We start from the raw sequence: 480,020 nt of genomic DNA on the forward strand, positions 1-480,020 counted from the left end.
TGATGAGATCTGCTGTGAGCAGTCAATCAGTTGAAAGGGAGTTTTCTTGGGGGTATAGCCTACATCCAATATAGGTGGACTTTCTGGCAAGGCCCATGGGCTTTTGCTTGCCCTAGATCCTACAGCTGGGTCCTGTTTGTCTGACCTTTGGTTCTTGGGACTTGAGCTAGCAACTTACCTACTGTCTTGCCTGGTAATCTTGGAATCTGTTGATCTCCATAGCCTGTGAGCCAGGAGCCTACTGTCTGACCTGCCAGTCTTGGATTTGCCAGCCCCTGCAGCTATCTGAGAGTCAGGAGAAGCCTCCAGACTGACCCAGAGACTTGGGATTTTCCATCTTCTACAATCATGTGAGCCATTTCCTTGATATAAATCTTTATATATATTTATACACTTAACTGGTTTTGCTTCTCTAGAGAACCCAGCCTAAGACATTTTTTGTACATTTCTTTCTTACTGCTGTTCCTGCCCACATACAGAAATGTAAATATGCATTTTCAAATGATCTGTTAAATCTGTCTGATGCTTTGGGCTAATATTTTAGTGGACTAGCAAACAGTCCATCTTTTGGGGAGAAGGTAGACAAACAGATTGTCAGATTGGTTGTCTAAGTCAAAACCAAGTAGTTAAAGGTTCATTTTTTTACTCTGCTGACTCAAATAAGATGTTAACTATTAATTACTAAACAAGCTTCTTTCAAAGTGTGTTGAGACTTATCAGTTTGGGATGGTTCTAAATTATTTCCTATCTGGCCATTTGCAAATGGATAGGATTCTGAAAGCCTTAATTATTTCATAAACCAAAAACCAAACCCACTGCTGTTGAGTCGATTCCAACTCAGTGACCTCATAGGGTTTCCAAGGCTGTAAATCTCTATAGAAGCAGGCTGCCACATCTTTCTCCTGAGAGTTGCTGGTGGTTTTGAACTGCCAACCTTTCAGTTAGCAGTTGATGACTTTAACCACTGCACCACCAGGGCTCAATTATTTCATAACCCCCATTTAACTTGCAAATTGTAAAATAAGTCCCTGTCAGGTTACACAGCCAGCTGTCAAACTTAACAAAAAGGCTACCCAGCTTTGGCAGAGTTCCCCTGGCAGCTGGATGGTATAATAAAAGAGTTTAATCTACTTAACATGAACTTCCATCAACCCTTCCACATTACAACATGTTGCTTCTACCAGATTCACCTCACCCCAAATCTAATAATTGTCTCTGGAGAAGTGAAGTATATTTCTCAAAGATCCCTTATTGGTTTCTTTTTTAAAAGGAAGAATTCCAAGAGGCATCATTCAAAAAAGAATTTTCTTCTTTAGAAACAAATAGTGGATAATCATATAGAACCATATGGAAAACATAGCTTCTCTAACCCATCATATCACACTTGGGTTAACTGTCATATATAATATTTACCTGTTGTATGATATTTAAGTTTTTATTGACCAGTATAACTCTCCATCTATATTCTACTCCAATAAAGATGCTTTATATAAAATCGCAAAAGCCCAGATGAGAACCTGTTCTATCCGTTGGGTCAACTATCATCATTCTTATAAATGAAAAAATAAATACATTGTATTTAAAGGTGAATCTAGAGTTTAAAATTTTATCACATTAAACATATTTTCTCTAAGATTTTTAAATGGAAAATTATTAGTATTTATAGACTCTAGGTTTAACTTTGCTTCATATGACATAATTCTAAAAAAGAAGGTCCAGCCAGCAATATTTTAAATGTAAAATACAAATTGACATTTATATTTACTCCCATCTCTCTCCCTTCCTCAATGGATATTTTATTAAGTAGGTGAGAGGGAAGGAGGAGAAATTCCTTATTAAAGAAAGACAAAGAGGAACTAGGGGACCAGCTCTGTGATTTAATTCTAAAACAGAAAGCCTCTGAAGAATAAGAGCCTAGTTGCATTCAGCATGCCAGCAATTTATCCCTCTTTCTCTGATTTTACTTCTAAGAGATGCGGCTGTATTGGGGGTTAATTCCATGAGGAAAAATGCTGTTGTCTTTAAAATATGGGGATAAGTCTGGTAGTTTACCACAAACAAATTGGTATCATTCAAACTCTTCAATTTTACCTTTCAGTATTTCCTTTTCTCCTGATGTTTTATACCATTAGCTTTAACAGAACATCATGTAATATTTCACACAATTTGACTTCAGAGAACACGTTATATAAATGCTTAAACAATACCACTGTTGAACTACTACTACATTAAGGCTCCTGGGCACTGTAATGACTATAGAGATGGCTCAGCTAAGTTTCAGCAACCAGTCTCTATAATTTAGTCATTAGTCTTCAAGAAATTGCTTTTACTGAAAAAAAAAAAAAAACCTTAATTTTTAAAAATGTGTTTATATGACCAAAGCTCCAGGGTGTGGATTTTCTTACTGATTATAATATTTAAAAGAAATAATAACGATGAGGATAGGAGCCCTGAATTACCATATTTTTACGCAAATAACGTGTGCCTTCTACATTTGTTTGTCAGTCACAACCTCCTCCTGCAAGGTATTTTTGTAAGTGCACTATGCTAATTTTTTACAGCAACATGTTATAAAAAATTGGCATAGCAGCACTTAGGAAAATACCTCCAGGTGGAAGACACGGCTGGCAAAAAAACATGGAAGGCATGTGCTGTTTGTGTAAAAATATGGTATATTTCTCTATAATATAAAAGATTTCAAATTAGAAGCAGCATCACTGAAATTCAGACATCTTTTTTTCTGGGGATAGAAATGCGAGAATATTTGTCTTGCTAAATATGGATCACAAAAAATTAGTTTTCAAATTTTCATTTATCAATCATGGTAAGAAAAACATTTACAAGAACACAAAAAGCACAGATACAAAAACTTTAAACCACTACATTAAAAACAAGGGTGAATAAAACAATACAGAATAAGAAACATCATCAATAAACATGAAAATTAACATTAAGTATCTATATTTACAAATCGAAGTGGACTCTTAGCATAATAAAGCTAACATAACATATAGTCACACAAAAAGAAAAAGCATCAACTATCAAAATACTATTTTGCCTGAATACTCCCTTATTTGGGCCCAAGAAATCACCAGGCCCCAACCAGCTGGCTTATTTTTTTCTCCCTTGCCTCATGCTTCCATCCTTTTCATACTGGGGTACCAGTGTAAGAAGCTCCTTGATGTGGCCAGCCGTGCGGCAGCTCCTAAGGCAGCAGTGGCTGTACTCCGTGGAATGTAGAACTTCTGAGAAATCTGGTGCTCAGGAGACAAAATCAAAGAGATCTGTTCCATGGCTCCTTGACTATTGTCTTTGAAAAGTGTAATAGCACGGCTACTAGAAAAATCTTCATTCTCTAGGCTCCCTGGAGAGCTTTCTACTGAAAAAGAGAAAAAAAAAATCTTTTCAAGGGATTCTCATACTGCCTTCCATCTCCCATTCCTAGATCTTTATTAACATGTGTTATAATCCTCTTCTGTTAGGTGATGACATTACCAATGGCAAATCAGAGAGGATAAGCATTTGTGGGGAAAGAGTATCAGAAAGGAGGTAGCTGCAGAAAACAAGGGAGCTGGAGGTCTGCAAAGACCCTTGAGTCTTTGGCTGAGCAAGGATCTGTTCATGTGTGTGAGGAAATTACCGAGGCCAGGAAAAAACCAATTTTACAGGAGTGGACAGAGTAATCATTGGGGCTCACGCTGGGACAGTTAGTGTTCTGTCATGGATTGAATTTTGTCCACCAAAAATATCTGTCAACTTGGCTAGGTCATGATTCCCTTGTATGACTGTCTACCATTTTATCATCCGATATGATTTCCCTATGTGTTGTAAATCCCACCACAATGATTAGCAGCAGTTATACTGATGAGGTCTACAAGATTAGATGGTGTCTTAAGCCAATCTCTTCGAGATATAAAAGACAGAAGGGAGCAGAGAGACAGGGGAACCTCACACCACTAAGAAAGCAGCACCAGGAGCAGAGCGTGTCCTTTGGACCTGAGGTTCCTGTGCTGAGATGTTCCCAGACCAAGAGAAGACTGACGATAAGGACCTTCCTCCAGAGCCGACAGAGAAAGAAAGCCCTTCCCTGGAGCTGGCACTCTGAATTAGGACGTCTAGCCTGAGAGAATAAACTTCTCTTTGTTAAAGCCATCCACTTGTGGTATTTCTGTCATAGCAGCACTGGATGACTAAGACACGCTTCCACCAGCTATCGTGTAAAGACCTAACACATGGGGCATCAAATTCCATCGATATCCTCAGAAGGGTATTGCCTAAAGTAGCAGAGCCAAATTAGACCTAGCTAAAGTTGTTGGGACTTGCCTAATGAAACCTAAAGGAAACTCTGAAAGAATCAAACCAGTTTCAGGTTATTTAATTTCCCTACCTCCCTAGAAAAAAAGAAGGGAGGGAGGAAGGAAAAAAAAAGAAACAACCAACAATGTAAAATTTACAGTGTCTGACATCCAATAAAAATTACCAGGTATGCAAAGAAGCAGAAAAATATGAGAGGACAAAAATCAATCAATAGAAACAGACTCGGTTATGATACAGATGATAAAATAAAACCCTATGCCGTCAAGTTGATTTTGACTCACAGCAATGCTATGGGACAGAGTAGAACTGCCCCATAGGGTTTCCACGGAGCAGCTAGTGGATTTGAACTGCCAACCTTTTGGTTAGCAGCCAAGCTCTTAACCATGGCACCACCAAATTAAAAAATACTACATATAATAGAATCACAAGACAAGGGTGTTAAAATAGCTATTATATAAGAATACTCCATATATTCACAAAGGTAAAGGAAAACGTGACTCTGACAAGAAGAAAAAGGGAAGATTTTTAAAAAGACTCCAATCAAACATCTACAGATCAAAAACACAATACTTGAGATGAAAATTACACTGGATAGAAAAGATTAGTGAACTTAGAGAATTAGTAATTGAAACTATCCAAACTATCCAAAATGAAACACAGACAGCAAAGACTTGTAAAACATAAGTGAACAGAGTATCAGCGAGCTGTGGAACAATATCAAGTGGCCTACCATATATGTAATTGAAGTAAAAGAAGAGAGGATAATAGAAAAAAATATTTAAAGATATAAATAATAAATAATATTAAAGAAAAAATCCAAATTTAATGAATACTACAAATTCAGACCCTGGAAGCTTAACGAACCCCAGGCAGAGGAAATATGAAGAGAACTACACCAAGACACCTTATAATTGAATTGTTGAAAAGCAATGATGGAGAGAAAAATCTTAAAAGCAGACAGAAAAAAAAGACATACAATGACAAGAATGGCAACAGACTTCTTGTCAGAAACAATGAAAGCCAGAGTGACATCTTTTAATGCACTGAAAAATCTGTCAACCTATAATTTTATATCCAGCAAAATAATCTTAAAGAAATGAAGGCAAAATAAAGGCTTTTCCTGATGTACGAAAGCTGAGAGAAAACAGCAGCAAATCAGCACTATGAGAAACGTTAAAATTCTTCAGGCAGAAAGAAAATATTACCAGATGGAAACTTGGATCTACCATGTGATGGCTACTATGGTCTGTGGCCCAGATCTGATCCACCACCTGTTCTTGTAAATAAAGTTTTATTGGAACACAACCATGCTCATTCATTTATGTATTGTCTATGGCTGTTTTCATGCTATGAGGACTGAGATTGAATAGCTGTAACGTAGGCTGCATGGTCTGCAAACCTGAAAATGTTTATTTTTTTAGCTCTGTACAGAAAAATTTTGCCAAACCCTAATTTACACAATGGAATGAAAAACACCATGGTAAACATGTTGAGTAAACAAAAAAAGACTTTTTCTCACTTTTAATTGCTTTAAAAGGTAACTATTTAAAGCATTTGTATACATATATATGTATGTATGTGTATACATATATATACTAGCATTTACAACATATGAAGATGTAAATGTATAAAAATAATAGCTTAAAAGCTGGGATGAGGGAAATATAAGTATACTATTTTAAGATTTTCATACTCTATGTGAAATGAAGTAGTATTATTTTAAGATGATAATTTGAAGATATAGACTATACACCTGATAGCAACCACTAAAAAGTAAAACAGAGAGGTATAACTACTAAGCAAATGAAGGAGATAAAAATAGGATCCAAAAAAATTATTAAAAAGAAGGTGGAAAAGAGGGAAAAGGGACAAGAACAAATGGAACAAATTGAAAACAAATAGCAAAATGGTAGATTTAAACTCATGCATATTGATTATCACATTAAGATCTAAACACCCCAGTTAAAAGAAGAGAATGTCAGATTGGATACAAAAGCAAGACCACATGATGTGCTATCTATAAGAAATCCCTAGATAGGCTAAAAGTAAGAGGATAAAAAATGATATGCCATGCTAATACAAGTCAAAAGCAGCCTGGAGTGGCTATATTAATATCAACAAAGTAGATTTCAAAGTAAGAATATTACCATGGATAAAGAGTGTAATTTAATAATGATAAATGAGTCAATGTATCAAGGACACATTATAATTCTAATAACAGAGCTTCAAAGTACTTTAAGCAAAAACTAATAGAACCGAAAGAAAAAGACAAATCAACAATTATAATTGGAAATCTCAATAATTCTCTCTCAATAATTTATTGAGGACGTACCGTATATAGAAAATTAGTGAGGATACAGAAGATCCAAATAACACTACTTATCAAATTGGGTTAATTGATATTTACGAATACTTTACCTATCATCCAACTACACATTCTAAAGTGTACATGAAACATTCACAAAAACAGACCATAGGCTAGGCTATAAAACAAGTGTCATAAATTTAAAAGGACTGAAAGTATGTTCTTTGATCACAGTGAAACTAAATTAGAAATCAATAATAGAAAGATCTGAAAAATATCCAAATATGTGAAAATTAAACAACATACTTTTAGATGACCCATGGGCCAAAGAGAAAACTCACAAGGAAATTATAAAATATTTTGAACTGAATGAAAATAAAAGCACAACATATCAAAATTCATGGGATGCAGCTAAAGAGGTACTTAGAGGGAAATTTATAGCATTAAACACATATTAGAAAAAAAATATTAGAAAAGAAAAACTCTATAAAATGAATGACCTAAGTTTTGACTTGAAAAATTAGGAAGAGAAAATTAAGCCCAAAATAAACAGAAGGAAGGAAGTAATAATAATAATAGAGCAAAAATCAATGAAATAGAAAACAAAAACAATAGAGAAAAATCAACGGAACCAAAAGTTGGTCCTCAGATCAATAAAATGGTAAGCATCCATCTAGTCGATGGATCAGGGGAAAAAAAGATGACACAAATTACAAATAACAGGAAGGAAAGAGTAGACATCACTACAGAATCTAAAATGATGAGAGTATTACGAGAGAAACGAAGATTTTCTGTACCATGGCGAAGCATTGTATTTGTCAACCGTGAGCATTCACATGTATACCTAAACCTACCTGAGCCAGAGTGTTTTCCTGGGGAATCAACCACTATAGGAGATGAATTGGGTGCTGCTGTGGATAGATGAATTTGCTTTGGGTGAGTCTGAATGCTGTTAGGCTCAAACTGGCTCTCTTCTGTTGACTGCTGTGAGTGGATCAGAGAGATGTAGAACTCTTCCAATGAATTGGGTAGTGTGGAAGAATCCAAAGAACCCTTTAAGTTTGGTTGCTGAAGAATGGGAAAAATGAGGCAAAAGCATGAAAAGTAACTGTTAGTATCATAAGGATAAGTATCATAAGTATCATAAAGCTCTCTGTTTCCTTACTTATATATGAAAGATAAATATTTCCCATATCACGATTAATAAATAAAACTCTTCTAACGACCTAGACACGCTCTAGAAAAACAAGTCCTTCTCTAATTAATGATAATTCATGAAACATTTACTGACTATATACTTTGAGTAGCTATGGTCCTGAGTGCTGCCATACAAAGCTAAGAAAGAACGGCAGGAAATGAGAGAAATGACATTCATTGAGCACTCACTGTTAGGCATAATGCTAGGTTATTTGCATGTGTTTCTTCATTTAAACATGAAAAACACCGTTCTAGGTAGGTGCTGTTAGGTATTCTTCATTATGACTTCTTTTGCTTAGCATAATGTTCTTTACAAAGTGGGTAATTTATCCAAGGTCAGTCAGTAAAGGGCAGGGCAGAGATGTGAATTCAGGTCAGGGTACATTTTCTGTGCTCCACCACACCACCTTCCAATAAGATCCAATCCCTATCCTTAAGGAGCTCACATCCTCAGTCAGGAAAAAGGCAAAATGCAGCTAGCCATGAAAGAAGGCATTAACTGCATTCTGCAGCATGAGTGACCCTGTAAGACACAGAACTGCCCCACAGGATTTTCAAGGAGTGGCTGGTGAATTTGAACTGCCAATCTTTTGGTTAGCAGCTGAATGCTTAACCACTGCACCACCAGGGGTCCTGAAAAAATGCTAGTAGAACACAAATGAGTTAAAGGAAAGGTTCTTGGGTGACAAAATGGAGTATTAAGAACGAGTTTGAGAGAAAAAGATGAACTTCCTGGCTTATAGTTTCTTAGTGCTGCTATAACAAACATACCACAAGTGGGTAGCTTTAACAAACAGTAATTTATTTTCTCACAGTTTATGAGGCTAGAAGTCTGAATTCAGCTCTAGGGAAGGCTTTCTCTGTCCACTCTGGTGGAAAACTCTTGCCTCTTTCAGCTTCTCTTTCTTGGTTCCCTGGTGATCTCCACGTGACATCAGTCTTTCTGCATTTTGTGCTTCCTTACTTCTGTGCTTAATTGGCTCTTTTTATATATCTAAGAAGTGACTGACTTAAGACACACCCTACACTGATATGGCCTCATTAACATAACAAACAAAACCATATTCCTAAATAGGCTTACCTACACAAGAATAAACCAAAAGCCAAACCCACTGCTGCTGAATTTATTATGACTCATAGCAACCGTACAGGACACAGTAGAACTGCCCCAAAGGAGTTCCAATGCTGTAAATCTTTACAGAAGCAGACTGCCACATCTTTCTCCCTTTGAGCAGCTGGGGAGTTTGAAACACCGATCTTTAGGTTAGCAGCCAAGCGCTTTAACCACTGTGCCACCAGGGCTCCTCATACAGAAGATTGGGTTTAGAATTTATAACACATATTCTTGGGGGACACAATTCATTCCAAAATACTTCCCAAACAGAGATTTAATTTGGGCTAAGGTGACTAGAAACCCTGGTGGTGTAGTGGTTTAGTGCTATGGCTGCTAACCAAAAGGTCAGCAGTTTGAATCCACCAGGTGCCCCTTAGAAACTCTACGGGGCAGTTCTACGGTCCTATAGGGTTGCTATGAGTTGACTCGACGGCAAGGGGTTTGGTTGTTTTTTTTTTTAAGGTGACTGGAGTACCAAATTTAACTATTAGAAGTCAGATCCTACATTTTATCCTACCACAGAGTCATTGCTAAAGTAAGTATGTTGTTGTTGTTAGTGCCATTGAGTCAATTCCAACTCATGCTGACTCTATGTGTGCATAGTAGAACTGCTCCATAGGGTTTTCAAGGTTGTGAAAGTAGGTATCTTATCAGTGTTTATCTTCTGTGATATTAAAAGGTATTAATATGACTAAAGCGGGGCCCATTAGGACCAGACTATAACACACTGACTTAAGTGGCTCACAGTCTGGAATCTGCCTAGAGCAAGCTGAAATAATAATTACATAAACAGAAAATTTGGGTTTGTGTGTCTTTCAGGCTCATGTGTAGTAGGCATTTAATATCATTTGATTTTCTTTCTGTGGCAAAAATCTACAGTGACCCATTTTAAAAATCACTGGCATGACTGTGGCTTGTGTAATTACATAATATACAAATGGCTGTGTGGATACTCTTTTTTTTTTTTTTTTGGCAACAAAGACAAAACTCTAAAACTCCAGATAGCTATACAATATTATATGCTATTTAAGGAAACCAAAAACCTGATTTCAAATTTTCCCTTAGTCAATACAACTTCCATGTTATGCTTTAGTTACCCTTTAAGTTTATTCTCACTTAAAGTGAGACCAAGCATCAGTGAGCTCTTTCAATAAAGCTGTGATGGCAATTAAGTAAATATTAATATCACAAATTTTTAGAGCCAAGAAAGATCACTAGTCCAAAACAGTATTCAAAGATGGACAAACTGAGGTACCCAAAAGGTAACTTGCTCAAACTGCAAATTTAGTCAGTGGTAAAGGAACAGTTCCCCCCAGATTATGGAACTCCCAGACCAGTGTCTTTTACACTATGCCTTGCTGCCTATTTTCAGCTGTTTAATAACAATCAAAATTAGAAACAATTTAAAAACTATCATTTTTCTGTCAGGATAAATATTTTAAAGAAAGATACATTGTTAAAACATATACTTAAGATGTATTCTGATAACTTTTCACCCTGAATGCCTTCTAAATTGGTATGACATTTTGAAAGGACATACTTGTGGTCAATTTAAGGAGCCCTGGTGGCACAGTTAAGAGCTTAGCTGCTAACCTAACCAAAAGGTCAGTAGTTAAAATCCACCAGCCACTCCATGGGAGAAAGATTTGGCAGTCTGCTTTCATAAAGATTAAATCAAAACCCAAAACAAACAAACAAACAAACAGGAATTTCCATAAAGATTACAGCCTGGGAAATCCTATGCAGCAGTTTTACTCTGTCCTATAGGGTCACTATGACTTGGGATCGACTTGATAGCAAGCTGTACCAAAAAAATCCATTGCCATCAAGTCAATTCCGATTCATAGTGACCTTACTGGACAGAGTAGAATTGTTCCACAGGGTTTCCAAGAAGCAGCTGGTGGATTTGAACTGCCGACCTTTTGGTTAGTAGCCAAGCTCTTACAGCAACCGGTAGTCAATTTAAGCCCTTAATTAAAAAACAGGAGTCTCTTCCTCTAGACCCTTGCTTCTCAAACAAGTATGGTTTCCAGACTAGCAGCATTGGCATCACCTGGGAGCTTGTTAGACATGGAGAACTTTGGTCCCCATTCCAGATATGCTGAATCAAAATCTGTATTTTAATAGGATTCTCAGGTGATTTATATGCACATTGTAATTTGAGTAGCAATATTCTATCAGGTTTACTCCTCTGTAGTTATCAACAGGGGGTAGTGGTGGTTCAGTGGTAGAATTCTTGCCTTCCTTGAGGCAGATCTGGGATCTTTACCTGGCGAGTGCACCTTATGCATAGCCTCCATCTGTCTCACAGTGAAGGCTTGTGTGTTGCTATGATGCTGAACAGGTTTCAGTGGAGCTTCAGACTAAGATGGACTAGGAAGAGACGCCTGGCGATCTACTTCTGGATAAAATCAGCCAGTGAAAACCCTATGGAACACAATGATCCAATCTACAACTGATCACGGGGATGGCACAGGCCTGGGCAGTATTTTGTTCCACTGTGCATGGGGTCACCATGAGTTGGAGGCCAACTTGGCAGCAGCTAACAACACAAAACAGTTATCAATGACTGACCCCCTCATAACTGTTTGGAAGTATACCTTGATGGAACTAGAGGTTAGTGTCAGACCTTTAAGAAAAATGTTCATGATTTCTTGAAATATGAACATATGCTATAAAAAGGATTGCCTGAAAGTATAATAAGATACTACTTCACATACAGTAGGATGGCTATAGTAATAATAACAACAGTAATAATAAACAGATAATAACAAGTGTTTACAAGGATGTAGACAAATTGGAACCCTCACACATTACTGGTGGGAATATAAATGTTGCAACTGCTTTGGAAAACAGACTGGCAGTTCTTCAAAAGATTAAAACACAGAATAAGCACATGACCCAGGAATTCCATTCCTAGGTACACACCTAATAGAATTGAAAACATAAGTTCACACAAAAACTTGAGTATGAATATTAACAGCAGCGTTATTCACAGTAGCCAAAAGGTGGAAACAACACAAATGTCCATCAACTGACACATGTCTGATGGACATAAAGAGCAGGACTAGCAAGCTCCTCGTTTACTGAACTCTAAGGTTAACTGGCAGCACAATGGTTAAGTGCTCAGCTGCCATCCAAAAGATTGGTGGTTTAAACCCACCCAGCCTCTCCATGAGAGTGAAAAACCTGGTGATCTGCTCTCTTAAAGATTATAGCCTACAAAACCCTATATAAGCTCTACTCTGTCAAATGGGGTTGCTATGAGTCAAAATCGACTCAGTGCACACAACGAGATTGCATTAACTTTAAGAGGCATGAACAACATGTTTTTCTTTTTCTGAGCTTACTATTTACTTAAACTTTTCACACACGTTGCTGTTAAATTATGTTGGTTCCTTCTCATACTTTTTCTGGTGGCTTTTATTTATGTAAACTCAGGTGCGAGACCTCAGTTAACCAAACTGAAAAATAGGTTAAGGCAATGAAATGAATAAATATGGTGAAATTTAACATGTTTTATATATGTTGTTAGGTTTCCAACTTAGAGCAACCCTATGTATAACAGAAGTAAACACTGACCCGTCCTGCGACATCCTCACAATGGCTAGCTGTTTGAGCCCATTGTTGCAGCCACTGTGTCAACCCATCTTGTTGAGGGTCTTCCTCTATTTTGCAGACCATCTACTTCACCAAGCATGATGTCCTTCTCTAGGGACTAGCCCCTCCTGGTAACTTGTCCTAAGTATATGAGATGAAGTCTCGCTTCCTTGCTTGCAAGAAGCACTCCAGCTGTACTTCTTCCAAGACAGGCTTGTTCTTCTTCTAGTATATTCAATATTCTTGCCAACACCGTAATTCAAAGGCATCCATTCTTCTTCGGTCTTCGTTATTGTCCAACTTTCCATGCATATGAGGTAACAGAAAATACCTTTTTTTTTTCCCTTGGGTCAGGTGCACCTGTCCTCAAAGTGACATCTTTGCTTTTCAACACTTTAAAGAAGTCTTTTGCAGCAGATCTGCCCAATGCAATACAGTGTTTTATTTTTTATTTTTCTTCTTTTAATTTTATTGTGCTTTAGGTGAAAGTTTACAGTGCAAATTAGTTTCTCAAAAATTTATACACAAATTTTGTGACATTGCTTGCAATCTCTGCATTGTGTCAGCACTCTCCCCCCTTCTCTTTCCAGCCCAGGTTCTCTGTGTCCATATGTCCAGTATTCCTGTCCCTTCCTGCCTTCTCATCTTTGTTTTTGGGCAGTAGTAGCCCATTTGGTCTTGTATACTTGACTGAACTAAAAGGCATGTTCCTCAAGTGTGTTGTTTCATAGGCCTCTCTAATCTTTGGCTAAAAGATGGACTTTGAGAATGGTTTCAGTTCTGAGTTAGCACGATGTCCGGGGACCATAGTCTTGGGGCTTCCTCCATCTCTGTCAGATCAGTAAGTCTGGTCTTTTTTTGTGTGTGTGTGAATTTGAATTTTGTTCTACATTCTTCTCCTGCTCTGTCTGGGATGCTCCTCTATGTTCCCTGTCAGAGATATTGGTGGTGGTAGCTGGGCACCATCTAGTTCCTCTGGGCTCACGCTGGTGGAGGCTGTGGTTTACGTGGCCCATTAGTCCTTTGGACTAATATATTCCTTGTGTCTTTGGTTTTCTTCATTCTTCTTTGCTCCAGATGGGAATGGGACCTATGGATGTACCTTAAACGGCTGCTGGCAAGCTTTTAAGACCCCAGACAATACTCACCAAAAGTAGGATGTAGAACATTTTATATGCCCATTGACCTAGATGTCCCCCAAGACAATGGTCCCCAGCACTCAGCTCCAGTAACTAGGTACTTCAAGGTGTTTGGATGTGTCCAGGAAGCTTCTATGACTTTGCCTTGGTCATAAGTTGTGCTGACTTCCCCTATATTGTGTGTTGTCTTTCCCTTCACACTTGTCTACTATTTAGTGCTTTCCCTCCCTCCCCCCACCTTAACTATCAAAGATTTTTTTGTGTGTAAACATTTTCTTGGGTTTTTATAATAGTGGTCTTATACAGTATTTGTCCTTTTGTGATTAACTTGGCATAATGCCCTCCAGATTCATCCATGTTGTGAGATATTTCGCAGATTCAACATTGTTTTTTATCTTTGCATAGTATTCGATTGTGTATATGCACCATAATTTGTTTATTCACTCATCTATTGATGGGCATTTAGATTGTTTCCATCTTTTGCTATTGTGAATAATGTTGCAGTGAACATGAATGTGCATATGTCTATTCGTGTGACAGCTTATTTCTCTAGGATATATTCCTAGGAATGGGATTGCTGGATTGTATGGTATTTCTATTTCTAGCTTTTTAAGGAAGCACCATGTCATTTTCCATAGTGGTTGCACCATTTTACATTCCCATGAGCAGTGCATAAGAATCCCAATCTTCCCACAACTTCTACAACTTTTTTTTTTTTTTTTATTAGTGTCAGTAATGTCAGGGTGAGTTGGTATCTCACTGTAGTTTTGGTTTGCATTTCTCTAATGGCTAATGATTGCGAGCATTTCCTCATGTGTCTGTTAGCCACCTGAATGTCTTCTTTGGTGAAGTGTCTGTTCATATTCTTTGCCCGTTTTTTAAATGCATTGTCTTTTTGTTGTTGAAGTGTTGGAATAGTCTACAGATTTTAGAGATTAGACCCTTGTCAGATATGTCGTGGCTGAATTTTTTCCCCAGTCTGTAAGTTCTCTTTTTACTTTTTTGGTGACGTCTTTTTATAAGCGTGTTTCGTTTTTAGGAGTTCCCAGTTATCTTCTGGTGTTTATGCATTGTTAGTTATGGTTTATATTCTATTTATGCTATGTATTAGGGCCCCTACCATTGTTCCTATTTTTTTATTCCATGATTTTCATCGTTTAGGTCTTTGATCCATTTTGAGTTAGTTTCTGTGTGTGGCGTGGGTATGGGTCCTGTTTTTTTTTTTTTTTACAGATGGACATACAGTTTTGCCAGCTCCATTTGTTAAAAAGACTGCCTTTCCCCCATTTAATGGACTTTTGTCAAAATCAGCTGACCATAAGTGGATGGATTTACAACTGAGTTCTTAATTCTGTTCCATTGGTCTATGTGTCTTCGTTGTACCAGTACCTTGGGCTATACAGTAGGTTCTGAGATGATGTAATATGAGGCTTCCTACTTTATTCTTTTTCTTCAATAATGCTTTGCTTATCTGGGACCTCTTTCCTTTCCATATAAAGTTGGTGATTAGTTTTGTCATCTCATTAAAGAATGCTGTTGGTATTTGGACTGGGATTTTACTATATCGATAGATGGCTTTAGGTGGAATTAACATTTTCACAATGTTGAGTCTTCCTATACATGAGCATGGTACGTTTTTCCATTTATGTAGGTCTCTTTTGGTTTCTTGCAATAGTGTTTTGTAGGTCTTTTACTTCCCTGCTTAGATTTATTCCTAAGTGTTTTATCTTTTTACTGGCTATTATAAATGGTATTGTTTTCCTGATTCCCTTTTCAGAGTACTCTTTGTTGCTGTAGAGGAATCCAAGTGATTTTTGTGTCAATCTTGTACCCTTCCACTCTGCTGCATTCTTTTATTAGTTCCAGTAGCTTTCTTGTGAAGTCCCTGGGATTTTCTTTGTATAAGATCATATCATCTGCAAATAGGGATAGTTTTACTTCTTCCTTTCCAATTTGGATGTACTTTATTTCTTTTTCTTGCCTTATTGCTCTAGCTAGGACTTCTAGCACAATATTAAATAGGAATGGTGAGAAAGGGCATCCTTGTTTTGTTCCTGTTCTCAGGAGGAATGCTTTCAGCCTCTCTCCATTGACAATGATGTTGGCTATTGGTTTTGTACAGATATCCTTTATACATTGAGGAATTTCCCATCTATTCCTATTTTATTGAGAGTTTTTTATCAGGAATGGGTGTTGGATTTTATCAAATGGTTTTTCTGCATTGATTGAGATGATCATGTGATTCTTTTGTTCTATTTATGTGGTAGATTAGGTTGACTGGCTGTCTAATGTTGAACCATCCTTGCATACCTGGTATGAATCCCACTTGGTTATGGTGTATTATTTTTTTGATATGATGCTGAATTTATTGGCTAGAATTTTGTTGAGAATTTTTGCATCTATATTCATGAGAAATATTGATCTGTAATTTTATTTTTTTGTGGTGTCTTTGTCTGGCTTTGGTATTAGGGTTATGCTGCCTTCACAGAATGAATTCAAGGGTATTCCTCCTTTTCTATGCTCTGAAATAGTTTGAGTACTACTGGTGTGAGCTCTTCTCTGATGATTGGTAGAATTCTTCAGTGAAACCGTCCAGGCCAGGGTTTTTTTTTGTTGTTGTTGGGAGGTTATTTATTTATTTATATCACCTCTTCATTCTCTTCTCGTTATGGATCTGTTCAGATTTTGTATTTCAGTTCATGTTAGTTTAGGTAGGTAGAAATTTGTCTATTTCCTTTTGGTTCTCAACTTTATTGGAGTACAATTTTTCACAGTACTGTAATGATACTTCTTGTTTCTGTTGGTTCTGTTGTAATGTCCCTCATCTCCATTTCTTATGTGGGTTATTTGTTTCTTCTCCTGTTTTACTTTTGTCAGTTTGGCCAATGGCTTGTTAATTTTGTTAAAAGTTTCAAAGAATCAACTTTTGGTATTGTTGGTTCTGTTGTTTTTCTGTTCTCTATTTATTTCTGCTCTAATCTTTATTATTTCCTATCTTCTGGTGCCTGTGGGCTTCTTTAGCTGCTCCCTATTTAAGAATTGTAGGGCTAAAGTTTTGATTTTGGCCTGTTCTTTTTTGATGGCTGCATTTATTGCTATAAATTGACCTCTGAGCACTGCTTTTGCTGTGTCCCAAAGGTTTTGGTATGATGTGTTTTCATTCTCCTTTTTGACTCCCTCTTTCATTTCTTCTAATACTCAGTGGTTTTTACACAAAGTGTCTGTTATTCAGTTTCCATGTATTTGTTTTTTTTTTTTTTTTGGTTTATGTTTGCTTGAAATTTTTTTCCATCCTTTGAATTTTAATATATTTATCTTTTTGTATAAAAGGTGTGTCTTTTGTAGATAACATATTGATGGCTCGTGTTTTTTTTTTTTATCCATTCTGCCACTCTCTGTCTCTTTACTGGTGCCTTTAAACCATTTACATTCAGTGTGATTAGCGAATGGTATGAGTTTATTTGTCATATTGTTGAGCTATTTTTGTGGTGCTGATGTTTTCTTTGTTCTTCCCACTTTCCTGTGCTGCTTTCCTTTTGTTTGTGGATTATCTTTTCTTTCATTATTATATATTTCGTGTTGACTGAGTCTTTACGTTTTTCTCCATGTTAATTTTGATGAATAGGTTAACTTTCTTTGTAGTTACCTTGAAATTTATCCTTATCTTCCTAAGTTTGAACCAGTCTTTCATTACTTGATATCACTTTGACTTCCTCTCCATTTGCGAGTTCTCTACTTATACTCTTTATTCCCCCTTTTATTGTTTTGACATTTTCATCATTTATAGATTGTTGTCTCTGTTTCCCTGGTTTAAGTCTTTTAGCTTTGTTTTATTATTGAGAGTTCTTTACCTAGGTTGGTGTCTGGCTGATGCTATCCTGTGTCCTGGAATCAGGTTGTTGTCCAATGTTGTTGGTTCTCTAATCAAAAGACTCCCTTTAATATTTCTTATTAATTTGGTTTGGTTTTCAAGAATTCCCTTAGTTTCTGTTTATCTGGAAATGTCCTAATTTTGCCATCGTATTTGAGGGAGAATTTTGCAGGATATATTATTCTTGGCTGGCAGCTTTTTTCTTTCAGCCCACTGCCATTGAGTCAATCCTAACTCTTAGCAACCCCCTAGGGTGTAAACCTCTACAGAAGTAGATTGCCACATCTTCTCCCGTGGAGCCTCTGGTGGTTTCAAGCCACTAACATTTTGTTTGCCAATCACTTTAGGTTTTATATATGTCATCCCATTGCCTTCTTGCCTGCATAGTTTCTGCTGAGTAATCATAGTCTTATTGTTTCCCCTTTATATGTGACTTTTTGTTTTTCTCAAGCGGTTCTCAGCATTCTTGTTTTGTCTTTGGTTTTGGCAAATGTGATTATGATATGTCTTGGTGACTTTCTTTTCGGGTCTATCCTGTATGGAGTTCATTGAGCTTCTTGGATGGTCAGCTTTTCATCTATTATGATATTTGGGAAGTTTTCTGCAAAAAAATCTTCAACAATCTTCTCTGTGTTTTCCATTTTCTCCCGTTCTGAAACTCTGATCGCGCACAAATTTGCTCTTGATTGTGTCCCACATAATTCTTAGATTTTCTTCATTCTTTTCTGATTTTTCCTCAAACATGTATTTGTTTTCAATCTGATTCTGTCTTCCATTGTTTCAAATTTGCTCCTAAAACCTTCTATTGAGTTGTCCATTTCTGAAATTTTGCTGTTTATCTTTTGGATTTCTACTTGCTGATCTGTATGATTTCTAATAGTTTATTTTGACATTTTGTTTTTGTATCATTTTCTCGAATTCTATTGCTTTGTCCCTGTTTTCCTTGACTTTGGCCATTTTTTCCTTGGTTTTGTCTGTGTTTTCCTTTATCTCTTTCCTAATCTCTTGGAGAGCCCTAAATATTACTCTTATGAATTCCATCTCAGGTAGTTTCACTGCCTTCTTTTCTACTGGAAGGTTATGAGATTATTTTGTTCATTGCTGGAGCAATCTTGTCCTGCTTTTTTTATGTTTTGGTATTGTCTGGTGCCTCTGAGATATTGACATTATTTTATTTATTGATTGTATGTTTGTTTTTTCATCCTGCTTTTTGTTTTGATATGTCAGGGTGGGTGGGCTGGGCATGCTTTGCTGCTTGCTCGTCTGTTTGCACAATAGCTGTTGCCATTTTGTCTGGGATGCAGGGCAGCAGCAGGCAGGGAGAGCCTTCTTTGCTGTACACTGGTTTGGTGAGGTGGCTGAAGATGCACTGGGTGGGTGCTGTCTGCCTCCTGATGTTGGTCCAGTGGTGTGGGAATATGCACAGCCCCTCGCCAGATGGGTGGGGGTGTAGGACTGGGAGTGCTATGGGTTCACCACTCAGCAGTTGGTAAAGGGGCGGGAGGGGAGGTGCAATGGAGGCCCGGTGCAGTGGTGGGCCTAAGCTCCAGAGTGCTTTAGCCACGATGGTGTGGTGGGGGCTGGTGGGAAGGGGTGCAGGTACCATACGGGGCTAGGGGGAAGAAAGGAGAGAAAAAAGGAGGTGATGTGGCAGTAGCCAGGGTTTAGGGACTGGGGTGGATCCCGGCCAGCAGGAAGGGGAGTGAGGTGGCATATGAGGCAGAAGGGTGAGGGGTGGGAAAGCATGTTTCTCTGGTTACCAGGTGCTGTCTCCTGTTGGGAGCTCTGTGAAGTTGCCTTCCCATACTCCCTGTCCGGGGTTGTTGTTGGCTGTGCTCCAGGATAGCATCATTATGCCATGTTAGTTGGCAGGGGAGTTTGACTTCATATCTCTCCTTGTTCTCTGTTCTCCTTCAGTTTCTTCCATTCAATGTCTGATCTAGTTCTTTATCCCTTCTTTTGATGGTTAGGGTTCCAGGACTGATATTTGTATCTGTTTTAATTAGTTTTCCAGGTCTTTGCTGCAGAGAGATGGCATGGTGCATCTGTCTAGGGTGCCATTTTGGCTCTGCCCTTCCCCCGGCATTTTATTTCTTAACTGGTGTTTCCAAGGGTGTTGACTGGAACCAAGTAAAATGAAATCCTTCACAACGTCAATATTTTCTCCGTTTATCATGATGTTGTTTACTGGTCCAGTTGTAAGGAAAAGTGGTAAAAGTTGTAATCTGAAAAGGCACTAAAACCAAAAAAAACAAACCCACTGCCGTTGAGTCAATTCCAACTCACAGCAACCCTACAGGGCAGAGTAGAACTGCCCCATAGAGTTTCCAAGGAACGGCTGACCTTTTTGTTAGCAGCGGTAGCACTTAACCACTACACCACCAGAGTTTCCGAAGAGGCATTAAGGACCTGAAAATTTTAGGAAACAAAAAGATGGTACATTCCTTAGCATCTCAAATGCTTCTCCTACCAACGGACTTCTGCGTTCAGTCTTAGGAATATTCTGGCTGACTCACAGTTTGGAAATTAGTTTTTAAACTAAGATTGAGACTATAGCGTATAAGCAATCAGCCTTAGCTGACATTTCATATGTTTAATTTAGCAATGTCTATCTTTGTTTATCAATTTGCTGTGTAATCCATACTGAAGGCTGCAGTTTTTGATCTTCATCAGTAAGTGCTTCAAGTCCTCTTCACTTTCAGAAAACAAAGGTTATATTGTCTCCATATTGTAGGTTGTTAATGAGTCTTTGACTCTTGATGCTGCATTCATTCTATATATGCATATATTGTCATGGATTGAACTGTGTCCCTAAAAAATATATGTCAACTTGAATGATTCCCAGTATTGTGTGATTGTCCACCATTTTGTCATCTGATGTAATTTTCCTATGTGTTGTACATCCTACCTCTATGATGTTAATGAGGCATGATTAGAGGCAGTTATGTTAATGAGGTAGAACTCAATCTACAAAATTAGGTTATGTCTTAAGTCAATCTCTTTTGAGATATAAAAGAGAGAAGCAAGCAGAGAGATATGGGGACCTCATACCATCAAGAAAGTAGTGCCAGGAGTACAGCATGTTCTTTGGACCTGGGGTCCCTGCGTTGAGAAGCTCCTACACCAGAGGAAGATTGATGACAAGGACTTTCCCACAGAACAGACAGAGACAGTCTTCCCCTGGAGTTGGTACCATGAATTTGGACTCCTAGCCTCCTAAACTGTGAGAGAATACATTTCTCTTTGTTAAAGCCACCCACTTGTTGAAGGGTGACTGAAGAGCTTCCATCCAATAGATTCATGTGTTTTTTCCCAACTTCACATCACCTATAATTTTTGTTATAAGTGGACACCTTCTGTAACTTTAAACCAGTAAATGTCAAAACACTGGAAGGATATGGTTGAGAACATAGTACTGTTCCTTCTACTAGAGGTCAAACAGCTCCTCCTCTAAACTGTAACTGTCCACAAAGAAATAATGGGTGACATTCTCAAATGCCCGTTGAAGTCCAGCTATATAGGGTATATTATACATTTCCCTAACACCTGAACCCAGAAATTATTAAAGTAATGATATTAATGTTTATTCTTAGTGAATTCCCTCCAAGATCAGAAATGATGACCGCTGCTTCCTCTTCTAGATTTTCATAAATGATCTCTATAATAATCAATTATAGAACCTCAAGCCTGATGTTACATAAGCCAACTTATTCCCAATTTTTGAAAAATTACAGAAATTTCCCATATTTAATATCTAGGCCTTTCTCCAAATTGTTGCAACACCTCAAAAACAAAGAAAAAACATCGTGAATTCTTTTGAACACCTAGATGAATAATTTTTCAAGCTAGCACTAACCATATTAATAATACTGCCATTACTACCGTTGTTACTATTACTACTTTTATCAGCTGCTGAGTACTTACTATAAGCAAGGCACTACACTAGAGCTTCATCTCACTTAATACACCCAAAAACTCCAAAGGAAGTACATTATTATTACCCATATCACATGAAGTGGTACGACAAAGTTGTAAGACCTCATACTCTGGGACTACTTGAATTCAAATCCTGGCTCTACCACTTACTGTATGACCTGGGGCAAGTTACTTAATCTGTTTGTCTCATTTTTTTCATCTATAATGGTGAGTACAGCACCTTTTGGATTGTGAGGGTTAAATGATCTTACAGATACACATATGTAAAGTGCTCAGAACAGGGGCAGACAAATAATAAGTGCTTAATGTCAGAAATTATTAATATTATCTTATTGACTTGTCAAGATCACAGAGATAACTACTGGAAGCCACGATCTAAACCCAGAAATTTAACTCTAGAGATGTGACTCTTAATTGCTACAAACTTCACAACTTCTTATGGGTTAGCAATTGGAAAATTAGCTTTATTAGTTGAAAAGGCCAGAATATATTTATTTAATAGGAATTCAATTACTGAGGATACAGAGAATCAGAGATGGATGTTCTACAAACATTATGATTCCTGGACTTAAACCTATAAGTTGCTATCAAAAAAATAATGTATACTGAGACTTCCAGTTCCAGTCACGATGCAATAACTTAATCAGACTAACCTTCTCCCCTCAAAAATTATAACACTGGAGAAAAAGTATTTTGAAATGGTTGAAGGCACTGGAGAACAACCAACTCAGGGAGGACTTCGAAACATGAGGTGAGTTCCATAATGACCTCAGCTTTTTAACTGAAGGCATTTTCCAAATCACGGTATGGGGTACAGTCCAAGCAGAAAGCGGCAGTCTTACCAACTGAGGAAACAGAGATCAGAGTTTGAGACTGACAAAACAGCTGGGCCTTAAAGAGTACGATCCCAGAGAAAAGGGAATAGTGGAAGAATCTAAAAACCTGCTTACAAATCCTCTTCAAGTTTTTGACCAACTCCTAAACTGCATATACACAGAGTGAAATTATAAGAAATCCAACAAAACAAGGCAGCTGGGAGGCTAAAAGATATGAGTAGAAATTTCATCAGCTGTGGTACGGAGGAGACAGGGTGGAGTTTGAGTCCCACCAAGGTGGAGGACCTTTGGCAAACTCTCCAGACTTTCAGCTAAGATCCCAAGAAGGACCATGCTTTAGGAGTAAGAGTCACACCTAAAAGGTAAGAACAAAAGTAACATAGAGCAGTCCTAACAAAGCCTAAAACCAAGTGTGAGATATATGTCAAGTTATTTGCTGGTATCTGTTAGCTAAAAGACAATTTAACCCTCTTTGGAGGAATATAACTCATCCAAGCTTCTATAATTTCCAACATTCAATTTAAAAAACCATGAAGCATGACCCTCCTCCCAAAATAACAGGATCAAATAAAGACAGAGTCAGAGAAGAGACAATAGGTGCAGACCCCAAAATGATTCAAATATTGGCATTATCTGAAAGGGACTTTAAAATAACTATGATTAACATGTTCAAGAAGGTAGGGGAAAATGATGGAAAAAATAGATGAAAATACGGAGAATTTAAACAGAGAATCGGAATCTGTAAAAAAGAATCAAATGGACATTCCAGAACTGAAAAATGGTATGTCTGAAGTCAAGAATTCAATGGATATGTTTAACAGCTGAATGGATCCCAAAGACGACAGAATTAAGGCACTTAGTACAATGGAAGAAGAATCCATGGAAAATCTCCAAACTGAAGCACTTGGTGGGGGGGAGTGGGAATATAAACAAAAGAACACAATCCAATAGGCATTTGGGAATCAACCATAAGTTTTGGCATATGTATAACTGAAATGACAGCAGTTAAGTAGAAAGATGAGGCAGAAGCACTATCTGATGAGATAATGGGGCAGAATTTTCCAAAAATGATGAAGCTTATTAACTTTCTAATTCAATGAGCTTAATGAACCACAACAGGATAAATCCAAATAAAATCACATCTAGATATATTATAATCAAATAGCTGAACACCAAAGCCAAAGAGAAAAATATTAAAAGAAGCTGGGGGCGGGCGAGGGGGGGGAGACATTATCTTCAAAGGAGCAGTAACAACACTGATAGCTAATATTTCAGAAGAAGCCAGAAGGCAATGGAATGACATCTTCAAAGGGTTGAAAGAAAAAAGTGCCAGTCTAAAATTCCATACCCATGGAAACACACCCATCAAAAAATAAGATTGTTTTAGTCATCTAGTGCTGCTACAACGGAAGTATCACAAGTGGATGGCTTTAACAAACAGAATTTTATTCTCTCACAGTCTAGTAGGCTAGAAGTCTTAACTCAGGGCGTCAGCTCCAGGGGAAGGCTTTCTTTCTGTGTTGGCTCTGGAGGAAGGTCCTTGTCATCAATCTTCCCTTGGTCTAGGAGCTTTTCTGCGCAGGACCCCCAGGTCCGAAGGCTGCGCTCTGCTCCCGTTGCTGCTTTCTTTGTGGTATGAGGTCCCCATGTCTCTCTGCTATCTTCTCTCTTTTATATCTCAAAAGAGATTGGCTTAAGACAAAACCTAATCTTGTAGATTGAGTCCTGCCTCATTAACACAACTGCCTCTAAGCTCGCCTCATTAACATCATAGAGGTAGGATTTATGACACATGGGAAAATTACACCAGATGACAAAATGATGGACAATCACACAATATTAGGAATCATGGCCTCACCAAGTTTTTTGGGGTACACGATTTAATCCATGACCAAGATTAAATAAAGTTGAGCAAAATCTTGTCATCAAGGAGGCCTGCACTATAAGAAACACTAAAGGGAGTCCATCAGGCTGAAAGAAAATGATCCCAGATAGAAGTATGGAACCACAGGAAGGAATGATAAGCACCAGAACAAGTAAATATGTGGTTAAATATAAATGACTACTTACTCTTTAAAACATATGCCATACGTTAGAACACATTACAAATATAAAAAGGGGACATGAATACAGATTCCTCAGAAATTAATACATGATAAGCAACTTCATGCTAATATTATTGTTTTTGCTTTAAAAAATTAATATTGTTAAGTGATTTTTCAGTTATATTAATTCTCATTAATAATTAAATAATCTTTATCAGTTAGAATTGGAATTGATTCAACGGCAACTGGTTTTGTTATTTTTGGTTTTATCTCTCATGGACATCTACACAAAAATGTTAAAGTTTTAACAAATTGAATCCAGTGATATATAAAAAGCATAACATATAATGATCAAATGGGATTTACTCCAGTAATATAAAGTTGGCCTAACCTTCGAAAGTAAATAAATGCACTTTAGCAGAATAAGGGAGGAAAACTGTATGATCACTGAATAGATTCAGATAAAATTATTCATAATAACCTCTCAGCAATCAAGAAACAAAGGAACAAATACATACAATAACCTATAAGCTAATATTATACTTAACATTAAAATATTAAACTCTCTGCCTTGAATGTCAGGAATAAGACAAGGAGTTCACTATCACCATTTCTAGTCAACATTGTCCTACAAGTTCTAGTAACTGCCATAATGCAAGAAAGAGAGAAACAGATATATAAAGATTAGAAGGGAAGACAAAACACTCATTATTTTCAAAACACATGACTGAATACATAGAACAAAAATCCAAAAGAATTCATATGTATCTACAATAAGAATTAATTAATAAGTAGCAAGGTTGTTAAATACAAGCTAAATATTAAAAACTCAACTGAATTTCTGTATATTAGCAAAAAAAAAGAAAATGAAAATTTAAAATATCATTTATGGTAACAATAAAAATATTAAATATCTTGGAATATATCTAACAAAAGGTATGCAAAAGCCCAAAACTGACAACCACAAAACACTGCTGAAAGAAAACTTTTTTAAAGATTCAAATAAATGTAGGAGATAATATTATGTTCATGAATTGTAGGAATGAATGTTGTTAGGGCATTAGTTCTCCCCAAATTGGTGTACAGATTCGATCTAATCACTTTTAAACCCCAGCAGAATTATTTGAGGAAACTGACAAGATTCTTCTATATCCTAAAATTTACACGGATATGCAAAGTCCCTAAAACATCCAATGCAATTTGAAGAAGTTGAAACTCTCATACACTGCTGGTAGGAATAGGAAATGGTGCAGCTACTCTGGAAAATAGTCTGGCAGTTTCTCAAAACGTTAAACATAGAGTTACCACATGAGCTAGCAATGCCACTCCTAAGTATATACCTCAGAGAAATGAAAATGTACATTCAAACAAAAACTTGTATTTGAATATTCTTAGCAGCATTATTTATAATTGCCAGAAAGTAGAAACTGGCCAAATACCCATCAACTGATGAATAAATAAAATGTGGTATATCCTTACAATGAAATATTATTCAGCAATAGAAAGGAATGAAGTACTGGTACTACAATATGAGTGAACCTTGAAAACATTATGCAAAGTAAAAGAAGCCAATCACAAAAGACCACATATCGTATGACATTTATATGAAATACCTAAAATAGGAAAATATTCCATAAAGACAGAAAGCAGATTAGTGGTTGTCTAGGGCTGGGGGTCGCTATGAGTTGGAATCAACTGGACAACAACAGGTTTGGTTTGGTTTAGGACTGGGGGAGGATACGGAAGGGGAGTAACTGCTAATGGGTATAGGGGTATAGGGGTTTTGGAGGGAGATGATGGAAGTGTTCCAAAATTGTAATGATGGTTGAACAATTCGGTGACTATACTAAAAAATGTTTACTTGTACACTTTAAGTAGGTGAATGGTATGGTATGTAAATTATATCTCAATAAAGCTCTTATTAGAAAAAAACTACACAAGAAACAAAACATAAAAGTCTATTTTATAATAAAACTAAATCCATGCTCTTAAATGACCTACACTTCTGGAACAGGCTATTCTATGTCATACAGTATGACTTTATCATTGTTACTATACAAAGTAACTGTATTCTATATGGAATATTTCACTCAGGATTCATCTTCCCCAAAGTTGCTTTTTCAACCTATCTCCTACACTTGAGCCCATTATTGAATGTAACACACAAAAGTAAAGAAGCCTGGTAGCCCAGTTTCACAATTCACACAAATTGTCCTGCTGTCTTCAGGATGATCATAATGTGTATTTCAGCAAAACAGATGTACTCTGTGTCAGTTAGTTCTTCTGTCAAAGCAATGTAAGAGAAGTAAACTGGGCTAGATGATACAGCAGATATACAGCTTAAAAATTATGGCTAAATTACAGAAAAATGTTTTCTAATCCTAATACTGAGGTTAAATGAACTTTAATTCTAGGCCCTGGATTTTCTTCTCAAGAGATAACTATATTAATTTAAATTAACTGAAAAATCAACTTACATTTATGTACATGTATTCTACCAAGTGCCAAGAGAAGGATCATTAATCAGAATTTTACTTTCTAAAAATGAAAGTACTTCTCTATGCAAATCTGTCACAATAACATTCATTAAACATTGACCTTTTGAATCCTGGTTGTGCCAGTATTTTTTTCCTGAGCACCCAATCCTTCTTGTTTTTGAACGTCTACTTTCATTCCATTCACAAGGCCTGAAGGCTGCCATGAATCATCCCATATATCATGGGGTGTAGAAAAACACCAATCCTATAGAGGGAAAAAATGCAACAATAGACCAAGACACAGTGCCACATGATCCAAATGGAGGAAAACTTGGGCAAAGTAAAGGCAAAGAGGCAAAGTACATTATATAAGAAAAGATATTTGTTAACTTTTTATATCAGTGCAACTTTTCCCCCTTGCTTTATTGGTCCATGCCCAATCATGAATTCCTTTGAACACCTGGATCTGAAAAACACAAATACAACTCTGTTGGTGGTATTTTCTTTAATATCGTTTTAATGGCCAGATGATTTTTCATTATTATCTAGTATTTAAAGGACACAAATACTAAGGAGCAACTTAACTGCAGGTATTTCTTTGTATTTATAACCAATGGAAAATAAATTAAATTTTAAATATATACTTAGGCCCCATATTAGCAAACATTCTCACTGCAGAGGCCCAGAGGTTATATTACAAGGTTAATTCAACAAAAAGTAAAATTAGTGAAAACAGTTCTTTAGATTATTTATAAATACCTGAAGCTGTGACTAGGGGGTCAAAGATAAAACAAAAATCACAATGACTGATAGGGTAGACAGATACATGGTCAATAAGTCCACGATCTATTCCCTCCTGCTCCATCCAGTCCCCCTCCCTACCATTACTATCTTCCATTAAAAAAAAAAATTCAAGTATTCTGAATTTTAGTCTGATAAATGATTTTGAATTCCAGGATATATAGCTTTCTTGAAGGTTAGTCAATTAAATTTACATTTCCTTCTTTCAGCAATGATTTGTTTTCTGTTTTTCCAAAGAGCTAACCTTCTGTGGTATTTCTTTACATGACGGATATTGTTTCTTTCCACCAAGGCTTGAGGTAAATAGATGTGAGGCAGCATTACCTCCTTTTCCCATTTTAGCCTGCAGAGGTAACCAGTTCTCATCCCAAATATCATCACCTATGGTCACCGACTCCAGGCATGGCATTCCAGTGGGAATCTCATCCTAGAATGTATCAGAAGATAAAAAACTACAATATACAGTTCCTGTAAGGACAAATTTTAAAATTCAGGTTTACAAATTTTTTCTCTTGCCTTCCAGGTAAAGATTGCAGTTTGAATACACAGATTGGGAGAAAATATTTGCCAACCATGTATCCAAAAAAGGACTAGGATCTAGAATATATAAAGAACCCTCAAAACTCAATAGTAAAAAACCAAACAATCCAATTACAAAATGGGCAAAAGACATGAAGAGACATTTAACCAAACAGGATATACAGATGGCACATAAGCTATGAAAAATAGTACAGCCACTCTGAAAAACAGTTTGGCAGTGTCTTACAAAACCAAATATGCAATTCCTATACAACCCAGCAACTGCACTCTTGAGCACTTATCCCTGAAAACTTATGTTCACACAACAACCAGTACACAAATGTTTATAGCATTTTTATTCATAATAGTTAAAAACTGGAAACAGCCTAGATGTCTTTCAGTGGGTAAATGGTTAAACAAACTTGGTACATACATGCCATGGAATACTACTCAGCAATAAAAAGGAACAAACTATTGATACATGCAACAACTTGGATGAATCTCCAGGGAATTACATTGAATGAAAAAAGCCAATCTTAGAAGGTTACATACTGTATGATTCCACTTATGTAACATTTTTGAAGTGATAAAATTTTAGAAATGGAGAGGAGATTAGTGGTTGCTAGGGGTTAGTGATGGTAGAGTTGGAAGTGGTAGGAGGGAGATAGGTGTGGTTATAAAAGAGCAACACGAGGGATCCTTGTTCAGTTATCTTGACTATGGTGCTATATGCATAAACCTATTAAAATTGCATAGAACTAAACACACCCACAATTAGTACAAGTAAAACCAGGAAAATCTCAATCAACATCAATATCTTGGTTGTGATATTGTACTATAACTTTGAAAAATGTTCCATCAAGGGAAACAAAGATTGTATGGCATCTCTCTGTATTTCAATTATCTCAATTAAAATTTCAATTATAAAATAAAAAAGAAAGAATACCAATTCTATATAAACTGTTCCAGAAAACAGAAAAGTAGGGAATACTTCTCAACTCATTTTATGAGGCTAGCATTATCCTGGTACTAAAACTAGGCAAAGACCAATATCCTTCATGAAAATAGATGCAAAGATCTTCAACAAAATATTATCAAATGGAATTCAGCAACACATAAAAAGAATATGTGGGACTTATCATAGGAGTGACAGACTAGTTTATATTTGAAAATCTATCAGTGTAATATACCATCTTCAAGTACTAAAGGAGAAAAGCCACTTGATCATATAAATATCTGCAGAAAAAGCATTTAACAAAATTCAACATCCATTCATTATAAAACCTCTCAACACAATAGGAATAGATGGTAACTTTCTTTACATGATTTAAAAAAAAAACCCAAACCTGTTGCCGTCAAGTCGATTCCGACTCATGGCGACCCTATGAGACAGAGTAGAACTGCTCCATAGTGTTTCCATGGAGCAGCTGGTAGATTTCAGCTGCCGACCTTTTAGTTAGCAGCTGACCTCTTAACCACTAGGCCACGAGGGCTCCTACATGATAAAGGGCATCTATATGAAAACTTTCAGCTAACATCATACTTAATGGGAAAAGAATGTTTTTCCTCTAAGATTAGGAACAGGACAAGGATGTCCTCTCACACAATTCCTGTTAAACATCATACTTGAAATTCTTGCCTGTGCAATAAGGCAGGGAAAAATAGAAAAGACAGATTGGAAAGAAAGAACTAAAGCTGTCCCAATTCTCACAACATTATTACCTATGTAGAAAATCTCAAAGGAATTGACAAAAAACCTTCAAGAACTATTAAGTGAATGTAGTTAGTTCACAAGATACAAAGAGAAAACACAAAAATCAGTTGTATTTCTGTATTCTAGCGATGAAAACTGGAAATAAATTTTTAAGTACCATTTACAATAGCTCCCAAATTAAATGAAATACTTATGTTAACCCTAATAAAACATGCACAGTTTCTGTATACTCAAAATTATAAAAGAAATAAAAGAAACCCAAAGTATATTGAGAGAGATACTGTGTTCACAGACTGTAAGACTCAACATAGTATGTGTGTCAGTTTTCTCAAATTTGTCTATGGATTTAATGCAATTCCAATTAAATCCCAGCAGGATTTTTTTTAGATATAGACAAGCTGATTCTAAAATTTACATGGGAAGTAAAAGGAACTGGAATATCAAATATTGTTTCTCAATACTAGTTTCTAATCACCGCATAATTCTTTAAGACTGCCCAAAGCTATGGGATAGTAACTAATACATCAAATCAGACAATGCCTTTTATTTTTTGAGATCAAGGCTATATTACCAACTTCAGTCTTTGTGGTTACTGAAGAAAGAATCTGTAATTCATCTGTGAGAAATGCTCTGGTTACAATGAACGCTGTAGAATTTAAAGAGCTATTTTAATTAAATGTAATTAATAATATTGCATTAAAAAAACAAACAAACTTTTCCTTCTCCTACCTCATTTTCTTCCTTCAGATCCTTTGGCACTGAGTTGGGCCACTCTGGATCTTCTTCACAGTTTTTATCTTTGGTTTTCAAAGAACTGAATTCGGAATCCTTTAATGGCTTCTCTGACCCAGATTTAAGGTGACTTAAAGCCTTTTCATCATTAATACCCTGCTAATAGTTATGAAAGAGAAATTATTATTATTATTATTTGTACTAATGCTGTTTCTAAAATCTACATTCCTTTAAATTTTGGGAGGAATTTTTTACTACGGTTCATACAAATTCTACATTATTTTCTAACTTTATGACCCTGTCTTGCCACTCTGCTAGACTAGTTCAGGCAAACAAACATTTATTGAGTACATATTATGAAATGTCTAAAAAGTAGCTCTTTGGATACAAAGACGAATGTAACAGGTCCTAGCTCTAAAGGAATTCCAACTATAGTGGGAAGACATACAATCAGATAATCAGAATACAATATTCAACGTAGAGCCATCAGAGAGATATGACCAAAATATAATTTGGGGAAGAGATATAGTACCTAAGAAGATGTAATGAAGGAGATAACACAACTAACTATTAGGATACTTAAAGGATGAATACGAATTAACAGGTGACTGGGTATATAGAGCCCTGGTGGCACAGTGATTGAGAACTTGGTTGCTAACCAAAAGGTCAGCAGTTTGAATCCATCAGCTGCTCCATGGAAACCCTATAAGGCAGTTCTACTCTGTCCAGTAGGGTTGCTGTGAGTCAAAATCAATTCGACAGCAAAGGTTTGGGGGTATACAGAAGCAGGTGTATGTGTGTGTCTGTGTGTCTGTGTCTGTGTCTGTGTGTTTAGTATATAGACTGATGTGTTAAAATACAGACCGGGGTGGGATAAAGGGGTTTTAAGCCTTATCTCTTTGGCAGAAAAGGTGGCTTTATTTCATTTCCAGGACTGAATTTTGACTATTTGAAGACACTAACAGTGATGTAGAATTTTCTACAAAATTTTAAGACTGAATTAAATTCACTATTTAAGAACTAGGAAATACAATTCTTCTAATTCAGTAATAAAAACTAAAAAAAAAAAAATCAAGTTTTAAAATTGCTATGGACCAAACAAGGCCAATTAGTTTTAACGTAAACCAGAAATCTGAAATTCATATATTGTTTGAACATGCAGCAGTAAATATTCATACAGGTTAATCTTCAAGTAGTCAAAATAGCCTTTCTTTTCCATTCTTTCTAATAATCAGTAAATGCCCACTAAAAATTAAAATCATCTCTATAGATTGTACTTTAAAAGCCAGATATAAAAAACATTTTTAATTTTTAATATTTTATTCAAAGAAAATAAAAGACCTCAGGATATCCAAAAATATTTTTGTCTATTTGTTAAAATTAAATACAGTTGATCCTCATTATTCATGGATTCTGTATTTGTGTATTTGCTTACTCACTAAAATTTATTTGTAACCCTAGAATCAGTACTTACAGCACTTTGACATTATTTGTAGACAAGCAAGATGGCAAAAAATCTGAGATGCCCGATGCACACATTTCAGCTGAGGTCCAATGAGGCTGGTTCAGTATTGGCTAATTCAATATTTGTGGGAACTTTATAGAACATAACTACTGCGAATAATAAGAATCAACTGTACATCCTATATTCTTAAGCCCAATACTTGCTGTCATGAGGAATATAAGATTCAGAGGATATGTTCATTTACTTAAAAAATATTTAAGCTCTTACTATGTACTTCACTTTCCACATCTCTAAAATGGGAATATGAAAGCACTAACCTGGCGAGGCTGTTGTGAAGATTTAAATTAGCTAAATATATGTGAGTACTTAGAACAGTGCTTGACGCACAATACAAGTTCGATAAATATTATTATCATTAATACTACTGTGGATTAGAGTAATATACAGTAACATTATTATTACTGTGAACTAGAGTTGCCAAAAGGTTTATAGAGAGAGTAGGAAATGACAATACTTGAAGAAGAACTTGAGTAGTATAGAGGGAAGAAGAATAGCATTTGGATTAGTGTAGGGGAAGTCACAACTGCACAAAGGCAGCAAAAGATTTTACAGTATGAGAGAAGTCACACAGGAGAAATCATATAAGCATGACTGAAGCAAAGGGTTAAACCAGCTAATAATGAGAGACAAGGTAGCTGTTAAGATCACTCTGCAAAATTTCTGAACTTTCCTAAGACTCAGTTTCCTCATCTATAAAATGAAGATAATTATGATAACCATCTCACAGGGATTTTATGAGGATCAAATATCATACTTAAAATTCTTTTTATAGTGCTTGGCAAATAGTGAGTGTTCAATAAATATTAATAATATTGGCAAAAACCTCTTACCAGGTTGTGTGGTTCACTCTCTTTTGATGGTGGACTTATCTCTCGGTCTTCATTAAAATAGTGCTGCTGGGAAGGATAACTCAGTTCTGTCAAGGCAACATCCTCTGGCCCTGGATTGGATTTAGTGTATAAAGCTAAAGGGTTGAGTTCTCTGAAACCCTAAGATTTAAAAAAAAAAAAAAAGGAGGAAGGATTTGATTACATGACAGAGAGAAAAACAAAGTGAAATAGCACTTCATAATTTTCAATTGCTGTGGAATGTATTATCTTCTAAAATTTAATGGTTAGAAAGTTTCTACATATTCATTTTTAATTTTTAATATTTTATTAAAAGAATATAAAAAATCTCAGGGTATCCAAAAATATTTTTGTCTATTTGTTCATATTAAATAGTTGATTCTAGTTACAAAAATTATCAACATCCATATTAATGGTCATACAGACATCACTATAAAATAATTGCAAAAGAATATTTATTCTTCTCTAGTTAGACCTCAGAGAATTAAATACCTTGGTGTAATATAGAATGCTCAACCAATTACTTAAAATAAAAATATTCATATTCTAAAGGACAGTAAGTCGAATGTAGTTTTCTTCTGGTCATCTGAAAATTAAGAGAGTGTCCTACATTTGGAAGGCAGGAATCTCATGGGTATCTTTTAGGATTAAAGAAAAATCAAGTAACTTTCTTCATTAAATTCTCTTATACCCTGAAGTGTTGAGATTGAATAAAATATATTACAAAATACAGACAGCTCCACCTTAGAAGGGACATTTTCTTGGCATACAATTGCATGGCCCTCTGTTCTCAAAATATGATGGAAGTAGACATCTTCATTTGAGGATGTATCACACAGAAAAATGTTAAGGATTCCATCTATGTATTCATCCACTACTCCCACTAATGGTTTCAAACCACACAACTTCTGGAACTGCAGAATAGCTCTGGATGTCCAATGTTCCTGAAATATAATCGAGATATTAGATTTGGGTGACAGATTTAAACATGAATTATAATAACCACATAAAAAATGAATTCATGATGAACTAGAGATTTAAGATGAAAAATGAAACCACAAAAGTATAAGACTAATGCATAGGAGAGTATTCATGATTTGGGGGTGGGGAAAGTAGAATAATGGAAAAATGAGATTATGGGAAAAATTTAAATATCTATGTGGTAGGAAACTTCCATTTTCAGAACTGGTGAGCTAGACCATTGGATCAGCCCTCCCACAGAAAACAACTAAAAATTCTAGATAAAATATGTTTAAAAAAAAGTCCAAAAAAGGATGAAAGAACTGGAAAGATAGTAACAAATTATCAGGCCAAAATTGAAGGGAAAGTAGGAACTAGTTTTGCCTTGTGGTTTTCTGTTAATCCGGGTAAATCTGAATCTTGGTTTTGATGGTCTCAAAGGTCAAAGGGGACAAAAATCAAAGCCAGACTCCACTCAAGGTACAGATTCTAGAGGAGAACTTTCTTTCCTTAGGCTAGGTCCCTATATGGGTACATATTCAGGGTAAGAAAGAAATAAACCACCCTCCCAGGGATTTTCAGCTCAATTTTCACATTACATGGGTAGTTCACATATCCTTAAGTTGTTCATTTAAATTGATACACTAGTAGGACTCCTAGGCACCTGGCAGAAGCAAATACAAATCCTCTCTAAATGAAGGCAACCTCAGCCTATATTATTCAACCATTCTTACAAGTATTTCTCAAAGACAAAGAACAGTACATAGACAAAGATAAAAAGGATTAAAAAAAAAACCACAATGCATCATGAGTGAGAACAAGCAGAAATGACAGATAACTGAAACAAGCTCTCAAAGACTTTAGATATTTGAATTTTGAGATAAATTATAAAACAAATAAGGTTACTATGCTTAAAGGAAAAAAAAAGATTAGCTTGAAGACTTCTGTAGAGATCAAGAATTTATGAAAATTGATCAGGCAAGATTAAGAAAGAATAAAAATAGAACTGTAAAAATATAATAACCAAAATTAAAAACCTAGTAGGTTGATTTGATAGTGAATTAGATAGAAATCAAGAGTAAATTGGTGAAGTGGAAGATAATTCAGAAAAAAATTACCCAGAATGCAGCATGGAAACAGTGAAAGATGTAAAATACAGAAGAATGGTTAAAAGACATGGCAGATAAACTGAGGAGGTTTAATATACTTTTAATTATGGTCTCAGAAAAAGAGAGAGCTAATATAAATAGGAATATGGGAAAAAGGCAATAATTGAAGAGATAATGGCTGGAAATTTGCCAGATCTAGTGAAAACCAGAAAACTATGGACATAAACATTCCAATGAATAAATCCACACATAAACATACTATACCAAAATTGCAGAACACTAGTGACAAATCTTAAAAACAGCTAGAGACAAAAAGGACTTTGCCTTCAAAGGAATATGCAGGTGACTTCTCAAAAGCAGTAAGGAAAACCAGAAGCCAGTGTAATGACATCCTCAATGTGCCGAAGATATCACTGCCAACCTAAAATTCTACCCCTAGTGAATATATCTTTCAAGAATAAGGGCAAAATAACGGTATTTTCAGATAAGCATAACTAATTTGGCTGTTAGCAAACCCTAAGGAAACTGTCTTACTTATCTAGTGCTGCTATAACAGAAATACCACAAGTGGATGGTTTTAATAAACAGAAATTTATTCTCTCACAGTTAAGAAGGAAAGAAGTTCAAATTCAGGGTGCCAACTCTAGGGGAAGCGTTTCTCTCTGTGTTGGCTCTTGCGGAAGGTCCTTGTCTCCTTTCAAAATCTGTGGGCCTGGCTTTCATTGGAAATCTCCATGTGTTTTGGTATCAGTCTTCCCCTGGGTATAGGAGGTTCTTAGTGCTGGGACCTCAGGTCCAAAGGACACACTCCATTCCTGGGTCCTCTTTCTTGGTGGTAGTAGGTCCTGCTCTCTCTGCTCGCTTGTCTCTCCTTTTATCTCTTGCAGGCCACGTGCCAGGGAAACTTCCTTTATATCAGATCAGGGCTGTGACGTGAGTAAGGGTCCTGCCTCCCATCCTAATTCTCATTAACATAACCTAATCCTGCCTCATTTACATAACAGACAGCTTGCTCCCAAATGGAACCATACCCACAGGCATTGAGGCTAGGATTTACAACACATCACAAAATGGAGGATAATCAGATCACAAAATGGAGGACAACTACACAATACTGGGTATCATGGCCTAGCCAAGTTGACACATATTTTGGAGGGATACAATTCAATCCATGACACAAATTCTAAATAATACAGTTCAAATAGAAGGAAAATGATCACAGATAAACGGTTTGAGCAGTGAGAAGGGATGAAAAACTAAGAAACTAAGAAATATGTAATTAAAATTAAACGGACATTATTATCTTTGCAGTCAATTTCTTAAGGGGCTAAAAACTATAACATTAATTACACAACAAAAATAAGTCAAATAAAGAGGTTAAAGAAGCTAGAGTGCTCTAATGTCAATTTGCATTGTTATACATATACATGTTGTAATTCCTCAGGTGATCACTAAAATAATATAGTGTATTATTTCTAAACTGATAAAAATGGAAAGATAAAAAAATCTTTTCAAAAGAAGGCATTCAAGATGAGAAGAATATGCATGCCAGATAGTATGCACACAAAAAAAGACATATTTAAACCCAAATATATCAGTTATTATAATAAATATAATTGGACTAAATGTTCCAGTTGAAAGACAAAAGGTATCAGCTTGGATTTTTTTTTTTTAAATAATTTTTATTGTGTTTTATTTCTTTGTATCACCGTATTTTCGTCTCCATATGGAAGGTGTATGACTACATTTCTTAGTCCCTCTTTATTATTTTAATGTTGTCTTCTTTTATATAATAACATCATTGTTACCCTGTTTTGGGCTTTTTTTTTTTTTTAAACAATCTTGCTTTGTTTTTTGGATTTCCCTGTTTGGGTTGTCTTCTGGTTGTTCTGCCCAGTGTTCTGGTATTGGGTTGATTGATATTATTGATTTTCTAACCAAAGAACTCCCTTCAGTATTTCTTGTAGTTTTGGTTTGGTTTTTACGAATTCCCTCAACTTGTGTTTATCTGAAAATGTCTTAATTTCACCTTCATATTTAAGAGATGGTTTTGATGGCTATATGATTCTTGGCAGGCAATTTTTTTCCTTCAATTTTTTAAATATATCATCCCATTGCCTTCTTGCCTGCATGGTTTCTGCCGAGTAGTCCGAGCTTATTCTTATTGGCTGTCCTTTGTAGGTGACTTTTCGTTTATCCCTCGCTGTTCTTATGATTGTCTCTTTATCTCTGGTTTTGGCAAGCTTAATTATGATATGTCTTGGTGACTTTCTTTTAAGATCTACCTTACGTGGAGTTTGACGAGCATCTTGGATAGATATCTTCTCATCTTTCACAATATCAGGGAAGTTTTCTGCCAACAAATCTTCAACAATTTTCTCTGTATTTTCTGTTATCCCTCCCTGTTCTGGTACTCCAGTCACTCGTAGGTTATTTCTCTTGATAGAGTCCCACATGATTCTTAAGGTTTCTTCATTTTTAAAAATTCTTTTATCTGATTTTTCTTCAAATATATCGTTTGTTGTTGTTGTTAGGTGCCATCGAGTCGGTTCCGACTCATAACGACCCTATGCACAACAGAACGAAACACTGCCTGGTCCTGCACCATCCTTACAATCATTATGCTTGAGCTCATTGTTGCAGCCACTGTGTCAATCCACCTTGTGGAGGATCTTCCTCTTTTCCGCTGACCCTGTACTCTGCCAAGCATGATGTCCTTCTCCAGGGACTGATCCCTCCTGACAACATGTCCAAAGTATGTAAGACGCAGTCTCACCATCCTTGCCTCTAAGGAGCATTCTGGCTGCACTTCTTCCAAAACAGATTTGTTCGTTCTTTTGGCAGTCCATGGTATATTCAATATTCTTTGCCAGCACCACAATTCAAAGGCGTCAACTCTTCTTCGGTCTTCCTTATTCATCATCCAGCTTTCACATGCATATGATGCAATTGAAAATACCATGGCTTGCGTCAGGCGCACCTTAGTCTTCAGAGTGACATCTTTGCTCTTCAACACTTTGAAGAGGTCCTTTGCAGCAGATTTGCCCAATGCAATGCGTCTTTTGATTTCTTGACTGCTGCTTCCATGGCTGTTGATTGTGGATCCAAGTAAAATGAAATCCTTGACAACTTCAATGTTTTCTCCATTTATCAGGATGTTGCTCACTGGTCCAGTTGTGAGGATTTTTGTTTTCTTCATGTTGAGGTGCAATCCATACTGAAGGCTGTGGTCTTTGATCTTCATTAGTAAGTGCTTCAAGTCCTCTTCACTTTCAGCAAGCAAGGTTGTGTCATCTGCATAATGCAGGTTGTTAGTCTTCCTCCAATCCTGACGCCCCATTCTTCTTCATATAGTCCAGCTTCTTGGATTATTTGTTCAGCATACAGACTGAATAGGTATGGTGAAAGAATACAACCCTGACGCATACCTTTCCTGACTTTAAACCAATCAGTATCCCCTTGTTCTGTCCGAACAACTGCCTCTTGATCCATGTAAAGGTTCCTCATGAGCACAATTAAGTGTTCTGGAATTCCCATTCTTCGCAGTGTTATCCATAGTTTGTTATGATCCACACAGTCGAATGCCTTTGCATAGTCAATAAAAGCACTTTTTTTTTTTTTTTAAACATCCTTCTGGTATTCTCTGCTTTCAGCCAGGATCCATTTGACATCAGCAATGATATCCCTGGTTATATGTCCTCTTCTGAAACCAGCCTGGATTTCTGGCAGTTACCTGTTGATATACTGCTACAGCCATTTTTGAATGATCTTCAGCAAAATTTTGCTTGCGTGTGATATTAATGATATTGTTCTATAATTTCCACATTCAGGTGGATCACCGTTCTTGGGGATAGGCATAAATATGGATCTCTTCCAGTCAGTTGGTCAGGGAGCTGTCTTCCATATTTCTTGGCATAGACGAGTGAGCGCCTCCAGCGCTGCATCTGTTGAAACATCCCAACTGATATTCCATCAATTCCTGGAGCCCTGTTTTTCACCAGTGCCTTCAGAGCAGCTTGGACTTCATCCTTCGGTACCATCAGTTCCTGAACATATGCCACCTCTGGAAATGTTTGAATATCGACTAATTCTTTTTGGTATAACGACTCTGTGTATTCCTTCCATCTTCTTTTGATGCTTCCTGCGTCGTTTAATATTTTCCACGTGGAATCCTTCACTATTGCAACTTGAGTCTTGAGTGTTTTCTTCAGTTCTTTCAGCTTGAGAAAAGCCAAGCGTGTTCTTCCCTTTTGGTTTTCAATCTCCAGCTCTTTGCACATGTCATTATAATACTTTACTTTGTCTTCTCAAGAGGCCCTTTGAAATCTTCTGTTCAATTGTTTTACTTCATTAATTCTTCCTTTTGCTTTAGCTGCTCGACACTCAAGATCAAGTTTCAGAGTCTCCTCTGACATTCACCTTGGTCTTTTTTTTCTTTCCTGTCTTTTCAGTGACCTCTTGCTTTCCTCATGGATGATGTCCTTGATGTCATTGCACAACTCGTCTGGTCTGTGATCACTAGTGCTCAATGCATCAAAACTATTCTTGAGATGGTCTCTAAATTCAGGTGGGATATACTGAAGGTCATATTTTGGCTCTCGTGGACTTGCTCTGATTTTCTTCAGTTTCAGTTTGAACTTGCATATGAGCAATTGATGGTCTGTTCCACAGTCGGCCCCTGGCCTTGTTCTGACTGATGATATTGAGCTTTTCCATCATCTCTCTCCACAGATGTAGTCAATTTGATTTCTGTGTGTTCCATCTGGTGAGGTCCATGTGTATAGTCGCCGTTTATGTTGGTCAAAGAAGGTATGTGCAATGAAGGAGTCATTTGTCTTGCAAAATTCTATCATTCGATCTCTAGCATTGTTTCTATCATCAAGGCCATATTTTCCAGCTACTGATCCTTCTTCTGTTTCCAACTTTTGCATTCCAATCACCAGTAATTATCAACGCACCTTGATTGCATATTCGATCAATTTCAGACTGTAGCAGCTGATAAAAATCTTCTATTTCTTAATCTTTGGCCCTAGTGGTTGGTGCGTAAATTTGAATAATAGTCGTATTAACTGGTCTTCCTTGTAGGCATATGGATAGTAACCTATCAGTGATTGCGTTGTACTTCAGGACAGATCTTGAAATGTTCTTTTTGATGATAAATGCAACACTATTCCTCTTCGAGCTGTCATTCCCAGCACAGTAGACTATATGATTGTCCGATTCAAAATGGCCAATACCAGTCCATTTCAGCTCACCAATGCCTAGTATATCGATGTTTATATGTTCCATTTCATTTTTGACGATTTCCAGTTTTCCTAGGTTCATACTTCGTACATTCCAGGTTCCGATTATTAATGGATGTTTGCAGCTGTTTCTTCTCATTTTGAGTCATGCCACATCGGCAAATGAAGGTCCTGAAAGCTTTACTCGAACCACGTCATTAAGGTCAACTCTACTTTGAGGAGGCAGCTCTTCCCCAGTCATCTTTGGAGTGCCTTCGAACCTGGGGGGCTCATCTTCCAGGACTATATCAGACAATGTTCCGCTGCTATTCATGTTTTCACTGGCTAATACTTTTCAGAAGTAGACTGCTGGGTCCTTCTTCCTAGTCTGTCTTAATCTGGAAGCTCAGCTGAAACCTGTCCTCCATGGGTGACCCTGCTAGTATCTGAATACCGGTGGCATAGCTTTCAGCATCACAGCAACACACAAGCCCCCACAGTACGACAAACTGACAGACACGTGGGGGTCGAATATATTAGTGCCCAGTGATTTATCTTCGAGTTCAGAAGGTCTAGCTTCTACTTCCTCAATTCTGTTCCTCTGAAATTCTATTGAGTTGTCTAATTCTGTCATTTTACTGTTAGTCTTTGGAATTTCTGATTGCTGTCTGTCTATGGATTTTTCCAGCTTATTAAACTTTTCATTATGTTCCTGACTAATCTTCCTAATTTCTTCAGTTGCTTTATCTGTGTGTTCCTTGGCTTTTTCTGCATATTGCCTCATTTCTTTCCTGAAGGGTTCTGTATATTAAACTTTTGTATTCTGTATCTGGTAATTCCAGGAATGCGCTTTCATGTAGAAGATCCCTGGATTCTTTGTTTTGAGAGCTTATTGAGGTGATCATGGTCTGTTTCTTTATGTGACTTGATATTGACTGTTGTCTCTGAGCCATCTATAAGTTATTGTATTAGTTTATGCTTGCTTACTATGTCATAGCTGGTTGCTTTGTTTTGTTTTGGTATACCCCTATGGGTTGGTTGAGTGAGCTAGCTTGATTATTTTCACCTTTGGAGCTCTGGTGTCCTGCCCCCAGCTGGCTAGAGCTGCTATCAGGTATATCAGTCTAGGAGTCCATTCAGTTTTCTTGTGTGAATTTAGCTCAGGTTTCCAGGTAGCTGGTCATCAAGTGTGTGGTACAGGCTCTGTCCTACAGTCTTAGAGGGGCGGTGATTGGCGTATATACCAGTATCTGACTGCAGCAGGGAGTCATTCTGTGAACAATGCAGGGGGCTGAGAACTGACCCCGAAGTGTCTCTGAGGGAAACACGTATCTGTTCCCTAGAGCATGCTGGTGGGTGGATTCTGCAGAGGGACCACGGGCACCCAAACTTTTGGGTTGTAAGGACTGGGAGGTACCAGTTATCTTTGGACCCCTGTCGGGGGTGGCTAGGTGACCTGAGTGGAGCTACCAGTCCTTAGGTCCCTGATGAGGGTAGGTAAGGACCTCGTTTAATAGGCAAAGCAATGTCAAACGTCAAACACCAACCTCTCCACCGCACTGCTGAAATGGTCGGAGTCTGCCAGCAAGGGCCTATTCTCCCGAAATAGGCCCACACAGGTCCATGCAGAAGGAAAAGGTGCTCAAGGTCCATGGACGGTTTATGCCTGGACAGGAGCCGCTTCTGTCCTGAGCTCCCCCAGTTAATGGAGCTAGCAAATTATCTTTTCCCCCCAATTGCATTTCTTTTTCCTTCCCCAAGGCTGGGAGGATGGCTCTAGGTGCTCACCAGGGTCTATCTCAGGCCCAGGGACTCAGCCACTGAAGCCTGCTTAGGGGTGGGGGGGGGCATGGTAAAATATATGCAAGCACTTAGCTTTTGCTGAGAGTGCCGTTCTCCTCAGGTTCCGGAGGTGTGAATGGGCTGTGTGGCTGGCTTCTTCTCCCTAAGGAAACTGCGGCCGAACGCTAGTACCAGCCCACCGCCACCGCTGCTGCTGCCGCTCCGGGAATGGTGCTGAGGACTCCCTGCGATTCAGGTCCAGTAATTTTTTCTCCACTTCTGAACGGTCCCTTCCTCTCCCTGCCCCTCAGTTTGTTGTCTAAGCTTGCTTTGATGCTCGGGGCTCCCAGCTTGTCACAAACATACTCATTTCACTTGTTTTTTCAGGTCTTTGTTGTAAAGAGGGCTCGCCAGAAGCGTCGGTCTATTCCGTCATCTTGGCTCCCTCAGCTTGGATGTTTAGAGATACAACTTTGTGCAATTCATAAAAGATACATTTAAAACATAAGGATATGGAAAAGTTGAAAGTAGAATGATGAGAAAACATGTTCCAGGAAAATATTAACTAAATGGAGGGTGATGGAGTTTTAAAATCAAACCAGGTTTTAAGGCAAAAAATTACTAGAGATAAAGAGGGTAAATTTGTAATAATAAAATACTCAGTTTGCCAGGAAGCTATAACACTTTTTATATTGTATGCACCTAAATAACATAGCCTCAATGTAAACAAATAAAAAACTGACTGAACTATAGGAAGAAATAGGAAAAAATCACACTTCTCTCAATAATTGACAGAAAAGCAACACAGAAAAATCAGTACGGATAAAAAGTTTCACACCATCAACTTGACCAATGGATATATATAGAATACTGCACACAACAGCTACAGAATATACACTTATCAAGCACACATGATCATATACAAAAAATGACTATATACTAGTCCATAAAGGAAATCGCATATATCAGATGGGTGATATTATCTACAGTATGAGCTCAGGTCACAGTGCATTTAAACTAGAAATCAAAAGCAAAAATGTTAATTAGAAAAACCCATATTTTTAAATTAATAAACTTATATATGAGTCAAAAAAGAAAGGAAAACAAATTAGAAAATATCATGAGTTTGGAGAAAGAATAACAAATAACAAAATAAGCCCAAAAAAAGTAGAAATAAGGAAATAATTAAAACAAGATGGAAACTAAAATATAAAACACGCTTATAGTAGACAGGATCAAGAAAGCCAAAATCGGTTCTTTGAAAAAGCTAATCAAAATGGCAAATTTTGATCATGCAAAAAGAGAGAGAGTACAAATAACATTAGGAGTGTAAAAGGACCCATCACTACGGATGCTGACAGTAAAAAGACAAGAGAATATTATGCACAATTTTATGTCAATAAAATAGTTTAAATAAACTAATTTCTTGAAAAATACAATACCAAAAGAGTTTCAAGAAAAAACAGAAAATGATAATACTATAAATATTGTATTTTAATTTTTGTTTCAGTATTTTTGATCCAAAAGAGCCCCAGTGGCACAGTGGTTAAAGTATTAGGCTGCTAACCAAAAGGCTGGCATTTTGAACCCATCAGCCAAGCTGTGGGAGAAAGGTGTGGCAGTCTGCTTCCATAAAGATTTACAGCCTTGGAAACTCTACGGGGCAGTTCTACTCTGTCCTGTAGGGCCGCTATGAGTTGAAATCAACTCTGATGGCAACGGGTTTGGTTTTTTGGTTTATTTTTGATACAACTGGCAAATGTTGACTGAAACAAAATTTAAAATTGTTCCTCTAAATTCACAAGACTAAACAAGTATATATTGAACTAAAAAACTAAACTTTCAAATGATGTTCTTTGAAGTTTGTAGCCTTTATACTTCTGAAGTTATTAAAACTTTAATCTACACTAAGACTTTTGGGATACCTCTATATTACAACTACACATTATACACTTCAAAATACAGTATCGTGATTTTACTGTTAAAAGTTCTATGCCTTTTAAAGATGTTTGGAGAATAAACATAGTCTTTTATACTGACCCATCTATTAACCATTTTGCTTAATGTTCATTCTTTCCTGTAGATTTGAGTACTACCTGGTTTCATTTCCCCTCAGACCTGGAAGGAATTCTTGTAGCATTTTTTGTATTTCAAGATTGCTAAGATTGCTAGTGACACATTATCTTGTTTGTTTTTTTTTTTTTGGTATATTTTTGTTTATCGTGATCAAGTATGTATGTATGTATATATATAAAATGAGGCACCTGCCATTTCAACATTTTTCACATGTACAATTCAGTGATATTAATCATGTTCATGCTGTGCAACCATCACCACTATTTGTTTCAGACTTTTCCTTCACCCTTAACGGAAATTCATTGCCGCATAAGAAATGACTCCTTCTTCCTCCCTCCTTCCTTCCTCTGGTAACCACTAATAAATTCCCTCCCTCTCCATTTTTTCCCAATCTGTAGGTTGTCTCTTTACTTTGTCTATGATAAAGTCCTTTGATGTACAAAAGTTTTTAACTTTTTTTTCTTTTTTAATTTTACTGTGCTTCAGGTGAAAGTTTACAGCACAAAATTCTCATTAAAAATTTATACACAAATTGTTTTGTGACATTCGTTGCAATCCCTGCATTGTGTTAGCACTCTCCCCCTTTCTACCCCAGGTTCCCTGAGACCATTCGTCCAGTTTTCCTGCCCCTTGCTGCCTTCTCATCTTTGCTTTTGGGCAGGTGTTGCCCATTTGGTCTTGTATACTTGATGGAACTAAGAAGCACTTTCCTCACTTCTGTTATTGTTTGTTTTATAGGCCTACCTAATTTTTGCCTAAAAGGTGGACTTCAGGAGTGGCTTCAGTTCTGAGTTAGCAGGGTGTCTGGAGGCCACAGTCTCCAGGGTTCTTCCAGTCTCTGTTGGATAAGTAAATGTGACTTTTTTGTGTGTGTGAATTTAAATTTTGTTCTACATTTTTCTCTTGCTCTGTCAGGTACTGTCTATTGTGATCCCTATCAGAGTGGTTGGTGGTAGTAGCTAGGCACCATCTGGTTCTTCTGGGCAAAAGATTTTAATTTTGATGAAGTCCCATTTGTGTATTTTATCTTTTGTTGCTTGTGCTTTTGTTGTCAGATCTAAGAAACCACTGTTAAATACTAGGTCTCAAAGGAGTACTGCTACATTTTTCTCTAAGAGTTTTATGGCTTTAGTTCTTATATTTAGGTACCTGATCCATTTGGGGCTGATTTTTGTATATGGTGTACGTTATGGGTCCAAAACCAAAAAACCGATTGCCATTGAGTTGATTCCAACTCATAGGGACCCTATAGGACAGAGCAGAACTGCCCCATAGGGTTTTCAAGCAATGCTTGGTAGATGAGAACTGCCCTTTTGGTTAGCAGCTGAGCTCTTAACCACTGTGCCACCAGGGCCCCAACATATGGGTTTAAATTCACTTTTTTGCATGTGGAAATCCAGTTGTCTCATCAGCATTTATTAAAGAGGCTACTCTTCACCCATTGAATGGATTTAGCATCCTTGTCAAAAATGAATTAACCATAAATGTACGTTTGTTAAAACAAAACAAACCCATTGCCATCGAGTCGATTCCATTCACAGTGACCCTACTGGACAGAGCAGAACTGTCCCATAGGGTTTCCAAGGAGTGCCTGATGGATTCGAACTGCTGACCTTTTGATTAGTAGCTGAATCTTAACCACTATGCCACCAGGGTTTTGGACTCCAAATTCTATCCATTGGCGAATGTATCTGTCATTATACCAGTACCAGACTGTTTTGATTACTGTAGTTTTATAGTACATTTTGAGGTAGATGATCTCAACAAATGAATTAGTAATCAGTAATCAGAAACCTCCTCCCCCTCCAAAAAAAAAAGTCATTGACCAGATGGCTTCACCAGGGAATTCTACCAAGCATTTATAGAACCCCAATCATTCTTAAATCTTCCAAAAAATAGAAGAGGAGGGAACCCTTCCTAACTCAATTTGTGAGGCTAGCATAACCTTGATACCAAAGCCAGTCAAAGACACCACAAGAAAACTATGGATCAATAATATCCTTTGTGAATATAAATGCAAAAATCCTCAACAAAATACTAGTGAACCAAATCTAAAAGCATATTAAGAGGATAATACATTATGATCAAGTGGGATTTATCTCAGGAATTTAAGGGTGGTTCAACATTAGAAAATCAATCAATGTAATATACCATATTAATAGTACACATGGAAAAGAACCACTTGATCATGTCAATCAATGCGAGGAAGCATTTGACAAAATCCAATACCCTTTCATGATAAAAAAAAAAAACTCAGCAAGCTATAAAACAGAAGGGAAATTCCTTAATATGATAAAGGACATTTTTGGAAAAACCACACCTAACATCATACTTAATGGAGAAAAAACACTGAGAGCTTTCTTCTTATGATCTGGAAGCAATAAAAATGCCCACTCTTATCACTGCTAATCAAAATTGTACTGGAAGTCCTAGTCTGAGCAATTAGGCAAGAAAAAGAAATAAAAGGTATCCAAATGGGGAAGGAAGACGTAAAACTATCTCTGTTTGCAGATAACGTGATCTTTTACACAGAAAACCCCCGAGAATCCACAAGGAAGCTACCAGAGTTAACACATGAATTCAGCCAAGTGGCAGTATACAAAGTCAATACAAAAATCAGTCAGCTTCTATACATTAGCAATGAGCGTTCTGAAAGGAAATTAAGGAAAAAAATTCCATTTACAATAGCATCTAAAAGAATAAAATGCCTAGGAATAAATCTAACCAAGGAAGTGAAAGACTTGTATACTGAAAACTATAAATCACTACTGAAAGAAATCAAAGAAGACCTAAATAAGTAGAACACTTTGTGTTTATTGATTAGAAGACTTTATATTGTTCAGATGTCAATACTACCCAAAGCAATCTGCAGATAAGATGCAGTCCCCATTAAAATTCCATCAGCCTTCTTTGCAGAAATGGAAAAGCTAATTCTCAAATTTATATGCAACTGCAAGGAGCCCCAAATACCCAAAGCAATCTTGAAAAAGAAGAACAAAGTAGGAGGACTTGCATGATCTCAGTTTTTATTTCAAAATGTCATTCCATTTAATGGGAAGATAGCCATCGTTTATATCATTGTTCCTCTTTATTTTCTCCCCCTATGGTGGTTTCAAAATTTTCTCTTTGGATTTTGGCAGTTTGTTTATGATGTGCCTAGGTATGGTTTTCTTTGTATTTATCCTGTTTGGAGTTTGTTGAGCTTCTTGGATGAATGTTGACATCATTCACCAAATTTTGAAGATTTTCAGCCTTTATGTTTTCTGTCCTAGTCTCTTTTTAGGACCCCAATTATACACGTATTGAAATGTGTAATATTTACCCACAATTTACTAAGTCTCTGTTGATTTTCTTTTCAATCTTTATTTTTACGCTCTTCTTTGGCTTGGATAATTTCTTTTGATCTATCTTTGAGTTCACAGGCTTTTTCTTCTGTCATATCCAAATCTGTTACTAAGGCTATCTAGCACATTTTCATTTGCTTTTTCATTTTACAACTCTACAATTTCAACTTATTTTTTACATTGCCTGTCTTTCCGCTGAAATTCCCTATATGATCATTAATTATAAGTACATCTTCCTTCCAGCCTTTGAACATATTCATTATAGCTGCTTTAAAAGTCTTTGTCTGGTAACTGCAACATCTGGGTCATCTCAATGTCAGTTTTTATCAACTACCGTAATTTTACACAAATAACGTGTTTTATATACATATATACGTATTTTTTACCAACTGTGCCCCCCTTGCGAGGTACTTTTGTAAGTGTGTTATGCTTATATTTTACATGTTGCTGTAAAAGATACCTTGTGGGGGGAGAGCACAGCTGGCAAAGAAAAGTATAACACGAGCATTATTTGTGTAAAAATACGGTACTTTTTTCCTTGAGTATGTTAAAATTTCCTGTTTCTTTGCATGTCTAGCGACTTTTAATAGGATAGTAGACATTATCAATATATTGTGGAGATTTTGTATTCTGTTATGCTCTTCTGAAGAGTGACATTTTTCTTTAAGAGTTAGTTAAATTGTCTGGACTCAAATTTCAAACTTTGTCTTTCCTGCAGTCAGTAGCAACTGAAATCTTTGTCCAGTTCCTTCGAATTCTAGCTGTTGATTCTTCACTAGAGCCACTGGGCTCTTCCCAGTGCCTGTGGAAGTTAGTAGTCAGTAAAGCAATTAGACAGATTGTATCCACTGATTTTGGAATTCATTCACTGTGTGACTCCCTGCTCAAGTATTTTCTCCTTCACTTCTAGCTATTCCACCAGCCCCAATCTGTCCTCTAAATTCAAGCCAGCAAGGCTGTAGATTAGGGAGTACTCTCTGAAAAGAAGCTGGAAAATTCCCAGTATACTCACTACCATTTGACTTTCAAGGATAAACAAAAAACTGAACCAGATTCCATCATGAGTTGTCATGATGACCCCATATGTGTTAGAGCAGGACTTTGCTCCATGGGTATTGTAATGGCTGTAGCCTTTGTAAGCAAAGCACCAGGCCTGTCTTCCAGGTTTCTGCTTTTTCAGCAGCTTTTGATTTTGTCTATGTAAATATTAGTCCCACCATGTTACTTTGCCATTATCAAATGCATTAGTTATTTTTGAAATCATAAAAAAGAAACATAAATAAGGTGAGACACATTCATTTAATTAAAAAAAAATTATTGAGCACCTACTATGGGTCAAATATTGATCTGGGTAAAGAAGACAATGTCCCTGATCTCAGGGGCTTAAATCTTGTGTGGAAAGAAATAAATGTGTAAACAAATAAATAATATCAGATAGTGATAAGCATTATAAAGATTAAACAAACAAACAAAAAAAGGTGACAAAGAATGACTAAAGTGGAAGAGTATACTTAAATTGGATGGTCAAGGCCATTTTTTCGGAAATAACATTTGGGCTTAGAATTGAATGAGAAGGAGTCAACCACAAGAATACTTTGACAAGCTATTCCAGCTATGAGAATGGGCAAAGGCCCTAATACCAGGAGGAGTTTAAGAAGTAAAGAAGAAAATAAAACAAAGATAGGAACAAAATATGGAAGCCATATGGCTGATATGAGAGTAATGAATATTGGATACAAGTGGGTCACAAATTTAGCCCTAAGCATCCTGATGGTCAAAGTAGTAAAAAGAAACCTAGTCAAGGATAAAATTCACCCTAAAAAACAATCTTGAATGCAGATTTGCACACAAAAAGCATACACTGCATACATTATTATACTATTAAAAATTAGAAGCAAATTCAATGTTCAACAATAAAGGAATTGTTAAACTATCATGCACGTTTACTCAGTAAGTTACACTGAATCCATTAAAATTTTGAACTGTTATAACTTATCAATGTATTTATGCTACAATGCTATGTGAAAAAAGCAGAATGTAAAATACTATGATTACTATTATGTAACTCTGAAAACCCAACACAACTCTCACCTGCAATATCCAATAGAATAAACTGGAAGAACACACAGACCAAATTTCTAAATGGAATGTTTTGGAGTTTGAACTCTTTAATTATGCACACCATACATATTATGCAATTTTTTTGTCTGTTTAACCTAAATTATTCATCAATTGCTTATATGTAAATGGATTATTCTTTTTAAAAATGTGTTTTTCATCCTAAAATGAGTATCTATTCCTTAAAATATCTGAAAAATACAGTAAAGAGAAAAGGGAAAAGAATATATAATTCTAATTAAGTGCATATGATAATTATAATTATAATTACATAAACAAATGTACCTATATGGATGAAAATGTTTTCTGCTCCATTCTTCTCCAATCAGCTCCCACAATACTAGAGAATTCTTTTATGAAACATACATCTAACTGTAGCAGTTCCCTATGTATACCCTTTGATTGTGTCCCAGCATCTAGAGGACAACGTTCAGACTCTTCAACATAGATCTCCACATTAGGTTCCTTTCCACTTCTCTGATGTCATTTACCACGTGCACAATCCAACCCATCCTATATTCTGTAGCCAGACAGAACTACTTAAATTTGAGATGTTTTATGTTACTCTGCCTTTGCCTGCAATGTCTTTCTTCACTTTTTTGTCCAGTTACATTGCTACTCTTCCACTTAAATGTACTTCTATTATGAGATCTTTCCCAATTACCATGGACAGAGATGAGCATGCCTCCTTTTTGTACCTCTACCATTAACTATAAAATCTCTATTATAGCAAATTAACATGGTATAGGAATTTTTGTCTATATGTCTATCTTTCAAATATCTACAATGATTTCTTTTGAGGACTAGTTCCATGTTTTATTTTTATATCTGAGAACCCAGAATTATTCCTGGAACATAGAAAGCAGCACTGAAATGCTTGCTAATTGAATGGGAGACAAGCAAACATACCTCTACTGGTCTCACCCAAGCCAAAGAACAAGGGATGGCCTGCGCTGGAAGCTTTGTGTAGCAGCATCTGAAACAGATAATCAAATATACAAACATTAAATCATATTTTTAAAACTGCATTTTACAGAATATCTAATCCATTTCTTTATTTCAGTTATTCCATTTTCTTAAAAGAGATGGACATTTAGTCTCATGGTCCATTCAAATTCAGTCATGTGAAAGAAGACAAAGAGGTTATAATCATTTATGAAACTAAGTGACCATTTGCCAAGTCTGTGCTAAGAAGGAAGATGGATGGATAGGAGTGAAAGATGGAGGGAGGGAAGGGAAGAGAAAAGAGAGATCCCAATGCCATAAATTTAAGGATTATGATTCAAAATTTAAATTGTCCATTGTGATTATTAAAATTTTTAACTCACTTGAGAAACCTCAGGGAGGACTTCTGAACGGTTCCAATATTTCCAAAGTCTGGATAGAACACTTCAACTTCCTGTTTCCCAAGGACTTGATGGATAATGACCCGATACCACCACTTATCCTCAGAAATCCTTACACAACAGAGATGTCCTGGTTGGATGAAATATTCTGGCATGACATATCGATCAGAAACCAGCTGATTAGAATAACAGCGCCTGTGGAATTTCAAAAAAACCCATACAAGAAGCAAAAATTAAAGATCATTTTTATTGGTGTCTCAAAAGGAAGAAAATCTTGGCAAACAACAAAGAAAAAGTCCTGACTTTTCCTGATTTGATTTGTTAGTGCTTATTAATTCCAATTAATTTTCTTTTCTTTTTTCTTATGCAAATCTCTTCAACAACAAACTTCTTCAAAGAGAAATTTATACACTCATTTTCTTATCTAACATTCTCTGCTGAACATAGTGTAACTCAACTTTATTCCTAGCACTCCCTGAGATGAACTTTTCTAAGACATCAATGGCCTGTTAATTCCCAAATCCAATAGCCTTTCTTCTCAGCTTTCAATATACTTGATCTCTCTGCAGCATCACCCTGATTCTGTCCTCTTTTAACCTCTATTCTACATTAGTTTCCAAGACACAATTCTCTCCTTCTTCCTTCTCAATAATTATTCCTTTATTGGATCTGTAATACCCTTAGAAGTGTGGGTTCTCTGGGGTCTTATTTTTAGGAAGTATAACACAAGAGCTCAGCCTTTGGAACCAGTAACCTTGGGTTCAAATATTGACTCCATCATTGGGGCCGACTGTGGAACAGATCATCAATTGCTCATATGCAAGTTCAAGTTGAAACTGAGGAAAATCAGAGCAAGTCCACAAGAGCCAAAGTACAACCTTGAGTATATCCCACCTGAATTTAAAGACCATCTCAAGAATAGATCTGACGCATTGAACACTGATGACCGAAGACCAGATGAGTTGTGCAATGACATCAAGGACATTATACATGAAGAAAACAAGAGGTCATTGAAAAGACAGGAAAGAAAGAAAAGACCAAGATGGATGTCAGAGGAGACTCTGAACTTTGCTCTCGAATGTCAAGCAGCTTAAGCAAAAGGAAGAAATGGTGAAGTAAAAGAACCGAACAGAAGATTTCAAAGGGTGGCTTGAGAAGACAAAGTATTATAATGACGTGCAAAGAGCTGGAGATAGAAAACCAAAAGAGAAGAACGCACTTGGCATTTCTCAAGCTGAAAGAACTGAAGAAAAAATTCAAGCCTCAAGTTGCAATACTGAGGGATTCTATGGGGAAAATATTAAATGACACAGAAAGCATCAAAAGAAGATGGAAGGAATACACAAAGTCATTATACCAAAAAGAATTAGTCGACGTTCAACCATTTCGAGAGGTAGCATATGATCAGGAACTGATTGTACTGAAGGAAGAAGTCCAAGCTGCACTGAAGGCACTGGTGAAAAACAAGGCTTCAGGAATTGATGGAGTATCAATTGAGATGTTTCAACAAACGGATGCACTGCTGGCAGTATTCACTCGTCTATGCCAAGAAATTTGGAAGACAGCTACCTGGCCAACCAACTGGAAGAGATCCATATTTATGCCTATTCCTAAGACAGGTGATTCAACCGAACGCAGAAATTATCGAACAATATCATTAATATCTGATGGAGAAGCAAAATTTTGCTGAAGATCAACAGCTGCAGCAGTATATCGAGAGGGAACTGCCAGAAATGCAGGCCGGATTCAGAAGAGAACGTGGAACAAGGGATATTACTGCTCATGTCAGATGAATCCTGGCTGAAAGCAGAGAATACCAGAAGGATGTTTACCTGTGTTTTACTGACTATGCAAAGGCATTCAACCGTGTAGATCATAACAAATTATGGATCACATTGCGATGAATGGGAATTCCAGAACACTTAATTGTGCTCATGAGGAACCTGTCAATAGAGCAAAAGGCAGCTGTTGGGACAGAACAAGGGGATAATGAGTGGTTTAAAGTCAGGAAAGGTGTGCATCAGGGTCGTATCCTTTCACCATACCTATTCAATCTGTATGCTGAGCAAATAACCTGAGAAGCTGGGCTATATGAAGAAGAATGGGGCATCAGGATGACACAATTGTGTCATGCAGATGACACAATCTTGCTTGCTGAAAGTGAAGAGGACTTGAAGCACTTACTGGAGAAGATCAAAGACCACAGCCTTCAGTATGGATTACATCTCGACATAAACAAAAAATCCTCACAACTGGACCAATAAGCAACATGATGATAAACGGAGAAAGGACTGAAGTTGTCAAGGATTTCATTTTGCTTGCATCTACAATCAACACCTATAGAGGCAGTAGTCAAGAAATCAAAAGACGCATTGCATTGGGCAAATATGCGACAAAGGACCTCTTTACAGTGTTGAAAAGCAAAGATGTCACCTTGAAGACTAAGGTGCGCCTGACCCAAGCCATGGTATTTTCAATCACATCATACGCATGTGAAAGCTGGACATTGAATAAGGAAGCCCAAAGAAGAATTGACACCTTTGAATTGTGGCGTTGGCAAAGAATACTGAATATACGATGGATTGTGAAAAGAACAAACAAATCTGTCTTGGATAAGGACAACCAGAATACTTCTTAGAAGCAAGGATGGTGAGACTACATCTTACATACTTCGGACATATTGTCAGGAGGGATCAGTCCCTGGAGAAGAACATCATGCTTAGTAAAGTACAGGGTCAGCAGAAAGCAAGAAGACCCTCAACAAGATGGACTGACACAGTGGGTGCAACAATGGACTCAAGCATAAAAACTACTGTAAGGATGGCACAGGACCGCGCAGTGTTTCGTTCTGTGGTACGTAGGGTCGCTATTAGTCAGAAGTGGCTCCATGGCACCTAACAACAACAACATGACTTTAGGCAGGATACTTTATCTTTCTGTGCCCCAGTTTCTTTGTCAGTAAAACAGAGATAATAAAATCTACCTTTTATGGTTTCTGTAAAGGCGACATTAGTTAAAATATATGAAAGTTTAGGACAGTGTCAAAACACAGTAAACACTCAAATACTAGCTATTTATTCCTATGCTTCCTGTATATCTTGTCTCATCCATTTTCATCACCTATGCTACTACTGATAAATTGATGACTCCCAATCTCTCTCTCTAGACTCTCCATCTTTTGAGCTTCCAAACTTTATTTCCAACTGTATAAAAGAGATGCTAGTTGTCCTCCAGTATCCATTCTCTCTTTTTTCCCTAGTAATAAATAGAGTCCCCAAATTTTAACTGGGCATATGGCCATCCAGATTGCCTAGTCTCCTTTGCATCTAAGTGTGGCTATGTAAATACTAAGTTCTGACCAATGGGCTGTGAAAAACAAGTATGCAACTTGAGGTTGTATCTTTCAAAGAAAAGAGCATGTCCTCCTCCCTTCCTTCTTTTTCCCCTTCCCAATGGCTAGAATGTGGATGTGGTGGTGAGCCATCCTTAACAATGTGGATGGGGCAACGCATTATTTGGAGCAGCAAGACAGAAAACACCTTGGTCCCTAGGACCATAGAGCTACTGTATCAGCACTGGACTGCTTATACTTCAACTATTATGAGAAGAAAAAGAAAAAAACGTTTATCTTCTTTATGCTTCTACAGTTAAATTAGGTCTTTGTAACAGTAGCTAAACCTAATCCTAACCAACACTCTCTACTTAACATTGCCAATTGACTATTTCATGGTCACTTTGTCTAAGAGGCACTATATGTCTGCATAACTCAAGGAATTCCAAATGACAAATGCATGATGTTATAAAACCATACATGGGTAAAAGATCCATTCAGGGCTGGCCTTGTTTGAGTCCATGCTTGGAAAAACCCTATTCTTGGTTTAGTACTCCGTTATTGCTGTCTTAAAATTCTTAATAATTTTTAAACAAAGGGTCCCACATATTCATTTTGCAATTATGTAGCCAGTCCTGGACCCATTCAAAGTACAAAAGCAATGCATGAAAAGGTCAAATTCCACATTGCAACTAATCTTTAAGAACAACCACTTGTCAAGTTTTGGTATACTATCAAAGAAGAAAATTCATAAATTCCTATAAATGCTACTAAAATACTCCCTTCTCCAACTACACAGCTGTGTGAGGCTAGACTTTTTCATATACTTCAACCAAAACAACTACCTCCATAAATTAAACACAGAAGCAGATATTAAAATCCAGCTGTTTTCTATTAAGCCAGACATTAAAAAAAAATTGCAAAAAATGTTAATGCAATTTTTAAGGCATTAAGTTTTCTAAATATTTTTGGGAAAAAGTTATTTTTCCCAAAAATATGTTATTTATACTAATACACAATGGATTTATTGTTATCCTTAAACAATAAATATTTTTTAAATTTCTATACAATAAATATTGACAAACAAAAGCTCTCTTGGGTCCTTAATTTTTAAGAGTCCTGAGACCAAAATGTTTGAGAACTGCCAGTTTAGAGTAAGATACATGACATATACACTGAAAAAAACAGGCTCCTACCGCATTTCAATCATCATGTCTTCGAGTAACTCTGATGAATCCCTGCTATAGATTCGGATGTAGAATTGACTAGGAGAGATGATATACTCCACAAAGACCCCCACAAGGGTACTGGTATCTAATGGTGGAAGTCTGTGTAATTTCTTGTCTCGTACAGCATCTGGTGGGACATCATGATTTGCCATTGCCAGGTTCAGCTGTGATTTATTTATTCCTACTTGCTACAAGTTAAAAAAAAAAAAAATCAAAGAAACCACTATAAATCTTTGGGTGACATTTCAGACCCTATGACAATATTTCTCAAACTATATTCCATTAATCAACTTTATCAGAATCACCTGGGAAAGTGTAACAATGCAGACCTTGAGCTCTAACACAGACTTACTGTATCAGAATACCTTCGAGGAAAACTCCCCATGTGAGTCTTACCTATGTTAAAATATGAAAACTACTGACTTAAAATATGAAAACTATTGAAGCAAAGAGTTAAAAAAGTATATTACACAACTGCCCTATACAAAATTCAAAACATGATACTTCAAATATTCAGGTTGAACTAAGATGGATTCCTACCAAACCCTACCAACAATCAAAGGTATCTTTAAGGAATGGATTTAAGTTCAGACTATACTTCAAATAAAAAATAGGGTTTCTTAAATACTGTTACTCTAAAATATATTACTTTCCTCTTTGCCATTTTATTGTCTTCTAGGAAATTTTTTTTTTTACAGGGTCTCCAAACAAAAAATTTTCCCCCATGAAAGAAGCCACGTACAGAAGGTAGAAGGAAAGATGCGTAAGCAATTAATTACTTAATAACACAAAGTAAGTGACGGGAAATAAGAACACAGAGGGAAGAGTGTGTGGAGATGTAATGAAGGAGAAAAAAATAAAAGACCCTGAGATAACTGAGGATAGGTGTAAAAGCCATTTACAAAAGTTGAGCCATACGGCCAAAACAGAGCTCCTCAATTCTTCCCTTTGAAGCCCTCAAGGTTTTTCCCTCAAACCTACACATCGAAACACAATGATACAGAATCAGCAATGTCATCATGAGAGAGCTGTCAAATCTTCTAAACCATCTGAAAACTTGAAGATGAGACTTGAGGGAAAGTTACTTATATAAAAGATGGAAATCTAGAAGAAATGCGCAGAAGGTGACTTCAGACCAAAGATCTGGATCTCTTCCAAGAAATGGTATATCTAGAAATAAGATTTTTCCTAAAAAGAATCTTGGTTTAAAGACACATTCATCCTGTTACTTTCCATGATGTCAAATCTCCAGGGCACAGTTTGTAAACATCACTCACCAGCTGTAAAGGTTTTACCACAAGATTAGGTTTTTTGTAAATCTTCTGTTCTGGCTCCATAAGGTTCTTCAAAGGACTGTTCCATGTAGACTCCTTGATAGCAGTGGTAGACAGTGAATTTCTAGGGGGACTGGTTTTGGCTTCCGTTTTCTTGTCTGATAGAGCTAAACGCAAACTCCCAACTGATGAAAGAGCTCCGTCTGAAATAGCCAATAGAGTAGCCTATGCATATTTGTTAAAATAATTTGTACAACTGTTACTAAGCACCTTTTATGTGCCAGGCACTGGGGAGACAATGATAAATAAGAGATATGATCCTGTCCTCACAGACCTTTCAGTGTGGAGAGATATAATGGAAGCTCTACACGGGGACAAATTTTAAATTATTTGAGTGGGGAGGTGATGTTATGGTCTGGTAAGGCTTCTGAAACTTTGTGCAAGTCTTTATTTTTCAATACCCTGATTTAATTTATTTCTTGTTCAGCTTAAGCAGTGAACATTCAGTGCTACAGTATATCTCTTCTCTTAATTTGACTACTTAATATTCCATAATATGATACTTTAATTCTTAGGGGATTTCCAAATCAATCACAAATTATGTTCAAATTTAAATGTGTATTTACCAGCACATTAAAACAGACTCCAAACAGACCTAAAACCATAGTCGCTCCTCCAGAAATAAACTACTAAGTGTACAAAGATGTAGGTACAAGAATATTTTTCACAATAGTGAAAAGTAGAAACAATCTAAATATCCATCAATAGCAGCCTGGTTACATGAATTATAATATAGCCACATAAAAGAATTCTATGTATTTGAAAAGGATGAAATAAACCTATGCATATTGACATGTAAAAACACCACAATATATGAAGAATAAAAATCAATGGCTTACACAATATTTATATAATACTGTTTTGTGTTACAAAATTTATACATGATTAATAACTGTATTATATAGAAAAGTTCCAAAAAGACACACTCTTAAAACTATTAACACCAGTGTACCTCTGTATTACTGGAATTTTTTAAATGAGTATATATGTATTTTTTATACTGCTTTTCTAATTAAAAAAAATTCCAGATATGTTTATATATACATTGAAAAAAGTCTGGAAGGCTACATATCAAAACTCTAACAGCAATATTTCTTGTGGGTAAAATGATGGGAAATGTCCACTTTCTACTTTTCTACTCATCTATGCTGTTTGAATATTTTTAGAATGAGCATGAGTTACCTTTAATAATCAGAAAAATCAACAAAACATTTACATTTTTAAAAAATACCTATCATAATTGCTTGTATAACCCACCCACTGCCATCAAGTCGATTCCAACTCATAGCGACTCTACAGGACAGAGTAGAACTGCCCCGTAGAGTTTCCAAGGAGCACCTGGCGGGTTCAAACTGCCGACCTTTTCGTTAGCAGCCGTAGTACTTAACCACTAAGCCACCAGGGTTTCCAATTGCTTGTATAGGCTTATAAAAATATAAGTACCATATTATACTATAGTTTTGTGGGAGTTGGATAAAGTTCTCTCTATTATTTATTATAAAACCTGTTGCCGTTGAGTAAATTCCAATTCATAGCAACCCTATAGGACAGGGTAGAACTGCACCATAGCATTTCCAAGGAGCAGCTGGTGGATTCGAACTGCCGACCTTTTGGCTAGTAGCCATAGCTCTTAACCACTGTGCCACCAGGGTTTCCCTTTATTTCTGACAACTGCATGTGAATCTACAATTATCTCAATAAAAATTTCAAAAGAAAATGTTCTACATCCACTTTGATGGGTGGTGTATAGGGTCTTAAGAGCTAGCAAGCAGCCATCTAAGATACATCAATTGGTCCCAACCCACCTGGAGCAAAGGCAAATGAAGAACACCAAAGACACAAGGAAAATATGAGCCCAAGAGACAGAAAGGGCCACATAATCCAGAGTTTCCATCTGCCTGAGATCAGAAGAACTAGATGACTGCCCTGACAGGGAACGTAACATAGAATCCCTGATGGAGCGAGAGAAAGGTGGGATGCAGACCTCAAATTCTAGTGGTCTGACTGAGACTGGAGGGGCCCCAAAGGACAGGACTCTCTGTTACCCCAAAGCTGAAATCATTCCTGAAGCCAACTCTTCAGACAAAGATTAGACTGGACTATAAAAATGATACTGGTGAGGAGTGTGCTTCTTCGCTCAAGGAGACACATGAGACTAGGTCCGCAGCTCCTGTATAGAGGTGAGAGGAGAAGGCAGAGGAGGACAGGAGCTGGTTGAATGGACATGGGAAATACAGGGTGGAGAGGAAGAGTGTGCTGTCACATTACAGGGAAAGCAACTAGGGTCACATAACAATGTATGTATCGGTTTTTGTAGGAGAAACTGACTTGAATTGTAAACTTTCCCTTAAAGCACAATAAAAAAAAAAATTTTTTTTTTTCCCGAAAGAAAAAATAAACTAAGCCAAAAAACAAAAACCAAGTGCCCTAAATACAATACGGTATCCTGGAGTGGATCCAGAAACAGAATAAGGATATTAGTGGGAAAAGTGGCGAAATCTGAATAAACTCTAGTGCTTAGTTAATAGTAGTGCACCAATGTTAATTTCTTAGTTTCGACAAATGTATCAAGGTAATATAAGATGTTAATATTAGGGAAACTGGGTAAAAAAATATATGGGAATTCTGCACTACTTTTGTAACTTGTCTGTAAACCTAAAATTACCCCAAAATAAAAAGTTTATTAGAAAAAAAGTGCTGAGTCTCAACTCACACACATTTATTCTGAATTTCCAGGTATTTCTAAAAATCTTCTGATGCACAGCCAGGATTAAGAACCATTAAACTATTTAGTGCTTCCCCCTCAGATTACCATTTCAGAAAGCTGGTTTCCTTCAGAATTATCTAAAAATCTGGACAATGAAGAAAGTAAATTTAAAAAGTTCAGATAGTCTTTACTAATAATACAAGTTAACCTTATTACAACTAATATCACAAGAAGGTCATTATATACAAAACATTTTCATAGCTAATGCATGATCTGTTTGGTTGATGTGGTTATAATAAAAAACCCTATGTAACCCATGCTTTCTTTTTCCCTGTCCTTACAAGGGCACATTAAAAATCGGGTTTGCATCATATTGTGGTTCAACTCACCAGGTGGTGGAGACTTCATATCAGCATCAAACACTAGTAAATCTTGTTCTCCTTCCCTGAACTCAACACAGAGAATATCACTAAGAGCTCCAACAAGTTCTGTCACATTTAAGAAGCCCATTTTTTTTGGTGAAAGTTGCTCTTTAAAAGTTTCCTGTCACAAAAATAGAAATAACATTTTTAAAAAGTTAGATAACAGAAATACAACATATATGGGTACCCTCAGACAATGCTTTAATTTGGACTTAGCCAGACTAAATCTGTAATGGTCAGTGAACACAAGTATTATAGTAAAGGCTTTCTTCCATGCAAGTATAATACAAACTAAGAGGCCTATAAGGAACCCTGGTGGCATAGTATTAAGCGCCTGGCTGCTAACAGAAAAGTCGTTGGTTCGAACCCACCAACTGCTCCATGGGAGAAACACGTGGCAGTCTGCACCTATAAACATTACAGCCTTGGAAACCCTATGGGGCAGTTCTACTCTGTCCTATAGGATCACTATGAGTCAGAACCTACTTGCTGGCAATGGGTAAGAGACCTATAATCCCTTATCATGAAAGTGCACGGCCAACTTCACTTCAAGTTACTTTTAGAGCACGTGGTACATTGAAATGAAAATTAGGAAGCCTTTTTACCTCTCATTTTTAACAATGTATGGTTATAAAGCAAAAGACTAGGAAAAAAGGAGAACCTACAAAATATAAAAATCATAATAAAACGATTGATATTTCTCTAATTTCAGAGAATGAGAATATCCACTGCCATTTCTAACATGCAAAAAGGTATTCCTGTTTAAAAATTTCCTTAAATTTTTTTTATTATTTCACCCTAGAAGTTGGCATAAATAAACAGGTGTCTATCAGTGTATTCCCTACAGAATACTGTTGGGTTTTCTTGCTTTGGAAAAGAAAAGTCATAGATAAGACAGAATATATATCAGAGGTACTAAGTATGTTTTGGTTTAAATTGTACAGTGGATTGGTAAGTCTGTCCTTAATTATTAAGACCTAACATTAAAATGTAACCTTTTATCTCCTTAGTCGAGATAAAACAGTTGAGCTAATTATAATTATGGTTCCCTTCCTCTGACCAGGTTTCCTTAGGAAGAAGATGGAAGGAATATACAGAGTCACTGTACCAAAAATAATCAGTTGACAATCAAACATTTCAAGAGGTAGCATATGACCAGAAACTGCTGGTACTGAAGCAGAAGTTCAAGCTGCTCTGAAGGCACTGACGAAAAACAAGGCTTGAGGAATTGATAGAATATCAATTGAGATGCTTTTACAAAGGTATGTAACCCTGGAAGTGCTTTCTCATCTATGTCAAGAAATTTGGAAGACAGCTACCTGGCCAACTGACTATGTGTACCCATTTCAAAGAAAGGTAATCACAAGGAATGTGGAAATTATTGAACATCATTAGTATCACATGCTAGCAAAATTTTGCTGCAAATAATTCAAACACAACTGTAGTTGTACATTGACAGAGAATTGCCAGATGTTCGAGTTCAGAAGAGGGCATGGAACAAGGGATATCATTACCGATGTCAGGTGGATATTGGCCTAAAGCAGAGAATACCAGAAAGATGTTTGCCTGTGTTTTATTGACTACACAAAGGCATTCAAATGTACAGATCATAACAAATTACAGATATCATTACAAAGAATGGGAACTATAGAACACTTCATTGTGCTCATGTAGAACCTATACATGTATGAAGAAGGAGTCATTCCAACAGAACAGGGGGATACTGCATAGTTCAAAATTGGAAAAAGTGTGCTGCAGGGTTGTATCCTTTAATCTTCCTTATTAAATCTGTATGGCAAACAAAAAATCACAGAAGCTGAACTGTGAAGGACATAGCGTCAGGATTGGAGGAAGACTCACTAACAACCTACGATATGCAGATGACACAACCTTGAATGCGGACAATGAAGAGGACTTGGAGTACTTACTGATGAAAGTCAGAGACTACAGCCTTCAGTATGGGTTATGCCACAATATGAAGAAAATGAACATCCTCAAAATTTGATCTATAAACAATATCATGATAAATGGAGAAAAAAATTGAAGTTGTCCACGATTTGATTCTACTTGGATTGACAATCAATGCCCATGGCAGTAGCAATCAAGGAATCAAATGACATATTTCATTGGGCAAATCTGTTGCAAAAAGACCTCTTCAAAGTTTTAAAAAGCAAAGATGTTACTGTTTCATGATTTGCATGTTTATTCAAATTACGGACAGATATATGCATATACTATTCAAACAAAGATATGGGTAAAATTCACTTTTTTTATTAAACATCTAACATCAACTGTTTGTTTGGTTTTTTGATGAAATTATTGAAACAAATTTCTAAGTCTGTAGCCTTATCAAAAAACTCTTGGTCTCCTTTAACTTTTCCAAATTCCTTCAAAGCCTTCATAGATGAAAACTTGTGTTTGACTTAAAAGCTCAGGCTCCTCTAATGATAGGTCTTTATCATCCACATCATTGTCATCTCTAGATTGTAAGTCTACAATTTCTTGCAGGTTTGTATCATCCATTTCTGTGGCAATTTCTTTGTCAATGTCAATGTAAGATTTTGTGAAACACCACTATAAACGTCACTTACGCTTCCTGAATTAGCATGATGTTACCAGGCACAATAACTTTCGTTTTGCATAGTATCGCCACCAACAAATAAGAAACTGCTTAAGTTTGATGACTAAAGCGTGCCTAACCTAAGCCATGGTCCTTTTGATTGCCTCATTTGCATGTGAAAGCTAGACAATGAAAAAGAAAGAAGAATTGATGCATTCAAACTGTGGTGTTGGCAAAGAATATTGCAGACTGCCAAAAACACAAGCATATCAGTCTTAGAAAAAATACAACCAGAATTCTGCTTAAAAGTTAGGATGGCAAAACTTTGGCTCACTTACTTTAGACATGTCATCAGGAAAGACCAATTGCTAGAAAAGGGTATCCTGTTTGGTAAAGTAGTAGAGAGCAAAAACAGGGGAAACCCTAAATGGACATGGATTAAAACAACTGCCAAAACAATGGACTAAGACATACCAACTATCATGAAGATGGCATAGGACCAGGCAATGTTTTGTTCTGTTATACATAAGGTCACCATAAATTGGAGCTGACTGGATGGCGACTAACAACAACAAAGACTGCTTCTGACTTAATTTGCTTGGGAAGACTGACAAGAAGAGAAGTCTAACATACAAAAGGACTGACCTACTGATAGTGGGTGGTACAACTGCAGGGCACACCTTTTTGATCATGTGAGGCTCTGAGATCCAACTCAACTCCTTATGACTTCTCCCATGGAACACTTGTAAAAATGGGGACCCAACGTTAGTCCAGTTATGGCCCAAAAGGGATATTAATATTGTTTCTATAGTCAATCATGAGTATCTCAAGAGAGAAAGACTTGTCAGAGGACAGGGCAGGGGAGGTAGTGAATTGAAATTGGTATCTCTACTTCTTTGTACATTACATATTAAAGCTTCTTTTCTCTTTATCTTCATTAGTCTCTTTCATGGTCTCCTTACCTTCTCTGTAAATAAATGCATGGTACTATGAAAATGCAATTCAATTGAACCTAAGGCTAAGTTGGGTAGAAATTTTTAAGAATATAAATTACCAATTTTTTAATAGTTAATGGTATTTAAAAGGTTCAAAAAGGTATACAGCAAAAAGAAAATCTCCAGTGCAAATCACCATTACTACAATTTCTTGTGCAACTTCCCAGAATTTGTAAAAACTTGAACATGCACCATGAACATTATAAATGATATCTACTATACCTATCTTGCTTATTTTCAGTTCATATAGAAATAATTTCCTATCATGACATCAAACAGTCGAGTTTTGCTTTGTGATCCTGAGAATCAGGTTCATTTAACAGAGTAGTTTAGTCCATTCATTGATATGTCAATATATTCTATCCTGATTCCTTGTTATGCTTTCTGCTTTATTGACTCCAAGCATGAGCAATGAAGAAACTGGTGTATTTCTCCTCCCATCCTTCCTTACTTCCCTTTCATCCCCAACTCAATTACAGTTATATATTTTTCCTTAGAGTTTGGATTTATACCTTCATTTTATATGTATGATATATATGTATATATCATATATTTATATATGTATATATAAACATATATATGAATGCATATATATAGCCCTGGTGGCACAGTGGTTAAGAGCTTGGCTGCCAACCAAAAGGTTGGCAGTTTCAATCCACCAGCTATTCCTTGGAAACCCAACAGGGCAGTTCTACTCTGTCCTATAGGGTCACTATGAGTTGCAATGGACTTGACGGCAATGAGTTTTTAGTATATATGTATATATTCTATTACATGATTTATCAGTTTTAAATAACTTTTGACTCACTCATACCCCAGGAAGTCAGCAGACTTTTACTATCTTTCTCTCTTTTTTTCTCCTGGCTTCTATTATTTAAACCACTTCCACGTTGGCAGAACTTGTACATTTATATTTGGTTCTGCAAATATAATACCTACATTTATTTTAGTCTCTTTCTAATTCAATGCTTAATATCTACTCTTATCACAAGTTTCTCCATCCACTTCTTGGTTGACTGGAAGTGTTTCTGTAAGATTGGCTCAGGGTGAGATTGGACACATTTGCTTTGTTCCTAATTTTAGGGGGAAAGTTCAGTGCTTTACCATTAAGTATGATGTCAGGTATAGGTTTTTCTTAGATGTCCTTTAAATTGAGGAAATTCTCTTCTATATCTAATATCTGAGGAGCCCTGGTGGCACAGTGGTTAAGAGCTCAGCTTTTGATTGCGAATGGGTATTGAATTTTGTAAATTCTTCTTTTTACATGTTTTTAAAATGATCACATGCTTTTTCTTCCTTATTCTGATAACATGGTTAAATTACACTAATTTCTTTTCAAATGTTACACCAAACTTGAATTCCTGGAATAAACCCCTCTTGCTTAAAAAAATACCAAACCTGTCGCTGTGGAGCCAATTCCAACTCATAGTGATCCTACAGGACAGAGCAGGACTGCCCCGTAGTATTTTCAAGGCTGTAAATCTTTACGGAAGTAGGTTGCCACATCTTCCTCCCACGGAGCGGCTGGTGGGTTCGAACATAACCTTTCCATTAGCAGCCGAACCCTTTAACCATTGCACCACCAGGGCTCCTTCCTCTCTTGCTTAAGGTATTACTAAATTCAATTTACTAATACTTTGTAATAGTTTTTTGTGTCTATGTTATAAGAAATATTATCTAATTGTTTTTTTGTAATATTTATGTCAAGTTTTAGTGTCAGGATACTTTACACATAGAATGAGTTGGAAAGTGTTCTCTCTGCTATTTTCTGGAAGAATTCGTGCATGGTTGTATTATTTCTTCCTTAATTGTTTAATAAAATTCACCAGGGAAATCACCTGAGCAGGAGTTTCTTCCCCCTTCTTTGTGGAAGTTTTTTTTTCCCCCTAAAAATAACAAAATCTATTTCTTTGATACCTATAAGGATATTCAGATTTTCTACTTCAGCTTGCCTCAATCTGGCAATTTGTGTCTCTCAAGAAAGTTGTCCATTTCATCTAATTTGTCAAATAACAGGCATAAAGTTGTTCATGATGTTTCCTTATTGCCATTTTATTAACTGCAGGATCTATAATATAACCTCTCTTTCCTGGTAATTTGTATCCTCTCCTTTTCTTGATTTGACTAGCTAGTAGTTTATGAATTTTATTGATCTTTCAAAGAATCAACATCTGGCTTTGTTGATTTTCTCTTGATAATTGTATATTTTATTGATTTCTTTCTTATTTTTATCATTTTCTTTCTTCTACTTGTATTTACTTTGCTCCTCTTTTTTTTTAGCTTCTTTAGGTGGAACCTTAGGTCAATTATGATTTTATACCTTTCTTCTTTTCCAGTGTAAGCATTTAAAGCTATAAATACCCCTCTGAACTTTAGCTGCAGTGCTAACATCTCACACATTTTTCATTTGCTGTATTTTCACTATCATTCAGTTAGAAATATTTTCTAATCCCTTGTGATTTCTTCTCTGACCAATAAGTTATTTAGAAGAGTATTGCTTAATTTCCAAATATTTGGTGGATTAGTTTTCAGGTATCTCATTGTGATTCATTTGTAATTTAATTCCATCTTTATCAGAGAACATATTCAGTAAGAGTTTAATATTTTGAAATTTATTGAGACTTATTTTATGGCTAAATACATGGTCTGTCTCCAGGAATTTTCCTTGTGTGTTTAAGTAGAATGTGTTCTCTGCAGTTGTTGGGTATAGTGTTCCATAAATGCAAAATCGGTCAAGATGGTAGAGAGTGTTGTTTAGGTTTTTTATGTCCTTATTTTTCTGACCAGTTATTCTATCAGTTGCTGAAAAGGGGGTGTTAAATTATCTAATTCCATATTTAGTTCTCTCCATTTTTAGATAATTTATTTTAAAGCTTTGTCATCAGGTAAGTGTACATTTATGACTGTTATGTCTTCCTGAAGAAATATCCTTTATGAAATATCCCTCTCTTTTTCTGATAATATTCTTTGTTTTGAAGTCTGCTTTATCTGATATTATTTCAGCTAATTCTAATTCAGCTCTTTTATCTTACTGTTTATATAAACCAAAATCCATCGGTATTGAATCGATTCCAACTCAGCAATCCTATAGGACAGAGTTAGAACTGCCCGTAGGGTTTCTATGAGTCAGAATTGACTTGATGGCAGTGGGTTTGGTTTGGTTTTCATAGGGTTTCCAAGGCTGCAATATTTACAGAAGCAGACTACCACATCTTTCTCCAGCAGAGCCGCTAGTGGGTCTGAATTGCTGACCTTTCGGTTAGCAGCGAAGCACTTAACCTCTGCATCACCAGGGCTCTTACTGCTTATACAGTATATCTCTTTTATCTTTTACTCTGAATCAATCTTTATATTGTGTCTTTATAGTGTGCATCTTGTGGACAGCATATAGTTTTATCTTGTGGGTAATTTCTATCTTTTAATTGCAGTATTTAGTCCATTTACATTTATGTAATTATTGATACAATTGGATTTACAACTACCATTTTGCTATTTAATTTCTGTTAGTCTCTATATTTTGCTCTTTATTCTTCCCTTCCTATTTCCCTTTGGGTTTACTGAATATTTTGTACAATTTCATTTTATCTATTGGCTTATTAGCTATAACATTGCCTTTTTTTCCAGGTATTGCAATATATATCCTTAACTTTTCACAGTCTTCATGACTTCACATAAAATATAAGAACCTTGCAATCCAATAGTTCCATTTACTGCCTTACTTATGCTATGCTTTTCATACGTATTACATCTACGTGTTATAAACCCAACTACACAGTGTTATAAATTTTGCTTTTAAACAGTCACATATTTTCACTGATGAAACAAAAGTCTTTTATACCTATCCACATATTTAACATTTTCCATGCCCTTCAATTTTTCCTGATGACTCATATTTCTACCTGGTATCATCTTCTTCAGCCTAAAGAACATTCTTAAACATTTCCTGCAATGCAGATCTGCTTATAAATAACTCTCCATTTTTTATTATCTGATGATGTCTTTATTTTACCTTCATTCTTTTTTTAAATTGTGCTTTAAGTAAAAGTTTATAAATCAAGTCAGTCTCACATACACAAATTTATATACACCTTGCTATGATGTACTCCTAGTTGCTCTCCCCCTAATGAGGAAGCACACTCCTCTCTCCACCCTGTATTCCCCGTGTCTATTCAGTCAGCTCCTGTCCCCCTCTGGCTTCTCATCTCCCCTCCAGACAGGAGCTGCCCACATAGTCTCATGTGTCTACTTGAGCCAAGAAGCTCACTCCTCACCAGTATCATTTTCTGTTTTATAGCCCAGTCCAATCCCTGTCTGAAAGGTTGGCTTTGGAAATGGTTCCAGCCTTGGGCTAACAGAAGGTCTGAACACCATGACCTCCAGGGTCCTTCTAGTCTCAGTCAGGCCACTAAGTCTGGTCTTTTTATGAGAATTTGAGTTCTGCATCCCACTGTTCTCCTGCTCAATCAGGGATTCTCTGTTGTGTGTTCCCTGTCGGGGCCGCCGTTGGGTTATACCCGGGCACCATCTAGTTCTGGTCTCAGGACAATGTAGTCTCTGATTTATGTGGCCCTTTCTGTCTCTAGTTTACCTTCATTCTTGAAAGATAATACATATCACTGGATATAGAAAACTGGGTTAACTGTTTTTCCTTTGAGAACTTTAAAAATGTCATTCAACTATCTTCTGGCCATCATTTTTTTCTGATGAGAACTCAGCTATCATTGTGTGATTGTTCCCCTGTATGCAATGTGCCATTTTTCTTTGGCTGCTTTCATGATTTTCTAATTATCATTGGTTTTCTACAGTTTTGACTATAATATGCCTATATGAAGATTTTCTTCATATTCATTCTGTTTGCAGTTTTCTGAGCTTTTAAAATCTGTAAACCTATTTCTTTCTCAAAATTTGAGAAATTTACATCCATTACTACTTCAAAAAAAATTTTTTTTTCATCTTTGATTCTCTTCTCCTTCTTGGACTTCAATTAGACATACGGTAGATCACTTGAAATTGTCTCTCAGATCTCTCAGGCTCTATTTTTTTCTTTTTTTCAATTTTTTTCTCTCTGTTCTTCAGACTGGGTAATTTCTATTGACCTGTCTTAAAATTTACTAATGTTTTTCTGCCATTTCCAATCTGTGGTTGACCTTCCAGTGAATTTTTTATTTCATATAGCTTATTTTCAGTTCTAGAAAGTCCCTTAGTTTTTAGTTTTTGTTCCTCTACTGAGACATCCTATCTGTTCGTTATTAATATTCTTTTATCTTTTAACATAGTCATAAGAGTTCTTTAAAACCCTCATTTGCTAACATTGACGGTTTTTTCTCTTCACCAGCAGTAACATTTTCTTGTTTCTTAACGTATCTAGGAATTTTTGTTTGTATCCTGGACATCATTGTAGATTAAAAAAGCCTCATTGCCATCAAGTTGATCCTGACTCGTAACAACCCTAAAGGACAGAGTTTTAGAACTACCCCATAGGGTTTCCAAGGAGTGGCTGGTGGGTTCAAACTGCCAACCTTTTGGTTAGCAGCCGTAGCTCTTAACCACTGTACCACCAGGTCTCCATCATGGTAGATGTGTCATAGAAACTCTGGAATCTTTTATGCTTCTTTGAAGAGTATTGCTTTTTTTCTTTATATTAGCAAGGAATCAATCTGGATGAATTTTAAACTCAAAATCTGTCTCCCTTGTGGTAGGCAGCAGCTGAAATCCCTTCAGTTCTTTTAGCCTTGGCTGGGCTGCTTTGAGTCTGCCTCAAGCATGCGTAGTACAAGGGTCAGCCAGAGATTTGGGTAATGTTCAGAAATTAGTGTAACTCTATACACTCCAAGATTTATCCTTTCAATTTTCAGCTGCTGTGATAGCCTCAAACTCTATCCTCTGGTTCTTTGAGTCAGTAAACTACTACTGATTGCAATCCAAGTACCAAATGCCCAGCACTGCACAGGGCCTACCCTCAGGCCAAAATCCATGTACATGAGAAAGGGAAATTTACCCAGTGTCATTCTATTCTCCAGTTGCTGACTCCACTTCAGTTTCTGCCTGCTTTTGGTCAATTTCCAGTACCTCCAGATAGTAGTTTTTTATATTTCATCCAGAGTTTGTAACAGTTATCTGCAGGATTCCATTATAGGCTACTCAATAACAATACATCTTAATAATTTATATGCACATCTGAGTCTCTCACTAGACCTCACTAGATCTTTTACCCTTGAATTCACAATGCCTCCATCTCTTCTTGATTTTGAAAATGTTCCTCCTTTTTACCTACTATTTCTCTTTAGGCATTATCTGTTGTATTTTTTTGCTCCTCTCATGGTCTTTGTATTTAGTCTTCATTTCTGAAAATATATTTTTCCTTTATTTCAAATCCCTTCCTGAGTTCTGTCACCTCATTTCCAGATTCTCCTATTTCAGATTTATGTTGTTCTTTAACGTATGTTATCATATTACTAATGTTCTGTCTTTTTGAAATAGTAGGTTTTCAATTTGATCTGTATTGGGGACATGTATTTCTGGCATGCTTTCATTGTCTATAGATAAATTATTCTGCTTCTTATTCTCTTTTTTCTTTTAATTACGTATAAGACTTGACCCTGATCCTCTTTTGTTGCTCACTTTATGAGAAATTAGTTTTCCTGGTTAAGGAATATATGGTATCTTTAAGAACTTTTCTGCTTTAGAGTTCCTTCTGTTGTTCAAAAATATAATAGCTTGTTACTGAGATTTTCTGGTTCTTTTCTCTTAACTCCACATATGGACTTCCTCTTTTCAATGTTTCTATCGAGCATCAGGGAGTCTCTGATGCTCTATTTCTCCTTAGTCTGTCTGGAAGGGAGCGCTGGATGGTCAGTCAAGGATTCACAGGGGCCACAGCATTTCCCTATATTTGTGTTCTGGTGGCAGAGTGGTTAAAGCATTTGGCTGCCAACCAAAACTTCAGTAGTTTGAACCCACCAGCAGCTCCATGGCAGAAAGTTGTGGCAGTCTGCTTCCAGAAAGTTTCACAGCCTTGGAAGCCCTATGGGGCAGTTCTATTCCATCCTATAGGGTCACTATGAGTCAGAATCAACTCGGTAGCAATGAGTTATAGTGCTCCCGTTCCTCCAAGTCTTAATATGTACTTTCTGCAAAGGCGGGCCAACATGGTGCTATAGACGGAAGCACCACACCATCCCTAGACAGCAAAGACCTGAAAAACTGAGTAAAACAGAGACAAACGTCAATCCTGGAACCCTAAGCATCAAACAAAGAGATAAACAACTCAACCAAGCACCAAATGAGATAAGAAACTGAAAGAGAACAGAGAGCGAGGAAAGATACATGTGGAGGTCCCCTATCAGCTAACACAGCACATATTTACCATCTTGTACTCCTGTCAGAGATTGGTGGGCAGGAGTAGAAGAAAGTAGCTTCATGGAGCTCCTACCAGGAGACGGAGCACCCAGAACCCAGCAATACATGTTTTCCCATCCCTCACCCTTCTCCCTGGTTGGCCTTTGCTGCTTTCCCAGTGGCCGAGTGACCATGGCTAGGAAGTTACTGGCTCTGTGCTGCTTGGATTCACCTCACCTATACTTTTTTTTTTTTATACCAGCCAGCTCCTTCAGTACCATTTCGTTGCTGCTAGTATTGCTCTTGTTGGCTTCTTTTGGTTTCTCCCCTGCCTCTCACCTCCTTGCCCCCCCTCCTTTCTCTTGAACACCTAGCACCATGCACCATCTTTGCTTCTTTTCTTAATTTTTTTAATTTATTGTGCTTTAAGTGAAAGTTTACAAATCAAGTCAGCCTCTCATACAAAAACTCATACACACCTTGCTATGCTCTCCTAGCTGCCCTCCCCCTGATGAGACAGCACACTTCTCCTCTCCACCCTGTATTTGCCGTACCCACTCAACCAGCTCCTATCCCCCTCTGCCCTCTCATCTCCCCTCCAGACAGCAGTTGCCCGCACAGTCTCATGTGTCTACTTGAGCCAAGAAGCTCACTCCTCGCAAGTATCATTTTCTGTCCTATGGTCCAGTCCAAGCCCTGTCTAAAGAGTTGGCTTTGGGAATGGTTCCAATCTTGAGTTAACAGAGGGTCTGGGGACCATGACCTCCAGGGTCCCTCTAGTCTCAGTCAGACAATCAACTCTGGTCTTTTTATGAGAATTTGAGGTCTGCATCCCACTGTTTTCCTGCTCCATCAGGGATTCTCCATTGTGTTCCCTGTCAGGGCAATCATCAGTGGTAGCCAGGCACCATCTAGTTCTTCCAGTCTCAGGCTGATGTAGTTTCTGGTTTATGTGGCTCTTTCTGTCTCCTGGGCTCATATTTACCTTGTGTCTTTGATGTTCTTCATTCTCCTTTCCTCCAGGTGGATTCAGACCAATTGATGCATCTTATATGGCCGGACCCCGGACACCAGTCACCGAAGTGTGATGCAGGACATTTTCTTAATACATTTTGTTATGCCACTTGACCTAGATGGCCCCTGAAACCATGGTACCCAAACTCCCTTCCCTGCTACTCTGGCCATTGAAGTGTTCCCTTGTATTCAGGAAACTTCTTTGCTTTTGGTTTAGTCCAGTTGTGTTGACCTTTCCTCTACTGTGTATTGTCTTTCCCTTCACCTAAAATAGTTCTTGTCTACTATCTAATTAGTGAATATCCCTCTCCTTCCCTCCCTACCCTCGTAACCATCAAAGAATATTTTCTTCTGTGTTTAAACTTTTTCTTGAGTTCTTGTAATAGTGGTCTCATACAATATTTGTCCTTTTGCAACTGACTAATTTCACTCAGCCTAATGCCCTCCGGACTCCTCCATGTTAGGAGATGTTTCACAGATTCATCGTTGTCCTGAATAGTTGTGTAGTATTCCATTATGTGAATACACCAAAATTTATTCATCCATTCATCCACTGATGGGCACCTTCGTTACTTCCGTCTTTTTGTTATACTGTAAACAGTGCTGCAGTGAACATGGGTGCGCATATATCTGTGCCTATGAAGGCTCTTATTTCTCTTGGATATATTCCAAGGAGTGAAATTGCTGGAGAGTAACGTAATTCTATTTCTAGCTTTTTAAGGAAGCGCCAAATTGATTTCCAAAAGTGGCTGTACCATTTTACATTCCCACCAGCAGTGTGTAAGCGTTCCAGTCTCTCCATAGCCTCTCCAACATTTATTCTTTTGTGTTTTTTGGATTAACGCCAGCCTTGTTGGGGTGAGATGCTATCTCATTGTAGATGGGATTTGCACTTCTCTAATTTTTAATGGCTAATGATCATGAGCATTTTCTCATGTATCTGTTAGCCGTGTCAATGTCTTCTTTGGTGAAGTGCCTGTTCATATCCTTTGCCCATTTTTTAACTGGGTTGTCTTTTTGTTGTTGAGTTTTTACAGTATCATGTAGATTTTAGAGATCGGATGCTGACCAGATTTGTCGTAGCCAAAAACTTTTTTCCAGTCTGTAGGTAACCTTTTTACTCTTTTGGTGAAGTCTTTGGATGAGAATAAGTGTTTGATTTTTAGTAGCTCCCAGTTACCTAGTTTCTCTTCTGGTGTTTGTGCATTGTTAGTAATGTTTTATATACTCTTTATGCCATGTATTAGGGCTCCTAGCATTGTCCCTGTTTTTTCTTCCATGATCTTTATTGTTTTAGATTTTATATTTAAGTGTTTGATCCATTTTCAGTTAGTTTTTGTGCATGGAGTGAGGTATGGGTCTTGTTTCATCTTTTTGCAAATGGATATCCAGTTATGCCAGCACCATTTGTTAAAGACTGTCTTTTCCCCATTTAACAGACTTCAGGCCTTTGTCAAATATCAGCTGCTCATATGTGAATGGATTTATGTCTGGATTCTCAGTTCTGTTCCATTGGTCTATGTATCTGTTGTTGTACCAGTACCAGGATATTCTAAGTACTGTGGTGGTATAATAGGTTCTAAAAATCAGGTAGTGTGAGGCCTCCCACTTTGTTCTTCTTTTTCAGTAATGCTTTACTTATCTGGGGCCTCTTTCCCATCCATAAGAAGTTGGTGATTTGTTTCTCCATCTCTTTAAAAAATCATTGGTATTTGGGTTGGGATTGCATTGTATCTATAGATTGCTTTGGGTAGAATAGACATTTTTACAATGTTGAGTCTTTTGCTTCTTGACAGGCTGTGAAGCACTTTTTGGCTGGCAACTTGTTCCCCGGTCCGTGCCACCATGCTGGTGGGATTCCCCAGGGCCTTTTTTGTTGTTGTTGTTTTGTTTTCTTTTTCTTTTCGGAGCTTAGGAGCCCCTTCTAGCCAGACTGCATTCTGTGGCTTGGGAGCCAATTCACCAGTCTGCACAGCGACACCAGTGAGATACCTGGAGGTGTTTTTTTTCTCCTTTCATGTTTCTTCATTTCTCAGTTTCTTGTCTCTCTCTACCTACCTTCTTTTCCTATCTCCTGAATATCTGGCGCTCTGTGCCATCTCTGCCCCTTCTAGCCAGGCCATACCACGTGGCATGGGAGCCACTTTCCTAGTCTGTGCGGCTGTGCCAGTGGGATCACCAGGGGCCTTTTTTTTAAAAAAAAATTTAGTTATTTTTTCTTTTTTCCTTTTTGTCTTTCTTCATTTCTCCATTTTTCATCTCTACTTGTCTTCTTTTCCTGTCTCCTGAATATCCAGCACTGTGTGCATCTCTGCCCCTGCTACCCAGGCTGTACTGTGCAACTTCAGAGCCACTTCCCCAATCTGTGCATCTGCACTGGTGGGATCCCGGGGGGCATTTCTTTCTTTTTCTTTTATATTATTTTTTCTCTTTTTCAGTTTTTGTTTTTCTTCGTTTTTCAGTTTCCTGTGTCTCTCTACTTACCTTCTTTTCCTGTCTCCTGAAGACCTGAAGCTGTGTGCCATCTCTGCCTCTTATAGTCGAGCTGTACTGTGCAGCTTGGGAGCCACTTGCCTGGTCTATGTAGCTGCACCAGTGGAATCACTGGGGCCCTCTCTTTTTTTTTTCCTTTTTGTTCTTCTTCATTTCTCAGTTTCTCTGCTTTCCTTCTTTCCCTGTCTCCTGAATAGCTGGTGCTGTGTGCCATCTCTGCCCCTTCTAGACAGGCAGTGTCCCAAAGCCTGGGAGCCACTTCCCCAGTTGGCAGTGGGATCCCTGATGGCATTTCTGTTTTGTTTTTTTTTTTAATTATTTATTTATTTTTTTTCTCTTTCCCTTTTTTATTTTTTGGTTTCTCATCCCTCCACTCCAAAAACAAGATGCCTCAGCACTTTTTTTGTTTCTGTTTTTTTGGCTCCTGTTTCCCTCTCCTCTCTCTCTTCTTTCCCTTACCCATCTTAGCTCCACACATCACAACCTCCCCCTTCCCTTCTGACTACCTGCACCGTGCACTGAACATCACACCCTCGAGCAGCACAAGCATGGCCTACAGGAACCTGCCGTGTACTGACCCCCAGCCACCCTGTCAGCCCCAGTACATGACCAAAACAACCCATCCCAGCCCCTCCCTTCAGCTGGGCATGCCCTGATGTACCATAGCTGAGCAACTGGCCCTGCCCATTGGACAAGGAGGTGAAAAGTACTGTGACCACAGAAGAGCAAACAAAAAACACACAGCCAACCTGCTCAGACATAACCCAATAAAACAAAAAAGCAGAATGAAACAAATGTATAATCAGTAAGTGAAGAAAATAACTACTGAATGTCCCAAAGACAGCAGAGAGTATCAAAATATATATATAAAAAAAAAAACACAGGAAAATACAGTTGCAGTAGGCATCCAAAATAAAACACCAGATGATTTTCCAGTAGAAGAAAAGGCACTAGAAGTACCTGATGGGGAATTCAAGTCTCTAATATTCAGAGATATCCAAGAACTGAAGCAGAAGGTAGACAAAAATGAGGAAAAAACGGTCAAATTCATGGAAAATATAGACGAAAAATGAAAGAATTCAGGAAAATAATAGAGGAACAAAATGTCAAAATAAATTCACAACTAGAAATTATACAAAAACAACAATTAGAAATCCAAAAGATAAACAAGATTTCAGAAACGGTCATGTCATAGAAGAACTGAGGAACAGGTGTGAAACAATGGAAGACAGGATCAGCAAACTGAAGACAAATCCCTGGATACAACTTTGTCTTAGGAAAATCAGAAAAAAGAATGAAAAATGAAGAAACCCTGAGAATGACGTGGGATATAATAAAAGCAAAATTTACGAGTGATCAGAGTTCCAGAACAGGGGGAGAAAACAGAAAACACAGACAGGATCATTGAAAAATTGCTGACAGAAAACTTCCATAATATCATGAACGATGAAAAGCTGACCATCCAAGAAGCTCAATGAACCCCATATAGGATAGACGCCAAAAGAAAATCACCAAGGTATATCATAATCACACTCGCTAAAACCAAAGACGATGAAAGAATCCTGAGAGCACCTTGAGAAAAACGAAGTCACATACAGAGGGGAAACAATAAGACTAAGTTCTCATTACTTGGCACAAACCATGCAGGCAAGAAGGCAAAATGGGATGACGTATATATAAAACTTTGAAAGAAAAAACTGCCAACCAAGAATAATATATCCTGCAATACTCTCATTCAAATATGATGGTGAAATTAGGTCATTTTCAGATAAACAGAAAGTGAAGGAATATGTAAAAATCAAACAAAACTTACAATTATTATTAAAGGGAGTCCTTTGGTTTCAGAACAAACATCAGACCACAGCCTGAATCTAGGATGCAAGATTGCACCAGCCAGATACCAATCTAGGAAATGAACTCTCAAGGACCATTCAGTACCAAAAGATTTACAACACGGAACCAGGGAGATTAATCTAAGTGACAACAACATCAAAACAATAAAAGCAGGAATAAACGGTGTAGGTATAGAACTTTCTAATGGAGAGGAAGGCAAGGCAATATCCAGTAATAATAGACCGGTTCAAACCTAGGAAGATAAGGGTAAATTTCAAAGTAACCACAAAGAAAGTTAATTAACCTACTCATCAAAATAAAGAAGAAAAACATAAAGTCTCAGTAAAAACAAAATCTACAAAAACAAAAGAAATGAAAAAAAAATTAACAAACAAAAGGAATTCAGCACAGGAGAATAAGAGGAACAAGGAGAATGTCAACACCACAAAGAAAAGCATTACAAAATTACAGCAATAAACTCACACCTGTCAATAATTACACTGAACATAAATGCCCTACGTGCACCCATAAAGACAGAGTGACAGAATGGATAAAAAAACAGGATCCATCAATATGCTGTTTTTTTTAGAGACTCACCTTAGAAACAAAGACATAAATCTATTAAAAATCAAAGGATGGAAAAAAAAGTATCAAGCAAACAGCTACCAAAAAAGAGCAAGAGTGGCAATACTAGTCTCAGATAAAACAGACTTTAAAACAAAACCCAACATAAAAGACAAAGAAGGGAGCTATATAATGATTAAAGGGACACTCCATCATGAAGACATAACCATAATAAATACCTAACTCCCCAATGACAGGGCTCCAAAATACATAAAACAAACTCTAAGAGCACTGAAATGAGAAATTGACAGTTCCACAGTAATAGTAGGAGACTTCAACACTTCACTTTCGATAAAAGGCAGAACATCTAGAAAGAAACTCAGCAAAGATACAGAAGATCTAAAGGACACAATCAGCCAACTTGAACTCATAGAAATATATAGAACAGCCCATCCAACAGCTGCAAAGTACGTATTCTTTTCCAACATACATGGAACATTCTTCAGAACAGACCACATCTTAGGCCACAGAGCAACCCTCAACAAAATCCAAAGCACTGAGATAATTCAAAGTATCTTCTCTGATCACAACACCATCTAAGTAGAAATTAACAACAGGAAGGGCAAGGAAAAAAATCAATTACATGGAAACCGAGTAACACCCTGCTTAAAAACCACTGAGTAATAGAAGTCAGAGATGGAATACAAAAAATTCCTAGAATCAAACGAGAATGAAAACACATCATACCCAAACCTTTGGGACACAGCAAAAGCAGTGCTCAGAGGCAAATTTATAGCAAAAGATGCACACATCAAAAAAGAACGGTCAAAATCAAAACATTAGCTACACAACTTGAGCAAACAGCCCAATCCAGTGCCGTCGAGTCGATCCCAACTCATAGTGACCCTATAGGACAGAGTAGAACTGCCCCGTAGAGTTTCCAAGGAGTGCCTGGCGGATTTGAACTGCCAACCCTTTGGTTAGCAGCTGGAGCACTTAACCACTACGCCACCAGGGTTTCCTTGAACAAATAGAGAACAGCAAAAGAAGCCCACAGCCACCAGAAGAAGGATATAATAAAGATCAGAGCAAAAATAAATGAAATAAACAAAAACTCAAAAAAACAGAAAATAACAAATGTTGCAGAGGCTGTGGGTAGATTGGAACTCTTATGCACTGCTGGTGTGAATGCAAAATGATACAACCATTTTGGAAAATGATATGGTGCTTCCTTAGAAAGCTAGAAATAGAAATACCATATGATCCAGCAATCTCACTCCTAGGAATATACCCTAGAGAAATAAGAGTCGAATTGACATATGCATACCCATGTTCATTGCAGCATTGTTCACAATAGCAAAAAGATGGAAACAACCTAGATGACCATCAACAGAAGAACGGATAAACAACCTATGGTGCATACACACAATGGAGTATTACACAACTATAAAGAACAATGATGAATCTGCAAAGCATCTCACAACATGGATGAATCTGGAGGGCACTATGCTGAGTGAAATAAGTCAATCACAAAAGGACAAATATTGTATGAGACCACTACTATAAAAACTCATGAAAAGTTTTACGCACAAAAAGAAACAATCTTTGATGGTTATGAAGGAGGGGGTGGGGTGGGGATGGAAAAACACTAAACAGACAATAGATAAGTGGTAACTTTGATGAAGGGTAAGACGGTATACAATATTGGGGAAGCCAGCACAACTTTTCCAAGACAAGGTCATAGAAGCTCCATAGATACATCCAGGCTCCCTGAGGGACTGAATTGCTGCTCTGAGGGCTGTGGACCATGGTCTCAGGGGACATCTAGCTCAATTGGCATAACATAGTTTATAAAGAAAATGTTCTACATTCTACTTGGGTGAGTAGTGTCTGGGGTCTTAAATGCCTATGAGCAGCCATCTAAGATACTCCATTGTTCTCACCCCTTTGGGAGCAAGGGAGAATGAAGAAAACTAAAGACACAAGGGAAAGGTTAGTCCAAAGGACTAACAGACCTCCACCAGACCGAGTCCACTACAACTAGATGGTGCCCAGCTACTACCACTGACTGCTCTGACAGGGATCACAATAGAGGATCCTGGACAGAGCTGGAGAAAAATGTAGGACAAAATTCTAACCCACAAAAAAGACCACATGTACTGGCCTAGTAGAGACTAGGGAAACCCTGAGAATATCGCTCTGGACACCCTTTTAGCTCAGTAATAAAGTCACTCCTGAGGTTCACCCTTCATCCAAAGATTAGACAGGCCCATAAAACAAAATGAGATTGAAGGGGCACATCGGCCCAGGGGAAAGGACTAGAAGGCAGGGGGGAACAGAAAAGCTGGTAATAGGGCACCCAAGGTCGAAAAGGGAGAGTACTGACATGTAGTGGGGTTGTTAACCAATGTCATAAATCAATACGTGTATTAACTGTTTAATGAGAAGCTGGTTTGTTCTGTAAGCCTTCATCTGAAGTATAATTAAAAAAAATACGTACTCTCTGCTATTAGATATGTCAAAATGCTATCCAGTTTTAGCTGCTGTTCTCAAAATGGCTTGCTGTACTTTTTATTGAATACATTGGTTATTTTGAATTTCTTTTGTTCCCAGGCCCAATTACTATGTATTAGACACTGTTCTAAGTGCTTTATTTTTAATTCATGTAAACCTTGCAAAATCTACAAGGTAGGTATTATCCCCATTTTATATTATCATCTATAAAAACAGCACAGAGATGTGACATATCTTAACTGCTGTGCTACTCTATCTCACAATATATATGTTTTTATCTGCTATATACCACAGTGAAAGCTGGGAGAGCTGGAAATTGACGGGACTGCCTTGTTTTTCAGGGTCTCACGAGTTTTTTGCCTTTGACAGGGTGCAGTCTTACTGCTTTCCTATGGCTTGTTTTAGTGGAAAATATTTGAGTTTTCCTTCTCTGACAGGTTTCTGCCTTACACATGCTCTGGATTTCGCAGGTTTACTGTATATGCTTCCATGGCACAGCAGTAGAGACTTCTGAAGTCAGACTGCCTAGGTTCAAATCAGGGCCCTATTCATTATTAGCTGTCTGGTCCTTAGGCAAGTTACTTCTCTGTGTCTGTTTGTTAAAATAAAATTAATTGCTTTATGAAAGGCCCTCAGAATAGAGCTTGGCACACAGATAACATACGTATAGGTCTTATGAGTGGGACCTGACTCGATGGCAATGGGTTTTGTTTTTTGGTTCACCATTATATTTAAGGAGCTCTGGTGGCACAATGGTTAAAGTGCTCAGCTGCTAACCAAAAAGTTGGTTTGAATCTACCAGCCACTCCGTGGGAGAAAGATGTGGCAATCTGCTTCATAAAGATTATAGCCTTGGAAACACCATGGTGCAGTTCTACTCTGTCCTATAGGCTCGCTATGAGTCGGAATCGACTCCACGGCAATGGGTTTAGTTTGGTACTCTTATTTTTTTAATTGGATATCTGGCCTTATTTGAATTATCCTTCTGCAGCTGGATTTTTTCACTCAAGATTATGGTTTTGAAACTTATCCATGCTGAAATCTAATTAATTTATTTTATCTACTATGTACTATTCCATTATATATCAATCTCAACTTATTTACCCATTCTCCCACTGATGACCATTTATTTTTTTTTCCAGGTTTTTACTATGCTACAGTGAACATCCTTCTGCATGTGCACACATGCTAGAGTTTCTCTAGGGTGCCTCTACAGAGGTGGAACTGCTAGATCACTGGGGATGCAAACCTCCAAGTTTGATACCTGATACTGCCAAAATGCTCTCCAAAGTGGTTTCATCCCATAAGCAGTATATGAAGTATTGCTTTTTCACATCCTCACTGATATGTGGTATTGTCAGACTTTAAAAATAAATTACTGTATTTTTACACAAATAACACACACATTGTATGTTTTCCAACAGCAAAAACCCCGTGGGTTATTTCAGTAAGCATGCTATGCCAAGTTTTTTTTTACATGTTGCTAACTTCAATTTTGATTTCCAATCATACAGAAACTTTACCTAAGGTAGGTATTGATTTTATATTACCCGAAATTTAAGCCAAAAGTCTTTACCAATAGATCAACTATTGAGCTAATGTGCTGTAATTATCAACTTAAATTAACAGAAACAAATGCACAGTTTCAATTGTTCAATTTCCAGTTACTGGGGGACTACTAAACTCGATCCATGACTTCCTGACCATGGCTTATACCTTTATTTATACAATTATGATCAAAAATAACATTTTTGGACTACTTTTATACAAAGAGGCAGGAAATTAAAGAAAATGAGCAGAAGGAAAGGAAAGGAACAGAATGATACGATTTACCTGTAATATGGCGGTACAGGTAATGAGGCTGAAATTCACTTCTGGAAATGTCACAAGACACGTGTGGTATATGCATGGGTGCGGTATGCTTAAATGGTTTCTACTTAGTTTCATCATTTCTGTGAATTGTATGTGTGGGTTTGTTATTCATGTGGGCATGTCGTCTGTGAAAAAATGTGGTAATCTTTATTCTAATGATATTATGTGAATAAGTTGTAAAAGTATCCTTCCCGTGCATATTCAAGTATTTTTTAAGGACCATAATTCATAACTTTTAGATTGCAGATTTTAATGTTAAAGAAAAAGAAACTGAAATGCAAAGTAAGATGTTTAAGTAGTGTTAGATCACCGACTTTGAGGATCAATGGAGTACCAACAAAATTTCTGTCTATCACTATAAACATAAGCCACAAAAAGCTACACTTGGTGAAAAAGAATACACTTACCTCAAACTCTCCAAGCAGTTTAGAAATAAGCAAACCCTCTGGAAACTTGGATACAACCTAATAAATACAAAGTTAAATACAATATATACAATTGGAATTCTGAGTGACAAAATATCAACATACAGACAATATAACCTTAAACAGTAACAAGGGCAAAAAATAAACATTATTATAACAAGTGAATTATCATCACAGGATATTTCTTTAAAAAATCAGTTCCCAGTTTTTTAGGTTATAACAACATTAACAAAGAGACAGTGATTTTCAACATTGCCAGAGTTAAGAAATCTAGATTATTATACTTAAAATTTGTATTATTGTAAAATACTGCAATGCCCAACTCTCTAGAAATTCTTACTTTTTTTTTTTAGCTCAGCCCACACATAAAATTAATAAATACTCTATAGCATAATTACAAGCTGTTTCAATGTTAGAGAGAAATACAATGGACATTACAGGAATTCTGGAAAATATAGATAAGCAAAGACAAAACCACTCATAGATGACTATGTGCACATAAAAATATTTACATTTAGTAGAAAAATAAGATCTTTTTTTATAATCAGTTTTTTAATATATCATACCATAGGCATTTTCCAAGTTAGCAAATATGGATCAACTTATCTACTGGCTACATATTTTTAAAAATATTCAATATACCTAAATTTATTTATTCATTCCTCTTTTTTTTTTTCTATTTATGGCTGCTTCCTATTTTCTACCATTATAAATTATTTAACAAATATGCTCATACTTGTATTTTTGAACATTTATCCAATGATTTTTTTTAATGAACTCCTGGAACTGGACTTCCTCTATGCCAATAAAGTATAAAAATCTTTGTGTTTTCTTATATTTTTCTAGGTATTAAACATTTTATAAAAATTATAATCCAAGATTCAGAAAAATATAAAGTAATAATTATTCTAAAATCCCATGACCCAGAGACAATCATTGCTGCATTTCAAAAGATATCCTTTTAGAATCTCTTTATGCATAGACACACTCACATTGTTGAAGGTTTCATATGAAAGGATAATACTAAACATACTAGTCTATAACCTGCTTTTAAAGCCCAGCAAGATATCAAGGAGTTACTTCCCTATGAATTAATGTAGATATATATAAATCCTCTTACCAGCTGCATGATATTCCCTAGTTTGAGTGGATAATTTAACCAATCCTTTATCGATGAATGCTTAATTTTTTCTGATTTTTTTGTTACATTAAAAAAGGGCATATTGAACATCCTCATACAAATAATCCTGTGTATCTGCTAAATTATTTCCTTGGGATAAATTTTGTATAACATTATTGGCAGGTAAAAAATATATGCAATCTCAATTTTAAAAAATATTTCCAAATAGCTCCCCAGAAAGCCATCTCCCCACTTCCTAATATCTATCTCACCAAAGAGGGGAAGGTAACTGTCAGCAGTTCTACTCTTTGCTATGTGCCAGCTCTACTCTGTCCTATAGGGTCACTGTGAGTCAGAATCGACTCGACAGCAAAGGGTTTGATTATTAAAGTATCAGCAGTCTACTAACACGGCAACAGAGAGAAGAAATTTCAACTTCATGCCAAGCAACAAGAGAATAATTTAAAAGTTAAATTTTTCTTACAATATTCCTTTTACCAGAAATTTACTTAGTGCTAAGTCAACAATTCTATACATTTGCTTATTAATTTATTCAAGGCTGAGGAGAATCCTTTCCACAATAATTTAAATAGATTATTTTTTTAAAAAACCTAGGTTAAGAAAGCTGGTAGAAAGGTCATAGGTAAATGCCACAGATCACTAACCTAGGTAGTTATATTGAGGATGAGCATTAATTTATAAAGCAACAATTAAGGAGTGATTCCCAATTGCTGATGTTAAAAATATGTATCATTGCTAATGAAAATAAAAGGCCCATATGAAAAGTTTCCTAATAATCAACATTTTAAAACAAGTAGTCCTACTTTGATAAATATTAGAGTTCAAAATACCTGCAAATCTGATTTAGCAAGGCACCAATATTTATAAGTAAGTCATAGAAAAATCCACTGTTATCGATCTTTCATAAACTTTACCATCAGTAATAGTCAACAACAACAAAAAACCTAGAAGCCATTTAAGAAACAGAACTAATACTACCTCTTCCTTGGAAAGAAGAGCTAACGTTTTAGTTTAAAGGATTAAAAACAAAAAACAGGGCCTGGATGCAGCAAGAATTTTGCATTTTACCCACAGAACTGTGGCAGTTGTAATGGCGCCCTAATTACTTCAATCAGAATTAACTGCTTCCACCAAAATTGTTAGTGTATGTACCATCTGACCTAATACATAATAGCCCCCAACTCTCAGAAATTAGTGAGGCAAAGAGTAAACTCGGCCAAGGACAAGCAATTCAAAGATGAAATATAAATGGCTACTACATATGGCATATTACATATGGTTACTAAACATATGAAAACATGCTTAATGTAATAATGAAGAGGTATAAATGAAAATGATTAGACAGTAACACTGCTTAATACTTGGATGGGGTAGAGATACTTCAGTCTCATTCACTGTCACGGGGAGTATAAATTTGTTTAAACCTGTTAGAGAGCAATTTAGCAATACTCATCATCAGAACTTAAAATATATAATACCTCTGACTGGCAATTCCACTTCTAGGTAAATGTACAAGGACACTGACTGAAGCATTTTTTTTAAATACCCAAAGCTAGAAACCAAACGTTAATGATGGGTCCCATAAATGAAATACGGTACATCAACACAAGCAACTGTTGAGAATAACCTCTGACATACATGTATATAAAATTGCTACTGGAAATATCCTGAACTGCTTATTAACAGTGATTTATTGAGGTGAGGCAAAGAAAAGAGAGAAGAGCACTTATGAAGGAATTTACAATTTCTAAATAATTTTGACACTGTTTAAAAATTATAGGAGTGTGTATTTTATTTATTTTTCTAATCCTAAAAGAATAGCCATTTATTTGCTGTATATTTGAAATGATCAGGTACAAATATAAAGTAAAAAATACTAATAGGCAAATTGAACTTAGCCATAAGTGATAGCTAAATGTATAATCAATTATTCTTATCTGTTTTCTAGAAACAAAATACTTACATATTTTATCTTTTGTTTTATCTCTGGATTAATAGTCCCTCCAGGTCCAAGTTGGGCAATAACTGATTTGAATGTGTTCTCCAACTACAAAAAGAAAAACAAGTTCAAATCATAGTCCCCCTCCTAAATAAAAAGTCAAAGGTAAATATAAACAGTACACAAAAGAAACATCTATCAGAGGAAATGTATTTTAATTAAATGCATAAAATACCATTCTTCAGAGAAATAAAAAAGAAGCACTGCGGCATTTCATACCATATAAAATACATTTAGGGTAGACAGAATCTTTATGAAACTAAATAATCTGAAATTTTCCAGAAGAATTAACATTCTCTAGAACAATTAAATTCTAGTCTTCAATTACTCAATTCCAAGCTCTTATCCAGAGAGGATTATTATTTTCTTCCTTTTTATTAAATGCATATTTAATAAACTGCGGCACTCTTCTTCTGTAAAGATTACAGCCTTGGGAACCCTATGGGGCAGTTATACTCTGTCCCATACGGTCGCTATGAGTTGGAATTGACTTGTTGGCAACAGGTTTTTAAGCAGGGAAGAGATAAGACAGTGGAAGGGTCCCTGGGAGGTGGGAATGACTGTGACCCAGGGTGCTGGTGGAAATACTGGTCTTGGGAAGAAAGGAAGGAAAAGCTCTTCTGTTATAATAGGAGCAAAAGAGAAAAGAACCAGTAGGGATACAGAAAGGCTTTGTGAATATGGAAGCAGGAGCGGGGAGAGTTACTATGTGACGGCTTCAATATTCTCTGTGAGTTAAGAAGCAATATTCCCTGTGAGTTACAAGTAGAAGCAAGGAAGAGTGAGGCCGCACATTTGAAAAGGCAGAATAAAGTAGAAAAACAAAGTAGAGGAAATAATGGTTGATAATCTAAGATCAAGAGGTAAGAAGGGAAGATGGGAGTGACCTGCTTTAAGACAGCAGGGGTCTGGGGATTTCAGTAGAGAGAAGCCAGAGACATAGAGATCCCAATAAGGTAAAATGATGATTACATCACTAGCTTTCACAGGCCTCAGCCCTGTGTATGTCACTAGACAATTCCCTAAAGCTCTCCCAGTGAATGACAGAAGAATCTAAAGATACAGGCAGTTCGCAGGTTACAAAAGTCTGACCTACATACAACCCGTAGTTACGAACCAACCCATGCAAAGCCTATTATATTATGCATCTGAGGTATATACAATGGTTCATGATAACGAATGAGAGCTAATTTGCGACACACATCAAAACATTATTATTATTACTACTGTATTATGTTAAAGATATTTTAGTGTATCTGGAAGTGCTTCTTGAATGTTTTTTATAAGAGAAAGGTACACCATATGCTACATACCAACACAAACATTTGACTGACTGATGCTAGATACAAAGTGTACCTAACTGTTCCAATTTACGTACAAATATGAATTAAGACAAACTTTGGAACGGAACTCATTCGTAATCCGGGGACTGCCTGTAACCGATTTTTCATATCCCAATGTACTCCCACCATTCGAAGATCCAATAGGACAACTTATTAAATTCTCATTGTGCTAAGTGTTTTGAGGATTAAAAAGGGTCATTTGTCAGTTTTCTCAAGGCACTTACAATTAAGTAGGGAAATGAGATAAATGCATAAATAGCTATAACCTAAGGCTGACTGTAAGAGTCATTAAAGAGGTACAAAACTACAGAAGGATAAATCACATTAAGTTGTAAATATACAGCAGGCTTCCTCTTAAAAGGACTCGAAGGATGAGGAAAATTTTGCATAAGAGATGGTAGAAGAAACTTCATGAACAAAGGGAAAAAAAATAGTTTGCCTGATGTCATTTAGGGAAGCAGTGGAAAACTGGAAAGATAGATTAAACTAATATTATAACCATTTGCCATCAAGTAGATTCTGACCCATAGCAACCCCATGTGTGTCAGAGTAGAACTGTGCTCCACAGGGTTTTCAGTGGCTAATTTTTTGGAAACAGGTTGGCAGGACTTTCTTCTGAGGTGCTTCTAGGTGGACTAAAATCTCCAGTCTTTCAGGGAGCAGCCAAACGCATTAACCGTGGATACCACGCAGGGTTCCAAACTCATATTACAGAACACCTTAAATGCCAGACTAAGGAGTGCTTATTAGTTGTGTAGACAAAAATGGATACTGATTTTTAGCAAGGGAGAGTACATTACGAGAACTGTAATCTGGCAGCAGAAAATTCGACTGGAAGGGTGGGGTAGCCAGACAACCAGTTAGGAGACCACTGTAACACTCTGGGAAAGAGGTTTTAACTAGAGAGCTGACAGAGTAAAAATAAAAAGGGGACATAACAAAGGTAGAATCTATAGAACTTAGCAAGGGAGGGCAATGGAGAGGAAGGAACTGCTGATTCTACAGGGATGAACAAGAGACCAGGGAAACTGCCTCAAGGACCTCAAGTCTTAGTCAGGAAACCATTCTGGAGCACAGAAGTAGGTTGTTGATAGTTTTTAATCAATTTCAAGAGTTTGGGGAAACTGGGACGTAAAGGGCAAGATGGTAGAAGAGGTAGAGAAGAGCTCTGAGCCAAAAAGATACACTCCTCAAGGAAATGGAATGTGTGACTAACTGCCTCCATGAACAATTGCCTCCTTTCCAATGAGACCAGAAGAACTAGATAGTGCCCAGCTACCATTACTTAACATTTTGATCAAAGATTCTATAGAAGAATCCTGATCAAAAGGGGGACAATGCAGAACAGAATCTAAAAGTCTTATGGAATCCAGATTTTCTGGAGCCATGGAGGCTGGATGAACCCCAAAACTACTGCCCTGAGATAATCTTATAAACTTAAACCAAAAATATCCCCCTGAAGTCTTCTTAAAACCAAACTTTAGCTTAACAAGTAAAGAATTTCTGCCTTGAGCATCGTACGTTTTTAAAATCTATCTATGAGATCAAATTGACAACAGCAACTCAAAAGATTAGATAGGAAACTTAAACTGCTATGTATATTCTCAACAACAAAAATAATTTAAAAAACAAACAAAAAAGAGATATGCTCAGAAAAATGGACAAAGACCTGAATAGGCAACTCATAAAAACTAATCCTAAATAGCAAATAAAAGCATAAAGCTCAACTTCTAATAAACACACATTAACAGTCAGATATAGTTGTCTACCAAATTGAAAAAAATTTTTGAAAATATTTTATTTATTCATTCAACAAATAGGTACCGAGAACATACTCTGTGCTTTGTACCATATTAAGTGCATATTGTTGTTCCTATTGTACGCTGTCAAGTCAATTCTGACTTATACTGACCCTACAGGACAGAGTGGAAACCCTGGTAGCATAGTGGTTAAGTGTGATGGCTGCTAACCAAAAGGTCTGCAGTTCGAATCCACCAGGCGCTCCCTGGAAGCTCTATGGGGTAATTCTACTCTGTCTTATAGGGTCGCTAGGAGTCGGAATTGACTCGATGGCAATGGGTACAAAACAGAGTAAAACCACCCCATAGGGTTTCCTAGGCTGTAATCTTTACAGGAGCAGATTGCCAAGTCTTTTCTCACATGGAGGGGCTGGTGGGTTAAACCCTCAATGCAGCCAAGTGTTTAACCACTGCACCACCAGAGCTCCTTTAAGGGCATAACCCACTGCTGTCGAGTTGATTCTGACCCACAGCAACCCTGTAAGACATAGAAGAACTGCCCCATAGAGTTTCCAAGGAGCGCCTGGCGGATTAGAACTGCCGAACTTTTGGTTAGCAGCCGTAGCACTTAACCACTATGCCACCAGGGTTTATGCAGGGCTAAATAAATAAGATATGATCCCTCCCTTCGTGGAACTTGCAGTTTAGTGTAGGGAGACACATGAAACAATCCTACAAATAAACACGTAATTACAATTATGCGGTTATGAAAAACCACAGAATGACATGAACAGATAATATGCCTGAAGGCCGTTAAGAACACAGTGGTAGACCTAACTTAGATTAGGGACTGGGGAGACAGAGAGGTCAGGGAGTGGGACTCTGAAGAATGGTCCATTTATACTGAGCATTAGCAAAGGTGCAATGGACGAAACACACTCATATATATCTTAACATGCAAACTAAAACAACTTTTACAGGGGACCTAATTACGTATATGAAAAGCCATAAAAGTTCCCATTCCTTTCCAGGCAACAATTTTTTCTAGAAATTTACCCTGAGTATTAGTAGAGATTTGTGCAAATTTGAGCGAGGGTTTTCATCACAAGGTTATTTTTAACAGCAAAAATTGGCAACAGTCTAAATGCCTAGCCTAGGATACAAAGTAATTAAGATGCATCCATACTACTATTAAAAAATATGTTCAGAAGAATATTTTAAAGGGTGGAATGTTCGTAATGCATAGTTGTGCATGAAAAAAAGCAGGTCACAAACTGAGGACCAAAATAATTCCATTTCTATAAAAAAAGAAAAAAACTATTTTTCTGGGTGATTAAAAGCATAGGTGATTTTTATTTTCCTCTTCAGGCTTTTCTGTATTTCACATTTTTACTAATCAATCTGTATTACTTTTGTAAGAAGAAAAAGCTATTTTTAAAAACACAGATACCTGGTTGATAGTTTAGAAATGCGAGGGTGAAAGCGTTTTGGAAAGAAGATGCATGAGGCTAAAAGCAGAAAGGAACAGAAGTTCCATCTCAGAAAATCCTACTACAGAACTTTTGGCCATATGGAAAAACATTAATACATTCCTGATAAAGATCACAAAACTGCAGAGAGACGTGTGGTAGTGATATTTTCAATTACTTAAATATTTGCTAGGTATCTCAATTGACTAAAAAAGCTAGGCAGTATGGAATCTGACTTGCCATCCTAAAACTTTATCTGAACTTTTTTACTGGGAAAATAACTAGAAAAGCAGCTACTCTTAAGTTGGCCAGAGTACGCAGCTTCCAGAGAATTGCATTAATTAACCCACTGAATTGTTCCTTCTGACTGTCATTGTTTAACATATGCAGTTGCTTATTCAGGATACTTTTGGAAAGATAGTTGAGTCAGGTCATCTGGTGAAATAAAAATGCTTCTCTTCCTATTTGTTCTTAAGCATAGCAATTACTTCATGTAAAAATACTCAGTTGTTTGGGTGCAAATTAAAAGAACGGTGCAAACTAAGACTCAGCCCTGATTTAAGCATTTACGATTGAAGATATTCTTTAAAAAGCTCAAGTTTATCTACTTTAAATCTCATGGTAAATGTTACAATAAAACTTTTCTAATGTGTAATACAGGGGGTGGGGAGTGGGTGAGAACAGAATACTTTTAGATGGTAGTAAGGCTAGAAAAGTTGAGAAATACCAGATTTATCTTTCTTGACCAACCGCTCCTCTTAAAAACAAAAAATCTGTAAATCAGAAGCAAAGTTAACACCATTCTTAGCTGTGGTCTAAGCCTTCTGAATTTGGAGAATTCTGATGAACTGGGCTAGAAACAGCACCTGAGGCTTCATCTACTAGAAAATATAGTTAATCCATATCCTGGACTTGCCCATTCAAATTTTTACTCCTCCTCTGAACTTCCTCTTGAGAGATCAAAATAAAAGAAATTGAATAGAATTTAGATAAAAAGATTATTCATGTCTTATCAAAAAAGTCTTAGATTATTCCAACTATTTGCTTTGTGAAAGAAAACATGGCAATGGACAGGGGAAGGATATTAATAACCAAATCTACCTGTTCCCTCTTGCAGGTGAAAAATGAAGAAACTAGACCCTCATTTTACAATGGAAAAACTGATTTTTTTTTTAGTAACATATTTTGCTTATGACAAAAATCATGTATTTTTACTGTGGAAAGACTTACAAAATATAGATGGATCAAAAAGAAAATAAGAGTTATAAACAATTAACAATTTAAATTTAATAGTGTTAAACAGTTTTCTAGTCTTTCTCTAGGCATATAAACAAACATACTTGTGGAGTTTTGAGGGAACATCTAGCAAACTGATAAACAATTTTGAAAAAAAATGGAAAGTTGCACTTTTTTATTTGCATTTCGTACTTTTTGTAAATAGAATTGTTGATTATTTAGGGTCTGTACTATTAGAGAATTACACAATTTAACAATCAGCCCACCCCTCAGAATAAGATACAAATAATTCTGGTGGCAAAAGACTTCAACTGGAAATGAAACGTGGTTACTAGTTTCCATCTATGAGGAACTCTTGGAGCTGCAAAACGTAGGACAAAACTCAAAGGAAAATAAACTTAGAAGACGGTGTGTCTGTATCCCTCCCATTCTTCTACCTGGAACTACGCCGTGAGCAAAGGCCCTAAACTTTTGAGTTTGTTATTGCCTGGCTCTGGCAGTTAAAAGGCAGTGTCCTCCTACTGAATACTATAGAGTTTTAAGTCTTTGAAAGAGAAATATGCAGTATTGTTATTTAATATTTTTCTGGAAGTTTTAGTCAGTTCAATAAATTTAGAAAATGAAAATGAGAATTCTAAAAACACTGGGAAGAATGAAGCAAAATTATGAATCATCAATGACAGGGCAGTCTACTTGGAAAATCTATGGGAAAATTATTAGAACAAACCAATTCAGCAAGTTAGCCAGTTTCAAAATGATATTTAAAAAAGTTTCTTTCCTTGTGAGCCATAAGCAGTTAGCATCCCATTCTCAATAGCAAGTAACGTCTTATACTATAAAATACCTAAGCATACATTTACAAGAAATGTGCCACACACTAATGAAGAAAACTACACATTTACAATGAAGGACACAAAATAATACCTGAAGAAATTGAGAGCTGCAACGTTACTGAGGGAAGGCATTTAATGTAATGTGTGAAGTCTCTTCAAATTTTTTTTAAACACCTTAATTCTAAGAGAAACCTCATTGTGATTTTGGAACTTAAAAAATAATTCTAAACTTCCAGGAAAAATATATTAGAAAAGAAAAATATGTCAAAAGAAACGAATTAGGGGAGACTTACCTGAACAAACTTTAAGGTGAATATAAACGTAACAAAAATTAAAAAACACTATAGAACTGGCACAGAAACAAGCACATACCCAGAATTATAATCCAGACAGATTAAAATTTTAAGTTTTCTTTTAAATCATAACATTATTTTTTTTTTTTTTTACCTGAACAAACTTTAAGGTGAATATAAACGTAACAAAAATTAAAAAACACTATAGAACTGGCACAGAAACAAGCACATACCCAGAATTATAATCCAGACAGATTAAAATTTTAAGTTTTCTTTTAAATCATAACATTAGTAGAAACATTTTAAACCTCGAAGTGGGGAAGGACTTGTAGGTATGAGATCAGAGACAGAAGTAAAAGGTAAAGACTAATAGATTTGATGGTTTGAGCTTCTGAGTCAAAAAACAAAGAAAAATGACAAACTAGAAAAATATATTTTAACACATGACAGCCAAAATTTCTTCAATTCATTAAGTGAATGTTAACTAAGCAAAGTTTCTTCAATTCATTAAGTAAAGTTCAGCATCTCAAGAGAAAAACAGGCAAAGGAAGAGAATGGATAATCTGAAATGTAAAAATGGCTAGTAAGTATAAAAAAAAATTCAACCTTGTTGGTAACAAAAAATGGATATAAAATGATTAGATTCTATGTGTAGCTTTTTGATCAGAGAAAATATTTTTGTACTTATGTTTTCAAGAATTGACAATTTTTAATAGCCACATAAATGCATAAGGGTTAAATAACTAAAAGCTATGGGAAACAGACACTAATACAATATTAGCTGAAGAGTATATTGATACATTCTGGAGATCAGTTTGGAGGAAACCATTTTAAAAATTTAGATTTTCTTTGATGAAATTAATGAAAAAAGAGACAGTTCATGATGAGCTTCCTGATAAAGATAGGATGTGACAAGTAGGCGGTCAATTAGCTAACCTACAGAAGACGACAAAAAGGCTGGCCTCATGCCTTTCAGGTTCAAGAGAAATCAAAATAACCTAAACTAATGGGGAAATCACTGACAAGAATAGGAGTAAACTCTATCTGGTAGTAGGACTATGAATAATTTTTTTTTTAGGCTGAGTTTTGATTAACCTTCACCATTCAGAGCAAAGTATGGTTCCCAACTGCCTTTCTTCTGCTATGTCTAATCTGTTAATCCTATTCAGACTACTTTTCATTTTAGACATTGTATTTTTCATCTATAGATGTTTCATTTGGGTTGCCATAAACTAGAAAATCAGAAAAAAGCCAAAAACAAAAAACCAATGATTTCCAGATAAGCAACAGATGGTATACAGCACACTCTCTTCCAGCCTGGGAAGTGTTTTCAGGCCATGGTGCAGAAAGAGGTAACAGAAACAGAGCCTGGTGGTCCAGATGAATGCAGGAGACAGATCAGAGTTTAGGAAGGAGGGGGAGGCTAAAATTTGCAGGACTGAGTATGAAAAAGAGCAAGTGACACAGACAGCAAGCAATGCTCTCGAGTTTCTAGATGAGTATTGAGCTTTGCGTGTATGGGCGAAGTTCTTTGGGGCTGCGGAAACAAACAACAAGAAACAACACACCTAATGATACCCAGAGTTTATATAGGGCTGGCAATAGTTAGTATTCCAAACAGCTAGAGTAGAAGGACCTCTTAACACATGGAGTAGAATCCTCAGAAAGGTAATGCTCAATGGGGGGCCAAATTAGGACTAGATTAAAGGCTGTTCTAGAGCTACCCTAACAAAGATTAAAAGCAAGGATCACAATGATCAAACTGATTCCAGTAACTTAACTGTGTAAAGCTCAACAATAAAAAATTCACAACGCCTAACATCCGATCAAAATTTACTGGACATGCAAAGAGGTAGGGAAATATGATTACAACAAAGCTGAAAAATAAATCAGTAGAAATAAATCCAGAAATGACAGCAATTAGAAAAGTAGCAGACGGTCATTAAAGTTTCTTAAAACACTTACAAATATGTTTACATATGTAAGGAAATCACAACCATAACTGTCTTAGTTATCTAGTGCTGCTATAACAGCAATACCATAAATGGATGGCTTTCACAAACAGAAACTTATTTTCTCACAGTTTAGGAGGCTAGACATCTAAATTCAGGGTGCCGGCTCCAGGGGAATGCTTTCTCTATCAACTCTGGTGGAAGATCCCTGTCTCTTTGAGCTTCTGCTCCTGGGCGAACTTCATGTGGCTTGGCGTATCTCTTCCTCCATCTCTGTTTCTTTAATGCTCCTCCTTTTATATTCTGTAAGAGATTGACTTGAGACACACTCTACACTAATCCTGTCTCACTAACAAAAACAACCCATTCCCAAATGGGATTATAACCACAGGCATAGAGGTTAGGATTTAGAACACATATTTTTGGGGGGTCACAATTCAATCCATAACAATAATGAAGAGAGAAATGGAGGCTATAAAAAAGACATACATGGAACATCTAGAGATGAAAAATACAATGCCTAAAATGAAAAATAATCTGGATGGGATTAATAGACTAGACGCTGTAGAAGAAACGACTAGTGAACTTGAAGACAGCAATAGAAACTACCAAAAATGAAGCACACAGTAAAGAAAAAAAAAAAAAAGAGCAGAGCCTCAGTGACCTACAAGAAAATAACAGTAGTCTAACAGATGTAATTGTAATCCTAGAAGGAGAGGAAAAGCGTGAAACATATTTGAAGAAAAAATTTTCCAGATTTATGAAAATTATAAACCCACAGATACAAGAAGCTCAATGAATCCTAACCAGAATAAAGAAAACTACCAAGGAAATCATAATCAAATTTGGAAAACCAATGATAGAGAAACTTTGAAAGAGTGATAAAAATATATATATTATGTATAGAAGAACAAAGATTAAGAATTATTATACATTTAATGTCAGAAACTATGCTGACCAGAAGACGAAGGAACAGTATCTCTGAAGTGCTAAAAAGAAAAAAATACAAACAAAAATTTATCGACCTAGAAATTTATACCTAGCAAAATTATCTTCCAGAGGTGAAGACAAAATGAAGACTTCTTAAGACAAACAAATGCACACAATATTCATCATCAACAGTTAATGTTACAGGAAATGTCAACATTATCAAGGCAGAAGGAAAATAATACCAGAGGGAAATATGGACATAACATAAAGGATGGGGGAAACGATAAATGTGGGTAAACATAAAACATTTTTTTTCATTTAGTCTTTTTAAAAGACTGAATGCTTAAAGCAAAAATAACAATCATTAAGCAGTATGTAACATCGGCAGAATTAAAAAGTATCACAAGAATAGCAGAAATGATGGGAGAAGGGAAATGTAAATCTATGGTTCTAATGTTCTTACATCATACGTGAGAGGGTATAATATTATATGACAGTCAATTGGGATACATTAAAGATGTATGTTGAGAACCCTAAGTCATCGAAAAAACATAAAAGAAGCATAACCATGAAACAAACAGCAGAGACAAATGAAATAAAAAACGCTTAATCCAAAAGAAGACAGGAAAGAATTTAAAAAAACAAAAAAAACCCAGAAGACATAGCAAAATCATACATTTAAATACAATCATATCAGTAACTACATTTAATGTAAATAGTCTAAACCCAGAACAAATATTAAGATGAAAGATTTAAATACAATCATATCAGAAATTAATTTGAAATGAGTAACAGACTAAATATAAAAACTAAAGCGCTAAAATTTCTAAAAGAAAACATAGGTAAAAATTTCATAATATTGGGTTAAGTAAATCTTTCTGAAGCAAGAACCATAAAAGAAAAATATGAATAAACTGTTGTTATTAAAAAAGAAAAAAAAAGAAAAAAAAATTTTTTTTTTAGGTGCTGTCAAATCAGTTCCAACTTACAGCAACCCTATGTAGAACAGAACGAAACACTACCCAGTCCTGCGCCATCCTCAAAATCGTTGCTATGTCTGAGCCCATCGTTGCAGCCACTGTGTCAAGCCATCTGCTTGAGGGTCTTCCTCTTCTTTGCTGATTCTTTACCAAGCATGATGTCCTTCTCCAGGGACTGGTCCCCCCCTGATAACATGTCCAAAGTACCTAAGACAAAGTCTCACCATCCTTGCTTCTAAGTACATTCTGACTGTACTTATTCCAAGACAGATTTATTCGTTCTTCTGGCAGTCCATGGTATATTCAATATACTTCGCCGACACCATAACTCGAAGGCATCAATTCTTCTTTGGTCTTCCTTATTCATTATCCAGCTTTCATGTGCACGAGGTGATTCAAAATACCATGGCTTGGGTCAGGCGAACCCTAGTCCTTAAAGTGACATCTTTGATTTTTAACACTTTAAAGCAGTCTTTTGCAGCAGATTTGCCCAATGCAATGCACCATTTGATTTCTTGACTGCTGCTTCTATAGGTGATGATTGTGGATCCAAATAAAATGAAATCCTTGACAACTTCAATATTTTCATTCTGTTCTACATAAGGTTGCTATGAATCGGAACTGACTCGACAGCACCTAAAGACATTTTCTTTGTTTATCATGATGTTGCTTTCTGGTCCAGTTGTGAAGATTTTTGTTTTCTTTATGTTGAGGTGTAATCCATACTGAAGGCTACAGTCTTTGCTCTTCATCAGTAAGTGCTTCAAGTCCTCTTTGCTTTCAGCAACCAAGGTTGTATCATCTGCATATCACAGGTTGTTCATAAGTCTTCCTCCAATCCTTATGCCATGTTCTTCTTCATACAATCTGGCTTCTTGGATTATTTGCAGACTGAGAAAGTATGGTGAAAGGATGAATCTTTCCTGACTTTAAACCACATAGTATCCCCTTGTTCTGTTCAAATAGCTCCCTCTTGGTCCATGTACAGGTTCCATATGAGCACATGAATAAATCAGACTTCATCAAAATTAAATAGCTTTGCTCCTCAAAAGCCAGGGTCAAGAAAATGTAGAGGCAAGCAGAAGCCCAGGAGTAAATATTTGCAAAACACATCTCTGATAAAGAACTTTTATCTAAAATATATAAATAATTCTTCCAACTCAATATGAAGACAAACAACTCAATTTTTTTAATTAACAAAATATTTGAAAAGACGCTTCAAAGAAGAAATATATAAGTGACAAATATGCACATGAAGATACCCAACATTATTAATCACTAGAGAAATGTAAATCAAAATCACAATGATATAACACTACATATTCATTCAAATGGCTAATATTAAAAAACTACCAATACCAAATGTTAACAATGATGGATCTCTCATACATAGCTGATGGGAAAGTAAAATAGTACAGCAACTCTGGGAACCAGTTTGGCCATTTCTTATAAAATTCAACATGCACCAGCCATCTAAATCCCAGATATTCACCCAAGAGAAATGAAGTCTACGTCCACACAAAGTTTACACAAATGTTCATAGAAGCTTTATTCACAGTAAGCCCAAACAGGAAACAATCCAAATACCATCTAATGGGAAATGGATGACAAATGTGTTAAGTCAGTACAATGGAATACTACTCAATAAGAAAAAGGAACAAACTAATGCAAAAAAGTACAAACTACTGATACACATAACTACATGGATGAATTTCAAAAGCACTGTGTGAAGTGAAAGAAGCCAGATATAAAAGATTAGATACTGATTGATAACATTTATATGAAATTATTTAGAAGTCAAAATTATAGGAAGCAGTGGTTGTCTGTGGCTGCAGTTGAGGGGAGGAGACTGACTACAAAGTCACTTGAGGAGCTTTCTTCGGGTGATGGAAATCTTCTACGTCTTGAGTTTAGTGGTAACTGCATGACTAGATACGTTTGCCAAAAGCCAAACTGTATGCTCAAAATGGACAAATTTTACTATGTGTAAATTAACTTACTAAAGGCACTATTTTGTCTTGAATTTAATTTCCACGTGCTTATTCTGAGCTCTGCTTGTTATATTGTTAACAAGGTTTGTTCGTTATATCCTAATTTTTATTCAAAGTCCTTCAGCATTATAGCCACAGAAAAATATCAGGATTGTGACGCTCAGGGCCAGCAATTCAGGGGAAGATATTTATGAGGTAGTTGCAAATATGCTTCAATAACTTGGGTGAGAAAGTGGAACGAGATACAGATTGGGAAATCATTTGCAGAAAAGAGCAGAAATCACGCAGTTGATAAAACTGTATTTTTTTCTCACTGCTACCTCTCGCTTCGTACTAATCCACAGAATGTAGGAAATGCTTAGTCAAAAATGAAACAAGTGAAAAACTTCAATTTTTAAAAGATCAACTTTCCCATTAGATCTACGTAATAACCACTAAATTTAATAGCACATTTTACCTCGGGACTCATATATCTCACCTGGTTTAATTTTTCAGTGTGATTCAGCCTTGACGTCTCCACTGCATTTGATTTGGAAGTCTTTTCCATGTTCAATATTTGCTTTGGTGGTTCCATGTTTGAAGTGGGTTGTGAAAAGCGCACCCTTGATATAGGAGAGCCTGCAGAGAATGGCCCTTGTTGTTTCATTCTAAATGGCTGGGTAAAAATTTTACCTTTTATGAATAAAAGGAGAGAGAAAAATTGTCATTATCAACTTCTAATTTACTCTCTGGTAGTTAATATTTAGAGGTTACTGTGAGCTACTTGCCCTCAACTTAGAACTTAAAATTAAGAGAAGTTTACATTTCCATATTATGCCAGTAAAATTTACATACAATGTAAGTGATTAGACATGTATAGAAGAAAACCAAGAGATCTTAAGCGTGTTACTGAAGAGGCTGACATTATCAAAAACTCCACTTAAGGTCACCTGAATATAATTACAGAGAGGCAAGATTTAATTGTAAGCTCTAATTTTTTTGTGTTTTGAATTTTTTGATGATGGCATGTGTTTTCAGTAGTGGAAGCCATGCTTACTAATTGAGTGTGTTCAAATTTTGGGTTGACAATCTGGATTTAAAAAAATTCATGTGATACATTTTCCCACAAAACATTGGCAGTACCACCAAAGACCACCCTGACACAGAACACAACAGAGAGTCCGTGATGGAGCAGGAGAAAAGTGGGATGCAAAACTCAAATTCTAGTAAAAAGACCAGACTTACCTAAAAATCAAACACCTATGCTTATCCAAAGGCTTCACCTTTGTGAAGTAAAAAGATTACCTACAGACTGGGAAAAAGTTTTTAGCTGTGACATTTCTGATCAGCACCTGATCTCTAAAATCTGTATGATACTGCAAAAATCCAATTACAAAAAGACAAATAACCCATTAAAAAATGGGCAAAAGATGTGAACAGGCACTTCACTAAAGAAGACATTCAGGTAGCTGACAGATACATGAAGAAATGCTCACAATCATTAGCCATTAGAGAAATGGAAATCAAAACGACAATGAGATTTCATCTCACTCCAACAAGGCTGGCATTAATCCCCAAAACACAAAACAATAAATGTTGGGGAGGCTGTGGAGAGATTGGAACACTTATACACTGCTGGTGGGAATGTCAAATGGTACAACCACTTTGGAAATTGATTTGGCACTTCCTTAAAAAGCTAGAAACAGAACTACCATAAAATCCAGCAATCCCACTCCTTGGAATATATTCTAGAGAAATAAGAGCCTTTACGTGAACAGATATATGCACACCCATGTTCATTGAAGCACTGTTTACAATAGCAAAAAGATAGAAGCAACCAAGGTGCCCACCAACGGGTGAGTGGATAAATAAATTATGGTATATTCACACAATGGAATACTACGCATCGATAAAGAACAGTGATCAATCTGTGAAACATTTCATAACATGGATGAATCTGGAAGGCATTACGCTGAGTGAAATTAGTCAGTTGCAAAAGGACAAATATTGTATACGACCACTATTATAAGAACTCAAGAAATAGTTTAAACTGAGAAGAAAACGTTCTTTGACGGTTACGAGAGGAGGGGTGGGAGAAGGTATTCACTAATTAGATAGTAGATAAGAACTACTTTAGGATGGGAAAGACAATACACAATACAGGAGAGGTCAGCACAACTGGACTAAACCAAAAGCAAAGAAGTTTCCTGAATAAACAATGCTTCGAAGACCAGTGTAGCAGGGGCAGGGGTTTGAGGACCATGGTTTCAGGGGATATTTAAGTCAATTGGCATAATAAAATCCATTAAGAAAACATTCTGCATCCCACTTTGGAGAGTGGTGTCTGGGGTCTTAAATGCTAGCAAGCGGCCATCTAAGATGCATCAATTGGTCTCAACCCACTTGGAGCAAAGGAGAATGAAGAACACCAAGGACACAAGGTAATTACAAGCCCAAGAGACAGAAAGGGCCACATAAACCAGAGACTACATCAGCCTGAGACTAGAAGAACTAGATGGTGCCCAGCTACAATTGATGACTGCCCTGACAGGGAACACAACAGAGAACCCCTGAGGAAGCACGAGAGCAGTGGGATGGAGACTCCAAATTCTCGTAAAAAGACTAGACTTAATGGTCTGACTGAGACTGGAAGGACCCCGGTGGTCATGGCCCTCAGACCTTCTGTTGGCCCGGGACAGGAACCATTCCTGAAGCCAACTCTTCACACAGGGACTGGACTGGACAACAGGTTGGAGAGGGATGCTGGTGAGGAGTGAGCTTCTTGGATCAGGTGGACACTTGAGACTATGTTGGCATCTCCTGCCTGGAGGGGAGATGAGAGGGTAGAGGGGGTTAGAAGCTGGTGAAATGGACACGAAAAGAGAGTGGGGAGGGAGGGAGCGGGCTGTCTCATTAGTGGGAGAGTAATTGGGAGTATGCAGCAAGGTGTATATAAGTTTTTGTGTGAGAAACTGACTTGATTTGTAAACTTTCACTTAAAGCACAATAAAAATTAAAAAAAAAAAAGACCAGACTTAATGGTTTGAGACTGGAGGGACTCCGGAAGACCTGACTCCTGAACTCTGTTAGCCCAGAACTAAAACCATTCCCAAAGCCAACTCTTCAAAAGATTAGACTGGAGTATAAGACATGAAATGATACTTGTGAAGAGTATACTTCTTAGCTCAAGTAGATACATGAGACTAAATGGGCAGCTCTTGTCCGGAGGTGAGATGAGAAGGCTGAAAGGGACAGGAACTAGTTGAACAGACATGGGAAATCCGGGATGAAGAGGAGGAGTGTGCTGTCACATTATAGGAACAGCAACTAGGGTCACATAACAACGTGTGTATAAATTTTCGTATGAGAAACTAACTTTAACCGTGAACTTTTACTTAAAGCCAAAAAATAAATAAAACCTTGGCAGTAGTCTGACATAATGTTTAGTGGGCTCTATCTGTCCCAAAGATCTTTGGAGGGTGGTGCCTTCCATTTTGTTTCATTGATTTTCCAAATATGACACACATACACACACAAAACTAAACCCACCAGAGCTCCCTAACTATCACATACGAAGCCATTAACATGCTTACAAGGATTATCTAGTTGGACAAAAGCCAAAAGAGACAAAAATTTGGACAATCACACTTCTGGATGTACTGCTGCACACCTAAGCCTTCTAAGTGAATTTTTGTCAAAAAATGTTTCTTTCATTTTTCATCATTCCACAAGCCCCCACTTGAGGGCAGCATATACTTTTAGTGACACAAGCAGCCTCCCAAGAAACCTGAGAACCCGAAAATGTTTGTGGGCGCATTCTGTCCCAAGAAGCATAAAAAGGTTAATAGGTAAAAACCTAAAAAGCTGTATCCTATCTAGAACACCAAAAAGTCTCCAAGTAGAGAGTCTGCTTAGAACTACACTTCTCAAACTGGATAACCACTGAGTAGTATGTAGGGAGTGAGAGCAAAGGAAGACCATCAGTGAGATGGACTGGCACAAGAATAGCAATGATGGACTCTAACATGCTGGAGATCCTAAGGATGACACTGGATCAGGTAACATTTTATTCTGTTGCACATAAGGTCACCATGAGTCAAAGTCAACTCAAGGGTAGCTTTCTATCTATCTATCTATCAAGTATCTGGGGGAATCACAAAGCTATAAAGAATATTATTTTACAGTATAAATTTTTTCTTCAAATTTGTAGGGAGGGAAAATACCAGTGGAGAGGTATATTTTGTTTTGTACATTATGAAAGATATATCACTGGGCCTCACCATGGCCTAGCTCTTTAAGATCATGCTCACACACAAAAAAATTACTTCTAAGCTATCCTGATGACAGAAAGAAGGGGCCATGAATGAGGTATTTGAACAACCCAATCACTGGGAAAGAGTATTCACCCCCATTACTTAATAAGCTGGCAAGGTGCCTTATGCAACTCAACCTCTTATGAGTTTGATAGCATGAGTTGGCTTCCCTAAGTTTGACCACTGATACAACTAAAGGCTAGACTCTGAACCCTGAGTAGACCCAGAGTGTGCGAATCCCTATCATATCCTCATCAAAGTACACTAGCCACCACACTTTAAATATTGGTTTGTAAACTCCTGACACAGAATTATGATCCACTTACATTAATCTAAATGTGGGTTCTGGAGGAAAAGAATCACTGAAATAGGCATAAGAATTCTCCCAAATAGGCTCTTACTCTGCTCAGGGTACAGACTACTGTACAGGTGCTAGAAAGATACTATACAATGATCATATGGGTCTTCTGAGCCATTAAAAAAGAAAACAAATGGGTTGAAAATCACTGGATGATCAGTCATTAAGAACGGTGTACCTAACTCTGCTGTAGCACTTTCCAGCCATGTGACTGGAAAAGTCATATAACTTGCTAGAGCTTTGCTTTCCTTATCTGTAAGATGGGGTTACTCACTCAGCCTGTCTAGTATGGTAATGAGAATCCAAGGTAAAACGCTAAACAAGATGATTATCATTACCGTATGTGATTACTGCAGTGACTCTTGGAATATTGCCAGTGACGCTACAAAGATCAGATAGGCTAATGTTACTAGCTAGAATTATTCTTTAAAATTTTTCACTTTCCATGTTATGTCTTCTTTACATGAACACATACAACTAACGTTCATTTACTGTGTTCTAGACAGAGCTGGCGTTGTGTTTTCATAACAGTAAACACTTATTATGAGCTTATTAAATGCCAGGCACCAGACCAGGCACTTTACAGATATGATATTATTTAATCCTCAATACAACTCCAAGAAGCAAGTATTATTATTCCCATTTTAGAGATGAGGACACTAAGGCTTAGTCAGGCTAAGTAGCTTGCAAATAGTAGAGCCAGGATTCAACTTCAGACTGCTGTCGACTCCAAACTTGTGCAGCTTAGCCACCACATACTTCTCTATGTGTGCCACAGAAGAAACCACCACTGCTCCCAAATTCACTGATCCACAATACAGTTACTCATCCTAACATGCTTACCTGCTGGCCATCCTCTTTGTTTTTCCTCTGATATGTTCTTCTTCAGCGTCAACAAAGAACCTGCCCTGGTCTGCTCTACAGAAACGATATCTGAAGCTGCATTTAGCACTTCAAACATAGAAAGGAATCCATATTGCACGTACTGGAATGATCGTCCAAATCGCTTGGCAAAAGCCTTTTCAAAATCAGAAAGAAGAACTGGAGAAAACGCCAAGAGATCTTTCAACTCACTCTTTACAACAGCTGGAAGAATAGGGGGTACTCTCCCTCGGTAAGGTACTCTTCCACGAGAGCTTGGTCCAGGGCAAACACTGGCCCTTCCCTTTGGCATGGAGTTTCGAACTTTATGATTGCTCCTCTGTTTTGCAACTAAACTTGCTATTCCTTTGGTAGACTCATCTGGAATAGCTAAAGAGATAGTGAAAAAAGAAATCATATTTGGGTGAAAGACTTACTTCCTTCTTTGTTCTTTGTATCTGTGTTTATACAGACAATTTTTAACTTTCCAAGGAACTGTTTCTCTAAAACCAAACCAAACCCAGTGCCATGGAGTCGATTCTGACTCATAGCGACCCTATAGGACAGGGTAGAACTGCCCCACAGAGTTTCCAAGGAGTGCCTGGCAGATTCGAACTGCTGACCCTTTGGTTAGCAGCTGTAGCACTTAACCACTACACCACCAGGGTTTCTCTAGGCAGCACATAAACATAAAGCCTTGGTTCCTCCATTTCTTGCATTTTAGACAATGGCTGTTACCTCCTCTGCCAGAGGATGAAAAGAAAAAAAAAAAACCAGGGTTTCTCTAGGCAGCACATAAACATAAAGCCTTGGTTCCTCCATTTCTTGCATTTTAGACAATGGCTGTTACCTCCTCCGCCAAAGGATGAAAAGAGAAAGGTAAAACCCACTGTATCATCATTACTGCTAATTGACTCCTGAAAAATTCCAAACACTTTTCAAAGTCTGAATGAACAACAAACTTCCCTCTAGTGTCATCTTGTGGTTCATGGAATTTAAAACATTATTTTATAATTAGAAATTTCCATTGTTATGTTTCTCTCAACTTAAAGTGCGATAACCTGAAATCATACGGAAAACATAGTTTTTGTGAATGCATATTTTCTGGGAAAAAAATTCTTAATTTTGCTGAGGCTCTAACTTTGCTCACAACCTCAAAGGGGCCAATACTCCCTCCCCCTGCAAAAACCCAAAAATTTTAGAATCCACTGCCTGGAGCACAAGATAATTGCAAAGCTAGAACAATTCTTCACAAAGTATTTTTATTACAAAGTTTGTAGACCTTCAAAGTTTTAAACCTACCTTTCAGCGTAACAGTACCATCCCCAGAGGGGCAGACACTAACAACATCAGGCATGTCCAAAACCAGCTCCATAGTGGACCGATACCCAAGGGTTCGGAGCGGTAGATGGTTGCCAACCATTAAAAGGTACTCCTTTTCCAATTGTTGTGGGGTCAAACCATCTTTGGTGGAAATGAGAAGTGACCTTATTTCTTTCCTCAGGCATTCCTGTATTCTCTCTTGTTCAGACATTGTGCCCTGCAGGGTTTAGGTCAAAAACATTGCTCATGAGGAAAAACGGACAAACTCAAGATGAAAAAAAAATGTTTACAACGATCAATGGTGTGATACAAGCAACTCAACTGCGAATTTTAAAGGCGATGAGGCAGACTCTGGGATTTGAGGACCACAAAGCCTGCACACAATTTAAACTCAATCTCAACCTGGGTTTATTAAGCTGTGTCTGAAGAGACCTCTGCCACTGGCTAGTGTGTGTGAAGTCCGAGTTCCTGTCTCATTTTATCATTTGCCGAACGTTAACTCGGGTTTGTTGGGGATCTCATTCTACATTGCAAACTTCTTAACAGAATCTCTGTAGATTCTGTGGGAACCAGGAGTGGAAAATGAGGCAAATGCCTTCCCCAACGCTAAGGAGAAGACCCTAAGTAAAGCCTCTTTCCACCTGTACACACTTTCTCCATCCCAAGCCGACGGCCACGGTCCTGGCTTCCTCTGACCTGAAGTCAACGACCTCATCTTCGCCCGCCCAGACCCCGCTTTACCTGGCGGGACCCCCTTCCCACCCTCGCTGCCAACGTTTAGACCTCACAGCCCCATGCGGGAATGGGGTGTTTTTCTTCACCTAACCTGGGGGGTTCCCTCGACCCGGGGTGAAGAAGGCAGGCAGAAGGAGGCGGTGGAGCGCACCCTCTGCGGCCCAGCACCCTGGCTGCTCCTCACAGGTCTCGGCGTCCGGCGTCGGCGCGGCCGTTGCGCTCCCGGGGGAGTTGAGGGCGCTCTCCCGCTAAGCGGCAAAGAAACAGCGGCTGCGACGGCGGCCCCGCGCGCCTGCGCACCGCTGCCCGAGGCCCTCAGCCTCTCCAGGCGCCGCGTTCCGGCCCGGAGCCACGCGGCCGGAGGGACCGTTGGCCTCGCCAGCCGCCCGGTGCTCCGGTCTGGCGTCTGCCCAGGCTCTGGGCTGCTCGGCCCGGCTCGCAGGCGGCTTGGACCACCTTCCGGGACCGCCCGCTTCTGTCTCTGCTGATTAGGCTTGAAGACGCGAGGCGGGGCCGCGGCACGAGTTTCTAGCCAACCACCGCTGGGATGGCGGCCGGGACCAGGGATTATCCCGTTCCTGGAGGGCTGCGTTAGGGAAGAAAAGAAACCTGCGTGCTTCTTAACCTGGTGTACATCAGAGTCACCTGTGGAGCTTAAGAGAGAGGGGAGAAAAAAAAAAGATGCCCAGGTCCGATCAGCAGAGGTTGTGACTCAGTAGGTCCTAGTTTATTTGGGGGAAATTACAGGCAAGTCTGATCCTAGGTTGAGAATAACTGCAGAGCCATGTGCAGTTCAGGCGCCTAGAAGAGAGGAAGGGGTGGGCCGAGGAGGGCTTTTTGGATGAGTGAAGAACGTTGCAGGTGAGACTAAAACTGAGTTGGGAGACTAAAGAAGGCGATGTTATTTGTTTGATAGTTGGAATGAGCCAGATTTAGAGACTAAAGAAGACGATGTTATTTGTTTGATAGTTGGAATGAGCCAGATTTATACAGTCACTGAAAACTAGAAAACAGTTTTCTGGTTTAGAATAAAGGGGCATAAAGACATTTACATTTAAATATACCATCTAATTAATGAAACAAGATAACCCAAAAGATAGCCAAAATATTTTAATCAAGTTGGAGACCCGACCAGACCTTCTGTTAGCCCAAGACAGGAACCATTCCCAAAACCAACTCTTTAGACAGGGATTGGACTGGACTATGGGATAGAAAATAATACTGGTGATGAATGAGCTTCTTAGATCAGGTAGACACACGAGACTATGTTGGCATCTCCTGTCTAGATGGGAGATGGGAGGGTGGAGGGGGTCAGGGGCTGGCCCAATGGACACGAAAATAGAGACTGGAGGGAAGGAGTGTGCTGTCTCAGGGGGAGAGGAATTAGGAGTATATAGCAAGGTATATATAAATTTTTGTATGAGAGGCTGACTTGATTTGTAAACTTTCACTTAAAGCACAATAAAAATTAAAAAAAAAAAGATGGAGACCTAAGCATACACATCTACTGTATCTTCCATCTAAAAATCCCATAATGTTATATATTAAAAAAAAAAAAAAAAGCCCCAGGGAACACAAAATGCCATCAATGAGCCTAGAATATTGAAGAACCACTGAAAGACAAAAAATAGACAAGATTTATGGCTGAATAGCAAAATGGACAGGGCTGAATAGCAAATTAACAAAAAGGAAAACTGAGACAAGGAGAATGTATCCAGGCATTCCAACATTTCAATGACAGAAGTTATAGAAAGAAAGGACAAAGAACGGTAGTGGAGCATTCAGTTTATCACCTAATCCATGTTGTTGTTGGGTGCCATCATAAGTGGGTTCTGACTCATCGCAACCCTTCATACAACAGAACAAAACACTGCCGGGTCCTGCACCATCCTCACAATCTTCACTCTATTTGAGCCCATTTTGCAGCCACTGTGTCAATCCATCTCATTGAGGATCCTCCTTTTTCGATGACCCTCTATCAAGCATGATATCCTTCTCCAGGGACTGATCCCTCCTGATAACATGTCCCAAGTACCTGAGAAAAGGCCCTCCATCCTTCTAAGGAGCATACTGGCTGCTCTTCTTCCAAGACAGATTTGTTTGTTCTTCAGGCAGTCCATGGTATATTCAATATACTTTGTCAATGCCATAATTCAAAGGCATCAATTCCTCAGTCTTCAGTCCAGCTTTTACATGCATATAAGGTGATTGAAAATACCATGGCTCTGGTCAGGCACACCTTAGTCCTCAAAGTGACATGTTGCTTTTTAACACTTTAAAGCTTTTTTGCCACAGATTTGCCCAATGCAATACGTTGTTTGATTTCTCAACTGCTGCTTCCACAGGCGTTGATTGTGTATCCAAGTCAAATGAAATCGTTGATAATGTTAATATTTTATTATGATGTTGATTATAGGTCCAGTTGTGAGAATTTTTTGTTTATGTTGAGGTATAATCCATACTGAAGGCTGTGGTCTTTGATCGTCATCAGTAAATGCTTCAAGTCCTTTTCACTTTTCTGCAAGCAAGGATGTGTCATCTGTACATTGCAGGTTGTTAGTGAGTCTTCCTCCAACCCTGATGCCCTGCTCTTCTTCATATAGTCCAGATTCTTGGATTATTTGTTCAGAACACAGATTGAATAAGTATGGTGAAAGGATACAATCCTGACACACAGCCTTCCTGATTTTAAACCATGCAGTATCCTCTTGTTCTGTTTGAATGACTGCCTCTTGGTCTATGTACAGGTTCCTCATGAGCACAATTAAAAAAAAAAAAAAAACCCAAAACCCATTGCTGTTGAGTCAATTCTGACTCATAGCAACCCTACAGGACAGAGGAGAACTGTCCCACAGAGTTTCCACGGAGCGCCTGGTGGATTTGAACTGCCAACCTTTTGGTTAGCTGCCATAGCACTTAACCACTATGCCACCAGGGTTTCCATGCACAATTTAGTGTTCTGGAATTCCCATTTTTCACAATGTTATACATAATTTGTTATGATCCAAACAGTCAAATGCCTTTGCATAGTCAATAAACACAAGTAAACATCTTTCTGGTATGCTCTGCTTTCAGCCACAATCCAGCTGACGTCAGCAATTGATATCCCTGGTTCCACATCCTCTTCTGAATCCGGCTTGAATTTCTGGCAGTACCCTGTCGATGTACTACTGCAACCACTTCTGAATTGTCTTCAGCAAAATTTTACTTCAATGTGTTATTAATGATATTGTTCAATAATTTCTGCATTCTGTTGAATCACCTTTCTTTGGAAAGGGCACAAATATGGATTTCTTCCAGATGGTTGGCCAGGTAGCTGTCTTCCAAATTTCTTGGCATAGACAAGTGAGTGTTTCCAGCATTGCATCTGATGCAAGAAACATCTTAATTGGTATTCCATCAATTCCTGGAGCCTTGTTTTTCGCCAATGCCTTCACTACAGCTTGGACTTCTTCCTTCAATACCATTGATTTTTGATCATATGCTTCCTTCCGAAATGGCTGAATGTCAACCAATTCTTTTTGGTACAATGACTCTAAGTATTCCTTCCATCTTTTTATGCTTCTTGCATTGTTCAATATTTTGCCCATAGAATCCTTCAATATTGCAACTCGAGACTTGAATTTTTTCTTCAGTTCTTTCAGCTTGAGAAATGCTGAGCATGTTCTTCCCTTTTGGTTTTCCAACTCCAGGTCTTCGCACAGTTTCATTGTTATACTTTACTTTGTCTTCTCAAACAGCCCTTTGAAATCTGTTCAGCTCTTTTACTTCATCATTTCTTCCATTCGCTTTAGCTACTGTACATTCAACAGCAAGTTTTGGAGTCTCTTCTGACATCCATTTTGGTCTTTTCCACTAGTCTGTCAGTTTGTCGTACTGTGGTGACCTGCTTGTTGCTGTGATGCTGGAAGTTATGCCACTGGTATTTCAAGTACCAGTAAGGTCACCTGTGGTGGACAGGTTTCAGTGGAGCTTCTAGACTAAGAGACTAGAAAGAAGGACAGGAAGATCTACAAAACTGGCCAATGAAAACCTTATGAATAGCAGTGGAACCTAATCCCTATAAGTTCAGAATGTTGATGACAGTGACATTTTGGGCACCAAAAATTAGTGTTAACTTGGAATTAGTGGTAGTCACTGAAAACTTTGGTTATTTCCTTTTCTCCAGTGCAGTTATTCATAAAGGATCAGAAGGCCTTTGGGGAGAGGCTGCAAGGAAGCTTTCTAGTATGTAGGTTTCAGAACATCCTTTTTCAAGAATATTTGGAGTACATTTGAGAGGCTTTGGAGGTGGAATCTGATTTAGTTCTGGTAATAGATAGGTATGGTAGGAACCCTGGTGGTGTAGTGGTTAAGCACTCTGACAAGTCATGTCTCTCTCACTCCTGAGAGGCCTCTGTTCCCCAGACCTAGAGTTGTGTTTTGTTGGTTTGTTTGTTTTTGTTGTCACACAAATCAAAAACTTAGAGGGTCATTTCTTGGGATCCTACAATTAACCAAAACCAGAGATCTCTGAGGGTCAGGCCAATTTGTTTTCCATCCTATTGCCTGAGCCCGCTTTTCTTCTGGTAATTAACTGCTCCCACCTGGCATCCTCTCATCCCTCCTTGCATGTGGGAGTGTATACCAAAAGCAGCTGCTCCTACCAGCGTTCTGCCTTAGGAAATAACCAGTAAAGATTTTTTTAAGTGTCTGGAGCTTGCTTTATTAATATATGCCTTATGACAAGGATGATATGAGAACATTTTGAAAAATTGAGTGAGTGAGTGAGTTAGAAGCACATGAGAGCCTATACAGCTTTCTGGCCTCTTAAATTTTTTAATATTTTGGGCCATTTGATGCTATTATTCAGTCTCATTTCCCACAACAATAACTCCAAGCCTTTGCCACCCTCTGTTATACCTCTTAAGGAGTGCTGGTGGAGTGATGGTTAAAGCGATTGACTGCTAACTGCAAAGTTGGTGATTTGAAACCACCAGTGGCTCTGCAGGAGAAAGATGTGGCAGCCTGCTTCTCTATAGACTTACAGCCTTGAAAACCCTATGGGGTTGCTGTGAGTCAGAATCAACTCAGTGGCAGTGGGTCTGGGTTACATACCTCTTACCCCACTCCTGCCCGACTCCTAAGAATGACTTTGCTCCAACTCCCAGAGGAAATGGAGGTCCTCATACATGAACTCCCTCACCTTCGAGCCCAGCCCTCTAAACTAGCCATCCTCACATCTTTCCTCCTGGTCTGGGAGGGTGAGGGGGTGATCTATCCTACTCCCGATTCTATCTCTCCACCTCCTCTAGGGCCATGACCTTGCCCTTTGGTTACTCTTACACAGTCCTGTATATTCAACATCTCTTTATAGGCTCCTTTTCTGTAACATAAAATTACGCTCTGATCCCTTTTAGCTTACACAGAAAGGGAAAGAGAAACACTTTCTCTTGACCTTATATCCTCCTCCATCTACTGCCTTTTACTTCATAATCAAGTTCCTTGAATAAACAGTCTACATTCATTTTCTCCACTTTTGCAACCACCATTCACTACTCAATCCAAAACAATTAGTCTGCTATTCTGGACATGTAAAAATGGCATGGCAGTGGCATCTAACCTCCTGTAACTTCACAAGGAGGAAGGAGAATCAAGATCAACAGTCCAAGGCTGATTCCTATGAGGCAGAGGTCAGACATGCCTCCTCTCTCCGCCATCTTTACCAATTCTGACAATAGCTGTCCCTCCCATGGCACTCTCTATTTCTCTGCAGAGTTTGATAATTCGTTGCAATGGCCACACGGAATTCCCAGACAACACAATTACAGGAAGTAACAGGTTACATACAATTCAGGTTCAGGAACACACAATACAGTTCTTTCTTCAGGACAGCCTCTTCTCAGCTGTGCCCGCAGGCACGCCTCTCTCTGGCCCCTCAGCCTCTGCCCTGCTTGGGCAAAGTGTTACAAAGCTCTTTCAGCTCCGCCCGTTAAGTGCCCCGAGGCACCCCACTCCATGAGTAAGCATCGGCCCAAAGGTGCTCAGCGCTAGCTCCATGGATCAGCAAACCTAGCTCTACTAAGGGCCCAGAGGCACCCTACTCTGCCAGCAAGCCTCCTTCCCGAAGGCACTCAGCTTTCTTGCTCCCTGGGCTGGGAAGACCACTGCACCTTCTCCTGCCAGTCTGCTGGTTCTGCTGCCACTATTTCTCTGCTGCTGATTCTTGCCATCTTTGGTGTTAAATCTCTCTTTGTCTCTCTGTTGGTCTCCTGGTTCCAGGAGCTTCTCAGCAGGGGAATCTTGGGTCCAAAAGATGTACTCCACTTCTAGCTTTCCTTCCTTGGTAGTAGTGAAATCCTCTCCTCCTGCCTCTGGGATGGCTCATTTTAAGCCTAACAGGATGGCAAAACTGATTGATCCCTTCATTAGGGTTCCAAAGACCTTATTCGCATGATCCCACCCCGCACATGGGTGCCAGAACTTTATTTACATTATTAGCAATCTATCCAATCCCCTTAGTGGGCCACGATTACCTTCTTTGTATAGTCTCACCCAAGGGAGTTACAAGACCATGGCCAGAAAAGCCATATAAAAGCAATCCATCGCACCACAAGACACCTTAAATTAACCAAAATCACCAATGCTCTTCTAACTGACAAATCTCCTGGTCTTCTCAATCTTTTCATCTTACACACTGTCTGCTGTTTACTTTTGGTGTGTTCCACCCTTTCTGAAAATATCTCCTTTTTGGGTTTCTATGATGCTGCTGTACCAGGCTTGGCTCTAGCTTTCTATTCTACTATTTATTTCTGTTATTTATTCCATTAAATGTCCAGGTACCTCCAGGGTATGTTCTTGGCCCTTCTCCTTTTTACTCTTCCCTCTTACCCTGGGTGACCTTTTTCATGCTCATGGTTTCAGCTTTGGCTGATGCTTTCCAAAAGACATGTTCATTCATGCAATAAATGTCTTTTAAGCTCTTACAATGTACCACGCGCTGTTCTACAAGACTGGACAACATCAGTAAGCAAAATAAAGTTCCTATCCTCTTGGAGCTTACCAAAGATAAGCAATAAGCAAATAAATGCATATGATATCAAGTAATATTAAGTGTTTTAAGGAAAAATAGACGAGGGTAAGAGAGTAAGAGGACGGCTGGGTGGCACAAATGATTAAGTGCTCAACTACTAGCTGAAATTTTGGTGTTTTAAACTTTCCCAGAGGTGCCTTGGAAGAAAGTCCTTGCCATCTGCTTCTGAAAGGTCACAGCCTTGAAAACCCTATGGAGCAGTTCTACTGTGCACACATGGGTTGCCATGAGTCAACTCGATGGCAACTAACAACAAGAGAGTGAGAAGGTGCTACTCTGAACGTATATTTAGAAAAGGCTTTTTTTTTTTTGGGCTCTACGGCAATGGTTTTCAAAGTGTGGTCAGGATCAGCAGCAGCACCTGGGAATTTGTTAGAAATGCTAATTCTTAGGCCCCATCCCAGGCCTACTGAATCGAAACTCTAGGGGTGGGGTCCATCAACCTCCAGGTGATTCTTATGCCTTCTAAAGTAACAGAACCACTGCTCTAGAGCAGTTTCCCACCCCTGTACCATATCCTGCAGCAGTTAAGAGATCGGCTGCTAACCAAAAGGTTGACAGTTCGAATCCACCAGCTGCTCCTTGGAAATCCTATGGGGGCAGTTCTAGTCTGTCTTAAGGGGTCACTATGAGTTGGAATTGACTATTTGGCAATAGGTTTGGTTTTGGTGATACCACAAAGGGGAGCAAAAGGTTAAGGAGGTCTGCTGAGAAGACCTGACCCCCCCCAAAAAAAATCCACTTCCAAAAAATTAGCCATTGGAAGCAGTATGGAGCACAGATCTACTCTGACACACATGAGCAGTAATCGGCTCCATGGCAACTGATTTTTCTGGTACCCTGAATAGAGTACAGGTGTGCTGTCTAAAACTGATTCTCTCAGCCCAAAGAGAAACCTTGGAACGGAAAAGGTGGTGCTCAGAGCCTCCAGCCCAAAACGGCTTCCCAGGCTCTTCAAAAGGCAACCAAGTGGGGTCTGCTGGTATGTCCACAGGCCTCCAGGTAGCATGGTAAGAGCCATCCAACACTCAACCGAGCTGGTGCAAGAAGCTGAGTACTGCCGAAGATAAATAAGCCTCCCTTTTATTGCCGCCCCAGGTCAGGGCCTGTGAAGCTGGGAGATTTCAACTTCCGGGTGCAAGGAGGCTGCGGCAGTACCGAGGCCGCGGGGGCGGGGCTTCTGCCGGCCCACCTCCCAGCCAGGACCTGGAATCTCGTTCCCATCGATTTACTTCAGATGTTTGCGGAAACCTTGGTAGCATAGTGGTTAGATGCTATCGTTGCTAACCAAAGGGGTCAGCAGTTTGAATCTGCCAGGAGCTCCTTGGGAACTCTATGGGGCAGTTCTACTCTGTCCTGTAGGGTCACTATGAGTCGGAATGGACTCCACGGCACTGGGTTTGGTTTTTTGGTGTTTACTTGGACTCTGTTGGTGGCTGGTGGGCGCTTTTACGAGCATCCACTCTAACTGCCTCGTGACTACTTTTGTTAATGCCATGTGTGTTGAGCTCCCTACACACATCATTATATTGAAATGCTTGTTATGGGAAAGTTTGAGTTTGAAACTCAACTGCATCATCACAAGAAATATCAGTTATATTTGTTGGCTAACGAAAATAGATTCTTCAAGTGTACCTGGTGTATATTTTTAAATGGTTTTAAAATTGCATAAATGTCTCTTGTCAATGGTTAACTACCATGCGTGCTTTTTATCCTTACCATTGTCAGGACTAAGAATTTGCAAGTAGCCATTTCAAACACAAAATTTAAAATAAAAATTATATTTGCAGAAAGAAGCTCAAGGTTCTATTTTAACTTTTTAAAATATTTTATTTAGAGGTCTTATACAAATTTAATATGCTAATATTGAATCCCTAATTCTTTGTATTTTATTTTTATCATAATTATATATAAAAAATAAAATTTTGTCACCAAGCCCGATATAAATGCCCTCAAATCCCCTTAAATTCACTCCAGCATACCATTAAAATAGTATCCTTTTGTATGAGTGCCATGACAAGAAAAGATTGGAAGCACTGCTCTAGGATCTGCTTCCCTTCTCTCTCTGTCTCTCTTGAATCCTAGTCCCCTCCACAACATAACTGAAACAGATAAGGGACAAAATAGAGTCCTTGGGGCCACACAAGCCACCAGAAAGGAGCTGCATCTTTAGTGACGAGTGCAGCGAGATTATAAACTGAAGTATATTGCAGCCAAAGTTGTGATCCCTTTTCTATGTGCTGTGTTCTTTCAGTGATGTCTATGATTCACTTTGATTTTCTCTGTGATTCACTCCTGATTTTGGGAGAGTGGTGTACCTAAAAGTCAAAGAACACCTCTATCCCTGAAAGACCTAACTGGCACTAGGATGGGAATCCATGATGTCAAAACCAGTGTGTGGGCCTAGGGAAGAGGGGCCTAGGGTCAGGACACCTGGTCAGCTTTTTATGTCCTAACAGAAAGAGCCAAGAGGGTCCTTCAGCCCCACAAAGTGTCTAACCCAGCTGATGAGGGTGAAGGACCAGGTAGGGATTCGGATGGGAAGCTCAAACCGGCAGTAGAGCACGTTTGTTGGAGAGTCTGTGCCTGTGTCTCTAGAGGATTCAGCAGAGGAGCCTGTAGCCAAAGTAGGCAACTGGCGAAGGGTTCAGGGTCATGGCTACAGAAACACCATCTGTCCTGAGCTTTAAACCTAAGTATTCAATAGTCTGCTGCACATTTCCAGACAGATATCCCATAAAGTTCTAGCTCAGTATGTCTGAAATTGAACTTACCAGGTCCACCTACCTTTAAACAAAATTTGTTTCTTCTCTTGTCTTCCCTCAGTTGGATGTCAGCCCCATTCACCCAGTCACTTTAACCAGAGTCCTGGGAGTCATCACCTTTTCCTCTGAACATAACTCAAATCTTTTCTCTCATGTGGGTTGCTGCAAGAGAATCCTCTTTGGTCTCTCTGCCTCCATTCTCTTCCCATTTCAGTTTACGTTCCCCCTTGTCCACAAAATGACTTTTCTAATTTGCAAATCTGATCATATTATTCCTTGGTTTTAAAAAATACTTTGATGGACATTTTTTGCCTATAAGATAAAAATCCAAATTCCTTTATATGGTGTAAAGGCTTTCCATGTCTTGGCCTAATTACCTCTCTGGTGTCCGCTTTCACCAAACTACTGAATGACCTGACGTATTTGAGCTGCTGTCATTTGTACTACTTTGAAAGGCCTACTTCTTGAGGTCCACCTGAAGATCCACCACTCATCTCTTAATACGGCCCAAACTGGATCTCCTCTGACTCCACCTAGGTAGAATTACTTACTCTCTTTTGTGTCTTCACAGTAGCATAAAGATCAGTGGTTCTCAACCAGGAGCAATTTTGAGCCCTGGGACACTTCTTTGGAGATCATTTTTGGTTTTCACAACTGGGAGTTGGGTGCTACTGGCATCTAGTGAGTAGAGACCAGGGATGCTGCTAAACATCCTACAGTAGAACCACCCCCCACCTACAACAAAAAATTATCCAGTCCAAAATGTCAATAGCATTAAGGTTGAGAAATCTTGATATAAATCCTTTCATCATAGCATGGAAGCCCTAGTGGTACAGTGGTTAAGAGCTACGGCTGCTAACCAAAAGGTCAGCAGTTTGAATCCACCAGCCACTCCTTGGAAACCCTATGGGGCAGTTCTACTCTGTCCTATAGGGTCAATATGGCTCAGAATCGACTGGATGGCAATGAGTAATGGGTATCATAATATGCAAAACACTTTATCACATTTATCTGTCTTGTTTACATATCTGTCTCTCCCTGTTTGACTATGAGTTCCTTGAGATCATGCACAATATCTCACCTTTATATCCTCGGAGGTGAGCAACACTAAATACGTAGTAAGTGCTTACTAAATCCAGAGTGAATTAATATGAGAAAAGTCATATAAGTCTTATCTTGTCACTGCATCTAGAAGTTAACAAACCAACACCTGCCATCTCCAGGCAAAGCAAGCAAGAACAGTTAGGGAAAGTGAGTCTGCCACAAACGAAAACCAAACTCACTGCCATCGAGTCAATTCCAACTCATAAGACCAAGTAGAACTGCCCCATAGGGTTTCTAAGGAGCAACTGGTGGATCGAAACGCTGACCTTCTGGTTAGCAGCCAACCTCTTAACCACTGCATCACCAGGGCTCTGCGAGTCTGGCACAGAATCTTGCATCTATGACTACCTGTTCACCCTGTCAAGGTTGAAATCTCCATCATGCCTACTACCCACTTCATAACCCCATGTGGTCACCAAATTCTTTTGATTCTCTACCTCAGAAATATTTCCTGAATCCAGGTCATCTTCACTGCCAAGGCCTTGGATCACACTCTTACCAGCATCACTTTCCTAGGTCACTGTTATGCCCTACACTGTCACCTAAAAACTGAGAAAATAAAATTAAGTAAGCCCCCGTAGTTTCTCCCAGTGCTAAAATTATTAGGTTTCCGAGTTTATCTAGTACCAGCAAATTCCAGCTTTTCCATTAAATCATTCATATGAATCAGTATTCACTTCATTTATCCATATGGATATAAAAGTTCGAAACACTAAAAAGACTACCTACCTACAGACTGGGAAAAAGTTTTTAGCTATGACATTTCCGATCAGCGCCTGATCTCTAAAATCTACATAATACTGCAAAAACTCAACTGCAAAAAGGCAAATAACCCAATTAAAAAATGGGCAAAAGATATGAATAGACATTCTGGTAGCTAACAGATATATGAGGAAATGTTCACGATCATTAGCCATTAGAGAAATGCAGATGAAAACCACAATGAGATTTCACCTCACTCCAACAAGGCTGGCATTAATCCAAAAAACACAAAATAATAAATGTTGGAGAGGCTGTGGGGAGATTGGAACACTTCTACACTGCTGGTGGGAAAGTCAAATGGTACAACCACTTTGGAAATCGATTTGATGCTTCCTTAAAAAGCTAGAAATAGAACTACCATACGATCCAGCAATCCCACTCTTTGGAATATATCCTAGAGAAATAAGAGCCTTTACACGACAGATATATGCACACCCATGTTCATTGCAGCACCGTTTACAATAGCAAAAACATGGAAGCAAGCAAGGTGCCCATCAACGGAGGAATGGATAAATTATGGTATATTCACACAATGGAATACTATGCATCGATGAAGAACAGTGAGGAATCTGGGAAACATTTCATAACATGGAGGAACCTGGAAGGCATTATGCTGAGTGAAATTAGTCAGTTGCAAAAGGACAAATATTGTATAAGACCACTATTATAAGAACTTGAGAAATAGTTTAAACTGAGAAGAAAACATTCTTTTGTGGTCACAAGACGGGGGAAGGAGGGAGGGAGGGAGGGTGGGGGAGGGAGGGAGGGTGGGAGAGGGGTACTCACTAATTAGATAGTAGATAAGAACTACTTTGGGTGAAGGGAAGGACAGCACATAGTACAGGGGAGGTCAGCACAATTGGACTAAACCAAAAGCAAAGACATTTCCTGAATGAACCGAATGCTTCGAAGGCCAGCGTAGCAGGGGCAGGGGTCTGGGGACCACGGTTTCAGGGGACTTCTAAGTCAATTGGCATAATAAAATCTGTGAACAAAACATTCTGCATCCCACTTTGAAGAGTTGCGTCTGGGATCTTAAACGCTAGCAAGCAGCCATCTAAGATGCATCAATTGGTCTCAACCCACCTGGATCAAAGGAGAATGAAGAACACCAAGGACACAAGATGATTACGAGCCCAAGAGACAGAAATGGCCACATGAACCAGCGACTACATCATCCTGAGACCAGAAGAACTAGATGGTGCCTGGCTACAACAGATGACTGCCCTGACAGGGAACACAACAGAGAACCCCTGAGGGAGCAGGAGAGTAGTGGGATGCAGATTCCAAATTCTTGTAAAAAGACCAGACTTAATGGTCTGACTGAGACTGGAAGGACCCCAGGGGTCATGGCCCCCAGACCTTCTGTTGGCCCAGGACAGGAACCATTGCCAAAGCCAACTCTTCAGACACGGATCGGACTGGACAACAGGTTGGAGAGGGATGCTGGTGAGGAGTGAGCTTCTTGGATCAGGTGGACACTTGAGACTATGTTGGCATCTCCTGCCTGGAGAGGAGATGAGAGGGTGGAGGGGGTTAGAAGCTGGCATAAAGGACACGAAAAGAGAAAGTGGAGGGAGAGAGCAGGCTGTCTTATCAGGGGGAGAGTAATTGGGAGTGTGTAGCAAGGTGTATATGGGTTTTTGTGTGAGAGACTGACTTGATTTGTAAACTTTCACTTAAAGCACAATAAAAATTATTTTTAAAAAAGTTCGAAACACTAAGTGGGAATAATTATAAAAATTTAGAAAGCCTTGAAATACTGTGTAACTTTTTGTGTTACAAACATAAACTCAAAAGTCAACGTTAATTGGTCTTCCCTTTCTTCTAGCAAGGAGTTCCCACAGATGTCAGTCTCTTATGAAATCCAAACAAGGAGTAAAGTATTAAGAGTTTAAAAATGTGCACACATAATATTTTCAACAAAGGGATGACCAACACTTTCAATTAAAATGGAATCTAAAAGAAAACAGGATCATCGTTATAATTTCTTCATGTTAAACAAAAGTAGAATGAGGCCAGCCAGCTAGACTCCTACAGTTAACTCAGCAGATGCCTCCCCAATCCCCTCACCTTTGCTGAGTTGACCTTTTTACCGTGGAATGTGATGCACTTTATCAGATATTGTCATTCATTGTCCCAACAGACTACTGTTTTAAGTAGGTGTTTATATTGTTATTTCAGATGGATAGAGAAAATGAAGTTACAATTAAATAACTTGTTAGTGGTCCCTCAGCAAAGAAGATTGAGGACAGACACCCAGCACGGGCCCTGACACCCAGTAGGGCCTTTTCTCACTGGGTTTTCTCCTGCAAGAAATCTCTCTAAATCTAAATAATAAAGGGGTGGGAGGGAGAGAGAGGAAAGAGGTCCAAAAGAGTGTACTTTCTCTTTTAAAATGTAAACACTCCCAGGAGTAGTCGGATCACACGGTTACCATTACCTGTTAAGGCTTTCAGACAGAGTAAGGTCAGGATGTAAATTCAGACTGAGGGGAGTGGAAAAGGCACCCTCGGGAAGCCTCTTAAGGAAAAGGGGGGGGAGCGGGTGGTTTGGGAAGAGGTCTTCAATTTACCTTAACCCCAAAACCCAAACCTGTTGCCATCAAGTGGATTCCGACCCACAGCGGTAGAACTGCCCCATGGGGTTTCCCAGGCCAAAATCTTTACGGAAGCAGACTGCCCCATGTTTCTCCCACAGAGCAACTAATGGGTTCAACCCACGGACATTTCGGTTAGCAAGCCAGCGCTTAACCACTGCACCACAAGGACTCCTTAATTTTACCTTAAAACCAAAACCAAACCTGCTGCATAGAGTCGATCCTGACCCATAGCGACCCTAGAGAACAGACTAGGACTGCCCCCTAGGGTTTCCAAGGAGCAGCTGGTGGATTTGAACTGCCGACCTTTTGATTAGCAGCCGATTCACTTAATCATTGCGCCACCAGGGCCCCAACTTTACCCTAAATCACCCTAATTCGATAACCTTTTGTATCCTCTTTGGCGCTCTGGCGTTACACTAGGACCACACACCGTGTTTCATGGGATTTTTACAAACAACGCAAAACGCCTTCACACCTTCAGGGACGCCCTCCTTGGTTTTTCAGGTAGCTGAATCTTAAGTATAGCCCAATTTAAAATTTATAGACACAAACTTTTAAACCCCAGACCTGGCCCAAGGGCTCTCACGTCAACGTTGCACCCAGTCTTGGGATCAGAGGCCCCTGTCTACAGCTCCTCTGAGCAACAGCTGTTCGGTCTCGCCGGGAGCACACCGCAGAACTCGGGCCGGTTCACCGGGGCCGCCCTCCTCTCCGCCCTGCCCCCCTTCCCGCCCCCATCCCTTCTCCCCGCCCCCATCCCTCCTCCCCGCCCCCACCTTCCCGCCCCCGCCGTCCTCTCCACCCCGGCCCCCCTCCCCGCCCCCGGCCCCCTTCCCCTCCCCGGTCCCTCCTCCCCGCCCCTGCCCCCCCTTCCCGCCCCTGCGCCCCCGCCCGAAGGTCTTTTTAGGCGTCGGGGCCGCCTTGCAGCTCCCTGCTTTTCGCGCCGCTGCTCCGGGGATGGAGAGGAAGGCTCGGAGCTCCTCCAGAGAGGCCCGCGGAAGAGGCGGCGGGTCCCCCGACAAGGAGAACAAAGTGGGGAAGGCAGAGAGGGGCCGTAGGAGCCGCGGGCGCAGCGATGCGCGGCCCGAGCGGCCGGGCTCTGGGCGGGCGCGGAGCCTGCAGGAGCCCCGAACGCCGGCCGCCACCGTGGTGGACGTGGATGAGGTCCGGGGCTCCGGCGAGGAGGGCACCGAGGTGGTGGCGCTGCTGGAGAGCGAGCGGCCGGAGGAAGGTACAGTGGGCAGGTCGGGAACCCGGGAGGGCTGACGCTAGAGGTCCCAGTAAATGACAGACGTGAGTCAGAGACGCACCGATCACTCAGTGATGGGGACGAAAGTACATCAAAAGAAATACAGACAACAAACATCAGCTAAATACGCTCGGCCGCAGCAGCTAGTCATGAGAGGGATGTGGGAGGGAGTGTGGTCTGGATTGGGGGCCAGTCCACATGGCAAAGGAACCATGCTGTTGGTTTTTGTGGCCATAGAAGGACATATGGACACCTAATTTAAGTAAAGATATACATGACCTGGCGGTTCTGCGCAACGATGTGGCTTATTTTCCCCCTCAATGTTACCTTAAAAAAAAAAGGCATTTTAAACTTTCTTTGGGATGGTCACTTCTAAAAAGTAGAGGCAGCAGAACCAAGCAGGAAGGAGCTTGGGCTCCAGACTGTCAGACTTGAGTTTAAATGTGAGCTCAGCCACTTGCCGGCCCTGCCATCACGGGCAAGGAATCCAACAGTAAGTACCTCAGAAGGTAGTTATGAGGACAAAATAAGATAAGCACTTAGTGCAGGGCTAGGAGCAAAGAACACGCTCAATTACAGCAGAATTCTTTCAAACTAAAAGAAAGTATTAAACCAAAGGAGGGAATCTTTTTTTTTTTTTTTTTTGCCTCTGTATTTTTTTTTTAATTTTTTTTAAGTAAAGCAACTCTTTGGAACAAATTTATTTGCCTCCAGTACTTTTTATAATAGAGGGAAGAAGAAAAATTATTTCACCTTAAGTAGTAGAATGCAAAAAAAAAAAAAAAAAGAGAGAGAGAAAGAAACCAAACCCATTGCCATTGAGTCAATTCTGACTCATTTCAATCCTATAGAACAGAGTAGAACTGCCCCAGAGGGTTTCCAAGGAGGCTGGTGGATTCCAACTGCTGACTTTGGTTACCAGCCAAGCTCTTAACCACTTCGCCACCAGGCCTCCAGTAGTAGGATCAAACCAAACCAAACCCATTGCTGTCGAATAGTGAGCTGTATTGCTTTCCGCTGGCTATTAAATATTATTTAACATTTTCTGGTTACCAGCAATGCCATATATGCTGGATCATTGAAAGCTAGGATTTGAGAAAGATGCCTGCAGCTGGTGTGTGGTTAAAATAGCCAAGTGTCCTGTGGAGTTGATTCCAAATCATGACAATCCTGAGTATATCAGAGTAGAACTGTGTTCCATAGAGTTTTCAATGGCTGATTCTTTGAAATATCAACAGGCTTTTATTCTGAAGCATCTCTGGGTGGACTCAAACCTCCAACCTTTTGGTTAGCAGCTGATGTGTTGTTGCCTTTTCATCAGTCAGAAACTTCTGGTGATTAAATGGTTATCGGGCTCAAAACCAAACCAAACCCATTGCCATGAGGTTGATAATGCCCCAGTAATGCCGAGGTTAGAGGACTTCTGGCACTGGGTACTGGGCTTTAGTGCTGTGTGGCAGACCTCATTGGTGGGGTAGGCAAAGGAGGAAGCTCCCATTTATGGAGCCCGTACTAGGTAGCAGGCACACACTGGGAGCTTTACTGAGTTATTTAATTCCACACCAATCTCTGAGGTAGATTTTATCATCCCCGTATCTCAGATGAGGAAACATACTCTGAGAAATTAAGTAACTTGCCCGAGACCTAAATCAGGGAAATGGAGAAGATGTAATTCTAGAGCAAGACCGTCTGACTGACAAGCCCACGTGGTTCCCTTTATGGCGCCATCCCTGATTTCTGGACACAGTCTCAGCACTGCTACTAACTAGCTATGCCTTTGGGCAAGTAGCTTTACCTTTGTGGGCCTCAGTCTCTTTAACTACAAAGTAACTCAAAAAGGAGACCCTAAGCTGTGGAGAAGTCCCACTAAGGATCACGTGGCTGGCCTCTGCCACGGCCTTGTTGGGGGAAGTTCCGTGGTTCCCAGGAGGAATGGGAACAAGACACAGCAACAACCCCTCCTCTTTCTCTCTTAGCACCTTACTCCCATAGCCAGGCTACTTAATAAATTCTACTTAATAGATGCTTAAGGCCCTGGGGGAGAAACAAAAAGTTTCACCTTAGCCAAATGTTGGATGCAGCTTGACTTTATACCAGAACATGATTATTTTAGAATACATTACCTGTGTAATTGTATGTTTTATCTGAAGGCTTTTCCTGCTTTAACATTTATTATTTCACTATTCATTTAAAACACATATGACATTTGAGTATCTCACTCCATGAAGATAATATTTTGTGGGTAAAGCTCCAAGTTAGGTTTAGGTATAAAAATTAGTTTTCTATTCACATCTCTAACCAGTGTATGAAGAAATTTGAGGCCATTCTTATAAAATGGAATTTTGTCTGCATGTGGATTTATTTCTTTTTATTTGCCATGGCTATGCTGGCAACTGAAATATATTTATAAACTAATTAAAAATGGCAATGACAGTGTTAGTCATTTGCCTTTAAGGGAAAATATTATAAAAACTAACATGTTGCTACAACAGCATTTCCTAAAGTAGGTTATTTGTTATTTATGAGAAAGACATAAACAGTGGGTGTTCCATGGAGAAAACATTGCATGATCAAGCAGCTGGGAAACACTAGGTTAAACAAAGTTAAAATGCTTCTTTATTACAGGAATTCTCATAACTTCAACATGCTGATGTACATCAGGGATCTCCTGGAGGGGGATATGATACACAGTATTTCTCAAACTCGTTTGCCCTGGGAACTCTTCCTTCGTGGAGCATCCTGTGGGATTAGTGTCCCATGGAACACCCTTTGGGAACTGTTGTGCTATGGCATTTTGTGCTGGTGCAGCCTGGCCCTACATCAGACCATGATTATTTTAAAACACTTGATCTGTGTAATTGCCCTCTTCAAGTGATCTGCATGTCAGTTTGGTGATGACCTTTCCACTTATTTTCATGAAAATTAAATTTTAAGCCTACCAATTAGTTATGCTCTTCTTTTTTGTCTCTTAAAAATAGGCTTTTCAACATTTTCTAATCTTTAGTCAACTTCTAGTCCTCTGTGAGATTTTTAACCTGGAGATTAAAATTCTTCAGATTTCCATAACTATTACACTGAAATAGTTTTTTATCATCCATTCCCTTCTTCCTTCCTCCATTGAACAAATATTTGTTGAGCACGCACTATGTGTCAGGCACTATTCTAGGCCCTGGGCAACACAACGCAAACAAGATAAGCCTCCAAGGAGCTTGTGTTCTTGAGATTAACTTTCCCTGCTAGTTTCATTTATCACCCAAGCAACCTGGACGCTTAGCATCACTCTTTTTACAGACATTAATGGGCTTATCGGTAGGTAAAGACTCTCTGGAGATCAACACCTTAACCCAAAAAAGGGCTGTAATGGAGTAATTCCAGACATTGAAGCAGGTAGTAAATGGGGAAGTTATTTCAGGGAAGATGAGCTTCTGGACACATCACTCCAAATAACAAATCCTGACACACGTAAAGCACAGCTCAGCACTTTTTTCAGTATGTATGTATGTCATTTCTTCCTTACCCCAGCCCTATGAGACAGTGATTATCATCCCTGTTGTATAGATGAAGAAACAGAAGTTTGAATAGGTTATGTGCCTTGATTAAGGCCACCTGGACAGTAAATGGTGGAGCCAGAACTGGAACCCAGATCTCGTACCCCAGATTCTGTGCTTGTTTCAGTGTATCCTGCCACCTTTCCATGAGTGTGCTCCACCTTCCACGGGCCCACATACAACTCTGAGGCCTGAACCCTTACTGCTCTGTTATCCCATTCATTCTAATATTTCCAGCAAAGTCTCCAAGCTGCTGTGACCCCAGAACTTGCTGGACTAACAAGTGGTAGTCATTGGATATGGGAAGTTCTAATATAATTATTCTTTTGCTTTCATTTTTTTCTTTAAAGGTACCAAGTCCTCTGGTTTAGGAGCCTGTGAGTGGCTTCTTGTCATCACATCCCTACTCTTCATCATCGTGACCTTCCCTTTTTCTATCTGGTTCTGCATAAAGGTGAGATTCCATGAGGACCCAGTAAGTCATTTCCTGATGCATCTCACTGACCACACCACGCCCACTCTCCCCACTGTGTTTTCATGTGTGCTGTCAGCTCTGCATGGAATGCCCATACCACTCCACCCATCTTCCAGGAGAGCTCTTGCCCCTTCAAGACCTTGCTCAAATACACTGGCCTGGGAAGCCTTCCTTGATTGCCGCCATGACTGCCGTTCCCTTCCCTGTGCTCCTGTATCACCTGGCTTTTACATTCATTCTAGCATTCATTACATGTGTGATATTTGCTCACAGACTTTTCCATCAGACTGAGAGCCACTTGAGGGTTACATCTAGTTCATCTGTACCCTTTAACACAAAGATTGGCCCAGCATGGCTCATGATGTCCACTCCTGACATTTTCCAGGAAACTTTTGAGGCAGCTTCTATAGACCATGAATGACAGTTATCTTTAGCCCAGGTAGTTACACATCCCTGTCCCTGTCACACATCCCTGTGAATGAAGATATGTGTCAGTTTGGGAAGCACATGCCAAGACTGGAATTAGAAGAGCCAGGGATTTATTGGGAGGTGTTTGTCTGTGAAAGATTGAGAGAGGGAGTAGAGTAGACAGGGAAAGCCTTTATTTAGGTAATGATGCAGGTCTGACACCTGTAAAATGAGAAGGACAAAGAAGGATTGGTTAGAAAGAGCCTTGGACTGTGTTGCAACATGGAGGGAGCAAGACTCAGCCAGCACAAAAGGGAACTCCAGAGCAAAGTTTCCCTAATAGAGTCATCCCAGGATAGGCAGCAATGGTTAGGCCCTAGAGTTCTCTTTCCTTTCTCAGTCATTGGCTGGAGCTTCGGGGAAGAACATGAAACACTATGATGAATACACTATGAAATGAAACACTTTGATGGATACAGCTGGGGCTGTTGCTGACTGCACTACTCTTCATGGCAGGCTCTCTTCTTTTTCTTCTTTGTGTGTGTGTGTTTTAATAATAGCTTTATTGAGATATAATTCATTCAGTGATTTTTTTGTATATTCACAGAGTTGTGCAACCATTTCTACCATCAATTTTAGAACATTCTGATCACCTCAAAAAGAAATCCCTTGCCCATTAGCTTTCATTCCTCATTTACCCCTTCCCCTACCTCCTTGGCAACCGCTAATCTATGTTCTGTCTCTATGGATTTGCCTATTCTGGATATTTCATATAAATGGAATCATACAATACGTGGCCTTTTATAACTAGCTCTTTTCACTTAGCATAATGCTTTCAAGGTTCATCCATGTTGGGGCATTACTTCCTATGACTTTTTATGACTGTATGATATTCCATTGTATTTATCCATTTTGTTTATCCATTCAATTGTTGATGGACACTTGAGTTGTTTCTAGTTTTTGGCTGTTATGAATAATGCTTCTATGAACATTCATGTACAAATTTTTGGGTAGACATATGTTTTCATTTTTCTTAGCTTTTTTTTTTATATACCTAGGAGTAAAATTTTTGGATCATACAGTAACTCTAGGTGTAATCTTTTGAGGAAATGCCAGAATGTTTTCAAAAGGGGCTGCACCATTTTTTATTTCCACCAAAAATGTATGAGTTCCAATTTCTTTACATCTTCATCAACACTTCTTATCAGCTACCTTTTTCAGCATAGCTATCCTCTCAAAAAAACCAAACCTGTTGACTTCGCGTCAATTCCAACTCATAGCGACCATATAGGACAGAGTAGAGCTGCCCTATAAGGTTTTCAAGGAGTGGCTGGTGGATTTGAACTGCTAACCTTTTGATCAACAGCCAAGCTCTTAACCACTGTGCCAACAAGGCTCCTTCCTGTTGTTGTTTTTAGGTGCCATCGAGTCAGTTCCAACTCATAGTGACTCTATGCATTACGGAACGAAACGCTGCCTGGTCCTGCAGCAACCTTATAATTGTTGTTATGCTTTAGCTCATTGTTGCAGCCTCTGTGTCAGTCCACCTCGTTGAGGGTCTTTCTCTTTTTCGCCGACCCTGTACTCTTTTTAGTACCCTGCCAAGCGTGATGTCCTTCTTCAGGGACAGATCCCTCCTGACAACATGTCCAAAGTATGTAAGACTCAATCTCGCCATCCTTGCCTCTAAGGAGCATTCTGGCTGTACTTCTTCCAAGACAGATCTGTTCATTCTTTTGGCAGTCCATGGTATATTCAATATTCTTTGCCAACACCACAATTCAAAGGCGTCAGTTCTTCTTCGGTCTTCCTTATTCATTGTCCAGCTTTCACATGCATATGATGTGATTGAAAATACCATGGCTTGGGGCAGGCGCACCTTAGTCTTCAGGGTGACATCTTTGCTCTTCAACATTTTGAGGAGGTTCTCTGCAGCAGATTTACCCAATGCAACGCGTCTTTTGATTTCTTGACTGCTGCTTCCATGGCTGTTGATTGTGGATCCAAGTAAAATGAAATCCTTAACAACTTCAATCTTTTCTCCATTTATCATGATGTTGCTCATTGGTCCAGTTGTGAGGATTTTTGTTTTCTTCATGTTGAGGTGCAATCTGTACTGAAGGCTGTGGTCTTTGATCTTCATCAGTAAGTGCTTCAAGTCCTCTTCACTTTCAGCAAGAAAGGTTGTGTCATCTGCATAACGCAGGTTGTTAATGAGTCTTCCTCCAATCCTGAAGCCCGGTTCTTCTTCATATAGTCCAGCTTCTCGTCTTATTTGTTCAGCATACAGATTAAATAGGCATGGTGAAAGAATATAACCCTGACGCACACCTTTCCTGACTTTAAACCAATCAGTATCCCCTTGTTCTGTCCGAACAGATGCCTCTTGATCTATGTAAAGGTTCCTCAGGAGCACAATTAAGTGTTCTAGAATTCCCATTCTTCGCAATGTTATCCATAGTTTGAAATGATCCACACAGTCGAATGCCTTTGCATAGTCAATAAAACACACGTAAACATCCTTCCTAGTGAGTGTGAAATGGTATCTCAATGTGGTTTTGATTTGCCAATGGCGTTGAACATCTTTTTAGGTGCTTACTGGCCATTTGTATATCTTCTTTGGAAAAATGTCTATTAAGATTCTTTGTTCATTTTTTAATTTGGTTACTTATCTTTTTAATATTGATATAAAGGTTTTTATATATTCTAGATACCAATCCCTTATCAGATTTATGATTTTCAAATATTTTCTCTGATTCCGTGAGTTGTCTTTTTACTTTCTCGATGGTGTTCATTGAAGCACAAAAGTTCTTAGTTTTGATGAAGTCCCATTTACCTGTTTTTCCTTTTGTCACTTGTTTTTGGTGTTATATCTAATAAGATTTTGCCTAATGCAACATCACAGAATTTACTGCTATATTTCCTTCTGAGAGTTTTATAGTTCTAGCTCTTACATTTAGGTCTATTAATGATTTTTATATATGGTATGAGGAAGGGATCTAATTTGATTCTTTTGCATGTGGATATTCTATTGCTTTAGCATTATTTGTTGAAAGATTATCCTTTGGCCCTTTAATTATCTTTGCACCCTTGTCGAAATCAGTTAACCATAAATATAGGATTTATTTCTGGATTCTTAATTCTGTTCCATTAATTCATATACCTTTCCTCATACCAGCACCACACAGTCTTGATTGCTATAGCTTTGTTAGTAAGTTTGGAAATGGATAAGTTGGAGTGCTCCTACCCTGTTCTTATTTTTCAAGATTGTTCTGGCTACTCTGGGTTCCTTGAATTACCAGATGAATTTTAGAATTAGCTTGTCAGCTTCTAGAAAAAAGTCAGCTGGGATTTTGATAAGGATTGTATTGAATGTGTAGATCAATTTAAGGTGTATTGCCTTCTTAATGGACCCCTGGTGATGCAGTGGTTAAGAGCTCCGCTGCTAACCAAAAAGGTCAGCAGTTTGAATCCACCAGTGGCTCCTTAGAAGCTCTATGGGACAGTTCTACTCCATTTTACAGGGTTGCTATGAGTCGGAATTGAGTCAACAGCAACAGGTTTTGTTTTGTTTTTTTGCCATCTTAACAATGAACACAGGATATCTTTCCATTTATATAAAAATAGGTCTTCTTTAATTTCTTTCAATGATTTGTAGTTTTCAGAGTATAAATTTTACTCTTGTTAAATTCTTATTCCTAAGTGTTTTATTCTTTTTGATGCTATTGTAAACAGAATTGTTTTCTTAATTTCATTTTTGTATTGTTCATTATTAGTGTATAGAAATACAATAGACTTTTTATATTAATCATGTACCCTGCAACCTTTCTGAACTTGTTTTGTAGTTCAAATAGTTTCTAAATAGATTCTTTAGAATTTTGTATGTACATGATCATGCCATCTGCAGATATAGTTTTCTTTGTTGCTTTTCAATCTGGTTGCCTTTATTTATTTATTTTTCTGGCCTCATTTCCCTGGGTAGAACCTCCAGCACAATGTTGAATAGGAGTAGTGAGAGCAGACCTCCTTGCCTTGTTCCGGATCTTTGGGGGAAAGCATTCAGTCAGTTAGCATTAATTATGATGTTAGCTGTGAGTTTTGAGTACATGTCCTTTATTAGGTTAAGGATGTTCCTTTCTAGTCCTACATTGGTGAGTGTTCTTATGAAAGGCTGTTGGATTTTGTCAAATGCTTTTTCTGCATATATTGACATGATATTGCAGGGTTTTTTTTAACCTTTATTTTATTGATATGGTATATTATAATGATTTTCTGATGTTAAGCCAACCTTGTATTCCTGGAGTAAATCCTTCTTGGTCATGGTATATGACCTTCTTGTTTTTTTTTGTTGTTGTTACTGGATTTAGTTTACTAGTATTTTGTTTAGGATATATGAGTCTGTATCCATAAGAGATACTGGTCTGTAGTTTTCTTATAATGTCTTTTCCTGGTTTCTTATAGTCTTTGCCTGGTTTGCCAAGGTAGTATTGGGCTCAGAAATTGAGTTGAGAAGTCTTTCCACGTCTTTTCCTTTTTGGAAGAATTTATGAAGAATTGGTATTATTTCTTCTTTAAGTATTTCGTAGAACTGACCAGTGAAGCCATCTGATCCTTTTCTTTGAAGAAAGTTTTAAAATTACTAACTTAGTCTTTTACTTTATAGATATTTTCAGTTTTTCTGCTTATGTCAGTTTTGATAATTTGTATCTTTCTAAAAATTTATCCATGTCATCTAAGTTATCTAATTTTTTGACATATTTCTATAAGGTCAGTAGTGATGTCCTTTCTTTCATTCCTGATTTTCATAATTTGAGTCTTCTCTCTTCTTCTCTTGGTCAAGTTACCTGAACACTTTTCAATTTTGTTGATGTTTTCAAAGAACTAACTTCTGGTTCTTTCTGATTTTCTACTCTCAGCTTCATTTATTTCCACCCTAATTTTTATTATCTCCTTCCTTCTGTTCAATTTAGGCTCAGTGTGCTCTTTTTTATCCAGTGTCTTAAGGTGAAAGTTATTTATTTGAGATCATTCTTTTTCCTTGTAGGTATTTACAGCTATAACTTTTCCTCTAAGCACCCCTTTAGTTGTATCTCATAACTTTTGGTATTTTGTGTTTCTGCTTTCATTCACCTTAAAGTTTTTTTTCTAATTTCCCTTATTATTTCTTCTTTGATCCACTGGTTAGAGTGTATTGTTTAATTTCCACATATTTGTTCATTTCATTTCCCAGATTTCCCTCTGTTATTTCTAATTTCATTTCATTGTGGTCAGAGGACATACTTTGTGTGGTTTCAACCATCTTAAGTTTACTGAGGTTTGACTTCGTATATTGTCTATCTGGAGAATGTTCCATGTATGCTTGAGAAGAATTTGTATTCTGCTGTTGTTCAGTGGAGTTTTGTGTAAATGTCTGCTAAATCTGGTTGGTTTATAGTGCTTTTCAAGTGTTTTGTATCTCGTTGATCCTCTGCATAGTTGCTGTCTATTAAGGAAAGTAGGACTTTGCAGTATCTAACTCTCTCCCCAGGTTTTACTCTCAGATTTTGGTGTATTTATTGTTTTCCCCAATTGTAATATTGTTTTCCCCAATTGTAATATAGGCAGCAGCTTGTTCATTTTCCTTTCAATATTTTCATGGAACGCCCTCTACTTACCTGCATTTCTGCCCTGAGAGAATTTCAAGCTAGGTGAAACGAAGGAAGGCACCTTGTGTAAGTCCTTCAGAGAACCTCCAGAAAGGTCAAGACAGACAAACACAATTCCTTGGGAACAAAGTCTGCTCTGCTTCCCCTGGAACTATGTACAAACCCTGGGATTGCAAGCTGCCATCTCCAAGATCACTGCCATGCCAGGGAGATATGGGCACATGGTTAAGTAAAAATACCACAAAGCTCTCCTACCATGTTTAAATCTTCTTTTTCTTGATTTTGTGTTCTCTTGGTTGTTGTAAAGTTTTGACTATTTTTCAGAGTTCTGACGAAGTTCACTCTGACAGTTATTTATTTTTGGTATTTCTGTGGAGGGAGGGACCCTTGGTTCTCCCTACTCTATCATTTTCACTAATGTCACTCTTGAAGTGTAGCTTTAGAACCTTAAGTAGTAACAGAAATGTTTTCTTGGTTCTCAAAGCAAAGAATTTCTGATGCCTTAGATCATTCTCATGGCAAGGCCTTTTGAAAACTTTATTTCATTCTGAGAGTGATTTGAAAGTCTTAAATTTCCCTTTAGGTTGTACAGGAGTATGAGAGAGTAATTATATTCCGGCTAGGACACCTGCTACCTGGAAGAGCCAAAGGCCCAGGTAAGAAACACCTTTTCTACCCCCATTAAAAAAAAAAAAAAAGTTGCCATTTAGTTGATTACGGCTCATAACGACCCTATGGGACACACTAGAACTGCCCTATAGAGTTTCCAAGGAGTTCCTGGTGGATTTGCACTGCTGACCTTGTGGGTAGCAGCCATAGCTCTTGACCACTACGCCACCAGGGTTTCCTTATAGACTTAACAATTTCTTCAATACCTGCATATTTGTAATATGGACCCCAGATTACATGAACTAACTTGATTCATGAGATCTGCTTGTTTCTTTTCTTTTTTTAATTGTGGTGAAAATATATACACCAAAACATTTCCCAAAATTAACAACTTCCACATTTATAATTCAATGACATTGATAACACTTTTCATGTTGTGCTATCATTATTAATATCTTTTTCCAAAATATCCCACAACCATTAATATAAACTCAGTGCCCCCCAAACAAAAACTCCCCTTTCCTTCTCCATTCCACCAGTGGTAATCATTAATAATCTTTGGTTTCTACATATTTGCTCATATAAGTGAGATCATACAGTATTTGTCCTTTTTGCAACTTACTTATTTCATTCAGCATAATGTTTTTAAGGTTCATCCATATTATGGTATGTATCAGGACTTCATTGCTATTTGCAGCTGCATAATATTCCATTGTATGTATATATCACATAAGATCTGCATTTTTTAATCTCTGGCATATAATGCAGGTTATTAACAAATTCTTCAGAGAATATTACTACCAGGTCACCAGTGGCCAAGGCAGAGTGTGGGTGTGGAGAGTTCACATGCTGGGGCCAGGCTGGTTGGAGTTGCAAGTAGGCCAGCGACTGGTATGAGAAATTGTGTATGGTCAGAGTCCTGTGGACTCTCAGAGCAAATGTGAGCTAGTTCAGAATTCAGGGTGTAGGCCAAACTATGGGTGAGGGGCAAAGTTCAACATCCAAGTAGCAAACTGGCATTTGGTTGATGAAATATAAGTGTCTCAAACACTGTGCTAACTACCAGAGATATGGAGATGGACAAATAAGACATGGTCTCTGTTCTCCATGACCTTAAAATTTGCAAGAGTTGGTGTCCATAGGTCCAAGCTGGTTATGGGCCTCAGAAAGAGGTATGACTAGTCTGAAAAGTCTAGTAGTTGGAGTTTTGAAATCCAAGGCAGACAGGAAGGCATGCAACGGACCAAATACCAAACGTGCGTATATCTGAGTTCCAAGCCAGACCTACAGAAACAGGTAGAGAACAGAAGCCAGACTAGGAGACAGGAATCAGAGTTTCTGGATTCAAAACCAACAGGTGGGTCCACACAGAAGTTGAACCAGACCCTGTAGTTCCAGGACAGGGACTGTCTGGCTGTGGCCCGGTTTTCAACAGCCTTCTGGATTGGTGCCGAGAAGGGCTAGTAGCTGGACTATTCCTCAGAGAGGGTGTGGGCTCTTTGAGGTGGTATGGTTCTGACAAAGCTTTGGCTCCTTCCAGGAGCCCACAGAGTTCAGTAGGCTCTCAGAAAATCTCAATAAATCAATCTACAAACATTTTTTGCACATTGACCCTGTACATTATGATGGGTGGGTGAAGACCAACTAGCCAATCAGAATGTCAGTATCATGATATCGCCATTCTGATTACCTCTGGGTCTCATAGTTAAAGAAATATGACATGAAGTTTGCTGACTCTAAAGCTTGTTACCTGAATATGCTAGTGATTCAACAACAATATTACAGAGCCCCTAAAAGGCACTAAATTAGGTACTGAAGCTAACGCTAGTGCATAAGACACTCTACACAGGGAGCTTAGCTGTAGTGAAGGAGACACAACATGTAACCTGAGATCTGGAGGGGTCAGCTCTGTGTCTAAAATGACCCCAGTTTGCTGGGGATAATCCCTGTTTATACCTGTTGTCCTGGAGTAAGCTGTAACTCTCAAAAGTATCCTAGATTGAACAACAAATTATGTACAACCCATAGTTACGAACCAATCCCCATAAAGCCTGTTATATTAAAAATTCAAGGTACATACTAACAAGTGGGTGTTACTTTGCAACGTGTATCAAAACATTATTATTATTATTACTGAATTACGTTAGAGATGTTGTCTTAGGCTGGGTTCTCTAGAAAAGCAAAACCAGTGAAGCATATATGTGAGAGAGAGAGGTTTGTATCAAGGAAATGGCTCACGTGGTTGTAGAGGCTGGGAAGTCCCAAGTCCATGGGTCAGGCATCAGACTGGAGGCTTCCCCTGACTCACGTAGCTGCAAAGGCTGACAAACCCAAGATCAGCAGGTATGACAGCAGGCTGCTAGCTCAAGTTCCAAGAATCGGAGGTCAGATGATGACGAGCCATATCCAGGACTCAGAGAGAGCAAAAGCCAGTGAGCTTTGCCAAAAAGTACATATATATTGGATGCAGGCTACACCCCCAAGGAAACAGCCTTTCAGCTGACTGGCTGCTCATAGCAGATCTCATCATGGAGGTGATTACATCATTACATAACTGGCAAACTATATCAAACTGCCAAACCACTAAGAATCATGGCCTAGCCAAGTTGACACACACCTTAACCATCACAGATTTTTTTGTGTATTTGGAAGTGTTTTCTTTAATGTTTTTTATGCATATAAATGTATACTATATACTAAGAAAAACATTTGACTGACTGACTTAGATATGAACTGTACCTAACTGTTCCAACTTACGTACAAATTCGACTTAAAGACAGACTTAGGAATGGAACCTCAATTGCAGTCCAGGGACTGCCTGTAAATGGTAACCTTGGCTACAACAAACACACTCTGGGGATGGAGGTGGGATTGCCCAGTGGCCTGTGTGTAGTTGGAGGCTAAGAAAAATGATGTAATTATCAACTTGTTGCTGAAAATGTAAACTCCAAACAGTTTCTATGATAGATGTTCACCTGTCATTGCCCCCTCCCCCTTATCTAGGCCTTTTCTTCTTTCTGCCCTGCCTGGATACGTACCACAAGGTTGACCTTCGTCTCCAAACCTTGGAGATACCCTTTCATGAGGTAAGCCTAGATAACAGCTCTGGCCCAGGGCAAAATAACTGTTTATGCTCAAAAGTAGATATGAAAAGTAGAGACAACATTCAGAGATTTTTTTTATCAGTGATTCAGATTTAGAAGCCTTTCCTAAATTGTCTCTCATTTTTGTTTAGAGGTTCTTTCACATTCTGTCTTTTGGTTAACAGAAATGCAAGTAGAAACTATGTAAAATTATAGGCTTACTTTAGAATATAAAAGTAAAAAAAAAAGAAGAAATAAAACTTACCCTTAATTATACTACCCAAAAATAGCTGTTGATATTTTGGAGTGTTTCGTTTTGGACTTTTCTGTGTACAGTGGTTATTTCTACAAATGGGTTATATATATCATACCATACATACTATTTTGTAACATGCCTTTTTGCTGAACAACCTATGGTGATCATCTTTTCTTTAGTAGCTATGCTTCACTCCATCATTTTACATGGCCACATGGCATTTCATTGTGTGGCTGTATCATGATTTACCTAATTCCCTATTTTTGAGTTAGATTGTTTCTAATTTTTAATTATAATAAACAATAACTTTGAATAACATCCTTGTAACTAAATCTTTGTAAATCCTTAAAATATTTTCTTGTGATAAATGTTTAAAAATGGAAATACTGAGAGCCTGAATCTTCTTATGGCTTTCTATGTGTGTTGCTAAATAGCTCTCTAGTGTATGCTCCAATGAGCACTTCGCCAGAGTGACCTGTTCCCAGAATATGCTTCTCTTTTAGCAGATTTTTGTTGTTGGCATCAGTTTAAAAAAGACCTGATATAGAAGGCAAGGTCATGGAAACTTCATAGACACATCCAAACTCCCTGAGGGACCGAATTACTAGGCTGGGGGACCATGGCCTCTGGGGAAATCTAGCTCAGTTGGCATAACATAGTTTATACAGAAAATGTTCTACATCCTACTTTGGTGAGTAGCCTGTAGGGTCTTAAAAGCTTGTGAGTGGCCATGTAAGATACTGCACTGCTTCCACCTTATCTGGAGCAAGGGAGAATGAAGAAAACCAAAGATAAAAGGGAAAGATTAGTCCAAAGGACTAATGGAGCATAACTACCACAGCCTGCACCAGACTGAGTCCAGCACAACTAGATGATGCCTGGCTACCACTACTGACTGCTCTGACAGGGATCACAACAGTGGGTCCCAGACAGAGCTGGAAAAAATGTAGAACAAAAGTCTAACTCACAAAAAAATACCAGACTTACTGATCTGACAGAGACTGGAGAAACCCTGAGAGTATGGCCCCCAGATACCCTTTCAGCTCAGTACTGAAGTCACTCCTGAGGTTCACCCTTCAGCCAAAGATTAGACAGGCTGATAAAACAAAATGAGACTTAAATGGGCCCACCAGCCTAGGGGCAAGGACAAGAAGGCAGGAGGGGACAGGAAAGCTGGCAATGGGGACCCCAAGATCAAGAAGGGGAGAGTGTTGACATATCATGGGGTTGGCAACCAATGTCACAAAACAACATGTGTATTAATTGTTTAGTGAGAAACTTGTTTGCTCTGTAAACCTTCATCTAAAGCACAATAAAAAGAAAAAAGATCTGGATAGAATCAACTGCATTTTTCATGCAAGAAGTTTTTTCCTGATTTTTCTTTTACAAAAGGATCTGCAACAGGATTTCTTTAAATTGTTAAGTTCTTTAGTATAGTTAATACAAACTTCATACTTTAAAAAAATGTATACTTTGAATAAAGGGTGGGCCAATTACTCTTTTTATTTTTATTTTTTGCTTGCTGACTCTATGGCAATGGGTTTGGTTTTAGTTTGTTGGTTTTAATCTTACTCTGAGAAAATTCCCTTTGAATTCGTTTAGCTCCTCTATTCTCACATGCCTGCAGGATTGGGCAGTGTTTCGTTCTGTTGTACATAGGGTTGCTCTGAGAACAGACTCAATTGCACCTAACAACAACATCCTCACATGGAAAGGAGGCCAAGAATGAGGCCTGTCATCTAAACTTTTTTTCTGCCTAGGTTGTGACCAAAGACATGTTTATAATGGAGATAGATGCCATTTGCTACTACCGAATGGAAAACGCCTCTCTCCTGCTAAGCAGTCTTGCTCATGTGTCCAAAGCTGTCCAATTCCTTGTGCAAACCACCATGAAACGTCTCCTAGCACATCGATCCCTTACTGAAATTCTTCTAGAGAGAAAGAGCATTGCCCAAGATATAAAGGTACTTACACAGATTTGAAGTTGAATATGTCAAAATTTCTCCTTATCTTTTATTCATTTGTTCATTGGCCATCTCTTGAAGCTTCCATCTGCCAAGTAAGCACTGTTAAAGGTGTCTTTCTTTAAGGGGAAGCTTATAGGTAGGTAAGGGGAGATAGACTTGTAAGCAAATAGCAGTGTTAAAGGGGCTCTGATAGGAGCTGATAAGAGAGAACATGGAGGGTACAGCACAAAGCAGTGTGGTCAACTCCATAGAGGAACAGAGAGAGAAAAGCACTGTAACGTTAGTAATACATAAAACATTATGTTGCTAGTGGTTGACAATATCTCTAAACATTTTAAAAACTACCTATCTACTAGTAGGTGCCCAACCAAATCTGGGTGGTTGCCAAAGTGACCTTGAGTTAATCAGTCACCAGTGTGGCCCTGGTCAGTCACTCATTGCCAGTTTTTGCTTTCATGCCTACCCCAGGGACTATAGATTCATTATAAGCACACACATAGCCCAGAATATTAGGAGTGGGAGTTGGCAGGGTGGTGGAGCTGGTGAGACTGGGCAGGAGAAGTTGGTGGTATACAAAGGTGGTAAGACATGGTTCCTGGGAGCTTTCTTTGGGGGAAGCACAAAGTTAAAGAATGACTAATTTCAAATAACATGTTCAGATAAAAAGAGGTAAGATGTCACAGACCCTTTCATGATTAATGACCAAAAGTATAGACTTAACTCATTTGGAATTAGAGGAGGAAACAAGTGAGAACTGCCTCCAAAGCACCGTCACCTAGCCCACAGGCAGCAAGCTCAGCACCGCAAACCTGGCCGGGGTAGGAGTCTGCTCCTCACCCAGACAAGGTGGCAAAAGGTATTAGAAGAGAGATGAGAGTAAAGCAGGGTTCTGGACAACTGGCTAGTTAAATGGTATTACCGCCAGGGACATAACCTTTCACTGAAGCCATGGGGGGACCCTGGCCCAGAGTTCAATGAGGAGGTTATGAGTCATGTCTAACTGAAAAGAGGAACCCAAATGAGGGACTCTACGAAATCAAAGGCATTAAGAATGATTGTGCCTCATGGAGCCTGAACAGTCAGCAATCTCAGAAAATGAATTATTCAAGTATTTGTGACTTCCCCCAACTTGTTACTGGTAAACCTGGGATTAGCATTCTAGTGGAAAAGAGACGAAATCAGAAAAAAAAAAAAAAAAAAAAAAGCTGGAGAAGAAAGTTAGAAGAGGGAGTTGCTGCTCTGGAATGTCTCTCAAGTGTACTCCCCACTGCTCCCCATCCTGTGCCCCTTGTTCATCCCTCCTCAAGAAAGGATAAACCCCAGACACCTGAGCAGGACATTCAAGCTTGCCCTTGTGACAATGAATTATAATTTATGTATTTATACATTTGTCTTCCCAGATTATGAACCCTGCAACGGGAGGGGTCATATTTTATTTATCTCTTGTCCTCAGCACCTGGCACAGGGCTCGTCACACTCAGCATATAATGTTTTGTGGATGAAAAAATAAATGGCTCAACTGTTCTGGCCTCACCTGTTGCCACCCACCCTCCCTGCGAATGTATCTTTTACTCCAGCCTATTTAGCATTTCTCCAGCATTCAGCACTGTTTTGCTTCTGTGCCTCTCCCTTATGCTGTTTGCTCTGTATAGGATACTTCCCTTTTCTCCACAGGCAAATCTTATGTGTCCTTTAAGATACCACCTCCTCTGTGACATCTTTATCAACATTCCTTCCTCTTACCAAGCCCCCAAATTAGTTCCTTCTTAGGGTTCTCAATGCACTAAGCTTACTATTTCTCTAGCCACTAAGAAGTGATCAGAGAATAAGTTAAAAAGGAAAAGAGTATGGGCCCACACGCAGAGCTCCCTGCACCTCCTTTCCAGAACCCACATTTCCAAATTTCCAAATTCATTTCCAAATTCAATCGTGAAGGGTGAGAAGGACTGGGAAGAAGGGAAAATCTTCCCCTCATTTCCAAATTCAGTCGTGAAGGGTGAGAAGGACTGGGAAGAAGGGAAAATCTGATGCCACCCAGCAATAAGGAAATGAAAGGATCCTATAAATGAAAACCTGCCCTCCGTCCGCCATTTGGAGGAGAAACTAGAGACTCTGGTTCTCTAATACATGCATTTAAAGCAGACTTTTTTTTTTTTTTTTTTTTTTAACAAATACATCGTCTGTATTACCTTCCTATTGCTGCTGTAACAAATTACCACACACGTGAAGGCTGAAGACCACACAAACTAGTCTCTGATAATTTTGGAGGTCAGAAGTCCAAAATCAGTTTCTTTGGCCTCAAGTCAAAGTGTCAGCAGGGCTGATTTCTTCAGAGAAGAGAATCCACTTCATCACATTGCCTCCTCCTCTTCTGTAGTCAAATCTCCCTTTGACTCCCTCTTATAAGGACACTTGTGATTACATTTAGGGCCCACCTGGAATGTCCAATATAATCTCCCTATCTCAAGATCTATTTAATCACATCTGGAAAGTCACTTTTACCATACAAGGTAACATTCACAGGTTCCAGGGATTAGGCATGGATATCTTTGAGTAACAACTGTTTGCAATGCACTGTGAAGTTAAACATAACAAAACCTGGGAGTAATGTCCTTTCAACAGAAATATGTTCTCTTAGAACAACAGCCATCAGTGCATAGGGACATACTGCTCCCTCCTGGAGGTGCTCTCTGACGTCTGAACTCTTCTCTGCAGGTTGCCTTGGATTCAGTTACCTGTATTTGGGGAATCAAAGTGGAGAGAACAGAAATGTGGGTAGGAAATTAACCAAGAAGAAAAATGTGATAAAGGGAAATATTTTGGTTGCATTTAAAATAATTTTAACAATTATTTTTATTGAATCAGTACATCAGACATCAGACATGTTAGTAAAAATTTGGAAAAAAAAGAGAAAAAAATTACCAAATATCTTATAGCCATAACATAACCACTATTAACATTACTTTCATGATTTTCTCTGTATGTATCTCAAATTTTTTTTTGAGATACAATTCACATTCACTATTTTAATCATTTTAAAGTATACAATTCGTGGTTTTTAGTATATTCAGAGTTGTGCCACCATCTCTACAATCAACTTTAGAACACTTTTAATCACCTCAGAAAGAAACCCTGTACCCATTAAACAGCCACTCCTCATTCTTTCCTCTCCAAAGCACCTGGCAACCACTAATCTACTTTCTGTCTTTCTGAAGTTGCCTATTCTGGACATTTCATATAAATGTAATCACACAATATGTGGCCTTTTGTGTCTTGCTTCTGTCACGTAGCATAATATATTCAAGGTTCATTCATGTTGTATCATGTATCAGTGGTTCATTCCTTTTTATGTCTGAATAATATTTGACAGCATGTATATACCGTACTTTGTTAATCCATTCATCAATTGATGTACATTTGAGTTGTTTCCAGTTTGGGGCTATTATAAATAACGCTGCTATGAACATTCATGTAGAAATTTTTGTGTGGACAGATGTTTTCAGTTCTCTTGTGTATATACCTATGAGTGTAATTGCTGGGTCATATGGTAATTTTATGTTTAACTTTTTGAGGAACTGCCAAACTGTTTTTCCATAGATGCATTTTTCATAGTTATACAGGGTATAAATACAATTTTGTATCTTTATGCAATACATTAAGGATTGTTCCTATTTGGTCACTTCTACCCTTTCAAAATCAGTTCTTCACTTTTATAAACTTAGATAAGTTTCTGTTATCATATTATTAATAGTATAGCTCTTCAAAGCTGTTTTTTCATTATTTGAATTTAATAGTTGGGATTTAGATTTAACTTTAACTGGGAAAAGTTATCACAACTCACCATCACAAAATTTGTTGTGCTCCTGAGGACAGAATCACAGCTCTGGGTAGCATCAGCTGTATGTAATACAAATGAGCATTTGAGGCATCTACCTTTAAAATGCTCTTTCCTGTGTACCTTCAACCTCAGAGGTTTAGGGATGGCACACTCCATTGAATCAGAATTTGCTACTCATTATGATACACCAGTAGAGGGGTTTGCAAGTCTGTATGAAAGCCCTGGCTACTAAAAACCACTATGTGCCTGTGTTCTTCCATTTCAGTAAGGATGTGAGGCTACCAGCTGGGCTTCAGCACTCACTGGCTGTGGAAGCAGAAGCTCAAAGACAGGCCAAAGTGCGGGTGAGCCAGCACTGAGCACTCAGTTCTCCCAGTGACGCTGCTCTTTGAGGAGACAGAGGATCCATAAGGCGGCCTGCTCATGGAGAACACATCTCTTGCTTCCTTACTTCCATCCACCCAGCCAGTTGAAAGAAATCTGGCTTGCACCCCACCCCCCACTACTCTACTAAAATTGCTCTCTTAAAGTTTGTTAATAGCCTCCTAATTGACTAATGCAGACACCTCTCTTCATGCTACACCCTCTCTTTGAAGCAATGGATAACAGCGACCACCTCTAGCTTCTTTACTTTCTCTCCTTAAAGACATCCTTGTGCTCTTTGTTCCTCTTCTCTCACCTGGGTGTCCTCCCTGGGTAATCACCTCTAGACTAATGACACCCAGACCTATATCCCTTAGCTCTGAGCAAGCTCTGGAGGGACAGCCATGATTAAAAAAAACAGTGCTCTGAGCGAGCTCTGGAGGGACAGCCATGATTAGGGTCCTGAATTCCTCCAAGGCCAGGGTCAAGAGAAGACTGTGTTACTCATGTCCTCTATTCAGGCAAGCCAGTGAGAAGTAAAGATCTGGCTGCCAACAGCAACTGAGGTTTGAGGTGTGGGTAGGGTGGTGTGTTGCAAAGAGGGAAGAAAGGAATGAAGGGGAGGCAGATTTCTCTCCAAGAACAGAGAGTAGGTGAAAAAACAACCCCTAACCACATAAGGAGGGTCAGTAACTTTGGGGCATTGAAGGGGGAATGGAAGGAGGCGGGAAGGAGAGGAAGGTGGTCCTCTGGGCAGAGTTGCTTCTTGACTTCTGAGCCTAGTCCCTTTGCCCACTTTAAAGTTGCATTTGGGTGGTGAGCTTGATGCTTTCTCTTCTGAAATGCTTATCCATGCATTTTACCCAAGCTGGGAGCCACCCTTTCATGATTCTATGCCTTTGCCTGAAATCCTGGCTGAACTTTTATGGCAAAATCCTACTAATCTTTTAAGGCCCACCAGACATAATTAATAACACACATAACGCTTCATTTATACTTGTCAGGATCTTTAACAAAGTCTGCCTTAAATTATGACCAAGTAGTACAATCTCTCTCCCTAGATTGAAATCCTTGAGCAAAAAGATTGGGTCTGTTCTCCTTGTACCTCTTGTGCTTAACAGTGCCTGCCACACAGTAGATGCTTAGTGTTTGCTGAGTCACACTAAATAGTGATTAAAAGCTTAATGGAAAGAAGGAGAAAAATCATTTTTTTTCATGTCTGTTCTCTAGATGATTGCTGCAGAAGGGGAGAAGGCTGCCTCAGAGTCCCTGAGGATGGCAGCTGAGATTCTATCAGGCACCCCAGCTGCTGTTCAGCTTCGATACCTCCACACCCTTCAGTCTTTGTCCACAGAAAAACCTTCCACTGTGGTTTTACCATTGCCATTTGACCTGCTAAATTGCCTGTCTTCTCCCAGCAGTAGAACTCAAGGAAGCATCCCCCTTCCAAATCCTTCAAAACCTGTTGAACCACTGAATCCTAAAAAGAAAGACTCTCCCATGTTATAGGGAAGGCCTAAGGTCTGTAAAAGGGCCTTTCATATAAAAGCTACATCACTGAGTAAGGCACTCTGTCCTCACTTCCTGCCCTTTCTTTGGTTGCCATATGGAATGCCATATGGGAGTCACAATGCAGCAACACATGAGAAGACAGTGAAATGATGTAATGACAGAAAAGTCATATAGTAAGTTTAGGCAGATTATCTATGGGAAAGAGCCTTAGCCAAGATTCCACTTTGGTAAGAATTTTGAGTGTACGTATTTTTACAGGTATGAGTTATGTATAAAAATGTTCGTGGCTAAACCAACAGATTTGACTTCTGAAGATGTAGCTCAGTGGCCATTTTCCCTATAGGCTCTCTGGCCCCTTTGGCAAGGTCTTTGCTGCTCCCATGGTTCTTTCTATATGCCTCTATCCTGTGATTATCCCACTCTATTGTAATCGTGTACTTAAGATGCAGGCTTCTCTCCAAATATATTATGAACACCTCAAGGGCAAGCCTTAGACCCCCCCCCCCCACCTTACTAAAGCTTTTGTGCCTCACCACCATAGTCCTCACACTTACATTAACCCTGATACCTGCACCACAGTGACACTTCAGTGTTGCCGAATGAATGGAAGAAGAGAGATATACTCTGGTTGGATGTAAAATTTTAAAACCTAATTAAAGAATTTAAAAGAAATTCTTCATATGGAGTCTACATTTTTAAATAGAAAACGGAAAAGAAAAAAATTTTTTACCTGATACATGTTTAAAATTTAAGAAGAATCACTGTAATTACAGGGCTGACAGCAATGCGTTTTTAGTATAGATTTTACCAGTTTGCTTATTCCCTCAAACGGTAGTAACGTTATATGAACTGTACATGCTCTGAAGGATTCTTTTTTTGTACAGACATTCCTTTATATAGGTACATTCTTATAATTTAAATCTCATTTTTCCGTTAATTTGCCTTATACAAGAAAAAATGTGTATTTACCAAAAAAAAGAAAAAATTAGCCAAGGAAATGAGAGAGCATATATAACACAAATACTACCTAAACTTTTTTTTTTTAATGCTAATTAGAATGGGAATTTCCATGTTGCTGGCATAGAGAGAGAGAGATGGTGGTAACCATCCCAAGTGCTTCACTGCTGGGTTGTTTCTCTTCCCTTTACTCTTCATGTTATCTGATGTTATTATTTACATTGGAGATGTGTTCCTGTTATCCCCAGTGGGAAGGCAAAAATTTTGCATAAAAACACCCATAAAGCATTTTTGGCTCTGAATGTTAGCCCATAAGATCCTATTTAATATTATTTCAGTAAGAAAATGCATTCTGAGCTCCTAACAATGGATCTAGAAACTTCCGTGGCATTTTGTCTGTTCAAGACCGCCTGTGTTCTATGTAACAGAAACAAGGCCCAAGACCCAGGATGCTTTTCCTATCCTATTGTCTCTCAGTCACCTCGACATTGTTTCCCTCTACCTTTCCTCCCTTCCAGCCTCCCTCTTAAAAAAAAAAAAAGCACAAAATATCCACAGCAGTATATTGCAAAATGATGCCAATCTTAGGATCATCTTTTGTCACTTGTCTCAACAGTACCACCTTGCCTTCACCTCCATCCATAGCTGGGAAGACCACACATTCAGGGCTCTGGGAGCCATTGTTAGCCCAGTCTTGCTAGGTACTTGGATTTTAGTCGAGCACTGCATCTTCCCAAGATCATGTAGGACTACTAGATAATTTCAAACCCACATTTTCATATACCCGCGACAACTTCATTTACTGATAAAACAGAATCTGCTTAAAAGGTTGTACGTATTGAGATAACTTTCAATACTGTTTTAACAGATGATTTCATCCAGTTCTGAAAAATTTTTACACATTTTATTAAAAGCCTCTGCAGTCCCTATTCCCATGGACCATATTTGGTTGTGGGGGAGTGGGAGTGCTGAAAGCCACTGACTGAGCAGTTCCTTCTGGAGGCAGTGTGAGATTCTGAACCCAGAGTAGCAGGTAAAGCTGTAAACCATGCAGAACTGCCAGAATACATACTGTGGAGTCCACAGGGCTGTCAATCCAAGTAAGCCAAAGGCAGATACCAAGTCTGCCAGAGCCATAGGTATGGTACCAGACAGCAGAGATAAATAGGATAGGGTGTGGGCTCCTGGGTGATTTCCTAGAATGTCTAATCTATAGTGGTGTATGGCTTGATTTTGTGGACCAGCCAGGGCATGGTCAGAGATGATCCAGCCCATCTAAAGACCCAGTGGCACATTAGAGCCTTCCTGGAGTGGGAAGTGTGTGTTTTGGAGTGTTTTGGTCCATACTCATCCCAGCGTACTGGCTATTGGTGTTAAGGTAGCACCAGGATTGTAGATCACTTTTTACCCCATATATGATGGTTCCTGATCTCAGGTTGGCATAAGCAATAAGGAAGGAGGTAGAGTCTTGCTGGGTCAGGCATAACAAGTAGCCAGAACACAATTCTAAGTTGAATGCCTGGATAATGGCTTTTACGACCTGTAATAGTTCCTTGGGAGCACTGGTGGTGCAGTGATTAAGTGATTCGGCTGCTAACCAAAAGGTTGGCAGTTCAAATCCACCAGCCACTCGTTGGAAACCCTATGAGGCAGCTCTACTCTGACCTATAGGGTGGCAATGGGTCAGAATCAACTCCACAGCAATGGGTTTTAATAGTTCCTTGTAGCACTCATCTTTTTGTCAAAGGCAGATTTTGCTTACATATCTGGGGAGTGCCTATGGTACCTCCCGCTAACTGGTTTCTTCTGGTGTCTGGCTCTGGTCAAGATTTAAACTGCTTTCAGGTTGGCTTGAGTGCCTTGTGGCATCTTCAGGTATTAACCAGCTGTTGAGGTGGGAAGCCTTCATAGGAGGAAAATAATGGGGTAAGTTGCTATGAAACTGCGCTGTAAACAAGTGTAGTGAATAGTCCAAGGTAAATTCTTCAGAGACTAGCTAGGTGAGTGGATAGTGCTGTCTGCCAGATGTCCGGCAACAGAAGTCTTCTCTTGAGAGCAAAGTACGACATTCCAGCTGGTTAAGGATCTTGAAATGATGAATGGAAGATAAGCTGGAAAGCACTATCCAAAGCTGGAGTATGTGCTGCTAAACAGTTTTTTTCTGAAAATGTAAGGTCCCTGGGGTGGTACAAATGGTATGTGCTCAACTACTAACCTAAATGTTGGTGGTTTGAACCCACCCAGGGGCACCATGGAAGAAAGGCCTGGCAATTTGCTTCTGTAAAAATTACAGCCAAGGAAACCTTATGGAGCAGTTCTGTTCTACTCTGTAACATGGGGTCACCATGAGTCATCATGAGTCAGAATCGACTTGAAGGCAACAGGTTTGGTTTGGCTTAAGCCAATGAAAGGGAAAAGGTGTTTCAATTTGGTGTTGGAGTACACCACAACAAGATGACAATGAGAGCAGAACAAGTGTATGACAGATTCTGTGATAATGGTGTTCTGGGTCATTAGGGAGTTGACAGTGATGTGGTAACACTTTGGTTTGCCTATAACCAACTTACAGGCAGGTGGCTTAAGGATTGGTATACTGGAGGTTGTTTGGCTCAGAATCACCAGGAGGAGGCCTGACGACCCTAAGACGACTCCAAAGGCCCTCCTTAGAGTTCCAACAGCCATCAGGTTGGAGCTCTGCAGTCTGGACCTTCCTAGCCAGGGGGCCTAGCAGGCAGTTGTGGTACAGTCTCTGCATCCTGCATCCTTGGCGGCCATGTCTGAATGGCTCTGAGTAAGTGTGCTCCTCCCAGCTAGATTGCCCCTGGTAGCTACAGAGTTCATTGGCAGGGGATCCACTGGAGATATGAGGGTCCTGAAGCCCTCTGGAATTCTGGCTTGTGTGTCATTGCTCAGTAGTTGAGCTGAGTAGTAAGTAGAGAATGTGGAACTCAAACCCTTTGAAAAGGGGTAATCAACTGAACTTCCAGCTTTTGCTGAACTTAGAGAAGCAATATAGCACTGAAGCTGAGAGCTAGGGTTATCCTGGTACACATATTGAGTTTGATCCAGGTTCCATCACACACTAGCTGCTTAACCTTGAACATGTTTACTAATCCTCTTTGAGTATGAATGGAATAAAAGTAGAACCCTCCTCACAGGATTGTCATGGATAAATGAGATAACGTTTGTGAACTGCTTAGCACAGTGCTTGCACAAGGTAAGTGCTCAATATATACTGGGTATTACTATTATTCAGGGGCCCTGGTGGTGCAGTGGTTAAGCATTTGTCTTCTAACCAAAAAGGTTGGCAGTTCAAATCCACCAGCTGCTCCTTGGAAGCCCTATGGGGCAGTTCTACTCTGTCCTATAATGTCACAGTGAGTCAGAATTGACTTAATGGCAATGGTTTTTTTTTTTTTTTTGGTATTACTATTATTCTGGTTTTAACCCCGTAGTTCTAAAAGACAGTAATCAGGAGCCTGACCCCTTCCACGTGTTTCCCCCATGATTCAAAGGCAGCCCTGATGGCCAGTAGTTCTTGCTCCCAGGGTGGTTGATCTTAGAGCCTGTTTTCTTGAGAATTTGAAATGAGATCTTCTGTTTCAGACTCCCACTATGGTATTACAAGCATTTGTTTCAAAGGTGTACAGCTGTTTGAGATCACGGGAAAGCAAAAGCAAGACAGAAGAGACTTTATTCTCTTGGTGGGCAATAGTTACAGTCAGAAATCAGACAAGCCCCATGTCTTTCATTCTTGCTTAGGTTTGACTACTTCGGTGGCCAGAGTGGAAAGATGGAAGATGGATTACTCGCATTACCTCGTGACCTCTAGGATCTGGAATGGAGGGTTGGAGTGGGGATACCTTATTTGCCAAAAGGCAGCTTGCCTTGGCTAGATGGATCATAGGAACGATTAAACTTATCTTTAGACTTTCAAAAGTGTTTCTCTCAGCTAGCCTAGAGGTAGCCCATATTATGCTTCTGCCTACATCAGGAGCTCATGGGTGGCCCAAAGCCCCGCAAATACAAGAGGGTGCTCTCCAAACCAACAAAAGCCACTGCAATTCAGAAAGTCTTGCAGGAGCCCTCTCATCAGCCATTTGAGAACAAAAGGAGCACTATCTGACCAAATGGCACTGCTGAATATTGGGATTGCTCGGGGAACCTCATAAGGCTCTCTTCCATTGGTCATCTTCTTAGATACAGACGAGCTGCACAATCCAGGAGGTCCTACTTCTTGAAAACCTGCATTCTGCAAAGTTAATCCTTGAGATCAGGGAGATTAATGGACTTGTTTAGCATGCCTGAATGGGAGACTGCCTTGAGGCTGTGGTAAACCTGGCTAGAGTAAGTTCTTATTTTTCTGAGGCAGAGATGGAAGTCCCGATGAACTCTAGGCCCTGCTTCATATCAATTTGACTACAGAGGGCCTTAGCCTTCGGTTCAGATGGCAAGCATTCCTGTTTTGCATGCATGCAGGGCTTAGGCAGCAGGGCCATTGAAGTTATATTCCCAATTTTAGAGTAACTCCTCTGCTTCCCTGAGGGAAAACACTTGCTAGTAGTTGGCACACTTATTTGGAATCCAGAAATGGACAGAGGACAAGTCTCTGGAGCTTTGGGGCCTGCAGGCAAAATTTTTAGCAGTCTTTGGAAGTGAAATGCAAATGCAAGGTGTAGGTTTCACAGGTAAAATCTGGATCACTGAGCTCCAACTGCGAAAGGCCACAAACAAGAGAAAATGCAGTCAATGTGTGCCAGAAAGTACCAGACAAGTGATCAGGCCATGGTGAAGTCAGTAGGACCAATTGTGTGGACCACTGTTCATATGCATGGAGTAGGTCTGGGTGGACAAGGGGCTTGCTAACCAAAATTTATAAGGTCCCTGAGCACACTGATACAGACCTTACCACCCTTGGCTCTACAGGGAAATGAACAATGTCACCACTGAGATTGAGGGTGTGTGAGATAAGACCCATACAGTTTCTTCTTTACTGAAGAGCCACAGCAACTTTCTGGCAGAGGTCATCATGGCTTTGTCTGACACCTGAGCACAAAATGGTTGGTTTCCTGCAGCAAAAGCACAACAGCCTCACCTGGAAGGCAGCAGGTGCCAGTGATGTACAGCAAGAGTTCCTTCATTTTGCTTGGGAGGCTACCTCATGGTCACCATGAAAAGGTGTGACAGAGTCTCGATAATACCTTAAACTCTTTCCACACTCAGCTATTTGGGAGAGCAGTGCTGCCCAGGCTAACCTGCAGAGAGCCCTTGTGCAAATGTATTCCTGGTAGTGCATTTTTAAAAACCACTTAACATTCACTATGCCTTCCTAACAAGATCCTACTTTTCTTTGGAGGATTTCCTTTTTCCATATTTCATCCCATCTTAGTGAAATAATAGACCAAGGTATCCTTTCTTCCCTTTAAGGAAGCTAGGGAGATCCCTAAGTCTACTTCTCACCATCCCTGGTACATTCATGGGTGGTGTGTGACCCCAAAATAGCCTTTCTCAGTCTTGGGACTTTGAAATTTTGGCAGAATAAAGTAAGAATGGATGAAATTACTGGAGCACTGGGGTGATGGTGAAGCAATTCTTGCTTCTGAGATCTTTTAAAATTACCTGTTCTTGTCTGTTCCTAGCCTGATTCTTCAAGATTTCCCTTCAATCTCTGAACTCCCCTATATCCTTTCAGTAAATTACTTTTCACTTATATTTGCAAGAGTGAGTTTCTGTGGCTTGCAACAAAACCATCCCAACTAATATAGGTGCATGATGCCAAATGCTCTCATTCTAATTGTAGCGGCAGCAGGTATAACTCTGGCATGTAGAGGCTGACCCTTCCATCTGATGGTGTCCGACACAATCTGAGAGGCAAGGCTGTCACGTGCAGTAGTGGGGGCTGCTGATGTGTGTGGAAATGACTACTCATTCCTGATAAGTCGAAAATCAAAATTATTCTGCAGTCCCACAAAAGAAGCCCCCAAATTTGTTAGAATCATCCAGGAATCTCTTTGGGAAGGAGCAAGGGTAGGGCTGGCTATGCCTCCACCTCCAGGTGGTAACTGTAAAGCACAAGTCAATAGCTTCAGCTTTGACTGTCAGTTGAGTCAGTGTAGAGCCAGCTGTCTGGAATTCTTCACCCCAGAAGTAAAGAGTGGAATTGGCCAGACTTTAATTTTTTTTTTTTTTTTATCCATTAGACCGAGGTAGATTCTAGGCACTGTGAGTTCTTAGATGGTGGCCAGGAACAGGCCCAGCTAGGGGCTGTAAATACTGGACTCACAGGGTTTCTGAGGATTAAGGAGCAGGTAAAGGTCTAAGATTCTAAGACAGAAATGCAGAGGAACACCAAATATGTGAAGCCAAAGCAGGTATAGTAATATTGGCATAGGTGTTTGGGGCCAGAGAGACAAGAGCAAATGCAGGGGAATTTGGAACAGTGAGGTAGGAGGGAACCCTTCCTGAGTGACTAACCAGAACGTTCATTTGTCATTTCTAACTTATTTTTACAGGTTAGTTCATTTCTAATGCATGGATGGGTCCACGGTCAGGAACAGAGCAGGCAAATGAGGCAGTAAAAGCAAAAAATGGAAATACTAGGTGAATCTTCAGCAACACAGGCTTCTGTAAAGGAGACCATTTGTGCAATGGCCTTGTGGCCCTTTGCTGTTGTCAAACAGCGTAGCCATGAATCCAGAGACCTGTGGCTTACACTGATCAGCTCTGTGACCTCAGCATGTAACCATTTCAGGCCTCAGTTTCATCTTCTGAGCAATGGAGATAACAGTATGTCCTCCACCTACTTTATCAGGTTATTATAAAGGTCAGGTAAATCATAAGAATGCTTTGAGAAAGCAGAAAATGCTGCAGAAACCTAACAGCATTATCAGGATCCTCTCTTCTAAATTAGAAAAATAATTATTTTTGTTTTCCACTCTTCTCTGCAGAGTTCAAAGTCTTCAGAAAGCATTATTTTCTTAACAGAAGCTGACACTTTTCACAGACCTCTACTAGGAAATCAATTGAAGAAGCTAGTAAACTTTTGCACAAATGACTTTTTAATCTGGTCAGTAAACTAATGCACTGACTCCCTGTAGCCATCACTGGGACTTTTAAAGAAAAAAATCCTCTTGGGTTGTGTGTCGTGGCTTTTCTAATAGCTGTTGCAAAGGGAGTCCCTCCCGTTAAGCCACACTGTCAGCTCTCCAATGGGCTGTGTTCAGTGGGTGTGGCCATTGGGAGCCACTGGTCTCTATGGATGATGCTTGGGTTTGATTTTGTGATTGGATTTAGTCCGGGGTCTGGGTTTAGAGCTGTGATCACTCTCCTTGTGCTGTACCTCTGGAAAAAAAAAAAAAATTAGAATATTGTAGTAATTATTATATTTACTGAGGGCTTTTAACTTTACAGAGCATTTTAAAAATTCTATTTTGAGTAACCCTCAAGTTACCCACAGGCTGTGTGCCAAAAATTTGACCCTAAACTGGTTACTGAGATTTGGAATGCATTTTCTCAAAGTTTCAATGTGGCTAATTGCCTGAATTCTGGGTCCTGGGGTCCTAGGCCAGGGAACTGTGATAGAGCACAGAAGAAGAGAAAGAAGAACACTTCCTCCTTCCTTCTTGTACATATTCCAAACTTAGTGAAAAAAACTGTCGAATCATTTGGAATCCTCCCTATCTATTCTTGCACTCCTCTTCTGTCTCCCAGTCTCCTTCCCTCCAGTCTCCTATGCACAGATCCTACGCAGACCCTACCCCTGGGATGGGTGCAGGAGACCTCTCACCATCAAGCCTGCTCTCCTGGTATGTGCATCAAAAGTGGCTCCATGACACCAAGCTTCTCAGCTTGAACCCTTTAGACTGTCTGCTGCCATCTTTATCCCACATTCAGTCACCTTTGTCCATGCTTTTGTATTGCTTTTAATGTGTCCTTCCCAAATTGCATTGTGGCCCCACTGAGATCAGAAACTGAGCTGTATTCATTTTTGAAAACTCCCCCCTCAATTCTTTTCTCCTCTCACAGCTTTGAACACAGTGCTCTGCTAAATATTAAAAATATGAACATAAAGACAAAAATAAATACTTCTCCCTCTCTGGCATCTGCCTAGGACTTCTTTTTGCTCAGCATTCACAAGGCTCCTTCCTTTACCATAATATCACTTTCCATTCCGTCACTGCTCAACTCTCGGGGGAAAATTAACTCACTGCACTAACTCATACGAATATGGCAGCATCTGATCAAGAGTGTCTGCATTTTTTAAAGGTGCTAACCTTAAGGAACATCTAACTTATGAACTTGTTGTTGTTGTTGTTAGCTATTGTCACGTTGGTTCCAACTCAAAGCGACCCTACGTACAACAGAACAAAACAATGCCCAGTCGTGCACCATCCTCACAATTGTTGCTGTGTCTGAGCCCATTGTTGCAGTCACTGTGTCAATCCATCTTGTTGAGGTCTTCCTGTATTCACTGACCCTCTACTTTACCAAGCATGATGTCCTTCTCCAGGGACTGGGCCCTCTTGAGAACATGTCCAAAGTATGTGAGACGAAGTCTCACCATCCTCCCTTCTAAGGAGCATTCTGGGTGTACTTCTTCCAAGACAGATTTGTTCGTTCTTCTGGCAGTTCATGGTATATTCAGTATCCTTCACCAACACCATAAATCAAAGGCATCAATTCTTCTTCGCTCTTCCTTACTCATTGCCCAGCTTTTGCATGCATATGGGGCAACTGAAAATACCCTGGCTTGGGTCAGGTGCATCTTAGTCCTCAAAGTGACATCTTTGCTTTTTAACACTTTAAAGAAGTCTTTTGCAACAGATTTGCCCAATGCAATACATTGTTTGATTTCTTGACTGCTGCTTCCATGGGTGTTGACTGCTAATCCAAGTACAACTTCTGAGCTTACAGAAGAAAAAGTTCAGGTCTTATACAGGACATGATTGCCTTGCTTAGGAGTCAGCTCCCCTAAGCTTTGTAAGGCTTCCTGTCCTCTACTTTAGGATCCCAGGCAATGACTCTAATGGGGATGTCTGGAAAGAGGGAGAAAGGTGGCTACTTTTTTGTATAGTTTATTGTTTATAGGTTGAGTACCAACTGTATATAGTTTCCTTCTACCTTAAATTATTAAAACTTTTCAGTTCTGGATTTAACCTAATCCCCAAGACCTTATGGTAATTGACAAAACTAAAGCCCCTCATTCCATATTGAAGGAGCCTCTCCACATTAACACACAGGCCTTCTGAATGGCTTGCATATTTATTTTTCTGTAATTTGGAAAAGGTCTAGTTTTCAAATCATCAGAATAAAATTGTATCCTCAGTGTGAGAGGATGAAATAAAATAATTCCTGAAAATTTTATATATTCAAACTCAAAACTAAAGGATTGATGTGCTTAGAATAAATAACATTTTCACCAGTTCAGAGTGAGAGCTCAGCTGTTTCCTCCAAATAGTGATACTTCTATACTGGGAGAAGCTGGCTAACTTCACTGTTTTTGCTAGGGAGTAGGTAGAGATAAGGGATAACAAAAGAAAACAGAAAGGAGATATCTTCCCTGTACTATTTCTTGACCTAGGAATGGTACTGGGAATAGATCACAGTTTGAAGATGAAAGCAAAGATAAAAAAAAAAAATAGCCTCCAATGTTGGGGATATTAAGAACTACTTGAGGGTGGATTACAACAGTAATTAGAGATAAGAAAATGAAGAGTTAAATTCCTTTTCTGTAGAATAAAATAGATTAGTTGTATCATAGAAAGGCCAACAAATACAAAAAAATAGAAGGAAGATACAAATCTCATGAGTCTCCGTCACTCAGAAATAATGTCTTCTCAATATTTGGGCATATTTCTTTCTGGTCTTTTTTCTAGGCTTTTAAAAATTGTGTCATATGAGAGGCAGGAAGGGACAGGAACTCTGGACAAATGGACACGGGGAATCCGAAGTGGGAAGGGGGAGAGTGTTGGCACATTGCGGGGATTGCAACCAATGTCACAAAACCATTTCTGTATACATTTTTGAATAAGAAACTAATTTACACTGTAAACTTTCACCTAAGGCACAATTAAAAAAACAAGTTTACTGAAAAAAATAAAAACTTTAAACCATATTGACTAGCTGAATGCAAATCCATACTTGCGATTTTCCAGCGTAAATTAGTAATTTAAGGTGCATGGAAGTAAAACCAAATCTTGCAGATAAGAAAAATGGTTAAAAAAGAAAAAAATTTTTAAAGCATCTTTTGTTAAAACTCACATTTTGGGTTCTCTCAAGCTCCCGTATGTTAATGGCAAAGCATCAACTTGAAATTATGTCATTACATCCTGATAGAATGGGAGAAAAATGTGGAACAGAACCTCAAATTCTTAAAGAATCCAGACTTACTGGACCTGTTGGGACTGGAGGACTTCCTGAGACTACCCTGAGATACTCTTTAAACCTTAAACCGAAAGTAACTCCTGAGGTCACTTTGCAGCTAACTAACAAATTAGCTCGCAAATAACAAATATCCCTCGTAAATACTCTGCCCCTTTAAAAAAGTCACTTATATGAGACCAAATGGTCAACAATGACTTTAAAACGAAGATGAGAATGTAAGGATGCAGGAAAATTAGATTAATGGAAACAGAACAACCAGAAGGGAAATAATGAGAATGTTCATGTATTGTGAAGAATGTAATCAATGTTACTGAACAATTTCAGCAGAAATTGTTGAATGGGAACCTAAATTGCTATATGAACCTTCACCGAAAACACAATAAAATTATTAAAAAAAAAGAAAAAAATGGTGTTATATCCTGTTTCTTGCTCTTAATATTTTAACAAGAATTTCTAATGTCAATACAAACTCCTTGTAAACATCTTTTAATAGTTCTATAATATTCATGTGTATTAAAATTTATTTAATCTTTCTTCCAGGATTGAAAGGGTCGGTGTTTCTATTTTTTTTTCTACTAGATACAATGATACACTAAACAACCTTGTGCATTAATTTTTTTTTTCTGTATTTAGGATCATTTCCTTAGACCAGATTCTCAAGAGTGAAATTACTGGGTCAAAGTATATGCATGTTTTTTAAGGCACTTCATATATATTGTCAAATTATTTTCTAAAAGGGTTCTATTTGTCCACTCACAAGAATTAACTGTAAAAATAACTATGTCATCAATTTTGGCTAGCACTGTGTTCTTTTGTTTAAAAAAAACCTTTGCCAGTTTCATAAGTAAAAATTTTATCCCATGATAGTATTTATTCTACAATTGTTGGTCATTTGGTTTTCCTTTTTGTGAGTTGTCTGAATAAGACAGTTACAAAGTTAAATGTGTGTGTATTCTTATGAGAAGAAGTATAAACTAGTAGATCATCACTAAAAAGACACTGATATTCTTCTAAAATATTGTGACCCAGTTAAGTTTACTTTAATAAGTACAAACTAAATAAAGCAAAAAAAAAAAAAAAGAAGGCAAGCCTCACCTTTCTTTGGAGATTTTGAGGAACTAGCTACTCGCCTAACTTCTCCTTCTTCTTTGTCTTCTTCATCTTTGTATCCTTCATTTTCTTCTTCTTCTCTTTCAGGTTCCTTCTTTTTAGGCTTCATGAATATGTCTTCTAGTTCCTTCTCCAGTTCTTTATTTTTTATAAGGGTATAATGAAGTTTTTCATTTACCTCATCAAACTTCTCTTCTGCCTGTCTGGCTCTGCTTTCAACCTCCCTGATGTAGACAAAGTCCAGAGAAACAAAACAAAACGGAAAGGGTAAAAAAAAAAGAAGTATCGTTGATCTAGAAACTCATTGTCTAAAAGGGGCAATGGGATTGGATGAATACATCTGAAGGGTATAGACACGGGAAGCAGTAACACCAATGATTATCCAAGAATTGAGGGTCTGGGAGCTACTTCAAATGTTAATGTCAGTTGTAGTTGTGCTACAATTTAAGAATACAACATATTTATCATTTTTAAGTGAAATCTGGCTTTTGAGTGTTTGGAATTCTTCTTCAATAGCTATGGAACCCTTTTTTAGGAGTTGATTTTGGCTTCTTTTAATTGATATGATTCGATAAACCAAATTCAATAGTGTCTCTTTTTCTAGTACCTTTAAAATCAAATTTTACAGTCAAGAAAACTAGTTTGAGATGTGCTTCTTAGAGCACATGTCATATGTCTCTATGCCTATGCTACTGGCATCCTCAACCATTTTAACTTTTCCTAGTCTTTAGGCTATGTAACATTCCTTCTTGAGCCATAGTAGTTTCACCTAGCTCCTCTGTTTCCCTAAATCATCTCTTAGACCATACTAAATTGGATCACTCCAGACACTTCCCCACAACACACATACACACTATGACTTCTTCATCTCCACTGTGAGCAAGGACGGACATTCCTACTAGGACACTGTAGTTCACTGCCTCTAGAAATTTGGTGATACCCATCTCACTAGTGAGGACGAAGGAAACCTAAGTGTCAAAGGTAAGCCAAGAAGTTCAGATTTCCCAGCCAAGCCTCCTGGCCAGCAATCATCATCCTCTTACCATTCTGGTACTTCATACTTACTGTAACTTCTCCTGCATATGTTCAATTATAGTCATTGCTTCCATATACTTATTCTTTTGGGCCGGTGTACCTTGATCAGCTGCTTCTCTCTGACAAAGAAAATACGTGATATAAATGAACTTAGAGTCCTAGCAATTAATACTCTACTTCTTTAGGATATTCTGGGTCAAGCCTTTCAGGATATTTTCCTATGATCCATATCTATCTAAATAGATGATTAAACACACTGTTAACACCAAAAAAGAATAGAGATTGCCTGTGGCCAAATTATTCATGCTAAAGGTGGACATAAATTTGATTACAGTTATAAAGAAGAGGCAGGGAAAAAAATAACAACAACAACAAAAAGAAACATGGAAAGAAGAAAAGGTTTAAAATTTAAAGGGGAAGGTAAACAAACTTTTCTAATAAATCAAGTTAAAGATTAAGTAAATTATATCTTATTAATAATTGACTTCACTAAGAATATAACATTGCAAAATCCAATAAGATTTTTAATCTACATTCCTTAGAGAACTTCATAAATAACAGTTAAAGGTGTAAATTCGGCTATATAGTGAAAAACTTCTTTCATTTATTTTGATACTAGATATATTCCTGAAAAGGAAATAAATAAATAAATAAGAGGAAGGTGACAGAAATTCAGAGGACAGAAATTACAAGCATACTTTTAAAATGAATATTATGGGTGGAGCCAACATGGCACTAGAGACAGAAACTCCACACTGTCCCTCCATAGCAAAGACCTGAAAACTGAGTGAAACAGAGACAAACGTCAATCCTGGAACCCTAAGCATCAAGCGAAGACACAAAGAACTCAACCGAGAACTGAATGAAATAAGAAACTGACATAGAACAGAGACTGAGGAGAGATGTGAGTGGAGGTCCCCTATTAGGTAACGCAGCATGGATTTGCCATCCTGGACTTCTGTCGGAGATCAGCAAACAGGGAGTACAGGAAAACAGCTTGACTGGGAGCTCCCAGCAAGACAGAGCACCCGGTAACCAGTGATACACACTTTCCCACCCCCCACCCTTGTTCCCCCTGCTCGGCCTCTGCCACTTCCCAGTGGGTCAAGGTCGCTTGGCTGGGAGGCGCCGGCTCCATGCTGCTTGGGTTCACCCTGCCTACACTGGCCAGCCCCTTCAGTGCCATTTCTTTGTTGCTGCTGTTGCTTCTTTTGGTTTCTTCCCTGCCTCTCACCTCTTCCCCCTCCTTTCTCTGGAACACCTGGCTCCGTGCGCCATCTTTGCTTCTTCTTGATAGGCTGTGAAGTCCCACTGGGCTGGGGAACTGCCTCTCTCTGCTTACCTTCTTTTCCGGAGAAAAGACTAGGAGCCACTCCCCTGGTCTGCACAGCCACGTTGGTGGGATCCCTGGGGGCATTTCTTTTTTCTTTCTTTCCTTTTCTCTTTTTCCCTTCTGTTTTTCTTCATTTCTCAGGTTCTCATCTCTCTCTACTTTCCTTCTTTTTCTGTCTTCTGAACACCTGGCGCTGTGTGCCATAGTGCCTCTTCTAGACGGACTGTGCCCCAAGGCCTGGGAGCTACTTCCCTGGTCACTGGTGGAATCCCTGGGGGGCATTTCTTCCTCTTTTTTAACTCTATTTTCTTTTCTCTTTTTTTCCATTTCGTTTTTCTTCATTTCTTGGTTTCTCACCTCTCCACTCCAATGGCAGGCTCCCTCAGCACTTTTTTTTTTTTTTGGCTCCTGCTTCTCTCTCCTCTCTCTCTCCTTTTCCATACCCAACTTAGCTCTACACATCACAACCTTCCCCCCGCCCCCACGCCTATCTGCACCATGTGCTAAAAATTGCAAGCCCAAGCAGCACAGGAACAGCCTACTGGAACCTACTGGAACCTGCCCTGCACTGACCCCTGGCCGGCCCTGTTGGCTCCAGTATGTGTCACAAACAACCCATCCCAGGCCCTCTCCTTCAGCTAGCTCTGCTGGCTCAGCACCACAGCTGAGCGACTTGCCCTGCCCATTGGACAAAGAGGTGAAAAGTATCGTGCTCACAGATGAGAAAACAACAAAGTACGCAGGCCCACATGCTCAGACATAACCAAATAAAACAAAAAAGCAGGACAAAACAAACAAAGCTACAACCAATAAGTGAAGAAAATAACTACTGAATGACCCAAAGACAGCAGACAGTATCAAAACATAAAAAACAGGACAGGATGGTTCCAGTAGACATCCAAAATAAAACACCAGATGAATCTCCAGGAGAAAAAAAGGCACTGGAACTACCTGATGGGGAATTCAAATCTCTAATATTCAGAGCTATACAAGTGTTTATGCAAAAGCCAGACAAAAATGATGAAAAAATTAACAAATTCATGGAAATACAAACAAAACAACAGAAGAATTCAGGAAAATAATACAGGAACAAAATGTCAAAATAAATTCACAGCTAGAAATCATACAAAAAAAACAATTAGAAACCCAAAAGATATACAACACGATTTCAGAAATGGACAGTGTCATTGAAGGTCTGAGGAGCAAGCTCGAAAAAAATGGAAGATAAGATCAGTGAAACTGAAGCAAATACTTGGATACCACTTTGAGGAAAAATCAGAAAACAGAATGAAGAAAAATGAAGAAACCCTGAGAATGATGTGGGATACAATCAAAAGCAAAAACTTGTGAGTGATCAGAGTGCCAGAACGGGGGAGAAAGCGGAAAACACAGAGAGGATCATTGAAGAATTGCTGACAGAAAACTTCCTTAATATCATGAAAGATGAAAAGCTGACCATCCAAGAAGCTCAATGAACCCCATATAGGATAGACCCCAAAAGAAAATCACCAAGACATACCATAATTACACTTGCTAAAGCCAAAGACAAAGAAAGAATCCTGAAAGCACCTTGAGAAAACCAAAAAGTCACCTACAGAAGGGAAACAATAAGACTAAGCTCTGATAACTCAGTGAAATCATGCAGGCAAGAAGGCAATAGGATGACATATATAAAATCTTGAAAGAAAAAAAATTGCCAACCAAGAATAATATATACTGCAAAACTCTCATTCAAATACGATGGTGAAATTAGGACATTTCCAGATAAATAGAAATTAAGGGAATATGTAAAAACCAAACTTACAAGAATTATTAAAAGAAGTCCTCTGGTTTGAAAACAAACAACATCAGACCACAGCCTGAATCTAGGACACAAAATTGCACCAGCCAGATACCAACCTAGGAAATGAACTCTCAAGGACCATTCAAAACCAAAAGATTCACAACACGGAACCAGAGAGGTTAATCTATAAATGACAACATCGGCAGAACAATAAAAGAGGGAATAAACAGTGTAGGTATAGAACTTCCTAATGGAGAGGAAGGCAAGATGATACCAAGTAATAATACATTAGTTCAAACCTAGGAAGATACAGGCAAATTTCAAGGTAACCACAAGGAAAGTTAACAAACCTACTCATCGAAATAAAGAAGAAAAACATAAAGTCTCAGTAAAAACAAAATCTACAAAAACAAATGGAATCCAGCACAGGAGAGTAAGAGGAAAAAAGGAAATATCAGCACCACAGAAAAAAAAAAAAAAAGAACTACAAAATGACAGCAATAAACTCACTTATCAATAATACACTGAATGTAAATGCCCTAAATGCACCCATAAAGAGACAGAGAGTGACAGAATGGACAAAAAAACAGGATCCATCAGTATGCTGTCTACAAGAGACATACCTTAGAAACAAAGATGTAAGCTTATTAAAACTCAAAGGATGGAAAAATATATGAAGCGAACACCTACCAAAAAAGAGCAGGAGGGGCAATACTAATCTCAGATAAAATAGACTTTAAAACAAATCCACCATAAAAGACATAGAAGGGCACTAGATAATGACTAAAGGAATGATTAATCATGGAGCCATAACCATAATAGGTATCTATGCACCCAATGACATGGCTCCAAAATACACAAAACAAACTTTAATAGCAGTGAAAAAGAAACTGACAGTTCCACAATAATAGTAGTCTTCAACATACCACTCTCAGTAAAGGACAGAACACCTTGAAAGAAACTGAACAAAGATACAGTAGAGCTAAAGTGCACAATCAGGCAACTCAACCTCATAGACATGTATAGAGCACTACACCCAACAGCTGCAAAGTACACATTCTTTTCCAATGCACATGGAACGTTCTCCAGAATATACCACATCTTAGGCCACAGAGCAACTCTCAACAAAATACAAAACACTGAGATAATACAAAGTATCTTCTCTGAACACAATGCCATGAAAGCAGAAATTAACAACAGGAAGAGTAAGGAAAAAAAAAATCAATTACATGGAAACTGAATAACACCCTGCTTACAAACCACTGGGTAATAGAAGAAATCAGAGATGGAATCAGAAAATTCCGAGAATTAAATGAGAATGAAAATATATCATACCAAAACCTTTGGGACACAGCAAAGGCAGTGCTCAGAGGTCAATTTATAGCAGTAGATGGACACCACAAAAAAGAAGAAAAGGAAAATATCAAAACATTAGTGACACAGCTCGAACATATAGAAAGAAAAGAGCAAAAGAAGCCCATGGTCACCACAAGAAAGGAAATAATAAAGATCAGAGCAGAAATAAATGAAATAGAGAATAGAAAAACGACAGAAAGAATCAACAAAACCAAAAGTTGGGTTTTTGAAAGAATCAACAATATCAACAAACCACTGGCCAAACTGACAAAAGAAAAACACAAGAGGATGCAAATAACCCAAATAAGAAATGAAATGAGGGACATTACAGCAGACCCAATTGAAATAAAAAGGATCATAACAGACTATTATGAAAAACTATGCTCCAACAAATTAGAAAACCTAGAGGAAATGGACAAATTTCTAGAAACACACTACTTACCCAAACTAACACAAAACGATGTTGAAAATCTGAACAGACCCATAACAAGAGAAGAGATTGAAGAGGTTATTTAAAAACTCCCAACAAAAAAAAAGCTCTGGCCCAGATGGCTTCACTGCAGAACTCTACCAAACATTCAGAGAAGAGCTTACACTAGTACTATTCAAATTATTTCAGAAGATAGAAAAGGAAGCGATACTTCCAAATTCATTCTATGAAGCCAGCATAAACCTGATAGTAAAACCGGGCAAAGACACCAAAAAAAAAGTAAACTACAGACCAATATCTCTCATGAATATAGACGCAAAAATTCTCAACAAAATTCTAGGCAATAGAATTCAGCATCATTTCAAAACAATAATACACCATGACCAAGTAGGATTCAATCAGGTATGCAAGAATGGTTCAACATTAGAAAATCAATCAATGTAATCCACCACATAAGTAAAAGGAACAAAAAGAATCACATGATCATCTCAATCGATGAAGAAAAGGCATTTGACAAAGTCCAACACCCGTTCTTGATAAAAACTCTCAATAAAATAGGTATAGAAGGAAAATTTCTCAACATAATAAAGGACATCTATGCAAAACCAACAGCCAACATCATTCTTAATGGAGAGAGGCTGAAAACATTCCCCTTGAAAACAAGAACAAGACAAGGATGCCCTTTATCACGACTCCTGTTTAAATTGTGTTGGAAGTCCTAGCTAGAGCAATAAGGCAAGAAACAGAAATAAAGGGCATCCAAATTGGTAATGAAGAAGTTAAACTGTCCCTATTTGTGGATGATATGATAATATACATAGAAAACCCAAAAGACTCCATGAGAAAGCTACCGGAACTAATAGAAAGATTCAGCAGAGGAGCAGGATATAAGATAAACATACAAAAATCAGTTGGATTGCACTTTTGATCCAAATTCCAATGACATTTTTTAATGTGTTTGAGAAACAAATCACCAACTTCATATGGAAGGGAAAGAAGCCTCGGATAAGTAAAGCATTACTGAAAAAGAAGAAGAAAGTGGGAGGCCTCACTCTACCTGATTTCAGAACCTATTATACAGCTACAGTAGTCAAAACAGCCTGGTACTGGTACAACAACAGGCACACAGACCAATGGAACAGAATTGAGAACCCAGATATAAATCCATCCATATATGAGCAGCTGATATTTGACAAAGGCCCAGTGTTAGTTAATTGGGGAAAAGATGGTCTTTTTAACAAATGGTGCTGGCACAACTGGATATCCATTTGCAAAAAAATGAAACAGGACCCATACCTCACACCATGCACAAAAACTAACTCCAAGTGGATCAAAGACCTAAACATAAAGACTAAAACGATAAAGATCATGGAAGAAAAAATAGGGACAACGTTAGGAGCCCTAATACAAGGCATAAACAGAAGAATACAAAACATTACCAAAAATGACGAAGAGAAACCAGATAACTGGGAGCTCCGAAAAATCAAACACCTATCTATGCTCATTTAAAGACTTCACCAAATGAGTAAAAAGACCACCCACAGATTGGGAAAGAACTTTCAGCTATGACATCTCCGACCAGCGCCTGATCTCTAAAATCTATATGATTCTGTTAAAACTCAACCACAAAAAGACAAACAACCCAATCAAGAAGTGGGCAAAGGATATGAACGCACACTTCACTAAAGAAGATATTCAGGCAGCTAACAGATACATGAGAAAATGCTCTCGATCATTAGCCATTAGAGAAACGCAAATTAAAACTACGATGAGATTCCATCTCACTCCAACAAGGCTGGCGTTAATCCAAAAAACACAAAATAATAAATGTTGGAGAGGCTGCGGAGAGATTGGAACTCTTATACACTGCTGGTGGGAATGTAAAATGGTATAACCACTTTGGAAATCTATCTGGGGTTATCTTAAACAGTTAGAAATAGAACTACCATACAACCCAGAAATCCCACTCCTCGGAATATACCCTAGAGAAATAAGAGCCTTTACACAAACAGATATATGCACACCCATGTTTACTGCAGCTCTGTTTATAATAGCAAAAAGCTGGAAGCAACCAAGGTGTCCATCAACGGATGAATGGGTAAATAAATTGTGGTATATTCACACAATGGAATACTACGCATCGATAAAGAACAGTGATGAATCAGTGAAACATTTCATGACATGGAGGAACCTGGAAGGCATTATGCTGAGTGAAATTAGTCAGAGGCAAAAGGACAAATATTGTATAAGACCACTATTATAAGATCTTGAGAAATAGTATAAACTGAGAAGAACACATACTTTTGTGGTTATGAGGCAGGGGGAGGGAGGCGGGTGGGAGAGGGTTATTTACTGATTAGTTAGTAGATAAGAACTACTTTAGGTGAAGGGAAGGACAATACTCAATACACGGAAGGTCAGCTCAACTGGACTGGACCAAAAGCAAAGAAGTTTCCGGGATAAACTGAATGCTTCAAAGGTCAGTGGAGCAAGGCGGGGGGGGGGGGTGCAGTTTAGGGACTATGGCTTAAGGGGACTTCTAAGTCAATTGGCAAAATAATTCTATTATGAAAACATTCTGCATCCCACTTTGAAATGTGGCATCTGCGGTCTTAAATGCTAACAAGCAGCCATCTAAGATGCATCAATTGGTCTCAACCCACCTGGATCAAAGGAGAATGAAGAACATCAAGGTCACACGATAACTATGAGCCCGAGAGACAGAAAGGGCCGCATGAACCAGAGACTTACATCATCCTGAGACCAGAATAACTAGATGGTGCCCGGCCACAACAGATGACTGCCCTGACAGGGAGCACAACAGAGAACAGGAGATCAGTGGGATGCAGACCCCAAATTCTCATAAAAAGACCAGACTAAATGGTCTGACTGAGGCTACAAGAATCCTGGCAGTCATGGTCCCCAAACCTTCTGTTGGCCCAGGACAGGAACCATTCCCGAAGACAACTCGTCAGACATGGAAGGGACTGGACAATGGGTAGGAGAGAGATGCTGATGAAGAATGAGCTACTTGTATCAGGTGGACACTTGAGACTGTGTTGGCATCTCCTGTCTGGAGGGGAGATAGGAGGGTAGAGAGGGTTAGAAACTGGCAAAATTGTCACGAAAGGAGAGACTGGAAGGGCTGACTCATTAGGGGGAGAGTAAGTGGGAGTGTGGAGTAAGGTGTATATAAGCTTATATGTGACAGACTGACTTGATTTGTAAACGTTCACTAAAAGCTCAATAAAAATTATTATAAAAAAAATCAGTTGGATTCCTATACACCAATAAAGAGGACAATGAAACAGAAATCAGGAAGAAAATACCATTTATAATAGCCCCTTAAAAAACTAAAATACTTAGGATTAAATCTAACCAGGGATGTAAAAAGACGTATACAAATAAAATTACAAAACACTACTGCAAGAAACCAAAAAAGATCTACGTAAATGGGAAAACATACCATGCTCATGGATAAATGGATTGAACATTGTGAAAATGACAATTCTACCCAAAGCAATTTACAAATACAATGCAATCCCAATAAAAATACCAACAACATTCTTTAAAGAGATGGAAAAATTAATCATTACCTTTAAATGGAAAGGGAAGAGACCCCGGGTAAGTAAAGCACTACTGAACAAGAAGAAGAATGTAGGCGTACTTGCACCACCTGAGCTCAGAACCTACTATACAGCTACTCTAGTCAAAACGGCCTGGTACTGGTACAATGACAGACACATTGACCAATGGAACAGAACTGAGAACCCAGATGTAAATCCATCCACCTACAGTCACCTGATCTTCGACATGGGCCCAAGGTCCACAAATGGGGAAAAGACAGTCTTTTTAACAAACGGTGCTGGCAAAACTGGATGACTATCTGCAAAAAAAAAAGAAAGTAACAGGACCCATACCTCACACCATACACAAAAACTAATTCAAAATGGATCAAAGACCTAAATATAAAACCAAGAAGTATAAAGATCATAGAAGAAAAAATAGAATCAACGCTAGAGGCCCTAATACATGGAATTAACAGGATACAAACCATAACTAACAATGCACAAACTCCAGAAGATGAGCTAGATAAATGGGATCTTCTAAAAACTAAACACACTCATCAAAAGACTTCACCGAAAGAATAAAAAGAGAACCTTCAAATAGGAAAAAATTTTGGCTATGGCAAATCCAACAGAGGTCTAATCTCTAAAATTTACAGGAAAATCCAACACCTCAACAACAAAAAGACAAATAATCCAATTAAAAATGGGCGAAGGTAATGAATAGACACTTCATCAAAGACGTCATTCAAGCAGCTAACAGACACATGAGGAAAGGCTCGTGATCACTAGGCATTAGAGAAATGCAAATCAGAACCACAATGAGAGCCCATCTGTCTTAGTCATCTAGTGCTGCTGTAACAGAAATACCACAAAGGGATGGCTTTAACAAAGAAAAGTTTATTTTCCCACAGTAAAGTAGGCTAGAAGTCCAAATTCAGGGCGTCATCTCCAGGGGAATGCTTTCTCTCGGTCGGCCTTCTCATTAATCTTCTCCCAGACTAGGAGTCATTCTGTGCAGGGACCCTGGGTCCAAAAGATATGCTCTGCTCCCGAAACTGCTTTCTTGGTGATATGAGGTCCACCTGTCTCTCTGCTTGCTTCTTTCTTTTATATCTCAAGAGATTGCCTCAAGATACAATCCAATCTTCTAGACTGAGTCCTGCTTCACTAACACAACTGCCGCCCATCCTCCCTCATTAACATCATAGGGGCAGGATTTACAACATATAGGAAAATCACACAATACTGGGAATCATGGCCCAGCCAAACTGATACACACATTCTGGGGGGGGGGGGGACATAATTCAATCCATGATACAATCTCACAGCAACATTAATGGCATGAATCAAAAAAACAAAATGACAAATGTTGGAGAGACTGCGGGGAGACTGGAACTCTTATGCACTGGTGGTGGAAATGCAAAACTGTACAACCATTTTGGAAAATGATATGGCGCTTCCTTAGCTAGAAATAGAAATACCATATGATCTAGCAATCCCTCTCCTAGGAATATACCCTACAGAAATAAGAGTCATCACGCGAATAGACATACGCACACCCATGTTCACTGCAGCATTGTTCACAATAGCAAAAAGACAGAAACAACCTAGATGCTCATCAACAGAAGAATGGATAAACAAACCATGGTACGTACACACAATGGAGTACTATGCAACAATAAAGAACAATGATGAATTTGTGAGGCATCTCACAACATGGATGAATTTGGAGGGTATTATGCTGAGTGAAATAAGTCAATCACAAAAGGACAAATATTGTATGAGACTACTACTATAAAAATTCATGAAAAGGTTTACACACAAAAAGAAACAATCTTTGATGGTTATGAGGGAGGGGAGGGGTAGGGATGGAAAAACACTAAATGGACAATAGGTAAGTGGTAACTTTGGTGAAGGGTAAGATAGTATACAATGCTGGGGAAGCCAGCAGGACTTGTACAAGGCAAGATCATGGAAGCTCCACAGACACACCCAAACTCCCTGAGGGACTGAATTGCTGGGCTGAGGGCTGGGAGCATGGTCTAGGGGAACATCTACCTTAATTGGCATAACATCGTACATAAAGAAAATGTTCTACATTCTACTTTGGAGAGTAGCGTCTGGAGTCTTAAAAGCCTGTGAGTGACCATCTAAGATACTCCACTACTTTCACCTCTTTGGGAGCAAGGAAGAATGAAGAAAACTAAAGATACAAGGGAAAGATTAATCCAAATGACTAATGGACCACATCTACCACAGCCTCCATCAGACTGAGTCCAGCACAACTAGATGGTGCCCGGTTACCACCACTGACTACTCTTACAGGGATCACAATAGAGGGTCCCACAGAGCTGGAGAAAAATGTAGAACAGAATTTTAACTCACAAAAAAAAGACCAGACTTAATGGCCTGACAGAGATTGGAGAAACCCCGAAAGTATGGCCCCCGGACACCCTTTTAGCTCAGTAATGAAGTCACTCCCGAGGTTCACTCCTCAGCCAAAGATTAGACATGCCCATAAAACAAAAGGAGACTAAAGGGGCACAACAACCCAGGGGCGAAGACTAGAAGGCAGGAGGGGACAGGAAAGCTAGTAAAAGGGAACCCAAGGTCAAGAAGAGAGAGTGTTGACATGTTGTGGGGTTGTTAACCAACATCATAAACAATATGTGTACTAACCATTCAATGAGAAACTAGTTCTGTAAATCTTCATGTAAAGTATAATAAAAAATAAATATTGATATGTAACAAAAAAAGAAGAGTTCTACCCCTTGTCTCCCTTTATCACGTCTCATGACTTTTCATTCATACTGCTTCTTCTTACATCTTTGCCTCATACTCTTAAAAACATATTAACATTTTAAAGCTTGTTGAAAAGGTACCACTTTGGGAGAATGTGCTTGTGCAGAGCAACTCCTCTGCCCACCCACTCTCCCTACCCCAATTTTACCAGCTTCTGCCTGACTCTCCAGGTTAGTTTCTCCCAGATCTTCCTATTAGGGTTGGATCCTATTTCCTGCAACTTTTCTGAAGAAACACCCCTTGCAATTTGCCTCTACTTTGGGCCATGCCTCTATCTTAGTGATCTAGCTGCTACCCCCCACTACTACCTCCCACAACCCTCCCCACAGGTCCCTACACCTACACATACAACATTGCCTACTCAAACGGATCAGACCTCTAACATAAAATGTTTCTTAATTTTGTGGGTTGAGATATTTGATGAAACTATGGACCCTGCCTCCCCTAAGAAAATGCAGTTTGAACATGCACACAAACTGTCGCATACAATTTCAGGGGATTAATAGAATGAGGACCATTCTTGACTCCTAAAGTCAAGGAATCCTGTACAGAAAGAGATACTAATCTTGAGCCGACTTAAGTCTATCATGATTCCAGAATTTTCTGTAGAATAATATTAAATCTGCTTTCCTGCTGAGTTTTCATAGCCAAGTCTAAAGGTCTCAGTTTGGTTTCTAATTTCTCAATAATTCTTGTGGTTGGAAGTAGGTACTTATAACAGGCTTCGATAAAGTCTTCTGAATTAATATATTAAAAATATTGACCAAGAGTTTGTTAAATTAAGGAAAGGAATGAAATGTTAATTTTAAAATCAGATCTAAAGAAGTGAATGAGAAGTTTTTGTAAAGTTAAGGTAAGAAAATGAGTTTTCCAGGGATGATGCTAGGGGAAAAAATCTGTAAGACACATTACTCAGGAGCCCCTGGTCATCTTGGAGGAGCTAAAAGTTACATTAGACCCATATCATGTTCACATAATATTAAAGAGATTTGAATTACAAAGTTGGGTGTCAGGTACATACCCAGGAAGTCAATGTATCTCTTCCAAACAGAGTTTTGGTATGAACATTTTCATCTATTCCAACGGCTCGAATGAGTTGTTCACTCTCTGTAGATGTTGCAGGTTTCTGGGGTACAGAAACACCAAGGACCTATTAATGTGCCAGTGTGTGACAGTGGCATGGCAAGTCATGTGTTGCCATGTCTGAAACTTTAATTTTCCATTTACTTTAGTCATTTGAAAAGCATTTTTTGAGGACTTACATGTAGCAGAAACAGTGTGAGAAACTGGTGAGGGTGGAAGAAAGAGCATGAAGGGAGGTAGCTGTAGGGAAAAAAGTGCAGATTTGTCCCAGATCTCAGGAACTCACAGCACAGTAGGAGAGACCCGCCAAACCCATTGCCTTTGAGTCAACTCTGACCCATAGCAACCCTATAGGACAGGGTAGACCTGCCCCATAGTGTTTCCAAGGAGCAGCTGGTGGATTTGAACTGCCGACCTTTCGGTTAGCAGCTGAGTTTTTAACCACAGTGTCACCTGGGCTCCATAGGAGAGACAGATAATAAATAATTACGGCAAAATATGATCACTATTACCACGGAGGTTTGTCCTAAGGGCTGTGGCCACCCAGAGAAGGCCCCTGCACTCTGCCTGGACATTCAGAGAAGAGGGAAAGCTAGCATGCACAAAGTCCTAGAGGAGGAAAGATCTCAACATGTTTGGAGCCAGGAGAAAGCACAGGGGAAATATGACTGGCAGGGCTCAATTGTGAAAACTTGGTTTTCCATACTAAGCACTTCCGATTTTTCCTCACATTCGAACACACAGAACCAACAGAGATTTCTAAAATGAGGAGGAAAGTATCAGACAAAGCTTCTGGAAGCATGAAAAGTGGATTGGAGAGGGCAGAGATTCTAGGCAAAAAGGCCTAGGAGGAGGACTGAGTAAAAACCCAGGTAAATGAAGGGCCTGAACAAAGGTAAGGGCAGGAAGAGAGGAGGGGATATATTACACATTTAAAAGGTATTATGGCATTTAGTGATCAAGTTTCCACTTATACTTTGTCTTCTATATGCCAAGCACTGAGTCAGCTACTTTGTATTCATGGTCTCGGTCCTCACAACAATCCTCCAAGGGGGCATCACTGTTACTGCATGACAAATGAGAAAGCCAAGGCTCAGAGGTTTTAAATACAACTACTCCTTACTTATCGACTATCTTGATATTCAAAATTTCACATTTACGATAATAGAAAAAATCTACTCTCTGGCTATTTTGTGCACTAACGACATACTTCTGGCAGTAATGAACACTGAGGTGTGAGGCGAGAGTAACACTGGCTGTGATGGTTAAGGTTATCTACCAACTTGGCTGGGCCATGATTTTCAGTGGTCTGGCAGTTGTGTAAATGATGCAGTCATCCTCCATTTTGTGATCTGATGTGGTCAGCCTCCATTTTCTCATAACGTCGATTTTCACATAATGACCTGGCCTTTGGAACCTAACCATGTTGATAAGTGAGGAGTGGGTATAATTTGTCATATGTGGCAAAGTCCAGATTTGAACCCAATTCTGGCTGACTCCAAGGTCCATGATCTTTCGAATATTGTCTCTCAAATAGATGTAAAAGAAGAAAAAGGGAGAGGAATCAAAAACTCTATGGTCCCTGAGCTGGAGGACAAGCCGGGCTACAGGTGCAGAGCATCAAAGTCAGAAACCAAGTGTAGCATTTAAGTAAATAAAGGGAACAGGGCTGAAAACCTAAGACAAAGCCTGAGGTAAGGAACCCAGCATACTAGAAGAGAATAGGAGCAGGGTCTAGAAACAAAGGAGGATCCTGATAACTGTTTCAGACTGAGTGGAAGGGCCCCTAGTTTGCTTTAATGGTTATCAGATCCTGCATGCCTGGGTGGGCTGGGCTAGCTAAAATGTACAGAGAATGGGTAGCCATCAACATCTTCCTTGACCCTGCCTTCTCTGCAAATGCCTGAACCAAAGACTGCCCAGGGCTTATCCCCCAACGGTGCATTCCTGAGCTGGGAGGCAGCTTCCCGTGAGTTCGCCTCAAATCCATCCCTTTTCCGCTGTGCAATGTCCCTACTTCCCCATCTTAACTTGTCAGGAATAATTGTGGAAGTGAAAGCTGGAAGTCAAGGAGGACCAGGCATAACAGGAAGTTGGAGAAGACTGGGTTGACAATCTCTAGAACCTTGAATGAGCCAAGAAGAATTTACAATCCAACGCTGGGAATGAGGATATCATGGTGGGGGACTTGAGGAGAATTGTTATGATTTGGATCAGCCCATGAAGTTAATGGAAGAGGGACTTAAGATGGGTTACTGAGCAGAACTAAGGCTCAGCTGGTGTTGAACATCATGAATATTGGTGACACAAATATACATGGTTATATACCTCTCTAGTGACTCTCAGCAGAGTAGATGAAACTAAAATGGGGTTGGGGGTAAGGATCATTAGATTGATGAAGAGATGGGGTTTGACAGAGTAAGTGTGGGGATTAACGGGGCTAGGAAGTGGTGGAATTGGCGAAAAGGAGGCTGAAATGATAGATCATGGGGTCTAGCTGCTTAGGGAAGAAACAGAAAAATAAACCATTCGAAAATTAGCAGAAAATGAAAGAATAAAGGGACTTGATGGAATCAACGAACAAGATGTTGGGGAGGAAAGGGGTTAAAAATTTGGAAGGATGGCAGATTTCAATACAAGAAATTTAAGATTTGAGACATGAACAAAGGTCAGGAATGTGGTTGAGGTAAAGTGGGTGTAAAAATCTCTAGAGTTATAGTAAAAAAAAGAAAAATCAAACCCATTGCTGTCGAGTCAATTCCGACTCATAGCAACCCTACAGGACAGAGTAGAACTGCCCCAAAGGGTTTCCATGGAGAGGCTGGTGGATTTGAACTGCTGACCTTTTGGTTAGCAGCCAAATGCTTAACTACTGTGCCACCAGGGTGATGGGAAAGGTAACGCTGAATGTGGGTGAAGTGTGCACAACTTGACCACGATAAATGATGTCACTAAGAAGCACACAGGAATAAGGGACATTTTTTGGCAAATGCTATAACATATATAATTTTGCAACAACAGAAACAACGATCAAAAAATATGTGTGTGGGGATGGTGCCCGGCCACAACCAATGACTGCCCTGACAGGGAACACAACAGAGAACCCCTAAGGGAGCAGGAGAACAGTGGGATGCAGACCCCAAATTCTCATAAAAAGACTAGACTTAATGGTCTGACTGAGACTAGAAGGACCCCTGTGGTCAGGGTCCCCAAACCTTCTGTTGGCCCAGGACAGGATCCATCCCCGAAGCCAACCCGTCAGACGTGGATTGGACTGGACAATGGGTTGGAGAGAGATGCTCATGAGGAGTGAGCTACTTGCACCATGTGGACACTTGAGACTATGTTGGCATCTCCTGTCTGGAGGGGAGTTGGGAGGGTAGAGGGGTAAGAAACTGGCAAAATGGTCACAAAAGGAGAGACTGGAAGGAGGGAGCAGGCTGACTCATTAGGGGGAGAGTAAATGGGAGTATGTAGTAAGGTGTATATAAGTTTATATGTGAGAGACTGACTTGATTTGTAAACTTTCACTTAAAGCACAATAAAAATTATTTAAAAAGAAATAGGGGAAATAAGAATATAGGTTTGCATCTGCTCATATCTGCATAAAAAGCCTGTAAGTACAGATAAGGAACTAAAGTGTTTATCTATGGAAGCAGGAGGTTAAAGTGTGGATGTGGTTATGGATAGATGTGAGGCTTCTCAATTTATAACTTTTTATTTTCTTCTAATTTCTATGTGAATGTAATACTTATTCAAAAAATTAAATTTGATTAAAAGAACACCTGGAAAAAAAATATGTGTGTGGGTAGGTATATGTGTGTATATACGTGTGCATGCATAGGCGTATCTATAGGCATATGTATATACATGTATGTGTGTGCTGTATATATATGCATATATATAACAATGCACATAGGGGGCACAGTTGTGGATACTTTTTAGACATAACCCAATACCTCGTTGGATTAGTTTACTGGGTTTGAAGGCTTAGGACCATAGTCTTATGAGACAGCTCAGTCAATTGGCATAATATAGTTCATAAAGAGAAAGAAGGAAACTGAAGTTTCAAAGAAGGAAGCAGTCTACTGGACTAATAGCCTACACAAACCATGGCCTCATCTAACCTGATACCAGAAGAACTAGATGGTGCCCAGCTGCTACTACCAACCATTCTAATCAGGGACACAACAGATGGGCCCTGATAGAATAGGAGAAAAAAATATAGAACAAAACTCAAATTCTTAAAAAGTCTAGACTTGCTGGACCAGTTGAGGCTAGAGGAACTCCCAAAATACCCTTTAACCTTTGAACTGAAACTATTCCCAGAGGTCAACTTTCAGCTAAATGACAGGTTGGCAACAAACAATTGATAAACAATATCACCCATGAGAACTGCGTTCCTTTAAACAAATCATTTATACAAGACCAAATGGTCAACATTTACTCTAAAGCAAAGATGAGACGATAAGGGCAGAGAGGCAGGGAAACTAAATTAACGAAAACAGAGCAACCAGAATGGAAATAGAATGTTGACACACTGTGGAAAATGTACCCAATGTCACTGAACAATCTGTATAGAAATTGCTAAATGGGAACCTAATTTGCTGTGTAAACTTTCACTGAAAACACAATAAAATATCTATCTATCTATCTATCTATCTATCTAATCATTAGAGTGGCATAGTTAAGGCGCTGGACAGATCAATCATATGGACTGCAGCATGACCTAAGATGGTGCTAGGACTTGGGGTAGGGAGGAAGACAATGACAAGGTCTCTAGTGAATGTAAGAAATGATCATCAATGATCACCAGTATTAACAATAATGACAAGGAGGACTGGCAGGTAGAATAACAAATGGGATAAGCCTTAAAGGAGGGGGAAGAAACAAACAAAAAAGATGGACATATTTATTGTGAAATAAAACATACACAAAATGCTGGTTAAAGGAAGCTTGAGTGTTGTATAAGATTTCTGTTCTGTTGTCCTGAATGTGAAGGAGCTCTAGTGGCACAGTGGTTAAATATTTGGCTGCTAACCAAAAGTTGGTGGTTGGAACCCACCAGCCACTCCATGAGAGAAAGATGTGGCAGCCTGCTTCTGGAAAGATTTACAGCCTTGGAAACCCTGGGCAGTTCTACCCTGTCCTATAGGGTCGCTATGAGTCGAAATCAATTCTATGGCAACGGGTTTGGTCCTGCATGTACAGTGAGGAGAGAGCCTAGGACAGAGTATAAGGTGATGCCAACATTTAAATTATATGCAGAGAAGAAAACCAGGGAAGTAAATCAAGATGTTGTAAGAGAGTTAGAAACTGATCATGAGTCCTGGAAGCCAAAAAATACAGGAATTAGGAAGTGTTCTTGTGCTAGACTTATCCGGGTTTGAATGCTGGCTCTGTCCATTATAGCTATAAGATTTAGGGTAAGTCATCCAACTTCTCTGAGCTTCAGGTTTTCCTGTGTATAAAATGGGGACAATAATATCTACCTTGGAAGTGTGTTGTATGGATAAGAGGTAACATGTACAAAGCATATGGCTCATGGTAGGCTCTCAATTAGTAGTAGTTATTGCAATATTTTATTATTATTATTACAAATCCCCCTGGAAGGGTTATTATTAAAAATGCCCCAGCAGGGGTGACCAAACCAAAAAAACCCAAACCTGCTGCCGTCGAGTCGATTCCGACTCATAGTGACCCTATAGGACAGAGTAGAACTGCCCCATAGAGTTTCCAAGGAGCACCTGGTGGATTTGAACTGCCAACCTTTTGGTTAGCAGCCATAGCTCTTAACCACTACACCAGCAGGGGTAAAGAAAAGTAAACAAGGAAAGATATAGAGAAGGGGGTGGGAGGGAGGGGAGAAGGCAGCTCAGAATGGGATCTGAAGAAGTGGAGACATGGAGTTTAAACTATTATTTGAAAAGTTTGGTGATGAAAGGAAAAAGAAATAGAATCAAGGTGAGAGGTAGATTACGTAGTTAATGGGAACGTGGGTACAAATGAGGTTAAAGGGAAATGGCTGGATTTAGAAAGGAAAAGGGACATGCCTTCTGGAAAGAAAGAGAAAACCCCATACCAAACCTGTTGCTGTTGTGTCAATTCCGACTTATAGTCAGGACAGTACAACTGCCCCACAAGGTTGTTCCCAAAGCTGTAATTTTTAAAAAATCTTTTATTGTGCATTAGGTGAAAGTTTACAGAGCAAATTAGTTTCCCATTCGATAGTTTGTGCGTAGTGTTCCATCACATTGGTTTCATTCCCCACCATGTGTCAGCACTCACCCCATTTCCATCCTAGCTTCCCCATTTCCTTTCTTCCTGATTTTCTATCCCTTCCTGTCTTCTCATGTTTGCTTCTGGGCAGAGTTGCCCTTTTGTTCTCTGTAATGGATTATTCTAAGCAGCACGTTCCTCTCGGGTGTTATTGCTTATTTTATAGGCCTGTCTATGGTTTGGCTGAAAGGTGGTCTCCAGGAATGGCTTCAGTTTCAGTACAGAAGGATGTCTTAGGACCATAGTCTCAGGAGTTCAAGGCCGTAAATCTTTATGGGAGCAGACTGTCACATCTTTCTCTCATGGAGCAACTGGTGGGTTCAAACGGCTGACTTTTCTGTTGGCAGCCAAGCGCTTAACCACTGTGCCACCAGGGCTTCTTAGGTAAGTATGCCTGCAGTTTTAGTTAAATCTGTATAAGGACAGGAAAGAAGTTGAAAGAGTTCACCCCAGATGACCTGTTTCTAGGCAGTTCTAGGCAGATGACCTATTTCTATTTTCCGTGGTACCTATATACATTCTTCAAAAAGATAAAGAAAAAAATACTAAATACTCTTACCTCTTCTGCTTTCTCTCCTTCCTTTATTTCTTGACTTTCTTCATCCTCTTCAAAAGATTTGTCTAATTCAGGCTCAACAAATTCTTTTATAAAGTACTGTGAGATGAAGCAATATTATAATTATAGCTTGGTATATATAAATATTTTAGTACTATATTAGAAATAATTCACTTAAAAATATTCAGAGATTAATACTGCAACTTGGCACTATGCTATTAAAAAGGATACAAAGGTTAATAAGAGTGGTCCGTACCCTTAAGAGGCTTATAATTTAGTGGGCAAAAAAATGCTATGGATATATATAGTCGCATAGCAAGAGCACCTAATCTAGACCTGGGAAATTTTCCAGGAGGAGATAATGTTCCACTTTCTTCTCGAAAGGTGAGTAAGGAAAAGAAGATGACACAAGGGAGTTCTAGGTAGTGGGTGCTGTATATGCATGATTGGTTCTGAGAATAAAATTACTTCAGTAATACAGAAACTTAGGAGCAGACAGAGAGAAGCACAATAACAGAGAAAGGGCTAGACGGTCATGCCAAGGAGACTGGATTTATCATGAAGGCAGTGAGGTACCAATAAATTGACTGATCTGTTTTGCATTTTAGAACAATCACTCTAGCAACAGTAAAATAAATTTAAAGAGGAAGAAAGAAGAAAAGGAGACAACGAGAGGGAAGAAGGACAGAAGAAAAAGACACAAGGAGGAAACGAACTGCACAGTGGTTGCAGAAATGAAGAAGGTGGAGATTCAAGAGATTTGGAAGGTAACTCTTAGTGGTGATTGGATGGATGTGGGGTGGTTAGGGAAAAGGAGCATCTTGAATGACACCAATTTTATGGTTTAGGACACTAGGCAGATGGTGGTGCCATTCACAGATATAAGACACAAAGCTAGGTAAACTGGTTTGGGGAGAAAGAGTTCATATTAGGTTGTGTAAGCTTAAGCTACCCTGAGACATCCAAGTGGAAATATCCAGTGAGCAGCCAGATATACGGATTTGGAGTTTAGGAGGAGGGGCCTGGGCTAAAAAGATTTGACAGTAACAGTTATCTGCATTTAGTTGAAGCCAACAATGCAAATTAGATCACCAAAGTAGAATTTATGAAGTGACAAGGCCTTATGACAGGACCCTAGTCACATAAAGGGCTAGGGAAGAAAGAGGAACCTGCAAAGGAGGCAAAAAGTAGCCTCAGAAGTGTGAGAGAGGCTACGAAGAGAGCCAAGAGAGAAGGGGTCAACAGTATCAAATACTTTAAAGGAGTCTATTAAAATATTAACACTGAAAATGTCCTTTGGATGCTCATTGCGGCCATGTCTAAAAAGCAAAAGCTAGAAATAAGGGCATTTCCCACAATAGGAAAATGTTTAAATATATTTTAGTACAAGCCAAAAACAAATACTTTATAGCAATTTAAAACTATATTGTAGAAATACGTATATGGTGTAGAAAAATATCCAAAATACATTAGGATATTTTTTCAAGATATACTACTTTTTCCTGATAACATACAATTGCTATAAAATATTAAAAAACAATACAGAGAAATTAAGAATCTCAACTTTCAGAGGTCACAATTTCTATAAATATTTTGAATATTCTTCCAGACTGCTTTATGCATAAGTATTTTAATGTAAATGAGGTAATAATATATGTTGCAGTCTATAATCTGCTTTTCTCAGTAACATATCATGGGTTATCTTTATCCCACCACATAAACAAGTATACATCTATACTACATAAACATGTGCACAGAATTCCATTATATGAATATACAGTAATTTATATAATAAATCCCCTATTGGTCAACATTTATATTGTTTCTAGTCTTTTCCTATTATAAATAATGCTGTAATTAACTTCCTTACATAGATATATACTAGAATTATCGATATATTATAAAAGTTATATTTAACATAAGGAAATAAAAGAAATGGTAAGTACAAGTAAAGAGCAGAAGATGACAAAAATAATGAGACTTAAAAAATAACCAAATGGAGCTTCAACAATTGAATTCAATAAAAATGCTGAACAGCAGATTAGACTCAGCTGAACAGCAAATTAGTGAAGTGGAAGGTAAGGCAGAAGAATTATCCAGGATGCAATGCAAAGAGGCAAAGGGAAGAAATTATACACTTAAAACAAATGCTTGTTTATGGCTCTGATGGCAAAGGGAGCTTCTTCAGAATTTACTGGAGATGAACTCCCTCAGAGACTGAAATTTAAAAAAAAATTTTGTGACTGCTGTTAAGTGCATGACATCCTATGATCTAGGATTCTTGGGAAATAGGTGGTAGTTGAAACCACAGAATGAACACAATAAGTATGTGTAGGGTGAAGAATGAGAAGGGACAGCAAGCCAAGGCTAGAATATCAGCATTTAAGAGGCAGGAAGCGGTGGAAAATTAAAAAGAGAGTGAAGAGAAAAAAGTAGGAGGAAAACTAGGGAAGTTTTGTCTTGTGGGGAGAGATTTAAAAAGAAGTGAATGGTTAACAAGGTCAAATGCTACAGAGAAGTCAGCTTAAATATGGGATTGGTGATATAAGGAATCACTGGTGATCTTACAGTAATTTTAGTTTTAAGAAAAGTAATTGTGATGGAGAGGTATGAGAAAGTTCATAGTAGAGGAGACAAGATCAAGGAATGGGAGAAATGAGCATTCTCAAGGATTGTTTATAGGTGGATAAGATGGAACCATTAAAGAGGAAAATATTAAAGTTACATAAGAGAGAGGGCATTGCGGGTGGGATTAGGTGCTCAAAGGAAGAAATAACCTTAGATGGGAAGATTGAAACTAGAAGAGAGGAGGAAAGGGCAAATGCAGAAGAAAATAAGTCTGTGGATATCCCTCAGGAAGGGGCCAGAAGCTCCCATCTGAAAGCCATTCTTTCTGAAATTGGAGGCAAGCTCATCTGCTAAGAAGGTGAGGAAAGGTGTTTGGGTGAATGATTCTCTTCCTTAGGAGGACGAAGAGCTGCCAATTTTCCCCCTTCCCTCTTCTGACAGAGTAAGTGAATGGAAATTCAGAACAATGACTGGAAAAAGTCACTGAACCCTTACTTACTGAAATACAGCAAAGAATGCAAATAATGACCAGTGTAACTCATGGCAAATACCTCCTCTCCAAATAGGCTCTCTACTTCTTTGGGCTGCAATAACATTATTTTTCTGCCTTTGAATTCAGAAAGGAGAAGGGCACATGTACTGATCCAATCATAACATTCTTTCTGAGAAGAGATAAAAGATAATTACTAAGCAGAAAAAATCAGATTACACCAACTCATTCACTTACTCCTATGGAGGAGCTGCTAAGTGTAATTCCTCTAAATATAACTCCATACAATCAACTTTTTATCAGCTCAATTCAAAGATTTGTGCAGAGGTAGCCATCTATGAACACGGACCTAAATCACATCCTTTTTTATTGACAGGGTTTGGAATTTGGGTTGTAATTAGGTAAGAAGTGCTGAAGTACTATAAAATCAGATGCACAATTGCTGAGTTCACTAAGGCCTAAATGGTCTGCCCCAATAAATTTATGCAACTAGGATCAACTGTGACTGCGTAATAATAGCATACACTTACACGGCACTTAATTATATGCCAGGCTCTATTCTAAGCATTTTACATATATTACCTCATCTGATCCTTAGCATGAGGTATGTACTATTTTATCCTCATTTTTAAGATGTGTATATTTAAGAATAGAGCAGTTAAATATCTTGCCCAAAGTTTTATATATAGTTTAGCATGGTGCTTGGATTCTAATCCAGGGGGTCTATGCTCTCAATCATTACAAAATAGAATATAAACAGCCCCAATAAAGTGAATGATTAAAGATTTGAAACACTGTTTTAGAAAAGATGCTCACCTCTTACCTATTAATACATAAGAAAGATCTGCAGCAAGACTCACCCACCTAAAGTGAAGAGTAAAACTATATTTCTTTACTAAAATCTCCCAACAGCTAAAATGTGGTTTCAGTGTTCAAAAGGTACATTATTTCTCGTTAGTGAGTAAAAGCAGGAGAAATGAAGAAACATTATCTCCTTTGGGAAAGGAAATCTGGTCACTTTAACCATCACAAACTGTACCATGTAATGCAATACTGACCCAATTTAGGCTCTGGATATCAATCACAAAGCACAGTAGTATGCCTTATATTCCTTTTGTTATTACATGTATTTTTAATTATGGAGTTATTATGAAATGTTAAAACTAAAAAATCTTAGAAATCAAATCCAAACACCTTATGTTATAGATAAGGTAACTGAAGCCTATAGAGGTGAGACTACAGAGTCCCTGGGTGGTGCAAATGGTTAACATGCTCAGCTGCTAACCCAAAGTTTGCAGGTTCTAGTCCGCCCAGAGCTCCACAGAAGAAAGGCCTGCTGATCTACTTTCAAAAAAATCAGCCATTGAAAATCCTATGCAGCACAGTTCTACTCTGACACACATGGGATTGCAGTGAGTTGGAGTAGATTAGATAGCAACTGGTTGGTTTTAAGTTGCTCACAGCTTTGTTAATGTCACAGAGAAGTTCAAAGTCTGAATTCAAAGGGTTAGGATGATGCCTTATTGTACATCAGAAACGGTTCTGAATCCTAAAGCAATCTACAAATATAACGCAATCCCAATCAAAATTCCAACAGCATTCTTTAAAGAAATGAAAAACTAATCCTCAATTTTATATGGAAAAACAAGAGACTCCAAATAGCCAAAACAATCATGAAGAAGAATAAAGTAGGAAGCTTCACGTTTCCTTACTTCAAAACATATTACGCAGCTACAGTAATCAAAACAGCCGGCTGCTGGTTTCATGACGGACACACAGACCAATGAAATAGAATTGAAAATCCAGAAATAAATCAAATATCTATGGCCAATTGGCTTTTGAAAAGGAGCCAAATACATTTAATGGGCAAAGAACTGTCTCTTCAACAACTGGTGCTGGCAAAACTGGATTTCCACATGCAGAAAAACGAAACAAGATCCATACCACATGCCATACACAAAAACTAATTCGAAATGGCTCAAAGACCTAATTGTTAAATCTAAAACCATAAAGTTCTTTAAAGAACTCTGAGACCTAATTTTCTTCAAACATAGATTATCATACACAGCAACAAATGCACAAGCAATAGAAAACAAATAGATAACCGGGACCTCATAAAAGTTAAATACTTATGTTCATCAAAAGACTTCATCAAAAGAATAAAGAGACAATCTACAGACTAGGGGAAAAAAAAAAAAAACCTTTGGGAATGATATAACCAATAAAGGTCTAATATCTAAAATATATAGAAAACTTCTACAACTTAACAACAAAAAGACAAATAACTCAATTAAAAAACTGGGCAAAGGACATGAACAGACACTTGACCAAGGAGGATGTTCGAGTGGCCAACAGACACATGAGAAGATCCTCTATGTCATTAGCCATCAAAGAAATGCAACTCAAAACCAAAATGAGACATGATTTCACTCCCACTAGGATGGCTAAGATAAAAAATCAAAAAACAAACAAAAACCAGAAAATAACAAGTGTTGGAGGGAATGCGAAAAAACTGGAACCCTCATCCATCGCTGGTGGGAATGCAAAATGGTATAGCCGTTGTGGAAAACAGTTTGGCGGTTTTTAAAAAAACTAGAGGTAGAGCTGCCATATGACCCAGCAATTCCATTCCTAGGTATACATACACCGTATGGATCTAATAGAAGTTACACAATCAGACATATGCACACCTATGTTCTCTGCAGCACTATTCACAATAGCAAAAAAGATGGAAACAACCTAAGTGCCCATCAAAGGATGAATGGGTAAGTAAAATATGGTACATACAGACAATGAAATACTACTAATAAATAAACAGAAATGAGTTTCCGAAACATCTTGGAACATGGACGAACCTGGAGGACGTTGTATTGAGCTAAATAAGGCCAATGAGAAAAAAACAAATATTGTATGTTCTCACCTTTATGAAATGACATGAATAGGCAAATATACAGAAACTAATAGGTAAATATACAGAAACTACCAGGGACGGAGGGGAGAGAGTGATTCACTCTCTAGAGAGTAGACACTTGTTATTTTTGGTGATGAGAAAGGTAATGCTGAATGGGGGTGAAGTGTGCACAGCCTGAAGAAGGTAAATGATGTCAATAAGATGTGTTGTTGTTGTTAGATGTACACAAGAAAAAAGGACTTTTTGGTAATTGCTATGTCATGTATAACTTTGAAACAAAAGCAACACCAACCAAATATAATATATATGTAGGTAGATATATGTATATAAAATAAGTATGTATATGTGAATATATATGTGTATATATAGATAGGTGTATGCATGTTGTTGTTAGGTGCCGTCGAGTCGGTTCTGACTCATAGGAACCCTATCCACGTGCAATAGGATGAAATACTGCCTAGTCCGGCACCATCCTCACAATTGTTGCTACGCTTGAGGCCATCGTTGCAGCCATCTCATTGAGGGCCTTCCTCTCTTTTTCTGACCCTCTACCAAGCATGATGTCCTTCTTAGGGACTGGTCTCACCTGAGAACATGTTCAAAGTATGTGAGATGAAGTCTCACCATTCTCGCTTCTAAGGAGCATTCCAGCTGTACTTCTTCTAGGACAGATTTGTTTGTTCTTCTGGCAGTCCACAGTATATTTAATATTCTTTGCCAACACCATAATTTAAAGGCATCAATTCTTCTTCAGTCTTCCTTATTCATTGTCCAGCTTTCACATGTGCAGGGTGATGAATCACTTAGTATATGGCTTTTCTCGATATGGTCTTGTAACTCTCACCCAGGTGATTGGGCGGGGCTGTGCAGATAAGATAATTGTGGCCCACCAAGGGCATTAGTGAGCTGAAATGGACTGGTATTGGTCATTTTGACTTAGACAATCATATGGTCCACTATACCGGGAATGACAACTTGAAGAGGAATGGCGTTGCATTCATTGCCAAAAAGAACATTTCAAGATCTATCCTGAAGTACAACGCTGTCAGTGATAGGATAATATCCATATACCTACAAGGAAGACCAGTTAATATGACTATTATTCAAATTTACACACCACCACTAAGGCCAAAGATGAATAAATCGAAGACTTTTACCAACTTCTGCAGTCTGAAATTGATCGAACATGCAATCAAGATGCACTGATACTTACTAGTAATTGGAATGGGAAAGTTGGAAACAAACAAGAAGGATTAGTAGTTGGAAAATATGGCCTTGGTGATAGAAATGATGCTGGAGATCGCATGACAGAATTTTGCAAGACCAATGACTTCTTCATTGAAAATACCTTCTTTCACCAACATAAGCGGCGACTACACACATGGATTTCACCAGATAGAATACACAGGAATCAAATTGACTACATCTGTGGAAAGAGGTGATGGAAAAGCTCATATTATCAGTCAGAACAAGGCCAGGACCCAACTGTGGAACAGACGATCAATTACTCATATGCAAGTTCAAGTTGAAAGTGATGAAATTAGGACAAGTCCACAAGGGCCAAAGTATGACCATGAGTATATCCCACCTGAATTTACAGACCATCTCAAGAATAGATTTGACACACTGAACACTAATGACCAAAGACCAGACAAGTTGTGGAATGACATCGAGGACATCATACATGAAGAAAGCCAGAGGTCATTAAAAATGACAGGAGAGAAAGAAAAGACCTAACTGGATGTCAGAAGAGACTCTGAAACTTGCTCTTGGACACGGACTAGCTAAAGCAAAGGGAAAAAATGATGAAGTAGAAGAGCTGAACAGAAGATTTCAAAGGGCGGCTCAAGAAGATAAAGTAAAATATTATGAGGACACATGCAAAGACCTGGAGATAGAAAACCAAAAAGGAAGAACACGTTCAGCATTTCTCAAGCTGAAAGAGCTGAAGAAAAATTCAAGCTTGGAGTTGTAATACTGAAGAATTCTGAAAGGAAAATATTAAATGATGCAGCAAACATCAAAAGAAGATGGAAGGAATACACAGTCACTACACCAAAAAAGAACTGGCCAACATTCAACCATTTCAGGAGGTAACATATGATCAGGAACTGAAGGTACTGAAGGACAAAGTCCAAGCTGCACTGAAGGCACTGGTGAAAAACAAGGCTCTGGGAATTGACAGAATATCAACTGAGATGTTTCAACAAATGGGTGCAGCACTGGGAGTGCTCACTCATCTATACCAAGAAATTTGGAAGACAGCTAGCGGGTCCACTGACTGGAAGAGATCCACATATGCACCTATTCCAAAAAAAAGGCGATCCAACAGAACGCAGAAATTATCGAACAATATCATTAATATCACACATAAGTAAAATTTTGCAAAGATCATTCAAAAGCGGTTGCTGCAGCAATTGGGAGTATGTACCAAGGTGTATATAAGTTTTTGTGTGAGAGACTGACTTGATTTGTAAACTTTCACTTAAAGTATAAAAAAAAATTAAAAAAAAAAGTGCTGCAGTACGTCGACAGGGAACTGCTAGAAATTCAAGCTGGATTCAGAAGATGTGGAATGAGGGATATCATTGCCAATGTTAGACGCATCTTGGCTGAAAGCAGAGACTACCAGAAAGATGTTTACCTGTGTTTTATTGACTATGCAAAGGCATTCCACTATGTGGCTCATAACAAATTATGGATAATGTTGCGATGAAACGAAATCCCAGAACACTTAATTGTGCTCATGAGGAACGTGTACATAGACTAAGAGGCAGTCGTTCGAATAGAACAAGAGGATACTTTGTGTTTTAAAGTCAGGAAAGTTGTGTGCCTGGGTTGTATCCCTTCACCATACTTATTCAATCTGTATGCTGAGCAGATAATCCAAGAAGCTAGACTGTATGAAGAAGAATGGGGCATCAGGATTGGAGGAAGACTCATTAACAGCCTGTGATATGTAGATGACACAACCTTGAAGCACTTACTAATGAAGATCAAAGACTACAGCCCTCAATATGGATTACATCTCAACATAAAGAAAACAAAAATCCTCACAACTGGACCAATAAGCAACATCAGGATAAACAGAGAAAATATTTTAGGTGTCAAAGATTTCATTTTACTTGGATTCACAATTAATGCCCATGGAAGCCAGAGTCAAGAAATCAAAAACATTGCATTGGACAAATCTGCTGCAAAAGACTTCTTTAAAGTGTTAAGAAGCAAAGATGTCATTTTAAGGACTAAGATGCACTGGACCCAAACTATGGTGTTTTCAATCGCCTCATGTGCATGTGAAAGCTGGAAATAAATAAGCAAGGGCAAAGAAGAATTGACGCCTTGGACTAACAGTGTTGGTTAAGAATATTGAATCTACCATGGACTGCCAGAGAGCGAGCAAATCTGTCTTGGAAGAAGTACAGCTAGGATGCTCCTTAGAAGCAAGGATGGCAAGACTTCGTCTCACATCCTTTGGATATGTTATCAGGAGGGACCATTCCCTGTAGAAGGACATCATGCTTGGTAAAGTAGAAGGTCAGTGAAAAACAGGAAGACCCTCAACGAGATGGACTGACACAGTGGCTGCAACAATGGTCTCAAGCATAACAATGATTGTGAGGATGCTGCAGGACCAGGCAGTGTTTCGTTTCGTTGTAAAAGGGGTTGCTATGAGTCAAAATCGACTCGACGGCACCTAACAACAGAAGCATATCATCAGGAATTTCTTACATGGTGCTGCCAGGTGGCTTTGAACCACCACCCTTTCAGTTAGTAGCTGACAGCAAACCATTTGTACCACTCAAGGACCTTAAAAATGGACCATAGACCAAAATATAAAACTTAAAACTATAAAACTTATAGAAGAAAACAGAGGATAAAATTTTTCTGACACTGAATTATGCAAAGATTTCTTAGATATGACACCAAAAATCTATAAAAGAAAAAAATAATAGACTGAACTTCATCAAAATTAAGAACTGCTCTTGGAAAGACACTGTACAGAGAAGAAAAAAGTCACAGATTAAGAAAAAATATTTGCAAATCACATATCTGATAAAGGACTTGTATTCAGAATACATACAGAACTCTCAAAAGTCAGTAATAAGGAAACAAACAACCCAATAAAAACTGGGCAAAGATAGGAACACATACTTCACCAAAGAAGACATATAGATGATAAGCACCTGAAATGATATTCAACATTACTGGTTATCAAGGAAATGCAAATTAAACCACAATGGCATACCATTAAAATTAATCGTACTTGTACCATATGACTCAGCCATTCCAAGGAAAGTATATATCCCTTCAAAGACTTGTACATAAATATTCATTGAAGCTTTAACGTAATAATAAAAACCTGGAAACAATCAAATTCCCATCGACAAGGAGTGGATAAATTGTATATATCCATAGGTGATGGTTAAGGTTGTGTGTCAACTTTGCTAGGCCATGATTTTCAGTGGTTTGGCAGTCATATGATGTGATCACTTCCATGTTGAGATCTGATACAATGTGAACATACCCATGATGGGATCTGGTGTGAGTAGTCAATCAGTTGAAAGGGAGTTTCCTTGGGCTTGTGGCCTGCATCAAATGTAAGTGGACATTCTGGCAAGGCTCGTGGGATTTTGCTCACTCTGAATCCTGCAGCTGGCTCCTGTTTGTCTGACCTCTGGTTCTTGAGACTTCAGCTAGCAGCTTACCTGTGGTCTTGCCTGCCAATCTTGGCATTCGTCAATCTTCACAGCCTGTGAGCAACATCCCTGTTCTCTGACCTGCCAATCTTGGGTTCGCCAGCCTCTGCAGCTATGTGAATCAGGAGAAGCCTTCAGCCTGACCCACAGACTTGGGATGTTTAAGTCTCTGTAACTGCGTAAGCTATTTCCTTGATATAAATCTCTCTCTCTATATATTTATACGCTTTACTGGTTTTGCTTCTTTAGAGAACCCAGCCTAAGACACCATACAATGAAATACTACTCAGCATTAAAAAGCATGAACTTTTGATGCAAGCAACAAGATCCATGAATCTCAAAATCATTAAGCTTAGTAAAAGAAGTCAGACAAAAAGAGTACATACTATATGATGCCATTTATATAAAATTCTAGAAAATGAAAAATAATCTCTGGTGTTAGAAAGTAGATCAGACATTGCCTGGGAACAGAATGAGATTGGAAGGAGAGATTACAATGAGGTGCAAGGAAACTTTAGGGATTGGATATGCCTGTGATCTTGATTGTAGTGATCACTGTATGGGTGTATGCATATTTTAAAACTTATCAAATTGTACACTTTACATATGTGCAGTACATTGTAAATAACAAAGAAAACTAAGGGGAAGACAGAGTTATTACCTTCATATTATCCAGCTCCTGAAATTCTTGAGCAGGACTTTTTTGTAAGTGGGCTGTTTTACTCAGAGTCATTGCTTGTACCATCCCTTTGCAACAACTGGGGGGAAACACACACACACACATAGTATGACCTATTTATTGTTGGTTCCTCTCCTAACTGTTTAAAATCCAGATTCAGTGGAAGTTTAACATAATAATTCAGCTACTGACATACCAAGGAGAATAATTTGTCTCTTTCCCAATATCTCACCCTTGCCCTTTTCCTCTCCTCCATTCCTCTCACTCTTGGCCACTGGTAACACTGATTTGAAACGAAGGAAAAAACTGGATAGATTCTACGGAGTGTAAAAGCTAATTCTTGACTCTGAAGTAATTATAGTGGCAATTCCCTTTCTAGCTAATGAATTACAATTTTTCAGACCCCATTTTTATTTGGCAGAAATCTTGCAGCTTTTCATGTATAAGGTTTTGTTTCTTTCTTTTTTTTTTTTAAAGAGATGTTTTGACTGGCATTTAGTGAAGGCCCCCCCAAAAAAATACATTTAACTTTGCATGGAATTATACAGGAAACTATTAGCTTCTTCATAAATGCCCCGCTCAGAATGTGCAAAGGTGCAAGAAGTAAATTATTTATGTGAGTCTTTGTTTTCTTACTAATTCTTACCCCTGTACACATTGACATTTTCCACCCTACTTATGCTAACATTATTTTCAAAATAATCCTAACGCCAAATTCTCGTATTCCAAATGGGCACAGTAAAATGGCACTAGTACAAATTAGACTAGTATTTATTTCGAGGTTTTTTTTTTTTTTCAGCCACCTCTTATTGCAGCTACTTCACTGCCTTTCTCTTCTCTGCTTTATGTCACATTTCATCTTCAAAACAACAGCAATAAAGTAACCAGATATTTTCACCTGCTCAAATAGCTGCAGTATTGAGCCAACTTTCTTGCCAGGGCAACTGCGTCTAGCTCTAAATTTGCGATTCCTATATCATGTGTTTCAGTACTTTTCTCCTCAGACACCAGGAGAGTGTCTTGATCAGTACAGTCAGGTACCATTTTAATCAGCAAGTTTACCATCCACTGGACCATAGACACATGCAATTCATCCATCTATTAAAAAAAAAAATACAAATGACTATTTTAAATAAATCAAACAGTAAAACCTGTACCAAATTTAGAAATAGAAATTATTATCATACCTGTGTCTAACTTTCAACAACACTACAGTTCTTAATGAAATTAAATCATCACCACCCAGCTAGTGTAGCCATATTTTCTTTTGCTTTTTATACTACATTAAACTACTCTCTTCCTCTTCTTTAGCTTGGTCAAGGGTATTAACTCATTAAAGCCTCAGTTTCCAAACTGCACACCAAGGCATCCCAGGGTACCACAGGGAATTCACAGGTATGCCATGGAATTTCAAATTCTCAAGGAAAATATGATACTCATCCTCTGTCAGAATCATCTTGAAGCTGACAGCTCAGTTTCAACATTCAATACACTACATCCCTTTTAATGACATCATATCTTTGATGATCTGACTGTATTGGCAGTTGCTGTGCTAAAAACAAGTACTGTGTGAAGAAACTCAATCTGGAGCAGGAAATGAAGGTGGTGGTGTCCAGTCTGATTCCCAGGTTCGAGTAATTGTACAGTGCCCAACAAGCATACATACAGTATTAGTAATTTTGACTATACGAGAATAAAATAAAAGGTATTTTTTTTCATGGTTTTACTTTTCGAAACAGTACTACGTTGTCAAGACATAAATATTTAGTAAGTTGTTTGAGCTTACCTACTTAATAAACCAAACCATGAGTTATTTCTTTTGGCTTAGGAGTGTGCCATGAAAACACTGAGACATGAAGGTACTATGAACTGAGAAAGTTTGGGAATTTATGTATTACAGTGTTTACTGAGGCTGAATCCAAGAAATAAATGCAGAAAACTTTATGAAATGTAAACATCAGATATGCCATACTCTTTGAAAACCTTGCCTCCTTTCTCTGGCGAGTTCCTATGTATCCTTCTAGGGTTAAAAAAAAAAAAAAAAAATTTTTTTTTTTTTTTAGACATGATCTATTCTGAAGAAGATTTTTAACTTTCACTGGCATTAACTTGCTCCCTATGTTCCTATAGTGCTTTGTACATATCTCTATTATAATTGTTTGTATACCTGTATCCCCTATTATCCTGTGAGTCTCTTTAAGGCATGGACCACATTTTATCTCTTAATATCACACATAGTACTTAACAGAGAGTAAAGTGCTTAATAAATGTTTGTTGAATGAATGAATAAAAATCAAACTTGGTAGCCCAAAACTAAAACCAAACTCACTGCTGTCTAGTTGATTCTGACTCATAGCAACCCTATAAGGCAGAGTAGAACTGCCCCACAGGGTTTCCAAATCTTTACGGAAGGAGACAGCCACATCCTTCTATGGAGCGGCTGGTGGGTTTGAACTGCTGACCTTTTGGCTACAACTTTAACCACTGTGCCACCAGGGCTCCTCTTGGTAGCCCAACTGATACTCAAACCCAAACTTCCTGTCTCTTAACTCAGGAGGAAAGGTTGCTAATGACCTAATGCAATGTTGATTAGTATTATTTTACACCTGAATTAACAAATCATGTAAAAGGTCAACCCGTCCTGAGGTAAGGGTTTAAAAAAGACTGCTATCTGTAACAAGTCAAAGATATTTCCCCTACATATTTCACCAGCTATGCCCCCGCTGCTTCTCAATTAAAGTAAATAAATTCCTAACTGTTCTTTCATGTACCAGTGGCCTGGATTATACAGTCATTGAAAGAACTCATTTTTGCTTACATAAAGTATTAATCAATCCTTGGACCATCCCTATAAAATAAATAGAAATAGATGTTATCTTCATTTTAAAGTTATATAGAGCGATCAAATGCTGGAATCAAAGTCAAGATTTGTTGTTAGTTTATGTTAGTATATTATGCCTTTATGTAGTCAATAAAACACAGGTAAATATATTTTTGGTATTCTCTGCCTTTGGCTAACATCCATCTGACATCAGCAATAATATCTCTCGTTCCACATCCTCTTTGCAATCTAGCTTGAACTTGTGGCAGTTCCCTGTAGATACTGTAGTCGTTTGTGAATTATCTTCAGCAAAATTTTACTGGCATGTGATATTAATGTTGTTTGATAATTTCTGCACTCCATTTGATTGCCTTTCTTTGGAATGGGCACAAATGGATCTCTGGAGGCAGAGCCAAGATGGTGGAATAGACAGATGCTTCCGGGGAGCCCTCTTACAACAAAGACCTGAAAAAACAAGTGAAGTAAGTATATTTATGACAAGCTAGGAGTCCTAAGCATCAAAGGCAAGCTTAGAAACCAAACTGAGGGGCAGGAGAAGGAAGAGACGGTTCAGAAGCGGAGAGGAGTTACCAGACCTGAAAAGCGGGGAGCCCTCAGGCACCATTCCCGGGAGCAGCGGCGGCGGGCTAGTACTAGCATTCGGCTGAAGTTTCCTCAGGGAGAAGTAGCCAGCCACACAGCCTACTCATACCCCTGGAACCAGAGAAGAATGGCGCTCTTGGCAAAAGCTAAGTACTTGCGTATATTTTACTGCGCAACCCCCCATGCCCTGCTCCCAAGCCAGCTTCAGTGGCTGATTCCCCTGGGCCTGAGGTAGGCCTTGCTGAGTGCCTAGAGCCATCCTCCTGGTCTTGGAGAAGGAATAAATTTGCAACTGGGAGAAAGTATAAATTGCCAGCTCCACTAACCAGGGTAGCTCAGAAAGAAGCAGCTTCTGTCCAGGCATAAACGGTCTGTGGACTTTGAGTACCTTTTCCCCCTGCATGGACCTGTGTGAGACTATTTCAGGAGAATAGCCCCTTGTTGGCAGACTCCAACCATTTCAGCTGTGTGGCGGAGAGGCGGGTACTTGATGTTTGACATTGTTTTGCCTATTAAACAGGGTCCTCACCTACCCACATCAGGGGTCTAAGGACTGGTGGCTCCACTCAGGTCACCCAGCCACCCATAACAGGGGTCTGAGGATAACTGGTACCTCCCAGTCCTTACAACCAAAAACACTGGGTGCCCACGGTCTGTCTGCAGAACCCACCCACTTGTACAATCTAGTGAACAGGGAAATGCTTTCCTCAGAGACACGTGCGGGATGATTCTCAGCCCCCTGCCTTGTTCAAAGTGTGACCCCTGTTGCAACTAGATATGAGTACCTATACCAATCACCCCTGCCCCTCTAAGACTGTAAGACAGAGCCTGTACCACACACTTGATGATCAGCTACCTGGACACCTGAGCTGAATTCACATAAGAAAAGTGAATGGACTGATATACCTGATAACAGCTCTAGCCATCTGGGGACAGGACATCAGAGCTCCAAACGTGGAAATAATCAAGCTATCTCACTCAAGCAACCCATTTGGGAATGTAAGAACAAAACAAAGCAAGAAGCTACAACACAGTAAGCAAACATAAACTAATACAATACCTTATAGATGGGTCAGAGAAAACAGTCAATATCAAGTCACATAAAGAAACAGACCATGATCACCTCAACAAGCTCTCAAAACAAAGAATCAAGGGATCTTCTAGATGAAAGTGCCTTCCTGGAATTACCAGAGGCAGAATACAAGAGATTAATATACAGAACCCTTCAAGACATCAGGAAGCAAATGAGGCAATATGCAGAACGAGCCAAGGAACACACAGATAAAGCAATTGGAGAAATTAAAAAGATTATTCAGGAAAATAATGAAAAATTTAATAAGCTGGAAAAATCCATAGGCAGAGAGCAATCAGAAATTCCAAAGATTAACAATAAAATTACAGAAGTAGACAATTCAGTAGAAAGTCGGAGGAGCAGAATTGAGCAAGTAGAAGGCAGAATTTCTGAACCTGAAGATAAAGCACTTGGTACTAATATATTTGAAGAAAAATCAGATAAAAGAACAAAAAAAAAATGAAGAAACCTTAAGAATTATGTGCGACTCCATCAAGAATAATAACCTACGAGGGATTACAGTTCCAGAACAGGGAGGGGTAACAGAAAAAAGAGAGAATTGTTGGCAGAAAACTTCCCTAATATCGTGAAAGATGAGAAGATATCTATCCAAGATGCTCATCGAACCCCACATAAGGTAGATTTTAAAAGAAAGTCACCAAGACATATTATAATCAAACTTGCCAAAACCAAAGGTAAAGAGAGAATTATAAGAGCAGCTAGGGATAAACAAAAAGTCACCTACAAAGGAGAGTCAATAAGAATCAGCTCAGGCTACTAGGCAGAAACCATGCAGGCAAGAAGGCAATGGGATGATGTGTATCAAAATTAGAAGGAAAAAAATTACCAGTCAAGAATCTTATACCCAGCAAAACTGTCTCTCAAATATGAAGGTGAAATTAGAACACTTCCAGATAAACAGAAGTTTAGGAAATTTGTAAAAACCAAACCAAAACTACAAGAAATACTAAAGGGAGTTATTTGGTTAGAAAATCAATAATATCAGGTATTAACCCAAGACTAGAACACTGGGCAGAACAATCAGGTATCAACCCAGACAGGGAAATCACAAAAATAAATCAAGATAAAAGAATGTTCAAAAAAGGGAAACAGCAATTTTATTATGTAAAAGAAGACAACATTAAAACAATAAAGAGGGACTAAGAAATATAGTCATAGATCTTCCATATGGAGAGAAAGACAAGGAGATATAAAGAAATAAAAGTTAGGTTTAAATTTAGAAAAATAGGGGTAAATAATAAGGTAACCACAAAGGTGACAAGCTATCCTACACATCAAAATAAAATACAAGAAAAACATAGAGACTCAGCAGGAACAAAACCAACAACAGCAAATATGTGGAAAGGACAATATATAAAGATAACCTTACTCAGCACACAAAATTAAGAGGGAAAAAGAAACTGTCAACAACACACAAAAAAAGACATCAAAATGATAGCACTAAATTCATACTTATCCATAATCATGCTGAATGTAAATGGACTAAATGAACCAATAAAGGGACAGAGAGTGGCAGAATAGATTAAAAAACACAATCTGTCTAAATGCTGCCTACAAGAGACACACCTTAGAGACAAAAACAAACTAAAACTCAAAGGATGGAAAAAATATATATCAAGCAAACAACAATCAAAAAACACCAGGAGTGGCAATATTAATTTCTGACAAAATAGACTTTAAAGTTAAACCCATCATAAAGGATAAGGAAGGACACAATATAATGATTAAAGGGACAACATACCCAGAGGATATAACCATATTAAATATTTATGCACCCAATGACAGGGCTGCAAGATACATAAAACAAACTCTATCAGCATTGAAAAGTGAGATAGACAGCTCCACAACAATAGTAGGAGACTTCAACACAATATTTTTGGTGAAGCACAGGACATCCAGAAAGAAGTTCAATAAAGACAGAGAAGATCTAGATGCCACAATCAACCAACTTGACCTCACAGACATCTACAGAACACTCTACCCAACAGCAGCCAAGTATGCTTTCTTTTCCAACACACATGGAACATTCTCTAGAATAGACCACATATTAGGTCATAAAGCAAGCCTTAGCAGAATCCAAAACACTGAAATATTACAAAGCATCTTCTTGACCACAAGGCCATAAAAGTTGAAATCAATAACAGAAAAAGCAGGGAAAAGAAATCAAACACTTGGAAACTAAACAATACCCTGCTCAAAAAAGACTGGATTATAGAAGACATTAAGGATGGAATAAAGAAATTCAGAGAGTCCAATGAAAATGAAGATATTTCCTATCAGAATCTTTGGGACACAGTGAAAGCAATGCTCAGAGGTCAATTTATATCCATAAATGCACACATACAAAAAGAAGAAAGGGACAGATCAAAGAATTATCCCTACAACTTGAACAAATGGAAAGAGAACAACAAAAGAAATACTCAGGCACCAGAAGAAAGCAAATAATAAAAATTAGAGCAGAATCAAATGAAATAGAAAACAGAAAAACAACTGAAAGAATTAACAAGACCAAAAGCTACTTCTTTGAAAAACTCAACAAAATTGATAAACCATTGTCCAAACTGACAAAAGAAAAACAGAAGAAGCAAATAACCCAAACAAGAAATGCGATGGGCAATATTACAACAGACCCAACTGAGATTAAAAGAATCGTATCAGATTACTATGAAAAGTTGTACTCTAACAAATTTGAAAGCCTAGAAGAAATGGATGAATTCCTAGAAACACACTACCTACTTAACTAACACAAACAGAGGTAGAACAACTAAATACACCCATAATAAAACAAGAGATTGAAAAGGTAATCAAAAAACTCCCAACCAAAATAAAGTCCCGGCCTAGACGGCTTCCCTGCAGTGTTCTACCAAACTTTCAGAGAAGAGTTACCACCACCACTACTAAAGGTATTTCAGAGAATAGAAAAGGACAGAATACTGCCAAACTCATTCCATGAAACCAGCATATCCCTGATACCAAAACCAGGTAAAGACACCATAAAAGAAGAAAATTACAGACCTATATCCCTCATGAACTTAGATGCAAAAATCCTCAATAAAATTCTAGCCAATAGAGTTCAACAACATATCAAAAAAATAATTCACCATGACCAAGTCGGCAGGGGTGGTTCAACATTTTTATGCAGGGATGGTTCAACATTAGAAAAACAATTAATGTTATCCATCATATAAATAAAACAAAAGACAAGAATCACATGATTTTATCAATTGATGAAGAAAAGGCATTTGACAAAGTTCAAAACCTATTCATGATAAAAACTCTCAGCAAAATAGGAATAGAAGGAAAATTCCTCAACATAATAAAGGGCATTTACACAAAGCCAATAGCCAACATCATCCTAAATGGAGAGAGCCTGAAAGCATTCCCCTTGAGATCGGGACCCAGACAAGGATGCCCTTTATCACCACTCTTATTCAATATTGTGCTGGAGGTCCTAGCCAGAGCAAATAGGCTAGATAAAGAAATAAAGGGCATCCAGATTGGCAAGGAAGAAGTAAAATTATCTCCATTTGCAGATGACATGATCTTATACCAGAAAACCCGAAGGAATCTTAAATAAAACCACTGAAACTAATAGAAGAGTTCAGCAGAGTATTGGGATACAAGATAAACATACAAAAATCAGTTGGATTCCTCTACACCAACAAAAAGAACATCAAAGAGGAAACCACCAAATCAATACCATTTATAGTAGCCCCCAAGGAGATAAAATACTTAGGAATAAATCTTACCAGAGATGTAAAAGACTTATACAAAGAAAACTACAAAACACTTCTGCGAGAAACCAAAAGAGACCTACATAAGTGGAAAAACATACCTTGCTCATGGATAGGAAGACTTAACATTATAAAAATGTCTATTCTACCAAAAGCGATCTATACATTTAATGCAATTCCGATCCAAATTCCAATGACATTCTTTAATGAGATGGAGAGACAAATCACCAACTTCATATGGAAGGGAAAGAGGCCCCAGGTAAGTAAAGCATTACTGAAAAAGAACAAAGTGGAAGGCCTTACTTTACCTGATTTTAGAACCTATTATACCGCCACAGTAGTCAAAACAGCCTGGTACTGGTACAACAACAGATACATAGACCAATGGAACAGAATTGAGAATCCAGACATAAATCCATCCACGTATGAGCAGTTGATATTTGACAAAGACCTCAAAGCCGTTAAATGGGGAAAAGACAGTCTTTTTAACAAATGGTGCTGGCATAACTGGATATCCAACTGCAAAAAAATGAAAGAAGACCCATACCTCGCACCACGCACAAAAACTAAGTCAAAATGGATCAAAGACCTAAAAATAAAATCTAAAACAATAAAGGTCATGGAAGAAAAAATAGGGACAACGTTAGGAGCCCTAATACGTGGCATAAACAGTATACGAAACATTACTAACAATGCAGAAAAAAAACTAGATAATTGGGAGGTCCTAAAAATCAAACACTTATGCTCATCGAAAGGCTTCACCAAAAGAGTAAAAAAGATTACCTACAGACTGGGAAAAAGTTTTTAGCTATGATATTTCCGATCAGTGCCTGATCTCTAAAATCTACATGATAATGCAAAAACTCAACTACAAAAAGACAAATAACCCAATTAAAAAATGGGCAAAAGATATGAATAGACACTTCACTAAAGAAGACATTCAGGTAGCTAACAGATACATGAAGAAATGCTCATGATCATTAGCCATTAGAGAAATGCAAATCAAAACTACAGTGAGATTTCATCTCACTCCAACAAGGCTGGCATTAATCCAAAAAACACAAAATAATAAATGTTGGGGAGGCTGTGGATAGATTGGAACACTTCTACACTGCTGGTGGGAATGTCAAACGGTACAACCACTTCGGAAATTGATTTGGCACTTCCTTAAAAAGCTAGAAATAGAACTATGGTCCAGCAATCCTACTCCCTGGAATATATTGTAGAGAAATAAGAGCCTTTACACGAACAGAAATATGCACACCCATGTTCACTGCAGCACTGTTTACAACAGCAAAAAGACGGAAGCAACCAAGGTGCCCATCAACAGATGAATGGATAAATAAATTATGGTATATTCACACAGTGGAATACTACGCATCGATAAGGAACAGTGATCAATCTGTGAAACACTTCATAACATGGACAAAATTAGTCAGTTGCAAAAGGACAAATATTGTATACGACCACTATTATAAGAACTCGAGAAACAGTTTAAACAGAGAAGAAAATATTCTTTGATGGTTACGAGAGGGGGGAGGGAGGGTGGGAGAGAGTTATTCACTAATAAGATAGTAAATAAGAACTACTTTTTTTTTTTTTTTAGGTGATGGGAAAGACAACACACAATACAGGCGAGGTCAGCACAACTGAACTAAACCAAAAGCAAAGAAGTTTCCTGAATAAACTGAATGCTTCGAAGGCCAGCATAGTAGGTGCGGGGGGTTGGGGACCATGGTTTCAGGGGACATCTAAGTCAATTGGCATAATAAAATCTATTAAGAAAACATTCTTCATCCCTCTTTGGAGAGTGGTGTTTGGGGTCTTAAATGCCAGCAAGCGGCCATCTAAGATGCATCAATTGGTCTCAACCCACCTGCATCAAAGGAGAATGAAGAACACCAAGGACGCAAGGTAATTACAAGCCCAAGAGACAGAAAGGGCCACATAAACCAGAGACTACATCAGCCTGAGACTAGAAGAACTAGATGGTGCCTGGCTATAACCGATGACTGTCCTGACAGGGAACACAACGAGAACCTCTGAGGGAGCAGGAGAGCAGTGGGATGCAGACCCCAAATTCTTGTAAAAAGACCAGATTTAATGGTCTGACTGAGACTAGAAGAACCCCGGTGGTCGTGGACCCCAGACCTTCTGTTGGCCCAGGACAGGAACCATTCCCAAAGCCAACTCTTCAGACAGGGATTGGAGAGGACAATGGGATGGAGAGGGATGCTGGTAAGGAGTGAGCTTCTTGGATCAGGTGGACACTTGAGACTATGTTGGCATCTCCTGCCTGGAGGGGACATGAGAGGGTACAGGGGGTTTGAAACTGGTGAAATGCACACAAAAAGAGAGAGTGGCAGGAGTGAGCAGGCTGTCTCATTAAAAAAAGTCTCATTGGGCGACAGTAATTGGGAGTATATAGCAAGGTGTATGTAAGTTTTTGTGTGAGAGACTGACTTGATTTGTAAGCTTACACTTAAAGCACAATAAAAATTAAAAAAAAAAAATCTCGAGGCCTCAAGTGTGGCTAGACACATAGGTTTATATGATGTTTTCAGGATCTGGTATCTATCTCTTAGCTTTGGTTTCTCTGAAATGTTTTCCTAGGCTCCCCAGTCTGTGTCTCAAAATAGCTTCTAGAAGCACCCAAGCTAAATCTTAGGTTCAATTTCAATAGGAGGAAAAAAGCAAAAGTCTCTACACCCAGCATTACATATAGAAGTCCTAAGAGTTATTCTAAATGGGATGAATTAGGTCCTGAGTAGAACTGTGCTCCATAGAATTTTCAATGGCTGATTTTTCGGAAGTAGATTGCTAGGACTTTCTCCAGAGGCGTCTCTGGGTGGACTCAAACCATCAACCTTTTAGTTAACAGCCAAGTGTATTTACCGTTTGCACTACCCAGGGACTCCTACTTAAAGGTTTAGGCCTTGTCATATGCTCCCTCCCTAGGACAAGAGGAAGAGTTCCCCTCCCCTGTCTCTCAACCAAGCGCTCTTGAAGTAAGAGTGGTAAAATGATGGATCTCCAAAGGAAAATCTGTGAGAAGACGTATACAACAAATGTTCAATACAGCTGTGACTTTCAACGTGGCAGCAGTGGGTTAAGACCTTCCCCCAACCAATGCTCATTTAGAGCAGCTGGACTCTTTGTAAGGAGCCCTTGTGCCACAGTGGTTAAAACGCTCAGCTGTTAACTGAAAGGTTGGTGGTTCAAACTCATCATCCACTCCATGGAAGAAAGATGTGGCAGTCTGCGTCCATAAAGATTTATAGCCCTGGAAACCCTATGGGCAGTTCTACCCTGTCACATGGGTCACTATGAGTCGGATTCAATTCAACCGCAGTGGGTTTGGTTTTTGGTCTGAGCTCTTTGTAAGCCTTTCTAAGCCTTCTTCACTGCATTGTCTAGCTCTATAAATTGCTCAAGGACAACAAGTGGGTGTGCCTCACTTCATCTTTCCTTTCGTACAGGTCTTAACTCAGTATAGAGCTCACAGCAGCACTCATCAGTGGACTATAGAACTGAATGAGTGCGTAAAATCCATTAAGTAGTCTACTGTACTTTTAGAAACACAAATCAACAAGTTTAGCTAAATCAGCTTCTCTAACATAACAAATCCCAGGAATATAGCCTTCAGATTCTAATCTGATCATTCCATTCCCCAGTTTAAAACATTCTAATGGGTTGATAATGAGCCCTGGTGTTTCAATGGTTAAGTAGTTGGCTGCTAACCAAAAGGCTGGCAGTTCGAACCCACTCAGCGGCTCTGAGGAAGAAAAGCCTGGGGATCTGCTTCCATAAAGATTACAGCCAAGAAAACTCCTTGGGGCAGTTCTACTCTGTCACATGGGGTTACTATGAGTCAGAATCAACTCGATGGCACCCAACAACAACAGTGGGTTAAGGCATTTAGAATAAAAGCCAGTCTCTGTAACCAGGAGCCCTGGTGGCACAGTGGTTAAAAGCTTGGCTGCCAACCAAAATGTCAGCAGTTCTAATCCACCAGCCACTCCTTGGAAACCCTGTGGGGCAGCTCTACTCTGTCCTTTAGGGTTACTATGAGTCAGAATCGACTCAATGGTGACAGGTTTATACTATAACCTAGATGACCTGCATAATCTAGGCTTTACTTGCTTCTCTGACCTCATTTCCTCCCACTCCCTCTCATCGTGTCAGTCATACTAGGCTTTTCTACTCCTCATAAGGGCCAAACTCACTCTTACTTAAAGGCTTTTGCACTCACTATTCCCATTATCTGGGAAGCTCTTTGTCAAAAATCTTAGGATGGCTGACTTTTTCTCATCTTTCAATTCTTAACCCAAAACCTTTTTCCTCAAAGATATCTTCCCTGACCATTGTATTTTGTTGACCACCCTCCTAGCCACTTTCTGTCCCATGACTCTGCTTTTTTCAAAGCACTTTCACCATCTGATATATTTATTTATTAGTTTATGTGTTTATCTGACTTCTTCCCCATGGAAAAATAAACTCTGTGAGAGTTCTGCACTGCAGTAGTCTTAATCCTCTAGAACAGTGTCTAATACAGAGCAGATATACATGAATGAATGAAAACAGAGACTAGGTGTTTCAGCCTTCTAAAGTGTAAAATTCAGTGGTTTTTAGTGAATTCACAGAGTTGTGCAACTATCACCATTATTGAATTTCAGAACATTTTCATCTTTCCCAAAAAAGCATCCATACACATTAGCAGGTACTCCTCATTGCTCCCACACTCTAGCTCCTGAAAACCACTAATGTACTTTATTTATTGATTTGCCTATACAGGTAGTCCCTGACTTATGATGAGGTTCCATTCCGACGACTCCATTATAAGTCAGTTCTGACGTAAATCAAATACCTCATTTTTTTTTTTTTCAGTTTTCATTATCATTGCCTTTTATTATCAGTCTCTTTATAAATCTGATCTTTGGGGGTTGGAAACATTACCTCTGAGAATGATAACACCAGCAAATTATATACCGCAACACTGTATGTAGTACATATTACTAATGATAAGATGCACAAAAAAACAAGAAAAAAAAAAGGACGGTCGTTAAGTGCAGTTTGTCATAACTTGAATATGTTGTTAGTCGGGGACTACCTGTACTGAGCATTCATCAATGGATTGCCTATACTATCTGCTCATCAGTTGATGGGGATTTGGGTTGCTTCCACTATAATGCTTATATGAACATTCATGTACAAGATTTTGAGTAAAGTTTTCAACTCTTTTAGTATATATACCTAAGAATACAATTACTGGGACATATGGTAACATCTCAAGGATCCCTGAAAGGGTTAAGTGCTTGACTACTAATAGAAAGGATGTTGGTTCAAACCCACCCAGAGGTGCCTCGGAAGAAAGGCCTGTTGATTGACTCTTGAAAGGTACAGCCTTGAAAACCCTATGGAGCGCAGCTCTACTCTGCAACACAGGGGGTCATCACCATCAGTTGGAATCAACTTGATGGCAACTGGTTTGGTTTGCTTTTTTTGTAATTCTATGTTTAACCTTTTGAGAAACTGCCAAACAGTTTTTTAAGTTTGCTGCACCATGTTACAATCCCACCAATAATGTATGGAGGTTCTAATTTCTCCACATTCTTGCCAACACTTGCTGTTTTCAATTTTTCTGATCATAGCCATCCTAACGGGGGTGAAATGGTATCTCACTGCAATTTTGATTTGCATTTCTCTTATAACTTATAATGTTTAGCATCTTTTCATGTACTTATTGGTCATTTGTTTGTTTCTTTGGAGAAATGCCTATTCAAATCTTTTACCATTTTAAATTCAGTTATTTGTCCTTTTATTGTTGAGTTGTAAGAGTTCTTTACACATTCTAGATTAAAATAAAAAAATGAAACACATTGCCGTCGAGTCGATACTGACTCATAGCAACCGTAAAGGTCCGAGTAGAACTGCTGCACAGGGTTTCCAGGGCTGTAATCTTTTATGGAAGCAGATTGTCACATCTTTCTCCTGTGGAGCAGCTGGTACGTTCAAACCATTGATCTTTCAGTTAGCCACTAAGTGCTTAACCACTGCACCACCAGTGCATCACTACATTCTGGATACATGTCATTTATCAGTTATAAGATTTATGAGTTTTTTCTCCCATTGTATGGGTTATCTTATCATTATCTTGATTGTGTCCTTTGAAGCACAAAAGTTTTAAATCTTGATGAAATTCCATTTGTCTATTTTTTTCCTTTGGTTGTTTGTGCTTTTGGTATCCTATCTAAGAAACCATTGCCTAATCCAAGGTCATGAAGATTCTTGCCTATGCTTTCTTCTACGAGTTCTATAGTTTTAGCTTTTACATTTAAATCTTTGATCTCTTTTGTGTTACTTTAATATATGGTGTCATGCAAGGGTCCAGGTTTACCCTATTCATGTGAATTAGCCAGCTGTCTCAGCATCACTTGTTAAAAAGAATATTCTTCCCTCACTGAATTGTCTTGAGACTCTTGTAAAAAAATGAATTCACCATAAATTTGTTTCATTAATCTATATGTCTAACCTTATGGCAGTACCACACTGTTTTGCTTACTGTAGTTTTATAGTAAGTTTTGCAATCAGGAAGCGTAAGTCCTCCAATTTAATTTTCTTTATCAAGGTTGTTTTGGCTATACTGAGTCGCTAGCATTTCCACATGAATTTTAGGATTGATTTACCAATTTCTGCAAAGAAGCCAGCCAGGATGTTGACAAGGATTGTGTTAAAGGTGTAAATCAATTTGGAGAGAATTGCCATCTTAACAATATTAAGACTTTCAATTCACAGACACAGGATGTGCTTCCATTTATTTAGGTCTTCTTTAATTTCTTTCAAAAATGTTTTTAGTGTACCAGTTTTGCACTTCTTTTGTCAAATGTATTCCTAAACATGTGATTCTCTTCGTGCTATTGTAAAAAGAACTGTTGTCTTAATGACATTTTTGAATGTTCATTACTCATGTATCGAAATACAATTTATTTTTGTATATTGATCTTGTATCCAGCAATGTTGCTGAACTTGTTTATTCTAATTTTTCTGTGGATTCCTTGGGATTCTCTATATACAAGATCATGTCATCTGAAAATAGAAATAGTTCTACTTCCTTTCCAATCTTGGTGCCTTTATTTATTTATTTGTCTTATTGTCCTGGATGGTGCCTCCAGTACAATTTTGAATAGAAGCAACAAGAGCAAATATCCCGAACTTATTCCTGATCTTGGGAAGAAACCATTCAGTCTTCCACCATTAAGTATAATACTAGCAGTGGATTTTTCATAGATAGCCTTTATCAAGTTAAGGAAATTCCCTTCTAATCCTGGTTTGTTGGTGTCAAATCTTTTCAAAAGCCTTTTCTGCATCTACGTTGAGATGATCATATGGGTTCTGGTTTTTATTCTACATTAATTGATTTTTTGATATTGCAGAAACCTTCCATTCCTGGATAAATTCTATTTGGTCATGGTGTATAATCCCTTTTATATGTTGCTGGGTTCACTATTCTAGTTTTCATGGAGAATTCTTGCATCTATAGCCATAAAAGTTTTTCTTCTATAATATTCTCTTCTTGTGATGTCCCTGTCTGTGTCAGGGTAACAGAATGAGTTGGGAAGTGTTCCCTCATCTTCTAATTTTTGAAGAGTTTTTAAGAATTGGTGTTAATTCTTTAAACATTATGTAAAATTCACCAGTACTCCATCTGGTCTTGGGCTCTTTTTTAGGGGAAGTTTTTAAATTACTAACTCAATCTCTTTACTTGTCTTCGGTCTATTCAGATTTTCCATTATTTCTTTAGTCGGTTTTGGTAGTTTGTGTCATCTTAGGAATTTTTCCTTTTCAGCTAGATTATCTAATTTGTTGGCATACAGTTGTTCATAGTATTCCTTTAAAACCCTTTTTTATTTTCTGCAAGGTCTGTGATGTCCCCCTTTTCATTCTTGATTTTAAAAATATGAGTCATTTCTCTTCTTTTCTTGGTCAGTCTAGATAAACGCTTGCCAATTTTGTGATCTTTTCAAAGAAACAACTTTTGCTTTTATTTATTTTCTCTATAGTTGTTCTATTTTCTATTTCATTCATTTCCACTATAATCTTCATTATTTCCTTCTTTCTTTGGGTTTGGTTTTCCCTTCTTTTTCTATTTCTTATAAGTCAGAAGATTAGGTTGCTGATTTGGAATCTTCCTGCTTTTTTAATACAGGAAATCATAAGCTACAAATTTCTCTAAGCAAGAAGGAGAACAAAAGAAATTTGTGGAGAAAAATAAGGCCTTTGTGATTGGGATATTTTAGACAAGTAGCGCATAGAAGGCAGGAAGTGCTTGGACAAATGTGATGCACACAGGAGGTGAGGAAAGATGGTGAAGTGAGTGACCGCTCCTGTTTACTCCCTCAGCAACTAATTCACTAAACAATGAATAAAAACATGCACAGACTGACATCTCAGAACTCCAGACAGCAGCTGAGGTATTGGAGAGTTGGAGTGAGTCCAGAAGCAGGGAGAGGTGGAAAGGGTTCAGCTCAGAAGCCAGGAGATCCTACCCGCTAACATAGGGAATGCTCACTCAACAGCCAATTAAGGATGGGGCTGGCTAACACCCCATATACGGAAAACAGAAAAGGAGCTAATCTGAGGAAGCACTAGCTCAATTTTTTTTTTTTTTAAGGAAGTGTGAATTGGCTTTAGGAGTTCATAGGATGTGCAATTGGGAGGGGCTGAAGGGAGGTCATGGCATTGCATGAGAGTGCTATTGAAACTCACTGAGGCCCCAGATGGCTGGACACTAGGACCAGGAGTAACTGCAAGGGTAGCAGGGTGAGGGGAATACTTAAGACTGAAAGGGACAAAGGGCCTAGAGCAGGGCATCATGGAAGTGTCTGTGCAGGGGTGCCAGTGAGGAAAAGACACAGAGAGCCCCCCACCATCACAACAGGAAAGTCAAGCCCCACTGCTTATGGCAGAGTCACCAAACAACTAACCCTTCCACCCCCACATATCTATACTGAAATCCAGAGACCAAGAATAAACCAAAAAAAAAAAACAAAACCTGTTGCCGTGGAGTCAATTATAGAACGCCTAAAACAGCACTGAAAAAAACTAAAGATAAGAGTGCCATCTAGTGATTTTCAGGAGAAGATACCAGGCCTGCTGCATTGAGTCAGAATGACCCAGTGGCAAACCAGTGGAACTATGGGAAGTTGCCTCAGAGGGTTCCCAGGGCCGTGAGTCTTTGCAGAGGTGGTCTGCCACATCTTCCTCCCTTGGGGAAGTTGGTGCGTGCAGGCTCCAGCCTTCTGGTTTGCAGCTGGATGCCTGGCTACTGCACTACCAGGGCACCTAAGCAGAATTTAAAAAAAAGCAGAATAGTTACCCACAATAAACAGAATAAAAAATTTGAAGCAAAATTGAAAAAAAGAGATAACAAAATGGCCCAAGTTTAACAAAAGTGAGTAAAACATATGAAATCACGAGAGAAGAAGGAACAATCAAAGACAAAACATGAAGAAGAGGAAATCTCTCATATAGAAGTCAGAATAATGCAAAGAATTGGTAATTTAGCACTATGGCACTAAATGTGTTTAAAGAAAGCAAAAAACACACAGAAAACAAACTAGCAGAGTCCAGGAAACAAATGGTGGAACAAAATGAGAGCCTTAACAAAGAAATTGAAAATATTAAAAAAAGGAAAAAGAACTGAAGAACAAAACATCTGAATTAGAAAAAGCAAGAGAAACATTCAACAATAGAGTGGAACAGACAGAAGACAGAATAAGTGAACCAGAAAACAAAATAACTGAACTTATCAAATCTCAAGACAAACAAAAGAAAAGCAAACAAACTCAAAAGGATATGTGGGATTCAATTATGAAATCTAACATTAGAATTATTGGAATCCCAGAGCACCATGACAACAACAAAGGCACAGAAACAATTTTCCAAGAGAGAATTTCTCAGACCTGAACAGAGAGCCAAGCCTGCAAGTACAGGAAGCTACATGAACCCCAATCAGAAGAGACACAAAAAGATAAATCCATGACATAGCCTAACAAAATTCTTGAAAACTAAAGACAGGGAAAGAATTCTGAAAGCAACAAGAGAAAAACACAATATAACATACCAAGGGTCTTCCACAGAATCAGCGCAGGTTTCTCCTCATAAACTCTAGAGGCCAGAAGACAATGGAGTGACATACATAAAATACTGAACCAAAACAACTGCCAACCAAGAATTCTTTAGCCAGCAAAGTTGTTGTTCAAAAAGGAGGGGGAAATCAAGACATTCCCAAACAAACTGAAGCTCTGTGAATTTGCCACTACCAGACCAGCTTTGCAAGTATTATTCAAGGGGGTACTCCAAATGGGAAGGCAAGAGCATTAAGAAATAAATACAAAATAAACTTATTGAATATAGGTTGCATATTGATATTAATAGAGACACATCAACAGAAATGGGGGAGGGAGGAGCATATCAGGAATAGATTTATTATGGTAAGGTTGTATGCTAACTGTTGTTCATATGTTAAATGTTGTAACTGTAAGTTGCATAATGTAACATGTGGTAACCACTAAGAAATCACCAGGAAAAAGCATTCAGGAGATAAGAAGGAGGACCACAAAAAGGCTCATAACAGAAAGCACCCAAATACAAACACAAATAGAAAAATTAGGATAAAAAACAAAGAAGATGCAAATCACTGAAAAAATAAATAGCAAAATGTGTGAGGTAGACGATTTGTTTTTGGTAATAAATGTATATGGTCTAAATGCTCCACGCAAAAGGCAGAGAGTGGCAGAATGGATTTAAAAAAAAAAAAAAAAGATCCATCCTTTTGCTGTCTACAAGAAACACACTTTCGGCATAAGGACACAAACAGACTGAAAATAAAAGAAGGGAGAAAAATATTCCATGCAACCTGTAAACAAAAAAAAAAGCAGGGGTAGCCATACTGATATCAGATAAAATAGACTTTAAATCAAAGTCTATTACAGAAGATAAAAAAGACATTACATAATAATAAAAAGGTTGATCCAGCAAGAAGATATAACAATTATAAATACATGTGCACCTAACAGCAATGCACCAAAATACATGAAACAGATACTGACCAATATGAAAGGAGAAATAGACAGCTCCACAATAACAGTAGGAGACTTCAACACACCACTTTCAATTACAGACAGAACATCTAAAAAGAAGATCACTAAGGGCATTGAAAACTTAAATAAAATCTTAAGCCAGCTGGACCTAAGGGGCATATATAGAACACTCCACCCAACATCAGAACAATACACACTCTTCTCTAGCACACATACATCATTTTCCAGAATAGACCATATGCTAGGAAACAAGTATCAACAATTTTAAAAAACTGGTATCACACAAAGCATCTTCTCTGACCATAACAGTATGAAGCTAGAAATCAACAACAGAATGAACAAGGAAAAAAGAATAAATACATGGAAACTAAATAATACACTACTAAAAAACTACTGGGTCATAGAAGAAACCAAATGTGAATTTAAAAAATTCCTATAATCAAACAAAAATGAAAAAACAACATATCAAAAACTTTGGGACACAACAAAAGCAGTACTCAGAGGGAAATTTATAGCAACAAATGCCTACGTTAAAAAAGAAGAAAGATCCAAAATCATTAACTTAAATCAACACCTTCAACAAACATAAAAGGAAAAGCAAAAGAAGTCAAAATCTACCAGAAAAGAAGAAATAATAAAGATCAGGGCAATAATGAGAATACTGATACATGGTGAAAATTGTAACCAATGTCACTGAACAATATGTACAGAAATTGTTAAATGAGAATCTAATTTGCTCTGTAAACTTTTACCAAAAACACAAAGTATTAATAAATAAATAAATTAAAAACAGAAAAAGAATTGAAAAAATTAACAAAACCAGAAGTTGGTTCTTTGAAAGGATCAATAAAGTAGACAAACCACTGGCTAGATTGACAAAAGAGAAAAAACCAGAAGAGGCAAATAACCAAATTAAGAAATGAAATTGGAGCCATTACAATTGATCCAACAAAGATAAAAGATCATAACTGTATACTACGAAATACTGTACTCCAACAAATTTAAAAACATAGATGAAATGGGCAAATTCCTAGAAACACCCTACCTACCCAAGCTAACACAACCCCCCCCAAAAAAAAAACCATTGCCATTGAGTTGATTCCAACTCAAAGGCGACCCTGTAGGTGAGAGTAGAACTCCCCACAGGGTTTCCAAGTTGCAGCTGGTGGGTTCGAACTGTCGATGTTTTGGTTAGTAGCTGAGCTCTTAACCACTGCACCACCAGGGCTCCACAGAAGACCCTAAAGATTCCACAAGAAAACGCTGGAACTAATAGAAGAAGTTTAGCAACGTCGCAGAGTACAACATCAACATGCAAAAATCAGTTGCGCTCCTCTACACTAACAAAGACTACTAGAAGAAAGAAATCAAGAAAATGATACCATTTACGATAGCCCCCAAATTGATTAAAAAAACAAACAAACTAGGAATTAACCTAACCAGGGACATAAAAGACTTCTACAATGAAAATTATAAAACACTACTAAAAATGAAAATGAAAATTATAAAACACTACTACAAGAAACCAAAAAGGAACCTACAAAAATGGAAAGACGTTCCATGTTCACGGGGGGGCGGAGCCAAGATGGCGGACTAGGCAGACGTTACCCCGGATCCCTCTTACAACAAAGACACGGAAAAACAAGTGAATCGATCACATACATAACAATCTACGAACCCTGAACAACAAACACAGATTTAAAGACGGAGAACGAACTAATACAGGGAAGCAGCGATAGTTTCCAGAGCCTGGAGCCAGCGTACCAGTCAGGTACGGCACAAGCACAGAGACCTGCTCCACCCCCCTGAACTAACCCCGGGAGGGGGACCAGCCGGTTCCACGGGCGGCGTGGGACGCAGCCGGTAGGAGAAGTCCCCGGGAGGCAGTGACTGATCTTGGAGCAGAAAGAGCAGCATCCGAGCCGGGGAACCGTCCCGCAGGGATTTGGACTGCTCGCAGGTACGCCATAAACACGGAGAGTTGCTCCACCCCCTGAACTAACCCCGGGAAGGGGACCAGCCGGGTCGCGCGGGCGGCGTGGGACGCAGCCGGTAGGAGAATTCCCCGGGAGGCAGCGACTGGTATTGGAGTGGGGAGAACAGCGTTCCAGCCGGGACACTTGGTCGCGGCACAAGCACGGGGAGCTACTCCACCCATCTGAACTAACCCCGGGAGGGGGCCCACCTGGTTCACGGGGGCGGCACGGCCACGCGGCTGGAGGGACGAGAAGTCCCCGGGAGGCAGCGACTGATTTTGGAGTTGAGAGTGCACCGTCCCAGTAGGGGAGCCTTGACGCTGGGCGTGGGGCTGGAAGCGGAGGATCTGACCGTGACTCCAGCGGGCCAGACCCCCTGGGGGCAATCTCCACACAGCCAGCACACATAGGCGACGCGCCCGCGGGAATCTCAGATATAACAGTCATTCCAAGCAAGACAAGCAACTCTGGCTATATTCTGAGGTGCTACTCTCCTATCCCTCTGTTCCCTCCCCCACCCTCCCCAGGCGGCTTCATTAACATCTGAATAGCCTGAGCCAGAGGGAGAACTCTGATAGGGATCTGACTGCAGTTTTTTTTTAGCGGATTTTCTGGAAAAACTAGTTTCCCAGTGATGGCTCGGAGACAACAATCCATATCAAACCACTTAAAGAAGCAGACCGTGACAGCTTCTCCAACCCCCCAAACAAAAGAATCAAAATCTTTCCCAAATGAAGATACAATTTTGGAATTATCAGATACAGAATATAAAAAACTAATTTACAGAATGCTTAATGATATCACAAATGAAATTAGGATATCTGCAGAAAAAGCCAAGGAACACACTGATAAAACTGTTGAAGAACTCAAAAAGATTATTCAAGAACATAGTGGAAAAATTAATAAGTTGCAAGAATCCATAGAGAGACAACATGTAGAAATCCAAAAGATTAACAATAAAATAACAGAATTAGACAACACACTAGGAAGTCAGAGGAGCAGACTCGAGCAATTAGAATGCAGACTGGGACATCTGGAGGACCAGGGAATCAACACCAACATAGCTGAAAAAAAATCAGATAAAAGAATTAAAAAAAATGAAGAAACCCTAAGAATTATGTGGGACTCTATCAAGAAGGATAACCTGCGGATGATTGGAGTCCCAGAACAGGGAGCGGGGACAGAAAACACAGAGAAAATAGTTGAAGAACTTCTGACAGAAAACTTCCCTGACATCATGAAAGACGAAAGGATATCTATCCAAGATGCTCATCGAACCCCATTTAAGATTGATCCAAAAAGAAAAACACCAAGACATATTATCATCAAACTCACCAAAACCAAAGATAAACAGAAAATTTTAAAAGCAGCCAGGGAGAAAAGAAAGGTTTCCTTCAAGGGAGAATCAATAAGAATATGTTCTGACTACTCAGCAGAAACCATGCAGGCAAGAAGGGAATGGGACGACATATACAGAACACTGAAGGAGAAAAACTGCCAACCAAGGATCATATATCCAGCAAAACTCTCTCTGAAATATGAAGGCGAAATTAAGATATTTACAGACAAACACAAGTTTAGAGAATTTGCAAAAACCAAACCAAAGCTACAAGAAATACTAAAGGATATTGTTTGGTCACAGAACCAATAATATCAGATATCAGCACAACACAAGGTCACAAAACAGAACGTCCTGATATCAACTCAAATAGGGAAATCACAAAAACAAACAAATTAAGATTAATTAAAAAAAAAAAATACACATAACAGGGAATCATGGAAGTCAATAGGTAAAAGATCACAATAATCAAAAAGAGGGACTAAATACAGGAGGCATTGAACTGCCATATGGAGAGTGACACAAGGCGATATAGAACAATACAAGTTAGGTTTTTACTTAGAAAAATAGGGGTATATAATGAGGTAACCACAAAAAGGCATAACAACTCTATAACTCAAGACAAAAACCAAGAAAAACGTAACGACTCAACTAACATAAAGTCAAACACTATGAAAATGAGGATCTCACAATTTACTAAGAAAAACGCCTCAGCACAAAAAAGTGTGTGGAAAAATGAAATTGTCAACAACACACATAAAAAGGCATCAAAATGACACCACTAAAAACTTATTTATCTATAATTACCCTGAATGTAAATGGACTAAATGCACCAATAAAGAGACAGAGAGTCACAGACTGGATAAAGAAACACGATCCATCTATATGCTGCCTACAAGAGACACACCTTAGACTTAGAGACACAAACAAACTAAAACTCAAAGGATGGAAAAAAGTATATCAAGCAAACAATAAGCAAAAAAGAAGAGGAGTAGCAATATTAATTTCTGACAAAATAGACTTTAGACTTAAATCCACCACAAAGGATAAAGAAGGACACTATATAATGATAAAAGGGACAATTGATCAGGAAGACATAACCATATTAAATATTTACGCACCCAATGACAGGGCTGCAAGATACATAAATCAAATTTTAACAGAACTGAAAAGCGAGATAGATACCTCCACAATTATAGTAGGAGACTTCAACACACCACTTTCGGAGAAGGACAGGACATCCAGTAAGAAGCTCAACAGAGACACGGAAGATCTAATTACAACAATCAACCAACTTGACCTCATTGACTTATACAGAACTCTCCACCCAACTGCTGCAAAATATACTTTTTTTTCCAGCGCACATGGAACATTCTCTAGAATAGACCACATATTAGGTCATAAAACAAACCTTTGCAGAGTCCAAAACATCGAAATATTACAAAGCATCTTCTCAGACCACAAGGCAATAAAACTAGAGATCAATAACAGAAAAACTAGGGAAAAGAAATCAAATACTTGGAAAATGAACAATACCCTCCTGAAAAAAGACTGGGTTATAGAAGACATCAAGGAGGGAATAAGGAAATTCATAGAAAGCAACGAGAATGAAAATACTTCCTATCAAAACCTCTGGGACACAGCAAAAGCAGTGCTCAGAGGCCAATTTATATCAATAAATGCACACATACAAAAAGAAGAAAGAGCCAAAATCAGAGAACTGTCCCTACAACTTGAACAAATAGAAACTGAGCAACAAAAGAATCCATCAGGCACCTGAAGAAAACAAATAATAAAAATTAGAGCTGAACTAAATGAATTAGAGAACAGAAAAACAATTGAAAGAATTAACAAAGCCAAAAGCTGGTTCTTTGAAAAAATTAACAAAATTGATAAACCATTGGCTAGACTGACTAAAGAAATACAGGAAAGGAAACAAATAACCCGAATAAGAAATGAGAAGGACCACATCACAACAGAACCAAATGAAATTAAAAGAATCATTTCAGATTATTATGAAAAATTGTACTCTAACAAATTTGAAAACCTAGAAGAAATGGATGAATTCCTGGAAAAACACTACCTACCTAAACTAACACATTCAGAAGTAGAACAACTAAATAGACCCATAACAAAAAAAGAGATTGAAACGGTAATCAAAAAACTCCCAACAAAAAAAAGTCCTGGCCCGGACGGCTTCACTGCAGAGTTCTACCAAATTTTCAGAGAAGAGTTAACACCACTACTACTAAAGGTATTCCAAAGCATAGAAAATGACGGAATACTACCCAACTCATTCTATGAAGCCACCATCTCCCTGATACCAAAACCAGGTAAAGACATTACAAAAAAAGAAAATTATAGACCTATATCCCTCATGAACATTGATGCAAAAATCCTCAACAAAATTCTAGCCAATAGAATCCAACGACACATCAAAAAAATAATTCACCCTGATCAAGTGGGATTTATACCAGGTATGCAAGGCTGGTTTAATATCAGAAAAACCATTAATGTAATCCATCACATAAATAAAACAAAAGACAAAAACCACATGATCTTATCAATTGATGCAGAAAAGGCATTTGACAAAGTCCAACACCCATTCATGATAAAAACTCTTACCAAAATAGGAATTGAAGGAAAATTCCTCAACATAATAAAGGGCATCTATGCAAAGCCAACAGCCAATATCACTCTAAATGGAGAGAACCTGAAAGCATTTCCCTTGAGAACGGGAACCAGACAAGGATGCCCTTTATCACCACTCTTATTCAACATCGTGTTGGAAGTCTTAGCCAGGGCAATCAGGCTAGACAAAGAAATAAAAGGTATCCGGATTGGCAAGGAAGAAGTAAGGTTATCACTATTTGCAGATGACATGATTATATACACAGAAAACCCTAAGGAATCCTCCAGAAAACTACTGAAACTAATAGAAGAGTTTGGCAGAGTCTCAGGTTATAAAATAAACATACAAAAATCACTTGGATTCCTCTACATCAACAAAAAGAACACCGAAGAGGAAATAACCAAATCAATACCATTCACAGTAGCCCCCAAGAAGATAAGATACTTAGGAATAAATCTTACCAAGGATGTAAAAGACCTATACAAAGAAAACTACAAAGCTCTACTACAAGAAATTCAAAAGGACATACTTAAGTGGAAAAACATACCTTGCTCATGGATAGGAAGACTTAACATAGTAAAAATGTCTATTCTACCAAAAGCCATCTATACATTTAACGCACTTCCGATCCAAATTCCAATGTCATATTTTAAGGGGATAGAGAAACAAATCACCAATTTCATATGGAAGGGAAAGAAGCCCCGGATAAGCAAAGCACTACTGAAAAAGAAGAAGAAAGTGGGAGGCCTCACCTTACCTGACTTCAGAACCTATTATACAGCCACAGTAGTCAAAACAGCCTGGTATTGGTACAACAACAGACACATAGACCAATGGAACAGAATTGAGAACCCAGACATAGATCCATCCACGTATGAGCAGCTGATATTTGACAAAGGACCAGTGTCAATTAACTGGGGAAAAGACAGCCTTTTTAACAAATGGTGCTGGCATAACTGGATATCCATTTGCAAAAAAATGAAACAGGACCCATACCTCACACCATGCACAAAAACTAACTCCAAGTGCATCAAAGACCTAAACATAAAGACTAAAACGATAAAGATCATGGAAGAAAAAATTGGGACAACCCTAGGAGCCCTAATACAAGGTATAAACAGAATACAAAACATTACCAAAAATGATGAAGAGAAACCCGATAACTGGGAGCTCCTAAAAATCAAACACCTATGCTCATCTAAAGACTTCACCAAAAGAGTAAAAAGACCACCTACAGATTGGGAAAGAATTTTCAGCTATGACATCTCCGACCAGCGCCTGATCTCTAAAATCTACATGATTCTGTCAAAACTCAACCACAAAAAGACAAACAACCCAATCAAGAAGTGGGCAAAGGATATGAACACACATTTCTCTAAAGAAGATATTCAGGCAGCCAACAGATACATGAGAAAATGCTCTCGATCATTAGCCATTAGAGAAATGCAAATTAAAACTACGATGAGATTCCATCTCACAGCAGCAAGGCTGGCATTAATCCAAAAAACACAAAATAATAAATGTTGGAGAGGCTGCGGAGAGATTGGAACTCTCATACACTGCTGGTGGGAATGTAAAATGGTACAACCACTTTGGAAATCTATCTGGTGTTATCTTAAACAGTTAGAAATAGAACTACCATACAACCCAGAAATCCCACTCCTAGGAATATACCCTAGAGATACAAGAGCCTTCATACAAACAGATATATGCACACCCATGTTTATTGCAGCTCTGTTTACAATAGCAAAAAGTTGGAAGCAACCAAGGTGTCCATCAACGGATGAATGGTTAAATAAATTGTGGTATATTCACACAATGGAATACTACGCATCGATAAAGAACAGTGACGAATCTCTGAAACATTTCATAACATGGAGGAACCTGGAAGGCATTATGCTGAGCGAAATTAGTCAGAGGCAAAAGGACAAATATTGTATAAGACCACTATTATAAGATCTTGAGAAACAGTAAACCTGAGAAGAACACATACTTTTGTGGTTACGAGGGGGGGAGGGAGGGAGGGTGGGAGAGGGTTTTTTTATTGATTAATCAGTAGATAAGAACTGCTTTAGGTGAAGGGAAAGACAACACTCAATACATGGAAGGTCAGCTCAATTGGACTGGACCAAAAGCAAAGAAGTTTCCGGGATAAAATGAATGCTTCAAAGGTCAGCGGAGCAAGCGCGGGGGTCTGGGGAGCATGGTTTGCGGGGACTTCTAAGTCAATTGGCAAAATAATTCTATTATGAAATCATTCTGCATCCCACTTTGAAATGTGGCGTCTGGGGTCTTAAATGCTAACAAGCAGCCATCTAAGATGCAGCAATTGGTCTCAACCCACCTGGAGCAAAGGAAAATGAAGAACACCAAGCCCACATGACAACTAAGAGCCCAAGAGACAGAAAGGGCCACATGAACCAGAGACCTACATCATCCTGAGACCAGAAGAACTAGTTGGTGCCCGGCCACAATCGATGACTGCCCTGACAGGGAGCACAGCAGAGGACCCCTGAGGGAGCAGGAGATCAGTGGGATGCAGACCCCAAATTCTCATAAGAAGACCAAACTTAATGGTCTGACTGAGACTGGAGGAATCCCGGCGGCCATGCTCCCCAGACCTTCAGTTGACACAGGACAGGAACCATCCCCGAAGACAACTCATCAGAAATGAAAGGGACTGGTCAGCGGGTGGGAGAGAGATGCTGATGAAGAGTGAGCTAATTATATCAGGTGGACACTTGAGATTGTGTTGGCAACTCTTGTCTGGAGGGGGGATGGGAGGATAGAGAGAGAGGGAAGCCGGCAAAATTGTCAAGAAAAGAGAGACTGAAAGGGCTGACTCAAGACGGGGAGAGTAAGTGGGAGTAGGGAGTGAGATGTATGTAAACTTATATGTGACAGACTGATTGGATTTGTAAACGTTCACTTGAAGCTTAATAAAAGTTATTATAAAAAAAAAAAAAATGGAAAGACGTTCCATGTTCACGGATTAGAAGACTTAATATAGTGAAAATGTCAATTCTATCTAAAGCAATATACAGATTCAACGCAAGCCTGACACAAATCCCAGCAACATTCTTTCTGAAATGGAAAAACTAATGACCAACTTCATATGGAAAGGAAAGAAAACTTGAATAGCCAAAGCAATATTCAAGAAAAAGAACAAAGCAGGAGGTATCACAATCCCGGATATCAAAACATACTATACAGCCACTACAACCAAAACACCTAGTATTGGTTCAACGATAGACACATAGGAATAGATGGGAGCCCAGAATTAAACTCAGCCATCTATGGAAAACTGATTTTCAACAAGGAGTCAAAGTTCATTCAGTGGGGCAGAAACAGTCTCTTTAATGGTGCTGGTAAAACTGGATATCCACCTGCAGAAAAATGAAACAGGACCCATTCCTCACACCATACACAAAAACTAACTCAAAATTGACCAAGGCCTAAATGTTAAATCTAAAACCATAAAATTCCTGGAAGACAATATAGTAAGAAAACTATGGGACCTAATCTTTGGTAAAAATAGAATAACAAACATCACAACAAATACACGAATACAAGAAGACAAAATAGACAAATGGGACCTCTTAAAAATTAAAAACTTATACTCATCAAAAGACTTTATTAAAATAGTAAACAGACAACCTACAGACTGGGAAAAAAAACTTCGAGAACGATTTATCTGATAAGGGTCTAATCTCTAAAAAATATAGAAAACTGCAACAACTTAACAATGAAAGACAAACAACCCAATCACAAAATGGACAAAAGACATGAACAGAACCTTCACCAAAGAGGACATCCAAGAAGCTAATAAACATATGAAAAGATGTTCACGATCATTAGCCATTAGAGAAATGCCAATCAAAACTACAATGAGATACATTTTACAAAATGTTGTTTTTAGGTGCTGTTGAGTGGGTTCTGACTCATAGCGACCCTATGCACAACAGAACAAAACATTGCCTGGTCTTGCACCATCTTCACAATTATTGTTTTGCTTGGCTCACTGTTGCAGCCACTGTGTCAGTCCATCTCCTTGAGGGTCTTCCTCTTTTTCACTGACCCTCTACTTTACCAAGCATGATGTCCTTCTCTAGAAACTGATCCCTCCTGATAACATGGCCAAAGGATGTGAGATGAAGCCTTGCCACCCTTGCTTCTAAGGAGCATTCTGGCTGTATTTCTTCCAAGACAGATTTGTTTGTTCTTTTGGCACTCCATGGTATATTCCATGTTCTTCACCAACACCATAATTCAAAGGTGTCAATTCTTCTTTGATGTTCCTTATTCATTGTCCACCTTTCACATGCATATGATGCGACTGAAAATACCATGGCTTAGGTCAGGCATATCTTAGTCTTCAGAGTGATACCTTTGCTTTTTAACACTTTAAAGGGGTCTTTTGCAGCAGATTTGCCCAATGCAATGTGTATTTTGATTTCTTGACCCTGCTGTTTCCATGAGTGTTGATGTGGATTCAAATTAAAATTAAATTCTTGGCAACTTCAACGTTTTCTGTTTATCATGATGTTGTTTATCGGCCCAGTTGTGAGATTTTTGTTTTCTTTATGTTGAGGCATAATCCATACTGAAGGCTATGGTCTTTGATCTTCATCAGTAAGTTCTTCAAGTCCTCTTCACTTTCAGCAAGCAAGGTTATGTCATCTGCATAACACAGGTTGTTAATGAGTTTTCCTTCAATCCTGATGCCCTGTTCTTCTTCATACAGTCCAGATTCTCAGATTATTTTCTCAGTATACAGGCTGAATAAGTATGGCGAAAGGATACGACCTTGAGGCACACCTTTCCTGACTTTAAACCATGCAGTACCTCCTTGTTCTGTTGGAACAAGTGCCTTTTTATCTATCTACAGGTTCCTCATGAGCACAACTAAGTGTCCTGGAATTCCCATTCTTTGCAATGTTATCCATAATTTGTTATGATCCACACAGTCGAAAGCCTTTGCATAGTTAATAAAACACAGGTAAATATCCTTCTGGTATTCTCTGGTTTCAGTCAGGATCCATCTGACATCAGCAATGATATCCCTGGTTCCACATCCTCTTCTGAATCCAGCTTGAATTTCTGGCAGTTCCCTGTCAATTACTGCTGCAACTGCTTTTGAATGATCTTCAGCAAAATTTTACTTGCATGCGATATTAATGATATTATTTGATAATTTCTGCATTCTGCTGGATCACCTTTCTTCGGAATAGGCATAAATATGAATCTCTTCCAGTTGGTTTGCCAGGTAGATGTCTTCCAAATTTCTTGGCATAGACAGGTGAGCACTTCCAGTACTACCTTCCTTTGTTGAAACATCTCAATTGGTATTATATCAATTCCTGAAGCCTTATTTTTCGGCAATGCCTTCAGTGCAGCTTAGACTTCCTTCAGTACCATCAGCTTCTGATCATATGTTACCCCCTGAAATGACTGAATGTTGACCATTTCTTTTTGGTATAGTGACTATGTATTCCTTCCATCTTCTTTTGATGCTTCCTGCATCATTTAATATTTTCCCTGTAGAATACTTCAGTATTTCAACTCGAGGCTTGAATTTTTTTTTCAGTTCCTTCAGTTTGAGAGACGTCAAGCATGTTCTTCCCTTTTGGTTTTCTGACTCCAGGTCTTTGCACATGTCATTATAATATTTCCCTCTGTCTTCTGTTCAGCTCTTTTACTTCATTATTTCTTCCATTTTCTTTAGCTACTCAACATTCAAGAGTAAGTTTCAGAGTTTTTTCTGACATCCATTTTGGTCTTTTCTTTCTTTCCTGTCTTTTTAATGACCTCTTGTTTTCTTTTAGCCAAATAGCAGAGTGGCACACAAAATAAAGGATATCACCCATAAGATCAGTGCCCCACTTAAAAACAATCAATATGAGACCAAAACATCAACAATTTCTTAAAAGCAAAAATGAGATGATAAGGGGACAGGAAAACTAGAGTACTAGAAATTGAACAAACAGAACACAATTAAAGAGTATGTTGACACGTTGCAATAAATGTAACTAATGTCACTTAACGATTTGTGTGGAAACTATCAAATAGGAACCCAACTTGACGTGTAAGTTTTCACCAAAAACTCAATAAAATATCATTTTTTAAAATGTGATGCACAAAAGAAATTTTATAACTTTTATTTCTATTTATATCTAAAAATAATTTTTTTTTAAAGAATTAAGCCTTGCCTAAAAAAAAAAATTTTTTTTTTTTTTTTTATACTTTAACACACAGACTGACACCAGGGTCCTTACTCTGTCCATGAGTACCACCTGAAAGTAAAACGTGGAATTCCTCATCCAAGAGGGGTATTCAGTAGTACTTTGTTCACTTTCACCAACAGGACTGAAGATAATACAAATAATGGAAGTACAAGTGAATAATAAAATGACAGAGACACTTTCTTCTCTGATAGTATGAATACTTCTTCCTCAGCTACCTTTTAAAAGGTTAAAAATAGATGACCTAATTACACCAAAGAAGTCAATTGAAAGACAATTAAAATTTTTTAGAACCCTTTAAATACAGATTTATACCTAGAACTGTAAATGTTGACATCTGCCCTGAGTGTACATTACAGTTCAGATGAAAGCTAACAATAAATATGAAGCCATCTGTAATGGATTGAATTGTGTCCCCCCAAAATATGTGTCAATTTGGCTAGGTCATGATTCCCAGTATTGTATGATTGTCATCTGATCTGATTTCCCTATGTGTTGTAAATCTTATCACTATGATGTTAATGAGATTGGTTATATTGATAAGATTTACAAGATTAGTTAGTATCTTAAGCCAATCTCTTTTGTGATATAAAAGAGGGAAGCAAATAGAGAGACATGGGGACCTCATACCACCAAGAAAGCAGTGCCAGGAGCAGGGCATGTCCTTTGGACGCAGGGTTACTGTGCAGAGAAGCTCCTCGACCAGGGGAACATTGATGACAAGGACATTTCTCCAGAGCTGACAGAGAAAGAAAGCCTTCCCCTGCAGCTGACTTGTAACCTACTAGACGCGACGGCACTGGGGTTGGGGAGACAGTGAGAAAATAAATTTCTCTTTGTTAAAGCCATCCACTTGGTATTTCTGTTATAGCAGCACCAGATGACTAAGACACTATCAAAATAAAATATTTCAAACTAAGCATCCAAAGGAAAACAAACTTTCATCAATTTGACCATGCAGTAATTCAATCTAATACTTTACAAAATTTTATCAAACTTAAGGAAATATGTCTTGTTTTTACCAAATGACAGCCAAGGTTAAAAAATAACACGGCAAAAGTAAAATCTATTCTTTATTAGCAAATGCTGTTGGAAGTTGTAGAAAAATCATTGCTAAAGATTTAAAGAAATAAATATGACAAATTATACAGTAGAGTAATTTGCTATATAATTGGATGAAAGTACAAATGTTTCATGATATTTTCAAGATTCTGTATCACTAATATCTGAAGAAGTATTTTTTGTGAGGATATTTTCTCAATGGTAAATGGCTTCTTTGATAAAACAAACAAAAAAGCATTTTAGGGAAAAACTACTTTTTGGATTGGGAGTAAGTGACACACAAGGCACCACATGAAGAATCCAGTCACCACATATTCATAGGTTAGCTGCTGCCAAGAGAAGACGCTAAGGCCAGTGTTAAGTATTAACTAAAAATTTATGGCCTTTTTTTTTTTTTTTTTGCTTTAACCAACAGGAATTTATTTTGTCACAGTTCAGGAGGTTAGAAGTCCAAATTCAGGGCACAGGCTCTAGGAAAAGGATCCCTGTTAGCTGTAGGCGAAAATCCTTGTCTTAGCTTCTCTAGCCCTGGCGTTCTACCATTCCTTGGCAATCTCCTTTCTATCTATCTTTCCCCCATTTGTCCTTTTGTCTCTGTGCCAAATCTGCTCTCCTCCCCCTTTTTTAACTGTGCTTTAGGTGAAAGGTTATAGAGCAAATTAGTTTCCCATTCAATAACCCATTGCTGTCGAGCTAGATTCTAGCTCATGCAGGGTAAAACTACCCCACAGGGTTTCCAAGGAGTGGCTGGGGGATTCAAAGTGCAGACCTTTTGACATTGGTTTCATTCCCCACAACGAGTCAGCATTCCACATGTCTGCCCTGGTTTCCTCGTTTTCTTTCATCTGGATTTTCTACCCCTTCCTGCCTTCTCACTTTTACTTTTGGGCAAATGTCGTTTTGATCTCCTATAACTGACTGTTCCTCTCGAGTGTTTTTGTTTATTTTATGAGCCTGTCTATTGTTTGGCTGAAAGGTGGTCTCCGGAACGGCTTCAGTTCCAGGTCAGCCATAGCTTGGGCGTTCCTCCAGTCTCTGTCAGACCAGTAAGTCTGGTTTTTTTGTGGATTTGATTTTTTGTTCCACATCTTTCTCCCACTCTGTCTGGGCCTTTTGTTGTGATCCCAGTCAGAGTGGTAAAAACCCTTTTCAAGAATAAATCAAGATGGCCATTTGTGCCAGGTACAAACCTTGACAGAACAATAGAGAATTTTTTTTAAGTGTTCTAACTGTAAAAACTTTTTGACAATAACAACTTGACAGCTAAAAATGTCTGACTCAACATACCAGACTCCAACAACTCCCAAAAGACAAGTGTACTTACAAAACCAACGAGAAATATCCCCACTTTGTAAGATCCTTCCTTTGATTAAAGACATATCTAAAAGACAATCATTATAATTTCCCTTCTAGAAATCCCCTAACTCCCTTTACAAACCCCTGTGTCTGTGCTGCTTAAGCAAGCACCTTACACCTTTCTGCTTGGATGCTCCCTGTTCTGGAACAGCTTCTCGTTTCAATTAAAAAAAAAAAAAAAATCATTGCCTTCGAGTGGATTCCGACTCATAGGAACCCTGTAGGGCAGAGTAGAACTGCCCCATAGGGTTTCCAAGGGGTGCCCGGTGGATCTGAACTGCCGACCTTTTTTTTTTTTTTTTAATTGTGCTTTAAGTGAAAGTTTACAAATCGAGTCAGTCTCTCACACAAAAGCCCATAAACACCTTGCTACACACTCCCAATTACTCTACTCCTAATGAGACAGCCCCCTCTCTCCCTCCACTTTCTCTTTTTGTGTCCATTTCACCAGCTTCCAACCCCCTCCACCCTCTCATCTCCCCTCCAGGCAGGAGATGCCAACATAGTCTCAAGTGTCCACCTGATCCAAGAAGCTCATTCCTCACCAGCAGCCCTCTCCAACCCATTGTCCAGTCCAATCCATGTCTGAAGAGTTGGCTTCGGGAATGGTTCCTGTCTTGGGGCAACAGAAGGTCTGGGGGCCATGACCACCGGGGTCCTTCCAGTCTCAGTCAGACCATTAAGTCTGGTGTTATTAGAAGTTGGGGTCTGCATCCCACTGCTCTCCTGCTCCCTCTGTTGTGTTCCCTGTCAGGGCAGTCATCGGCTATAGCCGGGTACCATCTAGTTCGTCTGGTCTCAGGATGATGCAGTCTCTGGTTCACGTGGCCCTTTCTGTCTCTTGGGGTCGTAATTGCCTCGTGTCCTTGGTGTTCTTCACTCTACTTTGATCCAGGTTGGTTGAGGCCAATTGATGCATCTTGGATGGCTGCTTGCTAGCATTTAAGACCCCAGACACCACTCTTCAAAGTGAATGTTTTCTTAATAGATTTTATTATGCCAATTGACTTAGATGTCCCCTGAAACCATGGTCCCCATACCCCTGCCCCTGCTACGTTGGCCTTCGAAGCATTCAGTTTATTCAGGAAACTTCTTTGCTTTTGGTTTAGTCCAATTGTTCTGACCTCCCCAGTATTGTGTGCTTTCTTTCCCCCCACCTAAAGTAGTTCTTATCTACTATCTAATTAGTGAATGCCCCTCTCCCACCTTCCCTCCCTCCCCCTTCTCGTAACCACGAAAGAATGTTTTCTTCTCAGTTTAAACTATTTCTCAAGTTCTTTTAATAGTGGTCTTATACAATATTTGTCCTTTTGCAACCGACTAATTTCACTCAGCATAATACCTGCCAGGTTCCTCCATGTTATAAAATGTTTCACAGATTGCTGGTAGATTTTCTTCATATATTGTCCTTTCCTCATATTTGTCGTTGTTGATTTTGTTTCTGCTGAGTCTGTATTTTTCCCTTGTATTTTACTTTGATGAGTAGGATAGTTTGTCTCCTTTGTGGTTACCTTATTATTTACTCCTTTCTTTCTAAATTTAAAACTAACTTTTATTTGTATTGCCATATCTTCCTCTCCATATGGAAGGTGTATGATTACATTTCTTAGTCCCTCTTTCTTATTTTAATGTTGTCTTCTTTTACATAATAACATCATTGTTACCCTGTTCTGGGCTTTTTTTTTTTTTAAATCTTGCTTTATTTTTTTGGATTTCCCTGTCTGGGTTGTCTTCTGGTTGCTCTGCCCAGTGTTCTAGTCTTGGGTTGATACCTGCTATTATTGATTTTCTAACCAAAGAACTCCCTTTAGTATTCTTGTAGTTTTGGTTTGGTTTTTACAAAATCCCTCAACTTGTGTTTATCTGGAAATGTCTTAATTTCACCTTCATATTTAAGAGACAGCTTTGATGGATATATGATTCTTGGCAGGTAACTTGTTTCCTTCAATTTTTTAAATATGTCATCCCATTGCCTTCTTACCTGCATGGTTTCTGCCGAGTAGTCTGAGCTTATTCTTACTGGATTTCCTTTGTAGGTGACTTTTCGTTTATCCCTCGCTGCTCTTATAATTCTCTCTTTATCTTTGGTTTTGGCAAGCTTGATTATAATATGTCTTGGTGACTTTCTTTTCAGATCTACCTTATGTGGAGTTTAATGAGCATCTTGGATAGATATCTTCTCATCTTTCACAATATCAGGGAAGTTTCTGCCAACAAATCTTCAGTAATTTTCTCTGTATTTTCTGTCATCCCTCCCTGTTCTGGTGCTCCAATCACTTGTAGGTTATTTTTCTTGATAGAGTCCCACATGATTCTTAAGATTTCTTCATTTTTTAAAATTCTTTTATCTGATTTTTCTTCAAATATATTAGTGCCAAGTGATTTATCTCTGAGTTCAGAAATTCTAGCTTCTACTTGCTCAATTCTGCTCCTCTGACTTTCTATTGAGTTGTCTAATTCTGTCATTGTATTGTTAATCTTCTGAATTTCTGATTGCTGTCTCCCTATGGATTTTTCCAGCTTATTAAACTTTTCATTATGTTCCTGAATAATCTTTCTAATTTCTTCAGTTGCTTTATCTGTGTGTTCCGTGGCTTGTTCTGCATATTGCCTCATTTCCTTCCTGATGTCTTGAAGGGTTGTGTATATTAAACTTTTGTATTCTGCATCTGGTAATTCCAGGAATGCACTTTCATCTAGAAGCTCCCTGGATTCTTTGAGAGCTTGTTGAGGTGATCATGGTCTGTTTCTTTATGTGACTTGATATTGACTGTTATCTCCGAGCCATCTATCAGTTATTGTATTAGTTTATGCTTGCTTACTGTGTCATAGTTGGTTGCTTTGTTTTGTTTTGGTAAACCCCTATGGGTTACTTGAGAGAGCTAGCTCGATTATTTTCACCTTTGGAGCTCTGGTGTCCTGTCCCCAGCTGGCTAGAGCTGCTATCAGGTATATCAGTCTAGGAGTCTATTCAGTTTTCTTATGTGAATTCAGCTCAGGTTTCCAGGTAGCTGATATCAAGTGTGTGGTACAGGCTCTGTCCTACACTCTTAGAGGGGCAGGGGTTACTGGCGTATGTACCAGTATCTGATTGCAGCAGGGGGTCACTCTTTGAACAAGGCAGGGGCTGAGAACTGACCCCCACGTGTCTCTGAGGAAAACACGTCTCTGTTCCATAGAGCATGCTGGTAGGTGGGTTCTGCAGAGGGACCATGGGCACCCAAAGTTTTTGGTTGTAAGGACTGGGAGGTATTAGTCATCTTTGGACCCCTGCCGTGGGTGGCTGGGTGACCTGAGTGGAGCTACCAGTCCTTAGGTCCCTGATGTGGGTAGGTGAGGACCTTGTTTAATATGCAAAGCAATGTCAAACATCAAACATCCACCTCTCCACCACACAGCTGAAATGGCTGGAGTTTGCCAACAAGGGCCTATTCTCCCGAAATAGGCCCACACAGGTCCATGCAGAAGGGAAAGGTGCTCAAGGTCCACGGACGGTTTATGCCTGGACAGGAGCCACTTCTGTCCTGAGCTCCCCCAGTTAATGGAGCTAGCAAATTATCTTTTCCCCCCAGTTGCAATTTTTTTCCTTCCCCTAGGCCGGAAGGATGGCTCTAGGTGCTCACCAGGGTCTATCTCAGGCCCAGGGATTCAGCTGCTGAAGCCGGCTTGGGGGTGGCGGGGGGCGTGCCGTAGGCTGTGTGGCTGGCTGCTTCTCCGTGAGGAAACTGTGGCTGAACGCTAGTACCAGCCTGCCGTAGCCACCGCCGCTGCCGCTCCAGGAATGGTGCCTGAGAGCTCCCCGCGATTCAGGTCCGGTAACTCCTCTCCACTTCTGAACGGCCTCTTCCTCCCCCTGCCTCTCAGTTCGTTGTCTAAGCTTGCCTTTGATGCTCAGGGCCCAGCTTGTCATAAAATGTGACAGGTCTTTGTTGTAAAGAGGGCTCTCCGGAAGCATCTGTCTATTCCAACTGCCAACCTTTTGATTACCAGTCATAGCTCTTTACCAATATGCCAGCACGGTTTCCCCCTCAGTAAACCCTATCAACTCTAATTGATGTGTTAATCAAATTTTTCTTTTTGACAATTCTGGTTTCAGATGTGGAATTCAGAGAGACCTCCAACAGACTTCGTGGCTGGTGAGTAGCAGGCGCTGGTACCCAGAGGACCCCTTATATCCACTGATGCCTCACCAAGCCCAGAATCCGAGGGGCAAGTCTTCTGGATCTGAGTTCCCCTCCCTTGTGTTTTGAGCTCTCCAGTTTATCGAAGCCACTCAGGCTAGGCCCAACTCAGGCTTAGAGCCCAGCCATCACCTCAGTGCGTCTTTTTGTTCTATTTCGGGTAAGGTACATGAATCACCGTGCCTTCAGACAGCCACATGACAGAGACCTCAGTTTATATGGTGTTGTCTTAGGGATTCTAAGCATGGGCTCCCCCCTGCTGTAAATCTCCTTCTCCTCCCTCTCCTAAAATCCTGCTTCTCACATTTCTTTTTCACTCTAAAACTGCATTTTGTAGTTTCTTGGAAGTGGGCTGACTATACCAAGAATGACTTGACTTTATAGTGGCCACTTTGGGAAGCTGGGTTCCCATTTGCTTTGTCTTTTTCATTCTGGAGTTGCATACTGTAGTTTCTTGAAAGCAGATTGACTATACCAAGAATGACTTGAACTTGTAGTGGCTACTTTGGGGAACTGGGTTCCCATTTGCTTTCTTTTTTTCATCTTTGTTTGCTGTCTTTTGTGTTACTGTTTTCCATTTTTAAATAATTTTATTGTACCAGTTAATATGGATACAGACAGTTCCTCAAGGAACTTACAACCTTGCAAATTTTATACACAGAATAATTACGCTATAATAATGCAGTGTTATAATAGGAGTATATAAAGGTAATATTTAAATAATTGTATATTATAAAAATTTGAATTCTATCATATAAAAAAATTGAGCATATGATTCCATGGGGATAAATCCCCAGTGGTGTAACTGAGTAATTGCCAAAGAAGGGGTTAATGTACCAGCACAATAAGACACCAACAGTGCTGGAGTGTTCTTCCTTACTTCATTCAATGAATATCTACTGAGTCCCACTATGTGACAGGCACTTTGCTACCCTTTTCCTTCTTCGTTTTAGTTGCCTCCCAAGTCAAGGAATTTCTCCCAAGCCTGAGAATCCCCTAGTTTAATATATTTATTCCCCTGTTCTTGGTGTCTGAATGCTTACAACATTCTAATACAACTGCAATATAATATAACGCTTCATCAATAGTACTCCCATACAACACAATAGTCTCTGCCTTTCAAATTCCTCATTAAGGCAATATTAAAAAAATTAAATCAGCTTTATCAATTAACTAAAACCAAACCCACTGCTGTTGAGCTGATTCTGACTCATAGCTTTATCAATTAGGTAATATCAAATATTTGCATATTAAGTTTATTTTTAATAAGTGATTCTTGTGCGGACTTAGATTACAATTAATAAACTTGGAAGTGGAAGTAACTGTAGAAAACTAAGACATCCTTTGGAAATTATTATTTCAAGTTTAAAAGTCCATAGATGCAGTTCTTCAGCAATGCAGGACAATTAAATTTGTTCCAGTAATAAAAGACCATTAGTATTGGGCATCTTCTGCTTCCTCCTAGTAGCATGTTTCTGCCATCCTGTCAGTCAGTCAGGGGCACCCACATAAATACTTAAAAGGGTCACATCCCATATTAATGCTGTCGAGGAAAAAAATATCAGTATACTGAACAAAGAGTAAAGACAATAACTAGAACTCAAAAACTTTTGATCATCCTCAAAACTCCAGTGAGAGGTGGGAACACACAATATTGAAAAATCATTTGAGTAATTATTTTATAAACTCTTATTTTGCCCTCCTAACCTCCCTAATCTCCTAACCTCCCTGGGTTTTTTGTTTTTTTTTTTTAACCTCCCTCTTCAATTTTGTCCTTGAAAACCTTCAGCCAAGCAAGCATATAACCTCAAAAACCTCTACAAGTACATACATGACGCTGAAGTTCAATGTTACTGTTGTCAATTTCGTTGTCTATCTTCAAAAGCCACTGTTGAATCATTTTAAATATATTTGCTTGGAGCGCTCTGAAGGAAAAATCAAGTAAAATAAAGATAAGTGACTTACTTAGAGTATAAAAGCAACTACCGGCTAAAAGAAAAGGGTTTATTTGGCTTGGACTAGTAATCTTAGGGCAATTATTTGAGAATTGAGGGCAAGGTGACTCAAAGTCCTGAATTATCTGGTACAATAGGTTACTCACAGATACAACCTTCCTAATCCCAAGTAAGTATCAACTGGCAATGATGCCTTTCAGTCAATGTACATCTCACCTTCAATATTAGCTCTCTCTCTACTGTAAAAACTTACACCCTTTGCACTCACTTCTAGAACACTGGAATCTATTCATACTGAGAAGAGGGAATTTTAAGCTTCTCTCAAGAGATTGACTTCTGGCATGACAACCTGAGGTGCTCCAGGGACCTGATCCCCAGTGAAACTGGTGAAAATTATTATTATTTTTTTTTCTAAACCAACCATTTAAAGCCTCTGGAAATAGTCCTAAGGGCAAACAGCAAAGGAAAAACATTTATTCAAAAAAAAATCTATGAAGATTCAAAAAAACAGGTGAGAGGTTATGGTAGTTGAACCAAGACTGCTCCCTCCATGGCCCTTCACAGTACAATGACTTGGAAACTTCATTTCAAACTGCTGCAGTCAAGAACACAGAGGTGTCTCTTCCCCCCACCTCCCAGTCAAAGGGCTTTCTTTTCAGGAGGAACAGGTTGTCAGTGTTCCTCATCCTGTCCCCAGCCACCTATTGTTGAGGTTAAGTCCCGGGAGAGTGCAGTTGAGAGGTTGGGGCTCCCTTCTTCCACCCAGTCCCTATTCATGGAGTGGAAACTCTATCTTAAGCACAGCACACTGAGAATACTGAGGACTTGATAGCTCTTCCCCTGACTTAGGAGGCAGTGGTTCCATGCCAGGAGAGGCAAGCTGAGAGGACCTTAGGCTGCTGTCCTGTCCTTTGACCAAGCTCTCAGCTCTTAGAGTAGTGGTGTCACTCAGAGAGACACCCCTACTTGACACTGTCCCCACTCCCAGCTCCAGAGCCCTGTCTCAGAGGTTTTGCCTGGAGAAAGACCAAACCAAACAAAACCATTGCCGTCAAGTCAATTCTGACTCATAGCAATCCTACAGGACAGAGTAGAACTGCCCCATAGGGTTTCCAAGGCTGTAATCTTTCAGAAGCAGCTGCCGCATCTTTCTCCCGCAGAGTAGCTAGTGGGTTCGAACCACCGGCCTTTTGGTTAGCAGCAGAGCCCTTAACTACTGCACCACCAAGCTTCTTCTGGGGAGAGAAACAGGCCATAAAACAGATAGCTCCCAATCTCTTCCTGAAGAAACTGACTTCACTTCCAGTTGAGTGTGGGGAAGTTCAAACCTAAGAGTGCTCTCAAGAAGAGTGAAGGTTGTTGTGAAGACAACTGGGAGGAGATTTAAGATATAGCCTAAAACGTAGGACAGCTAGTTTTCAGGAGGTAACCAGGGAATTTAACAGCTGGGTCTTTAAGGATAGGGGCTATGGTATTTTCAACAAATGGTGCTAGGACCACAGGATAGCCACGCACAAAAGAGTAAAGTTGGACCCCTTCCTCAACCAATGTACAAAAATTAACTCACAATGGATCAAAGATCTAAGTGTAAGGACTAAAACTATGAAACTCTTAGAAAAAAGACAGAGGAGTAAATCTTTATGGCCTTGAATTTGGCAAAGGATTCTTAGATATGACACCAAAAGTATGAGCAACAAAAAAATAGATAAATTGGAATTCATCAAAATTAAAAACTTTTGTGCTTTAAAGGACACCATCAAAAAAGTGAAAAGACAACCCACAGAATGACAGAAAATATTTGTAAACCGTATATCTGATAATGAACTTGTATCCCAGGCAGTGGTGGTTCAGCGGTAGAATTCTTGCCTGCTATGTGATTTTTACATGTGAGAGGCCCAGCCAATGCACCTCAGGTGCAGCCACCACTCATCTGTTGGTGGAGTGTTGTGCATTGCTATGATGCTGAACAGGTTTCAGGAGAACTTCCAGATTAAGACTAGGAAGAAAGGCCTGGTGATCTACTTGCAAAAATCAGCAAACGAAAACCCTATGGATCACAATGAAAACTCTATGGTCTGATTCTGTTGTGCATGGGGTTCACACGAGTCACAAACAGCACAATAGCAGCAAACAACAACATCTAGAATGTATAAAGAACTCTTACAGTTCAGTAATAAAAAGACAACACAATTAAAAAAATGGCAGAAAATCTAAATAGACATTTCTCCAAGGCAGATATAGAAAAGGTCAATTAGCACATGAAAAGATCCTTGACATCATTAGTCTTCAGGGAAATGTAAATCGAAACTACAGTGACATACCACTCTACACTCAATAAGATGGCTAGAATAATTGTTGTTGGGTGCCATCGAGTCTGTTCCAACTCATAGCGACCCTGTGTACAACTGAACGAAACACTGCCTCGTCCTGCGCTATCTTCACAATCCTTGCTATGCTTGAGCCCACTGTTGTTGCCACCCTGCCAATTCATCTCATTGAGGGGCTTCCTCTCTTTCACTGACCCTTTACTTTACCAAACATGACGTACTTCTCCAGGGCCTATCTCTCCTGATAAGATGTCCAAAGTACATGAGACGAAATCTCACCATCCTCACTTCTAAAGAGCATTCTGGCTGTACTTCCAAGGCAGATTTGTTCAATCTTCTGGCAGTCTATGGTATATTCAATATTCTTCACCAACACCACAACTCAGAGGCATCAGTTCTTCTTTGGTCTTTCTTTTCATTGTCCAGCTTCCACATGCATATGAACCAATTGAAAATACCATGGCTTAGGTCAGGTGCACTTTAGTCCTCAAAGTGACCTCTTTGCTTTTTAACACTTTAAAGAGATCTTCTGCAGCAGCAGGTTTGCCCAATGCAATACATCATTTGATTTCTTGACTGCTGCTTCCACGGGCGTTGATTGTGGATCCAAGTAAAATGAAATCCTTGACAACTTCAATCTTTTCTCCATTTATCATGATGTTGCTTATTGGACTAGTTGTGAGAGTTTTTGTTTTATGTTGAGGTGTAATCCATACTGAAGAAGTCTGATCTTCCTCAGTAAGTGCTTCAAGTTCTCTTTGCTTTCAGCAAGCAAGGTTGTGTCATCTGCACATCACAGGTTGTTAACAGTCTTCCTCCAATCCTGATGCCATGTTCTTCTTCATATCATTCGGTTTCTCAGAGTATTTGCTCAGCATAGAGAATGAATAAGAATGGTGGAAGGATACAACCCTGACACGTACCTTTCCTGATTTTAAAACATGCAGTATCCCCTTATTCAAAGAACAACTGCCTCTTGGTCTATATACAGGTTCTGCACGAGCACAATGAAGTGTTCTGGAATTTCCATTCTTCACAATGTCATACATAATTTGTTATGATCCACACAGTCAAATGCCTTTGCATAGTCAATGAAACACAAGTAAACAACTTTCTGGTATTTTCTGCTTTCAGCCAAGATCCATCTGACATCAGCAATGATATCCCTTGTTTCACGTCCTCTTCTGAATCCAGCTTGAATTTCTGGCAGGTTCCTGTTGATGTACTGCTACACATACTTTTGAATTCTCTTCACCAAGATTTTACTTGCGTGTGATAATAAAGTCAGATAATAACAAGTGTTGGTGAGGATGTGAGGAAATCAAAACCCTAAAACATTGCTGGTGGAAATATAAAATGGTGCAACCACTTTGGAAAATAGTGTGGCAGTTCCTCAAACAATTAAACATAGAGTCCATATGACTCAACAATTCTACTTCAATGTATACACCCAGGAGAAATGAAAACATACGTCCATATAAAAACTTGTACACAAATGTTTATAGCAACATTATTCATAATCACCAAAGGATGGAAACAACCCTGTTATGGACTGAACTGTGTCCCCCCAAAATATGTGTTGAATTCCTGGCCCGTGTACCTGTGTATGTGATCTTGTTTGGAAATAGGATTTTTCCTTTGTTGTATTAATGAAGGCATACCAGTAGAGGGTGGTGAATCCTAAACCTAATGACTTCTGAGTTATAAAAAGACCAGAATAAACACAGAGACACACAGATGCCATGTGAGGATTGTCAACAAGCAAGGGAACGTCCAGGAACCAGGGAACACCCATGGCTACTGACAAGGAAGTAATCGACATGGCTGCAACCCTGATTTGGACTTTTAGTCCCAGAACTGTAACAAAATAAATTTCTGTTCCTTAAAGGCACCTACTTCTGGCATTTACATTAAAGCAGCACTAGGTAACTAAGACAAACCCAAGAGTCCATCAACAAAAAGTGGTATGTCTTATAATGGAATATTATTCAGCCATAAAAAGGAATGAAATACTGATACATGCTATAATACAAATTAACCTTGAGAGGATCATGCTAAAATGAAAGAACCCAGTCACACACACACACACACACACAAAATCACATATTATATGACTCCTTTAATATAAAACATCCAGAGCAGGGAAATCTACAAAGACAGAAAGTACATTAGTGGTTGCTTAAGGCTGGGTAGGAGATGGAAGGATCAGGGAGTGATAGCTTAGAGGACTCAGGTCTTCTTTTTAAGGTGATGCAAATGTTCTAAAGTTGACTATGGTGATAGCTGCACATATCTGCGAATATACTAAAAATCATTAAATTATATGCTTTAAATAGATGAATTATATCTTTTTTTAAATTGTGGTACAAATATATATAACAAAACATTTGCCAATTCAACAATTTTTACATGTATAATTCAGTGACATTGATAACATTTTTCATGGTGTGCAACCATTGTCAATACCTTTTTCCAAATTATTTCAGGACCATTAACAAAACCTCTGTTCCCCTAAACATCAACTCCCCTTTCCTCCTCTCTTCCACCCCTGCTAACAACTAATAAGTTTAGGTTTCTATACATTTGCCTATTTCATATAAGTGCGATCACATAGTGTTTGTCATTTTGTGACTGACGTATTTATTCTGCATAATGTTTTTAAGGTTCACGCATGTTGTGGCATGTATCAGGACTTCATTTCTCTCTATGGCTGAGTAGTATCCCATTGCATGTATGCACCACATTTTGTTTATCCATTCATCTATTGATGGATATTTGGGTTGTTTCTACCCTTGGCTATTGGGGATAGGGCTGCAGTGAATGCCGGTGCATAGGTTATAAATTATATCTTAATAAAACTGTTTAAAATATGTTCTCAAAAGGAAAGAGAGTTATGGGAAGGGGTTTATACTTACGAGCCAGAATCCACGTCCGCTTGCTGTGGTACAGTACCAATAATGCTTAACAGTGTATCCAACTGAGATGCCATGTCATCAACTTTTTTGTCAAATCCTTCCAATTCTTCAAGAGGAATTTCAGAAAACCCCAGGAGGTTTTCCAATTTGAAAGTCCAGAAGTCAAGAGAACTGATCACATTTGGAAGAATTTTAGAGATACCTACAAAAGTGAGAAGAGCATTAATTTTTAGAAGTATTCCTAAGTCTAGGACTTCAATACTAAACTATAAATTCCTTATAGGCAAGGGCATATCTTTTCATTTTTGTATTATCGTAGAGCTTGTCTAGCTGAGAGCCTTGCAAACAGTAGTTCCTAAATAAATGTTTATTGAATAAATACTGTGTAATTGTGTGTTTCTGACTAATGGGCCACTTTTTGGACAACAGGTTATGTTCCAAGTTTCTTATCTTCTTAACAGAGAACCAAATGTATTAACTCCAGAAACTATCATCGACTACCTATTTCTTTAAAAGGCATTAACTCAGAATCATGCTGTTAAGCAGGGGCAGATTATCCAATAGGTGAGGTAAGCATGGTGATTACCTTGCTTACCTGATCATCTGTAGTGAACAATTTCACATTTTTTCACCACATCAAAGATTCTCCTTCCAGGTATGGCTGGCATTTGTGTGTCTCCCAATCCCATAGCACCTTTCTACAGACTCAAAGCCTCTCATCAAGTTTACAGTCCCTGACGGGGGCGAATAGCCCAGTAAGCAAGGTAAGCATGGGCTTACTTGAGCCTACTTACTACTCTGTAGTGAACAATTTCACTACAGATGATCTGGTAAACACCATGCTTACCTTGCCTATTGGGTAATACACCCCTGATGTTAAAAAGACAATGACGATAAACAGCTTCTTCATGATTGTTGTTGTTGGGTGCTGTCAAGTTGATTCCAACTCATAGCAACCCCACGTGACAGAGTACGACTGCCCCATAGGGTTTTCTTAGCTGTAATCTTTATGGGAACAGGTCTTTCTTCTGTGGAGCCGTTGGGTTGGTTCAAACCACCAATCTTTCAGCTAACAGCAGAGTGCTTACCCGTTACGCTACCAGGGCTCCTTTTTCATGATTATGAGGTAGTTAATAACAGAGATGAGAATATACAGTGGTTTTTTAGTTCATTTTTTAGAATATTTATCAGGTTTTCATGAAGTTTATGGCTTTCAATCTGATTAAGGCTCAAATTCGAATCCTAATCTTTGACAATTTCACTAAGAGACCATGACAAAACATCCTCTTTGTCTTATCTCATTAGCAAAATAAAAAGTGAAAATGCTCCCATCTTAGAGATATACAAAGATATGTAAATTATTAAAAAGGAAACTTTTTCTTGTCCTTGTTGATAACATTTCAGTGCCTTCATCAATAAACATTGGTCTTTTAGGAGTAGTCAAAATACTTGTTAATTTCAGCATTATTTATCATTTTGACATCCTCATTTTTTTAAAACCATTTTTTCTCTGCCCACTATAGCCTCTCAAGGGTGAGCATTGCTGATTTATCTAAAATTGTAATATTATCGATACAAATCATAAAGGTGTGTCTTCCCATCTAGAGTCAATATAGTCACTATAATATCATAATCAAAAACCTAAAACCTTTCCAGAATTTGAGGGCAAAATTTTACAAAGGAAATGCATTGAGGATGAGATGCCTCAAAAATGTGATCAAGATGATTATAATGTCACATATTAAGAAAATGAGGGTGAATTCCAAGTCTTATCAATGAAACAAAAACATAAAAAATGTAAGATAGACAATGCTTTAATTAGTTGGGCAATATGGTAAAGTAATAGGTGGTCTGCATGAATCTGGATCAAGGAAAGACAAAACAGTAAGGTTTTGTCACCATTTATTTGTAGACAGCGAAAAAGAGGAAGACTCTCAGTGAGATGGACTGACACGGTGGCTGCAACAATGGGGTCAAGTATAACAACAACTGTGAGGATGGCACAGGACTGGGCAGTGTTTCATTCTGTTATACACAGGGTTGCTATGAGTCAGAGCCAACTTCACAGCACCTAACAACAACAAAGAGAAGAAGGAGCGATACTGAGTCAACCTAAATAATTGCAATCTTTATTTCTTGAGTAGAAAAGGATGAATGAGACTATCATAGGTTGACAATATAATCTCTTAATATTAACTAATTCCCTTTATTTTTTCATTATTCCTGCCAAGCAATCCAGTTACATTTCCTGAGAAGATGTTCCTAACCAGAAGTAGTAGAAAGCTTCGACATACTGAAACAACTATTCTGGACTATCAATATAAATAAGTAACTTTATATTTTGGTTTATAGCCCAGCCTTTTATAAATTTAGTTAATATGAATAAATCCCCTAGAGAAGGAATAGGAAGTAGGTTTTACATTGAACAACCATGTCACTCAATGCATCAGGGTTGCCTGGAACACTCCAGTGGGAAGGATTCTTAAGTAATATATGACAGAGTGAGTAAAAGTGCTTTGATAGATTTTTTAAATGTCTTCCATGGTTTGGGAGGATATATTTTCAACATTTCTCATGGCAAACTGGGGATAGATGATCCCTCTATTGGGGGATAAAACTGAAGTCCAGAATCTGCTAAAGAGTAGAGGTCCTGGTAAACATACCAGGCTTTCACTTGGGACCCATGAATCCCTGAAAGGCTACATCTTAGAAGTAAGGGTAAAACAAAAATAGACCAGGCCTCACAAAGCCTGAAGCCATACTTAATTTTAGCTCAGTTAAAAATATCTGTCAACTTGGCTAGGTCCTGATTCCCAGTATTGTATAATTGTCTACCATTTTGTCATCTGATGTGATTTCCCTGTGTGTTGTAAATCCTATTACTGTGATGTTAATAAGATGGATTAGCAGCGGTTATATTGATGAGATCTACAAGATTAGATAATGTCTTAAACCAATCTCTTTTGAGATATAAAAGAGAGAAGCAAGCAGAGAGACAGGGGACCTCATACCACCAAGAAAGCAGTGATGGGAGCAAAACACATCCTTTGGACTTGGAGTTTCCGCAAGAGAAGCTCCTAGTCCAGGAGAAAGATTAACAAGAAGGACCTTCCTTCAGAGCTGACAGAGAGAGAAAGGCTTCCCCTGAAGCTGATGCCCTAAATTTGGACTTCTAACCTACTAGACTATGAGAAAATAAATTTTTCTTTGTTAAAGCCATCCACTTGTGGCATTTCTGTTATAGCAGCACTAGATAACCAAGACAGTCTGTTTGGATTAAGATGATCTGCCCCTAAATGACCTGCCAGAAGAAAAAGTAAAAATTCTTGCAAAATATAGCATCATCACCCCAGTGGTACAGTGGTTAAGAACTCAGCTGCTAACCAAAAGGACAGCAGTTTGAATCTACCAGCTGCTCCATGGAAATCCTATGAGGCAGTTCTACTCTTTCCTATAGGGTTGCTATGAGTTAGAATCAACTCCATGACAACAAGTCTGGTTTTGGTTTTACAGCATCATCCAGAACCTCAAATTATCTTTAGAAATTTCCACCAAAAAAAAAAAGAAAAGCCAAACCCAGTGCTGTCGAGTCTATTCAGACTCATAGCGACCCTACAGGACAGAGTAGAACTGCCCCATAGAGTTTCCAAGGAGCACTTGGCAGATCTGAACTGCTGACCTCTTGGTTAGCTGCTGTAGCACTTAACCACTACGCCACCAGGGTTTCCTCACATACCATTAAATCGAAAATAGTCAGGCATATTAAAAGAATTAACTCAAAACCAAGAGTAAATACAGATAATAAAAGAGACCCACAGGAGAAACTGACACTAGCCAATTTTCAGACATAGATTTCAAAATTAACTCTGATTAAAATATTAAAATTTTAAATCATGAGATGAAGAATTTCAGCACAGAACTAGAAATTCTAAAAGTTACATTATATTGTAGGACTGAAAAATTGAAATTAAGAATTTAGTGAATGTTAAACAGCAGATTAAACAAAAGTTACTACAGCCAAGTTATAATTATATACATAGATGAAACATCTCTTTTAAAAAAAGGAAAATAATTTTCAGACAAAAACTAAGAGAACTGCCAAGCAGCAGACCTACACTATAGGAAATGCTAAAGAGTTCTTCACAGAGAAGGAAAATTATCTCAGATAGACACAGACAAGAAGGACAGCAATATGAGAATCAAACGGTTTTATTTTTCACATTCACAAAAGGGAAAGACTGACTATTCTTTGGCCATTATTGCGAACAAATAACCACAAAATCAGTTCAAAACCCCACCCAGTCAATCAAGAATGGCTTCTCATCATGGTCCATGCTTCTGAAAATCAGCTCATGAACTCAATTATTAAAAATATAATAGAATAATGTTATCAGAACACAAGATATTGTTGACATTAAAAATCAAAAAGGCTCTCAGTGAGTTTTCCCCATAAGATCAGAAAATAACACAAGGATGCCTTTTCTCACCACTGCCATTCAATATTGTTCTGGAAGTGCTAGCCAGAGCAATTAGGCAAGAAAAAATAAGTAAATAAAAGGTATTCAAATTAGAAAGGAGGATGTAAAACTATCCCTATTTTCAGATGACATAATCTTATATACAGAAAAAAAAAATCCACAAGAAAGCTACTAGAGCTAACAAAATGAATTTAGCAAAGTGGCAACACACAAAATACAGGTCAACACACAAAAATCGGTTGCTTTTCTATACACCAGCAATGAGAAGTCTGAAAAAGAAATTAAGAAAAAAATTCCATTAACAATATCATCTAAAAGAATACCTAGGAATAAATTTAACCAGGGACATGAAAAACTTGTACACTGAAAACTATAAAACATTGCTGAAAGAAATTAAAGAAGACCTAAAGAAATGGAAAGACATTTCATGCTTATGGATTGGAAGATTTAATATTGTTAAGATGTCAATACAACTCAAGATATCTATAGATTCAATGCAAAACCTATCAAAATTCCAACAGCCTTCTTTGTAAAAATGAAAAAGTCAATCCTCAAATTTACATAGAATAGCAAAAGGCTCAGAATACCAAAAAAAAAAAAAACCTTCAGAAGAAAAAAATAGAAAATAGGAGGACTCCAGTTTCCAATTTCAAAGCATACTGGTCTGGTACTGGTATTGTCATTGTTAGTTGTCATCAAGTTTACTCTAACTCACGGTGACCTTATGCATAACAGAATAAAAATATTGCCTGGTCCTGTTCCATCTTCATGATTGTTGGCATATTTGAGTCCAGTGTTGTGGCTAGTGTGCTGATCCATCTCACTGAGGTTTCCCTTGTTTCCACTGGCCTTCTGCTTACCAAACATAATGCCCTTTTCTAGCAATTGGTCTTTTCTGATGCCATGCCTAAAGTAAGCGAGTTGGCATCTACTAGGAAAGGATCTCAATCAGTAGAATCAACCCCTCCATAGGTGCTACGTCCATCTAGTCCAATCGAGTCACAAACATGAGATACTTCTGCAATGTTGGCAAAGTGAAAGCCACTTTATTAATCACAGAAAGTAGACAGCAAACAACAGGAACAGTTTCATGGTGAGCCAGTCCCCCCTGGGTTCGGAAGGCTGTTCATGTGAGATGGAGACTATTTTACATATGCCCCACCTCACACTGTAGGAGAAGAACCCTCTCAAAGGAGACCTCACTCTTCCCAAAAACTGATGTTCACTCTTCCATCACTGGGCGGGTATGCTGAGACTCAGGGTTCAGCAGGTGCACTGAGGTTCAGGTGCTGTGTTCTCTCTTTCTCTCAGCAGTTCCTCTAGGTTGGCTCTGCCCCTGTTGCTGACTGGTCCAGCTCTCAACCAGCAGCCTCATGACAGCCCTGAGCTGGCCCCAGTTCTGGGCTGGCATCAGAACAGTTCTTGAAGCAGAACTGCTCTAAGGGCGATCCGTGCATGGCGAGCTCCAGACTCGAAGGGCATATCCCTGCATGGGGCCTCTTGCCACTGCCTACCCAGCTCTTCAGGCCTCTCACCACAGCCACTCTGCTCTGCAGGATGGAGCAGGTGACCCCCTCCATGGGGCACTATCTAAGCCCATTGGGCCTCTCATCATCATCTCTGGGTCTCTTGCTGCTCCCACTTGTACTGACACTGCAGGCCTGCTTGCCCTGTCTCTGAGCCTCGTGACTGCCCAGACTTCTTGTTGCTGCTTCCCAAGCCTGCCTGTGGTCTCTGCTGCTTCCAGTGCTGTCACAACTCTAAGCATGTTACAGCTCTTGGTCCACTCCTCTCCAAATGCTCTGCTACTTCTTTCTCCACTGGGTACCAGCTTCTGCTTCTCCTGGACTCTGCTGCTGTTTTTCCAGGTCACTGCTGACTGCTTTGCCTTCTACCAGGGTTTCTGTTGCTTCCGGTGCCAGTCCCTTCTCTGTTTCTTCATGAATTTCCAATCTCTTATCCCCTGAGCTGATGTCTCCACCCTGGGACAAGGATTAAGTGGGGAGGGTTTCCTTCAGCACAGAGATTCTGTGCCCCCAAGGGATGCTCTAACGCCTCCTGAGAGCCAAATGTTCACGTTCTCCAACCCGGGAAGCTCCGACAAGCTTCCATCTTGCAAAGCCTTTATTGGCCTCACCACATGGCCTTCTGAGGCTTAGTCAATATTGCACCACAGGTGATACCTTTTAGTTGGGTTGGCCCGGCCCCAAGAAGACATAACAATTATGAACACATATGCATATAATGGCACAGCCAAAAAAAAAAAAAAAGAGCAAATATTGACTGAACTGCAGGAATAGACAATTTAACAACAAGACAATTCAATATCCCACTTTCAATAATAAATAGAATAAGTAGGCAGAAAATCAAGAAGAAATTAAAAGACTTGAACAACACTATTAACCAACTAGACATAATAGATATCTACCGAACATTCCACCCAACAACAGAAGAATATACATTCTTAAGTGCACTTGGAACATTTTCCAGGATAGCCCATATTACCCAAAACAAAGCCAAACCCATTGCCATTGAGTCAATTTTGACTCATAGCAACCCTATAGGACAGAGTAGAACTGTCCCATAGGGTTTCCAAAGCTGTAACCTTTACGGAAGCAGACTTTCACATCTTTCTCCCACAGAGAGAAAGATGGGTTTGAACCACTGACCTTTTGGTTAGCAGCCAAGCGCTTAACCACTGTGCCACCAGGGCTCCCTCAGAGCCCATACAGGAGGCCAGAAACAAGTCTCAGTAAATATAAAAGAATTGAAATTATACAGTGTATACTCTCTGACCACGAGGGAATGAAATGAGACATCAATATGAAAGAAAATTTGGATTTGGATAAATTACAAATAAAAGAAAATTAAACAACACACTTCTAAACAACCAATGCATGAAAGAAGGGAAATTAGAAAATACTTTGAGGTGAATTAAAATGAAAGCACAACCTACCAAAATCTATGGGATGCAGCTAAAACAGTGCTTAGAAATAAATTTTAGCTGTAAGCCCCTATATTAAAAAAGAAAGACCTGAAATCAATGACCTAATCTTCCAACTTACAAAAACAGAAAAGTAAAATCAGACTAAAACCAAAGAAAGCAGAAAGAAGGAAATAATAAAGATTATAGTGGAAATAAATGAAATAAACCCATACATCTACAGTCAACTGATTTTTTTTAAGTGTGTCAAATCCATTCAATGGGCAAAGAATAGCCTCTTCAATAAATGGTGCCAGGACACCTGGATATCCACATGCAAAAGAATAAACCTGGACCCATGCCTCACACCATATACAAAAACTAACTCAAAATGGATCAAAAACCTAAATGTTATAACAAAAATCATGAATTTCTTAAAAGAAAACATAGGAGTAATGCTTCAGGACATAATTTTTTTTTAATTTACTTATTTGCTTACAGTGCTTTAAGCTAAAGTTTGTAAATCAAGTCAATCTCTCATACAAAAAGTTATACACACCTTGCTATGAACTCCTAGCTCTTCCCCCTCAATGAGATAGCACATTCCTCCCCTCCTCCCTGTATTCCCCATGTCCATTCATCCAACTCCTGTCCCCCTCTTCCTTCTCATCTCACCTCCAAACAGGAGTTCCCCACATAGTCCCATGTGTCTACTTGAGCCAAGAAGCTCACTCCTCACCAGTATCATTATCTATCTTATAGTCCAGTCTAATCCCTGTCTTGAAGAGTTGACTTCGGGAATGGTTCCAGTCTTGGGCTAACAAAGGCCCAGGGACCATGACCTCCAGGGTCCCTCTAGTCTCAGTCAGACCACAATGATTGGTGGTAGCTGGGCACGACCTACTTCTTCAGTCTCAGGCTGATGTAGTCTCTGGTTTATGTGGCCCTTTCAGTCTCTTGGGATCATCTTTACCACATGTCTTTGGTGTTCTTCATTCTCCTTTGCTCCAGGTGGGTTGAGACCAACTGATGCATCTCAGATGGCCACTTGTTAGTGTTTAAGACCCCAGATGCCTCTCACCAAAGTGGGATGCAGAACATTTTCTTAATACCTTTTTTTATGCCAACTGACCTAGATGTCCCTGAAACTATGGCCCCCAAACCCCTGTCCCTGCTACTGTGGCCTTTGATGTGTTCTCAGGACATAATTATAACAACAGATACTTAGACATGACAAGAAAAGTTCAAGCAACAAAAGATGAAATAGATAAATGGAACCTTAACAAAATTAAAACTTTTGTTCACCAAAGGACTTTATCAACAAAGTGAAGAGATAACCTATAGACTGGGAGAAAATATCTGGAAACCGATTTTATCTAATGAATATTTAATGTCCAAATATGTTTTTTAAAAACTCCTACAACTTAACAAAAGAAACATAAACAACCCAAACAAAAAATGGGCAAAGGACTCGAACAGACATGTCACCAAATAAGAAATACAAATGGCCAATAAACCTATGAAAAAAATGTTCAACATCATTAGCAATTAGGGAGATGCAAATCAAAACTAAAATGAAGTAACACTTCACACCTACTAAAATGGCTATGATTAAAAAACAACAACAACAGGTGTTTGTGAGGATGCAGAGAAACTAGAACCTTCATGCATTGCTGATGGGATTGCAAAATGGCACAAACACTGTAAAAGACAGTTTTGTAGGTCCTCAAAAAGCTAAATGTATAATTACCATATGATCCAGCAATTCTACTCCTAAGTATAGACTCCAAAGAATTAAAAGCAGGAATGCAAACAGATACTTGTACATCAATGTTCACTGCTGCACTATTCACAAAAGCCAAAAGGTGGAAACAGCCTAAATGTCCATCAGCAGATAAACAGATACATAAAATGTGGTACGTACATACAATGGAATATTACTAAGCCATAAAGAGAAATGAAGTTCTGCTATGCTACAACGTGGATAAACCTTGAAAACATTATGCTGAGTTAAACAAGTCAGTCAAAAAGGGACAAATATTGTATGACTCCACTTATGCAAAATATCTAGAACAGGCAAGTGTATAGAGACCAAAGTTTATTAGTGGTTAGAAGGGAGAAGAAAAGGGGGACTCACTGCTTAGGGGACACTAAGTTTCTGTTAAGGCTGATGGGAAAAATTTAGAGACAGACAATTAATGGTAATGGTTGAACAACACAATAAACATAACTAATGCCACTGAATTGTACATGTGAAGAATGTTGAAAAAGCAAACAATTTGTTACATATACATTTTCCACAATTGAATAAAAAAAAACAAGGAATATGTTAATTAATGGAAAAAAGAAAACATAGGCATAAATCTATGGACCTTGAATTAGGCAACTGTTGCTGTTAGGTGCTGCCCAGTCGGTTCCAATTCATAGCAACCCTATATACAACAGAAAGAAGCACTGCCCAACCCCGCACCATCCTCACAATTGTTATGCTTGAGCCCATTGTTGCTGCCACTGTGTCAATCCATCTCCTTGAGGGTCTTCCTCTTTTTCGTTCACCCTCTACTTTACCAAGCATGATGTCCTTCTCCAGGGACTGATCCCTCTTGATACCATGTTCAAAGTATGTGAGATGTAGTCTCTCCATCCTTGCTTCTAAGTAGCATTCTGGCTGTATTTATCCCAAGACGGATTTGTTTGTTCTTTTGGCAGTCCATGGTATGTTAGATATTCTTCATCAACACCATGATTCAAAGGTATCAATTCTTCTTTGGTCTTCCTTACTCATTGTTCAGCTTTCAAATGCATGTGAGGCGACTGAAAACACCATGGCTTGGGTCAGGTGCACCTTAGTTTTCAAGGTGATATCTTTGCTTTTTAACATTTTAGAAAGGTCTTGCAGCAGATTTGCAGTATAACCCCAAAAGAACAAGTGACAAAAGAAAAAAAAAGATTAACAGGATTTCATCAAAATTAAAAAATTCTGTGCTCTAGAAGGGTGTGATGTCATCAAAATTAAAAACTTTTCAAGAATGTGAAAAGACATTGTCTTAAGCTGGGTTCTCTAGAGAAACAAAATCAGTACAGCATATAAATATATAGAGAGAGAAATTTATAAAAAGGAAATGGCTCACATGGTTGTAGAGGCTGGAAGGTCCCATATCTGTGGGTCAGGATAGAGGCTTCTCCTGATTCACATAGCCACAGGGGCTGGCAGGTCAAACAGCAGTGCTCTGGCTTATAGGCTGCAAAGACCAACAAATCTTAAGATCGGTAGGCAAGACGGCCGGCAAGATGGCAAGTAAACTGCTAGCTTAAGTCCCAAGAACCGGTGGTCAGACAAACCGAAGGTCAGCCAGCTGCAGGATTCAGTGGCAGCAAAAGCCGGCGAGCCTTGCCAGGAAGTCTCCTTATATTCAGTGCAGACCACATCCCCAAGGAAACTCCGTTTCAGCTGATTGGCTACTCATAGCAGGTCCTGTGATGGAGGTGATCACATTATATGAAATCTCATCATGGAAGTGATCATATCATCATTCGACTGCCAAACTATATCATAACTGCCAAACTACTGAAAGCCTTGACCCAGCCAAGTTGACACACAACTTTAACAATCACAGACATCCAGAGAATCAGAGAAAATATTTGCAATCATGTATCTAGTAAGGGACTAGCATCCAAAATATTTAAGGAACTCTTACAACTCAGTAATAATATGACAAATAACCCAATTATAAAATGGGTGAAGGATTTGAACAAATATATCTCCAAAGAAAATATACACATGACCAGCAAGTACATGACAAAATGCTCAATATCATTAGTCAGTAGAAAAATACAATTCAAAACAATGACATACACTTTAAACCCACTTTTGTTGTTGTTAGTTGCCATCAAGTCAGCTCCAACTCATGGCGATTCCCATGTATAACAGAACAAACATTGTCCAGTCCTGTACTATCTTCATGGTCATTAATATGTTTGAGTCCACTGCTGTGACTATTGTGTTAATCCATCTCATTGAGGGTTTTCCTCATTTCTGTTGGCCTTTACTTTACCAATCATGGTGTCCTTTTCTAGCAATTGGTCTTTTCCTGATGACATGTTCAAAGTAAGTGAGCTGAAGTATTGCCATCCTTGCTTCTAAGAAGCATCCTGGTTGTATCTTTTCTAAGACTGATTTGTTCATTCTTCTGGCAGTCCACAGTATATTCAATATTCTTCACCAACACCACCATTCTAACACATCAATTCTTTTTCTAATGCATCAATTCTTTTTCTGTATTCCTTTTTTTCCAGCTTCAGCATGCATATGAGGCTGCTGAAAAACTCTATCACCCATCTCTCAGTTTGTCATTATGTGGTGGCTTTTGTGTTGCTATGAGGCTGGAAGTTATGCCCTCATTGGTATTCCACATACAGCAGGGTCTCCCATGGTAGACAGGTTTTAGCAGAGCTTCCAGACTAAGACTAGGAATAAAGGCTGGGCAATCTACTTCTGAAAATTATCCAATGAAAACCCTATGTATAACAACAAAATATTGCCCGATAGAATGTTGGAGGGTAAGCACTTCAGGTTAGAAGACACTTAAAACACACACTGGCTGCAACGATGGGCTCAAATATACCTACTATTGTAAGGATGGCATGGGACTTGGCAACAATACATTCTGTTATGCGTGGGGTGACTATGAGTAGGGGTTTACTTGAAGGCACCTAACAACAACAACAATTGGGGAAGAGCTGCCTTTTCAAAGTAGAGTCAGCCTTAATGATGCAGGTGAAGTAAAGCCTTCAGGACCTTCATTTACTGCTGTGGCATGACTCAAAATGAGAAGTAACAGCTGAAACATCTATTGGTAACTGGAACATGGAATGTATGAAGTATCAATCAAGGAACATTGAGAGTCATCAAAAATGAAACAGAACACTTGAAGGTCCATATCCTAGGCATTGTTGTTGTTGTCGTTAGGTGCCTTCAAGTGGGCTCCGATTCATAGTGACCCCATGTATAATAAAACAAAACATTTCCTGGTCCTGTGCCATCCACACAATAGTAGGTATGTTTGAGCCCATTGTTGCAGCCAATGTGTATTTTGAGTGCCTTCCAACCTGAGGGCATCATCTTCCAGCACTGTATCAGACAACGTTCTACTGTCATTCATAAGGTTTTCACTGCCTAACTTTTTTGGAAGTAGATCATCAGTTCCTTCTTTCTAGTCTGTCTTAGTCTGGAAGCTCCACTGAATCCTATCCTCCATGGGTGACCCTGCTGGCGTATGAAATACCAGTGGCATACCTTACCGTATCACCACAACATGCAAGCCACCACAGTACAACAAAATGAAAGACAGGTGGTGGTCCTGGAGCTGAAACTGAATTGGTATTGGTCATTCTGAATCTGACAATTGTATGGTCTATTATTCTGGGAACAACAAATTGAAAAGGAATGGTGTTGCATTCATTATTTAAAAAAGAACTTTTCAAGAGTACAACATAGTCAGTGATAGGTTAATATCCATACACCTACAAGGAAGATCAGTTAATATGGCTATTACTCAAATATTACCCACAATCACGAATGCCAAAAATGAAGGAACTGAAGATTTTTATGACTTGCTGCAGTCTGAAATTGACTGAATGTGCAATCAAGATGCATTGATAATTACTGGTGATTGGAATGTAGACACTGGAAACAAAGAAGAAAAATAAGTAGTTGGAAAATCACACTCATTAGGATGGCCATAATCAAAAAGATGGAAACTAACAAGTGTTGGCAAGGATGTAGAAATATTAGAACCCTCATACATTCCTCCTGGAATGTAAACTGGTACAGTTACTTCGGAAAACAGTTTGGCAGTTCCTCAAATGATTAAACATAGAGTTACCATATGACCCAGCAATTCACTTCTATCTATATATCCAAGAGAAATGAAAGCATAAATACAAACAAAAATTTGAACATGAATGATGAATGTTCATAGCATCATTATTTATAATAGCCAAATGCTCATCAACTGATGAATGGATAAACAAGAATGCGGTACATCCGTACAATACAACATCACTTGGCCATATAAAGGAATGAAGTACTGACACATGCTACACCATAGATCAACCTCGAAAACATTATGCTAAGTGAAAGAAGCCAGAAAAAAAACTTACAAAAAGGAAAAAAAAATACTATCTGCATGGGAATGGGAAGCAGTCTAAGAGCAGAATTTCCATCAGCATGGTTCTGCCTTCATGGTTCTGTCAGAAGCTTACTTTCACACTAGAGATCTATACCTCATCAACTATCAGTTAAATGAGGTGGCAGAATAAAGATATTTTTAGACATGCCAGGACTGAGAAACTTTGCGCTTCCACAGCTTTCATCAGAGATTACTTGATGATGTACTCTAGCAAAGTGAGGAAATAAAACATGCTAAAGAAAAGATACAGAAACCAGAACAATAAATAAAAACACAGGTATAATGTAAAGTCCTAGGATAGCACTGTGTTTAGCAGGACTACAAAGTCAGAATAACTTAAGGAAATAATAAAAAATAGACAATACAAGGGGGGGATTAAAAACTACAAGAAAAAGAAAAAAACTGTTTAAAAAAGAAAGAAAATGTAATAATACTATTTAGCCATGCAGATAGCAAAATTTACATCGCCAAATTATACAATCACTATTTTCAATATTTAGAATCAATCCATACAAAAAGCATGGGTATCTTAATTATAGATACAGAATAAAATACAAACACCATCAACTTTCATAATATAAACAAAATATTCAAATGAGAAAAGTTAGAAGGTAGAAGAACATAAAATACGCAGAAAGGTTTCCACACATTGCTGTCAAGTCGATTCCTACTCATAGAAACTCTATAGGACAGAGTAAAACTACCCCATAGGGTTTCCAAGCCTGTATTCTTTACAGAAGGAGACTGCCACATCTTTCTCCCATGGAGCTGCTGGTGGGTTAGCAGCCAAGCAGACCTTTCCGCTAGCAGCCAAGTTCTTAACCACCACACCACTAGGACTCCTTAGAGAGAAGGTTAGGGATACTAATATCCTGATCTTACAAACTAGGGAGTCCAGAGATATTAACCATGGATAATGGAGCAAATATAAAGGAAGGAAGGCAACTTCTGGCATAACAGTATGAGGAGCTCCACTGACCTCAATGAAACTGGTGAAAACTGAAAAAAAACAATAAAGCCTCTGGAAATGGTCCTAAGGGCGAACGGTAAACGAAGAATTTTTTTTTTTTAAATCTATGAACATTTGGTAAGAAAGCTGTAGTATTTGAATGAAGACCACTCTCTCCCTCCTCCCTCCCAGCTCCATTCCCAACTACTGCAGCCAAGGACACAGGGCTCCCTCTCCTTCCGCCTCCCCAGTAACAGTGTTTTCTTCTGGGAAGGGGCAGAAATCAGTGTTTCTCATCCTGCCCCAGCTACCTGTTGCTGAGGCTAAGTCTTGGAAGAGTCCAGGTAAGAGGTGGAGGCTCTTTTCTTCTACCTAGCCGCTACTCGAGGAACATAGTCTATCTTGAGCATGGCACACTGAGAATACTGGGGATCTGATTGTCCTTCCCCTGGCTCATGAGGCAGTAGTCCATGCCAGGAGAGGCAAGCCAAGAGGAACTCAGGCTGCTGCTCCCACCAAGCACTCAGCTCCTAGAGCGAGGGTGTCACTCAAAGAGAAGTTTGGTATTGTCTTCATTCCGCCTCCAGAGCCCTGGTTCAGATATTTAGCCTGGGGGCAGAAAGCAGGCCATAACACAGATAGCTTTAATCCCTTCAGAAAGGAATTTACTTCATTTGCAACAGAGCATGGAGAAGTTGAAACTTAAGGATGCTCTCAAGAATCATGGGGGTTGTAGTGAAAGGCAATTGGGAAATTTGTAATCTAATGAAGACAAAGCCTGGAGCTTAGGCCAGCTAGTTTGCCGGAGAGAATGGAGAAATAAGACAGCTGGGGGAAGCCCTCCTGGTATCAGAAGAAATATCAAACGCTGACCTCAAGCTATTTCATCAAAGGAGCCGCAATTTGGCTAGATTAATTGGTAGAGGAATTTATGTGCCAGGGCATTGTTGGAAACAATACAGCAGTCTGCCAATAATTAGTAGATTCAACAGCTGGTGTGGTCAAGGAAAGGAACCCTGGTGGCAAAGTGTATAGGCACTTGGTTGGCAGTTCAAACCACCAGCTGCTCCATGGGGAAAAGATGTGGCAGCCTGCTTCTGTAAAGATTTACAGCCTTGGAAACCCTATGAGGCAGTTCTACTCTGTGCTGTAGGGTCATTATGAGTCAGAGTTGATTTGATGGCAGAGGGTTTGGTGGGTGGTCAGGGAAAGAGTGTTAGAGAGGCCTGCTAAAACCATTATCATCCCAGGGTAACTGTGGGTGCAACCAAAGCTGCACCTCCTGGGGGAGCAACACCAAAGGTTTAACACTGTGGAGGGAAAAAGACTTCACTAAAATAATCCAGCCAATCACTAAACAAACAAACCAAACCCGTTGCCGTCAAGTTGATTCCAACTCACTGCAACCCTATAGGACAGAGTAGAACTGCCCCATATGGTTTCCAAAGAGTGGCTGGTGGATTTCAACTGCCAACCTTTTGGTTTGCAGTCGAATGCTTAGCCACTGTGTCACCAGGGCTCCTAAATAAGAACCCCTAAGGGAGGGGAACAGAGGGACCAGTACCCAGAGTTGCTACAGTACATATATATTCTATTGTTTTAAGCCACCAGTTTGTGGTATTTTGCTACAACAGCCCTAAGAAATCAATACAGCAAGGAGCTCCTTTTGTTTATTCTACATTATTTTAATTTTAAATATCAACTACATTGAAGATAATTACTCTTGAAATGCTTATAATATCAAGCAATCTAATTATCAGTGTGGCTTGCTTACCATTATCACCATTTATTCTTACTTCATATTCTTTGTAGAGTTTTCCTATGGTTTTGTTAATTTCCTCCATGTAGAGTTGCTCTGATGGCATATTCCCCTCCATATCTTTATGGCGACTAAATATCCCAAGCCCAATATCTGCCCAATTTTCCTGTAAATGTTTAATAATCTTGAGAGAATCATACTTTGAAACTAGAATATCCCCAGTATACTTTTCTTTATCATCATTCAGCATCTAGAAAATGAAAGGGAGGGAGAAGTAACACATTATTCACTAATGATTTTATCAAAGTCTACCCAGGTCCTTATTTCCCAGGGGCTCCAATTATTTTGGAGTTGTATGTCCTATTATTTGTTCATGCCATTTCTCATCCAAAGAAATGATATGTAATATACATTTTATTTTTGAAATTAAAATGAATTTAATTTTGATACTGTATGTGATAACCAGGAAACCCTGGTGGCGTCGTGGTTAAGGGCTATGGCTGCTAACCAAAAGGTCGGTAGTTCAAATCCGCCAGGTGCTCCTTGGAAACTCTATGGGGCAGTTCTACTCTGTCCCATAGGGTCGCTATGAGTCGGGATTGACTCAACGGCAGTGGGTTTTTTTGGTTTTATGTGATAACCCATAGTTTACCAGGATAAAAACCATTACACTAAATCCTATATGGATAAAAAATTATTGACAGACAGCTAAGTCCTAGAGACCTGAGCACATTTAATTAATACCTGCTTTTTTTTTTTTTTTTAGTAAGAACATGTTATGTATATGTATCTGTTTACACGATCCCCACTACACTGGAAAAGTTCCCAAAAAGTACAGGTTGTGCTTTATTCTTCTGTTTAAACCCCAGTCCAAGTCCTATAAATGACATACCAATAAAGTTTTTGGAAAAAATAAAGTACAATTTACAGATAAACTTTGCCATCATTTGTGACTCAGAAAATGGAAACAAATCACCCACCCTTCAATAAGAGTAATCACTAGAGGGAGGCAGTGTAGCTCAGCAATTAAGAGTAAAGATTTTTGAGTTGGAGAGACTTGGACTCAAATTCTGACTCTACCACCTACCATTTATAGATAACTTACACAAGTTATTTAATATTTCTAAGTTTCAATTTTCTCATCAGAGACGAGAATTATAAAACCTGCATCATATGGCTGCCATGAAGGTTAAGTAAAATAATGTATGGAAAGTACTTTTAGTTCCTGACAATGAGTAGGTGCTTAACAAATGAGAATTAGTATTCTTCCTAATAATGAGGAAATATGAGTTTTTTTTTCAATTTTATCTATGCAATGTCAAAATTGCCAGATAAACAGTAAAAAAAAGTCAGTAAATGAGATATTTTGTAGGAGAACAAACATCTTCTATTCTGAGAATGTTTTACTCTAGTCATTTCAAGAGAAAAGAAAATGCCTTCTTGGGATCTGGATGAGGTTTCATCAGACCATGAGCTTGATGTTAACTATGGAGATATTTCAATGTCTTATATATTTTCCTTTGTCAGACTCCTATGTCATGATAGCAATTTGAAAAATGAGATCTATCTTAAAAGCTCAAACCCTTTTAAACAGATGTTATCAATTTTAAAAGTCCAATTTGTCCTTAACACAAAAGCTAGGTACAGGTGAGGCACAGATATTACTTACGTCTGACAACTGGGTGAAAGAATTACAGCTACCCTCACTGCCACCCAAGTATCTTTTCCCAAATTTTTTCTAGCAGCCTAACTTTACTTGACCCTAAAATCTGAAATGGAACTGAAAATACTTAAGTGTATTTTAAAAAGTCCTATGGCCTTCTTGTTTTCCTTTCTTTCATAAAACTTAATATGACATTTTTAAAGGATGAGATATGACTCAGTTGTAGGTTTTTGTTATTAGTTATCAAGCTGGTCCCAATTTATGGCGACCTGATGTATAATGTCCTGCACAACCTTGATGACCATTGGTATGCCTGAGTCCATTGTAGTGACTATTGAGCCCATCTATCCCAGTATTTTGATTACTGAGTTATTTGTTAGCAAGTCTTACCTTTACCCATAGCTTAAAGTCTGGATGAATTGGATCCAATATATCTCCCTGAATAAAAGGAGGCTTGCCTTTTCCACTGGAAGAAAAGAAAAAGAAATGGGTCTAGAACAAATATAAACAAAGAAAATTATGAATTTATACAATATATAACAATATTATGTCCACCCCTCCTTTATGATTTTCAAGGGCATTCCTCATGGGCATTCATCCTTAAATTTACAAATATAAATAAAAACTTAGACCTTAATTGGACCTGAGCAAAGAAGTTACAGAGCCATGGGCCATGGCAGTCTTAAAAGGGTGATCTCTGAGCATTTGGTGTCCAAAACTAGATCATCATAAGAATAATTCCTGTTGAATGCACCTGCCAAAACTGTATACAAATAGAAAGGGAGCCTAAGGAGTAATTGGGACTCAAGACTTAGGTCAGTAGCTCCAGTTTCTGGTAAGAGTTTAATTTCTCTGAAGTCTCACAAGGAAAGAAATATTGCTAGAGAAGTTTCTGAAGAGAAAAAGGGAAGAGGACCGCTGCCACCTGTGCTCCCCTCCCAGCTAAGAGTCAACACACATGGGCACATGACAGCAGTAACCAACTTGGAGATGTACCAATTCAGTTTCCAGACCTTCCAGATCTATTCACTGGGGAACTTCTTAGAGGGCATGAAAGTCTGAAGCCACTGTTAGCAATTTAAAACAGAAATGGTACCTAAATATGTCTCCTCAACAGAAAAATCATCTTAAATTTTAAAGACACCTTAGAAATCATTGAATCCAGCCTTCATCTGAAGTATAGATTCCCACTAGCCTTTGCCATGATTTAGTCATCTAGCCTCAACTTAACTACTTTATAGGCATTCTCTTTTATGGTCAGATTTTCTCTAATTGTTACAGAGTATGACATTCAGTCAAAATCAGGTATCCTGTAACTGCCACCCACTTATTCTACTTTACTCCACATGCACTATGCTATCGAATTTGCAGATGGACTCAGACATTAAACTTTGCCAAGTGGACTTTATTTACAAAAAAAAAAGAGGAAAGAAAAAGAATTGGACTAGTTGGGCAGGAGGATCATGACAGGCTAGAGAAACAATTATCACTACAAACTGCAGACTTCTTCAAGGTCCTAGCAGGATTGTGGCCTCGTAAGGGCTGCCTCCCCAAAAATCAATCTTAGAGTAATTACAAGGTAAAAGAAAGACAGATGGAGACAGGAGGAGAGGAAGGAGAAAGAGAAAGAGAGAATTGGACTGAGTTATCAGGCATGACATAGTATAATTAAATAAAAAAAAAAGATTCTTGGAGACTCACACAGTATTTTTTAAGAACTTCTCCCATTTGATAAGGCCATTCTTAACAGTTTGTAGTGTCTCCCTTGTAGACTCTTCACTTTGTTCCACCTCCTGTTTAAATGTATTCATTAAGTTTCTCCACTTCTGTGTCAACTTCTGCAACAGTGCAAGGTCTGCAGTGTCCTAGATAAAATGCATGGAATCAAACAACTTATTCATTTATTCATGTAGCAAAATAATTGTTAATATGGACCAAAACAAACAAACAAAAAAAACCAAACCCAGTGCTGTCAAGTCGATTCCGACTCATAGCACTTATTAATATTGTAATATTGGACACATCCATAGGAAATAGATCAAAATAACAAAAACAGGATTTCCGTTTCAAAATATCAGTGATATTACCACACAGTTCCTTTCATGATGGATTTTCCATGGTACATAAAGCATTTGGAACAAGATTTTTTTTCTTTTGCAACAGGAAACCCATTTTCCTATAGGTCTTTCACGGGAGGCAGTGTGGTACAGTGGCAAGAACAGGAACTATGAAGTCACACAGACTCAGATGTGAAATCCTAGCCATTTACTGGCTGTGTAACCATGGGGGAAATATATTTAATCTATATGTGACTAATTTTTATTATCCATAAAATAAAGAACATAATACATATCTCACAAGACTGCTATAGGAGTTAAATAAAATGACTACAGCATATGGCTTGACTCATAATAGAAACACACCAAATGTCTGTTCTCTCCTTTTCTCCCTAGTGTGTTCACTGAATTTTCTTATAAAATTGCATAGAACGCATTGATAATGCAACTATTTCAATAAACACTGCTATTTTAAATAGAATGGTAACTATAATATTCGCAATGTTATTAAACTTAAATTGGTTTACAATAGAAAACGGACAAAAGGAAATAGTTTTTATTTTCTTTTCCTTAGACTTTTCATTCTACCTACAATAAAGCACAAATATAAAACTATACTTTAAAATCCATAAATTTTGCAAAGACCTAGGCTCAACATTCAACACCCACAGAGTCTCTTTTCCCATAACTTAGGTTAACCTAGATTTACCTTGGTTGACAGCAGTATGATGAAATGCTTAGTGTATTTATTCCAGCCTTTTTCATTGAGGTAAAGTCTTTTAGCCAATATGACTTTATTTCTTACAATTACCTATAAAAACATGCACTATAATCAGAAACCTAAAACATTAACAAACCATTTTAGTTTTTAAACCCAAACCAATTTCATTCACATATTAATTTTCATTGGATCATTAACTCAACCAATATTTCTTACTTAAATCAAGAACTAACTTGAGTCATAAATTCACGTTTTCTAAAACCAATAAGCTGAAACAAAATTGAAATATATAGCAGAGGTTCTCAAACAATTTGGTCTCAAGACCCCTTTTTACTCTTAAAAATTGAGGACCCCAGAGACCTTTTGTTCATATGGATTATACCTATCAATACTTACTGTATTGGAAATTAAAATAGAAATCATTTAAAATATGTACTTGTTAATTCATTTAAAAAAACATTAATAACATGTTAACATAAATAACATTTTAATGAAAAATAACTATATTTTTAAAAAAATCAGTGAAAAGTGTCCTTGTTTTACATTTTTATAAATCTCTTTAATGTCTGCCTTAATAGAGTATTCCTGCATTCTCATATTTGCTTCTGCATTCAATATGATGCAATATCCCGTGTCATGTAGCTTCTAGAAAACTCCACTGTACACTCAGAGAATGAGAGTGAAAAGGGCAAATAACATCTTAGTAGTATTAGAAAACTTGCGTCGAGGACCTTCTGAAAGGGTCTCATGGACCCTCCAGGAGTCCCTGGACCACACCTTGAGAACCACTGATAAATCAAATCAATTATATAGTAATTTAATGAAAACTATTCCAGACACTATGGATATAGCTGTGAACAAAAAAAATAAAGTCCTGATTTTCAGGCAACTAACAGTCTAACTCTCACTTTGGGTTGGAAGGGATGTTAGGGATGATGTAACATAAAACCACAACAATGCTAGGTACTCTTCTACAGAAATTTCTCCCAGGGGTCAGTCCTCTATTGCTTAAATACTTCTAGATTAGAGGGCTCGCTTATCTTCCTTTTTCTCCTACTGAACATGTCTACTTCCCAGATTTATTATATATTTACTGTCAGGATTGTCTCCTCTGAACATGCCAATGCCCCTTTTTAAATTCTGCATCAGGATGCAACACTGTGTCCTTGATGAAGTTTGACCATCCTAGAGAAAAATGAGACAATTATCTCCTTCTTTTATTCTCTCTACTGGAGCCCTAGTGGCATAGTGGTTAAGCATTTGGCTGCTAACCAAAATGTTGGCAGTTTGAATCCACCAGCCACTCCTTGGAAACCCTGTGGGCAGTTCTACTCTGTCCTCTAGGGTCGGGGTGGTTTAGAATCAACTTGACGGCAACGGGTTTAGTTTTGGCATTCTTTCTACTGCTATCCATGTAAGAGTCTAGCGTTGTTTTAAGAGCTACCTCATGCAGTTGGCTTATACCAGATTTGCAGCCATTTCAACATCACAGGTCCTTTTTCACACGGACTGCTCATAGCCTGGGTCTCTTACATCAGGTGATTGGCCTGAATTTGTCTGTTTTGCCTTGAAGACAGTACAGCGTGGTAATTGGGAGTTCATGTTCTAGAGCCATTCTTACTAGGTTCACTGTTTATTAGCTATGTGAACCTGGGCAAATTACCTGTCTGAGTCTCAGTTTCCTCATCTGAAAAATATAGGTAATGATAGTACTATTTCGTGAGACTGGCTATAAGAACTATGGTAATTACTCTCTTAGCAAAGTATCTGGCACCTAGTAATAACTTAATAAATTATTGCTGCTATTTATAATATTAATCATAGTAATCATTAACATAAATACTAATAAGAATAATCTATACATTCATCTCTACTAACATTTCATTTGTCTGGATAGGTCCATCATTCTAGATTGTTGAAATACATTTGAATATCTTACGTTTTTTATCAATAACTTTTTTATCAACAACCAACACACAGGATAATGTCTGACACATAACAGATCTCAATAAAGCCTGTTAAAAACAAAAGACGACTAGATCCTCAAGAATTATCATTTTTAATTAAAATAATACACAATTGTTAAAAGAAAGTCAAATAATACAGAAATATAAAGTAAAAACTCAAAATTCCTATCAGCCCACCCAACCTTAAAATTCAATTCACCAAAGATAAACCAAAAATCCAAACCCATTGCCATCGAGTCGATTCCAACTCACAGAGACCCTATAGGACAGAGCAGAACTACCCCATAGAGTTTCCAAGGAGCACCTGGTGGATTCGAACTGCCGAACTTTTGGTTAGCAGCTGTAGCACTTAACAACTATGCCACCAGGGTTTCCTCACCAAAAATAGTGTTATTAGTTTGATGTGTCATCCATGAGGCTTTTCTAAAAATGTACATACAGGGGGGCCAAGATGGCGGACTAGGTGGACGCTACTGCGGATCCCTCTTGCAACAAAGACTCGGAAAAACAAGGGAATCGATCACATACATAACAATCTACGAACTCTGAACAACAAGCACAGACTTAGAGACGGAAAACGAACAAATACGGGCAGACAGCGACTGTTTTCAGAACTAGGAGCCAGCGCACCAGGCAGGTGACCTTCGGAGCTCAATCGGGGGCAGAGCCCAGGGGGGCAGACGGCACAGAAAGGGGGCCCACCCCTTCCCCCCCGAACCCATCCCGGGAGGAAGTCTAGCAGGTTGGCGCGGGCGGCGTAGAGGCGCAGCCGGAGGGAGAAGCACCCGGGAGGCAGTGACTGATCTGGGAGGGGGGAGAACAGCGTCCCAGCTGGGGTGCCGTCCCGCCGGGAGTTAGGCGAGAAGCCGACGGGGCACGAGCTGGTGGGGGGTCAACTATATTTCCCTAAAGTGACCCCAGGGCGGGGCCCACACGTTCGTGCGGGAGGACGCACACCCAGTCCGCGCGTGTGGCACGGCACACCAGAGGGAGAAATCCCCAGAAGTGTCTGGTCTCAAAACAGGGAAAGCAGCATCCCAGACGGGCAGCCATTCCGCTGGGATCTGGGCACGCGCGCGCGCGCGCGCGGGCGGGGCATCAGCGCGGGGTCCATTTTTATTACCCTGAATTGACCCAGGGGGCGGGACCACCTGGTCGTGCGAGTGACGCCCTCCCAGTTTGCGCGAGAGGTGTGGCACACCGGAAGGAGAAGTCCCCGGGAGGAACTGATTGGTCCCGAAGCGCAGAAAGTAGCGTCCCAGACAGGGTGCCATCTTGCCGGGGCTTGGGCGCGCGCACGAGCGGGGCGTGAGCGCGGAGTCCATTTTTATTGCCCTGAATTGACCCAGGGGGCGGGCCCACCTGGCCGTGCGGAGGAACTGATTGGTCCCGAAGCGCAGAAAGTAGCGTCCCAGACGCGGTGCCGTCCTGCCGGGGCTTGGGCGCGCGCACGAGCGGGGCGTGAGCACGGAGTCCATTTTTATTGCCCTGAATTGACCCAGGGGGCGGGCCCACCTGGCCGTGCAGGTGACCCGAAACCAGTTCGCGCGAGAGGTGTGGCGCTCTGGAAGGAGAAGTCCCGGGAGGAAGTGACTGGTTCCCGAACAGGGAAAGCAGCGTCTTAACCCGGAAGTCATCCCGCTGGGATTTGGGCGCGCGCACAGGCGGGGCGTGACCGCGGGACCTAATTATAATCGCCTGAATAGACCCTGGGGGCGGGCCCACCCGTTCGTGAGGGAAACGCCCACCCAGTGCCCACGAGCGGTGCCGCGCACTGGAGGAAGTCCCCAGGAGGAACTGACTGGTTTCCGAGCAAGGAAAGCAGTGTCCTAGCCAGGGACCCGTCCAGCCCGGATTTTGGCAAACGGGGGCGGAGCGTGAACGTGGTGTTCAGCTCTATATTCTGTGGTGCTACACTCCTAGCTCTCAGATCCCTCCCCCACCCTCCCCAGGCGACCCCATTAACATCCGAATACCCGGAGCCAGAGAGAGAATTCAGATAGGGATCTGACTGCATTTTTTTTTAGCTGACTACTTGGAAAATCTAGTTTCCCAGTGATGGCTCGGAGACAGCAGTCCATATCAAACCACATAAAGAAACAGACCACGACAGCTTCTCCAACCCCCCAAACAAAAGAATCAAAATCTTTCCCAAATGAAGATACAATCCTGGAATTATCAGATACAGAATATAAAAAACTAATTTTCAGAATGCTTAAAGATATCACAAATGAAATTAGGATAAATGCAGAAAAAGCCAAGGAACACACTGATAAAACTGTTGAAGAACTCAAAAAGATTATTCAAGAACATAGTGGAAAAATTAACAAGTTGCAAGAATCCATAGAGAGACAGCATGTAGAAATCCAAAAGATTAACAATAAAATTACAGAATTTGACAACGCAATAGAAAGTCAGAGGAGCAGACTCGAGCAATTAGAATGTAGACTGGGACTTCTGGAGGACCAGGGAAACAACACCAACATAGCTGAAAAAAAATCAGATAAAAGAATTAAAAAAAATGAAGAAACCCTAAGAATCATGTGGGACTCTATCAAGAAGGATAACTTGCGAGTAATTGGAGTCCCAGAACAGGGAGGGGGGACAGAAAACACAGAGAAAATAGTTGAAGAACTCCTGACACAAAACTTCCCTGACATCATGAAAGAAGAAAGGATATCTATCCAAGATGCTCATCGAACCCCATTTAAGATTGATCCAAAAAGAAAAACACCAAGACATATCATCATCAAACTTGCCAAAACCAAAGACAAACAGAAAATTTTAAAAGCAGCCAGGGAGAAAAGAAAGGTTTCCTTCAAGGGAGAATCAATAAGAATAAGTTCAGACTACTCAGCAGAAACCATGCAGGCAAGAAGGGAATGGGACGACATATACAGAGCACTAAACGAGAAAAACTGCCAACCAAGGATCATATATCCAGCAAAACTCTCTCTGAAATATGAAGGAGAAATTAAGATATTTACAGATAAACACAAGTTTAGAGAATTTGCAAAAACTGAACCAAGACTGCAAGAAATGCTAAAGGAGATTGTTTGGCCGGATGACCAATAATATCAGCTACCAGCACAATACAAGGTCACAAAACAGAACGTCCTGATATCAACGCAACTCAAACAGGGAAAGCACAAAAACAAACAAATTAAGACTAATTCTAAAAAATAAATAAATAAACAAAATAATACACACAACAGGAAATCATGGAAATCAATAGATAAACGATCAAAATAATCAAAAAGAGGGACTAAATATAGGAGGCATTGAACTGCCAGATGGAGAGTGCTACAAGGCGAAATAGAAGGATACAAGTTAGGTTTTTACTTAGAAAAATAGGGGTAAATAAAAAGGTAACCACAAAAAGAAATATCAATCCCATAACTCAAGAAAAAAGCCAAGAAAAACGTAACGACTCAATAAACACAAAGTTAAACATTATGAAAATGAGGATCTCACAAGCTACTAAGAAAAACGTCTCAGCACAAAAAAGCATGTGGAAAAATGAAATGGCCAACAACACACATGAAAAGGCATCAAAATGACACCACTAAAAACTTACTTATCTATAATTACGCTGAATGTAAAAGGACTAAATGCACCAATAAAGAGACAGAGAGTCACGGACTGGATAAAAAAACACGATCCATCTATATGCTGCCTACAAGAGACACACCTCAGACTTAGAGACACAAACAAACTAAAACTCAAAGGATGGAAAAAAATATATCAAGCAAACAATAAGCAAAAAAGAAGAGGAGTAGCAATATTAATTTCTGACAAAATAGACTTTAGACTTAAATCCGCCACAAAGGATAAAGAAGGACACTATATAATGATAAAAGGGACAATTGATCAGGAAGACATAACCATATTAAATATTTACGCACCTAATGACAGGGCTGCAAGATACATAAATCAAATTTTAACAGAATTGAAAAGTGAGATAGACACCTCCACATATATAGTAGGAGACTTCAACACACCACTTTCGGAGAAGGACAGGACATCCAGTAAGAAGCTCAATAGAGACACGGAAGACCTACTTACAACAATCAACCAACTTGACCTCATTGACTTACACAGAACTCTCCACCCAACTGCTGCAAAATATACTTTTTTTTCTAGCGCACATGGAACATTCTCTAGAATAGACCACATATTAGGGCATAAAACAAATCTTTCCAGAATCCAAAACATCGAAATATTACAAAGCATCTTCTCAGACCACAAGGCAATGAAGCTAGAAATCAATAACAGAAAAACTAGGGAAAAGAAATCAAATACTTGGAAAATGAACAATACCCTCCTGAAAAAAGACTGGGTTATAGAAGACATCAAGGAGGGAATAAGGAAATTCTTAGAAAGCAACGAGAATGAAAATACTTCCTATCAAAACCTCTGGGACACAGCAAAAGCAGTGCTCAGAGGCCAATTTATATCGATAAATGCACACATACAAAAAGAAGAAAGAGACAAAATCAGAGAACTGTCCCGAAAACTTGAGCAAATAGAAAGTGAGCAACAAAAGAATCCATCAGGCACCCGAAGAAAACAACTAATAAAAATTAGAGCTGAACTAAATGAATTAGAGAACAGAAAAACAATTGAAAGAATTAACAAAGCCAAAAGCTGGTTCTTTGAAAAAATTAACAAAATTGATAAACCATTGGCTAGACTGACTAAAGAAAAACAGGAAAGGAAACAAATAACCCGAATAAGAAACGAGAAGGACCACATCACAACAGAACCAAATGAAATCAAAAGAATCATATCAGATTACTACATAAAATTGTACTCTAACAAATTTGAAAACCTAGAAGAAATGGATAAATTCTTGGAACAATACTACTTACCTAAACTAACACATTCAGAAGTAGAACAACTAAATAGACCCATAACAAAAAAAGAGATTGAAACGGTAATCAAAAAACTCCCAACAAAAAAAAAGTCCTGGCCCAGATGGCTTCGCTGCAGAGTTCTACCAAACCTTCAGGGAAGACTTAACACCATTACTATTGAAGGTATTTCAAAGTATAGAAAAAGACGGAATACTACCCAACTCATTCTATGAAGCTACCATCTCCCTGATACCAAAACCAGGTAAAGACATTACAAAAAAAGAAAATTTTAGACCTATATCCCTCATGAACATAGATGCAAAAATCCTTAATAAAATTCTAGCCAATAGAATCCAACAACACATCAAAAAAATAATTCACCCTGATCAAGTGGGATTTATACCAGGTATGCAAGGCTGGTTTAATATCAGAAAAACCATTAATGTAATCCATCACATAAATAAAACAAAAGACAAAAACCACATGATCTTATCAATTGATGCAGAAAAGGCATTTGACAAAGTCCAACACCCATTTATGATAAAAACTCTCACCAAAATAGGAATTGAAGGAAAATTCCTCAACATAATAAAGGGCATATATGCAAAGCCGACGGCCAATATCACTCTAAATGGAGAGAACCTGAAAGCATTTCCCTTGAGAACGGGAACCAGACAAGGATGCCCTTTATCACCACTCTTATTCAACATCGTACTTGAAGTCCTAGCCAGAGCAATTAGGCTAGACAAAGAAATAAAGGGTATCCAGATTGGCAAGGAGGAAGTAAAGCTATCACTATTTGCAGATCACATGATCGTATACATGGAAAACCCTAAGAAATCCTCCAGAAAACTACTGAAACTAATAGAAGAGTTTGGAAGAGTCTCAGGATATAAAATAAACATACAAAAATCACTTGGATTCCTCTACATCAACAAAAAGAACACCGAAGAGGAAATAACCAAATCAATACCATTCACAGTAGCCCCCAAGAAGATAAAATACTTAGGAATAAATCTTACCAAGGATGTAAAAGACCTTTACAAAGAAAACTATAAAACTCTGCTACAAGAAATTCAAAAGGACACACTTAAATGGAAAAACATACCCTGCTCATGGATAGGAAGACTTAACATAGTAAAAATGTCTATTCTACCAAAAGCCATTTATACATACAACGCACTTCCAATCCAAATACCAATGTCATACTTTAAGGGAATAGAGAAACAAATCACTAATTTCATATGGAAAGGGAAGAACCCCCGGATAAGCAAAACATTACTGAAAAAGAAGAAGAAAGTGGGAGGCCTCACCCTACCTGATTTCAGAACCTATTATATAGCTACAGTAGTCAAAACAGCCTGGTACTGGTACAACAACAGGCACATAGACCAATGGAACAGAATTGAGAACCCAGATATAAATCCATCCATTTATGAGCAGCTGATATTTGACAAAGGACCAGTGTCAGTCAATTGGGGAAATAATAGTCTTTTTAACAAATGGTGCTGGCATATCTGGATATCCATTTGCAAAAGAATGAAACAGGACCCATACCTCACACCATGCACAAAAACTAACTCCAAGTGGATCAAAGACCTAAACATAAAGACTAAAACGATAAAAATCATGGAAGAAAAAATAGGATCTACCCTAGGAGCCCTAATACAGGGCATAAACAGAATACAAAACATTGCCAAAAATGATGAAGAGAAACCAGATAACTGGGAGCTCCTAAAAATCAAACACCTATGCTCACCTAAAGACTTCACCAAAAGAGTAAAAAGACCACCTACAGACTGGGAAAGAATATTCAGCTATGACATCTCAGACCAGCGCCTGATCTCTAAAATCTACATGATTCTGTCAAAACTCAACCACAAAAAGACAAACAACCCAATCAAGAAGTGGGCAAAGGATATGAACACACATTTCACTAAGGAAGATATTCAGGCAGCCAACAGATACATGAGAAAATGCTCTCGATCATTAGTCATTAGAGAAATGCAAATTAAAACTACGATGAGATTCCATCTCACACCAACTAGACTGGCATTAATTCAAAAAACACAAAATAATAAATGTTGGAGAGGCTGCGGAGAGACTGGAACTCTCATACACTGCTGGTGGGGTTGTAAAATGGTACAACCACTTTGGAAATCCATCTGGCGTTATCTTAAACAGTTAGAAATAGAACTACCATACAACCCAGAAATCCCACTCCTCGGAATATACCCTAAAAATACAAGACCCTTCACACAAACAGATATATGCACACCCATGTTTATTGCAACTCTGTTTACAATAGCAAAAAGCTGGAAGCAACCAAGATGTCCATCAACGGACGAATGGGTAAATAAATTGTGGTATATTCACACAATGGAATACTACGCATCGATAAAGAACAGTGACGAATCTCTGAAACACTTCATAACATGGAGGAATCTGGAAGGCATTATGCTGAGCGAAATGAGTCAGTTGCAAAAGGACAAATATTGTATAAGACCACTATTATAAGATCTTGAGAAATAGAAAAAATGGAAAAGAACACATACTTTTGTGGTTACAAAGGGGGGAGGGAGGGAGGGAGGGAGGGAGGGAGGGAGAGGGCTTTTTATTGATCAATCTGTAGATGGGAACTGCTTTGGGTGAAGGGAAAGACAACACTCAAAACATGGAAGGTCAGCCTAATTGGACAGGACTAAAAGTAAAGAGGTTTCCGAGATAAAATGAAAGCTTCAAAGGATAGCAAAGCAGGGGCTGGGGTCTGGGGAACTTGGTTTGAGAGGACTTCTAAATCAATGGGCAAAACAATTCTATTATGAAAACACTCTGCATCCCACTTTGAATTGTGGCACCTGGGGTCCTAAATGCCAACAAGCAGCCATCTAAAATACATTAATTGGTCTCAACCCACCGGGAGCAAAGGCAAAGGAAGAACACCAAGGTCACACGACAACTAAGAACCCAAGAGACAGAAAGGGCCACTTGAACCAGAGACCTACAATATCCTGAGACCAGAAGAACTAGTTGGTGCCCGGCCACAATCGATGTCTGCCCTGTCAGGGAACACAACAGACAACTCCTGAGGGAGCAGGAGACCAATGGGATGCAGACCCCAAATTCTCATTAAAAGACCACACCTAATGGTATGATTGCGACTAGAGGAATCCCAGAGACAATGCTCCCCAGAACTTCTGATGGCACAGGACAGGAACCATCCCCGAAGACAAATCATCAGGCATGAAAAGGACTGGTCAGTGGAGGGGAGAGAGATACTGATGAAGAGTGAGCTAATTAAATCAGGTGGACACAGGAGAGTGTGTTGGCAACTCTTGACTGGAGGGGGGATGGGAAGATAGAGAGAGAGGGAAGAAGGTAAAATTGGCACGAAACGAGAGACTGTAAGGGCTGACTCAATAGGGGGAGAGCAAGTGGGAGAAGGGAGTAAGATGTATGTAAACCTACATGTGACAGACTGATTGGAATGGTAAATGTTCACTTGAAGCTTAATAAAAATTAAAAAAAAAAAAAAGTACATACAAACTACATATATATAGTTAAAAAATATGTTTATTATAGTTTTAACTAAATATATATAGCATTTTACAATAAATATATAAATATATAACTCTAAAACTTGGCTTTTTTCTTAACAATTTATCATAGCCATCTTTCCATGCCAGTTTATATGTCTGCAACATTCTTTTAAAATTTTGTCATCTCCTACAAAAATCTCCAAAAAAGTTGTACCAATTTATAGTCCCATCTACAGTATATACAAGTGTCTATGTTTATCATCTATATAATACTTGCTAATTTTTTTTTTAATATGCTAAGCTAAAACACCCCCACTGCCTTCGAGTTGATTCCAACTTATAGTGACCCCATAGCACAGAGCAGAACTGCCCCATAGGATTTCCAAGGCTGTAAATCTTTATGGAAACAGGCTGCCATATCTTTCTCCCACAGAGCAGCTGGTGGGTCCGCACCTCCGACCTTTCAGGTAGCAGTTGAGCACTTTAAGCACTGTGCCACTGGGGCTCCTTGCTAAGCTAAAAGTGGTTTCTAATTATTCTTTACTTTCCATCTAGTTGATTATTAGTGAGGTTGGACACATTTTCACAAGCCATTTGAATTTCTTAATCTATGAACTATCCGCTCATATTCTGTGCCCATTATCTTACAGGGTCGATTGAATGATTGATTGGTTTATACGACCAGTTTAGTAATACTCTTTGTTTTATAAAGTACCAACATTTTCACCCAGTCTGTTACTTGCTTTTGTTTCTAGTGACTGTCAGAACATAGAAGTTTTTAATTCCAAGTTTTCATGTAATGCTTAGAAAGGGCTACCTCATTTTAATATTATAAAAATATTGTCATATAATTTATTCTATTTATAATTTTATTGTTTTTAATTTTTAATCTTTTCTGAGATTTACTTGTTTATGTGATGAGAGGGAGATGCAAACTTTTTAACAGCTGGATATACAATTGTTTCAATCCAATTAACTGAATATCCCAGATACACATGGGTCTATTTCTGAACTGTCTATTCTTTTGTACTTGTCTTTTCCTGACCAAGTACCATATTCTCAGTTACGTTGGCTTTATAATGTATTTTGATGTATAGAAGGAGAAGGTACTCCTTATAAATCCTCTTTTAAAATATTTTATTATTCTCATATTTAGATTCTTCCACATAGACTTTTCCATAAACTTGACACATTCCTGTAAATAACTGTTGATATTTTAATAGAATTGTATTGAATTTACAGATTAATTTGGAGGGAATTGATATCTTGATAATATTGATTCTTCCCATCAAGAGACATATATATAGCTCTCTTTTTAAGTCCTTTAGTATAGTTGTAGAGTTTTTAATATATAGGCCTTGCTCCTTTCTTGCTAAGCCTAGTCCCCCATTGTACTTCTAATTGTTTACTGTTGGTATAAAGGGAAATTGTTGGTTTTTGTATATTTATCTTGTACCCAGGCACCTTTTTAAAGGCTAATTATTTCAAATACTCTTTATATTGACTTTTTTTTTCTGTTTTTCTAGGTAGATAATTATAATTATCATGATTTTTCAGTTTCCTTTTAGTAAATAAGCCTCTTGAATTTGTTCTCATTTTCTCACCTCAGTTAGGACCTCCAGCAACAGCAAGAACCCTTTCTCCTCTCTTGAATGGGAATGATTCTAGTATGTCCTTATTAATTATGTTTGCTCTAGATTTCTAATAAATCTGTCAAACAAATGAAGTTTCCTAACTAAACAAGTCTTCATTTCACAATTAGTGTATTACCTTTCTTTGTTTTGGGACATACTTTGACAGAAAAAAAAAAAAATTTTTTTTTTTTTTAGTTTGACAGGTATCCTTTTTATATTTTCATCCAAAAAACTGACAAGCTACTATACATGGAAGGACCTATTACAGAAAGCGAATGTAGCACTTTGGAGATCTCCATAGAGAACCTAGTGACCTGGCATCAATGGGCCTTTGAAGCTATCCAAATGCACCATTTTTTAAACCTATTGAGGGTCATAATTCACTGTTAAATATCTATAAGCCCCAGATGTGGGAGTAGACAACTTACAAGTCAGCATTTTATAAAAATACAATATCATGAGGACTTTCAGGAAGATGGCAGCATATGCAGGTCTATGAACTCACACACGCACCAAGAAGCAACTAAAGATTTGTTATCTCAACTCTCTAAGAACACTCAAAAGTAAATGGAAGGTTGCAGCAACTAACCAAATGCGGAAACATGAAAAGGGTGACTTTTAAATGGTAAAAAACTTTATTTTCTACTGTCTCTGCCCCTCCCCCTTCTTGTTTGACAGCCACAGCAGTAGCTGCAGCAGAAGTGAACCATGGTTTGTGTTCTTAGAGAGGGGTCCCAATCTCTAGCTCTGGAGCGAGAAGGATAGACTTTGCAGGCAGACTGTTAAATGTATTTGATTATCTGTCTGTGGCTGCCTAAGGACTGAAGCCTCAGTCTAGCCTGAACTGGAGCTCACACAGGGTGAAGGAGGGAGTGGTGAGGAAAGACTGAGGCTGTGATCACACTTAATTCCCTGGGACTAAATGGTGTGACTAAAGCAGACAATTAACTCCAAAAATCTGAAGGAGAAACCAGAATGAGAGTTTCTTACAGAAATTAATGCTTTAAAAAGCATTGTGCATATAGGGGAACTGAGAAAGGCACTCACATGCTCAGAGCTAACACACTGTAATAGTCTAATATGCCAGATTCGGCAAAAAACAAAAGCATACAAAGACACTAAAACTGGTGGCCCATGCAAAAGAACAAGACGAAGAGAGAGAAATCATCTCCATGGAAGCACAGATAATGCACAGACTAGAAAACTTTAAAACCACAGTGTTAAACATGCTCAAAGAACTATAGGAAAACATAGACAATGAATGAAGGGAAATCAGAAAAATGTTACATAAACAAAACGAGGATATCAATAAAGAAATAGGATAAAAAGGAGACAAGCAGAATTACTGGAGCTGAAAAATACAATAACTGAAATGAAAAAATTTAATGAAGGGGCTCAATAGCAGATTTGAGTTGGGAGAACAAAGAATGAGTGAACTAGAGGATGAGACAATCAAAATGACTGGATCTGAACTCAAAAAGGAAAAAGAAAAGTGAATAAAGCCTAATGTGATTGTGGAACATCATCAAGCAGACTAACATATGTATCAGGGGAATTACAGAAAGAGAAGAGAAAGAGAAAGGGACAGAAATAATATTTGAAAAAAAATAGCAAAAAAGAAAAGCGTGGGATCATGTGATGTGGCAAAAGGAGGCAAGCCATTTCTTTTAGCTAGAAAACCAGTCAATGTAATACACCACATTAATAGAATGAAAGAAAAGAGCCACAGGATAACCTCAATTAATGCAGAAAAGACTTTTGACAAAATCCAACACCCTTTCATGATAAAAACACTCAACAAACTAGGAATAAAAGGGAAAATTCTCAACAAGATAAAGGATATTTATGAAAAACCCACAGATAATATCATACTTAATGGAGAAAACCTGAAATCTTTCCCCTTAAAATAAAGAACAAAACATGGATGCCTACTACTATTATTCGCCATTGTGCTGGAAGTGCTAGTCAGAGCGATTAGGCAAGAAAAAGAAAAACTATCCAAATCAGAAAGAAAAAAGTAAAACTATCCCTACTCAGATGACATAATCTTATATATAGAAAATCCCAAAATATTCACAAGAAAGCTAATAAATGAGTTCAAAAAAGTGGAAGAGTACAAGGTCAACATACAAAAACCTGCTGTGTTTCTAAGTATCAACACTAACCAATCTGAAAAAGAAATTAAGAAAAAATTCCATTTACAATAGCATCTAAAAGAATAAAATATCTAGAAAGAAATAGGACAAAGGAGGTAAGAGACTTGTATGTGAAAAACTATAAAAAATTGCTAAAAGAAGTTAAAGAAGATCTAAATAAATGGAAAAGGATCCTGTGTTCATGGATTGGAACACTTAATATTGCTAAGATGTCAATACTACCCAAGTGATCTACAGATTCAGTTCAATCTTTATCAATATTCCAACAGCCTTCTTTGCAGAAATGGAAACACCAATCCTCAAATTTATATGAAATTGCAAAGGGCCCCAAACAGCCACAGCAATCTTAAAAAAGGCCAAGTAAGAGGAATCATACTTTCCAATTTCAAAACATACTACAAAGCTACACTAATCAAAACAGTCTGGTGCTGGTATAAGGACTGACATAGATCGAAGAATAGAATTGAGGGTTCAGAAATAAACCCATAAATCTATCTATGGTCAGTTGATTTTTGACAAGGGTGCTAAGATCATTCAGTGGAAAAAGAATAGTCTCCAATAAATGGTGCTGGGAAAACTGGATCTTCAAATGCTAAAGAACGAAGTTGGACACACACCACACACCATATGTGAAAAATTAACTCAGAATGGATCAATGACCTATATTAAAGAATTAAAACCATAAAACTCTTAGAAGAAAACAAAGGGGTACTGCTTCATGAACTAGTTTTCAACAATGGATTATTAGATATGATGACACCAAAAGCATGAGCAACAAGAGACAAAATAGATAAACTGGACTTCATCAAAATTAAAAACTTTTGTGCATCAAAAAACTTTTATCAACAAAGTGAAGAGACAATCTACAGAACAGAAGCAAATATTCGGGAATCATATATCTCATAAGGGTTTAATATCCAGAATATATAAGAAGTCCTACAACTCAACAGCAAAAAGATAAACAACCCAATCAAAAAAATGGGCAAAGGACGTGAATAAACATTTCACCAAAGAAGAGTTACAAATGGCCAATAAGCACATGGAAAGATGCTCAAGATCATTAGTCACTAGCGTAATGCAAATCAAAACCACAATGAGATACCTCTAACCCTCCCACCCAGGACAGCTTTTATAAGGAAAATGGAAAATAACAAGTGCTGACTAGGATGCAGAGGAATTGGAACCTCTTGCATTGCTGGTGCAGTCAATGTGGAAAACAATTTGGTGGTTCCTCAAAAAGTTAAACATAGAATTAACATATGACCCAGTAATTTCATCCCAAAGTATATACCCAAAAAAACTGAAAGCGGGAACTCAAACAGATACTTGTACACCAATGTTCACTGAAGCAATATTCAGAATAGCCAAAAGATAGAAAAAAACCCGAGTCCATCAACAGATAAAATGTGCTATATACATAAAAAGGAGTATTATTCAGCCATTAAAAGAAATGAAGTTCTGATACATGTTATGACCTGGTTGAATCTTAAAAACACTATGCTGAGTGAAATAAGCCAGACACAAAAGGGCAAATATTGTATGATCTCACTATATGAAATATTTACAATAGACAAATCAATAGAGACAAAACTTTATCAGTGGTTACCAGGGACAGGTGTGAGGAAGAAAGGGTAAGTTATTGCTTAAGGGGCACTGAGTTTCTGCTCAGGGTAAGGAATAAATTTCTAAATGGATAGTGGTGAGGGTCGCACAACATGGTGAACATAATTAATATTCCTGTATTGTACACATAGAAATGGTTGAAATGGCAAATGTTTTGTTATCTATAACAATAAAATATAGAATATTATGGAACTTTGCTATTTCCCTAAAGGATTACTATCATGGTCTGCAGGGCACCATAATTTAGTTTATTTGTCATACTGGTTTTCAAGGCAATAGAACAAAAGTGTAAAATCCAATGACCCTAATGAGGTTACATTATGCAAAAAAATAAGAAAAATATTTCCTAGTTTATTACTAGTATTAAATTAAGGCTTAAAATTCTAACATGTTCACAAACAACAGAAAAAGAATTCTTGGGCAATAGCCAGGTAAGTGGACAATAGAGAAAACAAAAACAAAACAAAACCTCTTTTGTTTTAAAGACAATTTATAACTTTCCCTTTTCAAGGCCCATAATAGTTACATGATTTCTCAATTAAATATATATTTTCATTTTTTTAAGTATTTTTTCTAGATTATTTATCTAGCCAAAAAAGAAGTCTGAGTTATGAGCCCAGGTGAACCAACCTTTAGAGCCAATTTATACGTGGCTGAACTCCATATATCTCTTTCTGTCATTAACAGTTTAATATCACTCTCCATCCTTCCTCGTTGCAATGTATATAAATCATGATATTCTTCTACAATTCTAAAAAAAATTAAGAAACAGCTATATAGAGATATATTTTAAAAATAATTTTAAAACTTAAAATTAAAAAATGTTCAAAAATAGACAATTTATTCCCTTAAAATTTATCATAAGGTAAATATTATGGTATAATTTCTGGATATATTGATAACATTTTATATACAGTGAAGTAGAAAAAAAATTCACATTTCATTTACAAATCTTACAAAACTCTTAGTAAAAGTAAAAAGCTCAGTATATTGTTCCCTGCTCTAAACACTTTTTCTTATTATTCTTTTCTTTATTTAGTCATTAGAACTCTCGTAATATAGTATCCTAAAACTGTAATAATACTATATCTAATGAAAATGAAATGGACTGGTATTAGTCATTTTGAATCAGCCAATCATATGGTCTACTATGCCATCATTGAAGAGGAATGACGTCACGTTCATCATCAAAAAGAAAATTTCAAGGAGGCAGGGCAAAGATGGCGGAGTAGTCATACGCTTCCAGTGGTCCCTCTTACAACAAAGACCCAAAAAAACAAGTGAAATGATTATATTTATGACAAGCCAGGAGTACTGAACATCAAAGGCAAAGTTAGAAAATGGACAAAGCAGCAGGAGGAGGGAAAGATGGTTAAGAAGTGGAGAGGAGCTTCCAGACATGAATCGCCAGGAACCCTCAGGTACCATTCCCGGGAGCAACTGCGGCGGGCTAGTAATAGCGTTTCGCTGCAGTTTCCTCAGGGAGAAACAGCCAGCTGCACAGCCTACTCACACCTCTGGAACCAGAGAAGAACGGCGCTCTCAGCAAAAGCTAAATACTTGCATATATTTTACCACGCCCCCAGCCCCCAAGCCAGCTTCAATGGCTATCAATTTCCCTAGGTCTGAGATATGTTCTGCTGAACATCCTGAGCCATTTTCCTGGCCTTGGAGAAAGGAATAAATTCACAGTTGGGGGAAAAGATAATCTCCAAGCTCCACTAACCTGGGGAGCTCAGGACAGAAGTGGCTCCTGTCCAAGCACAAATGATCCATGGACTTTGAATACCTTTCCCCACTGCATGCACCTGTGTGGACCTATTATAGGAGAATAGGCCCTTGTTGACAGACTGCAACTGTTTCAACTGTGCAGTGGAGAGGTGGGTGTTTGATGTTCCACAGAGCTTTCTCTATTAAACAGGGTTCTCACCTACCCACGACAGAGGCCTAAGGACTGGTGGCTCCACTCATGTCACCCAGCCACCTGCAACAGGGGTCCAAGGATAACTGGTACCTCCCAGTCCTTCCAACCAAAAGCATTGGATGTTCATGGTCCTTCTGCAGAACCCAACCACCTGTGCACTCTAGGCAGCAGGGACGCACTTCCCTCACAGACACTCAGGGGATGGTTGTCAGCTCACTGCCTTGTTCAGAGCATGACCCCCTTCTGCAACCAGATACCTGTACTGACACCAATCGCCCCTGCCCCTCTAAGACTGTAGGACAGAGCCTGTACCACACACCTGATGACCAACAACCTGAGTTCAATCCATATAAGAAAAGTGAACGAACTCCTAGGCTCACATACCTGATAACAGCTCTAGCCAACTAGTGACAGGATGTTGGAGCTTAAAAGGGAAAAATAAGCTAGCTCACTCAAGCAACCTATTTAGGCATACCAAAACAAAACTAAGCAAGGAGCTAGGATACAGTAACTAAACATAAAATAAACTAATACAATAACTTATAGATGGCTTGGAGGCAACAGTCAATATCAAATCACATAAAGAAGCAGAAACGATCGCTTCAACAAACTCTCAAAACAAAGAATCAGGGGATCTTCTGGATGGAAGTGCCTTCCTGGAATTACCAGACGAAGAATACAAAAGATTAAAATACAGAACTCTTCAAGACATCAGGAACAAGATCAGAAAAGAGATCAGGCACTACGCAGAACAAGCCAAGGAACACACAAGTAAAACAGTTGAAAAAATTAAAAAGGTTATTCAAGAAGATAATGAAAAATTAAATAGCTGCAAGAATTCATACAGAGACAGCAATCAGAAATTCAGAGGATTAACAATAAAATTACAGAATTAGACAACTCAGTAGAAAGTCAGAGGAGCAGAACTGTGGAAGTGGAAGCCAGAATTTGTGAGATTGAAGATAAAACACTTGGCACCAATATATTTGAAGAAAAATCAGATAAGAGAATTAAAAAAAATGAAGAAATGTTAAGAATCATGTGGTACTCTATCAAGAGAAATAACCTATGAGTGACTGGAGTACCAGAAGAGGGAGGGAGGACAGAAAATACGGAGAGAATTGTTGAAGATTTGTTGGCAGAAAAAGTCCCAGATATTGTGAAAGATGAGAAGATATCTATCCAAGATGCTCATCAAACTCCAAATAAGGTAGATCTCAAACAAGAGTCACCAAAACATATTATAATCAAACTTGCAAAAGCCAAAGATAAAGAGAGAATTTTAAGAGCCGCTAGGAATAAACAAAAAGTCACCTACAAAGGGGAGTTAATAAGAATAAGCTTGGACTACTTGGTAGAAACCATGCAGGCAAGAAGGCCACGGGATTACTTATATAAAGCATTGAAGGAAAAGAATTACCAGCTGAGAATCATATATCCAGCAAAACTTTCTCTCAAATATGAAGGTGAAATTAAGACATTTCCAGATAAACAAAAGTTGAGGGAATTTGTAAACACCAAACAAAAACTACAATACTAAAGGGAGTTCTCTGGTTAGAAAATCAATAATATGAGATATCAACCCAAGACTAGAACACAGGACAGAGCAAGCAGATGTCAACCCAGATAGGGAAATCACAAAAATAAATCAAGATTAAAAAAAAATTGCTCAAAACAGAGAAACAATGATGTCGTTATGTAAAAGAAGACAAAATTAAAACAATAAAGAGGGACTAAGAAATGTAGTCATAGATCTTTTGTATGGAGAGGAAGTCAAGGAGATATAAAGAAATAAAATTTAGGTTGAAACTTAGAAAAATAGGAAAAAATATTGACGTAACCACAAAGGAGACTAACAATCCTACTCATCAAAATGAAATATGAGAAAAAAATAGAGACTCAGCAGAAACAAAATCAAAAACAACAAATACGAGGAAAGGACAATATATAACGATTAACTACTCAGCACAAAAAATTACGTGGGAACAAGAGACTGTCAACAACACACAAAAAAAGACATCAAAATGATAGCACTAAACTCATTCCTATACATAATTACACTGAATGTAAATGGACTAAATTCACCAATAAAGAGACAGAGAGTGGCAGAATGGATTAAAAAAAAAAAGATCCATCTACATGAAGCCTAAAAGAGATGCACCTTAGACTTAGAGACACAAACTAAAACTCAAAGGATGGAAAAATATATATCAAGCAAACAACACTCAAAAAAGAGCAGGAGTGGCAATTTGAATTTCTGACAAAATAGATTTTAAAGTTAAATCCACCACAAAGGATAAGAAGGACACTATATGATTAAAGTGACAATATACCAGGAGGATATAACCATATTAAATATTTATGCACCCAATGACAGGGCTGCAAGATACATGAAACAAACTCTAACAGCATTGAAAAGTGAGATAGAAAGCTCCACAGTTATAGTAGAAGACTTTAACACAACACTTTCGGTGAAGGACAGAACATCCAGAAAGAAGCTCGATAAAGACATGGAAGATCTAAATGCCACAACTAACCAACTTGACCTCATAGACATATACAGAACACTCCACCCAACGGCAGCCAATTATATATTTTTTTCCAACACACATGGAACATTCTCTAGAATAGACCACATATTAGGTCATAAAGCAAGCCTTACAAAGCATCTTCTCTGACCATAAGGCCATAAAAGTAGAAATCAATAACAGAAAAAACAGGAAAAAGAAATCAAACACTTGGAAACTGAACAATACTCTGGTCAAAAAAGACTGGGTTATAGAAGATATTAAGGATGGAATAAAGAAATTCATAGAATCCAATGAGAATGAAAACAGTTCCTATCAGAACCTTTGGGGCACAGCTAAAGCAGTGCTCAGAGGTCAATTTATAGTAATAAATGCACACGTACAAAAAAAAGAAAGGGCCAAATCAAAGAATTATCCCTACAACGTGAAAAAATAGAAACAGAGAGCAACAAAAGAAACCCTCAGGCACCAGAAGAAAGCAAATAAAAAAATTAGAGCAGAATTAAATGAAATAGAGAATAGGAAAACAATTGAAAGAGCTAACAAGACTAAAAGCTGGTTCTTCCAAAAGATCAAGAAAACTGATAAACCACTGGCCAAACTGACAAAAGAAAAACAGGAGAAGAAGTAAATAAGGGGAATAAGAAATGATATGGGTGATATTACAACTGACCCAACTGAAATTAAAAGAAGCATATTAGATTACTATGAAAAATTGTACTCTAATAAATCTGAAAACCTAGAAGAAATGGATGAATTTCTAGAAACACAATACCTACTTAAACTAACACAAACACACACAGAACAACGAAATAAACCCATAACAAAAGAAGAGATTAAAAAGGTAATTTAAAAACTCCCAACGAAAAAAAAGCCCTGGCCTGGAGGGCTTCACTGTAGAGTTCTAAATTTTCAGAAAAGAGTTAACACCACTACTACTAAAGGTATTTTGGAGCATAGAAAAGGATGGAATATTCCCAAACTCATTCTATGACGCCAGCATACCCCTGATACCAAAACCAGATAAAGAAACCACAAAAAAAGGAAATTACACACCTATATCCCATAAACTTAGATGCAAAAGTCCTTCAACAGCATATCAAAAAAAAAAAAAAAAAAAATTCACCATGACCAAGTGGGATTCATATCAGGTATGTAGGGAAGGTTCAAAACTAGAAAAAAAAATTAATGTAATCCATCCTAAAAATAAAAGACAAGAATCACATGATCTTATCAATTGATGCAGAAAAGGCATTTGACAAAGTTCAACACTCATTCATGATAAAAACTCTCAGCAAAACAGGAATAGAAGGAAAATTTCTCAACATAATAAAGGGCATTTATACAAAGCGAACAGTCAACATCAGCCTAAATGGAGAGTCTGAAAGCATTCCCCTTGAGATCGGGAACCAGACAAGGATGCTCTTTATCACCACTCTTATTCAACATTGTGCTGGAAGTCCTAGCCAGAGCAATTAGGCTAGATAAAGAAATAAAGGGCATCCATATTGGGAAGGAAAAAGTAAAAGTATCTTTATTTGCAGGTGACAAGATCTTATACACAAAAAAACCCTAGGTGATTCTCAAGAAAACTACTGAAACTAATAGAAAAGTTCAGCAGAGTATCAGGATACAAGATAAACATACAAAAATCAGTTGGATTCCTCTACACTAACAAGATGAACATCGAAGAGAAAATCACCAAATCAATGCCATTTATAGTGGCCCCCAGGAAGATAAAATACTTAGGAATGAATCTTAGCAGAGACATAACAGACCTATACTAAGAAAACTACAAGACACTACTTCAAGAAACCAAGAGACCTACATAAGTGGAAAAACATACCTTGCTCACGGATAGGAAGATGTAACATTGTAAAAATGTCTACTCTACCAAAAGCCATATATAGATACAATGCAATTCCAATCCAAATTCCAATGACATTTTCTAATGAGATGGGGAAACAAATCACCAGTGTCATATGGAAGGGAAAGAGGCCCAGAATAAGTAAAGCATTCCTGAAACAGAAGAAAAAAGTAGGAGGCCTCACTCTATCTGATTTTAGAACCTAATATACTGCCACAGTAGTCAAAACAGCCTGGTACTAGTACAACAACAGACCAATGGAACAGAATTGAAAATCCAGACATAAATCCATCCACATATGCACAGCTGATATTTGACAAAGTCCCAAAGTCAGTTAAATGGTGCTGGCATAACTGGTTATCCATCTGCAAAAAAATGAAACCAGACCCATACCTCACACCATGTACAAAAACTAACTCAAAATGGACCAGAGACCTAAATATAAAATCTAAAAGGATAAAGATCATGGAAGAAAAAACAGAGACAACGCTAGAACGCCTAATAAATGGCATACGCAGTACGCAAAACATTACTAACAATGCAGAAACACCAGAAGAGAAACTAGATAACTGGGAGCTCCTAAAAATCAAACACCTATGCTCAACCAAAGACTTCACCAAAAGAGTAAAAAGATTACCTACGGACTGGTAAAAAGTTTTTAGCTATGACATTTCCAATCAGAGTCTGATCTCTAAAATCTACATGATACTGCAAAAACTCAAATACAAAAAGACAAATAACCCTTAAACTACAACTACAAAAAGACTAATAGCCATTTAAAAATGGGCAAAGGATATGAACACGCACTTCACTAAAGAAGACATTCAGGTAGCTAACAGATACATGAGGAAATGTTCATGATCATTAGCCATTAGAGAAATGCAAATCAAAACTACAATGAGATTCAATCTCACTCCAACAAGGCTGGCATTAATCCAAAAAACACAAAGTAATAAATGTTGGAGAGGCTGTGGAGAGATTGGAACACTTATACACTGCTGGTGGGAATGGAAAATGGTACAACCACTTTGGAAATCAATTTGGCATTTCCTTAAAAAGCTAGCAATAGAACTACCGTATGATCTAGCAATCCCACTCCTCGGAATATACCCCAGAGAAATAAGAGCCTTTACCCAAATAGGTATGTGCACACCCATGTTCATTGCAGCACTGTTTACAATAGCAAAAAGATGGAAGCAACCAAGGTGCCCACCAACGGATGAATGGATAAATAAATTATGGTATATTCACACAGTGGAATACTACACATCAATAAAAGAATAATGATGAATCCATGAAACATTTCATAACATGGAGGAATCTGGAAAGCATTATGCTGAGTGAAATTAGTTGCAAAAGGACATATATTGTATGAGACCACAATTATAAGAACTCAAAAAATAGTTTAAACAGAGAAGAAAATATTCTTTGATGGTTACAAGAGTGGGAAGGAAGGGAAGGAGAGGGGTTTTCACTAATTAGTAGATAAGAACTATTTTAGGTGAAGGGAGAGACAACACACAATACAGGTGAGGTCAGCACAACTGGACTAAACCAAAAGCAAAGAAGTTTCCTGAATAAACTGAACGGTTCGAAGGCCAGTGTAGCAGGGGCGGGCGTTTGGGGACCATGGTTTCAGCGGACATTTATGTCAATTGGCATAATAAAATCCATTAAGAAAACATTCTGCATCCCACTTTGCAGAGTGATATTTGGGGTCTTAAATGCTAGCAAGCAGCCATCTAAGATGCATCAATTGGTCTCAACCCACCTGGAGCAAAGGAGAATGAAGAACACCAAAGACACGAGGTAATTATGAGACCAAGGGACAGTAAAGGGGCACGTAAACCAGGGACTACATCAGTCTGAGACCAGAAGAACTAGATGGTGCCCAGCTACAACCAATGACTGCCCTGACAGGGAACACAACAGAGAACCCCTGAGGGAGCAGGAGAGCAGTGGGATGCAGACCCCAAATTCTTGTAAAATGACCAGACTTAATGGTCTGACTGAGACTAGAAGGACCCCAGAGGTCACGGACCCCAGACCTTCTGTTAGCCCGAGACAGGAATCATTCCCAAAGCCAACTCTTCAGATAGGGATTGGACTGGACTAAAAAAAAAAACTATGGGACACAAAATTATACTGGTGAAGAGTAAGCATCTTCGATCAAGTAGACACATGAGACTATGTGGGCAGCTCCTGTCTGGAGGGGAGATGAGAGGGCAGAGGGGGTCAGAAGCTGGCCAAATGGACATGAAAACAGAGAGTGCAGGGAAGGAGTGTGCTGTCTCACTAGACTGAGAGCAACTAGGAGTATATAGCAAGGTGTATATAAGTTTTTATATGAGAGACTGACTTGGTTTGTAAACTTTCACTTAAAACACAATAAAAAAATTAACACAAAAATTAGAGCAAAATTAACTAAGACATTTCATGTTAAACAAAAGCTGAGGGAGTTTGTTACTACTAAACATGCCCTACGTGAAACGCTAAAGAAAGCCCTTCAGATTGAAACAAAAAGATACTAGAAGTAACTTGAAACTGTATGAAGGAAAAAGAATACAGTAAAGTTAATTTCATGGGCAAATATTAGGGCCTGTTTTAAGGTATGGGAAAAAAAAATTCCACGCAGATAGTAAGCAAAAGAGAGTAGGGTGGCTATATTACTATCAGACAAAATAAACTTTAAGTCATAATCTTTGAGAGACAAAAACAAAGCATTATATAACAATAAAAAGGTCAACCCATTAAAAAGAAACAACTATAAATATATAATTATAATAATATGTAACAATTATAAATATAAAATATATGAAGAAAACACTCACAGAATTTAAGGGACACATAGACAATTCTATAAAAATGGCTGGAGACTTCCATACACAACTTTCAATACTGGATAGAACTTGTAGACAGAAAATTAATAAATAGAAGATTTGAACAACACTATCATTGAATAGAAAAATTAATAACAGACACTTTATTTTGATTTCAAGGTCTTTATTATCCATGAAACCAAGTATTAATCATAAAAAGCTTGACCCAAACTGCAAAAACCTGCCAGAAACTGTTCTATAGGAAAGCAGAGTTGTCTTATCTTGCTAGAAAAGGATAGTCAACAAACCATTACCTCCTACGGAAAATCTCAAAACTTTCTTGGATGGAGGTGGGTGGAGGGCCTCATTACTGGTAGCCAGGCCGGAAGTAAACTGATATCAGTTGATCTCAGTAAAGGGGGAAGGCAGGTTGAATCAATCACGTTAAGATTAGCCAATGGATGGTCTTCTCGGAAACCCTAAGGAGCAGTTCTTCTCTGTCCTACAGGGTCGCTATGAGTCAGACTCAACTTGATGGCAACAGGTTTGGTTTTCATTTTCTTTTCTTTATAAGCCCCATTGTACCTCGCTTCTTTGAGCCATTTGCTTTTTCTGGAATCAAAATGGCCTCCCTATATTCATATAAAATAACTGCTCAGAATAAACCTTATATTAAAATTTCAATGAGTTTTGATTATTTTTAACACTATAAACCAACTGAGGCACTGGTGGTTCAGTGGTAGAATTCTCACCTTCCATGCAGGGTTTGATTTACAGCTAATGTACCTCATGCGTAGTGACCACCTGTCAGTGGAGGCTTGAGTGTTGCTATGGTGCTGAACAGGTTTTAGCAGGACTTCCAGATTAAGAGGGACTAGGATGAAAGGCCTGACAATCTACTTTCAAAAATCAGTCAGTGAAAACCCTAAGGATCACAACAGTCTGATCCATCATCAATCATGGGTATGGCACAGGACTGAAACACTGTGCATGAGGCCACCATGAGTCAGGGGTTGACTTAATGGCAGCTAACAACAACAACATAAACCAACTAGACCTAGCAGACAAATATCAAACACTCCACCCAACAACAGCACAATACACATTCTTCTCCAGTGGATCATTCTTGAACATAGACCATATGCTAGATCACAAAACAAGTCTCAATATATTTAAAAAGGTTTGAATCATACAAAGTATCTTTGCTTACCACAATGGAAAACTAGAAATAAAAGAAAGAAAACTGGAAATTACACAAATATGTGGAAATTAAGCAACACACTATTAAACAGCTCATAGGTCAAGGAAGAAATCAATAGGAAAATACTTAGACATAAATGACAATGAAAGCACAACATACTAAAGTTTGTAGAATGTACTGAAAGCAATGCTCAGAGAGGAGTTTATATTGGTAAATGCCTACATTAAAAAAGAAGAAATTTCTCAAATCAATAACCTAACTTTACAACTTGAGGAACTAGAAAAAGAACAGTAAACTAAGCCCAAAGCTACCAGAACAAAGGAAATAACAAAGATCATATTGGAGATAAATAGAGAATAGAAAAACAATAGAATCAACAAAACCAGAAGGTGGTTTTTTGAAGAAAATCAATAACATTGACAAACTTTTCGCTAGACTGACAAAGAAAAATAAGAAAAGATGCAAATAACTGAAACCAGAAATGAGAGTGGGAACATTACTATCAACTCTGCAGAAACAAAAAGGACTATAAGTCAATACTCTGAACAACTATATGCCAACAAATTATATAACTTAGATGAAATAGACAAAATCCTAGAAATACATAAACTACCTAAATTAACTCAAGAAGAAATAGAAAACTTCAGTAGATCCATAACAAGTGAAGATACCGAATCAGTAACCAAAAACCTCCAAAGAAAGCAAAGTTCAGGACCAGATGGATTCACTGGGGAACTCTACCAAACATTTTAAGAAGAATTGACACTAATTATTCTCAAACTATTCTAAGAAATAGAAGAGTAGAGAATACTTCCTAACCCTAATACCAAGAAAACTATAGACCAATATCACTTATGAATATAGATGTAAAAAATCCTCAACAAAATACTAGCAAACCAAATCTAACAGCAAATTAAAAGACTAAGTTAGATTTAGTCCAGGAATGCAAGGTGGTTTACCATGAACAATCAATCAATGTAATATACCACATTAATGACTGAAAGAAAAGTGTCACGTGATGATCTCAGTTGATGCAGAAAAGGCATTTGACAATACCCAATGCCTTTGCATGATAAAAAACACTCAACAACAGGAATAGAAGGGAAATTCCAATATGAAAAAGGGCATTTATGAAAAACCCACAGATAACATCATACTCAATGGAGGGCAACTGAAAACTTTCCCTCTAAGATCAAGAACAAGACTAGGATGCCCACTTTCAACACTGCTATTCAGTAATGTACTGGAACTTCTAATCACACCAATTAGACAAAAATAAATAAATAAAAAGTATCCAAATTGGGAAGAAATAAGTAGAAGTACCCCTACAATGGCACATGCTACAATAGCAGAGTTGACCAGCTGCATCAGAAACCTTATCTCACTACCTGGTCCTTTACAGAAAAAGTTTGCTAACTCTTCAAATAGAATAAAAACATTACGACTATAGATTTATTAAAATCTAAAAAAGAACTAGACTCATCTACATCACCAATAAGAAAAATGCAAATGAAAACTGTGATAGTTAAGACTGTGTGTCATCTTGGCTTGGCCATGATTCTAAGAGTTTTGGCAGTTGTATAATGTTGTGATCACTTCCTGCTGAAATCTAATACGCAATCACCCCCATGATGGAATCTGCTGAGTGGTACCACCAGGGATGGGGCCTGTGGTGGCTCACCATCCCCTCAGCCTTCAACTCTCCGCCCTCTGCCACCTACTTCCTTCCTGCTTGCCTTGCCAATGCTTCTGGCTTGTTCTGGGTAGTGCCGCTGACTCTTGTTCGTCTGACCTCTGGTTCTTGGGGCTTGAGCTAGCAGCTTACCTGCTGATCTTGGAATTCATCGATCTTTACAGCCTGAAAGCAAGAGTCTTGCTCTTGGGTTTGCCAGCCCCTGCAGCTATGTGAATCAGAAGACTCTATCCCAATCCACAGACCTGGGATGTTCCAGCCTCTACAATCGCGTAAACTAGTTCCTTGATATAAATCTCTCTCTCTATATATATATATTTATATGCTTTACTGGTTTTGTTTCTCTAGAGAACCCAACCTAAGAAAAAACCATATACGTTTCCATATTTGATAAAGGATAAAGAGAAATGGGAACTGTCATACACTGATGAGAGAATAAACTGGTACAACTACTTTGTGGAGTGCTTTGGCAACATCTAGCAAGAATGAGGCTATGTATTCTATGACCTAGCAGTTCCACTTCTAGGTATACACCCCTAGACTCTCACACAAGAAGTTATTTACAAGATGTATATTATAACAAGGGAGCCCTGGTGGCACAGTGGTTAAAGCACTCGGCTGCTAACCAAAAGGTCAGCAGTTCAAATCCACCAGTCACTCCCTGAGAGAAAGATGTGACAGTCTGCTTCCGTAAACATTTACAGCCTTGGAAACCCTAAGGGGCAGTTCTACCCAATCCTATAGGATCGCTATGAGTCAAAATCAACTCGAAGGCAGTGAGTTTTGGACTATTACAACAGTGCCTGGAAGAGTTAATGTACGTAAAGCACTTTGGACAGTGCCTGAGATATGTGCTCAACAAATATTAGCTATTGTTATTAACTGCAAAAACTGGAAAAATCTACTGAAGAATAAATGAATAAATTATGATCTAGTCAGAATAAATTATGGTTTAGTACAGAAGCAAAAATAAATTTGTTCTATACGCATCATAATAGATCTCAAAAGCATAATATTTGGTTAATAAAAGAAAATGTGAAAATATATAGTCTTGGATATATAAATATGTAGTAAAACATTAAAACATAGGCAGGAACAATACATAACGACTGCTAACTGGTGATTACCTACAGAGAGGGAAGAAGGAGAATGGAGAGAGATATAAAAGAAACTTCAAATATTTCCATTTAAGATTTTGTTTCCTAAGAAAAGGTGTGACACTAACATGACATAATGGCTAACATTTAGTAATGCAGGATGAGTATACCTGAACGTTAATTATAAGGCTTATTTTTCTGATTGAAATATTTCAAAATTTCTAAAAAGGAATTAGAATAATATCTTATACTGACACAACACTGTCTAGGAGACACATATTATTTTCTTTAATCCTCACAACAATCCTGTGAGATAGGTACAATTATAATCCCCATTTTACATATAGAAAAAATGAGGACCAGAAAGGTCAAGTGACCTTCCCAAGATCACAAAGAAGTATCTCTGTGCTATGCATAGTGTTCCCTCCATACTTTCATCTAGAAAACCAGAAAGTAACAACCCACAAACATCATTCAACAAAATGAATAAAAGCCAACAATCTGTTTCCAAAAGAAGCATCATGTTTTATTTTCTTTCTACCCAGAATGAGAAATCAACTAAATTCAGGTAAAGTAATCTATATATGTTTTTAGAATTCAGAAAGTTAGTATCATATGTGTTGTTTCATATACTGGCTGTTATATAACAGCCATAATACCCATAGTTACTGAAATTGGTTTAAAGTATGTAAATATGTATATATATTTAAGGTTACAAATGATATTAAACAAGATGGCTCTTTAATAATGCAGACCATGCTATATACTGCTTCTCTGAAATAGCACAGATAAAGATAATTACAGTATAAAATAGATAAACTCTTGATTATTTACCTATTTCCTAAGGAGCAGTTTGTACTTTGGTAAAAAGAAAATTGTTGTAGACATAATAACATATAAGTGGAAGTATATTTAGACAGTTTTAGCAGAAGTTCAAGACTAGAGATGCAATGCATGCTGCAGAACTTCCATACACGCTTCTCCTTCTACCATATAAGCTATACAAACTTTAAACAACTCACTTTGCATTCTTTTCAGCATCTAAAAGAGCTTGTGCCAAGTCCTTATGGGCCCTCTCTGCTTCCTTTGTTAATTTTATATCATGTTGCCGAACCAGATACAGCTCTCTGAAATAAAAGAAATTTTATACTCATATTGGAGACTTCCAAAACATTTCTACTCAGGAAGTCAGGTTTATAGTCAGGCATTTTTCAGTTACCATATGTACCTCTCTTCTTGGTTTTTCCAACTCATAAGCCAAATACACTCTAGTGTACATTCTGGATGAAATCTTACCAGGGTTTGGCAATCAAATCTTGCTGTCTAGAAGAGGCACAAAGAAGATGTGGAGGATCCTCTAGGATGGAGTACTGGATCCTGTAGGCAAGTGCTGACAACCAGGGCTTCCAGGCTGCTCTACCCCACTGTCTGACATGTCTACCCTGTCCTCTTCATTCTTGCCACTAATCTCTTGCCACAAATTAGATAATCACTAACCTTGTTTGCTAAATGTTGCTTATTCTCTTTGGTATTTGAACCTCAACATCCATAATCATGGCCCTGCTTTATAACCTAATTAAGAGAAACATCTCTATCTTGGAAGGAAGAGCAAGAATTTTTTCCCTACCAGCTTTGTGCTAACCAAATGTAACCCAACTCTCTACATCTGTATCTAATCTACATCCAGTTCTTTCTATTCTCTTGTTATACATGAAAGGAGGGCAAAAGAGTCCTCAGCTTTAACCAATTCACTTTCCCTATTAACTTTTCACTCTCTTTAGAGATATGGCTCTGATGTTTGTTTTTGTGTTTAAGATAATCACAATTTTTACCTGGTCAGTTCCTCAATAACATTCTTGAAATTATACAGTTCCTCTAAAATGCGCTGGTCCATTATTCGCTGAGCCACCAAATCTTTGTAGAAGTCAATCATCTGCCGGGCAATCTGGTCAAGCATTTGCACATACCTCTCTCTACATGAGAAAGAAGGGACACAGACATCGTAATGAAGGAAAGGAAAAAGGAGCCAGAAAATATGTGAGAGAGAAAATAATTTTAGAGAAAGAAATGGGAAACAGGCACAAAAGATATATGGGAAGAACAAGATAGAAAAAGAAAGGGATCTAGGCTGTGTATTCCTGTCATGCTCATACAAGTGAATGAACAATTATGGAGAACTGTAACCACAGCCATAAATATTCGGAACATCATGTCTGAGATGTGAGACAAAAATAATGACTTATTTTATTTCTTCTTCTAGATTATAAAGTCTATGAGGACAGAAACCATGTCATATACTTGTATCTTTACATCATCTAACAGAGTGCCTTGAATATAGTGAGATTTTGATAAACAGATGAATTCATGAGTAAAACTAGTTTTCTCAAGTTAATCAAAATGTAAAAAGATACTGTTATCAAATAAACAAAGAAATGCCATAAAATACAAAGAAGCAATTTCTTTTGCTTCTGAATAAAGCCAAACAAAATATTTGAAAATGATCACAGGTGATAAATTACAGAGACCATACTAAGCAGCATTCATTTATATTAAAAAGTGACCTAGGTGTTATACCCTAAGCCTGAGGTTCTAAATTGTAATAGCTTTGATTTGGAATGGTCATTTCATCCAATCTTTCACCCACTGACAGAAAGGTGGTCACTGACAAAAAAGGATTATCCAGTCCTTGCTTAAACATTTACACTGACTGGAACACTATCAGCTTGATATGAAGCTCATATATTGGAAAATACTAATTTTAAAGAATACCTGCTTTAAGACTTTCCTTCCTGGCAACATAGGGGACCAGATGCTCTGAAGGGCCCTCCCATTACCACACAATTAGATCCACAATAGAGCACACTTTTCAAAGCATTACTGGAATTAGAGGAACAAATAGAGAAACCCTATGGGGCTTTTTTTTTTTTTTTTTTTTATGGGGCGTTCTACTCTGTCCTATACGGTCGCTAAGAGCTAGAATCAACTCAACGGCAATGGGTTTGGTTTTTTTGGTAAGGATAAAAAAGAAACAAAATACAATGAACTAAAAATGGGGCTGTCTCACAGATCACTAAGAGTGAGGCATGGAGTGGAAGGTGTTGAGCAGTATGCAGTAAGCAGATGCAAGGTCAGAGTTACCCCTGGGAAAAATATCAACACTAGGACCCAGAGACTATGCCTTAGGCCCACTTCAAAGTGGTGGACCTGAGCATAGGACTATTGCATGAGCCATAATTACAGAAGGGAGCAAATACAAATCCACTTTTGAGGAAAGCGTCTCTGATTTAAGCCCTGAGGACTCCATGATTAAGATTGCCCAAATATTAGTTCACAAGCAGAGACTGCAAAATACTCATATAAATAAACGATCATGAATGAGAATCAGAAGAAACAATAAAAAGTATATTTAGACACCAAAGGTCTTCATATATCAGAATTATCAGATTAGAATATTAAACGACTATGTGTGAAATATTTGAGAAATAAAAGATGGAATCTAAAAGTGAACAAGCAATGAGGAATTATCATATATGATAAGATATATATGGAAACAAATCAACAGAACTTTCAGGGAAAAATGCAGCTGAATTGTAAAATTCAATACACGGGTTACAGCAGAATAAAAAAAAATTTTTTTTTTTTAATAGACACAGCCAAAAAGGATATTAATGTCCTGAAAAAATTTCCTAGAATGCAGCATAGAAACAATGAGACAGAAATTATGAAAAAGAGATTAAGAGACAAAAAGGATAGAATGAGAATATCTAATATAAATCTAATTAGAGTTCCAGAAAAAGAAAACAGAGAGAATGAAGAGACATTACTCAAAGAGATCATTGTTAATAATTTCCCAAAACTTAGGAAAGATATTAATTCACAAGTATAGGTATAAAATAAATAAATAAATAAATAATTTTTTTCATATAGGTATAGGTACAGGGAATGTAAAAAGAAATCCAGAGGAACTAAATTTACTCTCTTGCCTGAAACAACAAAAAATGGACAAAGTATGTGAAACAACAATTTTCAAGACACTGAATATCAGGCAATAAAAGAAAGTGATCTCTGAGAGACTGGAATTAAATAAGGTGAGTCCTACAACTGATCAAGCTTACATACTTGAAAGAATTTCCAGGCTATAGTGCAAGGAAAGGGAACCTAGGAGAATGTCAATGGAGTCCCTGTGCTAAGGAGGCAGATCTAAGAATCTAAAGACATGGAAGCAACTAGAGTTCATAGGACAGAGTACCAGAGAGGAGAGAGCTGCACAGAGAGAGAAGTCTGGGTATCCACAGAAGGTACTCCTCAAGTATGCGGCTAAATGCTGATCAGTGAATAAATGTGAAGAAACTACCTAAGATCAGAGAAAGAACTACTCAAAGGGATCAGAAGTAAGAGTCACCAGCACTCATACCTGGCTGGAAATAGTGCCAGCTTCAACCAGCAGATTGGAAAAACTTCGTGATTTATGAGCATTGGGTATGGTACACAGAAAGGTCTTGCCTCAGTATTTAGAAATAATTATCCTTAGATTGAGCACTTCTCTTTTCTCATCTAAAGGTCTAGAAGAATCAAACTGTTTGCATGAAACTTGATTGCATCCCAGAACAAAGCTGGAGAAATACAAAAATATTCATCATCCATCAAGGTAAAGTTCATGATGTCTGTCAACCAATCAAAAATTACGAAGCATGTAAATAAGCAGTAAGACAAATCCATGAAGAGAAAACCAATCAACCAAACCAACCAAGAACTGGCATAGATGTTAGAGTTAACAGACAAGAACATTAAAAGAGTTATTATAACTGTATTCCATATGTTCAAAAAGTTAAGTAGAGACATGGAAGATATTTTAAAAAATGAGTTCCTAGAGATGAAAACTACAATGTCTGAGATGAAAAATATACTGGATGGGATTATGGCAGATTAGATATTTCAGAAAAAAAAATTAGTGTACTTGAAGGTATAGCAATAGAAACTATCCAAAATGAAACACAGAGAGAAAAAAAATAGGGAAATAATGTTCAGAACAACAGTAACCTGTGCGACAACTTCAAGTGGCCTAATACATGTATAAATGGACTCCTCTGAAAGGGCAGGGAGAGCAGAAAAATACTTGAACAAATAGTGGCCAAAAAATTCCCAAATTTGGTAAAAACAACAAACCCCAGATCCAAGAATCTGAATGAACACCAAGCACGAGAAATGTGAAGAAAACTATACCAAGCACATCATAATCAAATTGCTCAAAACCACCAATAGAGAGAAAATCTTAAAAGCAGACTGAGAAAAAAGCTATGTTACACACAGAGGAATGAAGATAATAACAGCAGATTTCTCATTGGAAACAATGCAAGTGAGAAGACAGTGAAGCAACATCTTCAAAGTGCTGAAAAAAAAAAACAAAAAACTACGCCCAGTGAAAGTATCTTTCAAAAATGAAGGTGAGACATACAAAAGCTGAAATAATTAATCACCAGCAGACACACACAATAAGAAATGTTAAAATAAGTCCTGAAGAAAAATGATACCATATGGAAAACTGAATCTACTATCAGAAATGGTAACTACATGAGTAAATAAATTAATTTTTTCTTCTTATTTAAATTTTTAAAAAGATAAACAACTATTTAAACAAAAATAATAACACTATGTTGTGGAATTTATAATGCCATGTAAACAAAATGCATGACAACAATAACATAAACGTTTGGAAGGAAGAAATGGATGTATACCATTGTAAGGTTCTCATACTACACATGAAGTGGTATAATATCACCTGAAGGTAGACTGTGATAAGTTAAAGATGTATATTATAAACTTTAAAACAACTATTAAAATAAGAAAACAGAGTTATAGCTAGTAAACACAATAAAAATATATAACAGAATCATAAAAATATTCAGTCCAAAAGAAGACAGAAAAAGAGGGAAAAGAACAGATGGAACAAGTAGAAAGCAAATACGAAGAGGATTGACTCAAATCTTACTCTATCAATAATCACATTATATATAAACGGTCTAAAAGCTCCAATTCACAGGCAGAGATTGTTAGATTAAATTTAAAAAGCAAAATGACATTATATTCTGCCTACAAGAAACACATTTAAATATAAAGACATGAACAGGTTAAAAGTAAAAGAATGGAAAAAGATATACCGACATCTTTTAACTATGGGCTATAGTTAATGATAATATATCAATACTGATCCATTACCTGTAATTAAAATATCACACTAATGCAAGATGTTAATAATAGCAGAAACTGTTGAGGGGGAGGAGGGGAAGGGTATGTGGGAACTGCAAGTACTATCTGCTCAATTTTTCTGTAAATCTAAAACTGTTCTGAAAAATTAAAGTCTGTTAATTTTTTTTTAAGTGAGAACTTAAGCTGAGTAGGCAAGTCACAGACTGTGAGAAAAAAATTTTTTTTAAAACATATTTTAAAAAAGACTAGTTTCTAGAATATCTAAAGGACTCCTACAACTCAGTAAGAAAAAGACAAATAACCCCATTTAAAAATAGGCAAAAAAATTTGAATATACACTTTACAAAAAGAACATATGGCCAGTAATCACATTCAAAAGTGCCCAACATCCTTACTCAGCAGGGAAATGCAAGTTAAAACCATAATGACATACTATTACACACCCACCAGAATCGCTGAAATTAAAAAAGACTTACAATACCAAATGTTGGCAAAGATGTGAAGCAACTAGAATTCTTATACATTGTTAGTGGGAGTATATAATGGCACAACCACTTTGAGGAAAGGTCTGACAATTTGTCATAAAAATAGACTTAACAACTATCCTATAAACCAGCAATCCTACCCTTAGGTATTTACCCAAGAAATGAAAACATATTTTCACAGAAAGACTTGTACGAAAACAAGCTGTAGCTTTAATCATAAAAGCCCCAAACTAGAAACGGCCCAGTGCCCATCAATGGGAGAACAGATAAACTGTGGTATGTTCATACAATGGAATATTACTCAGCAATAAAAAGGAACAAGACAATACAAGGAACATATGGATTAATCTAAAAAAATATGCCACATGAAAGAAGCCTTACATTAAAGAGTATGTCGTATATAATTCCATTTATATGAAGTTCCTGAATAAGCAAAACTAATCTAAGATAGAAAAAATGTCAGAACAGTGGTTGCGTCTAGAAATGTGGAGGTGGGAATTTACTGGGAAGGAGCATGAGGAAACTTTATGGAGTGATAGTAATATTCTATATCTTGATAAAGGTTTGGGTTACACAGGTGTATTCGTTTGTCAAAAGTCAACAAATGTACACAAGATCTATGCATGTCAGTGTACATAAATTTTACTCAAAAAGAAAAGAAATATAAAGATTGAATTCTGATTAATGATACACATGATGAAGTATTTAGGAAGAAACACACTGATGTTTGCAACTTACTTTGAAATGCATGAAACTGATAGATGGATAGGATGGATAGATGGACAGATGTGTGATAAAACAAGCAGACTAAAAAATTAATGGTAGAATCTAGGTGGTGAGTACATGTGTGTTCACAGTAAAAATTCAACTTTTCTGGGGATTTGAAAAATTTTCTAATAAAACATTAAAAAAATAAAAACAATAACTAGAGAAAAAAAAGTCTGATGCCTGCAACAAATAGGTATTTACAGTGTCAACCAAAAAATAATTACAGCACCATTCCTATTTCTTGGTAAAGGGGAAGTATTGTTCAGTTCATACCCAACTGGCAGTTATTCTTCCCCTTAAAAACAAATATTATGAAACCCTCCTTCTGCAGCAATGGGCTTCAGAGGCAGTTGAGTGAGAAGCAGATACACATACAAGCTGATCAGAAAGTGCTCAATGGGAGAGCAGGAAGTACAGTAACATGCCAACAGAGAGAGATTATAAAAGGCTGACAGCATTTTCCAGGACATGGTGTTTCCAGGCACGGGTTTTTTTTATTGGATCCTCACAACATCCTACAGAAACATGTAGGATGGCAACTTAGGACAACAAAACTCTCATGGAAGGTGGACCCTGGACCTTCAAAAGAGCTCCTACCAAAATGCTGGCTACAAGATTATTCTGTTAGTCCTCTAGTTCTTTTGCCTTGGTTTCTCATCTATCCCTTCTGGCTTTGTTCTTATATTGACAACTGAGACCTTGATTGTCCCTATCCTCATGTAAATTGGCATTCTTCAGTTCTTGATGATGTCCCAGCTACTTACTTCTTAGTATCTAACCTTGGCTAGTTTCTTATTAATGGTGTTGCTCCTAGTTTCTCAGCACTGCCAGATAGAGGGGACTCGGCTTCAATAAATCAGACAGTGAGCGAAGAGGGTGTCTTAGTTATCTAGTGTTGCTATAACAGAAATACCACAAGTGGATGGCTTTAACAAAGAGAAATTTATTCTCTCACAGTCTAGGAGGCTAGAAGTCTGAATTCAGGGCACCAGCTCCAGGTGAAGACTTCCTCACTCTTTTCCCACGCTGGGGGAAGGTCCTTGTCATCAACTTTCCCCTGGTCTAGAAGCTTCTCGGTGCAGGAACCCTGAGTCCAAAGGATGCACTCCCCTCTTGGTTCTTCATTCTTGGTGGCATGAGGTCCCTCTCCTCTCTGCTACATTTTCTCTTTTATATCTCAAAAGAGATTGACTCAAGATACAACCCAATCCTGTAGATTGAGTACTGCCTCACTAACATAACTGCATGTATTTCCGCCTCATTAACATCATAGAGGTAGGATTTACAACACGTAGGAAAATCACGTCAGATCACAAGATGGTGGACAACCACACAATACTGGAAATCATGGCCTAGCCAAGTTGACACACATTTCTGGGGGATGCAATTCAATCCATAACAGACGGTAAATTGATATTATTAATTCTCATTTAGAAGAAACTGATAATTCAGAGAGATCTAAAATTTGCCTACGGTTCACGGAAAGTGAGCTGCAGATATGTAATTTGAACTGATTCTGATTCAACTATTCCTTTAGGCTTTTTTGAAAGTACCATAATCATAATAAGAATTATCATAACTAATATTTATCATCATCATAATTATAATTAAATTCATTGAGTACCTACTTCTGTACGCTCATTTAAACCCCACTACAATCAAAAAAAAATTTTTTTTTTTTTTTTACAATCCTATGAAGCCACTTAAAGCTTGGCAGAAAGTAAACACTCAATAGATAACATTGATAAATTAACAAATAGGCAAATGAAAGCTTTCACGGTAGCTATTCTTCTCATTTACAGATGAGAAAACTAAGGCCAGACTTTGCCAAGGTCACACACCTAAATGAAGATTTGAAACTAAATCCCAGATCTATGTGGGTGCAGAACCTACACTTCTTCTGTTATTTCACAGAACACTTTACTACCAATCATAAAAAAAATACAGTGTCAAACTTCTCAACAGAAACCACCTTGAAGAATTTCTCCATTACTATATCTTTACCATACAAAATATAGTAGAAATGTAATTAGGTTCCCTATTATCAACAGAACATAGAAGACTATTTTTGCAGCTTTCTCAAAAGCAGATATAAACATATTCTAATATAAAATTCAAAAGGAAGCAGGGTTATTCAATAACAGCTCTAACCTGATTTTGGAAAGTAACTCTCCTCTATCTGCACAGTCCACACTGACTTGTCGAATAAGTTCATGAAATATTGTGTTGTAAATGCTCTGTTCCTTCTTCAACATATGTAGTAGTTTGTGCATCTGGCAGAATAAGACAACCAGTACTTATGAGTCATATCAGTAAAAGCCATTTTAGGAGGTACGTATTCTGAATGTGCGTAAGTTTTAGAAACACCTTGATCAATTTGTTTCACTTACGTTTTCCTTTTTACATATATACAAAACTGATATGATTTTTAAAAATCGATGTATAATCATGTGCCTTTTTATATGATGCACTGAGAAGGCCACATCATCATTTCTGCGGTATATCTATCAAAAATGCAAACCCAGAATCAAATCCCGAGAGTACATTGGACAAATCCAAATTTACGAACACCCTACGAAATAACTGGTCTGTGCTCTTCAAAATACCAAGGTTAAGAAAAACGAAGAAAGGATGAGGATTTGTTTCAGATTAAAGTTGTTCAAAAGTATGTGACAACTAAAAGCATTGTGATCCTGGGGTCTGGAACAAGGGGAAAAGGTAGCTATAAAGACATTATAGGGACAGTTAATGAAATTTGAATATAGACTATAGTAGATAATACTAATGGATCAATGTTAAATTTCCTGATTTTGATAACTGTATGATGAATATGGTGGCGTAGTGGATAAGAGCTTGGCTGCTATCCAAAAGGTCAGAAGTTCGAATTCACCAGACACTCCTTGTAAACTCTATGGGGCAATCACTCTGTCCTATACGGTCGCTATGAGTCGAAATTGACTCGACAGCAATGGGTTTGGGTTTTTTTTTTGTTTGTTTTATTATGAATACGTAAGAGAATGTCTTTGTCCTTAGGACACACACACTGAAATAGTTGGTGGTAAAGGGCATGATGTCTCCAACTCTAAAACAATTCAGAAAAAATTACATATATAATCATAACAACATATATATGTTTTTGTGCATTGGCAAGTCAATTCTGGCTCATAGTGACCACCTGTGACAGAGTAGAACTGTTCCATAGAGTTCTCTTGGTTCTAATCTTTATGCAAGCAGGTCGCCAGGTCTTTCTCCTGCAGAGCTGCTTTGCTGTTTTTGTTAGGTGCCATCAAGTCAGTTCTCACTCATAGTGACCCCATGCACTACAGAATGAAACACTGCCCAATCAATCCTGCACCATCCTCACAATCGTTGTCATGCTTGAGCCCATTGTTGCAGCTACTGTGTCAATCTATCTCGTTGAGGGTTTTCCTCTTTTTCATTGGCCCTTCACTTTATCAAGCATGATGTCCTTCTCCAGGGACTGATCCGTCCTGATAACATGTCCAAAGTATGTGAGACACAGTCTCACCATCCTTGCTTCTAAGGAGCATTCTGGTTGTACTTCTTCCAAGACAGATTTGTTCCTTCTTTTGGCTTCCTTATTCATTGTCCAGCTTTCACATACATATGAGGTGATTGAAAACACCATGGCTTGGGTCAGGCACACTTTTGTCTTCACGGTGACATCTTTGCTTTTCAACACTTTAAAGAGGTCTTTTGCAGCAGATTTGCCCAATGCAACGCGTCTTTTGATTTCTTGACTGCGGCTTGCATGGATGTTGATTGTGGATCCAAGTAAAATGAAATCTTTGACAACATCAGTCTTTTCTCCATTTATCATGATGTTGCTTATTGGTCCAGTTGTGAGGATCTTTGTTTTCTTTATGTTGAGGTGTAATCCATACTGAAGGCTGTGGTATTTGATCTTCATCAGTAAGTGCTTCAAGTCCTCCTCACTTTCAATATGCAAGGTTGTGTCATCTGCATATCGCAGGTTATTAACAAGTCTTCCCCAATTCTGATGCCCCATTCTTCATACAGCCCAGCTTCTTGGATTATTTTCTCAGCATACAGATTGAATTAGTGAAAGGATACAATCCTGCCATACACCTTTCCTGAATTTAAACCACACAGTACTCCCTTGTCCTGTTAGAACGACTGCCTCTTGATCTATGTACAGGTTCCTCATGAGCACAATTAAGTGTTCTGGAATTCCCATTCTTTGCAATATTATTCATAATTTGTTATTATCCACACAGCCTTTGCATAGTCAATAAAACACCGGTAAACATCTTTCTGGTATTCTCTACTTTCAGCCAGAATCCATCTGACATCAGCAATGGTATCCCTGGTATCACATCCTCTTCTGAATCTGTCTTGAATTTCTGGCGGTTCCCTGTCAATATACTGCTGCAGCCACTTTTGAATGATCTTCAGCAAAATTTTACTTGTGTGTGGTATCAGTGATACCTTTCAATAATTTCCGCATTAGGTTGGACACCTTTCTTGGGAACAGGCATAAATTTGGATCTCTTCTAGTCAGTCAGTTGGGCAGGTAGCTGTCTTCCAAATTTCTTGGCACAGACAACTGAGCACTTCCAGTGCTGCATCTGTTCGCTGAAACATCTCAATTGGTATTTCATCAATTCCTGGCTCTTTGTTTTTTGCCAATGCCTTCAGTGCAGCTTGGACTTCTTCCTTCAGTATCATTGGTTCCTAATCATATGCTACCTCCTGAAATGGTTGAATGTCGACCAATCCTTTTTGGTATAGTGACTCTGTGTATTCCTTCCATTTTCCTTTAATGCTTCCTGCATCGTTTAATATTTCCCTGCAGAATCCTTCAGTATTGCAACTAGGGGCTTGAATTTTTTCTTCAGTTCTTTCAGCTAGAGAAATGCTAAGTGTCTTCTCCCCTTTTGTTTTTCTGCCTCCAGGTCTTTGTACATATCATTATAATACTTTCCTTTGTGTTTTCAAGCCTCTCTTAGAAATCTTCTATTCAGCTCTTTTACTTCATCATGTCTTCCTTTCGCTTTAGCAGGATTCAGAGTCTCTTCTGACATCCATTTTGATTTTTTCTTTCTTTCCTGTCTCTTTAATGACCTCGTAATTTCTTCATGTATGATGTCCTTGATGTCATTCCACAACTCGCATGGTCTTCGGTCATTAGCGTTCAACGCACCAAATCCGTTCTTGAGATGGTCTCTAAATTCAGGTGGGATATGCTCAAGGTCATACTTTGACTCTCAAGAACTTGTTCTAATTTTCTTCAGTTTCAACTTACACTTGCATATGAGTAACTGATGGCCTTGTTCTGACTGCTGATATTCAGCTTTTCCATGGTCTCATGTAGTCGATTTGATTCCTGTGTATTCCATCTGGTGAGGTCCACATGTATAGTTAACATTTAAGTTGGTGAAAAAGGTATTTGCAATGATTAAGTCATTGGTCTTGCAAAATTTTATCATGTGTTCTCCGGCATCATTTCTATCACCAAGGCCATATTTTCCAACTACTGATCCTTCTTCTTTGTCTCCAACTTTCGCATTCCAATCACTAGTAATTATTACTGCATCCTGATTGCACGTTTGATTAATTTTGGATTGTGGAAGTGGGTAAAAATCTTCAATTTCTTCATCTTTGGCCTTAATGGTTGGTGAGTAAATTTGAATAATAGTTATATTAACTGGTCTTCCTTGTAAGCATATGGATATTATCCTATCACTGACAGCACTGTACTTCAGGACAGATCTTGAAACATTCTTTTTGACAATGAATGCAACACCATTCTTCTTCAATTTGTCATTCCCAGCATGGCACACTAGATGATTGTTTGATTAAAAATGGCCAATACCAGTCCATTTCAGTTCACTAATGCCTAGAATATTGACATTTATGCATTCCATTTCATTTTTTTGATGATTTCCAATTTTCCTAGATTCATACTTGGTACGTTCCACATTCCAATTATTAATGCATGTTTGCAGCTGTTTGTTTTCATTTCAAGTCATGCCACGCCAAAAGCTTGACTCCATCCACATCACTAAGGTCAACTCTACTTTGATGAGGCAGCTCTTCCTCAGTCATATTTTGAGAACCTTTCAACCTGAGGGACTCATCTTCCGGCACTGTGTCAGACAATGTTCTGCCGCTATTCATAAGGTTTTCACTGTCTAATTCTTTTCAGAAGTACACCACCGGGCCCTTTTCCTAGTCTGTCTTAGTCTGGAAGCTCAGCTGAAACCTGTCTGCCATAGGTGACCCTGCTGGTATTCAAATACCAGTGGCATAACTTCCAGCATCATGGCAACATGCAAGTCCCTACAGTACAACAAACTGAGAGATGCGTGAGGTCTGGAGCTGCTAAGTGAGTTCAAACCACCTACCTTTCAGTTAGCAGCCCAGCACTTAACCAATGTACCACCAGGGTGCACTCTCTCTCTCTTTTTCTGTGTGTGTCTGTGTATATACATATATATATACATACATACACACACATAGAGAATGATAAATGGGGCACGATGTAAATAATTGGTGAATCTGGGTTAAGTTTACATAGGAGTTCCTTGCATTATTCTTGTAACTTTTCTTTAAGTTTCAAGTTATATCAAAATAAAAATTTACACAACAAAAATGAAAAAAAGAAATACCCCTCACAAAGAAAAAAATTATTTATATAAGACTGAAAGAATGCTTATTAAGTACAAAATAAAAATTATAAGTGGTAATACAGCATGGTTTAATTGGCAGTGGTTTAACTGCAAGTATTTTTAAGTGGTACATAATAAGGGACTTACAATCAATAGTGTCTTCTATTTATTTAAATGCAGCAATAATAATACTAATAATTAATTATATAGCACTTACCATGTGCCAAGAACTGTTCTAAGCACTTTATACATTATGTCATTTAATCTCCACAACAGCCCTATGAGGTAGGTAACATTATTATCTCTAACTTGCAGATAAGAAAACTGAGGCATGAATACATTAAATGGCTTATCCAATGTCACCAGCTAATAAATGGCACAGCCAGGATTCCAGCTCAGGCATTCTGCTTCTAGAGTGCATGCTCTTAACCACTAGGTTACATTGATCTTTGCAATTACCTGGGTTGGCCCTGTATATTCCTTATTTTCCACACCAGCCCTCTCTAGCATAGTATCCATCACATCACTCAGCTGGAACACTTCTACTCTTTTATTAGGTTTCCTAAAAGATCAAGGTGGTAGAATTATGTAATTAGTGTTACAACAGATCATCCTCAAATAGCAAAAAAAAGCGTGTAAATAAATATTACACAAAGTATTAATGCCATTTAAAGTATTAGACCTATATTTATTGATCTAATAATATGTTTTCAGTGAGAAAAACAAGTGGCAGAAAAATGCAAATAGTATGACCCTTTTCTCATAAAACAAATAAAGTTTCTCTCCAAAAATTCTATATACACATTGTGTAGGATTGTAAGAACACAGAAAAAGATGTGGAGAGATAAACTCCAAACTGTTAACATTGGTTACCTCATAATGTGAGAGAAGAAAAGAAGTAAAGGAGAGATAAGGAAGAAGACTATAGCAACATGGAAAATATTAATGGCTAAGCGTAGAATATAAAAGTATTTACTAGTATTTAAATATTATTACAAACATGTAAAATTGAATATGAGATTGGACAAATGAAAACACTGATTAAATGATGGTATAATAGGTAATAATTGTTTTGGGTTTCTGCTATAATTTTAAGAGTCTGTCCAATAAAATACCAAGAAAATGAAATATATGCATATAGTTATTCTTTCCAAGAAACACTTTAGAAAATAAACTGTACTTACATGGATGGGAAGAGCAAGAGTCTGTTTTCACTATCTGTGAGCAGAGTAGTATATTTGCTACAATAAACAAGACAGGTAAATGTTATTTTAAGAAAATAGTCTGCCTGTTTATCACACAGTGCATGACAAACTTAGACTTCATGGAATTGAGAAGCTGAGAGACAATCAAAAGGCCCATCATTTTGCACATAATTGCACACTTAAATATCCATAGACATCTATCCAAAAACCCAGTGCTGTTGAGTCGATTCCGACTCATAGCGACCCTATAGGACAGAGTAGAACTGCCCCATAGAGTTTCCAAGGAGCGCCTGGAGGATTTGAACTGTTGACCCTCTGGTTAGCAGCTGTAGCACTTAACCACTATGCCACCAGGGTTTCCTAGATAATGACATTTATTATATTTGGGACATTTTTAAGGAAAAGAAATTTAATCACATCCCTCAATAATATGTTACAATATGAAATTTTCCTTGATACATTTTTTAAAAATACATTTTTCAAAGGTGAAAGGATGTTCTAAGAATACTGAGGTCAACAAAGTTAAGTAACTGACCAGTTTTCAAAACTAGTAAAAAGCAGAGATGATACTAGAACCCAGGTTTCCTGACTCCCAGCCACATTTAACCTCTGAAAGAGTTTATTTACACCTAAATAAGTATGACAATAAAACTGACTCCATGAACTCCATGGTAATCCTTTAAATTCATTATTATTTATAAATCTTTTTTTTCCCCTCGTAAATAAGCATTTCCTTTGGTTCTGCCCTCTGGATCACAGTTGATTAATAAGGTCTAGTTTCAGAATTTATACCAGTGAACAATCTCTGTGGAATATAAAGACTTGAAGTTTCAAAATGAGTGTGTGAAAGGGAGTAGAAGCAACGATACCCCAGGAGCATACCTAAGCACACCTAGCAGCCAGACCTTGGCTTCTAAGTACCATTCCCCACTAAAAGGAATCAGGGCTCCCTGGAGAAGTGACTCATGGCTCAATCCACAGCTGGAGTTGGAAAGTACAAGATAAACCTGAAAACCTTACTGAACCAAGAAATAAGAAAGTACTAAAAAAATGATAGGGACATTTCCAAAAAACACAAGACCCAGTTTGGAGCAGCTGCCATTGGCCAAATCTGGGACAATTGGAACATCAAAATAAATAATGATAGTAAAGAATTATAAACCATGGAATAAAATAGAAATCCAGAGCCAAATAGTAAAATGCCAACTAATAAATATAGAAAAAATGATGGAGTTAAAAAAAATCATCAAAGGATGGACAACTAGTGGATAAAATTTTGATGAAAGATGTTCACATAGTCCCAAAGTATCGCCCCCTAAAATACTTATTCCATACAAACGGAAAAATATTAATTTTCCAGTGGAAAATCTGGCAGGCACCAGCTGATCAAAGCTATCATCACCAACGTTAGGACAAATTGACATCACATCTCTCCTGATGCACTGAAAAGATCACAGCATTACTTTTTTGTAATGTTCCTGACAAAAATGTATTATTTGAATCAAATCACACAAAAACATCAGACAAACCCAAACTGAGGAACCTCCTACCCAGGAGCTGGTCTGTATGTTTCAAAAATGTCAAGGTCAAGAAAGACGAAGAAAGGCTGCAGAATTGTTCCAGATATAACTAACTGTATTATGCTAAAAAAAAAAAAAAAAAAGGCTAAGGGACAAAATTTGAATGTGCATTAGATAATAATATTGCACCAACATTAACTTTTCTGATTTTGATAACTGTACTATAGGGTCGCTATGAGTCGGAATCGACTCAATGGCAATGGGCAACGGGTACTATTGTTATATAAGAGAATGTTTATGTTGTCAGGAAATATACACTAAATAAAAGTATTTAGTGTAAAGGGCCACGATGTCTGCAACTTACTCTTGAATAGTTAAAAATGTATATATATATATGTGTGTTTTATATATACTGTATTTTTACACAAATAACACATGCCTTTTTTGTTTGCCAACCGTGCCTTCCCCCTGTGAGGTATGTGTATATATATGTGTATATATACACATATACATATATACACACACACAGAATATATGTGTATGTGTGATAAAGCAAATGAGGTGAAATATAATCATTGAATTAGGATAGAAGGTAAAAATTAACTTATTTTTACAATATTTTGTAAATTTGAAATTATATAAAAATAAAAAGTTATCAAAAAATGAGTTCCATTTAGTTCTCTTTAGCAAAACATTATTCTGATACCCACCATCATAATGAAATGTCACATAAGATACATATTTGAATAAAGTAAAAAGACTGACAGCCCCTGGGCATTTTATTATAAAACCTTAGTCCAAAATGCTACATTTTTAAACTATAAAAAATTTAAGTGCTATCTCAGAAAATAAAAGCAAGATTCCACTTTCAGGCCCATAAACAGAAATCAAAGAAAACTAGAGCTGACTGTTCTGTAGTCTGGAGCTAAGTCCTAAAGCATGCATTATGAGATTCTGGCTACTTTCCTTTGTCTCCATGATCATTGCTCAAAGCCATTCTTAAAGAGGCATAGTCAAATATTCAGAATAAAGTTCGATTTTTTTTTTAAATTTTAAAATTAAACAGCATGAAAAGACAGGAACTAATCACTAACATTCCAAACTCTTTTAAGGCTTTTTCATTGGTTTTTGGTATTTTTCTTAAATTGTACTAGCATAGCTAATCAAAACGTTTCCTCATTTCACTGTTTATATTGCACAGGAACATGAGTGTACCACTGTTCATAGTTTCCTCTGTGTCTGGAAAAGAGGATAAGTAGTTCAACTTGTTAGGTATTCAGTACATGTCATAGTACTCACTCATCGTAACACTCCAAACCTGAAACTCCTGTATTTGACACAATATGAAATTCCTCAGGAATCAAAGTATCTGTTAATCTCTTAGGCTTAAAAAAGAACAAAGAAAAGAACAAATATATTAACTGGAAAAATTGAGTTACATAAATCATAACTCCTATCCTAAAGGGATACTATTTATTAAGTTGAGAGATTTTGATTAGAGAAATAATATTAGTAACATGGCTCCTGGCAATGGCAAAAACTCTTAGCAGAGCACACTTACATTTAAAAAAAAAAAAAAAAAAAACCTTCAGCTGAAGAACAACCTTGGTTCTAATATTAGTTACATGTGTGTTCCATATATTCAGAAGTTTGTTGACTCGTCTTTTAAATTCAACAGGAAATTTAAAATTCACCTTAGTAAAACCCCCAAAATAAGAATTCTACAACTGGATTTGTGAATTTCTGAAAAAAAAAAAACAAAGAAATCTAGTCTCCTATACTGTATTTTCTAGATTAAAGTGGGTAACTGTGGTTTAGAAAATGGCTTAAAATATCTTTGACTTTTCCCAATTAAATACCCTTTTCTAGAAATAATTTAAAACAGCTTTGAAGATTATAAGCAATGCAGGTTATTGTTATACTAAGACACTTTTATATTTTGGGAAAATACTTTTTTAAAATAGAGAGAAAATTATTTGTCAAATACTTTATTTACCTTATGAGGGACAATGATACCATCTTGTGACTGTAATGAACGGTTCTTATGTGGGGGACAGACCGTATTCTCCCTAGTCTCTCCCTTTACATATTTGACATTATACAGAAATGAAATATCCCTAGAAAATAAGAAAAATATATTTACAAATAAATTTTCTGTCTGGCTACTGGATAAGAGTGGGTAAGGTCCACATACATCCTTCTGCTGGGTAAAAATAGGCATTTGTATCAGCAAAGCTGATATTCTTACCTCATCCTTTACTAAGATGACTGAGGCATTAGACATGAGTTCCCCCCATGTTCTTTGTCTTCTCTATTTGAAAATTCTTGTTCACATCACAAATTCTTTCATTTCTTTCAGTCTCAGGCTAAAATGTAATTCTCATCCTCCCCAAGATTATTCCCTCCAATTACATCCCTGATTTCATCTTTGCCTACATCCTCAAGGAGCTTATTCCATTAATCATAACTTCTGGGTATCTCCCCTTCTATTGGATCCATTCCCTTAGTCCATAACTCAAGCGTTTTATGAAAAATCTTTCCTTGACCATGAATCATTGTCATGTCATCATGGTGTTTGTCTCTCTCTCTCCCGCTATCTCTTTCTATTAAAAATAAAACTTTTTTGAAATTTCTGAAACTGTTCTCCAGAAAGCTGATGATGGCTTCCCACTGCCAAGTTAAACCCCCTGTTATCAGTTTTTATCTTCCGCTACATCCATGGAATATTCTCCAGGATTGATTACCACACTTTTTCCAAAACACTCTCCTCATCTGTCCTCTGTTACCGGACTCTCCTGGTTCTTTCTTCCCATTCTAACTATACCTTCTCAGACTCCTCTGTGTCCTCCTGCCTATGAGATGGAAATTCTCCACAAAGTTCTGTCCTTATCCCTCTACCCTTCTATATTCTCTCCCTTGGAAAGGTCATCAAATCTCATCTTATCAGAGTTGTCATTTCTACGTACAAATGAATTCTTCTCTTTCCCTTCTAATTTTTCACCTTCCTGTTTTCACTAAGGAAACCCTGGTGGCGTAGTAGTTTAATGCTATGGCTGCTAACCAAAAAGTCAGCAGTTCGAATCTACCAGGTGCTCCTTGGAAACTCTATGGGGCAGTTCTACTCTGTCCTATAGGGTCGCTATGAGTCGGAATCAACTCAATGGCAATGGGTTTGGTTTTTGGTATTCCCTAATTCTGTCCATAGCACCACCACTCATCAAAATCACAGCATCTGTTTTAGACTCCTTGTCATTCTTTTCCTCAACATTCAATCTATCACTGCTGTTTTTGTTGTTAGGTGCCACTGAGTTAATTTTCAACTCATGGTGACCCCATGTGATACAGCATTGCTGCCTCAAAGGGTTTTCTCGGCTGTAATTTTTTTTTAATCTTTATGAGAGCAGGTCACCAGGTCTTTCTCCCATGGAGCTTCTGTGTGGGTTCGAACCACCAACCTTTCAGTTAACAGCTGAGCACTTAACTGTTGCTCTACCAGCGCTCCTAAATCTATCGTTACCACTTATTAATTTTATAGCCACTGTCACATCATTCTAGCAGTTAGTACTTTTGTCACTTTCCAATGTCTTTATTACTTTTTATGTGGATTCTCTAGTCTCAGTATATTCTACATGCAGCTGCCAGATTCATCTCCCTATAGGATAAGTTTTTGCTTTTTGTTTTTTTTTAAGGTTTTTTTTTGTGTGTGTGAAAATGTACAAAGAAAAACATACACCAACTCAACAATTTCTACATGTATAATTCAGTGACATTGATAACATTCTTCAAGTCTTGCAACCATTCTTGCTATCTTTTTCCAAATTATTCCACCACCATTAACATAAATTCACTACCCCCGAAGCTTCTCATCTAACCTTCGAGTTGCTGTTGTCCATTTGATTACATGTAGATAAAATTCTTTAAAAGAGTACAATCCTCAAGGCAGACATTATTAATTAGGCTAAACTACTGTTTGGCTTAAAAATGACCTCAGGGGACAGTTTTGGTTTAAGGTTTAAAGAATATCTCAAGGCAATAGTTATGGGGGTCACCTAGCCTGAATGGCTCCAGAAGTGCTGGATTCCATCAGAGTTTTAAATTCTGTTCCATACTTACTCCCCTTTTGATCATGATTAATCTATAGAATATTGACCAAAACAAATGTTTTGAGTCCAATAATGGTAGCTAGGCACCATCTAGTTCTTCTGGTCTCAGGGCAAAAGAAGCAGTTGTTCGTGGACACAATTAGACATGCATTCCAGTTCCTCCCCCCATTCCTGACTCTCCTTCCTCTGCTGCTCATGGCAAATAGAGACCAACTGTTGTAACCTGGATGACCACTTACAAGCTTTTAAGATCCCAGGCACTATGCAACGAACTAGGAGGTAGAACAGAAACACTAAAAACAATATTAGGCCAATTGACTGGGCTATCTCATGAAACCATGACACTGAACGTCCAAACCAAGAAAGCGTCCCATGAGGTGTTTGGTTGTACATAAGAAGTCCCTATAGCATAGTTTTAATCATGCCACTTACTGCACAAAATTTTCAGATGTGTATGATCCTCCCCCTATTTTGAGGTCATTTTTGATCTGTTTCAGGCTATCTTTCCATTCTCATTTTGGAGTACTCGCTTTCCTATACATTATTACATTCTACCTATAGTGGAAATCCACTGATTTTGCTGGCCAGGCATCCATTTCCCCCTCTTTAAAATAACTATAACCTGATTTCCCTCTGAGGAATCACCCTGCTCCCACTGTTCAAGAGGTACTATCAAAAAAGGTTCTTTACATTAGAAGAACTAAATACAGGAACTCACACTTCCTGAATTTAAAATATATTATACAGCTACAGTAATCAAAATATTCTGGTACTAGTACACCAGTAGACACACAGACCAATGGAATAGAATTGACAGTTCAGAAATACACCTACACTTCTCTGGTCAATTGGTTTTTGACATGGTTGCTAAGTCCACTCAATGAGGAGAGAAGAGTCTCTTCAATAAATGGTGTTGGAAAAATTGGATTTCCACACGCAGAAAAATGAAACAAGATACATGCCCCACACCATACACAAAAACAAATTTAAAATGGATTAAAGACCTACATGTGAAAACTAAAACTGTAAAATTCTTAGAAGAAAATGCAGGGGCAAGGCTTTCAGGTCTAGCTTTGAACAACGGATTATCTAATTAAAAAAAAAAAACCATGAACTACAAAAAACAAAATAAATGAGGCCTCATAAAACTTAAAAACTTTTGTTCACTAAAAGACTTCACCAAAAAAGTAAAAGACAAGCTACCAACTGGGAGATTATCTTTGGAAACCATACATCCGATAAAAATGTTAACAACCAAAATATATATAAAACTTTGACAACTTTACAACAAAAAGACAACCCATCAAAAAATGGGCAAAGGACTTGAATAGACATTTCATCAGTAAGGACATTCAAATCGCCACCAAACACATGAAAAGTTGCTCAACACCACTAGCTGTCAGAGAGATGCAAATCAAAACCTCAGTGAGATACCATTTAACTCGTTTTTTTAAGATGGCTAAGGAAACCCTGGTGGCGTAGTGGTTAAGTACTATGGCTGCTAACCAAAAGGCCAGCAGCTCAAATCCACCAAGCACTCCTTGGAAACCCTATGGGGCAGTTCTACTCTGTCTTATAGGGTCGCTGTGAGTCAGAATCTACTCAACGGGACTGTTTGTTTTTTTTGAAGATGGCTAAGATAAAAAAAAAAGAAGAAGAAAATAACAAATGTTGGTGAGAACATGGCGAAATTGGAAGCTTTACCCTTATCCACTGATGGTGGGAATGCAAAATGGCACAGTTGTGGAAAACTGTGGGGCGGTTCCTCAAAAAACTAAAAATAGAATACCATATGACCCAGCATATGGTATTCTGAATAGGTATATACCTGAAAGAACCAAAAGCAGAGGCTCAAAGAGATATTTGTACACCAGTGTTCACTGCAGCACTATTCGCAATGCCAAAAAAATGAAAACAACAGATGCCCATCAACAGATGAATGGATAAACAAAATGTGGTAAATACATGCAATGGAATAGTCTGAGTAGTCAGCCAGCAAGAGAAATGAAGTATTGATACATGCTACAATATGGATGGAGCTGGAAGACACTATTCTGAGTGGAGTAAGTCAATCACAAAAGGACAAATATTGTATGATCTCACTTATATAAAAAGATAAGAATAGACAAACGTAGGGAGACCAAAACTTCTTAGTGGTTACTAGGAGTGGGGGAAGGGGGAAAAAGGAGGTTATTGCTTATGAAGCACTGAGTTTCAGTTTACAGTAATAGAAAAAAATGTATTAAGGGTAAAGTTGTTCAGCCAATTAATGCAATTGCTGTCAATAAGTTCAGAAACCCTGGTGGCATAGTGGTTAAGTGCTACAGCTGTAAACCAAGAGGTCGGCAGTTTGAATCCGCCGGGTGCTCCTTGGAAACTCTACGGGGCAGTTCTACTCTGTCCTATAGGGTTGCTATGAGTTGGAATCGACTTGACCGCAGTGGGGTTTTTTGGGTTGTCAGTAAGTTGTACACCTGTAAAAAGATGAATTGGTAAAAGTTGTGTGAGAGATATATTTACAACAATGACAAAAAAAAAAAAAAAAGAGTAGCTGCCAAGGCTGTTTATGTACAACCAAACACCTTGTGGGATTTGTTTCCTCGGTTTGGAGGTTTAGGGTCATAGTTTCATGGAACATCCCAGTCAATTGTCCTAACATCATGTTTAGTGTGCCTGTTCTACCTCCAAGTTTATTGCGTACTGCCTGGGAAACTTAAAAACTTAAAAGCTTGCAAGCAGCCATCTAAGGCAACACAATTGGTCTCTATTCTCCTTGAGCAACAGAGGAAGAAGGAGAGTCAGGAATAGGAGGAAGAAATGACCTGTGTGGCTAATTGCCTCCATGAACCACTGCCTCCTTTGCCATGAGACCAGAAGAACTGGATGGTGCCCGGCTACCATTACTGAATGTTTTGATCAAAGATTCTATAGCAGAACTGTGATCAAAAGAGGGAAAAAGGTAGAACAAAATATCAAATTCTCATGGAATACAGCATTTCTGGAGCTATGGAGGCTAGCTGAACCCCTGAAACTATTGCCCTGAGATAATCTTTAAACCTTAAACCAAAAATATCCCAGGAAGTCTTAAAACCAAACAACTAGTAAAGAACTAGTAAAGAATGTCTGTCTTGAGCATTGTGCTCTTTTAAGATCTATTTATACAGGATGAAATTGACAACAGCAACTTGAAGGATGAGATAGGAAACTCAGCGAATAGTGAGTTTATGCTAAGGGGGGAGGAACAACTCTGGAAAGAAAGATGAGAATGGTTGCACAACATGAAGAACGTAATCAATGTCAATGAATTGTACATGCAGAAATTGTCGGATTGGTGTATGTTCTGCTGTGTATTTTCTCAACAATAACAAAAAAAAAATAAACTATAAAAAAAGAGAAATTTTTTTTTCAAATAAGGTTCTCTACATTAGTGGAGAACCTAGTGAAATTATAATAAAGTCTGTAGCTTAGTTAGTAGTATTGTGTCAACATTAATTTCCTGGTTTTCATAAATTACCATGATTATGTAAGATGTTAATATTAGGGGAAACTGGGTGAAGAGTATATGGAAACTCGCTTTTTTTTTTTAACATTTTATTTTGTCTTTAGGTGAAGGTTTACAGAGTAAATTAGTTTCCCGATCAATAATTTATATACAAATTATTCCGTGACATTAGTTGCAATCCCCGCAATGTGTCAGCACTCTCCCCATTACTACCCTGAGTTCCCCATTTTCATTTGTCAGGTTTTCCTGCCCCTTCCTATCTTTGCTTTTGTGCAGATGTTCCCTTTTGGTCTCATATAGATGATTGTTCTGAGGAGCACTTTCCTCACAGGCGTAATTTATTTCATAGGCCTGTCTATTATTTGGGTGAAAAGTTATCTCTGGGCGTGGCTTCAGTTCCAAGTTAGAAGGGTGTCTAAGGGCCGTAGTCTCAGCCATTCTTCTAGTCTCTATTGGTTCAGTAAGTCTGGTCTTTTTAATGAATTTGAGTTTTGTTCTACATTTTTTCCCCACTCTAACCAGGACCTTCCATTGTGATCTCGGTCAAAGCAGTCAGTAGTGGTAGCCACTCACCATCTAGTTCTTCTGGTCTCAGCCTAGTGGAGGCTATGGTTTCTGTGGTCCATCACTCCTTTGGACTAACTGCTTCCTTGAGTCTTTGGTCTTCTTCACTCTCTTTTACTCCAGCAGAGAGAGACTGATACTTCTATTTTAGATGGCCACTGGCAAGCTCTTAAGGCCCTAGATGCTACTCACCAAAGTATGATGTAGAACATTGTCTTTATGAACTGTTATACCAATTGACCTAGATGTTCCCTGAGACTATGGTCCCTAGCCTTCAAGCCCAGTAACTCAGTCTCATGAGGTGTTTGGTTACATCTAGGAAGGTTCCATGACTGTTCCCCTGTGTGTTCTATTATGTACATGAATATAGGTAGCACATACAAATATAAATGTAGAAATACCCATAGCTAAACCTACATATGCATATGAATGTACTCCCATACCCTCTCCCACACCTTGTAGGATTGTATATATTATAGTATTTACCATATAGTTCCTTTTATTCTTGCGTACCTCTCAGTGTCGTCCCTGGCTTTGGCCATGTTGTGCTGATTTCCCCCTTACTGTGTTGCCTTTCCCTTCACCAAAATTAACACACTTCTACTATCTAGTTAGTGATTTTCCCTCCCTCCCCCTCCCATTCCTGGTAACCATCAAAGAATGTTTCTTTCTGTGTGTAAATCTTTTCTTAACTTTTTATGATAGTGGTCTCATACAATATTTGTCCTTTTGTGATTGGCTTATTTCACTCAGCATAATGTCCTCCAGATTCAGCCATGTTACAAGATGTTTCATGGATTCATCATTATTCTTTATTGTTGGATAGTATTCCATTGAGTGTAGGTACCAGAGTTTGTTTATCCATTTACCCACTGATGGACATTTAGGTTGTTTCTACCTTTTTGCTATTGTTAATAATGCTGCAATGAACATGGGTGTGCATATGTCTATTCATGTGATGGCTCTTATTTCTCTAGGATATATATCTAGAAGTGGAATTGCTGGATCATACCGTATTTCTATTTCTGGCTTTATAAGGAAGCACCATTCCATTTCCCACAGTGGTTGTACCATTTTACATTCCCACCAGCAGTGTATAAGACTTCCAATCGCCCCACAACTTCTCCAAACTTTATTGTTTTGTTTTTTGATCAGTGCCATTCTTGCCAGGGTGAGATGGTATCTCATGGTAGTTTTGATTTGCAACACTCTAATGGCTAATGGGAAAACCTGGTGGTGTGGTTAAGAGCTACGGCTGCTAACCAAAAGGTCAGCAGTTTGAACCTACCAGGTGCTCCTTGGAAACCCTATGGGGCGGTTCTACTCTGTCCTATAGGGTCACTATGAGTCAGAATCAACTCGACGGCAATGGGTTTGGGTTTGGTTTGGAATGGCTAATGATCGCAAGCATTTCCTCACATAATCTGTTAGCTGCCTGAATGTCTTCTTTGATGAAGTGTCTGTTCATGTCCTTAGCCCATTTTTTAGTTGGCTCATTTGTCTTTTTGTTGTTGAGGTGCTGAATTTTTCTATAAATTTTAGAGATTAGGCTCTTCCTGGATATGTCCTAGCCAAAAATTTTATCCCAGTCTGTAAGTTCTCTTTTTACTCTTTTGGCAAAGTCTTTTGATGAACGTAAGTGTTTAGTTTTTAGGAAGTTCTGGTTATCTAGTTTATCTTCTGGTATTGTGTATTTTTTAGTTATGTTTGATATTCTATTTATGCCACATATTAGGGCCTCTAGCATTGTCTCTATTTTTTCTTCCATGATCTTTAGAGTTTTAGGTTTTACATTTAGGTCTTTGATGCATTTTGAGTTAGTTTTTGTGTATGGTGTGAGGTATGGATCTTGTTTCATTTTTCTGCAAATGGATATCCAGTTTTGCCAGCACCATATGTTAAAGAGCCTTTCTCTTCCCCATTCAATGGACTTTGACCTTTAGTCAAAGATCAGCTGTCCATAGGTGGACGGATTTATTTCTAGGTCCTCAATTCTGTTCCATTGCTCTGTGTGTCTGTCGTTGTACCAGTACCAGATGTTTTGACTACCGTGAGGTTCTGAGATCATGGAGTGTGAGGTCTCCTACTTTGTTCTTCTTCTTCAATAATACTTTGTTTATCCAGGGCCTCTTTCCCTTCCATATGAAGTTGGTAATTCGTTTTTCCAACTCATTAAAGAATGTTGCTGGAATTTGGATCAGGATTGCATTATACCTATACATTGCTTTGGGTAGTATTGACATTTTCACAATGTTAAGTCTTCCTATCCATGAGCATGGTATGTTTTTCCACTTATGTAGGTCTCTTTTGGTTTCCTGCAGTAGTGTTTTGAAGTTTCCTTTGTATAAGTCTTTTACATCCATTTAAAAAAAAAAAAACTGTTGCCATCAAGTCGATTTCGAATCATAGTGACCCTGTAGGAAAGAGGAGAACTGCCTCATATGGTTTCCAAGGAGTGACTGGTAGATTTGAACTGCCCACCTTTTGGTTAGCAGCCAAGCTCTTAATCACTGCACCACCAGGGCCTTATATATAGTAAGATTTATTCCTAAGTATTTTATATTTTGGGGGGCTCCTGTACATAGTATTGTTTTTGTGATTCCCTTTGCAGAGTTCTCTTTGTTAGTGTAGAGGAGTCCAACCGATTTTTGTATGTTAATCTTCTACTCTGCTACTTTGCTGAAAACCTGTATTAGTTTCAATAGTTTTCTTGTGGAATCACTTGGATTTTCTATGTATATGATCATATCATCTGCAAACAGGGATAGTTTTACTTCTTCCTGGCCAATTTATATGCTTTTTATTTCTCTTTGTTGGCTTATTGCTCTAGCTAGGACTTAAAGCACAATATTGAATAGAAGTTGTAAAAAAGAACACCCTTGTCTGGTTTCCATACTCAAGGGGAATGATTTCAGTCTCTCTCCACTGAGAATAATGTTCACTGTTGGTATTGTACAAATGCCCTTAATTACGTTGAGTAATTTCCCTTCTATTCCTATTTTGCTGAGAATTTATCAGGAGTGGGTGTTGGACTTTATCAAATGTCTTTTCTGTATCTATTGACATGATCATGATTCTTGTTGGTTGTTTTACTTATGTAGTGAATTACATTCCCCACGTGTCTGTTAGTTTGTCGTACTGTGGGGGCTTTCGTGCTGCTGTGATGCTGGAAGCTATGCCACCAGTATTCAGATACCAGCAGGGTCACCCATGGAGGACAGGTTTCAGCTGAGCTTCCAGACTAAGACAGAAGGACCCGGCAGTCTACTTCTGAAAAACATTAGCCAGTGAAAACATTATGAATAGCAGCGGAACATTGTCTGATACAGTGCCGGAATATGAGTCCCTCGGGTTGAAAGGTTCTCAAAATATGACTGAGGAAGAGCTGCCTTCTCAAACTAGAGTCGACCTTAATGATACAGATGGAGTAAATCAATATCCTAGGCATTAGTGAGCTGAAATGGACTGGTACTGGCCATTTTGAATCGGACAATCATATAGTCAGTCTACTATGCTGGGGATGACAACTCGAAGAGGAATGGTATTGCACTCATCATCAAAAAGAACATTTCAAGATCTATCCTGAAGTACAACGCAGTCAGTGATAGGATAATATCCATATGCCTACAAGGAAGACCAGTTAATATGACTATTATTCAAATTTACACACTAACCACTAGGGCCAAAGATGAAGAAATAGGAGATTTTTATCAGCTGCTACAGTCTGAAATTGATCAAATATGCAATCAAGATGCATTGATAACTACTGGCGATTGGAATGTGAAAGTTGGAAACAAAGAAGAAGGATCAGTAGTTGGAAAATATGGCTTTGGTGACAGAAACAATGCTGGAGATTGAATGATAGAATTTTGTAAGACCAACGACTTCTTCATTGCAAATACCTTCTTTCACTAACATAAACAGCGACCTCACCAGATGGAACACACAGAAATCAAATTGACTAAATCTGTGGAAAGAGACGATGGAAAAGCTCAATATCATCAGTCAGAACAAGGAGGCCAGGGGCCAACGACGGAACACACCATCAATTGCTCATATGCACGTTCAAGCTGAAACTGAAGAAAATCAGAGCAAGTCCACGAGACCCAAAATATGACCTTGAATATATCCCACCTGAATTTAGAGACCATCTCAAGAATAGATTTGACGCATTGAACACTAGTGACCGAAGACCAGACGAGTTGTGGAAGGACATCATCCATGAGGAAAGCAAGAGGTCACTGAAAAGACAGGAAAGAAAGAAAAGACCAAGGTGGATGTCAGAGGAGACTCTGAAACTTGCTCTTGAGCATCGAGCAGCTAAAGCAAAAGGAAGAATTGATGAAGTAAAAGAACCGAACAGAAGATTTCAAAGGGCCTCTTGAGAAGACAAAGTAAAGTATTATAATGACACGTTCAAAGAGCTGGAGATGGAAAAGCAAAAGGGAAGAGCACGCTTGGTGTTTCTCAAGCTGAAAGAACTGAAGAAAAAATTCAAGACTCGAGTTGCAATAGTGAAGGTATTCCATGCGGAAAATATTAAACGATGCAGGAAGCATCAAAAGAAGATGGAAGGAATACACAGAGTCATTATACCAAAAAGAATTAGTCGATATTCAAACATTTCCAGAGGTGGCATATGTTCAGGAACCGATGGTACCGAAGGAAGAAGTCCAAGCTGCTCTGAAGGCACTGGCGAAAAACAAGGCTCCAGGAATTGATGGAATATCAATTGGGATGTTTCAACAGATGCAGCGCTGGAGGCGCTCACTCGTCTATGCCAAGAAATATGGAAGACAGCTTCCTGGCCAAATGATTGGAAGAGATCCATATTTATGCCTATTCCCAAGAAAGGTGATCCAAACGAATGTGGAAATTATAGAACAATATCATTAATATCACACGCAAGCAAAATTTTGCTGAAGATCATTCAAAAAAAACGGCTGCAGCAGTATATCGACAGGGAACTGCCAGAAATTCAGGCTGGTTTCAGAAGAGGACTTGGAACCAGGGATATCATTGCTGATGTCAGATGGATCCTGGCTGAAAGCAGAGAATACCAGAAGGATGTTTACCTGTGTTTTATTCACTATGCAAAGGCATTCGACTGTGTGGATCATAACAAACTATGGATAATACTGCGAAGAATGGGAATTCCAGAACACTTAATTGTGCTCATGAGGAACCTTTACATAGATCAAGTGGCAGTTGTTCGGACAGAACAAGGGGATACTGATTGGTTTAAAGTCAGGAAAGGTGTGTGTCAGAGTTGTATTCTTTCACCACACCTATTTAATCTGTATGCTGAACAAATAATATGAGAAGCTGGACTATATGAAGAAGAACAGGGCATCAAGAGTGGAGGAAGACTCATTAACAACCTGCGTTATGCAGATGACACGACCTTACTTGCTGAAAGTGAAGAGGACTTAAAGCACTTACTAATGAAGATCAAAGACCACAGCCTTCAGTATGGATTACACCTCAACATAAAGAAAACAAAAATCCTCACAACTGGACCAATGAGCAACATCATGATAAACGGAGAAAAGACTGAAGTTGTTAAGGATTTCATTTTACTTGGATCCACAATCAACAGCCATGGAAGCAGTAGTCAAGAAATCAAAAGACACATTGCATTGGGCAAATCTGCTGCAAAGGACCTCTTCAAAGTGTTGAAGAGCAAAGATGTCACCCTGAAGACTAAGGTGCACCTGACGCAAGCCATGGTATTTTCAATCGCATCATATGCATGTGAAAGCTGGACAATGAATAAGGAAGACCAAAGAAGAGTTGACGCCTTTGAATTGTGGTGTTGGCGAAGAATATTGAATAATTACCGTGGACTGCCAAAAGAACGAACAAATCTGTCTTAGAAGAATTAAGTACAACTAGAGTGCTCCTTACAAGCAAGGATGGCGAGACTGCGTCTTACATACTTTGGACATGTTGTCAGGAGGGATCAGTCCCTGGAGAAGGACATCATGCCTGGCAGAGTACAGGGTCAGCGGAAAAGAGGAAGACCCTCAACGAGGTGGATTGACACAGTGGTTGCAACAATGAGCTCCAGCGTAACAACGATTGTAAGGATGGCGCAGGACCAGGCAGTGTTTCATTCTGTTGTGCACAGGGTCACTATGAGTCGGAACCTACTCGACGGCACCTAACAACAAGAACAAGTGAATTTCATTGATTGATTTTCTAATGTTGAGCCATCCTTGCCATGATAGTTGTTTGTGTGTCAACTTGGCTGGGCCATAATTCTTAGTGTTTTGGCAGTTATGTAGTTTGGCAGTCGTATAATGAAGCAATCACTTCATTATCAGATCTGATATAATGTGATCACTTCCATGATGGGATCTGCTGTGAGTAGCCAATCAGGTGAAAGGGAGTTTCTTTGGGCGTGTGGCCTGCATCCAAAATAGGTAGACTTTCTGGCAAGGTTCACTGGCTTTTGCTTGCTCTGAATCCTGCAGCTATCTCCTTTTCACCTGACCTCCAGTTATTGGGACTTGAGCTAGCAGCTGACTTGCTAATCTTGGGATTCTTCAGTTCCTGCAGCTATGTGAGTCAGGAGAAACCTCCAGCCTGACACACAGATTTGGGACTTTCCAGCCTCTATAACTGCGTGGGCCATTTCCTTGGTGTGTGTGTGTGTGTGTGTGTGTGTGTATATACACACTTCACTGGTTTTGCTTCTCTAGAGAATCCACCCTAAGGCACCTACATACCTCATATGAATCCCACATGGTTGTGATGTATTATTTTTGTGATATCCTGTTGTATTCTATTGGCTAGAATTTTTTTGAGAATTTTTTGCGTCTCTATCCAATTCATGAAGGATATCGCGCTATAATTTTCTTTTTTAGTGTTCCCTTTGCCTGGCTTTGGTATCAGGGTTATGATGGCTTCATAGAATGAATCTGGAAGTACTCCTCACTTTTCTATGTTCTGAAATGCTTCAAGCAACATTAGTGTCAACTCTTCTCTAAATGTTTGGTAGAATTTTCCAGTGAAGCCATCTAGGCCAGGGCTTTTTTTGTTGTTGTTGTTGGGAGTTTTTTTAATTACCTCTTCAATTTCTTCTTTTGTTATGGGTCTATTCAGATTTTCTACCTCAGTTTGTGTTATTTTAGGTAGGTAGTGTGTTTCTAGAAATTTGTCCATTTCTTCTAGGTTTTCAAATTTATTAGAATATAGTTTTTCATAATATTCTGTTCTGGTCCTATTTCTGTTGGATCTGTTGAAATATCATCCATCTCATTCCTTAATTGGGTTTTTGCATTTTCTTCTTTTCTTCTGTCAAATTGGCTGTGATTTGTCAATTTTATTGATCTTTTCAAAGAACCAACCTCTAGTCTTGTTGATTCTTTCAATTTGTTCTTCTGTTTTATGTTTCATTTATTTCTGCTCTAATCTTTGTTATTTCCTTTCTTCTGGCTGTGGGCTTCTTTCGCTGCTCTTTTTCTATATATTTGAGTTGTAGGATTAAGGTATTGATTTTGGCCTTTTCGTCTTTTTTAATACGTGGGTTTATTGCTATAAATTGCTTTCATTACACAGTGGTTTTTAAGCAAGGTGTTATTCAGTTTCCATGTATTTGATTTTTTTCCCTAGTTCTTCCTGGTATTGATTCCTAGTTTTATAGCATTGTGATCAGAGATGCTTTGTATTGTATCAATATTTTTTAACTTATTGAGCCTTGCTTTGTGGCCTAGAATATGGTTTTCTGGAGAATGATTCAAGTGCCCTGGAGAAGAATGTGTACTGTGCTGCCGTTGGGTGTATTGCTCTGTATATGTCTATAAGGACAGGTTGGTTGGTTGTGTTGTTCAGATCTTCTGTATCTTTGCTGAGTTTCTTTTTAGTTGTTCTATCTTTTATTGAAAATAGTGTGTTAAAGTCTCCTACTATTGTTGTGGAATGGTCTATTTCTCTTTTCAATACCGTTAGAGTTTACGTATTTTGGAGCTCTGTCATGAGTACATAAATATATAATATGGTTATGTCCTCAAGGCTGACTGACCTTTCAATCATTATATAGTGCCCTTCCTTTTTTCTTATGCTGAATTTTGCCTTAAAGTCTGTTTTATCAGAGCTTAATATTCTCTTTCCTGCTCTTTTTTGGTTATTGGTTTTTTTAATATATTTTTTCCATCCTTTGATTTTTATCTTATTTTTTTAATTGTACTTTAGATGAAGGTTTACAAAGCACACTAGCTTCTCATTAAACAATTAACACACATATTGTTTTGTGCCATTGGTTGCCAACCCATGACATGTCAACACCCTCCCCTTCTCGACCTCAGGTTCCCTATTACCAGCTTTCCTGTCCCCTCTTGCCTTCTCGTCCTCACCCCCGGGCTGGTGTGCTCATTTGGTCTTGTTTTGTTTTATGGGACTGTCTCATCTTTGGCTGAAGGGTGAACCTCAGGAGTGACTTCATTATTGAGCTATGGGGGTGTCCAGGGGCCATACTCTCAGGGATTCTCCAGTCTTTGTCAGACCAGTAAATCTGGTCTTTGTGTGTGTGTGTGTGAGTTAGAATTTTGTTCTACAGTTTTCTCCAGCTCTGTCTGGGACCCTCTATTGTGATCCCTGTCAGAGTAGCCAGTGGTGGTAGCCGGGCACCATCTAGCTGTGCTGGACTCAGTCCGGTGGAGACTGTGGTAGTTGTGGTCCATTAGTCTTTTGGACTAATCTTTCCCTTGTGTCTTTGGTTTTCATTTTCCCTTGCTCCAGATGGGGTGAGGCCAGTAGATTATCTTAGATGGCTGCTCACAAGCTTTTAAGACCCCAGACACTACTCACCAAAGTAGAAGGTAGAACATTTTCTTCATAAACTGTTACACCAATTGAGCTAGATGTTCCCCAAGACCATGGTTCCCACAGCTCTAAGCCCAATAATTTGGTCCCTCAGAGAGTTTGGATGTGTCGGTAGAGCTTCCATGACCTTGCCTCAGACAAGCTGGCTGGCTTCCCCAAGTATATATACCATCTTACCCTTCACCAAAGTTACTAGTTATCTATTGTGGTTTTTAGCTTATTTTAATTTTTGTATCTAAGGTGTGTTTCTTGCAGGCAACATATTGATGGGTCATGTTTTTTTTAATCCATTCTGTTACTGTCTCTTGACTAGTGCATTTAACCCGTTTACATTCAACGCGATTATCGATAGGTATGAATTTACTGCTCTAATTTTATTGCGTTTTTGTGCGTGTGTGTCGTGTTGACAGTTTCTTTGTTCTGCTTACTTTTCTGTACTGAGTTCTTTTTGCTCATGGATTTTCTTTTCATTCCCTTCATTGTTGCTGATTTTGTCTTTACTGAGCCTTTATGGTTTTCTTCATTTTTATTTTGCTGAGTAGGCACATTAATATTCTTTGTGGCCATCCTGAAATTTACCTTTATCTTCCTAAGTTTAAAACAGTCTACTATATCTTCATATTGCCTTGACTTCCTCTTCAAACAGAAGTTTTGTAACTACGCCATGTATGCTCTCTTTTTATTTTGAAGTTGTCGTAATTTACAGGTTGACATCCCTGGCCCCTGTTTTTAGCCTTGTAGCCTTTCTTTGTTTTTGAGAATTCTTTATCTGGGTTGGTATCTGGGTGATGCTGTCATGTGCCTTAACTTCATGTTGTTGTTTGAGGTTGTTAGTTCTCTGTATGAAGGATTCTCTTTAATATTTCTCGAAAGGTTGGTCTGGTTTTTACAAATTCCCTTAATTTCTATTTATCTGGAAATGTCCTAATTTCACCATCGTATCTGAGAGACAATTTTGCTAGATATACAATTCTTGTTTGGCAATTTTTTTTCTTTCGATGTTTCATATATATCATCCCATTACATTTTTACCACTATGGTTTCTGCTGAGAAATCAGAGTTTAGTCTTATTGGTTTGCCTTTCTATGCTCCTCACCCAGGATCACTGTTGGCTTTGTATCAAGATGGCCATGCTGTGCTGAGTCAGCTGGCCAGGCCCCTCTGTTCTGTATCTCTCCTCGTTTGCTGTTTTCAATCAGTTTCTTCTTCTAATTGGCATTCAATTTAATTCTTTATCCTTTCATTTGATGTTCAGGGTTCCAGGATTGTCATTTTTATCTGTTTCACTTGGTTTCTTGGGTCTTTGCTGTCAAGGGATAGCAAAGTATGTCTGACTAAGTCACCATTTTCTGGCTGTCCTCATTACTATTTTTGCAACTTTTCTGTAAGTGTAAAATAATTTAAAAATCAAAATGAAATTTTAAAGTGAAAAAAAATGTCCTCTTCTAACCAAGGCGTGGTCAAGTGGTCTAAGATTGGTCAAATACACCCACCCAGGAGCCTGAATAACTGAATCTTAACTGGAGATTTTCAACACAGAAAACAATAGGTACTGAGGCATCACCATAATGGCACCCTGAAGAGGTGATTCCCCAAGATCTGCCTTAGATTCTAATATTTCTGAAGTCTGGTTCTTCAAGCTTTTCTTTCAATTCTGTAATCTTGTTCCAATCTTCCTGTAATAATATTTTCATTAACTAGATGGTGTCTTACTCAAGTATTAACCACCACTTAGAAGGCCCTACCAGACTCCAGAGTCCAAATCCTCAAAGTCCAACTCAAATGTTATCTTCATAAAAACTGTCCTGCTATTTCCAGTGAAAATAAATCCCCTCTACTCTTGAGTTCCCTCTGTTCAGCGCTTGCAGTTTCCCAGAATTTCCAGAGCCATACTTTTCACATGGAAAACATAGTTAAACATTTGTGGGGTAAATGTGTTGAATGCCCATAATTTATCATCTAGATTTTGAAATTTCTGAAATGGCTATGGCCATTTTGTTATATAAAGCTACAGCAATGACCTAGGTCATTTCCATTCAAAAAATTTCAATCTCAGTGTCTTAGTCTGGGTTCTCTAGAGTGGTAAAACCAGTGAAGCATATATATAAATATATATAAAGAGATTTATTTCAAGGAAATGGCTCATGCAATTACAGAGGCTGACAGTCCCAAATCTGTGGGTAAGGTGGCAGGCTGGAGGCTTCTCCTGGCTCATGTGGTTGCAGGAGCTGGCAAACCCAAAATCTGCAGGTCAGGCCGCAGGCTGCTGGCTCATGTCCCAAGAACTGGAGGTTAGAGGATGGCGAGGTGAATGAAGGATTGAGAAAGAGCAAGCTTTGCCAGAACATCCATATATATTGGATGCAGACCACAACCCTAAGGAAGCTCCCCATTCAACTGATTGGTTGCTCACATCAGATCACAAAATGGAGGATGATTACATAACGTCTGCGAAACTACTGAGAATCATGGCCTAGCTAAGTTGACACATAACCTTAACAATCACACCTAGAGACCAAACACAAAAAAAGACTGGTAAATTTGACTGCATACTTTTTTTTTAACTTTACTTGACAAAAACCACCAAAAGTAAGTACAAAAGGTAAATCAACAAACTGAGAAAATACATTTTCTAATCCTATCACTGACAAAGAGATAACTTCCTATAAATTCCTTCTATAAATAAGAAAAAAGCCATTAATCAATAGAAAAGTAAGCAATTCCCAAAAAACGAAATAAATATAGTTCTTAAGCATATAAAAACATGTTCACATACACACACACACTTAAATAAATGCAAATAGATTTCAAGCAAATGAAAACATAGTCACTGTTGTACACAGTAAGAGAAATGTACATTAAAAATCCCAGAAGTACCATTTTTCATCCATCAAATTGGCCAAGACAAAAATACTTGATAACACACTGTATTGGCAAGGAGAAACAGGCACTGACATTCATCTTATACATCCTAGTAATGTACCTTTTCCCCCTTTTTTTTGTTATTATACACAATTCTGCACCTTGGTTTTTTTTTCACTTAACTCTTTTAGAGATCACTCCATGTCAGTAGATAATGAGCTTTTTTTCCCTTACCACATAGGATTCCATTGCATGTATATACCATTATTAACCTCCTATTGATAAACATTTTCAGGTTGTTTCCAATTTTTGCCATTACAAACAATACTGCAATTAGTATTTATGCCAATATGCCCAAAGCCAGAAAATATATCAGATAATTATGTTTCATGGGAAGGTCCAGAGGATACACCAAGGCCACCAGGAGTCACTAAGAGGGCTGGCAAGAAGGGCACCAGCATCACTAAGGGGTTTAATGGGCTTTAGGACAAGGGCAGATAGGAGGAGAAGCAATTACAATATTAAGTTCACTGATAACAAGGGGAGATAATAGGACCCCCTCCCACCAAAACAAAAATAGAGGCCAGATGATAGTGCTTAACTATCAAAAGTCAGGTGTCTGCAAACGTGTAATGTACAATACAACTGGAGTGGCAGCCAAGGAGACCTGATCTGCTAAGAGTTATGGAGATGATTAATAGAACACAATGTCCCTAGGGGCAAAATAGATAAGCAGGCAACAAGGATACTACTCAACTTGTGCCATCAGGAGAAATAACGAATGATCTTGACGCTGAGAGCAATCAATATAAAATCTATATTCCTGTCTTAGTTAACTAGTGCTGCTATAACACCAACACCACAAATAGATGGCTTTAACAAACAAATTTATTCTCTCACAGTCTAGAAGGCTAGAAGTCCAAATTCAGGGTGCCAGCCCTAGGGAAAGGCTTTCTCTCTGTGTCAGCTCTGGGAGAAGGTCCTTGTTATCAATCTTCCCCTGGTCTAGGAGCTTCTCAGTGCAGGAACCCCAGGTCCAAAGGACATGCTCTACTCCTGGCATTGCTTTCTTGGTGGTGTGAGGTCCCCACATCTCTCTGCTCACCTCTCTCTTTTATATCTCAAAAGAGATTTACTTAAGACACAATTTAATCTTGTAGATTTTGAGTCTGCCTCATTAACATAACTGCCTCTAATCCTGCCTCATTAACAATACAGAGGCAGGATTCACAACACACAGGAAAATCATATCAGATGACGAAATGGTGGACAATCACACAATACTGGAAATCATAGCTTAGTCAAGTTGACACGTACTTTGTGGGGACACAATTCAATCCATAACATTCCACCCCTTGGTCCCAAAAATTCACGTCCTTGCCACATGTAAAACATATTCACCTCATCATATCATAGCAAAAGTCTTAATTCAACTCCAAGACCAAAATCCAAAAACTCTTCATCTGTGAAATCTAGAATACAAGTTATCTGCTTCTAAAGTACAATGGTAAAATAGGCACAAGGTAGACATTTCCATTACAAATTGGAGAAACTGGAGGAAAAGATGGCATAACAGGTACCAAGCATGTCAGCAGAACGTATTACATTTATTCTCAAGGTTTGAAAATAACCCTCTGTTCTCTAGGACCATTCAGGCAATGGCCCTATCCTCCAGACTCTGGGTATTAGCCACATTCTCCAGATTCTGAGTAGAGGCCCCTCAGCCCTGGGCCTCAGCTCTGCCATCCAGGACAACTGAAATAGCAACTCTGCTCCCTTGAATTTGGGCAGACCCCTTCTCCTAGTCCACCTGAGTGGCAACTCCACCCTTTGAGACCCCAGAGGTCATGGCCCTACCCTTTGAGACTGAGGTAGCTCTGCTTCTCGTGTTCCTTGTCTCTTCAGCTTCTGCATCCTGGTTCCTTGGCCTCTTAGCCCCTAGTGCCTCACTGCCCTTGTTTGCCCTGCTGGGGCAAGCGTTCCAAAGCTGTTCGGCTCCACCAATAAGTGCCTGGTGGAGCTCCACTCCACCAGTAAACTTCAGCTGGAAGGCACTCAGCTCTCTTGCTCCGTGGGTCACTTCCAGTGCCGTCTTGCACTGGTCTCCTGGGTCTGGTACTGCCATCCCTCTGCTGCTGCCGTTTCTCTGCTGCTGCTTCTCACCATCTGTGCAGCCTCCAGTATAACAGCTCTCCTCACTTCCTCCTGTAGTCCTCACTAGAATTGTCTTCAATGTCCATAATTCTACCACCAGTCTCTTCAAGGCAAGCTAGGCCTTTACTATTAGGCACTTTAAAATTCTTCCAGCCTCTATTCATTCACAGGTTCGAAACCTCTTCCACACTGTAGGTATCTATTAGAGTAGCACCCCACTCCTGGTACCAAATGTCTTAGGGTGACTTCTCTACAGAAGCAAAATCAGTGAAGCATATAAATATAGAGAGAGATTTATATCAAAGAAATGGCTCATGCAGTTGTAGAGACTGGAACATCCCAAGTCCATGGGTCAGGATAGAGGCTTCTCCTGATTCACATAGTCACAGGGGCTGGCATAACCCAAGATCAGCAGGTCAGAGAGTAGGGCTCTTGCTCACAGGCTGTGAAGATCAATGAATCCCATGATCGGCAGGCAAGATTACAAGTAAGCTGCTAGCCCAAGTCCCAAGAACTGGAGGTCAGATGAACAGAAGCCAGTGGTAGGATCAAGAGCTAGCAAAAGCCCATGAGCCTTGCCAGAATGTCCACTCAAATTTGATACACACCACATGCCCAAAGACTCTCCTTTTCAACCTAATGGCTACTCACAGCAGATCCCATCATGAAGGTGATCATATCATATGACTGCCAAGCTACATCATAACTGCCAAACCACTGAGAATCGTGGCCCACCCAAATTGATATACAACCTTAACCATCACAATCCCTTATGTAGTTTCCAAACCTAAGCTAGTTTTCAGATACAGAACTCACTAATGAAAGTGGGAGACTGGGTTACCAGGAGGAAAGACCCAGAAACACCATGGCAAGTGTACACTGTAATATTCCCCCAATCCTCCCTCAAAGTGACCTACAGCCATTAACTAGGTAACCGTACACTAGGGAAAGGAGGAAATCCAGCATTTCAAAGGTTTTTTTTTTTTTTTTTTGGATACTAGGTTGAAGCTGGCCAGAGATCATGGCCCCATGTTGGAGTAGGAATATGTGGGGCCAGGTAATAAATATGGGTCCTGACCAAGGTCAGGTTCACAGTGGGTTTATTTAGTCCATATTCCTACCTGGTGGTCATACTCCCAGTCCCTCAATGTATAATTGGAATAGAAAAACTCCACATAGCCCTCAAATTAGATCCTTGACTTGTGGAATAAGAGCTATCATAGTGGGAAAAGGCCAAGTAGAAGCCTCATAAACTTTCTCCCTCCCCCCACCCCACCACAACACTGGCCGAGATAATAAATCAAAATTAATACATGTGTTTAAGGGCCCATTGATGAGGGGCATGACAGAGCATCTTATCCAAAGTAAAGTCAAATTATTGCATCTTTCATTTCCTACCACCAAGAAGGAAGCATGTATCTGATAGGCTTTTTGGGGTCTAAAAGCCGCATTTTTCACACCTGGTAACACGGCTCCAGCCGAAATACTAGGTGATATGAAAGACTGCCAGTTTTGAGGAGGCCCAGGACAGGAAAAGGGCTCTGCAATAGGTACAGGCTGCAGTGCCTGCTGCTTAGGCCATATGGCCTTGCGGACTCTATGGGATTCAAAATATCAGGTGGAAAAAGATGCCATGTGGAGTTTATGGCATGCTCCTATGGGACAACCAAAATGCAAATCCCTGGGTTTCTGCAACAAGGCACACCATCTACAGCAGAGAATTATACGTCTTTCGAGAAACAACTCCTGGCTTGCTACTGAGACCCAACTGAGGCCGGAGGCATGACCATGGGACATCAGGTGACCAAGCATCCAGAACTGCCCACCGTAAGCTGGGTTCTGTTAGTCATAAAGCTGGCAAGGCTTAGGAACAATCATAAGATGGAGGTGATACATCCAGGATCAAGAACAAGAAGAGCCAGACCTCTATGTCATTCATTATTTGTTGCATCAGCACCCCTCCCTCAGCTCACACCTATGACTATATGAAGAAATCCCTTACGGCCAGATGATAGAGAAGGAAAAAGCCCAAGCTTAGTTTTCGGGTGGAGAGACCCAGTATGTGGGTACAAGCCAAAACTGATGGCAGCTTCTCTTCAGCCTCACTCAGGGGTGACTTTGAAAGGAAGTGGTAAGGAAAAATTCTCCTAATGGACAGAGGTCAACCTGATGATCAACTGTGAGTGACGGAGAAGTGGCCTGAAGTTAGAATACATGAAGGATTCAGACCCCTCAGGGATGAAATCTGGATCATGTCTACCAGGTAAGCCACTGAAGGGAGCAGCAGTGGTAGGTAAGGATGAGGACAATTTCAACTCAGTATGGTCCTAGACCAGCTGTAGCAGTGAAGGCTATAGTTTGTCACACTAATCTTCCTCTTCAAAATTTCCCCTAGAAAGAAAAGCCCACGAATCCTGAAGGAACTGTATATGAAGCAGTGATATGAGCAGTGCAAGTGGTGGACATGAAGATGTGGCAACTAGAAAACTCCCTTCAAAGAATGACTTGTTGCCCCAGCTGCTGGGAGCGCTGTCAGTGGACAACTTTTAACTGTCAGCACCCTCAGGAATCACCTCACCTGCTGAGAACATTACCTAAGTTCGTACACTTCCTGTCTCTGCCATTCTGGCCTAATGCAGGACAACTTTGATGGGCCATTTCAGTTCCAGAGACCCCTGCGGGATTGACAAGTCTGTTGGACCTGCACTGCAGCTTCACTGTTTCCTCTACCCAATCCTGCTTCTTCCACTCTTTTCCACAGGTGTCAATCTCAAGGATACTCCCTAGTAAATATCCTGCATACTAAAATCCATTTCTGTGTCTGCTTCCTGGAGAGCCCAACCTGTGATAAGTACATAGAATATGAAAACAATAACAGCTTCTAATTGAAAAGGCTGCAGATAAACTGGTATCTTCAAAGGACAGTCAGAGTTTAAGTTAAAGCAAGAAGGTAAAGAAAGCATTGAAAGAAGGAATTGAGTACATAGGGAACTATGCTGATGAAAAACTGAATTCTAGAGGATACAGTGCAGGGATTTGGGAAAGTGGAGGAATGGAAGACTGAACTTGATTAGCGAATGTGCAGGGCCATATGGGGCAATCAGAATTCTGATGATAAATGGTTTGGGAGGCATGAAATTCTGGTGATGATCTAGATAAACAGGCGTGTACGGCAAGTGGAGGAGTCCCCGAGTGGTGCAAACAGTTAAGCATTAGCCAAAAGGTTGGCGGTTGGAATCCACCCACAGGTGCCTTGGGAGACAGGCCTGGCAATCTGCTTCTGAAAGATCACAGCCTTGAAAATGCTATGGAGCAGTTCTACTCTGAACACAGGGGGTCACCACACATCGGAATCAACTTGATGGCAAATAACAACAAGGCAAGTGGACATGTGGTCTTGGATGAAAATATGGGGTCCAAAGCCATCCCAAAGAATCTGCTTGATTACAAATCTGGAGACTCTCTGGATGGTGAACTACAGATCACCTATGAAATACCATTCATTTCAGGAAATAATAATCTGATGTGAGCTACAAACATGAATTAAATCTGATAGAAAGGCCCCAAACTTGCTCACGAATCTAAACAAACATACAAAAAAACCCATTGCCATCAAGTTGATTCCAATTCACAGCAGCCCACAAATCTAGAGACACTGTATTTCTGAGTTCACACTTGGTATGAGCTAAAAACCAAGAATACTCCAGACTAGAGGGTGTTTCCAATGTCTAGAACCAGGACAAAACTAGAATACCATTAGATTTGGGTACCCTAGGTTCTAGGATTGTACATTAAAATGCTTAAAATTCTTTAATTTGCTCAGCAAATACTTATTGAGCACATTGTAAGTGGCAAAAAATGCGCTAGATGAAAGGGACACAAAACTTTTTTAAAAATACAGACACAATTCCTATCATTGTGAAGTTTTCAATATAAAGGGATAGAGTCACAAATAAAACAAAAATGTGTAAGATGATGACTATTATGATAGTGAACAAGGTGCTAACACCTAAATACAGTCTAGACTGAGTCAGGGAAAGCCTCAGAAAATAGTGGCAACTAAAAAATGAACTAAAAATTGAATTGGATTTAGCAAGTAAACCCCATACTTAGGAAAAGTATTTCAGGTAGAAAGAAACAAGTCACCACAAGGTGACTTCAGTGAACTGAAAGTTTAATAAAGCTTAAGTATGGAGAATAAAGGTATTGAGATTGGAGGACTAAGTACAGGCCCAATCATGGAAAGCCTTGCAAGATACGCTAAAAAATTTGAGCTTTATTCTAAGGGAAGAAAGAATGGTTCTAAAGGTAGAGTGACTTTTTTTCCCTAATATTATTGTGGTAAAACATATAGAACATAAATTTGCCATTTAAACTATTTTTACTGTACGATTCAGTGACAATTATATTCATAATGTTGTACACCCTTGACCACTATCTATTTCTGATTCTTTCTCATCGCTCTAAAGAAAAACACAGTAACCTAAAGCAATAACTTTCCACTCTCCCCTCTCTCCTGCCCCTGGTAACCACTAACCAACTTCGGTCTCTTTGCATTTGCCTATTCTAGATATTTCATGTAAGGGGAATCACACAATGTTTGTCCTTTTGTATCTGGCTGATCTAGCTCAGCATATTTTCAAGGTTCTTTTATGTCATAGTATATATCAGAACTTTCTCTTTATGGCTGAATAATATGCCACTGTAACCATATACAGTGAAAACTGGGAGAGCGGGAACTCAAGGATACCGCTTCGTTTTTCTGGGTCTCACAAGTTTTCCACCTTTGACAGGGTACAGTCTTACCACTTTTCTGTAACTCGTTTTAGTGGAAAACATTTGAGCTTTTTTTCTCCACCTTACACAGGTTCTGGCTTTTGCAGATTTTACTGTATTATATTTTGCTTATCCATTCATCTGTTAAGGGGCACCTGAGTCATTTCCACTCTTTGGCTTTTGTGAATGCTGCTGCAATGTCCACTGGTTTGAGTTCCTGCTCTTATGTTTTTTGGCTATATAACTAGGAGTAGAATTGTTGGGTCATTTGGCAATTCTATGTTTAACTTTTTTGTGGAATTGCCAAATTTTCCACAGCAGCTGCACTACCAGTAAGTAATGCATAAGAGTTCCAATTTTTCCACATCCTTGTCAACACTTGTTATTTTCTGGTTTTTTCTGATAATAGCCATCCTAGGAGATGAGAAGTGGTATCTTATTGTGGCTTTTATTTACATTTCTCTGATTACTAATGATGTTGAGCATTTTTTTCACATACTTATTGGTCATTTGTATATCTTCTTTGGAGAAATGTCTATTACAGTCCTTCCTCCATTTTTAAATTGGGCTGTCTTTTTATTGTTGAGTTGTAAATTATTTATATATTCTGGATATTAAATTCTTAACAGATATGATTTCCAAATATTGTCTCCCATTATGGAGGTTGTCTTTTCGCTTTCTTGATAATGTCCTTTGATACACAAACGTTTTTAATTTTGATGAAGCCTAAGTTGTCTATTTTTTCTTTTATTGCTTGTGTTTTTGGTGTCGTATCTAAGAATCCATTGCCAAATCCAAGGTCATAAAGATTTATCTATGTTTTTTTCGAAGAGTTTAATGGTTTTAGCTCTTATACTGGAGTGACATTTTAAGTGCCTTTTTAGAATGATCATAATAGTTGCAGTATGATGAAAAGGAGGGTGGGGGGCATGATTTGAAGGTAGTGTCATCTGGCAGCCAATGTGGCATACAAGCTGATGTTGGCAACAGGTCAATTCTAGTACCCTAGGAGGATTCTGAAATATACAACCTTGACCATAAAACATTTTTAAGGGTGCATATTGCTAGTAAGGAGCCCTGGTGGTGCAGTGGTTAAGGCGCCACTGCTAACCAAAAGGTCAGTGGTTCAAATCCACAGCTGCTCCTTGGAAATCTTATGTGGCAGTTCTACTCTGTCCTACAGGGTCTCTAAGCGTCAGAATCAACTTGATGGCAATGGGTTTACTGCTAGTAAAAACTACTTTTTGTTATTGCTGTGCTATGCTATGATATTCTGGCTCTGTTGTATATGCCCAAGAGAGACAGCTTAGATCTTTAATTCCTACTCCTTGTGCTTGTTCCTCTGTTTCACCCTATCACGAGCTTGAGATAATCACAAAGATCTTAAAAGCTGTTCTCAGGATGGTGAGTGATTAGTTTTTATCACACCGATAAACACTGGAGAAGTTGGCCAATATAACTGTATTAGCTAAAAAAATAGTGAATTATTTCATATATATATTAGGGTTGCTATAAGTCAGAACCAACTCAACAGCAAAGGGTTTGGTTTTGGGTTTACATATAGACACACACACATATATGCACACATACACATACCTTTCTAAAGGAAATGTTGGCTTGGTAACTGTCATTGAAATTTTCTCAAAGAGTTGTTTTAGGAGTCTTTCATATTTCTATTATTGAATTATTAGGTATCTTATATTTAGGGAAAACAGACATGCTTTATCTGTTGGAGTATAATTTTTCATTAAAAAATAGTTATGGATATGTTTTATTTCCTAATTACACTCTTGCAAATCGCCAGCATTCGTTTCTCTGGAAAATCTATATTTAAAAAAGAGAAACAGAAGAACTTTGATTCTTTCATTGTTGTTAGTTGCCATCGAGTCAGCTCCAACTTAGGTGACATATGTGTGCAGCAGGGCTGCATCTTTTTGCTTCTTAGCTATAACATAAAAACTGGATTTTATTAGACTTTTATTCTTCATCCCATTCTCCAGCCCTCAGACTATCAAACTGAGTTCAAATTTTTCTCCATGACATCCTTGGTTGAGTTACATGGATAAACAAGCATGTCTTTTATCTAAACATATTCCCTGACAGGGAATGAGGTATTTCAGAGAGGCTGTTTTCCAAATAACTGAGGTATACTTTTTAAGGTAATAAAACATTGAGTCTTTCTAAAACAGATTAAAACTTTTCAGCCTTTCAAAACAGAATATATTTAACATAATATACAATCTTTCCTTGATAACGTGGCTTATGAACGTAGAAGTTTCTTAAGGACTGTCGGGTTATATTTCTAAAGCCTAACGTATTGCTGGCCACACGGTAAGCCCTTGTGTGTACTGGATACCCTCTTTTGGGCAGAGAGGTTGGAAAGTGCTTTTCCAGACCCCCTTGAAACTGAAGTTCTGGGTATGAATTCAATTCCACAAATCAGGTGCACTCTTGCAAGGTTTGGAGGTAGAAGTGAGGCAAGAGCCATTTTTCCTGCCATGTTTTAGCTGATTCTGCCAGCAACATCACGGAAATGTGACTTTTCTAAAGTAGCATTCCAGGATCCATTCTCCCGCTACCCAGGTTTAGAGAGGCAATGCAGCACCAGCAACAGCAGTGACAGCTTCTTGAGTTCAGCTTTCTGATCCTGGGATCACAGCTAAGGGGGTGTTGTAGACAGAATTATGTCCCCCCAAAATGTGCGTCAACTTGGCTAGGCCATGATCCCCAGTATGGTGTGACTGTCCACCATCTTGTCATCTGATGTGATTTTCCTATGTGTTGTGAATCCTGCCTGTATGATGTTAATGAGGCAGGATTAGAGGCAGTTATGTTAATGATGCAGGACTCAATCTACAAAATTAGGTTATATTTTGAGTCCATCTCTTTCGAGACATAAAAGAGAGAAGCAAGCGGAGAGATGGGGGACCTCATACCACCAAGACAGCAGCACCAGGGGCAGAACACATCCTTTGGACCCAGGGTTCCTGTACTGAGAAGCTCCTAGACCAGGGGAAGGTTGATGACAAGGACCTTTCCCCAGAACTGACAGAGAAAGAAAACCTTCCCCTACAGCTGGTACCCTAAATTTGGACTTCTAGCTTAGTAAACTGTGAGAGAATAAACTTCTATTTGTTAAAGCCATCCACTCGTGGTATTTCTGTTATAGGAGCACTAGATAACTTAATTGGGGGTATATATTTTTTATTGCAATATAATTCAATAAATAATCATAATTCACCTTTTTAAAGGGTAAAATTCAACATTTTTTCATATAGTCAGAGTTGTACAACCATCACCACTGTCTAATTCCAGAACATTTTTATCATCCAAAAAAGAGCCTCCTTATCCATTAGCAGTCACTCCCCATTCCGCCCTGGCCCCAGCCCCTGGAAACCAGTAATTTACTTCCTGCCGCTATGAATTTACCTATTCTGGATAGTTCATGTAAATGGAATCATATAACATGTGGCCTTTTGTGTCTGTAATCTTTCACTTAGCATGATGTTTTCAAGATTCCTCGATATTGTAGCATGTATGTATGTACTTCATTCCTTTTTATGGCTGCATAATATTTCATTATTCAAATTCGCCCAAAGGCGTTTAGAAGAAAATCCTGGTGATCTACTTCTGAAAGATCACAGCCACTGGAAACCCTATGGAACGAATTCTACTCTGACACACATAGGATCACCATGAGTGAGAACTGACTCCATGCAACTGGTTTTTTGGTTTTGGTATAGATACACCACATTTTGTTTATCCATTGATCAATCAATTGGTTGTTCCTATTTTTTGGCTGTTATGGATAATACCACTATGAACATCCAAGTACAAGTTTTTGTGTGGATACATATTTTTAATTCTTTTAGCTACGTACCCAGGAGTGGAATTGCTGGGTCACATGTTAACTCTATGTTTAACTTTTTGTGGGGCCACAGAACTGTTTTCCAAAAGGGCTGCACCATTTTACATTCCCACCAGAAATGTATAATTCTAATTTCTCCACATCCTCACCAAGGTTTGCCCATCCTTTTGGTTATGGCCATCCTAGCGGCCATGAAGTGACTTTGATTTTCATTTCCTTAATGATTAATGACGTTGGGCAACTTTCCACGTACTTATTGGCCATTTACATATCTTCTCTGAACCAGTGTCTATTCAAAGAGTATACTTTTGAACTCATACTTCTTGTGGCAGCCTTATTCCCAAAGGCACTGCTTCCTTTAGCCCTTCCAACAATTTGTAAATACCTAATTTCCTAAATTCAATTCTTTCCTGCTTAAAATATCTAGAGTGTTTTATTTTCAGCATCGAACTCTGGTGATAGAGCCCTCAAAAATATTACTCTGAGGATATTAGTTTGGTTGTTTCTTATTTTACTGCTGTGCTCTGGATAGTAACCTGAGGTTGCTGGACAAGTTACCTCTTGTTAAACTATGCTATTAACTGTGTATACGTATATTTGTTTTTTATTGCTGCCATAACAAATTAACACAAAGTTAGTGCCTTAAACAACACAAATGTATTATGTTACAGTTCTGTAGGTCAGAAGTCCAACATGTCCAAGTCTCACTGGTTGGGACTGTGTTCCTTTCTGAGTACCCTAGAGGAAGATGCATTTCCTTGCTCATTTGGGTTGTTGGTAGAATTCAATTGTTTATGGTTGTAGGACTGAGACCCCTATTCCCTTGCTGTTGTCAATGGAAGGCTATTCCCAGGTTCTAGATGCCACCCACATTCCTTGGTTAAAGACCTCCTTCCATCATCTTCAAAGCCAGCAACAGCAGGTCAAGTCCTTCTCAAATTTCAAATCTCTCCTCCTTCTTTTGTCTCATCTGTCTGACCCTCTCTTCTGCCTTCCTCTTCCACTTTTTAGGACTCATGTGATTAGACTGGGCCCACGATGATAATCCAGGATAATCCCCCCCATCTCAAGGTCCTTAACCGTAATCACATCTGCAAAGTCCCTTTTCTATGTAAAGTAATACATGCACACTTTCTGGGGATTATGGTGTGGATATCTTGGACAGGGTGAGCATTCTTATGCCTACCACAATATGGACCTTCACATTTAAAACGTTCCCAGTCAGAAGTCATTTGACATTAAAATTTTCATGACAACTTACTGCCACATCCATAGGCTGGTAATTATTTTTTTCAAAGTACTTCAAACATCTCATATTTACTAATTATTACTATTAATCATTATAACCATGATATGAAGGCATAAAAAAATATACAGATACTTTATGACACTAAAGACCCTAGGCCAAGTTTATGCCACTTTTTCTAGCACTGACACAGCTGAGTAATTACACCTTATAATTAAATAGCACTTTATAGTTTTACAAGTGTTCTCATATCCCTTAACTCATTTGTGCTTCATAATATCCCTGGAGTTACAAAAAATGGGGCAAGTCTTTCATTATTTCACATAAGAAAATGGAACTTCAGAAAGGCTACTGCTTACCCAAGTATGGTAAGTTTAAATATTTCTTTCAAATGAAGTGACATTTAAGAAAGGGGTATGCAGGGAGTAAATTGATAAATGGGCTGTACTTAGAAAATGGTCAGGTCACAATCTTCCTGGGGAAAATGCTGACATTTAGAATATTTTGGGGAAGGATATAAAAACAACAAATGGTATTTTAGGCTTTGATCTGAAACAGGGTAAGGGTTCAGTTTGAAGAGAACCTGGAATTACACACTTGCTCTTGAAGGTTTTCCACATTATGAAGCTACAATACCTTGCTCTTTCCTCTCAAATGTACAAAGAAAAGATATATATACAGATAAAATACATATTAAAGGCATCTGACCTGTCTGATCTTGTCCGTTTTAGTACAACAAGGGATAGGAGGGTATAGGAATAAGTACACAAAGGCATGCAAACAACAAATTTAAGCAAACCAGAGGTATGCAGAGCCAGAATCTATTGCCACCCTACTGATAATGATCATACACAGATTGTATTCTGATTCATCAAAGATACCGCGAGCTATCAAGTCCATGTTTCTATGATTTTTCCAATCCTCCCCGCCCCTCAAGGAACTCACATACAATAAGAAAATGACATAGTGTTTCTTTCCTCTTTTCCTCTGAATGTACTCCCACTATCCTCCTCCTTTACCTTCCAGCTCCTGTTAGGGAGACAGGATGGTCAATCAGGTATTTGAACTTGTTCCTCCGAACAGGGTGATGCCAGACATGGTCTATAGGGCGCAGAAGGCCACCCTAGGAAAAACCAAAAACACATAAATACACAGCAGAGGGCGCTCTAGTCAAATGAAATCTATTTTTAATAGTTTTGAGTATTTACATTAAGGGCATCTAGATACTCTATGGAAAAAAGAGCAAAATTCTTATTCCATACTATGGAGAAAGCCTGAAACTAGAACAGTTCTAGAGTAAAAGAAAAACATCAACACTAAGAGAGTGCAAATGATTGCTAATGAGTTGTGGAAGAAGCCCTGGTGGCTCAGGGGTTAAGCACTCAACTGCTAATCAAAAGGTTAGCAGTTCGAACCCACCCAGAGGCACCTCAGAGGAAAGGCCTGGCAATCTATTTCTGAAAGGTCACAGCCTTAAAAAAACCCTATGGAGCAGTTCTACTCTGCATATATGGGGTGGCCATGAGTCAGAAATGACTTGACTCAATGGCAACTAACAACAATGATTTTTTTTGTAAATTGACAATAAAAACAGACTAAAATACTCAGGCATTTACCTTGGAAATATATAGTCACACAAAAGATTTTAGTTTTCAATCTAGGAAATTTAAAAATACGTTTTTAAGACTATCTGGAGTATATAATGCATGCTCACTAAATACTAAAATGAATATCAGAAAGGTGAATGTTCTCAAGTACTTCACACATATATATATATATATATATATATACATACATATATATATATATATATATTTACCTTTGGGGTTTTACTTTTCTTAGGAGGCAGTAAGTTTTCAGGACAAGGACCAGCACTGGCTGCATAGGTCAGAGAAAGAAGAACTTCCTCAGGTATGAACTCATTCTGGAGGAAAGTAGGAAGGGGTTTTGAGCGATCCACCATATTTTTTTTCTCTCTCAGTTCAGGAAGTCCTGAGAAAGTAATGGAAAAGAAAAGCTCTTACCACAGTATTTTGGAGAGTTAGATGGAGTTTCCCAGCCTGCCTCATCAATCCCATCTATGTTTCTAACAGAGAGAAACACTGCTTCTAGTTGACAAGAATAGTAACACAATGTTTAAAACACAGATGATCATCTAGTCGAGAAAAATGAACATATTCCCAGCCCTACTCACACATCAGACCCGGGTTCAAAAACTCAGATAAAAAGATGAACCTCCGTTAGCCCAAATTCAAGGTTAAAATTTAAACTCACTTCGCTTGCTCAATTAACCAGGATAGGCTTAAAATGATGGGAATACATATTTTCCTATGAAAATGACAAAAGAAGGCTCCACTCCTTCAAACTGTCAAGTTATTTAGTAATTTTTACTATATATGTCCAAAGGAAAGAACGATCACATTAAATTGTGGCATTTATCGAGTGAAAGGGATTTGAGTTGAGTTTCAAAATAAGACTACAATTGGGATAGCTGGAAATGAAGAGGGAAGACATTCCAGGTAAAGTGGAAAAACCTGAGCAAATTAGTGGAATAAGAACAATACAAAGTTTGACTAGGGCAGAAAGTTATAAAGGTAGGGTTAATGTGGGAAAAGGCCTCCTGTAAGTCAAGTATAGTTGGGTTGTCACTTGTTCTTAAAAAACTCTCCACTAATCTATGCCCCTCATGTATTATTGTTTACATTAATTTCTGTAAGAAAGTATCAGACTTAGATCACCATCTAAGGTTCACGTACCAAGTCTCTATCCCTGGAGAGCTTGGAATGGAGTCAGGTTATCAAAGAAAATGGAAAAAAAAAGAGGAGTGGGGGTAGAGGTTTAGTATAATCTTCCCCAAAAACAAGACGATGAGGTTGGAGAAAGTTTTAGCCTAACAGGGTTAGGGACAAGTACAGCTGAATTCTTTTTCTCGTACAGATCTGCATTTATCTATATGTGAACGAAAACCTTAAGTAAAGAATTAATCTCATTTTGAAAGATTACTAAATCTTACCTAAATTGGACTGTTGTACTAGGTTGCATGTTGTTCTCTTAACTTTACTATTTTTAAAAGTTCTTTAAGTCAGAAACCAGATACCAAAAAGTGCTGTTTCATTAGCGTAAAATCAGGTATATAAATAGGGTGAATTTAAAACCATATAAAACTCAGCAGCATTTGAAAAATTGTAAATTACAGACCAAGAGTAGCGAAACAACTAAAAACTATCGTAAAAGGAACGGCTTTTGATTTTCTTTAAACAAATGTGTTAGAAAACACTACCTAGTTAAGGCATTCTGAAATCTCAGATTAGAGAAAAAGGTGACTGGGTTGTGGTTTCTGTCTATGGCCGTGGTTTTTAATATCGGCGGGATCCTTGAAGACCGTTACCTCTTGTCTCTTCCTTGGAGGCAGATACTTTTAACTTTTTGCCCTCAGGCGTTGACAATGTGGATGGCGTTTTCGGGAGAGACATAATAAACAATGCCTCAATTACTCTATTTAATAATTTGAAATATTCCTCCGGAAAGGTAGCCTAGAAACAAATCAGCGCCATACTGGGACGTGAGGACTGCCACATTGTCCTGTAGGCAAAAGAAAAAAAAGACACCTATTAAGTGTTTAATATTGGGGTTTAGAATTCATCCAGCAAGTGTTTTTCCTCTTTTGGGAGACCTCTGTGTTCTCTCAGGTCGTCTGACACGACTAAGCAGCCTGTAGGTGTGTACGGGTCAGGCCCAGTCCGGGAAGGACACACCTGGCCCACGCCACGAGATCTCGGGCACCACCTAGTGGGCGCCCCTCGCTCCAGGCGCGTCTGCCGGTGTCACGACCCCGCCCCAGCCCCGCAGACAGCGCCGTCGCGCACACCCAGCTCCTCGGATTCCAGGGTTGGGCGGGGTTAGCACTGTTTCTGAATCAGAGGTGACGAGAAAGGGACACCTACAATCCGCACCCACAAATCGCGTTTCCCGCCAGGCAGCACCCGGCGTCGCCTTTTCCCGGAATGCCCGTCTGTAGTCATAGAAACCCAGGACCCGGACGCTTAGCAACCATCAATAGCGGCTGCCTTCAGCGGCGCCGGCAAAGGAGGGAAGTAACAAAAAAAATTCCTACAATCTCTCGGAGTTTCCATGCGTTTTAAGTTACAGCACAGGTTCAGTGGCAATATAAACTAAAAATGTCTAACCGGGCCATTCTCACAGAATCCGAAGGTGCCTCGATCGCGAGCGGCCGGCGGGGCGGTGCCAGTGCGCATGCGCTGGAGTGGCCCCGCCCGGCGCGGGAGGGGAGGGGCCCCGGAAACGAGGGCGGGTCCCTGTGGAGATGTTGGCAGCGCTCTGTTCCTTTTTGTTGTTTTGCATACTTTCCTAACAGACACGTTCAGGGGGAAATTGGATAATCTAAAACTCTGGGTTCCCATCGCTGGAGGCTTCATTGCGGCTGCTGTCCCGACCTTGGCATCTCGGTCCCGATTTCCCTGGACACTGAACCGCTGTCCTCTGCCGCCCAGCCCTGGAACAAACCAAAGGCATTCCTCGGTCGAGGAAATTTTTATGCTGGAGGCCAACCCCAACAAAATCATTGGGTCTTCTTGGCTCTAAAACCTGCTCTCAAGGAAGAATGCGATAAGCTCATTAGCACAGAGGAGCCCCTAACTGCCGCCACCAGGGATTATTTTTTTAAGAGAGCCTTAATGCCAAATGGAAACACTGGTGGCGTAGTGGTTAAGAGCTACGGCTGCTAACCAAAGGTTGGCAGTTCGAATCTGCCAGGCGCTCCTTGGAAACCCTATGGGACAGTTCTACGCTGCCCAGTAGGGTTGCTATGAGTCAGAAGCGACTGGACAGCCGTGAGTTCGGGTTTTTGGTTAATGCCAGATAACGAATGCTGGTGGAATTCAGGGTCTGCCTGCCCCTAATCTCAAAGATAAATTTGAGGAGGGAAGAAAACTTGGGTATCTTGTTCACTCGTCATATTCCTTAATACCAAGCACAGTGCCTGGCACAAGCACTTTGAATACATGACTGAAAGCCTGACAGTTCTGCTTTTGTGTTGACAGTCTTAAGGCTTTGGTTTTCAGATAATAGCAAAGAGAAACAACAGCAGAATCTCTATGACCCCTCAATTCTTGTAGTCGGATACCTTGGGTGTCTGAGCCTATCTCCCGTTACCCTAATTTTTCTCTGGATTTTCAAAAAACAAGTATTCTCATATAGCACTGTCTAGTTCATCTTAAAGATTGGTGATGGACAGAAGCAATGCACAAGTAGTGAAAGGTAATTTTCCCCAAAGTTTATTGCCTGCCTTCCTCCTCACCAGTTCTGTGACTCCACAGTATAGTTGGGAACCATAACCACATTACTGAACTTCAGAGATCCCAAAACTCCAGCTTCAGCTCATAGATGGTTTATCAAGCCTTCAGATACTAGAACAAAGTAATTCTTTTTTCACCTTCTTACCTAGTTCAGAAATCTAAAGATACAGAGGACATGGAGATAAGTGAACAGATTGAAGAGATACATAGAAAGGAAAATCTACAGGATTGGGAAAGTGATTGGATCTGTGGTGGAAATAAAAAGACATTAAAGATTATTTCTCATTTTCTCTCCTGTGCAACTGTCTAGTCATCGTGCCATTTACTGAGACTGGGAACAGAGGAGGAACAGCAGGCTGGAGGCAGCTTCGGAGGAAGTTCAGTTTAGGCCTTGTAGGCATATTGAGTTTGCAGTACCATTGCAACATCTGGGTATAAATGACAGGTATTTGATTATACACATGAGCTTGAACCTCAGCAAAGGTCTGGGCCAAAGGTGTAGAAGTATATAATCACAAGAAGAGACAAGAACATAAAAGCATTACAGTAAGACCATCACTATTGAAGAATTGCTACTCTTAGGAAACTTCGCTAGTAATTTTGAATTATACTAAGGAAATCCTAAGATGGACTAATGTAAAATATTAATGGCATCTTTGATGGAAAATACCACAACAAAATAGGACAAGCAGGTAAGAATTCTAAAAAATGTCAAGACATAAGAGTGAAGGTCAGTGCCACAGTTATAAACAGGGCTGTTTGTTGTTGGCATTGGCTGACTTCTGTGGCAGCCTAACACCAACTCAGCAGCAGGGTCACTCAGGGCCTTGAGTGGACATAACATCTCAGAAGACAGCCAGTCAGTGTGATCACAACCATGCCCTGAGTGGGGGAGGGAGCGGAAAGAGGGGACAGTGGGTGTGCTTTTGCATCTACCTTTTACCAACTCATTTTCTAAGCATGTGGTCAGGGATTATACACACACCTGCAGACATTTAAATAAAGCACACTAAACTCCCTGATGAAACCTGGGTGGAAAGTAGACTAGTATTTGGATTTACTATAGCTAAAAATGAAGGTATTAATAAAAGCAAATTTAGGTATGGCTCAGCCAAACCCTTTCCAGAGGATGAATCACTTCTAGTATAACTTCCACAAAGAAGGGCATCCTTAAAACCAGACGGTCTTGGTTTTTTGTCATTATTCAGTTCACCTCTCTACCCTCCTGATGCCGCACTGATGTGCCTACAGGAAGAAATATGCTTTTGTTTAGTTCACAAGTGTATCTTCAGTAGCCGGTACATGGTGATGATGCAGTCTGGGAGATACATCCTCTTCACTGTAAATTGGTCTTCTACAGAGAGTAAATGCTGATCACACCACGCTGATCATTACTGTGAGATTTATCATAAATTTGTAACTGGTATTCTAGTTTTATACATCAGAAGATGCATGTGCTTGATTAATTTACGCCCACACCAAACTAAGCCTAAAACCACGAGACCCTAAACTTTCATAAATTTGTCAAAAAAATAACACAAAACTGCCACATTGAGGCTTTGCCCTTAGTGGAAACGAAGTCACTTGGTCTAAGAAATAGGAGCACATTTAATTTCTGAAGGTGCTTTCCCCTCCTCACCCCACCTCTACTGCAGGAGTGCCACTAGACAGTGCTTCTTAGCATATTTTTGTCTCTAAAACTCTATCATCATGGTATTTGTGGAAAGAATGTTGCAATGTCAAGTACTAACCATAATAGATACATAGTGGGTTTGAGCCCTGGTTGGTCAGTGCTTAAGACCACCGTTGCAGTGGTTAAGCATTCCACTGCTAACCAAAAGATCAATAGTTCGAACTCACCAGGTGCTCCCTGGAAATCTATGGGGCAGTTCTACTCTGTCCTGTAGGGTCACTATGAGTCCGAATGGACTCGAAGGCAACAGTTTTGGTTTGATACGAGGATTGTTGGAGGGAGGGAAAGCAACCTATCTTGTTTCAAAACTGGTTTCCCCCAGTCTTGTCTTAAAAAGCACCCCTTTTCTGACCGACAGGTTTTTACCTTTCATTAGAAATCTACTCAATTGTTACCTTTTGGGGTGAGGGGAGTTTTCTTATAAAGATTCACTCGTATGTTTTAAAAGGCCAGCAGCAAAAAGAATCAAGCAGCAAATAATGAATGACCCATGATATGGAGAGGCAGTTGAAGAGCCAGTGTCACTTATTTTCTTGATGCAGATACAAAGTCACAAATGGGCCCCACCAGTTCTTTATAAGGAGCCTTGGTGGTGCAGTGGTTGAAGTGATCAACTGCTAACGGAAAGGTCAGCGATTGGAAACCACAAGCGCCCATGCAGAAGAATGTTGTGGCAGTCTGCTTCAGGACAGATTTACAGCCTGGGAAACCCTGTGGGGTCACTATGAGCTGAAACTGACTCAATGGCAGTGAGTTTGGTTTGGGTTTTATTTCTTTGTAATCTGAAACATAGCTCCCCCTCCATTAGCCTAGGCAAGAAAGTCCTGTTCCGTTAACTTGCCTTCCCTTTGGCTATGTGCAGCATATAAAGCTGCCTGATGATAAGACGAAAGCCTTCATGCACATGAACTATAAATACTTGTGTTTACAAATACAGTTAATACTGAATAAGCTTTAAGTTGCTTTTAAAATAACAGACAGTTTCTTCCAAATATATTTATTTACCATATTCTTCGCATATGCAGTATTTTCCCATTTTATATAATTTTCAGTTTAAAAAAATTTTAAATTAATGTTAATACAACGCATACCAAAGTCACAGTATCACTGATTAGACAAACTAAGATTTTACTGGGAAGAGAGGGGATGCAAGAGCTCAGGAAAAGAGCAGCCAAGCATTAGAACAGACATCTATTAAGAGAAAAACTTTTAAAACAATTTTGGATTTAAAAGACCCTCTGCTGCTGTCAGAACACCATGGATGAATGCATAAGCTAGAAAGGTACAGACACAGGAAACTACACTGGCCCAAATGGCAGTACCCTGACAGGGCCTGAGCCATCCCACCCAATAACTGGCACATCTGCATACAGGACTTCAAACTGTGTCTCTGAACTACTGGGCCCATGAGCTGTTTCATGTTTCAAAGGTGTATCACACAAACTGAAAGTACACCTAACCACTTCATTAACACAAACGAACCCAAATCCCAAACCCAGTGCCATCGAGTCGATTCCAACTCACAGTGACCCTACAGGACAGAGTAGAACTGCCCCGCAGAGTCTCCAAGGAGTACCTGGCGGATTCGAACTGCTGACCTTTGGTTAGCAGCTGTAGCACTTAACCACTATGCCACCAGGGTTTCCAATACAAACAAAAAAAATCTTCCAAGCATGGTGAAGTAACTGCTAGCTTAAAAGTTAGCACTCCACTGGGAATGACACGTGGACAGCAGAAACGTGAATGTAGTTAAGGAGGAAGAGGGCAGAAAACATTTAGAAAAAAAGGAGTACACAGGTGGTTTTAGATTCTTTTTTTGAACCATATCACTTGTAAAATTAACCCTTTTTCTTTTCCTCAACTCTAAATTAGCTATTATAAAGTCTTATTATATTTTATAAGAAAAAAATGGAAACTTTACTAAAGATTTAGTAGAATATATGTTATGCAGCATTCCTATGAACCTGAAACTTATTAATATTATTATTACTGTCTACTAATTTTCAAACTGGGCCTTAAATTCAGAGTGGGGGAAGATCATGCGGGTACCAAGCAAGTACGGACCGAGGCCCACTCTCCCCATCTCAGCCACTGTAGCTATATTTCATCTTTTATAAATTGGACTTAGTGTAAACATTTTATTTCAACAAAGGGTTCCAATATTATAATACCTGATAGAAACTTTATTGATGTTAGAAACTAACCAAATCCTTATATAGCTTCATAGATAACATTCATTTCATTCCTCAAAACATTTATGTTCTAGTTCCTTCAGTTTCTTAGCCATAAACATAGAGCCTAGAGATAATGAGGATACATGAAACAAAATCAAATGTTCAAGGCAGATCTTCAGCACAAGATCAGTAAACATTATCATACAAACTTTATTAAAAAGTATGAACTATCTTCCATTAAGAAATTTATTCTGCCTTCCAAGACTATAAGCATTGTTTACAATGGCAGAAATAGGGCCTCATTATGTTCCTTCCCCTATATAAATTCTAAAACCTAATTATAAATTATAGACTATTTCTAAACACTTGACTTAAACATCTAGGTAATACCAGAAATGCACTTCTTTTTAGAAGTTTACCACCCATACCCTAATGCTAAAACAGTAAATCTGAAAATAATTTTGGTGAGGTGGAAACATGAGTGCCTTGTTGAGAGGAAAAAAATTTCCCCTACTTCTTCTGCTTACAAATGTTGATGCCATGGACAAGTAAAAGCTGGCTCAATTTTCTATCAAATTCTAGCATATGGCAAGCAAATTCATCTAGGCAATTGCAGTATTACTAAACCACCAATAAACAAAAACTCATTTTTATCTCATTATCCAGGAATTAGAATAGAAGCATGTAAAAAATTTATCCCACACATAAAGCTACTAATAGACCAAGTTAGAGGTCTAATGAGAAAGTGAAGTGAAATACTTAGTTGTTCTCTTGGATAATACCCACAAAATAATGGTTACTACTATCAACAGCTCTTAAAGAAATTCTCATTACTTTTCAGAAAGAAAAATGTATTGTCCTGCAACTGAAAATAATTTCACACAGAATAGTAAAAATAAATAAATCTTCTTGAAACATATTGGCTAGTTTTTACTTGTTTGTTCAGAGTGTAGGTGGTGGTTTAAGAAGATTTTGCTAAAAGCAGCTAGCAATAAAACAGGCTATCAAACTTTGCTTCTTTCACAGAAAGTGGCTTTCCTTCAATTATTATGACAGTCTTGGCATTCTAAACAGTCTATGGTTCAACACGGTATCATTTGTTGTGGCTCAAAATCCTGGAGAAAAATATTACTAATAAAAAGGAAAATGAGAGTTTAAGAAAAACATCCTCAATCAGTCCAACAAGTACAGTATTCAGAATCATGAGAGTGACAAAGTCTTCTCATGAGAGTAAACATTTACAGTAATACTTAACAGAAATATAGATGCTAAAAATTCATTCTTCTTGACAACTGAAATTTTAGACAAAATCATTCTTGTTTCAAAAGACTGGCTTAGTAGTATTCAAGTCTTAGGCCAACCTGGTTTTCTCAGATCCCTCCTTATATTTAAAATGTAGTTATGAATTCAATTGATTTTTTTATTTTAACTTTTAAGAAAGATGGCAGAAATTTGATTTTTAATAAACTATATTAAATGCAGTTTTATTAGAAAGTTATGAGTCTGCTATAATGACAATATCACTGTACGAAATACTACCACTTGAGAACATATGGCATACTTTAAAAAAAAAAAAAACCTCCTTTGAGGTTAATTTTTGTCTCCTGAAGGATTTCATTTTTGAAAACTCCCTAAGCGTACCTGGATCAAAAGGTAGAGTGATTAAGCTGGGTACTTTGGGTCTGAATTAAGTTGTGAATATTAAGAACCTGTTTACCTTCTTGTTAGACTCCAACTGAATTTAAAGCAATTCCAGAAAGAGTTCCCAAAACATTTTGAATAACAAGAAGGCTATTAGAATAGCAAGACAGCGTTTCAAGCTGGCTGCTCCACATCATAATAATCATTTGGATACTCATAAGTGTCATGTCTTTGGATGAGAAGTTGAATTATATGGCCTCTGATATCCCTTCCAATGTTTAATCTTTATAAGTATAATCATACCTCATACATACAAAATAATTCCTATACACCTCACACTGTATTAGGAATAGGCGTCTTAATAACACAGAAATACCATGCAACAGAGTACGTTTCCTTGGAAGCAATCACATTTAATTTGTTTCACCTAAAAGTATTGTGCCATTAAAATATACATAATAACTGAGTTAATTACAAAAGCCAGCTTCTGTATCTTTAGTACTCATTTTAATATTAGTGAAGGTGATTAATACTTACATTTCAGATTAAATAGTCTGCAAAATAATTCAAGATAGGTCAATATTTATTAGACAATAACATAATTGTACCAAAGAACATTTCTAATAACTTCAAAGAAGTTATTACATTTTTTTAAAACCACTTTCCACAAAAGTTTCACAATAAACAAATTAATACATGATTGGCTCTGAACACCTTTAGACAAATTACTTTGGAAGTTATAAAAGAAAATGTTTTTCTTTCTCTTGTGCTGCTTTTTTTTCCCCCTTTCCCCTTCTGGCTCCCTCAGTAAATAATATTAGGTATGCAGACTCTGGAATTCAAGGAGAAAGAAATATTTTTGTATAGAGAAAAAAATGGTAAAAGTTGAGAATTGAACTTTTTTTTTTTTTTTTTTCAAATTAAAATACAAAACTGGGTATATAAACAAGATAGTCTTTGGAAAATACATGGAATTTTCTCTTTCTAGTAGAATGTTAGCAACAATAGTTCTGCATTATTTTATCTTTCCCAATTGCATTTTTATTAGCATACATTTCAACTGTGTGCATGAAAGAAATTCTAAGTCAGACGTACTTAGATGATTTCTTCATTAAATGTTTTGGTTAATTCAGTAGACAAGAAAATATGAGTTAAGAAACGAAAGACACACAGATATAATTACCAAGGCTTGAGCAGATATGACCTAGTAAAATCTGTCATTACCTCTGTTATGTTTCCCTTCTCCCAAAAGGAAAAAAAAAAGTCTTGCCAAAGTGAACAATATTCCAAAAGCTCAGCTTTGTGTGACCTAGGAATGGAGTGAGCTATCTGTAAAGCCTGGAGTGGTCCAAATAACGGATAACTTCTGTAACTGCTGGAGACAGCTGCTGGTCCCAAATCAGGCAGAATACTCAATCTTCAGTGACAGGAAAGGAAACAAAGTCCGAGCTTCTAAAACACATAATGGCACGTCCAAGAACGTGGTCGGACATAATCCAGAAATGTGGGCTACGAAGGTAAAAAAAAAGAGTGGGAAAAGTTTATTTGTGTGCAATGTGTGTATGGTTTGTGGGGCAGTGTCGTTCTGTGCTTCCGAGTGGTTTTGGACTGAGAGCAACCCCACGCTGCAAAAGCAGAACAGCCTCAGGCGATCTTCTAGGCTATAATCTTTAGGGAAGCAGGTTACCAGGTCTTGCTCCCTCAGAGCCACTGAACAGGTTCAAACTGCCAACCTTTCGGTTAGCAGCTAAGTGGTTAACCATTGCACCACCAGGGCTCCTTGTGGGAGGCAGGGTAAGAAATGTCAAATTATATATATTGGGGTTGTTATTTTTTCTCATTGCTGTTGTCAATCCCAACTCATGGCAACCTCATGTGTGTCAAAATAGAATTGTGCTCCATAGGGTTTTCAATGGCTGATTGCCAGGCCTTTCTCCCAAGGCACCTATGGGTGGACCTGAACCACCAACCTTCCTATTAGCAGCCATGCACATCAACCATTTGTACCACCCAGGGACCTCTTATATACTGTGTTGTTGTTATTAGGTGCTGTCAAGTTGGTGCTGTCTAGTTGGCTTTGACTCCTAGCAACCCTATGTACAACCAAACAAAATACTGTCTGGTCCTGCACCATCTACCCGTTGCTATGTTTGAGCCCCTAGTTGTAGCCACGTATGTATATATATATATATATATATACCTACATCTCTAAAGTATCTCTCAGCATTTCAGTGACCTTTAAGCTATAAGCAGCTAATTCAAAATACATTCAGTAATTTTATCTACAGTACAAACTTATTAATTTAGAAGCATTATGTGATGCTTTTGAAATCCAACAAACCTATAATCACATAATGGCATGGACTTTTTGGCAAATTCTAAGTAGGAACTACCTCTTTCTATATCTTGCCTTTTTCTTTTAGTAGCCTAAAATCTAAACGGTGGTAAAAGGTTACAGATGATTACGCACACATACACAAATGACTATAGTACAAGGTTTAAGATTACTGAATTATCTAAAGGGGGAACAGATGAAATACTGCAAAAGGTCCTTAGTAGGAAAGAGAAGTGAGAAAAGAATCTGAAAAAGTTTCATTGAAGATGTGGCATTCAACCTGGGCTTGGATAAGAAAATAGAGTCTGACACGTGGACTATGAGTGTAAAAAGCAGCATGACCAGATACAATTACAGGGAGTCCAGAATCATCAGCAGTTAGTTCAGACACACAAAATGGATTAATGAGAAATGAGGAGGAAGTTAGTGTTAACCTAACAAAAACAGGGGACATAGAGAAGAGGCTTTGGGAGAGAGTGAATAATTTGATTGTGAATACTTTCAGTTTTTGGTGCCCAGCCAGATATACCAAAAAAGGCAAAATTCTTAAGAGAATGTATTAGGATGGGAGATTTAGATTTGGGAGTCATTAACACATAGCTAAAAGTCAAAGCTCTAAGGTTAAATGAGACTCATGGATGAGAAAGAAACAGCAATAGCAACAAAATAAGACCCACAGGCAATGGCACTCTAGGCATATCAAAATGGGGCTCAAAGGCATATCAGTGCTGCCTGGACATTTTTACAAAGATCACATTACTTTGGAATAAAAGGGGCAAAGATATTTAGGTGGTGAAAGGGAAAAAGAAACATACATACTACTGAGGGAAATCCTTAAGAATACCTACATTTTCAGGAGACAGGAAGGAAACTAGAAAGGAGCTTTAAAAAAAAAAAAAAAAAAAGGCAGTAAAAGAGAAAAGACAGCCAATGGAGAGTTCAGTGTAAACAAAACTAAAGAGAGGAAAAATTTAAAGGACAGTGCAGTAAGACCAGATAATAAATTAATGCTTTTCCTTCATATTTCCCTACCCTCAACACTAATTCATTTTAACCTCCACTACTATTCTTCTCAATATTATCTATCAACTTTCACAAAGAGGGGACAGATAGGTTACTTTTCCACTCCATTGTGACTGAGGACTCACATTTTTCAGAGGACAATGCTGACGTGCATACCACTCTTGAGAATAAAAGCATAGAATAATTCCATGACCCACGAAAAGGGAAGTCCACATCATAACATTCCAAATTGGCCTTTTCCGACTATCGTTGACAATGAAGTTGAAAGCCACTAAAGTAAGGAAGAAGACAAAAAAAAATACAGTTATCAAAACAATCGATCAGAAGGCCAGTGTAGCAGGGGCAGGGGCTTGGGGACCATGGTTTCAAGGGACATCTAAGTCAACTGGCATAATCAAATCTATTAAGAAAACACTCTGCATCCCACTTAAGCGCTAGCAAGCGGCCATCTAAGATGCATCAATTGGTCTCAACCCACCTGGAGCAAAGAGGAATGAAGAACACCAAGGACACAAGGTAATTACAAGCCCAAGAGACAGAAAGGGCCACAGAAACCAGAGACTACATTAGCCTGAGACCAGAAGAACTAGATGGTGCCCAGCTACAACCGATGACTGCCCTGACAGGGAACACAACAGAGAACCCCTGAGGGAGCAGGAGAGCAGTGGGATGCAGACCCCAAATTCTCATAAAAAGACCAGGCTTAATGGTCTGACTGAGACTAGAAGAACCCCAGAGGTCATGGTCCCCAGACCTTCTGTTAGCCCAAGACAATAACCATTCCCAAAGCCAACTCTTCAGATAGGGATTGGACTGGGCTATGGGATAGAAAATGATACTGGTGAAGAGTGAACTTCTTGGATCAAGTAGACACATGAGACTATGTGGGCAGCTCCTGTCTGGAGAGGAGATGAGAGGGCAGAGGGGTCAGAAGCTGGCTGAATGGACACAAAAACAGAGGGTAGAGGGAAGCAGTGTGCTGTCTCATTAGAGGGATAGCAACTATGAGTATATACAAGGTGTATATAAGTTTTCGTATGAGAGAATGACTTGGTTTGTAAACTTTCACTTAAAGCACAATTTAAAAAAAAACCACAATCAATCAGGAGATGAGGAGCCTCAGACATCTGCTGTCATTATTTAATAATCACAGTGAGCATCTACTATTCCTATACATATTTTATAACTCACTATTCTTATACATAAAAGTGAAACCTCAGAGTTGAATTTTATCAATGATTAATAGAAAATCAGAAAGTATTCAACAGATAAAAATATATCTCATGGAATTATTCATATTCTAACTTGCCCCTCTCAACCCACCCACAAAATGGTTAGTTTTCCAGGGGACGGGGGGAGTGTATACTGACAGTGTTTATGAATGGGGAAGTTGTTCCTACAGAGTTTTTAGGAGGTTATCTAATTCATTTCCCTACTTCAAAGTGTAAATACCCAGAAACATAGTTGTATATAATTGTTCCGATGGTCACTGTTCTTACCATCTGATAAACACTGGCTTGAAATGCAACATTACATACTATCTATTTTCTACACTGATTTTTACAGTTTCTTTTTTGTCTGATTTTCTCTTTTAGCATAATAGCCAGTACTCACAGCATGCCAACATACTTACTTCCAAAGAACATGAACAGCACGAAGAGCACTGGATAGAAAAAGCTCAAACAAAGAGCCAAGGCGTACTCGTGCACTATGGCAGACACTGCAAAAACAGCTAACATGGCAGCTGATTTGAACCTCTTAGTGAAAAGCTAAAAAAAAAAAAAAAAAAAAGAAGGAAAATATTAAAAACTAACAAAACATGAATTATATAAGACTTAATAATTGTCATATGCTAAAGTCACCTATTAATTATATTGGGTTTACGATTTACCAGCATGAGGGATGACACCCATTTTACTAAAAGCCTTTTCAAAAACAATAATGTTGAACAATCTGGGTAAGCTTTCAAAAACACTAACTCATATTTACAAGTCATAATGGCTGACAAAACAGTTTTCACATACAAACAACACATTGAGTCGTGATCTCTTAACACAGTATGGGAGAATAGGACAGGAGTCCATTCTATTTTTATAGGTAATGAAAATAAGGCTTAGAAAGGGTAAGGGATGTGCTTTGTCTATATATGAAACTATAATTATAAATGACAGAACTAGCACTCAAATCCAGTGCTTTCTGTATCACAACAGGCTGTCACTTAGCCAAATGATGACCTGACATAACAACTAAAAAACAATATGGAGAGATGCCAGGGTAAATCAGCCAGAAGATTTAAGATTGCATTTCATCAGTCTAAATACATTCTGCTCCAAAAACTGAATGTGATATTATGTCACTGATTGAAGAGATATAAATCAACATGTAAGTGTTTCTCTACTTCTCTAATGAAATTTTTCTCCACTTCTTAAAAAAAGTCTCCATTTCTTAAACAATAGTCAATTAAGTCTTGCTGCTTACCCAAAGGAAGTCGTTGTAAGCATAGTAATATAGCCAGTCATGGACTACCACATTCCAGGTCCTGTAATAGTTGGAGTATGATGTGGAGTTCCACCAATCCTGAAGAAAAAAGTAAAGGTATAAACTGAACAAAAAACTAAGAACTAAAACAAGCAAAAACCCTGCACATTCACAAAGAATACACTCATAACATAGTACCCAGAGTATATTATGATAAACTATGAGTCCATCCGGTGATTCCAGAAAAATCTTAAAAGACATTTTGATTAACAGTGTTCAATAAGATCTTAATCGTAGTTCTATATTAAAGCCTTAATTCATGTGGTCTAATTATCAAAAAAGTTATGATGGTACTCTCTTAATCTCTGCTAGTAAATCTGTAATAAAAACCAGGACACACAAAATCATTTAAATCTAATGTTCATTTAAACATTAATCAGTAAAACCTCCTCAGCTTGTGTTGAAGGCTGGGCTCTCTAGAGGAGCAAAACCGATGAGGTAGGTGTGTATATATGTATATATATATATACACATAGAAAGAAAGAGAGAGAGATTTATCTCAAGGAAATGTCTCACATAGTTATAAAAAAAAAAAAAAACATAGTTATACTAGTAAATCCCAAGCTCAGGGGTCAGGCATCAGGTCGAAGGCTTCTCCTGACTCATGTAGCTGCAGGGCCTGATGAAGTAAACATCAGTAAGTCAGATGGCAGGCTGCTGGCTCACAGGCTGCGGAGTTCAACGAATCCCAAGAACTAGAGGTCAGGTGACGACGAGTTGAATGCAGGATCCAGAGCAAGCAAGTGAGCTTTGCCAGGATGCCCATATACATATATTGGATGCAGGCCACACCACCAAGGAAACTCCCCTAACAACTGATAGGCTAATCACATCACAGAGAAGACTACATCTTTACCAAACCAAAAAAACCAAACCCAGTGCTGTCGAGTCGATTCTGACTTACAGCGACCCTATAGGACAGAGTAGAATTATCCCAAAGAGTTTCCAAGGAGCACCTGGCGGACTTGAACTGCTGACCCTTTGGTTAGCAGCCGTAGCACTTAACCACTACACCACCAGGGTTTCCTACATCTTTACACAACTGCCAAATTACACCATTACATAACTGCCAAAGCTATATTATCACATAGCTGATGACTACCTTCATTACATAAATGCCAAACCACTGAGATTCATGGCCCAGGGAAATTGACACATCACCTTAACCTTAGACATCACAGTCCACTCCTCGTCAACTAGGCATCTGTACACATCTCCTTAAGCCATACACAATCTCTAAATAAAGACAACTACAAAGTTATACTTGCACCTAACATGATACAACTAACATGCATACAACTAAAAATGCACTAGCACTATTTACATCTTATATTTTGTAAGTGAAGAACACAAAAATATTTGATGCAGACATAAAAGAAAGAATTGTTATCATTGTTAGATACTGCCGAGTCAATTCTGACTCAAAGCAACCCTATGTACAACAGAAACCCTGCCCAGTCCAGCACCATCCTCACAATCATTGCTACACTTGAGCCCATTGCTGCAGCCACTGTGTCAATCCTTTTCGTTGAGGATCTTCCTCTCTTTTGCTGACCCTCTACTTTACCAAGCATGATGTCCTTCTCCAGGGACTAGTCCCTCCTGATAACAGCATTCTGGCTGTACTTCTTCCAAGGCAAATTTGCTCATTCTTCTGGGAATCCATGGTATACTCAATGTTCTTCACCAACACCATCAGAAATACAATTGCAGTCTTCGTTTCTGCAACTGGTCACGTGGTCATAACTGGTATTTAGAACTACCTTCTTCCACCACCCATTCTGCATTCCCTTTACCCTCAGCAAGTGCCTCAGCTGGTTGTGGTTCGTTGCCTCGTGGGGTTGACACAAAACCTTCATTCCTGAAGGGTCTGGGCCATACTAGCCATGTCAGAATTGGGTTGCTGTAGTTTTCCATTACCCTTTAATCACAGGGCATGGTAGTACTAAGAGACACCCTACAGAATTTGTTGTATTTCATACATACTTTTTTTTAACTTCCATCATGCAATGTTGTTGTTGGTAGGTGCCGTCAAGTCTTTTCTGACTCACAGCAACCTTATGTACAACAGAACAAAACACTGACCAGTCCTGCACCATCCTCACGATCGTTGTTATGCTTGAGCCCACTGTTGCAGCCACTGTGTCAATCCACATCCTTGAGGGTCTTCCTCTTTTTCACTGACCTGCTACCAAGCATGTTGTCCTTCTCCAGGGACCAGTCCCTCCTGATAACTGTCCAAACTATGTGAGATGTAGTCTCACCATCTGTGCTTCTAAGGAGCATTCATTAAGCAATATCAATCTGATTTTCTCGTGGTAGTCAGATTCAATCACATCAGCCAATATGGTAACTCCCATCTTTGCCTATCGATTCAGAGGCATGAGGAGTCCAAAATGACTGGGTGGCATTCTCAATTTCCAGTTCAATCGAATCCATGTTGTGTCCCAGGTGGGAGCATTCCTCCCTTTGGAACTAAGATGTCTAGGCCCACAGAGCATAGGGTCACAGGGACAGGAAGCAAAAATTTCGGTTCATTAGAGTTAATAATGAGTGGCACCACTCCCATCTCCACCCTTTGATTCCTAGAACTGTGAATCCTGGCTATGAGTAAAACAACACCATATACTGGACACTGGTTTAGTGCATATACAGCCAGTCGAAACTGACTCAACGGTAACGGGTAATGGGTAGACAACATTGCCCCAACCCTGCATAGTGTTGCCACCTAACTGGCAAACATTAACTGTGTCTTTAGAAAGCCATACCATCGTCCCATCAAGCTAGCTGCTTCAGGATGATGGGGAACATGATAAGACCAGAGAATTCCGTGAGCATGGGCCCACTGCCAAACTTCATTTGCTGTGAAGTGAGTCCCTTGATCAGAGGTGATTCTGTAAGGAGTACCATGATGGTGTATAAGGCATTCTGTGATTACATGGATGGTGGTTTTGGAAGATGACTAGCATGCAGGGAAGGCAAATCCATATCCAGAGTAAGTGTCTATCCCATTCATAAAGAAACACTGCCCTTTCCATGATGGAAGAGGTCCAAACGTAATCAATCTGCCACCAGGTTGCTAGCTGATTGCCTCAAGGAATGGTGCCATATCCGGGACTCATTTTTGGTCTCTGCTGCTGGCAGACTGGGTATTCACAGTGGCTGTAGCCAAGTCGGCTTTGGTGAGTGGAAGTTCGTGTTCCTGAGCCCATGGATAAGATCTATCCCTGCCACCATGGCAACCTGGTTCATGACTCCATTGGGCAATGACAGGAGTGGCTGGGGAAAGAGGATGACTGGTTTCCATAGAATGTGTCAGCCTATCCACTTGATTGTTAAATAAATGTTCCACTGCTGAGGCCACCCTTTGGTATGCATTCACATAAGACACAGATGTTTTCCCCTTTTTTGGCCCATTCAGAGAGGTCTATCCACATATATCTTCACCAAACCTCCTTACCACCAATTTTCCAATCACGTTCCTTCCAAGTCCCTGACCATCCAGCCAAACCACTGGCCACAGTCCATGAATCAGTATACAATTGCACATTTGGACATTCTCCTCTCAAACAAAGTGAACAACATGGGTGCTGCTCGAAGTTCTTCCTCTTGGATTTCCCTTCACCACTGTCCTTCAGGAGGGTTCCAGAAAGAAGCTACAGTGCTGCTGCTGTACACTTTTCAGTGGTGCCTGCTTATTGCCCAGAACCTTCTGTAAGGCATGAGTTTTCTCTTCCTCAGTCAACTGATCATAAGGAACCCCTTATGAAGCCATAGGTACAGACTGTGAGAGAGAAGATAACTTGACAGGAGTGGAGACCATGGGTATTTAGGGCCACTTCCTCATGTTAACTTGTGCCTTCAGGTCTTGCTAGAGCCTAGTCTAGTATGTAATACTTCTATTTAACGATGGAGTGCTGCTGTGGATGTCCAACTTTATGACTCTGTGGGTCAGACAACACCCAGTTCACAATGGGCAGCTCAGGCTGCATGTGACCTAGTAGTCCACGGTTAAGCGTTCAGTCTCTACTAAGGCCCAGTAACAAGCCGAAAGCTGTTTCTCAAAAGGAGTGTAGTTATCTGCAGAGAACATCAGGAGTTTGCCCCAAAATCCTAAGGGTCTGTACTGTGGTTCACCAACAGAGGCCTGCCAAAGGATCCAAATGGTATCTCTATCTGCCACTAACAATTCAAACACCATTGGATCAGCCAGATCACATGGCCCAATTGGCAGAGCAGTTTTCACAGCAGCCTAAACCTGTTGCAGAGCATTCTCTTCTTCTGGGCCCCACTCAAAATGAACAGCTTTTTGAGTCACTTGGTAAACAGGCTGGAATAGCACACCCATATGAGGAATACATTGCCTCCAGAATCCAAAAAAGGCTCACTAGGCATTGTGCCTCCTTTTTAATTGTAGGAGGGGCCATATGTAACAGCTTATCCTTCATTTTAGAAGGAATACCTCAACATGCCCCAAACCACTGGACTCCTAGAAATTTCACTGTGGTGGAAGGTGCCTGAATTTTTGCCAGATTAATTTCCCATGCTCTAGTACACAAATGTTTTACTGTTAAGTCTAGAGTCACTGACACTTCTTCCTTACCAGGTCCAGTCAGCATAATATTATCAATGTAATAGACCAGTGTAACGTCCAGCGGAAGAAAAAGGCAATCAAGGTCCCTGTGGACTAAATTATGACATAGAGCTGGAGAATTGATATATCTCTAAAGTAGGCAACTGAAGGTATATTGCTGGCCTTACCAAATGAAGGTATTTCTGGTGTTCCTTCAAAACCAGAACTGAGAAAAAGGCATCGCTCAGATCAATAGTTGCACACTAGGTACCAGGAGATGTATTAATTTGCTTAAGCAATAAAACCACATCTGGAACAGCAGCTGCAATTGGAGTCACCACCTGGTTAAGTTTACAGTAATCTGCTGTCATTGTCCAAGATCCATCCATTTTTTGCACAGGCCAAATAGGGGAGTTGAATGGGGATGTGGTGGGAATCACCACTGCTGCATCCTTCAAGTCCTTGATGGTGGCAGTAATCTCTGCAATCCCTCCAGGAACATGGTATTGTTTTTGGCTTATTATTTTCCTAGGTAGGGGCAGTTCTAGTGGCTTTCACTTGGCTTTCCCTACCATAACAGCCCTTACTCCACTTGTCAAGGATCCAATGTGGGGGTTCTACCAGTTGCTGAGTGTATCTATTCTAAGTATGCATTCTGCAACTGGGGAAAATCACTATATGATGGGCTCAGGAACCCACTGGACCCACTGTGAGACAAAACTGAGCTAAGACTGCACTAATAATCTGACCTCTATACGCCCTCACTCTGGTGGCCACAGTGATGTTTTGGGTCTCCTGGAATTAGTGTCAGTTCAGAGCCAGTATTCAGTAATCCCCCAAAAGTCTGGTTTTTTCCTTTTCCCCAATAAACACTCACTCTAGTAAAAGGGCACACACACCTTTGGGAAAAGCTAGGAGAAAGATTAACAGTATAAATTTTGGGCAGTGTAGTGTGGTCTTTCCTCAAGGGCACCCGGCCTCCCCTTCATTCAGGGGTCTATAAATTGGCTCAAGTCTGGGAAGTGACTGAAGGGCCAAGACTCTCTATTCTGGCGATTCAAGTTAAGAGCGCCATTCACTTGACCTAGAATTCTTCCACTTGTACAGATCAAGTAAATATTTAGTTGATTTCCCATCTCTTTCACTCCTAAGGACAGATGTCATGTCTAAGTAGCCAACACCATAAGTCCGTATGAGTCAGACTATTCTGATTACTGCTCCGGCTCTGTTTTCCATTATGGTAACCATACCCACCTTGTCTTTGTCGACTGAGCACTGCCATTTGGCCCCTACCACCATGCCATGGTGTCCAATTAGCCCCATCATAGTTAGGTATCTTAATTCAGTTACGGCAGTTCCACTGTCAAATCTGACTTACATAAAATAGCAATCACAGCAGTCTTCAAAAGGATGCTGGGCCTTCCTTCACAAATTTGTTCCTCACTGTTGTGGTAAAAGGTGTGTCCTCTGGGCACTCCTCTGTGAGTCTGTGGGTCTAACCTGAATAAATCCACACTAAGAGGCCAAAAAAAAAAAAAAAAAAAAAAATTTCTTTTTTTTTTTTTTAAGAGGCCAAGTTCCCTAAGCCTTTGGATACCTTTTTCTACAGGATACCAAGGCAGGTCTGGTACATCAACTTGATTTAGTGTAGAGTACCACATAATCCAGGCTTCAGTGACCCAACCAAATAACATTATTAGATCCTTTCCTAACCTCTCAAGCTGAAACAGTGAATGATGAATCTGTGCTTAGTGGGCTCATATCAATAAACTCAGACTGATCCAACTTTATGTTCCTTATACCATTATCCCACACCCTTAACAGTCATTTCAACATAAGTTTCCCAGGTTTCTGTTTGTACATACTAGAAAAGTCAAGCAGTTCTTTTGCAGTACTCCTCTTGGGTCACAGTTTGTACTTCACCTTTTGAGGCTTGCTAGGACTTAAGTCTAGTTATAGGTCTAGAAGCAAAAATGGGTTGTGGTGGTAGGTCTCAGGAACATTCAGCATTGACTTGTAACGCATCTACCCTCAGACAAAGACTCTTCAGGCACAGCTGGTGTAATCTCATCTAATGAGGGTGGAGGGGCTATCGCTTTTACTGGAAAGGGTGGATTAGCAGACAAAAATGATCTCTTCAGATGGGAGTAAGTGGGCTGCTTCTGTTGGCAGGAGTGATTCAACGGCATTTAGGGGCTCAATGTTCCCAGCTTCCTGATTATCTGCGCATATGTCCCCATCCCAAGTTTTAGGATTCCATTTCTTCCAATCAATACCCTCACTTTAACTTCAGACACAGTTTGAGGTTGGGAATTTAGTTGGCATTATAATTCAGCCACTCTCATGATAAGACTCTAGGTTTGGTTTTCAGCAGTATCAGCTCTGTTACAAGAAATAAGACTTCCTTTCAGGGCACAAAGGGCCACTTTCAGGTCTTTTTGCAGCACCTGAGTTGTGACTCTGAAGCCCTGAGCTCATCTCTTTTTTTTTACAACTTTGCCTATCAAAAGTAGGACTAACCAATCAGCTTCCCTATACTTTTCATTCTGACAAAACTGTAGAAAAATATCAAACGTGATCACCCCGAGCCTCTCTTCTCACCAATACTTGATCTATTAGTGGTGATAATTTGCATATTAATATTGCCACCTCATGCCATGGATTAGTAGCGCCCTCTTTACTACTGGACACAGTGTCATCAGCACCTTTAAGACTAGTCAGACTTGAGAACCAATTTAGAAAATTGATTCGTATGATTTTGTTTCTCTAGAACCATTCTTGGTACCAAATGTCTTAGGCTGGGTTCTCTAGAGAAGCGGAACCAATGAAGCATATATCTATATATCGAAAGAAAAAGAGAGTTAAGAAAGGTTTATCTCAAGGAAATGGCTCATGTGATTATAAAAAACCCAAAAGGCTGGCAAGTCCCAAGTTCATGGGTCAGACATCAGGATGGAGGCTTCTCCTGACTCACACAGCTGCAGGCACTGACGAATCCAATATCGGGAGGTAAGACGGCAGGCTGCTGGCTCACAGGCTGCAGAGTTCAACGAATCCCCAAAACTGGAGATCAGATGATGACGAGCCAGATACAGGATCCAGAGCAAGCGAGCTTTGCAAGAATGTCTGTACATATATTGGATGCAGGCCACACCCTCAGTGAAACTCCCCTTACAACTGTTGGGCTGATCACATCAGATCACATCGTGGAGGATGACTACATCATTACATAGCTGCCAAACCACTGAGAATGTTGGCCCAGCCAACTGGACACAACCTTAACCATCATGCCTTGCTAAAAATAATGAGAGATTTCTAAAGGCCTTGTAGGCTAGATAGAATGCTAACACGAACAGTTGTTTGGTATGCCAATGTTTGCTGCAACACTATTCACAATAGAAAAAAGGTGGAAACAGCCTAAATGTCATCCAGCAACAGACGACTGGATAAACAAAATGTTTTACACACATACAATGGAGTACTACTTAGCCATAAAGAGAAAAGAAGTTATGATACATGCTATAACATGGATAAATCTTGAAAACATTATGTTCAGTGAAATCAGTCAATCACAAAAGGACAAATATTAAATGATCTCATTTATATAAAATAACAAGAATAGGCAAATGCTTTATAGTGGTTACCATGAGCACAAGGGAGAAGGAAAGTGGGGGAGGGTGGGTCTTTGTTTAGGAAGCAGTGAGTTTCTGTTTACAGTAATGGTAAATTTGACAATGATTATGGGTGATGGTTGCACAACACGATTAATGTAATTGATATCACCAAACTGTACATCTGAATAATGTTAATTGTGGTCCTAAAAAAACAGTCAATTTTAAAGGAATGAACAGTCGGAGAAGTCTTGCAACGCACTGTGAAAAAGTGTTTTCCTACTTTAATTGCCAGTATGTCCTCACAGGATGCAGCAAAAAACATTTTCTGTATGAAGGCAGCATTTACTACATATATGTAAAAGAAAAGAAGGGGCTATGCTAATTAATCTATTATAGAATTCTGGACTTAATATTGGTAAAACTGGAATGGAAAAATATTTCACAATATTTATGTTAAAAAGCTGGTAATATTAGCCAACAGCACTTAAGCACTTAGCAAGGAGGAAGTAAATAAAATATAAAAAGAAAGATCAGTCTAAGTATAATATTACCTTATAAAACATCCTGTCACCAAAGCGTAACATCTCAGCAAAGGCATTGAGCCAGCAATGCAAGACAGCAAAAAAAGTAAGGAATAGAATCAGCACACCTAAAAATAAGATTAATAATATTTAGAGTCTCCAACAGCTCACATACCAAGGAATTAATTATCTGTCATCATTTGCTTATCCAGAATTATTTTGTAAAATAAAAGTTATTACCATTCCTCTTTACCCATTCCACAGGTATTACAGTGTTCTTTTGAATTTTATTGCTTTAATTTTATAAAAGAATAATTTCTGAATGGTTTTACAGACAACGATAACCTAGGCTGTTTTTAATAGAAAGCCTTAGACGTATGGCTTAACCTGGTATACAAGACTCTTTAAAAATCTGGTACCTATATGTCCCTCTAAACCAGTTGTTTTCAACTGAGGGAGATTTTTGTCCCCCAGGGATATCTGGCAATTCTACAGACACTTTTGGTTGTCACAACTGGGGGTTGTGACACTAGTATCTAGAGGGGAGAGGACAGAACGCTGCTAAATGTTCTACAATACACAAGATAGCCCCCCAAACAAGGAATTATCTAGCTCAAAATGTTAATAGCGACGAGATTGACAAACTCTGGTCTAAACTTATCTTCGACAACTCTACTTCCAGAGTTGTAAACATCATCTATAAATGGAATTCTAGCATTCCAAACTATTCCATGCCTTTGCATTCATTTCATTACCTGGAAAGACCTTTGCACCACTTCTCTGCCAAGCAAACACCTATTTTTTAAAGACCCAATGTTAAATGTCATCGCTAACAGGAAATAAAGTCCCTAAGCATTTTGTTTATCCTGCTTGTGTAGTATACACTGAACTATGTTGTAAAATATCCGTTTACATGTGTACCTCTTTCATTCGTTTATTTAAAAAATACTTATAGAGCATCTGTTGCATAACAGACACTATAGTAGGGATTGCTACTGGCTATAAGACACAATCCTTGCTCTCAAGGAATCTGTAGCCTAGTTAGGAAGACACATAAATATGTAACACATATACCATTCCAGAGACAGACACAGAGCCTACTGGAGTTAAGTCTCTTGGCAGACAGGAAGGGTTAGCTGGAGGAAGCCAGGAAGAGAGAAGGCGAAGGCAGAAAACATTAGCGATATTTAATGAGTAGAGAAAAGACAAGGAGTAAGGGAAGGGAAATATAATCAAACTAAGTTCTCAGAAGGTAAAGATTAAGTATATCTTGGTCACTGCTGTATCATCAGCACCTGGCACACAGCGGGCACTCGTTTATCTCTAGTTAAAAAAAATAAGTGGAATGAATTCAGTTAGGACACTGAAGTATGGTCAAAGAGATTGGAGGACAGATTTAAAAAAGCAAGCGGTCAACAGCATCCAATGCTTCATGGAAGTCAAAAAGGATAAGGGCTAAACCATCTGCTGGACTTAGAATCAGGAGGTTACTAATGATTTTAACAAAGGTCACTTTAGTGGCCTGCTGGGATTAGAAGCAAAAAAATAATGAACTTAACAGGAAGAGAAAGCATAAATATGGACTGCCCACACTCCAGAGAAAGCAAAACTTGAGTGAAAGCCAGACGATAAATCTAAGAATTGGCCTGAGACTAGAAGGACAACACCTTATTTTTGAGATAAATGGAAAAGAGATCAAGATGGGTATAAATGTGTAGATGAGTTTATGAGGAAAGGGGAAGTAATACCCCAATAGCTTTTTATCTTCCCTGAGAACGTATGAATGACCACATTAACCAGTACCCATGTTACCTGGCAAGATGGAGTTAAACACACACAGGACCAGGACACGAGCGCTGAAGGGCTCCTGTTTGATATTCCGAAACAAGGGGGCACAAAGCCTTTCAAAGATGTAGTACACATAAAAAAAGCAACCAAAAATCTGGAATGTAACAAAGATATAATTATAATAACGGTGGCTTGATAAGGAAAGACTAAGGGTGATATTTTTTTCCTCCAAAGTACATTTTTTTCTCTAAAGGAAAGTAATGTTTACATATATGTTCCATTTAACTATAGTACATAAGATTGTCAAGGTCCCTGGGTAGCACAAACAGTTTGCAACCAACTGACTACTAATTAAAAGGTTGGCGATTCAAACCCACCCAGCAATGCTCTGGAGAAAGACCTGGTGATCTGCTTCTGTAAAGATTATAGCCAAGAAAACACTCTGGAGCAGTTGTACTCTGTTTAACACACAGGGCTACTATGCATCAGAAATGACTTGATGCCAAGGTGTTTGGTTTTGGTATATAAGACTGCCGAACCATAATCTTTCAGAGGTTATTACTCAAGCTAGTTTTTATCATACCCTTTTCTAACCCCTTACCAAATGACATTTTAAAAAAATCAGACTCTTCTAGAACTTGTTATCCCTGCTACATGAAACCTACAACAAAAGAACTTATTTCATAAATGGTATTTGATTTAGACAAGAATATAAAATGGGATCTTACAGGATTTTTGATTCACGAAAGAACTTATTTCATAAATGGTATTTGATTCAGGCAAGAATACAAAATGGGATCTTATGGGATTTTTGATTCTGATCATTGGGAGTGGTGAGACAACCCAAACCATACCCGCTTCACACACACAAACACACAAATTGGGGGATGGCTGTTATGTTGAGGAAACCCATAGAATTACTTTAACTTAAAATAATTTTTTTTTTTTTAATGGAAGAAAATTACTTTTGGCATTAGTGAAAATGAATACCATTTACAGTACTGGGAATAGTTTAAAAGACTTCACTGTCTCAATAAAAAGCGTTCTAGAGCCCCTAGCGATTTACCAATACTTAAAATGGATTAAATTATTGTTATAAATAGTAATTCCTTTTTCCCACCAATCAATACATTAAGCATTAGTCAGTTAAAAAAAAAATGTACCTGTGCAAACTGTGTAGCAACATAACCCCATCTTATAGTAGGAGTCCTAAAAAGGAAGAAACAAAACCGGTTTTCTAAATAAATACTGAACTTTAATAAATACCTTCACAATTAATACTCTTTTTTCTATATAGAACATTGTTTATGATGATATGAAGTACCTGAATAATTCTGTCAAGAATTACTGTATCACTCCACTGGTCTCAACCCCTTCAGGAGCAAAGGAGAATGAAGAAAACTAAAGACACAAGGGAGAGATTAGTCCAAAGGACTAATGGACCAACCACATCTACCACAGCTTCCACCAGTCTGAGTTGAGTACAACTAGATGGTGCCCGACTACCACCACTGACTGCTCTGACAGGGATCACAATAGCGGGTCCCAGACAGAGCTGGAGAAAAATGTAGAACAAAATTCTAACTCACAAAAAAAACTAGACTTACTGGCCTGACACAGACTGAAGAAACCCCGAAAGTATGGCCCCCGGACACCCTTTTAGCTCAGTAATGAAGTAACTCCCAAGGTTTACCCGTCAGCCAAAGATTAGACAGGCCCATGAAACAAGACTAAAGGAGCATACCAGCCCAGGGGCAAGGGCTAGAAGGCAGGAGGGGACAGGAAAGCTGGTAATAGGGAACCCAAGGCCAGGAAGGGAGAGGGTTGACATGTCGTGGGGTTGTTAATTAACTGTTTAATGAGAAACTAGTTTGCTCTATGAACCTTCATCCAAGGTATAATTTAAAAAAAAAGAATTATTGTATCACCTCCTAAAAATTAAATACTTATGCTCATTAAAAGACTTTATCAAAGTAGATAAGAACTACTTTAGGTAAGGGGAAGGGCAACACTCAATACAGCGGAGGTCAGCACAACTGGACTAAACCAAAAGCAAAGAAGTTCCCTGAATAAAGTGAATGCTTCAAAGGTCAGCAAAGCAGGGGCAGGGGTTTGGGGACTATGGCTTCAGGGGACATCTAAATCAACTGGCAAAATAAATTCTATTAAGAAAATATTTTGCATCCCACTTTGAAGTGTGGCGCCTGGGGTCTTAAACACTAGCAAGCGGCCATCTAAGATGCTTCAATGAGTCTCAACCCACCTGGATCAAAGGAGAATGAAGAACACAAAGCTCATGAGGTAATTATGAGCCCAAGAGACAGAAAGGGCTACATGAACTAGAGACTACATCATCCTGAGACCAGAAGAACTAGATGGTGCCAGCCACAACCGATGACTGCCCTGACAGGGAACACAACAGAGAGCCCCTGAGGGAGCAGAAAAACAGCGGGATGCAGACCCCAAATTCTCATAAAAAGACCAGACTTAATGGTCTGACTGAGACTAGAAGGACCCCGGCGCTCATGGTCCCCAAACCTTCTGTTGGCCCAGGACAGGAACCATTCCCAAAGCCAACTCATCAGAAATGGATGGGACTGGACAATGGGTTGGAGAGAGATTCTGATGAGGAGTGAGCTACTTGTATCAGGTGGATACTTGAGACTGTGTTGGCATCTCCTATCTGGAGGGGAAATGGGAGGGCAAGGGGGTTAGAAAAATGGTCACGAAAGGAGAGACTGGAAGGAGGGAACGGGCTGACTCATTAGGGGGAGCGTAAATGGGAGTACGTAGTAAGGTGTATATAAGTTTATATGTGAGAGACTGACTTCATTTGTAAACTTTCACTTAAAGCACAATTAAAATTAAAAAAAAAAATTTTATTGAAAGAGTAAAAAGAACCTACAGACTGGGCACCAACATATCTAACCAGTGTCTAATAGCTAAAATATATAGAAAATGTCCACACCTCAACAAGGAAAACAATCCAATCAAATATGGGCAAAGGACATGAACAGACACCTCACCAAAGAAGACATTCATGCAACTAATAAACACATGAAGAGATGCTCGCGACCATTAGCCATTAACCAACCAAACCAAACCCACTGCTGTCGAGTCAATTCTGACTCAGTGACCCTACAGGACAGAGTAGAACTGCCCCACAGCATTTCCAAGGAGCAGCCGGTGGACTGGAACTGCCGACCCTTGGGTTAGCAGTTGAGCTTTTTAACCACAGCGCCACCAGGGCCATTAGAGAGATGCAAATCAAAACTACAAGATACCATCTCAACCCTGCAAAAATGGCAATGATTGAAAAAAAACAAAAACCACAAATGCTGGAGAGGTTGTGGGGAGACTGGAACTCTTATACACTGCTGGTGGGATTGTAAAATGGTATAACCGCTATGGAAAATGGCATGGCCCTTCCACAAAAAGCTACAAATAGAAATACCATATGATCCAGCAATTCCACTCATAAGTGTATATCCTAGAGAAATAACAGCAACAACACATTGACATACGCACACCCATGTTCACTGCAGCATTACTCGCAATAGCAAAAAGATGGAAAACAACCTACGTGTCTATCAACGGATGAATGGATAAACAAAATGTGGTACATACATACAATGGAATACCAGACAATGATAAAGAATAATGATGTGTCCACCAAACATCTTATGACATGGCTCAATCTGGAGGACATTATGCTGAGTGAAGTAAGTCAATCACAAAAGGACAAATATTGTATGATACCACTTTTATACAAAGTCAAGAATAGGTTGATACTCAGGAAGCAACGTTCTTTGATGGTTACCAGGGATGGGAGGGGAAAGGAAGAAGAATCACTCACTACACTGTAAACCCACTATAGACACGTGTCAATTCTGGTGAAGGATAAGGCAATACACAATATGGGGGAAGCCAGCACAACATGCCCAAGGTAACTGAAGACACTGAGAGGTACATAAGAATAAAGGACAACTACAGTAAACGCTGTGACATATATAGCTCTGCAACAGTAATAACAATCAAACTTTGTGAGTGGTTACATAGGTAGGCATGTATGCTCTATAGGTGTGAGAGGGAGTATGGGAGTACACACATATGCATATATAGGTATAGTTGTGGGCATTTGTATGTGTATTTCTACATGCTGTATATATATTCATATATATAATAGAGCACATAGGGGGCACAGTTATGGAAACCTCCTACAGATACATCCAAATACCTTGTGGGACAGAGTTACTGGGTTTGAAGGCTAAGGACCATAGTCTTGGGGGACATCCAGGTCAACTGGCATAATATAGTTCATAAAGATAATGTTCTACATCCTAGTGTGGCGAGTATCATCTGGGGTCTTAAAAGCTTTCTAGCAGCCATCTAAGTTGCAGCTATTGGTCTCCTGCGCTCTGAAGTAAAGGAGGGTGAAGGAAACCAAAGACTCAAAGAAACGATTAGTCCATGGGGCTAATGGCCCACACAAACCACAGGCTCCTCTAGCCTGAGATCAGAAGAACTAAATGGTGCCCGGCTACCACTACGCACAGCTCTGACCAGGGACACAATAGAAGGTCCCAGTCAGAATAGGAGAAAAATGTGAAAAAAAAACCTCAAATTCATAAAAAAGACCAGACTTACTGGACTGATAGAAACTGGAGGAACCCCCGAGACTATGTCCTAAGATACCCTTTTAATCTGGAACTAAAGTTACTCCCAGAGGCCACCTTTCGGCCAAATAATAAATTGGCCTATAAATTAAATAATAACACCCACGAGCAATGTGCTTTTTAGAACAATCAACTATATGAGACCAAACAGGCAATATTTGTCCAAAAGTAAAGATAAGAAGGCAAGGAGGGGCAAGGAAACTGGAGAGATGGAAACAGAGAAGGCAGGGTAGAAATGGGGAGAGTGCTGACACACTGCAGGGATAGCAACCAATGTCATGGAACAATTTCTGTATAAATTGTTGAAAGGGAAACTAATATGCTATGTAAACTTCCACCTAAAACACAATAAAGTGTTCAAAAAAAGAATTATTGTATCAAATCAGACTTCTGGAATCACCATCTAGGGCTTCCCATCCAGAGAGAAAATTCTCATTCTATATTCTATGTAGAGCCCTGTCAACTTCACTCATGCCACACTTATGGTGCTTATAACATTTCTACTCCATAGTGCCATTACCTGGGATAGCTGTCACGGTAGATGAGGGTAGGTGCAAACAAGAAGTACAAGTACTGGCTGACTGTGGGTATTGGTACAGTGCCTGGAAAAAGAAATTATGCTTAGATAGAGGCTTTTTGATATCTCCCAGGAAAGCTAAAAGGGAAAATAAGGAAGTGTACAACAGCCAAGAGTAAGACTCCTTCCCTTTACTCCTGACATCCTAAAATGACTTCTATTATTCTTTTATCAACTGACTACACCAACCTCTCTAAACAAAGTCATTTCTATGACTTTGATAACTAAATGGTGAAGCAGCACTTCAAAAACACACAGTTAGCACTCCTGGGTGTAAAGAAGCTATTAACATTTCCTAAAAATAATGCTAAGTCATAAGAGTCAAATGATCAATTTTCAAAAGTATTACAAAGGCAAAACAGGAATAATTAGGAAACAATGAGACAGTCTTTCAAATAAATATGGATCCTATTTAAAATCAAACATTAATCTCTACAGAATGTAGTAATGTGCCATACCAGTAAACTCCAAAGGATGAAATACCCTATCAAGAATCCTTTGACTGAATAAAATTACATACTTGATTTCTCCTTAGCTGAATCCAGTACCCGAGGCACATTCTCCCTGATAAATGAATGAGCCTTCATAACAAAACGAATCTACAAAAGGAGGTAAATAATAATGACTTTTTTTTTTATCATTGTCTTGTCTCCTATAAGCAACTTAGAACAGAATTAGATCATACTCATTCAAAAGAACTTTTTAATTTTGCACACAGTAACCCAAGTTCACTCTTACGAATAAGGCAAATCAAAAAACTTTAAGGACAAGTTGTTACTCTAAATTATTTTCCATCTAACAGTATATGTGTTACACTATGTTACAAATTAAATTAAAAATCAGTTTAAATAAAGTTTGCTAAAATGGTCCTTTCCCTTAGACAAAGAAAGATTGAATCCTTCTCTATACGGTATTTTGACATCATACGTGCTCACAGTTGAGCTTTTATTCACTGAAATTAGTGTTTAAAATACTGCTCTTCACTTTTCTTCTATTTTACTAGTTTAGGTGATCTTATGTAAACACTCGAAATGTTAATTTCATTTAAAAAAAAAAAGCAATTTTAAATTTTTAAAACTGTGACTAGCATTATAAAAAGCCAGTAAGTCAGAAAATTCTGAAGAGCGTAGAACAAATTAAAATAAATCCTTTGTTTAGATGGAAATCATTTTATGATAAAATAATGATTTGACACATCAAAAGTAGTTTTTAATTATATAAACATTTTTATAATTTAAATGATTTTAATAAAAAGTGTTCAAGATAAAATTTTAATTTATCCGAACAGTTAAGTATAACTTAAGAGGTGAGATAATCTAATTTAACATTTTAGTTTTACCAATAATGGAACAACAAACCAGATAAGACAATTTATCCAAGTTAATACAGGTAAAAATAACAGAGTATTTCTATTATTGTTGTTGTTACCTTAACTAAGCATAGCACTGCTTCGGACAACACTCAAAACCTCACCTGTTCAAGTATAACAATGAACCGGGAAGCTGGTGGCAGTGTATATGCCAGTACAACATATGTGGGTCCAAAACCTAAACCTCCAATCTGGAAGAACATGAAAAGAGAGCCATGGACGAGAGAACGGAGCACTGGGTGGGAACTCTTCCTGTATCCATTGGCCCAATGTTGAAAGAGGAAATAGGGAATTGAAAGTGTAGACAGGAACATGGTCCACCAGGTCCAAACAACAATAGGAAATTTGCCAAAAGCATAGGACAGGAGACTGAACTCAAGCACCAGCCTGGAGAGGAAAAGCAGAGAGAAAGAACACAGAAGTGAATTTTTGATACAACTGAGTTCATAGACCTAAAACTTTTAACCTTAGGAAACATTACAACATTAAGTCATAGCTGTTACAGTGCTTAACTCATAAGGTCTAGCCTTCTGCTTCACAATACATCTCAACAACAAATTTTCCTAAAAGCCCTAAGACTTTTAACTTCTCAAAGATTTGATGCTTACATTAATTAAATTCTTTAAACTCTATAATAATCTATAATAAATTTCTATAAAATAATCTATAATAAAATTAACACTGAAAGTATTTAAATAGCAATCACTTTTATGTACGAAAGGTGATTTTTTTAAAGAAGGAAATAGGTGTAAGAGTCAAAAATCTATTAATATACAATTATACCATTATCTCAAAATTTACTTTTCTAACAAAGCACTTAATTTATGATTACCATAGACTGTCTTTTTAAAAATAATAGTCTGATTTTTACATTAAAAGAATTAAACGTCATGTTTTTCAAACCTTAAATTCCAGTAAGCTATTTTTATTTATTTTTAGTAACTTAATCTTAATGCATCCCATAGTAGAAAAAGTAATATATCATATATACAACATTCTCCCATTTGGAAAAATTATCTAGAACTACTACTGAAATAGACCATTTTAAAAATAAAAAGTAATGAAACTCTTAATTTTCATTTTGGTTATACTTTTCAGAAAAGGAATATCACCCTCAATCAGCTGCTCAGGGATTTCCTAGAGCAAATTTAACCAAATTACCCTTTAATAAAATTTAAAGACAGTAAAAACTCTCAATATCTCTCACATCAACTAACCAAGATACCCTTTTTGTTGTCTTACCTCCCTTCATCAATGTAATCTACTACCAGTGTGCTGAGGATAAAGATAATAAGGAGGGCAATAAACATGTGGTAAATCGTTCTGATGTGGTCCACCTCAAACAGCTCACTGTAAAGGTGGTTCAAAAGAATAAAATTAATAATCTATATTTAACTTAAAAATATGTTAAAAGACTTTTCTCTAAAGCAGTTCAGAAGATGCTTACTCCCCCCCTCCATAAATATGTCAAAAACAAACAGTAATCACACCTTATACACTAAACCTTTAGTACACCAGACATTAAATGACATGGCCAAGATAAAAAAATGAATAGAAGAGCTCAAGACAAGGCTCTTTCCAAGAAAACGATACTGTCTCTTAGAATAAAACATGGATACAAAGCTCTTATAAACTGATGATCTATCTGCATTCTTGAGGACCTACCAGGAAGGATTGTTTTCTAGGTAAGCAAAAAGGCCACTGAAAGCAGGAAACACAGAAAATACTGCAAATGCTAAAAAGACCTAAAAAAAAGTACAATGCTTACATTCTATCTCTTACACTTAATTCAACCAATATATATTAAAACCCATTGCTGTTGAGCCGATTCCAACTCATAGCAACCCACAGGACAGAGCAGAACTGTCCCATAGGGTTTCCAAGGAACAGTTGGTGGATTCAAACTGCCAAGCTTTTGGTTAGCAGCTGAGTTCTTAACCACTGCGCCACTGGGGCTCATAATTAGGTACCATCTATTTCCAAGATGTCAAGATTGATATGAGTTTCTATAATGATGATAATCATCTATAAAGGTTAACTATTTACCAATTATTTTTTACTCTATCCTTTTTTTTTTTTTTTATTAAAACTGAGTTACTTTTCTTTCAGAGTACAGCAATGGCTTTCCCTAAATGTCTTTTGAATCTAACTAAAACAAGTTCTTAACCCTGTTTTTCACAAAGATGTATGCCAACTTTCTAAGTGACTTTTTAGGGAATCTAAAATACTATTAAATCTCTGCATTAGAAATCTTAAAATTCTAATAACCCATCTGAGGTACCGAAAATGTGTCCTATTTCCTTGGTTAACTTTTTTTAAACTAAAGTATGATTTTAATTTTTCTTGGTACAATTTGTTTTCTGTACAATTCTATCATTAAACTCTTAGTTACAATACTCAAAATTGTTTTATTTTCCCTTTTATGTGAAAAAGCCTTACTGATTTTCTCCCCCAGATGTAAATTTTAAATCTCTTCAAACAACAGTGTGGCAAAACACTGAAATGGAATTTTACATTACATGTTTAGAAAACTCTGGCCTTCTCACAAAGTTTAAGTAGTACATATCAATTTTATTCATAGAAAGTAAATTTTGGTAAGCATAAGATACGCTTTGAAAGAAAAGGACATTGAGACACTTAAGAAAACTTTTCACCAATCCAACTATTCCAAATAGCCTATTCTAATGAAGGTTTAAATTTCAGCAGTATCCAAGTGAATAAGTAAATAAATAATCTACTCAGAGAACATAAAGAAGAATTATTCATCACCTACTAAAAGTGCACTTTTAATTTTAAGCTCACACATGAGAGGCTCACAAATAATTTATATTTCCTAATATCACTTTCACAAAATCCACACAATCAGGGTTCTTAATTAAGTGTCTTGGAAAACTATCAAAGCTCTACACTGGCCAGCCAAAGAAGAGATGAGAAGGAAAAAAAAACTACATATCAAGAAGATGGCAACTCCAAAACTCTCTGCAGTGTTTATCCAATTAGAAAACTTTTGTTCTAGTGCTTTGGGTAACCAGATCTCTGTGGCACAACTTGAATTTAAGGGATAATCTTACTATTAACCCCTCCTTTGAAACTAGATACAGAACCAGATGATCAGAAAGAATGAACAGGGGACAGCACATGAACAAGATTTATCATAACTTCATGTTAAAACAGAACAAACTCACTAAACATTCAAAGATTCAGCAATGATTCTACATCAGAGTACTGGTTTTTTGTTTTTTTAATTAAAAAAAAAATGAACAAAAGCAACTAAAATTACTCACTCTAAGAGAGACCGCCTTACAACAAAAAGCTTTCCTTTTTCTGGAGGTGCCCTCACATCTCTGGGAAGAGCAAAAATTAAAACAGAATGTAAGTACTTCAAGTATTATAAAAAAGTTTAAACCTATTTATAAGAGAAAGAGTATTACCAACTTCAGCAGCTAACACTGTCTTCTCTCTATGAACCAGGTACTCTGTGTTAAGGGTTTTATGTGTGTTACCTCTTTTCCTCCCTCTGAACAATGCTAACAGGTAGGTACATGCATACCTGTTAAGTAGAGAAGAGGTATGAGGAACACCTAGTGGAAGAGGCACTTAAAGGGTCCCCCGAGCTCAGCGTTCCTCACTTCACACACTGACAACCACTCTTCCTTCTCCTAACCATCCCCTGAGGCCATGATGTGCCTCCAGCCATACTTTATCCCAGTTCATATATTATTAGCAGTCTGTCTCCTAAAACTTCACTGATGTTAATGATACCCTTCATAATATCAAAGGACTTCTAAAATCTCCAACTGCCTCCTGATCTTAACCACTAGGTTGCCTCCAGTTACTGAAAACTTGCATTTTAACATCTAGTATGATTGTCTTCTTTGGGGGCTTTCTGCAGTACTGCTGGCACTCTCACTTGCACACTTCTGTCAGTTATTACTGGTCAAAACTGTTCTCCCGAACAGAAGAGACTGGCAGAGACCAAGAGGTATAAAACTGAGGGAAGCAGAGAATGGCAAAGTGGCACACATTAGCCTTTAATAGCCTTCCTTATACTGCTCTGGATGACTGACCGATGGAAAAATATGTAACAAGCACACTGTACTTTATTTCAAGTATGTAGGAAGTACAATAAAATGGCAGCATAATGACATGGTTAAAAGCATGGACTCCTTACCAGACTGGTGTTTGTGACTCCGGACAACATTAAATGGTTCTGTGCTTCGGTTTCCTAATTTCCAATATTCAAATAGTTACAGTACCTATCTCACAGGGTCACCTTTTGGTTTAAATGAGTTAACCCATAAAAAGCACTTAAGAATTTTCATAGGCAGCACTCAAAAAACATTGGCTCAAATATTATTATGAATCAACACCGTCTTAAGTGAGGTATGCACGTTTGTTATAATCCACATTTTGAAATGAGGAAACTGACACTTCAAGTGGTTAAATAACTTGCCCAGTGCAAAACACAGCCAATAAAAAGTGGTGCCGGGGTGTTAAGCTCAGGCATTCTTACTTAAGAGCCTACCATCATACCACTGGACTATACTAGACGATTACATTAAAAGAAATAATATGCATACTTACTTAGCTCTGTAGTTGTTTTTCTCTCCTTCAAGAACAGAAAAAGATGTGAGAGCACACCCACCATTGTCTAATGACGTTGATTTTTCAATGAGATTGGTCACAAAATCATCGAAGTGACTCCCAACTTCCTTCATAAAAAATGGCTTCAATTGCTACCAAATTTCAAAACAAATAAAGAAAACGTTTAAGAGACTAAACCATGCTTGTAAGTCTTTAAAATTTTCGAAAGAGCTCTCTTAAACAGAGCTGATCAAAAGAAAGTCGTGCTAAGTGAGTGAGCTCACAAGAGTTAAAGCAGAAAACTGGTTTCTATAGGGGATCTGAGGTTTCAGAAACGGCTACTGAAAAAGCAACACAGTAGATTTATACCCTTTTAAAAATGCATAGCCTTTTAAGTATGAATCAAGACACCAAAGTGATCACCCACAAAGCAACAGAAGCCAAAGCAAACCAAACCCAGTGCCGTCAAGTCGATTCCGACTCATAGCGACCCTACAGGACAGAGTAGAACTGCCCCAAAGAGTTTCCAAGGAGCACCTGGCGGATTCCAACTGCCAACCCTTTGGTTAGCAGCCGTAGCACTTAACCACTATGCCACCAAGGTAGCAACAGACGTGATAAAAATGGCAGACTATTCTTTTTTCTTCAAATTTCTATTTGAAAGAAAATAAACCAAAAGTCAGCATTATATAGCTATATAATGATCTCATTGTATAATTACATATAGACATAACTTTAAGTCCTCTTTCTTAAACAATCCCTCTACCCCACGTATCACTGTTTACATTTTACAGCAAGTCATTTCTATAGCATACCTACATTTATACAGTAAAATTTACTCCTACCTCCATAGCTGTATTTTATCTAATCTTAAATAAAGATACATTTTTTCATAAGACAAAATTGTTAATACATTTAGGCCTAAGACCATTCTTAAAATCTTAAAACTTATACACCCACAGTATTTGAAAAGTATGAAACAGAAAAACATTTCTTCGGATTACAATAAGCCACCTACTGCAGATGCCCAAATTGTAAATTTGAGTACTTTAAAATTGGTAGGACTTACCAACATAAAGGAAAACAAAGTGTTAATTGCTAACTCTTCAAGAAAATAAGTGCTCTTTTTCTCTAAATTTTTTTTTTTAAGTTGAACTTAAAAGATCTGAAATAGCATTCTTCTAGGTTCTGTTACACCAAAAGAGTTGGAAAAGTCCTTTAAAAGTACAAAGTCTAAAGATACCAACATAACCAATGTAACTATATGAAGGCTTTTCAAACTTTGCTCTGTTCCTGAATGCCTACTGGGTCCTGGGCAGTGAGAATATGCTACGGTCCCAGCTCTCACAGGAAAGCTGATGAAGTTGGAAAATAAAAGACATACACATATAAATAATACATAGCAGACTACCTAAGCACCACATGAGCTGTATAACTACCAATAAAGATTCCAAGAACACATTAAGAGTTTAGCAAACAAAGAAAGCAAGAGTGAGTTGACTGGAACTGGATTTTTTGAGCTGGGAGTTGGGCTGAAACCTCAAAGGATCAGCAGAACTTAGATCCCGTGAAAAGTGACAAGAAGAAATGAGAGATAATGTGATAAAAATCAGGGAGATAGAATGGTACAATGAATTTTAGCCAAAACAGAAGATGTAGGTTTTAGGGACAAAATATAGAGGGCTTATGTTCCCTGGAAGAAAAAAGGTTTTTAATAAAATTCTATTTTCATATTAAGGTTATGTTGTTGTTAGCTGCCACTGAGTTGGCCCCCAACTCATGGTGACTCCACACACAACGAGGTTGGACTGGGGTGGATTAACTAGAAGGCAAGGTATGCATGGGGTTAACTGTGTTTACTTGCTAATCTGTAGTGCACAATTTAACATGGGTTTCCACGGTAATGTCAACAGAATGGGGTATAAGAGTCTTTGGAAGTTCTCTCATCTTTGGAACACTTTGATTCTCTAGTCAGAAGTGTTGCCCAATTGCAAACTGCATATTAAATAAACTTCAATTTCTATTATTGGCTTAATATGATTTTTATTTTAACAGGTCTTATATCAAATTCAAAGCAGGCTAGAGACCTCATAGTTTGTTAAGTGAGATAAGGCAGTAAGACAGTGAAAAAAAATCAAGAGAATGTAGTCATATTAGCCAAAAGAAGAAGATAAGATGTGACCAGGGTCAGGGAGAAGATACTAAGAAGGACAGCTGTAGTAGAGGCTGTTAGCTGTCAGCTTTATCATCCCCCACCCCTTTCTTTAATACTAGAACCCTAGATTTTTGCCCAGGCACATAACCACCCAGAATAAATAAATAAATAAACTGGTACCTGTTCTTCACCCTTCTTCTTTCCCTACCTCGATTCTGCTGCTCGGAACTCAGATGAAACAGCTGGATCTCTAGAAGCCTATTTGGGCCATGATGAGAAAGAGAATCACTGCCTAGGAATGGTGAGGCAGAGCTGGAAGAGACCTGGGTGTCTGAAGGCCATGACAGCTCTGGACTTCCTATCTCTGGAGCTTTTACATGAAAGGGAAATATACTTCTATCTCGTTCAAACCACTATTATTTTTGTATTTACCATTACAGCAAAACCTAATCTTAATAATAATCAAAGAATTTCTAGGCAGAAAATCCTTAGAGTTGTCTCTCCAGCAGTCTGACAATAAATCAGATAGATCAGCACTATCGAAAAACTTTTCTAGAAGGGGTTATTTGAACAAGCGACAAACCATGGAAAGACGCCCTAACTTGCAGCCATGTCATCTGATTCTTACTCAGTGCAGTCTGCTCACCTACTGGTTGGGCAATAAATAACATATGATATAGATGTGAAAAGCAGTACTTGAAATGCTATAAAGCAGCAAACAGAGTATGTTGCAATAAATAAGTATTCAAGAAGTACAGGAAATAATTTTTTTCTTATCTTCAATTTTTACATTGGCTATAACATTCCCTCTACAAAATCATGTACATTAGTGGAAAGAAGTTCTACAAATCTTGATAGTTAAGATACTCTCCCTATTCTTGGAAGTTTCCCCACATTTTCACTTTTCTCTGGAAATTGTCCTCAAAGTTGAGGACAGGCACCCAGAGGCCAGGCAAAGGCTGTACTATATCACCCTGCCCTTCTGACCAAAAGAAGTGACTCTGATTCTCTCTCCATTAATCTGAAATTCTGAGCTTTGAAACAGAGTGTCTGAAAAGAAATACCCAGCAAGATAGTTTCTGAACTCTTGCTACTAAAATCCCCTGTCTTTATCGTTCCCAAAGTCAAAGTGCTCAATTTCTCCCAGGGTTCTATGAGATAAACTATTATCAAATACACTCCCTTTATGCTTAAGTATCCAAAGTAGGATTTCGTTACTGACAACCAAAAGAGTCCATTTAACCTACACAAAGTTAAAACAAAGCTAATTTAGTTAGCTGGGACTTAATCATTCGAATCTCCCTTGAACTATGCCAAGATCTTCTGATGTCTTGTTACAACACAATTCTAAGGATTTCAAAAGCTCATGACTCAGAATTACGCAATTTTGTAAGGCCCTGCTAGCACCAAATCAGAAGTAAGTACTTAAAACTTTTTTATGACAGCACTTTAGACCTGGAAGTGACCTTAAGAGATTCACTCAGTTCCACCCACTAATGTCACTACTTACTTCAGTCTTGCTGACCTTCATATTTAGGGCAGATTCAATACTTGACAACCTTCTTCACATCTCTCTTTAATACGAGCTCCCCTATCTACAAATCTAAAATTTTATGGACAGTTCTTTACCAGATTTAGCAAATAAAAATACAGGACACCCAGTAAAATTTGAACTTCAGATAAACAATGAATGTTTTCAGTCTAAGCATCTCTTAAATATTACATGAAGACTAAAGAACTATTTGTTGTTTATCTGAACTTCAAATTTAACCTGGAATGCTGTTTTTCATCTGATAACTCTAGCTCTGTGGAATACAACCAGCTACCCAATAGCATCTATAGACTACTCGTTCCTTTTACAATAGAAAATAGTGAACTAGAAGTAAATATTTAAGTTGGCAACACAATTGTGATAAAAACTGTACAGAAGAAGGGGACCTTGGAAATAGCTAGTCCAATGTTCTCACTTTCAAGGTCAAGGGAAGACTGCCCAATGAAGATGAGTAATGTCTGGGGTGAGCATGATACCAAGTTACAAATTGCTAGAGAGGCTCGAGATCTTCACCTGTTTGAAAGACATAACACACAAAAGAAAAGAGATTTGTTTGTGGAAGACCAAGAAAACTGCATGACTCTGAATATGTTCATAAACCTGTTAATGCAATCAATTTATGATAGTAAGTGTCAACCTATCAAGCAAAACACAACAATAAAATGTAACCAGAGACTTCTCTTGTAAATGGGATAATCCAAGGAAATTATGTACAATTACGTATATAAAGCACCTAGTACAAGTCTAAATGTAATTCCCTTCTCTGCCCATTTTCTCAGTCTAGAACTAAAACATTCTAATCGCTTCCTATCTGCTCTCATTGTCTCCAGACTGTAAGTTATCCTGAACTTTGACATCCAAATAGCATTCCTAATATACCTTGCTCAAAAACAATGGCAAAATGTTCAAGCTCAGTAAAGATCAAATGATTGCCAATTAAAACATTTTGACTTTTAAGTCAAATCACCTATAAGTTCACCAAATAAAATTTGGTGATCATTCAGAACAAAGCACTGTCTGATAAATACAGGGTATACACTCAGGGATACAGAATAGGGAGGACATCATTTCAAGCTGGAGTGTTTACAAAATTGTACAAGCAGCATTTGAGCTAGATGAGTATATATAATATTTTCACTGGTTAAGTAGGAAGTGAAAAGAAATTTCAGGTAGAGAGAGCTGCTTGAACAAAGGAATGAAGGTAGGAAAAAATGCTTTATAATCTAGCCCCAACTGTCCAACCTTATCTTTCTTTTCAATATGCCCCAACGGGAACACTAAACTCGACTAAGTGCCATTTCCAAGATATAGTGTCTAAGTTTTCTACCTCCATACCTTTGTCAAACCATTCTCTTCCTTAACATCAGGGAACAACTCTTGTACAACTCTGCAGCCCTTCTATCATTTGTACAATACAATTTAATAAATAATACTAGTTAAACAAATGTCTGCCTTTTCCTCAGTTTCTTTTCCCTTAATTCTCTTAATTTCTTTCTTCTCTCCTTTTAATCCTCCTAAAGAATTGAATCTACCTACCTATAGCTAACTGATGAATATATAAAGCAGGTAAGAACGTTCTCTCAAAAAAAAAAAAAAAAACCTTCTAAATTTATATCCCTGAAACACTTCCTCCATTCCTACTCTTCTTCTTCCTACACTCCCTTTCCCCTCTTTGGATTTTTAATTCTGCATATATAAACGTTCCCCTCCCACTTTAGATTTTTTAAATACACAGCAATGATTGCATGGAGAGATTGCCCCTTCACCTATTTGAAACTCTTCATTCACAAATAATACCTAGGTCTAGAGGAATAAGAAAGGTCAAAAACACTCCAGTAAGCCATAAAAGCACAGATTTTTAAAAAATTTATTTTACTTGTTGTTGTTGAGAATGTAGATAGCTGCATACACACCAATTCAACAATTTCTACGTGTACAATTCATTGACATTGATTACATTCAAACTACCCAACCGTTCTCACCCTACTTTTCTGAGTTGTTCCTCGCCCATTAACATAAACTCACTGCCCCCTAAGTTTCCCATCTAATCTTTCAGTAACTCTTGTCAATCTGTTCTCACATACTTAGTTCTTAAAAGAGCATAATGAGCACTCAAGGCAGACATTCTATACTAATTAAGCTAAACCTTTTGTTTGATTTGAAGAAGACTTCAGGGGGTATTTTTGGTTTAAGGTTTAAAGATTATTTCAGGGGCTCATCCAGCCTCCATGACTCCAGAAAGTCTGGAAACCATGAGAATTTGTTCTGTATTTTCCCCCTTTTGATCAGGATTCTTCTATTTACATAATCTCCTATCAAAACATTCAGTAATGGTAGCCGGGCACCATGGAATTCTCTAGTCTCATGGAAAAGAAGTTAGTTGTTCATGGAGGCAATTAGTCACACATTCCATTTCCTCCTCCTATTCCTAACTTCTTCCTCTGTTGCTCTCTGTTGCTCCATGCAAACAGAAACCAATTGTTGTACCCTGGATGGCTGCTTATAAGCTTTTAAGATCCCAGACACTACGCAACAAACTAGCAGGCAAAACAGAAGCACTAAACACGATACTAGGTCAATTAACTGGGATGTCCCATGAAACCATGACCCTAAATCTCCAAACCAAGAAACCAGATCCCATGAGGCATTTGATTGTATGTAAGCAGCCTAAGCAGCTGCTCTTTGTTGTTGTTGTAAATACAAAACAAAAATCTTTCATTTTAATCAGTAAGTTAGCAAGGCTGTGCCCTTAAAACAATCAATACATGTGCCTATATTTTAAACAGATTTTTCTTTTCTCAGCCAAAATTATAAACTATGCCTAAGATAACTGGAAGTTGCTTGATCAAGTCTTTAAACAGTCTCTAATAATAGAGAAACAAAATATTCACTGGAAAAGGCATTCACGGAAATGACCTCAATCATTGCAGCTTTAGAGATCACATGGGCAACCTAGTGGAATCAGTGAAAAATAAATAAATAACAAGATTTAACACATGTTTAACTAACAGTCTGGACGGTTCCAAGTATAACAAATATACCTTTTGATACGACTTTTAAAAGGCAATACAGTAAGTGATTATATTATAGAAATCACAAATATACCTACAGGATGGAAGGTGGAAAAATGTGCTAACATTAAGCAAAGGAGCCCTCGTGGGGTAACGGTTAAGTGCTCAGCTACTAAGCGAAAGGTTGGCAGTTCGAACCCACCCCATGGTTCCACAGGATAAAGACCTGCTGATCTGTTCCTGGAAAGACTACAGCCTAGAAAACCCTTGTTGAAGGTGCAGTTCTACTCTGCCACACAGGGCTGCTATGAGTTGCAACTGACAGCGTTAAGCAAATGGGTAATGAAATTACTAGTGACAGCACCATTCCTGGACTCAAAAGTGCTATATGTACCTCTGATAAAAGAGATGGAAGTGAAAATGATATGCCCCAGGCCTTGGAAGGCAACTGAAAAGCCAGCTGTGATAGTAACAAAGACAATGACACCAAAGTGCACGTAAATAATCCAGCATGCATTTTTTTATGAAATGTGATTAGAAAAATATTTCTCAATTAAAATTATTCTATATAAATGCATATATACACATATACATAGTAAATAATTTTTTTAAGGGCTATTTCATCTATATCACTGCGAGTTTATATAATTAAGTTCGCCAGTAAATTTTAAAAGTGATTTTCTCACTGGGAAAACAGGAGATTCTCTTGGATCTGAGGTCAGTTTATATTCAGGCACACACAGTATCAGATCATAATTTAAAAAAACAAAACAAAGTGTTCTTTGTCCTTCAGAATTTCCTGAGGGCACTGCTGAATTCTAGCTTGTAGAACTGTTTGCCTCACTTGAAATTACTCTATGCTGTTTTATTGTCTGAGTTGGTATTTCTTCTACTTTCCTGTCAGGGAATCAATCTGCTAGGTTCAGATTCAACATTTATTGGAGGTCACTATTTACTATGACCCAGGATAACTGCTTTCATAAAGCACTCATGCAGACATTCAACTGTACCAGCTTTTAACATGGTTCCTTGTAATAGCCAGAAGAGGACAGCGATGGGAGGAGGAGGGGGAGAAGGGATAAAAGAAAATTCTCATGTAGGATAGATGCCACCGTGGCAGACCTTGTTTTCCCTATTCTACAGCAAGATAATGTCAACTGATAAGAATTTTAGTAATTCTTTCAGCTAAATTGCATCAAGAATGTTACTGAACACAACTATTTATCCTAAAGCTACTTTTTTGTTCCTAAAAGAGTCACTTACCTCTGCCTCTACTGTCAATTGTATCTTCTTTGATATTAACTGGTTTATATCAAGCTGACCTAAGGGAAGAAAAAGAAATATGACTTTTAAATTAATAAACAGTATTGCTAGTAACTATATCTAAATCTGAAAGTTGAAAATCAAACAAGCAAATATAGAGTTGACTGCATAAACCATGGAGCCCTGGTGGCACAGTGGTTAAGAGCTCAGCTGCTAACCCAAAGGTCAACAGTTTCAATCCACTAGCCACTGCTTGGATCCTATGGGGCAGTTCTGCTCTGTCCTATAGGGTCGCTATGAGTCAGAATTGACTCAATGACAACAGGTTTGGTTTTTGGTTTTATATAACCTATGGTGCAACCAAAAGCATGATGCACCTATTAAAATGATGCATGAGCAACATAAACAGAAGGAAATTTGTACATGAAAATTTTAATAGAAAATAACAGATACTGTAAGTTCATACGTTAATTACAAACACTGATATGATGGTCCAGATCCTTCCAATTCTGACAGTATAGAAAATCAGATGTCCTGAACGGACCCTCCACCTGAGACTACTAAAATGCTAGGTAAAATATCAAATACTAATTAAAAAAAATAAAAAAACTTATTACTAAGCTAGTATAATTCAGCATAGGCAAAAAATAAAATGAAACAGGAACCCTCAGGGATCTCCAAGAAATTTAAGGATTTCTGCCCAACTCTAGAAACTTTAAGCTTCTACACTGACAGCAACACAGGGTAGAGAGAACAAGATGGCCTGCCCAAGATGGGAAGTCTAACAGGACAACTGTGCATAAAGCTGAGAACCCAGCGTCTACATCCTCACCGTACAAGACAGAAACCCACAACAGAAAGGAGTAGCAAGGAAACATGTCTGTCTCTACTGTGATGTTGTGTAGACAAAGAAAAAAATTTCACTGAGAGCTCATTACTCAAAATCAACCCTCACTAAAGTCTGCAATCTAAATTAACACTATTTGTATAGTGTGAAAAACCTCAAGAGGTGACTAAACCAAAAGCAAAGAAGTTTTCTGAATAAACTGAATGTTTTGAAGGCCAGCGTACCAGGGGCAGGGGTTTGGGGACCATGGTTTCAGGGGATATCTCAGTCAATTGGCTTAATAAAATCTACTAAGAAAACATTCTGCATCCCACTTTGGAGAGTGGCGTCTGGGGTCTTAAATGCTAGCAAGCAGACATCTAAGATGCATCAATTGGTCTCAACCCACCTGGAGCAAAGGATAATGCAGAACACCAAGGACACAAGTAATTATGAACCCAAGAGACAGAAAGGGCCACATAAACCAGAGACTACATCAGCCTGAGACCAGCAGAACTACATGGTGACCAACTACAACCAATGGCTGCCCTGACAGAGAACACAACAGAGAACCCCTGAGGGAGCAGGAGAGCAGTGGGATACAGACCCCAAATTCTCATAATGGTCTGACTGAGACTAGAAGGACTCTGGTGGTCATGGCCCCCAGACCCTCTGTTAGGAAGACAGGAACCATTCCCAGAGCCAACTCTTCAGACAGGGATTGGACTGGACTATGGGATAGAAAAAGACGCTGGTAAAGAATTAGCTTCTTGGATCACATAGATACTTGAGACTATGTTGGTATCTTCTATCTGAAGGGGAAACGAGAGTGCAGAGAGGGTCAGAAGCTGGCGGCATGGACACGAAAAGAGGGAGTAGGCTGTCTCATTAGGGGGAGAGCAATTAGGAGTATATAGCAAAGTGTATATAAATTTTTATATGAGAGACTGACTTGATTTGTAAATTTTCACTTAAAGCACAATTAAAAAAAAAAAAAAAAACCTCCAGAGGTGAATTTATGTTAAGGCAATCCCAATAAATGTCAGTTAACAATCACAGTGTGTACGTATGTTTTGCACAGAATGAAATGGAGAGCTGAAAAAGTAACGAAGTGTATAAAATATAAGATCACAACTTCTAGTTTGCTGTCATTGTCTCCGCAATCAATAACCTGTGATAAAGTAACTATATGATTTTGGTAGTATATTTTTTAAAATCAGGGTTCCTTTTTAAAATGAGAACTTTTATTTTCTCATCTCTTCTACTTGGTGAAATTGTGTATTTTTATTTCAGTATCAACAATCGCTATTGTATATTTTGCCTAACGAGGGTATGAACAAACCTCATCTTTATAAGGACATTGAAATTTCTAAGGAAAAAGTGATTTCCCAGAAATAGGAGACTATTCACTTTGCCAGAATGAACCTTTAGGGAGATAGCTGGGTTAGTTTAAGGTTAATAACACTCCCTTATTTTAAAAGTAATCTTCACTATGGAAAATTCATCCCCACCCCCCCCCAAAAAGTCACACAAAATCCCCCATCATCCTATGATGTTAACAACTAATGATAATATTTTCGGTAGTATCATTTGTTCCTTTATTTTGGTAAACAAACATGTTTTAATAAAAATGGGTTTGCTTATACATACTGTTTTGTAACTTTTTTTTTTTTACTTTATCTCTTATGAGCATCTTTCTGTGTCATTACATCTTTTTCTACTTCATTTTTATTGGATTATATTGTTTTTATGCTCTAACTACAGATCAATCCTCTATTGTACATTTATTTAGACTACATCTTTTCACACGCTTCACTTGAGAGGGTTTAAAAAAAAAAAAAGGCATGGAGAATGGAGAGTGGAAAAGGTCCAAAATGCATCTGATCAGAGTCCTATAAGAAGGGATACTATTTGAATAACGGCTGAGAATTTTCCAGAATTGTTGAAAGACACCAACCCTCACTTAAAGGCCAAAGAATCCCAAACAGGAGAAACAAAAATCTGCACTTAGCTATATCATAGTGAAACTATGTAACACAGAGGTTTTAAAAAAAAAAAATCTCTTAAGCACCAGAAAGAAAATACCACCTAAGAAAGAACTGCAATTACCATGAATGCCTGACTTACCGACAAAGCCAGAAGATAGTAAAATAGTATCTGTAAGTGTTGATAGGGATAGTGGCAGAGTTTGAGTGGGAAGGAGCCTAGAGGTCCCTACCATGAAAAGCCTTGTGTACCATAACAAGAGCTTTGGGGAAACTAATACTTTCTGTACACATGGGGTTGCCATGAGTTGGAATCAACTAACAACAAAACCAAGCTAATGGCAGTGAGAATGGATAAGAGAGAATCAATTTTGAAGATAACCACAATTTGGTAACCGAATAGGTAAGACATATGACGATAAGACAAATATTCACTTGGTTTTTCTATGAATTGTAAGAATATACTTTTTATCTTAGTTCTCTATGGTCTATGACCAGAGTTTCCTAAATAAGCCATTTATTTCATAAATAAATGAATATAAAATCTTCTTCCTTTCAACTGATTCAGTTACCACAGTGGTGGGGAAGTGGATGGGGAGGCAGACATTTTAAAAGATTAAGTCTCACTATTTTTATACCACTTCCAAAGGGAATCTTTCATTACATAAACAACATGACAACCATCACTGCAAACTAGCTTAGATGAGAGGCAGGGTTGGGGAATAAGGAGAGAGTTTTTGCTCACACTCAGACTAGAACCTATGAACATCTCTTGAAAATGACATTAAAGTTACATAAATGAAATATATATATATATATATTTTTATATATACACATATATATATGAAAATTCATTTTTCACCTTAAAAATAATTCTTCATACAATATTCAAAAGAAAGTATTTACATTCTTGCTACCTAAATTTTTTTTTAATTAGCACAAAAGCTAAAAAAATACTGCCCTAAAAGTTAACATCCAATGATTAAAAAAACTATGTACAAACAACCGCACAAGTCAACTCAAGGCTTCTAAATTTCTAAAACACTGACCCTGAAACAATGATAAACCAGAACTGAAGGTCATGCCATTTCTGAAATATTTGCCTAGGTCTACTACTATCACTGGCTGTTAAAAATAGGAGACAATTTTTTTTAACTGAAATATTAAGTTTACATTAAGTTATATAGCACATCTTGATTCTAACTATTAAAGAACCCAACACTAAGTCCTAAAGGAAAGCTACTCAAAATTTTTTTCCCCCTAACTCTGGTGTCCAAGAAATCAGGCTTCTAACATTTGTCTCCATGAATAAAAGCTACCTAACACTTGTAAAGTCTACTACAGTAACATCTCAGTTAACTGGAATATTTAAATTTTACTCCTTATTCCTAGAACTGTCAAAAATATTTTAACTAGTTTTGATAAAGATCTTCATAAAATTATTACATGATTTAAACCACAAAAACCAAACCCATTACCGTTAAGTCAAGTTAGACTTACAGGAACCCTACAGGACAGAGTAGAACTGTGCCACAGGGTTTCCAAAGCTATAATCTTTAAGGGAGCAGACTGCTATATCTTTCTCCTGTGGAGCAGCCAGTAGGATCAAACCACCAAGCCTTCAGTTAGGAGTCGAGTGTTAACCATTGTGCCCTAAAAAACAGAGACTTTACCCTACATAACTTTAATACAACTAAGAGTGACCATTTATTGTACTGCACTCTTATAGTGATGCCTTTAATACAAACTGATATGCAGAAAACAGTCAGGTCCCAGGGAGTGCTGACATTCTTGCTGGGCTACTTCTTCATTTCTTTTTACCAGTCAGCTTCCTGTAACAATCCACGCTTCTACCACACCATATCTACTGCCAGTGTGACCCAGAAGAAAAAGAGGAACAAGTTCGTTAAATTGGTAACTCCTTTATTCATTCACTTTATATGTTCATTTATTAAATAAATGCCCGCTAAGGACACAATATGTTCAGGGAATGGATTCCAACCCTTCCTTGAGGCTCTCTGAAGAAAAATACACAAACACTGATCATCACAATACACAGAACAGCTGTGGGAACATGGGCGTGGAGAGTTTTTAGCAAGGAAGTCAATATCTGAGCTGAGCCACAAATGACAAAGAGAAATCACGGTAAAGAGCTATTGGAAGGATTATTTCAAGCAGAGGAAATAATATAGATTTGAAAAGACTTGGATTTTCTGGGCCTTGAATCTGAGTCAAATGCCTCCAAATACCAATACTCTTTGCTTTACAATACTATATTTACATAATCAACAGGCTTTTTGCCTAAGGGCTGTATTTACCTACTTACTTTTCAGGTTACGGGTTGCATTCTAGGAGCCTTGGTTAGCGCTAGCCAAAAAATTGGCTGTTCAAACCCAAGTAGTGGCTCTCCAGAAGAAGTGGCGATCTAAGTATAAAGATTACAGCCAAGAAGACCCTATGGGGTAGTTTTACTCTGTCACATGGGATCACTATAAGTTGGAATCAACTCATACATTCTCCACCAGTGCTGTCCAACAGAAATATAATACAAACCACATGCATAATTTTAAATTTGCTAGGAGTCACATTAAAAACTAAAAAGAAACAGGTGAAAGTGAGTCTCTGAAATCTGGTATATATTTTACACTTACAGCACACCTCAGTTCAGACTACCACATGTTATAGTGGCTACCATATCAACCAGTGTAGTTCTAGACCAGGGGTCAGGGTAGCCAGTTCTGTAAAGGACCAGATTGTTAAACTGGGCTTTGTGGATCATGTGGTCAGCAACTATGTCACACAGACTCAGTTCTGCCTTGACTCTGCTGTTGTAGTGCAAGATCAGCAAACATAAACCAATGTCCATTGCTGTGTTCCCAAAAAAACTTCATTTATGGATGGTGAAATCTGACTTTCTATAGTTTTCACATGTCACAAAATATTATTATTGTTTACAGTTTTTCGATATATAAAAATATAAAATCATTCTTGGCTTGTAGACCAATGGCAGGCCAGATTTGGCTTTTGAGCTGTAGAGTTTGCTAACCCATTTCTAGGTGGCTGAGTTTACCATAAGTGTGTTTGGCAAATAAAATCAACATGTATGTACATATTATTTTTTATAATCTAACTAACATAGCTTTGGTGAACACTGCTATGAAAGGTTAGCCTTAAAAAAAAAAAAGATGTACCACTCCTTCCTCTGATACAGAAAAAATAGAGGAGAGGATTAAAGAAAGTGAAAATTAAGAAAGAGAGAAGACATTTAGGGAGTTGACACCAAAATTCAACAATTGAAGGTTGTTCCATAGGCTGGAGCTTGCTTCCCCAGCAAGGGCGTATGCTTCATTCCCCTTGCCTGTAACTGATTTAAGAATGGGCATAAGTATCAGTATGAGTAACCTAAAGATGGCCCACTCAAGCTGGTCTACTGAGAAGAGTTTTAAAAGAGTCTATTTATAAATGTGTGGGCACAGTTTAAGAAAAGCAACAAAGGATAGTGTGGAATTCCAGGGCTAGTAACGAATATCAGGAAAACTATTATAGCCCTTAGGCCTGAATGGACAAAGGAGGAAAATGGTTATAGAACCCAAAGAGAGCTCCTCAGAGAGAACTATTAGACAGGAGTGATGCCACCCGGTAGAGAGGGAGCCTAACTTACAGACACACCCACCTCACTCTTTACCCCTGTATCTCCTGCCAGTGCCTCCCCATTGGCAAACCCTACCAGAAACCAGAAGGCATAGGAGTGTGCTAATGTCCATAGAGTCAGCCTTTTGAGGCACAAAGTAGGGTAGGAATGGGTGGAGACCCAAAAGGAGGATATTTAGCATACCTTATCATCTAATGTTAGCCAAAGAGATGTGAGACGCCTGTTGAAGAATTTCTAGGAAAAGTTTTGTTACTGTAAAGATAAACATAAAGAGACAGTTTTTCTTCTAATGTAAACTGTTCTTTTGGTTTACCAGTCTCCTTAACCTAGCCTGGACTTGCTAAACTTCTGTCATTATTTCTAGCCTACCCTCTTCATCATCACCAATTTCCTGGACCCACAAAAACCCAAACCCAGATATTGCCTGCTATTCTCTTTCTTGGATTCCAAACTGCCATGTATAGCTGAAATAATTAAGAAGATGGTCCATTATAAATTGATGCTGTCAAGCCCCAACCAGGCTCACAATGACAGACATAATCTTTGCCTTTGCCTCTTGATGAGTTTAACATTCCTCATGCCCTAGTTCCAAATCTTTTTCACCTTCTTCAAGCTCCAGGCCTATCAAGCAACCTTCAGTTGTTGATTTTTTGGTATCAACTCCCTAAATGTGTTCTGAGTCTCTTAACTTTCACTATCTTTAATTCTCTTCCCCGTTACTTCCATGTCAGATGAAGGAGTAGCCCATCTCTTTTCAAGGCTAACCTTTGAAAACTATTGTCTTAATCCCTCCCATATCCTTTAAGAAACTGTTTAAAAAGTTCTCTCCCCACCCCAAGAGTATGGTCCTCAGACACCCTTTGAACTCTGTACTGAAGTCACTCCTGAGGTTCACCCTTCAGCCAAGGATTAGACCCATAAAACAAGCAAACAATACACATAGCTCAACCATGTATATGAGACTAAATTAGCATACTAGCCCAGGGACAAGGACGAGAAGGCAGGAGGGAACAGGAAAGCTGGAATAATGGAAATAGGGACCCCACGATTGAGAAGGGGCAAGTGTTGACATGTTGAGGGGTTGGCAACCAATGTCACAAAACAATATGTGTACTGTTTAATGAAAAGCTAACCTGTTCTGTAAACCTTCATCTAGAGTACAATTTTAAAAAAAAAGAAGATGAAATGTTAGAAGTAAAAAAAAGTTCTCTCCCCATTGAAGCATTTGTATGTCCACATTTATATTCAGAGACAGTCTATTCTTTAAAAATTATGTTCCTGAAATTATGATACAGATGTCATCAGTGGAACACAAGATTAAATTTGTGGTATCACCAACATTTATTTTGTTAAATATTTATTGTTTTAGGAAAAAATACATAACTGACCATCAAACCCGTAACTTTATAGAATTTAATGCATAGGATGAAGTCGTTTGTTTGGTTTTTTAAGTAGATTTTTAAAAAATGTTCCATAAAAACAGATGCAGTATACAGACAATTGTAAAAAGTACAAATAACTGAAATTTTAGAAATAAATTTCTCATAATTTCTCATCTGTTCATAAAGAGTTCTTTAAAACAAATAACCTAAAGGTCCCCTTACTTCTCACGACCCAACCATTCTGCTCTTTTTCTTTTACCATAAAATGTCCTGGAAGAGTAGTCTACACTTCCTATCCTTACTTGCTCACCAGCAATTCATTATTCCCAAATCCTTCATGCAACTTCTTCTTCTCTATGGTCACTACAGCTTTCAGATTTCTATATCCTGTCCTCTTTAAACTTTCTGCAAAATTTAATACTTATGATGTATTTCTCATAATCGTCTCATTAATTCTTTATAACAACCCAGTGAAATAAACAGGGTAGGAGTTATCATTCCTATTTTAAAAGAAACTAAGATTCAAAAAAATTAAACATCCTGCCCACAGTCACATAACCAGTAAGTAACAGACCTCTAAAACCCCATGTCTTCTGACCTTTAGCTATGCACCATTAAAAAAAAAAGGCCTACTCATAGTGACTACAGATGACTAAGGAGTACCAAGCAGTGATTAATAACCATTTTTTCAAGTTTCAGTTCTAACAAACATTTTCTTTGTCTCCTTGTGGCAAGAACAAAATTAGCTAATGTACAGGCACTGTCTAGCCATTCTGGAATACTATAAACTTAGATCCCAACTCATTACTATTCAATATAAATTTCAGATCAACTATTTGAATATTAAAAACACTGTAACATATTAAAAATTTATGTTTTTCTTTTCCATAATCGTGGATTTCTAAGCATGACAAGAAACCTAGAAGCAACAGAAGAGAAATATCTGATTACACAGAAACTAAACATGGCAAGGCATACCATAAAACAAAGTGAAAAGACAAATAGCTAGTTAGAAAATATTCACAAGACATGACAGTCAAAGAATTATTTTTTTTTAATAAAGAATTCTTAGAAAAAAATAGCCACCAGATTTTTTGGGGGGAGAGTAGGTTGAACAAGAGCATTTACAGAAAAAATAGTCAATAAATGTATGAAAAAAGTTCCCTATCTCACTTATAATTTATGAGAATTCTACACTATATGCTATACTGTTTTTCGCCCACCAAATTAGCAAACTTAAAAAAAAAAAAAAGGATTGGTCAAATCAAAACCACAATGAGATACCACTTTACACCCATTATGATGGCTTTAATCAGAAAAATGGAAACAAAAAAATTAGAACCCTTATGCATTGCTGGTGGGAATCTGAAATGATGCAGCTGCTGTGGACAACAGTTTGCTCGTTACTCAAAAAGTTAGGCACAGAATTGCCACATGACCTAGCAATTCCACTTCTAGGTATATACCAAAGAGAAACTACATTATTATTATAGCATTATTCACAACAGCCAAAAAGTGAAAACAACTCAAAATCCATCAACAGATGAAAAAAAAACAGATGAATAGATGAAAAAAATTGTGATTGATACATAATGGAGTATTATTCAGCCATAAAAAAGAACTAAGTACTGATAGACCTACAACTTGAATGAAGCTCAAAAGCTTTATGCTAAGTGAAACAACCCAGACACAAAAGGACAAATACTGTATGATTCCACTTACATTAAATACCTAGACTGGACAAATTCATAGAGACAGACTAAAAAATCCAAACCAAACACATTGCCGTCAAGTCAATTCCGACTCATAGTGACCCTATAGGGCACAGTAGAACGGCCCCATAGGGTTTCAAGGGAGCGCCTGGTGGATTCAAACTGCCAACCTTTTGATTAGCAGCCATAGCGCTTAACCATCACGCCACCAGGGTTTCCAGAGCCAAACCACCAAAACCCAGTGCCGTCGAGTTGATTCCGACTCATAGCGACCCTATAGGATAGAGTAGAACTGCCCCGTAGAGTTTCCAAGGAGCGCCTGGCGGATTGGAAACCAAGAGGTCAGCAGCCGTAGCACTTAACTACTACGCCACCAGGGTTGACTAGGCAAATTCACAGAGACAGGAAGTAAAGGTTACCAAGGGCTGAATGGAGGGAGGGGGGACGAATGGGGAGTTATTGCTTAATGGGTACAAGTTTCTGTTTGGGGTAAGGAAAAAGTTTTGGAAACTCTAGTAGTGACGGTTACACAACATTGTGAATGTAATGTCACTGAAATGTACATTTAAAAATTGTTAAAAAAGCAAATTTTATGATATATGTATTTTACCACAATTAAAAAATGAAAAAAACATTGGTGAGAAATATTAACAAGAGTGTGGGGAAATACAGATGGGAGTGTAAACAGATATAAATTTTTGAAAGGAAATCTGGTAATATTTATCTAAATTTTAAATGCAAAACTCTTTGATCCACTAATTTCACTTTTAAGAATTACCCTACAGGTACACTAACACAAGTAAGCAATTATACTGTTTCAAGAATGCTCTTTGCAGCACTGCTTGTAATACTAAAAGCCTAAATGTCCATCAATAACAGACAAGTTAAATAAATGATCCAACATCTACACAACAAAATGTTCAGTAAGAACGAATTACATATACTGAATAAAAAGATGTCTAAGATTTACTAAGTATAGAAAAAGCAAGTTGCAGAAGAGATCCTAAATATGATCCCATATGTTAAAAAAAAAAAAAAAAGTGATTACTTGGCAGAAGAACTTTATGACTTTATACAGTATTTGAATTTGTTCAATGAATATATATTACTTCAAAAAATATAAGCATATTTCAACAATCTGCTTTTTATTTCTTGAGCAAGCGTTAATGGTAGAGTTAATAGACCCAAGTTATTTAGCATAAGGACAAGAGATGCAGATTTTTAAAGCACATTATAGGTAATATACAAGGGCGATAAATGGACATAAAAATCACACTTCATCTATATCCTTTTTAAAGATGTAAACAGATTTCTGTTCTATAATTACAATCATCTGGGAACTACATTACTCAACGAGAGTTAACTTTGGTTTTTCTTTTATCATCACACCTGTATCAACTTTGTGGGTTGCCCATACATGCAATAAAGAGAATTAGCCTTATTACAATTAAACTCTTATTATTTTAAATCAAGAGACAGCTTCTAGTAGAATACTAGAGGATTTCATGTAGATTATAATTCTTAATTGATGGATGAAAGAGCAAAATTTGATAACTGCTAAATGCAATTTTTATTCTAAAAGAATCTAGAATTTCATGGTTTAACTTTTGATAAAATTTTTTTTATTTTGTTGTTTTTGAGAGGTGCCTGGTAGTGCAGGGGTTAAAATGCTCAGGTGTTAACCAAAAGGTCAGTGGTTCCAATCCACCAGCCACTCCATGGAAGAAAGATGTGGCAGTCTGCTTTCATAAAAATTTACAGCCTTGGAAACACTTTGGGGCAGTTCTACTCTGTCCTATGGAGTCGTTATGAGTCGGAACTGACTCGACAGCAGTGGGTTTCGTTTGAGGTTTTTATTGTTGTCCAGATAGTTACTGACAATACCTAGATTCCACAATGTTCTTAGAACAAAGATTTAAAAAAATACAAGCTCTTTCCCCAATACTTCTCATCCCTTCATACTTCTATAAACTGTACTCTAAGAAAGTGTTTGTTTTCACTGGGTAAGAAAGTGTCAGACTGCTAAAAATAGATTTTTTCCCAATCAGAACATCATTACAATTTGAGATATATTCCTGCTCCAGGGCTTGGCAACATATAGAGGTAAGAGCAGGAAGGAATATCTCATAAGAACCAAAAGACATCGACAACTCCCAAGAACAAGAAAGAGAAGAGCAAACTAAACCTAAACCCACCAGAAGAAAGGAAATAAACATCAGAGCAGAAATAAACAAACTTGAAACCAGTAAAATCAGAAGTTGGTTCTTTGAAAAGATCAATAGAATTGACAAACATTTAGCTAAACTGACAAAGCAAAGCGGAAAATGCAAATAACCAAAATAAAAACTGAGAAAGGAGACATTACGGCTGACCCAATAGAAATAAAGAGAATTTTGACAGATTATGAACAATTTTGTGGCAACAAACTGGATAACCTAGATGAAATTGACAAATTCTTAGAAGCACACAACCTACCCAAACTGAGTCAGTGGAAATACAAAGTCTCAGTAGACCATTACAAGTGAAGAGATCAAATCAGTGATCAAAAACCTCCCAACAAACAAAAAAGTCCTGGACTAGATGGCTTCAATGTGGATTTCTACCAAACATTTAGAGAATTGACACCAATACTGTTTAAACTCTGCCAAAAGATAGACAAGGAAGGACTACTCCCTAATTTATCCTATGAACCAAACATAACCCTGATACCCAAATCAAAGATACCATAAGAAAAGAAAACTACAATATCTCTTATGAATATAGATGCAAAAATCCTTAACAAAATACTAGTGAGCAGAATCCTACAGCATATTAAAGGAGTCATACACCATGACCAAGTAGGATCTATTCCAGGAATGCAGGGATGTTTCAACATTAGAAAATCAATCAACATAATATACCACATCAATGGAACAAAGGAAAAGAACCACATGATCATCTCTATGGATGGAAAAGAGCCATCTGATAAAATCGAACACCCTTTCTTGATGAAAACCCTAAGGAAGATTGAAATAGAAGGGAAATTCGTGTGGTTCAAGGCACATATGAAAAGCCAATTGCCAACATTATACTTAATGGAGAAAGACAGAACTTTCCCCTTGAAATCGGGAATAAGACAGGGATGCCTGCTTTCACCACTCCTATTCAATATTGTAGTAGATGTCCTAACCAGAGCAGTAAGACAAGAAAAAGAAATAAAAGGTATCCAAATTGGAAAAGTAAAATGATCTCTATTTGTAGATGGTATAGCCTACATGTAGAAAATCTCAGAGTCCACAAGAAAGCTTCTAGAGCTAATAGAGGAATTTGGCAAGGTTGCAGGGTACCAGGTCAACAAACAAAAATTGGCTGGGTTTCTACACATCAATAATAAGAAATCAGAAAGGGAAATTAAAATAGCATTTAAGAGAATAACATACCTACAAATAAATCTAACCAGGGAGGTGAAGGACTGATACAATGAAAACTATAAAACATTGCCGAAAGAGATTTTAGAAAACTTAAATGGAAAGATGTTCCATGTTCATGGATTGGAAGAGTTCATATTGTTAAGATGTCAGTACTACCCAAAGCGATCTACAGTTTCAACGCAATTCCAATCAAAATTCCAGTACACAGATATAGAAAAAACCAATCCTCAACTTTATATGGAATGGCAAGAGGCCCTGAATAGCTAAAACAATGTTAAAAGAGAAGAACAAAATAGGAGGACTCACACTTTCTGATTTTAAAACATACTATAGGGTCACTATGAGTCAGAATCCACTCAATGGCAGTGGGTTTGGTTTTTTTGTTTGTTTATGCAGTGGTTAAGAGCTTGGCTGCTAACCAAAAGTTGGCAGTTCAAATCCACCAGCTGCTCCTTGGAAAACCTATAGGGCAGTTCTATTCTGCCCTATAGGGTCACTGTGATTTGGAATTGACTCAACAGCAATGGGTTATACATACAGCTACAGCAGGGAAAACACCCTAGTACTGGTATAACAACAGACACACAGACCAATGGAATAGAATTCAGAGACCAGAAATAAACCCACCCAACTGATTTTTGACAAGGATGCCAAGTCCATTCAATGGGGAAGGAAGAGTCTCTTCAATAAATGGTCCCGGGAAAACTGGACTTCCACATACAGAAAAATGAAACAGTTCCTGTTTCACATCATACACAGAAACAAATTCAAAATGGATTAAGAACCTAAATATGCAAACTAAAACCATAAAATTCTTAAAAGACCGAGCAGGGGCAACAAGCCTAGCTTTCAACAGTGTACTATCTAACGTAATAACAAAAGCACAAACCGCAAAAGACAAAATAAATGAATGGTACCTCATAAAAAGTAAACTTTTGTTTTTCAAAAGATTTTACCAAAAAAGTGAAAAGACAACCTACCAACTGTGAGAGTATTTTCAGAAACCATGTATCTGACAAGAATCTAATAACCAATATATATACAAAACTTCGACAACAACAAAAAGACCAATAAACTAATCATAAAATGGGCAAAGACTTGAATAGACATTTCTCCAAAGAGGACAATACATGAAAAGATGCTCATTGTCATTTAGCCACCAGAGAGATCCAAATCAAAACCACAGTGAGATACCATCTCACTCCCACTAAGATGGCTAAAAAAAAAAAAAAAAACAGAAATTTATTCATTGATGGTGAGAATGTAAAATGGTACAACCATTGTGGAACAGTGTGATGGTTCCTCGAAAAACTAAAAACAGAATTACCATAAAAAAAAAAAACAGAATTACCATATGACCCAGTAATTCCACTCCTAGGTATATACTCAAAAGACTTGAAAGTAGAGACTCAAAGGGACTTGTACAACAATGTTCACTGCAGCAGTATTCACAATAGACAAAAGGTGGAAAACAACTTAAATGCCCCTCAACAGATGAATGGATAAACAAAATATGGTACACACACATAATGGAATACTACTCAGCCAGTAGGAATGACATCTCGATACATGCTATAGTATCCATGGAGCTTGGGGGCATTATGCTGAGTGAAATAAGCCAATCACAAAAGAATACTGTATGGCATCACTTACATAAAAAGACAAAGTACAGAAACCAACGTTTATTAGTGGTTGCCAGGAAGGAGGGGGAAAGGGGGTTAATAGTAAGGAAAAAAACCACATTAAGGCTAGGATTGCACAGCCAATTATTGTAATTGCTGTCAGTAAGCTGTATACCTGTAAAAAGATGAACTGGCAAAAGTTTTGGGACACATATATTTACAAAAAAAAAAAAAAGGTAGCTGATGAGGCTGCTTATATACAACCAAAGACCTCATGGGATTTGGGTCCTTGGTTTGGAGGTTCAGGATCATGGTTTCATGGGACATCGCAGTTAATTGCCCTAGTTCAGGGTTTAGTGCTTCTGTTCTACCTTATAGTTTGTTGCATAGTGCCCGGAGTCTTAAAAGCTTGCAAGCTGCCATCCAAGGAACAAGAACTGGTCCCTATTCCCCTGGAGCAACAGAGGAAGAAGGAGAGGCAGGAACAGGAGGAGGATATGCAATGTGTGGCTCACTGCCTCCTTTGCCATTGGACCAGAAGAACTAAATGGTGCCCTGCCACCATTACTGAACATTGTAATCAAGGATTCTATAGAAGAATTCTGATAAAGGGGAAAAAGGCAGAACAAAATTTCAAATTTTCATGGACTCCTGGCTTTCTGGAGCCATGGGGGCTGGATGAACCCCTGAAAACCACTGACCTGAGATAATCTTTAAAACTTAAACCAAAAATATCCCCTAAAGTCTTCTTAAAACCAAATAATAGTTTAGCTTATTTTTTTTAGTAAAAAATGTCTGCCTTGAGCATTATGCTTTTAAGAACTATTTACATGGAATCAAAATGACAAGAGCAATTCAAACAATTACTCTAACGATTAGATAGGAACCTTAAGGGGTAATTAGGTAAGAACCTTAAGGGGCAGTGAGTTTATGTTAATGAGGGAAGAACAACTCAGAAAAGGATGGTGAAATGCACAATTCCAAGAATATAATCAGTATCATTCAATTGTACATATACAAACAGTTGAATTGATGTATGTATGTTTTGCTGTATAAAATTTCAACAACAATATAAATAAATTTTAGGTGAAAAAAAGCAGACAAATACAGGCCTCTTTTTAAAATAGTACAATTACGCCTCATATCCCATTAATTAAAAAATGAATAGACCCATTATGCCTAGACAAAATTGTACTCATGATTTTTTAGCACTTAAGCAATTCTCCTAAATGATGAATTTGACCTCGCATACATGACACTTCAGGGGAAAAAAAAAATCATTTTGTTTGTCCTCTTAAAATTTAAAAAAGAAATATTTTCAGGACTGTTTATTTTGCATGACTTTAGAAAAAAACATTAAAAAGTTGTCAAAGAAAGTCTCAGCTAGTATCTTCTATTTCTCTTGACCAATCTTCCTGACTGGAGCCCTGGTGGCGCAGTGGTTAACCACTCAGCTGCTAACGGAAAGGTCAGCAGTTCAAACCCACCAGCTGCTCAGTGGGAAAAAGATATGGCAATCTGCTTCAATAAAGACTGGCCCTGGAAACCCTATGTGGGCCTTGCTACTCTGTCCTACAGGGTCGTTATAAGTCAGAATTGACACAATGACAACAGGTTAATTTTCCTGTAACCAACTAAGACATTCAAACCCATTTTGTTGACTTCACACAGTACTACTTATTCTGTTGACATTACAAGGTACTACTTAGCTATCCAATCACTTTACTACTGATGGTGATTATGTTAGTTCTCATTGTTTAATGCATTTTTCAACTAAGTAGAATTCTTTACCTATAAAAATACCATTTCAAAGCAGTCACATCACCAGACTTAACAGTCTGACAGACTAGAGGGACCCCAGATGACACGGCCCCTGGACTCTCTGTTAGCCCAAAACTAAAACATTCCTGAAGCCAACTCTTCAGACAAAGATTCGACTGGACTATAAGACATTAAATGATACTGGTGAAAAATGTATTTCTCCGCTCAAGTACACATACGAGGCTAAGCCGGCAGCTCCTGTCCAGAGGTGAGATGAAAAGGCAAGGGGGACAGGACCTGGTTGAATGGACACAGGAAATACAGGGTGGAGAGACGTGTGCTGTGACATTATAGAGAGAATAACTAGGGTCACGTAACAATGTGTGTATAAGTTTTTATACGACAAACTGACCTGAATTGCAAACTTTCACTTAAAGCACAATAAAAAAAAAGTTTATTAAAAAAATAAGAAAGGTCACATCATCCATGACTGGAGAAAGTATGAAGAAACAGGCATTTTCGTTGCTACTGAGGGTGCAGTACTTTCAGAGGGCAAGTTGGGGCTATCTACCAAAAATCTCATACATGCATGCATTCCCTTTAACATAAAAATGGTTTCTAGGAAGGCACCCAAGGAAAACGTGAACATTTGAACTTTTGCTTATATGGATTTGCTAAAATGAAGATGTACTGCTTCACCATAAGGAAAAAAAATGTACTCTTAACCTTCTCAGTTGATCAAAGATCTATGTGAACCTGGTTAGTTTCATGATTAGATTCCGATGCTGGATAAAGGGACATAATTACAGAATAATAATATTATTATAATTCACTTTTTCTCATGTAAAGGCACTCTCAAAATCTGTTACCAAAGGCATGCTATCCAGATATTTAAAAATTGAATGCAACTATATTATATGCAGTAGCGTGGCCAAGCAGTCTGAGGCGGTAAATTAAGCATCTAGTCTCTGCAGGGGCATGGGTTTGAATCCCACTGCTGCCAATTCTTTGGGACCCTAGTGGCACAATGGTTAAGAGCTCGGCTGCTAAACAAAAGGTCGGTAGTTTGAACCCACCAGCCACTCCTTGGAAACCCTATGGGGCAGCTCTACTCTGTCCTATAGGATTGCCGAGTTAGAATCAACTCAATGGCAATGGGTTTGTTTTTTTATGGTATATTAACAGAGCTAACATTTGTAAAACACTTAAAACGGTGCCTGGCAAATAATAAACCAATGTTAGCATTTGCTATTATTAAATCAATCAGTTTTCAAACGAAGGGAGCTGCAGAATAAAAGGTACTTAAGAATAAGCTCTATCTGTAAATTAGGAGAAAGGTAGTAAACTTCCTCAATCTAACAAAAGCCAAAACCAAACCCACTGCTGTCCAGTCAACTGCGACTCATAGCACTTCTACAGGGCAGAGCAGAACTGCCCCTGTAAAACAGTGCAAAACTGCCCTACTGGGTTTAAAAGCTATAAATCTTACAGAAATAGACTGCCACATCCTTCTCCCATGGAGCAGCTGGTACGTTCCAACCTCCAAACTTTCCATTAGCAGCCAAGTGCTTTAACCACTGTGCCACCAGGGCTCCTTAACCTAATAAAGGGTATCTACAAAAAAAAAGACCCATGTCTAACCTCATACTTAATTGTGCAACACTGAAAGTTTTCTCCCTTAAATGAGAAAGAAGATAAGGATGCCCACTCTCACCACTTCTATTCAACACTGTACTAGACTTCTAGCCAGTAAAGTTAGGCAAGAAAATGAAATAAAAGGTATCCAGATTAGAAAAAAGTAAAACTAACTCTATCTGCAGATGCCATGATCTTGTATATAAGAAAATCCTAAGAAACAGACATATAACATACGCAATTAAGCTAATAAATGAGTCCAGCAAAGTTGCAGGATACAAAATCAATATACCAAAATCAGCTGCATTTCTATACAGTAATAATGAACAAGCAGAAAATGAAAATTAAGAAAACAACTCCATTTATAATAGCATCAAAAAGAATCCTCAGCAATAAATTTAACAAAAGAAGTGTAAAACCTGTATTCTGAAAACTACAAAACATTGTTGTAAGAAAGTAAAGAGCTAAATAAATTAGAAAGACATCCCATGTTCATGGATTGGAAGATTTAATATTGTTAAGATTATGTATTAGTTTCCAATGGCTGCTGTTAAGAAATTATCACAAATTTGGTGGCTTAAAACAACAGAAATTTATTCTTTCACAGTTTTGAAGGTTAGAAGCCTGAAATCAGTTTGACTTAGGCAAATATCAAGCAGGGCTGCGCTCCCTCTTGGGGATCTAGGGTAGAATACATTCCTCGCATCTTCCAGTTTCTGGTGGCTGCCTGTATTCCTTCGGCTTGTGGCTATATCTCTCCAGTCTTCAAGGCCAACATCTACAAATCTATGTCTCTCTGCTCTTCACATATCATTCTCCTCTGTATGTAATCAAATCTCCCTCTCCCATCCTCTTATAATAAAAGATGTGATTGCATTAGAGCCCCACCCAAACAATCTAGGATAATCTCATCTCAAAATTCTTTTTGCCATGTAAGATAACATTCACAGGTTCCAGGGATTAGGACATGGATATCTCTTGGGAGAGGAGAACATTTTTCAGCCTACCACAGATAGCAATACTCCCCAAATTGATGGACAGATTCAATGTAATTTCCACCAAAATTCAAACGGCCTTTTTTGCAGAAATTGACAAGCTAAAGCCTAAAATCCCTATGGAACTGGATGGGACCCAAAACAATCTTGAAAAAGAAACACAGAATTGAAGAATTCACACTTCCTGATTTCAAAACTTACTACAAAAGTAAAGTTATAAAGACTACGTAAGGATAGACATATAGATCAATGGAACTGAATTGATGAGTCCAGAAATAAACCCAGGTATCTATGCCCAACCGATTTTTAACAAGGGTGCCAAGACAATTCAGGAGGGAAACAAGAGTCTTTTCAACAACTAGTGCTAGAACAACTGGATATACACATCCACACAAATGAATGTGGAACACTACCTCACACCATATGCAAAAAGTAACTCAAAGTGGATCAAAGATCTAAATGTAAGAGCCAAAACTATAAAATTCTTAGAATAGGTATAAATCATCATGGCCTTGGAATAGGCAAAAATTTGTTAAATGTGACATTTAAGGTACAAGCAATTAAAAAAAAAAATTGGGCTCATGAAAATTTTAAGAATGTATACTGCAAACACCACCACCAAGAAAAGGAGAAAATATCTGCAAATCATGGATGTGATTAAGAGTCTAGTATCCAGAATAAAGAGCTCTTACAACTCAACAATAAAAAGACAAGGATCTGAATAGACATTTCTCCAAAGAAGTACACAAAGGGTCAATAAGCAGGTGAAAAGATACTCAACATCAATGAGATTACCACTTCACACAATCTATACCCACCCTCTAGTATAGCTATAAGAAGCCCTGGTGGTACAGTGGTTAAGCACTCAACTGCTAACTGAAAGGTCAGTGGTTTAAACCCACCAGCCACTCCTGGGAGAAAGATATATCAGTCTGCTTCCACAAAAATTACAGCCTTGTGAACCCAACGGGGCAGTTCTACTTTGTCCTATACAGTCATTGAGTCAGAATCTATTGGATGGCACACAACAACAACAGGACGGCTATAATCAAAAAGACAGTAATAACAAGTGTTGGCAAAGATGTAGAAAAATGGAACCCTCACACATAGAATGTCAATGTAAAATGATGCAGCTGCTTTGGAAAGCAGCCTGGCAGTTCCTTAAACACTTAAACAGATTTATGGTTATTACCCAGCAATTTCCCAAAGAGATGAGAACACATGTTCACACAAAACCCTGTACATGAATGTTCATAGCGTTACTCATAATAGCCAAAAAGTGGGAAAAGACTATATAACACAAATGTCCATCAACTAAAGAATGAATAAACGAAATGTGGTAAAACCTATCGTATGGTTATGCAGTGGAATACTATTCAGCCATAAAAAGGAATGAAGTAGTGATATATGCTATAGCATGGATGAACCTTGAAAACATTAAGCTAATAAGCCAGACATAAAACACCACATTGTATGATTTCTTTTATACGAAATGTTCAAAATAGGCAAATCTATAGTGACAGGAAGTAGGTTGGTGATTGCCAGGGCTGACGGGGGGCGGGGGAGAGAGGGACAGGAAATAACTACTAATAGGTATGGAATTCTTTTGGGGATGATGAAAGTGTTCTGGAATTAAAAGTGGTGATGACTGTACAACCAGAGATGCCAATCAGTATCATCCAGCAAGCTTTTTCAAACTTAACATTCCTGAGCACTCCCCCTGGAGATTCTGACTCCGTTTATCTACAATGGGGTCCAAGAAGCTGTTTTTGTGGAATGATTTGTTTTTATTCCACAGGTGATTTTCTTGCACACTGCAAATTAAGCACTGCCACTCAAAGCAGTTTCTCAAACTGTAACCTGTATATGCATACCACCTGGCGATCTTATTAAAATAAAAATTGTATTCAATAGCTCTGAGGTAGAGCATTTTTAACAAGCTCCCAGATGGTGCAGATGTCATCTGTCCTGGCTGGCAGGCCACAATGACTGGCATGGATTGGTATCCTTTAAGCCCTTGCTGCTCCAAGGCCACATTTTATCCATACCCTTACTCCCCAAGGTGAATACACGTGGAGAAAACAAAAGTGGAAAAACATTCTATTTTCACACCAGCATTACTTACATTAAACCAATGAGGTCATACTTCTTGATTTAAGCTAAGCTGTTCAATTTTTAACATCTGCACTAAACCTGGAATGATTAAAACTTAATGAACCAAGGAATAGTAAAACTATGTAGAAATTGGAGTAATTCAAAAGCTTTTTTTAATATTGAGACATAAAGAGAAGAATTATATTTAGTGACAGAAAGTTCCAACAGAAATAACTTTTCTGTCTCTAAGAACTGAAGAACAAAATAACATGAAGCTTCTAATGCATGGTAATGCAGTCAAGGAAAACAACACGGATTATCGCCAAGTCCCCACATCATGGAAGGGAATGTTTCTCCCGATGTTGGCTCATCCCTTGTCACAAATTTCATACTTCATATCACATTAAACCTAGCCAATACACAATATAAATATTCCATAAATTGCTAATTAAGAGTCTAACAATCAGGTTGAACAACGTGATGAACATAATGTCACTGAACTGCACACGTGATGATTGTAGAAATAGCAGATGTTCTGTTACCTGTATATTTACCACGATTAAAAAAAATTCTTTACGAGCCCAAGAGACAGAAAGGGCCACATAAACCAGAGACTACATCAGCCTGAGACCAGAAGAGCTAGATGACGCCCAGCTACAACCGATGACTGCCCTGACAGGGAACACAACAGAGAACCTCTGAGGGAGCAGGAGAGCAGTGGGATGCAGACCCCAAATTCTCATAAAAAGACCAGACTTAATGGTCTGACTGAGACTAGAGGGGCCCTGGTGGTCATGGCCCCCAGACCTTCTGTTGGTCCAGGACAGGAACCATCCCCGAAGCCAACTCTTCAGACATGGGTTGGACTGGACAATGGGTTGGAGAGGGATGCTGGTGAGGAGCAAGCTTCTTGGATCAGGTGGACACTTGAGACTATGTTGGCATCTCCTGCCTGGAGGGGAGATGAGAGGGTAGAGGGACTTAGAAGCTGGCGAAATGGACATGAAAAGAGAGAATGGAGGGAGGGAGCGGGCTGTCTCATTAGGAGAGCAATTGGGAGTATGTAGCAAGGTGTATATAAGTTTTTGTGTGAGATTGACTTGATTTGTAAACTTACACTTACAGCACAAAAAAAATTTTTTTTTAAAAAATCTAACACCCAATAAACTTCACTATGAAAACTTAAGCAGCAATATTTACATTCCTGATGGAATCCAGCGGCTAATATTTACAATCAAACTTAAGTAGGAGGAGCAAAAGAATACTTCTTCACAACTACCACGGCCTCCACCAGACTGAGCCCACCACAACTAGATGGTGCCCGGCTACCACCACCGACTGCTCTGACAGGGATCACAACAGAGTCCCCAGCAGAGCTGGAGAAAAATGTAGAACAAAATTCTAACTCAATTAAAAAAAAAAAAAGACCGGACTACTGGTCTGACAACTGGAGAAACCCTGAGAAGATGGCCCCCAGGCACCCTTTTAACTCAGTAATGAAGTCACTCCTGAGGTTCACCCTTCAGTCAAGGATTAGACAGGCCCATAAAATAAGACTAAATGGACACACCAGCCCAGAGGCAAGAACAAGAAGGCAGGAGGGGACAGGAAAGCTGGTAATGAGGAACCTAAGGTCGAGAAGCAGAGTGTTGCCATGTCATGGGGTTGGCAACCAATGTCACAAAACAGTATGTGCGTTAATTATGTAATGAGAAGCTAGTTTGCTCTGTAAACCTTCATCTTAAGTACAATAAAAACAAAAGAATACTTCTTTATCAAAGAAGTCTTGGTATGACAAAGACAACCTGTCTCAGAAAGTGCCACCCTATTAACCAAACAAGCCTCAAATTTCAAATCCTCATTGAGATCAAACCTAAACAAATATTATTGCAAAAATAAATACTGTGATGCAATAGATGACATCAGTAAGAGTTGTGTTTACAGGTCTATGAATCTTAACTACAAACCTTGACCTTAAGAATTGTATCAAACTCTTCTTTGTAGTCATGCATTCTGCAAACCTGGCGTTAAGAACCGATAAAATTCCCTCAGCTCTCCCTCTCTCCCAAGAGTTATAGGTCAGTACTGAATAGGTCAACTGTGTCTTTGGTAATCCCTTTAACTAGGTTAGGTACCCTGCTAATTACTCTCATTACACACATCATACCTACTGTAAGAGAAATCAGGGTCCCTGGGTGGCATAAAGGAGCCCTGGTAGCTCAGTGGTGAAAGCACTTGGCTGCTAACCGAAGGTTGGCAGTTTGAACCACCCGCCGCTCCTCAGGAGAAAGATACGGAAGTCTGGCACCGTAAAGGTTTATGGCCTTGAAAATCTTATGGGGCAGTTCTACTCTGTCCTATAGGGTCACTATGAGTTGGAACTGACTCAATGCAGTGAGATTTTTTTGGTTTTGGGTGGCATAAATTGTTTGCTCTTGGCTACTCTCATGGATTGAATTGTGTCCCCCAAAAAATACATGTATCAAATTGGCTAGGCCATGATTCCCAGTATTGTGTGATTTTCCACCATTCTGTCATCTGATGTGATTTTCCTATGTGTTGTAAATCCTATCTCTATAATGTTGATGAGATGGGATTAGCGGCAGTTATGTTAATGAGCAACATCATGATAAACAGAGAAAAGATTGAAGTTGTCAAGGATTTCATTTTACTTGGATCCACAATCAACAGCCGTGCAAGCAGCAGTCAAGAAATCAAAAGTTGCATTGCATTGGGTAAACGTGCTGCAAAGGACCTCTTCGAAGTGTTGAAGAGCAAAGATGTCACCCTGAAGACTAAGGTGCGCCTGACCCAAGCCAAAGTATTTTCAATCGCATCATATGCATGTGAAAGCTGGACAATGAATAAGGAAGACTGAAGAAGAGTTGATGCCTTTGAATTGTGGTGCTGGTGAAGAACATTGAATATACCATTGTCTGCCAAAAGAACGAACAAATCTGTTTTGGAAGAAGTGCGGCCAGAACGCTCCTTAGAGGCAAGGATGGCGAGACTGCATCTTACATGCTTTGGACATGTTGTCAGGACGGATGAGTCCCTGGAGAAGGACATCATGCTTGGCAGAGTACAGGGTCAGCGGAAAAGAGGAAGACCCTCAACAATGTGGACTGACACAGTGGCTGCAACGACAAGCTCAAGCATGACAACAATTGTAAGGATGGTGCAGGACCGGGCTGTGTTTCGTTCTGTTGTGCATAGGGTCGCTATGAGTCAGAACCGACTTGATGGCACCTAACAACAACAGTAACGTGTTAATGAGGCAGGACTCAATCTAAAAGATTGGATCGTGTCTTGAGCCAATTTCTTTTGAGATATAAGAGAAGCAAGCAGAGACATGTGGGGCCCTCTATCACCAAGAAAGCAACACTGGGAGCAGAGTGCATCCTTTAGACCCAAGGTTCCTGCACACAGAAGCTCCTAGACCAGGGGGAAGACTGATAACAAAGACCTTCCTCCAGAGAGGACAGAGAGAGCCTTCCCATGGAGCTAAAGCCCTGAATTTGCACTTCTAGACTACCTAGACTGTGAGAGAATAAATTTCTCTTTGTCAAAGCCATCTACTTGTGGTATTTCTGTTATAGCAGCACTGGATAGTCCAGACAGCTACTAATCAAAAGGTTGGTGGCTGGAATCTACCCAACGGCATTGCAGAAGGCAGGCCTAGTGATTTACTTCCATAAGATTACAGCCATTGAAAACTCTGTGAAGCAGAGTTCTACTTTGACACACATGAGGTTGCCGTGAGTTGCAATCAACTTTACAGTCAATCGAGGGGAGGGGTGCAGAGGGAACAGATACCTCACCAGTAGTACTTGAGGCAGCAGTGACTGCAACGTAAATCAAAGTGCTCCCTTTCATTCTCTTTACCAATTTATTTTTTCCTCCTGCATCTTTACCCATTTATACAAGCAGCACCCATTTACAATGAAGAGAGCTGAAGAGAGTAATCCCTGTCCTAGAAAACTGATTTCGTTCTCTATTCCATTAATTCATTTCAAAAAATTAAGTCTCACCATTATTAAGCATCTTTAGAGCCTTATTTTTAGGCTCTCTCTCGTCTTCATCTTCCTCAGGGTTTTCACTGGGCTTGAAGAGCCGGTTTCTTAGAAAAGTCTTCTCTTCACCCACCATTGTGTTATCTATAAAAGACATAAAAAGTTTCGAACTAAGCATCCAGTTTAGGCAAACTTCACAGTATCTGCATATTTAGGGGAAGTCAAAACTGATTAAATATATAATCATTCTATTCTCTTCCTTGTTTTACTTTAATCATATGTTTAAACATTTCCAGTACAAACAAGATTTTATAATCACAAATACAAAGAAATAAGCCCTGTAAGGCAGTTAGCTGCTTACAATTAGCTGGTTTCAAAGGGCCTTATTTAAACATTGCTTTTTTTTTTTTTTTTAAATAACACCTTTACTGACATAATTCACATACCACACAATTTACCCATTTAAAGTGTACAACTCAATGATTTTTAGTATATTCACAGTTACGCAGTGTCATCACCAGTCAATTTCAGAATATTTTCATCACCTCATGAAGAAGGGAGCCCTAGTGCCTGCAAACCAAAAGGTCGGTAGTTCAAACCCCCAGCCACTTCGTGGGAGAAAGATGTGGCAGTCTACTTCCAAAAGATTACAGCCTTGGAAACCCTATGGAGCAGGGCTACTGTCCTGTAGGGTCATTAGGAGTCAGAATCAACTCAGCAGCAAAGGGTGTGGGTTTTGGTGGTGCTGTTTTTGTGTGTGGGTGGGGGGGAAGATGGTTAAGAAGAAACTCCATACTTTTTAGCTATGACTGCCCCTAGCCCACGAGCCCTAAGCAACCACTAATCTCCTTTCTGTCTCTTTACCCGTTGCCGTAGAGTCAGACTCCTACTCGTGGCGACACCATGTGTGTCAAAGCAGAATCGTGCTCAGTAGGGTTTTCAGTGGCTGATTTTTCAGAAGACCACCAGGCTTTCTTCCCCAGGTGCCCCCGAGGAAGCTCAAACCACCAACCTTTTAGTTGCAGCTGCTTCTCCTCTGGCCCTTCTGTATCTAGTTAACTCCCACCGACCGTCCCACCGACCGTTCAAAATAACAAGCGTCATAGTAACAGCAGGAGCAACAACATCAACAACAGCTTTTATATAATAAGCACCTTTTACGAACCTACCAGGCACTGTGCTACAAATCCTTTTAATTTTTCTATTTAATCCTTACAACTTTAGAAGATAGGCATTATCATTTTACAAGTGAGAAAAACACAGTTTAGGGAGGTGACTTAACTTGCCCCTAATCATATAATTCTACAACGGTAGAAATGGGATTCAAAACCAGGACAACCTGATTCCATAGCCTACCCTCTAATCACTAGGTTAGAAAGTATGTACAAACTACAAGTATTTCAGTAACTCAAATAGATAACTATACATTTATCACACAAAGAAAGCTATACAGGCTAACTAGAACAATGTTACTTCACTTTTAGCTGAGACTATATCAACTTCGCTATGAGTCGGAATCGACTTGATGGCACTGGGTTTGGTTTTTTTTTTTGGGGTATATCAACTTAAGGAGCCCTGGTGGCACAGTGGTTAAAGCGCTCGACTGCAAACCAAAAGGTCAGTGGTTTGAAACCACCAGCAGCTCCACAAGAGAAAGATGTGGCAGTCTGCTTCCATAAAGATTTACAGCCCTGGAAACCCTATGGGGCAATTCTACTCTGTCCTACAGGGTCACTATGAGTTGGAATCAACTCAACAGCAAGTGGCTTTATAACAACTCAGTGAAAAGAGTTATTTCATGGTGATTAGAAGCAATAATGAAAATGCGGATTAAAAAAAATAAACCAAGTTTGACAGACAGACAAATACTATTTGTTTAAAATGCAAAAAGAAATTTTGAATATGGGTACTCTGTCCAAAAATAATAATTGAAGAAATCCTTGGTGATGAAAAGATTAGGAACCATCAGTCTAGTCTAGAGAATAAACCTGACTTCAAAAGCTAAAACTCAGATACTGAGTTTGTACAATTAGGCTGCCTTTAGGAATCTAGTCTATTTATTTTAGAAGTGAGCCAAAGAAGAAATGTTCTCTTCTTAACAAAATATTTCATGTCTACATTAATATCTTTTGGCCTGATTTCCTCGACCTAGTAGAAGTGAGAACTGCAATACAGTGGAAAAACACAGGACTTGGCACCAGACTACCAATGTTCAAGAGGTTTAAGTCCCTGCTATGCCACACCACGCATCCTTGGGTAAATCCGCAATCTCTCTAAATATGTTTCCTCATCTAGAAAATGGAAATACTACCTCACAAGGTAATCATAACAAAGTAAGGTAGTATGCACTAAAGTGCTAATGTTTTATTATTAATAATGAAGTTTAAAAAATTAAAGGATCTGATACCTACATACCTACCTTCTTTCTGTATACTAAATGATAAGTCAAACATTAAGCCTTATCCATCAAATTCTATTTATGTTTGCTCTTAAGATGTACCAGATGAGAGTAAATGAAGTGCCATGATTATATGCCTTTTCAACACCGTAAACACCATATGGCCTCCAATGAAAGATAAATTCTTATTGTCATACATACTGATGTTCACAAGGAGAACTATTACTTAAAACAACTCACTTCAATTTTTCCTCAGATCATATAAATCAGAACATTATGAGATTACGTCTGACCTGAGCTCCTTCTGCTATGCATGTCAGCTAATAATATTGTTAATCGTTATTAACTGCTCAGGAAACAGATGTAAATTCTAGTAATACTCAGTCCTAGAAAGAAGGATCATTTTGGCCTCTGTGTGGAGCACAGACCACAAGAGGAGCAAGAGTGTAGTAGGTAAGGGACCAGTTAGCTACGCAGTTACACAATCACCCAGGTGAGAGATGATGATGGAGATTTGAACTTTCTGACTACCCCATCTAAAATAAGACCTCTGTGACTCTTTCCCCTGACCAACCCAGACACTAGCTAGGCAAACCGCTTTAGCTGTGATGAAGTCAAAAATTCAAACTGTAATCAATGCTAAATGGAGTCTAAGAGCTAACATACATGTGAGGTGAACCACAGTATTTTTCTCGCCCTCCCATATACGACAGGTTTGTTCAGGGGTAGGTGTTATCTTCCTTATTTCCTATTACTTCCAGATCACTGTTCCTCCCTCCCTTCCTTAAAGTCCTAGTCATCAGATTATTACCCCTGATACCCCTCCTTGTTGCAGGCATATACAGTTTTCCTGGTCACTCCCCTCATTCACTGAGGATGTGAACACCTGGATCCTCCCTCTCTCCCTACCATTAATTTTTCCAACCCTTATTTTACTTCAACATCCGTGTATACAGATCTACCCAACACTCTGGCTCCCTGACTTCTTTCTGGCTCCAACAAGCTGTTCTTACACCTATTGGTCATACCTTCCCCTAGAACTTGCTGTTACTAATAACTGCACCACATCCATTAATTCCAATTTCCAGCATCTAACCTTCTCACCAGGGGCATTGGTGGTTCAGTGGTTAAAATTCTTGCCTTCCATCCAGGAGACCCAGGTTAGATTCCTGGCCAATGTACCTCCTGTGTGCAGCCACCACCTGTCTGTCAGTGGATGCTGGACAGGTTTCAGTGAAACCTCCAGACTAAGGCCAACTAGGAAGAAAGGCCTGGGGATCCACTTCTGAAAATCGCCCAGTGAAAACCCTATGGATCACAACAGTCCAATCTGTAACCCATCTTGGGAACAGCACCATTGTTTATGGGGTCACCGTGAACAGGGGGCTGACTTGAGGGCAGTTAACAACAACCCTCTGACCACCAGCAGTTCACTTACTCCAGTACCTCCATACCAATTCTTTGACGCCCCCTACCCTCACCAGGCCCAGACTTCCCTGACTTCTAGCCTCATCTATTCAACTGCCTACTTGACACCTTCATTTAAAGTCTTATAAGCATCTCAAACATAACCAAAACTGAACTCTTGATGCTCCCCTCAATTCCACTCTTCTCACTATCTTGCCCATCTCACCATCTCTGCTAATGGGACTAGCAGTCACTTTTTGCCCAAATTTAAAAAACAAACAAAAAACCTAAGAATCATCCTTGATGCTCCACTTCCCCTCATTCAATCCAACAGAGTTCATTTAACTCTGCCTTCAAAAAATATCCAATTCTAAATTCTAGCCACAGGCACCACTTCCATCCTAGTACTAGTCTAAGCCACTATCACCTCTCACTTAAGACTATGGTAGCAGCCTCCTAATTGGTCTCTGTTCCATTCTTTCTCCCTTCTGGTCCATTTTTCACATAGCACTCAGAGTAATCCTTTTAAAAGGTTAAATCCGATTAAGGCACTTCCCTGCTTAAAACTCTTTCAAACATTGGATTTTGTTCTAAGTCTTCACCATGGTCTAGTAACTCCTACATTATCTGCCACTCCCCAACCCTAATCTCATTTCTTACTGCAACTCTCTCACTTGCTCTCCAGTTACTGTGGCCTTCATGAACAAGCCAAGGTCATTCCCACTTCAAGGCCTTTGCTGATCCCTCAGCACAGAACATTTTCCCCAGATAGCCTCATGGCTTTCTCCTTCACTTCATTCAGGTTCTCTGCCTGAAATGCTCCCTTCTCAAAGACTTCCCTGTCTATCCTATCTACACACTATTACTCTCTTATCCCCTTATCCTACTTTATTTTTCTTCAGAGCACTTATCACCCAACATACTGTTTACTGTCTATCTCCCCCACAAGGCCGTAATACCCTTGAAAAGTGGAATTTTGTCTTGTTTACCAGTTTATCCAAGTATCTAGAATTGTGCCTAGAACATATTCTACACTTAATAAAGTTTAATGAATTAATAAAGACACAGGTATTTTCACATTCATTAAAGAAATAAAACAAGACTGTCCATCACATGTTCACAAAGTTATCGTTTTAAGCAGCTAGCATGAGAGAAGTGATTTTCTTCACTTTTATTTCCAAATGCACCCATTCATATTATAAGATAAAGTACAATTAATGAGGACATTTATATAGCAAGATTAAAGTTATAGGTATGTACATAAAAATGATCTGTTTTACAGCTTAAGACTTTTCAACAACATCAGCCGTTAAGGACCAATTATGAATTTATACTGTCTAAAAGAGACAGTATAAAAGAGACAGAGAAGACTGAAAAACAATTTGCTGACAAATGCCATGCCACTGAAAAATCTCTGAAACTCATCCTGAAACAAATTAAATAATTAGAATAATTATGTTATAAGAGTTATTAGTAAGTTCCCTTTTTAGTGGGTACTTACTATTTGTCAGACTCTCTGGTAAAACCTTCATCGTCCCCTTTAATCCTAATAATAATCCTATAAGGTGGGTAACTGTTCTCATTTTCTAACAGAAAAAAGTACTGATTGCCAGAAGCACAGCTATAGGTGACAGCAAAGGAGGAGAGAAAATTTCAGACACCAACATTTAAAAAAAAAAAAAAAAGAAAGAGCATAGGTCCTTCAGTGTAGGAGCAAAGAGGTTATATCCTATCGGTCCTTCACTGTGTCACTGTATCAGAGCTGAAGCTCATGTTTTAATGACCCTGGCGCATCTTTAAAAGGCTACGGTAGTTCAAACATAAAAGGCAAGGAAAACATTTTTTTTAAGTTTGCACTGAAATGATTTTTAAAAGTTCTGACAACTAAAAGGTATGTGCCAATGATCTGGAAAATTCATGTATATTAAGCACCTCATTTTACAATGATGTTAGATAAATGTGTAGCAACAACACAGAGATCTGTCCCATTGTACTCTTTACATATCCTCACACGCAAAATTTGTCAAGAGATGATATCATTAAATATTTGGGAGAGTCAAACAAGTTGTCACATAGGAAGTGACTTTAGAGCCAGGGTTAGAAGATGGAACAGCGTGCTAGACATAAAAACGAGATGAAGGGAAGAGGGCACTCCATGAAAAACATAAGGAAAAGTATAATCCCTGGTAATAATAATAAAAAAAACCCCACTGCCATCGAGTCAATTCCAACTCATAGCGAGACCCTACAGAACAGAGTAGAACTGCCCCACCTCCATAAGGTTTCCAAGGAGCAGTGGGTAGATTCGAACTGTCGACCTTCTGGTTAGCAGCCCAACGCTTAACCACTGTGCCACCAGGGCTCCAAAACCTTGGTAATAGATTCCTTCATTCAAGCACCTTATAGAGGCCTACAATGTGCAGGAGGAAGGAGTCCTGGAGGTGCAGTGATTAAGTGCTCAACTGCTAACCAGAAGATTCGCAGTTCGAACCCACCAGCCACTATGAGGAAGAAAGATGTGGCACTGTGCGTCCATAAAGACTAAACTCAAAACCAAGCTCACTGCTGTCAAGTCAATTCCGACTCATAGCGATCCCACAGGATAGAGTAGAGCTGCCATGTAGGCTTTCCAAGGAACGGCTGGTGGATTCGAACTCCCGGCCTTTTGGTTATCGGCCAAGCTCTTAACCACTGTGCCACCAGCGCTCCATCATAAAGATTAAAACCAAAACCAAACCCACTGCTGTGGAGTCGATTCCTATAGGACAGAGTAGAACTGCCCCATAGAGTTTCCAAGGAGTGCCTGGTAGAATCTAACTGCCAACCTTTTGGTTAGCTACCTCATAAAGATTACAGCCTAGAAAACCCTACAGGGCAGTTCTACTCTATCACATGAGGTCGCGATGAGTTACAATTGACTTGACAGTACCCAACAACTATAGTCCCTGTGGATACAAGAATGACTACAACAGTCCATGCTCTCAAGCAGTGTAAATCTAGTGGGAGAAAGACATAAAAACATAATCATAATACCTAGTGGTATTACAAAAGAGTGACAGAGATTTAGACAGTGTATGACAGGAACACAGGCCCGGTGCCGGAAAGAATTTAAAGGCAGTTAGGGAAGGTTTCCTGAAGAAGGTAAAGTCTAGATTAAATCTTAAAGGAAGAGAAGGATTAAACTGGGGCACAGGGTGTATGGAGACAAAAAGCAGGGCAAGGACACCAAACTTAAAGGTACCTTAGGGGCCATTATAAGGAATATGGAGATAAGAGAGGTTTTTAAACAAAAGAATGACTTGATATTTGTCTGTTAGGAACGTAACTCAGGCAATAATGTAAGAGGATTTGCTTGAGAAAGAAGAAAATTGAAGGGAAAAACGAGCTCAGACAAAAAACTGATGTTCTTGTTGTCAGGTACCATCCAGTCGGTTACAACTCGTAGAGACCCTATCTACAACAGAACAAAACTCCACCCTCACAGTCATTGCTATGTTTAAGTCACTGTGTAAATACATCTCCTTGAGGGTCTTCTCCTTTTTCCACTGAAATAAGGCTCAAATGACAATGTTTTTTAAATGAACAAATGAGTTAATGAAGGTGAACAGATAAGGGAGATGAGATAAATTTACAAACATTAAACTGAGGAGCCTATGAGATATCCAGGTGGCTATACCCAGAAGGCAGTTGAAAATATGGATCCAAAGTGGGTTTTCTAATTCAGCTGTCTGAGTGTCCCATTAATAAAGCTAAGTAATTACAGGTGGAAGAGAAAGAGCAAATCAGTTCAATAAGATGTACCTGTGGGTCAGTCAAGTGGCAATATACAAGCCTAGGCTAAAGAGAAAGACCTGGGATTCATCAGTGCACAGGCAGCAGCCAACGCCAATGTACATGAAGGAAATATCCCCGGGGAGAGACCAAACAGTTAAGTGTTTCACTGCTAACTGATAGTTTGGTGGTTCAAACACACTCAACAGAAAGAATTGGTATTCTACTTCCGTAAAGATTACAGCCAAGGAAACTCTATGGGGCAGCTCTACTGTCACATGAGGTCACTATGAGTTGGAATCAACCTGACAGCACCCAACAAGTCTCTGGGTGGTGCAAATGGGTTTACATACTCTAACTGAAATGTTGGTGGTTCAAGTCTACCCAGAGGCACGCTGGAAGAAAAGGCCTAGAAAGACATTCTACTCCAGAAAAAAAAAAAAAAATCAACCAATGAAAAGCCTATGGAGTGTAGTTCTACTCTGACGACACACATGGGGTTGACATTAAGTTGGGATCAACTCAACAGCAACTGGTTTCAGGGAATAATATAGGATATGACTCACTTAGGAACCCTGGTGAGCAGTGGTTAAGCACTCGGCTATTAACTGAAAGGTTGGCAGTTTGAATCCCCCAGCCACATCTTTCTCCTGTGGAGCGGCTGGTGGGTTCCAAAAGTCAGCCTTTTGGTTATTAACCACTATGCCAACAGGGCTCCTGATAAAGGTTAACCCGTTGCTGTCGTAAAGGTTACAGCCTTGGAAACCCTATGGAGCAGTTCAACTCTATAGCAACGGATGCATGGCTCACTTAATCCTATGCACTAGATATCTATGCAGTAGACACTATTATCCCATTTTACAGGTGATTAGGTAACTTTCCCCACGTCAGGGAGCAATTAAAGAACAGTAAAAATGAAGGAAGCAAAGCCTCGAAGAGACTGGAGAAGAACCAGGAGCAAGCAACGTTGGAAATCAAGTTCAGATGATGCAAAAAGGAGTAAGCTGTGGTCATATCATGAAAAATGGAAAAAGAAGGGGTAGAACACGGGATATTTCACAATTCAGGGACATTAAGAGCTACCATTTATTTAACTGCTTGTACAGTTTCGGGACAAAGTACAAAGAAGTATCTCGGACTAGCTTGCTAAAAGAGTTGAGGAAGTTAAAACAGTGATCATAAGACCAAGTCTCTAAAAGGTCCAACAGTGAAGGAACCAAAACCCAAACCTAACCCACTGCTTTTGCGTAGATTTTGAGTCATAGCAGCCCTATACAACAGAGCAGAACTGCCCCATAAGGTTTTCCAAGGCTGTAAATCTTTACAGAAGCAGACTGCCACATCTTAATCCCACAGAGCAGCTGGTGGGTTCAAACCACCGTCCTCTGACCTTCCAGTCTGCAGCTGAGTGCTTTAATCATTGCACGACCACGCACTAATGTTTACTGAACCACTAATATTTATAGTGCCAGGCTCCATGATGGGGGTATCCCGTGCCTCATTCAATATTTCCATTTTAAAATATGTGGAAGATTCAGAAATGCTAAGAGACTTGTTCAAAGCCATGCAGCCAGTAAGCAGCAGTGAAATATTTACACCCGAGGTGACATAAAGATATGGCTAGATAGCTATTTAAAAGTACAATGACGTGCTGACTGAACAAGAATTTTAGAACCTCATCTGTGCACTGCAGCCTTGTAACATTCAGTGTGATAATATCTAACTTGCCTCAGGAAAGCAAAACAAGAAGAATGGTTTGAGAAACAAGTAAACCATGTTGGAAAGAAGTATCAACTTTAACCTGCCTGCAGTGTTATCACTAATAAAGCTTGCAAAAGAACCTGGAAGTTGGATACTGAGCCAGGTCGTTGTGATTTCAAAGTTCATGCCCTTTCAGCCATGGTCCCTGCTTTCCTGTTTTGCCTAGGACATTTGGTTCTCCTGGAAGCACTGGGAAACTATCTGTACAATGAGCATGACTGATAGGGCTGGTCACTTTCAGTGAGCAAAAAGAGAAGAGAAAATGTCTGATACCAAAAAGACTTGGGAGTGGAGGCTTCAGTAAAGGCGGAGAGGGCAGGAAACAAGAACACAGGTCCTCATAGTGCTGGAGGGAAGAAAGTAAAGAGGGATGGAGTAGTTTCTATGACCATGCCTCAGAGCCAGGCTTAGTGTAAGCACCACACTGTCTACAGCGCCTCCCTGCAGCCTTCACCAACCTCACTCTCTGCTAGCACTTTGAGGCTGGGCATCTCCATCTGGCTCTCACCTATGTGCAGTCTGTTGGTATATAATATATGAACAGTTATGTAAGGTCAGTATACGTACTGTGGTCCACCTCAAGGGTCTTGAGATAAGAAGTTCCCACTGAGATAGGATGCTACTAAGGGGGCGGGGGGAGAATTGTCCCATTCCTTCCCTTTGTATTCCTCACAGAACCCAGAAGACTGGTGAGAACAAATAAATGCTCAAATAAAAATAAATAAATAACCTGTAAGTCTATAAAACAAGTAAGTATTGAGCTCCTATTCTGGGTGTGGAACTGTACCACATCAACCCCAGATTCAGGGGGAAAAAGAAACAATTGCATAAGAAATATACAATGCAGAACAAAATTTCTACCCCTTCCCTTCAAAGGTTTGTCCTCCTACAACCCTACAACTTTTTACATATCTAAGAACTAAAGTCATTAAGTCAATTAGCAAAAGTGAAGAACACAAAAAACTTTTCATTTACATCTCTATGGCTAGTATAACCATTTATCCTAAAGTTCAAAAACAAAAGGCCTCATTTTCGACATATCAGGGTTGACTGGCCTTTGTTAAAAACTTTTTCCATTTCTTTCCCAAGGAAACAGGCACCCTTCCAGAACACTGTCTTGCCCTAGTTAGTATTTCCCATTCAAAAGTTTCTTGGTTTGAGGTCCTAGCCAGAGCAATTAGGCTAGACAAAGAAATAAAGGGCACCTGGATTGGCAAGGAGGAAGTAAAATTATCTCTATTTGCAGATGACATGATCTTATACACACAAAACCCTAAGGAACCCTCCAGAAAACTACTGAAACTAATAGAAGAGTTTGGCAGAGTCTCAGGTTATAAGATAAACATACAAAAATCACTTGGATTCCTCTACATCAACAAAAAGAACATCGAAGAGGAAATCACCAAATCAATACCATTCACAGTAGCCCCCAAGAAGATAAAATACTTAGGAATAAATCTTACCAAAGTTGTAAAAGACCTATACAAAGAAAACTACAAAGCTCTACTGCAAGAAACTAAAAAGGACCTACTTAAGTGGAAAAACATACCTTGCTCATGGATAGAAGACTTAACATAGTAAAAATGTCTACTCTACCAAAAGCCATCTATACATACAATGAACTTCTAATCCAAATTCCAATGACATTTTTTAAGGTGATGGAGAAACAAATCACCAACTTCATATGGAAGGGAAAGGAGCCTCGGATAAGTAAAAAAAAAAAGCATTACTGAAAAAGAAGAAAGTGGGAGGCCTCACTCTACCTGATTTCAGAAGCTATTATACAGCCACAGTAGTCAAAACAGCCTGGTACTGGTACAACAACAGGCACATAGACCAATGGAACAGAATTGAGAACCCAGGTATAAATCCATCCACATATGAGCAGCTGATATTTGACAAAGGACCAGTGTCAGTAAATTGGGGAAAAGATAGTCTTTTCAACAAATGGTCCTGGCATAACTGGATATTCCTTTGCAAAAAAATGAAACAGGACCCATACCTCACACCATGCACAAAAACTAACTCCAAGTGCATCAAAGACCTAAACATAAAGACTAAAACGATAAAGATCATGGAAGAAAAAACAGGGACGTTAGGAGCCCTAATACAAGGCATAAACAGAATACAAAACATTACCAAAAATGACGAAGAGAAACCAGATAACTGGGAGCTCCTAAAAATCAAACACCTATGCTCATCTAAAGACTTCACCAAAAGAGTAAAAAGACCACCTACAGACTGGGAAAGAATTTTCAGCTATGACATCTCCGACCAGCGCCTGATCTCTAAAATCTATATGATTCTGTTAAAACTCAACCACAAAAAGACAAACAACCCAATTAAAAATTGGGCAAAGGATATGAACACGCACTTCACTAAAGAAGATATTCAGGCGGCTAACAGATACATGAGAAAATGCTCTCGCTCATTAGCCATTAGAGAAATGCAAATTAAAACCACGATGAGATTCCATCTCACTCCAACAAGGCTGGCATTAATCCAAAAAACACAAAACAATAAATGTTGGAGAGGCTGTGGAGAGATTGGAACTCTTATACACTGCTGGTGGGATTGTAAAATGGTACAACCGCTTCGGAAATCTATCTGGCATTTTCTTAAAAAGTTAGAAATAGAACTACCATACAACCCAGAAATCCTACTCCTTGGAATATACCGTAGAGAAATAAGGGTCTTCACACGAACAGATATATGCATACCCATGTTTACTGCAGCTCTGTTTACGATAGCAGACAGCTGGAAGCAACCAAGGTGTCCATCAACGGATGAATGGGTAAATAAATTGTGGTATATTCACACAATGGAATACTACGCATCGATAAAGAACAGTGACGAATCTGTGAAACATTTCACAACATGGAGGAACCTGGAAGGCATTATGCTGAGTGAAATTAGTCAGAGGCAAAAGGACAAATATTGTATAAGACCACTATTATAAGATCTTGAGAAACAGTATAAACTGAGAAGAACACATACTTTTGTGGTTACGAGGTGGGGAGGGAGGGAGGGTGGGAGAGGGTTATTTACTGATTAGTTAGTAGATAAGAACTACTTTAGGTGAAGGGAAGGACAATACTCAATACACAGAAGGTCAGCTCAACTGGACTGGACCAAAAGCAAAGAAGTTTCTGGGATAAACTCAATGCTTCAAAGGTCAGCGGAGCAAGGGCGGGGGTTTGGGGACTATGGCTTAAGGGAACTTCTAAGTCAATTGGCAAAATAATACTATTATGAAGACATTCTGCATCCCACTTTGAAATGTGGCGTCTGGGGTCTTAAATGCTAACAAACAGCCATCTAAGATGCATCAATTGGTCTCAACCCACCTGGATCAAAGGAGAATGAGGAGCACCAAGGTCACACAATAACTATGAGCCCAAGAGACAGAAAGGGCCACATGAACCAGAGACTTACATCATCCTGAGACCAGAAGAACTACATGGTGCCCGGCCACAACAGATGACTGCCCTGACAGGGAGCACAACAGAGAACCCCTGAGGGAGCAGGAGATCAGTGGGATGCAGTCCCCAAATTCTCATAAAAAGACCAGACTTAATGGTCTGACTGAGACTAGAGGAAGCCTGGCAGTCATGGTCCCCAAACCTTCTGTTGGCCCAGGACAGGAACCATTCCCGAAGACAACTCATCAGATATGGAAGGGACTGGACAATGGGTTGGAAAGAGATGCTGATGAAGAGCGAGCTACTTGTATCAGGTGGACACTTGAGACTGTGTTGGCATCTTCTGTCTGGAGGGGAGATAGCAGGGTAGAGAGGGTTAGAAACTGGCAAAATTGTCACAAAAGGAGAGACTGGAAGAGCTGACTCATTAGGGGGAGATTAAGTAGGAGTATGGAGTAAGGTGTATATAAGCTTATATGTGACAGACTGACTTGATTTATAAACATTCACTTAAAGCTCAATAAAAATTATTAAAAAAAAATTAAAAAAAGGAAAGGGAAGCAAGCAGAGATTTGGGCACCTCATACTACCAGGAATGCAGCACTGGGAGCAGAGCACATCCTTTGGACCCAGGGTCCCTACGCCTGAGAAGCTCCTCTACCATGGGAAGATTGAGGACAGAGACCGTCCACTAGAGCCGACAGAGATCGAAAGCCTTTTCCTGAAGCTGATGCTCTGAATTTGGACTTTTAGCCTACTTTAATGTGATAAAATAAACTTCTCTTTGTTAAAAAAAAAAAAAAAAAAATTTAGGATAAATTATAACAAGATCAGCCTTATAAATAAAGTGGATTATTGCTTACATGTGATAAATCAGGAGCCACTTAGTCCACTTGCTATTCCATCATGTAATATCATTTATCACCTAGCAATGGCAGGTCCCATGGGCAACTGCTATTCACTATCTATGCTGACCTTGGAGTAAAACTTTTCATTTTTCCTCATTCTGTAAAAGAAAATCCACACTTCAAACAATAAAAAGGGAGTATTTTACTGATATTTCAAAAAAAAAAAAGTTTCTTGGTTTGTCCTCCAACTCATTCCTTCTTTCACTGTGCGAGGTGGTGAGCCAGACCCTGAGGCCAAAACCCAAACCCAGTGCCGTGGTGTCATTTCCAACTCAGAGTGACCCTTGAGCACAGAGAAGAATTGCCCCAGTGGGTTCCCAAGGAAAGGCTGGTGGATTCGGACTGCAGGCCATTTTGGTAAGCAGCCATAGCTCTTTCTTAACCACTGAGACACCAGGGCTCCACATCCTGAGGATCCAGACATAAATAAGACTAGTCCAGCCTTCCTGAATCTTATGAGTAGTAGAGGAAGTAATTAAAACATCTAATTAACTAACACAACTCATTATAATTGATAATTAACTGCTGCTAAGGAGAATATGGAAACCCTCATGGCCTAGTGGTTAAGTGCTACAGCCACTAACCAAGAGGTCCGCAGTTTGAATCCACCAGGTGCTCCTTAGAAACTCTATCGGGAAGTTCTACTCTGTCCTATAGGGTCGCTATGAGTCAGAATTGACTCGACAGCAGCGGATTTTTTTTTTTTTTTAAGGAGAATACAGAATGCTAGGAAGGCGTAACAGAGATGGGGTGGCTTTCCTCAGGAACTGATAATTGAACAAATATATGACGAATGTACAGGAGTTGGGAGAAAGTAGGCAGAGTATTACAGATGCAGAGAGCCCTTGAAAGGCAGGGGACAGGAAAGAGAAAGAGGCTTTCGAGGGGCAAAGACAAAGCCAATGTGTCTTGAACCCAGAGCGCCAGGAGGAAAGTGGCCCAAAACAAGCTGGAGATAGGAAGAGTGAGATCATTCGGTATTTTGGTCTTTATCCAAAGAGAGCCTGAAATCTTTGACGAGTTCTAACCAGATGATGCATTGAGACACGTACATTTTTAAACGACTGCTCTTAAATGCATGAGTTCTTCTATTTTAACAACACAAAACTTCCCTAAGGATTCATGGATACCACCCAACTAAGAGTAAACAACAAGAATACTTCAGGTTGAATTCCACGTCAAGGGAAAAGAAGGCAAGTAAGTACTATGAAGAAAGAAAAACAAAAGTAGTTTAAACAGACGACAGCCACTTAAATATTCATCTACATGTAACTACGGACAATGAAGTTTATAGTTGTTTCCCACTTACAAAGAACTTCTAACTATCATATCATTTAAAGTGTGCGGCTGTTAACATTTAAGGACAAACGGCAGAAACATAACAACTATATCCTAATATTTAAAAATAAAATCGGAATCTGATTAAAGGCTATGGCGCCTATACAGATTTCGCTGTCTTGGAATGCCATCCTCCCCTTCACTCACTTCTTTCCTAAATCAGTTAAAAAAAAAAAAAAAAAAAAAACTTCCCGAATGCATTTTTAGTTTCGCTTTTTTTAAGGAATGAAACGTCCTCTAATTCATAACTTTCTTTACTGCCGGCTTGAAGGATGCCAACGGGATTTGGTGGATACCAAAGGAAAGTGCAAGGTTTAAAAGGCTGGCAGTTACTGGGCGCCTGATGGTAACTTTCCCGCCCTTCCCTGCCCGCCGGCCCCCCAACTCCCTGGGGCTCGCGGAGCCTCCCCTTCCCCGGCTCCGGGCAGAGTTGCGGAGCAGCACCGCCAGGCCCGCGGGCCGGGGTTACAGCCGCCACCTCTTTCCGTGCCTCTCGGGCTGCGGCCGACGGAGCTGGGCAGGCTGTGAAGAGGCGTTCCGGTGGCCCGGGCATTACCTGGGGCCGGAGCCGGCTGCCGAGACCTCGCCAAAGAAGGCAGAGCGAGAGTCTTCACTGTGCGGCCGGCGGGAGGCGGGAGGCGGCTCGGGACAGCTCTCCGAGCGCCCAGGGCCAGTCACGCCGCCTGCCCAGCCGCGGAGGAAGATAAAGCGCGGGAGTCCCCCAGCCCTCCGCCCCCCACTTCCCAGCCCCAGCCCCCTCCGCTGCGTCACGCACACCGCGAGCGCCGGCTCGGAATTTCATTGGTGGTTCCGCGGCCGCCGGGCTCCGCCCACCGCCTGCAGCCGCCCCGCCCCCTTCCGGCTGCGGGAGCGCCCAGCACCAAGGAGCCCAGCGGGCCTTGGCGCTCAGCTGGGTAAACTTCACGTGAGCGGGCAGTGACACCGGCGACAACAGCGTGCTGCCCACTTGCACCCCAGCGATCGAATTTGCGGCAGAAACGGGAACGAGACAGCCTAGACAGAACAACTTCCTGCAAGTCGGAAGCAGCACCCTGCATGGTATTGGGGGACTAGAGAGTCTGGCGCTTCTCCTGTAGAGTCGCAGAAGCCGCTTCAGGAACCGTAGGGCATTGGAGTGTGAGCCGATCCTCTAGAAACAAAAGACAAGCGCTGGCCAGAACCGTCATGGGGTGCTGTATGCTTGGTAAACCGTACTTGGCTGTGCCCTTCAGCAACATGCAAAACTCCAGTAAGGCACGTGAAATAAAATTTGAACAATTGAGTAATTAAAAAGGCTCCAAGCCTGCTCCTTGGAACTTCATAATCAAAGAAGAACTAATGATGCAGAGAGATTTAGCACATTGATTAGATACAACAGTTAATCCCTTAGATTTTGTGCAGGAAAAGCTGTAGATGAAGTCAAGATAAAAGAAAGTGGAAAACGGAACGTTGGGAGGTGCAAAGACTGTAGGGCGACATTCACAGTCTGCAAACCAGTACGAGCTAAGCTGACCTGCTTAATCACTCCATCCCTCCTCAAATAGGTTGAGATGGCCACCCCTGACCAGGTCAGGCGGCCCCGAAAAAATGGATGGGATTTTCCTGAACTGACCTTTTAACAGAGTGGATTTATACCGGTTACCCTGGCCACCCACGGCAGGCAGCAATATCCATGCCAAAGTAAGAACAGGCCTCAGCACTGGGTTGAGTTCAGTACTAGCAATCATTGGCAGGCCTGCCCCCTTTTGCCTAGTCTACAACAATTGTGATTGCAGTTTCTGGCAACTGGATGGGGGAAAGAGGGTCAGTAGATCCCAACTGGTTTTGTGCTTTTAAAAAATTAAAGAGTGGTGGAACACAGGAATTCCTTTCTGTTGGGACTCTGCTGGCCACCTTATATACACACCAAGAAGACGCTTGCCTTTTCGTTATTTCGCTTATTCACTCAAAAAATATTGTTTGTTGTTCTAGGTGCTAGGGATACATAAGTAAATAAAATAGAAAGGGCTGCTGCCCTTAGAAGCTTGTGCTTCTAAGTGGCCGAGATAAATGATAAAAAATGATTAAAAAAAAAAGTAAATAAGATGATTTCCTTTAGTGATAATGTTAAGGAAACAAAACAGTGAGTGGTCAGGGAAGGTCTTTCTGAGGGGGCAATCTGAGCCAGCCAGGCCAAGCATGGGGAGGAACAGCATTCTAGACTGAGGACAAGAGGTGAAAAGACCCTGAGGCTGAACAGGTTTGGCTTGTTTGAGAAACAGAAAGCCAGGACGTTTGAGCATGGTGAGTAGAAGGTATGAGATTGAGATTGGAGAGTAAAGCAGGAACCAAATCATGTTGTTTGGATTTTTGTTGTTGTCATTAACTGCAAATGAAAGCTAATGATGTCTTTAAACATAGATAAATAAGCCTACTTCATAGAAATCACTTGGAGGGAAGCAGGAATGGAACCAGGAAGAAGCCAGAAAACAATAGGACAAGTCCATGGAAAAGATGATGGTGCCTCCCACGGAAATAGAAGTAGAAGGATTTCAAAATATTTCCTTCAGGTGCAGGTGTGAAGAAAGATGGTAAACATAGTGACTCCCAGGTTATTTCCTTATGCAAGTGGGAAGGTGGCAATGCCATTTAGTGCAAGGGGGAATACCAAGATTTAAGCCTCTCCCACCACCAACTGGAAAGTCTCACATTGGTCAGTCATTGGGATCAAAAAAAATAAAAATAACAGTTAAATGCTAAAATTGGCATAATTTTATTCAAAAAAAGAAAAAATGTAGAGAATCTGTACTAGGTCCTGGGGATGTAAAGCGCATAGGCAGTGAGTGGTGTGTCACTGAAAACTCCTGGAAGGCTGGAATCCTGTTGCTTATGTATTCCCAAGGCACTTAGCATAATACCTAAAAGTCACCTGACAGATGTATTAAATGAATGAAGGGCCTAAGCCCCTGGAGTGTGGGTGAATCCCAAAGACAGTCAGGGTCAGACATTATTTCATTCCTTCTGTCATCACTTGTTTTTCTATAAACATAAGTCTTAATATACAAGGGAGGCAGCAACCTATCCCAGTTAAGTGGGCTTGGCTCCATGGAGTCTCTCTAGCCCTAGTGATATACAGCAAAGTACATTCTAGGCACCACCATAAACATAAGAATATTTCAAGGGATGTACACACATAAGGAAACCCCCTCAAGAGTTCCTGAATTACGACCAGTGAATGGGTACTACTACCTGACTGCCCTCTAAGGGCTGAAATACAGCTCTGCTGATGACCTAGTTCATCTTTACTGACATTAGTACTAGAGATTGTTTCCCGTGATATTCAGCCTTTGCTCCAAAAAGTACTACCCCCATTAAAAACCTGGCTGCCATCCAGTCAATTCCTACTCATAGTGACCCTATTGGACAGAGTAGAGCTGCACCATAGGATTTCCAAGGAGTGGCTGGTGTATTCAAAGTGCAGATCTTTTTGGTTAGAAGCTATAGCTCTCAACCGTTGTGCCACCAGACCTCCCAAAAGGTACTGATTCCCTTTACTAGCCTAATATTTTTACTCCACAAGGAAAATAGATTTATTTCTGGTTAGGTAAATAATACAAGCCTGTTGAAAATGATTGCAACAACAATCTGTAAAAGTACAAAGGAAGAAAGTAAAAAGCTCCTAAAATTCCACCACCCTGATATAACCACCATTAACATTTTGGTGCTCATTTTTTGATATGATTCTTTACATGTATAAAACCAAACCCATTGCCATTGAGTCGATTCTGACTCATAGGGACCCTATAGAACAGAGTAGAACTGCCCCATAGAGTTTCCAAGGAGCACCTGGTGGACTCAAACTGCCAACCTTTTTGGTCAGCAGCCATAGCTCTTAACCACTATGCCACCAGTGTTTCCCTTACATACACAGACATAAATAAATCTTTTTTTTTCGCTGTGGATTTTACATATATGAAATGATATTTTATTATCCAGATTTATTTATTAATTTATTGGTGGTCTATTGCTCTTCTTGAGGTAATTAATTTATTATCTGGTAAGCAAAATAGAACCTGGCTTTATTTGGCCCAAATATATATCTCTTTCTTAGTTCAGAGGGTACCTCTTAGTCGGATTTTTATATTTAGTGAACTTTTCTTATGACTTTATATACTTTAATCACATTCCTTCTCAGTCTTCATTCTTTCAATGTTGAAAATTCCCAGTCTTTCTAGACTATCGTATTACAGATTCTCTTTTAGCCTGCATGACCAGTGAATAACTTTCTTGACCCTCCCCATACCTTCCGGCAATTATGTCTTTCTTAAGATTCAGATGGTTTGATGCAATAGTAGGATGTGTTTGTTCACGTCATGTTTTTCTTTATTTGCTTTCTGTACATTTCCAATATTGTTTACCTTGGAGTCCTTTGAGGCCGCAGGAAAGCATCCAACCAGTTGACAGTGACTCCAAGTCACCTTTCTACCAAATCAAAAACCATCAAGTTGATGCCGACTTATAGCAACCCTGTAGGACAGAGTAGAACTGCCACCGTAGGGTTTCCAAGGTGTCATGGATTGAATTATGTCCCCCCAAAAATGTGTGTATCAACTTGGTTAGGTCGTGATTCCCAATATTCTGTGGTTGTCCTCCATTTTGTGATTGTAATTTTATGTTGAAAGGATTAGGGTAGGATTGTAACACCTTACTCAAGTCACCTCCCTGATCCAATGTAAAGGGAGTGTCCCTGGATGTGGCCTGCAGCACCTTTTATCTCTCCCGAGATAAAAGGAAAGGGAAGCAAGCAGAGAGTTGGGGACCTCATACCACCAAGAAAGCAGCACCAGAAACAGAGCATGTCCTTTGGACCTGGGGACCCTGTGCCTCAGAAGCTACTTAACCAGGGGAAGACTGATAACAAGGAATCTTCCTCCAGAGCCAACAGAGAGGGAAAAAAAGCCATCCCTTGGAACTGACACCCTGAGTTTGGACTCGTAACCTACTAAACTGTGAGAAAATAAACTTCTCTTTGTTAAAGCCATCCATTTGTGGTATTCCTGTTATGGCAGCACTAGATAACTAAGACATAAGGCTGTAAATCTTTATGGAAGAAGATTGCCACATCTTTCTCCTGAAGAGCGGCTGGTGGATTCAAACTGCCAAGCTTTTGATTACCAGCCAAGTGCTTAACAACTGTGCCACCAGGGCTCCTCAGGTACCTTTCTAGGACCATAGGTTACATATCAGAGCCCAACTATACTGAGTATAATTTTCACCAGTCTAACTCATTTTATACTTCTCTACATTGAGATTCATTTTGTACCCATTGACCAAGCCTCCTGAGATTTTTTTTTTTGCCATCAGATTGATATTTCTCTGCAAAGAAAGCTTAAAGTTATGAGTACACTTGTTTATGTATTTCTACTTCTAAATCATATCTAAAAGTATTAGATGAAACCCAGACCCAGGGAACCTTACCCTTTGTTTTCTATTTCGAACATATTTTCTTGCCTAGGGAAAAACAATATTAATGGTATGCAGTGACTGTTTTGTAACACTTGCCCAAGCAGGGCAGAGGCCAGCCCAAGAGGCCCGAGGGCCAAGGAGAGGCCTGCCTGTGGATACAGCCAAGAAGCTGTCCTGACCTAAGAACTGTGTCCTGAGTGGTTTGTGATCCTAAATTGTAACGTGTTACTTCCCTAGTAAACCACATAATCATGAGTATACTGTGTGAGAGTTCTGCGTGGCCATTGCGATGAATTATCAAACCCAGCAGAGAAGTAGAGAGTGCCGTGGGAGGGACAGCTGGTGTCAGAATTGGTAAAAAGGTTGGAGAGAGGAGTTATGTCAGACCTCCTCTTCATCGGAATCAGCTTTGGGCTGATGCTGACGGTGATTCTTCCTTCCCTTTGTGAAGTTAGAGGAGGTCAAATGCCTCCACCACACTATTTTTATGTAGCATTTCCTGTGTCTTTAAAAGGCTTTTTCAAAAACAAACTTTTATCTGTGGTTCCCACTTCCTCAGTTTTATTTATTTTAGGACATTCTTTCCACTCCACCTGCCACTGTCCTACATCAAGGCCTCATTACTTATCACCTGGGCTGTTGTAATAGAATCCTACCAGGTGTTCACGCCTTTGTTCTTTCTTCTGCAACCAAACCAGTCTTCTTAGAATGATGCTATGATTATGCCACGATCCTACTCAACATGCTTCTATGGCTGCCTGTTGCATAGTCATCTGGTTGCCTACTCAATATTCATTTTCTCTTTTTCTTGGTAACAGAACCCAGATTTTATTCTAGACGGTATAGTGCCTCGCTTAAAGACCTCAGTTTCCAGCCTTCCCTGCAGCTTGCAGTATCCACTGAAATGTAAGCAGAAGTCATTGAGTGAGCTTCTAGGAGAACTCCTGAAAGAGGTGATGACCCATCTGGGGACTGCACATTCTTGCTATCCATCTGTCATGTATTGAATTATGTCCCCCCAAAAATGTGTGTATCAACTTGGTTAGGCCATGATTCCCAGTATTCTGTGGTTGTCCTCCACTTTGTGATTGTAATTTTATGTTAAAGAGGATTAGGGTGGGATTTTAACACCCTTACCAGGTCACATACCTGATCCAATATAAAGGGAGTTTCCCTGGGGTGTGGCCTACACCACCTTTTATCTCTTAAGAGATAAAAGGAAAGGGAAGTAAGCAGAGAGTTGGAGACCTCATACCACCAAGGAAACAGTGCAGGGAGCAGAGCGTGTCCTTTGAACCTGAGGTTCCTAGGCTGAGATGCTCCCAGACTGAGGGAAGACTGATCTATCACAAGGACCTTCCTCCAGAGCAAACAGAAAGAGAAAGCCTTTCCCTGGAGCTGGCGCCCTGAATTTGGACTTCTAGCCTACTGGACTATGAGAGAATAAACTTCTCTTTGTTAAAGCCATCCACTTGTGGTATTTCTGATATAGCAGCACTAGATGACTAAGACACCATCCCTTTTTCTTTATTCATTTCTAGAAAATAAACATGATATTTGGAGCTCCAGCCACCATTTTAGACCATGAGGTGACTGAGAATGAAAGCCACGCGCTAAGAAGAGTAAAACAGAAAGGTAGAATGAGCCTGGGCACTTGATGACCGTGGAGCCTTCATGCTAGTCCTGGACTATCTATCTCCAGACTTCATTATGTGAGAGAGAAATCAATCCAAATGTTGTTTAGCCATTTATGTAGCTCTCCTTTTAATGCAGCTAAACCCAGTTCTAGTTAATACACTGACCTTTAACTACCGAATTAGGTGTAAATTTTTGAGAACAGCGTTAAAGGCCTTTCATGGTATGGTTCTAAGATTTTAAAAAAGAGATAAAATCACTATGCAGATTTTTTTACTCGTATCTCCCACTATTCCCCTACTCATACCCAGTCAGAGTAAGAATACTATTTCCCACCTCTCTGTCCTGGTTAATTCTGTTCCCACATCTGCAGTTCACCTTTAACATCATATCCCTGCCTGTTGAAATACTTTAAGACCTAGTTTAAACGCCACCTCCCCTTCAAAATCCTTATCTTTCTAAAAGGTTTTTTGTGAGTTAGTGCCTGCTTACTTCACCAGCCTCATCTCACCACGTCCACACTAAAAAACTCAATTTCAGCCATCTGGAACAAGAGGCAGTTCCCACAATGCTTCTGGCATTACCTTACCTTGTTCCCTCTGCTTGGAACATTTTTATCCCACATCTTCCTATCCTGCTTCACCTGGATAATGACTCAAGTTTAAGCAAAGCTAAGACATCAGTTCTTTCCAGGAGCCTTCTTGATCCCCCACCAAGACTAGATTAATGCCCTCCGATGTACATCCCTAGTGCCCTATTCTTCCCCAGCAGAGCATTTAATTCACCATGTTGTTTATTGCCTGTTTACTTATCTGTGTTTCATCCTAGACAATAAGTTGTATAAGAGTACAGACTGTGTCTTATAAATACTGTATACCCCAAACCTAACACTGTACCAGGTGCAGAGTAGATGCTTAATAAAATATCTATTGAATATTGAGTGAACAGACCACTGTAGCACTTGATATAACTTACATGGTTAGTACTTCACTTATGACTGGGCAGGAGAGTCTCCTGCTCTGGTCCCTGTGAATGGGACCCCCCTAAAAAACCAAACCTGTTGCCATCAAGTTGATTCAGACTCATAGGAGCCCTACAGGACAGAATAGAACTGCCCTATAGGATTTCCAAGGCAGTAATATATATATATTTTTAAATCTTTGCATAAGCAGACTGCCACATCTTTCTTCTGAGGAGGGGCTGGAGGGTTTGAGCCACCAATCTTTCGGTTAGCAGCTGAGTGTTTTAGCCACTGCACAACCAGGGCTCCTTCTGCATACCATACACATAATAAAGTTCTAGTATATTTTTATATACTAGCAACAAACAATTAGAAAATGCATTTTTTAAAATACCATTTGCATAACAATTAAATATCTAGGAATAAATCTACTCGAAGGTGTACAAGATAGCTATACTAAAAACTACAAAACACTGCTAAGAGCAATTAAAGAAAAATGAAAGAAATTGAGGAATATACCATGTTCATAAATTGGAGCACTCAGTGTTAAGATACCAGTTTTTCCCAAATTGATCCGTAGATTTAATGTAATCCTTTAAAATTCCAAAAAAGTTAGTTTTAAGGGGTTTACAAGTAGGGGGTTCATACAATCCACATCAGCAACATTTTTAATCATACCGTGCAGGCGCCAGAATTTTCACAGGGCAGGCCAAGCAAAGGAACTGCAACCTTAATGCAAAAATGCAGAGGCCAGGTAAGCAATGAGGCTGAAATTCTGATGCAAATTGTGAGGCCAGCCAAGCAAGCTGCAGTGGAATTTTCTGCAGCCTGGGGACCTCTGTATGGATAGACAAATAACACCAATAAAAATCTCAGAATCAGACCGTTCATTTACAAGGTAGCCTCTGCCATTTAGTAGGGAAAGGATTATCTTCTCAATGAATATTACTGGGTAAATTTTCTGTCTATACGTGAAAAAAATGAACCTTGACCGCTATCTCAAACCATAAACAAAAATTAAGTTGAAATATATTATATATCTAAATGTGAATGATATAACTTCTAGAAGAAGTGATGAGAAAATATTTTCATGACTTTTGGATAGGCAAAGTTTTGTTAAACAGAACTCAGAACTAACTGTAAAAGAAAATATCAGTAAACTGTACTTCATTAAAACTAACATCTTTTGCTCATGAAAATACAACAAAAGCAAGACAGACTGGGAGGAGATAATTGCAATACATGTATCCAGTAAGGAAACCCTGGTGGCGTAGTGGTTAAGTGCTACAGCTGCTAACCAAAGGGTCAGCAGTTTGAATCTGCCAGGTGCTCCTTGGAAACTCTATGGGGCAGTTCTACTCTGTCCCATAGGGTCGCTATGAGTCGAAATCGACTCGACGGCACTGGGTTGCTGGTATAACCAGTAAAGGACTTGTATACAGACTATATTAAAAAATCTTACAAATGGGAAAGATTGACTGTCTGATTTTTTTTTAATGTGTTAAAGATGCTATAAGTACTTCACAAAAGAGGATATCCAGCTGGTCAATAAATGTATAAAGAGGTATTCAACATCATTGGTCATCAGAGAAATGAAAATTAAAACCACATTGAGATACTAATATACCCCGCAAGAAGAATTAAAATTAAAACATTGTGAGAGTATGAAACAATTTGTGTACATTGCTGATGGGAGTATTAATCTGCATAATTATTGCCAATATCTATTAAGACTAAAAATACATATGCCTTATTATCCAGCAATTGTATTCCTGCTTTATACCTAAGAGAAGTGGTTTCGTTCACCAGAAATCATGAATAAGAATAATGTAATAGTCAGTGTAAACCTGTATTTTTCTCCTTTGTTCTCTTAAATGATTTGCATATCAATTGTATAAAATAATGTGTGTGTTATATTGTTGATTTTACAAAACATAGAAATGTCATATATTTGGCAAAGCACAAAGGAGACGAATGGGAGCAAAGCTGTATCGGAGTAAGACGGTAACTCTGGAGTCGGCAGGAACAAATGAAGAGGACCATAGTGATAACTAAGAAGGTTAATATAACAAACTCTATAAATACATATTTTCTCTCTTTTTCTTTTTCAGCATTTTTCAATAGATGCAAAATTATATAAAGTAATAATTACATATATAAATATAACACATATAACAATATTAGCACAAAAAGGGGATACTAGACTTGTATAGGAGTATCATTTCTGTATCTCACTGGAATTAAATTGCTATAAATCTGAAGTAGTTTCTGATAGATTAAGATATGGTAAGCTGTAGAGCAACCACTAAGAAAATAACTTTTTAAATATAATGAAAAGATCTCTAAAGGAATTAAAATGCTACACTAGTAATATTCACTTAATGCAAAAGAAAAAGTAAAGCAGGAGTGGAGAAACAGAAAGTCGTGAGACATGTAGAAAACAAAAAGTAGAATGGCAGACATAAATCCAACTATATCAAGAATTAAGATTAATGGATTGAACAATCCATTCAAAAGGTAGAGATTATCATCCTGGATAAATAAGACCAAACTGTATACTGTCTATAGGTGACAGAGTTTAGATTCAAAGATACGAATATTTTGAAAGCAAAAGGATAGAAAAAGATACACCATGCAAAAAGTAACCATAAGAAACCTGGAGTGGCTATACTAGTTTAAATTCAAACAGAATAGACTTTAAAGTAAAAAATAATAATAAAATGGTATAGAAAATTTGCCAAACACTCTTGGCAGTTCCTCAAAAGGTTAATGGTAGAGTTTTCACCCAGCAATCCCACTCCTATGTATATACTCAAGAGAAATGAAAACTGTATCCACACAAAAGTTTGCAGCAACATTATTCATAATAGCCAAAAACTAGAAAGAACCCAAATGTTCATCAATTGGTGAATGGATAAACAAAATGTAGTGTATCCATGCAATCAAATATTAATCAGCCATGAAAAGGATTGAAGTACAGATGCATGCTACTGCATGGAAGAATCTTGAAAACATTATGTTAAGTGAAAGAAGACAATTAAAAAGAGCCACAAATTATATTATTCCATTTATATGAAATGTCCAGAATAGGTAAATACATAAAAAAAAAATTTTTTTTTTTTTTATAAAAAAATACATAGAGACAGAAAATAGATTGATAGTTGCCTAGAGCCAGGAGGGTTGGGGGAAAATGCAGAGTGACTGCCTATGGATATGAGGTTTCTTTTTGAGGTGATGAAAATGTCTTAAAATTGATTCTGATGATTCACAACCTTGTGAATACACTAAAAACCATTGAATCATACTTTAAATGGCTAAATTGTATGATGTGTGAATTATATCTCATTAAGGTTTTTTGCTAGCATGTGATATTAATGATATTATCCAATAATTTCTTCTGTTTGATCACCTATCTTTGAAAGGGTCATGCATATGGATCTCTTCCAATCAGTTGGCCAGGTAGTGGTTGTCTTACAAATTTCTTAACACAGACAAATAAATGCTTCCACCATTGCATCTGTTTGTTGAAGCATCTCAGTGGGTACTCTGTCAACTCCTGGAGTCTTTCACCGATGGCTTTATGGCAATTTGTACCTCTTGCTTCAGTAGCAGCAGTTCTTGATCATATGCTACCACCTGAAATGGTTGAATGTTGACCAATTCTTTTTAGTACAGTGACTCTGTATATTCATTCCATCTTCTTTTGATGCTTCCTCTGGCATTCAATTTTTTGCACATAGAATCCTTAAAAAATGCAACCCAAGGCTTGAATTTTGTCTTCAGTTTTTTCAGCTTGAGAATTGCCGACCTTGTTCTTGCCTTTTGTTTTCTAACTCCAGGTTTTTGCACATTTCATCATAATGCTTTGTTTTATCTTCTTGAGCCACCCTTTGAAATCTCGTGTTCAGCTTTTGCTTCATCAGTTCTTCCCTTTGCTTTAGCTACTCTGCATTTCAGAGTAAGTTTGAGTCTTTTCTGACACTCATTTTGATCTTTTCCTTCTTTCCTGTCTTTTTAATGCCCTTTTATTTTCTTCTTGTATGATGTCACTGATATCTTCCCAAAATTCTTCTGGTCTTTGGTCATTAGTGTTTAGTGCATCAGATATCTTCTTGAAATGGTCTATAAATTCAGGCGGAATGATTTTGCTAAGATAGTTCAAAAATGACTGCAGCTGTTCATCAACAGGGAACTGTCTCTATATATTTTGGAGTCCCTGGGTAGTACAAATGGTAAACACACTTGGCTACTAACTGAAAGGTTAGAGGTTAGAGTCTACCCAGAGGTGCCTTGGAAAAAGGCCTGGTGATCTGCTTCTGAAAAATTAACCATTGAAAACCCTACAAAGAACAATTCTACTCTGACACACATGTGGTTGCCATGAGTTAGAGCTGGCTTCATGGCAACTGGTTTTTTGTATATATTTTAAAGCCCCGCTGTCTTAATTATCTAGTGCTGCTATAACAGAAATACCACAAGTGGATGGCATTAACAAAGAGAAATTTATTTTCTCACATCTAGGAGGCTAGAAGTCCAAATTCAGGGTGCCAGCTCCAGGGGAAGGCTTTCTTTCTGTGTCAACTCTGGGGGAACGTACTTGTCATCAATCTTCCCCTGCTCTAGGAGCTTCTCAGCATAGGGACCCCGGCTCCAAAGTGTACGTGTTATGGATTGAATTGTGTCCCCAAAAAATATCTGTCAATTTGGCTAGGTCATGATTCCCAGTATTATATGATTGTCTACCATTTTGTCATCTGAGGTGATTTCCCTGTATGTTGTAAAGCCTAGCACTATGATGTAATGAGATGGATTAGTGGCAGTTATATTGATGAGATCTGCAAGATCAGATAGTATCTTAAACCAATCTCTTTTGAGATATAAAAGAGAAAAGCCAGTAGAGAGACAGGGGGATCTCATACCACTGAGATAGCAGTGCCAGGAGAAGAGTGTGTCCTTTGGCCCTGAGGTTCCTGGTGGAGAAGCTCCTAGGCCAAGGGAAGTTTGAGAAGGACCTTCCTCCAGGGCTGGCAGACAGAGAAAGCATTCTCCTGGAGCTGACACCCTAAATTTGAACTTCTAGCCTACTAGACTATGAAAAAATAAATTTCTCTTTGTTAAAGCCATCCACTTGTGATATTTCTGTTATAGCCCCACTACATGACTAAGACAATGTGCTATTCTCCTGGCTCTGGTTCCTTGGTGGGATCAGGTCCCCCTGTCTCTCTGCTTTCTTCTCTCTTTTTATATCTCAAAAGAGATAGACTTAAAACGCAACCTAATCTTGTAGATTGAGTCCTTTCTCATTAATATAATTGCCATTAATCCTGCCTCACTAACATCATTGGCACTAACCCTGCCTGATTAACATCATAGAGGTAGGATTTACAACACATAGGAAAATCACATCAGATGACAAAATAGCGGACAATCACACAATACTGGAAATAATGGCCTAGCCAAATTGACGGTTATTTGGGGGGGACACAATTCAATTCATGACATTCCACCCTTTGACCCCCCAAAATTCATGTCATCATCACATGTAAAACACATTTACCCCATCGTATCATAGCGAAAATCTTACATCAACTCCAAGTCCAAAATTTAAAAATTCCTTTTCCTCTGTGGACTCTAGAATACAAGTTATCTGCTTCCAAAGTACAATGGTAGAACAAGCACAAGCTTCCAAAGTACAATGGTAGAACAAGCACAAGCTAGACATTTCCATTACAAATGGGAGAAACTGGAGGGAAAGAAGGGATAACAGGTACCAAGCAATTCAGCAGAACACATTACATTAGCCCTCAAGGCTTGAAAATAATCCTCTGTTCCCTGAGACTATTTAGGCAATTGCCCTGTCTTATAGACTCTGGGCATTGGCCACACTCTTTGGATACTGAGTGGAGGCCTCTTGGTCCTGGGCTTCACCTCCTCCTTTCAGGCCCACTGGAAGGGCAATTCTGTTCTCTTGGCTTTGGGTGACCCCACTCTTCTAGGCCATTTTAGTGGCAACTCCACCTTTTGAGACTGAGGCAGCTCTGCTTCCTGTGTTCCAAGTCTCTTCGGCTTCTGCTTCTTGGTTCCTTGGCCTCATGACCCCTTGGGCCTCACCAGCCACATCTGCCCTGCTGGGGCAAGTGTTCCAAAGCTCTTTAGCTCCACCTAAAAGTGCCCGGAGGCACTCCACTCTGCCAGTAAACTTTGGCCAGAAGGCACGCAGCTCTCTTGTTCTGTGGGTCAGCTCCAGCGCCATCTCGTGGTGCTCTCCTGGTTCTGCTGCTGCCAGATCCCTGCTGTTGCCAGTTCTCTGCTGCTGTTTGTTGGTTCTCTGCTGCTGCTTCTCACCATCTGCCCGATCTCTAGTGTAACAGCTCTCCTCATTTCCTTCTGAGTGCTCACCAGAATTGTCTTTGACATCCATAACTCCACCAATAGTCTCTTCAAGACAATCTAAGCTTTTACTATTAAAAAAACTTTAAAACTCTTCTAGCCTCAGCCAAAGTTTGAACAGTCCCATGGAACAAAACAAGACTAAAGGGGTGCACCAGCCCTGGGGCAGGGACTGGAAGGTAGGCAGGAACAGGACAGCTGGTAATATGGAACCCAGGGTTGAGAAGGGAGAGTGTGGACATGTCGTGGCATTGTTAACCAATGCCATACAACAATGTGTGTACTGTTTGATGAGAGACTAATTTGTTCTGTAAACCTTCATCTAAAGTTCAATTAAAAAAAAAAAAAACTCTTCCAGCCTCTATCCATTCACAATACCAAAACCACTTCCACATTTTAGGGACCTGTTAGAGCAGCACCCCACTCTCTCGGTACCAAATTCTGTCTTAGTTATCTAGTGCTGCTGTAACAGAAATACCACAAGTGGATGGCTTTAACAAAGAGAAATTTATTCTCTCATAGTCTAGGAGGCTAGAAGTCTGAATTCAGGGTCCCAACTTCAGGGTAAGCTTTATCTGTTGACCCTGGGGGAAGGTCCTTGTCATCAATTTTCCCCGGTAAAGTAGCTTCTCAGCGCAGGGACCCTGGGTCCAAAGGACAAAGCTATTCTCCTGGCTCTTGTTTCTTTTTTTTTTCTTTTTTAATTTTTATTGTGCTTTAAGTGAAAGTTTATACATCGAGTCAGTCTCTCATACAAAACCTAATATATACCTTGTTATATACTCCTATACTCCTAGTTGCTTTCCCCCTAATGAGACAGCACATTTCTTCTCTCCGCCCTGTGTTTCTGGGTCCATTCAGTCAGCTTCTGTCCCCCTTCACATCTCCCCTCCAGACAGGAAGCTGCCCAGGTAGTCTCATGTGTCTACTTGATCCAAGAAGCACACTCCTCACCAGTATCATTTTCTGTCTTGTAGTCCAATCTGATTCACTAAAGTGTATCCTTTGGCACAATGAACAATTTATATAGGTAAGAGCTTCACTGACTCAGCAGGCCAAAGTGTGGTACTGAAACATCTGTCTCTTTGTTGTGTTTTTTAGAATGAGAGTTAGGAAGACATTAAAGTGTATACTCTGGAGAAAAAAATACTCTCTATGGCTATATAACATCCTCTTTGCAATATTCTTCCAGTTTACCTTTTAGTTGCACTGGAATCTTACTCTGTAGAAATTGCCAGTAAAATTCAAATAATTTTTAGCTGTATAATGAATAGCCACCTATTAGGAATTGGACTATGATTCCTTAATAGGCTATGGGGATGAAATATATATATATAATATTAAGCAATAACTAACTCCACCAAACTGCTACCAGCTAGAAACAATATAGTTCTCATTGACTGAGTTTGCACTGTTGCGATCTCAGTTTGAAACAATGGGTCCAAGTCTTCAAATTTCAGGTCAAAAGGCATACGTGCACAAACCTAAAAAGGTTGACTCCCTCCTGTGAGAACACAAAATCCTGCTGCTTCTAGGCAAGAACAAGGTGGCTTGTCACCTACTTCCTTCTTAACAAGTATATTTTGTGACTTGAAAGGTTTATATTGGAGATAAAGGCAAGAGCAAAAGCATGGTTAAGTGCTTGGCTGCTAAACGAAAGGTTGGCTGTTTGCACCCACTGGGGATCCATAGAAGAAAGCCTGGCAATCTGCTGCCATAAAGATCACAGCCAAGAAAATTCTAGGGGTAGTTCTACTCTGTCATATGGGGTTGCCTTTAGTCAGAATAGACTTAACACCACCCAACAACAACAACGTTTTTCAATAAATTTTCTAAATTTGTTATAAATATCTTGTGCATTTTTGCAAGATTTATTCCTGAATATTTTACACTTTTTGTTGCTACAGTAAGGCTATCATTTTTTTAATTTATTTATTTTTATTATTGTACTTTAGATGAAGGTTTACAGAATAAATTAGCTTCTCATTAAATGATTAGTACACATATTGTTTTGTGACACTGGTTACCAACTCCACAACATGTCAACACTCCCCCTTCTCAACCCTTGGGTTCCCAATCATCAGCTTTCCTGTTCGGTCCTGCCTTCTAGTCCTTGCCCCTGGGCTGGTGTGCCCCTTTAGTCTTGTTTTGTTTTATGGTTCTGTCTAATCTTTGGATGAAGGGTGAACCTCAGGAATGACTTCATTACTAAGCTAAAAGGGTATCCAGGGGCCATATTCTCAGAATTTCTCCAGTCTCTGTCAGGTCAGTAAGTCTGGTCTTTTTTTGTGAGTTAGAATTTTGTTCTACATTTTTCTCCAGCTCTGACTCTGACTGGGACCCTCTATTGTGACCCCTGTCAGAGCAGTCAGTGGTGGTAGCCAGGCACCATCTAGTTGTGCTGGACTCAGTCTGGTGGAGACTGTGGTAGTTGTAGTCCATTACTCCTTTGGACTAATCTTTCCCTTGTGTCTTTGGTTTTCTTCATTCTCCCTTTCTCCTGAGGGCTATCATTTTAAAATAAATTTTCTATCTGTTACTGGTATAATCTTACATCCAGCAATATTCCAAATTGCTCTTATTAATTTGTTTATAGATTCTTTTGAGTTTTCCGTATAGAAGAGCATATTATTTCTAAATAGTGAAAGGGTCATATCTTACTTTCAAATTCATCTATTATTTATTGTTTGTCTTGCCTAACTAGGCCTGCAATCGCACTGGGTAGAACCTAGAGTACTATGGTGAGGAACAGTGGTGATAGTGTATGTTTTTGTCTTTTTCCTGATTTTAAAGGAAATTTATGTTTCACCGTTAAACATAATGTTTAGGGTAAGTTTTTGAAACTAGTCTTTATCAGGTTAAGAATTTCTCCTATATTACTTGTTTAATTTCCACTTACTGGTGTATTTTACGGTTTTCTTTCTGTTATTAATTTCTAGTTTCATTCCATTATGGTCAGAGAAGATACTTTGTATGATTTCAATATTTTAAAATTTATCAAGACTTGCTTTGTGACCTAACATATGGTTTATTCTGCAGAATGATCCATATGCACTGTAGAAGAATGTATATTGAGTTGCTGTTGGTATATTACTTTTTGTGGATTAAATTGTGCCCCCTGAAAAGTTATGTTGACATCATAACCCCTGTACTTATAAATATGACCCAGTTTGGAAATAGGTGTTTTCTGGTGTTACGTGAATGAGGTCATATTGGAGTAGGGTAGGTCCTAAACCCAACCCCTTCTGAATGGTGTCTTTTAAGGAGAGCAAAATGGACACAGACACACAGGGGCAGACCCCCGTATGATGAAGGAGGCAGATACACCTATAAGTAGCAATGAAACACCAAGGATTACCAGCTGTCACCAGAAACTAAGAGAGAGGCCCACAGAGGGAATCAACCCAGCCGAGACCCTGAATAGGACTTTTGGCTTCCAGAACTGTGAGAAAGGAAATTTCTGTTCTTTAAATCCACTCACTTTGTGGTATTTTGTTATGGCAGCCCTAGAAAACTAAGACATTACTAAATTGCCTAGACTATATTTTTTCTGTATTTACCTGAGACAATCACACAGATTTTCTTCTCTAAAGTTATATGGTGCACAGCCTCCCAGATGGCCCACAATGGTCCACATCTCTTGTTATTCACACTATTGTTTAGTCCTCTCCCACGTTTTCCCAGAGTTCATCTGTGTGATCAATAGAATATGGCAGAAGTGATGATATGTTACTGCCAAAATTAGGTTATGAAAGGCATTGTGGCATAAAGATAGACATACAAATCAATAGAACAGAATTGAGAGTTCAGAAATAAATCTTACATTTATGGTCAATTGATTTTTAGTAAGGGTGTCAGGTCAACTCAACGGGGTAAGAATAGTCATTTCGACAAATGGTGCTGGGGCAACTGGATATCCACATGCAAAAGAATGAAGTTAGACCCCTATCTAACACTACAGACAAAAATTAACTCCAAGCAGACTAAAACCCTAAGCGTAAGAGTAAAGAGTATAAAACTCTGAGAAGAAAACATAGGAGTAAATCTTCATGACCTTGGATATGGAAAAGGATTTTTAGATATCACACAGAAAGCATAAGCAACAAAAGAAAAAAATAGATAAATTAGACTTCCTAAAATTCAAAAGTTTTGTACTTCAAAGGGCATCATCAAAAAAATGAAAAGACAACCCACGGCATGGGAAAAATATTTGCAAATCATATATCCAATAAGGAACTTGTATCTAGAATACGTAGAGAACTCCTACAACTCAATAATAAAAAAGACAAATAACCTAATTTAAAAATGGAAGTTTGGCAGTTCCTAAAAAGTTAAACACTGAGTTACCATATGACCCAGCAATTATGCTCCCAGGTATATACTCAAGAGAAATGAAAATGTACATCTACACAAAAACTTCTACACAAATGTTTATGGCAGCTTCATTCATAAAAGCCAAAAAATGGAAAAAAAAAAAAAGTATATCAACTAATAAATGGATAAACAAAATGTGGTATAGTCATACAAGGGAAAGTTATTCAGCCCTAAAAAGAATGAAGTACTGATTCATGCTACGATATAGATGAACCTTGAAAACATTATGCTAATTCGAAAGAAGCCAGACACAAATTCTTTGACTCCATTTATATGAAATATCCAGAGTAGGTAAATCCATAGAGACAGAAAGTAGATTAGCAGCTGCCAGGAGCTGCGGGAATGGAGAGTGACTGCTAATGGGTATGGGGTTTCTTTTCGGGGTAGCAAAACTATTCTGGAATTAGAAAGTAGTGATGGTTATACAACACTGTGAATATACTAAAAACCACTGAGATGATCTGACAGGCCTTTAAAAGAATAAATTTTATAGTATGTAGATCATAGCTCAAAAAAAATTGTATGAGGAAACGATGACATTGTGGTTTTGTCTTGACCTCTCTCTCTGCTCATTCCCTCTGGGGTAAACCAGGGGCCATATCATGAGTAGTCCTATGGAGAGGCCCACATGGTGAGCTACGAAGCCTTCTGCCAGCATCCATGTGAGTGAGATTGGAAACAGATCCTCTCACGGCAGTAGTTTGATTCTTTACGTGCCTTGAGAGATTTTAGAAACTGTATGCTCTTATTCCTTATGAATTCTCTGAGGCCCAGGTTTAAAGTACATTCTTCTAGAAAGTATTTGAATTTGTTTCTGTCAGGTGCCTCTGGCAGGAGCCCTGGTGGTGCAATGTTTAAGTGATCAGCTGCTAACCAAAAGGTTGGCAGTTCGAACCCACCTAGCAGCTCCAATGGAGAAAGGCCTGGCAATCTGGTTCTGTAAAGATTACAGCCTGGAAAACCCTGTGGGGTAGTTCTACTCTGTAGCATTGGCGTCACTAAGAGTTGAAATCGACTCAATGGCACCTAACAACAACAACAGGTGTCACTTCCAGGTGCTTCTGCCAGGTAGAACAGTACCAATCCAACTTTAAACTAAACAAACATTCAAGTAGGGGTTTGTTTTGTTTTGTTTTATTTTTGCTTGGTTAGGAATTTTCACAAGAGATATAATTCCCCTTCAACTAAAGCTAAGATGGAGATGGACAAGGGTCCCCAACAAATCTTTCTGCATCGTATTTTTTTCCTTGTTTACCTGTTGAAGTGAAGTGCCTTTTGGGAGGATCTCAGATCCATGTAGCGGCTATTACTCTATCTCCTACCTTAAAGGGGACCATTAAAACTAAAGTTTTAGGACACCCATGGAGAGAGATACTCCCAAAACAAACACCAACATCACAGTGCGTTGATGATTTCAAGTTTTCCTACTAGCTTGGCCATATGTAAAGCTTTAAATATATACATTTTAAAACCTTAAAAATATAATTTACTCAACATTTTTAGATTTTCTATGACAGGAGGATTTCTTTGTACACCTAATCTGTCATAATGCCTTAGTTACTAGGACTGCTGTAACGAAAATACCACAAGTGGATGGCTTAACAAAGAGAAATTTATTCTCTCACAGTCTAGGAGGCTAGAAGTCTGAATTCAGGGTGCCACCTCCAGGGGAAGTCTTTGTCTTTCTGTTGACTTTGGGGGAAGGTCCTTGTCATTATTCTTCCCTTGGTCTAGCAGCTCCTCAACGCAGGGACTCTGGGTCCAAAAGACACATGCTCCTGGCTTTACTTTCTCAGTGGTATGAGGTCCCCATGTCTCTCTGCTTTATTCTCTCTTTTATATCTCAAAAGAGATTGGCTTAAAACACAACCTAATCTTGTAGTTTGAGTCCTGCCCCATTAACGTAACTGCCGATAATTCTACCTCATTAACATCATAGAGGTAGGATTTACAACACATAGGAAAATCACATCAGATAGCAAAATGGTAGACAATCGCACAATACTGGAAATCAGGGCCTAGCCAAGTTGACACGCATTTTTAGGGGACACAATTTAATCCATAACATTCCACCCTTTGGCCCCCCAAAATTCATGTCATTGCCATGTGTAAAGCACATTCACCCCATCATGTCTTAGCAAAAGTCTTAAATTGACTCTAAGTCCAAAATCCAAAAATTCCTCTTCATCTATGAAACCTAGAATATAAGTTATTTGTTTCCAAAGTACAGTGGTGGAATGGGCACAAGTTAGACATTTCTATTACAAATGTGAAAAACTGGAGGGAAGGAAGGGATAACAGGCACCAAGCAAGTCAGCAGAACACATTACATTAGCCTTCAAGGCTTGAAAATAGCCCTCTGTTCTCTGAGCCATTTCGGCAATGGCTCTGCCCACCAAACTCTGGGTGTTGGCTATACTCTCCAGATTCGGAGTAGAGCCCCTTGGCCCTGGGCTTTTGCTCTGCCTTCCAGGGCAACTGGAGTGGCAACACTGTTCCCTCACATTTGGGTGGCCCTATTCTCCTAGTCCATCTGAGTGGTGACTCCACCCTTTGAGACCCCAGAAGTCGTGGCCCTACCCTTTGAGACTGATGCTGCTCTGCTTCCTGTGTTCCACGTCTCTTCAGCTTCTGCTTCCTGATTCCTTGCCTCTCGGCCCCTAGGGACTCACCACCTGCATTTGCCCTGCTGGGGCAAATGATCCAAAGCTGTTTTTAGCTTTATCGATAAGTGCCTGGAGGCACCCCCACTCTGCCAGTAAACTTCAGCTGGAAGGCACTCAGCTCTCTTGCTCCTTCGGTCTTCAAGCCTAGCTCCACCGATTAGTGCTCAGAGTCACGCCACTCCGCCAGTAAGCCACCAGTCAAAGGCACTCAGCTTTCTGACTCCATGAGTTGGCTCCAGCGCTGCCTCGCACTGGTCTCCTGTTTCTGCTGCCACTGTTTCTGTAATCTTGCTTCTTGCCATCTTCACCGTCTTCCATGTAACAGCTCTGAGTCCCTACCAGAATCATCTTGGATGTCCATAATTTCACCAACACTCTCTTCAAGGCAATCTAGGCTTTTACTATTAGGCACTTTAAAACCCACCCAGCTTCTACCCATTCATAGTTTCAAAACTGCTTCCACATTTTAGGTATCTGTTAGAGCAACACCCCACTCTCTTGGTTCCAAATTCTGTTTTACTTATCTAGTGCTGCTATAACAGAAATACCCCAAGTAGATGGCTTTAACAAGGAGAAATTTGTTCTTTCACAGTTTAGAAGGCTAGAAGTCCAAATTCAGGGTGCCAGCTCCAGGAGAAGGCTTTCTCTCTCTGTCGGTTCTGGGGGAAGGTTCTTGTCATCAATCTTGCCCAGCTGAGGAGCTTCTCAGCACAGGGACCCTGGGTTCAGAGGACGAGCCCTCCTTGCTCTACTTTCTTGGTAGTATGAGGCCCCCATGTCCCTCTGCTCACTTCTCTTTTATATCTCAAAAGAGATTGATTTGAGGCACACCCTAATCTTGTAGATTGAGTCCTGCCTCGTTAACATAACTGCCGATAATGCTACCTCATTAATGTCGTAAAGGTAGGATTTACAACACATAGAAAAATTACGTCAGATGACAAAATGGTGGACAATCACAAAATACTGAGAATCATGGACTAGGCAAGTTGACACACATATTTGGGGAACACAATTCAATCCATAACAATGCCCAAAATGAAAACTCTAACACAGCATATTAGTTGTGCAAAAGTTCACACTCCCCGGCCCTCACTTTCTGAAAAAAAAAAAAAAAAAATTATATAAACAGTACTCTGTGGGAAAACATCCCACACTATTCTGTGACTTCTTATACTCCCTGGACATCCTTGCGTCAATCTTGATTTGAGAAACACAGGACAGGAGTGGAAGATTAGTTTGGAAAAGTTAACGGAGGTCATATTAAAATGACCTGAAATGTAAAAATAGGAATATAGGAATATTTAGATTTCCAAATTGTCACTTTTGTGATTCAATCGATTGAAACTCCAGGGCAGACACACTTCCAAATGACAACCGTTACCTGTTTTTCAAATTGTTTTTTTCATAGAAACTGTCGAGTGGTTCCCACATGCCTGACACTGGGTTAATGCTGTGTGGAATAAGAGAAATGATAAAAGGCATATTTACTGCCCTCAAGTAAGTTAGCAATAAGCAATTCCAGGAAACTTTCCCTGTTTACGAAGAATTTCCACATAAAGCAAAATGAGATGTGAGAGTTTAAAGAGGTAAGGAAGTTTGAAGTAGGAAGCAGTACTTCCGTCTATGGATGGGGGTAGGCTGACCGACTGCCCTGGTTTGCTGAGGACTAAGGTGTGTCCTAGGATAGCAGAATTTTCAGTGCAAAACCAGGAACAACCCCAGGCAAACCAGGTCTGGTTGGTCATCCTAACAGAAGTAGGGAGGTAGGAGAGTCAGAGAAGGCCTCAGGCAGAACAGGAGATGAAAGTTGAAAAGGACCTTGTAGAATTAGTTGGATTGGATTGACTACCCTCAATAATACTCTAAAATAAATACAACCTAACTACCCCCTCTGCATTCACCTAGAGAATACTTAGAAATTGTGTAGTGATTCCATCTTTGTGAGTATATATATATATTTTTTTTTTCCTGGAAAGCTTTGTTATGTTACTTGGCAGGGGAGGAGGGTACAGCAAACATGGGCAGGGATGCACTCTTTCCTTCTTGGCAGCCGCCTTCCTCATGGCGGCCAGGACATTGCTCAGCTCCTCTCGCTTCCTCTTGGCTCGGGTGTGTGTCCCCACTCTTTTCTTGATGAACTCGAGGGTCCGTTTGTCCTTGGAGACCGTGAGGAGCTTCATGGCATGCCTCTTGTAGGGGGCGAAGCCGCACGCCTCCGGGATTATGTCCCTCACGAATTTCGTGTGTTTGGTGAGGCTCCCATGGGGGCGGGTGTGCGTCGGCTTGCTAACGTTCTTGGTCACCTTGTGGCCCTTGCGGAGGCCCACAGCCATGGGGTAGCGCACAGCCATGGCTGCTTTTCTTCAATGACTGCTGTCGTGGAAGCTGAGTACTTTCCTTTGATTGACGTGGATTGAAATATTTGATTGAACCATCGGTTTTTGGGGACCCTGGCGGCACATTGGTTAAGGCTTTGGCTGCTAACCAAAAGGTCGGCAGTTCGAATCCACCAGCTGCTCTTTGGAAACCATGTAGGGCAGTTCTACTTTGTATAGCTATGAGTCGGAATCGACTCAACGGCAATGGGTATTTTTGTTTGTTTTTTGGCTTTCGCTATGGCACATGTCTATGATAGATAAACCCATCGCTGTCAAGGCGATTCTGACTCAATGACCCCATAGGACAGTGTAGAACTGCCCCATAGGGTTTCCAAGAAGCAGCTGGTGGATGCGAACTACCGATCTTTTGGTTAATAGCCGAGCTCTTAATCACTGCGCCACCAGGGCTCTCCTATTGTGGATAGCTTTGTAATTTCCAGTTGCTGTATTTCCCTTCATTCTAAAAGAAAACTTTTTGTAGTATTTCCTCCTCTCCAAATTTATTAACTTAGAGTCTTTCTTTGTGGCAATTATGCCCTTTATCAATAATTAGAAGGAAGGCTGCTTAGAAACATAAAAATGGTCTTCATTTGAGTACAGATTTTCATAAGCAAAAGTTGCCCTGACATAAAACTGAAGGGAGAAGGTGTTCACCTTTGTAGAATACTATAAACTGGGGCTTCTCAAACTTTAATGTGCATAGGAGCTACCACTCTCCTCCTCTCCTCAAAATGCAAATTCTGACAAGTAGGGCTGGGGTTGTTGTTGTTGTGTGCCGTTTAGTCAATTCCGACTCAGAGCGACCCTGTAGGACAGGTAGAACTGCCCCATAGTTTTCACTAGTTTGAAATCCTTACGGGTGTAGATCACCAGGTCTTTTCTTCCACAGAGCAACTGGTAGGTTCAAACTACCAACCCTTCAGTTAGCAGCTGAGCACTTAACCATTGTGCCACCAGGTCTGCTGTCAGGGCTGGGGTAGAGTCTGAGATTTCTAACAAGTTTCCAGCTGATACCAGTGCTGCAGGACCTATGACCACACCAAGTAACAAGGCCGTAAAGCAGAAAAGTCCTTTCATCCACTTCTCCCTTCTCAAGCTTCCCTACATTCCCTGAAGTTCTTTTACCTTGCTGCTGAGTCTGAAATTTCACTTTATATTTTTGTGAAACAGGGTGCAGATTTATTCACAACTTAATATTAATTCACTCAATCAGATCGTTTTCTCATTATACCCACTGTATTTGCAACTTTGAAAAAGAGCGCTGATTTTGGTGGGTAAGGAAGAAAGAAATTTGAATAATGAGACACTGTATTAAAAAGTAACGAAAAGGTAGGGCATGAAGGATTAGAGAAAGGTGGACTTTGAGTAGCTCAGAGTATTGTGAGAGCAGGGACACCAAGGGTGAGGGCAAAAGCAATATGACATAGGAGGAGGTGAAGAGAGACAGGTGGGAGGCTACCTATAACAAACCTGTAGCTTTAGAAGCCTTGCCTCAGGCCTGTCTTCTGATCCTATTCAAAGCAGCAAGTCTAATCCTAACTTTTCTTGTAGAAAGATAATATGACACTTGTATAGCTAGGTCAGGAAAGATTCATTGTTTTTTCTTAATTTGGTTATGTAGTTTTGAAATGCAAGAAGTCTTGCCAAATGCATAAGCCAGTTGAGACTGCATAGGAAATTTCTTTTAATAAACATTAAAGATTCCAAGATAGGATTTAGAGGTAAAGGTATGATTGATGGATGACAACATAATAACAGACCTAAAACAAGTCAAAGGTCATCCAGCCATTTTACTCTATGGGATGAAGAAACTGAGAACTGGGGGATTTAGGTGGATTGCTCACTACCATTCAGATAGTTAATGAAATAGCCTGAACTTGAATCCCAAGACTCTTGACTCTTAGTCAAGTGCTGTCTGCAACACTACATACTACTTAAAAAAAAAAAAAAAAAAATCCAGGTTAACACTCCCCAAGAGACTTCAAACTTTCTTTTCAATAAGTTATTTTTTAATGCAAAGAAGCACTTCTGTACTAAATAATAATGTACTTAATGATTCAACTAATTTTGACTAATCTCTCTCTTTTTTTTGATGGGGTCCGTTTTCATTTTTAGGCGATCCTTACAATTTATTATATCTAAGGCCAAAACAGATAAATTCATTTGTTTTCTGAGCATTTTCAAAGTGCACTAAACCAAACCAAGCCAAACCAAACCCGCTGCCATCGAGTCAATTCCAACTCACGGGAGCCTTCATTTTGATAAAGCAGTGAAAACTTGCTCTCCTATTCTGAAAGTAAACTTGATTTTCTTCTGTATTTTACCATTCAGGTCATAAAGCAGTGAAATGTATCACTAGAAACAAACTAATGGCACAAACTAATATCTTACCTTCTCAAGCTCCATCTTCCCTCTTATCATAAGGCACTCTGATAGCAAGCGTTTATTCCCAATATGAATTTAACTGAATTTATTGTATTTTCTAAAAAATTGGATTTTACACGTCAGTGCTAATCTAAGTATTAGTGACAGAAGCCGTTTTATTCACTGTAGATATCTGTAGAGGGCATTATTTGGCAGAGAAGCTTTCCAGAATCCCTAAAATCACACTGGGTAGGCAGAATATACCATGGACTGCCAGAAGAAGGAACAAATCCGTCTTGAAAGAAGCACAGCCAGAGTTCTCCTCGCAAGCGAGGATGGAGAGACTTCATCTCACACACTTTGGGCATGTTATCGGGGGTACCAGTCCCTGAAGAAGATATTATGCTTGGTAAAACAGAGAATCAGTGAAAGAGAGAAAGATCCTTAATGAGATGCATTAACACAGTGGTTGTAACAATGAGCTTAAGCATAATGAAGGAGTTTTTCTGTTTTTTTTTTTGTATTTCAATTGTGCATCATATGTCCCAGCACCACCACTGTATATGGGAAAGAGGGGAAGCAGAATTTGCAAAAAACTTGTTTTCCTAATTCAAAAGTCATCAGACCACAAGAAGCCATATCCAGTCCTAATAGAGAATACTCAGAGATCCTGGATTTTGAACTTGGTGCAGTGACTGGAAAGGATTTTGAGTTGTCTGCCTTGGTGGAGAAGAGTGTGTTCTATATATGGTAAAAGGAGTGAAATGGATATTTGATGATCAGAAGAGTGGACAGTGGTATAGACAAACTCATTTCCTCTTCTTTCTAGGACCATAACTAGACTACATTTCCTAGCGTCTCCTGCAGTTTTTTTTTTTTTTTTTCCTGCAGTTAGGTGTGACCATATGTCTGAGAGATATAGTAACTTCTAGGCCTGGTCCATAAAAACCTCCAAGGAATGATCCTCCACGCTTTCTCTCCCTTCTGGATAGCTGGAAGGTGATGATCCCTAGAACATCCTTGGGAGCCACATGTTGAAGATGGTGGAACCACATGATGGAAGGAGCTTGGATCCCTGAATCAACACTCAGAGGAGAGCTACCTATGAATGCATAACTTTGGACTGTTACGTGAGTGTTATGTTAAACCACTGAGATTTTGACGACTCATCTAAGGCAATGATTCTCAAAGTGTGGTCCCCGGACCAGAAGCATCAATATTACCTGGCAACTTATTAGAAATTCAAATTTTCAGTCCCCAGCCCAGATCTATTGAATCATAAACTCTGCCCCCACTCCCCAGTAAGCCCTCCAGGTGATTCTGATGAACACTCCAGTTTGAGAACCATTGATCCAAGGAAACAATGAGTGTTACTTTCACTGAGAAAATGACCAAGTGGGCAGTCTCTAAAGCAGGGCTTTGAACAGGTTCATTCCAGTTTGACCCTCTGCTGAAAATTTGCATTTCCACTCCAGATGTACTGAATCAGAATCTGCATTTTAACAAGAGCCCCAGGAATGTTGTTAAAATGTAGATTCTGATTCAGTTTATCTGGGGTGGAAATGCAAATTCTCAACAGGAGGTTGAACCAGAAAGACCTGGCTCAAAGCCCTGCTCTAAAGTTAATCAGTTCACTTTTGCTATGATTTCTCACTGATGCTAGATACTGCTGTTGATCACTGGCCTAACTCTATTGACAGAAAATTCTGGTACACTCCTGACCCTAATCTCTGCATAGGCCATGATTTGGCCTAGGGGTATGATGGTCTTAGTTACTCTGTGATAGGCCCAGTTGAGGGTGGTTTTCAACTGGGCTCTAACTGGTGCTTGCTTTTTCCAGATGTTGGTATCCATCATTACAGAAGCACTGAGTCAGGGTGACTAATTTGTCCCAGTTTACTTGTGACTCTTTCAGTTTTAGCCCTGAAAGCCCCATGTCTCTGGAAACCCCTCGGTCCTGGGCAATCCGGGATTTTTGGTCACCTTAGTCAATATCGGTTGAGATGTTCACCCCTTATGATCTTCCCCTTTTCTCTCACAAGGATGGCCCGTGACTCAAGGAGTCCGGTAACTTTTTATTTTAAATTCTCAAACATGAAACTTCTAATTACACAATCTTTCCCAGACAATTGACCCACTCACCTTGGAAGCCAGATGGCCTGATTGCCTCCTGGGGTTTCTGCACACTCCCTTTTGTAGGTGTGTGGTGGTTGGGAGGGGATTTCACTTTCATGGTCAATGAATAATTTGCCCTCCTAAAGGTGACCAGTGATTAAGAGCTATGGCTGCAAACCAAAAAGTTGGCAGTTTGAATCCACCAGCTGCTCCTTGGAAACCCTATGGGACAGTTCTACTCTATCTTATAGGATCACTATGAGTCGGTGGTAAAGGTGACAAAGGCAACTTTCCAGCTAAAGGGGTGGTAGGGGTTAACAGCTAGTTCAACATTCCCTACATATTTAACTCTAGTAGAAGGTGTGATGGAGCCCTGGTAGCACAGTGGTTAAGAGCTCGGCTGCTAACTGAAAATGTTGGTAGTTTGAAACCATCAGCTGCTCCTTGGAAACCTTATGGAGTAGTTCTACTCTGTCCTGTAGAGTCACTATGAGTTAGAGTCAATTCAGTGACAACAGTTTTTCTTTAGAAGGTATGATAAAAGGAGCCCAGGTAATGCAGTGATTAAGCACTTGGCTGCTAACCAAAAGGTTGGCGGTTTGAACCCATCCAGCAGCACCATGGAAGAAAGACCTGGCAATCTGCCTCTGTAAAGATTACAGCCAAGAAAACCCCATGGGGCAGTTCTGCTCTGTAACACATAGGGTTGCCATGAGTTGGAACCAACTCAACGGCGACTAACCACATCACCATCAACACGCATAATATACAATGAGAGTGCAGGAAGAGGAAAAATAAGAATCCTTCTTCCATTAATTTCCACAGGATTCATTCAGAGCAGTGGTTGTCAGTAGTGGAACCAGTGCATGTCTGAATTACCTGGGGGAGATTTTTTTTTTTAACTGAACTTTAGATGAAGGTTTACAGAACAAACTAGTTTCTTATCAAACAGTACACACGTTGTAGTATGACGTTGGTTAACAACTCTACGACATGTCAACACTCTCCCTTCTCAACCCTGGGCTCTCTATTACCAGCTTTCCTGTTCCCTCCTACCTTCCAGTCCCTTCCCCAGGGCTAGTGTGCCCCTTTAGTCTTGTTTTGTTCCATGAGCCTGTTCGATTTTGGCTGAAGGGAGAACCTCAGGAGTAACATCATTACTGAGCTGAAAGGGTGTCCAGGGACCATAATCTCATGATTTCTCCAGTCTCTGTCAGGCCAGCAAGTCTATTCTTTCTTTTGGAGTTAAAGCTTTTTTCTACATTTTTCTCCAGCTCTGTCCGGGCCCCCCTATCGTGACCCCTTTCAGAGCAGTCAGTGGTGGTAGCCGGGCACCATTTAGTTATATTGGACTCAGTCTGGTGCAGGCCGTGGTAGATGTGGTCCATTAGTCCTTTGGACTCATCTTTCCCTTATGTCTTTAGTTTTCTTTATTCTTCTTTGCTTCTGAAGAGATGAGACCAGTGGAGTATCCCAGATGGCTGCTCACAGGCTTTTAAGACCTGGGGGAGATTTTTTGAAGTACAAATCCCTCACTGATTTACCTTGGGTTGGGGAGGGGTGTAGTGATGTATGTTTTGTAAAAACCTTCCAGGTACTTTTGATCTGTCTCACACCTTTTGAAAATCATTGCATTAGAGCAGGTTTTCTCAACCTCAGCACTGTTGAAACTTTGGAAGAGCTAATTCTTTGTTATGGGGAGCTATCCTGTACATTGTAGGATGGTGTCATAGATTGAACTGTGTCTCCCAGAAATATCCGTCAACTTGGCTAGTCTGTGATTCCCAGTATTGTGTGGTTGTCCACCATTTTGTCATCTGATATGATTTTCCTATGTGTTGTAAATCCTACCTCTACAATGTTAATGAGGCAGGATTAGAGGCAATTATGTTAATAAGGCAAGACTCAATCTACAAGATTAGGTTGTATTTTAAGCTAATTTCTTTTGAGGTGTAAAAGAAAGAAGCAAGCAGAGAGACAGGGGGACCTCATACCACCAAGAAACAAGAGCCAGCAGAATAGCTTCGGACCTGGGGTCCCCGGGCTGAAAAGCTCCTTGGTTGGAGAAGATTGATGACAAGGATCTTACCCTGGAGTTGACAGGGAGAGAAAGAAAGCCTTCCCCTGGAGCTGGCACCCTGAATTTGGACTTCTAGCCTCCTAGATCGTAAGAGAATAAATTTCTCTTTGTTAAAGCCATCTACTTGTGGTATTTCTGTTATAGCGACACTAGGTAACTAGGACAAATGGTTAATAGCATCCCTGGAGTCTACCCCCTAGATGGCATTAAGCATCCCATCCCCAGTTATGACAACCAAAAATGTTTCCGGACATTGCCAAATCTATAGGTAGGACTGCCGGATAAGCTACAATAGGTGGGATGTGTGCAATAGGTGGGATGTGTGCAATATGTGGGACGTATTTATACTAAAAAATTACTCATTGTTTATCTGAAATTTGAAATTAACTGAGCATCTTGTATTTTTATTTTCTAAATTTGACAACCCTGCATGTAGGACAGAATTGCCTTCAGTTGAGAACCAAGAACTACTACATTAAAGAAAGACTAGGAATGGTTTAATAAATCCATAGATAAAAATAAAAATAAGTACGATTTAATACCAGCTCATTAGAGACAAATTTAGATGCATGCTTTAAAGAAGGGCATATTTTAGACATATACTTTAAAGAAACGACCAGAGAGAAATTGAATGATAGGGACTCAGAAATGTAAACTGAACTCATGAAACAATATATAGATTCATGAAGGCAGGGATCTTTGTTTTGTTTACTGATATACCCCAAGTGCCTGGCACACAGCAATTAAACAATAAATATTTGTTGAATGAATGAGGGAAAGGGTTGGTAGTGTTAAATGTGGGATGACAATGTCCATATGATTGTACATTTCCCTGTATGTAATGCATATTTGTATCCTTTCTCCAGAAAGAAGATGATTCTTCAGAATGCTCCAGAAACAAAAGGGATCACAGTCTAAATGAGAGATGTTTGGGGAAAGGGCAGGGATAAGAACTGGAGCCAATCCAGTCTGAAGGCTGCCTATCTTCTTTTGCTCTAAAAAAGTAGAGATCAGAGTATTTTATTTTACTTTGCCTTTAAACCCAGGTTATTTAGTCCTTAGGAGAAATGAATATTTTGATCAATGAGAGAATGAATTCTGGCAGATAAATGGCAGTTTGACCAGTTCTGCCTCTTTTCATGCCCCTTCCTTCACTCTCCCCACTGGAGTTCTTTCCCGTGGTGAACCAGTCAGTATAGGAGCACTGACTGGGCATTAGATCCTGCCTACTTCAAACTCACGAACAAGCTAGAGTTGGTTCCAGGACCCACTTCGGCTTTTGGGAATAACTATTTTAAATAACAACTTCAATGTTCAGACCCATAATTACAAATTCTAAAATGCACTGTCATGGTTTGGATTTACCCAAGTGACACCTGATACTGTTTTACTCCCGTAACATGGACTTGTTATAGTAAGTACCCTTTGTGGTAAAAGAATGATCACATTTGAAGATAACCTCATTACTTCGTAATTACTTGATAGCGTCATTAGCAGCTGGTTAAACTCATGGACTATAGAGCCAAACTACCTGACTTCAAATTCCAGCTCTGCTGCTTATTAGGTGTGTGACCTTTAGGCAAGTTATTTAATCCCTCTGTCTCCATTGTCTTACCTGTAAAATGGGAGCAATAATAGTATGTATCTTACAGGGTTGTTATGAGGATTAAATGAAATAATGTATGTAATGGACTTTGAACACTTCCTGGCACATAATAAGCTCTATATAAATGTTTGTTAAATTTAAATCACAGAAGTAGATTGAAGGAGACACTGTCAAATACCCCTTCATGAGCATTTTTAGAAGTAGGATAGAAACTTGTTGCTGTTGAGTTATTTCTGACTCATAGTTGAAACTGCCCTATGGGCTTTCTTGGCTATAATCTTTACAGGAGCAGATCACCAGGTCTTTCTTTTGCAGAAAGAGCTGCTGGGTGGGTTCAAACCACTAACCTTTTGGTTGGCCACTGAGTGCTTAACTATTGCACCACCAGGGCTCCTCTAGAAGTCCCATAGTTCCTTTTCATTATAATTTAGATGTGCGCCAGCCTGGAGGAAAGGATGGTACAGGAAGGACAGGAGTCATCATACTATCTCAGGACTTCTCTCACAACTTATAATTATGTCCACCCTACACTTGTAAAAGCATTTATATCTAAGAAACTCAAAGCATTGTTTATATATAACCATTAAGTAGAAGGAGATTATAAATAAGAATCATTTAAAAAAATCTATAGTATTTCCAAATTACTGACTATGGATATATAATTAGATAATGCAACAATACGCGTTTCTTCAGCCAACAGAAATGAAGAAAACAAGTATTGGCACCATGTGACATGTGGTCCTCTCCTTGCCCAAGGCCTATCCTTTCTCCAAGGACCATGACAGCCTTGAAGAGAGGATATAGACCATATAGAACACAAGAATACAAGGCAAGTGAGAGTGACCAGAAATGAAAAAGGGGAAAAAAAAATGATAGCTAAGGATGTTTTTTCAAGGGAGACAGCACGGTATAAAATAGTGACCATTTGCATGGACTCCAGAGCCAGACTGACTTCTACACGTCTCTGTCTCACCACTTCGCAGCTATATGATCTTGAGCCAAGTGACCTGCTGTGTCTCTTTGCACCAAGAAGTGGTAACAACCACTTCACGTTTCCTCACATCTCCTCTTGTCTGGACTTTTTTTTATCTCCTCCCTTTGGCTGCCTTGGTTTTGCTTCTCCTAAAGAAAACATCAGCATTTAATCTTGGTCTCTGACTCTCTATTTTATGAAATGTAGGATAAAATAAGTACAAATCAGTTGTCATGGACTTGATTCCAACTCATGATGACCTCATAGTGTTGGAATAGAACCGTGCTCCCTAGTGTTTTCAATGGTTGATATTTCAGAAGTAGATCATCAGGCGTTTCTTCTCAGGCATCTCTGGACCACCACCTTTTGGTTAGCAGACAAGCGCATTAAATATCTGCACCACCCAGGGAGTCCATAAAATGAGTACTATGGAGAAAAACCAAGGGGTAGATCATCTGTCGCGAGGAGTAAATTATGTAATAGACATAAACCCTTGGAACAGTGACTAGCAGAGGATAAGCACAGTATGAATTTTTATATTATTAGAGATCTGAGAGGTTTTTAATTATTTCCTCTACATACATAGGAGTTAGCTTACTTAAGAAAAGAACTCTACAACCAATCAGGCTGTGATGTAAAGGCTTTGTAAAGTCACCTTAGCCCTAAAAGGTGTTGACAGGTCTGTCTGAAGAACATAGAGCAGCAAGACTTTTTGTATCCCTACACTGGCTGTATTACTTGCCTGTTGCTGCTGTAAAAAATTCTGGAGGCTCTAGGGAAGAATCTGTTTCCTTGCCATTTCTGTCTTCTAGAGGCTGCCGGCATTCCTTTGTTTGTGGCCCCATATCACTCGACCTCTACTTCCATCATCATATTTCCTTCTCTTACTCTGAGTCTCCTGCTTCTCTCTTCTAAGGGCCTGTGACTACACTGGGCCCATCCAGATATTCCCCCATCTCAAGATCCTTAATCACATCTGCAAAGTCTTTTTTGTCAAGTAAGGTAACATATTCACAGGTTCTGGAGATTAGGATGTTGGATGTCTTTGGGAGATTACTACTCGCCCACCACTCTGGGCAAGCGGTTACCCCAACTGTGAGTGACACATTACTCTGAATCATACCTATGTGATCTAGGCCATGGCCACTTTCTTATGGCTTTTCTTTTCCAAAAGAATAGCAGCAGGCAACACAAAATGTCATGTCTTTAAAAGGAGAGAGCACACGAGAGAAAGAGAAGGGAAGTAGTATACTGTCTCTTTAAATGATTGAAGAAGTGGTGATATGAGCAACGATTTTCTGAGAACATGCAAAGGTTGTCTAAAACCCTGCATTGTTAAGAGTTTGATGACATCACAGTCACAACTTCTAAGACAAGTAGAATTCAGTCAAGCAGACATCCGGAACCTGGAAGTGGGCTGCATGGCTACTTTATACTTTTGCTTATGCTTCCAGATTGCACATGACAGTGACAAATGATTGATAAATTATAGCATAACACATAAGAATACAGTCTCTGGAGCCAGACAAGCCCAGAATCCTGGCTGTGCTGGCTCTGCCATTTATGAACTGCATAACATTGGACAACTTGCTTAACTTCTCTAAGCGTAAATTTTCTTATCCGTAAAATGAAGATAATAATACCTCTTAAGTTTGTTTTTAGAATTATATGAGATAATGTGTGCAAAGGGGTTAGCACAGTGCCTGGCACATGGCAATTAGTATTCAGTAAATAACTATTATCTTAACTGGAATAAACCTGAGGAAAGATGTTGCAGGGTAATGCTATTCAGGTACATACATCCCGTCCTAATGGAATCAGCTTTGCTCTTCCCTGAAGCCTGCAGGGGATGAATTCGGGATGGACTCAGGCTAAGGTACAAGGCCGGGAGTGGCATGACTGGGCCAGCTGCCAAGGCTGAGGAATGCCTTAGCAACAGGAAGGAAAACATCGGGGCCTGCACATGAAGTCCCTGGGAACACTGACTGCCCAAGGACATGGGAGAAAAATAATAAGCTTTGGTTCCAGCTAGAATGGTACATGAGCTTGTGTCCTTTGTTAGGTGGTTGTGGGGCGCTAAACTGGTCCAGCTGCCACCCTGGGCCACTGAAGTGTAAGTAAGCTTTCCAAATAAACCATACATACGTCGTGATCACTGGTTCCAGAGTCTTTCTACTGTCTGTTGGAGATGTGGCTGACCTCGGGTTCAGGTGCTGCTGCTGGGTTGTTACCTAATAGATGTTAAAGCAGGATTACACCATCTAACACACAGCAAAACACCCCAAACATCCTCCTTGCTCGTTTATCTCCCCCAAAGTCCCACTCATCACAGAAGCTAGCCCCAAAATGACTCTTCTGTGTCTCTGTGGAATCTCCCACCCTCTCTGGGTCTTTTCTTTACAGCTGCTGAATCTCTTCTGCTAGGCACCTCCCCACTGGACTCCTATTTAGGCTTCTCTACCCAATTTAAATCAATGAGTATAATAAAGGTGCAATAGTTAAGCACTAAAAAGATCATTTTTAAAAGGGATAGAAGTAGAGGAAACACATCTATGGATACTTATACTAATCTATTCTTGCCCAGTCACTTTATTTATTATCCTCATACTCTTCCAGCTTGCAACCTTATTCATATGTGCCAAATATTTGGAGAACCGTATAAATCGAGCTTATTTATGTTCACTTTGGAATTTGGAGACATGCATTAGACCCTTTGACCTATGTTGTCTAGAGAAAGTGTATTTCTTCTGTAGTGACTTTTTTTTTTTTTTTTAGTGACTGCTCTGGAGAAGTCCTCAGTTATCAGCAAGAGGAAACGAGAGGTTTCCTCAATGCAAGGAGGACACCTAGAGGCTTTGTGTAATGTGGTAGCCTACCCTGAAATGCTTTCCCACAGTCTTCCCTGGACAGATCCAATCATAAATCAGTCCAAGTAGAATAAATATTAATAAATACTTTTTTTTTTTAAGGGAGAAACGAATCTAAAGAGGTTAAGTTTATTTTCTAGGCACAGTAGAAGTAAATTACAGGGTGCGGAAGAATTTTTAAATGTGATAAGGGTGTGGGGGTAAGTGTGGGTCAGGAACTGCTATAAACCATTTTGGGGACAGTTGGGAGAATTCGAGTGTGGACTAACAGTTGGTTGATTGAGTTAGGGTTGATTTTCTTAGGTGTGGTAGGGCATGATATTTGTGTAGGAGAAAGTCCCTGTTCTTCAGCCATGAATGTTGACGTATTTAAGGGTAATGTGTGAGGATGTCTGCAACCTACTTTCACATGTTTTGACATAGGGAAGTGCGTGGATACATATAGGGAGAGATGAAGCAGGTGTGGCAAGATGTCAACAGTTGTTAAATCTAAATGGGGAGAAATATGAGTATTCATTATACAGTTTTTTCAACTTTTCCCCCTTCATGGATTGAACTGTGTCCCCCCTCCCCCAAATATCTGACAACTTGGCTAGGCCATAATTCCCAGTACTGTGTGATTGCCCGCCATTTTCTCATCTGATCTGTTTTTCCTATGTGTTATAAATCCTATCTCTATGATGTTAATGAGATGGAATTATCGGCAGTTATGTTGATGAGACTCAATCTACAAGATTAGGTTGTGTCTTAAACCGATCTCTTTTGAGATGTGAAAGAGAGAAGCAGAGAGTAGAGAGATATGGGGACCTTATACCACCAAGAAACAAGAGCCAGGAGAACAGCACGTCCTTTGGACCTGGAGTTCCTGAGCTCCAAAGCTCCTTGTCCAGGGGGAAGATTGATGGCAAGGATCTTCCTCCAGAGCCAACAGAGAAAGCCTTCCCCTGGAGCTGACGCCCTGAATTTGGACTATGAGCCTACTAGACTGTGAGAGAATAAACTTCTGTTTGTTGAAGCTGTTCACTTGTGGTATTTCTGTTATAGCAGCACTAGATAACTAAGACATCCACATATATTTTTCAAAATAAAATTAGAATGTAAAAGCATTGAAAAAAGTCAAGTAAATTGTTCTTGAACTTGTATCTAACTGTTGTGACTTCTCTTGTGTTCAAATTTAGCTTTTTGTGTCCTACATTCCCACAATATTGAAATTGCTCACATGATTAACCTCTGCTCTTTGTATTTTCATAGAGCACACAGCAAATACTCACAAATATTTGCTGATGTTAGAAAAAAATGTGATGAAAAACCTTGTAGCTCCCCTTCGTGCCATGCTCACTTTGCCTTACTGAGGATCTAAAGAATGCTTCCTTCCTACCTTCCCCCACCCTCAGCTTCCCTGGCTGACTCATATGCATCCTCCAGATCCCCATCCTAGGGGAAACCTTCCTTGGCTCACCTCTGTGCTCTTAGGTCATTTCCTCTATCCTAGTACTTACCACAGCCAGACAATGAATAAGGAAGACCGGGGAAGAATTGATGCCTTTGAATGATGGTGTTGGCGAAGAATGTTGACTATACCATGGGCTGCCATAAGAATGAACAAATCCATCCTGGAAGAAGTAGAGCCAGAATGCTCATTAGAAGCAAAGATAGTGAGATTTTTTGTCACATACTTTGGACATGTTATCAGGAGGGACCAGTCTCTAGAGAAGGACATCATGCTTGGTAAAGTAGAGGATCAGGGAAAAAGTGGAAGACCCTCAATGAGATGGATTGACACCCTGGCTGCAACAATGATCTGAAACATAGTAACAATTGTGAGGATGGTTCAGGACTGGGCAGTATTTCCATCTGTTGTATGTAGTGTTGCTATGAGTTGGAACTGACTAGAAGCTACCTAACAAGCACTTATCACAATCTGTTTTCATGACTAAATTCCCCACTAGACTAGTTTTCTTAAGGAATTTTGTGTCTTTTTAGTTGTAAACTTATTTCCCAGTACAGTGTCTAGAACATAGTAAGAGTATAATAAATAGTAAATAAATGGCCACTGATAGATTGACCAACTTTTCAGAGAGCCAGCCTGGAACACAGCCATACCAGGCCCCACCTTCCCAATAAACACACACGTACATGCATGTTATTGCTTTCTTATGAAATATGAAAAATAGGTTTATTTGGTATCAAAGAGGCTTTTAGTAGAATTGTAGCAAAACAATTTCTTACACAGAATTTATATATTTCATAATACTAATTCTCCCTTCTCAGAAAGAACTCTCTACTTATTAAGTTAATCTTTATAGTCTTTATTACAGTTTTATACTTATTTCCCATTTAATACTTACGTTTCCGATCAGATCTCTAGGTTTTTTTACCACAGAGCTACTGGGATATTTTTGAACTATCAACCTTGCAGATAGCAGTTAAGTGTTTAACCATTGTGCCACCAGGGCTCCTTCCTCACTTCTTAGGGTTATTTATTTTCTCATCAGTTTCTTTAATTTCTATTTTATATATTTGTATATTTTTCTTATAATTCATTTTATTTTTTGTTGTCGTTGTAGAGAATACACATAGCTGAACATACACCAATTCAACAATTTCTGCATGTACAATTTAGTGACATTGATTACATTCTTCAAATTGTACAATAATTCTCACCCTTTACTGAATTGTTCCTCCCCCATTAACATAAACTCACTGCCCCCTAAGTTTCCTATCTAATCTTTCAAGTTGCCATTGTCAATTTGATACCATATAGATCTTAAAAGAGCACAATGCTCAAGGCAGACATTCTTTGTTAGTTAAGCTAAACGATTGTTTGGTTTTAATAAGTCTTTAGGTGATATTTTTGGTTTAATGTTTCAGGTTTAAAGATAATTTCAGGGCAATAGTTTCAGGAGTTCATCCAGCCTCAGTGGTTCCAGTAAGTGTGGACTCAGTGAGCATTTGAAATTCTGTTCTGCCTTTTACCCCTTTTGATCAGGATTCTTCTATCGAGTCTTTGGTCAAAATGTTCAGTAATGGTAGCTGGGCACCATTCAGTTTTTCTGGCCTCATGACAAAGCAGGCCGTTATTCATGAAGACCATAGCCACACATTCCATTTCTTCTTTTATTCCTGACTTTCCCTCTTTCTCTGTTGTTCCAGGCAAATTATTGTATCTCGGATGGCCACTTGCAAGCTTTTAAGATGTGTAAGAAATTTTAATTTTTTTATATTAGCTTAAGGAACCTTGCGGTGCAACAGTTACACGGTCAGCTGCTAAGCGAAAGGCTGCTGGTTTGAATCCACCTAGTGGCTTTGTGGGTGAAAGATCTGATGATCTGCTCTTATAAAGATTACTGCCTAGAAGACCAGATGGGGCATGCTACTCTGTCACATGGGATCACTAAGAGTCAGAATCTACTCGATGGCACCCAACAACAATTATACATTTAACTTAGGTTATTATGCTCATTTCATTAATTACTTCAGAAAATAACTAAGAAGCTGATGGCCAATTTTCCCCTCAAAGTTCTACAGATAACCCTTTCCAGTTTTAACATTTTTTTTTTTTTGTTTCATTGCAAGAAGGAACATTCCAAAAGGTGAGGCTAGACACTGCAAGGTGACCTAGCCTCAGAAATCAGAGTCAGTTCTGCCATATCTGTTGGTCAAACATATTGCAGGACCAGCCCAGATTCAAGAAGAAGGGAAATAAACTACATACTCTGAAGCGCATTGGATGTCATCATAAATTAAAGCTCTCTTTCTCCGGGAAAATGGTTTTGAAACTGAACTTGTGAAACTGAACTTGTATTCTAAATAAATTACACTTTTAAACTGAAATTGAGAAAGTCTTATTTAATTTGACTGTCCTTTTCAGGTGACATATTTTGGGGGATCTGAAGCAGACTTAGTTCCAAAAAATGAAATCATTCTTTCTTTCACTGATTTTTTAAAGTTGTGTTTTAGGTGAAAGTTAATTTCTCATGCAAAAATTTATACACATATTGTTTTGTGACATTAGTTACAGATCCCACAATGTGACAGCATATTCCCCCTTTCCACCCAGGTTCCCTGTGTTCATCGGCCACTTCTTGTCCCTTCCTGTGCTCTCATCCTGTTTCTAAACAGGAGCCACTCATTTGGTCTTGTGTATCTGATTGAACTAAGAAGCACACTCTTCACGTGGCAACAAGTTTATAGACTGAATGTAATTTGCTAAATTTTGTGTTTACACTGTCTACTGAATATACAGATAGACAAGCAAAGTTTAGTTTGTATTTGGACAAAATTTCAACAAACTTATATGTGTTCTGCAGTTGAATTAAAATCTTCATAGAAATAAAGAAAATGATGTGAAACTTCATTAAAAAATTTTTTATTGTGTTTTACATGAAAGTTTATAGTGTAAATTAGTTTTCCATTCAAAAATTGTATACAGAGGTTGTTTTGTGACATTATTTGCAATCCCTGCAATGTGTTGGCACTCTCCCCCTTTCCCTTTCCAACCTGAGTTCTTAGTGTCCGTTCATCCAGTTGTCCCCCCTTCCTGCCTTCTCGTTTTTGCTTTTGGGCAGGAGTTGCCCATTTGGTCTCATATACTTGTTTGAACTAAGAAGCACTTTCCTCACATGTGTATTATTTGTTTTATAGGTCTGTCTAATCTTTGGCTGAAAGGTGAACTTCAGGAAAGGCTTCAGTTCTGAGTTAGCAGGGTGTCCAGGGACCATTGTCTTGGGGGTTCCTCCAGTCACTATCAGACCAGTAAGTCTGGTCTTTTTTTGTGTGTGAATTTGAATTTTGTTCTATATATTTTTTCACACTGTGTCTGGGACCCTCTACTCTGATTCCTGTCAGAGCAGTTGGTGGTCGTAGCCAGGTACCACCTAGTTCTTCTGGGCTCAGGCTGGTAGAGGCTGCGGTTCATGCGGTCCACTAGTTTTTTGGATTAATGTTTTCCTTGTATCTTTGGTTTTCTTCATTCTCCTTTGTTCCAGACAGAATGGGACTGATAGGTGTATGACCGCTCGTAAGCTTTTAGGACTCCAGACACTACTCACCAAAGTAGGATGTAGAACATTTTCTTTATGGACTATGTTATGCCAATTGACCTAGGTGTCCCCTAAGACTGTGGTCCACAACCTTCAGCTCCAGTAATTCAGTCCCTCAAGGTGTTTGAATGTGTCTAGGAACCTTCTATGATTTGGCCTTGGTCAAGTTTGCTGACTTTCCCTATATTGTGTGTTGTTTTCCCCTTCATCAAAGTTGATACTTGTCTACTATCTAGTTAGTGATTTCCCCTCCTTACCCTCATAGCCATCAAAGATTGTTTTTTTCTGTGTGTAAACCTTTTCTTGGGTTTTTATAATAGTGGCATGATATGATATTTGTCCTTTTGTGATTGACTTACTTCATTCAGCATAATGCTCTCCAGATTCATCCATGTTGTGAGATGTTTCATGGATTCGTCATTGTTCTTTATTGTGTAGTACTCCATTGTGCATATGTACCATAATTTGTTTATACATTCATATGTTGGTGGGCACTTAGGTTATTTTCATCTTTTTGCTATGAAACTTAATTTTTTAAATCAAAGTACCTAAGAGCTAGGGAGAATATTTTTGTTGTTGTTATTGTTGCTCCTGTAACTTGAGGCATCTCTCGATATACTGTAGAAAGCATGATTGTTATTAGGATCTGTCAGAACCAGCTTTACACACTAAGGGGCCAACACATCTGTTATCAATATTTCCCCTTTGTTAGCTAAAAGGACATTTTAGTTGCAACCTCTGAATTAGGAAATGCCTTCATTGAGCAATCAAGGGAAAGATACAATAATCCATGTTGATGTATGTTTGTGTGGTATGCCCAAGCTAATTCAGCTGCAACTGTTTTCCAATGAGCATTTGGTATCTTAAAACTTTTGATTGATATAGAAATACTTGCCTGTCATCCTACGCTTGTGAGATTCCACTTCCAAGTAAGTGCTTTCATTTCCCCTTCACCATGCCCATTTCCCAATTCTTTTCTGCATATTGTGCAGTATGCTCTGCTTTGGTTATTTACCTCCCTAATCCTGTTACAGAAACCCTGGTGGTGTAGTGGGTAAGTGCTACGGCTGCTAACCAAAAGGTCAGCAGTTCCAATCCACCAGCCCTCCTTGGAAACTCTATGGGGCAGTTCTACTCTGTCCTGTGGGGTCACTATGAGTTGGAATCGACTCAGTAGAAACGGGTTTGGGTTTTGTTTTTTTTTAATCCTGTTATGGAGCCCCTGGGTGGTGCAAATTGTGAATGTGCTAGGCTGCTAACCTAAAAGTTGGAGGTTCGAATTCACCTAGGGATGGCTTGGTTAAGAAAGGCCTGGTGATCTACTTCTGAAAAATCAGCCATTGAAAACCCTATGGAGCACAGTTTTACAGTGGCACACATAGGGTCACCATGAGTTGGAATCAACTTGATGGCAACTGGTTTTTGGAGTTTCTGGGTGATGCAAACATTTAACACACTCAGCTGCTGACAGAAATGTCAGAGGCGTGAATTCACCCAGAGGCTCTTCAGAAGAAAGGCCTAGTGATCTTCTTCCAAAAAATCAACCACTGAAAACCCCATGTGGGTCACCATCAGCTGGAGTTGACTGTAAGGCAACTGTTTTTTTAAACCTGGACATCCTGTAATATATGACCTTATAGCTATCATAAAAATAATATGGTTGGTTAGCCCTCTTTTTTAGTGATGTCTAGATGATGCGGAGCCCTGGTGGCATAGTGGTTAAGAACTTGGAAGATGCAAGGACCTTCTCCCAGAACCCACAGACAAGAGAACCTTTCTCTAGAGCCGGGGCCCTGAATTAAGACTTTTAGCCTCATGAACTGTAAGAAAATGAATTTCTGTTTTTTAAAGCTGCTCACTTCCAGTATTTCTATTATAGCAGCACTAGGAAAGAAAGACAGAAGGCTGCATGCTTAAAAAAAAAAAAAAGTATATGTATATTTGAGGAACTATCAAGGAGTTAGAACTAGGTTTAGATTTAATCAACAGCATGAAATAGACTCCAAGAGCCCACTTGTTTCAACCTTTCAAATGTCTAGCTCTTGTATTTTCTTTCCCTACTTTACCTGTTTCTTGGCCTCATTGAGCCTCTTGATCCCATGATTGTCTCCCAGCTTTACAGCTCCCTCTCTGGCTCATTTTAAAACCTTATTAAGCTTCCACTCATCTTTTGAAATAACAATGCTCAACATACCCCACCCCTGCCCTATTCACCTTCTGCCACTTCTGCCTGCTACACTCCAGCCTTGGATTAGTCTTAACCTGCCTTCTTGTCTACACAGAAGCAGCTAAGTTCCGCCCAATGGTGAGAGGCGGTGCCACTGCCAAGTCATGTTTCCCATCCAAGTTAAACCCTCAACATTGTTCGTCAATCCTTTTACTTACCTTTGGTAAGAACCCCTTCCCAAGTCCCTGCATGACACCTTGCAAACCTTTGCCATTTTTCTCAAACTCCCTAAAGAATCTGTGCCCATCTCACTCTCAGATTACCAATGTCTTTTACTTCACTAAGAAAATAAAACCAACAAGCAGTTGTCTTCAAGTCGATTCCAACTCCTGGCAGCCCCATGTGTGTCAGAGTAGAACTGTATTCCACAAAGTTTTCAGTGGCTGATTTTTTTTTGGAAGAAGGTCACCAGGACTTTCCTTCTGTGAGCTGCAGGGTGGACTCAAACCTCCAAGCTTTAAGTTAGCAATTGAGTGTGTTAACCATTTTACACCACCCAGGGACTCCCCCAAGAGAATACAACAAACTAAATCCATTGCTGTTGATTCTGACTCATAGTGACCCTACAGGACAGAGTAGAACTGCCACAAAAGGTTTCCAAGGAGTGGCTGGTGGATTCGAACTGCCATCCTTTTGGTTAGCAGTCATAGCTCTTAACCACTACACCGCCAGGGCTCCCCACCAAGAAAATTAAAAATAAAATAAAAGCAATCAAATCAGAGTGCTTCCAACTTTCTGGTACTACTCTACAAACTCACCACCATTTGGACTTGTTTTTTCTTCCTATCTCAGAAAAGGAGGTGTCTTCCCACTCAATCAGGATTAACATCTGCACATGTGATCTGCATTCCAGTCCTTTTGGCTTCCTTGGGGATTTTGTGTGTGTGTGTGTGTGTGTGTGTGCTGCAGGTTAAAGTTTACAGAGAAAACTAGTTTCTCATTCAAAAATTTATACACAGATTGTTCTGTGACATTGGTTGTAATGTGTCAGTACTCTCCGCCTCTCCACACGGGATTTCCAATTTTCATTTGCCTGTTTTCCTGTCCTTCCTGCCCTCTTGGCTTTGCTTTTAGGCAGGTGTTGCCCATTTGGCCTCATCTATTTGATTTATCTAAGAAGCACGTTCCTCATGTATGCTATTGTTTGTTTTATAAGCCTGTATAATCTATGGCTGAAAGATGAACTTCAGGAGTGGCCCAGTTTTGAGTTAGAAGGCTGCCTAGGGGCCATAGTCTCAGGGGTTCGTTCAGTCTTCATCAAACCAGTAAGTCTGTCCTTTTTTGTGAATTTGAATTTTGTTTTCACATTTTTCTCCCGCTCTGTTCAGGATCCTCTATTATGATTCCTGTCAGAGCAGACTGTGGTAGTAGCCGGGCGCCATCTACCAAGATGTATCTTAGACAGCCGCTTGCAAGCTTTTAAGACCCCAGGCACTATTCACCAAAGTAGAATGTAGAACATTTTTTTCATGAACTATGTTATGCCTATTCCTTGGGAATTTTGCTTCATTATTAGTCTTGCTTGTATCTTCAGCCTCTCCCTCTCTACTAGCTTCTTTCTCTCAGCTTGCAAACTTTTTCAGGTTTTTCCCTTGCTTAATGCAACAACAACCACAAAACATCATCAACAACATAACATCAACAACAAAACAAACTCTTCTTGACCCTGGATTCATTTCCATTTCTTCCCTATCTTTCTCCAATCTCTATTTTTGGCACAAAGAATCCACAGTCTACTCTGATAACTCCGATTGCTCATATCCCATTTACTCCTGGATGGTCTGGTGTCTGCACCCTAAACTTTACTGAAACTGCAAGTGCTATCGACCAAGTGTCAGTTGCCACATGCGATGCGTGTTTCAAGGGTTTCTGCTCTACCCGAAAGCCATGAGTTCTGCAAATTCACCCTAAAAATAGCAGAGCATGCGGGAAAACAACTCAAAACCTGTAAACTTTGTAACTAGAATCATGACAAAAACAATAACAATCCTGATACAGATGCTAACATAGTAAAATCTCCACTGACGTTTCCGTCCAGAATCACAGTCAGTCCATCCTGGGCAGTCACATTCTCGGGGGTTTGTGCTTTCTTTCTGGAGATATGCTTCCGTTTTTGAGCTTCTCGAAGACATTTGCTTCTAATGGAGGCAGTTTCATAAAAGTTAAAAATGCAATCTTATGATCCAGGGAGAATCTTTTTCATCAGTCTTTTTAAAAAAAAAAAACATGGGAAATATATTCGTAGTTCTTTAATTTGCACTACTAGCTTAACTCAACGAAAACTATGCTGGTTCTTTTTTTTTTCCCATTCATTCACCAATTTAGTCATTCAAAATGTTTACTAAAGCCAGCTATGGACCACACCTCATGCACAATTTTATGGCACAGAATAGGTTAAAACGATGCCCAGCTCTCTAGAACATCATTTTCTGTGGTGAATAGTTTCTAATGCAATTACATGTGCTGTTAACAATGCAGCCACAGAAGAAGGAAACTGACTTCAAGAGGAGTTAGAGAAGTTTTGTCCAGCATCCGATACTTAAGATCAGTCTTCTTCTTGCCTGAGGAGGCTTCCAAATGGTGAAAAATAAGAAAAGGCATTCTGAGTAAAGAGAAGACTATGAACAAAGTTCTGGCTTTTTCCCCCTACCTTTTTACAGCAATTACAATAATCAGCTGTGCAACCCTACCTTTAATCAGCATAGTATTTCCATCACTGTTATCTGCCCCTTTCTGCCTCCCTACATTTTTTTTTTTTAACTACTCCTCTTGTTATTAGGTGCTGTTAAGTCCATTCTGACTCATTGCAACCCCATGCACAACAGAAAGAAACACTGCCCAGTCCTGTGCCATCTGCACAATTGTTGTTATACATGAGCACATTTTCGTAACCACTGTGTCAATCCTTCTCATTGAGGGTCTTCCTCTTTTTTGCTGACCTACTACTCTACCAAACATGATGTCCTCCTCCAGGGACTGGTCCAAGGTATTTAAGACAAAGTCTCACCATCCTCTCTTCTAATGAGCATTCTGGCTATACTTCTTCCAAGACAAATTTGTTTGTTCTTCTGGTGGTCCATGGTATATTCGATATTCTTCGCCAAGACCATAATTCAAAAGCATCAATTCTTCTTCAGTCTTCCTTATTCATTGTCCAACTTTCACATGCATATGAGGTGATTTAAAACACCAAGGCTTGGGTCAGGAGCATCTTAGTCCTTAGAGTGACATCTTTGCCTTTTAACACTTTAAAGAGATCTCCTGCCGCAGATTTGCCCAGTGCAATGCGTCATTTAATTTCCTGACTGCTGCTTCCATGGGTGTTGATTGTGGAGCCAAGTAAAATGAAATCCTTGACAACTTCAAAGCTTTCTCTGTTTATCATGATGTTGGTCCAGATGTGAGGATTTTTGTTTTCTTTACACTGAGGTGTAATTCATACTGAAAGCTGTAGTCTTTGATCTTCATCAGTAAGTGCTTCGAGTTCTCTTTACTTTCAGCAAATAAGGTTGTACTACCCCTGGTAACTACTAATAAGCTCTGTTCTGTATATATTTGCCTTTTCTTGTCTTTTTTTATGTAAGCGAGGTCATACAATATTTGTCCTTTTGTGATTGACTTATTTCACTCAGCCTGATGTCTTCCAGCACCATCCATAGTGTAGGATGTATCAAGACTTCATTTCTCCTACTGGCTGAGTAGTATTCCATTGTTGTAGGTACCACATTTTGTTTATCCATTCATCGGTTGACGGACATTTAGGTTATTGCCACCTTTTGGCTATTGTCAATAGTGGTGCAATGAACATTGGTGTACAAGTCTCTGAGTCTCTGCTTTCAAGTCTTTTGGGTATATACCTAGGAGTAGAATTACTGGGCCACATGGTGGTTCTATTTTTTTTTTTTTTTGAGGAACTGCTACAATATTTTCCACAATTTTTCATTCCCACTGGCAATGGATAAGGGTTCCAATTACCCCACATCCTTGCCAATATTTGTTATTTTCTGTTTTTTTTTTTTTTTTAATCTTAGCCATCCTACCCATTAGCACTGAGTTGATTCCAACTTATAGCGATCTTATAGGTCAGAGTAAAACTGCCCCATAGGGTTTTCAAGTAGTGGCTGGTAGATTCAAACTGCTGACCTTTTGGTTAGCAGCCAAGCTCTTAACTGCTGTGCTACCAGGGCTCCTAGCCATCCTAATGGAAGTGAAATTGTATCTTATTTTGTTTTGATTTGCATATCTCTAATGGCTAATGACACTGAGCATCTTTTCATGTGTTTGGTGGCCATTCGAATGTCCTCTTGAGTGAAATGTCTATTCCAGTTCCTTTGCCCATTTTATGATTGGGTAATTTGTCTTTCTGTTGTTAATTTGCCAAAGTTTTACATATGTTTTGGTTATTAGAAAATGATATTGGTTCTTAAAGTCACTAAACTAGCCATTTATTCACTAAAGGGAGGTACTTTTGCAGGATTTTAAGCTTTTTTTTTTTTTATAGAAAAAGTCTTCATATATTGCTAAAGCTTTCTCTTTGGTTGTGAGAAAGCTTGTCACTGATCATATCAAAATATTAACAGGCTGGGAAAGATCCCAATGAAGTAATACAACCTACTCGCTCTACTGACATCATTCTCCCATTTACCAATATGGATGAGTAATTTACATTAAATAAACATGGTTGTAGCAGAGCATTTACATTGCTTGTATTAGTTATATTGATTATGATTATGACAGAAAATCAACTCAAACTATCTTAAACAAAAAAATCAAGTGTAAGTGTTATTTTACCAAATCTAAGGTGTCTTAGATGCTAACATGACCCATTGGTTTATGAGCCACTCTCTAGTGGCATAGTGTTTAAGAGCTATGACTGCTAAGCAAAAGGTCGGAAGTTTTAATCCACCAGCTGTCCCTTGGAAGCCTTATGAAGCAGTTTTGCTCTGTCCTATAGGGTCACTGTCAGTCGAAATCAACTCGACAGCAACTGGTTTTTTTTATTTAAGAAAAGAAGAACACTGACAATTAAACTGTAACACACTCCGAGAGACAACTTATTTTCATAGATGCTAAAATAACGTGAAAAAGACGCATTTTAGGTTCAATAAAATACCACAGTGTAAGGATACAGTAGTATCCTATAGGATCTAAGCACAGAAATGCACCCAGCACAGGAACAACAGAATCAAGAAGTCAGATGCTCTTCTTTCTCTCTCTGCACACCAATTCCCTCTTCTTCTCTAGTCCAAACAAGGGGAAACATGACTGCCAAAATATCTTTCATTTTACATTTCACTGACCAGGTTCTCGAAGAAAGGCTGGTCTTAGTTCTAACTTGAAAATTCCCAGGGAAGAACTATAATTGGCCTAGCTTGCGTCAGTTGACCGTCACTAAGCCAATCACCTGTGGCTGGGGGTGAGGGTGGGTAATTTTATACCATTCTAAGAGATTCATATGTATTAACTCACGCTGTTGTTAGTTGCTGTAAAGCTGGCCCTGACTCATGGCAACCCGATGCACAACAGGATCGGACCATTGTAATCCATATGGTTTTCATGCTGATATTTGGAAGTAGATCTCCTGGCTTTTCTTCCTAGTCTGTCTTAGTTTGGAAGCTTCTCCGAAACCTGTTCAACATCATAGCAACATGTAAGCCTCCATCGATAGACAAGTGGTGTTTGAGGTGCAGTGGCCAGGACTTGACCCAGGCCTCCAACATGGAAGGCAAGAATTCTACCATTGAACCATCACTGCCCTCATATTAATGCTTAACAACTCTTTAAAGTAGACGCTATTATTGACCTCATTTTATAAATAAGGAAACAGGACATTCCCAGAAGGAAGGAGTAATCAAAGTAGCAAATGATGAAGAATACACAAACAAGATGGTAGCAAGCCTGATATCCCCTCTTCTTCTGGAAGCTGTTCCTCACTACCCCATCCAGAGAGGCCCCCATGTTGTTTTGTGACTTAAAAAAATTTTTTTTCAGTATACTTTGGAGATCTTCCTAAGTACTTACAAATACACCTTCCTCATCCATTTTTTTCTTAACAAGTACTTAGCAATATATTAACTATTAATACATTGGTGGACATTAGGTTGCTTTCAATTTTTTACTATTAAGAATGTAATATTGTCATATTGTGACCATACTTACGCATGTATATTTGTGTATGTGTAAAAGTAATTTCTGAGAACTACTGGGTAAAAGAATATACGCATTTCATATTTTGCCAGATACTGCTGAATTGCTCAGCAAAAATGTGTTCCAGTTACACTCCCACCCACACATAGGACAGTTTGTCCTTTTTCACACTAACTTTAACAAACCCACACCAATAACTTCCAAAGAACAGGATATGTGCAATGGTTAATGTGGGCCCAGAGAAGGGACACCTAACCCAGTCATCAGTTAAGGCTTCTTGGAGGAGGTGACTCCTAAGATGAGTTTTAAAAAGGCAAGTAGGGGTTAGGTAGTAAAACAAGCATGGACACCAAAAACACAATAAAAAAATTATTAAAAAAAAAGTGTGAAATGGATTAAAACAACAACAAAAACATAAAAACTACACAAAATGTATAGTGTTAGTGAGATTGTAAACAGCCAAAACTCTCATACACTGCTGGTGAGACTGTAAATTGATAAAACTACTTTGGAAAACTATTAGATAGTATCTACTAAAGGCAACCTATTGCCATCGAGTCAATTCTGGCTCATCATGACCCTATAGCCCTGGTGGCGCAGAACTTAAAGCACTCACCTGCTAACTGAAAGGCTGGCAGTTTGAACATACCAGCTGCTCTGCAGGAGAAAGACGTGGCAGTCTTCTGTAAGGATTATAGCCTTATGGGGCAGTTCTATTCTGTCCTAAAGAGTCGCTATGAGTTGCATCAACTTGACAGCAATGGGTAATGTACTAAAGTCAAACATCTCATATTTTATGTCTTAGTTAAATACCTAATAAAATGCATACATATAGTCACCAGAAGACATGTAGTAGCATACTCATAACAGCACTAATTGTAATAGCCCCAAATGAAAACTACCTTAAAGTTCATCAAAAGTAGAATGAATAAACTGTAATGTATCCTCACAAGAAGCCCTGGTGATCCAATTGTTAAAGTACTCAGCTGCTAATTGAAACATCCATGGTTCAAACCCACCAGCAGCTCTATGGGAGAAAGATGTGGCAGTCTGTTTCCATAAGGACTGCAAACTTGGAAACTCTAAGGGGCTGTTCTACTCTGTCCTATAGGGTCGCTATAAGTCAGAATCAACTTGATGGCATTGGGTATAATATATCCTCATATCATGGAATACTATACAGCAATGAAAAATAAATGATCTGTGGGAAAATATTAAACAACACAGGAAGCATCAAAAGAAGATGGAAAGAATACACAGAGTCACTATACCAAAAAGAATTGGTTGGTGCTCAACCACTTCAAGAGGTAGCGTATGATCAAGAACTGACGATACTGAAGGAAGAGGTCCAATCTGCGCTGAAGGCATTGACAAAAAACAAGGCTCCAGGAATTGACAGGATACCAACGGAGATGTTTCAACAAATGGATGCAGCATTGGAAGTATTCATTTGTCTTTGCCAAGAAATTTGGTAGATAGCAACCTGGCCAACCACTTAGAAGAGTTCCGTATTTATGCCTATTCCAAAGAAAGGTGATCCAACCAAACATGAAAATTATTGAACAATATCATTAATATCACACAAAAGTAAAATTTTGCCGAAGATCATTCAGAAGCAGTTGCAGCAGTACATCAACAGGGAACTGCCAGAAATCCAAGCTGGATTCAGGAGAGGACGTGGAACCAGGGATATCATTGCTGATGTCAGATGGATCCTGGCTGAAAGCAGAGAATACCAGGAAGATGTTTACCTCTGTTTTATTGACTATGCAAAGGTATTTGACTGTGTGGATCATAACGAATAAATTAGGGATAACATTTCGAAGAATGGGAATTCCAGGACAGTTAATTGTACTCATGAGGACCTGTACATAGATCAAGAGGCAGTTGTTCCAACAGAACGAGGGGATACTGTGTGGTTTAAAGTCAGGAAAGGAGTATGTCAGGGTTGTATCTTTTCACCATGCTGAACATGTATGTTGAACAAATAATCCAAGAAAATGGATTATATGAAGAAAAATGTGGCATCAAGATTGGAAGAGGACTCATTAATAGCTTGCATTATGCAAATGACACAACCTTGCTTGCAGAAAGTGAAAAGGACTTGAAGCACTTACTGATGAAGACCAAAAACTTTAGCCTTCAGTATGAATCTCAACATAAAGGAAACAAAAATCCTTAACCACACCAATAAGCAGCATCATTGTAAACAGAGAAAGGATTTCATTTTACTTGGATCCACAATCAACAGCCATGGAAGCAGCAGTCAAGAAACCAAATGATGTATTGCATTGCAAATCTGCTGCAAAAGACCTCTTTACAGTGTTAAAAAGAAAAGATGTCACTCTAAAGACTAACGTGAGCCCGACCCAAGACATAATGTTTTCAGTCACCTCGTACGCATGTAATAGCTGCACAGTGAGTAAGGAAGACTGAAGAAGAATTGATGCTTTTGAATTATTGCGTTGGTGAAGAATATCGAATGTACCATGCACTACCAAAAGAATGAACAAATCTGTCTTGGAAGAAATACAGCCATAATGCTCCTTAGTAGCAAGGATGGCAAGAGTATATCTCACATACTTTGAAGGTGTTATCCAGAGGGATCAATCCCTGGAGAAGGACATCATGCTTGGTAAAGTAGAAGGATATCAAAAAAGAGGAAGACCTCATTGAGATGAATTGACACAGTGGCCGCAACAATGGGCTCAGGCAAAACGACTATTGTGAAGATGGTGCAGGACCAGGCTTCGTTCTGTTGTATATAGGGTCACTATGAGTTGGAACCAACTTGACAGCACCTAATAGCAACAACTGTAACTATAAACAAGAATATGAATGAATCTCACACATCCGGTAAAAGAAGCCAGACACAGAAGAGTACGTACTTTATGATTTCATTTACATAAAAAGCAAAAACTAATTTGTGTTATTGGAAATCAGGACAGTTGTTACCTTTGGGGTAAGGGGGTAAACAGAGACTGGAAGGGGCATGAAGAGGACTTCTGGGGTGCTGGTAATATTCTGCTCTCTTGACCTGAAAGCTGATGGCATACATGTGTTTAGTTTGTGGAATTTACCAAGCGGAACACTTTTGATATATACTTTTCTGTATGAACATTATACTTCAATAAAAAGAATGAAATAAAACAAGAAAGTATGGCTTTCAAGGCAGAGGAAACAGCATAAGCAAAGGCACAGAGGTACAATGAGCTCACCAAAAATAGCCCATAGAATGGAAAGAGAAGGAGAGCTTGGGGTAGGAAGGGGGCAGAGGAAACATTCAGTAAGAGTAAGATTGCCCTAGGTACCTTCCCATTCTAAGAATCCATGCTTTTATGATTAGCCCAAGGCCATACAGCTAGTTACGGATAAAACTAGGACAGAACCATATGGTAGACTGAAAACATGGCCATGTTGTTTTGCTATTCTTCCTATTCTATTTCCTCATCCTTTAAAACTGGGCTGGCCATGTGACTTGCTTTGATCAGTAGAATATGCTGTGAGAGTTTTGGAGTCTAGCCCTCAAGGGAGCCTGCAGCTTCTGTTCTTGCTGTATTAGAATTCTGAGATGACCACGTTATGAAGAAGCCCAGTCTAACCTACTGATGAAGATCAAAGACTTCATCCTTCAGGGGCCACAAAAAGGAGAACTGAGTCGCTCTAACAGACATCCAGCCCCAACTGCCTGATACGTGAATGAGGCTATCTTGTTCCTTCCTACCCAGTCGACCCTCCAGCAGAATGCAGTTATGTTCATGAGTGAGTTCAGGTGATATCAGTAGATGAGCTATCAAGACAGCCCACAAAATTGCAAGAAATAGTAAATCATTGTTCCTTTAAGCCACTAGGTTTTTGGGTGGTTTGTTATGCAGAATAGATAACTGATACAAGTCCATTTCAACCAGGCCCAGGTCCACTACAGTATAGTTAGTGCTGCTGTTGTTGTTAGGTGCCATCGAGTCAATTCTGACTCTTAGCTAGTCTACGTACAACAGAACGAAACAATGCCCAATTCTGCACCATCCTCACAATCGTTGTTATGCTTAATCCCATTGTTGCAGCCACTGTGTCAGTCCATCTTGTTGAGGGTCTTCCTCTTTTTTGCTGACCCTCTACTAAGTAAGTTAGTGCTAGGCTGCATTTTAAATAGATTGTTTAGTCAGCTATCTCATTATTATCACTGAAAAGAAAGTGAGTATTAACTTACAACTTCTCCTCACTTATTGACTATCTCTTTATCCAACATTTTGCATTTACCACAATAGTAAAAAAATCTACTGACTAATTTGCACAGTAACAACGTACATCTGGCAGTAACGAATGCCAAAGCATAAGGCAAGAGTAATGCTGGCTGTGATGATTAAGGTTAAGCATCATCTTGGCTGGGCCATGATTCTCAGTGGTTTGGAAGCTATATAATGATGTAATTTGGAGTTATGTAATGATGTATTTTTCTCCATTTTGTGATCTGATGTTGTCATCCTCTATTTTTGCATTACATTGAGTTTGCATAAAGGTTTTTGGAACCTAACCACTTCAGTAAGTGAGGAGAGGGTGTATTAATTTGAAATGAATAGATATTATTATTGCTACTGGTAACATTCATGCAGCACTCTGCCAATTGTTTGAAATAGTCTCTTAATAATTTATGAAGTTTTTTAATCAATGTAATATTGAATCATAGACTCTTGGGACTAAAAGGAAAGATAAGTCATTTAATCCATCTCCTTATCTTCAAAGAGGATGTCTTAGTCTCTCCTACCCAGATAAGAATCATCACCATTCTTATCATCATCATTATCATCATCCAAAGAATCTTCAAAAAATGTTAATCTGTAAATGGAACAGTATTTGGCATTTTATAGGCTTGTAAAGATTTAATGATGCAGAGACAAACCACTCACAAACAAAATCTAAAGTGCTGCACATACTAACTGCTTAAGAAAAATGCTATACATAAAATGACAGCAAAATTTTTTCTTCCAATTTATCTACATAAACACTTTCAGCCTATGTAGACAAATACAGACACAGATGAGCATAATTTTAACCATGCAGGCATATTCATGTATAAAGGAAAGATTTGAGGGGGAACAGGACAATTTTCAAATATTGAAAGATTGTCATGTGGAAACCACCACCTGTCTGTAAGTATGTCATACCGTGGTGACTTGTGGTTGCTGTGATGCTGGAAGCTCTGCCACGAGTGTTTTAAATACCAGCAGGGTCGTCGTGGTTGGTAAGCTTCAGTGGAGCTTTCAGACTAAGAGTAGGAAGAAAGGCCTTGAGACCTACTTCTGAAAATTAGCCAATGAAAACTTTATGGATCACAACAGAACATATCTGACTATCTTGCTTTGGACACGTAATCAGGAGGGATCAGTCACTGGAGGAAGATATCATTTTTGGTGACATAGAGGGCCATGAGGGCAAGGGAGACCCTTGGTGAGAAGGATTGGCACAACAGCTGCTATGATGGACTCAGACAAGCTGTCAATCATGAGGATGATGCAGGACTAGGCAATGCTTCATTCTGTTGTACTTGGAGTCAACTCGATGGTAGCTGGCTGGTTTATCTATCTATCTAATGTAGAAGAAAGGTTAGATCTGTTCAGTGTTTAGTTTTACTAAACTAAACTAAATCGGCAGTGAAACAGGCGGAAGTTTCGTGGAGGTATGTTTCAGCAGTTCTACTCTGCACGCATGCAGTCGTCATAAGACAAAATCAAATCAAAGGCAACCACCCCCAAAAACAACATATCGCTTTATCTTTACGAAAATTTTTTTTAACAATTAAAACCCTTCACAATAAAAGGATTTCTCACTGTAGTTACCGCATAGAGGATTCCAGGAGATTGGCCTAGATGACCTACCTGTAAAGTCCTTTCCAACCTTATGGCATTGAGCCATGTGCAAAATTAAACATATATGGGGTGTAAGTGAATCTTATAGGCAAGGAATTGTTACCAGCTGTGGTGGCTTTAAGGAGACCTGGTGGAACAGTGGTGCAGTGGTTAAGCATTCGGTGTTAACCAAAACGTCAACAGTTCGAATCCTCCAGCCACTCCTTGGAAGCCCTGTGGGGGCAGTTCTACTCTGTCCTATAGGGTTGCTATGAGTCGGAATCAACTTGAGGGCAACGTTTTTTTTTTTTTTTTGGTGGCACAGTTGCTAAAGTACTCAGTTGCTTACTGAAATGTTGACAGTTGAAGCTCACAAGCTGCTCAGCTGGAGAAAGATATAGTAGTCTGCTTGCATAAAGATTATAGCCCTGGAAACCATATGGGGCAGTTCTGCTCTGTCCTGTAGGGTCACTATGAGTCAAAACCTACTTGACAGCGACTGGTTTTGGTTTGTGGTGGTTTTAGGTGTGGACTGAGTAGATTCCATGGAAACCGTTAGGCCTCTATTGATGAGTCTGAGGTTCCCTTATGAAGGAGGCAGGATCTGAGGAGAATTCTGACTGGTGTAATGGGAGTCACTTGGTAGTCATATTGGGGAGAACATGATTGTTGCAAGTAATCATATTCATAAATATTAATTATTATATGATATTTATTGTTCATAAATATGGTTATTTATAATTTATCTTGATAAATGAAGAAGAAATTGAAGTTGTCAAAGATTTCATTCTACTTGGATCAACAATCAATACTCATGGAAGCAGCAGTCAAGAAATCAAACAATGTACTATTGCATTGGACCAATCTGTTGCAAAAGACCTCTTTAGAGTGTTAAAAAGCAAAGAGATCACTTTGAGGATTAAGGTGTGCCTGACCCAAGCCATGGTGTTTTCAATTGCCTCATATGTATGCAATAGCTGGAAAATAAAAAAGGAAGATTGAAGAAGAATTGATGCATTTGAATTGTGGCGTTGGTGAAGAATATTGAATATGTTGCAGACTGCCAGAAGAATGAACACATCAGTCCCAGAAGAAACGCAACCAGAATGCTCTTTAGAAATGAAGATGGTGAATAGTAAAAAGACGGAAGCAACCTAGGTGCCCATCAATGGATGAATGGATAAACAAATTACAGTATATTCACACAGCGGAATACTACGCAACGATAAAGAACAAAGATGAATCCATGAAACAAAGCACAGATGAATCTGGAAGACTTTATGCTGAGTGAAATTAGTCAGCCACAAAAGGAAAAGTATCATATGAGACCACTATTATAAGAACTCAAGAAAAGGTTTAAACACAGAAGAAAACACTCTTTGATGGTTGCGAGAGTGGGGAGGGAGGCAGAGGGGTATTCACTAACTAGATAATAGACAAGAACTGTCTTAGGTGAAGGGAAGGATAACACACAATATAAGGGAAGTTGGCACAGCTGGACTAAACCAAAAGCTAAGAAGTTTCCTAAATACAAGCAAATACTTCGAGGGACAGAGTAGGAGGAGCAAGGGTCTGGGAACTATGATTTCAGGGGACATCTAGGTCAACTGGCATAACAAAGCTTATTAAGAAAACGTTCCGCATCCCACTTTGGTGAGTGGCATCCGGGGTCTTAAAAGCTAGCAAGCAGCCGTCTAAGATGCATCAATTGGTCCCAACCCACCTAGAGCAAAGGAGAATGAAGAACATCAAAGACACAAGGAAAATATTAGCCCAAGAAACAAAAAAGGCCACATAAACCAGAGACCCCATCAGCCTAAGACCAGAAGAACTAGATGGTGCCCAGCTACTACCAATAACTGTCCTGACAGGGAACAGAACAGAGAGTACCTGATGGAGCAGGAAAACTGTGGAGCCCAGAACTCAAATTTCAGTAGAAAGACCAGACTTAATGGTCTGACTGAGACTGAGGGAACCCCAGAAGACATGGACCCCGGACTCTTTGTTAACCCAGAACTAAAACCATTCCCAAAGCCAACTCTTTAGACAAAGATTAGACTAGACTATAAGACATAAAATGATACTTGTGAAGAGCGTGCCTCTTAGCTCAAGTGGGTACATGAGACTAAATGGGCAGCTCCTGCCAAGAGGTGAGATGAGAAGGGAGAAGGGGACAGAACGGTTGAATCCACACAGGAAATCCAGGGTGGAAAGAAGATGTGTGCTAACATATCACAGGGATAGCAACTAGGGCCACATAACAATGTGTGTATAAATTTTTGTATGAGAAACTGACTTGAGCTGTAAACTTTCACTTGAAGCACAATTAAAAAAAAAAAAGAAATGAGGATGGTGAGACTTAGGCTTCCTTACTTTGGACCAGGAAAGGCCAATACTAGAAAAAAAAAAATTGTGATTGAAAAGGAAGCCTTGGAGTGAGAGAAAAGACCTGCAGGTCTGTTTCCATAAAGATTACAGCCTAGGAAACCCTATGGGCGGTTCTACTCTGTCTTATAGGGTCACTATGAGTTGGAATTGATTCACTGGCACACAACATATTATATACTATATATATATATACCACACACAGTCACACATACATATACACACAGATCTTTTTCTCTACTGCCTGAGCCATTCCCTTAGACAACGTAAGTCAAGGATGAGTAATTTCTGACTCAAATTACTGAGGGGCAGCCAAAATGAGGGAAACCCTCAATGAGATGAATTCATACAAAAGCTGAGACAATGGACTCAAACATACCAACTATCGTGAAGATGACACAGGACTGGGTGACATTTCACCTGTTATACATAAGGCTGCTATGAGTTGGAGCCAACTCAACAGCAACTAAAAACAACAATGATTATTGAAAAAGTCATAGCTAAAAAGGAGACATCTCAGAAAAAGGCTAATTGGATAAAACATGTATGCATGCCATGGGAGGTGTGGGGGATTTGAGGAACAGGAGATGAAGAACATTAGGCATTAAAACCCAAGGTGTCCTGAAAAATAACTTTGAAACATCAGATGAAAATTTTAGATTTTGTACATAATGAAGGGGAGACATAGTCAAAGCAGTGAGAGGAAAAAAATTTTTTGTTTTATGAATTGCTTTGTGGAAAAAGTGAGGAATCTAGGAAGAAAGGCTAGTAGTAGGAGAATGCAACAGAGTGATGACTAAGCCTAAACTAAGACTATGGTCGTGCAGATGTAAAGAAAAGTACATCTGGGAGATTCTGTAAAATGTGGCAAGAGCCCGGGAATGCAGACTGGTAAAGACAGGGATCAGTGAAACGTTGCTTACAAGCTCCTTGTTTCTGGAAATGGTGGTATTGCTCCTAGTGATAGAGAAGTTGAGGATGATGAAAGTCTGTGTCTTCAGCGTGCCTTGGTGGTGCTAGTGATGTGTCTGGTCTTTCATGCCAGCTCCTGGCCATCAGTCAAGTAAGGCTGTCCCTGTGCCATTCCTGTTACTTAATTTTTCTGTTTCCGATGCTGCCTGGAGCTCACAGCTGTCTTCAATTCAGTTTGGGGTGGTACTACTTGGGATTGTTTTAAATATTGAGCTGTGGCAGTAACCATTCCTTATGATAATGAACCTTATGTAATCCTTGGGCAAATCACTTTGGCTTGGTTATATTGGTGTGAAATAGTTTCCCATATCTAATTAACTAGATTTCTTTCTAGTCTATTCTTCCTCCCTGCCTTCTTCCCCCAACACACACGCATTCAGAGAGTTCCCATTTCACTTGGAAAATGAAAGAGTTGAAAAATAGCTATAAGATAAGGCCTGTTCTGGGCATACTATTCTAAAATGTGATGATTAATTCCCCACTTACAGAATATTTGCTTTAATCTAGGTACCCACTGCCGTCGAGTCGATTCCGACCCATAGTGACACTATAGGACAGAGTAGAACTGCCCCTAGTCTAGGTAGGAACTTAAAAGTCAATGGTAGGGGAATCTTCATATGCAAAATGAAGGTATTCTGTAATCGTTCACATGCGGGTAGCTGGTGATAACCAGATAGAAATGACTAGAAAATAATATATGATTCTACATGTTTTTATTTGTTGGTTGGTGTTTTTGTTTTGCTCTGGTGGTGCAGTGTCTAAGGACTCAGCTGCTAACCAAAAAGACAGTGGTTAGAACCCACCAGGTGCTCCGTGGGAAAAAGATGTGGCATTCGGCTTTCCTAAAGATTTACAGCCTTGGAAACCCTATGGGGCATTTCTACTGTCTCCTATAGAGTCACTGTAAGTTGAAATTGACTTGAAAGCAATGGGGTTTTTGGGCTATTGTTTTTAGTTTAAATGTGGGGTGGGAGACTAGCCTAAATAAATACTGCAGAAATTGTCCCATGATCTAAGTATATACCAGTTGAAGAAATTAGGCTTGAAAAGTTGATGAACTTCTGAAAGCAGCAAGTTTTTTGTACTAATAGTAAATGCTTATACGACACTTACTGAATACCAAATACTGTTTTAAGTACTTCATATACATGAACTAACTTAATCCTCACGATAGCCTATAACGTCTGTGATGGTTAATGTTCTGTGTCAGCTTGGCTAGGCCATGATGCTCTGTGGTTTGGCAGGTATTATGCAATCATTCTCCATCTTGTGATCTGATGTGAACAGCCGATCAGTTAAAAGAGGAGTTTCTTTGCAGGTGTGGCCTGCATCCAATATACAAGGATGCTCTGGCAAAGCTCGCCCTCTCTTCATCTTGCATCTGACTTGTCATCCTCTGACCTCTGGTTTTTGGGACATGAGCCAGCAGTCTGCTGTCTGACCTGCTGATTTTGGGTTCATCAGCCCCTGCAACCACATGAGTTAGGAGAAGCCTCCAGCCTGATGCTTGACCCACGGATTTGGGACTTACCAACCTCTGCAACTGCATGAGTCATTTCTGTGAAAGAAATCTTTCTTTCTCTATATTTATATATATATATATATGCTTCACTGGTTTTGTTCCTCTAGAGAACCCAGTCTAAGATAAGGTCCAAATCCCTTGCTATCAAGTCAATTCAGACTCATAGTGATCCATAGGACAGAGTAGAACCATCTCACAGGATTTCCAAGGCTGTCATTTTCATGAAAGCAGACTGCCATCTTTTTCTGCCAAGGAGCAACTGGTGGGTTGGAACCACCAACCTTTTGGTTAGAAGCTTAGCTCTTAACCACTGCACCACGAGGGCTCCTCCCTATAATGTAGGTATTATTATCATCACCGTCACTTTACAGATGAAGAACTGAGACCCAAAAAGTTGAAGTACTTTGCCCAAAATCAAATACCTAGCAAGCATCAGAGCTAAGTTTGGGATTCAAGCGGCCTGGCTTCAGAGTCCCCACCCTTAGTCATTGCACTATATTATACTCATCTATCATATTTGTTGTTGTTAGTTGTTGTTGAGTTTACGCCAACTCATGGCAACCTTATGTATAACAGAATGAAATGTTGCCTAGTCTTGCACCATCTTTATGATTGTTGGTATCATCTATCATACAGAATGCATGAATTAGCACAGAAACCAGAATGTTAACCCCAAATTAAAATACTCTCAGATAATAAAAATCAAACAATAAACCAAATTCTGGCTGTGTGATAATTTTTATCCCTTGTGAACTTTTTTCAGTAATTGAAAACATTTTGGGAATTTCAAAACAAAGTGCATTTTAAACACAGAAAAACTGATTTGAATGGAAAATTACTATTCTATTTAGTGCTAAAGTATAGTGTTTCTGTTGCCATTTTGGGGGCAATTTTAGTTATTTCTGGGTGGCAATGGAATAATATCATAGTGTTCCTATATATTTGCTGTTGTTCACCATCAAGTCAATATTGACTCATGACAACCTCATATGTACAAAGTAGAACTGCTCCATAGGGTTTTCTTTTCTGCTGTTTTTTAAATGGTGAATAGGATTTTTATTTGTGTGAAGAAAATATGTTAATTATATTAAACGGAAACACACTGTTGTGCCAATATTGTTGTTCTTTCTCTTATTTTTTCCCCATTAGGATGCAGACACCCAATTCTTTCCCTCATCACTTTATCCCTCTCGCCCACCTCATTTTTATACTGTTCTTTATTGCAAAACTCTCAAAAGAATGTGGAAATTATAGAACTATACCATTAATATCACACGCAAGGAAAATTTTGCTGGAGATCATTCAAAAACGGCTGCAGCAGTATATCCACAGGGAACTACCAGAAATTCAGGCTGGTTTCAGAAGAGGACGTGGAAACAGGGATATCATTGCTGATGTCAGATGGATCCTGGCTGAAAGTAGAGAATACCAGAAGGATGTTTACCTGTGTTTTATTGATTATGCAAAGGCATTCGACTGTGTGGATCATAACAAACTATGGATAATACTGCGAAGAATGGGAATTCCGGAACACTTAATTGTGCTCATGAGGAACCTTTACATAGATCAAGAGGCAGTTGTTCGGACAGAACAAGGGGATACTGCTTGGTTTAAAGTCAGGAAAGCTGTGCATCAGGTTGTATTCTTTCAGCATACCTATTTAATCTGTATGCTGAACAAATAATCCGAGAAGCTGGACTATATGAAGAAGAATGGGGCATCAGGATTGGAGGAAAACTCATTAACAACCTGCATTATGCAGATGACACAACCTTGCTTGCTGAAAGTGAAGAGGACTTGAAGCACTTACTAATAAAGATCAAAGACCACAGCCTTCAGTAAACAAAAATCCTCACAACTGGACCAATGAGCAACATCACGATAAATGGAGAAAAGATTGAAGTTGTTAATGATTTCATTTTACTTGGATCCACAATCAACAGCCGTGGAAACAGCAGTCAAGAACTCAAAAGACACATTGCATTGGGCAAATCTGCTGCAAAGGACCTCTTCAAAGTGTTGAAGAGCAAAGATGTCACCTTGAAGATTAAGGTGCGCCTGACCCAAGCCATGGTATTTTCAATCGCATCATATGCATGTGAAAGCCAGACAATGAATAAGGAAGACCAAAGAAGAGTTGACGCCTTTGAATTGTGGTGTTGGTGGAGAATAGTGAATATACCGTGGACTGCCAAAAGAAGGAACAAATCTGTCTTGGAAGAAGTGCAGCCAGAATGCTCCTTAGAAGCAAGGATGTCGAGACTGCGTCTTACATACTTCGGACATGTTGTGAGGAGGGATCAGTCCCTGGAGAAGGACATCATGCTTGGCAGAGTACAGGGTCAGCGGAAAAGAGGAAGACCCTCAACGAGGTGGATTGACACAGTGGCTGCAACAATGAGGTCAAGCATAACAAGGATTGTAAGGATGGCGCAGGACCGGGCAGTGTTTCGTTCTGTTGTGCATAGGGTCGCTGTGAGTCGGAACCGACTTGACGGCACCTAACAACAATCACAACAACAACTCAAAAGAATTATGTATAGTTGTGTATACTCACGGTCTCCAATTCTTTTCCTTCCCATCTTCTTTTTTTTTTATTTTATTTTTGGTGAAAATATATACAGCAAAACCTGCTTCCATTCCACAGTTTCTAGACATAATGATCAGTGACACTGGTTACATTCTTCACATTGTGTCAACAGTCTCCTTATTTCTGTTCTAGTTATTTCACTTTCATTTACTCCATAAGGTTTTCACGGATGTGACTTTTCAGAAGCAGATCTCTGGCCCTGTCTTCCTAGGTGCCTCTGGTTGGGTTTGAACCACCAACGTTTCTGTTAGGAGTCCAGCACTTAGCCATTTGTGTCACCTGGTTTTTTAGGGGAGTATGACACTTTTTCTTCATGACACCACATCTACATCACTGGGTGGCTCACCTAAGGTCTGCCTGGTTCTGTGAAAGACCTTAAGGACAGCTGCAGCCACCTCTCTCCCCAGCCCTCACCTTTCAACAGTTGTTTTGTTGCTTTTTTTTTGTAGTGGTTCCCATCCTCTCCGTTTTAATCTTAAACACATTTTCTGTGTGGTACCTCCGATAACTGATACTTTTTTACAAGCAAATAGGGAAGCTGAAGGAATAGCAGGGGGAAAGCATTACCAAGTTCTTCAAAAATTAAAAAAAGAACTGCATCAGTATTAAGATTCAAGAATGCACAGTGGGGGGGAAATGATGAGTGATGACTGAATTGCATATATCCATATGTTTATGTACATATATGTATACATATTATACATTATGTATATATACATACAATTTTCTCTTATAAGTTAAAGATAAGTAATTTTTGAGTCAGAAACAGGGTCAAAGATTTTTTTCCCTCTGTCATCAGAAAGAAGACATGGCCACGTGAGCGTATATAAAGCATGCCAGGAGAAGATTAGTTTTATTGTCAAGCCTTATAACGGTAACAGAAATACACATGTGG

At 38.7% G+C, this 480,020-nt stretch overlaps 5 protein-coding genes across 9 annotated transcripts; 1 reads left to right on the forward strand and 4 right to left on the reverse strand.

Annotated features, from left to right (window-relative positions):
• Positions 1-3,131: 3,131 nt before the first annotated feature.
• Positions 3,132-105,047, reverse strand: TDRD5 (tudor domain containing 5). Of its 2 annotated transcripts, XM_003410866.4 has the most exons (17): positions 104,284-105,047; positions 102,964-103,371; positions 97,949-98,142; positions 84,669-84,752; positions 81,547-81,603; positions 59,924-60,077; positions 56,771-56,934; positions 55,461-55,681; positions 50,916-51,128; positions 50,497-50,563; positions 33,720-33,920; positions 32,959-33,117; positions 30,601-30,762; positions 27,883-28,065; positions 26,959-27,102; positions 7,477-7,690; positions 3,132-3,379 (listed from the first exon to the last, which is right to left on the reverse strand). In XM_003410866.4, exons 1-17 carry the CDS (start codon positions 104,513-104,515, stop codon positions 3,132-3,134), a joined length of 3,105 nt encoding a protein of 1,034 aa, XP_003410914.1. In that variant the 5' UTR covers positions 104,516-105,047. The 2 variants fall into 2 exon arrangements, with proteins under 2 accessions (XP_003410914.1, XP_003410913.1); XM_003410865.3 differs by lacking the exon at positions 30,601-30,762.
• Positions 105,048-120,301: 15,254 nt separating this feature from the next.
• Positions 120,302-142,294, forward strand: NPHS2 (NPHS2 stomatin family member, podocin). 2 transcript variants are annotated; one of them, XM_064276574.1, is made up of 8 exons: positions 120,302-120,575; positions 124,492-124,595; positions 131,253-131,325; positions 134,282-134,364; positions 136,378-136,581; positions 139,300-139,355; positions 140,688-140,766; positions 142,016-142,294. In XM_064276574.1, the coding sequence occupies exons 1-8, from the start codon at positions 120,302-120,304 to the stop codon at positions 142,292-142,294; spliced, it is 1,152 nt and encodes a 383-aa protein (XP_064132644.1). The 2 variants fall into 2 exon arrangements, with proteins under 2 accessions (XP_064132644.1, XP_064132645.1); XM_064276575.1 differs by lacking the exon at positions 136,378-136,581.
• An 8,033-nt stretch (positions 142,295-150,327) lies between these two features.
• AXDND1 (axonemal dynein light chain domain containing 1) lies at positions 150,328-341,139 on the reverse strand. The gene is made up of 25 exons (XM_064276579.1): positions 333,432-341,139; positions 331,863-332,035; positions 331,063-331,166; positions 300,139-300,259; positions 299,442-299,527; positions 296,602-296,658; positions 295,877-295,979; positions 290,916-291,037; positions 283,137-283,277; positions 282,327-282,431; positions 268,806-268,926; positions 252,389-252,490; positions 251,324-251,487; positions 250,013-250,088; positions 247,975-248,209; positions 231,660-231,861; positions 226,294-226,387; positions 187,220-187,419; positions 186,304-186,400; positions 178,093-178,203; positions 174,977-175,072; positions 168,077-168,181; positions 155,813-155,901; positions 154,733-154,971; positions 150,328-150,595 (listed from the first exon to the last, which is right to left on the reverse strand). Exons 1-25 carry the CDS (start codon positions 333,514-333,516, stop codon positions 150,507-150,509), a joined length of 3,117 nt encoding a protein of 1,038 aa, XP_064132649.1. The 5' UTR covers positions 333,517-341,139; the 3' UTR covers positions 150,328-150,506.
• A 260-nt stretch (positions 341,140-341,399) lies between these two features.
• SOAT1 (sterol O-acyltransferase 1) lies at positions 341,400-417,201 on the reverse strand. 3 transcript variants are annotated; one of them, XM_064276576.1, is made up of 16 exons: positions 417,094-417,201; positions 401,551-401,676; positions 376,446-376,504; positions 368,465-368,616; positions 367,165-367,224; positions 365,123-365,230; positions 363,985-364,267; positions 363,032-363,110; positions 362,455-362,536; positions 358,422-358,467; positions 357,283-357,412; positions 355,501-355,598; positions 346,703-346,801; positions 345,858-345,993; positions 344,350-344,495; positions 341,400-342,375 (listed from the first exon to the last, which is right to left on the reverse strand). In XM_064276576.1, exons 2-16 carry the CDS (start codon positions 401,666-401,668, stop codon positions 342,319-342,321), a joined length of 1,653 nt encoding a protein of 550 aa, XP_064132646.1. In that variant the 5' UTR covers positions 401,669-401,676; positions 417,094-417,201; the 3' UTR covers positions 341,400-342,318. The 3 variants fall into 3 exon arrangements, with proteins under 3 accessions (XP_064132646.1, XP_064132647.1, XP_064132648.1); XM_064276577.1 differs by lacking the exon at positions 367,165-367,224; XM_064276578.1 differs by lacking the exons at positions 401,551-401,676; positions 417,094-417,201 and adding an exon at positions 370,800-372,684 and having other exon boundaries at positions 376,446-376,506.
• A 22,443-nt stretch (positions 417,202-439,644) lies between these two features.
• LOC100666741 (large ribosomal subunit protein eL36-like) lies at positions 439,645-440,899 on the reverse strand. Its single transcript, XM_023549130.2, has one exon. The coding sequence runs from the start codon at positions 440,360-440,362 to the stop codon at positions 439,913-439,915; it is 450 nt and encodes a 149-aa protein (XP_023404898.1). The 5' UTR covers positions 440,363-440,899; the 3' UTR covers positions 439,645-439,912.
• Between the last annotated feature and the right edge of the window lie 39,121 nt (positions 440,900-480,020).

This window comes from Loxodonta africana, chromosome 25, assembly GCF_030014295.1.
Source record: "Loxodonta africana isolate mLoxAfr1 chromosome 25, mLoxAfr1.hap2, whole genome shotgun sequence".
In the NCBI taxonomy this organism is placed as follows: domain Eukaryota; kingdom Metazoa; phylum Chordata; class Mammalia; order Proboscidea; family Elephantidae; genus Loxodonta; species Loxodonta africana.

Bases quoted from the DNA above. Each gene is read 5' to 3' on its own strand.
- TDRD5 (XM_003410866.4), bottom strand. From the start codon at position 104,515: ATGTCTGAACAAGAGAGAATACAGGAATGCCTGAGGAAAGAAATAAGG. The intron at 60,078-81,546 runs GTAAGTGTATTC...TTTTTGTGACAG, and splicing joins AACTGCTTGGAGAGTTTGAG to GAAACTTTTAAAGAGCAACT. The intron at 55,682-56,770 runs GTGAGTGATGTT...TTTAACTTGTAG, and splicing joins TGGTAAAACCTTTACAGCTG to CAAGTAGGAATAAATAAATC.
- NPHS2 (XM_064276574.1), top strand. From the start codon at position 120,302: ATGGAGAGGAAGGCTCGGAGCTCCTCCAGAGAGGCCCGCGGAAGAGGC. The intron at 120,576-124,491 runs GTACAGTGGGCA...TTTTCTTTAAAG, and splicing joins GAGCGAGCGGCCGGAGGAAG to GTACCAAGTCCTCTGGTTTA. The intron at 139,356-140,687 runs GTGGGTAGGAAA...CTTCCATTTCAG, and splicing joins AAAGTGGAGAGAACAGAAAT to TAAGGATGTGAGGCTACCAG.
- AXDND1 (XM_064276579.1), bottom strand. From the start codon at position 333,516: ATGTCTCTCCCGAAAACGCCATCCACATTGTCAACGCCTGAGGGCAAA. The intron at 299,528-300,138 runs GTAAATAAAGTA...TTCTTTTTTAAG, and splicing joins GTATCATTGTCCCTCATAAG to CCTAAGAGATTAACAGATAC. The intron at 268,927-282,326 runs GTGAGTTGTTTA...AATTTTTTTTAG, and splicing joins GATGCTGAAAAGAATGCAAA to AATTGTAGAAGAATATCATG.
- SOAT1 (XM_064276576.1), bottom strand. From the start codon at position 401,668: ATGGTGGGTGAAGAGAAGACTTTTCTAAGAAACCGGCTCTTCAAGCCC. The intron at 364,268-365,122 runs GTAAGACAACAA...TTTCCTCTCCAG, and splicing joins GATTACATTGATGAAGGGAG to GCTGGTGCTTGAGTTCAGTC. The intron at 363,111-363,984 runs GTGAGGTTTTGA...CTCCTTTTGTAG, and splicing joins TCATTGTTATACTTGAACAG to ATTCGTTTTGTTATGAAGGC.
- LOC100666741 (XM_023549130.2), bottom strand. From the start codon at position 440,362: ATGGCTGTGCGCTACCCCATGGCTGTGGGCCTCCGCAAGGGCCACAAG.